Below are 407,332 nucleotides of genomic sequence, written 5' to 3' on the forward strand. Positions count from 1 at the left end.
GGAAGGCCCTCAAATCTATTCTGGAAATCCAAAGAAGAGGAGGAGCTCTTCCTTGAATCTTTGTGCCATGTTCCTTTATGTCTCTTTCCCTACTCCTGTCTTCCTTCTGAGAGGCTTCTTGGTACCAATATCCCTCTACAAAGCACTTCCTATGTCAGTTCCAAGAATTCCTCATCTTCCCAGATAAGCTGGGGTACAGTTTTAACTCCAGCCTCTTTTCCTTCTCTTCCCCCTGCATTTGTAGCATGTACAGTTTTGTTGCCTTCAGGAAGAAAAATCAAGATGGCACATCCCCTGCAGTTCACAAGAGCAGCATGCTCTGACTCCAAGTTCCTCTGTTGAACAAAAAACGAAGTGCCTCCTCACTTGACCTCTCTTCCACACTCTTGTTTGCTCTCCTTGTTTGCTGCACAGTGAACCTGCTTTCTGGGAGTGGCTTCCTTATATGTCCCCTGAAGCTGCCTCAACTAGGTCAGCAGGAAGCAATGCTTCAATCACACTCAATGGGAAATCAGCAGCATTCTGGCAACAGTCAGCAGCAGCAGCAACCAATCAGCAATCTTGCTGTCTTCTGCCCCTTCTCCTTCCAGCCTCTTCCCTTTCCTGAATTGACCACTGCCAAGTTTCAGATTGTTCTCCCTGCTTTCTTGCTCACTGAGAACACAGCAGAACTTTACAGCAGATAGTCCCTTTATACACCTGGCAACCTTTTAGCTATTTGTAGACAATTATCATGCTTCCCATCAATCTTCTCTTTGGCAAACTTTCAACAATTCCAGACCCCCTTATCATTCTAGGAGCTCTCTTCTCAACCTTCTCCAGCTTCTCTATGTGTCTTTTAAACCGCAGTGCCCAGTGTTGGAATTATCAGGGGTCAACTCAGCATTGTCTCATAAGCATAAGGGGGTCTCTCTAGCAAACACATCTCTATTGTGTTTGTGGGATGTCACATGGGTCACCTGATTTCCACTTCCTCCTTCTTCTTGGGCTTGGGGATTAACAATCTCCATTACCTTTCTGGCAGACCTGCAAGCAGGAGGTGCTGTGTGCAGCTCCTCCCCCTACCCTCTCGCCTGCATGCAGACTTTCTATTTCCATAGAAAGTGTCTACAAAGAACCAGTGATGATTAAGTATGTTCTACTATGAGCCTACCTGTATCCAGATTTACTGAATAAAAGTAAGCTATCTCTTATTTTCTTCATCTAACTACAGTGTGAAGACCGAATTTATCTCCGAACATAATTAAGCTCAATGTGCAAGTTCCTTTTTTGGTTTACGCTTCTATTCTGCAAGATTGCTGTTAGCTGCTTGGAGTTCTTTTATTAAACTTTGAAAACTCCATCAAGGGTTATGGGCCCAGTACAGACCAGTGCATCCTAGCAGAGTCCAGTATACTGACCAAGAACTTTTTTGACAAAGGCTTTGGCCTCACAGCCAAAAAGAAAGACGCTTGCACATTTAAAAGGCAAAGTTCAAAAAAGTTTTTTTCTTCTTCTCTCTGAACAATGGAGAGAGAGGAGGGAGTTTCCCCCATACTAAGATTGACTGAGGATAATTACTCAGCATGGCTATTCAGATTGAGGATGCAGCTAGATTTTGAACATTGTTTGGATGCTCTGGATTTACCTGAACATAAACCAGAGGATGGGGAGGAAGCCAAAAGACAGTGGAAGAAAAAGGATAAGAGAGCTAAAATTCTTATTGCTAGATCTCTTCCAGATCACAGATTAGCAGAGATTAAAAATATTTCTACTGCAAAGGAAATGATTGAGAATTTATGCACCCTGTACTCAGAAGCTGATGATCAGAAAGTGATCTCTTCGTTACAAGAACTGCATGCATGCAGTTTGGAAGATAGTGGAAATGTAAATGACCACCTGATCAGGCTACAGGCAATCTTTGATTAGCTGAGCACAGTCCAGAATCTCATGAACGAAAAACTGAAGATGTCTTTTGTGCTGAGTACTTTACCAAATTAATTTTTTCCTTTTGTTGCTGGTCTGAATATAGAAGGGAAAATCAAAGGCAAAATAATCTGCAAAACCATAAAGAGCCTGGCAGAGACATTGGTTACCTAGCAACAAAGGGTAAATGTGAGCCAGAGCAATCAGTGACACATCAGAAAAACAAAAAGAAAGAAAAAGGAGCCATTGTGTGTAATTCATGTAAAAAGCAAAGACATATTGCAAGGTTCTGCAAAAATAAGGACAAGAAGGATTTTTTCAAGGATAAATCCAAGGAAAAATCTCCTAAAGGTGAAAAGGCTTTATACACTGTTTATAAAGCTAATACCAATAAATGTCCTAGACAATAGGTAATCTATTTGGGGGCCAGTAGACATCTATACTAGAATAAAAGTGACTTTTGTGAGCTAAATGAAACCACAGAAGGAAGCATAACATTAGCAGGTGGCAATTCAACTCTGATTCAAGGAAAAGGAAGTGTGCTGTTGTGATGCATCAATGGAAGTGAATACAAAGTTCTCATAGCAGAAGATGTTTTCTATGTGCCAGACTTAGAAGTCAATTTACTAAGTGTCTCAACATTGAATAACAAAGGTTTTGATGTGATTTTTAATGCTAATGGAGAATGGAAAGTCTCCAGTGGAGAAAAGATTTATTACAGGTTTTCAAAAGGATGGTGTCTACCAGGTGCACTGTGAACAACCGCCACCAGATGTCAGCCTCGCCTGTCAGCAGCAAAAGGAGGACAACAGCGCCACCACATGGCACAGACATTTTGGCACCATGATTTTAACGCAATTTTAAGAATGAAAATTGAAGGCATGATAGGAGATTTTGAAATAAGCAACCATGATAAATGCCAATCAAAATGTGTGATATGCATCAAAGGAAAGGCAACAAGACCAGCCATACCCAAACAAAGGGAAAGGCAGGCAACCAAGCCACTCGAACCTATCCACACTGATTTGTGTGGACCTCTTCAAGCATCAGCGGGCAGAAATAAACATGTTTTATGCTTTATAGATGACTTTTCCAGATACTGTGTGACCTACCTAATGAAGGAGAAATCCCAAACAGCGGACATGCTGAAAGCGAATATAGCCATGGTGACCAACAAGTTCAACAGAGGTGAGTTTATTTCACAAGCCATGCAAACATACCTGACACAACTAGGTATAGAACACAGACTAACCACTCCATACACACCTGAACAAAATGGAGTTGCAGAGAGGAAAAAATCGCTCACTAATGGACATGGTAAGATGAATGCTTTTAGAAGCAGATCTGCCTGACAAATACTGGGCAGATGCTGTTTTAACAACTACATACTTACAGAATAGACTGCCAACCAAAGCCAACAAGGTAACACCTTTTGAGCTATGGCATGAACGCAAACCAAGCGTAAAACATCTGAGAGTATTTGGATCCAAGGCTTAGGCGCACATACCAAAGGAGAAGAGATCCAAACTTAGACCCCAGAGCCGAAGAAGGCATCATGATCGGGTATGCTCCAGGAAGCAAGGGATACAGAATCCTGAACCCAAAGACAGGAAAAGTAAGCACATGCAGAGCGCTGTACTTCGATGAAGGAGAGAGAGGCTACCATAGTCATGCTGATGATGACTGTGCAGAAACCAACAGTGGCAATTACCAGCTTGAGATGTTTAGCCCAACGTTCAAAGACATGACCACCACACCAACCCAGAGGGAGATAGAAGCCCAGGCAGAAACTCCACCAGAGTCAGATGATGAGGCCGAGGATGCAGAAGGGGCTGAGCCACCAAGTGCCACTCCTGGACCTGCACCAAGACGCTCATCACAACCCAACAAAGGAGTTCCAGCCAAGAGACTCACCTACCTCACAAGGTCATCGTTACCAAAATAACCTGCATTGTGGGACGAAGTCCAGCAAATGCCACCAGATGAGGCAAGCAAGTGGAAGAGAGCAGCACAAGAAGAGCTAGAAGCTCTACACAAGAGCAAAACATGGACTTTGACAAAACTACCAACAGGCAAGGAAGCCCTAGGATGCAAATGGGTTTTCAAAGCCAAACAAGATGAAAATGGAGAAGTACAAAGACACAAAGCGAGACTAGTTGCAAAAGGCTATTTGCAAAAATATGGACTTGATTATGATGAATGTTTTGCTCCTGTTGTAAAACATACCACAATCAGAACGCTCCTGAGTCTAGCAGCTTCCAGGAACATGAGTGTTGAACATCTGGATGTAAAGACTGCATTTCTACATGGAGAGATAGAAGAAGAACTGTATCTACTGCAACCTCCAGGCTTTGCCAGTCCCAAGACACAGCAACCCGTTTGCAAACTTCAGGAGGGGACTGATGGCCTGAAGCAAGCAGCAAGAGCATGGAATAAGAAGTTGAACCAAGTACTCCTTAAGCAAGGTTTTGTTCAAGGCAAAGCTGATCTCTGTCTCTACACGGCAGAGAGGTGTACATTCTTTGTTATGTGGATGATTTGATGAATTGCCATAATGAGATTTACTGAATAAAAGTAAGCTATCTCTATTTTCTTCATCTAACTACAGTGTGAAAACTGAATTTATTTCTGAACATAATTAAGCTTAATGTGCAAGTTCCTTTTTTGGTTCACGCTTCTACTCTGCAAGATTGCTGTTAGCTGCTTGGAGTTCTTTTATTAACCTTTAAAAACTCCATCACCCAGAATATAACACAGTGATGTAAACGTGGTCTAAACAAAATGGACTACAGTAGGATAATGATCTCTTATGACTTGGATGCAGTACTTGTGTCAATGCAGTTCAAGACTTCAGTGACCTTATTAAGTGCTGCATCACCTCATTTGCTCATGTTCAGCTGGAGTTCAACTAGTCCTCCTAGGTTGTCTCACAAGGATTATTATCAAGGCTAGGTTTCCATAATCCTGTGCCTATGCATTTGAGTTTTCCTACCCAAATGTAGGACCTTACATCTGTCACAGCTTAATGTAATACTTGGATTTGGCCCACTGTTCAAACTTGTCAAGATCATTTTAAGATGGGATTTTGACCTCTAAGGTCTTTATCAATCTGTAACTTGATGTCATTTGCAAATGTAATAACCATCCCTTCCATTCTACCCTCTTGGCCACTTATGTGGGTCAAGGAGCAGAACCCTGGGACATTCCACTCAGGACAATGCAGAACTATTTATGAGCATCTTCTGGCTGCAACTTTTCTATTCATTGCAAAGATTGCAGTATGGCCTGGCCCCTCCTCTCTAACGTGCCAGCATCTGAATGAAATCCTAAAAGAGAAAAATAAAGGAATGGTGGATTGCTTAGTGACTGGGTGGCTAATTCATTAGTGGCACTTTGCAAACAAGAGCAGGTCACTCGTAAGCCCCTGATTATACAGAGACACTTAGCAGGGGAGAAGTTTGGGGAGCATCTGTTGCTGCAGACAACAGGCTTTAAGAGAGATCAGTACCCGTGGATATTATGAGATACCAAATAATGGAGGAAAATGGAGCCACTCAGCATTAATTTAAGAGGTGAAAAATGATGTCCTTTTTTTTCTTGATCCTCTGGTGATTTCATTTGAAGTGAATCTTGCCTTCTCTGCATTACAAGGAGTTCCCAGAGTACTGTTCTTCTGAAGTACAATACAAAAAAAGTACGGCAATTCTTTTCCTCGGGATATCTACAGTATATCTTGGGGCCACAGCATCTTACCGCCCATGGAGCTTCTTCTAAAAAATGCATATTCAGGATGCACAAAACCATTAAAAATATATTTTTATTGCAATTGTAAACAGAGAAGTATAGAAAAAACAGTATACAGAACAAATTTTAAAAACCAATATTATCCAACAAATTAATTATGAAATTGTAATACCAAAATGAATAGAAAAACAAAAAATCCAGAAAATTAATATATAAAATGAATATAAATCACCTAAATATATATTTATAAATATATAAATAATAATAATGTATCAAATTATGCATAAAATTTGTCTATTCCTATAAAATATTATGAAATCAATGCCAAAGGAAAATGTTTCACTTTTTGATTAGTAGAAAAAAAAGTGCAGAAAAAGGAAGAAAATACAGAAAAAGAATGACTTCCAACTTCCAGCTTGATTCCAGCTACAGATATAAGTATACATTTGCATTATACTTGCTCTAAGTTTACAATATACTTTCATTAATTCTATTGTCCATTATTATTTCTAATAATCAAATCCAGATATCATTATTTATTTTTTTTCTGTTTCACGCAAAAAATCCAAAAGGGGTTTCCAGGTGACATTAAAATTAGTCACTGTCTTCTCTCTAATCAAAGCTGTCAATTTTGCCATCTCACCCAACTCCATCAACTTCACCATCTATTCTTCCATTGTAGGTAATGTTGAAACTTTTCATCTTTAGGCGTATAAAAGCCTCGCAGCTGTTACCATATATAAAAACAAAGTTCCATCTAAGTGTTCTAACTGTTCTAGATTCCTTCTAACTGTTTGTCCATCAGTCCCAAAAGAAAAGCCTCTGGTTTTGATTGTATATTAATCTTTAAAATCTGAATTAAAATCTGTATTTAATCACATTTTTTTAGCTTTTTTGCATGTCCACCAAAGATGATAAAAAGTACCCTCTTGTTGTTCACACTTCCAACATACATTTGAAGACCCTTTGTACATTTTAGACAATTTATCTGGTGACAAATACCAATGATACAATTCTCTATAAGAATTGTATCATTAGTATTTACACACAGTGTAAATTTCAGTCCTTTCGTCCACATGTTCTCCCATTGTTCCATTTGTATATTATACCCAAAGTTTTTAGCACATTTTATCATACAATCTTTAACTTGTTCATCTTCTGTTTCTAATTTCAATAAACGTTTATATGTCTTAGCAATAACATGTTCATTATTTGTACAGAGTTCAACTTCAAATTCATTTTACAATGTTCAGAACTAAAAATCCTTTTATCTACTTTAAAACTTTCTAGTAACTGACCATATGAAAACCACTGACACGTGTAACCTTCAGATATCAAATCCTCTCTTGGTTTTAAGTTTAAATCCCCCTGTGAAAAAACCAATATGTCACCATAGCTTAACCATTTATGCTTAGTTCTCATTCCTTTTCTATAAAATACTTCTTGTGGTGGCAGACATAAAGGAAGTTTTGGAGACAACTTAGCTTTGTATTTATTCCATATCCTCAATATAGCATGTCTAATAAAATGGTTCTTAAAATCTACATTAATCTTGAATTTATCATACTATAGCTGTGCCACCCGATTCTCAAATCATGCACTTCTAATTCCAGTAACTTCCTGTTTCTCAAAGTCACCCAAACTTTCATCCATACTATGCAACAATACAATTTCAAATCCGGTAAACCTAAACCTCCTCTTTATTTAGCATCTTGTAGCACTATGTACTTAATTCATAGTTTTTTATCTTGCCACACAAATTTTGAAATATCTTTCTGCTATTGTTTAAATGGTACATCAGTTGTCAAAACAGGTATTGTCTGAGACAATAATAATGTTCTAGGTAAAACATTCATCTTAATTGCAGAAATTCTTCCCAACAACGACAATTGCAGTTTTTCTCAACATATCTTTTTTTACTTCATTCCATGTCTTGACATTATTTTGAAACAACATACAATTCATGTTAGTCAAAGTGACACCCAAATATTTAACCTTTTTCTCAATTTTAAAACCAGTTTTGTTCATCAGTTCCTCTTGATCTTGTGTCTTCATATTTTTTACCAACATCATTGTCTTTTGTTTATTGATCTTAGGAGCAGCTAATGCACCAGATTCTTTTAGTTTACTCATTCGTACTTCAATCCCCTTCAAGGGATCTTCCAACACCAACACCAAGTCATCTGCAAAGGCTCTTAACTTGTAAATCTCTTTTTAAATTTTTATTCCCACTATCTTCTCATCTTGTCTTGTATCTCTGTTTAGTGCTTCTAGAACTAAGATGAACAGCAGAGGTGATAATGGACAATCTTGTCTAGTCTATAAAATTTTCTGTAAAGTCCATATTCTCCAGAACTTTAAATAAAAAGGACCAATTCAGATTGTCAAATGCTTTCTCTGCAACTAAAACATTAGTAATATTCTGTAATGTCCAATACGGTTCTGACATACGGTCTTTTTATTGTCTTTAGGTAAAAATCCACATTGGTCCTGATCTGGAGTCTTATTCAATAAATTATTACTTACTCCATCCTCCATCCATCCATCCATCCATCGTCTGCTGTCTTGGTTACCGAAGTAGCTTTTAGGCAGTTTCTATGTTAGGATTTTTTAAAAAATTGTAAGAATAACACACAAAACAAATGATAATCCATAGCCCCACATAACCATCTCAACATAATTATAAGAATTAGGAAAAAAATCACCAGGAAGCAGATCACTGCAGCCTTTCCCAGGGCCAAGTTTTCACAGCTTTACTTAACAGCCTAACAAGGTTGGGACCACACAAACCTCAGGGGTTGCAGTGGGCAAGTGCAGCTACAGAGAAGGTCTGCCTCCTAGGTCCCACAAGATTGCATGCCAGCTTTTTGTACCTTACTGGTTGGGCAGAGTTGACAGGAAAAAGATGGTCCCATAGGTAACAAGGTCCTAAGCAATGCAGGGCTTTATGTAAGGGTGGAGAATCCAAGCGCAATAGGTAATTGCATTTGGATGCTCCAATCTTACACAGGATCTTTAAAGAACGGAATGCAAGGGACAAAAGAATGACAAAGGGGTGGGGGGAGAAACACGCCAGCCGGCAAGGAAGCAGAGGAGCAATCAGACAAGCAACTGACACCCTGAGGCAAGAGATACGAAAAGCCATCGAACGAGAGAAGCGCTGGCACCAGCGGAGGCAAGGCAGAAAAGAAGAAATTCAATCCGAAATGGAAATGAATCCTAAAAGAAAAGAAACCGAGGGGGCGGACGAAAAGGGGGGAAAGGGAAGGATCTGGGGAAAGGGAAGTTATTTGTGGCTTTGGTAGAGCATGATGCAAGTCTGAATAAAAGAACTGCACATTTCCCTTGTGGCTTGTGTTGGAAGTTTCTGAGTTTAGGCTTTAAAGATTGTGAGCCTCGCAGAAAGCCACGAATCACTTCAGTCACCATGGCGACTTTACCGGAGGGTGCAAAGCAACCCAGAAGCAGCCCACAAGTGGCAGCTACATGGGGGAGCAGCGCGAGCCACCCGGAAAGCTGAACAACCACCTCATTGAAAGAAGAGGAGATGCAAGACAGCGGACCCGCAGCGGCGCCCCCAAAGCTGACCCCAGGAGAACGAGGGGAGCAACAAGACACCGCAGGAGAGAACCCAGCAGCCCCAGGGGCAGCAACCCAGCCGTCCCAGTGGCGAGATACGCATGCACCGTGGACCCCACCAGGCAAAGTGTGGATCCTGGGCAACTTAAGGACCCCCAAACCCCCCAGCACACAAGCGCAAGCAGAGGGGCAGCAGCGAACCCCAACCTCAGCACAAGGTACCAACCGCGGAATGGGAGGGCAGAATAGCAAGGCTGGAGCTGGACGTCTCAGCACTGTGGGAGGGAATGGAGTGCCTACTTTGGAGACTAGATCCCAAAGCCCAGGCCAGCACAACAACGGATGGAGCAATGATGCAAGCGGTGGCCCTGGGCTTGAGCCTCACACTTTATACGTGACAACCAGCACCTGGAGTTCCACTGGTAACTAGCGCAGCTTGTGGAGCAGAGATATTACATAGGCAAAACCAGGAATGGCTATAGCGGCTTACATAGCCACATCCTGAACTAGTTGTAGCTTCTGAGTCATCTTCAAGGTAGCCCCATTGTGTAGTCCAGGTGGGAGGTAACTAGGACATGAGTGACTATGAGAAGGTCCTCCCAACCCTGAAAAGGACAGAGTTGGCCCTCCATTACATTTTGTACATTGCATGATGACATCATGATGTGGGTGCGACATCATGTGCCTCTGGGATGGATTTTCAATTTTCTAGATTTTTCAGAGATGGATCTGCAAATCCAGCCTGTATAACCTGGCTGGTGAGCTCCCACCCAGCCCATAGTCTCTTTTTAATCTCACATAGTTAAAACACCACATGCTTGGTTTTTTAGCTGCCATCAACTGACCTAATCTGAGGTCGTGAAATGTTTTCCTAATGTTCAGGCGCCTGAGAGAAAAGCCAGTCATCACTAAGTGAAAGCGCTGGTAAGACAAAGGCATCTTCATGTTCATCTAGTTTAGAGGCACGAAGGAATAGTTTTGGAATTCCCTTACCTTTTTGTCCATGTACTGTAATATGAGAGTTGCTACATCTGATAGGTACTTGACAGTTTCCCTTCTTGGATTGTTTTTATTTTATGCCGAGGTGCTTGCACTGGGGCCTGTACCCTCTTCTGCTGAGGAACTGGTTTCAGGCAACCACCGTGTTTGGCTGCCCTTCTGGCCACAGTCTGAGGAAATGCCGTCTCATTCCAGTGGCGGTTCTTCTCCTCCTCCTGTAATCTGGGCTCTGCTGGTTTGGTCTGTCCGAATTTCTGGGGAGAAGGCTCTGGTCGAGTCCAGTATATCTCTAGGAGCCTCTTCGAAGGCTCTTGAACTTCATAGGGTTGCAAGAAGAAAACCGAGGGAGTGCCATGACACAGCGGCTGACCAGAGGGCGAGTAATTACAACATTTACTGAAGCACAAAAGTCATTTCTTAGAAACACATACTGGGGAGATTAGTAAATGAGAATACCCAATTACCTTGAACAATTTTCTACTCCAAACAAACACCTGTCTTGAAAGGCAAGCAAGCATCTTCAAAGCACCTTGATTGTTAAATGGATGGTTCTAAAATTAATCCTCAGAAACTCCCCTCAAATACAAAATCTCCACACACAGAGACAGATGAACTAACTTCTTTTTCCTTCTCTGAAGGTTACAAATGATTGGTGGACGTGTAAAAAAGGTAGAAAATTCTGTCTCAAATAGATCCAGTGATTCAAATACATATAGTGATTCAGAGGATTTTAAAGATTAATATTCAATTGAAATCAGAACCTTTCTTCCTGGGACTGATGGATACGCAGTCAGAAAAGAGTCATGGAACACTGTTTTTATATATGAAAGCCGCAGTGAGATTATTGTACTGTATGCACAAAGATGGAAAGATCTGGCAATCTTCCCACAATGGAGGAGTGGTTGGTGAAGATGACAGAACTTGTTGAAATGACTAAATTGACTTATTTGATTAAAGAAAAGACAGTATCTACATTTACTGATGACTGGAAATCCCTTATGGACTTTTTGCATAAAAAAGAAAAAATAAACTTGTGATTTATGGATAGGTTATTTATTTATTTGCCATATTTCTCTACCACCCATCCTGCATACAATGACTCTGGGCTGCTTATAGACTATAGAAAGAAGAGAGCCCTGATGTAACTTTAGAGATAGAGATTAAAATATAACTGCACTTATAACTGCTGTGAAGATCAGAAGCCACTTCTTTGTATCTTTTTTTCCTCCTTTTTTTCTTTCTGCACTTTTAGCTTTTTCTTTTATTTCTCCCTTTCTCTTTCTTCTTTTTCATTCTATTTTAGTTTGTATTAGCACTTTCTTCTTACTCTATTAGTTACTTCTTACTGTATTAGTTACTTCTTACTGTAATAGTTTTAACTGTATTAAAATTGTGTTAGTTCTGTATTAGTTCTGTATTAGTTCTTACTTCTTGCTATTGTTGTTAAAACTTTCAATAAAAATTATATATGGCACAGTGTGTGTGTGTCTATGTATATATGCTCTGCCACATACAAACAGATGGAGCCTTAATTGCACCATCAGAGCCACCATCTTGACCTTTTTGACCATGCCCTGTGGACGCCCCTGCTCTAGGCTTTGAATCCCCGCACTTCAACTCAGCTCCTAGGACACCCTTCATGCCGCGACACTCCATTCTGCAAGCAGTACCAATCAATCGACCAATCAAACTGTTACAGATCACCAACCGACACTACACCAAGGAAAATACAGTATATAATAAAATATATGATATATAGCATGCACTGTAAAAAGGCCTGTTATCATGCTTGATCTACTTTGCTGTCAACATGCACAAATTCTATAGGCTACAGTTACAGACTTTGCAGCAGAAGAGTTATCTTGGCATCCTTATCCACCGAAAGAGGCTGTGCATTGGATGCTTCAGTCTGAGCTGGAAATGGTAGAAAAAGTGGTATTAGCAGCTCACTGAGTCTACAGTAAGTACCATTTTCCTTTTTTTCCCTTTTGTTTGGGGCGAGCCCGTGACCTCACCCCCCAAAGAATCTTTGTGGCGCAGCTTTGCAACCACCCGCAAAATTGCTTTCAGCTTTGGGAAAACTATATTGTGAGAAAAATGCTTACTTTAAAAAGAGGAACCAAAACATCTGGAGACAGATGCAACTGAGTATACTTTTACTGGCATGCACAAACTACAGTGATCAAGGGGCTCCTCGCTGCAGAAGAGACTGATTAAAAGAGGCTACAGATTACGTACAGTACATTTGTTTGTTACACTACAGAAAGAAAGATAAAAGGAATATTGCACATTACAATATGCCTCGCCACTGGAATGTTTTTGATAAACAATTGGAATGACCTCTCTGCTACTTTTCACACCAGAGGGGTTCTTTCCTTTCAGATAATATCACTATGTACAACAAACAGGGGCGTAAATTTTCTGATAAGTAACCCACTAACTTAGATGACGAGAGGTATCTGTACAGTATGATTAAAAAAGTCAGGTGCTGGCTCAATGCACATAAAATTGATTGCGCTGTCATAGCCGCCATCTAGACATTTTTAACACCCCTGATACCTACATTGGGGAAAGATCCTGAGAAGAAAGGAAAAGGTTTTCTACTTCCCAAGATCAGTCTTCAAATATCTGAAGAGTTGCCACATAGAAGAGGGAGTAGATCTATTCTCTGTTGCCTGAGGGGGCAGGACCAGAACCACTGCTCTAAACCTATAAGGAAGGAAGTTCAGGAGAAACTTCCAGAATGAACTGCCATCCATTGCAACAGGCTGCCTCATGAAGGCTTGAGTTCTCCTTCACTGGAGATCTTCAACAGGAAGCTTTTTCATTATACATTTGCAAGAGTCTACTGGATTTAAGGTAAAGGTAAAGGTTTCCCTTGACATTAAGTCCAGTCGTGTCCGACTCTAGGGGCCGGTGCTCATCTCCGTTTCAAAGCCGAAGAGCCGGCGTTTGTCCGTAGACACTTCTGTGGTCATGTGGCCAGCATGACAGTCACAGAACGCCGTTACTTGCCCGCTGAAGCGGTACCTATTAATCTACTCACATTTGCATGTTTTCAAACTGCTAGGTTGGCAGGAGCTGGGACTAGCAATGGGAGCTCACCCCGTCATGCGGATTTGAACCGCCGACCTTCCGATTGGCAAGCTCAGCAGCTCAGCGGTTTAACCTGATTTGTTGTTGTTTATTCGTTTAGTCGCTTCCAACTCTTCATGACTTCATGGACCAGCCCACGCCAGAGCTTCCTGTCGGTCGTCAACACCCCCAGCTCCCCCAGGGATGAGTCCTTATGGTCCAGCTCTCACAGCCATATGTTACTACGGGGAACACCATTGCTTTAACTATGCGGACCTTTGTTGTCAGTGTGATGTCTCTGCTCTTAACTATTTTATCGAGATTTGTCATTGCTCTTCTCCCAAGGATTAAGCGTCTTCTGATTTCCTGACTGCAGTCAGCGTCTGCAGTAATCTTTGCACCTAGAAATACAAAGTCTTTCACTGCCTCTACGTTTTCTCCCTCTATTTGCCAGTTATCAATCAAGCTGGTTGCCATAATCTTGGTTTTTTTGAGGTTTAGCTGCAAGCCAGCTTTTGCACTTTCTTCTTTCACCTTCATCATAAGGCTCCTCAGTTCCTCTTCGCTTTCAGCCATCAAAGTGGTATCATCTGCATATCTGAGATTGTTAATGATTCTTCCAGAGATTTTAACTCCAGCCTTGGATTCCTCAAGGCCAGCTTGTCGCATGATGTGTTCTGCATACAAGTTGAATAGGTAGGGTGAGAGTATACAGCCCTGCCGTACTCCTTTCCCAATCTTAAACCAGTCCATTGTTCCGTGGTCTGTTCTTACTGTTGCTACTTGGTCGTTATACAGATTTAGTGGCATATAAATTCAATGAACAAACAAAACAAAGAAATGAAGAAAGGCTGGATATGTCAGAGATATTCTAGTGGATCCTGCCTGAGCAGATGACCTCTAAATACATTTCTATTATTCTGTTTGTGACTTGCCTGAAAAACTACTAATCACATTTTTTAAAATCTTGATATGCAGTCTTAACAAAAAGAGAGTGGGGGGGGGGGATAATCAACATTCTCCATGGGATAAATATTTAAGTATATTAACTTCTGAAGAGAGCCACTTTTGTACATGTTTCATGAATAGCAAATTATATTGTATTAAGTGAACTCCCATGCAAATGAATATAGCACTATAACTGCAATCAGTCCGTAAGAGATAGACTGTAAATGGAAGTTTCAATTCTATTTCCTCTGCTTGTCTTAAATCTTTTTAATGCTACAGGAGGAAGTCAGCCTTTTCAAATTTGCTGAAATCGTTAAGCAATGTCATTCTTTGGGATTCTATTGCAAAATGTGAATGATACACTTGTTTTGTTCTTTATGCTGTGAATGTTGATCCTTGGTTTTCAAATTAATTGCCTACATTTTGATTTTAAAAACAAAAATTGTCTGCATCAGGAATCTGCTGAAGTCTTCTTTAAAGAATGGTCAATAAAAGGTCTGGATTAGGGCTGGAAGAAAGTAATGGGTGTGGATACAAATTTTGCTGTTAAATTCAAACTTTTTTTCTATTGAAGTTTATTTATTTGTTTGTTCGTTTGTTCGTTTATTTTTCAAATTTAATTACTGCCCATCTCCCCCAAAAGTTACAAGTCTGGGTAGGAAACTGACTGTATGAAGAGTATTCATGATAACTTGTTTGTGTGCATGTATAAAGAAGTATTCTGCCGGATTGAAAATACAGACAAAAGGATGTTTCTGTCAATCTGAGCAAGTAAGATGCTAATGCGGTTTGGATGGATGTTATGTCAGAGCCTGTTAAATAAAAGCTGCAGTACGGTCATCCAGACAGGGCTTGCGTTATGCAGTCTCTTGGTTTTGTTTGCAGAACTTTCTGGACATCTTCCATTTATACTACAACCACCAATTTTCCTTTATTTTTCTTTTCATAAAATGAAGATTAAGGTAAAAAATATGACATCGGTGCAATATATTCCTTTAGATTTGAAGCATGCTCTGGGAAACGTCTGCTCTGGGAAGCAGTCAGGATTCCATAAAAGGATCCTAAATGAAGACCCAGATAAGAGAGGCTTGGCAGAAGAGAAGCAAGTTTACATTTAAACGTTTTCCTTTCCTTTCCTTTCCTTTCCTTTCCTTTCCTTTCCTTTCCTTTCCTTTCCTTTCCTTTCCTTTCCTTTCCTTTCCTTTCCTTTCCTTTCCTTCCCTTTCCCTTTCCCTTTCCTTTTTTGCACCTTTGAGTCAATGTTGACTCCCAGCAACTGTCTGGACAATTCCCTGCAGTTTTCTTGGCAAGAGTCCCCCTTTCACGAGAGATGGGTGGTGATAGAAATTCAATCAATCAATCAATCAATCAATCAGATTTCAGAAGTGGTTTGCCCTTGCCTGCTTCCTAGGGCCAAGAGAGAGGGACTGGCTGTAATGGTATGTGGGAAAGACCTTTGGAGACGGGGGGAAGAGACGCTGTCTGGGGAACGGTTGGATAAGAGGCAGCACAGCCCACAGCTGCATGGTGGGTGGAGCAAGAGGCTTAGGTGGGGCCGTCCCTGGGTTCTTGGCCTGTAAAGGTGACAGCGGGAGAATTGTACTTTCAGACTTGCAACATTCTGTTAATGTAGCTTTACAATAAAGCAGAATTAGCTTGTCTGGCCATGTTTCTTGTCTGGTCTACCAGGTAAGGCTGATACTGGCCCAAAGCCACCCAGCTGGCTTTGTGCCCAAAGCAGGACTAGAACTCATGGTCTCCCAGTTTCTAGCCTTTAATCACAACACCAACTGACTCTCTTCATAAAATTATTCCACATCAAACCTACTGCAGCTTTATGCCCTTGCATTATTTATTTGTTTGTTTGTTTGTTTTTCAAATTTCTATTACCTCCCACCTCTCCCAAAAGGAGGATTCTGGGTAGTTTACAATAAAATCAAAATTAAAAGCATATTTATTTATTTATTTGTATAATTTGTCCCCCCCATCTCTTCCCGTCAGGGGATTCTGGGCAGTTTACAGTAATCAATTAAAACAACAATAATAAAATTCACAATATAAAATTACAATAATAAATAATATAAATAAGAATAAAAAATAAAAAAGTCCAAGTGGCAAAAGAATCTAAAGCAGTCCAAGTGTGGGAGGAGTGGTCTATAGCAGCCATCCCTGTCATGAGTACTGATGGCGAGCAGGAGGGGAAAATGCATGCGTAGTACTGAGGAATTAAGCAGCCATTCAAAGAGACACAGATCAGACCCGCCTTGACTTTCAGGGTTTATCTGTCTGGGTTTTTCCCACGCTTCTTCAGTTTGTTAGGATTCTGTTTAATGTAGCAGTAATAAACACTAGAGACCTACTCCTCGTCTCAGCGTGATTCCTGACTGTTAGGACAATCCCCATGTAGATCTATTCCCCTCTCCACCCCAAGCGAGGTGGCAGAACTAGGTCTTCCGACTCCTCCGAAAGGCCAGGAGCGATGGGGCCAATCTCACCTCCCAGGGCAGCAAGTTCCATAGGGCAGGCACCACTGCAGAGAAGGCCCGCTTCCTGGACCCCACCAAGCGAAGTGTCTTGTCTGCAGCATGTCCTCTCTGTACAATCGGGTGGGACGGGTTGATGTAATGGGGAAGAGGCGGTCCCTCAGGTAACCTGGCCCCATGCCATGTAGGGCTTTAAAGGTGATAACCAACACCTTGAATTGGACCCAGAAGCAAACTGGTACCCAATGCAGCTCACGCAGCAGTGGTGTTACATGTGCCCTTCTGGGGGCACCAAAGACAGCTTGCGCAGCTGCATTCTGGACCAGCTGAAGTGTCTGGATACTTTTCAAGGGTAGCTCCATGTAGAGTGCATTACAATATGAGAGATAACAAGGGTATGAGTGACTGTCCGAAGGGCCTCCCGATCCAGGAAAGGGCATAACTGGTGCACAACACGCAGCTGTGCAAAGGCCCTTCTGGCCACGGCTGCCACCTGCTCTTTGAGCAGGAGCCTTGAGTCCAGGAGGACCCCCAGATTACGCACCGGGTATGTCTGGGGCAGTGCAACCCCATCCAGAACAAGAGATGTTAATGTCCTGGATACGGAAGAATCATTAACCCACAGCCACTCCATCTTACAAGGGTTCAGTTGAAGGCTGTTGTTCCCCATCCAGGCCCCTACAGCCCCCAGACACTCGGAGAGAGCAGTCATGGCATCACTTACTTCACCCTGGATGGAGATATACAATTGAGTGTCATCAGCATGCTGATGATACCTCATCCCATGGTGACGGATGATCTCACCCAGCAGTTTCATGTAGATGTTGAAAAGGAGTGGAGAGAGTACCGAACCCTGCGGCACCCCACAAAGGAGGGGCCGAGGGTCGGACCTCTCGCTCCCTATCACCACCGACTGGGACCAGCCCTGGAGGAAGGAGGAGAACCAGCACAGGACCACACCGCCCACCCCCAACTCCCTGAGCCGCCCCAAAAGGATACCATGGTCGATGGTATTGAAAGCCACTGAGAGATCAAGGAGCGCAAGGATGGATGCACTGCCACCATACCACTCCCGCCAGAGATCATCCATAAGTACGACCAATGCCGTTTCTGTCCCATAACTGGGCCTGAAACCTGACTGAAAGGGGTCCAGATAATCCGTTTCCTCCAGGACCCTCTGGAGCTGCAAAGCCACCACTTTCTCAACCACCTTTCCCACAAAGGGAAGGTGGGAGACTGGACAAAAATTGTCCAGAACAGTAGGGTCCAGCAATGGCTTCTTGAGGAAGGGGTGCTGCTGGGAACACCCCCTCTCCCAGGGATGTATTAACCATTGCATGGACCCAACCACATGTCATCTCCCGGGCTGCTTTTACCAGCCAGGAGGGGCGTGATGGCATTTACTCTCTGTAGGATCCTGTCCACTTCCTCAGGTCCAACAGGATCAAACTGCTCCCAGATAACTGGGTAAGCCTGTTCCCCTGGTATTTCTCCAGACCAAGCCTCGCACCTAGAGTCTAACTTGGAGCGGATCTGAGCGATTTTGTCCGGGAGATGCTCAGCAAATTCCTCTGCACGGCCCTGTAAGTGGGTCACCGAACCCACCTTCTCCAAAAGGGATCAAGTGCTTAAACAGGGCTGTTGGGTGGCATTCTGCAGACGCAATAGGAGCGGAGAAGTATTGACACTTCGCCGCTTTTATCGCCACAAGGTCGGCCTTAATAGCGGCTCTAACCTGTGTTTGGTCGAATTCAGTCTTTGTCTTCCTCCAGCGGTGCTCTAGGCATCTCTTAATCCTCTTCAGAACCCTCAACTCCTCCGTAAACCACGGGGAGTGCTGGGTTCAATGGAACAAGAGAGGCCACACAGGCCTCCTGTCCTCTCCTGTCCAAGGCCCCAGCCACCTCCCTTTTCCAGGCCGCAGCTAGGGCCTCCACTGGACCATGCAGCAGATCACCGGGTATAACCCCCAGTTCCTTCTGAAACCCTACCAGGTCCATTAGTTGCTGGGGGTGGACCAATCGAATGGGTCCTGCCTCCCTGTGGAGGGGGGTAGCATAAGAGAATCTCAGGGCCACCAAGGCGTGGTCTGACCATGACAAAGGGGACAGCTGTTACTCTCCCCTCAGATCACATTGCCACTGCTCCGACAAGAAAACCAAGTCCGGGGTGAGGCCACTGTCTCGAGTCGGGTCCCGAACTATCTGGGACAGGCCCATGGCTGCCATGGTAGCCAGGAACTCCCAAGCCACCTCTGAGGCACGCCCCAGGGATGGCAGGTTGAAGTCCCCCAGAACCACGAGCCTGGGAAACTCCACCGCCAGCCCCGAGACAGCCTTGAGCAGCTCAGGCAGGGAGGTTGCCACGCAGCAGGGAGGCTGGTACAGCAGCAACACTCCCAACTGTTCTCAGGAACCCAGCTTGAAAAACAGGGTCTCACAACCGGCCACTTGGGGCCCCTGAAGGCCACCAGAGACTCTCGGATGACAACTGCCACCCCTCCTCCCCTGCCCTGGGGTCTTGGCTGGTGCCATGCCGTAAACCCAGCCGGGCACATTTCTGAAAGGGGCACCCCCCCTTCAGGGCCCAGCCAGGTTTTGGTAATACATGCCAGGTCTGCCCCCTCCTCAGTGATCAAGTTACATATGAGGGGCGTCTTGTTATTAACTGACCTGGCCTTAAAAAGCAACAGCTGGGAACCAGGGCCCCTATGGATCTGCTGACCAGGGCCTGGGTCTGAGTACAGAGGGCCGGAACACGCCACCGGTAACAAACACCGGGGGCGTCTTCCCCGAAGATGGCCCGCCCTCCGGCTCCCACCATAACATTCCCTACCTGTCACCACCTCAATAATGTGCCCCGCCCTACAGCCCCCAGTGACCCCTAATCCATTAGCTCCCACTCGTGGATCTTGGGAGTCTCTGGCTCTAAGTAGGGCTCCCTCCTTCCATTCATACATCCTTACTCACAGTCAATCTCCCACAGGGTGATGGTAGGCCCTCCGGCGCACCAGCTTCTGCTCTCGGCACTGTCAGAGCCCAACCATCACCCCACCCATTCGCTGTGCCCCCCCTTGAACTCTCTCACTGCTCAACAGGGGGGCACTCATTCATTCCTCACCCACCCCCTGTCTCTCACTCAGGGGCTGAGTGCTCTTTTTCACAATCACACACTCCCAGACTCCCCCCCTTGTCTCTCACCCTGGGGAAGAGTCTCATTCACTCTGGAGGGGCCCTCATAGCTTCCTGCCGTCTCGGGGGCTGTTGGGGGGGATGGGCAAGTTTTTATACCTACACTCCCCACTCCTCACCAGCAAGGTCTGCCGCACCAAGGCCAACAGCCAGTCCACTTTCTTGAGGGCCAAGTCCATCCCCCAGGCCCATAGTGTCAGTAGCCTGGTACCCCTAGATTGGTCTGCCAATCCACCACACCACCGGTTCGTTGCGCTGCCAAACTTCTCCATTGCAGTTGGAAACCCCTTTGTCTCGCCACAGCTCACCAAGGCCTGTGTCACCAGGGTTCGCATTGCTGGCCAAAAAGGGGTCAAAAGATGGTCCCAGAGAGCCCCAGGCCCACGAACCGATGCTACCCCAGGTCGCTCCACCAAGGCTCCCTGCATGGCTGAGGTCCTCCAGAGTCTGCCGCACTGCCGGCCTAGTCTGCCACCGTGGCACTGGCCTAATCTGCTGCTGCGCAGCCAGCCCAGTTTGCTGCCAGCCCGGCCTGCTGTTGTGCCACCAGCCTGGTCTGCTGCCGCACTGCCCACCGCACTGCGGGCCCAGCCTGCTGCCCCGCTGCCAGCCCAGTCTGCTGCTGTGCTGCTGGCCCGGTCTGCTGCCGTGCTGTGGGCCTGGCCTGCTGCTGTGCCATCAGCCTGATCTCCTGCTGCGCTATCCCTCAAGCTGCGGGCCCAGTCTGCTGCAGTGCCGCCCGCTGCACTGCAGGCCTGGCCTGCTGCTGCGCCGCTGGCCCGGTCTGCTGCTGCGCTGTCTGCCGCACTGTTGGCCCGGTCTCCTACTGCGCTGCCGGCCCAGTCTGCTGCCATGCTGCCGGTGCAGTCCTCTGGGTCTTGTCTTCCTGTCAGGGCCCAACCGAGCTCGCCACACTTTGCCACTCCGGTCCACTCCATTCTGGGGCTCTACGCACCCCAGTCCATTCAAGGTGGGTGCGGGGGTGGGTGGGTGGAGGCATCAGAAACGCGAAAGAAAGTCAGAGTCAGAGTTTCTCCCCTAAAGCAGTGACCGGCATCTGGTCTCGGTCGCCATCTTGTAAATTACAATATAACAGACCAATAAATAAAGATAAAATAGATATAAAATCCAAGAGGTGAAGATCTTATTCCTTGAGGAGAGATCTATGGTACTAGCCACCCCCAAGAATTGGTGCCCCTCCAACCCCAAGTGAGGCGATATAAGAATTATATTTTATTCTTGCCAATCTTCAGTCAAATTTCCCTTGCCTAACTCCTTCTCCTAGGGATATCCTCAGGTGGTCAAAAAAGTCATGATGGAAGTCATGATCAAGGTCCCTGTTTTTATTTCCAGGTCCTTGTTTTTGATGTCATTTTGCCAAAGGAGGGCAGTATCCCATAATGGCATCAGCAAATACAAGCAATGGAAAATCTGAAACTCTTGGCTCTCATTTACATAAAATCCCTGTAACTTGGAGAGCTGTACAGGTAGTCCTCACTTAACAATCATAATTGGGACCGGCTACTCTGTCACTAAGCAACATGGTTTTTTAAGTGAGACATCACATGAATGCGATGGACTTACGACCTCATTTCCACTGCATTCGTTAAGTGAATCACCTGCAATCATTAAGTGAGACATCACATGACTACGACTTGGAACTTACTGCTGGCTTCTCCATTGACTCTGCTTGTCAGAAGCTGGCTACGAAGAGCACAAATGGTGATCACGTGACCACGGGATGCTGTGACAATCATAAGTGTAAGGACTGGTTGTAAAGTTACTTCTTCAACACTGTCGTAACTTCAAATGGTTGCTAAACAGGGCAGTTGTTAAGCAAGGACTACCTGTAATAACAGGGGGTTTCATTTGAGAGCAATGTAATTGCAGTTGGGAGACTTTCTTCAGCTAGACTTCTGTTGTCTCCATCAAAAAAAGAAACACTTGGAGTAAAAGTCATTAAATCCAGAGATGGAATATTTCCTTCTTTCACCAGAAAAGACCCAGACAATAGAAATGGCATTTATTTTTCCATTGAGAGGCCAGTAGCTGTATCAGTAAGTCAAGACAGTAAGTCAAAACAAGAGTTTTCGATTAGAAAATGGCTCCTAAAGGTGAAAAGAGACCGAAAGGCTGCATGCTTCTTTGTTTGGTCAGAAGGAGGCTGGTTAGCAGAGGAAGGAGGACAAGGGTGATTAGGGACCTTATAGTGGGGAGAAGGAAACATTCCGCACAATCTATAAACACATCTGGAAGAAGAGGGACTACCATACGGATGGCTTTTAGTGCTATTGGCCAAAATATGAAAAGTGAATGCAAAGATGCGAGATGAAAAATGCAGTGGGGAAAGAAAACCAGGAGGATTTTAGGATTCTAGGATATAAGATTAGGATCTAAGATTCTAGGTCTGATGGAGGGTGGTTTCATGATAAGGACTTTATTTGGAGGTGCCAAGGGAGAACTGCCAAGCTAGCTTGATATGCCTCTTATGCATGTGAATGGATATTGATTCATGATATCCTTGTGGGAGGATCTGCCTCCTGTTCGCTCCCCTTGGGGTTGAATGGAAGTGTGGGAGGCTGCAGACAGCTGAAGAGGGGATGGAGCAATGAAAGATAGGGAGTTCAGGCACGCCTCCTTGACCACCTTGTCACTCAGTAAGAGTACTTCCTTCCCATCCCAGAGTCTGTCTCTGAAAGTGTTCCTCCTTTGTAAGAAATTTGGAAAGCAGATTTTCTTTTATAAAGTGTTTGTTGTTTATTCGTTCAGTCGCTTCTGACTCTTTGTGACTTAATGGACCAGCCCATGCCAGAGCTTCCTATCAGTCATCGCCACCCCCAGTTCCCCCAAGGTTGAGTCCGTCACCTCTAGATTTATAAAATATACCAATAGGAAAAAGAAGATCTCTTCTCAGCAAGACTTCTGAGGCTGGAACATGCATACCACCACATGAGAAAATTAGTGCAAATGAAGGTCATCATTTGGACAATACATTATTCCTCACATGCACACTTTTTAAACAAAGATGCATGTTCACAGCAAAAACCTCTTTAGACAAATTCTCTGTTGGAGTCTGAAGGCTTTTTGGCTGTGAAAAGAACATGGAGACTTTAATGCAAAATTTGTTTTAACTGCAAACTATCAAAATACTATCTCTCAGACTTCTGGTGGGGACATGGCAGACTGAACAGCTGTGTCCATGGGCTCAGCAGGCAGAACTGACAATGTGGCAGGTTTTTTGGGCTTGGGCAGGTTTTTCCTGAAACCCAGCAGTGTTTTTCCAGAAAAAGGAAAACACTTAGAATCACCCCATCTGTCCTCCAGACAGCTGCTTGCAGCCAGAAGATAGCAAACAGCATTCGTGCTCGACTGGTAAGAGCAGCCAGGAGGCCGGGACGTCACCATTTCCAAGCTGCGCTGTAGCCTTAAAGGGACACTAAGACTGGCCACCCCATTTCTAAATGGAGCGTACCTTGAGAGAGGCTTTCTGCAGCAAGGAGAAGAGGGTTCTCTTGGTGCTTATCATTATTTTTGGGATTAATTTTTTTTTAAAATTCTTTTTAAGTTTTGGACTTCGTTTTCCCTCCAAATGTTAAGGAGGATTGAGAGTAAATAATTGTCTCCCTGTTATTATTTTTGTACTAAATTTGAAGATATTAGCATTTTCTTACACATTGAATTGGCTGTTTTGAACTTTCAGTTTTCTGCTTCTACTTTCCCTGGGAAACTGTCTGCATATCTCACTTTCACTTGTGTAAACACATTCCGGAATCCTTTATATCTTTGACTTTCGCTGGTTAAGCTCCTAGGGGGCGCCATAATCTACTGCTTGAGACATGGAGGATTTTAAACAGACTTTCTCTGACTTCCAACAAGATTTTAAACAGATTCTTTCTGATTCCTACCAAGTTTTTATGCAAGGCATTCAGGACATTGTGGAAAATATGAGGTCTAAAATGTGTCATCTGGTTGGGGATGTTGTGGATGAAACTGAGGAATTTAACAGTGACAGAAATGTCTCTTCTAAGAGTGAGATTGGGACTTCGGTTGAAATGCTGGATGGAGATTGGATAGTCCAGTTGGAGAAATTGAAGGGAGAGAGCGAGTTGCAAGCCATAAATGAAATTGATCTTCTGATGGAACACCATGGAAAAGAAGGGGTTATTATGTACGGAAGGTTTCCTGAAAAGAAGTCAGAGTTTTTGAGGGGGGCAGTTGGGCTGTTCGATTTTTTTAAAGAAAAAAGCACTGTGCGCATTGTGGGGATATGGAAATGCTCTGGTTTATTTTGAGGTGGGATAAGGGTTTAAGAATATTTATCTGGATGGCTTTTAGGGTTTGGCAGATTTCATTTATCTTTAACAATTTGGATTAAGATTATTAAGGTATAATAAGAAAAAAATAATAAATGTCTGGTTTGGGGTTTAACATGATCAAGATTATTAAAACTGTTGTATTATCAAGTACAATGGCAGACAATTTATATGTTTTTTAGTTTGATCTTTATTATAGTAGACAAGAATGTATAGAATAGTAGTAGGAAGGAAATAATTAAATAAATGCTATCTTTGAGGGGGGAAGTTGATTAGGAGGTTTATATTATTTTTTCTTTTCTTTTAATATAAGGGGAGGGAGCAACTGTATTTAGTGATTTTCATAATGTACCAATTAGTAACATATGGCTGTGAGAGCTGGACCATAAAGAAGGCTGAAAGAAGGAAGATCGATGCTTTTTAACTGTGGTGTTGGAGGAAAATTCTGAGAGTGCCTTGGACTGCAAGAAGATCGAACCAGTCCATCCTCCAGGAAATCAAGCCAGACTGCTCACTTGAGGGAACGATATTCAAGGCAAAACTGAAATACTTTGGCCACACAATGAGAAGACAGGACACCCTGGAGAAGATGCTGATGCTGGGGAGAGTGGAGGGCAAAAGGAAGAGGGGCCGACCAAGGGCAAGGTGGATGGATGATATTCTAGAGGTGATGGACTCGTCCCTGGGGGAGCTGGGGATGTTGACGACCGACAGGAAGCTCTGGCGTGGGCTGGTCCATGAAGTCACGAAGAGTCAGAAGCGACTAAATGAATAAACAACAACAACAATAATGTACCAATGGAATGATTTATAGAAATAATGTGTTTTTGGTTTAATATAGAGTAAGGGATTGATTATGGAAGATTGTTGCATAGCCTTACTGTTAAAAGTTGGAAATCACCTCTTTTTGTAATTTTGAAAAATTCTTCTTTGTGTTTCTACCCTTTTTTAGTTTTTTCTTTGTAGTTTTTTGTTTTTCTGTAGCTGTTATCTTTGCTTTAAACTTAATAAAAGTCTTATAAAAATGCTCTCTCTCAATTTGTTCTCTGCTTTCCTTTTTATGTCTGTGCCTTTCTGGCTCCCATCCATAGACGTCCTCACTTTTCTGTTGTCTTCACCTTCTAGTGGGAATCATCTTATCAGAGTGTCGCAGAAGAAGAAACCACAAGTCTCCTCCTGGAAACTTGACTCAGCCTCCTTAGTCTGGAGCCTTCCAGATGTTGAGGTCTGCAAGAGGACCTGGACTGATACAACCAATCAAGGTCTGAATCTTCTTCACAGAGGTTTGTGCCAAGATAAAGTTGAGAATATTTAAAGAAAACAAGGACTTGTAGTTGTTTTGATTGCAAAAGGCTACCTAGTAACCTGTTGTGGTTGTTTCTGCCCCCTTAATTCTTCCATGTTTACAACCACCTACTCCCTATCCAAACACCTCTTTGTATAGCCACTTCCCCCTCTTCTTTCAAATCCCTTCTTCAAAAACTTTCTCATCCTTTCCAGTGTACTAGTGCATTTTCTTACATTTCTTACCATTATTTGGCCTCTCCTGTTCCCAACAATGAGGCCACAATCTCATTGGGACAAGAATCTCACACTGAAAATGATTGCTCTATCTATAAAGATCAGGTGGCCTCACTTTCTCAGTGTCTTGATGTTCCTGTGTCTAATTTGCTCAGATATTGGTGACATTTTGACTCAAAGCCTTTATTTTCCACCTCCCATGAACATTCTGGTGTGAGGGCAGAAGCTGTGCAGAGGATGAGGGTAGCACAAGCAGGAAAGGGAAGGAATGGTGAGTCTTACTGGGAAAAAGAAATAAGGTGGAGGAGCTTGGCCATATGGCTTCCCAGATACACTGCACTGGTAACATGAAGATCAAGCAGAGGAAGGAAGGATTGGAAAGGGTGCCCTGGAACAGCTGTGAGAAGAACCTTTCCATGCTGTCCCTTGAGTGGGCAATGAGGTTTACAGTAACCGTGCAAGCCTACATTTGATTTAATTTGTCTGTTATTAGCTGGCTTTCTGTGCTGGTCAACTATGACTTCTGCATGATCAACACAGAGGTGGAGGTTTTCAACCACAGTCTTTAAGATTAGAGATTAATTTTTTTTAATCTATATCCCAGCATGAGAATTGCCACTTGAGTTTCTCCTGTTGGCGTTTGTGCAGAGTGCTTGGCCAGAGAGATCAGAAAGAAGACACCAGGCATTTCTACAAAAATAAGTGTATTTAAACAAAGCATAGAACATAAACAGTTCCTTTACCCAGAGCTCTGGATAGGCTCTATATTGATAGATGCTTTTCCTCACTGGATTTTGTACATAGTGGGAGTGCATATATCATCCAACAAAAGGGCGTGCGGAGTTAAAACTTAAAAACTCTGATTTTGTGGCCAGACCTGAAACAATCTGTCTCTGTCTATCTCTTCTCAAATTCCTAATCTCTCCCCACTCTTCCAATTCTCAATTTCTGCCATCTCACAGCATGGTTCAAAGCACATATGCACAATGCACTCATTTTTTAAACAAAAATAGTAAAACTGGATTACCATTAACCTCTTCAACGTTCTCCTCACCATTGATCTTCTGCTTCTTCAGTGATCAAGATGCTTCTTGGGCCCTCACCCACAAGAGATGGCAAGAAGGTCTCTTGACAGAAGTGTCTGGGGGAGCTCCAAAATAGTCAAGATGGCAGCCTGATCCCCCCTCCCATGCTGATACTCCTGGGCCTTACTTCTTCAGCTCCTAGCAAGAAGTAGCTACTGAAAGCAAAGGAGAAGAACACGTGCACATCTCTAGAAGTTAAAATCTCCTACTGGGGAGAGGTTTACCAATCACACAGATACAGAGAGTCCACAGCTTGGAAAGGGTCACCAGGGCACCGATATAGTATTGCTATAGCAGAACTTAACCTAAAGCATAAACTCTGTGGCTTCAAAATACTTCAGGACAGTCTATACACTACTGGAAAATAATCTAGCCTGGAGAAACATCATGGACATCTAGGATGGATCAGATGAGGACAGTGATATAAATAACCACATTGCCATGGGAATTCTCTGGACTGGAATAGGAGTTATTGGCTTGAGCTGTGTTAAGGCAGAGCAACCCCTTTCACACAATCTCTGTCTGTGTTGGCAAAGTTTTTCAGAAGTGGCTTATCATTGCCTCCTTCCTAGGGCTGAGAGAGAGGGACTGGCCCACAGTCACCCAGTGGGTTTGTGCCTAAGGGGGACTAGAACTCACGGTCTCTCGGTTTCTAGCCTGGTGCCTTAACCACTACACCAGACTGTCTCTCATTTTCATACACTACCTATACAGTATCTAAGGCTCTCAGGTGTTGAAGTTGGAGAATGGTTGCATTGCCAATCACCACCTCCCCCCCGTGCTTTTGCTATGGGAGGGTTACAGGAACAGTTTGGGGCCTACTGACTGGGGCCCCACACATAGGAAACTGCACCTTTCTAGCAGTTCCTTGGCACAGTCAATTGTCAATGCTCAGGGTAGAACCAGTAGGGTAACATGAGGACCAGAACTGGGGTGGTGGTGGTGGTGGTCCTATTCTAGGCAGAGCAAAAACACTGGAATAAGTTCCAATTAGTTTAATGACAAGTTTTCACTTCCAGAAAATTCAAAGGTAGAGAGAATGCCCAACTGGGCTGATGGGAGAAATACAGAGAAGCATGCTGTTGCTTGATAGGAGGGGCACAGTGCCAATGCACAAAGTCCAGTCCAGAGTTGTACCCATAGGAGGCAAATGGTGGAGCTAGAAGGCAAACAGCCAGTGCGGAGCCAGTTCAGAAAATGGGGCAGGGCAGGGCCACAGAAGCTAGAGTGATCCATGCCAGTCCAGGAGTCAAAATGCCTGAGAGTTCCACCAGCCTGTCTGGGTTGTAAGCCGAGAGCCTAGGGGCAGAGCAGGGAGCAAGGACACAGAACACTGGAGCGGCCCTGGGGACGGCTCCTGGGCAGCCCAGCTGCGGGTGTGGCTTAAAAGGAGAGGTGATGTGCAGCTTGCTTCCCAAGGAGCCAAGCAGGCTGCCTTTGCTCCAGGACCTGGCTCCTCACAGTCAGAGCCTGTCTTCACCTGTTCTTGCTGATTTCTGTTGGGTCAACCCCAGGGGACTGATAGCCTGCTAGGTCCCAAGGCTGACAGCTTGATGGATCAGGTCCCTTGACCTCTGAGGAGCCGGAGTGGACCATAACACAAGGCACCTTTGCCTCATGTTCTATGCTGTTCCCCTTTATAATGCAAGAAAGGCACAAAGGCAAAGAACAAGATTTACCCATGTGCAGGGGAATCTGCAGGATATAGTAAAAAAAATCCAGGTGGTAGCCATGACGGTGATCATACCCTGGGTTTTTTCCCAGCAAATTAATCAGTACTGAAGCAGCTAAAGAAGCAAACTGAAGGACAATTTGGGAGGGGGGCATTGTGGACAAGCATAAAGTCCTTGATTTAATTTCCAGTGGAATAACTATGGCTCAATCTTCATAAGCCATTTGTCCCATCATTATCTAGCTTCCTCATAAAACTTTTCCTGCACTTCTGTCCTAACATCTCTTTTGGACACTAAGTCCCTTCACCATCCAGGTTCTTTCCAAGATACAAGTTTGGATTTACTCATTTGGAAGGGACTGCAGCTCCTGCGTCCTATTGAGAAAAATCAGTTTTCATCTTCAAGAGCAACTGAGCTTACGAGTTTTGGGGAGGAGGAGAGGCAATTATGTGGAGAAATTTAAAAGCATGCTGAGAAGTAAAAGGGCAAGAATGGGGCATCAGCTCAGAAATCAACACTGTAGTTGCAATTGTGATTCCATGGAGCAAAGCATCTGTAGATGGTAATATGCACAAACACACACATACACACAGAGCTAATGATACCTGGATGGGTTTTTCAGCTAATTGGGCTCTGCGTTGCATGTTCTGAGGAGCAAATAATAAGTACATCTACATTTAACTTTCTATTATTTTCATTAATTAAAAAAAGGTTCAGCTTTTCTTTCTGTGGGAGGAATTGGAACCATTGTCTTTGCTGTTGCTTAGGAAAAGACACTGGTTGCAGCCCTATGCATTCGTTTAATGTGGAGAGGGAGGGAGGGAGGAAGACGGGCGATCAGAGGGTACAATGCTACTGATGGTGGTGACTATTCAAAGTCTCCAGACTGCTCTTACTCCTCCTGAATGTACGCCTGTGCTTTGTGGCATGGCCCCTCCGCCCTGTGGCTATACCACAGAACCTAGTGCCAGCCCGAATGTAGTTCAAGCATGGACTAAATGGGTGTATCCCTGGCCCTTGTTGGGGTGTCGCTATCTGGAGTCTGCCCAGACCTGTGGCAGAGCAGCACCCTCACAGCACCCTGTGCTGAAGGAGGTCCCTGGTGCTTCCAGGAAATGCCCAGAGTAAGTCACCGGAGATATGTTCAAAGATCACTGAAGGCACTAAAACAAGTCTCTGTCTTGAGGGAAAAAGATGTTCCAACCTATTTGGTAAGAGCCAGCTTGGTGTCGCGGTGAAGATGCTGGGCTAGAAACCAGGAGATGGCGAGTTCCAGTCCTGCTTAGGCACAAAGCCAGCTGGGGGACTTGGGGCCTGTCCCTCTCAGTCAGTCCTGGGAAGGAGGAGGAGGCAACCAGGGCAAACCCCTTCCAAAAAGATTGCTGAGAAAACCCCGAGGGCTAGTCCAGGCAGTTGCTAGGAGTCGAGACTGACTCGAAGGCACACCCGCACAAACACAGACCAACCAAGAAGCCCAGGAATGTACAACCAGTACATGCATGCGAAGGACTTCCGATATCAATCCAGTATCCATCTCTTCCTGACTCAGCAAAGCCTGGGCAAACCCAGATGGCATTTTGGTCTCCAAGGTTAGGTTTTGACAGTTTTGCTAAAGGTCTAGCTGGCGGGCAGTCTGCCCCACCTTGTCACGATGTAATAGTCACGATTTGCGACACCGACGTCATCAGGCAGCTGGGCCCCGTTTACGAAACCAAAGACCACAGATGCACCTCTGAGGCTCTTAAGGGGGCAGTTAACACTTTTGAGCCATTAAAAAAAAAAGCAGATGGGCAAGAAGCTGTGTCTAAATTTATTTGCTACTTTAAAGGCAACATCTGATATTCCCTGAGACTACATAGATTAAAGTAAAGATTTATGTTAATGCCAAGGATTAAAAGAATTCTAATAGCATGCATAAAGATGTAAATGTACTGTGTTCCATTTTTCCTGCAGACAAATGTGCCATAAGGGAGCTGTAGTTGGAAGGGAATATATTCATATCCTGCAAATTGTAACATCTGGCTTAATTTTGCACTCATGTGTTCATTGCATATTAGTTGTCTTCCATTGGTGCATCCTTGAAACCACACTTTAATATGGAATCATTTTTTTTCTCCCCTTTTGGAATTCCCTGGAGGGAACTGGAACTGGCTCCATAAAACAGCACTTTCTGCAAAATCCTGATTATCCGCTTATCAAGGGGTAGGAGCTTACACAGAATTCTCTCTACCCCATTCTCCAACTTTTATTGCTATGTAATGCAAACAGGCGCCAAGATCGTGCTGAAAAAATCATGTGCTTTATTAGGAACCCTGCCATTAGATGTAGAAATATACTAAATGCAGAAATCATTGAAAAAATTATAGTGATGGAGACAGTTAAGGTGCATATGTATATACATCGCTAATTGTAAATTATGGTCTATCGGTTTCCTGCTGTGCCTGGGAAATTATTCGGCAACGGATCTTTTAAAAAATGCTTATCATGTACCATCAACAGGCATCAGCAACTGATAGTCATTTTCTAGCAATTTTGCAGCCTAAGAAGACATTAAAGGTGATAATTATATATTTGTTTTTAAAACGGTTTGAAACTAAGCAAAACACGGAAAGAAATATCACAAAAACTGGAAAACAGCAAAGTTCCTTGAAAAAACAGGAGGAGATGCATCTGCAGACACCAGCTGTTGACCTGAACATGGCAGTTCATTTAGGCTCCACGCCACAGCCACAAGTTAGTTGGACTTACCAAAGCATTTGTTATAGTTTTTGCTAGAAAGAACCTTGAGGTTCATGAGTCAGGGTGGGGGGAAAGGGCCTGTTAGATTGGCCCAGCCCAGCCGACTGATGGACCCTATTGGGTTCCAGAGGGAGCATTATTTTCCCTGAGGATCTGCTGGGCAGTTTGGCTGATGTTTTGGTTATAGCCTGGAATAGGTGGGTAAACTGAGGCCCTTGACTGGATTGTGCCTATGTGGCCTCTCTCTATGAACCAATCCTGGGGTCCCCCTTGGTTTTCTGGGGAGCTCCAAGAGATGAAGCACCAGAAGTGATGCCTGGAGTGACACTGGAGAAAGACAGAGTGAATCTAACCAAACATGAGTGAGAGCCTGTATTGGGCCTACATTGTGGTGATAAGGGTGGCAAAACATTGTTATTACTCCAATCTTACTATTTATTTATTTTATTTTATTTATTTATTTGATTTCTATAGCCGCCCATCTCAACAAGTGACTATGTCTGCTGATAGCTGCCCAGCGGCCCTGTTTAGAGTGATCCACTCCCTGTTAGGGAGAGTTGGGCTGGAGGACCATCTACAGGGCTGTGATGAGGAGTTTTCATGCTATCTGGTGGATAAAGTTGCTCAAATACACTTGGAGTTGGATTCTGACTGGTCAGATCCAAATGAATTGCCTGAGGCACAGGCTTGAGATGTTGTTTGGACTGAGTTCAATTCTGTGATACCTGAGGATGTGGATGAAGTCTTCCAATTTGTCAGTCCAGCGCCTGTCTAGATCCTGCCCCTCCTCAGTTGTTATGGTGGCCTGGGAGGTGACCAGGGGTTAGGTCCATGCAGTGGTATCAGCATGCTTGAGGGAGGAGTGGTCCTTCTGGCCTTGAAGGAGGTGGTGCTGTGCCTCCTCCTCCTCAAAAGGCCATCACAGAACCCCCTATTCTTGATAACTATTGGCCAGTTTCCAATCTTCCTTTTTTGGGGAAGGTTGTGGAGAAGGTGTTTGGATAGTAGTTGCAGAGTATCTTGGAGGAAACGGATTATCTAGATTGGTTTCAGTATGGAGATAGCACTGTTGTGCTTGTCAATGACCTTTGGTGGAACTGGCATGGGGGTGCTGCATTCATCCTTATGTTCCTTGATCTCTCTGAGGCTTTCAATACCATTAACCATGGTATCCTTCTGGACTGGCTAGGCTGGTTGGGAACAGGAAGCACTGCGTGGCAGTGGTTTGCCTCTTTCCTCAGTGGTTGGTCTCAGTCTCCTTTCAGTGGACAGGAGAGGAGAGATCATGCCCACAACCCTCACTTGTAGCATGCTTCAGGGTTCAATGCTTTATCGCCTTCTGTTTAACACCTACATGAAACTGCTGGGTGAGGGCATCTGTCAGTATGCTGATGTGATGGAATGTGAGGGTGACCTTGGAAGACAGGGGAAGAGATGCCACCTAGGGAATGATCAGTTAAGAGAGAAAGGAGCCTGCAAAAGAGTAACAGCAGAGAAAGAAATTTAGGAAAGACCCACCCTAACTACTTGGGCAGTAAATAGGGAGGGTAGGAGGTTTGTGCTTTCAGACTTGCAAGATTCTGTTAATGGAGCCTTACAATAAAGTAGAATTAACTCATCTAGTCGTGTTTCCTGTCTGATTTACCAGAAAGGCTGACAGCTGATGATACCCATCTGTACATCTCAACCTTGGGCTGTGCAGGTAAAACTGTTGATGTACTGACCTACTGTCTGGAGGCTATTTGGGTCTGGATGGGGTAGAACAGACTTCAGATGGTCATTCAGGCCCTGGCCAGATTGGACTACTGCAATGTGCTCTACGTGGGGCTGGCCTTGAAAACCCTCCAGAAGCTACAGCTGGTACAAAATTCAATGGCATGAGCAGTAATGGGCACTTTGCCCATGTGTCACTGCTGCAATGTGAACTGCATAGGTTGCCAGTAGGCTTCTGGGTGCAATTCAAGATGTTGGTCACCACCGATAAAGACTTTCATGGCATAGGGCCTGGTTAGTTGAGGGACTAGCTATCTCCAATTGTTTCTGCCTGCCTGGTACATTTGGGCAGAGTGGGTGTGTTCCAGGTCCCTTCAATTAAATGCTGCCATCTTGTGGGACCATGGAAGCATGCCTTCTCTGTCATGGCCCCCACCCCCTGGAACAGCATCTCCCCAGAGATACGGTATGGATGGTGCCCACTCTCTTGGGATTCTGGAAAGCCCTTAAGACCTGGCTCTGTTCCCAGGCCTGGGGTTAATGTGCTTGCTATGTATTGGTAGGGCCCCTGGCATACTTTCGTACTGTTTATTGTTATAGCTGTTTTAGTCAGGGCTGCATGTTTATGTGGGTTTTAACTGTTTCAATTGTTTTACTATTTGGGGGGGGGGGGTTGTAAGCCTCCCAGAGTCTTCTGGAATAGGTGGCCACAACAAATCTAATAAATTAAATCACATTAAATTAAATATTAAACCGCTGCGGGTTAAACCGCTGATCTGCCGATCGGAAGGTCGGCGGTTCGAAACCACGCGGCGGGGTGAGCTCCCGTTGCTCGTCCCAGCTCCTGCCAACCTAGCAGTTCGAAAACATGCAAATGTGAGTAGATTAATAGGTACCGCTTCGGCAGGCAGGTAACGGCGTTCCGAGTCGTCATGCTGGCCACATGACCCGGAAGTGTCTACGGACAACGCCGGCTCTAAGGCTTAGAAACGGAGATGAGCACCGCCCCCTAGAGTCGGGCACGACTGGACTTTACATCGAGGGAAACCTTTACCTTTACCTCTACCTAACCAATATGATGCCAAAGTGGTGAAGTGTGCACTGTGAGGTGATTCGACCGTTTTGTATTTGTTTTGTGATGTTCCAGGCAAAACAGGAGGGGTGAAGCTTGGATTGTGACATTGTGAGGCATAGTTTATCAGCCTTCCCACCCCACCCAGCCTCATATAGACTCCTATGGGAGAACTGAAGACTGATGGGAATGTAAATGACAGATCAACCGGTTTAACCTTCTGGTGTAATGAAGCTCAGTCCTGCAGCTTATGTATTAGTATAAATGTTGGTTACACAAAGTTGCATAGGAGGAGCTCCACAAGGCTGCAACCAATGGCATTCCGCTCACCCCCACTTAATACAGGTCTTCAAAAGGCTTTGAGTAATTAAACATTAGATAATCCATGTAATAGAAATCATAGCTACGCTGCCTTTGAGAAGGGGACAGCTGCGTAAAATATTGTTGTGTAATCTGAGTGGTTGTTCTCTCTTCATTGGAATGTCTATCTTTAAACCTAGGAAAAGTCAAATTCTGCGGGGCATTTATCGAATGAAGGAAGAAGTTGGCATCTTCTTCCATGGTTTCGAATTTTCCAATAAAGTCATAGTCTACTAGGCAAGGACTACAGAGTCTGTTGATATGATCCCAGTGGATGTCCATGCCGACTGGCCGGTGCACATCAAGAAGGTACTGAATGAACTCTTTGAACTGGACTCCAGAGCCCGTCCTCAGAGCATCCTTGGTGGCGTTGGTGCGATACTTTGAAATAATGGACCTACCAAAAACAGGATGGTAATAATTGTTCGGATGCTCAAACTTGTCTCGAAATGCTGACACTAACTTCTCAAAGGGTTCGCGAACAAACAGCATCTTAGTATAAGTCTTGAGCCTGTAGCTGATACCTTTGCGATCAAAGCCATCCAGCCTCTTCAGATAATTCCCGTAATGTACTGTATTGTGCTGAATAACCCTGGCTGAGGAGGCTAGTCCATTAAGAACCATGAGCACTCTCTTCCAGTTGGAGCAACCAGCTTTAGGAACTTCACAATATAAAATGCGATATTTATCTTCAACGAATATCCTGGAAACATGGTAAGGTGTGATGACTCCTTTGCTGTTGCTCCTGTATTTGGAGCATGTGTCTCTCATGATGCGTTTTCTCTCTCTTTGGATCTCGTAGAGGCTTCTCCACTTCAGATCATCTTTCTCCTCTGCTTTCAGGATGGGCAGGTTGAAGAAGGAGCCATTAACTGCAATCCGGATGGGGCTTCTTTTGAGGACAAATTTCCTTCTCCGTTGATGGGACCTGGCAGAATTACCAGCTGAACCTTTCTGCTGTCGGTCTTGAATCTCCACGAAAGCCTTCTGGGTTTGGCCTGAGCTTCGATGCTTCATAGACTCATCTTGCATGGGGCGTAACGAGGCCCTCTGGTTTACAACTGGGAAGTCTTCTTCTGCATTCGCCTGCATTTTCCCACCTGGATCGTTGCTCGATGTGCCTTCCTAATGGAAGAAAAGAACCAAGGCATTACTAAACAAGGCAGCATTCATCACACAGACAGCTTGTAGCGTTTAATGATGCCAGCAATTTGTACCGTTTTAGTTCAGCCAAACTTCAGCACGCAGTGCATTGTTTTACACACAGCGCTGAGGCTGCAGTAATGATTTTTTTTTTAACCTTCTATTTCTGAATGTATTGCTACTAATCTGAACATCAATTCTAGAGCTAAACCTGAGAACCCCAGCTAGGAAACAGGTATAATATTTTTCAGAGCTTAGATGCAAGAGTGACATTTTCGTTTTGGAAGACATTGCCTTCCGACAGCAGTTTTTGGGGATCTGGAGGAGCAAACATTGGAAGATGGCAGCCATGGCATTGTGATTAAAGACCTACCCTACTTTGTATGTATGGCAAAAGGACTGGGTGTAATCACAATGCCACATTGTCATCTTGGAGACTTTGATTCCCCCTCCTTGCAGATGTCCTCATTCTCAAAGCTGAACATCGAGGGAAGTGTAGAAATTGATTCTGTATAGAAGTGAAAATAACAGTTTCCCCAGTACTGCAGGGTTCTCACTTTCGTGCTAAACTGGAATGCTTCCCAATTTATAGACCCCTTGAGTGGGAAGGGGCCACTGAGGCCATGAAGTCCAACCCTTTGCCCAGTGCAGGAATCCCAGTTCAAGCATCCCAAATTGCTGTCCAACCTCTGTGCAAACACTTTCAGAAATAAAGGGGAGACCAGCTTTCTTCTGGGTCAGTGGTTCTGCTGTTGTTAGGAAAATGTTTTTCTAACATGCAAACATTTTTCTGCATCCTACACTCTGAAATGGTGGAGAACAGAACTTGTGCTTCTGTGAGATCTCCCTCTAGGTCTGTGAAGAAGGCGATCAGTTTGTTAGGCCTTCTGGATTCCCAACATACCCTTAATAATAACATCATGCTGGGGCATGGCAGTGCGCAGGAGAGGAACTTGCAGGGACATCTACAGGGCATGTTAAGAAAGTCAAGATAGGGACCATGATTCTGTGATTGAAGACCTGGCCCTTTTCTACATGTATTGCACACGTATGTCAAGTCTGTTTTTTGAGTTTGTCAGTTGTGTGAATAAGGCAAACTGTCATAATATTTGCCAACTTGAAGACATTTTTAGGACTAAAATGTGTATATATTTTGATGCAATTTCTCCAGGCATATTTATTTTTTCTTGCAATTTAGCCTAATCTAGGCAGTTTTAGTAAACAAGTTTCTGGAATATAAATGCATTTTTGTTCATATTTTTCATATATGTGTTTGCGTTTGTCTAGAGAGTTATACATACTTTTAACTGATGAATTGCATTGCAAAATTCAGAAAAATGCAAATTTTGATTTATAACTAATTAGAACAACTGAAGGCAACCTATGGCCCTTCAAATTCACCAAGTTTGCATTCATAGGTGACTCCCCCTGCCCCCAGCAAATACCAGGGACTCAGCTCTCCCTCAGTTCTCCTGCAGTTACTTAAATAACCCGGAGGGGGGGGGGAGGAGAGTCTTTGCATTATTCCAGCTGATTTGCAAAGGCATGACTTGATTTCACCTGCGCTTCTTAACCATAACTGGGTGGTTGCAAGCAGCAAAGCACCAGCAGGGGGAGCATTTTCACCAATGTATTTTCCATTCAGAATGAACTGAGTGACTTGAAGAAGTTTTTGATTAGCCAGATTTGATGCAAAATGTGGTTATGCGCAATATTTCTCATGAAAAGTGCATTAGATTTATCCAGTCTAACCAACTTTCAAAAATATATTTCAACAGCTTAATAGATTGAGAGGACATAATGAAGGAATTTGCATTCATGGAAACATCCTTCTCTCTTCAGGCTGTCTTCCTTTTGCCCAGCCTTCCCCATGGATTTCAGAAAGACAAGGAAAGAAAAGAAAAGAAGAGAAAAGGCAGCTTACTCTTTTAGCTTCCTGAGATCCCTTGCCATATCTCATTCCTAAAGAAAGAAAAAACAAAGGGTTGTCACAAGTGGGGTCTGCACAAAACATTGCATCATCTTCCCTGGGTTATCTAGTGGGGCACTTTCCTCTAGCAAGGGCTTTTCACTGCCCCCCTTCAGTTTCTATCTACTTCCACACACTTCGATATTCTGACCTTAATCGTCAGCCTTCCCCCTGGGTCCACTTCCGGAAGGATTGGGGTACCCTCCAAGCCAAGAGGATGGGGGCAGACATCAGGAAAAGAAATCCACAACAAGGCCAGTCTGTAACATAGAATTTATTCTGCCTGGGAATTACACTTTTATGAAAGTCTAAACAGGCAGCTTGGTTAGTATAATCAGTTGCATTAATAGGAGGCATTTGAGCTTCTTTACTTCTTTGGAAACAGCTAACCAATTCTGCCTTCTGTCTTTCTTTTCTAAAGCAAATGCCAACTTGCACATGGCAATTTCCAGCCGCTCATATATTCACAAGAAATTCATAATGGCTGGGTTCCCACAATACTGAATCAATTTAAATGGAAGGAGCAGTGTGTGATCCTGTAGTTTGTAGGACCCAGCCGTTGTCTTAGCCACGTGAAGCCAGCAATTGTCAACCTAGCTTATAGTTAAATGTGTTATGTGAACTTAGCCAGTGCATCCCTGCTACAGCCAGGTGGATTCATGCCATCACCTCTTCAATGCAGCTGCAGTGGCTTTCTTCATCTCTGTTTAAGACTGAAGAAAGGGGAGAAAACATAGTGAATGTCTCTTCTGGATGTGCTTCCCAATTGTGCTCCATGTACTGCCCATGTGCTGCTTCATCCATTGGTGATATCCCCCACTGTCCAAAAATACTAGGCCTTATGACTCAAGAAAAATCCGTTTTGAATCAGCAATTCAGCTATTTCAATTTGATCTCACAATTTTAATCAATTTGGGAAAAGTCATCCTTGGAGATGTGCAGAACTGCCCAAACAATCAAAATCAATTTGGGTGCATCTGGTGCAATCTGACAATTCAGCTTGAGTTGCTGTTTCAATCCAGGAAGTCAATTCGATTTGGGGATTTGATCAAGTGACCTTGAATTGACTTTTTGGGAGCTCTGAAAACAGGTTTGGATATGTACTAATTCACCATTTTTACTCATTAAGTTCCCTCATAGAAGACTTGTGAGTAAACTTAATAGTTGCAAGGATGAAGGACTTGTCCTTTTATAGATTTCTTAATTCTTCAAGAAACAGAAAACAAAGTGTAGAAATCAATGGGCAATTTTTTCAGTAGATAGAAGTGAAAATGGAGTCCCTCCAGGATCTGTGCTGGAATTAGAGCTTTAAAAAAGTGTTTATAAATGTCTTGACTTGGGGATAAATACAGATATGATCATGCTTACAGATGATACCAAATGATTCAGGGTGATGAAGGCCAAAGGTGATTGGAAAGAACTCCAGAATGATCTCTTTAAACTGGCCAAATGGGCTATGAGCTGTCTGTAACTGAGCAGGAACAAGATCTTGGGACCAACTCAGTGTGGCAGATGTTGAAAAGGCAAATCTTAAATATCCTTTGGAAAGGGACTGGAAGTAAAACTGCCCATGTTATAATGTCCTTATACAAATCTATGGTATGTCTGCATCTGGAATATTTCATGAAGTTCTTGTTGACATAATACATACAGGAAAAGTAGAGAAACAGGCTACCAAATGGGTAAGGGCTCCAAAATCCTCCCTATGAGAAAGCTGGAACAGGCGACCTAAGGAATGAGCTTGGAGTGGATAAAACCATGTGTTGCATAGAGAAAATGGGGGACTAGGCCAGGGAAATTCTTCAACCAATGAAGTTGACTGGAAGGTAATTTAAAACAAATAAAAGGAAGTCCCTCCTCATATAGCACATACATGACTGGTGGAATTAATTACGACAAGATAGGATAATGGCCACTAGCTTTGGTGGCTTTAAAGAGGAGTGGAAAAATTCATGAAGGACAGATCTAATAGCCCTTGATAGGTCCATTCTTCTTTAATTTATTCAATACCTTTTTAAAGCCACCAAAACTGGTGACCAGTGAGACCCAATGTTACCTCAAGGTTGGGGGCAGACCACTTCCAAATCCCAGTTGCAGTTGAGCTATGGTGGGAGAGGAGAGGGGTGGGGCTCTAACTCCTGCCTGCAAATTCCCCCACCAAGATTCTGATTGGCCTGTGTGGAAACAAAATGCTGGACTAAGGGGCGCCTTCTCCTGATTCAGTGGGGCTTTCTGAGCAATGAAGGACCTTGATTAGATCCAGGTGTCCCAGAGAAAACAAGTGGTCTGAAAAGCAGGGGACTTGGAAGCTCCGGAAGGCAGGGAAGAGACCAGCTGATAGCTTTGTGGCTGTCTGGGGTTTGGGTCGCTTTGGGGATCCATACTGGATTGGAGGATTTGGATCATACCCCATTTATTGTACCTCATGGACTGCTAACAATTATGGCTCAATAGCGGAAGCACTTAATAGCGGAAGGTAGGACCTCTCAAAACCGGCTACTCCCAGGAGAGAAGCTCATCATTCTTGATTCTTTGTTCTGTTATTTAGTTCATAACTGGTGTAGCACTCCCCCTCAATTTTCTTTAGGGCTACAGCAAGGAAGGGAAGTTGCTACTCCCCACCCTGGAGAAATCACTCCCTTGTTCTTGAAAGCTTTATGCAAGCATCTAATTCTATCTGATCTGTCTAATTCTCCAGGTGTTTCTGGAGCATCTTCCGAGAGCATCTTGAGAAATGATACCTGCTTCAGATTCATTGGATGCTGCTGTCTCACCATAGCGCCCATCGGAGAAGCAGCACTGCACAACCCCCAGCTCACCTCTGCCTTTGGCTAGGGTGGCAGCTTGCTGATTGCAGTGCATGAATGCCAGTGGCTGGCAAGGTCAGGATCCCTGATTTTCAGCACAAGAGGGAATGCAACTCACCTCCTTCCCCCCTTAGTGAATGTGGCTGACATTAAGCAGCCTCTTTTGTGCATCTCCCTAGAAAAGATGCTGCTGCTTGTCACTGTCAGAGTTGCCTGGGGAAGCATCAGTTTAATTAACGGGGCCCTGCAATCGCCGGGCTTTTGACAGGGAGAACTGCAGGTCGGTGTCTGTTACATGATAGCAAGGACACCTCTTGGAAAGCAAAGCTTGGTCCCATCAGATTCATATTTAATGCCTCCTCCGCTTTCTTTGGCCTGGCTGGGGAGCAGGTGGAGAGCTGCCTGTTACTCTTCCTCAGTTAAGTGATCACAGCAGGATGGGCCATGCTCAGGAGCCATAAACGCAAGTGAGCCACATCCAGGGTTGGATTTCAGGCTAGGAGTTGCACAGTGAATCATCAAGCTCAGAAGCACAATTAATGGTGGACATCTTGGGAAAGTTGACAGATAACATCCTGGCTACTTCCATATGTCTTGGAGTATATTGTTATTATTGTTGTTGTTATCATCCCATCTTGCAATTAAATGTGTGATCAAGACATCTTACAACAATAAAACATTTAAAAAGTACAGAACTGAAGAATAAAGTCAAGAAAATTAAAATCAAACTTTAAATCAGGACAATTAAAGTCAGTCTAAGGAAAGCTTGCTGAAAGAGGTTAGGTTCTGCCATTTACCTAAAAACTGGGAGTGTAGAAGCCAAACAGGTCCCTGGAGAGAGCATAATTCCAACTTTTCCTGCCAGCTGTGCAACATTATTTAACCAAAAAAAAAAAAGAGGTGGGGAATCTTTATTTTAAAAAAAACCCACCAAAATCCTGATTTCACACACTGGAGGAATGACAAACGGTGGGCACTGAGAATGCCCAGATTGGAAGAATAGATGAAGTGGGCCACCGGATGGGAAATTGCTGGTGACTGTCTCATTTTCCAGGTATAGACTAACTATGCTAGAGGTCAGCTGCTGTCTGTTTTCCTAGCTTCTGTCCCACTGGTTGGAACAGGGAGTGAAGTCATGAATCCAGGAATCCATGACATTGGGAACCATTTGCATCTTCTGTGTTCTTGGACCACAAAGAATCCTACTGCCTCTGCATTTTGGATATGAGCTGGAACTGGCTTCTCAGCCCTTGGATCCAAACACTGGAAAGCAGGTTGAACATAACAATTTTTGATTGTTGTTGCTGCTGAATATTTATTTTATTTGTTTGCTTTAAATTGCCACACATTTTTTGGCCAAGGAGCTCTCTGCCTCATAGACAACAGGATTTTTTTTAGCCCCAACAAGTCTATTTCCCAATTTTGTTTCAAAGGTGCTTTGAATCTTTGCTGGAAATGTGAACAACATGAAGGGACATTTTATCATGTTTAGTGGACGTGTAAAAAATCTGAAGAATTTTGGATACAAATACATACATGAATTCAGAAGATTTTAAAGATTAAAGTACAACTAAAACCAGAGATTTTTCTTTTGGGACTAATGGACAGGCAACTAGAGAAAAGTCATGGAACTTTCTTTTGCGAGGTCCGGCTGAGATGCCTTTTCCAGCTGTATCCTTGCAGCTGTGGGTCCCCTCCCCTGCCTACCCATGCAGCCAGTTTGCCTTCTCCATGGGTCGGAGGAGAACCGAGCGGAGGGGTGGCAAATCTGCAGACTCTGTGGATGGATGGCCTGGGCTTGGGGGCAGAGAGGGTGTTTCTTCCCCTGAATAGGGTCTGTTCCCTGACTACGGGTGAGTGCCGGGGGGAGGGGGACTGACTGATCACCCTCAGAGTTATGCAAGACCCTGCCGATCGAGTGAGAGTGGATGGGGGGGTGAGGGCGTAGGGTGGAGTGGGCTGGTTCTCTGGAGGTGCCGAGCGCTAAGCAGCAGCAGCAGCAGCAGCAGCAGAAGTTTTAATTTCCAGTTAAAGTACCTCCCAGGGTGGAAAAACTTTCTAGCTGATGTGCTTTCTTGTCTCCCTCAACATGATGGACAGCCAGCTGACATTTCTGACACCGTTTTAACAAAACCTCAGCTGGGCTTGGCGGCTGTAACCCGAAGCCAGTCTCGCTTGCAACAAACACAGCCCCAAAGGCAGAAAGCAAAGGTTCCTAGTCAATTACACGCTGAGTTCACTCAGGCTCTGAAATCTGATACTTGGTTGCAATCTCATAGAGACAAAGTAACTTTTGCTGATGGCTTATGCTGGGTGGAACATAGACTCTATGTGCCTGAGGCTTTACGTGCAAAACTTTACACCGTTCTCATGATGATAAAATGGCTGAGCATTTTGGATTTGTCAAAACTTTGCACCTAATTCGCCAGCAGTTTTGGTGGCCCACACTTTGCAGTGATGTCAAGGAATATGTGGCCACTTGTCCTGTGTGTGCCATGTCTAAATGCAAAGAAGGCAAGCCACAGGGACTGTTACAAAAGGTGGCTGATCCCACGAGACCCTGGGAGCAGATCTCTATGGATTTTATTGTGGATTTATCCCCCAGCCAAAAGAAAACAGTCATTTGGGTGGTTAAAGACTTTTTCTCAAAGCAGGCTCATTTTATCTCTTGTGCTTCGTTGCCAACGGCCCCGCAATTGGCCAAGCTCTTCTTACATCATATCTACAGGTTACACGGTAGCCCCTCCCGCTTAATTTCGGATCATGGAACACAGTTCACTTCTCAATTTTGGAAATCATTTTTGAAGTTGATTGGCACCAAGCAGGCTCTATCCACTGCTTGGCATCCTCAAATGGATGGTTCAACTGAGATTCTTAATGCTACCTTAGAGCAGTTTCTTAGAACTTACATTAACTACCATCAAGATGATTGGGTTGACTTACTCCCATTTGCTGAAGTGGTATATAATAATGCTGTACACCAAAGTACTGGGAAAACCCTTTTCAAGTTGTTAATGGCCACGACTTTGTACCTATTCCAGAACTACCCCAGCCTCCCTCCCCTTCTGGCTCAGCGGCTGACTGGGGCACCCACATTTCGCACTCATGGCCAGTCATTCAACAAGCCTTGGCTGACACCCAGGCTGCCTATAAAACACATGCTGACCAGCACCGTTCCCCTGCTAGTGACTTTAAAGTTGGAGATAAAGTTTATCTGTCCACCAAATATATCAGATCCTCCCAACCATCCAAAAAGTTGGCTCTCAAATTTATTGGGCCCTTTCCTATCACTGACATCATTAAACCTGTGGCTGTGATGCTTCAACTTCCCCATAATTTAAAACACCTCCATCCTGTCTTTCATTGCAGTTTGCTGAAACCTTTTCATGCCTCGCACCTCTAGCACCCATCTCCACACCCCCTCCTCCAATTATGATTGATGGACACCAGCATTTTGAGTTAAAGGGCATTGTGGATTCCAGAAAGCTTCGAGGCTCCCTGCAATATCTCGTCCGCTGGAAACATTTCCCTCACCCTGAATGGGTGCCTGCTTGGCACGTTAATGCTTCTGATTTGATTAGGCGCTTTCATCTTGCCTATCCTGACAAGCTGCATATTTAGCTTCTTGCTTGTTATTAACCTTTCCTTTTTAAGTTTTCTTTTTCCAGGGGGGCAGTATGTCATGGTTACTGTTCCAATGTTCCTGAAAAACATCGTAACGGGTTCCCATGCCATGGGGCTGACACGAGCTGCTGTACGGGAGGGGGCTGCTCCTGTTCCTTGTGCCAGGCTGCGATGCGAGGAGTGAAGAATGAGGAATGCATGTTGGGTTATCTTGCCTGGTCAAGGACGTTTCCCACGGACCGGCAGGAACCGTTAGGGGCACCTGTGGGCATGGAATTGTGCTGACTGTGGGGGGAGGGACTGGGAGTTGCTTGGGGATTTATTGGGAGACATCCCACGCTTTCACTATTCTCAGCTTTGCTTGTGATCCTGCATACTATTCATAATTAAATCAGATATCCATGAAAGCCCTGTGTGAGTCTGATGGTGATTTTGAATAGGCAATCATTACACTAAGAGGCCTTTGCACACCTCTGGGTAGTGCACCAGTTGTGCCCATTCCTGGACGGGGAGGCTCTACTCACAGTCACTCATGCCCTCATGACCTCCCGTTTGGACTATTGCAACGCACTGTTCATGGGGCTGCCCTTGAAGAGCATTCAGAAGCTCCAGCTGGTACAGAATGCAGCTGCCCAGGTTGTAAATAGTGTCGGCTACTCGGCACATGTAACACCACTGCTTCGGGAGCTGCATTGTGTTTCCGGGTGCAATTCAAGGTGCTGGTTGTCACCTTTAAAGCCCTTCATGGCTTGGGACTGGGTTATCTTAGGGACCATCTTTTCCCAGTTGTTTCTACCCATCCAATCCGGTCCAGCAAGATGGGCATGCTCCGGGTCCCGTCAGCCAAGGAATGTCGGCTGGCGGGGACCAGGAGACGAGCCTTTTCTGCTGTGGTGCCTGCCCTCTGGAACATCCTCCCTCCTGAGATAAGGATGGCCCAGACCCTTTTGGCTTTTCGGAAGGCCTTGATGACTGGCTGTGTGCAGAGGGCCCCGTTTCATGGTTGTGTTGACACTGATGGTTTTTAAAACCTCTTGGCTGTATTTATACTTAATTTTTCTATATTGCTTTAATTGTTTGATTGTTTTTATTGTTGTTAGCCACCCAGAGTTACTGGTTGGAGATGGCAGCTATAGAAATTGAATAAACAAACAAACAAACTTTGTTTTATATATGACAGCGGCAGTGAGACTATTATATGCTCAAAAGTGGAAAAGTTCAACACTCCCCACAATGGAGGAATGGCTGGTGAAGATGCTGGAGCCTGCAGAGATGGCTGAATTGACTTCCTTGATCAGAGAAAAGACAACATCCACGTTTATGGCTGACTGGAAACCCCTTATGGACTTTTGCATGAAACAGAAAAAAATGCACTTATGATCTGTGATTTTGATGGTTAGGAAAAAAATGCATGATAGAAAAAAGTGAGCTTTTTTTGTAATAATAGAATAAGAGAACTTTGTAATCATACGTATGTTTGCTGCAGAGAAAATCAGAAACTTCTATTTCTTTTTATTCTTTTCACTGCACTTTTGTTTTTTTCCTCTCTCTCCCTTTTCTTTCTTTCTTTCTTTTTCTTTCTTTCTAACTTGTATTAGATTAGGTTAGTTTTTATGTTCTCTTTAAAAATTTTAATAAAATTTATTTTTTAAAAAGTGAAAAAATGAAAACTAGTTAACTGCCAGCAGTTAAACATCATTGTGTGACTGGGAATTTCTCACAGCCTGGTACTGCAATTGTGTGAAATGATACATGGAATGTTTTTGTCAGCTCCGATGTATTTCTTGTCCAACCGCTGTTATCAGCTATAGTCTCACCTTCAGAACAAGTTATTAAATAGTTGCTGTTTATCAGCTTAATAAAGAGAATTGCCCAGGAAAATATGGTTTCTCTTTTTTTTGATTTTTTCATTTGACTCTCCCTTCCTCTCATTAATTCTTACAAAATCTGATGGCTTTGCACAAATATCAAAACATGTACATCTAATAGGTTTGCCCAATTTGTAAAGTCTCTAAATAGGAAAGGTTAAGATTAACCAACTTTAGCATATTATGTAAATGCAACTACTGGATCTTTAACTAACCTAAGTAAGTATGCTGTGTTAGCACAGCCAGGTTTTCTGTCTACCTCATTTTTAGAATTGCAGTTGAAGCACACAGGTCTCGGACAAATCAAAACAGCTCTCATTTTTAAATTAACTTCCCTGAAGTGGCATTGTTTAAAAATGTTGGACTATGGCCCCATCCTCTCTGGCCAGCGTAGCAATGACCGTACCAGCTGGGGATGATGGGAATCACAGCCCGACATTTAAAAGGACATGAAGATGGTAGATCAATGAATTATATTTATCTGGGAACAAGGAAGAGACTCAGTTTGAGTAGCTGGCTTAATTTTCAAGGGAGAAGCAGAACTTTTATGTGAAGAAATTCGGAAATGTTCATGGAAAAATGCCCTTTTTCATCAACTGGCATTTCCTGAGAAAAGTTGCGCTGGTCCGTCTCTGGCCTTAGCTGCATTCAGTTACACTGGAAGGTATTCAGATATGAAAGGGTTTGGTGGCTGCAATATTGTCTGAACTTCATTGGTCTTCTTCAGATCCTCAGAAAGAAGAAAAAATGTGGGCAGGGGAAAAAACCAAGGGTTAAATATAAGATTCTCCAGGATTCAAATGAAGGAGGATGTAATGATTGCCTAAACCCAAATACTCAGTCTCACAAGCTCGGGCTTAAAGATAACTGATTTATTAAAGGAATAGTATGCAAATACAGAGAAAGCTGAGAATGAGCAAAAGCGCGCCAAATACAAACTTAAAAAGCCTTGCTTGTAAGCAGGTCCCGCCCCGTCGCTCGTCAGGACGCTCCCCCTCCCAGGTGCTGAAAGCCGTTAGACGCGCCTGGGAAAGTAACCTTGAACAGGAGCGCAAACCCAAACATGCATTCCAAGCCCTCAAAACAATGGAGGGCGAAAGAATGAAAAAAACTCCGGGTGAAGCAACACGGAACAGAGAATGACATGTGAAACGTTACAATGTTAACCAGACATTAGAATGAGAACATGACATATTGCCCCCCCAAAAGAAATCAGGGAGCCGGTTTGTCAGGATAGGCAGAGTGAAAGTGGGCTACGAGACGAGGAGAATGCACGTCTGGAGCAGCAACCCATTCAGGATGAGGGAAATGTTTCCAGCGGACGAGGTATTGCAAAGCGGAGCGCTGGCGTCTGGAGTCGAGGATAGATGCCACCTCGAAGTGTTGTTGGTTGTCAATCATGAGGGGAGGTGGAGGAATGGGTTGTGGATGCCAACGGTCTGACGACAGGCAGGGTTTGAGTAAGCTACAATGGAAAACAGGATGTAAACGTTTAAGGTTGTGAGGCAAATCAAGTTTAAACGTAACAGGGTTCAGTTGAGCAACAATTGGAAAAGGACCGACAAATTTAGGACCAAGTTTTTTAGAGGGTTGAGGGGACTTGATAAACTTAGTTGATAAGTAAACTTTATCCCCGACCGCAAAGGATGGTTCTGGGGAACGCTTCGCATCGGCATGTCGTTTATAGGTAGCTTGGGCATGGCTGAGAGCGAGTAGAATATTAGACCATGAGTCTTTGAGAGAGTCTGCCCAGTCAGCGAGGGTGGCTGGTAGGGGTTGAGGATGAGGAAGTTCAGGAATCGGAACAAATTCACGTCCAAAAACTGTTTTAAAGGGAACTTGACCGGTGGTTTGATGAATGGCATTGTTGTAGGCGACTTCAGCAAATGGGAGTAAATCGACCCAGTTGTCCTGTTGGTAGTTAACAAAAGCCCTGAGGTATTGTTCCAATGTAGAATTAACCGCCTCTGTAGATCCGTCCGTTTCTGGATGCCAGGCGGTAGACAGCGACTGTTTCGTACCCAAAAGTTTCAAAAATGCGCGCCAAAATTGTGACGTAAATTGTGTGCCCCTGTCACTCACCAAACGGGCGGGGATACCGTGGAGGCGGTACACGTGGATGAGGAAGAGGCGCGCCAGCTGTTGTGCGGTGGGGATAGAAGCGCATGGGATAAAGTGAGCTTGTTTGGAGAAAAAGTCTTTAACGACCCAAATGACGGTTTTTCGTTGACTAGGGGGTAGATCAACGATAAAGTCCATGGAGATATCCTGCCAAGGGACAGATGGAGTGGCAACGGGTTGAAGGAGACCTTGGGGCTTGCCTGGTTTGCGCTTTATCGCCGCACATACAGGGCACGCAGTGACATACTCCTTTAAGTCTTTGAGTAAAGTTGGCCACCAGAATTGGCGGCGAACGAGGTGCAAAGTTTTTACGTAGCCAAAATGTCCAGCTAGCTTGTCATCGTGGCAGCGCTGGAGTATGGTTTTTCGCATTGCTTCGGGTACATAGAGACGATCGTTGCGCCAGGCAAGATCATCGGTGAAAGTTAAAATGTGTTTATTGGTTTGCAACCAAGTATCTGTTTTAAGGTGGGAAAGCAACTGTTGTTGCAAATCGGAGGGAATTGACAAGGGCGGTGGGCGGCTGGAAGGCGGAGCGGTTGGAGGCGGAGTTGATTGCGCTTGGGTCTGGCTGCGAGTCACGGCTGCCAAACTTAATTGTTTGTCGGTCCAGACGGTGCCCTGGACCGTTGGCCCCGGGCCAGCATCTTGGGGTCTGCGCGAAAGTGCATCAGCTAAAAAGTTTTTCTTGCCGGGTATAAATTTAAGAGTGAAGTCAAAGCGGCTGAAAAACTCAGCCCAGCGCAGCTGTTTGGGACTGAGTTTCCGACTGGTGCTTAAAGCCTCCAGGTTTTTATGGTCAGTCCAGACTTCAAAAGGGTTTGAAGTGCCTTCCAATAGGTGTCGCCATGTCTCTAAAGCTGTTTTTACAGCAAAAGCCTCTTTTTCCCAAACATGCCATCTTCTCTCTGTTTCTGTGAATTTGCGAGAGAGGTAGGCACAGGGTTTTAAAGCGCCAGATTGGTCAGATTGTAAGAGAATTGCTCCTATGGAAAAATCAGAAGCATCGACTTGTACAACGAAGGGTTTAGAGGGGTTTGGGTGCTGTAATATTGGTTCTGTGGTAAAGATTTGTTTGAGCGCTTCGAACGCTTGCTGACAGGCTGGAGTCCATGTAAGGAGCGCGCCTGGGTTCTTTGAACGTCGCGTATCCCCCTGTCCTTTAAGTTTTAACAGCTCAGTAAGGGGGAGGGCGATTTCTGCAAAATTTTGGGCGAATGCCCGATAGAAATTAGAGAATCCAAGGAAACTCTGTAATTGTCTCCTGGTACGGGGAGGTTCCCATGCCACGATGGCTTCTACTTTTGCAGGGTCCATTTCGATGCCCTGGGCTGAAATCCGGTACCCTAGGTAATCAATTTGCGACTGGTGAAAAGCACATTTTGACAGTTTTGCGTACAACTCTGCTTTTTTCAATTTAGCCAGTACCTGACGCACCAAGTGGATATGTTCTGACATGGTTTCAGTATAAATCAATACATCATCCAAATATACCAGTACCCCCTTAAATAGGTGGTCATGCAAGACCTCATTGATCAGTTGCATAAAAACTCCAGGTGCCCCGGACAAACCGAATGGTAAGACTTTATATTGGAAAGCCCCAAGAGGACAGTTGAACGCTGTTTTCCACTCATCCCCTTCCCTTATGCGAATGCGAAAGTAGGCTTCTCTCAAATCCAGTTTTGAAAAAATTTTGCCTCTGGCCAGATGTGATAACATATCTTTGATCAGGGGCAAAGGATATTTATTTAATATTGAGACCGCATTGAGCCCGCGGAAATCGGTACAAAGCCTTAATGACCCATCCTTTTTTGGCCTGAATAGGACAGGAGCTCCTACCGGGGAATTTGCCGGCTCAATGAAACCCCTAGCCAGATTTTTGTCAATGAACTCCCTTAGCGTGGTAAGCTCTTTGGGAGACATGGGGTATATTTTTGGGTGAGGCAATTTTACATTTGGTAAAAACTCAATGGCACAGTCCGTTTTTCGGTGGGGTGGCAAGCGATCCGCTTCCTTTTCCCCAAATACTTCAGCAAAATCTTGGTATTGATTGGGTAGTCCCTCAAGAGGTTGAAGCGTTTGCACAGTGGTATACGCTAGCCCTCCACCCTCCATGTCCTCCAGTAGGTCCTTTTCGGGTACTTTGTAAAATCCATCTGCAAACGTAACAGTTCTATGCAGCCAGTTGATAAAAGGGTTTTGTTGCACAAACCAAGGCATCCCCAAGATTACCAGAGGACCCCCCACTGGAGCTACCACAAATGGCAGCTTTTCCTGATGGGAGCCCATCTGCAAGGCGACCAGTCCCGTGGAAAGATTGACTGCTTTCCCTCCCGCCATAGTTCCATCCAATTGGGTGAAAATCATGGGTCTTGACAAAGGGAACGTGGGCAGTTCCAGAGCCGCTACGACATCAGGGTGCATTAGGGAACGGGAGCAACCCGAGTCTAGCATGGCCCACATTTCCACCGTTTTGGTTTTTGAGCTCAGTTTAACTTTAACAGTCAGTGTGGGGAAGTTTCCACTCACCGAATCATGGTTACGCCCGGTTTCTTCCACCTGCCCTAGGGCGCCCTTCAGGGCAGGTGGTAGGCATTTCCCGCCGGCTGGTCGAATTGCAACTCTTCCTCCTCTTCTCCGAAAGGAAGGTCTGGGGGGTCCAGTTCCGCGAGGGCTGCCTTCAGTTTTCGCGGTGGAGCAGGAGCAGGTGTCTTTACCGTGGGTTTCGTCTGTCGTTCCTCTGGACGGCGTCTTGGGCACGACGTGGCTCGATGTCCTTCTTTCCCACATCTGAGGCACTGACCCTTGGAGAACCGTTGCTCCCTCTCTTCTTCCCAGGTTTTTGGTTTGGGGCGGCTGGCAAGTCCAGATGTGCGCGCTCCTCTAGCGAGACGTGTTTGTCTAAGCTCTTTGGTATGGGCATAGGTTCGTAGGGCATTTTCTGCGCTGCCCGCCAACTGAATCCACCCATATAGCGTTTTAGGATCATCTCTGCCCAGAGCCCATCGAAGGATTTCGGGTTCAAGCCCCTGCTTGAACAATTCGATGATTGTTGGCTCAGACCAGTCTTCCACTTTTCCTGCCAAAGCTTTAAACTCCAACGCATATTTGGCAACTGAGAGGGACCCTTGGTAGAGTTTCCGCAGGTCATTTTTGGCCGTTTCTTGAGCTAGGGGGTCTTCGAAATGCTCTTTAAGTGCCCACAAAAATTCATCGAAGTCCTCTAACTCAGTTGCCTCAGCTTGGCATAGTTGCACATACCAATCCGCTGCCTTTCCTCTCAGCTTGTTGGCAATGAAATTGACCTTGCCATGTTCAGACCGAAAATTTCGACCCCAATCTTCTATATAGTGCTTGGCATTAGTAATAAAGAAGGAGAGCGTTGTGGGATCCCCATCGAACTTCACTCCAAATGGTGGGAAGGTTCTTGCCGGCTCAGCTGGCTGTGGCGGTGCCGCGAATGTCAGCGTGCGCCGAGCCCCCATGGGTGGTCGATCCCTAGGAGGTCTTGCCTCTCGCTCCCCCCCTTGACGGGCTGATCGAGTCTTGCTTCTCCCCCGGGTCGATATGGTACTATGCCTGGGGTACTGTGACGGCTCTTCCTCCCAATCCTCCAGGGTGGGCTCTGCCTCTCTGGGTAGATCCTCTTTGGGTAGATCCTTGAGGATCGTCACTATTAACTCCATTTTATCTTCTAATGCCCTCATGCGGGCCGGAGTGACTGGCTCCTCCGAGGGTTGGTTGGTTACCACCACCCTCGGTGACAAGGGGACTTCGTGCTCCCAGGTCAATTGTGGAGACCCCCTCCCCTGTGTTCTTTCCATAACGGTTCTATGATCACTCCTGAGACTCTCCTGCATGGATATCAGCAGCTCGTCCAATTGGATATCTCGCAACTCCCGACGTGCTGCTCTTTGCGCTCTCGAAGTTAGCACTGGCCGGCTTTTGGCCGCCTCCCGCTCTTCTTCGCTTCCCTCACTTGCGCGAAGTTGAGGTTCTGTCATCGCTAGCGTTCCCTCTTATCCAATGATTGGATGGGGCTAGCGGAAAATGGATAAAATGATTCTCAGCTTTATGTAATGATTGCCTAAACCCAAATACTCAGTCTCACAAGCTCGGGCTTAAAGATAACTGATTTATTAAAGGAATAGTATGCAAATACAGAGAAAGCTGAGAATGAGCAAAAGCGCGCCAAATACAAACTTAAAAAGCCTTGCTTGTAAGCAGGTCCCGCCCCGTCGCTCGTCAGGACGCTCCCCCTCCCAGGTGCTGGAAGCCGTTAGACGCGCCTGGGAAAGTAACCTTGAACAGGAGCGCAAACCCAAACATGCATTCCAAGCCCTCAAAACAATGGAGGGCGAAAGAATGAAAAAAACTCCGGGTGAAGCAACACGGAACAGAGAATGACATGTGAAACGTTACAATGTTAACCAGACATTAGAATGAGAACATGACAGAGGAGGACTGGGATTGCCTGATCTTAAATTGTATTTTGCTGCCTAGTTTGGATGAAGGAATGGTTGTTGTTAAGAAATAAGAGACTTTTAGATTTAGAAGACCATGGTCTGAGGTTTGGGTGATATAGTTACTTATGGTAGGATAAAGTTAAAGTAAACGTAGGTCTTAAAAATCATTATATTAGGAATGCCGTACTATGAATACGGAATAGATACAAACCCAGGCTATGCCCGAAAACACCTTTGTTGGCCTCAGCTCAAGAAGTGTTTTATAGAAAAGAAACAACATACAAAGATGGTTAACTTGCTAGCACAGGAAAATGGGGAGCTTAAGATGAAATTAAGAGCACAACTGACTGCAGAAGGATTTAGTTTTCAATGGGTCTCATATGCACAATTAAGAAAAACATTTAATATAGATTTTAAGAAGTATCAGGTGGTAAAATGGAATTTGAAAATGGATTATGTAGAAATGATGAACCTGTGATTGCTAAAATGTATAAACTTTTGTTGAGATTTGAAATGGAGGAAGAGCAAGTTAAAGTGTACGGTAAGATGGACCAAGTATTTTGGTTATAATATTCAGATGGATCAATGGGAGAGAATGTGGTTAAAAGGTCTGAAATTCGCATTGTCTTACAATTTAAAAGAAAGTTTTTAAAAATGATGTACCAGTTGTATATGACACAAGATAAATTGTCTAAAATGTATGAAAACTTCTTATCACTGTTGGAAATGTGAAAAACATGAAGAGACATTTTATCATACATGGTGGACTTGTGAAAAAGCAGAAAGATACTGGATAAAAATACACATGGTGATGCAGAGAGTTTTAAAAATTAACGTTCAGATGAAACCAGAACTTTTCTAATTAGGACTTATGGACACTCAGCTAGAAAAGGCTCATGGACAATTGGCTTTCTATAAGGTAACTGTAGCAAGGCTTCCAAAGATGGAAGACCTCAGAAACACCCATAATGGAGGAATGGGTTGTGAAGATGGCTGAGTTTGCAGAAATGGCTAAATTGACCTGTTTGATCAAGAAGGGGACTACAACTAGTTTTATAAAAGACTGGAAACCCTTTATAGACTTTTTACTGAAAATGGATAAAACGAACTGCTGATTTTGGGATTTATTGATTAAAAAGTTTTGTTTATGGGAAGAATGGAACTATGAAATGCAATATGGGAGGGAGGAGATGGTAATGGCTATGTTTGTAACTGCTGCAAAGAACAACAGAAGTCGCTTCTTTGGATATCTTTCTTTTTCTTGCTTTTTTGTCATTCACTGTTTTTTTACCTTTCTATAATCCCTTTCTTTGTCTATTTCTTCTTCTATGTTTCTGTAGGTTTTTTAAAAAAATCTTGTTAAATCTTCTTTTAATAAACGTTATTCATAAAAAAAGAAGAAAAAATGTGGAGAAGAATGTGTCTACCCCCCTAGAGCCTCATGCTGATGGAGCAGCTCTGCAGTGCAACTTGGACTCGTATTCATCTGAGCAAGTTTACAGTAGTTTGCACGTCCGGAAGCCCCTGAAACTATATTTAGCAGGTTCCCTGGGCAGTATGATCCTGGGCTGGGGCACATCTGTTCCCTGACTGGGTGGCCTCACCTCTGTGACTGGTTGGGAAAACAAGACACCAGTCTCCCTAAAACTGCTGTTTCGTTCCTATGCAATGAAACTAGAGAATTTTGAGCTATTTCCTGCACAACGTAAGAGAGAAATGGAAAACTCAACGTAAGTGCAAGCAGAGGCTCCAAAAAGTTTCTGCATCATTAGAAGCACTGCTTGCTTATTTTATGTTGTTGCTTACTCTTTTAGGCATCCTAATTAGAGCGACATTTCCTGGACTTAATTGATATTCAGCTGGAATTCTACACTGACAGCAAAAGAGCCAACCTGGGGCTTTTGTATCCCCCCTATCATCTATGGCCCTATTGCCAGGAATATCATTAATTAGCTCCATTAATGCTCTGGCTCTGTCAGCACTTACTGGTGGTTTCTACTTAACACCTTTCAGCTATTCTCTACTGTCACATTTAATATTTGCAGGAAGACAGTATTTGAGAAAGTATGATGCTAATAATGGTAGGGGACTTGTAGGTAAGGTTATCTGATTGGGGCACCAAAATCCAAAGACCACTAGGTGGTGGCAAAGAGATGCAGAAATGTTCACTCTTCACTGCCCTCTGGTGGTCATCCAGATTTTGCAGCCCCTGTCTGGCAGATCTACTTAACCAGCACAGAACTGCCAATTGTTGGCTTAAAACTGAAACATATTCAGTAAGAATGGGGAAGAAATTCGTGGTTTATGTCATTTTTGCATTTTTGAAGCAATGCACAAATCAAAGTTAGGGTGCCATCTGCAAATCTCTGTTTTGCAAAATTTGCTGTGGTTTGTACTTTATAGAGTATAAAATTAAACAGTTTAGGAAAGAAATGTGCAAAGCTGGATTATATTAGGAAAAAAGGGAATGTGCTTTCCCATAATATTTGTGTATTTGTATGCAATTCTTGAGCAAACTGCCTTGCAAAATTTGGAGAACTGAACTATTCCAAGGTTGATAGCAATCACATCTGCATTTTAGTTGAGAAGTGTGTGCATGTGTGTGTGTATGCATAGTTAGCTTACTAACTGAACTCCATTCCTAAGTGGAGCAGCCCTTTTCTAGTGAAAGAACAGATCTGGAGCTCAAAGAACTACAAATGCAAAGTTTCAGGCAGGAAAAGGTCAAGTACCACTTTCTCCACCTATCACTGCTTCTCTTCTGTAATCCGCCTCTTCCTGAATCATTCCATAGCTGGAACCTGGCCAGAGACACGCTGGAATCTCTCTTCCTTACAGCAGGCCGGGTGCTTTGTTCTCAGCGCAGCAAATTTCAGACCAAGCTCAGCCCCACTGGCTGCTATTTGATCCTTTGACAATCCTGAACCGGCCGTGGGGAAGATAGTGGCAAGGAGCTGAGCTGGGGTGAAGCACGGATGCAAAGGGTTTCAAAGCCATTATACCCCCCAAATATCCAAGGGCCCCGCGACTGGCCTACATCAGCAAAGGGGCAGCCTCCAGGCCTCTTATCCCTTCCACTGACTGTGTTGCTGTGCTTGTGCCAGTCTCACATCTGGCAGCAACAGATGCTGGTCTGAGCGGGCCAGCCTTGATTTCACCTAGATTTGCAGAGAGGCTGCAAGCCATTTGTTTTAAGGAGAGACCAGTGTCCACCGGACCGTGGATTGCAGCCCAAAGTTATAGACAGCAGAAGCAACTGGTCTGAGCTCAATGTGTGAAATATGGAGAGGCAGCGTCAGCTCATCACTCCCTTGCCCCCACAGGAAAGCAACCTTCTTCTCTCTTTGCAAAGCAACCTGGCAGGGGAATTGAAAGCTATCAGATGTTTATGTCTGAAAGATTTTTCCATTAGGCTTCAAAGAAAGAATAATCACAAGAATATTTTATATGTCTGCACACATTTACTTGCAAATAAGTCTGTCTGAAATGCCCAGGACTTTAGCCTCTGCATAATAGCCACCATGATGAAGTTCACTGGAGAGCTTCAGGCAAATCGTGGTCTGGTGCTCAGCCTCTAGTTTTGCCCTGTGCTCCTTATGAAGTGACAATGGACAGCGCTCAAGGGAAAGTCTCCCCCGGCCCTATTTCAGTCTGCCAGTCACTCTCTGCTCCTCCTTCTTTAGAAGCTGAGCATGAAAAAGCTGGCAGCCACACCTAGATCTGCTGATTATATGACTACCTTGTGACAGAATTATAGGATGAGCATTTGAACATTTTAATGTAGGAATGGAAAACTGTGGCCCTCTAAGATAGCATGGGACTAGGATGTCCAGCAGCCGTTCACATGTGCCATGCTGGCTGAGGCCCTGGAAAGCGTAGTTCAGCCATATCTGGGGGCAGAGGCATCTGCAGGGAAAGGGATTAAAAAGGCAAGATAGAGCCACAATTGCTGGACTTTTTTTGATTCTTGCCTCCCCCCCACCCCGACTCCCCTAACTGGAGGCCAGAGGCTCCTCACTCAAGTTTCTATATCTATGTCTGTATCTACCATTTTAAAGAAAGAATAAGGGAACAAGAACAAGGCTATAAGGGTCTGGAAGGGGTGCAACGGGCTTCAGCCCCACCCAAGCAAGACTGAGTGGCTTTGGGTTTGTGGGCCTCCCAGTGGTAAGGTTTTTCCATCTTTGGTCCTGGATGGGGTTGCACTACCCCAGACGGACCCAGTGCACAATCTGGGGGTCCTTGTAGACTCACGGCTCCTGCCTGAAGAGCAGGTAGCAGCCATGGCTAAGAGGGCCTTTGTACACCTTCGGGTTGTGCACCAGCTGCACCCATTCCTGGACCGGGAGGCACTACTCACTGTCACTCATGCCCTCATGACCTCCTGTCTGGATTACTGCAACGTGCTGTACATGGGGCTGCCCTTGAAGAGGATTCGGAAGCTTCTGCTGGTGCAGAATGTGGCTGCCCAGGTAGTAGATGGAGTCGGATACTCGACACATGTAACACCGCTGTTACGGGAGCTGCATTGGTTGCCGGTGTGCTTCCGGGTGCAATTCAAGGTGCTGGTTGTAACTTTTAAAGCCCTTCATGGCTTGGGACCAGGTTACCTAAGGACCACCTTCTCCCAGTTGTTTCTACCCATCCAATTCGATCTGGTAGATTGGGCATGCTACAGATCCCATCAGCCAAAGAAGGTTGGTGGGGACTAGAAGGCAGGCCTTTTCAGCCATAGCGCCTGCCCTCTGGAATATTCTCCCCTCCGAGATCAGGATGTCCCCAACCCTGTTGGCCTTCCGTAAGGCCGCGAAGACCTGGTTATGTGCCCGGGCCTGGGGCCCCAAGCACAGTAATGGTCCTGTTTCTTGGCTATATTAACATCTTACATTGCTTACTTGGCAGCCATGTATATTTATTTTGTACTGTAACTGCTTTAATTGTAATTGTTTAATTGTTTTATAGTTTTTTAATATTGTAAGCCACCCAGAGTCACTTTCTGAGATGGGGCGGCTATAGAAGTCGAATAAATAAATAAATAAACAAACAAACAAACAAATAAATAAATAAATACCAAGAAGAAAGGTTATGCTGGTTTATGATTGTAACAAATATTTGACTTGACTTGACTTGATCTGATTTGAAGAAAGGGGATAAAAAGTAGGGTACAAATGAACGAACAGGGAATTTACAAGAATCATAGAAATTAAAATTTTCAGTATTTCATTAGAAGTATTTTCAGTTATTCAGTAAATAACAGTCTATTGTACTGTTTTCAAAAAATAGAAACCGCTATTAAGCTCAAAACAAATATAAATATCAGGAACAGTAGTCAGTGCAATTTCCCAAATGGAGTTAAATTCTGCATGAGCTTTACTTTCAAGATGCAAAGTTATTTTAGACAAAGAAGCATCCTTCCACAACTTAGTTAGCTGTTCTTCCATTGAGGGAACAACATCCTTAGTTTTCATGGGGCTTCCAGATTTCTTGATTGAGGGAAGCTGTTTCCCCGCCACAAAATGGGGCCATCCTTGAACCATAATATACTGCTCTTAAATTCTGATGCAAATTATCAGTACGTGTCCAGCTGAATTTATTGCAAAATTCTTGGAGATTATGTCAAATGCCTTTTGCCTCTTGCATCTGCAAACCTACAGCTGTGGCAAAAAGTCTGGCTGCTTTACTAAGACCTCTCTCCGAGACAGAGAAACATTTACTGACAGATGAAAACCTCCTTTAGTTGAGGGCATATTTACACCAGGCAATGTAGTCGTTTCTTTAAAAACTCCCCCGGCCCGTAGGATGGAATGGAACATCAGCAAAAACTTCAGTCTAGGACTTCATGCTCGTTGCTGCTTACTCCTTCCAGGGAGCTCTGCTGTGCGGAGAGGCAGCCTTCTGAGCCTTGGCCTGTGATGTGATGGGATCTGTGGATATGCCATAGTTATTCTCACATAGCAATAGACTCACCAGGAATTGCAGGCATGGATTGTATGTGTGACAGTTCTGTTTTTTTAAAATTAAATCTAATTATGGTAAACAAATTTTGACTTTTTTTAAACAAAAAAACCTGTCTCTGCAATGTTTCTTTATTCACAATGTGGTGATTAGAGCTACTGATAAATATTTTCCTTTGCACCTGGTGAGTCAATAGCCCTTTATCTCGGCAAGCTTTCTGCCCTCCCACCCTTTTCCTTCTCTTTGGCCTAATCAAATTTACCTTGTGGTCAATACTACACTGAAAGCAGACGGTTCTTTTAAAAGGAACACAAATCCTTGTCTTTCCAGCATCGCTTCCATCGTACTTGCTTAGTCTGTTCAGAAGCTGAAGAATGAAAGGTGCAGGGCTGTCCGCACATAGAAAACAGGTGGAGCTTCGAGCACACGGTCATGGCCACCCTCTTGACTTTTCCCCCCATATCCTGCAGATACCCCTGAAAAGATGGATGCCTGTGGGCTACAAAGAGCAAAGATTATCTGGCCGAAGAAGATACCTTGGACTCAGGAAGGACCTGTAAAGAGGAGGACAGTCAAAATCCCAGTGCACTGTTGGTTTCCTCATACAAATATCTTGGAAGTCCACATGCCGACATGATGTCTAAAAACATACTAAGCTCTAATAAAATACAACTCCTCCAACTGGTATCCAACATATATGAGGGGCATTTTAATGCTAAGAGGAAATTCTTACAGGCAGTTCTTAAAAGTGAGATTGTTTTAAATAAGGAGGAATATATACAATTTTGAGATAGTTCAGATAATTTGATGACACTCACCCTGCTTGGGTTCAAAATTGTAAAAGGGAAGCTAGAAGATGGCTTATTAGAAGATTAGCAGCTTTTTGCACCACTCTATCTGTAAGGAAGAGAGATGCAGCATAAAATCACCCACTCACACACACAGCCTGGATGGACAGCAATGGAAGGTGGGAGGAAGGGGAAAAGTACTTGGAAGTACTTTTCACCATGATCATTTTTTATCACATCTCCAGAGGTAGGAAAGCAGATGTTGAGGAGAATCTTTGCACTCCAAAGATCCATGAGATCCTAACTTTCAGTCTGTAAATGCTCTCCTACCTCTTAAGAACATTAAAATCTGCACTCTAGAATGGTACAATCCAGAGATATTTTATTATGTAAGGAAATCATTGTCTAGACTAGGTTTGAGAGAACTCAGTTCAGACCAGTGTATGCATTTGCAGCTACAAATATGGCTATAATTTCAAAAACAAACCCTCCCTCCCTTCTCAGTCTCTTTCTCCTCCCTGCCTGGTTATATTCAGTTTATTTTGCCATAGTCCCTCAGGCTACTTAGGCAAATTGCTATGGTGATCTAAGAATATCTTGCCTAAGATCAGAACCTCCATTTTACGCCTGTCATACAAAGCTAGTCAAAGCCAGAAATCAATACCCCCTGCTGAGAATCCGCTAGTTCTTCTTGCATTAAAAGACTTAGTAGAAACACAATAAATGTCAGGTTCTCAGTCTTCCTCCTCTTTACTTATTTCCAATTACAAAAATGGCAATTGCCTCTAAGCTGATAGCAAAGCATTGCAAAATGCCATTGGAGGGGCATCACAGCAGCCACCAGGGAGTTCAGGCAATGAGGATTCTCAGTAAGAGGAATCTACAGAAGTACCAGCAGTCAGCGGCTTTTAGCACCCTTGTTTTGCATATCGACATTGCCCCAACACTTTTGAGGATACCTGAACAATATGAACCCACACAAAGATGTTTAGGATTTGCAGAAAAGATAGCTTTTAAAAACTTAAATGTTAATTGTTTGATTGATCATCGGAAAAGCAGTACAAAGCATGAACGTGCTTTGCAATTAAGTACTTTCCTAAGATAATATCATACATTTCTTTTCTTTAGACAGAGCAAATGGATCTCTTTGTTTCCCCAGATGGGGTCCCAGTACAGCTTTTAGCCTGGATGGATGGATTTCTGACACCCCCCAGCTTTATCTCTGAAACCAGCCCATATCCCCTTTCCCAGCATTTCCTAGCAATCCCCCGGAATGATACAAATTTGTCTTGCTGCTTTGTAAATATAAGCCTTCTTGGTTTTGGTGCCAGTTCTTTAAATAATGTTCCAGCATCACATAAAGAAGCTTGAAAGTTCAGCATATACTATTTGATCTGACTGGAATCAAAATGCAGTCAAACTTAGGAGCAAGCAATGTGCCTTACGAACTTAATCTCCGCCCCATGTCACTGTAAGGTGTGTTCTTGGCAGTTAATGGAGACACACAAAAACCTGACTTGTTTATAAGAGCGTTATTTTAAAGTCCTTTGCCAACCACAGCTGCTCTCGGAAGGATCAGCAAGATTGGACCTGATCAGTACTGGGATGGGAGATGACCAGGGAATATCTGGGTTGTGGATGAGACTGAGAAGTTGAGATAGCATCCGGAAGAAGGCCCATCACATCCATATTGTTGCCCGGAAAACTACATGGACATGATTGCAGCATCACAAGGAGCTGAGCTTGCTTAGGAGAAGGTGTTACCTTTCTAAACCACTTGCTGTTTGATTTCTATAATATCAAGGAAAAATATTCTTTTTGTTACTGAAGAATTCTGCCCTTTGCATTCTGTGAATTGGCCAGGCTGGAAGGTTTATATTTTGGAGCAGCTGAGCAGCACATCCGCTGTACAATTAAAACACAACCTCCATGGATATTATTTCTCCTACCTGCCAACTGGTGCAGAATAGCCCGAACAGTCACCGGCTAGGGTTAGGGTTAGGGCTAACCCTAAGTATTTAAAAATGTACATGCCTCAACGTCTTAGAAGAGCTTTCTCTAGAGCAGATTCTATGGTAAGATTGCAAACTCTATTCTGCAGAAAGGAAGGTTTACTTAGATCCTTGTTTAACAACTAAAAAATATATTGGGACAGCCAGGAGAAACTGTCTTACTTCTGGCAGGGAATGAACCTGTATCAAGACTGCAATTTTTATATCAAAGATCATTTTGAAGAGGACAGATTACCCAGAACAGATTGGGTTAACTGTAGGGGCTACAATTTACAGGCAGTCTTCAGGTTATGATGGCAATTGGGACTGGAACTGCCATTGCTAAGTGACACGGTCATGAAGTGTGATGTCACCTGACTGCACTGCTTAGTGATGGCAGTTCTGGCAGTCTTGGTTGCTGTTGTTAAGCGATGACCATGCAGGTTGTTAAGTGAGGACCTCATGTGACTGTGACTTGCAACTTCCTGCTGACTTCCCCATTGACTTTGCTTGTGGGAACCCAGCAGTGAAGGTTGCAAATTGTAATCATGTGACCATGGGGATGCTGTGATGGATGGAACTCCGAGGACTGGTTGTAAGTGTTAATATGTTTTCTACTACAGATTAAGGTTACTATGGTAACTAATCATTTTGGCCGGTGAAGAGGTTGAATTTAATTGTCCCCTTTTCACGTGTTAATGGTTGCATTGCCTAAGGGAGGAACTTGCCTGAACTTGTCTTTGTTTCAGTTTTCCTTCTGTGTAGGCTTGCAGAGAATTTGCAGCTGAGAGAAATCTCTCCTCTCAGCAAACAGCCTTTAAATATGTTTGCTTTCTGTAAATAAAATTATTTTTATAGAAATGCCTGGTGTGTGACTTTTCTGATCTCTCCTGGGCCAAAGGCTTTCTAGCACTCTGCAACAGTAAGTACCATTAGCTCAGCACCATTGTAATCCAAGGACTACCTGTATTATGAATACGTCCTACTGTTTTCTCTGCATTGGTTTTATACTTTTTTGATATGGTCAGATGGCTAATCAATAAAGTTTCTTTTTCTTCTTGAGTGAGGATGGCTACCTTGCCTTACCCCTGTCCCCTCCCAATCTCTGGAATTCCTGGTCTGCAGCAGGGGGAGCCTCCAAAGAGCACCATGAGAGCAGCCCCTCCCCAGCTTGCTGTCTGCTGCGGTTTGCAGGCACGGGACACTGAGTGCGGCGGTGCCTGGGTGGGTTCACTAGCCAGTGCTCGAGGCCAGGGGGACAGTGGGGCCGATTGGGAGGAGGTGGCAGCAGCCTGATATATAGAATACAAGTGGGGTGAGGTGGGTGAGTGCAAAAGAAATAAGAACAGTTCTTCACAGTGGATGTGGCCTTACTTTGGACCCGGATGCCTGGGTCCCTCTCAAAATGGCTGTGCCTGAAAGAAGCCTTAGTCTAAAGGAATAGATTGCTGCCTTTGGTGGCTAGTTTCCCAGTGAGAAGATGCCAGGCACGGAATCAGCAATGCAGTTAACCAGTTATGGGCTGCACGACCACATCAGAGTCAGCCTCCATCTTCCCCAGCTAATTAAATGCAGAGGCCATATCAAAACAGAACTGAATCTGTCATGATAATCTGCTGAATTGGAAGTGGCACCAAGATAGGAAAGCAAGTATTAGCCATCTATTATAGATGGCTCTGCTAAAATGAGGTGACTGAGCAAACACAAGATTTATAATCATTTGCTCTGATTTATCATTTGAAACATACAAGAAACAGGGTTATTTCTGATTTTGAATTGTTTCCCTTTAAAATGCATTTCCTTTAAAATAGACCCCACACAGGCAAATGCTTAGACCCTGAAAATTCCTGGTTCAGTTCAGCTGTATGTTTTATTTATGAATCTGCAGGCAGCCAGTCCAAGAGATCTGGCAGATGACTGGAGATATCTCTGTAAAGTGAGACCCAGTGAAGGAAACCTGGTTCCTCTCGGCCCCCTCTCCAGCTGACTGATGGGCAGGGCTGGCGAGTGAGGACTTTGGTTCAGAAATTCCACTCAAGTTTTGGAATGTTCTCAAGGTCCTTTCAAGACATGGATCACATGCCAGACAGGTTATGTAACCCATTATTTCTTTATTGATTTTTTTAGATCTGCTGCTCTTTAAAATGACATTAAATGGACATAAAAAAGGAAAATGCTGACAACAGCTCAGCTCCTCATAAAGTCAACCAGGAGCTTCTATGAACTTTTGCATTATGTATTGTGTACCTATGTGGGAGTTTCATTCTCATTCTATACTATTTGGCAATTCTTTTGTGAATCCAACTTAGAAGCATGACCCTTGACACAATAAAATTAACATTTCTATACCATATTTCAAGTATTCTTAGTGCTGCACCATAACACCACTTCAATAATGTTCACAATGCCCTTATGAAGTAGGCCACTGTTATACAGTCCCTGGAGAGAACTAATTATCCTGCTGGCTGGACTGATGGATGTAGAACAGGTTCAGACCCTCAGACAGCTATGATGTCCCTTGGCTAAGTTTGGGTTCTCACTGGCTGGCTGAGTTCACACAGCACACTTACCTACAGTATGTTGAACATGTTATAGTAGCCTTGTTCACAAATAATGCTAAACCATAATGGGGAGGTATGTAATATAGTAAACTAAGATCTGACCATGGTCTGTTGAATAGGCTATAATTGCCTCACTCATATACAGCACTAAGTCACAATAGGAGTTTATAATGGCCATAACTCTAGTGAATGATCTTGTCATGCGCTGCCTCCCCCTGAATAACAATCAGACACTGGTTTGCGAATCAGGCTCTGGTTTATTGCAGGGCAGGTACAGCGTTGGTAGAAAAAAGCTGAGAGTGACAGGAGCGCGCCGGTGCGGGGTTTAAATACCCCGCGCCGGTCAGCGCCCCCTCGCTCACGGTCACGTCACCCCCCTTTGTCCCATGCGTTGCCCTGCCGGTGGGTGAGGGTTTCCGGGATCGCCCATCATCAGGTTTCCATTCTTCTGCTGATTGCTTTCAGCTGGGCGATCCCCGTTGTATTGCCGCTGATGGTTTGGGTGGCTCCGTGATTCCTTTGGCTATTGTTTGTTGGCCGTTAGTCGTTGTAGGTTGATGGCTACTTAACTTGTACCCCTTCACCTATTTCCTTGTCATTGTCATGAGTGCCATTGCGCTGATGACTTTAGCTCAACGGCACTCATGACATACTGCCCCCTTTCCGAATAGTGTTCTCCCTCGGGTTTCTGGGTTTTCCCCGTGGAGCTGTCAAAACGCCACATTTTTTTTTTATTTTTTATTTTTTCAAAGTTCCCGCCGGAGTAGTTGTCGCCCCTCCCTTTGCTCCTCCCTCTACCACGTGCCTTCCCAGGGTGTGTCCATGGTGCGCATGCTCGGGTTCTAACCTGGCGTGCGCATGCTCCAACCACACCCTGTTTGTTTGGCTCAGTTCGGCGAGGCGAGAGGCGTGGCTGGTCGGGTGCTTCTCAGCTCCAGGTAGGGCCCTTCTTTTCTTATTTAGAGTGCGTCGCCTTTGTTGTGTCTCCTGGGCGTTGCCCCCAGGTTGCCCTGTTGACTTGCTTGCCACTCCCCCGCGGCCAGGGGGCGGGGGGAGGGTGCTGGCGATCGTTTGTCACCACCCCGTGGGCCCGGGGCGGGGGGAGTGAGTCCCGGGGGGGGAAGGTCCACCCAAGTCGCGGGCTTGGGGGGGGCCCTTTCCCTTGGGGCACGGGAGGCGGGGGGAGGCCTGCGGGGGGGGGGTTTGGTTTTGCTGACCTTGGTTGCGGTTTGTCGGGGTATGCCCGGTGAAATGCTCTGGTCAGGTCAGGCGCGTTAACGTTGTGCGCCGCCACCCATTCCGGGTGGGGGAAGTGTTTCCACCTGACCAGATAGTGTAGAGTTCCTCGTTGCTTGCGGGAGTCGAGGATGTCCCTTATCTCGAAGTGGTGTTGCCCGTCGATCATAAGTGGTGCGGGCTGTGGCGTGCTTGGGTGCCATCGGGAGGTGGTTGCCGGTTTTAGGAGGCTGGTGTGGAACACCGGGTGGAGCCTCCGGAGGTTGTGTGGCAGGTCCAGGCGTATTGCTACCGGGTTCACTATTTGCGTGACTCGGAACGGCCCGATGTACTTAGGCCCCAGTTTTTTCGAGGGTTGGGTTGACTTTAGGAACTTGGTGGATAGATAGGCCATATCCCCCGCCTGGAACGTCGGTTGTTGGCGCCGGTGCTTGTCGGCCTGCTCTTTGTAAGCAGCCTGTGCCTCCTTCAGCGCCGCCGTGATTACTGGCCATGCTTCCGCAATCTTCCGTCCCCAGTCGCTGGCGTCCACCTGTGGTTCCGGGGGTTGAGGTAGCTCCGGTATGGGGACGAAGTCGCGCCCCGAGACTACTTCGAACGGAGTTTTCCCCGTGCTCGTGTGGACGGCGTTGTTGTATGCGACTTCGGCGAACGGGAGCAGTTCAGCCCAGTCGTCTTGGTGGTAGTTCGTATATGATCGTATAAATTGCTCTAAGGTGGCATTAAGAACCTCAGTGGCTCCGTCCGTCTGCGGATGCCAAGCCGTAGATAGGGCCTGTTGGGTCCCCGTCAGCTTCAGGAAGGCCCGCCAGAATTTGGAGGTGAACTGTGTGCCCCTGTCGGTCACCACACGTGCGGGACATCCGTGTAGCCTGTACACGTGGATGAGGAAGAGTTTGGCTAGTTGTTGTGAGGATGGGACCGACGTGCAGGGGATGAAGTGGGCCTGCTTTGAGAAGTAGTCCTTCACCACCCAAATGGCCGTTTTCTTCTGGCTGGGTGGGAGGTCCACTATAAAATCCATAGAGATTTCCTCCCATGGGCGGGAGGGTTCTGCCACCCGTTGCAATAGCCCCGCGGGTTTGCCTGGTGCCCGGTTGGCCCTAGCGCACGTTGGGCAGGACGCCACGTAGGTTTTTACGTCTCGCCTGAGCGCGGGCCACCAGAATTGGCGCCGTGTTAGGTGTAGGGTCTTGAGGAACCCAAAGTGTCCCGCTTGCTTGGCGTCGTGTGACCTATGCAAGATCGCCTGGCGCTGCGAGTCCGGGACGTAGATTCTGCCTTCCCCCCATGCCAGGTCTTGCGCCATCGTTACCTTGTCGGGGTTTGCCAGGAACCAGGGGTCGGTTTTGAGGGCGGCGGCAAGGTCCGTGCGCATTCCCCCTGGTAGTTGCGGTTGGCTTCTTTCCGTCGCCGGTTGTCCCGCCGTCGGCTGCGCCGTAGCGTCGAGCTGCCTCCGTGCGCCGCTTCGGGTGGTCACGGCCATCCCCAGTTGCGAGGCGGATAGGACCGTCCCAATGGTGTCTGGGGCGGGCTCTTCGTCTTGGGGCAGTCGGGAGAGGGCGTCGGCCAGGAAGTTCTTCTTGCCCGGCATGAACTTCAGCTGGAAATCAAAGCGGCTGAAGAATTGGGCCCATCGGACCTGTTTTGGGCTAAGGCGTCTAGGCGTTCGTAGGGCCTCGAGGTTCCGGTGGTCCGTCCAGACCTCGAATGGTTGGGTGGCTCCCTCGAGTAGGTGTCGCCATGTCTCTAGTGCCGATTTCACCGCGAAGGCTTCTTTCTCCCAGACGTGCCATCGCCTCTCTGTCTCGGAGAACTTCCTTGACAGGTAGGCGCATGGTTTCAGGAGCCCCGTGGAGTCGTTCTGTAGTAGGATGGCTCCCAGGGAGAAGTCTGAGGCGTCGGCTTGGACCACGAACGGCCGTTCTGGGTCCGGGTGCGCGAGGATTGGCTCCGTAGTGAACAGCGCTTTCAGCTTGTCGAATGCGGTCTGGCACGCGGGAGTCCAATTCAGCACTGTGCCTGGGTTCTTGGCGCGTCGGGTGTCCCCCACCCCTTTGGTTTTGAGGAGGTCCGTTAAGGGGAGGGCTATCTCAGCGAACCCCCGGGCGAATGCCCTGTAGAAATTCGCGAATCCCAGGAAGCTCTGTAGTTGCCGTCTGTTGCGGGGCCGCTCCCAGTTTAGCACCGCTTCGACTTTTGCGGGGTCCATTTCGATGCCGTCCCCGGAGATTCGATACCCCAAATAGTCTAGGCGCTCTTTGTGAAACTCGCACTTTGTAGGCTTCGCATAGAGCTGCGCCCTTCTGAGCTTGTCGAGGACTTGCCTGACTAAGGTTACGTGTTCCTCGTGTGTTTTTGTGTAAATAAGGACGTCGTCGATGTAGACCAGGACCCCTTTAAACAGATGTTCATGCAGTACCTCATTGATGAGCTGCATGAACACCCCAGGGGCCCCCGCGAGTCCGAAGGGCAGTACCTTGTACTGGAAAGCGCCTAGGGGGCAGTTAAACGCCGTCTTCCATTCGTCCCCCTCCCTGATTCGGATGCGATAGTACGCCTCGCGAAGGTCCAATTTGGAAAAGACTTTGCCCGTGGACAGGTGGGCGAGCATGTCCTTCACCAGGGGTAAGGGATATTTGTTGGACAGGGAAGCCGCGTTTAGGCCCCGGTAGTCGGTACAGAGCCGTAGGGTCCCGTCTTTCTTCTCCCGGAATAAGACGGGGGCTCCGACCGGTGAGCATGCTGGCTCTATGAATCCCCTGTCTAGGTTTTTATCGATGAATTCCCGGAGGGTTGCCATCTCCTTCGGGGTCATCGAATAGATTTTTGGTCGAGGTAAGGGGACGTCGGGCAGTAGGTCGATCCGGCAATCCGTCTTGCGGTGGGGGGGTAGTTGGTCAGCCTCTGCCTCTCCGAAGACCTCGGAGAAGTCGGCGTATTGTTCTGGTAGGTCTGCTGGGTTAGCGGCGTTGTCTTGTGTGGTCGCCTCCGCTCGTCCTACCGTGGGGTTGCTTTTGCCGGCTGGAACTGGTGCTCGATACTCGCCGTCGCCGAATGTGAAGGTGCGGGTCGCCCAGTTGATCCGCGGGTTGTTTTTCGCGAGCCATGGCATCCCCAGGACTGCAATGGGCCGTCCGATGTGCGTGACTACGAACGATGTGCGCTCAGTGTGAGTGCCCATTTGCAGGGTGACCGGCTCGGTTTGTAGCGTGGCTGGTTTCCCTCCCGCTGTAGAGCCGTCCAGCTGGTGGAATGCCAGCGGCGTGGGGAGGGGGAAGCAGCGGAGGTCGAGTTTGGCGACTAGGTCGGGGTGGATGAGGTTTTTTGAGCACCCCGAGTCCACTAGTGCCGCGGCCGTGGTGGCTCCGTTTCCGGTGGAGAGTTGAATTGCTGCCAATATTACGGAGCTTTTGTCGTTTCGTTGAGGTGGTCCGCGTTGCTGTCCCACCGCCTGCCTCGCCACGCGTCTCAGAGCAGGCGGGGAGCATTTCCCGCCGGCTGGTCGGGGTCGGTATTGTCCTCTTCCCCCCAGTAAGCGTCCCAGCTCTCTTTCGGTGTCGCTGTGGCCACGGTCATTCGGCGGTGAGGCGGCGGCCCCGGGTTGGGTGGTTTGGGGCTAATTTTCGGGGTGGGCTTGGGCGCGCTGGTCGGCGGTCGGTTGGCGAAGCAATCCGCCGTCTTGTGCCCTAATTTGCCACACCTCCCGCAGGGCTCCCGGTTGAACTTCTTTTTAGGGTATATGGGGCCGGCCATCCCCCCGTGTGGTGCGGGTACCTTTTTCCCGGCATCGTTTGTGTCTTCCGTGGTTGTCATGAGGAAGGTGCGGTGCGCGTGTTCGGCTTTCCCCGCGAGGTGGATCCACCCGTGTAACGTTTCTGGGTCGTCGCGGTAGAGGGCCCATTGGAGAACGTCGCGGTTGAGCCCCCTTTTGAAGATTTCCAGCAGGGTGGTCTCGGACCAGTCGCTGACCTTCCCCGCGAGGGCTTTGAACTCCAGGGCGTAGTCAGGGACCGTGCGGGTGCCCTGTTTAAGTCTTTGGAGTGCGCTTTTCGCCCTTACTTTGGCTAGGGGGTCTTCGAAGTAGTCTTTCATCTCTTTGATGAAAGCAGGGAAGGTGGCGAGGGCGGGGGAGCTGGACTCGTACAGTTGGACGTACCAGTCCGCCGCCCTGTCTTGGAGTTTGATCGCCACGGCGGCGATCTTGTCGGCCTCGGAGTCATAGGAGTGTCCGTGCCTCCCCATGAACTCCCTAGCGTTGGTCACAAAAAACGAGAGTTTTGTGGGGGTCCCATCGAAGAAGATGGGGAAGTCCTTTGGGGCCCGGGCGTTTTGTGCGGCCCCGCCTCTCGCTTCTCGGGGTGTGGTGTCGGCCGCCTGTGCCGTCTGCTGGCCCTCCGCTGGCCCGTGTGGGTTCGATGCTTCGCTCGGGGTGTGGGCTTGTGCGGGGACGTCGTTGGGTGGCGCGGGGGGCATAAGCGCCTGGAGCATGGTCCGGAGTTCCGTCAGCTGAGCCCGCATGGCCGCGAGTTCAGCTCGTGCCTCCTCGTCCACAGCCCGCGCCGCCGCTGGGGCCGGTTCCGTTGGCGCGTCCTCGGGGGTGGGTTGCCGGCGGGGTTCATCGTCCCTCTGCCGCGGGTCCGCTTCCTCCGCCGTCTGATGGGTGTCTCCGTCGTCCTCCTCCGTGTCGAGCGCCGTGGGGCTGTCGCTCCACGCCCGTTGCTGGGGTGCGATGTGGGGCGCGGGGTCCTCCGCTGGTTTCGGAAGTCGTGCTGCTCCCTCCCGCGGTCGGGTTGCCTCCGTCGCCATCTCCCCTTGGGGTTGGAGCTGAGGCTCGGGTCGGGTTGGGTGGGCGTCCATGGCTCCGGGAGTCCGCGGTGCCTCTGGCCTTGGTCGGTCCTCCTCTGTCTCTTGCCGCGCGGCTCGCCCTCCTTGCCCGCGCCGTTCCGGCCTCATCTTGCTGGTCTTCTCGCCGTCTACTCCTCCCGCGGCTCGTTGTCCTCCGGTGGGGCTCGGCGAGGCTGAGTTTATGACTCTCAGCTTTATGTCATGCGCTGCCTCCCCCTGAATAACAATCAGACACTGGTTTGCGAATCAGGCTCTGGTTTATTGCAGGGCAGGTACAGCATTGGTAGAAAAAAGCTGAGAGTGACAGGAGCGCGCCGGTGCGGGGTTTAAATACCCCGCGCCGGTCAGCGCCCCCTCGCTCACGGTCACGTCACCCCCCTTTGTCCCATGCGTTGCCCTGCCGGTGGGTGAGGGTTTCCGGGATCGCCCATCATCAGGTTTCCATTCTTCTGCTGATTGCTTTCAGCTGGGCGATCCCCGTTGTATTGCCGCTGATGGTTTGGGTGGCTCCGTGATTCCTTTGGCTATTGTTTGTTGGCCGTTAGTCGTTGTAGGTTGATGGCTACTTAACTTGTACCCCTTCACCTATTTCCTTGTCATTGTCATGAGTGCCATTGCGCTGATGACTTTAGCTCAACGGCACTCATGACAGATCTTCCCCTTCCCTAGCACACATCACTGTCTTGCCCCATCCTGAGCTTGCTCAACATTTTAAAACTGTGGTCAGTGGAACTACAGGATGGGAAGCAGGTCTGAACGTCTCTGTGCTGCCATCAGAGGGCTGAGCAGAGGCATCCAGACCGTTCCTGCTCCAAATCAAGGCAGAGAGATAGTCACCCCTCCTCACCAGGCTGCCCCCAGGATTGGCAGTAGGGGAACTGGCAGCAGTGAAAATGCCCAGATCTGGTTGCCAGGCACAAACTTTTCTTCTCCACCAGTGTCTGCTATATATCTCGATTTGGTATCACTTTCAGATGCTGCGAACAACATCCTTAACCTTTGAAACAGTCTCCTTTATAATCCCATATCCCTGGCAAGTCAAGGCAGTGATAAGTTGCACCCTGGAGGCCCATGGTTCCTCCTCAACGTCTCTCCCAGCTGCTTGCTCTCCATCTTCAGAGAGATGGGGGGGGGGGCTGCCAACATCCGCCATTCTCTTCTTACAATGGGAAAGTAGTAGGGCTTGGGCAGGAAAGGACACCCCCTGCCAGCATAAGAGGGAGGGGGCTTTTTTTATAACTGGGGGGGGGGGGCTCCTAAACAAAACTCACACAGCCAAGCCCACTGACCACACATTGGCTGCATTCACACAACACAGTTCTAAATGTGGATTAACAAAACACAGCTGCTCTGTTCACATAATATGTGATGCCAAAACCCCCCAGAAATTTGTCTTAACTTGGTGGACTGCTTCATACAACCTGCTAAGACAATGGCCAGGTCCACAAAGCCTCCTTGCCCCACTGTGAGCAGGTCCAACCGCTGGTCCCAGGGCAGCCGTCTTAACCATCAATGTGCCTGGGATGGAGACATTCCACATCTGAGAACCCTGTGGTTCCAACTGGTTCCACCAGGGCCCTGTGGGACTGCCCTCTCCCGTGTGTCCTTGAAGTTTTCTCCTGCCCTTCAGTCCTCCTTTGGCCAAGGGGTGACCAGATCCCCAGCTCCCTCAGAAACTTTGCTTTTCCATTAATGGACAAGGTAGTGCCAAGATGACTGGTCCACCTGAAATCACTGACCAGCCTGTTCTTGGCTTAACACATATCAGAAATAGTAAATGAAAGAACTGCACTTGCTGGAACTCAGTGTTTCCTCTATTGTTTTGTTTTGTTTTGCTTTGCTTTGCTTTGCTTTGCTTTGTTTTGCTTTGCTTTGTTTTGTTTTGCTTTGCTTTGCTTTGCTTTGCTTTGCTTTGCTTTGCTTTGCTTTGCTTTGCTTTGCTTTGCTTTGCTTTGTTTCACAAAATCAGAGTTGGAAGTGACCTAAGAGGTCATCAAGTCCAACTCCCTGCACACTGCAGAATTCACTCCACCACCCCTAACAGATGACTATCCAGCCTCTGTCTGAACACCTCCAGTGAAGGGGAAGAAACCCCTCCATCTAGTAACCCATTCCACTAATTGATAGCTGTTACTATCCAGAAGTTCTCCCTACTGTCCAATCTGTATCTACATCTTGAATTTTCATCCCACTTAGTTTTAGTGTTATTCTCTGCAGCAAGTGAAAAATGAGTCCAAATGTGACAGCCCCTTAGATATCTGAAAACAACTATCATGTCCCCTCTCAACCCTCTCTTTGCAAGCTAAAAGTTCCTAGATCTTCTTAACTGTTCCTCATAAACACCATTATTTTATGGTCTTGTCAACTGTGGGATCAACCTAAGAAGCAGTCAACATACTGTGTGGGCAGTGCTTTGGGGCAGCCTGCTTTAAGGCGTCATGGCAGGCTATGAAAATATGGCTATGTGTCTATATGAATTTGGCCAAGAGTTGGGTTCTCACAACACCCTGAATGACAAAACACACAACTCTATTTTAGCCTAGGCTAGCATGTTGTCCCAAACCGCCCTTTCTGGTCTGTAAGGTGTGAGGCTCTCCCACTCTTCCAGTTTTTGTAGTCTCTGGAGGCTTTCGAGCCTAAGGAAAACACCAGACATGGCCAATGGACAGCCTGGCTAATGAGAGGTCCATCAAGAAAAAGAAGTTTCCCACATGCTTGCCAGGCAGATCTTTGGGATGGGTATTGTTTGACCACATTGCAAGCAAAAGTATATCGAAAGCTGTGTCTCTTTGCCAGAGATGATGCCACTAAATAACAGTGAAGGGAAGAAGTTACACTGCATGCTAATTTGTAAAGGGAACCTATCAGTAGTTTTAACCAGTGATCTTATCAAAGCCAACAATAACAATGCACATGTGCAGGCATCACCTGGCCATGAACCCTGCAGATATGTTACCTAATTCCATAGGAAAGGCTGCTTAAAGATAATGACTGACATAACCCTCCATTCGATCACATGGCCTTGTGTCAGAGTAAGGCTTGACCAAAAACCGATACCGTGGAAGCAAACCCTATTTTGACAGCTTCTGAAATAAAGTCCTAATAAAGTTTTTGTTGTTAAATTTTTAATATCAGCACCTTAAATGCAAGAAGAAGAAAAAAACTTTTAAGCTGCGCCCTGTTTTTCTATCTTTCCTGAAAGTTAAAAACATATTTTTGCAACATTTACCAGAAACACACACACATTGCCTTAAATGCAGGGGGGGGGGGGAACTAAACCTTTTGGGGGTTCTTTTATTAAATTAAATACATATATACATATATACATGTATATATGTATTTTATAGACTATATATATAGTCTGTTGCTGGATGGTTGGAAATACATGTGTCTGTGTTTGTTTCCAGTTAAATTTTGCAAAAATATATGTATGTGGATTTAAGTTGTTTAGTTTGATGATGTCACTGATTAAAACTACAGACAAACTCCAGTTACAAGGACTACAGGATTTCCTGAAGGAGGTTTTAAAAAATAAAAAAAGGGAGTAAGTGCTTTTTTTTTTATTGTAAACCATCCAGAGTCCCTCCTTGGGAGGGAGATGGGCGGTGATATAAAGTTTGATAAATAAATAAAATAAATAAATTAAGCCTCCAATAGATTCGACACACCACTTTTCCTTAACCCTGCCAACCCCCTGTAGTGATGATTGCACTCCCCAACCACAAGCAGGTTTCCTGACCCCAGACCTCATTTAACTCTGCATCAGAGGTATCCACAGGGGTGGGGTAGGGTGGGGGCAGGTGGACATTCAAAGAAGTCAAGACGGCTGTGCCTGTGCGATCGAAGTCCCACCCCTTTTTACATGCATTACTTTCATGACGTGTGAAAAAGGGGGCAGGCAGGGTTTCGACTGCATTGTCACAGGAAGCATCTTGACAGTTTTGATCCCTCTGCAGGCACCTCAGCTGCAAAATGCTACAGATTCTGCTTTTTTGCCATCTGCTAAAAAGCAGGGATTTTCCTGCTTCCACTGCAAGTGAAACTTGCATTCCAGCCAGGTCATTGTGTGCTGACTTTCTAACTGGGCTGACTGCCTACCACACCCCTTGCCTCACAACAGTGTTCCATTCAGCCCAGCCTTGCAGGGGAAGACCCAGAATCTGGGGTGGAGCTTAGCTGGTTTGCTTTGCTGATGTGATCTGCCAGGATGATGTGCTTCACAGGGCTTGCTGGAGCCATAGACCTTTGGAGAAGGAAAATGGAGGACTGTTCTGAGAGGGGGAGTGGGACCTCAGTGACAGGAAGAGGGAGTGTTGACTGGCAGGGGTCCTCAGAGCTCAGCTGTTGGCTAGCTTGGCTGAAGGCCTTCCCTGTAGACCCAGCTGTGAAGCTGGTATGGAGGACAAGGCAGAGGAAGTGGAAGGTAGACTGAGTGGCAGCCTTCGTCTGCTGGAAGGAGATTGGACTGAAGTATCTGCACCCCTCAATAAGGGTTTAATACAGATGGACAGAACTGCTCTTTCCCAATCAAAGATAGTGAAGCGCAATTAAAACATAATTGAATCACTTCAGCATGGAATATGAGGTTAGCCTTCAAGATGCTGGATGCAAATTTCTCAAGGACCCACGCAGGGACCAAGGTCTGGCAGAGCAGTGGCGCAGGTTCTTCTTCTCTTCACGCCTCCTGTTTGTTTCTTGTTTTTATTTATTATATTTTTATTTATTTATGTTATTTGTAATATTATAATCCTTTAAAGACACAGGTAGAACCACTTGGAGACATTAAATAATGACCATCTTTAGGTAAAGTATTTTTAGGTGGTTTGGGCTCTCAGAACTGGTCACATGTGGTAATTCTGCGAGTTGAAATTCAGCATGGTTTAAAAAAGAAAATAAAATGTGGGAGATGGTGATGTCGTCACACAAACATACAATGTATGGGACATCCTTGGGGTTTCTAATGGATGCCTAGGGGCATTGTCCTTGGCAAGATGTTGTGGGTTATAAAAGGAACATTTACATTTTCTGGGCATGAGAAGCATCTTGAATATCAAAAACCTGGCATTTTAGTAGGCCTAACAGGAATGGTCCACCATTAATAGATTGGAGGACTATTTAGTACACGTATTCTAGTTTACATGTTAAATCTCCTATTCTTGCTCTTGTGAAAGGCGAAAGGTCCCCTGTGCAAGCACCGAGTCATGTCTGACCCTCTGGGGGGACGCCACTTTCGCGATGTTTCCTTGGCAGACTATAGTGGGGTGGTTTGCCACTGCCTTCCCCAGCCGTCGCCTTCCCCAGCAAGCCGGGTGCTCATTTTACTGACCTCGGAAGGACGGGAGGCTGAGTCGACCTGGGTCAGCTACCTGAGAATCCAGCTTCTGCTGGGATCAAACTCGGGTCATGGGGAGAGTTTCGGTTGCAATACTGCCACCTGCCACTCTGCACCACATGAGGCTGTCTAGTTTTGCTCTTACTGTTATGTAAACTCTAAAATGTAAATAATTCAGTTTTATGATAAAACATGAAAATAGATTTAAGACTAGGCCTGTGGGAAGCAATGAAGAGTTGCTTCGATGAAGCCATTGGTGAACAGTCCACCCAGTGCACCTCTCTGAGTTGGTTTGGGTGGTTCACAATTGCCCAGAGTATATGCTGAAGTGAGCCACCCTGGAAGGCCTTCATGAGAGTAGACTGCAGGATTGGCAGCGTCAGTGTGCAGGAGTCATGAGGCGCTCACTTGACCCTGGTGCCTCTTCAGGTACAGTGATGTCTTCCAGGTTGAGCAGCCTTTGGCGAACACCGAGGAATGCTCCACAGTGCACACTGAAGGTAGCAGTCTGGAAGGACTCTGGCATTTGCCAAAGGGGTCCCAAAGGGAACCTCCTCACTTCAGGCATTCCTGTGGCATTCACCAAAGCTGGTCAGTCTTGAAGACCTTCAGTGTGCAGGTACAAAGGAGGTGGGCGAGGGCTGGAGAGGCACTGGGGGCTTCCAGATGGCATCGGGTTGAGCCCTGTGAGGAATTGCCTTAGATGGGTTTTACTCTGATTTAGCTGGACTAAAATTTATGAGATGTAAATATTTGCAAAATGGACTTCGTATTTTGACCTGGGTCTGCAATTGTGAAGCCGTTAGCAATAAAATTATTCTGTATTGGGGTGGGCAGTGTCTGAATCAGAGGTAATCTCACTATTCTTATTTTATTAACTTGGGTCTGATCCATTAAAAAATCCATTTATACACTTAGATCACAATGACTTGCAGCAGAGATTGTCTGCTGTTTGTTAATTTATTTAGATTAGATGCTGGAATGAACCTAAACAAACTGTCATCTCCAGACACACTTGGGCAATTAGAATGTAGCTCATGTGATAGTTTTATAATTCAAATCAGAGAAACTTACTGAAGTCATAAATTAAGAAGCTCATTACATTCTCAATTGTGTTAATAGGAAAATTCAACTTGCTTGGTTTTTACTGAAGAATTTATTAATAAATCATTGGAAATGTGCCTTTGTTTTTTCCTTCCTATCCTCATTAATTCTCGCTGCTAAGATTGCTGTGCCATGTTTGCTCTTGTCATTTGAGAGGAGAGGAGAGGAAAGCAAAAGTTGGCAAAGCACCACAAAAGCGGAAACCAGAACGTGGTTGCTCCACGTTGGCAGGTGCTCCAGCCAAGGTGCTCCAGCCAAGAGGTGCCAGGGTTTGCTTCCCGTCCGAGACACCTAGAGAGAAACACGAAGATGGGCTGGTTGCGATTTGACTGCCAAGAAGTGACTGCCTTTGCCAGGGATCAAAGTGCTCATTTGCCACATGCAAAGAAACTGAATAATGGACTTTGCCATTTTTTTTTTACATTTAGTAATAATAGGGCACAGAGTTCACGTAGATGATGAGTTTCAGAGATGGCTGTGATTTATTTTGCTTTACTTTACTTTACTTTACTTTTATTATATTTTATTTTATTATTTTATTTTATTTGCCAGGCATTAACAACCTTGGTAACTCAATGCAAAAATAAGCAAAAGGACAAAAAATGTTCTGTTCAGCATGCCAGGGATGGTCTCTAATGAAGTTAAAGAAACATGTTTCTTTAAACACTGGACAGTTTCTTCCCATGTATTTATATTCAGCTACAGATACCCCATTTTCCCTGAGAATAATAAAGCCCCTTCCCTAAATATCAGAATCATGGGGGCAGATAAAACACTCAGGAAATCCAACTCCTTAACACCTCAAAGAAGTACACTCTACATCTGCAGCGTCTTGTTCAAACCAGGTGAATCACAGCTGGGTGATACACTGAAATTGCCTTCTGTCGCAGAGCAGATTGACTGCCCTCCCCGCCTGCCCAGGCCCCAGTGCCCTTCCTGACTGCCATTCATTTGTCTTCCTTTTCAACTTTTTCTTTCTTCTTTGGGGTTTCTTTTGCCACTGTGATCACCTCCCCATAGCATGACGTGAAATTTGGAGGCCGCAAGAAACACCGCGTCGTCCATCCCCAGCACAGGCTGAGCAAACATCACGCCATCTTTGGCACTGCTGCTGATGCCACTGGCACTAATGTGCATCCAGATGAGTTGCACCATCAAAAAGATCCCAGCAGACAGAATGCCCCTCTCACCAGCACCACTGCCAAGGGCTCCAGCAATGGTGTCCGACATCACTGCAACACCAGTGACTCCATCAGCCGGACTGTCATCCTTATCGCTGTTGCCACCCGCATCAGGGAACTCAGTCTGACTGTCTTCCTCCTCCACTTAAGTGGACCCAGCAAAGCTCCTGCTACAGATGTAAGTCTGCAGGAGCGGTGGGCGCGCACGGCACAGCGAGCGGCCTGAGAAGAAGTAAGGGATGCGTGGTCCAATTGAACTGGCTTGGGATCCAGCTCAAGGCAATCCAGTTCTCAGGCAAAACAGGTCAAAAAGCAGGTTGAGACAGAGGTTGAAAAAGGCCAGGTAAGTGCAGAATACTGCCAACCACCAACATACCCCTCAGTCCTACCATAACATACAAAACACCAAGCCCGTTTACCAGTACAGGTACCACAGTATGCTGTATGCCACATACTCCATGGGATAATTACTATCATTATAATGATGTCAGATTTATATCCCACCTTTTCTATAGGAGCTCAAGGCAGTTTACATAGAAGCTCTTCCTTCATTTTATCTCCAAGACAACCTGTCATGACCTCGTTGCAAGGCACAAAGAGCCTCACAACGTGGATCATGATCATTAAGGAAAAGGGGAAGGAGATAATCAAACCAGGGATTAACACAAGCACCCAAAGGCACCCACACCCATGGACCCATAAGCAACTGAAAGGAGAGACGTCAGAGGGATGAAGATAAGAAGCACTTGGTGCCCCGGAGGACACAACCGTCGCAGGGAGACAAAGAAGACACCGGGGAAAACGCCCAGGCAGCCATCAAGGGGTCCCATCAAGAGGGATCGAGGCATTGAGGGGTGGGGAAGCCTGGGGCAACACAGGAGGGTATAAAAGAGGCACCCTCACACTACCTACCCCGTTCCCGTTTTTCGTTCTGTCAGCTATCATTCCAATAAACCAGAAATCCTTAATACCCATTAAGTGAGTCTGTGTCTTATTGCGAAGCGAGGCTGGCCCTGACACAACCCATGTGAGGTAGGCTGGGCTGAGAACAAGTGACAGGCTCCCAGTCATCCACTGAATGGCTATGGCTGAGGGTGGACTTGAACCTGGGTCTCCACAGACCAGGTCCAAAACCTTAACCATTATATCATGCTGGTTGTCCACAGGAGACAACTGCAAATCTGGAGTGAAGGCATTTTTTAATCACTTCAGAAGCTAGAAATAATCAGAAATTGTATGGCCAGTGACCCCCTTTTTAACAAATAACCTTGAAAAGCTGCAGATAGATGGAACAGATTACACGGAACATGTTTAAGACTTTTCTTTACAGCACAGAGTGAATGCAAATGTTGCCTTATATAAAATTTATTTTCCACAAAATAAATAAAATCATCTGACTTTCAAATCCTCTGTGAACTGGGTTTGAACCCGGAATCTGAAGCCAGTGTTTAAACAGTGAGGAGCAATAGTCACTGAAGACCTTTTCTGTGGCATACCTTATACTAACATAAAATGATGGAATAGGAAACCTAAAGCTTAAATATTTTGGACCCATAATGTGGAGCTAAGAGTCACTGGAGGAGACTACAGTTGGAAAAATGGAAGGCAACTGGAAAAGAAGCCGAGAGAAGACAAAGTGGAGAGATTCTATAGCTGATGATACAAGCAGGGACGCACAAGATCTCGAAGAAACAGATACCAATAGATCCTGGCAAAATGATGTTCATCCGGTCATGAAGAGTCAAAGTGAGTAAACAACCAAACAACCAATAATTTAATTTCCTTCCAAAATTATCTGCGATGGCATTGAGACCATAATGTTTCATAAAAGTTCTACCTGAGTGTTGATCATGCCCTTAATTTCCAAGCTTTGGCGGATTTTCATAAGCTTCTAGTAGCTTTGGAGACATAAAAAATTTCAACCTCGTGTCCTCTGAAATATCATGGCCCTGATGCAAGTCACCGTTCCTCTCCATACCTTATTTCCAAATGCCTCCTCCCCACTCCTCCTGTTATAGCTGCTCAAATATGCACACAGGAAATAGCAGTGGTCACTTGTGAATAACGTTACTTATGCTTTATGGAAGTGTTCAGGGTGTTGTATTTGAGCTGCCCCAGTAGCCTCTCCCAACTCGAGGATTCTTTAATTATACCAATATGCCGCCAGGGTAGTTGTAAAAAGAACACGAATCTGCTTCTCTTTTCATATTGGGACCATTTGGGAACTTTCTTGCTCTGATCCTGCATGGCATTTGTGCCTCCCTAGCTGCAGACTGTATGGGGGCTCTAAGGCCAGCATACCATCTTGCCTCCCACTGCGGGATGGGCTGATAGCTTTGGAAAAGCACCCGATTCTGTCAGGTTCATTTTCCCATATAGCAAGAGATGCTTCTTAGTTGCATTTTGCCTTCCTAAACTCACTTTTGAAGATACAGTAGCAGCTACGTTAGCAGTCGTCCACTTGCTTCAACAGAAGGAGACGGGGACTTGTTGACCCTCCCAACTTTCCTTATCCCTCTTTAGTGCCCACCCATTTGTGGTCTTAGAGGGATTCCATTGGTTCTTCGGAAGCCCAGTCTTGGGATTCCATCCTTGCTGATCACCAAAATGCTCACCTGCAGAGTTGATGGTCTTTTACTGCTGAGCAGATCAGTCAGCCTTGTTCTGCTGAATTCTGGAGGTAGGATTCATTTATTTATTTATTTTATTAAATTTTTATCACCACCCATCTTCCCCCAAAGGAAGGGACTCTGGGCGGCTTATAATAACAACAAAGTTAAAATTTGATACAATTATAAAAACAATGAATATAAATATAAACAAACAATAAAAATATAAAATATGATAAAATCCAGATGGACTGAGAAATTCTGTATCAATCCATGAGTCTAAAGGGCCATTCTAGGGGGCTAGCCATCGCCAGGAATAACTATTCCCCTTCCCACTCCAGGCACGCTGGCAGAACCAGGTTTTTAGTTTTTTTCGAAAGTCCAGGAGTGAGGGGGCTTGTCTCACTTCCAGGAGAAGAATGTTCCAGAGGGCGGGCGCCACTGCAGAGAAGGCCCGCCTCCTGGACCCCGCCAGATGGAATTCTCTTACTGATGGGGTCCTCAGCATGCCCTCTCTGCATGACTGGGTGGGACAGGTCGATGTGATGGGGGTGAGGCGGTCCCTCAGGTAACCTGGCCCCATGCCATGTAGGGCTTTAAAGGTGATAACCAACACCTTGAATTGAACCGGGAAGCAGACTGGAACCCAGTGCAGCTCACGCAGCAAAGGTATTACATGTGCTGACCTTGGGGCACCCAAGATTGCCCATGCGGCTGCATTCTGGACCAGTTGTAGCTTCCGGATACTCTTCAAGGGTAGCCCCATGTAGAGCACATTACAGTAGCCTATATGGAAGGTGACCAGGGCATGAGTGACTGTTCAAAGGGCTTCTTGGTCCAGGAAAGGGTGTAACTGGAGCACAACACGGAGTTGAGCAAAAGCCCTCCTGGCCACGACTGCCACCTGCTCTTTGAGCAGGAGTCGTGAGTCCAGAAGGACACCCAAGTTATGCACTGGGTCTGTCTGAGGCAGTGTGACCCCATCCAGAACTAAAGATGACACTTTCCCAGATCCCAAGGAACCATCAATCCACAGCCACTCTGTCTTACCAGGGTTCAGCCAAAGCCTGTTGTTCCCCATCCAGGCCCCCACAGCCCCCAGGCACCTGGAAAGGGTGGTCATGGCATCACTTACTTACATGTGTCTCTAATTCATGCTGTCAATTTATGGGGGAAAAAGGTTGTAATCTATTGTGGGGTTATTTTTATCCTCTTGTAGTAGACAACTGTATTCAAACAGTGGACATGGATTCCACATCTTTGCCTACACATCCGGGTTAGTTGTTGTTCCACCTTTCATCTCTGGGTTAGGTTTTCGCTGTGTTAAAATAACTATTTGAAAACATTTAAACTGTTTTTTCCCTTTTTCTTTTCAAGAGCCAGAACATGTTAAACCCCTTGAGTAATCTTTTTCTTTTAAATAATCTGGGGTTCTGAAGAAAACATAATAAACAATATGCTTAGACTCAAATATGATTCCCTCCATTAATCTTAAAAAGCAAAAATGAAGCTTTACCAGCCTTATTTATGTGTCATTTATTCACAGCGAGGCTGCTAACAAACATCAACCATCAAGCCTCACCACTGTTTTGTCACTTGCTCTTACCATCTTTTTTGTTTAATGTCAGAAATGTCAATGAAAGGTTGGATATTTCACAGTGTGGCTCACTCATTACATGATTTCTGCAGCAAGCTATCCGTTAGTGAGAAAGTGCTTTCACAGACACCAAGAACAGCCCAAGTTGTGCTAATGCCCACCATGCAGGAATCAATTACTCCTTGCATTTCCAGGCACCATGCAGCTGTCCTGAATAGCACCATAAAAAGCTTCCAGTGTGAATCAATTAAGACTGTTTCCTCCCCCTCCACCCACATGCCTTTGCTGCCTTCCTTCTGGGGCCTTAAGTATCTGGCTTTGGAAGCAGCTCTGACAGCATCAGAAATGGCCAAGAGCCCCCTAGACTCCTGTGAAGTTCTTCTGAATTTCAAGCAGGGCAAAATCTATGCTGCCTTTGGTTAACAAGGCAAGACTCCCAATGACAGGAGTATGGACAAGCACCTGAGAAGTGGGGGAAAGGTCCCTCTGTCATCATGATTTCTGTTTTTTCTTAAGAAGAGGCCAAATCAGTTCATGGCATGCAGGTTGCAGCTGCCTCCAAATGCTTCAATGATGTGTGGGATATGCAGAGCAACAAGCGTGTATTTAATATCCTGAGGACCTAAAATATTACATGATGAGGGCACAGAAAGTGATGACTGCTCCTTGCCCTCTTTAGCCAGACACTGGAAGAATAATCTTCCTACCAGCTGCTGTTGGGTGGGGAGTAAATTCTGAGGATCTCATTCAACTTGCCTTGGAATGACATAAGTATAGAACTATATTGTAAGCCTGGGTGGGGCTTCAGATTTAAAGGGGCTTCAGTATCCCTGGGCACCCACCCAGCACATCTTGGCAACTCCTTAAACCAAGGACTTTTCCCAGGTTTGACTTTTGCGGCTGATACACCTTTCCCTGGGAAAAGATACAGCTGCTTTAAAGAGCTGCAGCAAGTCCTGTTTAGACCCTGGCCAGCTGGAAGTACTATTTCTTTTGAATCCACTCCAAAGTGCTACACAGCCTATTCCACAGGAAGAGTGAAATATTCAATGGCCATATTTCAAGGCATTTAATGGAATATAGTTTGAGATCTGGAATCCTGAAAGAAGGAAATTTGGGTGTGACCACGCAGCAGATCCATGACAAAATAAATGCTAGCCAAAATGAAGCCATCTAGCATTCACCCTTTCCTGGTTTTTATTATGCTTTGCTTTTCCTACTGCTCCTGATTTTTTTTTATATTTTATCTTTTGTTGTCTGTCACTTTGAAAATGCTAAGTGAAATAGAACAGATGTGAATCCTTGAGAACAACAGCAATACCAAACTAGAGCAGACCAGTTCTAGTGTGTTTATAAGCAACCCTGAGCATTTAATCACATTTTTTGTAACGGACAGGGAGTTGGGCAGGGGAGGAGGAGGAAAATTGGGTGCATGTGTGATTGGTAATTTTCATAAAGATAAAATGCGCACAAACAGAAGAAAAAGCTTTTCTCGATTCAGCCTCCTGCCGAAAGGGAAGCAAGGAATTGCCCAAAGTGACAGCTCTGAAATGCGGTGGTGGCCGATGAGTTGCCTGTCTCAGACACAGCCAGATTATTGATCTCCCTCTTATAAGAAATTCAAGCTGTAGCTTTTGGCTGTCACTGTCAGCTGCCCTGGAGAATGCAACAAGATACTCACTTGGAAATAGAAAGAATGAACCCAGCAAGAGCCTGAAGGAGCTTTGTTCTTTTTTGAGCATACCCTGCGGGGCTTCTCTGAGAAGGAAGTATTAGGGTTACTAAAAATAATTCCAGCAGCAAGGTAGGATTCGTCTACAGGGACCACAATCATTTGCAGAGCTCCTTCCAGGCCAGGAGTCCTGGTTTTCCTTTCCATTTCTACTGAGCCAATCAGGAGAGCCACGAGGAAATAATTCAACCAAATGGCATGCTTATAGTTGCAGCAAATATACTGGCCTCCAAAGAATGGGAGCAAATATCCAGGGATCCTTGCAGAGCATTGCCTCCAGATTTGCATTCTGTCCTGCGGTGTTTGGGGGGATCGTGGTATGCATGTGCATGAATGGCTGTAGGATCTCCTTGTAGTGCAGAGCTGCATCACTGTAGAGAACTTGTTTTGATTTAGTCTAATGTTTTCTTAAACTTCCCCTGCGTGATAATTGCTTTTTCATGTAGAACGTTCATCCATAGTTCTACAGCTGAAATTCCACTAGATAATTTGGGAAATGTCATGAAAGCAGGTAAGCAGGAGGTTCCCAAGGCCTCTCTGGCTCTTTTTTCCTTCCCTTAACAAAGGAAGGAAATGATTGTTCTTATTTAATCTTACTCTAAACCATGCTTAAGTTGTAGTAGTTAATTTTATTTCTGTTCTCCTGCTCCCAGAAGAATCCAAAACTCCAAACCATTTATAAGAGAACATTTATAAGAGAACATAATTAAATTAAAAAATAAAACCACCACTGCTTAAAATCAATAAATACATATATTAAAACAAAATTTTACAGAACAGAAAAAGAACAGTCTGCTTTCAAGGCTGTAAATAACTGCCTTTTGGCCAGCAATGTCCCTCGTTAAAGAACAAGCCCTTTGAATGGTTTTTTTAGAGCAGCCTATATTGTAAAATTCCCAGTGGATTCAAACATAAGCCCTCTGGGGGGAAAAGAATCGTGTTTTCTGATATCAGATCTTCACTGGAGTCCCTCCTAATGGGGATAGTAGTGGTCTACATATGGCTGGCTCACCACCCACCTGTAGACTCTCCAGCTGAAGGTTAACCCTTCGCTGTCTCTAATCAACCCCAATTTCCTCTCCACTGAGTGCTGCCCTTGATTTAAAGCCAGAGTACAAACAGTTGTATCTTCATGTGCCATTAACTCCTTATCGCCTTTACATTTATTTCTTCCCTTTCTATTGTTCTCTCTTCAACAAATGTTTTCCAGGGTGGCTAACCTGCAATGTGGCATCAAGTGGGTGCCCTGCTCAACTTCCTCTTGCAGGTGAGGAGGGGCCTGGACTGCCAAGAGGACTCAACATTGCTGTATATTCAGGACACGGATCCACATGCAGAAGCAACTTCATCTTGAAGACTTCATAAATGATGGGTTTACTTTTAGCGCTGGGCAGAAAAATTCACCCCACCCCCAAAGTTCTCCTTCAGTTATGTGAAAGAAAACTTGCTTTAGCTATTTCTATCAAAGGACACAAGAAAGTTGGTGAAATTCACAAGAGGGGTATGGTGTTCTTGCACATACTATTTAGGAAAATGGCCAAAAGGTGCATGTGTTGTCTTTTGCTATTCCTCCATGCTTTCTACCAAAGCCTCCTTAGCTGGCTTTGGCTAAATCCCAAAGACCTCAAAAGGAACTTTTCCATTGGCTCTTTTCAGTTTGAGAGCAGCCAAGAAGGCTTCAGAGAATGGAAAGAAGTGCAACAGAAAACAGCTGTCCTACCAGTAGCAGACTTCAGTACTTCCAAGGATAAAGACAGCTCAAAACTGTAACCCGTGAAATCTGGAATAGATTCTCAAGTCCCTTGAGAAGATAGAAAAATAAAAGCCTCCTTTGCAGGTAAAGAAAACAAGAAAGAGCTGCAAAGGGTCATTTGGGGCTGTGCAGGAATTCAAATTAAAGCATTCCAGCCTTCACTTGAACACATCTAGCAAAGTGGAGCCTACCACATCTCTGTTCCTCTGTCCAACTGCTTTTACAGCTAACATGTAATCAGAATCTGCCTTCCTGCCCTTAAATGCATTGCTCCATGTCCTGCATTCTGGAACAAGGGAGAACAGGCCTTGACAATGGTGTCCTTTATGTGAGGAGTGCTGTGGTATCCTCCTTTTATACTCCATCCTAAACTAGCCCAACTCCTTCAGTCTCGCTCCTCAAAACTTAGGTTTTTAGTCTCCTAGTAATCCTTGTTACCTTCTCTGAACCTGTATCCTTTGCATCATATTACTGTAAACTGCCTGGAATCATGTGAGCTGGGTGGTATAGAAGTTCAAATGAATAAACCAGCCAACCAACCAGAGATAATTGCAAATTTTTGTCCTTTGGGAACAGAAATCAACTGCAAAGATACAAAATGAGAGATACCTGACTTGGTAAGAGGACCTATGAAAAAGATGCAGTTGGAATGGCCTACATACAAGATGGGGCATTCATGGCTTGGAAACACTGCATCAGAGAAGGACTTGGGAGTGATCACTGAAAACAAGCAGAATATGAGCCAGCAGTGTGAGACAGCTGCTAATGCAATTCTTCAGCATTGGAAGGAGACACATGAAATTATTATTCCTCCCCACTTGGCACTGGTGAGACCACTCCTGAAGTTATGTGTACAATTTTTGGCATCTCATTTCCAGAAGAATATTGAGAGGTTGGGCAGGATCCAGAGGAAGGTGACAGAAATGACATAGGGACTTGATAAGATGTTTCTGAGGACAGGCTGAAGGAACTTGGGATATTCAGTCTGGAGAAAAAGAATAGTGAAGGGAGACAATATATGTTCAGGTACTATATATAAAAGGGGGCCACTGGGAAGATGGGCAGGAACGCTGTACTATGGCCCACAGAAACTAGGACCAGAAATAATGGAGTTTTTGCAACTACCAAAGATGCCACTTAAAAACACAAACTCTGTACAACAGTGGAACAGTCTACCTACAGAGGCTATGTTTCTCAAACTCTGGAGGTTTTTAAGAAGGGGCTGGACAGCTACTTCTCATGAACGGTTTATCTGGCTTTCCTGCATACTGCAGAGGGTTGCACTAGGGTTTCTCAGCCAGGGTCCTGTGGCATCCTTGGGTTTCATGAGAGGCTACTAGAGGTTCCCCGGGGGAATCACTATTTAAAACATTGTTTCCAATTCAGGCAATTTCACATAAAAGAGGTAAGTTTCATTCTTTATTTTTAGTTTAACAACACTGTTAATGCAGTTGGAATGCATACATACAAGATGGGAGATTCATGGCTTGGAAACATTGCATCGGAAAAGAAATTGGGAGAAGGACTTGGGAGCGATCACTGACAACAGGCCTACCCATGAAATGGATATAACAATTTTGTAACGTCTGGCCTATATCTGAGCCTGAATGTGCAGGGGTTCCCCCAGGCCTGAAAAATCTTTCAAGGGTTCCTCCAGGTCAAAAGGTTGAGAAAGGCTGGAATGATCCTTGTGGTCCTTCCAACTTCCCAATTCTATGATTCTAATTAGGCAAATGGCTGTAACAGTTTGGTTAAAGCCTGCTCCCACCCACCAAAAAAAGGCAGGGGTGGAATTGGGGTGGATAGGCACTGCATTTCCTGTAAGGCACATGATGGGCTCTCTGCTGCCCTCTGAAAGCTTGGAGTGCTTTCATGCCTACAGCTCCACCAGCCAGCCTCCCTTAAGAGCCTCCCTCAAGGCTTTCTCCCCAGCACTTCTTGCTCAGACCATATCACCGCACTGCACCATATGCACAATATTTTTAATTTCTCCTGCCCACTTCTATGAAACTTTAAATTATTAAGCACAACCCATGTTGAGGAGAATCAGTAAAGATCACTCTGGCCAGGAGAAGGGCAAAGCTGAGAGAGAAGAATGTGGGAGTGTAAGGGAGATAATGGCACCGGGGCCGTCTCTCCTCCCAGTGAGAGAGGGTCAGGAGGCTCCCTCTCTGTCTCTCCTTTGGAGGGACTGAAATAACTTTCTGCAGAAGTTTGGGAGTGGTAATGGCTTTGCTTGGATCTGAACCACTGACCTGGTAGATTAAAGGCCTGAAATCCCATTACAAGCTCCAGCTCCAGCATGTTTTGATACTCTTCTGTGAGCACAGAAATGAAAAGATCCCATCGCCTTTGAAATCAGTGGCTGCAAAGAGCTGGTTCTGCTGCTCACCCAGTTGGGGTCAGTGGTCACGTTCACGATAGAAAGGCAGGCACCTACCTGAAAGAGCTCCTGGCAGTTGCTAAATGCTGCCTCCTGTAGGAGGCCTGCAGAATTGCAGAGTTTTCCCATTAGGATTCAACAGTTCCCTTCAAGGGCCGCAGCAGCTGATGGCCTCTTGCTAGCATCGTTTCCCAAATCCATGGAGCATTTAGCATTAATTACAGGACATCTCTGTGTTCCACCTTACCTATCTTGCTTCTTGGATGGGCTCCCAAGCAGTCACAGTGGTGCTCGCAATGTCTACTTCCCCCTAGAGCAGCTTCAGCTTGGGATATTTATGTTCTGATGGATCTTCTAAGTGACGCATTGACCGGAGGCCAGGTTTCTGCTGAAGGAGCCGCTGCAGGAGGGCAACCTGGGGCTCCCCTGATCAGGATTTATCATCACTCCCAGGAGGGTCTGCAGGGGGTGTTAAACAGTCAAGATGGTGCCTACTCAACCAAAGTCTCTCTCTCTTTTCACAGTGTTGCATGCACAGCATACATAAAAAGGGAGGGGGACTTCATACACATGGCCATCTTGCCTTTTTTGCAGATGCCCCAGATTCCCATCTCCTTCTGCATAGAAAAATGAATGGTGTTCGGCGTGGGACTTTCCTCGCTTGGGCTTCATTCCCCAACATCACGGCCCAGGAGGAGAAATGCCTGCAGAACGGGACTGAGGCTCATCTTGCAGCAATCTCATTTTTATTGTGCGTTTTTAAAAAGATTGCTGGGTTTTCCTGTGATTTCTTCTTGGGGGTGTTATATGATGGAGTCCAAAATTTTCAACCAAAGTTTAAAGTTCCAGCTTTTATATATAGCCCGATGCATAGAAACATTAATGCCAATAAGGTTGCAACTTTAATAGCCAAATAGCGACATGGCAGCTTTTCTTTTGGTATCAAAGTGTAATATATTATCACGGCTGCTTTTAAACCTAAAAATGTTGAATGCCAAATATTTGCCACTTCTCCCCCTACCCCCCATCAGCACTTGGAGAAATGACCATCAGAATATGCAAAAGTGAATTTTGAAAGCTGTTTGAGCTCTTAACAACTTCAGCATGGGGAGCTTTATTTTCTGGCCAGGGGTGGCCTCAGGGGAGTCAAAAAAGTCAAGATGGCAGCCGCAACAGCATTACTGATGCCCTGAAATGCATGTAAAAAAGAGATGAGACTTTTTTGACCCCCTCTGCAGATGCCTGGCCATTTCCCCACTAGTGATGTGTGGCATCTTCACAACATCACCCAGTCATCACTGATACAAACTGCCCTCACCATCAGTGCCATGCTGGCATAACAATGATTGAATGACACTAGGAGGCACTACAAATTGCTAGTGGGGAAATTACTTCTTCCTCTTTTTCCCTTTTCTTAAGGTTGACCAATAGATGTGCATAGAATCATAGAGTTAGAAGGGACCTAAGAGGTCATCAAGTCCAACCCCTTGCACACTGCAGGATTCACTCCACCATCCCTGAGAGATGACTATTCAGCCTCTGTTTGAAAGTCTCCAATGAAGGGGAAGAAACCCCTCCACCTAGTAATCCACTCCACTGACTGACAGCTCTTACTGTCAAGAAGCTCCTCCTGGTGTCTAATCTGTATCTACATCCTTTAAGTTTCACTCCATTAGTTCTAGTCTTCTGGAGCAAGTGAAAGTAAGTCCAGGCTGTGTCCCATTTAAAGGTCAACAGCACCCCGATTTGGCATGACCTTAAGTACGTCGAGACTGCTCATCCACAGGATGACACAGTAAACCCAACGCACCCATATTCTGCCTCTCAGCAAGGAAGGAATGCTTGCGCTCCCTCTATTGCTCCAGGAGCAGCCCTAGCATGTGGTCCTCACTTTTTTGATTTCACTGAACTAGGTGCACCTGGCTATATGGACAAACTACTAGAGTGCAAGGCCCCAGAAGAATCCAACTGCTCTTCAGGAACAGATTTCACTGATGACGACAAAATAACTGCTACTCTTAAAGCCCCCTCCACCCCAAGGTCAAAGTTTGACACAAACTTTGTGTCCCTATCCTCCCCTGAAAGATCCAGCTGGCTCAAAATCTACCAGAATCACTGTCCTTGCTTTCCTGGAACATTGCTGGATGGGAAGTTAGAACTAGACAGCCTCCTTCCAGAAGCTATATTTCCCAATTCAACATTTTTTTGTTTAAAGAGACTTGGTCAGCCACTGATTTGTTTATTGAGGGATACAAATCCCTGTCTTCTGGTTTTGGACAATGGAAACGTGCTGGCTTCAGCATTCATATTTCAATTGCCCTCAACAGTGAGACTATTTCATTAGATTCATTTGAAAACTCTGCACATGCAGCCATTCTTAACTTTTCTCATGAGAAATTGCTCCTCATTAACTTCTTTAGACTGCCCAACATCACTTGACTGTGCATTGCAGAAATCTGGTCAAGAACAGAAAATTTGTATTTGGAGGGTACCTGTCCTGGTTTCTCTTTATACCTTTATAGATAACAATGCTAAGATCCCTGATGATTGGGGTCTAGCCTTGGTGATTCTAATCTACAAAAAAGGAGGTAGATTTACCTGCCAAATACCATCCCATTGGCCTTCTCAGTGTGGTCATATGCTAGACACCTGTATGTCATACATACACCTGCATGTACGACACCTGTATGCAATATGCCAAACACCTAAAATAAGCTTTTGGACTGGATCATACCTGAGGACATCCTGGCTGATGAGCAGGCAGGCTTCAGAGAAGGCTGCTCACTCCTTGGCCACACTTTAACTCTTCAACATTTATAGAGAAATACTCCTCCAGAGTCTGATCAGCACTCTACACAGCCTTCATGGATCTTAGATTGCACCTTTGATTTGATCTCTAGATCTAAATTATGGGAGAAATTGAACTCCTCCTCAATGGATAGAAGATGACTTGTTCTTATCCACAAACTCCATGAAAAATTTCCAGATGAAGGTGAGATGTAATATGCACAGACATTGCACCAAGGAAATCCCAGTCGAAAGAGGGGTGAGACAAGGGTGCATTCTACTTCCCCTCCTTTTTAATCTATTCGTCAGCTCCTCAAAGACAAATTGAACAGTCCATCTCTCCATCCACCAAAACTGGGAAACAGACACATCTTTGTTCTTCTATATGCAGATGATGCTGTGCTGCTCTCTCAGACACAGTTTGCCCTGGAACGGGCTCTTTATACACTTGCTGAGCCCTGTCAATAAGAACTAGTAGAAATTAACTACTTAAAAACCAAGGACATGGTATTTGCCAAGTGCCCTAAGGCACATCTCTGGCAGCTAAACAACCATCTAACAGAACGAGTTAAGACTTTCAAATACCTAGGGATTGTTTTCTATGCCACGGGCAACCACAAATCCCAAGCCAACTATGTCAGCTTAAACATGCAGAAAACAGCTTCAGTTCTACAATCTTTCTACTTCTCCAAAGTTGCCCAGCAGATACCCACAGAGGTCAAAGTCTTCTCAGCCAAGTTCCGGGCTCAGCTCCTTGGAGTCCAGTTGGGCCCTTACAGGTCATTTCGTCCCCTTGAAAGAGTTCAGTCTAAGTTCTTGAACTTTATCTTCCAAGTACCCTGCTCCGCTCCAAATGTGGTGCTTCACCATGAAGCTGGCCTACTCAAAATAGAAACTTCCGCCTGGATTCACATCTCCTTCTGGCTTAAGCTTCTTTTTTTTCCAGTGGGCTTGGCCTCTTTAATTATGACTGTCAGCTTCCAGTCTCTCTGGTGTCAGTTAATACATGAAAAATTAAAATCTTACAGCTTCTCATGGGCAGTCATTACCCTGATGCACTATGAATGTATACTAGCCAATCTTAAATAAAGTGCCATCAACTTAGAAACATCTTTCTGAGCCACTCTGCACCCAGCCAGATACCTCCGTTGCATAACAACCCCCAAATTCAGAAGGCCTTTGTCCTTGGCTAGATTCAGTGTTCAACAGAAGTTATTGAAGGGCGATAGCGGGACATCCCTTATGAACGGAGATGGTGGCGGAGCAATTGAAATGCTGGAACAGATGATATTGTATTGCTCCCTCTGTGCTGATGCTCGCCAGGAATTACTATTCCCGCTCGCCACCAAACACCCTGGTCACTCTGATCCTTTCTATCTCAAGTTGCTGCCAACAGACTAATCTGATTCTACTTCAACGATTACAGCTAAATACCGTTCCATAGTTTGTACAATATGCCGTAATATCTCTTCAACCGTCTAAATATTTTCTGTTTGGAAACATTTCAAATGCAGCTATCCATTTAGTTTCTAACTTCTGTCAATGCTTTATGTCCTTATTGTCAACTGATTCTTATTTCTGTCTTAATTTCATTGGCTGCCAGAGTTATTTTAACAATGTAGTCACTATAATTGGACTATAATTTTTAGTTTTGAAACTATAATAATTCCTTACATATTATCCTTCCTTATACATTACATCACTACATTTTTAGATTCAATAACAATATCAACAACTTTTCCATAGCTTTCAGTATTACAACGGTTCTATATATTTAAAATTGGTAATTTTACTATTGTGAGAAGAATTCAAGACCCCCCCCCCCTTTTGCTGTGATATTGTTTTCCCAAACACTGTTCCAAGCATGCTGTTCTCCCCAAACACTGCTTCCCCCAGTATTGTCTTTCCCTGAGCAAGGTAAAAGGTTAAAAGTTGCAAAATGGAATGGGTCTGATGCAAAGAGGATGCCAGAGATTAAAATACGACAGGGAAGCCCAACCGTGTAGACAAAAGATTCCCTTCAGACTTAACCAGAGACCCTGCAAGACAGAAGGCCGCTCTTTCACACAATTTAGCCAGCCCATTCAGGCAGACCTTTTTCCCCAGCCAAACAGATCTCCATAATCGAATCACAAAAGATCCCTTCCAAGGCGGACAGTCCAGGCTAGTAGGCAAAGCCGCAGCCCAGCAGGGAACCCGCACTCTCAGAACAGGAGAGGCAAACCGCAGGGGGCCTGACCACAGAGCGCCCCTCTCTGAACCCGGGTAAACTGCACTTCCCTAGAATTCCTAGAGAGCGCCGCCTGCCAAGAACCTGGCCAAGCGCGCTTTCTCAGAAGTTCCCCGAGAGGGAACTCTTTCACACAACAACAGCCATGTTCTCCTATACAAGGGGCTTGTGGGGAAAACATAAGGGTGGCCACCTCCAGCCAGCAGACTCTGTACATGCTCTTGGAAAATAAAATTATCTCTGGTCAACCAATTGCCTAAGAACTTTCATTCCCGGATCGGAACGGACCTGGTAAGATTTCCTTCCAACACTATTCTGTTATTCTAAACAATTATTTAGTTGCCTTATATAAATTGCATCATCCTTTACTATATTAATTGTTACACCCCAAATTCTTAAACTTTAACTTACAATTCTACTTGTATTGTTATATGACGTTATAGCTTGTTTTACTCTAATCAATTGTGCCCCTTTTCTTTTGTTTTGCTGGTTGATGACCAAAATAAAATGACTGACTGACTGACTCCAAACCTCTACAATGTGACAGCCCTTCAGTTATCTGAAGACAGCTATCAGGTCCTGTCTCAACCTTCTCTTCTGCAAGCTAAACATACCTTGGTCTTTTAACCATTCCTCATAGGACTTGCTTTCCAGTCCTTTCACCATCTTGGAAGCTCTTCTCTGGACTTCCTCCAGTTGGTCAATGTCTTTTTCAAACTGGGGTGTGCAGAACTGAACACAATACTCCAAATGAGGCATGACCAGGGCAGAGTAGAGTGGGATTATTGATGCTGCTCAAGATGTTATTGGCTTTCTTTGCTGCTGTTACATCGTTGGGACATGTGATCCACCAGTACACCCAAGTCTTTCTCACATGTGCTGCTCTGGAGCCAGATTTTCATTCTGTACACATTTCTTTCATTTTTCTTACTTAGATGCATGCCTTTCATTTCTCCCTGTTAAATGCCATTCTATTTGTTTCCACCCACTATTCAAGCCTAAATCTTTTTGAATTTTTCCTTCTTCCCCGAGTAGTAGCCACCCCTCCTAGCTTTTTATCCTCTGCAAATTTGGTAAGCACTCCCTCAACACCCACGTCAGTATCACTTATAAAGACCCTGAACAGCTCTGGATCCAGGACAAAGCTCTGGATCCTGTAGCACCCCATTTGAGAGCTCTTTCCACGTAGATTTGACACCATATATAACTACCCTTTGAGAACGATCCTTGAGCCAACTGTGGATCCACCTAATGGCTGAGTTGTCAAACCCATGGGTTTTGTGAAAATCTCTCAATATAATATCAAAGACAAAACTCTTATGTGTATAAAAAGCAATTGGTCTTTACTTTGAGTTTAATAAAAGAAAACTTATATCTGTAAGCAGGAATTGAATGAAAACCAACATTTTCATTTCATAAAGGGTGTGTGAATCCCTTTAAATGAGAACATAAAAGAAAACCTGATCAAAATAATTTAAGATGGATAGACATATATGAACACCTACAGACAAATACTGCAGATTCACAAAATGAGAGTATTTCACATTTTTATATTTTATGAGAGCTGCCTTGGGTGTAAAAGCTTGACAATATTAAATTTAGGCTGTTTGCCGTATGTGAAATTGAGCTGAAGAGAGATACTGGTGCAAATTTATTTTCCCTGGCTTTTATCTCAAAAGCTTTGCATGCTGTCAGGACTTAATATGCATGTTGGAATTATGTTTCAATCAGTAAAGAGTAGAAGAAGTAAAGACTTCTGAAAGTACAAAATAGTTTTTGGAACAGTTCACCAGATAGTAAGATTATGAGTCTGGAAAAGGCAGTCACCCCTGTCTTTTCCAAAATCACCAGGTTTCCCTTTTTTTCTCTTTAACAAGGTTCACTTGTCACATTACGCCATGCTGTGCTTCACTGCGGTTTGTTGCATAAAAATAATTAGCAGGTTTCACACAACATGCCAAGCCAAAATCAAACCAGCCAGATGACTGCGTCTTGGGAGAAGCAGCCTTGCTGGGGGGGGGGGGGGGGCGATCCCACAATCCTTCACCACCCTTCACTGGGGATCAGGTGGCTTCTCTGCCATCTGCATATTTGGATGGCGTTGGAAAGGGAGGCTGCAGACAGCCAGAGAGATGATGGCTCCACCATGACTGACAGGGTCCTCTCGCACCCTTTTGGCCACTCAGCAAGTACAAGACAACCCATCCCATCATGACATTTTCTCAGAAGTTCTCTCTCTTTTGTAAGACACTTGAAAAGCAAAGTCTCCTTTGTCAGGCTGATTGAGAACTGGTAGAGAAAAATTCCAGGAGAGTTTCTTTCCTGGGCAATAGCTCTCCTGGCATGGCTGGTGGTGGACCCAGCCTGCATGAATTGGCCCGCAGAGGCTCCCCTCCATTATTTTAACTGGAGGGGTGGCACTTTCCTTCTTCTCTTTCTTGGGCACATTGAGTCAAATGACCTCTCCCTCCCACCCATTATAGAGAGGAGTTGGAGCATTGCTTGTATTGAAGTCCCTACTGGTAAGAGGCAGCATCTCCAGCTACTCTAAGACAGCAGATGAGCACCTGCCACCTGGGGTGGCCACCTCACATAGAGTTCCCATGTTCCACAAATGGTCTGCTTCAATGTTGAACAATCCAGATCCAGCCTTCCAGATAAGCAATGTTTGCATGTTCCCCCCCCACTTCCTGTGCAATTCCTTGTTTGTCTCCCCACCCCCACCCCAGCTGATCTTGCCTTGAAGCAGGACAAGCCACACCAACAATTGGTTACAACTTCGATGCCCAACATAGCACTTGTCTTGCCACCTACAGACTCTATGCCCCACCTGACTTATTTTCATTTTTAAAGAGTTTTGTAACAGCAACAACAAGTAGTGGTAGTAGCAATGGTAGTAGTAATAACAGGGAAGCTAGCATGCTTTAAAACAGAGGGGCAACTCAAGCCTCATCGTTTATTTATTTGCCAATCTATGCATTTATATTGGAGGGACGCGGTGGCGCTGCGGGTTAAACCGCTGAGCTGTCGATCGGAAGGTCGGCGGTTCGAAACCGCGCGGCGGGGTGAGCTCCCGTTGCTCGTCCCAGCTCCTGCTCACCTAGCAGTTCGAAAACATGCAAATGTGAGTAGATCAATAGGTACCGCTTCGGCGGGAAGGTAACGGCGTTCCGAGTCGTCATGCTGGCCACATGACCCGGAAGTGTCTATGACAACGCCGGCTCCAAGGCTTAGAAACGGAGATGAGCACCGCCCCCTAGAGTCGGATTCGACTGGACTTTACGTCAAGGGAAACCTTTACCTTTATGCATTTATATGGCCTCCCAACTGAGACAATGGGGAAAAAAAACATGACCAGTCAATACAATGTATTTCATTAACTTCCTAAAACAATAAAATGGTGTTGGGAACTGAAATTTTCTATGGCTCATCAATTGGGGACTCTGCTGATCCGTGGAGAAATCTTTATTTTCAGGAAGGCCTCTGGGCTCTGCAGACCACAATAAAAAGGAAAGTGGGCTGCAGCTGAGGGCTTCATCAGGACCTGTACCCAGCTGCCCAGCAAAAAAGACCAAGGTGAGTCAGTCGAAGGCCTCCCGAAGGCTAGAGTGGGAAGCTGGGAAAAATCATGGCAGGTTGCCCTTTGGTTCCTGGGTGTTCCCTGATTGGCTATCCCATCTTGTCAACTGGGTCAGCACATATTGTGCTCTCAAAATTCCAAAGGTACCCATTGGTGAGAAATGGCTGGGGAGCTCTGGGTTAAGGATTGGGACATAGCTTGAAGCTTCAAGAAGCCCTCCCTGCAATTAACAGTATGCTAATTACCAGGATTTTGCTCTTGGTGTTTGTGAAAGGTATTCAGAGCTCAGTAAGTGGTCTGAATACAAAATCAACCTTCTACAACATCCTGAGCAATAAACAAATACTGTAACCAGAAATCTTTATGATGTAGGAGATAAATTTAAACCTTATTTAATAGTTCCACAGGTCCAGCTAAGGGCTGCTTTTGCAGATTTAGAAAAACATCTGACATTTGCATACTGTTGAAATGTAATTCCTGTCGAAACAATGAAAAGCAAACAGGCATAAAAGCTTTAAAAGTCCATTTCAAACAAGAAAGAGTGATTGTTAACACGATTTAAAACCTATTTATTATTTAGAAAGTATGATAGGTGAGAAAAGGTCTGTCCACTTGGGCTTTTTGACAGCACCAAGTGATGTTTTTCTTGATTTACTGATAGATATGTCTGGGTTTCAAACCCATTCACTTATCCCAGACATGAATCTACATCTGCATGAGAGACAATTGCACGCCCCAGTCATGTATCCCAAACCCCTATATTTCTGCTAGGTATGAAAAGAATTTTGTCTTTCAATAGACTGCAGAGAGGACTCCAACAGAAAAGACACAAGAAATTGTGTGCTGAAGGGGGCGGGGGGAGAGAAAGCATTAAAATTATCTCCAATTTTGGATTAAAGTTGGTTGTTTCTATATAAACTCCATCCTTGTGTGACTTCTGCAAACTGGCATCTTGTGAACTGCTTGAAGTCCACCATATTCTTCAATTGGAGACTCTTCAGATGTTATCTGTGTTTTGAATAGTGGTACATTTTTGTCTTTCTGGTTTATGTTTATTCACACTTTTCTTTTTTTAAATAAAGTTTGATTCAATTTTTTCTCCTGTAAGATTGGTCTGACTTCCTGCAGAAGGAAGGGGGAAGGGGAGGGACTGATTTCCACAGTCACATACCTCAACGCCAGAGGAACAGGAGGTGACACGATAAGGACTTCCGGGGGAGGTATGGCGAACTGAAGACGTCTCTGCAAAAGTGGAGCTGACGACCGCAGCAAAGACCAAGGAACCAGTGAGTAGAATGGTCCCTTGGAACCTCTCTGGCTAAGGAGAGAATGGGAAATTACCCACATGTGCTCTGGATGGCTACTCCTTGGGAGGAGACTGCAGAACAGCACTTTTCCATGGGTTTGAGGGCCAGGAGATGGCCGGGAGATGACAGGATTAGCCACCTTGCTCACAACTGTGGCGGAGACTTTTAAAGGACCCTAAGTTCGCAAACCTCGCTTTCTAATCACTTTTGGAAATTGCTCATTAACTACTTCTAAGCTGTTAGAGACCTTTGGAATGACAAGTTTGAAAATGCCGGCTGCATCTGCCTTCAATCCTGAACTAAAGAAAATTTTAATCTTAGGCTTAAGAATGTAAAGAATCTGAAATAAATAGCAAAAAGCTAAATAAGATTTTGATCTTAGAAAGTTATAAATGGACTCACAAAATGGATTCACAAAAGACGCTTGTTATAGCCTTGAAGGACTTTGTGTGATGGGACAAAGAAGAAATGAAGAGAAATCAAATCCTATGACAATATTTCAATGAACTAAAGATTCAGACTGTTCAAAGTAAAAGGAAGGAATATAAAGTTGGTTTATTTGATCAAGGTTAAAACAAGATACGTTGTTACTTCTGGACCCCCTTTTTGGACTTTCTGCTGACACCAGGACTGAAAAGGTGATGTTTTATGGATTTGTTTATAGATAAGAGTTGGGATATGGGATGCAGAGATAAATGTTTGTAACCTTGGAGGGGGTGAAGAGTCACTAAATGTTTATACTTGTTGTCATGAAGGTTGGAATTCACTTCTTTATATATTTCTTTTCTCTTTATTATATTCTTACTTTTCTCTTTCTTCTCTCTTTCTTTTTCTTGCACTTTGTAATCCTTTCTATTCTCTTTTTTTCTTTAATTTTAGTTTGTATTAGATTTTACTATTATAATCAAAATTCTTTAAAAAATAAACACACAGGGAGGGAGGGAGGGAGGGAGGGAGGTGTCATCATAGAATGTGTTCCCTGTTTATCTTGTTTCCCCTTCTAGTTGCCAGAAAGGCACACAAGCTGTCTGAGCACTCTCTCTCCCACTTGCTGGGCTTGGAGGAAGGATGCTGGCCAAGGCATTCACCCAGCAGGCAGGTGGTAGCAGCAGTAATTACAGAGCCACACATGGAAGTTTCAGACTTCAGATGACCTCTTCTGCAGTAGAGGGGTTCAGAGATGACCTTGGAGGAAATAAGTAGCAACCATTAGAAACCATGAGCTTAGCCCAGGAAAACAGGAAGGCATGGGAAAGAAACTCAAGGTTGTCCCTCCTTGACTGTCTTTAGTACAAGAGGGAAGGAAGGGAAAAGTGCTGTCAGGCTTTCCAGATTTTGTTATTATAGTCTATTACATAAAGTTCTAACATTTCTTGTGCAGTCAGTTTCATGACCTAGCCTAACTCAAGGCCTGGTTTAGAGAGGATTTTGAGGTGATGTCTGCCTCTGCTATTGCAATCTCTTTAATACCCTGTTTTATTTACTGTAAAAATTCATGCATCTGTGAAAAAACACTGTCCCACTGTGGGACATCAGTGGCAGTTCCCAAGAGGTCCTGTGCCACAAGTGGACCTGGCCTGTCTATTTGATGTTCTCCCAGGAGGGGAGGTTGCATCAAGGGACATCACATGTTATCCTGTTCCTTTGTGTGTATGTGTGTTTCCTTACTTTAACACAGTATATTAATTCCATCTTTCACATTTGCATGCTGTTTTAATATTGTAGTATATTGGATAAAAATTATAACTTTTTATTTTTATTCCTACTAGAGACTTAGAAATTTATCACTTCTCTCACTGGGGAGAAAAAAATCAATCTGACAGATGTTTCATGGATATACTTCCCATAGCTACTGTCTCAGAAGATGCTGATTGCATTTGTGTCCCACCTTTCCTGTAAGAGATCAGGTTGCCCTCCCTAGATGGTGATGACGACAATTTATTAAATTTATGTGCCTCCTGATACGCCTCACCTCCAGTGAGGTTTGAGGTTTTGTCCTCAAAACAACCTTGTGAGGCAGGTCAGGCTGGCAGAGAGAGAAAGAAAGGCTGTCCCAAGGTCACCCATAGCCTGGGCTTCCTCAGTCCAGGTCCGACACCACTCTTGGTCTCAGAGCCCCTGTGAAGACCACTCATCGGCTGAGTGCCTGGAAAGGGAGCCAGCATTCAAGGAGGAGCCGAGTCCAGCTGAATGGCAGACTGGGGCAGCGGTTTCCATTACAAGAGTGGTGCAGTTCCCCTTCCTCGGACTGTGCGCACCACGTCCAACACCTACTTGAGGCACCTGGTCAGTGAGCAGAAAGCAAAGAGTCACCCTGGAAAGGTGGGTGGAAGCCCAGCACTGCCAGGGAAATAGACATCCAAGCCCAGAGAGCCCTGATTAATGCTGCAAAGAGAACCAAGGGGCGGGTGTGTGTTGGCGGGGTGGGGGGGGAATGATAAGCACAGCCTTTTTTTGAGCAACACATTTTTCTCCATCACATACGTATCTTCTTCCATTTGCTGGGCAATTTGTTATATTTTTTTTATGGTGTCATCCTTCATATCTAAACCATTTTTTTGGAAAGGAAAGAAAAATTTGGGAGAACCAGATAATGGATCAGGTTGGGATGACACACCTGAGTCGTGACGGCATGTCGAGTGAGTGCTGAAGCCAACTTTTATAACTTCAGATCCTGCAAATATCATATTTCTTAGTTACTGCAAGAAAGATTTTGGTTCTTTTTGTGTGTGTCTCTGTATGTGCATTTTTATTAAACATTAAGGAAGATATACAAACAAACCTTAAAAGAAGACAAGAAGAAGGAATAAAAAATAAAATACTGAATAAATGAGGGATTTAAAAATGTTGTGGAGATTGTAATTTTCCAGGATAATGTTGAATAACTGTAAATGAATGTATTATATCACTTTAACAGACTAAAAATCACTATTAAACTCTAAACTAAGAATGAATATCCAGAGCTGTGGTCAACACAGTATAAATCACCAAGTAAAACTGTAAGCTATAATAAATTCAGTCCATATTACAAGGAATCTCTTCCATTTTACATATTTTGTAAAGCTAAAATATAGACTCTACACATAGAGAAATCCCAATCTGGGGTATGATATAAAATGTGGTTGTGAACTAGGATTGGTTTCCAGTTTCAACTTAATTCTGCATCAGAATTACTTTTAAGAAACCAAGTTATTTTAGGCATCAAGGCATATACCCACGTTGGTTAGTCATTCTTCCATGGAAAGGATGAAATGCCTTTTCCAATAAAAGGCATATACTCATGTCCTTGCAGTAATTAACATGTACAAAGCTAATGCAGTATACTTTGAGGGAATACATGGTCCAGTAAAGTTTAATAACAATATCTCATGTTGAAATGGGAATTCAACTTTGAAAAATTGTTTTATTCTATATAGGTAATTTTCCAGAATTGTTGAACTTTACAGCAACATCACTGAATATGAAAAAAAATGTGAAAATGAATTTCATGTTATAAGATTTTCAAATTTAGTCCAGTCTTTTAATAGACCCCTGTATTCCTGCAATTATGTTAGCACTGCCCTAATCTGAAGATACTGAAAGCAGCTGGACCCTTGTCAACCAAGGGTCCTGAAAGGTTTTACCTCTCTTTTATTAATAATTAAATATTGCAGTCTGAATGAATTGTTGTAGTTGAGGAAACCTCTTGGCACTTTTCTCTTCATAAAAATAAGGATTTAGTAATGAGGTGAAAGGAAAGAAGCAGAACATCCAGGCAGCCTGCTCAGTCAGCAGTGGCTGTGCTCATGCAACATGCTAAGCTTGCTTGGCTCTAACCACGGTTCATTCTTCTGTGGCTCAGCGTCTAATGTGAATCCAGGCCTTCGGCTTACTGGATGGTGCAAACCGTTGTTCAAACCCAGAAAATGGATCAAAGCAATTCTACAAAAAGAGCCACTTCAGGCTCCTCCTGCAACACATTTCCCAGCAGAGATGTCAAAAACAGGACTTGGGACTTTCTCCACGGACCACCCGTGTTCCACCTGGGAGAGGTTGTGGCGAGGCTGGAAGGGTAACGAAAGGAACATAAGCAGCCAAGAGACAGGAGGAGAGTCCACTGGCAGCTTATCTCATACTATCCAGGTACTGGTGGCATCTCACCTACTGCACGTTGGGTATGATAGGTTCTGGGGGCACAAGCAAAAGTGCGGAAGGGGCAGTAGACACCGAGGGTGAGTCTGTTGGCAGCTGATCTCACGCACAGCAGTTCCGCCCAGGTGGCAGGAACCTGGGAAGAACCCTTTGGAATAATTCCAAGAGGCTCTGCCTTAACAAGCCTCCTATAAATGAGGCTGGGAAATTCCTCTTACAGTTTCCAAGGTTTTGTCTCTGCCATAAGATTACAATGGAAGAGACCTGCTTGAAATGTTGTGTCCTTGGACTTGCCCAGCTGGGTGGGACTTGACACAACCAAAGGGATATTTATCATTCAGGTAAAAAGGAAGTAAGAGCCTAGTGCCTGTGGTTGTGAATAAAGGGAACTGGGGAATGTGTCTACTCCTGAGCCAGAGGTGGATCCACCTCGCATGCTGGCCAGACTGACAGCCCCCCTTACGCTTCAGGCTGGGATCTTTCCCTCCACTCCTGCAGGTGCTGCAGCTTAGAAATGGGACCTTCTCTGTTTGTTCTGTCACAGCACCATATAAGCTCCCACCCTCCAACACAGAAAGCCCCAAGGGGACAAATGCCAAGCATAAAATGGGCCAAAGCCAAACCACCACAAACAGCCTCATCCCACCCTCCCTTCTCAGCCCAATGGGGCCATCCATCAGCCTCCTTTCATAGGCAGCCAACCTTGCCTTCCTGCGAGCACCCACCATCCCTTTTCCATCTGCTTCCAACAAAAGCATGGCTTAGATTTTATCTGCTTGGAGATGTAACAAGGGAATTCTCCAAACACTAAAGCCACAGCTTCTAAACATCATTAAAGATAATTTTATTATTATTCACAGCTTTGTAAATATGCCCATTAAACTGCAGTCGGGGAATTTAGAATGGAAGTAAATACTGTAATTATTTGTCTCAGATGGGTGGAGAGAGCTCCCATGTGCTCCTGCAACCCCACTGGCTGATGTGAGAAACATCAGGTTGATTCTGCAAAGCAGCATTTAATCTGCTGGATGAAGCCGATCTTCCATCACTGCATCTCCTTGTTGGGAAAAACTTCAGAGCCTGAACATCTACAGTACAGTATGAGTGAGCTCACACACTGTCCTAGACTGCAATGTGGCTTCTCTGGCTTATATATTGTGAGAACCCAACCATTCTGGGCAGGAAGCCCTGTTTTAAAGATTCGGTCAAGGTTTATGCAACAATTTTTTTTAAGGCTTAGTATGTTGTATGGACCAGGCTGAACTTCAAGGTACAGGAGCAGGGCCAATGGAAAGAGGTGGTAACCTTGACGATGCCTGGCTGAAGCTGCAATCAGACATCATTGCAGGAAGTCCCCTTGACCTCCGGGAGATAGTTTTAAGTAGGTATGCAAAGGACAGTGCTGTTCATATGATGTTTGCTTTCACCATCAGAATTGAATTTTATATCTCACTGAGCTAAAAAAAAAAAAAGTGCCATTCAGACTGAGAAATAACAGTGGAAAGGTGAGGACCACTAACTTTGATGGACCCTGCTCCAGACCCCATTTGATAAAGCAGGGATCAGTAACCACTTGGGTATGTTGGACCATCTCTTCTAGCTTACCCACAAAGTGCCTGGAAACCAATATCAAAACTAACTCCCAAAACATCTCCAATTTTTTAAACTTCACTCTAAAATTGAAGGACATGAACAATGGAGGGAGGCAATGAAACGTCTAGGAAGAAAGCATTCCAGAGGCCTGGCAAAGCAGATACAGGTTTGATGCCTATAGCTGCTCCTGTATACTCTGAAGGAGAGGGGATGTGCTGCAGGGCCCGCTATGCTGAATGGCCCTCAATGCACAGGCAAGATTCAATACCAGTAACATTGGAGGGGCACTGCTAAATGGCTGGCACACTGAAGAGGCCGCAAAAAGTGTGTGGGTTTATCTCTGTATGCATTATATGCAGATATATGTGTGTGTAAATGTGGTTTATCTCTATATGCATTATATACATAAACAGGCAGCAAGCCCCACACTCCCGCACACTGGTGATGTTACCTAGTCAGGTAGGGAAGCGTCTGCAAGCCAGGCCACTGGAATGTTGTAAAGCATGTGAAGATTTCTTGGGTGCTAACCGATCTCTGAACTTCTGGACATCACAATACCTGATCTTGGCTGGTCTCCAAAAACTAAGATAGATTAGTCCTGGTTAGCATTTGGATGGATTTGAACCACCAGGAAATCCCAGGGCTGTAGGCCAGGCTGGGAAATGGAAAAACCGCCCCAGAGGAAGGTAATAGCAAGCCGCTTTCCAATTCCAATAGAAGAGAATCTCTACAGCCCAGGTGCTCTCTGAGCTTGGCGGTTCGCTTGCAGACATCTCCCTACCTGACTAGGTAACATCACCAGTGTGCGGGAGTGTGGGGCTTGCTGCCTGTTTATGCATATAATGCATATAGAGATAAACCACATTTACACACACATATATCTGCATATAATGCATATAGAGATAAACCACACTTACACACCATTCAAAAGAGACAATAAAAAAACCTAGGAAGGAAACAAAAAGACTCCAACATAGCCAAACGAGTGTGCGTCTTTCAATTCGACTTCCACACGGAAATGTTCGTTGCAACTGGAATTGTCCAGGAGCACCACGGCAATTTCTAAAAAAAAAGAGCAAATTGCAGGACAAAGTTGAAAATCATGATTGAAGTTTTGAGCCCTTCTGCGTTTTACTGCACCATCAAAATGCCACCTTGACATGTTCATTGGTCATCCACATATTGCCAGTGCTATTTAGAAAATGCTGCATTTCTTGTCTGTTTTCCCCCCATTTCTCTCCAAGTTGTTGCCTACTGCTCAGCACCAGCTGCATTTAAGACCATTTTTAATGGTACAAGATGAAAAATCATTTCTCCTACTGAGCACAACTGTGTAGATACTTAATATGCTGTTGAGCTTTCTTGAAAGATCGGGTTTCTCTTCTGGAGATGGGTAGTCAGCAGCTTTGTGTCCGGAGTCATTAGAAAGCCGTTGCAAGCTTGCCTTTGCGAAGTCGCACAGAGCTCTGGAGCTCCTCTGTTAGGGAAAACAGGTTCACATTAGTTAAATCCATCCCATCCTTTTAAAAAAGGAAGTGAGGGCACTGAGAGTGGAAGAAGGGGGGCAATGGGTAGGAGATACCAATGCCTTGCTTCTGGATTTAACAGCACTTTAAGTGTAAAACTCAGGAAACACACTGTGTATCTTTGCACGTGTGATATGGTATGAGCATACCCACTGAAAACGGTTTACATTAAATGGCTCTCACAAATCATTCACAGTCATCTCCGAAGATTCCATCCCAGGCAAAGTGTTGCCTTCTGCCCTCCAGTTAAATTAATTCCATCAGTGTGAACAATGAGCAGCAAAAGGGGCTGCCCCCTACAGAGTCATCCTGGCCACTGTCTGCTGTGCCTCTTCCAGCTAGCCAATGCGAGAAGGCAAAGGACAGCCACCAGCCCCTGCCGTTGTTCTTCCATCATTTCTTTTGCTTTTCATGGTAAGGGAGGGGGAAAACAACCCAAGCTCTAATCTCCAGAGGAAACAGTGCCAGGCTGACTGCTGCTCCAGCATTTCCTTTGGAACAGAAGCTTGTAGTTAGTTGACTCAACTTCCCAAGGCTCATGTATTATGGGAAATGAAGAGTGGAATGCAGCTGGAAAGGACCTGAGGATAATCAGAATGAGGACATTGGGAAGATATACCAAAATAAGATCAGTTGGTCAGATGAGTTAGCCTTCAAAGTGATTGCAAGAAGGAACCCAGATGTATCATAAAAATATCCAAACCAGTCCAGAGTACAGCACTGAAGACAGCAAACCCCAAACTCTTGCCCGGACACAGTGAATCCTGGGTGTATCTTGGGAAGTCAGATTTTCTTTGCCTCATCTACCTCACTGAAGAACGGGGGACAGCCATGATTGCCTATATTCCCCTTTTTTCAGTCTGCTTACTTCAAACTCTAATTCCAACTCGTCATTAAAACAATGATGAGTCATTGTGCAAGGACTGCTGGCTGGAGGTGTTTACTTCTCTTTTCTTTCCCCAATTATAAAGCTCAGACTGCAGTTATGTTGTGTGCTAATGATTATGCTGTACGTCGGATCCAAACTAACTATCAACAATGGTTACAAGAAAAGAGAGATATTGTATAACAGAGTTGGTGCCCCAAGAACCATTCCAAGGAAATAATCAGGAAGCACAAAGAAATTCTCTCAGTGTAAACAATTGATTTAGATGGCAGGATTTGATAATAAGGCAAAGATAAAATCTTTTGAAAATGTTACTTCGAATAGTTTAGTCCACCTGACTGATTTCTGCATCTTCAAATAAGTTGATTGATTGATTATGTGCCATCAAGTCATTGTCAACTCTTAGTGACCACATAGATTTTCTCCATGATGGTCTGTCCCCAACCTGGTCCTTCAGCTCTTCCAAAGGTGCCCCCATCGCCACTGTAACTGAGTCCATCCATCTTGCTGTTGCTTGTCCTCTTCTCTTTCCTTCCACCTTTCCCAGCATTACAACCTTCTCCAGAGAGCTAAGTCTTTGCATAATGTGTCTGAAGTGGGACAATTTGAGCCTGGTGTCATGTTCATCGTTTCAATGTTCTGTATACATCGTAACATTTCGCATGTCACTTTTCTACCCCGTGTTTGCGGGGTGGAAATTTCCAGCCATGCCAGGCTGTAATCATCTTATTGCAACTGTGGAATGTATGTTTGGGTTAGTGACTCTGTTCAAGGTTACTTTCTCAGGCCAATGTGGGTAATGGTTGCTAACATCTGGGAGGGGGTGGTTGCTAGGAGGGAGGAAGGGTGGGGCTGGTTTTGAAGCGAGGGTTTTTAGTTTGTATTTGGCGCACTTTTGCTCATTCTCAGATTTCTTCGTATTTGCATACTATTCTTTCAATAAATCAGTTTTCATAAAGAATCCCCTTGTGAGACTGAGTATGTCAGAATAGGCAATCATTATACCTGGTCACTTGTGTCTCAAGTGAGAACTCTGGATTGCATTGTTCAATGATCCATTGGTTTGTTTTCTTGGCTGTCCATGGTACTCTTAGGAGTCCAACTGCAAAGTTCAAAAGCATCAATACTCCTCCTCTCCTGCTTCTTTAAAGTCCAACTTTCACTTCCATAGCCTGTCACAGGGAATACCATGGCTTGCATGATTCTGATTACATTACAGCATTTGAATATCTTTTCTAACGCCTTCATGGCTGCTCTCCCAAGTGCTACTGTAGTCTACAGTGTATTTCTTGACTGCTTGTTCCTTTACTGTTGATGGTTGACCCTAAAAGGCCGAAGCTCTCCACCACTTCAGTACCCTCACTGCCAATTCTAAGGTTGGTTGTTCTACCTGTTGTCATTAGTTTGGTCTTCTTTATTTATAATTTCAGTCCCATTTTTTCACCGTGCTTCAAATAAGTATCATACAAGTGGAAACAAGTGGAAACACCTAGAGACTTGACTGAATTTGAAAATCTTACAATATATAACTTGGAGCATTATTTATAAATTGTTGGCCTAGTATGATTCAGAAACTGAACAAGTCAATGACTGCATGATTAAGTGGATGCAAAACTCAAATGTGATAACAGAGACAGTATGCAACAATCTATATGGAAAACAAATTAAATTGATACCAAATGGTATATTTAGAAAAAACGAGTATGTTTTATTGTTGGTATATTACTCCTGTTCTGATGGTTAAAATGGATAATTTATTTCTAAAAATTTCTGGAAATGTAATGAGCATCGTTGAATCATTCTTTCATAGTTGGTGGCAATGTTATAAAGCTCAACAGTTTTGGAAAATGATCCATACTTGAATGAAACAAATCTTAAAAGCTGAAGTCACATTTCAACCTGAGATATTTTACTAAATGTTACTAAACTAAAATTCCTCAAAATATACTAAATTAGTTTTGTATTTGTTAACTAGAGCAAGTTACCATATGCATCTTCATCTCTTCTATGGAAGAATGGCTAACTAAGTTGTGAGAGTATTCTTCAATGTCTAGAGTAACTTCATACCTTAAAAGTAAGTCTGACACAGAATTTAATTCAAACTGGGAACCATTCTTAAAGTTCAATAGATGAATTTGTTCCACCCAAAATGTGGGTTTCTTGTAGTATAAAGTCATAGGTTTTAGAATAGACTTTAAGTAGGATGGATAGAATTTATTGTAGTACATGAGTTCATTTTGTGCTTTACTGTATACTGTGCAGACTAGGGTTTCTGATATTCTGATATGTGTGTGTGTGTGTGTGTGCACGTGCTTTCAAGTTAGTGTTGACTCCTGGAGACTCCCTGGCAAGTCCCTGTAGTTTCTTGACAGGATTTCAGAGGTGATTTGCCATTGCCTCCTTCCTAGGGCTGAGAGAAAGTGACTGGCCCAAGGTCCCCCAGCTGGCTTTGTGCCCAAGGCAGGACTAGAACTCACAGTCTCCCGGTTTCTAGCCTGGGGCCTTAACCACGACACCAAACTGGCTCTCTAAAATAATGAAATATATTCAGTTACTTCACAGTCAGTAATAACTGGAAATTATTATCTCTATGACATTTGTAAATCCCTTGTTTATTTCATATCCTACTCTTTTATCTGTTTTATTTTGTTCTTTTTCTCTAAATGTCTAATAAAAATGTATTAATAAAAAGGTAAAGTCTTGAGAGATTGTGAAAACTATTGATGAAATCACAGGAGTTTTTTCACAATTTCTCTAGACTTTACTTTTTTATCCCACATGAGAATGTTGAAATTTTACTAGATCTTGCACAAGAATGCTAAAATCCTGGGAAATCTCAGTGAAACCTTGGGAGATTTGGGGGTTTATACAAGAGTTTGTGACACTGGTGGAAATCCACTGGGGGAAAAAAACCTGACTCTGCTGTACAACGTGCATCCTTTGCTCTCTACTTGAATCACACTGGCCTTCAGCTGGAAGAGGGCTTTCTCACCCCTCCAGTCCATTCCCATGCTGGGGCGGGGGGGAATCAATAGCAATAATGGGAAACGACCCCCCCTAAGCATGGCCAACCACCAAGTCTATTGCACTGCATTGATTCTGTGGATTTCATTCGTGCAACTTCTATTTTGTTAGCTGCCTTTACTATTCTAATGGAAAGTGGAATGATTCATCTAAAAAACAAACAAATATATGAATAATATATTGCCGTACAGCTGAGCTTTGCATAAAGGGAGTTCAGAGTCTGGAAAGGAAATGGCTCCATTACTCTGCCCTGGTGATCCCCACTTGGACCACCATCTCCTCTTCTGAGCACCATGAAGAGGGACAACCTGGAGCCGGAAGGTGACTGGAAACCATGTCCTGTGAGGAACGGTTAAAGGAACTGGGGATATCTAACCTGCAGAAGAGGCAACTGGGGGAACACATGATAATAATCTTCAGATCTCTAAAGGGTTGTCATGTACAGGAGAGAGAGAGAGAGTACTTGTTTTCTGTTGCCCCAGAAGCCAGGACCAGCCCAATGAGTTGAAATAGCAGGGACGCAGACTTTGGTTAGATATAGGGTAATCCAGGCAAATGTTATTCAGAGTTGGCCACAACTTTTACTTATACAGAACACAGAATTATTTGCCAGTATCACAAGAAACTGAACTGCGTGGCCTTGGTGGTCCCTGGAATAAAACTCACGCCTTTGAAGTGTCATCAGATGGGACACCAGGGCATTTGCTGGGCTGGTTCTTGGTGCTGATCTCCCTGCCTTCTCTCCTTTTGCAAGGTCTTCCAGAACTCTTTGGCGTTTAATAGACACCCATGCAAATGAGAAACCATCACAAGGGCAGAGGGCAGAGGAGCTGGCAGCCAAGTCAATTTAGCAGTCTGTGGAGCATAATACCTTCAAACGCACTGCCTTTGAGAGGTAGAATGAGCCTTCACATCCATTTCTCACTCCTGTCATATGAACTGAGCCACCCGTAAAATGTCGCTTCTCGCCCAGTTCATTCTTGTTCTTGGTTACTAAAGTTCAAGAATGGCTCCCCCTCACAGATGGATGACATCCCGGAACTGAGGTTTGTGTGAGCTTTGGACCTGGAGGAGGAGAAGCCAACAAACCAGCCTCTAAGAACTCATCCTGAGGAGGAGAGTGGCATGGCTGCTCATCTTTAATAGGTCTGAAACCAGCACTTGGGAATCAGCCCCTCAGATTCAGGGCTGAGTTGCAAATGGTCACTGAGATATCTGTGGTTTCTGCTCTGGGATCTCCTGTGTGAACTGGAAAAGCTTCTTTCCATTCTGATCCCTGCTTTTGAGAGTGGGTTACAGAGTCTCTCATTGCTTCACGACTGGCAGAATAAACATTTCAAAATAAATGTATGAATACTGGCTAATATTCTGTGGGAATACAACAAAAGCTGTGGGCAATCCTGCATCTTGAGTCCTATTATGTTCAAAAGGACTTACATAGGATTGTGAGGGATTTGATTTCAGATTCTCTATTAGCTCTAATAAAAAAAGAAAGAAATGTGGAAGAAAACATCAAACCCCCATCTCTCTTTAAGATTTGACTTCTCTGAGACTTGTCCTTTTTTGGCTCTTAATCTCTATCCTGCCTTTTAAAACAACAACAACAACAACAACAAGTTCTCCTCCCCCCACTTAGGAATTTTTGCCTGCAGACAAAACTTCCTCTCAACCTGTTTTGTGAGCCAACTGTTTTCCTCCTTCTCGTGTCAACTGTTTTAGCCCTTGTTAGTGGACCCAGTGCAGGACTCCCATTCCTGTCAGGAGAGGAGTCAGTTGACAAGATGGAAATCATGTTGTGGTACCAGTATTGTCTATCAGCAAGCACTAAGATGGAGGAAAGGAGATGGTAGACTTGGAGGCCACAAGAAATGACATATTAGTGGTCCCTTGAGTGGTGCCCTCATCCCTATCCCTGGTACACCAGCTGACCCCTCATTCTGTGGATCATCCAATGGTATGTAAGGTCTACCTGCTGAAAGCAAATTGGTCACATCCAACTACATGGAGCCACTCAGTGCCAGTTGTTTTTTTTTGACTGGACAAAGCAACATCTGATCTCTCCAAAGAGCCTGGTCTTCAATTATTTATTTATTTATTTATTTATTTATTTAATTTTTATGCCGCCTTTATTGTTTTTATAAATAACTCAATCATACTCCACATTCTATAAAACTGAGAACAGAAAGAGAGAAAGAAGAAGAAAACAGATAAACAAACAAACAAACAAACAAACAAATAAGAAGAGCAGCAGCAGCAGCAGTTGTGATAATGAAGGCCTGCCCAATGACATTCCACCAGGAGGTCCAGATGATCTGTCTACACCTGTACTTTCTGAACCTGTGCTGAAACCTTGGATCTTATTTAAGGAGGAATAATAAGTAACCATGAGAGCCAGTTTGGTGTGGTGGTTAAAGACACTGGACTAGAAAAAGGTGACTGACTTCTTAGGCACAAAGCCAGCTGAGTGACTTTCAGCTAGTCACTGTTTCTCAGTCCTGGGAAAAAGGCAAGGGTAAACCACTTTTGAAAAATATTGCCAAGAAAAGAATTCAGAAGTGACTTAAAGGCAGATCCAAAAACATTATTAGTTTAACCAGACCGTACGAATCCTACTTTGATTTCCTAGATTTCTCTTTCCCCAATGCACAACTTTTTATAGCTATAGATTTGGCTTCATTTCTTTACTAAGAGAATTTCTCATGAAAACCTTTTCCATATGCAAGACTGCATAGTTCTCTTGCTTCTGTTTCAGGACTGGTCCAAGGCTTGTCGAGTTCTGCATTTGGCAGGAAGAACCAAAACACTTTCCTCCCTGGGGGGAAGAAGGGCTGCTCGATGGCTCCCAGCCAGACAAGCCAAAGGCCCCTGGGAGGTTCAGGCTGAGGGCAGCATACTGCAAGCTCCTTGTACTGGGAACCCTATCAGGAAGGTTTTAAATTATCTCCTGTCCTGGTTAGTAGCTCCCCTCAAAGTAACACTTACTGCACATAGTCACTGCTACCACATGGCTGAGGTTGAAAAAAAATCATTCTGCTCCAGTCATTGAAACAATAACTAAATCAACAGGGGCTGGGTTGACCTCTTGGCTGAATGCCTGAAGGAACACCCAGGTCTTTAATGGCTTAGCAGGTCAACAGAGTTGGGGCCATCCAGATCTCCAGGGAGAGGCTGTTCCAAAAGTAGGCACGGTGACAAAGAAGGCACAACTCCTGGGCCCCACCAGAGGACACTTCCTAATGGAAGGGGCCTGGAACCTGCCAACTCTGCTGGTCTGGTGGGGCGAGCAGAGGCAACCGGAGACCGGCAGTCCCACAGATAACCCAGTCTTTATGGGTGACAACCATCACCCTGAATTGCACCTGGAAGCCCACTGGGAGCCACTGCAGCTCATGGAGCAGAGATACAACATGGCATATCTTGGAGCACCCGAAAAGGCTGGCACCACTGCATTCTTGCAGCTTTTAAATGCTCTTCAAGGCTAGCCCCATGTAGAGAGCATTACAGTAATCCAAGCAGGAGGTGACTAAGGCATGAATTACTGAAAGGCCTCCAGATCCAGAAAAGGACACAATTGGTGCACAAGATGAACCTGTGCCAAGGCCCTCCTAGCACCTGCTTTTTGAGTAGGAGCTGCGAGTCCAGAGGGACCCCCAATTTGACACCAACCCTGTCTGGGGGGGGGGGGGGAGTGCCACCCAATTCAGGGATACAGATGAAAAGTCTCCAGTTCGGGTGTGTGTGTGTGTGTCTCAGAACCCACAGACACTACAGTAGGTCTTGCCAGGGTTGAGCTGAAATCTGTTCTTCCCCAGCCAGACCGCCCCAGCCTTCTTTGATGGCATCGCTTGCTTTGACCTGGGCACAGATGTACAGAATCAGGATAGCAGCACTGACGATACCTCACCCTGTGTCAATGGATGACCTCCCCCAATGGCTTCATGCAGGTCAATGCTTTTCAAACCTGGCAACTTTAAGATGGGTGGACTTCAACTCCTAGAATTTCCCAGCCAGCCATGCTGACTGGGAAATTTTGAGAGCTCCAGTCCATACATCTTAAAGCTTACTGACTGGGGAATTCTGGGAGTTGAAGTCCACACATCTAAAAGTTGCCAGGTTTGAAAAACACTGATCTACATGAAGCCACCTGGTGTCCTGTTTTTAATCTCTAACCTGCTGCTGTTATGCACATAGAAGTGTTAAGGGTGGAATAACCAAAGGCCACACTCTTTGGGACTGTCCGTGCTAATTACCCACACTCTTGTTTCCAGCCCCCCAGGGAAGGCCTGTCCCTGTGATATATAGACTGATACATAATGTATAACAACATCAATTCTTGCCTGTTATTCATAACTCTCTCTCCTGGTTTTGCCTGCTTTTTATCTTGCTGTTGCCAGTTAACTATTTTTAAAGAATCTTTGCTGAATTTTAATACCAAGGTACTGTATATTTTTGCCAGTTCTACTGAGTGCCATCATGCGACAAGCTGGCCTTGAGGAATCCAAGGCTGGAGTTAAAATCTTTGGAAGAAACATTAACAATCTCAGATATGCAGATGATACCACTTTGATGGCTGAAAGTGAAGAGGAACTGAGGAGCCTTATGATGAAGGTGAAAGAAGAAAGTGCAAAAGCTGGTTTGCAGCTAAACCTCAAAAAAACCAAGATTATGGCAACCAGCTTGATTGATAACTGGCAAATAGAGGGAGAAAATGTAGAAGCAGTGAAAGACTTTGTATTTCTAGGTGCAAAGATTACTGCAGATGCTGACTGCAGTCAGGAAATCAGAAGACGCTTAATCCTTGGAAGAAGAGCAATGACAAATCTCGATAAAATAGTTAAGAGCAGAGACATCACACTGACAACAAAGGCCCGCATAGTTAAAGCAATGGTGTTCCCTGTAGTAACATATGGCTGCGAGAGCTGGACCATAAGGAAGGCTGAGCGAAGGAAGATCGATGCTTTTGAACTGTGGTGTTGGAGGAAAATTCTGAGAGTGCCTTGGACTGCAAGAAGATCCAACCAGTCCATCCTCCAGGAAATAAAGCCAGACTGCTCACTTGAGGGAATGATATGAAAGGCAAAACTGAAATACTTTGGCCACATAATGAGAAGACAGGACACCCTGGAGAAGATGCTGATGCTAGGGAGAGTGGAAGGCAAAAGGAAGAGGGGCCGACCAAGGGCAAGATGGATGGATGATATTCTAGAGGTGACGGACTCGTCCCTGGGGGAGCTGGGGGTGTTGACGACCGACAGGAAGCTCTGGCGTGGGCTGGTCCATGAAGTCACGAAGAGTCGGAAGCGACTAAACGAATAAACAACAACACTGAGTGCCAAGTGTAAAGTGCCAAATGTGAAGATAACCTTCAGGAAGGCATGTAGGGAAGAAAAATGACCACTCAGTTCTAGGAAAAGGGAGTGTGAGAAAGAAACTCAAGACAACCCGCCTTGATTCTGTTGGGCGTCAGACGGGGCAGAGGGACACCTTGGCAGGTTTCCAAGATTCTGTTATTACACCCTACAACAGTGTTTCTCAACCTTAGCAACCTGAAGCAAAGCAAAGCTGGCTAGGGAACTCTGGGAGTCGAAGTCCAGTTGCTAAGGTTGAGAAACACTGCCCTACAACAGTGAAGTAGCATCCCCGGGATCCTTGTGGTGTCTGTTTCCTGACCTGGCCTTCCTCAAAGGGCTGACACCCTTGTGCTTGCTCAGATCTGGATCTAGGGGTTGCCCGGAGGGTGCTGGGTGCAAACTCTGTGGAAATTCCACAGAGGAATTTTCCAAGAGCAGCCATTCCTTAATGTTAGGAGACCCAAGGGCATTCTTTTTTGCGGGGATGATGCTAGAGGGGATCACTTTGCATTTCAGTAAGGAGGAGATGACCCCTGATGCCTTAGTGCCCCCAGGGCCTCGAGTGGCCTCCGCTTCTTCTGTGCAAACCTTCCCTCTTGTAGCTGGGACAACATGTATCCAGAAACTACAACAGACCAAAAAAAGATGTACAGTGTAGGAAGTTTTGTGCAAAAGAAGCATATTTGTGTTGATTAATTTAATTTAGTTTGGGTGCAAAAAAATGACATGTCCTTAACAAAGTATTCAGTCCCAAGGAAATTTCTCCATTTTAATAGAAATAATTAAACTGTGATTCTTGCATTGGCTCTTCCTGCAAGAAATAAATCTGTGCTTCTCTATTAGCGCTACTCTAATGGTCTATTTCAGAGCAATGCTTTATTTCAATGGAAAGAAGGCGGGAGTTGCAAATTGTTTTAATTTGGGCTGCTAAAAAAATTAAACAATGTTCACAAATACAGAAAAAGGCATTATCCTAATAAATTTGGCTTCATTTCCATGAATATGACATTAGCACAATATTTCCTAGTACAATATTAAAGTCCTGGAGTACTGTAGCTGAAAACAGGCTGATTAATGGGGAATGCTATTGCTGGGGCTTACCTAATACACTAAAGTCAAAACGCTGAATAACCAGAGCGAAGTCTGGGTTTCCGTAACATGCCATACCCAAAGAAATGAAAGTATATTTTGGTTCCATGGGTTGGCCTGATTCACACACGCTAACGCAATGGCTGGGTTTCCACAACTAATAAAACTACAGACTGCTCAATAGGGGCACCCACAGGGAGAGGGTCAAAAATAGGAAATAGCTGCCATAACACACATGCAGAGAAATGGGTGGGGCTTCAATCACATGGTTGTGGTTGCCATCTTAACTTTTTTGACCCCTTCTCTGTGGACATGATGTCAGCATGGCCATAGGTGCCCCATGAGGCCCTCCTGCAAATGCCGCCATTGTGCCCCCGTGTTTCAATCTCTGACGAAAGAATGGAAGGGACAGCCATTGCAGGACGAGGTCACCACTGAAGGCCTGGGCTTGCTCTTCCTGCCCCACCTGCAGAGGCTCCGTTCGAACCTCATCTGGGGAGGGGAGCAGACAGAGGAAAATGGCATTCAGAACCACCTCACTTACAGAAGCAGGTTGGATCCTTGTTCAGGCAGGCTTTCCGAGCTGCTGTGATTGTGACTTTAGCTGTGATTTTTTTTCACGGTGTTTTAGCAGTTTTGTTCTTAACTGGCATTTGCCCTGAGTGCCTTAGGGTAGAAGGGCAGGTGTGAAACAATAAATACAAAATTAATCTACTGCCCCTTGTTGAACAGGGGAGGGCAACATTTTGGAGCTGGGACAAAAGGCTTTAAATGTTAGGTCTTGAAGGACTGCAAAAAAGTGACGGTGATGACGACTGGGAAAAGCTGGGATGGAGCTATTTTGTGGCTTGAAAATAAAGGCTTGACATCAGAGGCTTTCTGTGCCTGATATGGACATTACTTTGGTTTGGTTTTAAAAAGCACTGGTTTTTAAAGTGGTGAACTTTGACAGGATGATGCTGGTGGGGGTGTGTGTAAAAAATGGGAACGCAGGACAGGCACCCAGAAGAAGCCACAATTAATGCAAATTACAGAATTCATGTCATTTGCATGACGGCATTAGGAGGCATTTGCTATCATCTGCACCTCCCCCCCAACCCATGCACACAGGCCACGCACCTTCTACGTGTCCTGGGTGGCCACCCCTCCCCAGCTGCCAGGTCAGAATTTTGTAAGGCAGCTGATACCACATTTGGTGGATTTGGTCTAATCAGTTCCAGACTCGTTGACCGTCCTGCTTCTCTTGCGCTCATCACTCTCCAAATCCACTTTAATGCCAGGAAGACAGTAGAGACAACGGCCAGAACATTCTCACAAGCCATAAGCAGGGATTTCGTATCTGACAAGCTTTTAAAGATGTGCTATTATTTCTTATATGTCTATACACACTTCTTCCAAAGGGAATCTTGAGTACCGTAGAAAACAGAACAATAAAACAGATAAAGAATGAGAAAAGCAAAGAATGAAAGTCATTTATCACAAAACAAGACTCTGAACGTAATCCAGGTAATTCAAAGGCAAAGGTCTTAGAGCGGCTACCCCTGCAAGCGCTTGGTGGAGAGCAGGCCTTCAGCCTTAGATGCTGAACCTGACCGTGAGCAGAAATGGTCGCCTTGTCCAACAGCTTCCACTGACCCCAATGCGGGAGCAGCCGCTGGAAATGCAGCCTTCTTCCCAGGGCCTTGCAATTGTGGACTCCTCTCCTCAGGAGAGAAATCTAAGATCTACTTTGCCAACTTTAAGGGTTCTAGCAAAGAATCTTCCCACCCAGCCACCCACCCCTGGCCAACAGCGTTATACCTTGGTGGATAACTTCATCAGCTCTTTTCCTAACTTTAGCTTGCTTTTCAAGCCACAGTATATCATGGTTTGCTTGCCTGTGCATTATCAACTAAGCCACAAAAGATACATGCCAGGATAGCCTGCAGGGAATTCAGCCAGTGATAGCAGATCCACAGGATGAAATTTTCAGGTTGTTTTGAAGACCCATTGAAAGCCCCTCAAAGCTGGAAAAAAAATCCCAGTTAGCAGATGACATTTTTAAGTGAGGTGATGGCTACCTTAAGTATATGCAAGATTTAAGGCACCCGTTTTGTTCCATAAAACCCTCCAAATGCAAAACGTTCCAATGTTTTGGCCCCACCCTTTCCAGGGTGCTTAGTGGATCACCCACAGGGTGCTGGGAGAACACGTCACCTGAGGGCTGTTATCCTGCCATAAAGCCCTGCCTATAAACAAATTATAGGCCAAGACCACCCCCCCCAAAAGAACCAACCCCCAGTTGTTTACTAGGCCTGGGCAAAGAGTCGAAGTCCGCCAGCCCCCTGCCTGGGGGGAAAGGGCCTCTGTGCACACACCCAAGGAGCCCCCTCGGCATCCAGGGAGAAGCGGGTGGCTGCTCTGACCTGCTGCCTCAACTGGGGTTTGGCTCCAAGGGACACTTAGACTGAAGCGTTGTTGAATCAACCCAGCCCCGTGGCTGAGCCTGGCACAGCCCAGTCGTTTACCCGATTTTCAGTTAGGGTTTCTTGGTTTGCTCTCTAAGGTGGAACATTGGTTGCCTGCTGCCCAAAGTTGCCTTGTGTGAGATGGGTGGCCATATGAACATAATCAATCAATCAATCAATCAATCACCCTTTGATTTTGACATCATCCAACAACTATACGAGAAGTGTGTGACTCACTCCAAACCTAATTCAAACAAACAACTCTATATAATGAGCTATTTGGATTTGAATTGTGGATTCAAAAAGTGCAACTCATTGATTCTATAAAAGCATGTGGCGCTGCGGGTTAAACCGCTGAGCTGCCAATCGGAAGGTCGGCGGTTCGAAACCGCGCGGCGGGGTGAGCTCCCGTTGCTCGTCCCAGCTCCTGCTCACCTAGCAGTTCGAAAACATGCAAATGTGAGTAGATCAATTGGTACCGCTTCGGCGGGAAGGAACGGCGTTCCGTGAGTCATGCTGGCCACATGACCCGGAAGTGTCTATGACAACGCCGGCTCCAAGGCTTAGAAACGGAGATGAGCACCGCCCCCTAGAGTCGGACTCGACTGGACTTTACGTCAAGGGAAACCTTTACCTTTACCCTAGATTTTACAGATTGAATTGATTCAGCTATTTAAACTGAAGACTTGGAGATTCAGTCTGAAGGGGTGATTTGTTTGAGCAACACTGAAATTGGATTTTCAGACTGACTTATGCGCATCCCTGTTTATGCTCCCGAACCTTCTGCGCTCCTGCTCCACAAGTAGATCCCATGGGAAACTTTGGTTGATTTACCTATTTCTTCTTCACAGGGTGATCTCTATACTTTTAGAACACCTCTGGAGATCCCCAGGTCTTTTTTTTTTTAATCAGGGATGCCTACAGAGGATGGGTGCAAGATGGTGGCCACAATGGGATGATCAAAGTGGAGCCATGGCCATTATTTTGACTTTCTTGGCTGTACCCTGCAGACACTGCTGTTTTTTATGATGCCAGGAAGAATCAGCATAGAGCAGCATGCAACTGAATGTCTCCAAGATGCAAGGAGCTTGATCTAAGGGGCATCCACGGGGGGAGGTGACCGAAATCAAGAGGATGGTGGCTGCGATCATACGAATGACGCCTGGACGTCTTTTACATGCATCATGGCTGCACTGCACGTAAACAATGGGTGGAGCTTTGATGGCATGGGCACAGCCAGCAGCTTGATTTGCTTTACTGCCCTTGCAGATGCTCCTGGGTGATCCCCTGCCCTCTGAATGCTATCCAAGTCTTACTGGGTTTCAACAGCCAAGAGCACCCACATCCTCCTCCTGTTTCACGAAGGAACATGCTTCACAAATTATATCCCTAGCAACTCTCCTGGTTGCTCACACTACAAGAGCAGTGCCATGGCAGTTTTCCAGCTACACTTGGAGCCATTTCAAAATGAAAAGATATCTTCTCCTGTCAAACATCAAAAAACTCTTCTTTCTTTCCTCTTCCTGAAAAACAAAATAAATTGCTATGCTAGGATTAAACAAGGGCAAGAAGTGAAGTATGTGTTTGCTTTATGAAGTCTGGGGAAATTTGATAATGAGGCCTCTAAAATATATGATATGGCAGCCTTTCTAGTTCAAGACAGATAAGAATAATGCTTACATATTTCAACTTCAAAGACAAAAGTAACCCTTTATCACCTAATTTAACAGCCTTCCTTAGCAAAATGTGTTCCAGGAATGGAAACTGTTATTTAAGTAATAACACACACTGAATTTGAATAGCCAAGGTTTTAATTGCCATAATCAAAGTCCAGACACATTTCTATGCTAGCTCTAAATAGATCTGCCTAATGACAATTTTTCCCTTAATGAGGACAAGAACAAAAGAAGGATGTGCATTTTTTTTTACTTCCACCTGACAAAATTTCTGGATTTATTTAATAGGTTCCTACTAAGAATACATGAGGAACTGGTCTATCTGATAATCTGAATCCAGCGTAAGAAAACTACACTCCACCCAGGGGAATTTCACCCAAATTCTTGGGTTGGTGGAAATTTCAAAAGCAAATTCTATTTTCTGTCAAATTGAATGAAAACTAGTAGAAGAGAACACATTTTTCTCTGCCCAGCTGGAGTGTGAAAATAATACAGCTGGAGTGTGAAAGGTGTGCACTGTCTGTGCATGCGTGGGAGGGGTCACATAGCTTCTGATCAGCATAAAGCTCTTCCAAGCTTTACTCTAGAGCCGGGGTAGGCATCCCCCCTCTTTTTTTTTTTTTTGCAATTTAAGACACAGCTTCCATTTCTAATTATGTCCCCTGCTTCTGACATGCAAGAGCCATGGCTGGTGACACAGTGGCAACAACATGAGAAGAAAGATTAAATTTTTGACCTCAGTTTTGCATTTGAGGGCTATAGGGCACTGCACACTGTTTTGCAACCTTTGTGGCTAAAACATACACATGCACATGAAAGAATACTGCATCATCTATAAAAATAGACTCTTTTTCTATCAGATGAAAAATCTCCCTGATGAATAGATACATTTTAAAATGATGTAGAATGGTGTTGAATATCAAGAAAACATTATCATTACAAAATGAAAATATACTTGGGGGTTCTCCTGGACTCACAACTCCTGCTCAAAGAGCAGGTGGCAGTCATGGCCAGGAGGGCCTTTGCTCAACTTTGGGTTGTGCGCCAGTTACGCCCATTCCTGGAACGAGAAGCCCTCCGAACGGTCACTCATGCCCTGGTCATCTCCCATATAGACTACTGCAATGCACTCTACATGGGGCTACCCTTGAAGAGTATCCGGAAGCTTCAGCTGGTCCAGAATGCAGCCGTGCAGGTTATTCGTGGTGCCCCAAGATTGGCACATATAACACCTTTACTGCACGAGCTGCACTGGGTGCCGGTTTGCTTCCAGGTCCAATTCAAGGTGTTGGTTATCACCTTTAAAGCCCTACAAGACATGGGGCCAGGCTACCTAATGGACCGTCTCATCCCCTTAACATCAAACCGTCCCACTTGGCCATGCAGAGAAGGCATGCTGTGAATCCCGCCGGTTAGGGAATTCCACCTGGCGGGGTCCAGGAGGTGGCCCTTCTCTGCAGTGGTACCCGCCCTGTGGAATATTCTGCCCCCGGAGGTAAGGCAGGCCCCTGCTCTCCCGGCCTTCCGGAAGAACTTGAAAACCTGGTTCTGCCGCCTCGCTTGGGGTGGGAATGGTAATAGCTCGTCTTGGGGGTGGCTAGCACCATAGATCTTTCCCACTGAATAAGAACGTTGCCCCTTGGGTTTGGTATTTATTTTATTTTTATTTATTGGTGTATTTATTGTAACTTATATTTTATGATTTTAATCTTGGTTTTATTGTAAACCGCCCAGAGTCCCCCTTTCTTGGGGGAGATGGGTGGTAATAGAAGTTTGAAGAATGAATGAATGAATGAATGAATGAATAAATAAATAAATGTAGCCTTCTGTTTTTCTATCCATTTTATCCACCAACAAGGCAGCATATCTAATGGCGACCTATTCCTGGTTATCGGAAAAACGTTCACGAATTGCCTGGGGGAGGTGGGGGGGTGGGATGGCCAAATAAATCAAGATGGCAGAGGCAACCATACCATCAAAGCCCTGCCCCTTTTTACAAGGCTTTAAGGAGCAGTTGCACCCACCCTCTTGGCTTGTATGACTGTTCCTATAGATGCCCCTGAATTCTCTGTGTTCTCTCTCTCCTCCAAATTTAAGATTTTAGAAAATTAATCCATGCAATTATTGTGGGAGGGGGAAGCAAAGCCTTCCCTAATCCCATCTGGTGATTTTGTGGATCCATCCAAACAAATAAACTCTCTTCTGGCTTAAGACAATGGGAGGATTCACATCACCAGCTAAGACAATGATGATTCTCAAAACACACAGAATCACAGATGACCCAGTTCCATTTTAGCCCATTTTACCTTGTTGTACAAACTTAGCTGTACAGTAATGCTGCTTGTTTCTCTGGTCACAGCATGTTGTGTGAACTCAGCACCCCCAACTGTTATAAACCATAGTTAACCAACATCATATATTTTCAGAAGGTAGCAATTATAGCAGAGTGACTGAAATGTATTTTATAAATAATACTAGGGGAAAATGAAAAAGAGCAAAAATGCAATACACAGGAAGCCTCTGAAATACAGCTTGCTGGGAAACTTGTATGCAGACGGCCTGAGTGGCTTTGCTGAACCTCCTGATGCATAACTTGGAAAAATCCACACATGCCATCATTCCTATTGAATAAAAAGCAAACAGCTGTCATTCTCCAAACTTATAAACAGCAAACAAATTCTTAATCAACAGATGATTGATTTGTTTAGCATATCAGGCCTCCATCTGAGCAAATGCCAGGGCTGCCAAGGGAAACTAAGGCGAAAAGTAACAACGTTAGTCTGATGCATATGGCAAGGAACTTCAGTAATGCTTTTGTTTTAATGTGTTTTGATTGTAATTTTAAACTGCTTGGGGACCCTGTGGAAGGACAAGACATAAATAAATAACTTTATTCATTTAATAAAGGAAGCAAACTTCTGTGTTCCAGATCTTTCAGATGAGCAACAATCTATATAAACACTATTTTCTTAGTGCTGCTTCTTATTTAGCCTAAACATGCTTTGATAATCTAGAGATTGAATTACAGCAATACTCGGTGGGACAGCCCTTGAAAATGAGATGGGAAAGCCTAAAATTCTCTTTTCTAAAAAGGAGGAGGAGGAGGAGGAGGAGGAGGAGGAGGAGGAGGAGGAGGAGGAGGAGGAGGAGGAGGAGGAGGAGGAGACAAATGCAAAAGTTCTTTCATCACTCTACGTCCAGCTCTTGTTCAATCTGCCCAAGTCTTCACAGTGGTGGGAGAGCTCTCTAGGTCCCCCAAGCAAGTCCACTGAAACGGCACATTGCTGACTTCTGTGCAACTCACTCAAAAGGACATCGTGCTGCAAGATTGTGACTCAACTCAGTCTCCCAATAACACATTTTGAAGGAGAGGCTCCTGCCTACCCCGCTCCATGTCTAGCCTATTTATTTTTCCATTTCTGTTGAGAACACCTGCTAGAAGTACTAAAAGCAACAAACCTCAAACAATAACTGGGTATATTCTGAAAAGCCCAGATTGAAAATTTCATGGCCGTCCTTCCCTTCCTCCCCCACCCAACATTGTCTTGGTGATAATCCCATTTTGTAATGAAATTCAGACAGTTGGAATAACAAAGGAAGTTGCTCCTGAAAGAGGAGAGGAGTTTGTCGGATAGCACAGATTTGCATACTGATGAAGATCATGATGTTATTAATATGCTTCTGGGTGGGTGGAGGGTGAGCCTTCGTGGCAACAAATGACAAAGTGCAACTGAACAATGTGGAAACCAGCACGGAGTGTCTGTTTGAACAAGACCACTATGTTTCCCACTGTCTGGAAGGCAAGAAAACCTGTGGCCTGCAGTCCAACCCTCCTCTTGTCACTTGAGTGGAACCCTCAGAAAGCCGTTTGTTATCATCTTCCAATTGCTTTAGCTTCTGGTGGCCCAAACATCACTATCTGGGTGAGGAAGTCCACCTTGTGGCACTCACAAATGCCCATCTCACAATTGCCAGTATGTTATCCCTTCCTGATGAGTCACTTCCAGCACAGATGGTCTCCTTCCACCTGCCAGAAATCAGAAGTGGAGAACTTCTACATGGGGACAATGGCTCTTGGTAGCTGGACTGGAGGACAATGACCCCAAGAAGAGTTGCCTCAGAACATGTTCCTGCTGCAGCCTTTGAGAGAAGGATGAACAGCCACTCTAAACAGGATGGGTTTCTCAGCTATCCCTGATGAAACTCCTGATGGGAGAAAATGGAAAATGTGTGCTCTACATAGGGCTGCCCTTGAAAAACACTCAGAAGCTTTAGCACCTGCTGAACTTTGGTTGCATGAGCTGCCCTGGCACCAGTATGCTTCCCGGTGTGATTCAAGGTGCTGGTTATCACATTTAAAGCCCTGTGTGGCACAGGGCCAGGCTACTTGCTGACAGAGTAGGAGCGTTCCAGATCCCCTCTATTAAACAACGCAACTTGGTGGGACCCAGGACACGTGCCTTCTCTGTTGTGGCACCTACCCAATGGAACAGCACCCCCCCCCCCGAGATCCAGAGAGCCCCAACCAGAAGTCTTGTCTCTTCCCCCAGGTGGTGGGCTAGGATATTAATTGAGCCCCATATTGATGTAGCTGTTTTGTGAATCTGTTATGGGGCCTTGGCTATTGTGTTACGATTATTTTAACTTTGTTTTGCATTTTGGGGATTATAGGTTTATTATATATATAGTGGATTGTTGTTAGTCATCCAGGGCTATGTATATAAGAAGAGCAGCCACATCCATTCAACAAACAAACAAGCACTGTTTCAGGACTTCTGCCAAACCATTTGGGGATGCGCTGCAGTTTGGCAGAATTGGAACTAGAATATTTTGGTTGTTCTGGTTTTTGATCAAAATAAAATCTGGAGGATCTGATAGGGGGAATCGGCTCTCCTCTCCTCTCCTGGGCCCATGAGCTGGCCTGCCCACCAATTTTCCCAGCACCTTCTTTTCCCTACCTCCCCTTAGCAGCTGTGGACTGCTGCTGCCAATGTTGGTGGCTTTTTTCCTCCCTCTCTCCATGGAAACACTTCTGCCCAGAATATTGCGTGTTTTGGTCTGTGCCTGGAGTGAAGCATGCATTCAGGTCTCTAGACCAAGCACGTTTTGGTTGGAACATGGAGCATCTGAAACTAGCTGTTTCATGCAAGGGACAGTTGGAGCATGGAATACTTTGCCTATTACCCCTTGTTAATATCTGGTTTCCTTTAGGCAGCTTTTTTCTACTGTGGATCCTTTCTGACTGCTAAATTGAAGTCACAGAATAATGGAATCCAAAGGTTTAAAGGAACTTTGGAGGTCTTCTAGTCCAGCCCAGTGCAGCAGTTCTCAGACCATCCCAGACAAATGGCTGTCTAATCTTTTCTTGAAAACCTTCAGTGTTGGAGCACCCATGACTCCAGGAGGCAGGCTGTTCCACTGCTTAATAGCTCTCACAGTCAGTTGTTTCTAATTTGGATCTCCCTCTGTTAAACGTCCACCATCCAGAGCATCCTTATCTCACCCTCGGGTGCTCTGGAGAATGAATCTACACCCTCTTCCCTGTGACATCCCAATACTTGAAGGGATTGAAGGAAGACTGCTATCATGACTCCCCTTAGCCTTCTCGTCTTTAGGCTAAACATACCCAGTTCCTTTGACCACTCTTCATAGGACTGAGCCTCCAAGACCCTCACCATTTTTGCCATTCTTCTCTCTACTCTTTCCAGCTGCCCAGTGTACTTTTAGTATTGTGGCGACCAGAAAGTGACACACTATCTTTCCTTGAGCCGGCAGAAAATGACACTAACATAAAATTTGTTATCCTTTCACCCATTTCTGAGGTAGCCTTAAACCATCCTTAGCTGTACCCAGAGTTTTGAGAAGGTTTTTGCCATGAATACATCTGACATGCTTTACTGACCATGAGAAAGGGATCATCCTGGCATGATTTCAGTAGTCCCCCTCCCCTCAACTTTCCTTGGGCACTTTCTTCCATTTTGGGCAGTGGGAGAGTACAGTTTTTTCAAACTCGGCCCCCCCCAACCTACCAGTCTCTGAGACAACCCCAGGCTCAGAGGACTGGATCGGCCCCCAGTGGTGGCGGCCAGAGAGGGGACTGCATGGTGAAGCGAGTTGGTTCTCCTTCTCCTGTTTCATGGCACAACTCTCCCACAGGTTCCTATAGATGACCAAAGATTAACAAACAAGGATGTGAAAAATGTTCCATGCCAAACGGTCCTCTGTAGGGGACAGCTATGTTTTGGTAGTCCATAGCTAGACGAAAATATATGCATTTGATCTAGATGTGGACTGAAATATATGTGTTTCATACTATGCACAGCCTGAAACACCCATGTTCTGCACATAAGCATGGGGGGAGGGGGAGAGAGAAAGGGAAAAAGCCAAGCACACTGCAGTTCTGATCTGATGGGAACATTTATTCCAGCTTAGAACTGCAACTCTTCCAATGCAGAAATTGCAAAAGTGCACCCAAGAAGAGTATCTCAGTGTTTACAAAGTGTATATTGATTCTTAATCTGCTCCAGCCCAGGCTGGCTTGGCCCATCATGTTTACCAGAATGGGGTGTTCAGTTTTTGCTTAGCAGGTTCTATCAGTTGAGCTACTTGGAGTTTGTTCAATAAACCACAATAAAATAAAGCATGGCTTGGTGTAAAATGAAATAGGCTTCTTGATGTTAGCTTCATGTGTACAACACAGGTGCTGCACACAGGCTGCTTCAAGAAAAAAACATTTTGATTTAAAGTGATGCTGACAGGAACCGTATGAGCTGATTGTCCCCTCTGAATCTCCATTCTCCCCTTTGAATATGGGTCACTGCACTGTCCGTAAGTTCTCTGGGAAAAAAAACTTGCTTTTTCATGCAGAGTATACCCTAAAAAAGAAGAAATTTACAAAGGGACTGGTCCTGGCCATTTTAATGCCCATTTCCTTCACTTGTAAAAAGTCTTTTTGAACCCTCCTCGTTCTTTTACCTTCATCTTCGATTGTCTTTGGCCAACTAGGCCACTCATTACAGCTCAACTTCCGTTTCACATCAGTTTGAACAATCGAGACCAACTGCCTGCCTGAACGGAAGGCTGGTACATGTTCTGCATTCATAGCTTTGGGCCTTCAGCTAGCCATCCTAGAGCAGTGTGCTACCTAGATCTGTGCATGCTTCAGAAGAGAAAGTCATTCAGTCTCTTGGTACAACAGCATCTCCTCAGCTCTGCCTGGAACTAGGGGTGTCCACAGGGTGTGGCCAAAAAGGCCGAGGTGGTGGCAGCAAACATGTGATTGAAACTCTGCCTGTTTTTTATGTGCATTGTAACTGTTTTGGCCACACCCTGCAGACAGCCCTGTCTGGAAGGATGGGATCTAGACTGATGCCTCCAGGATGGCAGCCAAAGGCCGCTTTCACAAAGAATCAGGTACACTGAGTGAAGCACTCTGCTTTGTTCAACACCGTGGATGAGGGAGTGACATGACCCTTTGCAAAATGGGTTCAGGACTTGCATTATTGGCGTCTCTCTCTAGAAGTTCTAAGCACAGAAGGGAGAAGCTAATCTTATGACAGCAGAAGCCCCAAGAGAGGAGAACGCTCCAGGGTGGCTCCAAGGAAGCTGAAGGACTCTGAAGGACTGATCTAGGATGCAGAACTGGCTGAACTGTTTGAACGTAGCAAGTCGTTTCAGAGAAACATTTGGAGGGGTTGTGCAGGTCCACCCTTCCTGGCAGAGAACGGAGCATCCTAACTAGAAATTTAGTAATACATAAATATTTCTAGTTCCTACTGAACATAAGAATAAAAGCAACAGCTCCTTCAAGCTGAGCTGAGTTCAGGTGACCTCATGGACATGTGGATAATGCTGATTTCAGCTGGCTGGGAAGCATGCAGGCTGTGCACGGACATCTTGGATTTTTTTGGTGGGGGGCTCATCGCTTCCCCAATCCCAGACCTGTACAGGGTGGCAAATACAACTTTATTTTACTTTTTAGTTAAACAGCCATAGACCCAAAGGTATCAAAAATCAGTACAACTGTGAAATAATTTTAAAAGGAGATAAGCCAGCAACTGGCAAGCATACCAGAGGCCATATCTACAGTATGTAATTCAAGCCAGCAACGTCTAAGGGCTACCATGCAAGCAAACTCCTGTGCAATCTTGGTAAGGAGCATCATTATACCTGCCTGTTGTTACCACTGATAGCGGGGTGACAATTTAGGCCCAAGTAAATCTCCTTCTATGCACGGCAGGAAAGATATTACAAAAATATCTAGATAACCAAGGGAGCACCTGTGAGTTCATAGTAAGAAAAACTTTTCACCTGTATTTTTGGATAAATAGGTCACAAACTCTGTTTGAGCTCCGCCGTGACTTTACCTGGATACAACAAGTGCATTTTTGGAAGAGGCAGCCCACAGAAAACCAAACCAGAATCTCTGTTTTTTCCATGAAGAGAGGGAACTATCCGAGAAAAAAAGCTGGACCAAGGACTCTCCTCAAACGATCTGCATTAAGCCAGCAAGCGCTTAAATGGGCCTGAAGAAAGAGAGACACAGCTGAGTCCAGCCAGGGAAGTAGATTTGCAGGTGACTGGGGTTGCCAAGAACGGCTCTCAGGAACTCCAGCTGAATGGCGTGCAAGGCTGGTATGTCTTACATACCCAGAATCATGAGCAGCAGACTTAGTCCCTGCAACACAGGGACTTTTTGGCTCCCCTGACTTGGGAAAGCCAGCTGATCACTGTTGCTGGTGCTCCCAACACACTCCCTCAGCAATTTCTCTGAGAGCAAATGTCCTCCAGCAACAAAGTGATCGCAGATGAGAGTAGGGCTGCTTGGAGAGACCCAGCAAAAGACCCCCTCCCCTCCCGCTCTGGAGCACCTCAAGGAGAGACGGGAATTGGGCAAGAGAGTTGGGCGGAACAAGCTGGCTGACGGAAAAGGCACTGCAGAAAGGAAAGCAAGTGCTAACGTAAGACTTTATGCCTGCACAAAGAGGAAGGAAACAAATGTGTGAATGACATTCCCACAGTAAAGCTCAATGAACTTAGTCTTTTCTCAGTGCTTGCCCAGTCTCACATTGCTGAAGGAAAGAAGGAATGGCGAGAGGAGAGATGTGCTCCCCCGAGAGCTGCAAAATGTCTTGGAGCAGGAGCAAACACACAGCCCAAAGGACGCCTGGCGATTTCCTTTAATACGCCTAGCTTCTCTGGCATCAACAGAGAAGTCCCTGAACATATGGATTTGTAGACCGAAACACTTGGAGAACGTCAAGGTGAGATGGGAAAATGCTCTAGGGTATTTGTGACCCATTTTCTTTGGGATGTGGTGTTTACCTGTTCCTGGCACATCTGCAAATTCTGTCAGAAAGGCTCTACATGACTTAAACCAACACTTCAATTCCCCACTGAAACTAAATGAATGAAACTCATTGTTTTGGATCGTTCCTTTCACTCTCTCTTCAGCATTGCCAGCTCATGTCTAAAGATATGTGTCTTTTGCGGAGCTGGGCAGCTTGTCCTAACAGCCACTTCCCCGCCTTTCTAAAATAATCCAGCGAGAGCCAGAGTGGGGAGAAAGAGAAGATTCACGCTGGACTATAATGGCAGCAGTCATGATGCAAGGTCTTCTGTCTGAAGCAACTTTTCCCACAGTGTCGAGGTTGGCATTCTCTTGGGTACAATTTAGGAGCGGGTTCTTGTCCTAGGACAGTCCAGTCCAGCTGCACAAACTGGGTGAGGATAATGGGAGCTGTATTCCCCTGAGGGCATGAAGTTGGAACAGACTATTCTAGAATGTCTGTTAAACCTAGTTTAACACTGACTGACAAATCCTTATTGTGATGTATTCTACAGTATTTTGAAGAGCCATTGGGAGTCATGGCAGGGATCACTAAATTAAAATAATTAAATGAGTGCCTAAAAATCACAATGATGTTATGATTCAGCCCACTCTAAAATAGCCCAGCAACCCACTGTGATTTGCTACAGTTATTGAGTCACCACAAGCAGAAGGACAAAGTGAAGTAGAATGGAAGGAAGGAGGAAAACCGAAGTGTCTTCGTGGATTTTATCACATTCTGTGCTGAATTTTTACTTGTTCATGTCCCTAATGGTTAAAACTGTGCAACAGGTTCAGCAAGAAGACTCAGAATACAAAGTGGGATGTGATGCAAGAGTTTAAAATCTATCCAGCTTAGAAATACTGGATAGACAGGGATGTTAATGAAAATACAGAAAACATCATATTGCAGTCAAACAAGCAGATATTGTTGCACCACAGTTTTGAGCCCTTCCTTTCCCTCCCTCCCTCCCTCCGCATCCTGCAGATCCATTGTAATAAGCAATTATTTTCTGTTATACAGTTAAAATGACCTGATTTGTACAGGTAACCAATGTAAAATTTGATTCCAAATTGTGCTGTTGACTTCTTAGGAAGCAATACAGGATAACTGGAAGTTTGTGTTCCAGGTGTTATCTGTATGTTCTCAATAGTTGAACCTCATACACCCCATTTCCTTATGACAATTTCTAACCTTATACTTCCTAACAGTGTTATCTACTTCCTATAAACACAGGCAGTGTCTGAATTATTTGAGAACTTGCTGCCATTTGTTTATAACCCTAGCAAAACAAATAATATGCAAAGACTAGACTATATCATCCATAGGTATCAGGAGGGTATGTGTATGAGACAAGGAGGGGCAAATGACAAAATCTACATTATGACATCGTAAGAGCAGACCCTTGACTTACATATGTGGTCTGATGAATGAGAATAAAGGTTGGGGCTTGCATCATGGTTGTTGTGACACATGTTTCATCCTTTTTTCAACATTGTGGTTTGTACTGGATGCCTAGGACATCATCCCTCTTGAGAAATCTAGGTTATTCAGACTTGCAGTAAGTATGTAAAAGAAGTATATGCAGCATTCAAGAATTGATTACCAACTATTTGGAAAACCTGGTTCAAATCCTTCCTCTGCCTTAAAGCTTGCCACATGAGTCTGTGCCAGTCTTTATAAAAGTGCCTTGCTGAAAGGCAACTAGTGTAGCCAGGAAGAACTCTGCAGCTCGAACGGCTGCAAAAAGCAGGCTGCAGATTATGTGTACATAGAGCCTTGATGTGGGAAAGATGTGGAGATGGGAGGCCCAATTCCCAAGGCACAAACCAGTTCTCCTCCATATATTCAACAAAACCAAAACTAAAAAGAAGAGCGTGCCCTGAAAACAGGCATACAGTAATACGGGATTTTCAGATGGATATCTGTATTTGAGAGCCAGGGGGTCTAGTGGTTAAGATGCTGAAGGAGCAGGGAGGCCAGGTTCCAGCCTCCCCTTAGGCATGGAAGCTTCCTGGGGGACTTCGGGCTGATCTCTCCCTCTTGGCTCAACAGCCAGTGGGTGCGGTGTGTGTGCGCGCGCGAAGGGGCTGGACCAGGAGTGGGGACACCCAGGCCATAGTCCACCCTCAGCCACTAAAATTAATGGGGTGACTTGGACCAATCCCTCCCTCTCAGCCCTAGATTGGGAAACTGAGAAGCATGTATCTACCAATCTGCACTGGACAAGGGTGGTAGATTATAGTCCATAACCTTCAGGGAAGAGGTCTTCATCCTGCTAAGATTAATTTGGGCTGCTGATAATAAACTTGCAGATTTTATCATGTTGAAGCAAGATTTTTTCTTTTATATTATCTTTCTGAAGGATTAGCTGGCCAGTCTTTTCTTTCCCCTCCCTCCCTCCTTCTCTGTGCTTTAGAAGTAGCCACAGCACTTATTTCTTCCATTTCTGTTTTGTCCTTACTTTCTCCAGCAAACTGTAATTATTCCACGATTCAAGGCAGGGTCCTGGACTTAAAAGCTTCCTGTTCAGTGAAGTGGCAGAATTGTGTTTTCCTCTTCCATCACCTTCTCTCCGTCTCAGGTTCACTAATACCTCTGCTGCTCTCCATTCCCTACTTTTCAAGAGCTGAAAGATCCTGCTCCAGTCTAGTGGTGGATCTTCACTCTGTTAATGCATTGTACACGTGACCTTTGGGGCACGCCTGGGGCCAAATTCAAGCTTGGGGGAAATGGGCACCTATATGCACACAAGACCCCTATGCTGACATCAGGGCTTATTTTGGTTTTCAAACACAAATGATGGAAATTTTAAAAGCTGCTGGGGAGAGGTAGGCAGAGATCTATTTAAAGCAATGAGGAGTCTGCAAGCAATCCCCCAGAAGATGAATTTTTCTGTTTGGAAAAACAAAACAAAACAAAGCAGGGAAACAATTAAAAAATGGACCTGCTTAAGATCAGCTCTTGCAAGCCACTCTCTTTGTCAGTCAATGGCATATAACTTCCAGGTTGTTCCAAGGCAACCATTCACTTGAAACTTGGTGCCTTCAAAGATGGGCCAACGAGGCTGTAGCGATGCCACTCCATTACAAGACAGAGTTTTGGGTTGCAGGCAGTGGCACTGCCTCACTTTTGTCCCTCAAGGGGAAACACAACTGCTCAGGTCATTCAAAGGGTGCTGAAGGCAGGAAGATGTTTAGCAGACATGAAACATCTGACTAAGGAGGTACCTTGCAACTAATATCTAGATGACCTTTTCTCATCCTTAGCATAGTGAGAATAAAATGATGATCTTTACAAGTCTGGCTGACAGCCTTTTTTAGAGGTCCAATTAGGTAGATGACTTATTCACCCGCAACTGTATACAAAGAGGTAGGATTTAAAAGAAACCCATCACAGATCTCTACAGGAGATAATCTACGTGACCTTTCAGTGAGAACGGTGTAGAGAGCATAGGGAATAGACTTCAAGACAGGAGGAAGAGCCTCTACCAAGGCGACAGTCAGATAAGCAGGGCTTTAGTGGGGGCCAAGAAAATAACTTGAGAAAATGTCTCAGACAAGCCTAGTTCAAACAAAGACCAAGGCGGGGGGGGGGGGCACATTAAGACTTGCAAGATTCTGCTACTCTAGCTCTTTTTATAAGCGTAGTTGTCAGGCCCAGCCCAAGAACAACCAAGAACCAGTCCAGCCAAACTTCAGTTCTTTATTTGCTAACGCCGTATAGGCAGACTCTTGCCAGACTAACGCAACTCTGCCTAACTTAAGGGGAAATAACCTGGGAAAGCTCTAGGGCGGGGCTAGGTTTTCCCACAACTGCCCCCTGGACTATGTTTCTGCTTATCTCTTCCACCTTCCTGGAATGCGCTCCCTCCTTCCTGAGAACCAGTGGCACTGCCGAAATCCACCACAGTCGTTTTGTCCTATATGGCATTGGTTTCTTAGCCTGGTATACCTTGTTTGGCTGATGATTGGAGGCGGGTTTTTGTATGCTTCTTTTGGGGAAAAAAACGTAAAAATACTCCCTGGTGATGTGAAGAGTTCTTGTAGTGGTCTGTGGGGATGACCTTGGGAGGCAGGAGGGAGAGCCACAGACTGGACAACCAGCATTTAAAAGCTATCTCAGCCCACAGAAGGAGGGAGGGTGTGGGAAGCATTTCGGAAAGGACCCTCCCTAGTTTTCCAGAGAGTTAAAGGAAAGGAGGGGAGAAATACTTTCAGTCCTGCAAGATTTTGTTAATATAAGCTTACAATAAAGATAGAGTTAGTAATCCTGGGTGTGGTTCTTGTCTGGACTACCTCGCAGGGCTAACCGTTCTCTACTAAGATGGACATTAACTTGAGTTGTATTTGACTGATCCAAACAGCCCTACGCAGAGGACTCTGTGACACTGAGCTAAAGCTGGTAAGTTGCAGGTAAGCAGGTAAAGTTGTTGTTGTTCAGTCATTAAATCGTGTCCAACCCTTCATGACCCCACGGACCACAGCCAGGCCTCCCTGTCCTCCACTGTCTCCTGGAGTTTGCTCACATTCATGTTCATTGCATCGGTGATGCTATCTAACCATCTCATCCTCCACCGTCCCCTTTTCCCAGCATCAGGGTCTTCTCCAGTGAGTCCTCTCTTCGCAGTAGGTGGCCACAGTATTTGAGCTTCAGCTTCAGTGTCTGTCCTTCCAATGAACAGTCAGGGTTGATTTCCTGTAGGATTGACTGATTTGACCTCCTTGCAGTCCAAGGCACTCTCATGATTTCCCTCCAGCACCACAGTTCGAAAGCATCAATTCTTCGGCGCTCAGCCTTCCTTATGGTCCAACTCTCACAGCCATACATCACTACTGGGAAAACCATAGGTAAATCATAGGTAAACAGGTAAGGTAAAACAGATAAACCAGAGGGCTTGCCACAGAGACCCAAGAAAATATATGGCAGACCATCATAGCACAACCCAGAAGAACACAGAATCAGGACCCACTTGAAGCAGAGGACAGGGCAGCCCTCAAAACCCAAAGAAGGACCAACCGTCACCATCCTCCCAGCAGTCAAAGGCCAAATGATGGATATCACAGACAGAGCAAAAACATACAGAAAGCCAAAGAAGTACTGGAGGACAAAGAAATCCACATCCCAGCAAACACCAACCCCATACAGAAACCGGACAACCGGATCAAGAGGACCCTCAACGACCCAGCCAAGAAAGGTCGAATCGCAGAAGAAGACCCATGGCAGAGGAAAAGCAGTGGCCCCCTCCTCCCGCGCCTCTATGGACGGCCAAAGATGCCTTGGTCGTCCAGCTGCAGAGGAGGAAAAGAGGGAGAATGGTGGGAGTGACGGGAGCGGTATTAAATCAAGGTCTGCAGCAAGGGGATGGGATGGTGGTCTCTCTCCTCCCTGATGCTGCTGCAGATGCTCTTCCTCCGCATCACTTGGTTTCCGTCCCCGCAGAGTGAACCTGTGCAACCACCCAGTGGCCCTCCCTGCTGTGTCGGCCCCTGACCTCCAGAGAGGGTTAATTCCTTCCAGGATGGGCTACATGGGAGATCCCATCCCATCACGACCCGAGGGACAGAAGGGCCATGTGAGCAACCAGTCCGAGTTGCGCGCTGGCGTCATCTTAGCCAAGGGGAATGAAACATCAAAGGGAATGTTTGCATGTGGCTGTTTGAAAAATTTCCCAGCCAGGATGATGAGTTTCTTGAAAACACAGCTTACATTCGTTTCTTTTTCTGCACAACACCACTGAAGAATGAAGAAAAGAAACCAAATTCTGAAGGTCTCCCTTTCCACCCCACCCCCCATCCACTCAAGGACTATTATGAGTCTGAGCCTCATGAAACGATTTGGGTAATGAGGTGCCTCTTGTGATGGCTGCAAAAGGCACCTGCCAGCCACTATTAAATATCTCTTTTGACGCTGGTCTGAAGAGTTCTTTAACATCTAAAGCCATTTGCTTAGCCTTCATTGGGCCATTAATGGAATAGCTAAACTGCAAGGCAGCATTGCTGATTTTCTGCTACCCTGGAGTGTCCTCCTCCATGGAATACTCTCATGGTCTGATAGAGAAAGTATCAGTATTAATACAGTATTAAGGCATTAAAATCTACCAGCTAAGCTTGTGTGCACACATGCACGTGTGGGAGACACTTCTGCTTTTCACAAGACCAACAAGGAACCACTGCCTTTGGATTGGGAGGTCAGGAAGCTGTGTCTGGACGTAGTAAGTCAAAGAGGTAAGCCAGGCTTTCATCTGAAGAGAGTTCTTCCTTAGTATAACTTTTAAGCATCTTTATTCAGACCATTTTTACAGTTGCCACATTCAGCGTGGGTGTGCCTAAGCCAAATATGAAATCTGGCAATTGACCTTTGTACTTCCCGTTTTTCACATCTTCAGCCCTCAGTCTTTGGGGTGGCTGGGTGATGAAGACGGAAAATACGGAAAAACAGTACTGAGTGGTCCAAGTGCTTCTCTTGCCAAGCAGCTCCTTATCTCGGAGATTTTATTCACCAATTAACAATCATGCCACCTTAACAAATACTTTCATTGGTTACACAGCCACTGCAATTAGAACTCATAGAAGTATCTATCAGCTGATAGCGTTAAGGAAAATGGCAGAATAATTTATGATGTGTTCCTGGAATGCATAACGCTGAACTGTTCCCAGAAATGTGCCATCTATTACTCTGGTGCTAATGCAATTCACTGATCGCTATAAATCACACACTGGTGTTAATGAAAGTTTTTGCAGGCTATACAACTACATGAAAATAAATGATACTGTATAGGTAAGTTTCAGGTACATGAAGTAATCGCAACAGTTTCTTCCTTTTCCCATCCCATCTCTCCTTTGGAGCCAAAGTAATGATCTGTGTTATCACGGAAGTGCCTCCACTAAATCTTTTGAAATGTCAGTCGAGAGCTAATATTTACATCAGAATAATAACTACAATTACTTACCCACTTTCCAATTCATTTGGAGTCAATTATTCCTTAGTGCTGTGTGAAATTGAGCTATACTGGAATACCAGAATGTGTTTAATTAATCCTGTTCCGCACACGGCAGGCTGATAAATGAAATTCAGCTGGTAATCTAAGGGCTGAGGAAAGCTGTACACCATGAGGGCGCCCTGAGTGACTAGCAGTTTAATTTATTACAGCGAGCAGCTTTTTCTCATGTCGCGGTATTTTCTCCAGATCTCCCGTCTGTGGCTTTAACTGGGAGAAAGCTCCAGATTCCTTGAAGACGCGCTGTACTCAATTTTATGGACAATTTTTTCCTCATGCCCTTTATTTATTATATATTTCTGGCCTGCTCTTTGTGTCAAAAGGATGATTAAAGAAAGGGCTGTGTAAAATATCAGAAGTTGCACTGCAAAGTTTTTTAGGAATCAGAAGAAGGTGATAGATTTATCGAGCATATCTTTCTCCTGGCTGATATATTTTCATCATCAGGGAGGGAAAGGAGGATAATTGGATTTAAATGTCACAGCATTCCCTGGGTAGATCTGAAACCAGGCGTCTATTTTCTCAGCTACTGGGCGTGGGGAAATATTGGTTTTGATTTGTGTTTATGAACATTATAGCCACCTGGGGCTCTGGAAGACAGGAACTGTTACTTCAGAACAGTGCTAAACATAACTTTTTGAGACTTTGCACACCTCCAGAAAGACATGCAAGCTGTGGTTGAGTTTGATCAGTGGTAATCACTCTGGAGATGTTTTGAACTACAACTCCTACAATCCTCTGTCACTAGCCATGGGACTTATTGTTGAAATGTTGGGAGGGACCTGGGTCCAGTGGTCAGTGCTCCTCAGGCTGAGAAAACAAAAGGAAGGGAGAGGGCCTTCTGGCCACTGCAAGGGTCTCCTTCCCTGTCATGCGCTGCCTACCTCTGAATAACGTTCAGACACTGGTTTGCAAAGCAGGCTCTGGTTTATTTCAGGGTAGGTACAACGTTGGTAGAAAAAAGCTGAGAGTGACAGGAGCGCGCCGGTGCGGGGTTTAAATACCCCGCGCCGGTCAGCGCCCCCTCGCTCTCGGTCACGTCACCCCCCTTTGTCCCATGCGTTGCCCTGCCATTGGTTGAGGGTTTCCAGGATCGCCCATCCTCAGGTTTTCAATCTTCTGCTGATTGCTTTCAGCTGGGCGATCCCCGTTGCATTGCCGCTGATGGCTTGGGTGGCTCCGTGATCCGTTTATCTATTGTTTGTTAGCCGTTAGTCGTTGTGGGTTGATGGCTACTTAACTTGTACCCCTTCACCTATTTCCTTGTCATTGTCATGAGTGCCATTGCGCTGATGACTTTAGCTCAACGGCACTCATGACATACTGCCCCCTTTCCGAATAGTGTTCTCCCCCGGGTTTCTGGGTTTTCCCCATGGAGCTGTCAAAACGCCACATTTTTTTTTTTTTTTCAAAGTTCCCGCCGGAGTGTTTGTCGCCCCTCCCTTTGCTCCTCCCTCTACCACGTGCCTTCCCAGGGTGTGTCCATGGTGCGCATGCTCGGGTTCTGACCTGGCGTGCGCATGCTCCAACCACACCCTGTTTGTTTGGCTCAGTTCGGCGAGGCGAGAGGCGTGGCTGGTCGGGTGCTGCTCAGCTCCAGGTAGGGCCCTTCTTTTCTTATTTAGAGTGCGTCGCCTTTGTTGTGTCTCCTGGGCGTTGCCCCCAGGTTGCCCTGTTGACTTGCTTGCCACTCCCCCGCGGCCGGGGGGCGGGGGGAGGGTGCTGGCGATCGTTTGTCACCACCCCGTGGGCCCGGGGCGGGGGGAGTGAGTCCCGGGGGGGGGAAGGTCCACCCAAGTCGCGGGCTTGGGGGGGGCCCTTTCCCTTGGGGCACGGGAGGCGGGGGGAGGCCTGCGGGGGGGGGGTTGGTTTTGCTGACCTTGATTGCGGTTTGTCGGGGTATGCCCGGTGAAATGCTCTGGTCAGGTCAGGCGCGTTAACATTGTGCGCCGCCACCCATTCCGGGTGGGGGAAGTGTTTCCACCTGACCAGATAGTGTAGAGTTCCTCGTTGCTTGCGGGAGTCGAGGATGTCCCTGATCTCGAAGTGGTGTTGCCCGTCGATCATTAGCGGTGCGGGCTGTGGCGTGCTTGGGTGCCATCGGGAGGTGGTTGCCGGTTTTAGGAGGCTGGTATGGAACACCGGGTGGAGTCTCCGGAGGTTGTGTGGCAGGTCCAGGCGTATTGCTACCGGGTTCACTATTTGCGTGACTCGGAACGGCCCGATGTACTTAGGCCCCAGTTTTTTCGAGGGTTGGGTTGACTTTAGGAACTTGGTGGAGAGATAGGCCATATCCCCCGCCTGGAACGTCGGTTGTTGGCGCCGGTGCTTGTCGGCCTGCTCTTTGTAAGCAGCCTGTGCCTCCTTCAGTGCCGCCGTGATTACTGGCCATGCTTCCGCGATCTTCCGTCCCCAGTCGCTGGCGTCCACCTGGGGTTCCGGGGGTTGAGGTAGCTCCGGTATGGGGACAAAGTCGCGCCCCGAGACTACTTCGAACGGGGTTTTCCCCGTGCTCGTGTGGACGGCGTTGTTGTATGCGACTTCGGCGAACGGGAGCAGTTCAGCCCAGTCGTCTTGGTGGTAGTTCGTATATGATCGTATAAATTGCTCTAAGGTGGCATTAAGAACCTCAGTGGCTCCGTCCGTCTGCGGATGCCAAGCCGTAGACAGGGCCTGTTGGGTCCCCGTCAGCTTCAGGAAGGCCCGCCAGAATTTGGAGGTGAACTGTGTGCCCCTGTCGGTCACCACACGTGCGGGACATCCGTGTAGCCTGTACACGTGGATGAGGAAGAGTTTGGCTAGTTGTTGTGAGGATGGGACCGACGTGCAGGGGATGAAGTGGGCCTGCTTTGAGAAGTAGTCCTTCACCACCCAAATGGCCGTTTTCTTCTGGCTGGGTGGGAGGTCCACTATAAAATCCATAGAGATTTCCTCCCATGGGCGGGAGGGTTCTGCCACCCGTTGCAATAGCCCCGCGGGTTTGCCTGGTGCCCGTTTGGCCCTAGCGCACGTTGGGCAGGACGCCACGTAGGTTTTTACGTCTCGCCTGAGCGCGGGCCACCAGAATTGGCGCCGTGTTAGGTGTAGGGTCTTGAGGAACCCAAAGTGTCCCGCTTGCTTGGCGTCGTGTGACCTATGCAAGATCGCCTGGCGTTGCGAGTCCGGGACGTAGATTCTGCCTTCCCCCCATGCCAGGTCTTGCGCCATTGTTACCTTGTCGGGGTTTGCCAGGAACCAGGGGTCGGTTTTGAGGGCGGTGGCGAGGTCCGTGCGCATTCCCCCTGGTAGTTGCGGTTGCCTTCTTTCCGTCGCCGGTTGTCCCGCCGTCGGCTGCGCCGTAGCGTCGAGCTGCCTCCGTGCGCCGCTTCGGGTGGTCACGGCCATCCCCAGTTGCGAGGCGGATAGGACCGTCCCAATGGTGTCTGGGGCGGGCTCTTCGTCTTGGGGCAGCCGGGAGAGGGCGTCGGCCAGGAAGTTCTTCTTGCCCGGCATGAACTTCAGCTGGAAATCAAAGCGGCTGAAGAATTGGGCCCATCGGACCTGTTTTGGGCTAAGGCGTCTAGGCGTTCGTAGAGCCTCGAGGTTCCGGTGGTCCGTCCAGACCTCGAATGGTTGGGTGGCTCCCTCGAGTAGGTGACGCCATGTCTCTAGTGCCGATTTCACCGCGAAGGCTTCTTTCTCCCAGACGTGCCATCGCCTCTCTGTCTCGGAGAACTTCCTTGACAGGTAGGCGCATGGTTTCAGGAGCCCCGTGGAGTCTTTTTGTAGCAGGATGGCTCCCAGGGAGAAGTCTGAGGCGTCGGCTTGGACCACGAACGGCCGTTCTGGGTCCGGGTGCGCGAGGATTGGCTCCGTCGTGAACAGCGCTTTCAGCTTGTCGAATGCGGTCTGGCACGCGGGAGTCCAATTCAGCACTGTGCCTGGGTTCTTGGCGCGTCGGGTGTCCCCCACCCCTTTGGTTTTGAGGAGGTCCGTTAAGGGGAGGGCTATCTCAGCGAACCCCCGGGCGAAGGACCTGTAGAAATTCGCGAATCCCAGGAAGCTCTGTAGTTGCCGTCTGTTGCGGGGCCGCTCCCAGTTTAGTACCGCTTCGACTTTTGCGGGGTCCATTTCGATGCCGTCCCCGGAGATTCGATACCCCAAATAGTCTAGGCGCTCTTTGTGAAACTCGCACTTTGTGGGCTTTGCATAGAGCTGCGCCCTTCTGAGCTTGTCGAGGACTTGCCTGACTAAGGTTACGTGTTCCTCGTATGTTTTTGTGTAAATAAGGACGTCGTCGATATAGACCAGGACCCCTTTAAACAGATGTTCATGCAGTACCTCATTGATGAGCTGCATGAACACCCCAGGGGCCCCCGCGAGTCCGAAGGGCAGTACCTTGTACTGGAAAGCGCCTAGGGGGCAGTTAAACGCCGTCTTCCATTCGTCCCCCTCCCTGATTCGGATGCGATAGTACGCCTCGCGCAGGTCCAATTTGGAAAAGACTTTGCCCGTGGACAGGTGGGCGAGCATGTCCTTCACCAGGGGTAAGGGGTATTTGTTGGACAGGGAAGCCGCGTTTAGGCCCCGGTAGTCGGTACAGAGCCGTAGGGTCCCGTCTTTCTTCTCTCGGAATAAGACGGGGGCTCCGACCGGTGAGCATGCTGGCTCTATGAATCCCCTGTCTAGGTTTTTATCGATGAACTCCCGGAGGGTTGCCATCTCCTTCGGGGTCATCGAATAGATCTTTGGTCTAGGTAGGGGGACGTCGGGCAGTAGGTCGATCCGGCAATCCGTCTTGCGGTGGGGGGGTAGTTGGTCTGCCTCTGCCTCTCCGAAGACCTCGGAGAAGTCGGCGTATTGTTCCGGTAGGTCTGCTGTGGTAGCGGCGTTGTCTTGTGTGGTCGCCTCCGCTCGTCCTACCGTGGGGTTGCTTTTGCCAGCTGGTACTGGTGCTCGATACTCGCCGTCGCCGAATGTGAAGGTGCGGGTCGCCCAGTTGATCCGCGGGTTGTTTTTCGCGAGCCATGGCATCCCCAGGACTGCAATGGGCCGTCCGATGGGCGTGACTACGAACGATGTGCGCTCGGTGTGAGTGCCCATTTGCAGGGTGACCGGCTCGGTTTGTAGCGTGGCTGGATTCCCTCCCGCTGTAGAGCCGTCCAGCTGGTGGAATGCCAGCGGCGTGGGGAGGGGGAAGCAGCGGAGGTCGAGTTTGGCGACTAGGTCGGGGTGGATAAGGTTTTTTGAGCACCCCGAGTCCACTAGTGCCGCGGCCGTGGTGGCTCCGTTGCCGGCAGAGAGTTGAATTGCTGCCAATATTACGGAGCTTTTGTCGTTTCGTTGAGGTGGTCCGCGTTGCTGTCCCACCGCCTGCCTCGCCACGCGTTTCAGGGCAAGCGGGGAGCATTTCCCGCCGGCTGGTCGGGGTCGGTATTGTCCTCTTCTCCCCAGTAAGCGTCCCAGCCCTCTTCCGGTGTCGCTGTGGCCACGGTCATTCGGCGGTGAGGGGGCGGCCCCGGGTTGGGTGGTTTGGGGCTAATTTTCGGGGCGGGCTTGGGCGCGCTGGTCGGCGGTCGGTTGGCGAAGCAATCCGCCGTCTTGTGCCCTACTTTGCCACACCTCCCGCAGGACTCCCGGTTGAACTTCTTTTTTGGGTATATGGGGCCGGCCATCCCCCCGTGTGGTGCGGGTACCTTTTTCCCGACGTAGTTTGTGTCTTCCGTGGTTGTCATAAGGAAGGTGCGGTGCGCGTGTTCGGCTTTCCCCGCGAGGTGGATCCACCCGTGTAACGTTTCTGGGTCGTCGCGGTAGAGGGCCCATTGGAGAACGTCGCGGTTGAGCCCCCTTTTGAAGATTTCCAGCAGGGTGGTCTCAGACCAGTCGCAGACTTTTCCCGCGAGGGCTTTGAACTCCAGGGCGTAGTCAGGGACCGTGCGTGTGCCCTGTTTAAGTCTCTGGAGTGCGCTTTTCGCCCGTACTTTAGCTAGGGGGTCTTCGAAGTAGTTTTTCATCTCTTTGATGAAAGCAGGGAAGGTGGCGAGGGCGGGGGAGCTGGACTCGTACAGTTGGACGTACCAGTCCGCCGCCCTGTCTTGGAGTTTGATCGCCACGGCGGCGATCTTGTCGGCCTCGGAGTCATAGGAGTGTCCGTGCCTCCCCATGAACTCCCTAGCGTTGGTAACGAAAAACGAGAGTTTTGAGGGGGTCCCATCGAAGAAGATGGGGAAGTCCTTTGGGGCCCGGGCGTTTTGCGCGGCCCCGCCTCTCGCTTCCCGGGGTGTGGTATCGGCCGCCTGTGCCGTCTGCTGGCTCTCCGCTGGCCCGTGTGGGTTCGGTGCTTCGCTCGGGGTGTGGGCTTGTGCGGGGACGTCGTTGGGTGGCGCGGGGGGCATAAGCGCCTGGAGCATGGTCCGGAGTTCCGTCAGCTGAGCCCGCATGGCCGCGAGTTCAGCTCGTGCCTCCTCGTCCACAGCCCGCGCCGCCGCTGGGGCCGGTTCCGTTGGCGCGTCCTCGGGGGTGGGGGGTTCATCGTCCCTCCGCCGCGGGTCCGCTTCCTCCTCCGTCTGATGGGTGTCTCCGTCGTCCTCCTCCGTGTTGAGCACCGTGGGGCTGTCGCTCCACGCCCGTTGCTGGGGTGCGATGTGGGGCGCGGGGTCCTCCGCTGGTTTCGGAAGTCGTGCTGCTCCCTCCCGCGGTCGGGTTGCCTCCGTCGCCATCTCCCCTTGGGGTTGGAGCTGAGGCTCGGGTCGGGTGGGGTGGGCGTCCATGGCTCCGGGAGTCCGCGGTGCCTCTGGCCTCGGTCGGTCCTCCTCTGTCTCTTGCCGCGCGGCTCGCCCTCCTGGTCCGCGCCGTTCCGGCCTCATCTTGCTGGTCTTCTCGCCGTCTACTCCTCCCGCGGCTCGTTGTCGTCCGGTGGGGCTCGGCGAGGCTGAGTTTATGACTCTCAGCTTTATGTCATGCGCTGCCTACCTCTGAATAACGTTCAGACACTGGTTTGCAAAGCAGGCTCTGGTTTATTTCAGGGTAGGTACAACGTTGGTAGAAAAAAGCTGAGAGTGACAGGAGCGCGCCGGTGCGGGGTTTAAATACCCCGCGCCGGTCAGCGCCCCCTCGCTCTCGGTCACGTCACCCCCCTTTGTCCCATGCGTTGCCCTGCCATTGGTTGAGGGTTTCCAGGATCGCCCATCCTCAGGTTTTCAATCTTCTGCTGATTGCTTTCAGCTGGGCGATCCCCGTTGCATTGCCGCTGATGGCTTGGGTGGCTCCGTGATCCGTTTATCTATTGTTTGTTAGCCGTTAGTCGTTGTGGGTTGATGGCTACTTAACTTGTACCCCTTCACCTATTTCCTTGTCATTGTCATGAGTGCCATTGCGCTGATGACTTTAGCTCAACGGCACTCATGACATTCCCCAAGCTTCCATGGCACTCACTCTCTGATCTCCATCAGAACAACCTGGTGAAGTTGGCTGGGCTGGGAGACAACGAGAAGCCCCCAGCAAGGCACCCCCAAGAATCTCTGGTCCTGGCCCATCTCTTCGCAGGAGGGGAAATCCCCTTCCTTGGGGACGGTTGGGAGAGGGAAGGGAGGAGGCTGGGTGCAGAAGTAACCAGTCATGCCTGTGTTTCAGAATGGGCAAAGGTCTTGAAAGCACTTTGTGGTGATGCAAGCCAGGCTGAATGTCAGGCCCTGGCCAAAGAAGCCAGAATCACACCGATTTCAGTAAGGGGTCTCAGTGGAAAAATTAGGGGCAAGAAACAGAATCTTCGAAATTGCGACAGGAGCCTCCAGTCCTCCTCCATTTTGTAACTGGGAACCGGGTTCAGGCAGAGTCTTTGAACTGTGAATCTCTTCTTTTCAGCTCTTTTGCAGCCTGGATTGTACTGCCATTAGGGGGGTCCACTGGGTGTGGCCAAAGAAGTCAAGATGGAGCAGTGACGGTGCAATCAAAGTGCTGTCTGTTTTTCACTTTGACCATAACTTGTGGACACCCCTGGCTTCCATTTATGGAATAAGCCACTAATAAGCTCTGCCATTGGTTGATTGTTTATTTCCAGGCCAGAGCTCTTCCCCGGGCACCTCGTCACAATCTCTCCCAGCCTTGTGGGTTTGTGGCAGCGTCCCGTTTGCTAGGACTGGCACCAAGTAGCTCTGCTTGCTCTCAGACCGGATGGTCACAGCTATTCCAGTCTGTGGCATGCTTTGGCCTGGGACCAATTTTATCAGTTCCCTTCCCCAAACATCCAGGTTAGAGATACTTTTAAAATATCAGGTTTGAACCTTCCTGCGCTGATTTCTCTGAAATCTAGTACGCTTTATCCTCTTATGTCCGTGCAAATGAATCTGCAATTTTCAGCTCATGCTTTGGAAAAGCTAACAAAATTATAAACCCTCTAAGTTCCAAAGCCAGGCCAGAGGACAAATTAAGCTTTATGTGATAAAATGTTCTGGACAAACTGTGGTTTAGGCCCAAAGAGACCCAGCCACTTCCAAAGTTCAAGGCTGCACTTCCAAATCCAGTCCCACAGTGCGCAAATGCTCTGGGATGTGCAGCCCAGAAATACGCCTGTGCTCTTAAGCTCTGGGACGCTTCTCTTGGGAGAGATTTCCATGCCGGTTTGGCCTTTGCTACCCCAGCCAAAGAGCTATGTTTGGGCAGGTACAATAGGCAGCCGATACCTCCCCGCTCCCTTCCCCTGTCCCCTCTCCCACAGAGCCCCCCCCACTACTGTGAGACATGTGGCTCAGGAAAAGTCCCTCATGGAATAAATTTGACAAAGTCTTGAGAAGCAGCAAAAAGATTTTATTAATGTTCTTGCAAGGACGGGTGCCCAGCCAAGATAGGCACACCCCTTCACACAAAGCATGCAGGTTTTTTCCCTGCCCCCGGCCGTTAGAAGCCCTCCTCCTGTTCCCCATTGGATAGGTACTTGGGAGTTTACAGCCTATCCGAGACGCCTTAGATTCTGCAGGAAGTCCTGCTTTTGTTTATATCTCCCATTCCTCACTTTTTACCTCCCCCAGTCCCCTATTTATTCTTTTCCTTATAAGGCAGCTAGCCCCCTTGGAGTAAGTAGGTAAGGGTCTTGTCTGACCACAAAGTTTGCTAGAACTGGTTTTGAGCATATTTTCAGCATTGGTTAGGCAGTTTATTTCCTTTACACCTGCTAATATGGAGACACAGTCTCCTGTTCCCCTAACCACATATCCCATATCCTCAATATACTGACAAGCAAGCCTAGTTTTGCGATTCACTAGAAAGCAAGCTTCATTTGGCAATTTACTGAAAAAGCAAGTTCTGTTCTATTGTAGAAATAACTTTTTGCAAAAACAACATTGCTATCCCCTTTTCTCACACTACTGGTCAGGGTATCCACAGGATGGGTCAAAAAGGTTCAGATGGCAGCCACGCTGTGCAGCTGAAGCTCCACCTCTTTTTTATGTGCATTGCACCTTCAGTCAAGGCTTGGATCACTCCCTGTCAACACCCCTGACTACTGGTGACCACAGTAAATGTTCCAAAAAACCAAGCAGAGAGCACCAATCCTTAAGTGAGCGGATGAGAACTTGGGAGCAATTGGGCATTGCAAACCAACCAACGGCTCTTCAGAAGGTCTGTAATGCTGAGACAAAGCCTGGCCTGGTTCTGCCCTTTGTGTACAAATTGTTCACTGAGCATTTTTAAAAAATCCATTTCTTGAACTCCATAATGTGTATCCCACAAAGGCAGAGATTGGCATAAATTCCTCTTGCAAGAGAGCAAGAGGCAGGAGGCTGTGACAAAAACCCTCAATGTGCTTTTAGAAGGAAAGATAACATAGAAATACAATAAATGAACAGATTTGTTTTTTGTTTTTTAAAAATCAAGTCATCGCTCAGCTTACATGATTCTTCCCTTCCTTTTCTTGAAACCTCCTTCCCTCCCTCCATCTCCCACCAGGCTGCATTTACACAATATGCTAGACTAGCCTCCACTGGGGTTAGATCATTTCTGATTCAGCATGTTGGTGTGAGCCAGGCAACCATGCTAAGCCTAGGTGCAAGCAAAAACAAAATTATTTTTAGACAGCTTCCACTGGGTAGGCTATCTACAGACTACAAAAAGAGAGCAAGTGAGCAAGTGAGAGTGACAGCATCAAATTAGTTGCTTGTTCTTGCTAACTAAATGGAAAGTCAGTATGAGATAAAAATTGGCTAAGGATATGATTCTTTAAAAAAAAATCTAAACATTACAAAAACTAACTGAAAGGAATGTTTAAAACACGGGTGTCCAACCCTTTGGCTTCCCTGGGCCACACTGAGTGAAGAGGAATTGTCTTGGGCCGCATATAAAATATATAACATAGTTAATGTATATAAGTAATAAAACTTCATTTATTTTTTTATATTTTTATTATAACATTTAAAAAAAGAGGGCAACATAAAACTAGTGGGATATCTGACCTTGTTTTTGTGAAACTAATGCATCAGTGTCTGGTTCAATGAAAGTGGTTGCAATTCTCAGTGAGTTCTCAAGGCACTCGTCAGAAATGTTAATTCCAATTTTACTCTTTGTGTGCTTCACCCTTGGGGCCACATTACTAACTGTTCAGGGCCACATGCGGTCCATGGGCTGCAGGTTGGACACCCTGGTTTAAAAGATCAGGTCCCCTCTCTTTGACTTTTCAACATTTAAGAAACAGGAAAGGCTCTCTCTATTCTCTGTGTTGTTGAGAAGGAAGGGAACTTAAACCATCCAGCCATTTTGTCCTGGTAGAATCCAGCCAATTCAAAACATATGGACGAACATTTATGGAGAGCCTGTTTTGCTCTGAGCTCGAAGCAAAAGACATTTTCTGTTTCATGCACACCTCTAGAGCACCCTGAACACTAAGATTTATACAATGGGGAAATATTCCTCCCAAAGAAAATTGTACTTCAGCATCTGTTTATTGTTGTTAACCAAGTTTCAGGTAGCTTGCTAATGGTGAAAGGGTTGCCCTACAACCATTAATAGAGGCCTGGGAAAACCATTAATGCGGCACTTTGTTCCTCAACAAACTGAGTGTCCATTTTTTAAACAATGGATGCTACTTTCTTTTAAAATTTATTTATTTATTTATTTGAAATTGGTAAGACCACCAAACTCTATAATGCCTCTGGGCAATGTATATTAAAAGCAATAATAAAATACAATTACAACCCCCCCCCCCCAATGCTAGAAGGAAAACAACCACTGAAAGACAAAAAAATGAACAAGACCTGTCATCCAAGCTCTGGGGAAAGAGCCAGGTTTTCAAGGCTCTTTAAACCTGACCGGGAGGTGGGGGGTAGGAATGCAGATGCATCTCAGGAGGGAATGGTGTTCCAGAGGCAGGGGCTGCCTACTGACACTGCTTAATGGATGGAACTCAGAGCGTGCCAATTCTGCCTGATCGTATTGACTGGGTAGAAGCCATGGAAGACAGGCGGTTCTTTAGATAACCAGGCCTTAGGCCATACTGTGAAGTCATCCTCCTTTGTAAGCTGGAGCATGCCCAGAACAGGGCCATGGTTTTGAAAGCCAGGCATAAGAAGGACTGTACTGCAGCAGAGAAAGAGGCCATCAAAGCTGGGAATCTGTCCAGGGAGCCCATAAGGAGGACAGCAAACAGTCTTATTCTCTTCTTGCTCATTGCAAACACAATGTGAAGGTGGAGATTCCAGAAGACCATTGTTTAATGGCATCTAATTCTGTAAGTTCTCTGTATGCAACACACAGAATCTGGGTTAACAAAACACAATTGTTGTACTCATGTGGCATACAAGACCCAATTAAGTAAACCATATGATGGAGTACTATGATAACTTGGTCCACGCAATATACTAAGACAATGGCTGGGTTTCTATAACATGCTAAATTAGAAACTATGCAATATACATTATCTGAATCTTCTTTGATATGCAAACCCATCCAGTACCAAGTGTTTATTGGTTGTTTTTAGGGGTTAGTAGCCTTCTCTTTCTTAGAGCACACTTTGCCAATATAGTCCATCCAAAGAGGATGCAAAACAGGGCAGAGTGACCCTGTTGGCCCAACGTTTTGCACAAAGAAGCTTAACTTCCTTGAATATGCCCCAGAATTTAGTGTACCCAAGCTTTCTTTGAAAACAAATTAATCTAGCAGTAGAACTGGCACAGATGACTATTTGTAATTCTCTACCCCATCATGGACAGAAATATTGGGTGAACAGCTTCTCCAAATATCTCTGGGAGGCAGAACATCCTCACTGAGATTCATGACAAACGTATGTATACAGACATCTGAAGGGCAATGATCCATGAGTTCAATTCCTGGTAGAGGGTTTGAACCCCACAGAATAAGATCTGGCGGTGTACTGTATGTCTGATGAGTTCAAATATCTCTAGGGGAATAATTAAATAATTGCAAGAATACCACATTTACTCCTGAGAATTGCTCCAAAATTCTCTACTCTTTCAAAATAAATCGAATTTTGCTTGAAGAGAAGGTGCTTTTGAAACTTCTTAACTGGCACTCTTAAAGGCATGGCTTTGAGAAAGTAATATGATTAAAATGATTTATTTAAACAATACAGACTAGAAGATGCAAAATTCTGTAGATAGTTTGAAAGATGTTCCTCTTTCCACTGCATGGCTTAAAAACAAGCAATTTTACCAGAAGGTTCTTTTTTCTCGGTTCCAGACTTTGTTTACACACTGCTGAGTCACAAAGCATAAAATATAATCAGAGTCCGAAAGTTTGATATAACTGATTTCCTTCTGCTTTTCCATTCTAAGGGGACTCAGCCAACAAGAATGGGACTTGACAGCGTCCTTTCTTGGCCATCCAAATTCTTTTATAGATAACAATCCATTTTAACCTATTTAAAAATGTTAAAGCCAGATAATTCAGTCACTCTCAAGATTAACCAAATAGCAGCATTACTTGTTTGTTGTTCAGGCTACCTAACGCCTGAATGCTCACGCCCAGGACATCAGGAGAGCTGAACAACTGCCAAGAAACCAGCTATCAAACCAGCTTAACTTTGTTTAAAAAATGAAAAACTGCAACACCTGCTAATTGCCAGAGCAACAGAAATAAATGGGCCTGCGCTTCCAGAAATGTTAAACATTACTCAAAACTCACATTCAAAACCACACCAGCAACAGATAGAACATCTTCAGAGACAGCAGAAAATATTCAGCTGCAAAAGTGCCTGGGCCACAGACAGAGGATGCTGGCCTTTCGCCTCTCGCCAGCAGGAAGGAAGGGGGTGAGGTGTGCCCACCCAAACCCCTCCAGGGCAAGGTCATGGGCATCCTTGGAGAACAGCAGGCCTGGGACTTTGGGTCAGATTGTCTAGAAAACAACTTTAGCTGTTCGCTGTCTCTGCTACAAATACACCTTGCTATTGTTGCCTGCACTTCATTCTGTTGCCTTACTCTGAACAGAATGCTTTGGCTTGTTTTTGTAAAATCTGCTTTTCCTTGTGGGATCTTTCCCCCTTCTTTCTGCACACTAAAGCAATACCAATTTGAAAAAGAAAAAGAAAAAAAAACCTTGCTAATGGCAAGAGCAATTCCCTAGTGGCTCTGGGGTGGGGTGGGGGGCTCCCCTTCCCTGGATGTGTTCAAGCAGAGGCTGGAGACCCACCTCCATCACACACACACACACACACACACACACCCAGATGCTTTGATTGCTAATTTGGGGATTTAGGCAGCTTTTTCTCATGCTGGACAAGCTGAATGCACATCAGGAGTCAAACGGTCAAAAAATTCAGGATGGTGCCTCAATGGTTTGCACATAAAACCAGGTGGAGCTTCAGTCGCATCATCCAGCCGTCTTTTCTGACCATCCCCTGCAGACACCCTGATGAGCATTTTTAATTCATCCCTTATTTGGCCAATCTGACTTATTTCCCTCCCATATATTTATCCCGCAACCATCCTGCAGAGTAGCAAAGTTCCACATGTTTCTGTTAGTCTAAGCCCCAGATCCCGCAGCGTGCTGCTGAACAGACGGAAGAGACGTATACGGGGAGAGTGACCTTTATTTCTTCCAAGAGGATGAGGCTCCACATTAATTGTACCTGCAGTCCAATCATCGCTGTGTTCCCAAGGTGTTTACCGTTAAAAGAGCTGATGCACGAGCCCTGTTTTCAGGGGAGGGTTTAAAGGTTTAAGTCACGGTGCAACTTGTTGCCTAACAAATAAACAAACAGAAACGCTGTGACTGAAGACTCTTACTGGAATTAAATGTGGGCTGATTATTAAACTGTCGGATCACATTTACCACCTCCAGAGAAGAAGACATTTGGGCCATCAGGGCCATCATTTGTAATAAGCAGTTGAACAATAAATACATTCTGAATACATGAATATTTTACATCCCTGTTGAAGGCTGCCTTATTAATTTGAAGGTACAGATAATCGGGACCGATTCTTGACTCGGAGGGAGCCGGAGCGTGCTGTAAACGTGGCCTTGACTTGGGATTCCATAGCAAATGGCTTTGAAAATGACGCTGGGGAGGAAAAATAAAAACCCTGGCAGAGATAACTGAGAGGTTCCTGGAATCCGAGCTGGGAGGGAAATAAAGGCCATCCGGCTGTGTCAGAAGCGTTTGGAGAAAAGATGGAGCAATCTGCAAACTGACCTTTAGACTGAGCTACGCAGTTGTGCTAAGGAGGGTGGCTGTTTAATGAGCAGCCGGGAAAGGGCAGGCACAACGTGAAGAGACAAATGAATCGGTTGCGATCGGGAGGTCAGTTGACTCGCCAAGCATCCACGTTTCTCTGCGCATTTCCATGGGATTAGCAGGCCATTTTGTAGGATCAGAAGCACCAAGGTGCTCGAAGAGGCAGAGACTGGCTGCTCTGGGTAGGATGTTCTGCAGAAAAGAAGAGATGAGGAACAGCTGGATGGAGAGGGGGGCACCTCCCCTCCAGCAGCACAGCTGGAACCTTTGCTGGCTGACCTGGGACTGCCCTGAGGTCACCTGGCTGTGGGAAAAGGCCCTCCTCCATCAATGAGGCAACCCTGGGAATACGGGCTGCTTTCTCTTTTGAATATAAGCTCTGTAACACTGCAGGCCGCCACTGTCTGCAAACTCCGGGACGTGACGGATCCCTGGAGCAGTTCTTTGAGTCACCCCCACATAGTGGGCTGGTTAGCACAAAAAATAGGCAGGATCAAGACAAAAACTAAGTGTGATTTCATCAAGTGAAAACTAATAAAACTCAGGTAATTAAAGCACCACGTATTTAATACCCACACCTTCTCACATGTTGGCTGGGTTGACAGAACACAGTGATTTCTCAACCCAGGTTAAAAGAAAAAAGCTCCCTCTGTCCGTGCTGACTTCAAATAAATGAATTAAACAATGGCTTAACAATCTGCTGGGAGGTTGGGCCCTTTTGATTGGGCAACTGATGGCCCCAGTAGGGTTTCAGAGGGAGCTTGGGGTTATTCTGGAGGCTCTGGTGAGGCCTTAGTTGAAGCCTGGAATAAGCACGCGACGAGGGCCTTGGATCGGAGTGCGCCTATGCAGACTCACTGTGGTCACAGATCCCACAGGGCCCCTTGGTTAGTGGCAGGGCTCTGGGAGAGGAAACAACACAAGAGACCTCTAGAGCATCACTGGAGGAAGACGAGGGATGAAACTGACCGGGCACAGGCAAGAGCCTTTATCAGGATGTAACTTCTTGTGGTGATGAGGGTGACAAAGTGTCCTTACATCTCTGCTCTTATTGCATCTGCAGATGGCCAGCCAGTGGTCCTGTTTCAGGTGACCAGGGCCCTCCTGGGTAAGGGGTGGTGGCAGGTGAACCCTTGCAGGGTCACCGCGAGGACCATTCTAGGCATCGGTCAGATAAAGTCGCCTTTGTTCCGAATTGGACTCTGGCTGGGCACATCCACTGGAAGTGACTGAGGCAGGTCCTAGCTTGGTCATCTGGGAGGAGTTCAAGCCGGTCATTCCCAAGGAACTGGACTGGGTCCTTACTGCTGTGAGCTCTGCCACCCGTAGTCTGGACCCATGCCCCTCCTGGTTGGTTAAGGCCTCCCAGAAGTGGCACGTGGTTGGATCCAAGCGGTGGTAAATGCCTCTTTGTGGGAGACGGTGCTTCTGCCAGCCTTGAAAGAGGCAGTTATTTGTCCCCTCCTCAAGAGGCCATCTTTGGACCCTACAGTCTTGGATAACTTTTACCCAGCAGTTTTCGATACCATCGACCATGGTATCTTACTGGATTGGCTCCAGAGATAGAAGTGGGTGGCAGTTTTGCAGTGGTCTTCCTCCTTTCTCCATAGTTGGTACCAGTCAGTGCTGGTGGGGGAGGAGAGGTCCAGCCCTAGGCCCCTGGTATATGGGTGCCTCAGGGCTTGGGTCTTTCCTCAAATTTAATGTCTATATGAAGCTGCTGGGAAAGGCCGTCTCATGGCATGGGTTTTCGGTATCATCAGTATGCTGATGATACCCAGTTATACATCTGTACCCCATGCCAGGCAAGTGATGCTGTTCAGGTACTGACTCAGTGCCTAGAGACTGTAAAGGCATCTAGGGAAGAAACTGGCTGCAACTCAACCCTAGCAAGATGGAGTGGTTGTGGGTCTTTGGCCCCCCGGGGTCAGGAGAGCTGACATCTCTGACTCTGGACAGTGTTTTACTACCCTGGACAGATCTGGTGCACAATTTGGGGGTCCTCCTGGACTCATGGCTCTTGCTGAAAGAGCAGGTAGCAGGTAGCAGCCGTGGCCAGGGGGCCTTTGCACAAATTCATCTTGTGCATCAATTGTGCCCATTCCTGGATCAGGAGGCCTTGCTCACAGTCAGTCATGCTTCAGTCACCTCCTCTTTGGATGCTGAACATGCTGTACATGCGGCTGTCCTTGAAGACCATCTGGAAGTTGCAACCAGTCCAGAATGCAGCAGCATGAACAGTTTTGGGTGCCCCGTGGTTCACCCAAGTAACACCACTGCTGCGTGAGCTGCACTGGCTCCCAGTTGCTTTCCGAGTGCAATTTGAGGTGCTGGTTATCACCTTTATAGGGCCAAGTTATTTGTGGGACCACCTTTCCCTGAGGGTATCTGCCCATCCTGCTAAGGTTAGATAGGGTGGGTGTACTCCAGGTCCCCTCTCTTAAATGGTGCCACCTGATGGGACTTTGGAGGTACACCTTCTTGGTGGCTGCCCCAGCCCTTTGGTATAGCCTCCCACCTGAGATCTGAGGGATCCCAACCCTTTTAGCCCTTCCCTCATGCATTGGGTAGGATAGGAGTTGAGCCAGGAGGCTGTTTGGCCTAGTGCCTGGGCGAAAGGGTGCTTCTGTTTTTATGGATTGTTGTGAGCTGCCTGGAATCATTCTATGTGTTAGTTACAGGCCATATAAGTCCTGTAAACAAACAAACAAACAATATGGTTTACATGGGTTGCTGGTACATGAACCACCCAAATCCCAATTTGTGATTTTTGAAGTAGGCCATTTGTGACAGCCATGTTCTGGGTTGGCCAAGCTTTCTGGTACAATTGAAGGTTTCTGCCTCTGCCTGATTAACTTCAAATTTCTGTTGTGCCTGGTGTCTGCACCCAACACCTCTAAATGACTTCCAGGGTCCCAGAACCTTGAGGGCCCTTCAGTACTTGCCCCTGTCTTGGGCCCTTAATTTATATAAAGGGGCATCAGCAGGAGAGGTCCAAAATGTCAAGATGGCGGCTGCAACTGTGTGTTTGAAGCTCCTTCTCTTTTTATGGGCGATATGTTTGATTGAACCGTCATGATGGCCATCTTAACGATTTTGATCCTCTCCTGCAGACACAGCTGACAGGCTGTACATACAGTCAGTCAGAACAGATGAGATGACGTAGGGATGCAAAAGCAGTCAAAAGTGAGGTCAAGGGACAACTGCGCCAATGAGGCAAATGGGCTGTTTCGCAACCCGAGCTGAAAAACCATTAAGGACAACTTTGGGGGACTCCTGAAATTGTTGCAAAAATACCGAACGTTTTCTTCCTTAATTTTCTTGACAATTAATATTGAGCTGTGACTTCTGGTGCATCATATATGCTCTCTTGGCAGATGATGCCCAACTACAACATTGTTGCATAGTAAAAGCACATGGGAAGTTGTTTAAACATTGATGAATATTTTGAATTTTGGGGAATTCATATCCAGGAAAGCTGGATAGGTTTTATTACATGCAAAATTCTGGCCTGCCTAAGGTCTTCTGTCTCAAGGCACTGGAATTCAACAATAAATTAGCATATAGTAGACACCACAGGCTTTGAAAGCAACCTTTATATGATCCTTTCTTTGTTATCACAACAATAAAGAAAGAGAAGCCTGATGTAAGATGTAAAATGCCTCAGATTTTAAAATGGTGAAAGAGAGAAAATTTTGGTGGCATCCTCAATATACAGTACATAAAATCAAAGGTTGTGCACTTTATCCACTCCATTCTGCCACATGTTAAAAAGGTTTAGAGCTGAACTTCTTGTGTAACAGTCTTAATTAAATCTAAAATATCGAAGTATATTATTGGTACTCTTATTAAAATTACAATTTAAAATCAGAATGCCAGAGTTCATATGGACAGGCCGTTAAACACTTTACATACCCCATTGCTGCAAGCTGTCCCAGAGCTGTGCCTCGTCAGCAACTTGTTTCCATTGCTGTCTCTGATTTGACCATTACAGTTGCGTGATCCTTCCGGTAAACTTGCATTGCAAAGGGACAGCCACACAGAACCATCCAGGTTGTAAAAACAACACAGAAGCCACAGCAGGATGTTTTGGCTAGGAAGGAAGGCTCCCAACTTGCATTACAGATGTACCCCAAAGCTTGATTCAGCCATTTCTGCCCTTAATATCTCAGACAGGCTGCCTATTTTGGACAGTTGTTCTTTTGTTAAAGTGTCACACGTTCGCCCTTCCTCATCTCCCAATTATGGCCAAATTGCTTGAGGGACTGACCTGAGGAAGAGGGCGGGTCATGGCATCACAGCATCCTGCAAGGGCAGACTGGCTCAGGCTCAGAAAATCTGCATTTTCAATGAGCTTGCCAACAACCTAGATAACCTCTGTTAACCCCTCTGTGAAACTGTCTCCTCCACCTTTTTGAGATGCTTTAATCTTCGATGGAATCCATGTCTGAAACTAAACTCACATCATATTTGTATTGAAAACTAAAGAATATTGTCAGAGTTGATATTGATGACATTTATAGCTCATGGATTAAAGAACTGGAACATCTGCTAATAGAACATCAATGGTTGCAGGTCCAAAAAAATGTCAAATTTGTTTCAGTGAACTATGAATCTACCAGACATCCCAAATAACTTAATTGAAAAGATGGACATCAGATTTACTTTGCTGGCAATGGAAAAAAATATTAGAGGTCATCGACTCATGTAATTTGGTCTTGTGAATCACTGGCAATTTTGGGGAATAACATTTTAATGTAAATAACTAGATTTATGGATAAATTTGTTAATATGTTAAATTAGGTCCCCCAAATTTTAGAATCTGACTACATTTGAGCAGTTATGGTTATACCATATATGAGGTGTTGCTAAGAGAATTATCTTGAGAAACTGGAAATGTAATAGAATTCCTGATACTAAGGACTGGATTCAAGGGAGGTACAATTTATGCTTTGAAAAAGCAATTTTATCTACTAATCAAAAAATGATGCAATATGTTTTCCTCTGGCAAAGATTTCATGACATTTTATCACAGTATGAAATTATCATTTATTCTCTTTAATTTAAATTTAGAAACGTCTAAGTAAGTCATAGTTGATAGAAATATGATATCTATAATTTATATTCCCTTTTTTTGTCTTCTTTTCTTTTTGTTTAATCTGTTAATGCTTTTTGTTTTCCATTTTTTTCCCATTTCCCCCAGTTTTTGTAAAACTTGTTAAAATAAATTTAAACGGTAATAGAAATAATTGCTGTAGCAAAGTAGGATCCCATCACAAGGAGAGATTTCCAAAAGAACTTTGAAATAAGGGAAGAAAAAACAGAATGAAACAAAACGTTACCAATCTGAATATTTTAAAGAAGACTTCCATCCCTCCTCCGTCTTTGTGCATCTTTCAGTTCTGCTCACCACATGCTACACAGGCGGGACACTGAACACTGAAGCTGGGAATTCGCCTGTTTTGCTTAAACCAATCATCTTCCTGGACCAGTCCGAAATAAAAACAGAAAAAAGCAAACAGAACACCAACGTGAGAACTGCGATGGCTACTGTCCAGCTGAGTCACTTGGCCAGTGGCCTCTGGTCACATTCATGGAACCTGCAGGGCCAAGGCCGGCCCCGCTGAGTTCTGTGGCAGCTCCGCCATCACTCCAACATGTCTCCGTCTGAGAAAGCTGAGAGGAAGGAGGTCCCTCCGAAGGTAGAAATGTGGGAGGCCAAGGAGGCTGCAGACCTCCGGGGAGAGGATCCCACAGGGCCAGACCGGGCATTTGCACACACCCTTCGACCACCTCACAGTTAAGGAAGTGCAAGAATAATTTCTCCAGAATTACTTCCTTCTTGGCAATACACTTCTGAAAGAAAATGCTCTTTCATCAAACTCATAGGAACAATATGCAGGGTAAATTTTCTGCATGGCATTAAAATCCATTCACATTGCCCCTTCTTGGACTCACCCATCACTATATTTGGTGGACCCCTATTTGTGCATGGAGGGTGTGCGTGTGTTTCCTTCTGTAGCACATTTTTTAAAAAGATGTTCTTGTCTGAAAATGGAAACCATGGCAGCATTTGTGTCTTAAAAGGAAAGGAGGAGGGATTCTGTCTGTTCTGGAAGTGACCCTGGAATCCACCATCTCTAAATGAAATGGGTTCTCTCAGAAGTTGGGGAGGGGGCTTTGTTTGGCCCGGAAGTTAAGGGCAAACTTAGTGCTGGGTGGGAGTTCACCATGTGAAAGGTACTGTCTCTTTGGAAGGCATGGATCCTAATAATAGCCCAGTAGCTCAACTCCCTCTGTGCAGAATGATAACCAGCAGGGACCAGATGAGTAACTCTTCAATCAACAGAAGTTAAGGACCAGGTCCTCCTAGCAAAGCCATGTCCATCCATCGAGGCCTCAAGCCATACAAGTGCAAAACAAGAAAAGGCACATCCAAAAATACTCCTCAGCAATATAAAATTGGAACATTTCTTTTATAGCAAGTCTTTAAATTTGAGGCCCCCCTGCCTTAAGGCTGAGACACAGCACAATGATCTACCATGCTCTCTCTCCCAGTTGGCCCTGCCAAGGACGGTCACAAGCTATCTTGCAAGGCAAATGGATCTTTAGCAACGTTTCTCTCCAAATACAAAGCCAGGTTACCTCGCAGGGATGGCCATCAGGTCTGTCACAGGCAGTACCTCCATGGGCTATGTTGGCTCTCTCTCCTTCAGCTACCCCAGTTCCTAACTCTGTTCCCCTCAAGAGGTCATGGTAACAGCGGGAGGTGGGAAGAAGAAAGACACTTTTAAGAGAAATAATATTTTAAAAGTTTTCAGCTCACTTCCAAAAGAAATGCACCTCGGGTCTAAGGGCCAGAGTTTTTATGCCAAGTGCCTTTCTAAAAAATAAGGGAGGTCTCAGTGACATTTATTTTGTGGCAGAATAGGACGAAATTTGTAGAGAAAGTCAGCCTTTTGGAGGGACCGAATCCTGTGTGAATGGCCTTTGCAAAAGAGCCGTCTTACTATAACTCTTACTCTGTGGCCGATTGACATACGGCGCAGAAGTGGCTTTTGTTAAAAGAAGACTTGCAGAATTTTAGAATGCTAGGTGTAATATTTTGTGGATCCCTCAATTTTTGTCAGAGGAGATGATTAGCTCTTTTTTTTTTTTTTTTGCTGAAATGCAGTGGAAAAGACTGGGATATGTGAAAATGGCAAGAAGCCTGCAAAATTTCAGAGTGACTTCTGATGAGACCTGGAGGGGCTTGGAGGGGGGAGGGCCACTCTTGAAAATGTTGCCCCTGGATTCTGAGTTTGGTACCAGCCATGAAGGGATGGGGTGGCACTTGGCACTCAGCTGTGAGGCGCTTTGGTTGAAACTGGCTTCAGGGAGCAGTCGGGCTTGTTTCTGTGGTATTGGCTTCCCCGCTGCACAGCGACGTCTCTGCCTATTATATTCTGCTGCTAGGAATCCCCCCTAGATGGCCCTGAGTCTGGAGCAGCTCAGGCATTAGGTCCACCGCGACAACCACGGAGCTGATCCAAATCACTGAGGGCCCGTCACAGACCAGAGGTCACATCTGATTTGAGTGTTGATGATATTGCCATTAGTCTGTTGCCATGGACAGACAGATCACTCTCTGTTTGTTTTTTGACTTACTGTGGCTGCCCCACTCCCTGGGAGGTAGGATCTATTAGACCAGTCCCCCCCAGATGCCTAATGTACCCTGTTGGGTTTGGGAGGATGCCTGGGGCTTTTTTGGAATTGGATGGGCAGCTCAGCTAAGGCCTTGGTCACTGCCCAGAATTGGCGGGTGAAGAGAGACTAGATAGCTGCTACGCTGCCTCCTGCGTCAATCTCAGGATGCTCTTGATTCTCGGAAAGAACGTTGGGACATGAAATGCCAAAAGAGATGCCTAGATTGCTTTGGAGGAAGATGAAGACAGCATCCAACAAAGCACAAGTAAGACCCCATATTAGGGATTACACTGTGGGGATAACAGTGGCAAAACATGGTTATTTTCCTGCTTTTATCACATCTGCAGATTGCTGTCCAGTGACCCTTTTTAAAGTGATCAATACTCTGCTGGGGAGAGAGGAGTTGCAGAATCATTTGCAGGGCTGCTGTGAGAATATTCTAGGCAACTGGTAGATAAAATAACTCCGAGTTGCTCACAGTTGCCAGTTGGCAAATCCTGTCAATGTGATGGAAGCAAGGTCTTGTGTAGTTAGCCGAGATGAGTTTCAGCTTGTAACTCCTCAGGAAGTGGACAGGATCCTTGTGTATGTGAACCCAGCCACCTGTTTATGAGATCCATATCCTCCTGGCTGGTGATGGCCACTTAGGAAATGACGTGTAATTGGGTCCATACTGGCTTTGCTGAGGGAAAGGTGGTCCTCATTGCTTTGAAGGAGGCAGTGGTGTGCCCCCTCTTCAAGAGGTCTTTACTGGACCAAAAGGTTCTAGGTAATTTTTGTCCTATCTCCAACCTTCTGGTCCTAGGGAAGGTTGTTGAGAAGGGTGGTTGGGATATGGCTACAGAAGGCTCTGGAGACAACTGATTGTGTAGATTCCTTTCACTGAGGTTTCAGGGTGGGACATAGTACTAAGACAGCATTGGTTGTGCTTGTTGATGACCTCTGGTAGAGCCAGGATGGGGGTAGCGTAACCATCCTAGATCCCGCTTTTTTATATATATAAATTTTATTGAAGTTTTAAAGAGAAGATAAAAATTAACAAAAACTAATACAGAGTAAAGAAAGAAAAAAGGGAAAAGAAAGAAAAAAGAAAAAGAAAAAGAAAAAGGTGCAGGGAAAAAAAAAGAAACAGAAAGGAGAAGTTTCCGATTTTCTTTGCAGCAAATACAAGTATGATTACAAAGTTATCTCTTACTCCATGATTACAAAAAGAAAAGGTCACTTTTTTCTATTATCTAGTTTTTTTCTAATCATCAAAATCACAAATCATAAGGGCAATTTTTTCCTGTTCTGTGCAAAAAGTCTGTAAGGCGTTTCTAGTCAGCCATAAATGTTGATATTGTCTTTTCTTTAATCAAGGAAGTCACTGTCTACAGGTGAGTCTGGTTCACAGCCATCATAGCTTGGACCAGCTGCTGTTTCCAAGTGTACTTCAAAGGCAGCCCAATGTACAGGGCCTTCCAGTAACCCAACTGTGTGGTGATAAGTGCGTGAATTATTTTCAGGGCCACCTGCTCCAAGTAAACACTCCTGTCAAATATGGATTGTTTTGGAGAAATATATCAATATTTCTAGTCATAATATGTCTGTTCTCATGTCCCTCTGAATTTGGAATGTGTAATGGAGCTTTAAGATCAGAATTGTGCAGGCAATGCTTTCCCCTGTGAAGCAAAAGTTGGATTTTGAAAAGCAGGCTAGAAAGGGTATTGACACTTTTGAACTTTGGTGTTGGAGGAAACCCCTGAGAATATTGTGGACAGGCAAGAAAACAATCAAATGGATCATTGAACAAATCAACCCAGAGTTCTCACTTGAGGCTGAAATGACCAGGCTCAAATTATCACACTCTGAACAGATCTAGATTTCTGGAGAAGGCTCTAATGCTGGGAAAGGTGGAATGAAAGTGAAGAAGATGACCAACAGAAAGGTGGATGGACTCAGTGACAAAGGCCAGGCTGAGGACAGATCATCCTGGAGAAAATCTATGTGGTTGCTAAGAGTCAACACCAATTTGATGGCACATAATCAATGGACCTTCAGGAGGGTTCAAATTTGGATTCACCTACTTTGATTCAAACATCTCCCAGATTTGTTGAATCAGCCCAATTCATTTTAAGTTTCAGTTGCATCTGATGCTCAGCCCAAGCTCCTGTTCAACACACTTATTTTTGCCTATAACCAAGAAATTATTATCTTCTGGCTTCATTCTACCAATCTGCTAATCTGCCTTCTGTCTTACCTATGCACTGCCTTACCTTTTCCCAGGGAAAAAGTAGTGTGAAGGTTACCCTTGGAATGTTTCTCTGACAACATAATTCATTCAAGCTTTCTATCAAGCAAGTGAATAACAACATGATATTTTGATTTGCTGATATGAACCTTCAGGGAAAATGTGATTTCCAGGTAAAAACAAATTCCACATCCATCTTGCAGGCTGTATTCATACCAACACCCCAAACAACAGCAGAGGTACAGATAAATGCAACTGTAAGAAAGGCTCAGAGTGGAAGGAGTTAAGAATTATTTCAGGAAGACAAATGGGCATATTATGAGGTTAGCATGTACACAGGAAACCTATGCACCCACAGTTTTTCTTCTAATATATTCTGATGAATATGCAAGGTTGCATAAATTGTGCAGAAAATCTCCATCCACAAGATAGTAACTTTCTAGCTTTAATGAGTATATTTTATTAACTATTATTGTACAAGCAGATTTTATCCAATAGCTTATGGTCTTCCTCTAAACATAATATTGTTTATTACAACTTGAGAGTTAGAAAGTCAGAACATAATGTCATCCCAAATTTGTGCCCAACAAAGTTTAAGAGCTTCCCACCCCCCTCCCCCCCAGCAGCTACTGTCTCCCCTCTATGAGGTCAGCTCTTACAGTGGCTCATAGGGATGATCTCTGTTCTAAGAAATACGAGGCACAAAGGAAGGTGGCTGGATCAACCCTTAACTGTGCTCTTGGTATTTATATCACAAATCTATGCAACCAAAAGTAATGTGCACATTCACATGAACCCGTTTCAGAGAAGCATAGAACTGCAGAGTTGAAAGGGACCACATAGATCACCTGGTCCAACGCTCTGCAGTATGCAGGAAAACCAATTAAACCACCCTCAAGAGATGGCTATCTAGCCTCTTCTTAAAACCTCCAGAGTTGAACAAACACAACCTCTATATGTTGGCTGTTCCCCTTTTATACAGATCTTACTGTCAGGATGTTTTGCCTTATATTAGCTGCAACTTGTATCCATTATTTCTGGTCCTAGCTTCTGTGGGCATGAAAAGTAGCTTCTGACCATCTTCCCTATGGCAACCTTTTATGAACCTGAACGTGGCTAACATATCTTCCCTTAGTCTCCTTTCCTCCATACTGAACGTGCCAAGTTTGTTTAGCCTATCCTCATAGGGCGTGTCCTCAAATCCCTGTATCATTCCTATTGCCTTCTGCTGAATCTGCTCTAACCAGTCTACATTCTTCTGAAAATGTGGTGCCCAAAACTGTACACCCAGGACTCCAAAAGTGGTCTCAGCAGTGCCAAGTAGAGAGGAATTATAGTCTTCAATACCATGCTTCTTCTGATGCAGCCTAGAACTGTGCTATCCTTTCTAGCCACAGTCTACATTCAGCTTATTCTCCATGACCACCCCAAGCCCTTCTCTGCTGCAGTGCTCTCCCATCACCAGTCCCCCCATCTCCTATGCGTGCCCTACATTTTTCCTCCCTAACTTTAATGCCTTATGCTTCTCTCCACTGAAGGACGTTTCTTTTCCTCCTGAAGATCATTCTAATGTAACACTGCTCATTAAGTCTTCTTATCATATATGTATGTAAACAAACATCATCTGTTTTTATTATCTGCAGAATCCTATTTCTCAGATGCAGCAGCTGCAAAGATTAGAGGCAAATCTCGATGCCTGAGAAGGCAAGGCTCGGGTAGAAGTCCTTTCCCTGAACCCATGAGATCCACTGAGAGCCTTTCTCCACAATCAGCTGACGGGCTTTCCACCAATCCTGGAGATGGGAGAAGAGCATCCCGGCAGGAAATCTGCTTGCCCTGTGGCTGATCCGGCTCCTGCCTCTCTGCCTCTTGCACCCACTGCAATCCCACTGCAATTCCTCTCATACTAACAGATGACCTTAGGGGCATTTGGGGGGGAGGGTCAAAAGAGTCGTGACTGTGTGCTTCAGTACATCGCAACAACTGCATGACCCCTGGGCAATTGCAATCTTCTGTACCAGGAGACCCCTCTATTTTTTACCAACCTGATTACAGTCGGATCACATGCTTTGCCTCCGAAGCCTCCCAGGATTTTTGGCCTGACCTCTGAAGGATCTCATTTAGTTTTATATAATTACTTCAGTTCAGATCTTCCCATCTGGCTTTTTCTATCACAGAAAAGAGACTCTTCCTTTTGCAAGGCAAGCTTGAACTCTGCTTATGCTCCACAACTACTATTATATTTAGAGTGGTTATGAGAAGGAATACAACACAGCCATGGCACGACAGCTGATCAGGGTTAACAAGCATGCTGGCCAAACAATTGTTGGGCATGCGTTTCCTGAAAATGCTACTGGGAGACACCCAAAGGGAGAGGACGCCATAATGCCTTCCTGCAGAATATACTGGCACCCTCTTCAGGTGAGGGATTTCTGCAGGGATTGTTTACAATGGGGAGTCTTTCTCTGTGGGGATCTTCTGATTCTGATTATCTGTGACAGGAAATGCTCATAAGACTTTCCTAGCTGGTCTGCAAGAGTGGCCACTAGATGGCGACAGAGAGGTGCTCTGCTCTCTCTGCCGCTCTCTAGTGGGCCCCCTGGATTCTTGCAGCCCAGATATTGCTGCCCCACCTTCAGAGAGCATACAAATTTAAAGCAATATTAATGGTTAGTTTTGTCTTAATAAAGGTGTTGTGTATTGTTTATCTGTGAATATTTGCCTTATTTGGGTACTGACAGCCAGCCAACCGTATCTCTTATTCCCATCCCTATGCTATAATTGGGCTCTCTGGCCAAAGACCACACTGATGGGCAGCTAGTAGGAAACATCGCTTAACTTAATTTTCTACAATCATGTATCTACATGCCAAACTTGGAACAGCTCCTGACTTTACAGCTAGTAGTTCATACTGTAATTAGAAACTATTTATGAGAGGGTAAACACCTTTTGTTTTGCCATTTGATAACATCATCTAAGAATTTAGCATGCCCTCTCTTTGACAATTCTGCTATTTCAGATAAAACATCTGAATGAAGAAATCTCACAATTCCCACTCATCCCAAGAGGGTTTATGCAGAAGCTTTACCTGGAATAAATATACCAAATTTTCTTTAGCTTGGTATTCAAGCTATGTAGAAATGTTATTTTCTCATTTGGTATTCCTGTTGAACTGAACTGTTGGCAGAGGAATAGTAGAAAATTATTCACTTTCTCAAAATGTGCCAGACACTCAAGGTAAGAGAAGTTCCACAGAGAAAAAGTGGCATAAATTATGAACGGCATCAAGTTTGCATAAAAGGTACTAATGATGTATTTTTAAATACCATGTCTCTTGGGGGCTTTGCTCCAAAATTACAGACCCTAACTTAATAGAAGATGCAAGAGAGCTATTGCATTGCTGGGTGGCAGATGACACTGTTAGGAGGACTATTTTTGCAATCATTGTTTATTTGCAATTATTATGCTCCAGTCAACAGGATTGCTTGCCATGCAAATGTAAATGACCGCTCTTGCAGAACATTTGTGGATTTCAGTTTGCTTGCAATTTCCCCCCCTAAAATTGGGGGAAATGGTGAAAAAGCTACTCTCAACCCAAATGGCTTCAACAAGTGTAGGAAAGACTCTTCAAACACACATGAAAGGGCCATCCTGGTACTGATGCCTGAAATGACTAAGGATAGCAATGTGGGGCAAGTCCCATTCTGGTGAGCAGAATAGGGTGGAGAAGGCCGGGGAAGACCCTCCAGGACAGCCCACCAGAGCTTTGGGCAAAGGCTGCCGGAAGAGGCTTTGCTTGGCCACTGCTGCTGGAGAAGCTGCACAGAGGATGAGCTGCAAAGGAAAGCCTACTCTAACCCTTTCACTCTCAGAAGTGAGGCTGCTGTAAGTAAGTAAGCAAGCTACCAAGGGCCTCCTTTGCTTGGACCTTCCTGGAAGTGAAGCACTCGGTAAAGATCCATGCAGCCCTGCTCCTCACAGTTCTCAAAGGCTCCAGCCGGGATGCTGAATGTTGATCCGTTGTTGCGACAGGAATTGACTGACCAGCTAGTTGCCCAAGCCTGACAGCGTGGGCTGAGAGGGAGGGACTGGCCCAAGGTCACCCAACTGGCTTTCATGCCTAAGGCAGGACTAGAACTCACAGTCTCCCAGTTTCTAGCCTGGAGCCTTCACCATCCGACCAAGCTGGCTCTCCTCTCTCTTCTTTTTGCTTTTGCTATATTTTCATCACCCCAGTCCCTCTATCAGGTCACCCAATATTTAAACATTCATTAATTTCTAGTACTGTTCCCCTTCTCCAAAGGATGGCTAACCAGACTCTGAGGGAGGCCAGCATTCGGACAAGATGGCTCCCCCAACAGAGCTTCATATTTCGCTGATCAGCTCCTGCTGAACAAGTAGAAGCACCAAACCCTACCAGTTCATTGCAAGGATTTCAGAACTCAACCAATAAACAGGTGCACCTTCTGCCTGTTCGGTTTCTGCACAAACGCTGGTGGCTGCATATGGAAGACTGACCCCCTTCCTTGAGGGAAGAGACGGGCCTCACTCTCGTGTGTTGCCTGTACACTGTGCGGGGTAAGTGTGCATGTGCAGACTTTCTTCCAAGGAATGTCACTGCTTCTTACTAGCCATTTTGCTGAAGAACCCCAGTAGGTATCCCAGGTTTTCCTCTCAATCAGGAACCACTTAATAGCCTCCTTTTCCTTTCTTCTGCTCTATTCCTGCTCACAAGGCCTTCAACAAGCAGGCCCTCCACTTCCCCGTGGACTTTGTGTTTGTCCTTCTAAGCAGGCAGAGTTGATTCCAGAGACAGTTCAACATCCTGTACCGCCTTCTGTATCATGTGAAGGACTTGCTGATTGTGTTCATGGATATTCTAATAAAGCTGCCATGTTTTCACTTCCCAAGCAGGTACAAAGCTGCTCATGAAGGAAGGCTAAAATATGCGGGAGAGAAAAGATGAAGGTCTTCAAAGAGCTCCGGCACATAAAGTAAAGTGACAGGTTAAAACTTTCAAGGCAGGAGCCTTTCCAATCCCATCAGCCCAGAATCACTTCTTTGATTACAAGAGAAAGAGGAAAAGCACAAAGGAAGTGCAGTAAAACCTGGAGACTGGTTCACTAGTGTTTTGTCAGGTATAATTGCAGAGACCAGGACCTTCTGTAAGGCATTAATTCCAAAGATGAGCTGCAGTCAAAATATTCTTGGTCAAAATACCAAATGACTTTCAGACTTGTGAATAAAACACGCTTAACCCTGTCCTCCATTAGCCAGTCCAGCTCCTCATCAGCAGTTCAGGCACTACGCTGCCACACTCAGAGCTAAAAAGTATACACTCAGTGCCTTGAAAGGCAGAATGGGAGAGAAACCACCTTTCTTCCCCCAAGGAACACTGTACAATCACTTTTACCTCTTGGTGAAAACGATCATGGCACGATAGGCGATCTGTTTTAGACTACAGTTCCCATAAGCCCTGGCTTTATTGTCCATGCTGATGGAAATGCTGGTCCAAAATATCTCAAGGATACCAGGTTGCCTGCCCCTCTATTACAAGAGTTAATTTTTTGAAAAACTGAAGTTAATTTTCAAAAGCTGTGATTGGAAACTCATCACCACCATCACCATCCATCTCAACATTTTAAATTTCTTGGCAAAAATATTTATTTTGGGATTCACAATCCCAGGATAAATAAATATAGATTTCTAACATCTTAGTCTCCATCATGCACTGGAGAAATAACTGATTTAATTTGAAATCAAATTCTAGGGCTAGAAACCTAGAAAGGGCACCTGTACTGAGTTCATCAGGCTATAAGCCAAATCAGTCCATCAATTAATAATTATATAACTTCATCTAGATCAGGACAGTCTCTGTGGAAGGTCTCCAGAGCTTCATATCAATTTCTTTTCCAGTCCTATCTTGGGGGCCCTTTCATGCCAAGCAACGATTCAGTCACTGCAGTGTGACTACTTCTTTGTTCACCATCCTGCATATTACTCACCCCAATGATAGGCAACATAGTGCCTGTGGGATACCATGTGCTCAGGAACCTCCTTTGCCATTTCCTTGGCTCCATGTCCTCCTGGCTTGAGCAGGGCCTTGAGAAGGGCCTCTTACACATGGACAGAGACCCTCCACCCCTTGTAAACTGGTCCACCAAAGAGGACAATGTGGGAATTATTATTTCCTTTAGATCAGGCGTGTCCAACTCACAGCCCATGGGCCCTGAACAGCTAGTAATGTGGCCCCAAGGGTGAAACACACGAAGAGTAAAATTAGAATTAAAATTTCTGACGAGCACCTTGAGAACTCACTGAGAATTGCAACCACTTTCATTGAACCAGACATTGATGCATTAGTTTCACAAAAACAAGGTCAAATATCCCACTAGTTTTATGTTGCCCTCTTTTTAAAAAATTTATAATAAAAATATTTAAAAAATATTTACTTATATACATTAACTATATTACATATTTTATGTATGACCCAAGACAATTCCTCTTCACTCAGTGTGGCCCAGGGAAGCCAAAGGATTGGACACCCATGCTTTAGATCCTGCCTTCCCTCTGGGTCCTCAAAGCAGAATACAAATTTCCTCAACCACCCTGGGAGGTAGGCTGTCCTGAGAGCAGGGATTGTTCCAAAGTCACCGGTGAGTTTGTGTGGCTGAGGATTGGAAACTGGGTCTCCCCAGTTCTATTCTAAAACATTACCCTTACTTTGCAGTGGCTCTCCAGTTTGTTCCCATTGTTTGCTCCACACCTCCATGCGGTCAAGAATCCTCTTTGCTACAGCCTCTGTCCATACCCACATTCCTGCAAAAGGCAGATGGAACCCTTGGATGGTGGAAGATGGGCCTGGGTCAGGAGACACTCCATCCAGCAGCCATACCTCGATTGCCAGGCTCTTAATGCCTAGTGGTGCAGTGTGAACAGACTCCCTTGAAAAGTCTTGTGCCTGAGTCTATGCACCACTTCCATCTGTGGCTTCCCTTTGGATGGCCCATTCCCACTCACAAGCTTTTGCCTGCTAGCAGAGCCAGCAAACCACAAAAAGCTGTGAGTGACTGGGCTGGATGTTGCACACCCAGGGTACTCAGGTATGCTCCCGGGCAGACTTGAGCTTTGCCGCTTCTTTCCCTGTTCAGATCAAGCAGCCTCCACGTGCTTCTCCTGACTTGGAGACTGGAACCCCTGTTCTGTCGGGGACCTTCCGAGATGCTCCTCAGCTGGGGAATGTGCCATTAAAATGAGAGCAGGATAACTGGCGAGATGGGTTTGGAGAGCCCGACAGGCCCCAACCAGCCTGCCTAGGACCCGCCTCTCCCCCAACAAGTGCTGCCCCCTTATCACTTTGGGATCACTGTTGGGGACAGAGGGAGCATCTTGCCAGGTGCACCAAGGCACCCAAGGGGTGGTCCAGGTCTGTGAGTCAAGGCAGGAACTGAACCTTGTTTTCCACCAACTCAGGAACCAGTTTAGATAGGTGTTTTCCAAAATATATTTTAAGAGTGCCGAAGAAAGGCACGTAGCCAGCTCTCAGCTTGCTGCATTTCTCTGTGTTTATTTTTCTTGAGTGTCTCAGTTGCTAAAGAACTGACTGTTGTTGTTTTTAGCTGATGAAATCTGTAGCTCTGTCTGCTTTCCTTGGGCTGTCTTTCGACAGCCACAAAGCTTACTTGCCATAAGCATCACTCCATAACACGATCACTGCCTTCGGTCTCGACCGGCACGTCAGTCTCCTAGGTGAGGGCTGTCCTCACCCACGTGGACCGCTGCATCACCCAGCAGCACTCAGTCCGAGAAGAAGACTGTCCTGCACTCTGACGAGTATTTTAGTGGCACCCAGATTGCTCCTTTAAGTTATGCTGGGACAAAAAGGCACTTGCCGCTCTCAGGCTAGAAACCGATGACGATGATGATGATGGTGATGATGATGATGATGATGATGAGCCTTCGAGTCACTGTTGACTCCTAGTGACTGTCTGGACAAGTCCCTCCAGTTTTCCTGGCAAGATTTCAGTTTTTGCTAATAGTAATTTTATTAAAAATTACAGTTACAGGTAGTCCTCCTTTAACAACAGTAATTGGGACAGGAATTTCCATCGCTAAGCGATGCGGTCATAAGCGAGATGTCACATGACCACATTGCTTAGTGACGGCAATCCTGGCAATTCCCCTTGCCATCGTTAAGCGAATTTTACCAGTTGTTAGCCAAGCACCCACCCCAATCCAAGCCTCAAGCCTGCCAACTGAAGGGACTGCCTCCAACTCCCCCCTTACCCATCTGCCCCCCATCTCTGCCTTTTCGGCCGCCCTGCACCCACGGCTCCGAGGCTGCTTGCCACACCCCGGGAAGCCGCAGCCACCCCAACCCAGAGATCATTTGTTGTATTTTAAGAGAAGGTGGCAAGTTATTGTTTATACTTGTGATAAAGGGGAAGTCATTTCTTTATATATTTCTTTCTGTTTTCTTTACTACATTCTTATTTTTCTTTCTTTTCTATTTTTCTTCCTATTTTTTTCTTTTCCACACCTTCTATTTCTTCCTTTTTTTTCTTTTATTTTTAAACATTTGTATTAGTTTTTAATCTTTGTACAGGCAGTCCTTGCTTAACAACCATTCGTTCAGCAACTGTTTGAAGTTACAAATGTGCTGAAAAAAGTGACTTTCAACTGATGACCAAGGTTACGGCTGTTGCAGTGCCCCCGAGGTCACATGATCAAAATCCGGGCCTCTTTTGTGAATCGAATATAGGAAAGTTATCCAGATCGCTCTCTTGGTCTGTTATTTGTATATCCCTTTTAATTATTAAGACATCAGCCAGTTTCTTCTGTATGTCCAGTGCAGCATCTTTTTCCATGTCATTCTTGTAGCCCGTCATTTGTAAATCCACTTTCAGATCAGTCTCGATCTTGTCCAGTAAAACTTGTTCCTCTTTCACAACATCTTTTAATCACAGTCTATCTATCTGTAGAGGCAGACACACTTAAAATTAACTTCTGGGTTGATTGTTCAAAAATATCCTTCAACATCGCCAATATTAAAACATTTTGCTCCATTCTGTAGTAGTAAGTCAAATTTAAGTGTTCTTCTCCTTTAATTGTAATCTGTAGTTCCTTCTGGTTCCCTCTAGTGTCCAACCTTCAAAGTCTCTTCCCATCATCTTTTTTAAAGAGAATTCAAAACAAAAGCATCTTCCCACGGAAGGGATTCTTATGATTAATTCCAAAATCTTATTTCAAATCCATCTGGTCCCTTAGTCCATCTGTAACTTTCCAAAATCAAAGTTCTAATCACCCTTTTGCTGCTTATCCCAAAAAAAAAAAAGTTTTTTTAAACTTGTATTAAGGATTGAAGGACACTCCCCTGATGCAGTAAAACTTGTGGATCCAAAGGTTCCTAACAGCTGAAAAGCAGTTAAGAAGCAATTTCCAAAAGTGATTAGAAAAGGAAGTATGTGAACCCAGGGTCCTCTTGAAGGTGCCAACTGTGGATTACGCAAGATGGCCAGTCCCTTGTCTCTGAGAGCTCTAAACCCGCCGGAGTCTGCTTTCTTGTGGTCTCCTCGCGAGGAGCAACTCTCTGGAACTCTTGTGGGCAATCTCAAGTCCTCTCCTTGTCCAGAGAGGAATTACAAGAGCCGGTCTACTCAACGGCTCTTCATTCTGCCACGGTTGTCCGCTTTTAGTGGAGCTGTCTTCAGTTCACCATTTCTTCCCTGGAAGTCTCACCTTCTTGGCAAGACTTCAGAAGGGGTTTGCCACTGCTTCCTTCCTAGGGCTGAGAGAGTGACTGGCCCAAGGTCACCCAGCTGGCTTTGTGCCTAAAGCAGGACTTTGTGCCTAATTATGACCCAACAGTGCAATCTGATGCAAGTCCATCCAGTCCTATCGAACTAATATCCATAGGATCGCAGTAAGTTGAAGCGCCCTTGTTCTGCAGCAGAGTACAGTCAAAAGAGTCAAGATGGCAGTCACAATGGTGTAATCAAGCTCCACCTGCTTTTATGTGTTTTGCACATGCAACGTATAAAAAGCCCAGGCAGAACTTCAATCACATTGTCATGCCACCTTGACTTTCTTGATCACACTGTGAATACCCCTCTCTGCAACACACTTTGCCCAGCATTTCAGGAGATGAGAAACCCGTCAGTATCTGCCTGAGGTTTAATTCCCCTTTCCTTCCAATGCACACACATGATTTTGTGGCCGAGCAACTGCAACTGTATCAGGTGTGTAACGTATCCAAAATCACTGGGTGGGGGCAAAAGGCTGCCGAAAGAGGAAAGGGTACTGGAGTCCTGTCCTGTTGCAAGCATTCTCTCCAGGGAGCAGGCAGGGCTGCTCACCAGAACTCTGCAGTCATGGGACAGGTGTCCCCAGGCGTTCTGCGCTGCCCCTGCAGAGTTCTAGGGAAAAGCTCTGCACTGTTGGAATTTTTTTTAAAAAGTCAGAACTGTTTGGCCATGTCATTCCTTTAACAAACAAGATCACCCACCACTTGTCCTGCTCAGTACAGTTCCATCAAAGTTATCACTAGATTTAAAAAAAATTAAATAATGGATTTTTAGAGATCTTTTCATTGGTCAAGAATACACCTTAATTTTAGGTAAGAAGACAAGAAACCCAACTCAACCCAAGATGTTTACACAACAGATTTATACTGGTCCAAGAGCCAGTATCCTAAAGTAAGATGCTTTTCTGAGTTCTTGAGAAACCATGGCAATAAAATCAGCATAAAAGTAGTATCAACTTGGTCTCTAAGGTTGCCATCTTGGCGCCGTTTGAATACTAAAGTGAGTACTCCTGCTGAGTGCAAACACTTCCACCTCCTGCAGAATTCAGGGTTTTGCTTATTACCAACATGCACATTACCTGCCAGCAACATGAAGGGTGAATGTGATGAACCACCCACTTCCTTGGAGCAAGTGGAATCTTGATTCATTTAATTTAGAACAGCCAGTGCTGGTGAGAGCTTGCCATCTGCTCTCTCTACCTGCTGAGGATGGAGGTGCCACCTTAGCTCCCCAGCCACACAGAAAGTTCAAATCCCTTGAGCCTCTACTTTGCACGTACAGGGCCAGCCAGCCAGCTTTCAGTGCTCCGGGGTCAGAATAATTAACTATTTTTAGCCAAGTAGGATCCCTACAATTCTACATGCAACTATTGACAGAGCCTGCAATAAAGAAGAGAAATAGGTGGTGAAAAGCTGCATGAATATTTCAATGCCTTTTATAGAATCCTAGATTTGGAGGAACTAAAAGGCAATTTTGGAGGAAATGTCTCTTACAAGTACAGTCATCCGTTCACTAGCTCTGCCATTCTTCCTGGCACAAGTGATTGCACAATTTAGACCACTGCTATTTTCACTCTGAACCCACAGAACAAAAGCCTCCAATCTCGCAAACAATGGAGGAAACTTCCCTCTTTCTCTATATTCATTTCTAGCCCACCTTCCTTGGGAAAAGCCAGCTCTGGAACTAATGTGCATCCTTTCCTCTATTAGCAGGGATCAGGGCCATGCCTGGGTGCCTTACCTTCCACACAGCAGCACCCAGACAGAAAGAGAAGAGATTAGCAGGCCTGGAGAGCCCTACGTTTTACAGATGTGACAAAACAATAAAAATTAGGAAAAAAGGCTTCTTCGCACAGAAGAAAATACTTTTTGTAGGGAAAAGTTTTGCAATAGCCCTGGTTCATTCACTGGGGTCCACATTAAGCACGAAGTACATCAGTGAGTGGCACCAGGCTCAACAGGAGTGTTTTCACCCAGTACTTCTGTAAGGGAAAGTAAGGCCCCGCACGTCACTGCGCTTGCCATATTTTATCTTTCTTTTTTTGTTTTCATGACTTATTTGTAACTTTTTTTATTGTTGTGAGCTGCCCAGAGTCATTGAGAGTCAGGCAGTATGCAAGTTTAATAAATTATTATTATTATTACTAGACAGAGGCTTTAAAAAGGACAAGTAACAATTAAGGAGGTGAGATGCTCCAAGAGTCTGCATTTCTGAACTTTTGGTCCTCATAAAAACAGGAAGAAAGAAAGGAAGGAAGGAAGGAAGGAAGGAAGGAAGGAAGGAAGGAAGGAAGGAAGGAAGGAAGGAAGGAAGGGACTTTTTTCAGCCTGAGAGAGCCCAAGAGTGTTTCCGTGGGCAGAAAGCACTGCAGAAACAAAGAGAGGAACCACGAGGTATTGCTTTGGGGCAGTGCTGGAGACCCCTGACTTCGCAATCCAAGGGATGGCACCTCACCAGGTGCTCTTTCCAATTCTGCAGGTCCCGTTTCTGGAGATTCCAGGCTGGGCAATTGGCTTGGTCTTGGTCAACTCATGTCCCACTTACGAGCTCAAGATGGGGTGGGGGGAGTAACATCCTCTCTATTACCCACAATTCTTTGTGAAGGGTTGAGATTGGGACCAAAAGCAATAGGGCAGAAAACATGTAATAAATTTCTAGAAAATTCACTGATCCTAAAGAAATGGTTTGATAAACTATAGAGAATTAAGCTTTCAGCCTTGTTACACTAATGACAAAGTATGAGTTGTACAAAGAGCCTGACCCTTTCAGCTCCTGATTCAGTTAGGTTTAAGAAGCTCTGGCCAGAGTAAGATAGAACAGTCCTGTATGCTACGGTAATCAAGTGTGCATGGGATGAAAATGGGAATGGATCCCCCTTTCCTCTGAGTGGTACCCAGGGATTCCTTCCCCTGTGTTTTGGGTGCAAAATAACCTCACCCTCCAACAGTCTTCTTTTTTCCCTGGGCACATCCTGGGAAATCCTTCTATCCATGGGAAAGAGAGAGAAATAATTTCCAAACATTCTGTTTCCCAGGCAGAAGGTCTGTATCCTTCATTCAGTGACAGATACAACAGTGAACCACATTCTTCCCTAGAATTCACCAACCTTATTTTCAGTTTAGGCACACAATTCACTTCTTCTACTTTTCATGGCCACTGAATATTCTCTCTGGTTTAAACTTTTGAATGTTTCCACTGTTTACCATACTGTAAATTATGTATCAACTACATTTACTGTTATGTGCCACCTGCAGATGCATAGCATGACTGCTATACTTAATTGCTTGCAAAGAATAACAAACAGACAAGTGAGAAATGTAGCAAAATATTGCAATAGATTCCCATCTCCCATGAAGGATTCCATGGAGCTCTGCCCTCCAAGCAAAGGGCACCATTCCCGTTTCCCACTGACATTTAGTGTACCGGGTTCAGTGTACTCTGTTCAAACTCCTGGGAATATATGGAGAGGGTGGACATACATCTTTCAACATATGGAGAAGACAGATAGCCTAAATCTGACCCACAAGCAAGTCCAAGAGTTGTGGAACTGGACATTTTGGATAAGACCTTGGGATGGTCAAATAGCTTCAGGTTCTCTCTTCTTATGGGGCAGATGCTCTGGACTGGAACTTGTTTCCAGATACAGTGCTCAGTGGTGAGGCTTTGGCCAGAGGCACCTGCAGGGAAGTCAAAAGTCAGTCTGGTGGCTGCAGCTGTGCAATCAAAGCCCTGTCCTTTTTACATGCACTTTTGGACTGTGCTTCAGAATGTTTAAAAAACCTTGCCCTGGTCAAACCCCACTTGGAATCCTGTGTCCATTCCAGGCGCTGCAGTCTAAAAAGGACATTGGGAACCTAGACCAAGGCTCCTCAACCTTGGCAACTCTAAGCTGTGTGAACTTCAACTCCCAGAATTCCCCAACCAGCTTTGCTAGGCTGTGCGGAGTCCAAGTCCGCACAGCCTAGAGTTGCCAAGGTTGAGGAACCCTGACCTAGAGTGAGTTCAGAGGAGGACTGTTGCCCTGGTGAGAGAACTGACCAATGGTTGAAGGAGGTGGGTGCATTTAGCCTGCGGAACAGAAGACTGATGGAAGATGTAATAGCGGTTTTCAAACGGGAGTGAAACTGAGCTTATTCTTTGCTCCAGAGGGAAAGACCAGATTCAGTGGGTTAAAACTACAAGGAAGCTTGTTCAGGTTAGATCTCAAGAGGAGGTTCCTGACTGCATGAATGGTCAGCAGCGGAACCGTCTGCCACACAAGTGGCTCTCCTTGGCTGGAGGTCTTCAAGGGATGCTCGACGTCACCTAACCAGGATGCTGCACTGAACAAGAAGTTGGACTGGATGAACTCCAGGTTCCTTCCAGCTCAGAGTTTGGTACAAGATGGGTGGTCATATAAATGTTTTAAATAAATAATAAAATGAAATAAATAACTCTATAATTCTATGTTAAATAACTGAAAACTGGTAAAATTAAAGTATAAGCCATTATTGTAATAATCAATCTGTGATCTATTCTGGAACCCTGTTTGGCTAAAGAACAGAATAAAAATGCTAGAAGGAAGGAAAAAATGAATTAGAACTACCATGTTTAAGGGCAGTATATCCTTAAATTCCTGTTGCCAAGGAAAGCTATTGCCTTTTTGCCCTGGAAACATCTGACAGCCCATCAAGGGAATCAGAGAGCAGAGGGGCCCTTAATCAGCCCAGCCCCAGGGATTGCCTCCCAGGCTCTCAGATAGAAAGACAAACAGTCTTTCTTTAAGCAACACTTTAAGCTCAACAAAATTATATTGTTCAAGTTTTGTATTTTTAAGTACCTACCAGATGCTTGACTCCACCCGCACCCATATTTGGAAGCGGCGAGGCAGAACTTGTCAAGGAAAAGGGGAGAATTACTGGAGGTAGAAAAATAGATCCCAGGAAGACCTCAGATCTACGCAGACCAGATCGCCCCAGACAATGCCCTTCTCATTCCCCCACTTGGCCTTCATCTGGGTTAGCTGAGGAGCAGCATGGTCCCTGCAATTCCAAGGGCACAGCTCACAAACTTCAGCCCCAAGATTTTGACTGGTTCCCTGACCATTCTCGAGGGAAAGAACTGTTCCCATGGCCGTCTTGGTTTGTGCTCCTGAACTGACGGGACACTGGGGGAGCGGCAGCAGGACCACCAATGCCACTCCATCAAGCCATGAACCAGGACTTCTCTAAAGCAACCTGCCTGGTGATTTATCCGTTGCAGTTCATTTTATCTGTCTTTATCTTTCCTGAAAAGCATTCATTATTCCAACTAGTTTACCCTTTCCTGTATACCTCTAAATAATCTGGTCATAAAAGATGCCACTGAGACGAGTTTGACTCCTGGGGCTGTACCTATGCAGAATTTCTGCAGGTGCTCTAGAGGAGTTTGGCTTTCCTTCAAGGGTATTCATTTAATTTCCCAGTCTAGCCAACAGATCAGCTTACCTGTTGGTTTCCCATCCAGTTACCAAAAAGGACCCAACCACTTTAGCTTCGAAGCCTAGATAAGGTTAGCCAGATGATACCACCTGCTGAGGTCTTCTGTGCCTTCTTTCTGCATTTTAAACAACATCACGCCTCCTCTCACCCCTACCGGGGAGGCAGGCCGGGCTGAGAGAGAGAGAGAGCAACAAGCCCACAGTCCCCCAGGGAACTCCCGTGGCCGAGTGTGAATTTGAACCCAGATCCACCAGGCCCTAGCCCACCCCATTCACCACTTTATCCCACTGGCTACTGAACAAACCCACATTACATTAGGTAACCAAACAGGCTGGGCTCCCACAACAGATTAAACCACAACAGGCTAAGCAAAGTTAATGCCAACTCAGCTATGTTTTCATCGGACTGCACGGAGTGTGCTGGGTGAACACAGAACCTGTAATTCTTCAAAATCTGAAGGTATCAGCTGATGACTACCCAGTGTTCTCAGAACATTCAGATACCTAAAGAATATCTGAGGAATTCTCACAGAGAAGTCTGAGGAGAGTTACTGGCAACAGCACGTTTAAATTTCAAGTGAGAGGATTTGCAGAAACCTGTTTCTAAGATTAATGAGTGGAAACACAATATAGCAGCCATCCAAAGCAGCATCCATCTACTTAATTCAACAAAAATGTATTTATTTTTTTAGCTCCAGCACTGAGATTGCCCAGTAACTGGCGCTCTTTTGGCCACAGAGAGCTTAAAACTGTGATACAAGCAAATGCAAGGGGAATGGTTACTGAGGCTCCTTCAGATTGGCAGACCAATTCCTGGGGACAAGCGATATGTCTGGAAGGGAAAGGACAGACTTCAGAGTACAAGTAACTATAGAGCTTGAGGAAGGAAGGGGAAGGAGCTGGGGATGCAAGTAGCGCCTTAATCTAGGCTCCCCTTGAAGATCAAAGGACACAAAGGGGAAGGGAACAACTGGCTAAGAAGTGGCCTTGCAAGGAAGGCTTCAGTCTCTAGGTACGGCCTGCGTCACTGAGCTCACAGCCTCTGCCAGGTCTGGGCTGCGCCTCGCAAAAGGGAGGGACGGGGTGCTTGGCCCGAGCCTTGTGTACCAGATGAGGAAGGCTTTACACTAAGCCAAAGGGGGAGCAGTCGGAGGCAGAAGCTCAGGCAGAGATGCGCTGGCCATTAAGCAGGTGGCTGCCCAGAAAAGACTCTTGGAAATACTCTGCCCATGGCGGTAGGGAGACCTGAGCATCCCGAGGCTCCAGCATCTGCACCTCTATGTGCAGGGGATGAGGATAAGGAACGGGGGGGACTAGAAGCCCGACTGAGAAGGCGGATGTGACCCCGCAGCTGTCACAGGGACCTGGTGGGATGAGAGGCCCGACTGGAACCCAGAACGTGGGAGACATTCCTTTTTTCAAAACTCGATTGAGGAAGAGTAGGGGGTGTATCTATAGCCCATGGTATAATTTTTTCCTTTCAGTCTCCAGGGTCAGACAACTTACGTCCTGCTGTGCAAGTGGCTGGCGGAAGGGATTCCGGAACCGCTGGCTGCGCTCTCTGAAACTCCTGGCAAAGTGGTGGGAGATGAGAGAACAGCAAACCCAGTCCCAGCATTCACCAAAGGGAAGAGGGAGAACCTGGTTAATCTCAGCCCAGCTCGTTTACTATTTGCCCTGGGCGAGAGAGCCGAATGGATGGGCAAGGTAGTCTGTGGACCCTTTGGAAAGGATTCCCCCCCCCACCAGGAGTCAGAACGACCTTGCCAGACGAACCTCCTCTTTTCATGACGGAATGACTAGATCTAAAAGTACATTGCGGGTGACGAGCTTTGACAAAGACTCCGTGACACTATGATAGTCTTGTCAACAAGAAGCACCAAAAGGGTGCTCCTGGATGGTCTGGCATCATCCGAGAGGGATGTGCCATTTTTGTTCTTTGTTTTTATCACTGTATTAATTTTCTGGGTGTTTTTATCTGTGAATTGCCCAGAATTGTTGGGAGTTGGGCAATGTAAAAAATGTATTAATAAATAAATCCTCAGCCAAATGCTATTCGTTACATTTATATATGAGTTAGAATGTGAGGGCTAGGTCAGGCAAGGTAAGAACCAAAGATGTGTTTTTTTAATCTGTTCAGTCAATGTGCAAGAAACAATTTTTTTAAAAAAAATTATAATTCACATACACAGGACAAGGGGGTTACGAAAAACGTGGTACACCTAAGAGGGCAGTGACCCAAATTTTTTTGAGAAAAGCTGATCTAAACCTTTATTTTTCATGCACCCAGAAATAATTGAAATAATTAACACCAGAAATCTCTGCAATTTAAAATCCTATCTAAAATATAGGGCCTCCATAACCTGAATGGCTCACAATATTAAAATGTCATTAAAACCTATATGCAAATAAGAATATATTTCTACCTAAAATATATACTTAATATATACTTATATACTTAAACCAGCTTCACAAATGCCCATGAAAAAGTTTTCTGTGTCTCTAACACATCTCCAAATAAGAGAGCTTTATTGGCCCTGGAACTGAGAGGATTTCTGAAAAACAGCCAAGCAGAAAGGAAGCAAATGCTGCCAGCCTCCCTCCCGCCACCCGATTTTCAGTTGCTGGAACGAGCCTGGAAAGAGGGTGCCATTGCCTCGTTCTTCCCCAGGCCTTCCCATCCCCTTAGCCTGAGACAAGGGCTGGAGTCATGCAGTGAAGCTTCACTGTAGGACATTCAGAAGGAAGTAAAGAAATGGACCTTGGCCCAGGTATGTGACCACGCCAAGCTGATCTCAGCAAAGCTTAGGAAGCCGAGCCGGGTTGAACTTGGCTCCCTGGATGGGAGGCTACCAAGAAATCCCAGGGTGGTATAGACTAGCTTGGAAAGTCAAAACTTCATTCCTGGAAGTAGACCGCAGATCATTTCTCTGCTGCTGCTGTCAAGAACGTGAAGTCATCAGCTGGCAGGGCCAGCAGTCAAAAGCCATCCCTTCCCTGTAGGTCCCTGGTGAAGGCCCACAGTGCCACAACCCTTCAAATGCCCCTTCACCATCCCCTCTTTTTGGGGCAGGTGAGCAAAGCCATGGGCCATACCATGAATTGGTCAGGGGCCAGAAGTGGACTTGGAAATCAAGGCAATGCCATGAAGGCTTTGAGGCATCTAGTTAATTTATTAATTATTAGAGCAATTGGCCTGATCCTGGTTGCAGCTTCCCCCCTGTGGTCCATCCTACTTGCAGGAGTGATTCTCGCCAGTCTTTTTGCCCCTGTCCTTCCGCAGAGCATAATTCCCCCACCTGTCTGCTCTAAAGATACTCCTGAGTGGCATCTCCTCAGTGAGGGGGTTGCTCCCTTACTCCCTCCCAGGAACTCCTCTCTGGCCTCACTGGAGCTCAGAACATCCTTTTACTTCCCTGTCAATTCATCTCCCAATGGGAAATGAGTGCCCTCATCCTGGAAGGTGCATTTCCCATGAGGGAAATGGATTTTCACACTGACTTTTTTCAAACGGGTGAGACTGACAGGAAGGGGCCTTAGGAGACAGGGAGGGACTTAATGCCCCGAGAAAGGGGGGGCCATTAACCGCGGGTGCAGAGGAAAGGATGCTTCTGGGGGCAGGAAGCTGAGGGCAGCCTGCGGTGCTCTCTTGCTCCAGCCGAAGGCCTGAATGGTGAGGAAGAGCTTCCCCAGTGATGGTCTGGGCAGTGGCTTTCCAGATGGACCATTCTATTGCCATGGATTTTGAAAATAGCGCCACTACATTTGCATTCTGCCTTCCATTCAGGAGCATAAGGCAGCAGATATAGTGCTCCCTTCTTTTCCCTACAACCACCTCCCTGCAAGGTAGGCTGGGCTGAGGGGGAGGGACTGGCCCAGAGTTCCCCAGAGAGCTGCCATGGCTGAGAGGGGACTTGAACCTGGGTCTTCCTGCTGCTAGTCCAGCATCTTTGGCCCTCACCTGCCCAAGGCCCTTCCTCGTGTAATTCCAGCCATTGCAATTATGGCCGGACCCTACAGGTCCCGGGGGACAAGTTCTCTTTGGCTGGGCCGCAAGAATTTAATAGCCAGGATGTGACTGAACGAGAAACAAAGCGGCCGTGGGCAGAGTGTGGGGCAGGGCAGCCGCCCACATGGCGAATGAGGCCAGTGACCTTCCAGGGATGCTTGAAGGCTCAAGGGCGGGAGAGAGACGGCAGCCAAGGTGAAACACTGGCCGACCCCAAGGAAAGCTCAGCAAGATTGTCCCGAGACGAGCATGAAAGGGCTGAGCTTGCATCAGGATGGCACACATTTCACCACTTTGCCATCACTGCCCCCTCTTCCTGTTGATGCCTTCTTGCTTGGAACCCTGGTGTGTGTGTGTGGGGGTGATGCTATAAAGGTGGACCGTCACAAGATTAAAACTGAACAGGGGAGCAACTCAATGGCAAGGGGACATTTTGAACTGAGTAGGCAAAGAATTCCCAAATCACAGGGACATTGCTAATTTCCATGCAGTTACCAGTGGCAAATGCTGGTTGGTTGTCTCTACTCCTCTGGAGCCTTGTGACTTCCCTTCCCTTCCCAGGTGGCCTCAGGGGGAGCTTCCAAATGGATATTCTGCTTTTATAAAAGTGTCTGAAAGCTGCCAGTCAAGAGCCCTTGCGGAAATGTGATGGAAAATATGAAATGAATTCTGTAGTGCAAGATTAAATTACAGCACATGCTCTTGGGTGGAATGTTAAACACAACAAATTAGAAAGGCAGGAAACTCACTAATAATTCTGAATGACACAAGATAGTATTTTGTCTGATATATATATATATATAGAGAGAGAGAGAGACAGACAGATGTATGTTTCAGACAAAACAGCAGGTCTGTCCCGGGGGAAGCAGCAGCAGCTTTCTGCAGGAAAAGAAAGCAGGCTGAGACCAAGTTCTCAAGGGAACCTGAGTAGAAAGGATCCAGCCATTGTCTTTATACAAAAATAGGCAGTCATTAATACCATCTGTGACAATATGCATCACTATCACATTTCCAGCTAGGTAGAAAGAAGGCACAGCATTTGCTCCCTGGGGGAATGAGTATGTGGTCAGGGGGCACAGAAGGCATCCTTTATTTGCTTGGAAAGCAGCACATTTATTCAAGTCCTGGCAGAAAGCAGGCTTGCTGCGTTGCTTATTTATTAATCAACAGGGCCAGTTCTGAAGATGGTGGACGGGCTGTTAGAGAAGCAAGTCATGAGTCAACATCTACTAATGGTAATAATGGCTTGTGTGCTCTTGCGCGGTGAGCAAGTGGGGCTCTCCTCCTTCTTGGGTGTGGAGATGACATTTGATGGAGGAGCTGGGCTGGGATCATTACAGCAGGCTTGCTTTCCAACGAGGTCAGCAGCTGCCTTCTCGCCTGTGGCAACACCAGCTAGAAATCGAGGGAAATGAAGGCTGGGAAATCTGGAGACATGAGGCTGGGAGAAGCTACTGCCCAAGAACACCACAGCTCAAGAATGGTGCCCCCTCAAACCCAGCTCCCAGCACTCCTGTGACGACACTGTCTACTTGCGGTGGAAAATGCACCGTCAACAGGCTTGACAACGTTTTTAAAAACAATCAGAAAACCCCAACACAAAATCTAGGAATCAAGCAGGAAGCTCTGGGTGGTGTGGACCAGCCCCTCAGGGCAGTCCTTCACCTACAGCCTCTGAACCCTTGCCTCAAAGAAGGAGAGCCAGCTGGTGTTCTCCAGATGTTTGAGGTGATGATTCCCTGCAAGGATATTCACAGTGAGGTTCAGATGCCCCGGAGGGCACCATGTTGCTGACCTTTTCATTCCATCCAAACTGGGTAACCAGCTTGGACCAACAGTGCTCAGAATCCCCAGCAGCTAAAGAGAAAGGGCCACCCAAAGTTACCTGAAACCTACAGCCTTCAAGAGTCTGGCTGAGATGGAGGTCAATGAACAAAGGATCCGCATGATAATTCCACAGGCACGCCAAACAAAGAGAGCTGACAGGAGGATATAGACACGACAGAGGAAAGGTACAGTAAGAATGGTAAATAAATGCAGGGCCAGAAAGGAGGCCAGGACAGGAACTGAATAAGGACTGCCACCTGGCCAGGACAATGGTAGAGGTTAATAATTTCCAAGGCAGAGGTCTCAATTTGAGTGGAGCAACTGAGAGAAGAAACAAGAGATGGTGAGGCAGCTGATCTCAGGTTTCTATCCTCCTACCCCATGGAGATGTGGAATTAGAGAGGAGGTGCAACACCAGAGCTTTTAGAGTGCAAAGGAGATCGATCACTTGCATTCATTTGGTCCCAGAACATTAGGAAATCATCATTTGTCTCTACGGTTCTGTTGTTTCCCCTTTTAATGCATATTCTAATTATATTATCTTCACTGTTACAATTATACAGTACACCATTACTACAGTATGTCAGAAGAAGTGTATTGCAAAATAAGGCCAATAAAGTATTTATTTTTTTGCCTCTTTGAGAGAATCCATTTCCCTAAGATACACAATGGCCAGAATATGGATCAGAATTGATGGAATAGTACAAGGACAGAGCTGGATGGGGCCCTTCAGGCCACTGAATCGAATCCCTCCTCAGTGGCTGTCAGCCTCTGAATTACAGGGAGCCCACCACCTCCATGGTCTTTGCTTTTATTGTTCCAAAGATTTCTTTTCTTTCTAACAGTTAATTGGAATCTATCTTCCTGTGACTTAAATCTATTATTCTGTGTTCTGTGCTGTAGAACAATGGACAACAGATTTTTACTTTCTTCGGTGTGACAGCCCTCCAAATATTTCATGCTTTATTCTTGAGTCTCCTTTTTGTTGGAATTATCAGGGGTCAACTCAGCATTGTCTCGTAAGCATAAGGGGGTCTTTCTAGTAAACGCATCTCTACTGTGCTTGTGGGATGTCACATGGGTCATCTGATTTCCACTTCCTCCTTCTTCTTGGGTTTGGGGATTAACAATCTCCATTTTACCTCTTGGGCACACCTGCAAGCAGGAGGTGCTGCAGAATGCAACTCTCCCCCTTCCATCTTGCTTGCACGCAGACTTTCTATTTCCATAGAAAGTGTCTACAAAGAACCAGTGATGAATAAGTGCTTTCTACTGTGAAGCTACTTGTATCCAGATCTACTGAATAACTGTAAGCTACCTTTTTTTTCCTCTTCATCTAACTACTGTGTGAAGACTGAATTCTTTTCTGAATGTAATTAAGCTTAATGTGCAAGTTTCTTTTTGGTTCACGCTTCTACTTTGCAAGATTGATGTTAGCTGCTTGGAGTTCTTTTATTAACCTTTAAAAACTCCATCATTTTTCTCAAGGGAAAATATTTCTAATTCCTTCAAACTTTGTTCATCGGATTTAATTTCTAGTCCATGGAACAACTGGACATCCAGTTGGTGTGGTCAAAAAAGTCAAGATGGCTATAACGGTGCAGTCAAACCTCTGCTTGTTTTTTATATTTGATGCACAGTTGGAAGCTCGATCGCACCACCAGGACCACCACCTTGACTTTTTTGACCACAGCTTGCAGACACCCCTGTCCTTGTTATTGTTATTGAAACTCTATTCCAGTTTCTCTGAATGCTTCTTAAGTGTGATGCTGTGAAGTGGACACAGTACTTGAGATGGGTCTGGCAAATTCCTAATAAAATGGAAAGATTAGTTCCCCTGCTTCAGAAATTATACTTCTGTTGCTGCAAGCAAAAATTGCACCTGCCTTTTTTGCAGACAGATCTCTCAGCTGTCCCGTATTCACTTTGCAGTCCATTACTGTTCTAAGATCTTTTTCACACGTATTATCATCAAACTAAGTACTTCCATCTTGTATCTGTCCTTTGGGTTTGTCAAGCCTTTGGCAGCAGAATACAAGATTCTTACAAAATCTTTTTTAATCTAATTTACTAAAAGGGATTAGGTTACATGAACCTTGACAACTGGAAACTTTCACATTAGCCTACAGTTTATTTCTAAATTTGCTAGGACAGGGACTTCTTAATTCTCCTGCTAATATTCTTGATAATGGAGGAACATACAGATGCTCTGAGCTAGTATGTTTTGCAAACCATTATCCACTTTCTCGGAGCTCAAAAAGCCCAGGACAAGAATTGTTTCCTCCATTTGCATTTGCCTCTGGTAAATGCCATTGGTTATTTTCAGCTTACTTCTCCAAGATGCTTTTGACTGTTATGGCTTTCTTCTAGGGTATTGACTATCTCACCCAATTTTGTATCATGAGCTAATCTGATAAGCATTTCCTCCACCTCTTCCTTCTTGTCATTAACAAAAACGTTGAAGACCCAGGACTGATCCTTGTGCCCCTCCACCATGGATACCTTTCTCCAGTTTAATGTGGTAGCACTAAAGCATACTTTTGGAGTGCAATTTTCAAGTCCATGATGTATCCACTTAATTGTCATGCTCACACTTAACTACCTTTCTCTTCAGCATTTATCAACTAATGTATTGAATGTTTGGCTATCAAGAGAGAAATAGAAACAGAGATATTTCCAGCAAACAATATGATAAATATGATCTGGCAAACTTTGCTCTTGACAAAGCCATATAGACTTCTGGGGTAATCACTGCATTCTTTTCAGGATCAATCCCTCTGCACTATAATCTTCCCAGGTATCAGTATTAGACTGGTTGGCTTCTAGCTCCCCTTGTCCTCCTTTTCATCCATTCTGAAGATATATCTTGGCCATCCTCTGATCAGCTCACATTTTCTCCAGGACTTCTCGAAAGGTAATACCTGTATATAAGGATTCAGCCAGTTACTAAATTACTCTGGGATGTAAATCATCTCATCCTCTAGATATAAATATATGTTTAACTATAAACAAACATATAAATATATATCTCAACCTAAATAGTACTCCCTGACCATGCTTCTACCAGCCTCAAGCTTCATAAGTTTGTCTGACAACACACTGGAAAAGATGGAGCCAAAAGAGGAATTCTGTAGCCCCGCCTTTTCATTGCGTAGACACTGGGATACGCCATCTTTCCTGAGCAGAAACCCCTTTTGGGGTTTTTTCCAACCTCAGCTCATTCTGAACTTTTGCCTTTCTGATACCTTCTTTATAATTCCTAGCTCCCCTGTCTGGACTCTTCCTTGGTGATCTGACTTTCTTTCCATTTCCTGTATGGACCAGGGGGAGACATTTAAGGCTCATACTGTTTGTTGAACTCTTTAATGTTCTAGTCTTCTTGGGCTGATAAAGTCTCTTAGTTTTTTTCCCTTCTGGTTCTTCATTTTAATGAAGGAAAATTTGCTATTGAGATATATTTCAAGGGAGAAGATTAAGGTTATAGACCATCATACAAAAAAACCTAAACATGCATGCAATATAATAGAGGTGTTGTATTATCTCTTAAGTGTGCTTCACTTGAAATCACACTTACTTCATTTGTCAGGCCCTGCTGTAATTTGCAAACAATAGGACAAACTTTCGCCACGTTGAGATAGATCTGAGAGTAGGTGTTTTTAGTGAAATAACTCTGTGAGCCTGAGAAAATTTTTTAATAGTCAATATACAAAGCAGAGACACGTGTCCGTATAAAGTTGACCGTAAAATAGAACATGAGCTGTTGAGAAGGAGAAGAGAAATCCAGTGTGGGATTTTTGTATTCACTTACCTACAGTGAGGCCAAGTTACGCATCTCTTCTTCTCCAGCAATGCTGAGTAATTCTGGGGGAGAAAGCCTCATGGGTGGAGCATGGTTTGATTAGTAACACTTTTTAAATTACAAGGTAGCCAAGGAGTGCATTGAATGGCCTGTCCTTCCTTCGACCATCTGCTCTCCAGCCACATGGAACCTCCTTGGCTTCCATGCAATACTCTGGGAACACAAGAGGAGGGAATTCCTCCCGAGGAACGTTTTTAGATGGGGGGCAGCCAAGGACTCTCCCTTCTGGCCATTTGAAAGAGGGCTGGAGGAGGTCAGAAAAAGCGAATCTTTCTCTCCTTCCATTCCCCCTGCCAGGCTAAGGCCACCAGTGGCATTAAATCTGCCAGAATGCTTCAAGCAACACAGACAGTTCCCTTATTATATGTGTTAAATGCAGATCCATTTAATAATACTGACATTTTTAAAAGGTGTGATTAAGGGAGGAAGGCTCTCAATGGTTTGTGACCATTCTCCAAGGAACTGCCTGTTTCCATATCATCTACCAAACTGTAGAGAGGATATCTTGGTAAGTGGACTACGGCCCAAGCATCTAATTAGTCTTGGGGTGGAGATGGGCAGATGCCACCAGGTGGAACCAACCCCATCAGCCTCCCCTCTGTGGAACATTGTTGCTCTAAACCAGCATTCATTGAGATGTGATGTTAACTAAAACAGGCCCCAAACATAGCACAACCAAGGAAAATACTACAATGCCAAGCAGGTAATTCATTAGGGCTTTTGCCACCTTGCTGGCGTTTGAGAATAAGGATGTTTTAACTGATTCAGCAAGGAAATGTTTCAACTTCCCAATCAATGCACCTTTGGGAGGGAGATTTGGTGCTTCAACTTCCTTAGTTGGACCTTTTCTTGGCCTGATGACATAAGCCACAGGACCGGCCTGGCTCTGGGCTGAGTCTGATGCTCAGTATGCTGAAACATAGCAGGTGGCAGCCCCTTCCATTTTATATATGTACCAGTTCAGGCATCGATCTTGCAGATGCCTCCCAAGTCCTCAGGGAGGATGGGTCACAGGAGGAATCCCTGCCCTTTCCTTGCTCAAAGAAATAAGAAAATGGCAAAACACATTTCATGACCACGGACTCTGTAAACGATGGCATGGTTGTCCTAGCAACTTCAGTATCCTACGGGGAGCCACATGGCCCCTTTCGAATAAGGCATGGATCCAGAGCCTCTTTGCTGCACAGCCAAAAGGGCACCCCTGCACGCTGAAAAAAGTGTGAGGATGCCATTGTCTTGGCAACTCTGGTCTTATTTATCTTCTGTGAGGACATAGGAGCAGTTTCATCATGAAACTGAAAATGCTCCCAGTTCAGAAGAGCCTCCTTCGTTCAGGTCAATGCTCCTAGAGTCAGGTGACTTTATGCCACCCTGGCATAGTAAATTGGAAAGAAATCAGAAGTGAAGCTCTATGGCTGGGCTGTGTGTGCGTGTGTCTGGGGTGTGTGTGTGAATGAATCTTAGATGAAGAATCTAAGTAGGGAAGAGCAGGACATGGGATACTTTAAGCTTAGAAAGCAGGGCCCAGTGGGGTGGTGATCCTGGGGGAACTGGGGGAGACTCTGAATCAACCTTTCCTGACCTAGAAGCTTCTTGTCTGGACACTGCATCCCAGCAGCACATCTCAGGTGCATCAGCCTGGGGGAGCCTGTGTTACATACTTGCAAGCTGGGCAGCCTTTGGAGAAGCCAGACGCTGCTGCAGCAGGATTTCTAACCGGGCCATCACCTTCAGCCAGCATCTGGTTAAGCAGTTGTCACAACTGACATGAACACAGCAGTTTTATTTTACTGACTTGCAGTCAGGATTCAGCATACCTTGTGAATCCAACCAAAGTGAATTATGTCTCAATTTGCCAGCCCTTTGGTCACTCACAAACAAGAGGAAAGTGTCACTGGACATGGGGAAACCATCAGCATGGTAGAAGTATGGAGACCTGAAACAATCGAAAGGATGGGCATCAGTGATGCTTGACTATTGAATGGCAAAGAAGAATGGAATGGTGTTGCCTGGAAAGTTGCTTGGCTGGCACATATCCTGAAAAAGAATGGCTCCATTCTGTAAGTTTTTGTTACAGATCCTGCTAATGCTCACACTACTTTTCAAAGAGTTAAAGCTGCCTCCCTCATCTATGTTGGGATTATATAACTTCCCAAAATTGGCTGGAAATCCTGGAATTTTTTTATCCCAATATATCTGGAAGGCATCAAGCTGGTGAAAGCAGCTTGCTCTTACAGATCATCTATAGGTAGGATTAATGACATCAAAACAGCAGGTGAAACCAGGTGCGTGCAACTCCCATTAAAAGGGCGTGGGGCTTCAGCTGTCCATCATTGTTGATCCCTCCCATTGATGACTCTGTGGCCATCTTAGGTGGGAGCCACCTTACATGGATATTCCTTTTTGGTGATAAGTTTATGGAAGAGGAAAGGCCTGGGACCAATGTGGTCTTGCATCAACCCTGCTGCCCTTCACAACTTCCCCAGCTGTGTGGGCAGGTGGGCTGTTTAAGGCTCCAGTCCAGGCCTCTCTTTCTTGAGGATGAACCTGGCCTGCTCACGTGCCTTGACCACCCAGCTGTTAATTCCCACTCCCTGGCTTTAAAATTGAGTGGTGTCTCTGTCTGTTGTGAATGGATCTACTTTTAGATCCAAAAGCTTGGAGGCAGAGGAACTACGTGCATCAGCAATTCTGGGGAAATGGAGAAGAAGAGAGAATGCCAATGATATGGCCCCACTGTTTATTTTGCTGTAATTTATACATCATGTTGTAGATGCAACATCCATCCAAATAACCAATCTCTTTGTTTGAGTGATTTGTATTTTCCAGCAAATCAAATGTTGAACAGCTCCATACAAAGATAATTCAGTTCTAATTTTGATCAAATTAGGCTGCTTTTAAAAATGCTTTATGGGGAAGCTCTTTTCCTCTCTCTCTCTCTGCTAGGCCAATTGAGCAAATTACATAATTGCTACATTTTGCTAAAATATGGGTTTATACTAATTGTATTATAGATTCATTTCTTTGGAGCTTTGCCAGGTATGTATGAGACTACGACCCCCCCAGGAGATGAACCACTCGGCACTTGATTGCATGCCTAACAGCCAAACTCCAGAGCTGCAGATGCATCAGACATTTCAATACTGGTTATTACTGTTACTTTCAAAACAAAAGGCATGTGTTATTTGTGCTGTCAACTGGAAGAATTGGGAAGGGGTGTCCTTTTGTTGACTGGAATACAAATATCCCTTTCCTGGTATTCCTTTTCTTTAACTTTTTAATTGATCGATGAATTTTTATTTCATTTGACCTTTAATTACATTTCAATTCTGATTTTGTATTTTTTCTTGCGTTTTCTTGCTCTTAGCTGTTTGCAGCCCTCTGTTGTAGAAAAGGGGATAAAAATAAACACATGTGCAATGTGCGTATACCAGGAGGTACTGATGTCACATATGCAATTGTCTACAGCCTCTAGGCAAGAGACAGGGCTTTGTGTGTGTGTCTGTGTGTGTAAAACAGTGTGAAAGAGAGAGAAAAATTAGGATTTGGACCCTTAAAGACTGGTTGACTCTTGCCAAACCATTAACTTCCAAATATCTTAGACTGCTACTATCATTCCACCTATGGAATGGGGCAAAATGGAGTAGCTGAATTAGATTACAAAGGCAAACTGTGGGAATTCACGCATGCTTGTTAAGATGGGGAGGGAGGTTTTCCATTAGTGAACAAGAAGAGTCCTAAAGCTGGATCTGGCAAAGGACTCGTCTCCTCCAGCTCTGGGAAGTTCATAGCCCTCAAGGTCCCGTAGCCACTGATGGTCCAGGGGTCTTCTATGCATTTGCCTGGTCCCATCTCAGTGGCAATCCGGCTGCAGTGAGTCCCACAGCTTAACTCTGCACTGTGAAAAGAAGCCAGCCGTGAACCTCCTCCCATTTCAAATCTTCAAATGGTGAGCCTTACTTTACACAATCCCTTTGGCAACAGTGACCCTACAGCAGTGCGAGAACATCACAATTCATTGTGGAGAATTTCTCCTGAAGTCTCAACTTCTTTCCCCTAAATTCTAAAAGCAAATCCTCTTTCATCAAATTGAGTAATAGGGAAAAAATCAGGAAAAGGCATCTATCCTACAATAATCCAGATAAAAGCTCCAAACTAAAAGATCTGAATTTGGCCTTTAGAACAGTATTTTTGAGAATTCCACTTTGAAGTGGGCTCACAAGTTCCATGAAGTAGAAAATTATGTTCAAACAGGCCACTCTACTAAATGGTTTCAGCACGAATATATTTATTACAACATTCAAAACAAGCTTATATAGTCACGGCTGTTCTATAGATGAAGGTGCTGTGTGCTGGTCTTGCTATGCATCTTCTACAAAGAAGTAAAAAAACAAACAGAAGAGAGGTAATGAGCGAGCTGAGCTAGACACAGCCTGTAAAATTTTGAGCATCCTAAACAAATGTAACTTTCCACAACAGTCACTTCGGCACAATAAAATATTCACAAATATTCTCTCAGGCTATAAATTAGGCCTCACATTCTTGGGGAAAGAGCCTTTGCATAACAGGATGCCAAGATGGGAGAAGAATGGAAGCCATGGCTTCCTAAAAATGATCACTGACAACCCCTTCCATTTAGTGGTTTCTCAAAATGCAGAGAATAAAATGGATAAATAGAAACAAAACTTGAAATCTAATCCTGTGCATGCCTAGATCATTTGACACACTTAGATTTTCTGTAACAGTAAACCACATCTCTTCACAGCTATAGAGCATACGTTTTAACTATGGAGATGTATCATGGAAAAATCATTTTCCTCTCATTTTTAATTTCCACTTTTAGTGGTACATGTTCTTTCATTTTGCTTTCATTTTAATTATTTTCATTCTTCTTTTTCAGTGGATGTATAATTAATGGAGGCGCATTTGAATAGCTCACATTTGTTTTTCAGATGAATACACAGCCATACTTTTAATCTCTTGGTAATTAATTTACAAAAGAGAAGTATAGTTAATCCTTCTCTTTTAATGCATTTAGCATTTCTTTCCCTCCCATGTTTATATCCACCATCATTTAGATTGTGCTCTTCATCCAGAAAGGGGCTGAGAGAGGCTAACAGTCCAGGGTTTCATTCAGGTGAAGCCCATGTTGAGAGACTAATCTCAACAGCTCAGTGACCTGCTTCACGGACCATTCAAACCCAAACTAAATTGTGTTGTATGAGCCAGACTACTGGACTGTAAACCATGTTTGATGGCTCAGCATTAGGTGTGCAAGTACAATTATACTTTATTCAATAAATCATGGATATGCAAACTGTGACTCAGTGTGTGATCAAGTAATGTTCTGAATAAATTTGGAAAAAGCTTCAAGAACTTACCACAGGGTGTCTGCAGGGTGTGGCCACAACAATGTGATCAAAGCGGTGTCTTGTTTTTTTTTTAAATGGGCAGAGATTCAATCAGACCTTTGTGGGTGCCAACTTGACTTTTTTTACCACAACCTGAAGACAGACTTGACTTGTTACAGATGAATATGGACAATGAGCACATCAAGGACTGTATGATTAAATGGGCTAAGAATTTTGGATATAATATCATGCTGGACTAATGGGAAAATACGTGGACCAAAGGTTTGAAATTTACACTGAATTATAACCTGAAATAAAATTTTTGTAAGATGATGTACCATTGGTATTTAACTCCTGATAAGTTGTCAAAATGGTGTAACTAACATCTGTTGGAAATGTTTACAGGGTGAAGGAACCTTTTATCATCTTTGGTGGACTTGTGAGAAGACTAAAAAATCCTGGGACCAAATACGTATTACTATTCAAAAGATTCTTAAAGTAAATATACAAAAAAACCCAGAACTGTTTCTTCTGGGGTTGATGGAAAAGGAGTCAGAGAAACAACATGGAGTTTTGCTGTTATACATTATTACAGCTGCAAGAGTTTTATATGCACAATGATGGAAAGATCCACAAATACCCATGGTTAAAAACTGGATTGTTAAATTAATGGACTTGGCTCAAATGGCTAAATTAACAGTACTAATAAGAGAACACTCTGTTTCTGGATTTATATCTACTTGGCAACCACTTTTAGAGTACTTGCTTGTAATAGGAAAAAATGAAGTTTTGACTTTGGGTTTTAGTGATTAAATGGTTTGTTTTAATAGAAATAATATTATGATAGTTTAATTAATGGTAAGAGACTAGATTTGTAAATTTATCTATAACTGTATTGGAGAAAGTTGGAAGTCACTTTCCATTTGTGTTTTCTTTCTATTGTTCTTCTATAGTTTTTTCTTTTTTCTTTACTTCTGTTTTCTATCCATTCTATACTTCCTTTTTTGTATCTTAATTATACTTTGAAAAAAAATAATAAAGTTCTATATCCAAACAAAGACAGACTTGACTTACTCATAACACTATCTGAGGCATGGGTCTCATCACACACTAAGTTTCCAAACCCAGCTCAGAAAAGTTTGACCATCACTTATTCCAATATCCCAATGGATAGTTGCTCAGAATAACTAGTTTCTGGTTTAGGATAATAGTATTGGGATTTGGGGTTAACAGCTTGACGTGGATGTCTGCGGGGGTGGGGCATGGGAAGTGAGGCTGTCAAAGGACACAACATGTGTGACAACAGTATCACACAATATATACTTGCACCAGACCTCAAAATGCAAAGATATAATGGCTGCATTTGTGTGTAAATGTCACCACTCATTTCATCATTTTGGCATAACCATGGTTTGTTGTGGATGCTACGGCAACTTGGATATAGAAGAACAAAAATATAGTAATAGTTCTGAATACTGTGAGATACACTAAGCATCCACCATGCCTCACCTTTCATCCCATTGGAGTTAATTAGATGCCACTCTTCCTTTCCTTCTGATTCTACTAATCTTGCAAAGGATAGTTGGTTTTTCTTAATCCATCACCTGCTCACATCGCATGCTGAAAAAATGTGACTTTCTAATTGCTGATTATCACCCCAAGAGAGCAGCCTTTATGCAGTCCAGGATCAATTTTTGCCACCTGTGGTACCCTTAGGAACTGCCTCCAGACTCATAAGAAATGTTTATCTTGTTTCATTCATTCTTTCTCATTTTACAGGCATACTTGGCCACCGTGATTTTCAAAGAATTGAACATGAATCTTTCCAGCATGTGGATACGGAATGTATAGGTTAGATTGGCATCTCCTTATCATGGAAATGGGTAGAAATGCCAAATCAATTTACTTGCATACAGTATGTGCTGCTGTCAAACATTGCCTGTGATCTAAGAAGAGGTCAGATATCTTTGGTTATCTCAGTTGTTAAGTTACTAGTTAGCTGTAGACTCTCGGAATCAAAGGCCTGAAAGATTGTTATGGAGTATATGAAACGTTAAAGGACATTGATCCCCAAACTATAAATATAGAACGCTCTCATAAAGAAATTTTCAGGGTTTAACATGGGAGAGACTAAGAAGAAATGTATTCGCAGAACATAGACCGATGCGGTGTGATGAACGAAAGCATTTGGATTCATCTAAACAGTGAGGCTCAATGCTGTAAGGTGCTTAGATTTTTTGGGATAATTTCTGAGCACAGTAACTCTATGTTCACCATTTAAGAGCTAGGGGAAGTGCTATAAAACATTAGAGAAACCAGAATAAACTTTCAACTGCTTGGCAACTGAGGACAGAATAAAGAAAAGAGGGAGATCATGGTGTCATTTTCAAAGTAAAGAAAAATCTAAATAGTTGTAATACTATCTAAAAGAAAATGGATGTTTTCTGTTACAGGATTGTGAATGAAGAGGAATCTAAGCTTACAATTTTTCATTTATACTTCTCATAATGCTTGTACCTAAACATGTACATCAGTAGGATTATTTGTTATGGATTCTGTCCTGATGAGGTTACAAACACATTTGGAAAGTAGTTATTTTGTAAAGAGAGACAGACTTTTTTTTTAGTTCTCTAACTGCACAAGCTAAGGCATCTTACTGCAGATCAGAGAGATTTCTTATTATTGTCATCAAGTTTTGTATTGTGGAACTATTTGATTCTCATGTAAGTTGTTACACATTTATAAATTCATTTGGATCCAAAATTCTTGGTTTCTATAGCATTCTTCTAGTCTTTTGAATCGTATGCAGTTTTGTTGATGAGGCAATCAACTTGTTCAGCCTCTGTAGAGCAGGAACAATTTCTATACCAGCTGAAACGAGATGCTCCCTTTTGATTGTGTTCTTCCATGTATGTTCTTCCATGTTCTTCTCATGGAGCGTCTGCCATCTCAGAGGAAAGGGGGCAACAATTTGCAAAATCTCTCCTAGAGCAGAGCAGGGAGCAAATGGCCTCTTGAAATTCGCCACCAAACGTGGGGGCAGAGAGACAGGATGGAGAATGTCCTTGCATTTCTCCAAGAGGAGGAGAAATTCTCCCAACATTTCCCAAGGTCAGGGATCTCCTTGAATGGTGACAAGAGCTCTGCAACCTTTTGGAAGGCCCTGAGGAAAGGGGCCTACCAGATCTCAGGGGGAAGGTATTCCACCCAGGAGAATTTCACCTTTTTGAGAAAGGTCATAAGCAAGCTTTCTTTCACTTTCACTTCAGCAACAGTTTCTGCAAAGCACCCCTTTAAAGCCGCATACACCCACCCTTCCAGGAGGGGAGCAGCCAACTTGGTTGATTTGTCAAAATGGATTCCCGGGCCTCTGCAGCCTGTATCTGGCTACGCCTGGGAAGTGCCAGACGTGAGGCTTCTCATTGCCAAAGGGCCCCAGGGAGAGGCATGCTGGGTCCCCCCGCCAGCACAAAACAGCTCCCTGGAGAGAACTGTAGAGCACCCACCTTTCTCAGCCCCACTGCCTCTCATCCAAAAGGGAGATCAAAAGGCAGAAGGACTTTTCTCTGCAGCACTGTCAGAGGCAGGGCCTCCAACGGTATTATGCCCATCTGCACACCTGAAAGCGGGTCCACTGCAGCCCTCTTGCTCCCCTTGCTGTCCCTTGGGGGGGGGGACCCCAAATTTGAACAATTTGAGAAGATTTTTTAAAAAAAATTCTAAGTTCCTGATTTGACAATGCTTTCCAATATTTTTGGATCGCTTTGTATCACGCTGCATTCTCTGCAACTTGTTCTAAGTTGCTAGAGAAAACTGCCTCCTATTGATGAGCTAGCGTTCAGTCATTTTGTATTTCTCAGTCTTTTATATTTGTATTTTGTATTATTAATCAGTCATTGCAGAGCCAGTTTGGTGTGGTGGTTACGGCATCAAGCTAGAAACTGGGAGGCCGTGGGTTCTAGTTCCGCCTTAGGCCTGAAAGCCGGCTGGGCGACCTTGGGCCAGTCCCTCCCTCTCAGCCCAACTCGGTGCGATGTAGACCAGCCTCCTCGTGGTGCACCCCGGGCAGCGTGACTTGTCATGGCTAAATAGTCTACACATCCGGCTGCTGGACCTCACAAGGATTTCCCAGCAAGAAAAAAGCAGCATGAACACCGAATTGCTATGCCATATGATTAAAAAAAAACCCAGTCATTTTATATTTGTACGTTTGTACCCAACTTCATACCTGTATTTTATAGATTTGTATTACCTCCCCATCCTTTTGGAAAAGGCAGGAAAGGTCACTTGCAGGCCATAAATCCAGCTGGATTGCCCAATTTATTGCTTCCTGATGCTTGGAAAGATTGCACAAAGACCTGACCGTTTTGTTGATGACCAGCATGACCAGTCTTGCCTTGTTTAAACAACTGTTACATTGTCCTCGCATCTGCATCTGAATGACCGACCCTGCTTCTACGAAGGGGAGGGATTCATCCGCCTCCTGGTTACCACAGACCACAGAACAAACACTACCCATCTTGCCTTGTTCTGCTGATTTACTTGGCAGAAGCTGATTGTCTTTCTAATGGAAAACCTTGCCTGACTTGTTTTGAAATGCTTCTTGTTTTGTCCCACCTTACTTTGTATAGTAAGAAACACTAAGACCAAATAAGGAATTTCCTGTGCCCACCTAGAGTAGGCAGGACTGATAATGTGTACCAATTAGATTTTACCACCTTCTCGTGTGCTAATGTGTAAATGATGCTGCTGAAGGCAAGCACGCACACTTGATTTGCGAAACCATTCCCAAGCATCCTCTTCTTCTGTACGGAATAAACTTGGAAAAGATCTCTACGTCTTGTGTGTTCTGGTTGGGTGTGGGCACACCAGGCTAAGAACCCAGAGTTCCTGGAACAACGCTATCTGTCGATTTTATATCAAACTCCATCACTTAAAGGAAAAAAGAATTAATGAGCCTTGCTGCTTTTCAGAGTAATGGGATCAGGCCTGAACATTCTCATGCAAAAAGAAAAAAAAGGCCTGATCCAGTGAGGCTCCAGAAGGATCCATCCAAGCAGAGTCCTCTCCATGGAGTGGGGGTGTGGGGAGAACCAGGCATGTCATTAGGCAGTAAGAAGAAGGAAAGGGGAAGGGGAGGAAACTAATTAGTGTGACAGAGATCAGATCTGATCCGTTTTTAATCACTGATTCCATTTGGATGTCAATTCAGTCTGATGAGTCAAACTGATTCCGAAAATTGTGCCGGTTGGATTTAATTCAATCTTCCAAATCAGTTTGGAAAGGCGTGCAATTCAGTCTAACTATTCAATCACATGGAATCTCAGAACTGAATATTTGTGCATTTGGACATTTTCAGAGGTTAGGCACAGCTCCAGCAATGGCTCTGCATGTCAGTGGGCTGAGACCACTGTGGCTTTATAGACAAACCAGAGTTGGAGAGCTGTAGAAGAAATAAGTGTCTTTGATTACATTAAGGAATTTCAAAGGCTCTGTGTTGATGCCAAAAATATGCAGCCACCCAGACAAAAGAGACCTTCTTAGTTCTCTGCAAATGCTCTCCCTAACCCCCCCACTTTTTTGGGGGGGGGGGAGAGAAAGACAACTCTGTGGCTTAGAGTGGTGTTACCCTGGGGAAAGCCAGATGCAAGTCTCTCCTTTACCAGATGGGATTCTCATCCACTGCTCCACAAACATAAGCAGGCATATTATTGATTTCAATGTTATAAAACACTGGGTTTTAGAAAATATTCCACCATTCTGGGGCAGGACAACTTGAAGGGAGAGAACAAATTAGAAGCAGCAAAGCAGAAAAAAAGTACAAAAATCAGTCCTACAGCAGAAACATCCCCTGTCCCCCCACTCAAAAGAGGGAATGATTTCAGAGATGCTTTCCAGAAGGCCCTGAACAATCAGTAGCTCACTGGAGTGATGTATTTTCCAAAAATGTTCTTAAAGGCTTCCAGCTCCCCTTCCTCAGACAGTTCTCTTTGGAGAGAGACCTGAGGCCACAGACATGGGACCATCAGGCCCGGGAGGTTTTGTTTATGGATGGGTGAGCAACCTTGAGGGGGGGCACAATTAATATTTTTAGAAGTGACGCTTACAGCAAGCACGGCAATGGTGTCAAACAAGTGGGATGTATCACCCAAGTGTTAAGGCTGTGATTTTCTAACCTGACCCAGGTTGTGAGAGCCAGGACTGAGGGAAGGATGTTCGTTTATTTTGTTAGGTGTATATCCCATCGTTCTTCTGGCAACTAAGGAGGTAACCAGCATCCCCTCCACTGTATGAGAGCAGCCTTTCAGCCTTCGACTAAGGTAAAGGTAAAGGTTTCCCTTGACGTAAAGTCCAGTCGTGTCCGACTCTAGGGGGCGGTGCTCATCTCCGTTTCAAAGCCTTGGAGCCGGCGTTGTCCATAGGACACTTCCGGGTCATGTGGCCAGCATGACTCACGGAACGCCGTTACCTTCCCGCCGAAGCGGTACCAATTAATCTACTCACATTTGCATGTTTTCGAACTGCTTGGTGTGCAGGAGCTGGGACGAGCAACGGGAGCTCACCCCGCCGCGCGGTTTCGAACCGCCGACCTTCCGATTGACAGCTCAGCGGTTTAACCCGCAGCGCCACCGCGTCCCTCTTCGACTAAAGGGAAGTAAATAATTTAAAAATAAATACCATCTATGCAATGTAACTGGTAGAGGTTCATATTTCTTTGTTTATGGCCTGGTGACAGATAAAATACTCACCCTTCCTTTTTGCTTTTCCCTACTGAAAAAAAGAAAGAAAAAGGGAAAATAAGAAAAGGAGCCAGATTCTTTCTTCCCTCCTGCAAAGAGTTGTCTCTGCAAGAACATGGATCAGCTTTTCTGCAATACGGACACCAACGTGAAGCCCTCCCCTTGGGAGAAAACTGATGAAGTTTTGCCAGGTTCCACTTCTGCTCTTAAAACTAAGCGAAAAGTCAGGGGATGTGCAGAGAGATCTCACTAGACCCTCTTTCTCAGCCCAAGGGCTACTCCTACATAGAAAACTTTGCACAAAGTGCAAAGCCAGTCACAAAATGTTCTGGGTGCACCCAACATGCCAGGAGTGTCTGCACGGAAGAGGTAGAACAGTCAAGATGGCAGCCATAACCGTGGGATTAGAGCCTCACCCTTTGGTTATGCTCAAACCAACACATCTATGATGGCTTCACCCAAGTTGCTAAGATACTGGATTCCCACAACATGTTGAACCACGAAGTCCCCAACCCCCATGTTGCCCTAGTCTCGTGTGTTGGGTGTGTGCAGCCTGCAACTGGGGACACTCCAGGTTGGATTATAGCATGTTTCAAATTTATTCTCAATACATTTCCATTTGGGGATAATATTACCCCTGGAGTGGCATGACTTAGTCACTGGTCTCTGAGTAGCGGACTTTTGGCTGGGTGAAAATAGCTCTTAGATCACCCCAAGGACCCATTCTGGTTATGCCAAAACAAGGGAGTTTTCTTTTGTTAGTTTCCTTTTCAAGTACGCTCACACTGCAATCTGCCCCCCACCAATCCCCAACGTAGAGCTGGGCCAGAAAATGCACTGGATTGGGGGCAGGGTGTGGGGGAGAGCTACAGTGGACAGAGTAGTGATGCAAAAGGGGAACCTGTCAACTACATGGAAAGAGGGATGATTTGCTTTCTGCTGGATTTTGGAGGGGTTCCTCCCCTCCAGTTTTCAAAAACTAAAACTATTTTAAGGCTTTCACAGGAACTATACAGCAATTTTCTGCTACTCCATGGGTCTGCAATTGTCCAGCTCTGCAAACAGAAATAAGGAGTTTTTCACCCTCGGATGTCTTCGGTTCTAGGTATTCAACTCAATCAGGAAATGCAATGGGCAAGGGTCTTTTTCTGGCCATAGTGCCTCCAAATGCCAAGTGAATCCAAGGCAAGGAGAATTATTTGGGCACCAGAGGCCAATTATCCTCATCTCTTTCATATTCATGTACAAGCCTCCTCCTTCAACCCCCCACCTCACCCAGCATTAAAATACAAGAAGGCACATTCAGTTAATAATTTGCTTTTCCCAAGACTGAAAACCAACGCCAGGTGGGCTCCTGCCTCCCTTTGTCTCATGGCAAGGCAGGCCCCAAAGAGAAATTGAATGTTTTCCATCCCCAATCTGATAACTGTTTAATGTTGCATGACACAGCTTTACCCATCCAGTCCACAAACCCTATTTATTTATCAAACATACATGACCGAAAACGACTTTCGATTTGCAAAAGGAGAGCTGGGCAGTGTTGCAAGAACACTTCTGAAATTCCCAAGCAGAGCAGAGAAGAATTTCAGACAATGACTGAGCACTTGGAACTCTATCCAAGCAGAATTAACGCTGACCACCACTTTTGAAAATGATGAGCTGCAGGATCACCCCCAACTCCCATTTTACAGCTCCAGAGCCCACTGGATGACACCATGGACATGGGATGGCCAATTAACCAATCACAATAGCACATTTGCTCCCTGATTTCCAGCAGAAAACGAAGGAAATAATAGACATTTAAGGCTGTCCTTCTTGAACATATGCCCAATTGTTCATGGAGCCATTTCTCTGGCTTTCTGAGTTTGCACAACACACTGAACCATAAAATAATTACACTGGCTGGGTTTGTACACATACTAGAGTAAAGTGGTTGGGCAGTTTCTCGCTAAGTGAAGCAAATAATACAGCCCAATAACCCAGAAAGTTGGAAAACCTCGACACCATCCACTTGCATGACATGATGATGTCACTGCCCATGCATTACCCACTTCTCCAAGGGGAACATTAAAGAGCAAGAGGGGCAGAGGACTCTTGCCAAACCTTTTTCCCCGAACTGCAGCATGGCCAGTCAGGGAGCCTGGCAGGGAGAGATGAGGATGCTCCAAAAACAGCCTCTAGAGGGGAGGGAGGGGAGAGAGAGAGACAACAACCCTGAGACCCGGAAATTCCCCACTGTGGCTCTAACGGAGTAACCCTAGCAGGACACATGTATCTACAAATCAAAAACTTCTTTCAGATTAAAGAGCACAACTTTTAGGCCATGACTGTCTGCAGAATTCAGAGCAGCAACTTGTTTCTAGTGTTATGGACATTTATTTATTTATTCGGTTGGTTGGTTGGTTGGTTTTTGTGGCCGCCCATCTCAGACAAGGGACTTTGGGTAGCGAACAATCATAAAATCAATTAAAACCAATTACAAAAACAAATATATATATGTGCCAAGAAAATTATAAGCATAAATATCAATATAACCAGGAAACAGGGCCCTTAACACACTCGGAGCCCCAGGCCCAGGCACATAAACCAGGGTTCCAAAGCCTTACGGAAGGCCAACAGGGTTGGGGCCACCCTAATCTCTGGAGGGAGAATGTTCCAGAGGGCAGGGGCTGCAGAGGAAAAGGCACACTTCCTACTCCATGCTTATTCAATAATCATGGATTAGGCCTGGGAACCGATGTGGTTTCTGCTCCTTTCCCTGCAAACATTTTTAATACGGTAATGCAGAAGTGCTGCTCCATTAAAATGGCTTGCCCTTCTGCTTGTCAATGTTATCAGGCAGCTCTGCAGTGTTAGGATACCATCCTGCCCAATCTGTGATCCCTGACCGGCTTCCCTTTCTAGAAGGAAGAAAGGACAGCTAGCAGAGGTGTGTCTGGCAAGGAAGTAACAACATAGGGAAATACATCCATAAGCAAGATAAAAACAGAAATGTATTCACACAATGCAAGCAGAACGTTACCTTGGAAAATATGCACCTTGGAATATAGCATTCTAGACAAAATGAAAAAGCAGAATGTGAAAGAAGGACATTACTGAAAACCCGCCTCTTACCCAGTCACTGCGCAGCTGTATCGTTCTACTCTGCAGGGCCGGCCTACAACACTTGGCTCTTCTACAGCATCTAGCGCTGCTCTCTAGGACACTCTTGCCATGCTGGGCTCAGGGTGCCCTTGCTTGTCTGCAGCCTGAGCGCTGCAAGGAAATGCGAGCTGCCCATCTCAGAGTGCAGTGAGTTCCCTCCAGAGCACTGCTGCCCATTTGAACTTCCTCCCTTGAAAGGGAAGCAGGGGACAGACTCTGGGAGAAAAAGTCCCGGTTGCTCTGGATTTGCCTAAGGAAATGTGGATTTCCTGCCTATAATTATTCTGGGAAGCCACAGAACTTTGGCGATGGGATCACAGGCTACACATGTGAATACATTTACCTGGTCTATAAGTAATTAATAATGTTGCTGAAAGGAGGAGTGCAGTACTTGAACACTGGAATGAAAAGCTGAATGTGACAGACGATCTACCAGCCGCCAAGAGCCTCTGCACTGTGGCAGAGCAATACGTAAATATATAAATACAGAATTGCAGCATGGACCCGTTCCTCCATTCTGGGTCTCCTGTGATTCCACAGACACGTCAAGAACGTTTGGCAGCTTTTGCATGGTCTGAGGAGAAAAAGAAGGAAAGAAGCTGCCCTGCTGCTTTGTTAAGTAATTGCATTTTCCTCCCAAACTGACAAAATATTTTTGTCAGGATTTCATTAATGGCAAAAGATTTTCAGAGCACGGATGCAGAGCATATAAGCATGAAACTGCTAATCTCTGAGAAGTGGAAAGCAAGAATTCTGTCCCACAGAGGGAGGCCCAGGAAAAAAAGGTGCTGGAGCTGAACTAGGAGAAGATCAGGATTCTAGCAGCAGCATGAAACTGCTTGGTGACTGTTAACTTTTTATATAATGACTGCTGTCCTTGAGTTACTCTAAAGATTTCCTCCCTAGCCACGTCGTTCAAATCTCTAAGGAGCCATAGACTAGTTCAAGCCAGTCTTAGGGGAACCTGACAAATTTCAAAAGGGCAGAAATGCTGGCTTCCACAGGAAAATCTTGGAAGTGGGAACAACAGCAATAATGTCCACTTTTGCTTATAATATATAATTATATATATTACATAATATATAATCCAAGCTTTAGAGAAACCAGCTAGTCAGCATATGAGCATTTTATCCTCTGATGTGTCAATTATCACACGCTAACCCTCAAGAATGGAAAATGGTTTACAAACATTTGGTTCCTGAGTGGCCGTGCTTCTGCCTGACCACTCAGGGATCCCGGAGCCCTGTCAGCCTTAGATCAGTCAGGTGGGAGAAGGAAAAAACATTCTCTACCATTATAGCCCCAAATCCCTCTTGCTCTGCACTATCAACTCCGCTTCAGTGTGGCGGAGGAGAAGAGTTGAGCGGGCCTTGGGGTGCAGCCAGTTCCCAGCCCCGACTGAAGGGTGACCCCATCTCCTTCTAAAACCTCCCAGGACTGAGGCTTCCCAAACTTAGGAAAAGTTGGTCCATAGGCTGGCAGACAGGCAGGCGAGTCCACATTCTCTCGTGAAGATCAGAGAACTGCCTCCTCTCTCGGAAGGGGAGAAGTGATCAGGCCTAAAGCTTTGTCCCAGAGAACAAAGGACTGTGCCCTAATATTTGAACATTGTGATATATTTGGAGATAATTCCTCTTCACAAGGAGGAACTGAGGGAGACATTTGTTTCAGCTCTGTGTATCTCAGGAACAGCTAAAGTCTGAGAACAAATGGAAACACAGAGAGACGTTTTTGATCCACCACAGCCTGAAAACAAAGATGGGCTTTTCTTACTGTATGCTGAACACTGCATGGGCAATGATTTGTTGTCCATCACAGGACTCAATTAATCCTGAACACCCTTTTTTATTATTCCTCTTGGGCTGGGGTCTGAGCTCTTATCGATCTGCTTAGCATTCTGGTATTCACAGTTACCGAGGCTTAGAAGACAGTTTCCAAGCAGCACCTGCCAAATTCAAAGAACTGTAATATCAGTGAACAGTTCGGCTTCTTTCCTTCCTGAATGAAAGATGCCTGACCTCCATCCTGTTAATGAGGCCCTGTGTGCAAAGGAGGGAGGCAGACAGTCCAAAGGTCTGCTGGGATGGGGGGGGGACCGGACTATTTTTAGTGTGTCTGGTTGTCATGCAGAAAAATGGGTTCTCAGGCAAGAAAACTCTGGCTCAGGAAAGCTGGGAAACACAAAATGGTCCCACAGTAGCCTCACCTGCTACCTTAAATTAGGAAAAGACTCCTATTCCCACATTAGTTAATGCATCACGACCAGATGAGCTAATTTTACTTTATTGCAAGGTTACATTAACAGAATCTTGCAAGTCTGAAAGTACTTCTCTTCCCTATCCCCTTTTAGCCCACAACCTGAGGAGGGTCTCTCCTGAGCCTCTTGCCCTGCCTGCATTCCTGCTGTGGGCTCAGCTGCCTTCTATCTGACTGTTCCCTTGGCTGCATCTCATTACCCTGTTTCCCAAGGTCATTCCCACATACCATTACAATTATAGCATGTTTCTGTGTTATAAGAATTATTGTTATATAATTTACTCTGAATGGTGCTGGACTTCATGCTGCTCAAAGACTGAGATAAAATTGGTGGATGGATGATTAATTGATTAGGAGCAACTCTCAGGCATTCTGAGAATAAGAGAAAAATGGAAGCCTCTTTCAAAGGGGAAATAAATGTTTGAGAAATTTTGGCACAGCGTTAATCTGAATGTATCCCCTATCCTGGTTTCTCAAAAGTTAGACAAAACACATAGAGAACGAGAATAGTGACCTTGAAAGATGCTTCTCAATAGCGAGAAAATGTCCAGAAAGGGGCTTGAGCACGTGGCAAAGGGAGGACCTAATCACAGTCGGCCCTTAAAAGTAGGCCCAGGCAAGGAGACAGATACCACAAGGATTACAGAAATGCCACTTTACTGTTGTAGGGTACAAGGGGATCTTGAAAGCCTACCAGAGTTTCCCTCTGCCCCCACTTATACCAGAGAGAATCAAGGCAGGGTTATCTTGAGTTTCTTTCTCACCTTCTCTTCTTTCCCAGGGATAAGCTGATCTTTCTTTAACTACTCTTGCGTTCCTTCTTCAAGTTTATCTTCATACTCCTCTACAGTATGGTCAGATGTGTTTTGTTTTTCTATTTTAAAAAAAATACAGTAACGTAATGCATATTACATTACAAACCTCTGCTATAGTTTGCCTTCTTCGGGAGTGCTGCACTTTGTTTCAGCAATGTATAAATGGTTGTCCTGGGAAGCATCATTCCCTCTATCTGGAGATGGCTGAGATACATTCAAAGCCAAGTGTAGAGGCTACACTTTTCCTGGGCCCAAAGATCTAGAAGGATCTGGCCCAGGCTGCAATTCAGTTACTGTGAGGAAAGAGAAGTTATGCTTGAGGAGTGGGGGGGGGGGAGTTATGCTTGAGGAGACACGTACACACTTACCACATCCAGAGCCTTCTCTAGAAGAGAGAGGGTGCTTTTATGCAGTTGGCCTAGGAATTGTTGTCCGAATGACAAAAAGATGTGGGCTTCCTTCTCTCAAAAACTAGTTCTAGAGTCCCTTCTGCTTCTTGGAAAGAGAAGGGCAGCTGGTCAGAATATCAAGACACCATAATAACCTGGATATTTACCCAGGGATAGAGGGAACAAGATCTACTGCCGACTCAGAAGATTCAAATTAGCTGGCAGGCTTTGTAGGTCTCTTCTTCGGAGTGAATGCTATAGAAAGCAAAAATGGCAACAAGGAACAAGGTAGACAGCATAGGAAAGACCTTAAGTGGGCTGTGGTATGAATTCAAAAATGTAAATAATAGAATTCCTTAATTAAAATAAGGGCTTTTTCTCATGACCCACAAAACCTAATATGCAGAATATTCATTCATTCATTCATTCATTCATTCATTCATTCATTCATCCAATCAATCAATCAATCAATCAATCAATCAATCAATCAATCAATCACTTTAGAGGCTGCCTGACTCCAAATGACTCTGGAGGGTCTGCATTTTAAAGAACAGAAACAATTAAAAAAGAATCAGTTAATAAACACCCAAAAGACAGACTCTAAATTACATAATTTAGATAGGTATTGGGTGTTCCTGAACCCATTCCCCCAAAAGATATTTGGCCTCTGGGTACATCCTTGATTAAATAGAAAAGATCCTTGATTCTGCCCATTGACTGAGTTTATTGTACCATCAGCAACTGGTACGTCTACTCTTCTTGAATAAGCAAGCAATAAGATAGGCACTCAAAAGCAGACCAAGAAGAATGGAAAAATCTATGCACATAACTCTGGAAACGACAAGCAACACCCCCTCCCCTCTTCTGAATATGAAGAAATTAGCAGATGATGTATTTGATGTGTAAATCTGAGGCAGGAGCTCATTTATAACCTCCCTTTTCTCTGTATTACTATTTCCAAAAGCCGCACATCAAAGGGAAAAAGGGGGGCATGAAATATGAGAAAGAAGAGTAAAGAACTGGACAACAGCCGTAGTTACCTTTTCCACAGAGTAAACAGCAATTTTCCCATACAGTTAATGGCTACATTTTCCCTAATAACTTACATGGATGGTCAAACGATTAAAACATTTAACAAAGGCTGGTCTATGTCTCTGTTGTTTTTTTTAAGAAACATACTTAGCTCTAGCTCAAACCACAGCAGATAAATTTCTTAGGGAAATAAAAGACATTGAGAATACTGAATTAATAAGACAGATGATTAATAAGTCAGATGTCTACAGTTCTGCACGTCTCTGCCTGCTGTTATGAATTAGATTGCTGACCAAGCTCTTGATATTTGCAGATTCCAGGATGGCAGCCATTGCACGGCAAGCACAGAACAAGGGCTTTGGGCAAAAGCTGAGCTGGGAAGTCTCTCTTCAGAATGCCAGGCTGTCAATATGTGCCCAAGTTCCTGGGAGCAGGCGGCGGAGGGGTGGGCCCCTGATTTTGGGAGGGTAGGCAACATTTTTTGCAAGCTGCATGAGATGGCTTTATCCTTGTGGTAGCATCAGTACTGCCCTATTCTTTTCCTAAATGGATTTTTAGTTCTGCTGCCACGTCTTTCTCACATTCCTTTCTAGAGCAAATACAAAACATTTGTTTTGGCCTGGACATCCCCCCTGATCCTTGAATGAAGTCCTGGGGGCTGCTTTTAGGACAGTAGATATGTATTTAACCACATTTTCCATCCGTTCCACTAACAATTGCCATTCAATGACAATCGTTGGAAAGGCCCTGTGGGATGGCAAGAACGCTCCCCTGCCAGTCAGTCTGGTGCCTCTCCCAGCGAAAGACCCACCGGCCCCAGCTGCAGTAGCGGCCGCTGTTACAGCAACTGCAGTTCTCCAGCGACAGTCTCCTGCCTCTTTGAAATACAGGGGGCAACCTGGAAAATTTATGACCTTCACACTGGGTATGAATAATACTTCTCTTTAAAGCATATAGGATTTACCACAGATTGCTCCTGGGTAAGATTTATAATTGCTCTTTTGACCAGAGGAGCTGCAAAATGGGTGACTTCTCTTCTGCAGCAGTATAGCCCAGACATGAACAATTATGCTAACTTTATAGCAAGCGCTGAAAGCAGCAACTGGTGATCACTGCAAAATGAGTGATAGCCAGCCATGAGACCTGGCGCTTACAAGAAGGTAAACAATGAGTATGCATGCATGTGGCCGTCTTTCAATTGTTAGCCCAGAATGAGGGCTGAAATGAGCTAGGCTTAATCAACTAGTTTATCTATCTGGTTAAATAAGAGATGAACTCATTCACTAGGGCACCCCAGAGACTCTGGAAATATTAAGCCAACTCTGCTTGGGAATAGATGGAAAGTTGGAGGAATTCCAGAAAAACAGACAGAATGGCATGATAATGCTTCAGGAGGTGCTTGGGAAAACATTAACGGGCACCTGCACATTTCTCAGTTCTTTGGGGAACAGCCAGCCTGCCAGCCAATTCAGAGAAGGGGCATTAGAAAAGTGTTCGAAAGAAATTGAAGAAATCTCTGCCTTAAGATGTGAAAAATAATTTAGGTTCTAAAATGAAAGTAATCCAATTAGGGAAATTTCTGTAACTCAGCTCTGTTCCCTGTTAATAAATCATATTTAAAAAGACTTGGTGAGAATCTTGCTTCTGGTAAGGCTGGCTGCCAAGAACCTGACGAAGGCAGAGATGCCACAACTATTTTTCATTCCCTCCTTGCCTCCCTCTACCCATTTATCAGAGGTTTCAGATATAAAACTCACTTGGCTGGGAGTTAGCCGGGGTCCTCTGTTCGTTAAAGAAAAGCAGCACTGGTGGTCTGTGTCTATATTGTAGAACATCTAACTTTTCTGCACAAAAGCCACCTGCTCAGAAGGTGGGCATCGTGCTGACAGATCTTGTAAGATTGGCCTTTTAGGAAATGGCTTAGTCCCAACTTCAAAGAATTCAGAAGTGGAGAACCAGAATTCATGTGAAGCCGAGATGGCCAATGATCCATATGAATAATTTGCCATTGTTCTTCAGATTTAAACAGGCCTGGGGAGAGACATCAAATATTCCGTAATTACCTGAAAATATGCCTTACACACTTATCCTGTCAAACTGTGTGAGGAAGATGGTTTCTTTCCCACTCTGACCCTATTTTTGATGCCAAAATAATTTCTACTCACCATCTGCAATCATCACAAATCTATAATATAATGTCTGTCAGTCTGTCTGTCTGTCATATTTAGATAGCCATCCACCTCACAGACTGTGACTTTGGGCGGTATACAATAAAAGCATATCATAAAAACCAACAATAAAAAAAATCTACAAAGAAAAGCACCAATCAGGATTCTTAGTAACAAAGTAACAGATCAGGCTCCCCCCATGTTTCCTGCTTGTTTTAGGTATAATTTGGATTTAGACTCATATTCTACACGTTCACTGGGACAAGACAGCTTTTGTTTTGATTCCCAGTCACATCAATCTCACTTCCGTGAGGCCTCAAGTACCTCCACACAATTTTCACAGCACAGGACATCTTATCTGTTTTACCTGCTAAATTTTCAGATTATGCCAATAAGATGGGGAACCACAGATCTCCCCCACCCCACAATTCCTGGATAACAGATTCCTGCCCCTATTCCATGTCTGAGAAGCAACTGGCCTGCTTAAGAGAAGTTGATAACTTTGATAACTGTCAAAAGACTTGCCCCCAGCTTTTTTGATAAAGAGGAAGATAGCTGTCTGAGTTTACTTCAGGATTATATAGACCTAAACTCTGTAACCATTAGGGATTATCATCTCTTTATTCTCACCTGAGCTCTTAGAACAGCTGCCAAAAACACTTTGTTTTTACTGAAATGGATCTCAAGAGGAGCCTAGAACCTCATTCATATGAAAGATGGGCATGAATATTTAACTGCAGTCCAGAAATAGAACATCGAATTGCACTGGGTCGCACAGCAATGATGAGCATGAATTGAGTATGGGAAAGCAAGGATGTCAGCCTGGCAACTAAATGCAGATTAGCCCACACTATCATGTTTCCCATAGCTACCTATGGTTGTGAGTGTTGGACCATGAAAAAATTGGACAGGAGGAAAATTGACTCATTCGAGCTATGGTATTGGAGAAGGCTCCTGCCCATTCCTTGGTCAGGAAAGGTGACAAGTAAGCTAATATTGGAGCATATAAAACCAGACATATCGCTGGTGGGCAAAATCACAAAACTCCGCCTTAGTTATTTTGGCCATGTCATGTGATCAAATTCACTGGAAAAGGCAGTTATGCTTGGAGTGGTCAGCAGTAAAAGGAAACAAGGCCACCAAAAAGCACAGTAGCTAGACACCATCAAAGTTGACACCAGCCAGAGCATTAAACAACTAAAAGAAGCTATACAAGACTGGAAAAAGTGGAGAGAGCTGGTCCATAGAACTGCCAAGAATTGGACATGATTGGATAGCATCATCATCATCATCATCATCATGTATTGGATTGTTTATCTGGATGACTGGCTGATCTATTTTGAGGATCCAATTGCTCACACTAAATAGGTTCACACTGTACTTTAGTTACTCCCAACAACATAACTCACATGTTAAACTGAGGAAGTGTGTTGTCTTGGCTTATTTTGGCAATTGTATTTCCTTTAAATGCATTCAGAAGGATCCTGCTGAAGTGGAATCCATTCGCCTTGACTCCCCCCACACGTGCTCAAGGATGTACAACATTTTCTGTAGTTTGCCAACATTTACCATAATTTTATTCCTGCTTTTGCAATATGCACCAAGCCTCTTATTCATCTTACAAATGGGTTCCCTTCAACTGAGATTCTGACACAGAACAGGCTTTTCTCTTGTGAAAGAAAAATCTTCTCCTCATAAAATCTTTATGTATAATATTTTCTATCCTTTCTCTTTGTAAGAGCCATTTTCGTGAGCTACCTTTGCCATGTAAAACTTCCTGTGAAGATTTTAGCTACCCCTCCCTTGGTCTATAAGAAACAAAGACTGTACAAATAAGCAAAACATTTGCCCTCTGTGGCAAATGCCAGACGGGACTACTTTGCCAAGATCACCAGGAATATCTGCTGGAATAGACTTTGATTAATTTATGCATGTGTTAACATGTTACATTTTGTTTCTTCTTAAATATGTGATTTCCCCAACTGAATGTAATGAAAGCCATTTCCTAAGCACCTTATATCTGGTTTCTGTATATATATAGGCTTCTCTGCGAATTCTACCCTCTATGAACTAACACTGCATGTGTAGTTTGTTCTGACTTTCAGTGTTAAATACATTTTTTTTTTGCTGCAGCTATGGTTCTCTCAGGTTGGATTTTATTGGATTTTTGAATTAACCTCCCCGACACTCTCACTACGACTTTTACTTCACATCCCTTCCCCCATCATCCAGAATCTCACACCTGCCTTTGTTATCCCCATGGACACATCTACTTTTGCTTCTGAGCCAAGTTTCTACAGGCGGCTGCTGTCCTGGGAGACAATTTGATTCCCTTGCCCGGGAGACAACTCTTGCCTGCTGAAAAGAAGTATGATTTATTAACAAGGAGGTGTTAGCAGTCAAAGATGCTTTCCAAAATTGGCACTGTCTCCTTGAAGCAGCTCCACACCCCATCAAAGTCTTCACTGATCACAAGCACCTGGAACACCTACAGACTCTTTGCAAGCTCATGCAGTGTCAAATCAGGTGGGCACAATTCTTTTCTTGTTTTGCTCTTCTCACTGTCTGGGAAAGAAGAGGGTGGGTTGAAAACGGCTGCAAGTTCCGAACATTATTTTGAAAATGGATACCTAGCTCTTCGGTCCACCAAAAGATTGTTATCAGAAGAATAAAGAAAGCTATGCCCTAGAGAACTCAGAGTTAAATTGCATTCTGAGAATGAAGGTATTTGGTTGCCAAGCTTTCTGTAACCTAATCTATTTTATCTTTTAATATAGTTAGCAAAGCCTCTGTGAGAATCTTGTTTTGGGCATATCTGGTGTCAAGGGTCCGATGCATCTTAAACGTCTCATCTCTTACATCCGTACCTCATGGAACTGCTCTGACATGTAACTTTCAATACTTTGTTCTGTGCAACTCCTTCCCACCTCCACCCTATGCCCTGAACACTGCCCCCCTTCCCCCCATGATAGTTTGGGGCTCAGAAGGGAGACTCCTTTCCTGACCGATCGTATTTGTATTTGGCAGAAGCCAGAGCCATATGCTCAGCCGGGATGCATGGCTTTCGCGAGTCCTCCGCTTCACCCTCCTCCTCACCTCGGGAATGGGGAGAGCTCAGCCCAGTGGCCGGCTGCCTGCTCCTCTTTCCCTGGAGGAGGACGTCTTGCAGCTCTGGCACGACAGCCAGCCAGCCAGCTTACATAAAACTACCCACCACTGCTCTGTGGCTTTTGGTGGCCTTCAGTTAGGATAGATGTCAAAGCCTAGGTTTCTTGTTGCCACACTTATCCCTGTAGCAGTCCTTTAACCATCAAGCCAACTAGACTGATTCATCCCTTTCCTTGCCTGCAGCGATCTTGGGACAATTTCCTTGGACTTTGTTACTGATCAAATGACAAAGGCTTGGAAGCGTTTTGGACATGGTGGACCTTTGTTCTACAACAGCTCATTTCATACCCAGTTGTGACCTTCCTCCCTTCCAAAGACTGTTTATTCAGCCATCTGTTTATTCACATTTTTTGGCCCAATAATCTGATCTCAGACAGAGTCACTCAATTCACGGTCTGTTTTTGGAAGGCTCTCTTTCAACTCTTGGATGGCAAGCTCCACCTTTTGTCTGCCAACCTCACGCAATCCAGTTTTGAAACAGAGGACAAACGCCACCTTGGAACAATACCTTCATTGCTATATAAACGACCAGTAAGGCAGCTGGCCTGATCTTGTGCTTGTGGCTGAGTTCATTCTTCATTCATGTATCATTTCAGGCTAACCCCTTATGTCTATTCCAGAAACCTCCAGGTTTCTCTAGGAACTCCAGACAGCATTGTAACCTCTCAGGAACAACGGGATCTTACAAAAGCTCATTACAAATGAAGTCTGACCCCCATCATCAGGAAGGCCTCCCCCACTGCTGTTAGATACGTACCACATATCAGGCCACATTCCTACCCCATGTCTTTCCTCTACACGACTGTCTAAAACGCTGGATGTGCTCCCTATAATTGCAGAGGTCAATCTAACCACTTTTCACCTGCAACTTCTATTTACAGTGGTGCTTAAACATTTCTGAACCCTTTGGGATTTTCAGTATTTCTGCATAAATATGACCTAAAATGTGATCTGTTCTCCACACAAGTCCTAAAACTAGATAAAGAGAACCCAATTAAACAAATGAATAAAAAGCACTATACTCGTTCATTTATTTATTGAGGAAAATGATCCAAAACTACATATTTCCACTGCTGTACCAACCTTACTGTCAGGAACTTTTTTCCTTCAATTTAATGGAATCCATGTGGTTTGTGTCCATCTGCAATAGCCCTACAAACTCAAGCTGCCTGATTTGCCAGCTCCTGCCCATCTTCAGATTCTGAGTAGGAAGGGGATTGCCCTGGGGAGGATAGTTGGACCACTATCAAGACAGATAGCTGGAACTGCCTAGCCTCCTCCCCCAACCCGCGCCTGAAGCTAAAGAAGACTGCGGGGAGAGTTGCTAAAGAGGTTGTAGCACAGAAGGAAGTGCCCCCATCCAATTCTTGATAGCAGGAAATGGTCATTCCACCCCTGATTCTCCTAGATGAGAGGGGGAAAGGGAGGACACCTTGCCCACCTCTTTTGAGACTCAGACGGAAGCAGAGGGAGAGAGACGGATCTCCAGTTCCCCAGGGGAGAAGTTCCTGGCCTCTCAAGGACCAAAGGAAGAGGGGAAGGAGAAAACAGAGGGAAGTGATCTGACAGCAAGACCAGTGAGGCTCAGAAGCAAAGTTCCTGAGCTGAGACAGCCTGTTAAAATAATTGAATGGGGGCCAACCACTTCTTGCTCTGAAAAAGAAGCAGTTATGACAACAGGGTCAGTGAAACAGATGGAGGATTTGGACCACAGGCCTGTCCGATAAAGGGCTTGATGCTTAGCGTTTGCAATTGCTGATTTTCTTCATTATTACGGGCTCTGCTCATCTTGGCAATAACATTATCAGAACGATGTCCTTCAGTCTCTGCCTGTGACACATCACATATCAGTCTAAACGAAGTTTGACATTCTGGAGATCTGTTCAGGATTATTTTGAGGGGAGTGTCCCTGAGAGGTCACTTCCATTCTAGACCATTCTGCAGAAAACATTCATCCTCGGTGGGATAGGTAAAAGAACAATTTAAAAACTCAATGATAAAGGTTCCCCATGGACCCTTTCAGGTATTCTGCCATTTTCTGAAATATTGCTGAAATCACCCCAAAAGGATTAGCTGCAAATTTCAGAGCCATTTTCTTCCAGCTCTTTAAAGGCTCGCTGGTTTTAGTCTGGTGATGGATGTAACATCAGCCTTTAGTTTGTCTTTGTACAAAATGATAAATTAAAAATGATTCTTTAGAAATGGAACACACATATAAGTAAAATCTTCGGTCCTAATTATATCAGCATGAAACCATTCTCAGATTTCTTGATAGCTTATTGGAATTATTCTTATGAACAGTAATGAGCATCTTGACATGTTGCCACATTTTGCCAGAATGAATTTTGGGAGCTTTTGAATGGTCAAAAGATCAAAGACATTTCAAAATGTGGGTGATAGCATTTCTAGCCGGCAATGCTATTAGTGGAGATAAATGGAATTAGTATTCCCTCTGGGCTTGTTTGTGCTTTTTTGCATTCTCCTTATTTCATCATCCTCAGATTTTCCAGCTTTTATAAGGATTCTTCTATTCTAAGGAATGTATGTTTCCGTTCTGTCATTTTTTAAAAGAACGAGACAACCAAGCAGAAGACTTAGTTTCACTCCCATATTTAGCCTGAACAATTATGATGCAAGAGTTTTTGTCACTCTATTTTCTCTTCTGCCTACGATTCATGTAGGTGATGAGAGGAAAACCAACACTGAAAATGCAACACAAGGCTGAAATAAGAAGTAACTCTGCCACCAGAGTTCGGAAGAACTGAATTCGATTATGTCATATCAAGTGCTTTGTTTCTGCACTTAGGATTATAGAGCCTTATGGCTGGAAAGGACCTGAGGGACCTTCTAGTTCAAGCCCCTGCCAGGCACAGAAATCATCAGACCATCTCAGACAAATGGCTGTCCGCTCTTCGTCGGAAACCCCCCAGTGATGGGCTGTCTCACTGCTTAATAGCTCTTACAGACAGGAAATCTCCCCTTGCTTCGAGTTTGGGTCTCCTGCTGTAAAGCTTCCACCCGCTGGTTCTCGACCTACCCACAGGATCTATGGCGAATAAATCAACATGCTCCTCCCTGTGACAGCCCTTCAGGGATTGGAAGAATACGATCATGTCTCCCCCTAGTCTTCTCTTCTTTAGGCTAAACAGACCTAGTTAAAGGATGGAGTGAGTGAGTGAGTGAGAGAGAGAGAGAGAGAGAGAGAGAGAGAGATTACTTTTTAAAAGAATGGATAGCTTTTGGGCAGTGCCTAGGTAACCTTGGCTGATCTCAGTAAAGCTAAACAGCACTGGACCTGGATGGTACTTAGATGGGAGACCAAGGAAGTAATGGGGTGGACTAGCAATTAAAAATATATATATCCTGGATGGGGGCATTTGTAGAATTTAGAGACTTTCATCAAGACACCTCTGATCCCAGGAAAGGGCAATGGCAAACAGTTTCTGCACTGTTGCACAGAAAACTACATGGATGTGTTCATGCAGCCCTGGCATTCAAGATTAATTTGTGGGACAGCTTTTTAAATTTATTTCACTAGTTATCAATACTGTATTTTTATGGATGACTTGTGCTAATCTTCTCCAGCTTAGGTTTATCCAGATGAGCTGGGAAATTGTACTTTCAGAACAGTTATTGTAAAGATCAGCTCTCCCCCATTCAAGCCAGTTATATGCCCAATTCTGGATTAGGTCTATGTATCACAGTCTTGTCTGGATTAAGTTCACAGACACACAGTCTTCACTGCATCCACTCAACAATTTAGGATTTTCACCGTGAATGATTTGTTTCTATTTGGAAACTGCTTTTGGATTATTTGCTGGTAATGGAAAACGATTAAGTTTTGATTTTAAGTTTTGATGATTAAATTATTCATTTTTATAGAAATAATGTAAGTAAAAGTTTATCTAATGGTAAGAGATTAAACTTGTATAATAAACATTTATATCTGTGTTGGAGAAGGTCGGAAGTCACCTTCTTATAATTTCCTTCTATTTCTGCACTTTCTTAGTTTTAGCTCTTTCTTTAGCTTTAGCTCTGTATTCTAGCTTTTCTGTAGTCTATATGTTGTATTTTAACTTTACTTTGAAAATTTAATACAGTTCTTATAAAAAAAATTTAGAACTTTCAACATTCTCCTTGGCTTCAGTTAAAACTATGAGAGAAAGAGATGGTCAATAGGACACAGTTCCAAAACTCTAAATGGTCATCCTCAATGGCTTCACATTGGTATTTTAAAAAAAGGAGAAACAATTCATGCTCAGAGGAGCCCCATAAGAGATGAACAATAATCCTCCAGAACCAGGGGAACATGTAGTCAATGAACCATCTTGGTTCTATGCTACTAGAGTCAGATCGACATTACCAATAGTAGCAGCACAAATAATTTCATAAACACAATAGAAAGACCTGAATGTGTTATGAAAAGAGTTGTTACACATTCATCCATCTTGGACACTCAGCCTTTAAACTCTGGGCATGAATCCACGTGAATTCATCCATATTTGGGACAGCTGACAACTATTTTTTCAGAAAGTTTTCTTAACCTAATAAGGTCCTCTCCTTGGTGGGAATAGCTATATCTCTTGATTGAGTTGGTAAGAAAATTGTTTGCTCTACAAGTCACTTCTGCCATAAATAGGATGAGAGACTGAATAAAGAAATAAAGAATTGCCTCAGAAATAAATAATTCAACGTGGACTCTGGATTTTGTTATCAGCTGTAGGAATGTCTAACTGGAGAAGAATGAGTTGCTAAAGTATTGGACTGTAACGTGTAATGACTGCTTGTGCTACTTAGAAGCAGAGGGTCAGTTCTCTTAAGCAAAGGATTATTTGAGCAAAAAGCTGGATTCAAGCCTAGTTTAGCACTCTGGATGAGAAAGTTTAATTTGTGCGCACATATTCTCTGCTTAACTTTGGGGTACCAATCCTCCTTGTCAAGTTCTTCCTTGACATCAGCCTGAGCTTCAGAAAGAACTTAAATGTTGCTGAAAGAGAAAACAAACGTAACTGTCACTTTTGGAAACTTACAGCCAAACTGTGTCTCATTTGCTGAGTGATTCATTTTGATTTTTATCTTGGGGCTGTCAGCTAGGAAACATGGACAGCCACAGAGGGAGGTTACTAAGGCACCTAAGCAGACCTGCAAAACTGTCTGGCTTGACAGCTCTTCAGGAGATTTGTGCCTACTAAAAAGAAGGGAAACAGGATGACGCAAGGGTTCATTTCCTTTGAGCTCTTCCTGGGGTCTTGAAGCCTTGTTTCATGTCTAGGAAAAGACAAAATGTGATTGTAATAGGAAGACAAGAACACTTCTGCAACTAACCCACTTATCTCACAGGAGGTAAGAAAGGTTTACAGTTGAAGGCCTTCATCCTGAGCTCCTTCAAAATAAACCCATTTCTGCACAGACACTGATCTCACCTGGAACTTATGCTTGCCCTTCTTCAACAGGGATGTGTAAGTATTTCAGCCCCAAATCTCTGGCTCAGAGGTAAAAGGAGAAAGATACATTCATATTATTTACATCCACGCATACTGCTTTGCACATCCATCCATGCACACACACCTTATTCTCAACTGTCACATACCTTGTCCCTCTTCCTCTTGGGCCCTCTTTCTTCCCTGAAACCTACCACAGATTTCCTGCCTTTAGTGCAATACCTTTGAGAAACTAAGCACTTCTCATTGTATAATACCAGTGAAACCAGTGCATGTACAACATTGATGTATCTTTGGGAAAGTTGCATAGAGTATACCATAAACTGAGAAACGTTGGATAGTATAAAGTATAGACTGGGGGCTTTTAAAAAACAATTTGCTGAAACATCAAATGAAACATGATAATGTGTAAATATCTGTTGCACTGACAGACAATCTCAGATTTTTAGGGAGGACAGCACCTTGGACAGCACCAGTCGAATAGTTTAACCAACCAATGTCAGAGCCAAACTGAAATTCGGAAGTTTTTTAGAACAATCGACATTCATCATAGGCAAGTCTTAGCTCCAAAGTGGCCAACCTGGAGTAATGAAGTCAACTGGGTCTCTTCTAAAACAATCCAATAGATATCATGCTTCTTCCAAGCTTCTCACTGCTCTGGAATTCAGAGATACCCATTTTCTCTTCAAGCTCTCCCTAAAAAAAAAGTCTAGTTGGTAAAAGGACAGAAGAGAGTTTGGGGATTAATTGTTTTAGCTTCCAAGGAGGGAATGGCATTCGGAGGGTTCTCTCCAATCACACGTTAGGCTTTAGGGAGAGAAGCTGAAGGGTTTTGTAGCTTTAAATGTACAGTATGTTTTTAGAGGTTTTATTGAAATTTCCTTTACAAACTCTTTTAACTAAGCATTTTAATTAAGCTTTTTGAACATTTTAACTCAATTGTATCCTACTGTGGGCTTGTTTAAAAAAAATAGGCAGATTCCTGGATACAGGATATAAAATTTTATAAAGAAATAATGCTTAAGGAAATAATGTCTCAGAACTGCACCTGTACTTTCTATTGCATTTTACTGATCCACTTGCTCCAGCAATGCTGAAAGAATTTGTGATGGTTGTATGTGTGTGTGTTTCAAATGGATGAGAAAACCTAAACCCTTCCTTATTCCAATTTAGATCTATCCTTTTCTGAAAAGCTTTTTAAAGTAGTCTGCCACCTTGCATTCTAAAGTACACAGAATTTAGTCTTGCTGTTCTTTGCAACCGTTCTATCTTGAGGGTTCTTTCCCTGTGTACACCCTCATACAAGTCTTTCTCACTCCAGACTCACCCGCGACTAAGCATGTCTCCTTATTCCTTTGCCTAGCAGTCAAAGCTTTCATGCTTCTGCAGACTTTCTCACCTGGTCCTCTTCCTTCCTCACTGAACAATAACAATGAGGCAATAAGAAGTGCTCAGTTGCTAGAAACAAGGAGACCATGAGTTCCAGTCCTGTCTTAGCCAAGGGTGACCTTGGGCCAGTGACTCCCAGCTCTAGGAAGAAGGCCAGGGCAAACCACTTCCAAAAATGTTGCCAAGAAAACTGCATGGATTTGCAGGCAGTTGCCAGGAGTCAACACTGACTTGAAGACTGATGATGATGACGACGACGACGACGATATATTACTAAGGAAATCAGCAATTTGCAATAGACTTTTGGAAAAAAGGACACAAGAGGGAGAGAGATACGGCATATGAGAGTTGAAAAAAATGCATGTATGTGTGTGAATCCATACACAACTTTCCCAAATATCTATACTTTTTACAAATGCAGCAGATTCCAGGTCCCAAATTTTAAAGAATTGTGTCACAGACTTCTTTATACCTTCAATCCCCTCAGACCTCATAGACTTTTTTAAAAATGTGGAATACCTTCTCTACTGCAAACTAAGCAAGGAAATGGTCAGGGCTCGTATTCCTCAGAAGATGGGTGATGCCCCCGAGACAGAATTCTTGGGATGAGTTTTTCTTACCTTTGTGGCATTTTCAAAGGAAAGAGATATGGACAGTTGGAATAAAATGTTCTGGTTCAAGAGAAAAGATAGTTTGGTTAGATAATCCAGGGATCACAGGGGAGAAAATGATGAATGGAAATTCTGATGGGAGCCACAGGAATCTAAGAGGCTAAAAATGTTATAAAAAAAAAATTCTAACATAATTTAATCTTAAATCAGTTTCACATCCTGAAGGGGGGAAAGAAAGCACTGTGAATTTTGTTTAAAAAAAACACCCCAATTTCAGCCACAATAATATCCATCTGCTACTCAATTTCTTCTTTTCTATAGCTAAGGGATTCTCCTACTTCATTAAGTCTTTGATGGCATGGATAGTTAATAATATTGTCTCTATAAATTAATTGCAGAGAGAAGACAAGCGTAATAGGTGATAATGATATAAATACCTTGCAGTAATCAAAGCAGTGAAAGTCCCCCACAGATCTTTCCTGACTAAAATACAGGTTATCACGCCAGCTTTTGGGGTATCAAATGGGGAGCAGGTGAGAATCAGCCACCTCCTCTGATGAGTGCTGGTGCCACTGAACAGCTCGGCAATTACCTTAATAACAGAGAAGTTGCAGCCTGCTGAGCAAAATGCAGAGAGTTGTCTGTGATCAGGTAGCTGCAAATATTACTCATAGACCATCCGCTATACACAAAACAGTTTCTGTTTTCTTTCATACCCCTGAAGCAGAAATGCATTTGAGCAATGCACAGTGAATGAGCTACACTCTGCTCAGCTGGTCAGCCTTGAAACCCCCCCTTAGTTTGGACTTGGGGAAAAATGTGCTGCAAGCTGTTTGCTAAACACCCCATCAAGGAAGCTGTCTGGGCGTGGGCTTAATTCTGCGCTAGAAACCCACCTCAGAGGTTTTTCCCCTGCCAAAAGAATCTTCTGTCTTTTCATCTGGTCCCCACCAGGGAGATGATTGCATACTGAAAGAGAGGACAGTCATCCACCCCTCTTCACCACTCCATCACTAAGTGTTTTTCAACAAACAAATTGCCCCTTGACAGTGACAGTATCTCTGTTGCCTGAGAAGACCCGTGGGCGGGATTTCCTTTTGCTGTTTTCCCTTGAGATGCAACGGAAGCATGGGACAGCAGATGATGGGGAGAGGAACCCGTACCTGCCCCTTGATCGCTAAATAGATGCAGGCGCTCCCCACCGCACCCAGCGGAATCCCATGGAAATGCCATTCTCCATTAAAAGCATTTTCGAAAGCAAGTTCTCTCATTTTTGCATGCGTGCTCTTAACTGGCTGTATAATTCTATCAGCAGCAGCAGCCGCAACAGCAGCAGTTGCAGCAGCATAAAATGGCTAAAGGCTCTGAAGGTGGAGTAAGAACTCACACTGGGCAGACTTGACCGAGTAAGTGAGATCTTCTTATTTTACATTAAAAGTCAAGAAGCTTTTCTATGCAGGGAACAGCAACCTAAATCTACTTCTAAAATCCATAAGAACAACACCAGGACAGGACAGGACAGGACAGGACAGGACAGGACAGGACAGGACAGGACAGGACAGGACAGGACAGGACAGGACAGGACAGGACAGGACAGGGAGCACATAAGCGGCTTATAAAAATTAAGCCAAAAAATCCACCATGCAAGAATTTTTCCCCTCTGAACTTATGAGGGGGAATGCTTCTCAACAAGGGAAGTTAGAAGCTGGTCAAAATTTTTGGCCTAGCTCTTGGGGAACTGGTTGAGACTTATTTATTACAGTTATACCTCACCTTTTCTATAAGGAGCTAATTCAACTTTCAGGTCATGTGATATTAAAAAATCAATTTTAATTAAAATCAAAAGGCTACTTTCTGAAAGACTGTCCATTTTGTCTGTGCAGAAAAAGGAAAAGAAGATATATGTGTATTTGCTGCCTGTCCAGGTAATGTATTTGGACAAGTAAGAAGATTGTATGCTCAGAAATGAATTAACATGAACGGCCCTTCTGGTGCTGCAGCAGAGTCATCCAAAGTGCATCTGAATTAGCAAACAGAGGTAAAGCTGAAACATGTATTCTCATTCCCAGAACAATGTGCTGCCTCAGTGAGCATTCACTCATTCAGTCACCCCTGCACTGCACAACACACTAAAGCAGTCAAAGTGAGTGGAGCTCCCTCAGCTTCCTGAAGGAGAAACCGGGTCTTGCTAAGAGAACCAGCCATTGGTCCGCCCAGCCGACTTTGAGAAAACAGTGTTTGGTAACGTAATCTCCATCCAAGGAACGTGATGTGCCTCCAGACTGGGAATCTTAAAATAACATGCAGAACAGCAACACTAGTTCACCTGTGGAGGAACACGGACCGTGACACACAGGAAGTCCTCTCAGTAAGCCTTGCTGAAATGAGTGGGACTTGGATCCTCAACTCGGCTGTTTCGGTCGAAAGAGAAACTCTGGTTTTCTGAATCCAAGTGTCCTGAGACAACTAGTCATTAATTGATTGACTGATAGACAAAGTTTATTACAATCACAGAGCAGAGTTCAAAATAAAATATGTTAAAAACAAAATAAGAATAAATATACAAAACAGGATAAGAATGTTACAATTGGGGCAAAGAGTGTGTCTAATTCTACAGGTAGTGTAACAGAATGTGGCTGCCTTCAAGGAAACTAAGTCATTCTGGTCTGAAGCGTCCATAAAAAAGATCTGAATCTGTGGGGTGTTTTACCAGGTAAGGAGTTGCAGGGCAGGTCCTAAGAGCCTTCCAGGTAGCGCAGCACAACAGGACAAGGGCTGTGGTTTCAGTGCCCCCTTTCGGCAGGAGCACCGTCTTCGCTCACAGGGAACTGATGTATATTGGCCCTCCAAAACAGCTGCAGGGACACAGCCAGCCATGCTTAGTTTCACTTCACGTAAGTGCCGCTCACATGAGAAAGGTTTTCCAAGTAACAGCCCACACCGGTTGGGTTTCACAGGCTAGTTAAAGCCTGGTGGGTTCAACTCAACAAGTCTGTGATTCCAGATTTATTTATTTACGAGATTTATCTGCTACCTGACTTTGGCTGGCTTATAAAACTTACAAAATAAAACACAGTACAAAGATCAGTATTATAATTAATTAAAATAGTAAAATCCAAAATCTAATTAGGTACTAAAATTAATTGACTAAAATTTGCTTGGCATGGTGCTGCTGGTTATAATTAATCCCCAAAGGCCTTCTGGGGGAGCCAAGTTTCCTATCTGTGGAAGTGCAGAAAATGGATTAATTTAGTAACCGATTAAGCTTTCAGTGTGAAGACAGCCAGTTAGTTTGACAAATAGTTAATGTGCCCAAATTCAGAATGCAGCAACTGTACAACATGCCCCTGATGCTTTTCTTGAAAGCCCCAAGAAATGTTGTGAAGTCAGGCTCGGTTGTATAACCCTTGTGTCACACATATAGTCCACATGAATTCAAAAACGGGGCACTGGGAGTGTCATGCCCCATAGTCCAAATAAAGGGTTCGGTGGAACAGACTATTGTTTTGACAGTGTGAATTCCTTTGGTGTACAAGGAAATGTTTGTACTGTGGTTTGGCTCCTTGCCGAGTCCTGGGCTCATGAGAATCCCCTAAAACCTTCCTGTACCTGATAATGAGCTCCTGATTTAAAACCAGACTCTTCGCAATTCTTGTTTGTGTGCTTTGCTTTGCTGCAATGCCTGTATTGTGGATTCTAGAGTTTCGCCACCTCTGAACATGAAGCAGCTAGCTGGAGAACAGCTAAAACTCTCCTCTACCATGTAAGGTTGCCCCCAAGTGAAGCTGCTTTAGTTGCAAGCATTTTTATCATAGAATCATTGAATTAGAAGGATGGTAGGAACCCTGAATGTCTTCTAGTCCAACACCCTGGACCTTACACCATCCCAGACAAATGGCTACCCACACTTCTCTTGAAAACCTCCAGAGATGGAGCACCCACAATGCCAGAAGTAAACACTCTCACCATTATGAAATCCCCTCTTTTACAGATCTCCTTCTGTAAAACTTCTACCCCATTGGTTCTTGCCCTACTCCTTGGGCACTATGGAGAATAAATCCACATCCTTTGTCCTGTGACATTCTCTCTTCAACACCGGAAGACTGCCATCATGTCTCCCCCACCTCCTTTTCTCTAGGCTAACTGTGCCAAGTTCCTTTAACTGCCCTTCGTAGGATTTAGCCTCCAAGCCCCTTACTGTCTTTGTCACTTTCTCTGTACTCTTTCCAGGTCCTCAGAGTCCTTTTTGGATTGTGGCAACCAGAACTGGACATAGTGTTCTAGGTGCCATTTGACCAGTGCAGCCTAGAGCAGTATTATCACTTCCCATGATCTTGACACTGGACAGCCTCTAACTAGGAATGGACAACTCCACCACTTACTGAGTTCTTTTCTTTAAAAAGAAATCTGTTCGAGAAACGTGCAAATGTGGGTAAAGGCTTATAAAATCTGAGCCAAGCAAATTTCTCACTCATCTGTTCCAGCCAAAATCAAGAGGCACAGTGATTTCCAGAATGAAGAGAAGGGTACTGAACCTGCTTTTAATATGCAGCTGCAAAAAATGAGAAGCTGGTCAAGGAAGATTGATGAATTTCAAGCTCTCTAAAGCTACCACTCAACGCTCCCTGTGTGGACAGATCAGTCTGCCAGTGGTGTTTTCTCCCACATTTTAAGGTTTTTTTTTAAATTTTATGTTTTTTCGAACTTGTTTATGAAAAACATGAGAAATTGGAGTGCCTATCTCAAAAAAAGTTTGGACCTGGCTGGTATTCCGGGGGAGACTATTAAAAATCCCAGATAGGCAAGGTGAATTCCTGAAGACGGCAATGACAAATCCGTATCAGTTCCCCAAAAATGACACAGAAAGTTGCTGTGAGAAAAAATGGTATTCTTTATTATTCCAAAAGTCCCAATGAAAAAAGGAACCATATCAACCAAATAGCTGGAAAATAGGGGGGAAATTTTGGTGTAAGAAAAAACTGTATTCTTTATTATCTTCAAAGTCCCAAGACATCTGAAGAAACTACTTCTTCATCATGGAAATAGTATGAATGAATTCATACAATTCCCCTGAGGAGAAGGTATTCCCCTGAAATGCACTGAGAATTTGGGAATAATAAAGAATAAAGTTTTTCTTATACTACTCCCCCACCACCCCCTTTTTCCATCTATTTGGTTGATACATTTCTTCTTGTTGCTCCAAGAAAACTATACTGTATGGACATGACTATGAAGTCACTTGGAACTGAACTTGACTAAAAAGAGTTTTTTTGAAAAAAATAAAATGAAAGATGAACTAACTAAAACCCTCCTTTTTGCTCTTTCTGTGTGGGCCCAACCTATCCCATCTTCCTCTCCGTCACCCCATCCGGTTTCTGAGAAGGTCACCCCTCCTTCTGCCACACGGAGGCCTTTTCCTACTGCACAGAGCAGAGAAGGCAACAGATGCTGGTCCTGCAGCATGTCAGAGCCGGGTCCTCCTGTTAACATTCCCTAAAAGGAGCAGCCCAGCAGGCAGTGGCTTCATCAATTAATTATCCTACAGCAGCTGTTTATTTTGGGAAACCGCTGCCAGTAAAGATGGAATGGTTCAGCCAAGAAAGACAAGGATAAAGAATGGAGGTAGACAAACATTGATATTATTGACTAACTGCTAGAATGGCTACGAGTGCTTAATCAATGCCTGTTAGCAGAGCTGTTAAGCCTTTTATTTCTCCTTGGTGCATTTAGGAAGTGTTAACGTTGTCCGTGCATACTGGAGCCTCTTGTTTGGTTAAAAGCAGCTGCTATTTTCACGTCTGAATTGCTCGGCTTGCGGCTCATGACATACTTTGTGGTGGGCAAGCTGGCCTGGACTATCAGCATTCCAGTTGGGGGCTAACTTACTGGAATGCGTTTCCATTTCCCTGTTGACTGAAAGCTAGTATGTTGCTGCCCAGCCTTCTCCTTGATGTTACTGTTTTCTATGTGCAAAAAATGCTTTGACATGGTGAAGCATTCCAACCTGTTAGTCTCGCCTACATTAGCTCCATGAGGACATGGCCTTAGTTTTGGGAGGCCTGGCATAGGAGCACTAGCTCACCTGGCTTTAGGATCCGAGTGGTGCATGCCTTATATGTTTAGGGCCACATCTTGTTTTAAAGCTTCAACAGCTACAGAGGGCAAGACTATGAAGCTGGGATATCACCCAAGAAAATGGGATTGATTTTTCAATCTGTTTTTATTTGGGGGTGGATTTTTCTTTGCCTTGAAGCAAGATAGGCCGAACACACCAATTTTACCATTTAGGGTTGTTTTTTTTAAAAAGTGAAAACAACCATCCTAGATCTGGAGAAGCAGCTTTGAACCCAGAATGCTTGCATTACTGTACCTCGACATGAGCTAGCCTTCCAGGGGATTCTTTATTGCTTTTGCTGCAGTAAAATAGCACAGCTGTATCTCTAGAATTTGCTACAAAGAACTAAAAAGTCATGAACCAGCTATTTCAAAGTCTACTGGAGAATTCTCATGTAAATTTCTGGGGCACGGCAAGGACTTCCAGGGATCACAGCTCAGGATATGATGCTTGGCCTCTTGGAATGGGATGTTCTGGAAGATGTTAAAGTGTTTAGGAGGGTAATTCAGAATTTTACCTGTTCTCATCCAGATCCTGGTTGCTCTCCTGTGCTTGGCTGTTCAGTCTGGCTTCTGTCTTTGTGACTTCTGGTAACGTAGAAGAAACAGAGAGGCCTAGTCCTGTTTTCCCCTCGGCTGCGTTCTTGTTCACTAATGTGTAGTAAGAATACTTTGGAGGAAGTTGGTAGGAATATGATCCATTTAGTGACATGATATTCTTAAAAGCTACAGCAGTGAAACAGTCAGTGACAGAACTGAGAATTGGAAAGGATCGGGAAGGCTGGATCTGACACTTCTGTATGTTACATGGTCCGTGGCAAAACCAGGCATGTGTCCAGTGGAACAGCGTGTAGCAGACAGGTAAGAGTTAGACAGACACAGGGATCTGACAAGTACATTTCCCCAGTGTCTCTTCTTCCTGTTCTCCAGGGGAAAACAACAGAATGTCTAGTCCAACACTTGCTATTTCATATGTATATTGTGTATATTTTTTCACAAGTCTGCATACCACCCATAAAGAGCCCTTAATCAGGAACAGAAGCATGGCAGATTGGAGACAAATGTCCTACTGATAAATAACTCTCCCCTTGAATTTTAGGGCTAGGGAAGGAAGGTTCCCAGGTCTTCAGCTTCACTGAAGTTTTACAGGTTTGATATAAATTTAAACGGGTCTTCATTCTGCTTTTGTCTGAAGCAATTACAGCAAGTTTGGTATTTACTGAGTGTCTGATATTAGGACAAGACCAACCATGTGGAACACAGTCACGTACTAATTTAAAATGTAGTGAGGCCTCCAGGAGCCCGCCTGGGCTCGAATCTCACTGTAGCAATGCCAGGTCCATTAAAGAGATGGGCCTGAGCCTCCTTCCTTCAGGGGGTAACAAAGAAGGTAGGTGCCTGGTCCCCATTCCACAGAGAAACCAGTTCCAACTTGTAATGGTGTGTGGGAATGACCTTGGAAACAGGAGGAAGAGCCACAGCCTAGACAACGGTCTGATAAACAAAATTTGAGTCCAAAGAGTTGGGGTGGTGAAAGCATCTCAGAAAGGACCCTCCTTAGTTTTTCGGAGAGTAAAAGTGAGAGATGGGAGGGGTACTTCCAGTCTTGCAAGATTCTGTTAATGTAACCTGACAATAAAGATAGAGCTAGTATTCCTGGGTGTGCTTCTTGTCTGGACTACCTCGCAAGGCCAACCCAACTGGGGAAGAAGAGAGCTGGGCTGCCACTGATCATCTCTTCTGACACCCCACCCACCCAGTGGTCCACATGGAGATGGTTGGGAAGCCCATAGGCCTGTTTCCTAGCAACTACAACGCCAAAATATCCTCTTCCAGGCCACCCACAGGACGCTGTACCAAGGCTGAACCCGAATGAGTGACAACTGTGTTGCCAAGAGATGGGAAATGAAGATAGTGCAGGTTGTGTTGAAGCTGGGGGCGGAATCAGCCACTATCAGCTACCAAATTCTGCCAAATGTCAAGCATCAGATACAAAATAGAGAAAGAAAATGTCATCAGATGCTAGACTCAGATACAAAATAAACAATGAGTATTCAATAAATACTCATTCAATATTCAATAAATACTCGTCCCAGCTCCTGCACACCAAGCAGTTCGAAAACATGCAAATGTGAGTAGATTAATTGGTACCGCTTCGGCGGGAAGGTAACGGCGTTCCGTGAGTCATGCTGGCCACATGACCCGGAAGTGTCCTATGGACAACGCCGGCTCCAAGGCTTTGAAACGGAGATGAGCACCGCCCCCTAGAGTCGGACACGACTGGACTTTACGTCAAGGGAAACCTTTACCTTTACCTTTTATTCAATAAATATGAAAAAAAAATATCACCGTCTACTGGGGAAAATATTGGCCTGTCATGGCCACATCACGGTGTGGTTGTGGGCCAGTGGGCCTTTCGTGGGCACTGCTGGGTAATCCTAACCTGCACACCTGCCTTTTCCATAGTCCAGTGCCCAACGTGGAGGTACTGAATTTCCTTCCTTTCAAGTACTGCTACGGACAGCGATGATGTTACTGAAAAATTCTGTACAAGCCCTCTTCCAGCTATGACAAGGCGGCAAGCTTCAAAGGGGTGCTACAGATATGAGAGCCGTCTTCCAGTATCAGAAGGGCTGCCCTGTCGAAGGCAGACTTGTCTTCAGAATTGTTCCTAACCTGAATACCAGCAAGCAACAATGGGTTTAAATTACATGGAAGCAGGACGTTTGTCCTAGCCGTAAGAGCAATTCCAATCTGCAGCTAGTAATCAGGTTCAACCTTACTGTCCAGGATCACCTTAAAAGCTGAAAATGAGGACGCTCATAACTTGTTCTCCAGGGAGCAGAACTGGGACAGGTGAAATTCAGAGGACTGTTTTGAGAGAATAAAGCCAGTATAACGTAAGAGTGGTTCTGATATGTTGGAAGTCTTTACTCTTCTGTGTGTGTGTGTGTGTGTGTTTTTTTTTAAAAAAGCAGCCATTTTAAACTTTTCAGAACAATAGGTGGAAGAGATTTGCACTAGATGCCTTTCAGATTGATGTTTGGTGAAGGGAGGAGATGAGATCTCAGCCCCCTCAGCTGTGCTTCTATTTCATCCTCGTTAACTCCTGGATTGGAATCTGAAAGTGATGTAGGGTTTCTGCACATTCTGTAGGTAGGAACCAATTGCATATAACCAACAGGCACAAATAATATGCCAGCGGTGGCATGAACAAAATGTACATGCCAGGACACACTCCCCCACCCCCCAGAAGAGCTGTCCTTGCAAGAGAAGGAAGATTGGACTGGGAAGAGCATCTCAGTCATCTGGCTGGGTCACCTTAGGCAGTGTTCAGGAGTGGCTTGGGGGCCACTGCAGGAAAGTTGCTGGAAGCACAAAGGCTGTGGAAGGACCACCCAAGGCAAGGCTTAAGGCACTGATCACACCGAGCTGGACTGTTGACAGACCAAAGGGAACCATCTTATCCAGGCAGGGTAAGAATAATCAGATACTTTGAAGGACAGTGCCACACAAAGTCACCAATTATTTTAGGAGGTCATGGCATCACAAAATTTGAGAAGCCCTGCTTTATGCCCCTGCTTTGTCTGTGCCTATTTGCCCCAAGCCTTGGAGGGTGGGAGACTTCATTGACAGACCAAAGCCATCTTCCTTTAAAAATCAGGGTTCCAATGAATGTTTTCTTCTTACCAGCTTGATTCTCCATATGATGAACCATTTGAAGCTTTGCAGGCCCAGGTGCCTTACCGCTTTGAGAAATGCTGATTTTACTATGATTGAGCTTGCCTAAACATTATATTTTAAATGATCCTAATCTAAGTAGGGCGATACATTTTCTAATATGCATTTCTAAACACACTGCCCTTAAGAGGCATCTAATTCAAGACATTTTCAAGATGACTGCGTTATTAAAATAAATCCTCCATTAAAAAACAAACAAACAAACCACAAAGCCTTGCATCTTATTGCTGTTGCAGTAACCAATTTCTTTTGCTCAAGCTGTTTTTATATCACCCCATGGGTGACTAGTAAATTTCAGTCCAATTTTGTCTGCTAGATTCTGACTGCTATTTAATTGCCTTGTTAATATAGATAATTCGATCTGAGGGCAAACGAAAGCATTGGCGGCCCTCCCTCCATTACACATGGATGCACTGACACACACAAGGTGTTCTTGCTCTGTATGTGGTTGAGGTGTGCAACAGAGGGGCACCCTGATATTTTCAGATGGAACCACCACCACCATTTTCTTTGCAGAGTTTTTGCTGCACTCCTAATTTTCTTTAAAAGCTGCTTTCCAAGATTCTGCACTGCATTCATGTGACCAAGAAATCAAGCTCAATTGGGAGGGTGCAATGCTCTGACTGTGCCATTAAACCCCCTGCAAAGCCAAAAGAAAACATCATACACAGGTTGTCATGTTCACTGTTTCAATGTGCACTGTACATCGTAACGTTTCACATGCCATGGTGCTGACGCGCGTTTCTGTTGGGAGGGAGCTGCTGTGAAACCTTGTGCCAAGCTCTGTATCTAGGTTCATTTCAATGGGATGTGTTTGGGTTATGTGCTCTGTTCAAGGACTTTTCCCGCAGACCATCAGAAACTGTTAGGAGCACCTGGGATTGTGAACTTGGGAAGATTCTACAGGGGGAGGGATCTCATTTACACCGAGGGTTTTTAGTTTGCATTTGGCGCACTTTTATCATTCTCAGCTTTCTTTGTGATCCTGCATACTATTCTTTAATAAATCAGATATCTTTGCATTCCTGCTCATGAGTCTGAGAGTGTTTTAGAATAGGCATTCATTACATAAAGCTGAGAATCACCAAAGTTGTACCGTTAGCTCCTACCAAGATCAGTTTCTTGTGAAGGAAAATAGTTAACGATGGCTGAGTCCAAGCTCAAGACCAGGGGACTTGAGGAGCCGGCTAGCTTGATGCCCGAGTCAACGGTCAAGAGCGGAGAACTGAGACTCACCCCAGAACCTTCAGGTTCACGGCAGGATTCGAGCTCCAGCCCTGAGGTGGAGGAATCCGAAGATGGGAGAGCACCAGAGCAACCGGCACCCAGCGAATCGCCTGCAGAGTTGATCACCTGGGATGAAATGGGAGAACCCCAGCCAGGGACGTCCCAGGCGTCCTGGAAGTATCGGTTCCCGCTGACCCCAGACGTAGAATCTACCACGGTATCAACAGAGAGACAGCCTAACACGCGAGGGAGGGAGGAATCTCAAACCCCTGAAAGGCTAAGAGTGATGGAGGCCAAATTAGAATCGATGGAGTATATGCTAAAAGCCCTGTCTCTGACATGGGGGGGGGGGGGCAGCCGAGGCACGAAGGAGATTCCAGCTCCACGCAATCATCCTCCATCTCCTCACCCAGACCACCAGCAGAGCAGGGCTGGAGACAGCGCCGGGATGACTCTCCACCCCGCAGAGCCCGTCCATCAGTGTCCCCACCCCGAGACAGGAGAACTACTGTAACCTGGGGCCCAACCACTCAAGCAGCAGCTGATTCAGCTCCAACAGGAGCGGGGGTGAAAGACTTTTCTGTCAAGTTTGACGGGAATCCAACTAAGTTGTCTTTCTTTCTCACTAATGCTAAAAGTTATATGAAGCAGTTTGGAGCATACTTCCCTTCCGAAGAGGCTAAGATAACTGCCATTGTCACCAAGTTGAAGGGCCGAGCAGCTGACTGGTATGTTCAATTAAGTGAGGCTGACTCCCCTGAGCTTGAGGATTTTGAGGAATTCATGTGGGCGTTAAAGCTGCATTTTGAGGATCCTCTAGCCAAGGCAAGGGCTAAAAAGGCACTGAAGGATCTTACCTAGGGCCAACTGTCTGTAGCTGATTACGCCCTGGAGTTTAAGGCTTTAGCTGGGAAAATCCCCGACTGGTCTCAGTCAACCTTAATAGAACGGTTTAAAGAGGGACTCAGCCGGGACGTCCTATGATGGGTGTTGTGTAGAGACGACCCAGAGACGTTGTATGAATGGATCTGTCTGGCCGGCAAGGCTGAGCATGCCCTTCATGCAAACCAAATGACCTGAAAAACAACCAGCCACCATGAGGGGACCCCGGAGTGCTGCGACTGCTGCCCGGCCAGGCTATAGAGCCTGGGAAGAGGAGAGAGATCGGGGCTATGCGAAGAGTCAGTGTCTCCGATGCGGAAAGGAAGGGCACCAAGCAGTTGATTCCCCAAAAGCCAAGGCTGGAGATCAAGTGGGCAAACTGCCGGCCAAATCGCTGCCCCCATCGCGGCGGATGACGGCAGCCAAGGGGGCAGCCAACGCTGAAGAAGTACCCTACTTCTCGGGAGAGGCTGAAGACAACTTGTAAGGAGCCGGTGGGAAACGCCAGCCACCTGCCATGAAAAGCGCCTGCGGGCAGGTGGAGGAGGATGGGCGCGAGGATGCTATGGTGAGTGCTGACTGTCCCACTTTAGCAGTGAAAGTGAAATTGGGCTCCCGCTCAAAGACTACAGAGGTCTGGGCTTTAGTTGACTCTGGGTGTTCCAGGTGTCTAATTCACCCTGATCTGGTTGCTGCTCTGGACCTGCCTAGCTTCCCCCTCCAGCAGCCTTTGATCTTCACACAGTTGGATGGTTCAACGGCGGGGTGGGGTGGGGGGCGGCGACCCATTTCACTGGAACTGTCGCAATGCAAATGGGCAGCCACCGTGAGACTTTAAAATTTATCGTAGCACCTGCTGGCAACCCTTTGGTAATTCTGGGAATTCCCTGGTTGACCTATCGAAGCCCCCATATAAATTGGGAACACAGAACTCTGACTTTTAAGGATGGGTTTTACCAAGCCCCTACCGCGGAGAGGGCTTCAAGCACGGGGGTTGGAAGGGCTGCAATTGCCACGCCATGCCCTAGTTTGGCACGTTTAGAAGGCTTGCCCGATCGATACCAAGATTTTGCAGACGTTTTTGGAGAAATGGAGGCAGATCAGCTACCCCCTCATCAGAAAACTGATTGTGCCATAGACTTGGTTCCTAACGCTCAATTGCCCAAGCCAAAAATTTATCCAATGACTCAGAAGGAGCTTGGGGCATTACGGGACTTTATCGACAAAAATCTGTCAAATGGGTTTATTGAACCTGCAAATTCCCCAGTTGGGGCCCCTGTGCTATTCCAGGAAAAGAAAGATGGTACGCTTCGAGAAGTTAAAAACCCTCTTCACTGCTGAGCCTATTTTACAGCACCCCGATCCTGAACGCCCCTTTGTGGTCCAAGTTGATGCTTCTGACTCCTCAATTTGGGCTATATTGTTACAGAGAGATTCTGAAAATCACTTAAAACCCTGCGCTTATCTGTCCAGAAAATTTTCTGAAACTGAACGCCAGTGGCATATTTGGGAAAAAGAGGCTTTTGCTGTAAAAGCCGCTTTGGAAGCCTGGCATCACCTCCTGGAAGGCGCTAAATACCCTTTCGAGGTTTGGACCGATCACAGGAATTTGGAAGCCCTCCGCACCCCCCGGCGTCTCAGTCCTAAACAAATTCGCTGGGCTCAATTTTTCAGTCGCTTTAACTTCCAGTTAAAATTTATTCCAGGAAAGAAAAACTTTCTGGCCAATGCTTTGTCACATTTACCTCAGGACCTTGACCACATGGCAGATGTGGTTGGGACTGTTCTCACTGAACCACAACTGGGCTTAGTTGCTGTCACTCGGAGCCAGACCCGTGCGCAGGCATCCCCGCCCCCAGCCCAGTCTGGGAAGCGGAAAGTGCAAGTTCCTTGTCAGTTACAGAAGGACTTTCTCCAGGCGCTGAAATCTGACACTTGGTTGCTAGCTAATAAAGACACTGTTTCTTTTGAAAACGGTCTGGCATGGGTGGAACACCACCTTTATGTGCCTGAAACTTTAAGAGCTGATGTTTTGCAGTGTTCCCATGATGATAAACTTGCTGGACACTTTGGTTTTGTCAAAACCTTGCATTTGGTTCGCTGTCAATTTTGGTGGCCGACCTTAAGGCGTGATGTAAAAGACTATGTGGCTTCCTGTCCTGTTTGTGCCATGTCAAAGCGAAAAGGGGGTAAACCACAGGGGCTTCTGCAGCCAGTGGCCAGCCCATCCCGTCCCTGGGAGGAGATTTCTATGGATTGTATTGTGGACTTACCCCCCAAGTCAGAAGAAAACTGTCATTTGGGTTGTAAAAGATTTTTTCTCCAAACAAGCCCATTTCATTCCATGTGCGTCCATCCTGTCGGTCCCGCAATTGGCCCGCCTATTTCTCATCTGCATCTACTGTCTCCACGGTAGCCCCTCCATTTGGTCAGCGACTGCGAGACGCAGTTCAATTCCCAGTTTTGGAAATCATTTTTAAAATTGATTGGCACCAAACAGGCATTGTCCACATCGTCGCATCCTGAGACTGACGGATCTACGGAGGTTTTGAACTCTGCCCTTGAACAATTCCTTAGAGCATACATAAATTACCATCAGGACAATTGGGTGGACTTGTTGCCCTTTGCTGAGGTGGCTTACAACAATGCTGTCCATCAGAGCACCGGGCAAACCCCTTTTTGTGTGGTTTCTGGTCACGACTTTGTTCCCATCCCTGAGCTGCCACAAACCCCTCCCCAGTCCTGTTCTGCCTCTGACTGGGCTGTTAAGCTGGCTGATTCCTGGCTGGTGATTCAACAGGCTTTGGCTGATGCCCAGGCTGCTTACAAGTTTCAAGCCGATAAACGTCGTTCTTTGCAACACGATTTCAAAATTGGGGATAAGGTTTATCTTTCTACCAAATTCATCAAGTCCCCACAGCCCTCGAAAAAACTTGCTCCCAAGTTCATTGGTCCTTTCCCTATTGTTGGTCTTATCAATCCAGTTACTGTTAAGTTGGATCTGCCTCACAATTTGAAATGCTTGCACCCAGTTTTCCATTGCAGCTTGCTCAAGCCTGTCCACCACACTTCCCGCTGGCATCCCCAACCTCCTCCTCCTTCTCCGATCATGATTGATGGGCAACAGCACTTTGAGGTCAAGGAGGTCGTTGATTCTCGCAAGCTTCGCGGCACCCTCCAGTACCTGATCCGCTGGAAACACTTTCCTCATCCTGAATGGGTGCCTGCTCGCCATGTTAATGCTCCTGATTTAGTTAACCGTTTCCATTTGGCTTACCCATTAAAACCTTCCGCTTAATGCTTTCTTTCTTTTGGGGGGCAGTATGTCATGTTCACTGTTTCAATGTGCACTGTACATCGTAACGTTTCACATGCCATGGCGCTGACGCGCGTTTCTGTTGGGAGGGAGCTGCTGTGAAACCTTGTGCCAAGCTCTGTATCTGTGTTCATTTCAATGGAATGTGTTTGGGTTATGTGCTCCGTTCAAGGACTTTTCCCGCGGACCATCAGAAGCTGTTAGGAGCACCTGGGATTGTGAACTTGGGAAGATTCTACGGGGGGAGGGATCTCATTTGTACCGAGGGTTTTTAGTTTGCATTTGGCGCGCTTTTCCCATTCTCAGCTTTCTTTGTGATCCTGCACACTATTCTTTAATAAATCAGATATCTTTGTGATCCTGCTTATGAGTCTGATGGTGTTTAGAATAGGCAATCATTACACAGGTAGATATATGCTCCTCATGCTATTCCCCTTAAGGATAAGCAACAGCAGGAAAATGCAGAAGAGGAGTATGATTCAGTCAGCAGAAGACATTGGAGGCAAAGGATAAGAGAAAGGCAAAGAAAATAAACCACATGGTTTATAAAGCACATGGTGTTGTTTAGCGCCACTGGAGGCTCATATTTTTAAGGCTCAAGATAGGTACCAATTAAAATCAGATCCCATGCCAAATTTCAGTGGTGCCATCCATACTTTAGAGTCTGAGCAAAGATCCCAGAATCCAACCATCATGATTTAGAATCACAATGTCTAATGGAATGGCTCCTCCTGCTTATTCCTATTCAAATCATTACTGAAGACCTCCTTCAAATCTCCTTCAATGAGGGCCAACAGGCTACCCGACCATGGCCTTTCTCGATAGCTGCTCTTTCACTGTGGCATGTCCTCTCCCAAAAGATCTTCCTGGCCTCTCTTGCCAAAGGTCTTCTCATTCTCCTGAGTTTATGGATTCTGCGCTTCAGCTGCTGTGTGTTTTTTAAATTAGTTGTCTCTCTGCTGCTTTAGTCTCAGATCCTTTTAGTAACAGCTGTTTCACTGATGGTTCTTTTCTTATATCTTTGTATTTATTTTTAGTCCTGTCCTTTTTATACATTTCCCTGAGAAAGTTGCTATAGGGTGACTAATACATTTACACATGAGAAAGAAACCTGTTCAACAATCCTCCCTCCAGGCCTGGTGACAGAGGAGCAGCTGGATGTGCTTCTAAAGGGGTAGGGGGGAGAGGGAGAGAGAGAGAGAGAGAAGGCTGGGAGCAATGCAGGACATGACCCCCTCTCGGTGCCAGGGAAATCAGCCTCTGACAATGGAGCCATGGGCTGAGTATTGCAAGAGGGAATCCTTTGGTCCTTTGCTCCCAAGCTTCTTAGTTAATATGGTAAAAACAAGTTATGTTGGTTTGACTCCTAGCAGCTTCAGGGACACGTTGACATACTTTTCTTGGCAACACCAGGGAAGTACACAAGGGGGGTTAATAGCATCAAAATGGTAGATGCAACCAGGTGATCAAAGCCCAATCCCTTTTAATGTGCCTTGAATGCACTGCTTGCACATAAAAAGGGTGGGGCTTTGATTGCTCCAGTCACACCTGCCATTTTGATGTTGTTGACCTCCCCCAGTAGCAATTCAGAAGTGGTTTGCCATTATCTTATTCTCAGTTTTTAAAATTTTTCCAGTCTAGCCTATCAGAATACTGTAGTATATACAGTCCACGCTCCTTAAGCTCTCAGAAGAGAGATGGCGATGTTACATTATGTCATGCAACCGCTGAGCACCAAGACCTGGATAGCTCCTAAAGCTAATGCATTGTATACAGTCATCTAAAGTGCAAAGGTCCATGAGACATCCCAGTAGGATGTCTGAACCCCACAGAATAACATCTGGCTATCCATATCTGAGGAATCTCCAAAAGAGTGAAACCATCACACGGTGCCTCCTGGTGGTTAATGCAATGAATCTAGCCTACACTGCAGATTTCGTGGTGGATTCTCAACCAGTTATTAAGAAGGTTCTATGCTGCTTAAGGTTTTTTTTCAGGTCAGCCAATGTTGGCTAGGTTGCTGTATTTGATCATGTGAAACAGCATTTTTTAATCCGAAAAGCAGACCCTGCACCTGCAGGAAAATGCTAGGATGAAGAAAAAACAATGTTGGTTAGGTCTTGCTATCTGCTAAGGCTTAAAGGTTAACACCACCATCATCTTAAACTGTGTCCTGTAAACAATCGACAACTGGCACCAATCTTTCAGTTCGATATCACATGATCCCTGTAATTTGCCTGGTTCAGCAGCCAAACTGCAAATTTCAAAGGCTATTCTGGCCCTCCCTAATAAATGACATGATCATCCTGTGATAGATATAGATAGATAGAGATAGACAAATAGATAGATGATAGATAGATAGATAGATAGATAGATAGATAGATAGATAGATAGATAGATAGATAGATAGATTTTTTTTTAAAGGAAAGCTTTCATGACTCCATATGTTACTGAGCTGGGTGAACTAAGAGGTTATCAGCTCACACATGCATATTGCTCCCCACTGCAAACACTGAAGTTCTGGGATGCTGAGAAAACAGGGACATTATGACCAGGTTGGGAGAGTCCTCTACCAGAATCCACTCTTGGTACTTGAGGTGTGTTTCTCTCTTCAGCCTTAAGAAAGTTGGTACTCTATAGATGGACAAACAGTTGGAAAAAAAGTCATGCAAATTTGCTTTTGTATATGATAACTGAAGTGAGATTATTGTACACACAAAGGTGGAAAGATCTGGCAATGCCTACAATGGAGGAATGGTTGGTGAAGATGACAGAACTTGCTGAGATGACCAAATTGACCTGTTTGATCAGTGAAAAGACAATATCTACGTTTATTGCTGACTGGAAACCCCTTATGGACTTTTTGTGTAAGACAGGAAAAAATGAACTTATGATCTATGGTTTTGACAATTAGATAGGGTAGATTATAGAAAGAAGAGAGTCACGATGTAACTTTAGAGAAGGAGGTGAATCTACAATTATAACTGCTGTGAAGAAGATTGGAAGCCACTTATTTATATCTTTTTTCTTTTTTTTTCTATTTTTCTTCTACCTTTTTTTCTTTTTGTACTTTAGCTTTCTTTTTATTTCTTCCTTTTTTTCCTTCTTACTCTATTTTAGTTTGTATTTTTAAAAAAAGGTTGGTATTGTATGATAAATGTGTCCCCAATCATTTGCTTTTCTTGAAGACTTTTTAGAAATCCATTCACAGAGGTTGGGCTCGTTAGGTATGTGACAATACACTTAGCAGAAAAAACAAATAAATGGGCAACACCAAGAGAAAAAGAAAGTCTAACTGAATTTACGGAAGTCTAATGGTGGCAATTCCCAAATTAGTTTTTGCCCGACTGGGGGCACAGAAAACTTTATTGCTCAATGTTCCCCCAGGTGATAAAATGATGACAGTAGCAGAAATGGAGGCAATCTGAAGCATGGCTGAATATTCCATGCAGCAGGCAACTTCAGTCCTAGCAGGAAAGAAGGGTCTCTAGCAATATAGTGACATGACTGTGCTGGACCCCTCTTTACTAGGTGTGTTCAAGGGCAGGCTGGCCAGCCATCTGCCTTCCTGATCGGAAAAGGAGTCTGGTCTCCATAGCACGAGGGCCCCTCCATCTCTAGAACTGTATGAAAGACTGGGGTCCAGTGTAATACCAGGGGACACACGAGTGATAACTGAGAGAACAGGAAGAAAGAATAAACAATGGCAGCAAGCTAAATGGGCTGGTGGCCAATTGGACAAGAGGCAGCAATGCTTACTGAGTCATCTTGAGGTGCCCGAACTCCAAAACGACTGCCAGCCATATTTCTGAATGAGTCACTGAGCTGGGCATCGTCATCCTAATGCACTGGACCATGCAAAGATATAATTGGCAGTTGCTTCTGAAGATGGGAAAGTGTCCTGAAGAACTGTGTGCTTGGAGTAACCTAACAGACCTCAATCAGAGATGGCATAATGGCCTCTTCTGGGGGGCTCACTGGAAGCAGTCAAGACCAGAGCACTAAAACATGCAGGGAAGCAACAGGCAGCCCCTTCTGCTGCTGCTGCTGCTGCTCTCCTAAAATGTTGCAATTATTTTGCAAAGGACAGCAGTCGTTCTTTCTTGTTTGCCCTGTTACACAGTTTGACAATGTCTCTGTTAGAGAAGGCAGCATCTGACACTCACCATTCCTGGCTGTGGATGTGCGTCACACGACCAAACGGCACCCAGAGGTGGGGGGGGGGGGTGGCCGAGGAAATCTAGATTAGCCCGCTTGATAAACTTGCTTTCTGTGCTGTGAGATCCCTGCTCTTTTACTGAAACATTAAGAAAGGCTCTACCTGCAGTTTGAAGTGGTATCGCCAGAGAAATAATTGTATGGCTAATTTCTGTATATATAAACTGGACTCCCTCTGAAGAAATTTCACTTTTTGCTGCCTTGTTTGGCATCCTGTGCCAGTTTATGGTCATGGAAGCATCTCCTGAGGACATCTGGTTCAACCTCTGTCCCATGCAAGCTTAAAGACTGATTGTTCTATCAACCTAAAATTGCTTTTGCTTTATCTTCTTTGCAACACCCTGCTGACTTGTATTCAGTTTGCATTCAACTATTATTCTGAAATCTTTCTTCACAAATAGTATTACCAAGCCAGGTAGCTGCCATCTCTGTACTTGCGCATTTCATTTCTGTTTCCTAAGTGAAGCATTCTGTATTTTTCACTGTTAAATTTCATTTTGTTACTTTCATCTCACTTCTCTAATCTATCATGATTGTTTTAAATTTTATTTCTGTTTTCTGGGTTATAAACTATTCCACCAATTCTGTGTCTCCTGCAAATATGATAGGCAATCTCTGTTCTTCTTTTCAAGGCCTTAAGCAATGGAGGCTGGAGTAAAAGCATTTTCTTGTTTCAACAGGTTGCAATTTAGGCATTAAGGAGAAAATATAGATTATCCACTCCATGGAAATTATTCCAAGCCCCCAGTACACACAAAGCAAACTTCTCATTGTTTATTCAGAAAGGATAACAGTATTTGAAGTACTCGGATAAACCAGGCATGCTTGTTTTCTGAAGAGAAATCAGTCCTATGGTTTCCTTCTTCCATGAAATTGCAGAATATATGCAGGAGAAAGCCCAGCTGAATTTTCTCTTCCCTCCATCCCTGATATCAAAGGCTGAATTGCACTTGATTTACTCCCCGCATTAGTTATGGCACTGCCAATACCGCACCACCTCTGAAGTCCAAATGAGAGCCATTGCCACCTCTCCTCTCTTCACTTGAAATTTAATTATACCAGCCTCATCCTGATCTATACAACACTGGCATTTGTCTTCGAGCACTCTCAGGTGCTACATAGTGCAAGGGCAGCTAGGAAGAAAAGGCCAGAATCCATTTAAAATCTATCTGGTGATTTCCTTCTCTCTGCCTGTCCCAAACATTTATTCTCGGTGATCAAAAATCAGGACCAAATGCATTCAGCCCCATCCCTTCTGCAGCCCCTGAGGCCCTCAAGGAAATTTGGCCCATGCCGGAATAAAGGCAGCTTCCATACAAATGAAACACTGCCATTCACTGTTTCAAAAGAAAAGCAGGGACAGTGTTGGAAAACGACAAAGTAGGGACTGGCTTTAATGTATTTTGATGCTTACATCTTTCCTTTTTTTAAAAGAATGTTATATTGTTGCTGCAACTGATGTTTTATTTTGATTGTAAGTTACTTTGAGTCTGCTGGACTTGATGGCAGATTATTTATTTTTATTTATACACACACACACACACACACACAATTAATTAATTAATTTAAAAATAAAGCCAAATAACTCCCTCCCCAGCAATTTTTCATTCAGAAGCAGATTCAGTGATGGGGAAGGAGGGCTTTGCAAAGTGTCCTTTGCCTTGATACAGGTTTGACCAAAGCACTCCATGAAAGCTTTTTTTTGAAGCAACTTAGCCTCCTTGTTCCTAAGCAGTTGAAAAAGGAGTGAAAAGGATGCTCAAGGAGAATTATGGGATCGAAGAGAGCCTGAAGGAATCCTCTGCATCTGTCTTCACTGTGGAAAACACAGGACAGTTGTCTGAGCCTGTGTTGACTTTCTAGGGATGAAATTGGAGCATCTGAACTAAACTGAGGCCACGAGAGTTGCTCTTTGAGTGAGATGGGCGGTGACTGAATCTGAACTATAAAAACATACATAGGACATCTTGAAAGACTACAACACACTAACAAATCACTGGATCCTGATGGCATCCACCTGAGACTTTGCAAAGGACTCCAGTGTGATAAGGCTGACCTCTGAGCAAAAATGGGTAACATTCCTAAAATTGCTGTCATGCCAGAGGATGGAGAGACAGACAATGCAACATCAGGTTTTACAAAGGGACCCAGGGGAGATCTGAGAAATTACAGGCCAGACATTCTGGTCATATTGGTGGAAATTTGTAATCAAAGAAAAAGTAATTAAGTATCAGAAGGAAAATCTGCATGGATTCCCCAGAGGTAAATCTTGGCTCAATGAGTTCTTTGAGAGAAGTCAACAGGCATAAGGTGGAGATGACCCTGTTGGCATTCTATATTTGAATTTACAAAAAGCTGTTACCAAAGCTCAGCATCAAAGACACTTAAGTAAACTTAGTGGCCATGTGATATAAGAATCTTCCATTTAGGTATTGCTAATTGTTTAAAAAAAATAGAAAACAAAGAGTCAAAATAAATGGGCAATTTTCTCAATGGAGTGATGTCAGAAGAAGAGTCCCTCAAGGATTTGTGTTCATACTGATCTTGAATTAGGGGTAAGCTGTGAACTAGTCAAGTTTGCAGATGATACATTTCAGGGGATGAAAACCAAAAGTGACTGGGAAGAGCTCCAGAAGGACTTCTTTAAACTGGATGAACTGTGCAAACAAAAGCTGCAGTTTAAGTAAGCAGAAACTGAGGCACATAGGGGAAAACTCCATAACCTCATATATACGCTGATAGGATCTGAGCCGTTTGTCCCTAACCAAGAAAAAATCATGGAGACATAGTTCAAGGGAGATGTTGATTCTGATTGTGGTAGCTATAAAAAAGGTGAATTCCATTCTGAATATCATTCAGGAAGGGACTGAAAATAAAATGTGAATGTTACATTGCCAAATGTCTGATATGTTGCATCTGGGATGTAAGAAGATTTATTTGTTTGTCTGTTTGTTTGTCTAATTTATATAGCCGCCCATCTCACAAAGCAAGCAACTCTGGTTTTGGTTGGCATCTCTGCAAAAGGATATACTGTAATAGAGATGAAAATTGTGCTCTAATATTTGGGACTGCTCCACTTACAAAAAGGGTGAATGAGGGGCAACATGACCGAAGTGTATTAAATCAAACATGGCATAAAGAAAGCTCATAGAATTTTTTTTAACCTCTCAAACACTAGGACTAGGGGTCCTCCAAAGACGCTGACTGGAAGGATATTTAGTGCTCTTCCATCAGCCGGCATTCCTCCAGTCCTTAAACTGGCAGAGGAATAAGCTGGCATAAAAAGCTCCTTTCAAGTAGAACAGCTAAATATGACTTTAAGCTGCCTCTTCTGTGGGCTGTGGATGAGATGAAGGCCATCATGATGACACATGTCTTAAAAAGGGTTGGCATCTCTGAGCCAGGATCACAGGGATATGAGGATGAGCCTTAAAACAAAGGAGAGTACTTCTTCACAAAACACAGTTAACTTTTCAAATTTACTACCCTAATGTGTGTTGATGGCCGCCAATTAATACCCTAATGTGTGTTGCATAAATTGATGGAGGACCGCTCTATTGAAAGCCATTGCTCTAGAAGGCTTAATCCTATTTCTTAGTAGGGGGCACCAGGCCTTCAGACAGCAGGAGCAGAGGAAAGGCAGTGAGAGAGGGATATTTTCCCCCTCTTGCTTGTGAAGCCCTAGAAACAGCACAGGGCCCAGGACAGAGCTGGGTCGCATGCCTCTTGACACTGCTTTTCAATCGAATGTGGAACCATTTGTGTCTACTCTCTGGGAGCACTTAATCAGCCAGTTATGAATCCATCTAACATGTGCATCGTCTAGTCCATATTTTACCGTTTTATTAATGAGAACATCATGAAAGATGTTGTTAAATGCTTTGTGGAGGTTGAGGTGTACTATGTCTATGGCATCTCCCCAATCTATTGAGGTAATAACTGCCATGATTTTTTGGTGACAGACCCAAGCTGTTAATTCTTGTCTTCCTATCCAAATGCTCATGAATATGTTAATATTTTGTTCAAGTAATTTGCCCAATATAGACAACAAGATGACAAATCTGTAATTTCCTGGATCTTCCTTTTCCTTTTTTGAAGAGGGGCACACTTACCCTCCTCCAGTGTTCTGGAACCTCCAGGAGTTCTCAAAGATTACAGGGAGCAGCTCTATTATCACTCCAGCAGTTCCTTCAATATGACCAAGCTTTATTGGGGCAGAGAATTCACCCAGCATCAACAGGACACAATTCTTTCTCCCAATTTCTAAACAAATACTTTAACCCAAAGGTGCAAAAGACTTCTCAGTTCACACCAAACTGACTTTGTGAACTGCAGAAACCAAAGAAAACTCCCGAAGTGATCTGAATCCAACATATTTTTACACAAGTGCCAAGGATTTAAGGAATGCAAAGCACAACAGGGACAACACTCTTTGAACCAAGTGTGGAAGCAGTCTGGATGTACGAGACAAGTACACCAGGAACAGCTACATCAGATGACACACTGGAGTTCTGATTACTACTTCACTGCAGCAGTTATAATAAGCATGCATGGCTTGGAAAAAGTAAATCAGAATCCGCCTCAAAAGAGGGAGGGAGGGAGGGAGGGAGGGAGAGAAAGGGGTACAGAAGAGAGTGGTTTTACTTATATATAGAACTCCCCTTTTATTACAGTATTTCAAGTGGTACATAACTGAGACATCAAATAATCAAAACACTAAGAATTGCTGTACGTGCAACTTTCTTTATGGGAAGCAGCACTGGGATAAGAAATCTGGTGTCTTCCCATTATTTTGGGCTATTACTTCCACAGTTCCTTGACACTGGCCATGCTGGTGGGAGTGAATGAAAGTCAAATTATCCTTGGATTCTGCGTGTCAAGTCCAGTTTCTAATAACTCATAACGTGGATTGGCAAACTTATGTTCAGTTTCCCTATCCATAATTCATATCAAGAGGAGTAGGGGAGGATGGGGAAGATGGTGGGGGATGCTCTTAAAAAAACATGTTACCAGTGTAAAGTATCAGCTTGGCATGCAGTGCCCATGAATTATGTACTATATATCTCAAGTACACTGTGGTGAGTCTGCACATTATACAATAAAATATTTCACCGCTGACTAAAGACTAGCCATTTTGAAGGATAAATGGGAATTTGCCCAACATGATGGCTCTAACCATGCATAATGAGTTCTACTTAATCATTTAGCCAGGGTCAGCAATCAGGACGCTAATTTCTGTGGTGAAAGGGACACCTCAACCAGCCCTCCCCAAGTTAGTGCCTTCCAAACAGAGTAGATTAGAATGCCATTCGCCCTTAAACACATCTTGGGGATTTTTTTCGCTTATAGGCAGTCCCTGGGATATGCATGAGTGCTTTTTCAGGAACACTAGATTGCATATATGCGCATGATAGCAGCCCTCATTTTTGCACCCGCAAAGTAAACCTGCATTTCTGTAAAGCTTGCATGACCCTGGGCCTGTCTGTATGTGAATTTAGGGCTGTACTTCTTTTAACAGAAAGAGATACATAATTCTGAAAAATGTGGCTTGCACGGTACACAAACATTCCAAGCTTGCTTAAAATCAGTGTATTAATCTAAAACTTCCAACAGACCAATCGTCTCCTCTTTCCTTTGTCTTAGGCTATGAAGGTCATTTCCCATTCCTGTCATCTAGAACTACATGCAATTTTGTTATTTGTAAATGTACCTGAAACTGAAGACTTTCTAGTCACCGTAAGTACCTTGAAAAATTGGAGGAGACATCTCCCACAGTGTATGTCCCCCCATTTCTCCCCCTCATGAAACTGAGTGTGAGAAACAGAAAAGAAGGGGAATACTTTCTCATTCCCTGTAGCTCTTGGATATTAGCGTTACAGTATTTAACACCTCAAGTTCTCCTGCACCCTTTTCTACCAATTCTGATTCAATTTTAGTGGAAAAGAATTTGCTTTTGAAATCTTTGCCAAGCAGAAGAAAATTTCAGTGAAATTCTCACAGGGGCAGCAAACAGGCATGGAGGGGTGGGTTGGAGTATCAAAGTCAAGGTGGCAGTTGCAACTGCATGATGGATTGTGGAGCTGTAACTACACCACCACAACCACCATCTCTACTTTTTTGACCCCTCACCCCCCAACGCAGGGGTGTCCAGCCTGATCTGAACTGGCATGCCTTTTTTTGCTAGAGATGCTAGGACAGACCCTTGGTCCTTCTGACTGCAGAACGATGCTTTGCTGCTCCCTCTTTCATCATGTGATATGGAGGAGGAAGATGAGGAAAAGAAACCAGTTTCTTTTCTTGCACTTAACCAGGTTCCAATCATCACCCCCCCCCCCCTTTTAGAACTCTTTATCAGCCTTTGGAAGTTTGGACTCAAAGAAAGGTATGAATTTCTTGCTAAATTGGGTTGATTTTCCTAGGCCTAAATCTGTGATTCAGGACTGAAGTGTGAGGGAGCGTGTAGGTTACGAACACTTGCGGTACGTTATGTGTCCCTGTAAAATTACTAACTCGCTCTTTTTTAAATGGAAAAGACGAAAACCACAAAGGCATGGCAGGCAGGCCTCTCAGCCAGTCGAGGCAGACACTCGGATGCAAGGCAATTTGAGGGGTGGGGGTGGGGAGTGGGAGATGCGTCCTTGAAACGTCTAATTCTACATGGTTGATCTTTCTTGACACATCACTGCACTGTAGTTTCTTCTGCTTCCGACGTCCAATCAGAAACACAGCCGCCTGACAAGCTCTTCTGAGTTTGCTGGAGACAGCAAAGAGGTCCCACTCTCTGGAGGCTTTAAAAATAGAATTGACTAAAGAAAACAAACATCTCTTTAACCATTGAGAAGACAAAGGGCACTGCCAGAAAAGGAGAAAAACACACCGGGATGCTTCAGATCAGCCCTTCCCACAACCAGATTTTGCTTGAGTGCTAGTGAAAGGTCATAGGAAGGAAAATTGCTCAGTCAGCTGGGCAGCATAATTCGGAGTTCATCAAGCTGCATTTCTGCTATGAAATCCTCTCACAAACGGCAAGCAGTTTGGGTCTGAGTAATGTCCAATATGCTGCAGAATAATCAGTTATTTGTAGTTATCTATTATTGATAGAAATATCAAGAACATACAAACAGTAGCCCCTTTTTTCCAGTAGGGTCTTCTTTCAGGGCATGCACAGAATAAAACGTGGCCGCCCCGTGAAGTAACCAGCCCTAAACAATGGTCTGCCAGTAGGATTTAGGGGCTTGGCGTTGGACTGGAGAGACCCTGGTTCTACTTCAGCCACAAGGTTCCAGGGCGACTTTGACCCCGTCGCTCTTCCTCAGCCCAGACTACCTCACAGGTCTGCTGTTGTGAGGTTGAACTGGAGGAGGGTGTGTGTTGCCGACCTGAGTTGCTGGAGAAAAACGAGCATATTCGTAAATGAAGGAATAAGCAAAGTGGGCAATGAAAGCTGCAGATTTGGGGGCCTTGGGGGCCACTGCACAAGCTCATGGATGGTGAGCAGGCGGGGGGCTGGATCTGACCCAAGACCCCGGGGGAAACCCAAGGGGGAAACAAGAGAGGGCGCGGGCTGAGCAAATGCAGCTGCCCCTTGCGGTTTGCCAACCAAGGCAAGCCAATCAAAAGTTTCCTCCCCGAGGAAATTTTCTGATTTCCCCTTCCATCCTCTGAACAATGGATGGAAGGGAAAGGGAGATAACTTTCCCTTTTCATCAGATGCCGCTTCCTTCGTGGAAATTCGAAGGCCAAGAGCCTCGGAGAAGAAGAGATGTGGAGGAAGCTTAGCAGAAGCCTAGCTTTGGCTCCAGTGGTCCAAGGCTCAAGAGGCACCCCTGGGCCTTGCTTCTCTGGCTCCCTCTTGGGGGCCCAGCAGGCAACTGCAGGGCACATGTCTGTGCATTCACTCACGTTTAGATCCACCTCTCTCTTCATGCAGCCCTCAAGATGACAGTAGGGCTGTGCAGCACTCAAGACTTGATTCCAACAAGATGTTTCAGTGCGTACGAAAGCAACACGAGCTGCAACTCTTCAAAATAGCCCCATCTTTTCCTCGGATCCCGCGGCAATGGCAGCGGCAGCTGTGAAAAAATGGGGCTGCCTCTTTGAGCTGCAGACAGGTTCTGTGTTCATGTTCTGGCACATTCTGAAGCACCTTTTTGGAGTCACGCCCAAGGCACTGATGAACCATTACTATTGTTCTCACGAGCAAAAACACTCCTTCTGTTCTCTTCCATTCAGCTCAATATTACTCTAAGTCCATTAGCAGACTGTTCCCGATGTATGCATCCTTACTGCCCAGAGCATAATTTAAACACTTGGCATGTGTGAAGCTGCAAGTTTCAAGGAGTGTGTTGTGAAGGTGTTGGTCTGCAACACTCCATCAAATCTTGCAGTTTCACCAGAATAATCACTTTTCAAATGCACAATTCATCAAAGCAATATCTTTATTAAGATTTATTAATATCTTTTTAAGCCAGCCATTGTAAATGTGCTGCAAGCTTTTATCAAGACTTCTTCTTCAGGCAAGAAGTAAAAACTGCTCCAAGAAAAACTTTAAACATTTACAAATACTTGCTGAATAAAAAGGGGAGGGAAATATGGCTGACCTTAGACCCCCTCTGACTTGGATGATTAGACTGACCAGAGGAACTTTTTTGCAAACTGGATTCTATCCAGCACTGAGAAATGCTATGTTGCCATTAGGGCTCTCCCAGTTTGCTGGAAAGAAGCAAGCAAATATTTATACATTCTCCATCTTTAGAAATATAAATTCCTGACATTTCTCAAATGTGTTTTCGCTGTACGGAGACAATCTCTTTTCCTGGTTTGTGGAAAGCAGAAGAGAAACTGGTTAGACAGTCTTCACAGTAACAAAGCTAATTCAGGCTGCTATTTTAATTCACGTTCATCAAACTCAAGTTGGGAAGGATGGGGGAATGAAACTAAGAATGGCAAAGCCTCTTTAGTTTGGGATTTTTTAAGCAAGGATCAGATCCACATTCTGGTCATCCTCACCCCCGCCCGGAATTGCATGCAGCAGGCTTAAACTTTTACTCTAAGAAGCTTATAAAATGTACAGGCAAGCAGAAATGGAGGAGAGGGTTTCCACCATAACTTCTGAGAACCTGGACTAAATTTGATCAAATGGTCATTCATCCAAATGCCCTGAAATCAGTACATGGATAGGCATGCTCTCTTCTTGAACACTATTAATCCCCCATACTTTTAATTTTTATTGTGTTTAAAAACAATTCTCATAAGGCCCTCAAGCTGATATTTTTGTTTCAGAATATAAAATTGCTCTAATTTTTTAAAAGGTTGCTGTTTTAGGCAAAGTTACAGAATCCTAGGCAATGTTGATGGTTTGGTAGCATTAGCCCAGCCACCCTGCACCATGCTATTTTTTAAAATACTTTTAAAAGGTATACACTTCTGGATTGCATATAGCCTTTTGTTTATCCTCAACTGCTTTGTCAAGATATTTTTCAAATTCCTTGTAAAGATAACAAGCTGTGCATTGTAGAGTAGAAGAGCATTATGGAAATGAGCAGTTATCACCGAGCTGTGTACACGGCTCTGTAATTTGTGCCCAACATGATGTGTGCATATGTTTGGAATAAATGATTGCAGTGAGTTGCAGGGGATGTTGATGTGGCTCTGGAAATTCAGGAAAACTGCAGGAAACTGCAGGAAACACACCTTAAGGGGGATGTTTCCTGGCCTTCCAGCAAGCTCCCCACCCCCCTTTCTCTACCAAACCTGACAGAACTCTCACCCCTGGTGGGTTGAAAAAATGTAGGACAAAAACGGGCACTAACTGTCCCAGCAAGTCCGTGGCTGGCAGCACAGTCCAGCTCACAACTGGACACTGCCAGAAGTTGAACCGAATGGTTTCTTAGGCTGGGGTTTGCCAGTCCTTGGTCCTGCCCATCTTCTTTGGCTTTGAGGAGGTTGCCTTATCTTAAAATTGTATATTCTAAAGTAGAATGCATATGTGTGCATGAATAAAATTTAGAAAAAAAAAAAACTTGGAAAACTATTCTGGAGATTGCTGGGGGCAGAAATGAAGGAAAGATGCAACTCTCACTTTTATTTATTATTTACCTTAATTTGTGCGTCTGTTTGCTAAGTATATTTCCTCAATGCAAGTTTATTTTTACTCATTTTCTATTGTTGTTGTTGCATTTAGATTCCACCTTTTCCCTGAGAGCTCAAGACAGTATGCACAGGGATCTCGCCTAATTTTACCCCTCCAAACAGCCATACTCTCAACCTGGGTTGATGGACAGTGACTGCCCCCAAGTCTCCCAGTGAACTCTGGGGCCAAGCAAGGACGTGAACCCACGTCTCCCTGTTTCAGCTTGAACGCTTGCGGATATTGTAAGGGCTACCAGATCTGGGCTCCAAACTCTATAGACTCTAGGGAGGAGCGAAGCATTAGAGCTTCCTCCTTGTTACTCTCTAGTGGCCATCCAGATTTCTGTGGCTCAGAACTAGCACCTCCATAATATTGGCTCTCTGTTTTGCCTTATATCATTCACGCACCCTAAATCTGGGTCACAGAATCCATTTAGTTGCAATATCCGTTAGTGATCCATTGCTGTCACTAGGAATAGAAAAAGCTGGATCTGAACCTCTTCCCCACCATGTAGTTCTGTGAAGGGTCTCCGCACCAGAGGACATTAAGCTAAATTGTCCTGCAGAAGGAGGATGGGATAAATAAGCCAGATTAAGTAGGTAGGTAGGTTTGGGTTTGGGTTTCCTAGACAGCTGGGAAACTTTTGCCCTAACTATGGAGCAAACTTCTATATCATCTTCATCAATGCAGAAAGGAGTATCTATAGCTGCTGACAGAAATGTGTATGGAAATCTAATGACATTTCTTCCACAGTAGGAAAGGGGAAATGACACCATATCTGAAATTCTTGCTAACCTTAAATTAAGTGATGTCAAACTTTGTTCTCTTGTGTGAAGAGAAGAGTTGTCTGTGCATCAAACTGGGCCTGGGAAACTTACCACACTTACATCCTTATATCCTTCTACAGAGGTTTTTACAAAGAGGCTGGACAGTTATCTCACATGGATGGTTTAATTGCTTTTCCAGCACATTGCAGGGGGTTGGACTAGAAGATTGCTTATGGACCCTTCCAACTCTACAGTGCTAAGATTCTCTGTGATTCCATGTCCCGTGGAACTTTAAAGCAATACAAAAATATTCTCCACCTGGGCCAGTGCAATTATTAGGTAGAATGAGGCAGGAATTCCAGGATGCAGATGCTAGAAGGTATTAGCAAAGTGTTGGGGGAGAACTGTACGTCACACAGCCTGCCCTGCCCTGCCCATCCTAAAGTGCTGGCGGCCTCCAGATTCAAAGAAAAGAGCCATTTCCATCTAGAATGAGGCAGCATCTTATTTGCCCCTTCAGGTAAGAAGTTAAAGAGAGAGGCCTAATTCAAGTCTTGGTGGATTTGAGAACGGGAAACCAAACGCTCCTGAAGATCAAGACAGAGTCGACATTTGGGATGGAAAGTCAGTTCTTGGGGAAGGATATAGCACTCTTTTTTCTTTCTTTCTAGCTGTTAGCCCTGGCAGGTAGTCCAAACAAGAAGCACAACCAGGAATACTAGCTCTATCTTTACTGTAAGATTACATTAATAGAATCTCGCAAGACGGAAAGTATTTCTCCCCTCCTTTCCTTTTACTGTCTGGAAAATTAGGGAGGGTGCCTTCTGAAAGTTTCCCATGCCCTCCATCCTTTTGTGGGCTGAGATACCTTTTACACCCGGTTGTCTGGTCTGTGGCTTTCCCTCCTGTCTGCCAGGGTCATTCCCACAGACCATTACATCAGCTCTCTGAGCTCCTCCTCCTCCGCTTTTCATATCTAAAAAGCCCATCAGCTGGGCACTTTTGCAATGCCTTGGAAAGATACAACATGATCACATACTATCATTGCTGGAGAGACAATAAAGGGAAAGAAAAGATGGGTCTCCTCTTAATCTTAATGGGTGAGAAGGAAGCATTTTTCTTATAATCTTATGTTGCCATAATGCTACACTACCTCAAAGCATCACTTGCTTGGATGTTCCTCCTCCATTTCAGATTGCCTGCTAGATGGCTTTTCCCAAAGCAGACAATGTCTATGAAAAAGATAGGGAAAGGGTCTTCAGGAATAAAATTCCCCAAATTCAAATTATTTTTTGGGCTCCCCACCAAGCATGTCGCTTAATTTTCCTATCCTTACACATGAACTCAGGTGTGTCCATGGCTGGCAGTCAAAAAAGTCAAGATGATGGATATGACAGTGCAATCAAATCCCACTCCTTTTTTACACACATCACATCACCATCTTGATGGTTTTTTTAAAACCCTCCCTGGTGGATGTCCCTGCATGAACCTTTGCTCAGAAGACTGACAAAATTATGGAAGGGGCTTTGCTCAGCCCAACCAACATCTTATTGTTCTGAAAAGGTCAAAATCTCCTGCTGTTGCCATTTTGTCCTGTGTTACTTCAGCCAACCTCCCCATTAGCATCCAGAACATCTTCCAAAATAAGTCTTAATTCCCAGCACTATTGTACATGCTCACTGGTAGTAAGAGAAAGGAAAAAAAATGTGCAGAAATGGTCAACCTCCCTCCAGACTTTCCCAGTGATTCATACACCACTGGAAGAAAAACATTGAAGGATTATCTGAGATTAGCCAAGCTAAGGGCCTTGATCTTGATTTATATTGGTGTGACACTGACATTACATTTGGTGTTAAAGGTCTGGGGCCCTCTGGCTTGACTCTGCCCTGAAGCCAGAAATTTTAGCCTTGCTTTCCGAACTGCTTACAGGACCCTGGAGGTGTCTATAAAGCACACAAAAGTTTGTTATCCATTTTAATCCAAGTCATCTTGAAGTTGGAGCTGCTTCAACTGCTCAGGGCAGTTTCGCCCACAGAAGAGAGGCTAAGATGGGGTCAGATTTTAATGTAAAAGCAAAAGACCGACTTTGAGAATTCTAAACTACACAGGCAGTTAGGAGGTGCTCTGCAGCACAAAGCAAGTTTATTCTTTGGCATCTCCAGGGAAACTGAGGGTCTCCTTCTGCCCCATCCAGAGGCTCCCCTTCCTTCATCAGAGGAAAAGTGGGAGGACCAGCTCGCCAGTCAAAGTTGGGAGAGGCAAGGCAGAACCGCCTTAGATTTTCTCTGCCCTTCTGAAATGCTACAAGAGCTTAAAAATGCCATTGTAGTGTTTGCTGCACACCCAGGCATCTAGTAGGGGTCAGCTTTATTTATCCCAGCGGACACCGATCCAAGAGGCAACCCTGTAATGTGGCCCAATGCTTTCCAATGCGAGAAGTCATCAATTTATGATGAGAATCCATTTAAGTTTGTTTTTTATAAATTTTATTGAAAGTTTTATAAAGAACACAAAAATTAATACAAACCAATAAAGAGTAAAAGGAGCAAAGAAAGAAAGAAAAAAGAAAAGGGAAAGAAAAAGTCCAGAAAGAGCATTAAAAAAAAATAGAAAGAAGCCACTTCCAATTTCTTTTACAGCAAATATAAGCACTATTACAAAATTAACTCTTACTCTATGGTTAGAAAAGAAGGCTCACTTTTTTCTATTATCCAGTTTTCTTTTCTAATCATCAAAACCACAAATCATAAGTGCATTTTTTCTGTTTCATGCAAGAAGTCTATAAGGGGTTTCCAGGCAGCCATAAATGTAGATATTGTTTTTTCTCTAATCAAATAAGTTAATTTAGCCATCTCTGCAAGTTCCAGCAGAATCCATTTAGTTTGAATATTATGATATTCAATGTTAAACAATGTTTGGATACTAAAGAGAGACCAAGAAAAAGAAAAGCCCACAGGAGTGACTAATGTTGATTATCTTAGGCAGGAAAAATTATGCAATACATTTTAAACAAAACTCTTTCTCAGGTTGGAGTCAGTAAAATAAAACACCGCTAGTCTGTTAAAGTTCCATTTTCACTGGATATTTGAAATATTGAATTAGTAATAAGGATTTAATGTTTTTATAAAATAATTTTGTAAAATAGTACTGTTCTGTTTTATAATATATACCATATAAAACTGTGTTCTGTTTAAAAGGGAACAAGAAAACAGAAAAATGGAAGATTCTCTCCAAAGGAACAGATATCAAAGAAATTAAGCATGAAAGCTTTCAGGAAATGCTTCTGTAAGAGCCTGCATAAGAATTTACAAAATTAGAATAGATATACATTACATAAAAAATAAATAGAAGTAATAAATTGTCTTCAGCAACAGATCGTTACCTTGTCGTGGAGCTTGAGCACCTCAATGATGCCATGAGCTAAACCGTGAAGGGCCACCCAAGACGGGAAGGTCATGACAGAGAGGTCAGACTAAATGCGATTCCTGGGGAAGGTCATGGCAACCCACCCCAGGATTCTTGCCGTGAAAACTAAATGGATCAGTACAACCAGAGATATGTCGGTATATCATCGGAAGATGAGACCCCCAGGTCGGAAGATGGTCAAAATGCTACTGGGGAGGAATGGAGGATGAGTTCAACTAGCCCCAGACGTGATGACACAGCTAGCTCAAAGCTGAAAGGACAGCTAGTGGCTGACGGTGCTGGTGGTGAATGGCGAATCCGATGTTCTGAGGGTCAACACACCATTGGAACCTGGAATGTAAGATCTATGAGCCAGGGCAAATTGGATGTGGTTACTGGTGAGATGTCAAGATTAAAGATAGACATTTTGGGATCAGTGAACTGAAATGGACTGGAATGCGCCACTTCACATCAAATGACCACCAGATCTACTACTGTGGACAAGAGGACCACAGAAGAAATGGAGTAGCCTTCATAATTAATAGTCAAGTGGCTAAAGCAGTGCTTGGATACAATCCAAAAAATGACAGAATGATCTCAGTTTGAATTCAGGGTAAGCCATGTAACATCGCAGTGATCCAAATATACACCCCAACCACAGATGCTGAAGAAGCTGAAGTAGAGCAGTTCTATGAGGATCTGCAGCACCTACTGGACAACACGCCTAAAAGAGACGTTATTTTCATCACAGGAGACTGGAATGCTAAGGTGGGCAGTCAGATGACACCTGGAATTACAGGTAAGCATGGCCTGGGAGAACAAAAAGAAGCAGGACATAGGCTGACAGAATTTTGCCAAGACAACTCACTCTGCATAACAAACACTCTCTTCCAACAACCTAATATTTATACATGGACTTCACCAGATGGACAACACCGAAATCAGATTGACTACATCCTTTGCAGCCAAAGGTGGCGGACATCTATACAGTTGGTAAAAACAAGACCTGGAGCTGACTGTAGTTCAGATCACGAACTTCTTGCACAATTTAGGATCAGACTAAAGAGATTAGGGAAGACCCACAGATCAGCTAGATATGAGCTCACTAATATTCCTAAGGAATATGCAGTGGAGGTGAAGAACAGATTTAAGGGACTGGACTTAGTAGATAGGGTCCCAGAAGAACTATGGACAGAAGTTCGCAACATTGTCCAGGAGGTGGCAACAAAATACATCCCAAAGAAAGAGAAAACCAAGAAGGCAAAGTGGCTGTCTGCTGAGACACTAGAAGTAGCCCAAGAAAGAAGGAAAGCAAAAGGCAACAGTGATAGGGGGAGATATGCCCAATTAAATGCAAAATTCCAGAGGCTAGCCAGAAGAGATAAGGAATTATTTTTAAACAAGCGATGCGCAGAAGTGGAAGAAGACAATAGAATAGGAAGGACAAGAGACCTCTTCCAGAAAATTAGAAACATTGGAGGTAAATTCCAGGCAAAAATGGGTATGATCAAAAACAAAGATGGCAAGGACCTAACAGAAGAAGAAGAGATCAAGAAGAGGTGGCAAGAATATACGGAAGACCTGTATAGGAAGGATAACAATATCGGGGATAGCTTTGACGGTGTAGTCAGTGAGCTAGAGCCAGACATCCTGAAGAGTGAGGTTGAATGGGCCTTAAGAAGCATTGCTAATAACAAGGCAGCAGGAAATGACAGTATCTCAGGTGAATTGTTCAAAATTTTGCGAGATGATGCTGTCAAGGTAATGCATGTTATATGCCAGCAAATTTGGAAAACACAAGAATGGCCATCAGATTGGAAAAAAATCAACTTATATCCCCATACCAAAAAAGGGAAACACTCAAGAATGCTCAAACTATCGAACAGTGGCACTCATTTCACATGCCAGTAAGGTAATGCTCAAGATCCTGCAAGGTAGACTTCAGCAATTAATGGAGAGAGAATTGCCAGATGTACAAGCTGGGTTTAGAAAAGGCAGAGGAACTAGGGACCAAATTGCCAATATCCGCTGGATAATGGAAAAGGCCAGGGAGTTTCAGAAAAACATCTAGTTCTGTTTTATTGACTATTCTAAAGCCTTTGACTGTGTGGACCATAACAAATTGTGGCAAGTTCTTAGTGGTATGGGAATACCAAGTCATCTTGTCTGCCTCCTGAGGAATCTGTATAATGACCAAGTAACAACAGTAAGAACAGACCACGGAACAATGGACTGGTTTAAGATTGGGAAAGGAGTATGGCAGGGCTGTATACTCTCACCCTACCTATTCAACTTGTATGCAGAACACATCATGTGACAAGCTGTGCTTGAGGAATCCAAGGCTGGAGTTAAAATCGCTGGAAGAAACATTAACAATCTCAGATATGCAGATGATACTACTTTGATGGCTGAAAGCGAAGAGGAACTGAGGAGCCTTATGATGAAGGTGAAAGAAGAAAGTGCAAAAGCTGGCCTACAGCTAAACCTCAAAAAAAAACCAAGATTATGGCAACCAGCTTGATTGATAACTGGCAAATAGAGGGAGAAAACGTAGAAGCAGTGAAAGACTTTGTATTTCTAGGTGCGAAGATTACTGCAGATGCTGACTGCAGTCAGGAAATCAGAAGATGCTTAATCCTTGGGAGAAGAGCAATGACAAATCTCAATAAAATAGCTAAGAGCAGAGACATCACACTGACAACAAAGGTCCGCATAGTTAAAGCAATGGTGTTCCCCGTAGTAACATATGGCTGCGAGAGCTGGACCATAAGGAAGGCTGAGAGAAGGAAGATCGATGCTTTTGAACTGTGGTGTTGGAGGAAAATTCTGAGGGTGCCTTGGACTGCAAGAAGATCAAGCCAGTCCATACTCCAGGAAATAAAGCCAGACTGCTCACTGGAGGGAATGATATTAAAGGCAGAACTGAAATACTTTGGCCACATAATGAGAAGACAGGACACCCTGGAGAAGATGCTGATGCTGGGGAGAGTGGAGGGCAAAAGGAAGAGGGGCCGACCAAGGGCAAGGTGGATGGATAATATTCTAGACATGACGGACTCGTCCCTGGGGGAGCTGGGTGTGTTGACGACCGACAGGAAGCTCTGGTGTGGGCTGGTCCATGAAGTCACGAAGAGTCGGAAGCGACTGGACGAATAAACAACAACAACAATAAACTCTGTAACATTCTTGTGCTTACGACGGCTTCTCTAAGTTTTGCTTATTTATTTAAGAGATTTTTATATTCAACTTGGATACTTTACAAGAGAAGTAAGCCAAAGAATATTTTTGGATGTATTTTTCTTTATTTAACTTTTCTCATTACATACTTTGGAACAAGCTGTAGAACAGCCTTTCTGTGAGGAGATGATTATTCCATGAAACATGGCACGTTTGGATCCTATCCAATCCATAATCTGCTCACTCCCACGAAGGGAGGGGGGACACCTAATTCCCAAGAGTTCCCATCTCAAGAGACTAAAATCTGCAAAACAAATTGCATCATAATTCCACAGAAAGATCATTTATTTGCTTGTTTATCTTAATGTAGAGAACAGAAATTTACAGACACTTTGAGGATGCCATAATGTCTAAAACAGTTTATTGCATACAGAAAAGAAAGACAACCCCCCTTCAATAAATGAGTGACATTTGTTTGTTTGTTTGTTTGATTGATTGGCTGATTGATTGATTTACATGCTGCCCAACTCCCAAACCACACCGGGACTCTAAACATTAAGTATTTTGGGGGAAGTTAAGCATCCATAACTCTGTGGAACCTACTGTGTGACAAAATCTATGACTGGGTACTGATTTATTGGTAGAAAAAAGTAAACTCTGCCTTGAGTTGAACTCCCCTTCTGTGGGCTCCTGAGATTTCAATCTAACCTGCAGCCTGGGTTTCCCTGACTGGCCCACTCAAGTTTAGCTTTCCAAATCAGTCATTTACCCTAACCCAGCCATGACTGACCTAGAGTTCCTGAATCATGCAGCATACCATTCCTCTCAGTTTTGAGCACTGAGAATTCTGTCCTGGTAAGCAAAGGAGAGATACGGATGGAAACTTCCCGTATTTCAAAGAATTGCCATTACTCTGAGAGAGCTTACTGCTGAGTGCAATAATAATGGGCAAGTTCAATCTCTGATTTGACTGTCGGTCATCAGGATTAAAACAATGCAGGTGATTGCCAAGTATTTCACTGGAAATGTCAACTCTTTGGTCAACCAATCTCCCCCTGTACAAAATATATTCTTTAGTAAATATAAATTAGCAGTTACAGTTCCTGTTACACCTAATATCTATTAAAAGAAAAAAACCCTTCCACTTACAGTCTTACCTGAAATCTTATTTGCATGCTTTACATGTGTCCCTAATGCTGTTATTTATTTGTCAGATTTAAATGGCCACCTATCTCACAAACAAGTGACTCTGGGCATCATACAACAAACATATAATGAGAAGGAAGGACCTAATTCTGCATGTAAGGAGAATATGGCTGAACTTCCCCATTATGCATTGTGAATTACTAGACTGTGTAAGTATAGCCACTGTGTGTTTTGTAAACATGGCTTGGGTCTCATTCAACAGACAAATTAAAACAACCCATGATAAATCATAAACAATAGTTCCACAATAGCAAATGCTCACACGGTTGTTCTAGAAAATACTGGTAAAAAACCAGGCAACTATTAATTGTTCCAGTTCACATTTTGCTTCTACATTATTACTATCAGTGAAAAAAGTTCCATGACAAACCTAAATGCAATATTTTTTTCACTGCTCACTGTTGCATAGACAAACATTTCTTGATGACCTTATAATTGCACCTCCCCAACTTCTCCAATCTTTGCTAAGGCTTGCAATCTTTTATTAAAATCTGATAGGTGCATCCACCTATCCATTGATCTTCTCAGCAGAGGTTTCTGTGCCATTTGATTATTTTATTTCCTAACAATTTGTAAAATATTTCCCACACCTTAGCAAGCATTTTGCTGTATGCAAAGATGCCATAATTCTGCTTAAAAACTGCTCCAAACAACTTCCAAAGGCAACAGAATAACAGATTAATCACAAGAGGTTCTGCAAACAGACTGCAGTAACAGAAATTCATCTTTCATTATATTTAAAACCTTCCCTTTCCTCTGAGCAGCTCAAGGCAGCATACAGTTCCCAATCTGAGTATCTTCTCAGTCACGTTAGGGTGAAACGAAAAGACTGGCCTATAATTATCCAGTGGAATAAAGGAGTTGAATCTTCCAGTCCCCCCAACCCCCAACACTCTAATCCAGTTTTTCCCAGCATGGTGACCTCCAGATATATTGATACTACAACGACCAGAGTTCCCTACTGGCCAGAAATTCTGGTGTGTTGCAGCCCCAATACATCATCTGGAAGGTGCCAGTCTGGAGAAGGCTGATCTAGCCTATGGAAGGCGTTAACAATACAACCAGATACACAAGGATAACAATGGTGGAAGAAAAGTGATGTGGGTGTATGTTTAATGAAGAAGTTATTGAAGACACACACTGACTTAAATCTAAGCGTTGTTGTGCTTGGAATGATAAGCCCTCGGCACAGAATAGGAAGTTGTAGAAGTAACAAAGGTGTTTCTCTTTCCCATAATTTCCATGCTCATCTTATTTTGACATTATTCTCAGCCCCACTTCTAGGATGGAGCTGAAATGTCATTATGCATCATTTCAGGTTGAAAAGCATCTTGCATTTTCGAAGATGTTGCCCCATCCCTTTAAAACACATTCCTACTGTTCTTCTCAATAACATTTTCCTTCTTGGTTTGTCCAAGCCCTCTTTTGCCTACACAATTCAATGCAAGTTGATGGAATGTGTCTTCTATTATGATGTCACAATGCTGCTTCCATCACTCATCATGGAAATGTATGAAGATGGTCACAGTCAATGCAGTTCACTAACAATTTAAGCAAAGAAGCCAAGAATTGTTGATGGCCAAGAAGAACCAGCCACTTAAATCAAATAGCACAGAACAAATCAGCAGTGAAACAACACAAATGTTCAGGGGGCGAATAATTTTCTGGCAATCTATTCCAACTTTTGAAGCAAATATCACACATGCAGAACATTCTGTGCCGCCCTAGAAATGTCATTCCAGCATTCATTAGTGATATCCCTCCAAGTATTTGCGGTGGGAGGAGTTACCACATCTGACAAGGCAAAGAAAATATGCTGCATTTTAACGCAGGAGCTCATAGATTCTGTCTTGCCCTTTTTAAAGAGCTGTCCATCAAAACGGTATCTGTGCAGAACGAAACACTCTGGACCTCACCCAATATCAGGACAAAATGTTTGTCAACCACCAGGGAAAAGCTTCTACAACGCCCGCTATTGCTAACATATATTATATATATATTGTAAGCCTTCTTTTCCAACAGATAAATGTAATCAAGGTTTATATGCTCAGAGAAGCCAACAGGATGGGAATGTTGCACTTGAAGGATCAGAGGAAAATTGTAACTAATGTTGTGGAAAATTACTTTGATATTGCTTTCTCAGTACAGGATTACAATTAGGTTGCAGTGTGAAGCAATAAATGAATGGTAACAAATCAACACAAACAGCCACTGTCAGGAGTACTTTGGTGACGGGAAGTAATGCAAGCATTACTTAGAGTTTTATGACTCTCATTTAATTCACATCATGGTTGCTCAGGCTAAAAACAAACTACCATTTCTAGAACAGACAGTGAAAACTGGAGAACAAAACTAGTGTATCTTGTGTTAACTTTAACTTTGCTTCATGAACTACTTAGGTAAGTGCCATCAAGTCAAGTCTGCATGGACAAACCCCTCACCCCCTTGATTTCTCCCCAGAAATCATTCCAGCGATCACCCGGATTCTGTCTATCCACCGTAACTTTTGTTTTCCCCTTCTACTGCTTTCCTCAACCTTGTCAAGCAAGAGTTTTTTCTAGTCCACCACCTACATGCATCACATGACACTATCTCTAATCAACTTGACTGACTATATTAAGAGTGATTATCTTCTCCCTTCTCCTCAGAAAAGGAGTGATTATTCTTTCCTCAGGAGTATCGTACTGTAGTATTTTGGGGGAGATGGGATGTACATAAAATCTGAGCTCATTCTAAGACACTACTGAGGTGGAATCTGGCACTGCTTTTTCAGCTTCACAAGAGGGACTTGGCTGCTACCAAGGGTCAACTTAATGCTTCACATTAATATTTTTTCTACACGGGTAACACTTGATGGAAAATATCCTGTGTGTGGTGAGTTCAGAAAGTACCATTTTGGTAAGGGGAAGTTTCCATTGGACACCTACAAATGTTATAAACAAATCAAAATTATTCCACTGTTTTTCATCTAAGCCTAGGCAAGAACGCAAAGCCTTGCTCTCACAAAACCTCAAAAGACTGTTTTTAACAACTTGAAAGGGCAGAACAATTCCTAGACCAAACTCATAAGCTTAAGAAATCTCTCCAGACCACTTAAACCAACTGTTGCAGATTCCCTTTTGTACTTCAATCTTCCCCAACTTGGCAACCACTAGACCTGTTGGGATTTCAACTTGCCAGTGTGAGAATTTTGAGAACTACAGATGCAAAGAAACTGAAGAACACCAGATTAGTGACAGTACTATGTACATGCATTTTGGCAGTATATACTGTACGACCGATTGACTGATAACAATCTTGCCTCAGCACTCATTCCTGAGTTGCCCCTACAGGGAAGGCTTCAGATGCATTTTCTCACGACTAATTAGATTGGCTTCGATTGGTACTAATTAGAATGCAATTTCAAGGATAGTTTTTTCTGACTCTTCCTTTCTTTGCTACAGGAAATCAGTAGATGATTCATGAGAAAATGCACTTTTTTTTACACATGAAATTTTGGGGTGATTCCATTTCAGCTGAGGAACAGCTGTTGTGCATGTTTTCTCTGAGATGAGTGCTAGACATATCACCTCAGAACAGAACAGGGAAATACATGGGTGCTTGTTTAACTGACAAGCTGTAGACATTTACAATTTCATTGAATCAAAGGTTGCAACTGTTGCTCTGGAACAACAGTGTGCTGCACGGTTTGCAGAAAATGAATTAACCTAACATTACCGTTCAAGAACCTTGCAAGAGTTTGCCATAACTTTTCTTCAGCTGATAACTGTATGAACCTTTCCACTTATCTGAATTACAAAAAATATTTAAGGGTATTCTTTTCTATAAGTGTTATTTTTGTTTTAAAAAAATTATTCATCGAAAACTATGTGAAAGCAGAACCTGAAGAACTAACCTGGTGTTTGCTGGTGGACGGCTTCTTCTGGGTCCTGCAGGTGGATGAACACGAGAAGCCCAGCTGCTCCAAACAGAAGGATGAAGGAGAACATGCAGGTCAGCTTCATCATTAATGTCCTCAATCAATCCAGGTTAAGCCCACAGAAAGCAGAAAAGGTAGTCTCTCTGATCACCAAAGCTTGAGCTGAGGTCAGCATCTCAGCTGGCTTCCTGTTTCAAGTGCCACCTGGTGGAAAGAGAGTAAGCGAGCATAAGAGCCACTAAGTATCAAGCACCTCTAATAAACACCTAAACGTTGTAGCCTCTTTCCCCCAGCTTTCCTCCTCTCGCCTCCCACCCCTCCCTGGGCCTAGCACCCAAGGATGTGGAAACAGCAAAACACGCCATGTGGAGATTGGTTCCAGGGAATGGATGTCCATCTGTATTTTATAACGCTCACTGCATCCGTTATTCAAAATATCTTATGATGCTATTTTAACTTGTTAAATTATGGTTTAAAATGTGTCTTGTAAACTGCTTTGAGGAGGCTCTGCATCAAAAGACAATATGAATCGTTGAATCCTGAAGTTTTAAGGAGCCATATAAGAATCGAAACACAATATCCTGCTAAGTGCAACACATTTAAAAATAAATATTTTAGATTAACTTTTTTTTAAAAAAGTGAATCCATCATACAGTTCATTCTTACTTGTTCTAAGAAAAAGAACTAGACACAGATTTTTTTTTTTGAGAAAGAACTTACTTTACTTTTAGTAAATGGCACTCAAATTCTGTCCCAAGTAAATCTGAAATAATTTGAATCATCTCTTCCTCAAGACAAAAAAATGAAAATCTGAAATGAAGAAACCCCAAAGACGTGAAACCGTAAAATCAGTGAATGTTTTGTACGTCCCGGTAATGAAAGGGTCCCTCTGGATTACACTGATGCTGCTACAACAAAAGAAAAAAAGAAAAAGACAAATGATCGCTCTGCCAACTTTGCCCTATTCGCCCAATTACCATAAGGCCCTATTGCTTTTTCCCTTTGTTCCTTTTTGCCCTTTAATATTATCCCTAATCATAAGGGGGAGAAAGAAGACAAAGCTTTGAATAACTTTATACATGCATACTAGAAATTACACTGCAACTTTTAGTTCACATGGATATGACATCAAACCTATACGTAGATCACGCTAAACCTTTTTCCTTGGTAGAGATTTTTTTCCTCAATTGCACCTCATTAAAAATGGGCCAAAAATTTCCCCTGCCCCCTTCCTGCGATGCCATCACCTTCCCAGTGACATGACCTGTGGCCTTCCAGCAGGCAGGACATTGCATAGCAACAGCTTCCTTTCCGGCCAAACCCTTTGCTAAAGATTCCAGCTGCTAACAGATGGGAGAATCCAGAATTTTCACACACAAGCAGGAAAAAAAAATCAGTGGATCAACAGGGACTTCTTCTACAGCCTGTCACTGCAAATGCTCAGTGTATCAAAGAACCGTTTTTGAAACATCTCAAAAATGTTCCTTTGCTCTTTAAATCAGCAATAAAACAGGTTTGCAAGAATTTACAGCTAATTTGTATAGTCATAATTCTAGGAAAATACTACCAAGATTCTATTTTACTGTGTTTTCTGGAAATTGCAATCGCAATGCTATTTTGTGCAGTTAGGGCTAAGGATATGTTTTTCTGCCAAACAAACAAACAAACAAAAAAAGCAAATTATGCCTATTAGCATAAATTCATGCTAAAAATATTGGGAAGCTTCTTGGTGCACTTAGTTGTTATTGTTTTAAGCTAACGGGGTACACTGCTATGTATTAAAAAAACTGGAAATCGTCCTTGAAAAGAGAAGAATCTGTCTTCAAAGCTTCATATCCCAGAAACAATTTGCCCATGTTAAGGTGTGCCAGTTTCAGAGGCAAACCCCTTCATCCTTTGCTTGGGGTCCCGCTGCATCCTCGTTAGCAGTTTCTGTCAGCTCTTCAAGGTGGACCAAACTAGGAAACCAAAGCTGTGAACGTGCCTCCCCCTCCCTCTTTTGAGCTTCATGGGAAATAGGGAAGGTCAAGCCTGAGGTGCTTTCTCGAATTACATTTCTGCTCCCAACTCAGATTTCTTTTATCTGGCCATTGTCTTGGTTGCGGCTTTCCTCCTCTTCTGCAAGGCTATTTCTACAGCCCATTATAGTTTCACAGGAAAAAGGGCATTAACAGAAACCAAGTTCTGTGGAAGAAGATTTGCCTGGGACAGATTTCCTCCTAGAAAGCACATTCACAGGGGGAATGCAGGCGTGCTTCAGGGGATCCACTGCCCAGACATCTGGAATCACCAGGATCCCGCAAGGCTGGTCAGTCCTACTCCGTGAAAGAATCCCTGGGGCGGGACGGGCTGAGCAGAGCCTCAGCCTGGGAGCTGCCTCCCTCCCTTCTGCTCCACCTTCCCCGGCGTCAGGACAACCCAGAAAGGAGAAAAAGATCAGCCAACAGGAGTACAGCTCTACCTAGGGGGACCAGAGCGACGTATCCAAAGGGTTTAAGACGAAAGTTGGGCCAAGCCATTTTTCCTCATCACTGCTCTGCCTTTAGGCTTCTAAGGCTCTCCCTGAGGGTTGTTGTTGTTTTTGCCATGTCCTATATAACACACACTGACTGACGAGACCCAGTACTCTGCTCAAGCACGGTTTTCTGCTTTGTCCAGTGATGACTGGATGGCGAGTGTGAGAATTGACTTCACAGAAAAAAATCAATCTCCACAACATTAAGCAGTTAGTTGTGCTGCATTATGCTCCTTCGAGTCAATCTTGAGTCCTGGTAACAATCTGGACAAGTCTCTGCAGACTTCAGAAATGGTTTGCCCTCACCTTCTTCCTCAGGCAGAGAGAGAGGAACTGGCCCACGGTCACCCAGTTGGCTTCAGGCCTAAAGCAGGACTAGGACTCAGGTTTCCCCAGGTTCAGTTCCTAATGCCTGCACAAATGCTTGCCATCTCAGACTGTCTCTAGGGCATTCTAGTTATCTTTCTGATCCCATCCACCCACTGTCTTCCCCATCTTCTACTTCCATCAAGCTGACCAAGCATAGTTGTTTCTTCTGGCCCATCATCTGCTTTCATTTCATGATTCAAATACGTGAGTTTTCTTCCTCAAGGGAACAACCAGCCTTTCTGTGGTCCAGGACTAGCTGATTGGTACTCTCAGCATAGATTCTCCAGACCCAGAATTCAAAGGCGTCATTTTATTTCTTACTTTCTCTCAATGTCCATATTTCTCAGCCACAAATTACAGTTGGAAAAACATTACATTAACCACTTTGATCTTTATTACATAAAACTACCATACACAAGATTCTTTTCATATTGCTCCCTCTCTTTTACTTTACCGTTCATCTTTACTCTTGAACCCAAGTGAACAAAATCCTCTACCAGCTTCACTGCTTTCACACACCCTGCAAGTTGTCTTCACATAAACCTATCACTTGATGCTGCTTTTATCAGATGAAGAATGATTAAGTATTATTTCAAACAAAACTACAGCAATGGGTTCAGGTCCTTAAACATTGTATTTAGGGTGTATTGGACTCCCCAAAGAATGTATTTGAAAGAGTGGACATCAGATTTTTTTATGCTGGAGGTATAAGAAATTTGAGGGCTCACTGACCCACAGGCTATGGTCATGTGATCATTTAGTATCTTTTTGGGATTGTATATTAATGTAAATTAGTAGATTTATTGGAAATTTTTTAAATATTGAAGATGTTAATGTAATGTTAAATTATATACCAAAGCTTTGGAATTTGTCTGTTTATCAGGAATTGCGGGGGCTGGAGGTGGCAAAAAGAACTATATTAAGAAATTGGAAAAATGATACTATTCCACATGTCAAGGAATGGCTGTTGGAAATGTGGAATCTCTCTGTTTTGGAAAAGGCAATATTTTCTACCAAAGGATGCAGCACTATGTGCTATTACGGCAGAGTTTTTGTGATATCTTACAATAATGTCTTGTATTGTTTATATTATAGTAGTGAATTCACTGGTAAACCAGTGACTATTGATGAGTATAAAATATAATTTTTTCTTCTAGTTTGTATCTTTAGTTTGTATTTTTGTAAGATCAAATAATGTTTTGTTACAAAAAATATTAATTTTTTAAAAAAGTATTATGTCCATGAAGTCGGTGTCAACTCTTAGTGACCATATGGGTAGATTTTCTCCAGGACACTCTGTTTCCAACCTGGTCCTTCAGATCTTCTGGTGGTGCACTTGCTGTAACTCAGCCCATTCATCTTAACTGCTGGTCATCTTCTTTTTCCTTTCACCTTTGCCAGAATTATACACTTCCCCAGAGAGCTAGCTACGTTATGCTAGACATGCATAACGTATTCAAAAATAGAGTAATTTGAGTCTGGTCATTTGTGCCTCAAGTGAGAACTTTGGATTAATGTGTTCTGTGAACCCTTTGTTTGTTTTCTAAGAATATCCATGGTCTTCTCAGAAGTAGTCTCCAACAACAAATTTAAAAGTGTGAATACTCTCTCTATCCTGACTCTTCCAAGTCCAAGATGAAGAATGGGCATTGAATGGGCTTTGCTAAGTCAACTCTAAGCCTTGAAAAATGCTTAAAGCAGGGCATCCAACTCCCATAGATGCAAGACTGGCTCCTACATGCCTGAGCCTTTCTTTGCCCCCACACCATGTCTTCCAAACGTTGCACAGCCAGCACCTTGAGAAAGATACAGAGCTCTGATATATAGATGATAGGGGGAAAAAAGGCAGAACCAGGATGGCAATGGTACAAGTTGGGGATGTGTTTAAAGCCAAGATCAACCTGGAGCTGATCAGCCTATCAAGCCTCCCAAACAGAAGCTTCAAAGGCAGCTCTCCAAAACTCAGGTGGGCAGTGCATCCTCTGTACCATCACTGATTTCCCAAAGTGGGCAACATAATGACTGGGTTCCTACAACACGCATAGCAAGGTCAGGAAAAAGCACAGGGTCTGCACTTGCACACATGCAAAAGCTGGGTAGGGTGTGTAGGGGGGGTGTTTTAGTTTTTACTTGTTTGGGAGTTGTGCAGCTTAGCATATTGTGTGAACCCAGACTGTCTGATTAGTCTATGGGTCAATGTATTGTGTAAACCTGGAAAATGGGCAAACTCAGTCACTGAGTTAAGTGTGTGTGGGAATATCACCAATCAGAGGAGGTCAGCAGGGGGGCAACTGGAGAGAAGGCCATCCTTTTAAGCAAGGGTGGTGCATAGCTAAGGTTTGGGGCTAACTTTGGAGTGGTGCCCCAGGGGATTTTCTGAAAAAAGTGCATGAGCAATAAGTAGTAGTAAGTAAATTTTAATTTAATTCAAAATTAACTGAGCTTTAATTTGGTAGATACCATAAATAGGATTACTCCAATATACAGTATTCAGTAATTTCCCCTTTCTAACCCACTGCAAATGGCAGTCTGGCAGCACCTTTTAGAGGGGCTCTGAAGACCAAGGTCCAGGGCCCTGGAGCTGGCAGTGGCCGGCAACTGCTTGTAATCCTGCTCTCTAATCCCGAAGAAGGAATAGCAAGCATATACTCTGTCTCACAAAGCGATGCACAAACACACTCGTACGTGCCTCTACCAGTCAAATCACATACTGCGTGCTATAGCTCAAATATCTGTTTCCCTCTAGTGCTAAAGACCATAATAAACAGAGCTGAGTAAACAAGCTAAGTCAATGCCTCTGCAGTCAGAAAGATTTCTCCTTATAGTTTTCAGGGTACAAATTACTGCAAGCCTCACAAGTTGCTAATCTTCATAATAACATGCTACATCCATTAGTAAGTTAATGAGCGAGCCTTGAAGGTCCTTGATGTGTAGTTTATACTACTTTTGATCCAAAAACTATCATAAGCAGTTTTTTAATGCTCTTACTCAGATGAAAATCTTCCAGGAGCTCCCTTGGAATGATGTAAATAGCAAATGGGGGAACCATTTGATCTTAATTTCTTCACTATCAGAACAGAAACAATGCAGATAACTAAATTCCCCCTTGGAAGTGCAACGGGAAAGGAGTTCTTTACAAACTGACTCTAAGAGGTAGAGCTGCTGCAAGGCTGGGTATTTCCCTCCCCCCCAGAGCCTCAACAGGGGGATTTTCCTACCAGGAATACCTGTGGGAAAAGCCCAGGGGACCCCTCCCCACCTACAGGCCTCTTCAGGGATGAGAACTGCAACCCCCAGCATTCCCCAGCTAGTGTGGTGATTACCAAGGCTTTGGGGAGTTGGTCCACACTTTTGGACAAGCTAGGCTAGAAATTCAACAAGGATCAGGTTTATAGTAACCTTGGTCTGTTTTCACATTTGTGGGACAATATTCCAGCCTCACAGGGATTTTTAAATATTTATTTCAAAGAAAACAAATGTCATCCATTTTCGTGTACAACTTTTGGTAGCCATGTAGTTTTTGTTGATGACAGAGAAAGTAACATAAACTCCCTGAGAAATCTTCACGATTTGTCTTGTTTTTATTTTTTGTGAAATAAACTTCTCCAGTGCAAAGTTTATTTTCTTTTCTTTTATTTATGATACCATTTATTTGCATTTATTTTACACTACTTATAATCCACCACCCACCCCTATCCCAAAGAGGTCTGGGTAGCATACCACACCGTTGCATTACATCAGTGTTTCTCAACCTTGGCAACTTTAAGATGTGTGGACTTCAACCAGCATAGCTAGCAGGGAATTCTGGGAGTTGAAGTCCACACGTCTTTAAAGTTGCCAAGGCTGAGAAACACTGCATCCTGGGTCTTCCTCTTCCTATTTTCCCCCAACAACCCTGTGAGATCGGTTAGGCCGAGAGAGAGTGGCTGCCCAAAGTCCTCCCAGAGTTCCCACTCCCAAGGCTCTTGAGCTGAGAGAGGGGGACTGGCCCAGAGGCAGAGCATCAATGGTGGGGGAATCAGACCGAGATGGGCCCCGCGGCATGATTCTTTTCATGTTATGAGACTATGGTTGGGTTCCCACATTAGGATTGGACTAAGCAATAGGCTGGTTCCATGGTTCCCAAACTGTGTGCACTGCAACAAAATCACAGGGGCACTGTGGGATATTTTAAACTTCTGAGGGAAACTGTCAGATACTGTGTGAACTACTAGCCCAGGGGTGCTGTGGAAAAATTACTGTAACATTAAGGGCATCATGAACTGAGAAGGTTTGGGAAAGCTGGTTTGTATAGAGTGCAAAATCATATTGTAGGTTGCTTGGGTCTGGAACACCATGCTGCAGTAGCAGTTGTTGTTCTAGAAGCTGCTGTTGTTATCATCCTGCCTGCCTGCAATTTGTCCTTTGGTGATTCAACTGCAGTTTACCGAATAAAGAAGGTAGACAAAAACATGGCTTAGCATAATACGAACTCAATAGCAGTTTGCACAGCACAGGGAGCTATTATCAAGGGAGAGGTCGTGCAAAGCCAACAGCAGACACAACCACCTGCAAATTTCATGCATTTTACAAAGCTGGCCAGGAGGTTTCTTACAGGAAATTTTAAGAAAGTGGCAGAGGAGAAAAGTTTGATTTTTATATAATTTTAGCAACTTCCATCTATTCCATCAAGGCCGTTTCCTCCCATACTAGCCCTCCCCTTAATCTTAAAAGTCAAAATGCCTAACTTGCCTGTCCTTGGAGCAACACAAACGCTTTCTCCTTAATGACTGAGAGCTCCACCTGTTTTGTCAAGGTGAGTCTTGGCTCTGATACATGACTCCAAGCGGGGCTTTTCCCTGCTAATCTTGACTTGAGCTGTTAATGTGAAACCTCTAATTAAAGAGCGTTCTGGAAACAGACTCTGCCTTTCACACATAAGCCACCCACGAGTTAATAAGAAGCCGGAGCCTGGCTGGTAATCTGAAGCATGGGAACCCAAAGGAACTTAACACTTCATTCTTCGCACTTCAACTACACTGAGAGGACAGCTTGTGCACATGTTTGCTGTGTGTGCATGATCACGATTCCTTGTGCATGCTGCAAAATGTCTTCTTTCCCAAACATTTTCATTCAGTTTGATGAAAAAAAAAAGTCCATATCTTGTATGTCTTATTTTCCAATACAAATGGATGGAAAAATGAGGAACTGAGAAAAAACAGATACATTCATTTATAAAATACCAATTGGAGATTTAATCCCCATCTCACAGTGAATCGCAGACTGATGGCCTGAAAGTCTTTAACAATTCTTTTCATTATGGACAATCAGATGTGCATTGGCTTCATTGAAATATGTTCTTTTAAACGAGTTCTCCAAGCAAGTTTAACTAGTTTTTGTTTATTTTGTTTTAAATTCTAAGAAAACAAGCAAAAGAGGACCAATCTTGTTTAAAAGAGTGGATGCTCAGTGCAAGCTTTGTGCGGTTCCACTTTGTATAAACTGGCATTTTAAAGATTTTTACATTTGAAGTTGATCCCTTGCCATTTGCCTCTATGGGATGTAGATCAACTAATCATGGAGATTAACCACGTAACATTTTTAGCCAGAAAATTACTTCTGTCCTAGACTCACTAATATTGGATTTTTCATAACACAGAGAAACTTTATGCAAGAGTCCTCTGAATAAAGGAAAACAGCATTATTTGCACAATGCATTTAAATCTATCAGATATAAAATAAATATGAGGTAAAGAGTCCCAGAGTTGAACTCAACTTTGATAACTATACTGGCACATCCATTTAGTTTTCCTGGCAATAATACGAAGGAATACAATGATATAATATGATAAAAACAACTGTATAATTATATAGCAAAATAACAAAATTATATAATATATAATAAACTACAATAGCAATAATTAACAATTAATTAAAAATCAACGCCGTAAGTGGTCTGCTGTAATGCAAACACCGTCATCTAGCTCTGCCTTGATTTCCCAGAATGCCTCTCACACACACACCTGATATTTTTAGAAAATAAAACCGGAGCAAGGCTTTCTTTGGAAATGGCACATCCGCTGAGGAGCAGGGACTTGAGGGCTGACTCCGCTTTTCTTCCCTCCAAATCCAAGGACAAAGCCCAAACCGACCATTTACTGCTTAGTAGCCTTCATGTGTGTTGGACTTCAAATCCCATAAGCCCCAGTCAGCAGGGTCTACTCTTTAAGTACTTCAGTCCCAGCCCCTGCCTCTTTTTAAACCACACTGCATGTAAGATGCTCCTGGCAAAGGGGTGGGGCTTCAATCACATGGTCATAGCCACCATCTTGACTGTTTACACCACCACCCCCAACATCCCTGTTCAGCCCAGTGCCAGCTTCCCCCCTTTTCCCAGGGAATGCTTAACTGGCTTTAGCTTTCTTCTTCCAAACTGCTGGTATCATTTGAAGCACAACTGGTTGAAACCATATGCTGTATCTGAGCCTCTGCAGTTGCTATATTCTCTGTGCATTTTCAAGGAAATACTTTTTTAGTGAAGACATTTCCTGTGACTGCATCCTGCAAAATCCTCCTTTGGAAAATCTAATGCAGTTCCTGTTGTCGGGGATGCTGAAGGTCTCCCTCCCCGAATACTCTAGAATTAACCTTTGCTGAGTGTCGGTAGCCTTCTCCTTTCTTAAGCAGCTGAAGGTGTGACAAACCATGGCAGCAGCCTAGTTCTCTATAAATATGATTTGCAAGAAGCTCTTCAATCCCGCCTCTCAGACTCAATAAAATAGCCACTGACCTTTTCAGCCCATGTATAATTAAAACAGGGCCCAGCATTTTGCAAGTAAATAAAAGATTCACTTGAACATTTCCACAATTAATGACATCTCCTTTTAAAGAAACGTTTGGACATAGAATTATGGTGCCTTTAAGGGTAATAATGAAATTTGGCATGTTCTGGACTTCATCTCGGTACATCTTTCCCAACTGCACATTGCACTTTTAAAAAGCAAACAATTATTAATATTGATTGAGACTAAAACAATATTGGATCTCAATACATTCCTTCTTCTTTTATGAATTACTTGGCCTTGCCACTGTGATTATGATGAAGGACTATTTGCACGCTCAATTTCTTTCCAGTAGGAAACTTGGGAGGGAGCAGCAACTTAGAGGTGTGCTGATCATAATCATAACATAAAACCACTTGAAAAGTTCTGAGATGAGGGATAAAAGAACAAGGGTTTCCTCCAGCATCTATCAGCATTCTCCCTTGCTGCTACAGCTAACTTGCTGGGATGGTGTCCCCACAAAAGCCGGCCTTTGAAATCCAGCAGAAATGGTAAGCAATCGCTCTGGGACAGGGAGCCGGGAACCCCTCTGATGGCAAAGAGCATGATACAAGTGCGCTCCTTCTCTCCTGTGAATGGAGCAGCCCCTACAGAACACCCCTTGAAGCTTCCCCCGTTAACAGCACCCTTCTGCTCCCATGGCAGCTGTTGCCAGCTGCGCCACAGGCTTCTCCTGGGAATAAGCAAAGTACAGGAGCCCATGACGAGACAAGAGGCAACCAAAGAATTGCCCCCTGGGCCCCTGCACATCTCAAAAAACAAGAGTAGTTGGATTGGGGCTCCCTGGGAATTGTTCACCCGCTCTTTGGAACTACCTTGGGAGTAATCATGCTCTGCGTGGCTTTTTTTCCAGAAAGGCCTTCATTTTACACATGCCAAGCTTTGCCTTAGAAAAGAGCCCATAAGAATGCTATAACTAGTTAATTCAGTTTGGTACCTTCCAGAGGGCTCGTGGAGAATTGTGGGAGTGTGTCCAGAAGTCTCCAGAATGGGGAAAAAGTCATCCTCTGGCTAACTGGGGAACCTCCTTATGTGTGAACTTCAACTCCCCAAATTCTCAGCAATAGTTGACTGGGGAATTCTGGGAAATGGATACCTCTGGGGAATGCCCAAGCTGGAAAAAATTCAAGCAATGCCTTGTTTAGGGCTATATAAAACAGATGCAGAGCGAACAAGCTTCTCTGCTCAATAGGTTTCTTCTGCAGGTTAAAAAGGTCAAAGAATATCTAACCAGGAGTTGGGGAAAGAAAATTAAACTGAAAAATTTCACTTTCTGCTGGGATCATCTGCTTCTGAGATCCTGCCATCAGCAGCACTTCTGCAACAGCCAGAAGCCTACAGAAAAGCAGGTGAAAATAGCAGGTGGGAAAGCCTGGTTTGGATCAGAAAGGCCACGGGCAGCAAAGTGGTAAGAGGGCCTAGGCCTGCAGGCATAGACCATCAGACAGCAGCTAAGCTCAGGATAACGTTCAACTTGATCAACAGAAATAAAATCCGAATATAGCACCAGAAGGCAGCCCGTTTAGGAAAAATAGATCACAAGGACAGCCTCGTACACGAGTAATTCCTTACTCAAAGCCTGTCCTTGGATTAGCCTCTCATGGCACAGCCACGGCTTGCTGGTACTCTTTGCCTTAGGGCTAAGCAATGACTTAGCCTACAACTGAGTAAGAGAGGTATTCCGAAGGGGCCTCCTTTAAGGGTTGGGGGAACCTCTGTGTTTCTAGAAGTAGCTGCTATGCGCAGTTTTCTACCTCAGGTCTTCCTCCAAAAGAGCAGTTGGGGGGCACGAATGCGTGGGCCCACCGTTAGAGTCAGGCCTGCAACTAGGGTCTCTGTCACCCGCTGCAAACATGGATTCTGTGCCCATTTTGGTGCCCCCCCCCCCAGCGCTCATTTTGGTGCCTCCCCAGCATGGCGCCCGGGGCACATGCCCCGCTTGCCCCCCCCCCCCCGCCCCCAGTTGCAGCCCTGGTTAGAGTTAAACCTGCCTTTCCTGGTGGCTGGAGATGCTGCGACTGAAAGCCCAACTGGTGTATGTCAGGGGAGCCACTGCCGATACAAAAGGATTTCTGCTTTTAACCGAGCACGTTGAAATGAACTAGCAAGGGCCCCTTGTCTTCTGGAAGCCACCATTTCCCCAGTTCTGTCTCTAGCGCTATCCAAGTGACACGTTTCTCTTTACTGCAAGAACAGAAGCAAGACCACAATAAGGGAAAAATACATGGTAATTAGCAAAGTTGGAGACTGATTCTAGGTGACTACAGGCCCTTGTTAGGATAAATTATTGGTCAGTGCTACATCAGTAATCATTTCTAAGAAGTCAGTGGAGCTACCTGATTAAAAAATGTATCTGCATATTAAAGACCAAGCTAATTGGGATCTCCAATGACAAAAGCCAATCTCTGATGCTTCCCATTTTGTTCTTCCTTTCCTTTCTCTTTGTCCTTTTGATATCCTTGGTGCCTCTTTCACAAATCCTCAGGGATCTGAAACTAATTTCCTGACTGTCATTAGTGAGAAACTTTATCCTTCATTAAAACCTAGCACAGGGATAGAAAAAGAGTGTGGCATTTTCACACCCTTTTTAACTTGATGAAGTGATATGCAAATAATCCAGCGAGTTACGGCTGCGAGAGTCAGGCATTCGGCAGGCGCAGGGGCGTGTGTGCACACAGCCTCCCTCCCTCATTAAAAACCAAGCAATTATGCCAAGATGCAAAGAGTTCTCTCTCCCTGCCCAGTGCTAAAAAATCTCTGCATCCTGCAGATGTTTAATTGTCACCCAGGAGGAAAAAGAAGCTTTAATTAATGGTGGAGGACAAAGAGAAGAAAGGGAGGCAAACATTTACTTTCTCCTCGGGTGCTCAAGGAGTTTGTGACTCTGCATATAGTGGGCTTAGCCATGGGATGCAAAGTCACACCACCATATGCAAATGTGCAGCACACATCAACTCCCCAGACTTCCAGCCACAGGGTGACTAGCAGATTAGGAGCAGGGGAAGGACAAAGCAAAGAAAGAGGCTTGCGTGGAAGACAACATCCACAGATGGAGCCAGATGTGCAGTATTTATCTGGCTGGAGCTAATTTGATGCATATGACACCCAGCACTCTCCTCCATGAAGGCCACCAGGTAACATACAATTTGTTGGTTGTGACAAGTTGATTTTCTAAGGCCAGCTCTGTTGCAAAACCACAGCCAGCACTGCTTTTGGACCATGAGCGTTGGTGAACAGGCAGCCAACAGCTTAGAAGTTTAGAAATCTTCTAAAAACAACTCTGCCCTTCCTTCAGCTGTTGGTGTCTGACCTATTTTGAAGGACTTTGCTGCTGGAGCTAGAAGACTGGGCTGGGCCTCTGCCAAGTGAGCTAACCTCTCAAAAATATGAACAACAGTTGAGCAGAGAAGCTCTCAAATGGGCAAGGATACAGGTAAAAGGGGGTAGGGCTTTAATCATATGGCTGTACCTGCCATCTTGACTTTTTTGATACACAACCACAGACACCCTGGGTAGGGCTGTTTCTCAGCGGATGAGGGAGCCAGGAAGCAAAATCAGTCGCTTGACCATGCTGGCCTGATTCTCCTGGAGGAGACTGTAATTTCTTCCATTTTTGTTGTATGCTACCCAGAGTCACATTGGTTGAATTGGGCAGCCACATAAATGCTTGAAATAGATCCATCATCCCTCCTTTAATTGATCAGGCCGACTACTCAAGCCTTAACTTCATATTTCTAGGTCCAGTTTTCCAACAATGGCATGGGAGGGAAAGGAAAGGCTTGCAGAAACTTCCAGCTTGGCTGTTTCACTTGCCAAGAAAACATTGTGGAAACTGTCACCACTATAAATGTGGAATAAAGAGAGCAGTACCTACCCAGAAACATATGCGCAAAACAGTAGCAATAAATGGATGCATTGGCTTTTCTAATCCATTTATTTCAAAGAAATAAAAAATGGGCTCCCAAACACCTGTTTCTATATTTTATAAATGAGTAGAAAGACCGTTGGGAAATGGCCTAAGATCACGTGAGGGAAAAAATGAAGGTTCTAGCCAATTAAACACCAGGCTATATTTGAAAAATGAAGTAAAGAACATTTTGAACATTTTTTTCTTTCTACTCTAATACTCAGAATAAAAATAAGTCTCTAAATGCATAGATTAAAGCTTGCCTTAACTGTTTGATTTGATCTTTGCTAATTGATCTGTGAAGAAACACAATTTACTGGGAAGTTCTCCTGCACAAGCTCATGCTCTGCACAGCTCCCACTTAAGCTACAGATAATTAATCTACTAATTAAACCAATTAATGCTTGCCATTCAGGTGGAGACCAAAATGTTCCCCGTCCATCTGACATTTCAGTCCCATCCCTCTTTGGTCCACTAAGATCTTGTTCTGCTGCTAGAAAGGCCAAACATCGCTGCTGTATTCTCACTGTTGAAGATTTCGCACTCAGCAGCTTTTCAAGTGAGTAAAAGTTGTGAAACTCTACTGAAGAACTGTTCTGGTGGAGAAATAATGATGCTGACCTACAGGGCAGAAGGATCTCCTCATTAGGAAAAAGTCACTGCAAAGAGCAAATCCCACCAGTGGAAGGAGATGGAGAGGGTGACCTCAGCACTGGAGAAGTGGCGCCCCCATTCCATCTACGGGCTCTCAAATTATTCTTCCTAGAATGTGGCAATGTTAAGGATCAGCTGCAGAGCAGTGCACGATAAGAGCCTTCCTGAAAATCCCTCCCTAATGCCTCCTGCAAACTTTGAAAACTGGTTTAGATTTAGGATAGCATTGCAGGATATTCTTGGCAGGGCCAGTGTTAACATGGAGAAAGCCTTGGCCTTGCAAGTTATATTGCAGGTGACATGGTGAATCACAGCTGGCTTGATTTACCAGTCTCTCTCCTCTTTGGACAGTATCTCAGGAGGCACTTTTGCAATCTTGGCCAGTTGGCATTTTCTACTTTCAATTTAGGACTCCCCCTCCCCCCAAAAGAGGTGCACGGTAGCCTCATCAGGTTGGCAGTACCCGAGTGAAGGGGAAGAGAAAGTCTCTCTTTCACCAGCTGATCGACATACGTGTGGGTGTATGCACACACACATGCCAAGAAGGGTGAAAACAAAACCTCAGCAGAGGAGGTATTATTGTGAAAGCAACTCAACTTCATGCTTGCTTTCTAGCTGGATTTATCACTGGAAGCTGGAAAGGGACTTGACTCGCTCCCTGCCTGGCTTTGAAGGCCATGCCAGGCCACTTGTACAATAAAAAAGGGAATCTAAGTCCTGGAGAGAGACTTTGGCTAAGGCATTGCATCTTAACGACAATCTGAGCCTAGGGCCAGATTCAGATGCACACCAAGCTGCACCACAGTGCAGCTTGATCTATCATGAAAATGGTATGTACAACTCAACTCCTCCCCCTTGCTGCTTTCTGGTCTCTGTGGTTCTTCTGGGATGCCAGTGACAAACTGGCCACAACAGGCAGAACCACCCTGATTTGAACCCTTCTCTAGCCCTCCTTAGCAAGCTTCTTCCTGACCTGAAATACTGTGTTTCCCCCCCAGAGTCACTTTCCTGGCCAGGCCCCGCGTTCTAGGACTCCCTCCTCCCCCCGTCATCCACCTGCCTGCCCCCCAGCCATCCTCCAATTGCCTCGCCTCCATGTGGCATACTCTGGCTGCCTTGAGGTCTGGCACTCCTTCCTAACCCCAGCCCATAAAGCTCTAATCCCAACCAAGGTGCTGTTTTCCCAATCTGTCGCCAAACTATTCCGTTTCTACTGAAGCCCCCCATTCCACACCACCACAACTCTACCACCTGCCTGTGTCATATGGAAGTTTTCTGGCATTCAGTAGTTGGAACAGGGTGGTGGCATCCACTGGTATCAAATCTAAGTGTTTCTGGAATTGGTGCTAGTCAAAGCTATGGCAACTTCTGAGAAATTTTCACGTCAGGGTCAGAGAGCCCATCCCCACTGCACTCAGGGCCTACCCAGGGCCTTTTGACGGGCACAGCCCAGAGACGCTCTAAACGTCTGAAAGTGGAGGAAGCGCAGAGCACCAGGTAAGTCCAGAAACAGACTTGTACACACAAGTCTACCTTTATTCCCAGGATTCTCTCTTTTACAGCCAAGCACTCTGGTCCTCTGCCATCAACTGTCTGACCTGGCTCCATTCGTGTGAGCTGTACTGATAAATGCAGATCAGCTTCTTGGGCAGCGGGCCATGAGGCAGTGGGTCCCGCATCCATCTTCTCAGATGAGGCCATTACACAAAGAGACTACTTCCCAGAGAAGTTTCTTTCCAGGAGCAGGTGACCTGCCCCAAAGACTTACAGAGTTGAAGTGGATTCTTGACAAACCTCATCTGTCTGTTGGAAACCTGGTCTCACTATAGAACAGTGATAGCATAGCTCCCGAACATCTGCTCCTGGGCTGCAAAGTCCAGTCAGAAAATGGAGAGCAAGGAAACAAACAGAATTACCACTAGAGTACCAGTGGAGTAAGACTTAGCAATTAAAAAACAGGATGAAAAATTTACCAATAAAATAAATAGAAGAAAAAACAAAAGCATCATCTTTATTTGGGGGTTGTGAAAGTAGTGCAGCACTTCCCCTTCCTCCTTGGGTAGCTTTCCAGCAGAGATCTTTTGAGTTCTGAAGGTTCTTCACAATTCTTTGTTCATGCAGACTTCTGGAAAGATGGGAAATTCTTAAAGATTCACTGGGTGGGTTCACACAACATACTAGACCAGACTCCAATTGAGTTGAGTAGTTAGCGGTTCAGCACGTTGTGCAAAACTACTGTAAACCAAGCCATCACATTAATCATGTTTGGGCATGACATGTTTTCTTAACCTAGAAATTCCTGACTCCGGAGCAAGTCCTTATTTAAAGCCTTGCACTGATGCATTGCCCAACTCATTCCATAACTCTGAAGCAATATCATTCTTGGGAGTTGAATGCAGTTGCCAGGACTGCAAATTCCAAGTGGTGAAAATAATTGCTTCCATCCTGAGTCCTCAGATGGTTCTGAATCCAGAGATTTCTCTTGCAGTTCTTCATCAGATCAGGCTTCATGCAAGGTAGTCTTGACACAAAGGCCATTATAGAAATGATGCTAGAGGGCAAGTGCAGAGCACTACCCAGCCCAGTTGGTTGAAATCAGTTTCTGTAGCTACCATCAGAGGATGCTTAGAACACTCCCACCAACCAGCAAACTCTGTTTTGTTTCATCCCAAACCAGAAGAACTTTGGCAGAAATTTGGAACATGATAGTTTGTTCCAGTTTTGAAACAAATATATTTCCAATTCATGCAGACCACTAGTTCAGACATTTTCATGTGAGCAGAATTCAGTTGATAGGAGTCTGGTTTGCTTACAAAGATGGAGCTATAGCACAACAATTCTTTAGGAATTACATTTATTCTCCATTTGCTACTCAGCCCAGTTCAAGATGTAGGTTATAAATGGCCTGGGGTACAAGTATCTGTTGAAGTGCCTTCTCATATGTCTCTTATTACTATCTGTGAATAGTAGTAGTAAAATTACAGTATGGAATAACAGAAGTCAGGAGTTGCTATTTGGTAGAATATGGCAGAATATTCACCTTGGGAATGCTACCTCCAGGGAGATGCAATTGATACTGACCTCTGCTTCGTTCTGGTGCCAAATTAAAACATTCTTTTCCTCTAAACTTTTTAATTATGAATGCTGTTATAGTTGGTTACATTGTTGGATAGTTTTAATGCCTCTTATTTTTGTAATTTTATTGTTGCTATTTGTTCTTGATGACACTGTACACACTGCCTGGCATTCCCTTGTGGAATAAGAGTAAATTACAGCAAGCAGATAAATATGAATAATCAATAGCTGCCTTTGCAATCCCCACTGAAAGAAACAGAAGCTGCACAGACTCAGTGTATCTTACGGAGGAAAATCTTCTTTTTTATATAGTAATAATTAAAATAATTAAATAATTAAATTTAAATTTAATTTATTAAATTTAAATTATTAAATTAAATTAAAATAATTTAAATGATAAAAACTAATACAAGCTAAAAAAGAAAAGAACAAAAAGAAAAAACAAAGTGCAGAAAGAAAAATAGAAAACAAAAAATAACAATATAGTAAAGAAAAAGAAATATATAAAGAAATGACTTCCCCCTTCATCACAAGTATAAAGAATTTTAGTAACTCATCACTTTCTCTTAAAATATAATAAGTGATCTCTTCTTCCCATATCTCATAATCCGTTCAATCATGTCCAATTCTCAGAGACTGCATGGATAGGTCCTGGCAGTTTTCTTGGCAAGGTTTGCCACTGCCTCCTTCCCAGGGCTGAGAGAGAGTGACTGGCCCAAGGTCGCCCAGCTGGCTTCGTGCCTAAGGCGGGACTAGAGCGCATGGTCTCCCGGTTGCTAGCCTGCGGCCTTAACCACTACACCAAACCAGCTCTTATCCCATCTCTTATCTATAAAGAAATCCTTAAAGCCTCGTCCTTCAGTCCTAATCAGCATTAAGGTTACCAGAGTTAACATCTATTTTAACTTTGATCAAATAAACCAACTTTACATTCCTTCCTTTTAACAATCTTGATCTTTAATCCCTTCAAATAATGTCCTAGAACTTGATTTCTTTTCATTTTTTTCTTTCACTCTTCTCACAAGATTCTTCAAAGATTTAACAAGTCTCTTTTGTTTAATCCAATATAGGAAAGTTATCCAGATCACTCTCTTGGTTTGTTATTTATATTATTAAGATATCAGCCGGTTTCATTTGTAGCATCTTTTTCTATATCATTCTTGTAGCCTGTAGTTTTTGAATCCACTTTCAGATCAGTCTCAGTCTTATGCAGTAAAGCTAGTTCCTCTTCTATAGCATCTTTTAAGTACAATCCATCTATAGTAGCAGACATTTTTAAAATTAACTTCTGGGACCATTGTTCACAAATATCCTTCAATACATCCAATGCTAAATATATTAACATAACATATTTATATATTTATATTAATAAATATATGTATATATTTATAATATATAATTAAAATATTAATATATTATTCTGTGTCCATAATACATTCCTAAAATGGGAATACAAATTAATACCTTGAATTAATCTGTAAAAATGTGCACATTGTACTACCACCCCCAGCCGTTGATTCATCTCTGTTGTGCTTCAAACACAACCACAAGCATCATAAGAAATACCCTTTATCTGGCTGCAAAGCTGCACAGATTGTTTCAGGCACTTGGGACTGAAGGGAAAGTGTGTAATTCATTCCAGGATCATCGTCTCCATGGAAAATGTGCCAAATATTAGAATGCTTTTGTTTTTCTTGCCGTTCACTGATCTTGGGAAACTAAGTGTCATCTCAAAGATGTTCAGCATTCATTCCATTAAAGAAAGATTGGGAGGTTTCCATGAATACTTAGGAAAGGGATTCAGTATGTATTGTGGACTGCTTTGGAAATATCCCAAGAGTCCAAAGAAACAGGATTGCCTATTTTGCCAGCGTTTACTCTCTGCACAGACCATACCTGAATTCCAGCTCCTATTTCCTCTTCCTATATTCTGAAAAGAATTGACAGATCCAAATAGCTCTGACAAAAGTGCCCAACCAATATTTTTCAAAGGTCTTACAACTGGGTACCCTTTTCTTCTGTGCCCTTCATCCTTACACCTGAAAAGGAGAATCTCTATGAAAATCGGAGTTGACAAACAACTACAGACCTTATTTTTGTGCCATGCTTTGCTTAGAATCACTATTTTAGAACATGGAAAATCCTGTTCTTCCTCCACATTTGAATTTTAGAAACAAGTATTTGATCAATGAACTCAGCATAGTTCATAGTGCATTAAGGCTTGTGCAACATAAGGAACAGCTACTCCTGAAGGGGAATGTGTTGCCCCAAGTCATGTCAGTGACACACCTAGCAATTGCCTGGCTGCTTACACACTTCACTCACTCCTGTTCTGCTCACAGCTCCATCGGACCCCACCCACTGCACAAACTGGATCCTGAACCTCATTTCTTCCCAGGGAAAAGATTCTTCCACCCACTGCTGAGTTACACCTTGCATGAAGTAGAACTTCCCCTTCCTAGCCAACTTCCCACCACAGCTCCCCCTTTTCAACATTTTACCTTCCATGATAATAGACACAAATTTCCTCAAAGGTGTATGTGAAGAAGAGAACGGGGCCTGTGAAGGGATCAGGGGTCTCCCGGCTAACAAGGCAAAGCACCATAGAGTATTTTTCCCAGAAAGCTCAGATTAATAGATGGATTGTAGCAAAACAGTGAAGCCATTCCAACACAGTTCCAGTAACTGCTGTGTATCAAGTTTCAGTTCTACAAATAAAATTCAAATTACTTCTGCCTTTGTCTTCCATCTGCTCTACATAAAAGGTTAGAGGTGATTACCTTTTGGGTGTCAGACAGAGTTTTCATCATTTCAGTAATGGCCTGATCCAGTATCAGTTTGTTCACTTTTGTCTGTCTGAAAACAAATTTTCACAGAAGCTAAGCTAAATTCCCTGAAGTGTGAAATGGGCTACCCATCACTTACAGCAGTTAAATCTTCTGATCCAGCAATAAATCATAATGCATTACTACATCTAAACCCAACAAATTATTACAGTTGAACCTAGGAGAGGATATCTGTTCATTCAACATACTTAATCAGGTTAGTTAAACAACTAGCCATTGCATTCATGGAACACACTAAGTTTCCTTAGCTTTAACTATGATTTGTTTGCTGCTTAGTGTGCTGAGTGAATCCCGTGTTGAGTTCATTTATGATTTATTCTATGAACTCAGAAAATGTGTCAACTCAGTAACCAAGTTAAGCATGTTGCATGAACACAGCTAATATTTCCTTGGAAACTCTGTAAAAATGGCTGGAAGAGCACTCAGAAGGGAGAGGACTTTGTCTCAGCTAAGAGAAAGGATAAATACCCCACATTTCAAGCTCCAGCTTTTCTGTGAACTGGCTGTGCCCTGCCTAGTCTTACTAGAGCAGTTTTCCATTTCTGTGTTCCCATGTACTACTGTACCTAAAGTTCAGCTGCTGATGTTTCATCTGTTGCTCTACCTGTGAGCTCACTGCGTTGGCGTCCCACCCTGTACTAAGCCATGGCTTCTTCTGAACCAGCCAAAGTCCAGAACTTTTGGGGGGAGTGGGACTTGTTTCCATTGTGCCCAAGTGTGCTTTTAGCACGACATCTGAACTGCTCACGTGAGCAGGTGGTCACATTCTTTTGCCTGTACTGTAAACAAATCCACTCTGCACATACGTCCAGCAGATCCCCTTAATCCCCCTCCCAACTGATGAAGCTGACATCTGTCAGCCCTACAAGGCACACTAGACTAAGAAGCCAATGCCATATAGCTCTAAGACTACTTTTACTGCAACTGCTACAGCAACAGAATCTTGCAAGTCTGAATGTGCTCCCCCCCCCACAACTTTACCTTCGTGAGAAGTAGGGAGGGGCTTATCTGAGAAATTTCTTGGGATGGGCTCAAGCCACGCTTGCCTGATTATTGCCTTGGTAACAGATCTTCCTCCTGTGCTTCAAGGCCATTCTCTATTTCCCCTACAACATCAGAGCACTGTTTCTCTGATGGTCCCCAAACTTTTCCAATCCAGATTTCTCACAGAAGGGGAGCTTGTATTCCATGGTACTTTTCCTTCCTCTGTCCCCGTCTCCTCTTGTCCCCTGCACTCCCTACCAAGTCTCTCTTCCCAGGTGGCCACCTCTGTCCTCCATCCAGACACCCTCCCCCCCATGCACTAATTGCCTGGCAGGCTTTCTGGCCCTTCACCCATCTCTTTGCTCTTTCCCATGAGCATGACCAGAATTCAGCGCAACCATTTGGCACTTTCCAACTGTCTCCTGAGAGGCTGAACTCAGGGCTAGCTGGAGATTTTTATTAAGTTGAGAGATGCGAGGCATATGTCAAAAAGCTTTTGAATAAATCCCCTATGTTCTAAAGCAGATCAAAAGCTTCAGTATCTGAAGTGACGCGGGGTAGGATTAAATTTGGTACTTTTTTCAGGTGTGGGGATTAGGGGAACTAATAACAGCAACCTTTGAAAGAAAAGCCCATTTTATGCAATTGTATTTACACTGTGCTCTCTGCATCTAGGAAGGATCAAATTCAAAGTCTTGTGAATTATAATTAGACAGGTAGAAAAAGGTTAATTTGGTTCATGGTCTGTTTGTGTGGGTGTGTGTATTCGTGTTAAAATAAAGAACAGAAGAGATGAGAAAACCAGACACTCACACCACCTGTTGTCCTTCTGGATGCCCTATTTCAAAACTGAAGCAAAGGAAACAAGCATGCAAGTGTTGTTGGGAAGATGAGCTCTTTGACTGAGGACCTAAAGAATACCATCCTCTGTTTCTTACTACCTAGCAAGTCAGTTGACTGCAGAGGTCAAACCGAATATGATGTGTCTATAAGTCTTATCCATGGGCGAAAAATAGCACCATGCAGGGAAGGGATTTCCAACAGGAAAATAAGTACAGAAGGAAAATACCATTCTTTGCTTCTACAGCTCCAGTCTGGATTCCTTGCCTCCAGCAAATGCCTTTTGAAGATGAAAATAGTATAAGTGATTCTGCTCCTACTTCCCATCAAGTCTGACCCAACAGCAGAGAGAGAAAAATGACAAATCATTTTAGCAGAACTATGAAAGGCTGCTCTTTGAGATGTAAATAACACACACAATGTTTTTGACTTCTTCCTCTCTTTCTTCCCCATTTCATTCTAGTTAGCTGTACGATACAGACTGGGCCTCCAGATGAATGTTCAGAGCCTGCCCCAAAATTAGCCAGCCCTCTCACCCACCAAGCAAGGTATGGACATCTGCACAGAGATCAGTGGCAGCCCCTTCCCTGTCTCATTTTACAGAAGCCCAGAATCCACCAAAGCAAGACTGAGTCTCCAACATGGCACCTGTGCCCAATGGACTTATTCAGGAAGGCCTTGCAGCATGAAAATACCCAGGCAGCATTCTTAGAAAATAGCCCAGAGCCCAGCTCTTTCCTGGGAAATGGCTGTTTTAATAACAGGCCATGTGCACTGCACAGCAATGCCTCTAACATCCTCCTCAGTGCGCCCAAGAAGACCCCCCCGCCCAGGATGGAGACCCTGGACAAAGATTTTAAAGGTTTTCATACACAGACGTGGACAATGGCAAGCAGAAGATGCTCCCAAGTTGCAGAAGGCAACGTGGATAACCATGAGGTTCTGAAATCCTACAAGGCATGATCAGGAAACAGCACCCGCACAGCTCCCCTGGGCCTCTTCGCTTGCTCCTCTGGAAACCTCTCCCAGGAGCTTTTGGTGCCATCAGGGCTCTCCTGAGCAGACAAGACTTGAAAACTGCAAATATTCCTTTCCTGGGATACCAGGGCATAAATCACCTGCAATCCTGGCCTCCTGTCTCCTATTGATTTCTGTCGTGAACTCAGCCAGATGGGTTCGGATATGAGCATGATCTAATATTCCCCTTAGCTTGATTTATAGATTTCCTTGTGAATTACCTGACCACAAATGAGTCACGTTGTACCTCGTGTGTCTGTCAGATTATAGAAAAATATTCTTGCTGACCTTTAAACTTTGGAAGAGAAGGGGAAGGGGGGAGCTGCTTCTGCTGCCAATTACACGCGTGTGATTATGGAGCAGAGCCTGTAATTCGTACAGCACGTTTAATGATTCCAATTGGGGGAAAAGCACGCAGGGAATGGAAAGAGTGCAGAGTAAGTCGAAGGAACAATTTGGGGACTTATCCCTTGATTTATTCCCAGCACCAAATGCGGAAAATTTGAGCTTGGTTTTTGAACTGGGAGGGGAGGGGAGCCCCCCTTCCGCTGTGGGGGGGAAATGCCTTCTAAAGCGGCGGCGCAGCAAGAGAAGAACTCCAAGGTGGCTGCAGCGTCCAAAGCTTCAACGCCATCAAGACCACGAGGAGGAGGCTGAAGAAGCAACTGGCCCCAGCTCCTTCTTGTGCAAGTAGCAGAGTGTTCTAGTAGCATCTGCAGGTCTGCAGATTTGCAAATGGGCCCCCTTCTCTACAACCTCTGGATATTCGATCTGCCCCAACTTTATGGGGATTTAGGAAAGCAATAAAGGTTTTATAATTTCAGAAAGCCTTGAGAGGGATCTGAGTTGAGAGAGATTCCTCCTGTGTCTGAGTATATGATTACATGGACTTTTATGGTTCCTTGGCATAGGAACATTCTATTATTATTGTGTTAAATTTTATGCAAGAAACATTTGTGATCTGGTTTTCCTCTTGACATGTGGTAGGACTGTAAGCTGCTTTGAATCCATCAACAACTGGAGTGGTATATAAGCTAGTCAAATAAATAACTTTTCCCCACAATAGTTTTGTAGGAATGTCTGCAATTTGCTCTCAAGCATTGAAACTGGATGAATCTGCCCAAATACGTTGCCCTGCTCTAACCACTACACCACACTGATGCTCCATCAAAAAGACCCACATACGGTATCACTAAGGACAGTCCACCCTGTAGAAAATGCATCCAAATAATAACAATAATCTGGAAAAGGTTTTGTGCCCAGGGTTTTGTTCCCCAAAATATGATCATGCACTATGAAAGACTAGAGTCAGTGCAGAAGTGGCTCCTTAATCAATAATCAATCCCGTGTTAACATGAGCATTAAAGTGGGATCATAAAGTAGATCCAATTTGCTTGCCAAGGTTGGATTCCTTCTGCTTCTCATTTCTTTTCACCACCTACGATTTATAGTGTCAGCCTCCATGCATCAACCACAAATGTTTTCGCTTTTCCATTTGCTGGAAACAGAAGCTAAGAAGTCTGGCGGAGGCTTGCTTTGAAATGAGGATGAGTGTCTGTTTGCTTAGCATAATTACTGTTACAGGATGGCTAAAAGCCCAGCATGTTGCATATGGGTCTTTCACAAGATGATATACTAAGGGAGGCCAGGCACCAACTTGAAGATGGTCTACTCTCTTTCCATCACACAAGCATCCAAGGTGGCTGGCTGCAATGGACACAACCAATGACCAAGCAACTTAGGGCTCTGGATACTGTAGTGCAGGGAATTGTCCAGGAGAGTGTGGTTTGGGGACACATACTCTTCATCTAATTGACCTTTAAAATCCTACTCCAACATATGAGACATCAGGACTCATCCAAGGGTTCTACAGCGGATGAGCCTGGCCTGTAGCAAGTCTTCTCTTGCAGAACAACGGGTGAGAGAATTTCAGGAAAAGTTCCTTCTTTGCCTCTCATTTAAGTGTGACTGTAACCTGGGAATCCCTCAAACTGGGTGGGAATCTCCTTGCACAACACAAAGCAATCCACCCTCTCTCCTCTTTGTTAAGTGTGTGGTAGAGACCGAGAGCACCTATCAGGACACATTCTATGCAATCAACACCTTTTACCCACTGAGTGCTGCACTGGTTTCCTTTCCCTGGTACTGTGGTGAGACCCTAAGAAAAACAGTGCCTGCAAACACAAGAGTTTGAAAAAGAGAGGATAGCAGGTTAGTGTTGTCCTGCAAGAAACTTGCCAAGCTGGCACTGAGTATCGTGAAAAGCCAAGTATGGGATTTCATTGCTCATCACAAGACCCAGGGACTGCTCCATCCCAACTTCTGTGGGCCAAGCCTACTCTTGAACGATGAAGAGAGACATTCATTACAAGCCCAGTAGAGCAAGGGGGCCTTCCCAGAGGAAAAAGGACTTCCTGACCACTCTGGTTCCCGGGAGAAGGATTGACCCTCAAGAAAATGCTCCTGAGGTTCCCAGAAAGTGAGGGCCCCTGGCTTTCTCTCCCTTGGACCCTCGATCAGAGCTGCAGCCAAAAGCTTTGGGAGGGTGTCAAAGGTCAGCATGGCAGCTGCAAGCCTGCAACAGAAGCTTCACAACAAGATAGGACTTCTATTCTTCAGCAAAGGATCATTACCTTGTCATGGTGCTGGAGTTTGAGCACCTCAATGATGCCATGAGCCAAACCGTGAAGGGCCACCCAAGACAGAGAGGTCAGACTAAATGCGATCCCTGGGAAAGGTAATGGCAACCCACCCCAGTATTCTTGCCATGAAAACTCAATGGATCAGTACAACCAGAGATATGTCGGTATACCATCGGAAGATGAGACCCCCAGGTCGGAAGATGGTCAAAATGCTACTAGGGAGGAACAGAGGATGAGTTCAACTAGCCCCAGATGTGATGACGCAGCTAGCTCAAAGCCGAAAGGACGGCTAGCGGCCGACGGTGCTGGTGGTGAACGGCGAATCCGATGTTCTAAGGATCAACACACCGTTGGAACCTGGAATGTAAGATCTATGAGCCAGGGCAAATTGGATGTGGTTATTGGTGAGATGTCAAGATTAAAGATAGACATTCTGGGCATCAGTGAACTGAAATGGACTGGAATGGGCCACTTCACATCAGATGACCACCAGATCTACTACTGTGGACAAGAGGACCACAGAAGAAATGGAGTAGCCTTCATAATTAATAGTAAAGTGGCTAAAGCAGTGCTTGGGTACAATCCAAAAAACAATAGCATGACCTCAATTCGAATTCAGGGCAAGCCATCTAACATCACAGTGATCCAAATATACACCCCAACCACAGATGCTGAAGAAGCTGAAGTAGAGCAGTTCTATGAGGATCTGCAGCACCTACTGGACAACACGCCTAAAAGAGACATTATTTTCATCACAGGAGACTGGAATGCTAAGGTGGGCAGTCAGATGACACCTGGAATTACAGGTAAGCATGGCCTGGGGGAACAAAACGAAGCAGGACATAGGCTGACAGAATTTTGCCAAGACAACTCACTCTGCATAACAAACACCCTCTTCCAACAACCTAAGAGACAGCTTTATACATGGACTTCACCAGATGGACAACACCGAAATCAGATTGATTACATCCTTTGCAGCCAAAGGTGGCAGACATCTATACAGTTGGTAAAAACAAGACCTGGAGCTGACTGTAGTTCAGATCACGAACTTCTTCTTGCACAATTTAGGATCACACTAAAGAGATTAGGGAAGACCCACAGATCAGCTAGATATGAGCTCACTAATATTCCTAAGGAATATGCAGTGGAGGTGAAGAATCGATTTAAGGGACTGGACTTAGTAGATAGGGTCCCGGAAGAACTATGGACAGAAGTTTGCAACATTGTCTAGGAGGCGGCAACAAAATACATCCCAAAGAAAGAGAAAACCAAGAAGGCAAAATGGCTGTCTGCTGAGACACTAGAAGTAGCCCAAGAAAGAAGGAAAGCAAAAGGCAACAGTGATAGGGGGAGATATGCCCAATTAAATGCAAAATTCCAGAGGCTAGCCGGAAGAGATAAGGAATTATTTTTAAACAAGCAATGCATGGAAGTGGAAGAAGACAATAGAACAGGAAGGACAAGAGACCTCTTCCAGAAAATTAGAAACATCGGAGGTAAATTCCAAGCAAAAATGGGTATGATCAAAAACAAAGATGGCAAGGATCTAACAGAAGAAGAAGAGATCAAGAAAAGGTGACAAGAATATACGGAAGACCTGTATAGGAAGGATAACTGTATTGGGGATAGCTTTGACGGTGTGGTCAGTGAGCTAGAGCCAGACATCCTGAAGAGTGAAGTTGAGTGGGCCTTGAGAAGCATCGCTAATAACAAGGCAGCAGGAGATGACGGTATCCCAGCTGAATTGTTCAAAATCTTGTGAGATGATGCTGTCAAGGTAATGCATGCTATATGCTAGCAAATTTGGAAAACACAAGAATGGCCATCAGATTGGAAAAAATCAACTTATATCCCCATACCAAAAAAGGGAAACACTAAAGAATGTTCAAACTATCGAACAGTGGCACTCATTTCACATGCCAGTAAGGTAATGCTCAAGATCCTGCAAGGTAGACTTCAGCAATTAATGGAGAGAGAATTGCCAGATGTACAAGCTGGGTTTAGAAAAGGCAGAGGAACTAGGGACCAAATTGCCAATATCCGCTGGATAATGGAAAAAGCCAGGGAGTTTCAGAAAAACATCTAGTTCTGTTTTATTGACTATTCTAAAGCCTTTGACTGTGTGGACCATAACAAATTGTGGCAAGTTCTTAGTGGTATGGGGATACCAAGTCATCTTGTCTGCCTCCTGAAGAATCTGTATAACGACCAAGTAGCAACAGTAAGAACAGACCACGGAACAACGGACTGGTTTAAGATTGGGAAAGGAGTACGGCGGGGCTGTATACTCTCACCCTACCTATTCAACTTGTACACAGAACACATCATGCGACATGCTGGGCTTGAGGAATCCAAGGCTGGAGTTAAAATCTCTGGAAGAAACATTAACAATCTCAGATATGCAGATGATACCACTTTGATGGCTGAAAGCGAAGAAGAACTGAGGAGCCTTATGATGAAGGTGAAAGAAGAAAGTGCAAAAGCTGGTTTGCAGCTAAACCTCAAAAAACCAAGATTATGGCAACCAGCTTGATAGATAACTGGCAAATAGAGGGAGAAAATGTAGAAGCAGTGAAAGACTTTGTATTTCTAGGTGCAAAGATTACTGCAGATGCTGACTGCAGTCAGGAAATCAGAAGAGGCTTAATCCTTAGGAGAAGAGCAATGACAAATCTCAATAAAATAGTCAAGAGCAGAGACATCACACTGACAAAAAAGGTCCGCATAGTTAAAGCAATGGTGTTCCCAGTAGTAACATATGGCTGCGAGAGCTGGACCATAAGGAAGGCTGAGCGAAGGAAGATCGATGCTTTTGAACTGTGGTGCTGGAGGAAAATTCTGAGGGCGCCTTGGACTGCAAGAAGATCAAACCAGTCCATCCTCCAGGAAATAAAGCCAGACTGCTCACTTGAGGGAACGATATTAAAGGCAAAACTGAAATACTTTGGCCACATAATGAGAAGACAGGACAGCCTGGAGAAGCTGTTGATGCTAGGGAGAGTGGAGGGCAAAAGGAAGAGGGGCCGACCAAGGGCAAGGTGGATGGATGACATTCTAGAGGTGACGGACCCGTCCCTGGGGGAGCTGGGGGTGGTGACGACCGACAGAAAGCTCTGGCGTGGGCTGGTCCATGGAGTCACGAAGAGTCGGAAGCGACTAAACGAATAAACAAAAACAAAAGCACTTCTATTGCAGTTGCAGCCCCTGTTGCTGACTTTTTTACACACATCAGCTGCAGGTGTCCCCAGGCCTTGGGACTATCCCCAGAGATAGTCGCAATCCAGCTGTAAATATTTAACGTGACAGAAAGGAGCAGTGACTAAACTACACAAATTATTAATAAAATAAGTATATTTCATTTCAATGAAACACCAGTGCAAATGAACATTGCAAAAGTATCTTGCCCCTGGTCCTACCCGCTGCTTTTTCAGCACAGCTCCTGCCATAATAATTCACTCCTCCACTCGGGAAAAGTCTCTGCCCAGCCAAAACTAACGCCTTGGTGTAGATATAGAAGGAAATGCTCAGCACTGTGAGACTGGACTCCCAGGGAATGACATTAACTATGTACTGATGATGGGTGCAATGGCTAAGTCGTTGGACTTGGAATGGAGAAATCCAGGCCTTGACTATGGAGCTCACTGACAGTCTCTGCAGGAAAAAAATAAGACCGCCTGTGAGCTTCCTGTACTATTAGAGTCACCTACGCAACTCCTGGTGACTACACAGATGTGTCCATCTGATTTTCTTGGCAACAATCTGGAAGTAGTTTTGCCATCGCCTTCTTCTGGGATACTTTTTGACTTCTAGTCTAGTCTAGAGCCCCGGCTCTCCTGTCCAATTGCTAATCAGGTCCAGCCCTACCTATTCCATTCACATCATTTGCACAGTGAACTCATGACGCCATCTGTCCCCTCTCCAGGGGATGCCCACGTGAGTGCTTTTCTCAAGCGTTCACTGGGACAAAGCCACCCCCCCCCCAAAGAGCTGCACAGCCCTATGAAATAAATGAGGCCAGGATGGATCTCTTTGGACAGAACATCAAAGAGGGGAAGCGTGTCAAGGAAGGTTACCTTGCTTTCCCCACTGCCTTCCAGATGTGTTGGGGCTACAGCTTCCAGAGTTCTGCTACGGTGAGGTTGGCCAATCAGAAAACATCTGTTTATCAGAAGGGAAAACTAGTTGGGCAGCTCCCACTACCTTTACCTGGCCAAGGCCCTTTTGCAGAGGGCCCCCCAAATTACTTGGTATGGTGAGTGGGGTGAAACAACCCCCTTTACCTACATGGAACTTTACATAATAGCATACATGGTCTCCATGTATGTTATTGGTTTTACTACAAAAATACTCTGGCTGTGTTCAAACATGTTAAACCTGGGCTAACAAATAAGATTCTTTTGTTCACAGAACATGAGATATTGAAAAAAATATATACAGTATGTTATTGATAAAATGATAACTGGATTCATGCAACCTGCTGATGTAACAGCTGGGTTCCCACTACACACAGAATCACGAACTCTTTTAGCCTAGTGTAGTTTGTTGTGCAAACCCAGACATGGAATCCAGAATCTCCTTTGGGATCCCGATTCTCTTATATTCCGACACTGGTCGAATTCCATGAACCAAACAGGGCAATTGCGTAACAAAAGCCTTGTCTAGGAACACCACTGACCAGCTTACACAACGTGCTTTGCCTGGTTTCTGAATTAACCCTTTTCTGATTCTGCAGAATTCACTGAACTGTAGGCAGAAGAGGCTGGGTACACACAACACAGGAACAAATCAAGGTTAACACTAGCCAAGCTTAGTATCTTGTGCAAATGCAGCTGTCTAGCTGTTTAATTAGCTGAGAACCATGCTGTGGAAATAAGGTACTAAGCAACACACTGGTGAAAACACTGAGGTTTTCTAGGGAGACTAATATTGGGAACCACAGAGGAGGGAAGGAGCATCTCAGGGTAGATAGAAATTGCAGTGCAGAAGCATCTCCACAAAATATTCAGGGCTTCGCATTCTCCTTCTTGCCCAGAGGCCACCTGCCTTCTCCCTAGATAAGTGGCTTATGTGTTTGGAACTTGGATTCCAGAATCTATTTGGATGCAAATCCCTGCCGCCTGCCCACCTGCCCGCCCCCAACAAACAAGCATGCACACAAGAGCCTCTGCTCTCTTTAGAAAAGGGGTGGAAGCCAGCCAGTTCCAGGGCACAATCTGACTGCCTGCCCGCAGCTGCACAGGAAGCCCCAGGGGCACCCTGCCAGGCTTGGCAACAGCAAAGAACCATTTGCCAATATGCCACAGGGAGACCCAGCTGGCCTGAACACTTGTGTTCAGCACAGCTCAGGAGATCCCACTCCTACCTGGGGGAATCAAGAAATTCCCACGGTGAAGCTGAAGCCAGCCATGGCTGGCATCTGCCCAATTCTTTCCCTTGGAAGGGCAATGGAGAAAGGAGACCCAGATGCCCTGCTGAAAACCTCCCTCTTCCTCCTCAACAGCCAATGGGGCTCCTCTTGCCGCAGCCTTAAGTGCACCTTGGGTTGGTATAACATGAGTTTTTAATAAAAATCATGTTACCATATATGTATCTTACTGTTACTTCCCCCGAGGATCTCAGAGGAATATGCAGGCTGGATTCAAAATCCTTAAACCTGGGGTGGAAAGACAATTTTTTATTTATTTTATTCATTCATCAAATTTCGCCATCACCCATCTCCCTCAAAAGATGCTGTGTTCACACAATATACTTTGCCCTAATGAACCAAATAATGGTTTAATATGATTGCCTGGGTCAAACAGCATGTTAAGATCAAGCTGCCCTTCCCGTAACATGCTAAGCCACAGACCACCCAACCCATTTGAGTCCTGGAGCACTTTCTGCAAATCCAGCCACTCCATGCCAAAATCTTCATACTTCCCAAAGTTTTCTTCTCCTGTGAAAGACTTTTTTCTGCTTCATTTAGAATTTATTTGGGTGACGTTTTTGTGATTGCTTTATCACTGCTAGGTGACATAAATGTTTTATGGTTTAGGTTTGTTTGTTCTTTCAGCAAATTTTACAAGAAGTAGAAAAAAATGCAGGGAATTTCTTTACCTGGCATTAAATGCCAGTTCTTTCCAACCTTTCTCTTTTCCCATCCTCTTTGCTTTCTCACTGGCAAATCCCTGGCAAATGTTGGCTTCTGAGCTATCTGAGAAAATTGGGAAGGCACTCCATGGGTTATAGAAGAGATCTTTCCAATCTGGTGTCCTCTAGATGCCTTTTCATTACAATTCCCAGGCTGTCCAACAACCTGCTCATTGGCCACCTGGCTGTGAGTTCTGGTAGCCATAATCCATATTTGATTGACCCCCAGTTAGGGAAGCCTCCTGCTTGCTTGACATTACCATTCAGTCCACAATGAAAATGGGGATCAGCTAAATTCCAGTTGTCCAGAACACTCACAACCTACACCAGAAAAATAAACAAACTGAAACAAATTGGTATAATTTATCCATTTTTTTCAATTCCATTGATTCACGTCTGGCAAATTTCACCTCAGCAGTTGATGGGAAATTGCAATTATAACTCCGCTGTGGCACTCTCAGTAAGAAATGCCTTTGCCTGATATAACTTAAATGTTATTTTATAGAAGCACTTCATAACTCAATGTGAGCTTATAATTTTTTGTCACTTAACCATCATGCTTTATTACCCAACACTGGACACAGAGGAGGAGGAGGGAGAAAGCTTTCTCAGTTTGTGATGGGGAATACTGTATGATTATGTACTGAGGCTGCCCGATCAAGAGGGAATTCTTGCTGAAATTTTCATCGCGGAGAACAAGTACTCCAGAAGGCTAGTCAAGAGCTAAGGAACTGAGGTTGCTGCCTGGATCCATGAGGGGAAAAAAAAACATTGCAAAGACCTGGTAGCCAGCCAAGACTCGATCTCCCCTACAGTTAGCATATGCCCAGGGCCTCAGGATGGAATTTTAACTTCAAAAATCGTCTCTTATTACTGGCCTATCTTGACTGAAGTATCGCTCTTGGTTTGGTCTCGGACACCCCATGGAAGGAGAACTCCCAACTCTTTGGGTCTTTGGTTCTACTCCTGAATTGTTTGGCAGTTCAGAAATATTTCCTAACCTTCAGTTGTGTCTACCTGCCTGGAGCTTAAATGCTTTATTTTGTGTCCTGCCTTTTGGGACCATAGAGAGCAAATCCAAGTCCAGCACCCAAATCTGTCTAAACCATCCAGTCAAGGGGTCCTCACTATCAATTTTGATCACTTCCAAGCAATAATCAACTAAAATGTCAATACAGTGTTCAAACAGGTTCTTATGAAGCCAGGTAGCTCCCATCCAATACTTGATATTTTTTTCCAATTGACTAACTACTTTCATCTCTATTAAATTTTATTGTTTTATTATTATTTTCAGGATACTTTATCAGACTCTTCATAAATGACCCTCCCTCCTCTCCTTGGCAAAACCCTCTCCCGCTGAACACCTACAAATACCCTCAAAATGTAAGAAAAAAAATGGGGTGGGTGATAGTGCAACCAATGGGGGAGAACAAGGGAGCTCTTGCATCCCTTTCCCTCCTATTGGTTCTGCATTTGTAGCTCACAGTCTGACAAGGGCAATTTCACTAGTCAATAAATCACCATATTGTATTGAGCAAGCATTTGTGAACTGAAATGGAAACTAATATGTCCAGGCAAAGCTACAGATAGTTCCTCATAGTTCAACAAAGGTCCTTCTTTCCATTCACTTGATGGAGACCTCAAATGCCCATTAACTTGACAACTCCTGCCCTGCAGATCCACATTCACTCCTTTGCATCCTCTTCATTCCTGGGACTTGGCCATACTCTCTCTGTCTCCTTGCCAAGCTCTTGCATGTTTCAAGTCTTGTCCAGGGACTTGAAAGGTAAATGACATGGGACATAAAAATGTGTAACGTGCAGCTCCAATTGTGTATTTATTTTTATGAAACCACCTGATTGCTCAATATGGACTGGGAAGTGATGCATGGAGAGGAGGAAAGCTGGTCTTTACCCAGTCCTTGGTTGTTTAAATCTCTCTCTCTCACACACACACACACCACACACATACACACATGCACCCAATTTTTTAAAACTCCACTGCACCAGTGGAATTTTTAGAATAAAGCATTCATACTCACATGGCAAAGGAGAGGGAAAATGCTAAAAAGGGAGCCAGGAGAGTGAACAGGTGCATCTGCCTGGTGGCCCTGACCCATGCTAGGCCACTACGCTTTTACAAGAGAGTAAAAAGATCCCCAATGGCTTCCGGAAGACGCCTTCTTTTAGAGATTGGACCGTTTTCCCTCCAGCTCTCTCACTCCTGGTTCCCGCCTTGCCACAACCGACACTTTGTTCAAAGGAACCATCCTCTCAAGACAAACTGAATCAATATTATTTTGCTTCTCGGCATCCAAGCCAGTGGGTTATGAACAAGTATTTTGTTTTCTTTCCCAGCACCTGGCTAAATGAAAAATATAATTACCCTTCTAAATCCCAGCACAAAGAGTGGACTCGTGACATCCAAGCTATGTGAGCCTCAAGGCTCATATGTTTCATTTGCCTGAATTCTACCTTCCTGTTTCTCCCTTCTGCTCAGCTGAATTATTATCTTGCCCTAAATTAATTATTTCACAACTCCTGGGAAATAGCAAATCCCCCAGAAATGGCATTCTGTTTCCAACCAAAGGAAAAAAATGCAGAGGGGGTTTTGTCAGGGCCTGAGGCAGACGGGCCCAGAGGGTTCCCTTCAGTCCACTGCGAAGCCACCAGGCCAGCTAAGCAATCCCTGGCCTCAAGGGAGGGAACCACCTTTTTCCAACCAGGAAGCAGCCTCTTTTCTTTTCCATTTCTTTTTTCACCACGAGGAGCTATCGGGAATGTCATAAAGATATGACTGAATGGGGTGGCAATGAACATTTTGCCCCCATTTCAGTTTGGGGAAATTTGCCAGTGTTTTAATTTAAGGAAGTATTTTTTTTCTATTGAAGACTTACTGCAGCATTTTGCATTATTTTGTTTTAAAGACAAGATGCCAAATTTGGGAGGTTTGCCACTCAATTCTGGCAGCATAAATTTGGAGAGTTCTGGAGTGTGAAAAGCGGGGCTTGAGCACATGCGGTCTGTGTGTCTCCTACCCAAGGGCTAGTGCATTCTATCCAGATTCTGGAAATCTGGGCTCTTATTTCTGCTCAGTCCTGAAATGCAACAGCTGGGTTGACAAAGCATAATTAGTCCTAGATCTGGGTTAACAAAACACAATTACTGTGTTCATACAGCATGCTATGTCCAAATAAATAAACCTTATTCAGGTTTAGTAGGATGGCCTGATCCTAGCAGTGTGCAAAGGCATGATCAAGGTTCTAAAACACACTGAAAACCAAGGTTGTAATGGCTCCTCCCTCCAAACTGGACCAGTACAGATAGGCACACGCAGGTGCAAGAACTTCCCAACTACTGTAGAAAATCTACCAAGCCATTATGAAAGAGTTCTGTGTATCAAAGGCAAGTGGTACTTATACTTGCAATCAATGTTCCTTGTGCCTCTTCCACCCACTCTATGTACAGGACTAGAAGTGATGCTCTTTGGGGGAAGAAAGAGAGTTTCAACCTGATCCTTGTTCTATTAACACTCAACTCTGGTGTCAGGCTGCTTGTTTCTGAGTAGGCGAGCACCAGCTCCCACTTTACTACCACTCCATCCCACTTTAGCCAAGCCTAGTGTGCTAAGCAAACTGGAGTCATTGTATGACTTGATCTAGTCCACTCCTCTTTGTTTCCTACCCCTTCTGTGTGTAAGTGAGAGAAGGAGGGAGAATTGGGTAAGACCTGATAAAGAAATTCCACTGGGCTGAATTCCAAAATCCATCTTCAAATGCCATTTAACATGCACAATACAAACACACCCATTCTTGAGATCGTCTTCAGTCACCCACACAGGTATGGCCAACACATTTCTTTTTGAGGACTGAAAGAGACATGGGAGGGAGCATGCATCTCCCAGAATTCCAGTAATAAGGCAGCTGCCCAAGTGGCACTTTCTGGGCAACGGGAGCTCAGATCTTGCCTTTTTTGAAAATTATTTGCTATTGCAAATGTTTTTCTTTACATCTGAAATGGATCATATTCTGTCGAAATGGTTCACAAGAGACCCCAGGGCACCATGCAACAAATGAAAACTACAGTTTTAAAATTATGCCATAGGGAGTTGGAAAGCTAGAAGTTAAATTGCAGAAAGTTCCCAAAAATGTCTGACCTTTTACTGCATTCAGAGTCAAATGTTCCTTCCATCCTGAGGGTCCAAGCTGTTGAAAGTGGTGCTGAGCTTTATTTTATTTTGCCTTGCCTGTTTGAAACCCAGCCCGCCATTGCTCCATCTTCCAGGAAAGCTGCTTTAAAAAGATAAGTACCAATCGAAGTGAATATTTGTAGCTCAGGGTTGAACTGTGGAGTCCTTGGTGCTCTCTGGGCCTTGTTGTTTTCTTGCAGACGTTTCATGGCCAGACTAGGCAACATCTTCACTGGGAAGAGGGAGCGGGCCTTGCTCTCAGTTTATATACCGTGGTGGGTGTTGATTGCTGGAGGGGAGGTGTTCTGGTCTTTTGGCTTTTTATGGTCTCTTTTGAATGGTATGTAGATGTTGTTTACCTCTATGTGTCTGTTGATAGCTACTTTGTCTGAGTGCCAGGCTTACAGGAATTCTCTCGCTTTTTTGGATTTGGCTTGGTTTAGGATGCTCACAGTTTCCATAGAGGTAAACAACATTTACATACCATTCAAAAGAGACAATAGAAAAGCTAAAAGACCAGAACACCTCCCTGCCAGCAATCAGCACCCAGATATACAAAAATTAACACTAGGATTAACACCAGATGAACCATCAAACAGCACAATACACCCTAATCAAGGAACTATTAACTCGGTCAATCAACCAAGCAGCAAACAACAGCCCAATCAAGGAACTCCCAAGAAGAGAACAACACCCCCAGCAACACAAGCTGGGCAAACCACGGTATATAAACAGAGGGCAAGGCCCGCTCCTTCTTCGCACTGAAGATGTTGCCTAGTCTGGAAATGAAAAATCTGCAAGAAAACAACCAGGCTCAGAGAGCACCAGGGACTCCGCAGAAGAGGAGTTCTTTCAGCTGGGAAGGTTTTCTAGTTTCCAGCCTCTGGTCTCCACTTGGAGATAATGACCAGGTTTCCTGGTTTTCTGCTGGAAGCACACTCTTCATTTCAATAATCTATTGCTTTCTAGAAGGGAATTTTTACAATCCTTGCTGGTCCTTTCCATAAGATGGATGGGAGATGCTGGTTGTCCCCAAATCTGCATGACCCCAGGCTGAAGAAGGATGCTCTGTGGCATGTGTGAAAGCAGGTGTGCAGCTATTGTAATAACAATGGCATGTTTGGATATTTATCAGGCTAATTCTGTACTCAGATACAAGTGTCACTGACTCAGAGTAAGTTCAATTGTGTTTCATAACCTGCTATATGTTTTCCACTCTTACACACACACACACACAGTGGCTGGGTAGTGTAGAGGTTAGAGTGCTGCCCTCTGCTGTGGGAGACCAGGGTTCAAATCCTGACTGGTACCTACGACTGGTAAGTGGGGGTCCTTGGGCAAAGACCCCCTAACGCTTCACCTGCCTACCTCGGATATGAGAGTGACACGAACAAAGAGAGTCATGCCAGCTCGGATGTCACCCAGATTAAAAGGTGCACGCGAGATGCTGAGGAACCAGGACAATCTGACAATAAGTGGGCTACTGGAACAAACCATATACGGACGAGACAAGAGAACCTGGAATTGATGGAATGCTACTACAACAGCAGACCAATGACAAGGGATACATGAAATGTATAAGGGACTATGGATGGACAGAAGAACTGCATCCACACTAACTGAGAAACAGCTAGTTACCCAATGCTTCAAAATAGTGAAGAGGAAGCTGCTCTCACAACTTGAGACAGACCAACTACACATTATATCCCAGACTCAAGAAGACCTGGAAGAACAACCGGAGGTGCAGCCAACACCTGAAGCTGGAACGTCACTGCCACCCCCTCCATTACAAAGCACAGCAGCTGATCTGAGGCCTAAGATCATGGATAGACTAGCTACAGTCAACTCTCGAGACCAATTAGCAAGGCTCAGTGGAGAAGTACCATCCGATAGTATGCTAGAAGATGCCAATAGAGCCCTCATGACAATCCCTACTACCACAACTCAAACTAATACACTGGTATACGTTACAGCAGCTGTAATCCTGGAATGCTTGGCTACACGATCAAGAAGAACAGCAGTACATACCCCCACCCCCAGAAAATGAGGTGGGAGGCTAAGATCAAGACAATTCTAGTTGCCATCGTTAGGAGACTCCCATATGGTTGCAGCATCCCATGGTCACATTTGTGACCTCCTGCCCGTTTCCCCATTGACTTTGCTTGCTGGAAGCCAACAGAAAAGGTTGCAAATGGTGGTCACTTGACCGTGGGACACCGCAACCATTCTAATTGTGAATCAGTTGCCAAGCACCCAGATCACGATCACATGACCAGGGGGACCTTGTGATGGCCGCAACTACAAGGAACAGTCGTAAGCCCCCTTGTTCAGCACTGTCATAACTTTGAACAGTTGTTGAATGCGTGGTTGCTGAACAAGGACTACCTGTACATAACAGCAATAACTACAGCATTTATGGGGAAAAAACCCCACAATACTGTTTGTTGAAGGTCTGCCACCTTCTCTTCATGCAATCACCAGGATACAACACAGTGCAGTCTTTTTAAAGAAAATTAGCCCTTTTTATTTGCTTTTTCACATTATTCTTCCTAGGCTACTTTTGTACCAATAGTATTGTGTAAATTTCTCTTTCTCTCTTGCCTGCTTGTTTAGCAAGGCAGTAGTGAAGTAGAAAAGCTTGTTAAGCTTTCTCCATTTTGGCTTGTGAAGTTAAACCTACCAAAAGTATTTTATTCGCCTTTATATCTTTGGCAATAAAAGCACAAGAATAATGTCATTATTTTTAAAATGAAAAGGTGGAGAAATCTGCAGCCATTTTAAAAAAGCAGCACATTTCTGAATAATCCTAGCATTCAAAATAACACATCAGAAATAGCTGAGTTGGGGGTAAGGGGGAATCGCATGAGGACATCTGTAGAAGTGAGAAAAGGAGACAAGAGGAAGGGTCCAGTCTTTGCACGAGGCCCTGAGCAGTGAGGATCGAGTCAGTTTGTATGGAAATGCCAAAGATCGCGCACATCCAACGAACAATAAACCCTAACCCTGACAAGGCCTGAGATACGCATTTCAGGGATTTTGAAAGGTGCACTGCAGTTATCCGTTTGGTATACTTAATGACTCTTCCAGCTATAAACACTGTCAGAAATGTGTCTGCTTATATCATTTTGAAACAAAGCTGGCATAAAGGAGTCATCCAGGATGTCAAACTATCACTGATCTAAAAAATGGCAGAGGAAGGTTTGTTAAATATGCCAGGTTCTCAGATCAAAAATAACAAAAACCTCCAATATTTCTTGGACCTTTTTCACAGTGAAACAAAGCTCACTAATTCCTTGCAAAGGGTGACAGAAGCAGGCTGAGCTGTCACTCAGCAGAAGGAGGGGGGAGTCAGGAGGGCCCGACAAACAAGACGGAGCCAGACCTGGCTGGAAGAGACGAAGGACTCGAGAAAGGGGCACCCTTGTAAAGGGGCTGACTGTAAAAGCACGGGTATTTTTAATCAAAATTAGGCACCGCATGTATTTTATATCATTAACAATTTTGTATCTCCTTCTGCAAGATGATTTTTCTCTAAGGTGCACTTAATAGCAATACAATCCATTAAAAAAATGCCATCCTGGGTAAGAAAAGGGTAGATGGTAAAACCCTTATAATGACAGCCAAGGATGCCAGCGAGATGAAGAACCAGCGGCTCCGACTACGGGGCTGGCCTCAATCGCTGATCCTCTTTCCTATTCCCACCACCTGTGTCCCCTGCCTGCTTGTCACGACTTCCTGCTGTTGGAGAAAGAGCCCACTGAGCAAGGATGATGGGAGACCACCTCAGGAACCTCTGGCATGCAGAACGGTGGGCGCCGAAGGTCCCAGCTCCCGCCAGGAGCAGGATTTCCCCAGCCCTCCGCCTGCCCTGCATCCAGCTCTCAGGGAGCTGGCTGTGGACCTGCTCTCCTCCGATCTAGGCAGGCTTCTGGGTGGCCGTCACAGACGCAGCTGGAGCACGGCGACGAGGAAGAGAAGGTGGAGCAGCAGCAACCGCCCTCCCTTCACCCCCCGTGCACCTCTTGCTGTTCCAGGGGAAACGAGGAGGAATTTCCGACGCAAATCTTTCTCCTGCTTTGATGGACTACGACGTAATTGCTTCCTCTGTCTCAGAGGTTTGCGCATGCTTCTGGCTCTCCATCCCCTCTGTGGAGGGCCTTCCCCCTTGCAATCGTGGGCTTTGGAAGTGGCTCCAACTCTGCATGTGGGCCAGGTTTTGGGGGGAACTCCCCAACTGGAGGCCACAACATGATGTGCCTCATTTCAGAGGACCCCCTTCATCCAAAGCTTAACAAATATAGGGGAAAAAAAACTTCTCTTGCATGAGCCTATTTTATCCCTCTGAAGACAAGGAGAAGCACCAACTACCAGCTGATGACTAATTCTCACACATTTATTATTTCACTCAATTAGAACTGCACTAATCACGCAGTGGTGCTTCATCCCTCACTGTCAGTATAGCAGGAGGTGTGAAAAGCTCCACTTTGGCCATGACTAATCTCTGAAATCACTACCACGAGCACCGGGTTGTGTAACACCCACCAGGTCAGCAGCCAAACCAGATGAAGTGCCCGAGAAAAACCTCCATTCCATGCAACCCAGGAAGAGATGCCTGTATGTGCGCATCACCTTTGCTCTTGCATATCTAGAGCCATTTCTAAGCCATGTCCTCATTTGTGAATGACTTTAACAGAACAATCCATATGATCCTCCTATTTTGATATGTATTTTAGACTTAGTTTCAAGCAATGTTTTTCTCCATAGATAACATGTACTTTTCGAAGGGGTTGAGAATGAATGTAGACTTGCAACAAGCTGTCAGAAGTGCAGGTCAGGACACAGTCCAGGATATGCAACTAAGACACAGCTGCCAGCATTCCTTTCAATATTTGACACTGTGAGGTGAAATCTATTAGCACTTGACTATTGATAAGCAACAGGGAGCCAGTTTGGTATTGTGGTGGAGGCACCAGGCTAGAAACCGAGAGACTGTGAGTTCTAGACCCGCCTTAGGCACAAAGCCAGCTGGGTGACCTTGGACCAGTCACTTTCTCTTAGCCTTAGGAAGGAGGCAATGGCAAACCACTTCCAAAAAACTTAGATATGAAAACTGCAGGGACTTGTCCAGGCAGTCTCTGAGAATCTGACATGATTGAATAGATTAAAAAAAAAGATTATTATGGGCTGAGCCATGTGTGAGGACAGGCGATCCATGCTGCAGTGCCCGAGGGCTACTGGCTTAAGGGCAGCATGTCAAGCACAAACGTTGGCCATCCTTGGCATGGAAAATATCAGAGAAAGGATGGTGGAAAGAGCGAGCCAGGGTGCCTCAGAGCAACCTCCCTGGCAGATTCTTTCTCCTCCTCTCCGTGGTGTCTCCCTCTTCTCTCTTCATCCCTGCTTTCTTCACATTTCATTCTCCTCCACAGCTAATTTAATCCTGACATTTCCAGAACTGAAGAAAATAAATAAGATGCAGTTCACATTTCAACGTGACTGAGGATGGTTGGGTGAATCCCTGGCTGTTATTACATCCTAAATGAGAAACTTTCAGGGGGAAGGGAGGTGGTTTTTTATGTCTTCCCCTCTGGCTTTCTAATAGTCTGGAAGCTCAGCCTCCTCACAGATTTGTAGCAGTGCAACCTCCCCCCAACACTTATAATCCATTTTAAAAGACTTATCTGCAACACACACACACACACACTTGCATTGCTCACACTCACTCATTCTTTTCCTTAATTGCCTTTACTGGCCCTTAATGATGTCATCACAAAGCCAAAGCTTGTCACAGAGTAGCAGGATGCTACCTCACTGCCCCCGTGGTCTCCGAACGGATGGGGCTGCGCAAGGGTGCAAAAGCAGCAGCGGGAACCAAGTGAGTAACTATTAAAAGCACTGAAGTCTGCATGTCTCCTTTTGTTCTTTCAGGAGAATTTTTACCCCATCAAAATCACCCCATCAAAATCACTATTACCACCAAGTAATCCACAAGTTACCCTGCTACCTTCAATTCTTCTCGGAGTGCCTCCCTGGCCTCTCCTGGACCGCAGGCAGAGCCACGTCTCCTTCTGTCCAGAGAGCACTAAACCAGCACCCCGTTTTTATAACAACACTTCCTCCACTAGTTCACTATAAGTGCTTTTTGCACACATGCAAGAACATAAACACTAATTGTGAAATGGAAAACTCTGGCTCTGTGCGTACTTGTTTCCTCCTCAAAGTATGTGGGGGGGGGGGGTGCAGCCAGGTGAATATTGTGAAAATATCTTGGATTTCTTCCTTCTGGTGCAGCTTCATCCACTCATGACACCCGTTTGGCACAAAGGATGGCGCCTTCTTCAAATAAAGCTCAAGGCCTGGTAGCAGCCCAAGCAGCTCTTCACGGTTCCTTGGCAGCAGAGCAGGCATGGCTCATGTTGCCTTCTTCTGGGACACTTTCCGACTTCCCAGTCTGGTCTGTAGCCCTTCCATGCAAATGCCAATTAGGCCAGACTCTGCTTGGCTTTTTCAAAGCCAGTCAAGGATATTTAGGTGCTCCCCAGGCTGGACTTAAATGAAGTCTCTCTTGAGTCAGGCTCAAATCATGGCAACCCGCCCACAGAGATTTCTTGGCGGGACCCTCCTCAAGTCCAGCTGCGCTCCTGCTGACTGACGCAGACACTTCCCCTGCAGGTTTTAGTCCACACTCTATCCTGAGAGAGTTTCTGCTGACTGGGAGCGAGGGAGGGATGTTGAGATCCAGCAATAGCTAGAGCGTACTAGAGTTGGGAAGGATAAACCTAGCAATTTTTAAAGTTCAGAATAACATAAAGATTTCTCTAAAGATGCCAAAGGTGGTGGAGAGGTGGCGGGGTAGATCTGCACTGCAGCAGCTTGGCTGAAGACCAGCTAACGCGCAGCTCCACTCTAAAATCAGGAGTCCGATTTTGTGACTAACAGATTTTATTAAAAGGCACAAGCTTTTGTGCCGATTTGTGCCTTTTAACAGAATGTGCTAGTCAGAAAAAACCAGACTCCTCCGGATTTTTACCTAACATGGACTAAAATGGGTCTTCTCTATCTAAACGTCAAGCCGATCACCACAATTAAAAACAGAAAAAATTAAGTGTTATTTTAGTTTGTTTTTCCTTCTTCCCTCCCCAGTCATTTTCTTTTTATGCTGTGTATGCTGTGGTAGCATCAAACACAATCCCATGTTTTCTGCTAAGGAAATGTTACAGCCTGATGATGAGGATAACAGCGAGGACCAGGAGGAAGAGAGGCGGCGGTGTTTACAAGTAAAATTCTTCCTTGACAGGTGCATCTAACAAATAATTCAGTTTTGTTGCTAGAACTCGACAGATCAGCATAAATGATTATCTTTCAGGTTATCCCAATCCAGCCCAATATAGAATGTTTATCAATTTCCGAAGAATTTGTAGCAGCCAATAGAGTGCCCCCTTTGTGGGGAGATGGGTGGTGGCAAAATTTGATAAGTAAATAAATACATATTTTGCACAACACACACTTTCTTTAACAATCAGAAAAAAAGAAGAAAGCGGCTAAGGCAAAATCAGAATTCACCATTTCACTTACAGCTCTGGAATTTATAAATAAATCATCTCCACAGGCTGATTGATGTCCCTCCATAAATAATTAATCTCTGACCTTCCATTATGGAGCTGTCTAAATTCTTCACCCTGGGAACAAGCGTACAATAAATTTTCACATGGCAGAAAGAGAGGACAAAACAGGGAGTGCCAATATTCATTTATACATTTGTCATAAGAAGTTTGACTTTATTCAGCACTATTGGCTTGCTATTGATTAGGCATCCTGGAGGGTTAATTATCCAACGTGTACCCGCCTCCCCCACTAAAGCCTGCTGTTGGTTGTGAGGGAATCGAAGTTTCAGAGGGTTGTGCCTGGAATACTGGAACATCCACACGTCTACACATATGGAGGATGCACTTCCTTCTGCTGGTGAGGCCCCGCTGCAGACTCTTTCCCCTTTGCCTGATCCAGGGGCTACGTGTCAGCCGGGTTAACTGGGAAACCCATGAATTCAAGGGAGCTTGTTCTCCCACACAGGGAGGCTTTCCAAGGCCTCCTCCTGGGACAGAGTAAATCCCACAGACACAAAGGGAACTGATGAGGTGGCCGATGTCAGGCAGAAAGAGACCCTGTCACCAGAGGGAGGATTTGGCCAGCGCTGTTCCAACCTGGGAAGACTTCCTGGTGGTCAGTGGTTCCTCCCAACGGGATGCCAGGGCCTGCCAGGGTGGTGCAGAAGAGCATCTCTGGGACTGGGATGAAGAACAGAATCCAGTGTCTGAGCCGCCCCCAATGGGAGAAGATGTTCCCCACAGCCTCTCTCCTCCAAGCATCCTTCAAGGTGGAGCGTAATTCGGCCGCGCCTGTCCCACAGTCAGTCCTACTGCAGAGGCCGTGAGGGTGACCCACCTCCAAGGGAGGCTATCTGTTGAGTGCCTGCATGAGCCCCGTACCAGGTTTGGACTCCTTGCATTCAGGAGGATGCTTAATACTCATTGAGAAACACAGGGGAGCTTCTCTGAGAATAAGGAATTACAACTCCTTGCAAGCAACCATGAGGCATCCATCATTTGACAGGGACCCTCTTCCTCTGCTCTTCAAAATCTGGGCAACTCTCACTTGAGATATTTTGCTCTGGGTTTTGCTCCTCCCTGACCCAATATGCCTGCTGTTCTGAGGCATATTAAACGAAAGTGAAAAAATGCACCAAGCCAAACTGTCAAACAGAACAGTTGCTGGAGGTTTCAGCACAGTTGTAGCCTGACCCTGAACACGATACAAAATTGCCTCAGATATTCCAGTAACTGGGGCCCAATATATGTCAGAAAAACTCCACCAGTCTTTCTCAAATTGGATGTCAGAATAAAACTGTGCTTAGGAGGAGACTCCTGGTTGACAGACTCAGTCTGTCTGTTGGTATCCGGGAGCTACAAGTCACAAATTTTAGAAACCTGCGTAATTGCATGGTACAAACACCGCCGCCTTGCAAATAGCTGTATTTTCTCCTCCTGAGAAAAAGACATGGGATGGAAACAAGGTGGGAAGGGAGTCTGACTGTAGCCTCGAGTTGTCCTGGATCACAGGAGGCCCCAGGAGCACTTTCCAACCCCTTTACAGCCATAGGAAGCCATAGGAAGTGTCCATGTTTCTACGGTGTCGTCAAGCGATTCATTTTATTTATTTATTTAATGAAATTTATTATGGCTGCCCACTCCAGAAGACTCTGGGCCACTTACAGTATCAAAATACACAATTTTAAAAAGCTTTTTAAAAAACATGAAATAAGACATAGCAGCCCAGACTAAAAACAGCCACACCAACAAAAACACGGCAAGAGCCGCACAGGCACACTGCCCCCCAGGCCTGGGAACAGAGCCAGGTCTTGGTCCAGACAACCTCACAAGCCTGTACCCCAGGCATCGCACCTGGATCGGTCCAGTTTACTGCCCACCTCCAAGCGAATCCAAGCAACTTTACCTGCCAAATTGCATGAACACTCCTCGCTGTGGTCCTGCAGATGGTCCTGTGGCCCACCCCCCACCCCCACCCAACAGGACGCTGGCCACTGAACAGGGCCACTGGGCAGCTATCGGCACACGCAGCAAGGGTCAGAAATGTTTTGCTGCCCTTGACTTCCGGTGAGGATTCCTGGAGAACTAGACATCTCTGAAGGAGCAGAGGCGGCACTGCAGGGAGAGCGGTGGCCAGACGGTGAATTCTGGCCAACGAAATCTCTCTGGAAAAAGGAGAGTCCATGAAATCACCCATATGTACTCCCAACAGCTGCTTCCCGTGAGTAGACTGCAGGAACGGAGGCTTCTGTGGCCGGCTCGTGAGTTGAGTGGCTGGGAGTTGAGGGATCTCAGCCAAGCTCACAGCTGTAATGCAGCCTATATGGACATAAAGTTCACCAAGCCTCATTTTTTAATCACCTTCGGAACTCGTTTTTTAACTGCCTTTTAGCTATTTGGAACCTTTGCAATGGCAGGTTTTAGCGAACTGGGTGAGTTTCCTTCAATCCTTAGTGAAAGAAATTTTAAATACAAATTTAAGGACTTAAAAAAAAATTTTTTTTTATAAACAGCAAAAGAGTGATTAGATTAGAATGATGATTTTGGAAAGTTACAAACAGACTAAGGGTCCAGATGGAATTGAAATAAGATTTTGAAATTAATTATAAGAATCCTTCCCATGGGAAAATGCTCTTGTTTTGAATTCTTTAAAAAAAACATGGATGAGACTTTGAAGGTTGGACACTGAAGGGAACTAGAAGGAACCGAAGATTGCAATTCAAGGAGAAGAATACTTACATATGACTTTCTAATATAGAATGGAGCAAAATACTTTAACACTAGATCTATTGAAGGATATTTGTGAACAATAGAGCCAGAAGTTAATTTTTAAAGTGCCTGCTACTATAGACAGACGTTTTTAAAAGATGTTATGGAACAGGAACAAGTTTTACTGGACAAGACTGAGACTGATCTGAAAGTGGATTTACAAATGACAGGCTACAAGAATGATATGGAAAAAGATGCTACACTGGATTTACAAATGAAACCAGCTGATGTCATAATAATTAAAAGAGATGCAAATAACAAAAAAGAACAATCTGGATAATTTTCCGATATTGGATTTACAAAAGTGTCTTGTTAAAGTTTTGAAGGATTTTGTGAGAAGGGACAAAGAAAAAATGAAAAGAAATCAAGTTCTAGGACAGTATTTGAAGGAATCATAGATTAAGATCGTTAAAAATAAAAGGAAGGAGTATAAAGTTGGTTTATTTGATCAAGGTTAAAATAGATATGTTGGTATCTCTGGTAACCCTTAATGGACTTTTGCTGACATCAGGACTGAAATGACGAGGCTTTGAGGATTTCTTTATAGATAAGAGATGGGATATTGGGAGAAGAGATCATTTGTTGTATTTTAAGAGAAGGTGATAAGTTACTAAAATTGTTTATACTTGTTGTGATGAAGGGGGAAGTCATTTCTTTTTAATTTCTTTTCTTTACTATATTATTTTTTCTTTTTCTTTTTGTCTTTTTTTTTCTTCTACCTTTTTGAACTTCTTTTCTTTTAGTTTAGTTTGTGTTAGTTTTTACTGTGTTTATTAAAAGCTTTAATGATTAAAAAAAAGAAATGTTTTGCCACACTTAGCACCACGATGTAGGCTTGAATATGGGCTCTCACTCGTGTTCAGTCGGCATCACTCTGTCTTCCTCCAATGGTGCTCCAGGTGGCGCTTCTGGCGCTTCATCTCCCAAAGCTCCTCAGAGAACCGATGGGATCAGCGCAGACAGACACCCACAGTCCAGGGCCTCAGTCACCTGCCCATTCCAGACTGCAACCAAGGCCTTGGCCAAGCTGTTTGCCAGATCCTCAGGGAAGACCCCAAACTCCCTCTGGAACCCAACAGGGTCCATCAGTCACCCGAGGTGGGCCAATCTAACAGGCCCTGTCTCTCCACAGGGGTGGGCAGCACCAGTGAGCTGGAAGGCAACCAGAAAGTAATCTGACCATGGCAACGGACAGATGGTAATGTCCTCCAATCCCAGATCACAACGCAACTGCCCTGAGACAAAAAACAGATCCAGCATGCAACCCCTGGTATGTGCCAGACTCTCTATTATCTGAGACAGGTCCATAATGGCCATGAAGTCTGGACTCAGCATCACCATGTGGCAGGTTAGGGTCCCCAAGGACCATTGCACATGGGGGTATTCTGCTTTTTCCTCATGTTGCATCTGTGCATGTTTGTGTAAATTTGCACCAAAAAACCACAGGGCAGCTGCAACACACTCTGTTCTCAGGAAGAAGGCATAAAGTGGAGCAGATGGTAACACTGTAAGCCCAGCTGCCTCTCCCATCTACTTATTTTTTTCTAACTTAAAAATCTTCAAACTTTGCAACTTTTTGCAATAGAAGAATGGGGAAGAAATGTCAGGAATTTTTTTCTCTGCAGCTCCTGGCTAGATCAACCCACTTTCAAACTTCAACTTTCTTTTGCCAGCTTCTCCCTTTGTCCCATTCTGTTCAGTTTCTGGAGAAATATTCTGCTGACAGACGGACAGGGTCCCAAGCCCCGTTACATTGTCTTTTTCAACATTCCATTGGGCTGGAAATAATAAAGAGAACATAAGCAGACTAAACAAAACCAAACAGTGGCTAGTTAGTTCTTCCATAGTCTAGTTTCCATCATGGGAAAAGCAGGGTCAGCCATTGGAAAAGCTGCCCCACTGAGATCCCAGACCAGACAGAGAGGCCAATCCTGCAAGCCACGTGTAGGTTTTCTCCTTCTCCTCATTCTTCACCATTTCATTTTTCTCTCTGGCATCTTTTTATTTATTTTCTTCTAACTTAAAAGTCTTCAAACTTTGCAACTTTTTCCAACAGAAGAATTGTTTAATTGACCTAATTGCTTTGCTTCCTCTTTTCTGAATCTTTTCTAGCTCCAATCCATGGTATTCCAAGTGGAATTTCCCCTGAACCTTTACACAAAATTACTATTTTGGCATTTTTAATCTCCATCTATATAGGTAATATTATTTTTTCTGGGTTTTTTTCCCTAAAAATCCCCCAAACCACTTTTCATAGCATCCCTTGGCCCAACAGTTTCACTGTGCGATCCACCACAAATTCAGAACTTTTTCTCCCAGTGGTGTTCTGTATCAAAGAGAGTTTCCCACTGAGACAAAAAGCAGTTTTGGAGTCACAACCTCTGCTGGACAAGAGAGAAGGAAAAATTCAGATTCCTTCTCCCTCTTTCCCGGCACTCTAGAACCATGTAAATACAAGGTTAAACCTTCCTTTTCATGCTGCTTTCATTTTGGGCTGTAGGAACTGCCAAGAAACCTGCTGTATCAGGTTTTACTTTCTCTCACCTCAAGCAGCTTGTCTTTTCAAAATCCAAGATGGAGGAAGCAGAACATTGCAAGATTTTCTCGCAGCTTGCAGGTTCCAGCTCCACACACACCAGGCCACAAATTCTATCACCCACAACCAGCAAGCGGAGAGCTGGCGGTTCCCAGGTGTGCAGTCTGATGTTCCTGGGGACTGTCTGGTGCTGCCATATAAATTGCCAAACAAATTCAAAATCAGTCTAGAAAAGAAGATCCAAACGTAAATCTGCAACCAGCTTTCATTTGGTCAGTTCATTCGATCAGCCACTCTGACTTCACTGAAACAGTTCTCCTGCCTTTTTTCCCTTACTCATTCTCACCCAATCCAATGTAAGAAAATTTGCTTTCAGTATTTATTTCAAAGAGATTAGAGAAAACCTCATAGCTGGGGGCCAGTGACAAGATGATGAGAAGAATTAGGAGAAGGAGAAGAATAATTTATTAAATTTATATGCTGCCCAACTCCCAGTGAGGGATGGCCAAAGCGTGTGCGTAGATGGTGGCGGTGTAGCGACTGGTACCCAGGAATCCCTTACGGCTTTCAGGGACACTGCTCCACAGGTCACCAGATACGAGACCGTTCATTAAGCTGGGCTCTAGCAATCAGTTGGGATTGTTGCTGCTGTACCAGCCCCCTGCGGCACAGCAACCTCCCTGCCTTCCATTTCTGGGTTGGCGGTGGAGTTTCCCAGACATGGTTTTGGGGGACTTCAATCTGCTTTCTCAAGGAGCGGGGCCTGAGTTGGCTCAGGAGTTCATGGCCACCATGACAGTCAGGGGCCTATCCAGATCATTCAGAACCCCACATGGGACACGGGTCCCACTCCTGATCTGGTGCTCCTGTCAGAGCAGTGGCTAGGTGATCTGAAATTGGGGGAGCTCTCAATGGTTGATAAGGTGGTTGCACAGCAGCTTCAGAGGACCTTGGATGAAGCGGATTATCTAGATCCCTTTCAGTCAGGATTCAGACCCAGGTATGGGATGGAAATGGCATTGGTTGCACTTCTGGATGATCTCTGGTGAGGGCAGGATGGGGGTTGTGCATCCATCCTTGTTCTACCTGACCTCTCTGCAGCTTTCAATACCACCAACCATGGTATCCTTCTGGATTGACCTAGGGGATGTGGGGTGGGTGGCACTGTGTTGTGCTGGCTCACCTCCTTTCTCCAGGATTGGTCCTAGTCCTTAGTGCTTGGGGAGGAGGGATCCTGTTCCCAGCCCCTACCATGTGGGGTGCCACATGGTTCAATGTTCTCTTTGCTCTTTTCAACATCTACATAAGGCTGCTGGGCAGGCCCCCAACTAGGGTCTGTGTCATCTGGGGCAAACATGGATTCCATGCCCATTTTGGCTCCCCCCCCAGCTCACTTTGGCGCCCCCCCAGCGCTCATTTTGGGACCCCTCCAGCATGGCGCCCAGGGCACATGCCCCGCTTGCCCACCCCATTTGCCGCCCTGCTGCTCAGTGAGATCATCCATCGCCATGGGGTGCGGTATCATCAGTACACTGATGATACTCAACTATACATCTCTGCCCCAGCAAATCAAGTGATGCCATGAATGTCTTATCCTGGTGCCTGGAGGCTGTGAGGGTCTGGATGGGGAACAACAGGCTTCAGCCGAACCCTGGCAAGACTGAGTGGCTTTGGGTTTTGGGGCCTGCCGGTTCCAGGACTTTGTCATCTTTGGTGCTAGATGAGGTTGTATGGCCCCAAACAGACCCGGTGCGCAATCTGGGGGTCCTCCTGGACTTATGACTCCTGCTTGAAGAGCAGGTGGCAGTTGTGGCTAGGAGGGCTTTTGCACAGCTTTATGCTGTGTGCCAGTTGCACCCATTCCTGGACTGGGGGCTCTGCTCACAGTCACTCGTGCCCTAGTCACCTCCCGGCTGGATAACTGTAGTGCTCTCTACATGGGGCTACCCTTGAAGGGTATCCAAAAGCTTCAGCTGGTGCAAAATGCAGTGGTGCAGGCAGTGACATCTGTTTCTAGAGTAGCACGTTACACCTCCGCTCCACAAGCTGCATTGGTTAGCAGTCTGTTCTGGGTCCAATTCAAGGTGCTGCTTTTGACCTTTTAAGTCCTTCATGGCACGGGGCCAGATTGAGGGACCACCTCTCCCTGATTACATCCCATCAGACCCGGCAACAGAGGCACGCTGCGGGTCCCATCTGTCAGGGAACTACACTTGGCGGGCCGGAGGTGGGCCTTCTCTGCCATGGCACCTGCCTTATGGAACATTCTCCCCCCAAGAGGGAGGCCACCTCCATCCCTACTTATTTTCTGGATGTCCCTCAAGACCTGGCTATGTCATCAGGCCTGGGGTTCTCAGGGGACCGGTGAGATCTTGACGTTGCTCCCTTGCTGATCTAATCTCTTGTCTGTTTTATACTTTTTACACTTTTTAATATGACTGTTTTTGACAGGTTTATTGTTTTATATTTTTTGCTGTACACCACTCAGAGTCACTTCTTATGAGATGGGAAGCCATATAAATTTGGCAGATTGACAGACTGACAGATAGATGTCATCACACAATCACCACACAATCTTCTCCCCAGCCATCTGCAGCCTCCCTCAAGGTGCCAGGCTGCCAGGGAGCTCCAGACGGAGGGAAGGTGGTGGGAAACAACCAGACCAGCAGCAGCACCCTCCACCAGGCCCATAAGAAGGGTAATCAAAACTCTCCACTTAAAGAAATTCCGAAAGAACTTTAAAACATAGAGAAGGTGGCAGAAAAGCAGAAGGGTGAACACATCTGAGAAACTGTAAGGCATATTTGGTCAGAGCATGAAAGCAAACCCCGCAAATACATCTGGACAATTCCACAGCATTCCCTTTTTCAGCAGAATTTCAGACCACATTAGGTTATGTGAGTTCTATACTATAAATTCACATATAAAGAAATCATCTTAGACTGTGCAAGCAGAAGATCTCTGAGAAGCTGCCAAAAAGCTTCCACTTTCAGCAACTTCGATCAGGGCAAACAGCATGAGGTCACAGGCAGGGAAGACTAACTGGTAATAAATGGATAGAAAGAAATCAAATAAAGAATTATGGATTATATTACAAGCCAAGCAGCAAGGCAAATTTGGCATCTTCGAGACTTATAAATGCTTGTTTTGCATCAGGTCAGATGCTATGGAATCGGAGTCAATAGCGAATTCAGGTGGGGAATAGCAACTGGAACACATCCCGCACAGGTCTCTAAGGAACCAGAGGGAGGCATCAGAAGGATCTGGGAAGAGCAAGCCTTGCAAAGCCACGATTTAGACAAGCCTTGAAACCAAAGGGAGAATCAGGAGGACTGGAAGAGCAAAATGCCCATCCTAGATAGAATGGGTAGGTGGGACTCACTTTGGGAGGAAATTGATACTCTGCACCACTCCAGAAAACTTGCTCAGGCACTTGAGATTAAATGGAAGCAAATATCCCCAAAGGAAGAGCTGCATCTCCTGAAATATATGGGACCTTTTGATAGGTAGTTTTTTTTCCTGGTAATGCTTCGGGCTACACCTGCACCGAATCAGAATCGCTGCCTGTCTCCAGCCATTGACATCACTGCCAGAAACAGCCGCATGAGCTGCAGTCCATTCATCTGGGCAATGGTCGCCATAAACAATGTGCGTGCAAACCAAAGAGATCCGACGCACCTTCTAGATGACACCCTTTGGCACCAGATGGAGAGCAAGTTGCAGCTGAGCTCTACCTGAAAGCTGACACATCCAAATACCATTTGGACACTGAGATCAGAGAAATCCACATGACTCAAAGCAAGCCACCATTGAAAGAGGAAAGAGTTGTGAGCCAAATCCATGTGGGAACCCCCTTGCTTAGCTCAAAACTCAGCTGCAACGGATCTCTCCATTAAGATCCCTAGAAGAGAGTTCTTCAGGATCCATCTGGCGTTCCTGGACCTTGGGCTGAAGTCCAAGCATCAACAATTTGGGACACCAAAATTACCATCCGAAGTGTGTCAGAGGGTGGGGTCTGACTGACACTCAAGGGTTGCTAGAACCACTCTCCTCCTTTTTAAAAATATCTTAGAAATGGGCATCCACCATCCAGATGCTAATTTCATTCTTTTTACTTTAAACCTTTATGTCTATAGAAAAACGATATTTATTCCCTCATAAATTCATTCATAATAAGGGCAGCATAAACAAGCTCTATTTTAATCATGAGAATAAAAAAATTAAATAGGTTTAACATATGCAAGGGTACATACAGAATATGCCATTTGTGAACAAAAACAGACTTAGCAACTTTCTTGAATATTGCCATACCGCAGAGGCGTGCTTTAAAATGAAGTTACACCCATGGTTATCTAAAGACCATCAAATCCTTGGGTTCAGTTCACGCCCTCTGTCTCCATCTTTAGAGCCTCTTGACATCCTACTGAAGGACACATTGATGCCATTCAAGAATGCCATAGGGGTCTAACAGCGTAGGGGTTTTTTAAAGGGGTGCAACAGAAGTCTTTTGATTTGCAAACAATGCCACAATGCGTCAGATACAAGTAGATTTTTGCCTTATGAAAATGCATATTAATATGCAGTTTTTTAAGCAGAGCTTTTGGATTTGGCCTGCCACTAGCAGACTGAATGAGAGAGTTCAGAGGTAGCATTCAACCAAAGACGTCCCCACCCTCCCAGCAACGCCATGCTCTCTAGCACGCAGCAGATTGCAACAGCCAGCTTTGAGGACACCCTGGGAGGAGGGGGCAAGACAGTCCGTGGATGGTGTAGCAAGATGCTTAAAATTACGGTCTCTAGCCAGTGAGTGTGCTGGCGGCTTTGGAGAGGCACCCAACCTCTGTTCCAGACAGTCAAATATCTTGGGCCTTTTCTGGTTCCAACAATGACTTCATTGTTATGACCTGATGAGTATAAACCTTGCAAGAATCTGCAGACTGTGATAAATGCATCACGTACGCATCCTTACACTTTTTCCCCAAAGGGGCCTGTGGAGCATCTCTGAACTTCTAGTAGTGAGTAAACCTCCTTCATTCAACCCATTAACCTCTAATTGGATGAGCCACTGAGAACTGATTCCCTTATCAGATCGTGCCAAGATTTTTGGAGAAGCATCAAAGGGAAAGAGGGCCTTCACTTTTTCCCACTCACCAGTTTTTTTCACTCGAGTTGCCTCCAAGTCCTCACAAACACGCGGGAAATTCTATTCCTGACGTGATCACCCTGTCGTGGTACACCTTTTTTTACGAGGGAACTGGAAGTAGTCATATAGAACTCCAATGCATGGGGTCATAAAAATGACCCATTGGGTGGATAAACCTGAGCTGCTTTTGCTTAACTCTGTTTCCCAACCTCAGCAACTTCAAGACATGTGGACTTCAACTCCCAGAATTCCCCAGCCAGCATTCTGGAAGTTTAAGTCCACACATCTTAAAGTTGCTGAGGCTGGGAAACACTGGGTTAACCCAACCATGTTTTAGTCAAATGGCCTTGTTTTCCAGGTTTATGTGAAAAGTTGAGCTACATTAAATATGGGCTGGATTTACACAACACCAAAGGCTTAAATAAGGTTGGCCACTTTGTGACAAGTATGCCATGAGGTTGCACTTTTGCAAAAGGCCTCAGCATAAAGTCAGATGAAGGAAAGCAGGGAGGCACTAAGTGGCACTTAAACAAAAATGAATACCCACCCCACTCCTAATCAATTCCACAAAGTTGGCAAAGGAGCTTTTCCCACTGGCATATGCCCAGTTGGGCACTAGTCCTGGCATTCGGAATGCACTTTTCATAAAGGGCGCTGCAGAAAGGCAGATGCTTATTAAAACACTGCACTGATCCAGGCCAGGCATTTTCTTCAACAAGTGGGGTGTTGAGAGGCAGCCCCTGATGCAGAAGGCTTAGGGGCTGAATGAAAAATTAAATCATGGAGGCTCCATGTATGGACTACAGTAAGATGTATTGTGCGTACTCACGCTTGGGTTTCTGAAGCAATGCAGTAGGCTCCCTCAGGAGTAAGGCCAATGGAGTGGACCGGACTAACTTCTCAACAAACTCCCAGCATCAAGTGGTCACAATCCTGTGCAGGCTAACCCCGCAGCAAAGGAACAAAGGACCTCTGAGTCAATTCTTCCCATGTCTACTTTAAACCAATGATTAAGTGGCTGCATTCACACAAGCCTTTCCTGGTTACCCTGTTAACCCGTTTTCTAAGTTTGTGCAATATACTGAGCTACAAAGTGGGCAACCAGCCTGGGTTCACACATTATGCTAAGCCAGAGAAGTAATGCAACCAAATTTAACCCTAATCAACCATAGTAGGTTGCCTCTGCTAGATCTTTACTGGGCAGACTTAAATGCGTTGAGCTGACATATCTGCATCTCGGACCTAAGTTCGCAGGACAGGCATTCTGAGGCCCACCGGCCTGGCCGGGCGTGGGACGAACTGCTTCAAGGCGCGCGAGGTGTCTCCGAGGCATCACCAAACCACACAGTTGCTGCTTGATGGCACCGCGCTGACCTCAGGAAAGCCCCTCCCGCCCCCCGCCTCCCGCCTCCAACGAGGGCGCCTAGCGCACAACTGATCTGCTGAGCCGCAAAACGGTCCGAAGCAGCCGGCCACACGGAACGGAGCCGCCCGAGAGGCTTCCGATGCTCCGCCGCGGAACCCGCCCGGAGGTCGTCGACACAAGATACAGTTCCGCGGGTCTGGACTGGGAGCTGACACAGACACCACCCCGCAGCCGCCAGCCGGATCGGCCCCGAAGCGGGAGGGTCGGTGCATCTGAGTGGAGACCTGGGACTCCGGAGGGAGTCTGATCCGGAGCGGAGCTGCGCAGGGCGCCTGCCGCCTCCCGCTCCCCGGCGGAGGTCGAAAACTTTCTTCCCAGGGCTCCCTCTCCTCCCCGCCCCGTCCAACACGTGCTTCGGCTCCCCAGTCTTCAACCCCGGGCGCCAACTTTCGGCCAAAGCGCACGTGGGGAGGGACCGACAGGCCGATCTGGACCCAACTGGTGACAAGTTGCGCGAGTGCCCGCACTCCGCCCCCCCACCAGAAGCCCGCCGGGAGGGAGAAGAGCGGGGAAACCCCGGGCAGGCTCCGAGGACCGCCGCCGCCGCCGCGGAGCCCTTCCCAGCCCCGGCGCCTCGCGTGGCAAGCAGTCGCGCGGAGTTCCGCAAGCCCCGCGGGCAGATCTACGGCCCTTCAGCGAAGGGTGCCCGGGCGGGGTAGGGGAGCGGGCGCGCCTGGCCGCGGTGCCGCCGCCGCCCCTTCCCAGCCAGCCCCGACCTGGAAACGCGGCCGCCACTGACCTGGGCGGGGCGCACGCGCCGTCCGCGCTGGCGCAAGCCGGGCGCTCAGCCGCGCATCTCGCCGATCCTCGGGGAACCTCCGCCGCCCTGCCCGGCGCCGTCGGTGGGCACGCGGCGGCCCGGCTTCCTCGCAGCTGGGCGAGCCGCGAGCGGGGAACCTACGCGGAAGAGCCGGGCGCGCGGGGAGCCGAGCGCCGGCAGCGAGCGAGCGGGCGGGCGCGGCAGGGCGGGGCGGGGCTGACTTTCCTCGCCGCCGCCGCCGCCTTCTTGGAAGCTCCCGGCGCTGCTCTCTACGCCGCAGGCAGACCGAGGCGGCCGCCGCCGCCTCTTCCCCGCCTCCCTTGCCGCCGCCTCCGCCTCCGCCATAGCAACCCGCAGGAAACCTGCCCGGCCCCCGCGAGGCGAAACGCGGGTGGCTAAAGCGGCGCCCTTCGGCCCGGCTCCCTCCTTCCGGTCACCTGCGTTTTGCGCGCGGGGGGAGGGGAGCAGCGCCGGGCCCGCCCAGCCGCCTTTCCCCGCCGCGCGCCCGGGGGCCGGGCGGGGCGCGGGGGCGCCGGGCGGGGCGCAGGTGTGGCGCGCCCCGCGCCTGCTCGGGCAGCACCTGCTCGGGGGCGCGCGCCCAGACGCGGGGGCCCGCCGGGTCCTCTTCGCCGAAAGTCCTTCCTCCCCCTCCGCGCGATGCGGTCCCCCAAAGTTGCGAGAACTCACAAGTTGCGGGCGGGGAGGCGCTGCGGCCGAAGGGGCGGCCGCGTCCAATCACGGGACGCGGAAACTTTGCTCGGCGGAGCGTCGGCGAGCCCCGGAGCCCCGACCCGGAGCGCGGCCGCGGTTTACGGAGGGGGCCGCGGCGGAGGAGACGCGCCCATCCATCTCCCGCCCGCGCCCGCGTGTTACATGGCCAGCCTGGTATTGGGAGGTACGCTCTAGGGACGTTTCTCCCCCCGCAGCGGGGGTCCTCGCCGGGGCGGACGCCCGACGGCAGAAGGAAAAAGGGCCCCGAGGGGCGCGCTGCCCCGGCCGAAGGAGCGACGCAGCTGGAGCGGCGGGCAGCAATGCGGGGGAGGCCCGCGGGCAGCCGCCTTGCCCCCCCCCCAAAGATGCAGCCTTGTTTCACGACGCAAGTACGCGATAGCTGTGTTGGCATGACGGCAACGCGACGCCCCTGGTTCCCTTGACACCCCCGCGGCCTGACTCGCTGCGCCCCGGCCACCTCGCTGATCGTGGAGGGCAGGGCTGCCCTTCCTGGCTGGGCAAATTGGGAGGGCCTGGGTCTCTCTCTGCTCAGCCACCTTTGCAGCCCACCGAGCAGCCCGGACTTGGGGTCCCAGAAAGATCCATGGTGAAGGGAGGGGCCCCATCCTAGCAGCGCCCACGTCTTCGGCAAAGGCAGGAAGCAGAGGCCTGGTGGCTTCCAGGGCAGTCCACTTCCACCTGCTTTTAAAGATAGCAGGGGAGAAAGAGGAATAATTTAAGGGACCATTTGGGTGGTGTCTGTTAAATCCAAATGTCTGTTAAATGATTTGCCATTACTGGCAATGTAAGGCATTTGCATAATCTCATAACTGATGTAAATGATTGGCAGTGACACCGCGGTCTAATGGGCAGACTCTCAAAGCAGATGTAAGCACCAGCATATTCAAGCACTCATTCAATGACAGTCAGGAGACCAGGCTCTTTCTACTACTTCAATGAGGCAAAATGACCAGTACAAGAAGAAAGCTGAGAATGCCCAATTCCTGCTCAAACCTACATTTAAAATTACATTCTCTAAATTGCCCTCTTACCCCTTTACCCATTAAAGCATGCCACCCCCCTTCCCATGCCAGGTGACTCCTCTGATGTCTCCTGCTTGCATAGCCTTGGGGTGGCCGAGGCAATAAGCCCCTAGCCATAACAATTCCGTTCGCACTCCGATCTGGCACCCCCTCCCATCTGGCGACACAAAGTCTGTTCACACCAATGAGAGAAGGATGGGAGATACTCGGATAACGGGTTCTGTGAACCTTTGATCAGAGTCTGACAGCAGATGGAATCTGAATGGAGGATTTACCAGCCTGCAAAAATTGAGATGACCAGAAGATGGCAGCAAGGAGACAGGGAGCTTCCAGTGTATTTTTGCTGCTCACTGGTGGCCACCTAAACTTTTTCAGGCCAGACTTGGAGCCCCAGCAGGATCTGTAGCAAAAGGGAGAACAGAATAAGGACAGGAAGGGCCGCTGCCTGGCTCCTGCTCAGGGTCCCTCCTCCTGCTCTTCCAGCTGACACTCCTGAGTCAGCCCCAGTCCCAGCAGCAGCAGCAGCAGCATGCCCTGGAAACAGTCCGGGGCAGGGGGTCCCAGTGAGTGTCCCTGGTGAGCTCTGCTGGGCAGTCTCGTCATTTCTCTCTTTCTCCCAGGGGTGTCCACTGGATATTGTTAGAAAAGTCAAGGTGGTGGCTATCTGGTGTGGCCAGGCAGAGCTTTGATTGCAGCATTGTGGCTGCCATCTTGACCTTTTTGACCATCCCTTGCAGATCCCCCCCTCTGCTTGTGAAGAACCCAGGGAGAGGGAGAGAGCCACTGTTTCTGGGCTCTGCTAGACGACAGCAAAGATCCCCAAAGCCCTCCCTCCTCACTTTTTGCTGTCCCCAGTTATGAGCTTACATTTTGTAGCCTCACTATGGGAGGCCTAAGAAAGGAGGGCTTTCAGGGGACGGTGATGTGAGTTGGCCTGTATTCTGAGTGGGAGGAGAGGTGGAGCAAAGGGGCTCTTTGGGTGACAGCAAAGGGAGGGAAACCCCTCTGGGGCTCAGGCTTGCCATTTCTGCAGGAAGGAAGCAGTGGCCAAATGACCCTTCCCCCACAAGGGGTCAAAAAAGCAAAGCGGGCATCACAAATCTGCAATTGAAGCTCTGCCCCTTTTTACGAGCATCATAAGATAGGTATCAAAAAAAAAGGTGGAGTTTTGATCATGCGGTCTCAGCTGCCATCTTGACCCTTCTGACTCCCTCCCATGGGAATGCCTGCCCCTTGGTCCCACTTCTCTCAGTTGCTGCTGTTTGAGTGGGGGGGGGGGGTTTAGCCCCGAGGGTCTCTCACCACTGAGGAGCCTCGTCAGAGTGGTTTGCCCGAGGAGCCAGAAAGATGCACTTAGGCCCTGCTTGAACCGTTTAGAGGTAGTCTGTGCCAAAGAGATGAATTTTGATCAAAGGGATCTTTTTTAATGGAGCATTTTCTCCCCTCATGACACAGTACATATAACAAACTGCTGAATTATTCATCACCTATAGAGGAAATTAATTTCTAGGGGAGGAGATATCATTTATACTTTAAAAAAAACCTGAAAACAACAAACCTGTAATGGCATTTTGCTTTCATTTGGTTTCAAGATAAAAGAGTCCAGACTAAGGAACACATTTCAAAACCCCAAGCCAGAAATTCCCAGGTGAAATTCCAGTTTGTTTTTAGTTACCTGGGCAGAAAAATATGTCTTAGCTGGAAGCAGAAAACCTCATCAAACTGATTGTACTTTATTCCAGACATAACTCTTTTTCCATACCATCTCCCACTTTAACAGTTAACTAAATTTTGATTTATTGTTATGTAACTGAATAACCCAGGATTCATCCCCCAGAGGGTGTGACTGTGAGGAATTGCTGGAAGGGTAAATGCAGAGGAAGCTGGCTGAAAAACAAGAGAGCGTCTGGGGCTGGAAGGAACCAGGATACTTTGCCCAGAATCTAGGGAGTACCATGGGGAGAGGTCCTGACCACAAACTTCCCTTTTCCTTCCGGAGGGAAAACAAGCATTTTCAAGATGTGTGGAGGGCGCAGTCATGGGGAAAGATACCTGCTGTAAGCCCTGGGGGGGGGGCTTGCTCCCCCCTTTAATTATTCCTTCATGAATTGAACCATCACCTGCTAGAGCAGCACTGTCTGTCATGTGGCGTGTTTGGGGAGGGGGGATTGAAAGATAATTCCAGCTTCACACAATACAGAGGTGCACACACCCCCTGATTTGTGGTGGACAAGCAAGGGTTTGTGATCAGGAAGGGTCTGTTACCAGAAGAGGCTTCCACACATGCAGACTGGGAGGACTGCAATAGTCTGTACCCCCTGCATGTGTGCAGAAACCATTGTGGGTCAATGAACTGCTGGAGGTGGCCATGAAGTGAAGCGAAGTGAAGTGAAGTGGTTGCTCTGCTGCTAAAAGCAGGGGGTGCGCTGCCTCACACCTTTAAAGGGGTGCTTTGCGCGCATCTTGCCTGAAGCAACACACCTTTAAGGCTTTGCACTACTGGATGGCCGCCAAAGGGAAGAGGTTCAAAGGGGGCGGCACATTGTCATTGATTGGGCTATCCGTGGCTGCTGGTCCTGATGGTTGTTTGCTGCCTTCGCTGCTGGGGGATCACAGAAGAAGAGGAGCTGGCCTGCTTCCCAGTAGCACCTTATCAGCTGAGGTGGGACAGGACGTGAGACTAGAGGGCCCTCCACCGTCATTGCTGGAGACTAATTGTGATCTGACTATCCAGAGCAGTGTTTCTCAACCTTGGTGGCTTTAAGATGTGTGCACTTCAACTCAGCAAGCTGGCTGGGGAATTCTGGGAGTTGGTGCACACATCTTAAAGCCACCAAGGTTGAGAAACACTGACCTAGAGATTAGTTTATTTGGAATCCAGTCAGCATTCCCTTTCCTGGGAACTGGTTAAACTTTTCCAAAGCCCTTCAGCTGAGTAGTCCTCAACACATCCTGTGGCAGGAAGTTCCCCAAGCTAAGCAGAGGCCAAGAGATGATGCCAGTTGGGTTGCAACCCTCCACCTTGGTGTCCTCAAAGAACTGCATCTTCAAAACTCCACACTGACTCCCTGGATCAGCATGCTCCTGTATCGATCTGCTTGTTTGTTGGGCTTCTAAGCTGCCAAATAACCTCCACTGGATAATAAAAATATACGATACAAAGTACAGTGCCTCAAAACCAGGACAGAAAACAGGATGGTCATCAAGATGCAATCAGAAGCAATAAGAGTATCAATAAATACAGCACATAAAAACTCAATAAAACAGGTAATAAAATGGCAAGAAGCTCAAAAAGCCTTCTAAATGTTTTGCCTTTCTTTTCTTTTTTAAAGAATGCTTGGCAGAATAAAAGGGGGTTCGGGTAATGCTGAAAGGACCAGAATGTTGTTTCCCAAATGAGCCTCTCTCGAGATTCTGCAAATTGGAGACCATCACCAGAAGGACCCTTTTTCTTGCGGTCTTCCACCCTGCCTCACTGGGGTGGGGTGTCTGGCCTTGGGAAGATTGTAGTCTGGGAAGATAAATAGGTAGAGATTTAGGCTGAAATTTGGAAGAATGAATGTACAGGTCTTCACTGAGGAACAGAAATCAAATGCGCAGGAAGAAGGGGGGGATTCCTGACTTGATGGTAGCAGTTGGGAAGATTCTGGATTTGTAGCTGACCACAAACTGAACGTGAGTCAGCAGCGTAGCATGGCCTTGTAGGCAAATGCTATTTTAGATAATGTGAATAAAAGTATAGTTTTCGAACCCATAAAGTAATAGCTCCACTTTACAATGCTTTGGTCAGACTCAACTTTGAGTACTGTGTCCAGTTCTGAGCATGGTACATTAAGACAGATTAAGAGAAACGAGCAGGTTGCAGAGAAGGGCAGTGAGGATTTCTGGAGACAAAAACTGCCTTGCGAGACGACAGTTGCAGTGGGAGGTGATACTTGTTTCCAAAGACCTGAAAGGACGCCACGCAGAAGCAGCTCAGGACCTGTTCCCTCTTGTTCCAGAGTGCAAGATACAGAATAACAAGTTGCTAATTGCAGAGCAGCCCACTTTGGCAGAAAGTCAGGATGAACGTTTTAAAGCTAAGAGCACTTCAACAGTGGAACCAATTACCAAGACACAGGGTTCTCTTCTCCACTGGCTAAAGATCAAAGCCACCTCTCAGCAGTGCTTTGATGCCTCTGCAGGAAGTTAGACTTGATGGCCCAAACAGACCCTATCAACTCTATGAACCTATAATTCTATTTTGGGTGCATTTTTTAAAAAGTTGCTAAATTGTATTTAAACAACATGGGTATATAGGTAATCCTCAAGTTACAATCATTCGTTTAATGACTGCTTGAAGTTATAACAGCGCTGAAAAAAATAACTTATGACCGGTCCACACACACATGATGGTCTCAGTGTCCCTGCAGTCACATCATCAACATCCAGGCGCTTGGCAACCGGCATGTATTTATGAAGGTTGCAGCATCCTGGGGTCACGTGATTGCCATTTGGGACCTTCCCTGCCAGCTTCTGACAAGCAAAGTCAATGGGGGAAGCCAGGTTCGCTTAACAACCATGTGATTCACTTAACGGCCGTGGTGATTCACTTAACAATCATGGCAAAAAAGTTGGGTATGACTCACTTAGCGGGCATGACTCACTTAGCAACCACCTCGCTTAGCAACAGAAGTTCCAGTCTCAATTGTGGTCGTCAGTCAAGGACTAATTGTAAAGGAAATTAAGGGGGATTTTGGGGGGGGTCATAAAAATTGTACAGAAGAAAATATTTTAAAAAAAAATGCTTGTGCAGATCTTCAAGTGAGTTCTCATTTTCAAAAAGCCTTTACCCCACCCTCTACCCCAGCTGCTTCACTAAGCAGCATGGCTCTCTGTACCAGCCTCTTTGAGGTTGGCAAGGTAAGACGCAGGCATGTGGACTTTTGGAAGGAACTTTATTGCAATTAGGGTATTGTAACCAAATCTTGAAAGCCTGAGTCCCTCTTTTCTTTGACTTAAGTCTTGCAAAATTAAGGCAGAGTAATTTTGGATTCCTTTTTTATACTCTCCCAGGATTTAGTTACCTTTTCTGTAATGCCTGCTATAATGGCTTGGCGTTCTCCTCCCCATTCAAAGAGTCAGACTGACATTTCACCCCACCTTGTTTTTAAGACCAAAAGCGAAGCAGGCACGTTATGCCCTTTGCCCGCCCTGCTGCCTCTGGCAGTCGCAAGAGGCGGAGTCACTTCTCTGCACGTGTAAAAGCCTCTCCTGGCCCCTCCAGCCAGCTGCAGAGCCTCTTCTGGCTGCCCCTGCGGCAAGGCAACGTGGAGCACCTGGACAAAAGAGCACGAGGCGTCGTCTTGAGGCCTGGAGAAGAGAAACAGGGTCTCCAGCAATAGTGAACGTCCCAAGAGTTCTTCAAACAATTTCCTGAGAAATCAGAGGGTCAAAAAAGTCAATATGGTGCCAAGGTCCTATGCTCAAGGCCACCATCCTGACTTTTGGGCCCCTCCCCATAGCAGTGGCTAACCAGGCTGGATTTCTGCCATCTACAGTACCTGCTGCCTAATTCCAACCCATTTGGCATCCTAGATGAGCAAGTCTGACAAGATGCACTTGAATCAGTTGGCACTCCCTGATGCTGCTTCCTTTTTGCCCTTCACCCCACCCAGCAGCCTTGACCCAAAGGATAAAGTGGGGGGAGGTGGCATGGAAGGGGGCTATTCCTTTTATGGCTGGAGCTGGTTTAGGAAAACATGCCATAAAGTAAATGTGTTTGTTTAAAGAAGACTTTGATTCATGTCTCACCCTTAATACAAGGCCTCGCAGGATGAAATATGCCTTATAGGATCAATTCAGCCAGGAGCAAGTGGGTTGATTATTCTGGTGTTTCAAATAAATGGATGGTCGTGCTGCTCTCATGCATTTTGCTGATAACATTGAGGTCAGTTCACACAAACAACCAGGCTATGTGGTTAAGGGGAGTCGAATCATTTGGGGGCAGAGTGCTGCTTAGCGGAACTTCAGAAGGAGATTGGGCACACCTTGCCCCTAGTTTCCTAACCAGTGTCCATCATGCCCCCGTCCCTGGCAGCAAAATTCCTGACATCCTGTGCCTCATAGCCCTCAGCCAGTCCTGTGACCAATTTCCCCTCCTTTGTAGCAGGGAAGTAGCTTGGGGGTGTATTTATGAGGAGGGGAGTTGTTTTCTGTGTACATTTATGGATATGCATTGTGTTGGGGGATAACAGAGTGTGTCTATAAGAGCATTTGTGGAGTACTCAACCCACATTTCATCTTGCTTCTGTAGAGCTCGCAGAAGCTGATATTTCTCCAGCAGGGGCATAATAAAAGTGGGTTGGGCATGCATTTTGAATCAGTACAGTCCTCGAGTTGGGAGAAGCTATTTAGATGATCAGGTCCAGCTTCCTGGACGTGGTCATCTAAATCCAGACTGAGGCCGCCTCGTCAGATGGTGGTCTACTTTCCTCATGACCACAACTGTGAGAAGGAGCCCATCACATCTCTGAGTCACTGGTTCCTCTGTGGAGCTGCTCTTTTTCCAAAATTTGTCCAGAATTTAAATCCATTCTTCCATGTCCTGCCCTCTTAAATGAGAGAAAACCAGTCTTAGCCTTTGTTTGAGCCACTTCCTTTCAGGTAAAACCCTCAATCGTCTCTTCTGAAGGCTAAACATACAACACCCAGTTCTCTGAGCCTTTCCTCTCAAACTGAGTTTCCACTTCCTAGATTGTTTTCATTTCCCTTCTCTGCACTTGCTGCAGTTTCTTAGAATCTTCTTCAAAATACGATGCCAAGAACGATGTGCACTACTTGAGATGGGGTGTGACAAAAGCAGAATAAAATGGATGCATTACATCCCATTATTTTCTTTTTAATGCAGTGCAAAATTGCCTTTGCCTTTTTGGCAACTGCATCACGTTGCTGACTCACACTGGGTTTGTTACCAGCTACTATTTCAAGATCTTTTTCACAAATGTTAATGGAAGCTAGATATCCCTCATCCTATACCTCTATGTTTGAGTTTTGTTTCCTTGGTGAAGAATTTTGCATCTCTCTATCTTACATTTTATTATGTTATGTTTAGCCTGTTCCTTTAACATACCAAGATGATTTTGGATTTTACGTTCTAGAGTCTGCCCAATTTTGTGTCATCTGCCTATTTGGTAAGTATGCCCTCCATTCTTAGAAACGTAGAATCCTAAGGTTGGAAGGGACCTTGGAGGTCTTCAAGTCCAACACCTCCCCCTGCCCAAAGCAGGAATCTTCTGACTAATGGCAACAAACAAACAAACAAATGACAAATGGCATTAACCCAAATTATTAAGGAAAGTGTTAAAGAGTACATTGACTAGAAATGGACCTTGTGGCTTTCACCTGATACCTCACTCCACTTTGATGAAGAACAGTTGATGAACACTCTTCGAATACAAGTAGAATTTCTGAGCCTGCTATGTATCTACTTAATTGTTCTGCCATCCAGCCTCCATTTAGCCAAACTACTAATCAGAAGGCCATGGAGTTACTTTGCTGAACATTCTGCTGAAATCAAGATATGTCACATCTCCAGCATTTTTGCACCATGTAAGAAAATTAGCTAGTGAAAAAGAATGAGATAACTCTAGTTTGGGACTACTTGCTCTGTCAGATCCATGTTTGCACCTAACAATTACTGGCACTATTTCCAAAGTGTGTATAGACTGATTGCTTTAAATTTTATGCTAGAATCTTCCCAAATATTGATGTCAAACTGACTGATGTAGGGAGCCATGGAGATGACCTTGGAGAAGCCATCTAGAAGCCTTTAAGACAACAACAGGTGTAGAAGACACATGCGCTAAGCCCTGCGGAGCGGGGAGAGAAAGTATAGAAAGAGGCTGGCTCCCCCTGACTCCCCAGGGTATTAGAGGGAGGGAAGGGAAAACGCAGCAGACTTGCAAGGTTCTGTCAATGTAGCCTATCTCAGTAAAGTAGAATTCTTGTCTTCCTATGGAATCATTTTCTTGATCTGGTCTACCTGATAGGGCTGACATCAGTCTAGCAAGTCTCCTGCAAGCAGCTGATACACTAATTCTTTTCTCTTTATTTTATTCTGAATATAGCTGAAGAAATCCTTTTTGTTATGCTTAGCATCCTTCCCTAATCTTGCCTCATTCTGAGCTTTACCAGCTTTACAGTTCCAAGCTATTTGTCTTTGCTCTTCATGATCTTTCCATTTTCTATAAGCAGTGTTGCTTCTTCTTCTTGACTTCTTCTCCTGTGCCCCATTTTTTCCCCCTTACTGGAATTTCTTACAATTAGGTTTTTTATATTTTGTTCCTTAGAAGCTCTCATCCATATTGAGCTCTATTTCCCCTTTAGCTAATAATGCAAAGGAATCCTACTTAGTGTGATATGAGTTTATTAAAATGCACTTCCTTAAATTCTAAGATAGTATTAGTTTCCCTTAAGATCAAGAACTCAGCCAACCAGCCAGCCATTTTGGAATATTTAAAACAACCCATCTGTTTCTCTGTGATTTTTGGTAAGCAGGCATTCTCCATTCCTGTTCATTTAACATGTTTTCTGCAATTATGGTTTACCAAATCAACTTATTTATGACAAAGTCCCATAATTCAGAGCACATCTTTGGAAGCCTCTGTTTCTTTAAAATATTATTTATTAACCATTTTTAAAAGAAAAAAACCCAAGGAAGCAAAGGGAAAAAAAGAAAAAGAATAAATAATTGATGTGGAGATATAATATTAGTGAATGGACAAAAAAGTTGTACAGTTAGTACAGTATATCATCGAGGGAAAGTTAACCATTAAAAACCAGAATACATTAAGTTGTTTTTATAATAAGAAAAAAGAATTTTAGAGAACTTTTAAATCTCTGAGCTAAGTGCCAAAGTCTACAAGAATACCAAAAAAACAAACACCAAAACTACTGTATATCAGTTGGAGTACAACAAAGGGGAAGTTAGAAACTAAATATTTACCTATCGTATGTTGGTAGTTTTTCTTCTTTCTACCTTTTTTCCCTTTTTTGGAAGCCTTTGTTTCAACCAGCATGTGTAAAGTGCTGCCTGTTGTGGGCAGATCATCTCCAGCCAGACGGAGAAGCTGAGGGAACAAATGCTGCCTTAGAGCAATACCTTCCTTGCTGTATAAACTGCCAACAAGACGGTTGGCCTGACCTTTTGCTTATGGCAGAGATAAGCTTACAACTCAAGTCCTGCTTCCACTCCAGTGCTGCTGTGTCAGACCACCTATGGCTACCACCTATGCTGTTGCTGAATGCTTCCCAGTCATCACTTGTCCCATCCCATTTTTTTCCAGGAACTTCAAGTTACTTATCACGTTCTTAAAAATCAAGTGGAATTTTTGGCATTCTACAAGCGTTCTGCTGAATATCATTGTCAGAAGGCCCTACTTGGCTTGTAGAGAATTTGTCTGATTTTCTACCAGATTTCTACTCTCCACACAACTGCTGAAGAAAGTGATTGTCAAATTTATTGGTTTGTTCCTGTTCCTGATCAGTCCTGTGGCCTTTCTCTGTAACTTCCAGGCACAGAGAAAATACATCCCATTTCCCAGCATTCCCTCCTGCCCTGGGATGCCTCTTTGCCCTTAGAGGCACACCTCTGCCTCACCCACCCCCTTAGTGCGGCAAGGAGAAGAAGAATTCAAGATGGGTTCTATTCTGCATTCTTGATGCAGGGGATGGGGGTTGGGAACCGGTGGCACTGTGGGTTAAACTGCTGAGCTGCTGAGCTTGCCGATTGGAAGGTGGGCGGTTCGAATCTGCGTGACGGGGTGAGCTCCCGTTGCTAGTCCCAGCTCCTGCCGACCTAGCAGTTCGAAAACATGCAAATGTGAGTAGATTAATAGGCACCGCTTTGGCAGGCAGGTAACGGCGTTCCATTTAGTCATGCCGGCCACATGACCACGGAAGTGTCTATGGACAAACGCTGGCTCTTCGGCTTTGAGACGGAGATGAGCACCGCCCCCTCGAGTCGGACACGACTGGACTTAATGTCAAGGGAAACCTTTACCTAGGAAGAACTACCGAGGAGCTGAGCATTCTTGGGAAGCGACAGATGACCTCCCACAGTCCCATGTGCAATATCTTGACAAGCTCAGGCTGACTGACTGGTTGCACAGTAAGGCCTTAGTATCTTCTGGCATTTCTGACTTTGAGGCCAAGGGGCATTTATTTGGGGTGGGGAAGGGAGACATTTGTAAGACTAGCAAGCGAGTGACAGAGATCCCTCCTCCTGAAGATGAGAAGGAAGTTCTTGATGAGGAAAAGAGTTTGGTGTCAGGAAGAGGGAAGGATAGAGAGACCCAATGGGGGAGAACTCACCAGCCTCAGCCAAAGGAGGAATGGAAATGCCTCCCCTTCCTATTAATCTCATGGAGGATAAAATGCAGTTCAGTGCCAAGAAATGTAGGAGTTCAGCAATCAGGTAGGAAAAACCTGATGCACAGATACAGAAAGTAGTTCCTGGCTTGGCAATAGTACCTGTGAGAAGGATTTGGGTGTCCTGATAAATCACAAATTAATCATGACCCAGCATTGTGCTGCAGATACCAAAAGAGCTAATGCAATCTTGTGGGCTGCATCAACAGAGGTATAGTGAGTGCTCTGTCACTGGAGGTTTTCAAACAAATGTTGGATAGCCAGGTGGTATGAGGATTCCTGCCATGGACAGTGGGTTGGTCTAGGAGACCTCCAAGATTCCTTCCAACTCTCTGATTTCCTGGTTCTTTAGTGAACAGGTCTGAAAGAGGAGAGATCTCACCAGTTTCAGCCAACAAGGAACTGGAAAGGAGGGAGGAGCCCAAAGCTACCCAGCCTCTGACTACCAGAAGGAGAACCCAGGCTGGAGAGAATGTGCTGCCAAAATACAGCAGGGCCTCTCAAGACCAGCAAGAGACCAACCAAGTATCTGTTGACCCAGAAAGGTGGGAAGAACAGGCCTAGAATTTAAACCCTGGTAGGCATACATACACCGGGACGTGGTGGCGCTGCGGGTTAAACCGCTGAGCTGTCGATCGGAAGGTCGGCGGTTCGAAACCGCACGGCAGGGTGAGCTCCCGTTGCTCGTCCCAGCTCCTGCTCACCTAGCAGTTCGAAAACATGCAAATGTGAGTAGATTAATTGGTACCGCTTCGGCGGGAAGGTAACGGCGTTCCGTGAGTCATGCTGGCCACATGACCCGGAAGTGTCTATGGACAACGCCAGCTCTAAGGCTTAGAAACGGAGATGAGCACCGCCCCCTAGAGTCGGACACGACTGGACTTTACATCAAGGGAAACCAGGCATACATACTGTAGTGGCTTTGATATTACAGTGGGAGATCTTCTTTATATGGCTTAATTCTTGCCTGCAATAAAGAAACTAATTTAGATGACTCATGGTTGTAAGCCTTCAGTCAAACCCAATATTTGAGTAAGAGATTGGAATCATAGAATCATAAAGTTGGAAGGAAGTCAGAAATCTCATAGTCCAAGCCCTTGCCCAGGGCAAGAATCCTGACCCCATCCCAGGCAGACGGCTGTTCAACCTTTGTTTGAAAACCTCCAGGGTGGGATGGAACAGCCATGACTTCAGGAGCCAGGTTGTTCCACTGCTTAATAACTCCCCCAGCCAGGAAAGTCCTCCCTATTTTGAGTCTGGATCTCTCTTTATCTCTGTCCACTGGTGCCTGTCCTACCCTCAGGGTCTCTGGAGAATAAATCTACATCTTCTCTGTGACAGCCCTTCCCAGTACTGGAAGAGGGCTATCATGTCTTCCCTTAGCCTTCCCTCAACTGTTCTTCATAGGCTTGACCTCTAAGCCCCTTAGGACTTCATAATCCTGTTTTCAGTCCTGAAGTATTGTGTTGGTTTCTGACCATAAATCAATACAGTTGTCTGAAAGTGTCTTGTTTTCTTCCCCTGAAAGTTCAGAGCCTGTTTCTAAGTTCCAGTGGTGCAGACTATATTCCATAGCTCTTGCTTCTGGTTGTCACTCTTGTCTCCTTAATGAGCTCCCTTGTTTGATTCTTCTCCTTATGGAGAGCTGCTTCCTCTTCAGCTCCTCCTGTTTGACCTGCTAAATCTGCATACTGAAGCAACCCCAAAACCAACATTGCAGCATGGCCACCATTTGTTCATGTGGAGCAGGTATCAGCATCCCTTACTGGAAGGGGCCTGACACCTTGGCATCTGGGCAGAAACAGCCTGGGGGTGCAACCTCTTTGGTCTTCTGCAAAGCAAAGGGATTTTCTCTTTTCTGGCAGGAGCAGGAGATAATTATTGGCCCCCAGGGAGTGGGGGAAATAAAGTTGCCTACAAAAATCACCACAAATTCACTCATTAAATGTTAATGGCAAATGCAGGTGGGAACACTGGCAATTAGCATGCAATACAGTATGCAACCTATTAATAATCTATAACATGGTGATTATATTAATTATTTTCCCGCTATGCTGAGATGCAATTGAATTTTCATACTTCTGAAAAACCAGAACTCTCTGGGTAGTTCACAAAAGAGAGATTGAAACAACATACTAGATTTTATATATGCAGAATCTAGCGCAAATGAAAACATCCAAGAAAGAAAAAGAAGGAAGGAAGGAAGGAAGGAAGGAAAAAGAAAGAAAAAGAAAAAGAAAAAGAAAAGAAAAAGAAAGAAAGAAAGAAAGAAAGAGAAAGGAAAGATGATAAAGCCAACTTATTATCAGTCATGTTCTTTCCAGAAGGGTACTCAAGATCTAACTAAAACCAGAATAAAATCATACAAAGTCTATTAAAAAACCACTGTTTGTTGATTGGATTGATATGGCTAGCCAATCAACACACAACTCTGGGCAGCTAAACAATAAACAAATAATCACACTGACAGTTTAAAACAATTTAAAAACATTATGTGCAATGGAGCAAAAAATTGACAAAACCAACTGTCTTCCCACTAAACAGGCTCACATGGTGCCCAGTGCTAATGGAAATCTGACAAGATCGAGGCCATCCAAATCTTGGGGGCAGGCTGTTCCATAGGAAAGGGGCTGTGGCAGAGAAGGCACACTCCCTGGGTCCCACGGGATGGCATTGTTTAATAGCGGAGACCCAGAACACACCCACCCTGCCAGACCTTGAAGGATGTGCAAGGCAGGATCAGCCAAAGCACTGTTTCACATATATATATTTTTTCCTTTGATTGTTAGTGTTGTGAAAGGTGAAAGGCCCCCTGTGCAAGCACCGAGTCATGTCACATTTTATTTATTTATTTATTTGATTTGTCCCCGCCCATCTCCTCCCATTGGGGGATACATCCTGATCAATGTCAAAGAACTTAGGGCCATTAACGCCTGTGAGATACGATGAGACTGAGGACTTCTGGCTGAGCTGAAGTATTTTCCACCCATCTGTGAACTGGTAGAAAGCTATGAAATTTGCTGTCCCCATTGCTGATCCTCCTTCCCCCCCACACCCCACACCCATGTCTCCATACTGGGTCATTGCAGTTCCCCAACTTCCCTCCAAGATAATAGCTTTCTAACAGTTTTTACATCTCTTGAGGCTTCTTTGGTTGGTGTTGGGCAAACCCTGTTTTAGGACTGGTACAACTATGGATGACGTAAGGTTATCCTTAACCATGCTCGTGGGCTAGGGAGGGGATGAAGGCTGAGTCCTGGGGACACAGCAGAAGCAAAAGAAGTGGCAAGGGTATGTCTGAGCCAAGTTAGGTGTGAGGGGGAATGGCCATAACCATACTTGTTCAACTTCGTTTCCCTAATTAATGACACAGATAGGTAAGAGGATAGAAACTCTACACTTTCTGCCACATATGGTTTGGGGCTTTTTCATGGTGATAAGCCATAATGCATTGGTAGCATGACACGCAACTCAACTAATTCCAGTTTCTTGACAAATTATGGGTCAAAAGATCTTGGCTTAGCACAAAGTATGAACTAAGCTATGAACATAGTCCATGCTTACGTTGCTATTGGTTTGCATTCTGTAGGAAGCATTAAAGAAAGCTGTTTTCTTTCTTTCTTTTCTGTGAGTCCGTCTCACCAAAAGTCCGCCTCATTTCTAATTACTCACTGCACCAAACAAAGGTCCGTGTAATCTGCAACTCAGTCTTCTCTAGCATTAACCAGTAGGTTGCTCCTCGGAAGCTCACAAAGATGATATAACTGAAGACACCCATTCCTTGTTTCTCCTTTCTATCCGAAGGAGATTTCATTTTAGCTTGGAGACCATTATCTCCTCTGCAACATTTTGTTAGTCATGAGGAAGGTATCAAACGGGACTTCCCGCCAGCTATTTGATAATGGGAGTAGTCATCTCAGGTAAGATATTAATCCTATGCAATTCTTAAAAGCATTCAGGGACCGGAGATGCAGAATACATGATTTGTAATAGGGAGGAATGAACTTTGTTAAAAAATACAAGGTCTCACCCCTCTTCTTATTTTTCCTCTGCAAAGCCCCACTTTGCCTTCCTTTTTGCCATTTTAGACTTGCTTCCTCAGCAGCCAGAGCCAGCAATAATTGTAGATCGATCACTAATTTGCTTCCTGTTGACTTCCCCATTTCCACCACTGCTGGGTCTGCATTTGCTTCCAAAAGGAAAGCAGAGTGGAGTGGCCTGTAGGAGGGCAGACGAGGAAATGGGATGTCTGAAAACATGACTGTCTGTCCTTGGCTGCCCCCCATGATTCCTTTAGTTTCTAGAGTAATCCCATTAAAATCAATGGGGCACCTTAGGTTCAAATGACGATGGGGACACACGTGAGAGGAAGTCTTTTCTCAACGACAGTGTCATATTTGTAAAAGAAAAAAGAGACCTTGGGTGTAATTGTTTTTCCTGACTTTTTCCTTGGCAGCCTGGTGAAGTGGGGTGGGCATGGGGGAGGATTTTTCTGGAGTAAGCCTGGAAGAATCTGCTAGTTATCAAAATGGACACCGCACAAGGGTTTTGCCCTTAATCCGGGGCAAAACCGCAAAGAGGAACCAGATGCTTCCAGGCACACACATCCTGGATTCACCACTGTATTCCCCAAAAGCTTTGCGCGGTGGGGGAGCAGGATGATCTGTAAGCTAGCTGAGCAAATGAGATTGGATATAGTACCCCTGCCTTACCTACAATGAAATCAGGGGGAAATGTTGGAGATAGACAAACCTAAGGGGTCAGATGCCGAAGGACTGAATGACTTCCTTCCAGATGTGATTCCAGCTGTTAGAAGCCAAGTTGCTACCTTTGCCATGCTTTCTTTTTAGACTTAGAAATTTTTCAGCTCTCGGTTGTACTATTGGTTCCACCTTAACTCAATTATCTTGCCTGCCTTTTGTTTTTTCTTCCTTTCTCACTTTTCCTTTTATTGCTAATTTCATTTTTCCCCCCAATGTAATGTTGTTATGAACTGTGGTCACAACAACAAACTTATTGATTGATACATACACCCCCACCTAGCAAGATGTTGACATTTTAAAAGCCTGGGATCCCAACCCATATTTTTTTTTTAAAAAATTATTTTGGCTCATAAAGATCATGAAAATGTATTTGGTGGTAAATCAATACTCTTGTGTTTTCCTCTTCCCATATGATTTGCATAAAGCTGAGGACATTTTTAATGAATGACAGGGCCGTTTATCTTATTTGTGTCTTTATTCACCTCTAAAACGCCGTGTGGAAAGAAAAAAGGGAAGCCGAACATCTGCTGCCTTCCCCTCTCATCATAAATATCCCGTTGACAGTCCACCAGTAGTAAAGGCCTGTGAATCTTTATTCTAAAGGAGAAAGTGGGGGGGGGGGAGTAGAAAAGAAGGAAACCAGTTAGTTTTTTATAAAATTAATAAATATTAAAGCACCCATCTATCTGATGGAGCCCTTAATAAAATATTTAGGCACCCGGCAACACATAGAAATAGTCTGAACTGTCAAAACAGAATATCCAAAACCTCAACATGCAAAACTGGATCAGAAAATCTTGGGCTCCTTTGACTCAGATAAGCAAGCTTGAAATATTCATAGGTGCAACCTCCAACTCCTTCCTTATGGAGAGTTCCTTGCTAAGCCAAGCAAACAGAAATTGGGGAACTGAATAAAATCATTTGTCCCTGGAGCATGAATGGAACTCTGGATTCTCCATTTCAGCCTATTGCTTAACGCCCTCTTGTTATCCCACTGGTATAAAAGTTGCCATCGCAACTTTGACCAGGAAGCCCCTTCTGGCCTGTCCTGCAAAGCTGACCTGCAAAAGTTCCCTCACACCCATCTCTAAAGGCATTCAGCCAAGCTTTAGAATGGCCATCTCAAATCCAGAGTATGAGGTATGTTCGCCACCTTGAGTTATTTATAAAAATAATAAACGGTGGGATAGAAAATAAATAAATAAATAAATACCCCTTGCATACTGTAAGATTCACTGTTTCATCTCTGATAAAATAGAATCCCAGAGTTGGAAGGGACAGAGTAATAAAACAGAGCTCTGCAAAGCTTGAAAGGGGAGTTGTCTTTAGCAAGGCATCCAGCAGTGCATTCATCCAAGCTGCTTTGGGAAGCAGTGCATGTCCCAACCCTGCATGACCATGAGGGGGTCACCCTAGAATATGCCCCCTTTGCATCATTTCTTCCCTGTTACTTGTCAGCAGGGTGCACAGGCTGTGTGAGCTCTGTCTCCTTCATACCTCAGAATAAGAGAGGAGGAAGGCAGGTAGAGGTGTCCCCCAGAAAACAGGCAGTGGCAGCAGCAACTTCCAGTCTTCACATCCAAGCAGGTGGAGAGCACAGTAGGCTTCAGGGAAGTAGAGCTGAGACCTCCAACCTTCATCCTACAGGTTCAGCTCTCCTGCTTCACTCCCAAAAGAAAGCACTGTTTTTCCCTTGCATCCCACAGCCATCAAGCAGCGCACCCCTCAATTATGAAAAGGTTGCCCACCCCTACTTGGCCCCCAAAGGGGCCCATGGCTAGTCCTGCAGCCCACATGATGGTCTTCTGGATATCAGAGCTGGGGAAATCAAGAACCAAGGCAGCCACTTTCTCTAAAGTCCTAAAAGTGGAACTCCATCTGTTCCCCATCTGTTCCCCACTATCTGTGCCATTGGCTATACTGTTTGGATTGCTGGAGTTATATTTTTGCAATATCTGGAGGGTCGTAGTTTCTCTTCCTTGCATTCAGGGCTTAGATTAACGAAACATTGTGTGGTGGAGTTTCTCCCTGAGGAGGGGGGTGATGAGATGGAGATCAGAGCTGGGGGAGAAGAAAGTGCATTCCAGGTTGATAAGCATTCTCACAGTCTGTGCTCCCTGGAGAGTGGGGAGGGGCCAAGGAAGAAAGTTAGACTAGCCCTGCCCTAGATTTCCTAGGAGGATTTTTCCCTTTAGCTCAGTTAAGGAACCTTTAGTCTGGCAAGATTCTGTGTATGGTAGAGCATAATAAAGAACTAGAGTTGCATCTGACTCAGCGTGGTTCTCTTTGCTGGTTACCCTGACACAGTGCTGTGAACTGAATCTTGTAACCAACTGGGAGACAGTGTAATTACTGTAGAATTGCTAGAATTACTCCAAGTGGAAACCATACATGGTATATTGATTTGAAAACTGGGCTCAGATTTTGGAGATTCAAGTTCAAATCCTCATGCAGCTGCCAGCCTTATGAGGTAGACCAGACAGAAAACACAACCAGATTAGCCAATTCTACTTTATTGTAAGGTTGCATTAACAGCATCTTGCAAGTCTGAAAGTACTTCCCCCCCCCCCCATCCCTACAGCCTAAAAACTAGGGAGGGTTTCTTCTGAGGCTCTTGCCATATTCCCGCTGTGGGCTCAGCTGCCTTTTATCTGACTATTTCCCTGGCTGTGTCTCATTGCCCTGTCTCCCAGGTCATGCCCACATACCATTACAGCAGCCAAGAAGACTGCTGGCTGATCCGGTGTCCATCCCAATCTCTCAGTGTACTTTACTTCACAATGATGCTAGGAAAGAGGGAGTGGAGGAACCCCTGTATGCCATTTGGACTCAATGAGATAAAGGTGAGACACCAATAACATAAAACATGATAAAGAAGATAAACATAACTCTACTTCTGAGAAGGGCTTGGAGATGGACCCTGACAACAAGCTGAACATGACTCAGCAGTGTAATGCAGCTGCTAGAAGAGCTAACTCAGTTCTGGGCTACATCTGAAGAAGCATGGTATCAAAGACATGTGACATCATTATTCCTCTGTACTTGGCACTGCTGAGGCTATAATTGGAGTACTATGTATGTTCTGGGCACCACAATTCCAGAATAATATTGATAAATTGGAGAAAGTCCAGAGGAGGATGACAGAGATGATACAGGGACTTGGGAAGATGCTTCTAAGGACAGGCTGAAGGAACTGGAGATGTTCAGTCTGGAGTAAAGGCAGTTAAGGGGAGGCATTGATAGCTGTGTTCAGGTACATAAAAGGGGCCATAGGGAAGATGGCCAGAACTATTTTTCATGGCCACAGAAATTAAGACCAGAAATAATGGGTATAATTTGCAGCCACCTAGATTTCATTTAAATAGAAGGGAAAACTTCCTGTCAGATCTGTACAACAGTGGAACGGTCTATCTGTGGGTTCTCAGGTTTCTGGAGGTTTTTAAGAAAAAGCTGGATAGCAACTTCTTAAGGACAATTTTACAAGTTTTCTTGCACAATGCAGAGAGTTGAACTACATGCTCCTCATGGCCCCTTCCAATTCAACAATTCTATGTTTCTGGGATAACAATAGGATGAGGTCAGAGTGGGATGAGAATGTAGTGAGGGTGGTTGTGGTGCCAGGTTTTTCTGTTTTGAAATTATTGGTTCTTGTGTTTTTATTGTTGTATAAGTTGTTTTATTTTTGGATTGTGAGCCACCCAGAGTTTGGCTTTAAGATGGGCAGCTATGCAAATGTTTTACATAAATAAGCAGCACAGCAATTGGAACAATTTGAAGCCAAACTTTTTTCACTTTCTATCAAGATAATAGTGTTGACATGTCATGGTTAACAAAGCCCTCCTTGCCTGATCTGCTATCTAATCCATGTCCCTCGCTGAAATGCAATCAAATGAAACCAGTTATTAATAAAAACAACAGCAACAAAAGGGAATTTTCTCCCAGTTCAGTGCTCCTAGGATTGCTGTGTTAAACCCCATTTATCACTCTAAAACCATAAAATGTAATACAGTTAATGTTGCTACCAGCTTCCACATATGGTAGTATATTTTACAAGGTTAATAGTAACCTGTTCAAATAAAGTATTTCAAAGATACCCTGAGTCAGAGATAGAACTGCACACTTGCCCACCTCCAGCTGCTCAGGAAGCTAAATGGGGGAAAAATAGAAATTGGAAATAGAAGCATTAAGGTAAGCAAACACAAAAAAGGAAGGTAATTAATTTCAGCTTAGAAATGGAGTCTTTTTGTGAAACCAGAAAGGGAAGGAGGCTTGGGAGTGGGATATTCCTCAGAATTAGCTTCTTATAATACAAGAAACAGACCAACAGAACGTATTTTACCAGGTTTTCAGTTGACCATATTCCATATTTTATTTTCCTTAGGGGAGGGAGAACAGAGGAAAATCTCCACTCCACCTCTCCCTGGTTTTCATATAGTGACATCGTCTTGATTTTGCTATTTATCCATTTTCCCTGGAATGTCATGCTATTTCAACCAACCAAGACGATATGACAGCTACTTATTCCCAGAGGTCCAATGAATGAGGAAAAGACGTGTCGAAGTTGTTACCCAGTTGTGATGGCGGTTGGGGTGGGGGTGGGGGTGGCATTCAGAACCTGGAATTGTTTAGACAGTGTTTCTCAACCTCAGCAGCTTGCTGGCTGGGGAATTCTGGAAGTTGCAGTCCACACCTCTTAAAGTTGCTGAGGTTGAGAAATACTGGTTTAGATTTTGTACTAATACTAAGATTTTGTAGAGTCTCCCACTCTTCCAAATTTAGGCCCAGATCTCCTGCTTCCACACAACCCTTTGGCCTCTCTATCATCTACTACACACGTACAGTATTCTCGGGTTTGAGTAGGAAGGGGAGGGAGGCCAGGAGAATAGGGGACTTGTCAGTCTGAAGTGACACTCGTTAGAAGTGCTCTGGAGCTGAACGAGGAAGAGCTCATTGTGTAAATTGCACAAGTCTGTACCGAAATTAATCATCAGGGACTTACAATTAAGGAGATGCTCCTGTCGCTTCCCTGCCTCCAGCAGGTCTTCTTTGTTCTCAGAGGTCTCCTTCAGCTTCTCAAAGGAGACATCCTTGCTTTGGAAAGATGGTGGCTCTCAGTTCATTTCCCCTTCATTTCTGAAAGGTTTTCTTCAAAGGGCCTTTTCCAAAGATGCTTTTGATTTGCTTATCTTATGCTCCAGGTGCTTGACAATTTCTTTCCAAGGTTGGTTGATGGCATTTTTGAGCTGACTTCCTGCTTGCAAGGTAGGGGTCTCCTCCACACTGGAATCGGTGGTGGGAGGGGAAATTTGGACAGACTATTCACCTGGGGAGGCAGTAAAAGAATAAAGTTAGTGTTAGCATTCTTGGTTTTGGTTTCCTGTCTGGACTACCGTATCTTGAAGGGCTGACCCTGTAGATCCTGCTCCAAGCCCTTCTTGCTCCTTGCCCTGTGCTCAGATGCTCCACTTGACTCTCGGACCCATTTATAGAACCCTCTGGCTTTCGGGTTCCTTCTTACCCTTTGGGGGCCACAGAGCTCTTCTCAGAAAAATGTCTTTAAACGTATAACATAAAATATATACATATGGATGGCATGAGCAAGGAAACCAGTTATGCTCAAATACCATGATCAAAATATTAATAACATATTTAAATATTTCAGTTTCAAATAAAATATCAAAATATTTCCATCCCTTGGCAGCTTCCCTGGCTGTTCACCATTCCCGTTCTGGAAGAGCCCCACAGGGGCTCCTGCTGAGTGTCTTCACAGGGAATCAGGAGAAGTGTGGGAAGCCAAGGAGACTCTCCGTTGCTATAGCAAGGCAGGGCATTCACACCCACCACTTGGCTGTTTCATCACTAAATAATTCCATGTGCTGCTGATGGAATTCTTCCAAAATCCTCTTCTCCTTTGCAGTTTCAAAAGCGAATTCTTTAGTCAGATTAAATGATTAAATTAAAAATGCAGGAGAATTTTTATGCCCATTGTATTATTTATATCGTTAATATAATTGAATTATATTTATATTAACCTATAAAGTCCACTATAGCTAGAGAGTACATCTGAAGGAAGACTTTTCCCTATTTTTTCCTAGCTGAGCCCTCAATTATCATCTTTTTAATGCCAAATGCTTATTATTGCCTTTGAACATGTTAATGTTTAAATATTTACTCAAAGAGGCAATATGTGCTGGGTTTTTCCAGAGTTCAAACTTGAGAGATGTAGTGGAGAAGAAGGTTGCCTTTCTCTGACGGAGCTCTCTAAGCCTGGGAAGAAAGATACACAGCCACTTCCACAATATTGCAGAACAAGAACAGGTGGACATTTTTGTTATGTCAGATTAACTATTAACAACCTTCTTGGATAATGGAAAATTGCAAAGCAAAAGCAGGATACATAAGGCAATATGGTAAGCAGAAACGCCTATGCAGAAATGTGCACCAAAATGTACAATTTTAACGCAAACCTTAAAAAAAATCTACTTGAACATGGCCCAGTTGCAAAAATGAGAAATACAAGAAACCAACAATAATAGATATACTTATCCTCCATCTCCCGTTATTAAGGATTTAATCTCATGGACCTCCCTCCCTCCCTCCCTTCCTTCCTCTGATGCTATAAGGATAGTTGAGAGACGAAGGGTCCAGACATTTTCCTTCCGTATAGTTATGCATTGTTGTGTAATACAGTGCAAAATGAAATAAAATCATAATTTATCTCGCTTGGGCTAGACTGCCAATGGGGAGTTGTGGTATTCTGAAGCAGAAATCTCCCCAGGAGAGGAGGACAGACCATGGCTGTTTCTGGCCGTCCCTCTGTGCTTGAGGTGATAGTGAGGGCAGCTTTCTGAATCACGTCTGGGTGTGAAAACAGGCCCAACTCCAAGGTTATTTTCAAAAATCTGCTGGATTTTATCACCTCCAGCTATCTGTGGAGTCTTTTGTGAATATTTCTCCATCTGACAAGAAGATACTGTACAGTTGGCTAAGATGAACCAAGAAGTAAATCACTGTTTTTGTTCAAACAACACAAATAGCAACAATTTGTCACTGTGAGAATAAATTATTGGGCCCTGAGAGGAAGCTTTCCCTCTGTCTCCCCCAGCCTCCCGATTTTCACACAAGTGGGGATGAGGCAGCTTCTCCTTCTGTGTTCTGGCAAACACTTATTATCACCATACTGGTAAATCAAAACCAAATAACCTTTGGTTGCAGACTCTGGTCTCCACAAAGCACAGAGAAGTTAGGGTAGATTTCTTGCATGCTGTATGAAAACATTTCCTATTTCCTCTGCGTGGAAAAATGGGGAAAAGAAAGGGTATGAACCTAAAACTGAGCACAATTTAGCACCATGACTGCAAGTAACAATTGTGATTTATGTCCTTGTCGTACGGGGTACGGCAATGTGGGCTGCTGCCTTTGAAGACGATCTCGAAACTGCAGTTGGTAGAAAAACTGCGTGGAATTTCCACAGAGTTTGCACCCAGCACCCTCCGGGCAACCCCTAGATCCAGATCTGAGCAAGCACAAGGGTGTCAGCCCTTTGAGGAAGGCCAGGTCAGGAAACAGACACCACAAGGATCCCGGGGATGCTACTTCACTGTTGTAGGGCAGTGTTTCTCAACCTTAGCAACTGGACTTCGACTCCCAGAGTTCCCTAGCCAGCTTTGCTTTGCTTCAGGTTGCTAAGGTTGAGAAACACTGTTGTAGGGTGTAATAACAGAATCTTGGAAACCTGCCAAGGTGTCCCTCTGCCCCGTCTGACGCCCAACAGAATCAAGGCGGGTTGTCTTGAGTTTCTTTCTCACACTCCCTTTTTCCAGTGATGGCCGCAAACTGCGGTTAGGTTCGATCGCCCGGTGCTATAAGCCAATAACCACACAGAGCAGGAGAATCAAAGAACGTTTATTTGAGGTACCTGGAATAAGCGGACTTCCCTCCTTCAAGGGGAAAGGAAGCCCTGAACAGACAGCAAACAGTACTTTTATACCACAGACAGTGCTTATCTGATCAAGGTATACATCCTCCACCTGCTTAGAATGAACTCTTAACCCTTGATTATGGATAGCACTTATTTGATTAAGGCATAAATCTTCCATCTGCTTAAAGTGAACCCCGAACTCCTGTGATTTCCTGGGGGCTTCCTGCCCAGCTGGCAAATGGCATCCCTCTTATCTGGCAGGCACCCTAATCTATTTTTCTAATAAACATCCTTATCTATTCTAACTTACTTTCCCAATTAACATCTTAATCTATTCTGCCCTCTAGCCTGGCAATGTTCAGGTCATTCATCGGTCAGTCACATATGTCCTGCTCCACACATGCCCCCTTGCTTTCTACACATACATTGATACATGGATTCTGAGTCAGATGACTCATCCCCCCCCGTGTAAAATATATCCCTTGCCCATATATCCAATTTCTTGTCTCTCACCAGAACTGAGTGGTCATTTTTCTTCCCTTAGCAGCTCCTACATTCCTTCCTGAAGGTTATCTTCGCATTTGGCACTTTATACTTGGCACTCAGTGAAACTAGCAAAAGTACGTATACCTTGGTGTTTATTTATTAAACATCAGCAAAGATCAAAAACAATTATCTGGTAAAAGCAAGGCAAAAGGCAGGCAAAAACAGGGAGAACAAGCAATAATTTACATTATCTACCACTATATTTGTATATCAAAAGGCCCAGAACTTTCCAGAGCCTCTGGAAACAATGTTGTGGGTATCATGGAGAGTCCCAAAGGGAGGGGCCTTTGGTTATTCCAGCCTGAACAACTTTATGTGACGTAACAGCAGCTGAACCGAGATGGAATGTAGGGCAGCAGGTGATCCCTCCTCCATTCTGCACCATGAAGGAAACAATTTAGCAGGTGGGGATGATGTATCCAACAGAAGATGCAGAAGTCCACCTGCTGGCAGATAAGAGCCACTGCTTACGTGTAACACCAGTACTACAATTCTGCACTTTGCCTCTGGGTGCAATTTGAAGTACTGTTTTGGGCATAGGGCCTGGTTACTTGAGGGACTGCCTGTGTCCCATAGCATCTGCCTGACCAATTCGATCCTGCAGGGTTGGTGTGCTCCAGGTTCCTTTGATTAAACAGTGTCATCTCTTGGGACCCCGGAGGTGCACCTTCTCTGTAGCAGCACCTGCCCTCTGGAAGGAGGCTCCCCCCAGATCCAGATGGCCCCCATTCTGCTGTTCTTTAGAAGACCAGTGAAGACCTGGCTCTCTACTCAGGCCTTTGGCGAGGGAGAGTGACCCCTCGCTTCATTGTGTTTGCCATCTTTTATCTTCATCTTTGTTTTATTGTAATTTCTTTGTTTGATTGTTGTGATCTGCCCAGAGTCATTGAGGGTTGGGCAGCATACAAATTTAATTGATTATGAAGAAGAATATGATGATGATGATCGATATGGCTTAGTGCCAGGAGCTGTAGGACCATCTCCTTCAACTAGAACCTACCCATCTGGCCCATGTGGAGTGCTGAGGTCTTCCCATTTGGACTCCTGAGCTGGATCAAGATGTTCCTGTACCCTCTTAACAAAAAATCATTAAAGGGTAACCCTGTAAGAGGATAATCCCTTTCCCAAAAGGGTCGTCACAAAATCAAAGGATGTACAGTTGAAACAATCTCACATTTGGGGACCAAAGATGCTGGCCAGCCCCACTATTCCTTCCTCTGTTGTTTTTTTCCTGGGGTTACTGATAAAAATATATTGCTTTTTAAAAATGTATTTATTTATTTATCAAATTTTATCACCGCTCATATCCCCCCAAAGGAGGGACTCTGGACGGTTAATAATATATATTTACAGCCTTTTTTCCCTAAGCAGATTTTCTGTAGAAAGAAAAAAAATAAAGAGGGAAGTGGTAGGAAAACATGGGAGGGCTATAAATGGCAAATGATGTCATCTGACCCACCCCCTCCAAAGTTCTCCAAATGAGGCAGAGCCTCACCTGAAACACCCTGAGTATCTATTCTCAGACTGCAAGAAGCTTGACGCAGACCCTGTCCCATTTGGTGCCACGTTTAATGGAAACAGAAGGAGCAAGGTGGGATGGAAAGAGGACTACGGCATCCATGAAAGCAGAAGCCTCCACCCTGTGGAATTCTCAAAGAAGCACAGCTTGCATTGAGGCCACCTATTGACAGAAGCTGGGACCCAGGAAGAGTCACAGCCCCTGACTCCACCCAGGAGCAAACGGTTGTACAAAACTTTACAAAGAGCTGAACAAAATCAGCAGGTTTATTTTCAGTATCATGGTATTTCTTCCCTCTTAGAAAAGCACCTTTCATTAGTGTGTAATTCTGCTGAATGGAGAAAAATACAAAAAGAAGGGACAGATTGTTGGGGGAGGGTCACAATAAAGATTACATTTTAATTAGTCTCATCTCGGTTAACAGGGGATATACTCGCCCCATAACTTAGTAACATGGAAGATTCTATAAATATAAAGCAGGCATCTATCTGTAACCCTTAAGGAACCAGATGGCAGCCATCCATCCCCATAAGGAAATGAGTCTGTCGTGTCCTTTAAGGGACTTTAATAAATCTGAATGAATTGTCCTCTGTCTGGTGAAAGAGATTCTGTGGATCTCTCCTGCTGGAAGTATCACTTCTGTAATCCTCCGCAATCACAGTTCTTGGCTGCTGGCTGGAACATCCGGCTCTAGGATATTCCTGGGCCAACATCTAGAAAGGAGGTAGGGAGCCAGGAGAAGTGTGGAGAAGGAGGAAGCCTATCCGTGGACTGTACGATCACCTCAGAAACCTTCCCTCGGGTCCCATGTGCCTTTGAAGTGAAAGGTCAAAAGAAGCACACCTTGCATTTCAGACTAGCCCCTGACCCCCTGCTACTCTTGAACTCTTACCTAGCTTCCATTACAGGAGAGATGACATCTGTTTGGGAACCCTGGTTGACTAGCACTGGCCTGAGAGTTTCACAGAGAGAAGGATGACACAGAAGGAAGCATTTAAAATAAAGGAATAGAAGATTTTTCACCCTTATTTGTCCCTGTGATGAGATAAAACTCACTAGGTCTTTGGAGTACAGATTAGGATTTGCTGATATCTAGTGGCCATCTGGACTTTCGCAGCCCAGATCAGTAACTCTGGCACTGATCCATCTTGCCAAATAGCTTTCCCTTCCCTTGGTTCATTCAACGGCTTGTTCATTTTAATTTCTTTTTTCTTTATTTAACAATCTAGATCAGTGTTTTTCAGTCTCAGCAACTTTAAGATGCATGGACTTCAACTCCCAGAAGCATATATATACCCAGAAGAGTATAAACAAAGAGAGATAAAAGTCATGTAAAAAGAATAAAAGTAAAATGGCATGAAGATTACAGTTTTCCAATATTATGCAACTCTATATCTACATCTACATCTACATAAATTAAGCTTTAAGCTAAGAATACATGGTCCATTCATGGTCAACACAGTATAAATCACTGACTTAAATTATAAGCTATAATAAACTGAATCAATACTGAGAATCTCTTCAAAATAGAATGTCCCATGAAGTTGAAACATAGACTCTCTGTATAGAAAAACCCAAATTTTGAATGAACGATCAATCCATGTATTAAGTTATTGTGGCAGAATGCTGGAAAGCATTTGGCCCGAGAGATCAAAAAAATCACACACACCAGGCATTTCTATAAAAATAAATGTATTTACAGAAAGCACAAAAACATATTTTACAAGCTGTGCATTCACATGCGCTCAGAGAGGACAGGAGGAGGCTGTGTGGAAAGAAGGAAACTGAAACTAAAACAAGTCCAGGCAAGGTTCCTCCCCCAGGCAATGCAGCTTTTAACACTCAAACTGAGGACAATTAAGTTCGACCTCTTTACCCTACCGATACTTAAGGAAGTACTCAATTACCATGGTAACCTAATGGCTTGGTCCGAGCAAAAACAAAGAAATGCCACCACTCCCCTTTGTTTTGCTAAGGAGCAAGACACAAACCAATTTTGTCAACTCTGTATGATAAAATCCTCTAGGAGCTTTTGAATTTTACTAGTTGGCTTAACAGAAAACTACCATCCTTCTCTCTGTGTATTTCCAAGCCTAGGTAATTTGTTACTGTTCCAAGGCTTTTTTAATGTGAAATGGCTTTTCATGCAGGCTTCAAAATCAAGCCTTTGTTTTTCTGTTGATGTGAACAGCAGCAAATCATCAACATAAATGCACAGATACATACAGCCTTGTTTGTCTTTCTTCACATATACACATGGATCTGCTTTTCCTTTTTCAAAACCAGAATTCTGCAGTTTTTCATCTAATTTTGGGTTCCACGATCTAGCAGCCTGTTTTAATCCATAGATTGACTTCTGCAGTTCATAGACCAGATTCTCCCCTTTTTCATAGCCAGGGGGTTGCTGCATGTATAATTTGTGGTCTAAATCACCATAGAGAAATGCAGTTTGAATGTCATAGTGGTGAACTGACATTCCTTTGAGTGCAGCAATTTTTAACAGTAATCTACTTGATTCACCTTTAGTAACTGGTGCAAAAGTCTTGTCAAAGTCTAAATCTTTCCTTTGAGTGAACCCTTTTGCGACCAACCTTGCTTTATATTTTTGGATTTTGCCATCAGCATCTCTTTTCAGTTTGAAAACCCACCTACAACCTAGACAGCGTTCTTTGGGAGGTAGATTTACCAGTTTCCATGTTTTATTTTCTTTCAAGGATGTTAACACCTGTTGCATGGCAGAATGCCAATTTTGTGCAATCTCAGGTGGTAAAGCATTCACTTGTTCTAAAGACTCAGGTTCTGTGAATATGTGAAAAGCCTTTACTGTTTCAGCCTGAAAACGTGATGGAGGAACGCCTTTATTACTTCTTTGAGATCTGCGAGGTAATACAGGGCTTAAATTTTGACTCCTATCACTTTCCTGAGAAGCATCTGTCTCATCAGACAGATCTTCAGTTTGCTTTTCTGGCTTAATGTCCTCACTAGGCAAAAAATCACTATCAGCAAGTCCTTGCTGTTGTCTTGTAGTTAAAACAACTGGAGAGCTAGAATTTAATCTCCCCCAGTTTTGCTCAGCAAAAGAAGTGCTTTTGCTAATTATTAATTTCTCTCCCACTATGAACCTGTAGCTCCTTTGGCTTTGTTCATAGCCAACAAAGATGGCTTTCTTTGTTGTGGGGCCTCCTTTCCTTTTCTGCTGTTTTGGAATATGAACCCGTGCAGTGCTACCAAACACTCTAAGATGGTTTACCTTTGGTTTCACACCATAAAACAAATAGAAAGGGGTGTCCTTTCTATCACAGAGTTATACAATCTGTTTTGCACATAACAGGCAGTGGACATTGCCTCTGCCCAAAACTTAAAAGATAAATTGGAATCTTGAAGCATGCATAACATTCCATTTTGCAAAGTTCTGCCCTTTCTTTCAGCAACACCATTTTGCTGAGGGGTGTAAGGGTTAGAAAGAATTTGTTCTATCCCCTTTTCCACTAGGAACCTTTTGAATTTGTGAGAAAGGTACTCTATCACACTGGAGTGCAGATACAGGCCTAGGGAATTTTCCATTTGCCCATGTCACAAAACTTTTAAATTTCTCAAATGCCTCATCTTTATGTTTTAAAATGTAGATAAATGTGTATCTTGAGAAATCATCAATGATTGTCATTGCATACCTTGCTTGTCCAAGACTTGGAGCAAAAGGACCAATAATGTCAGAGTGTACAATTTCCAAAGGTCTAGTTGTAACTCTGTCACTGTGCTTACTCACAGGAGCTTTTAGTGTTTTGCACTCTTTGCAAACTACACAGTCTAAGTTTTTATCACAGGGTTTTATCTTTAGGTCAGCACACAGCTGTGGCATTTGTGCTATATACTTGAAATTAGCACGACCAAATCTCCTGTGCATCAGGTATACACATTGGTCATGATATGGAGTGTTGCCAACTGCAGCCTTGCAGCTTGGCTTCCTTGCATTTTGCACAATGTACAAGGAGTTTTTTAACATACCAGTAGCACACAATTTCCCATTTTTATGTATCTCACAACCATTTTTCTTAAATGTTATACCCTGTTGCAGCTAATTGTGCCACAGATAAAAGGTTTGACTGTAAATTTGGAACATACAGCATACCTTTTACAGTTTCTCCCAAGCAGGATAAATACAAGTCACCTTGTCCCATAATTTTGGTCACAGACCCATCAGCCAAAGATACACCTTGTCTATTTGTTTTAGACAGTGACACAAAAGAGCTTTTACAATTACATAAATGACAACTGGCCCCAGAATCTAACACCCATACATCAGAATTACCCTTCTCAGCAACCTGTGCAATTTGGGTTGTCTGAAGAGCCTTCTTCTGTGTTGCCCTTGTGTTCTTCTCTGTCTTTCTAATTGTGGGTCTCAAGGCACAGTCGTTCTGCAAATGTCCAGCTGAACCACAGTTGAAGCATTGCTGGCTGGCTAGTGCTGTTGCCTCAGCTTCTTTTCCTTTCTTTTCCCTTGTTTTCTGGTGCTGCAGCTTTCCAGAAGTGATGGGGGGGATCTTTCCTCTCTCTTCTCCCATTCAGCGAGTAAGCGCTGTGTAACATATGATGGGGTGAGGTCTGCTTCAGGCATAGCCTCCAGGGTACAAATCAGCATGTCCTATGTTTCATTCAGTGAGGACAGCAGGATATAGGATTTTGTGAGAGGTGTAAATTCCATTCCTCTCTCCTGCAACTCAACAAACAACTGCTAAATATAATGCAGGTGCTCAGGAAGGCTATCTCCTTCTTCAAGGTAGGCTTTGTACAGCTTTTTTGTCAGGGTAACTTTCCTCTCTGCTGTTGCCTTTACATACAAGTCTCTCAAAGTGTCCCACAGCTGCTTTGCAAACTGCATGCCTCTCACGTGCACTAGCTGATTGTCTTCAACTCCCAGGATAATGGTGGCTCTAGCCCGTTCATCCTGTCTAAATCATTCAGCACTGGGATTTTGGGAGGTTTGCTCACCAGTTGGCAGCCAAAGATTCTCTCTGCGAAGATACATTTCCATGTTCAGGGCCCAATTCAAATAGTTGGTCTCTGATAGGTGCATCGCTGAGGGCTGGGAGGCAGCCATGGCTTCTTCCTTCTTTTGCAAGTCACCTCAGCTGGCTTCTTTCTCCTGTAGACTGGCAGTAGCTGGAAAAATCTCCAGGCGGCTCCAAAGAAAAATCTTCACAGGTCTTTGTTACCTGCCTTTAAAAATGTGCATGAGGTGTGGAGCTGATCTCTCTGCTCTCTTGGGGGTTTACTGGGTTTACTGGGCCCATAACCTGTGGCAGAATGTTGGAAAGCTTTTGGCCTGAGAGATCAGAAAAATCACACACACCAGGCATTTCTATAAAAATAAATGTATTTACAGAAAGCACAAAAACATATTTTACAAGCTGTGCATTCACATGTGCTCAGAGAGGACAGGAGGAGGCTGTGTGGAAAGAAGGAAACTGAAACTAAAACAAGTCCAGGCAAGGTTCCTCCCCCAGGCAATGCAGCTTTTAACACTCAAATTGAAGACAATTAAGTTTGACCTCTTCACCCTGCCGATACTTAAGGAAGTACTCAATTACCATGGTAACCTAATGGCTTGGTCCAAGCAAAAACAACGAAATGCCAACAGTTATAGTCTAGAAATAGATTCTAGTTAGCATTGAATTCTACATCAGATTTACTTTTAATTTACAAAATTATTCTGGACTTCAAAGCATACTCCCACAACTTGGTCAACCATTCTTCCAGAGAGCATATAATTTCCATTAACATATACAAAGCTAGTTCAGTATATTTTGTAGGAATCAGTGGTTTAATAAAATTTCATAGAAATATTTCAGATTGAAATGGGAATTCAGCTTTTAAATTTTGTTTCATTGTAATATGAATTATTTTCCAAAATTGTTGAGCTTTACAACATTGCCACCAAGTATGAAAAAATGGCCCGTTTGGCTCATTACATTTCCAAAGATATTTTAGAAAATGAATTGCCAATTTTGACCTATCAAAGTTGGAGTAATATATCAATTGCAAAACATCTTGTACCAATTTTCTCAAATTCTTGGAGTAAATTTAATGTTCTTCTTTCATTGAAATTCCCATTGTTGCATCTCATTACTACATTCACTTTCTGCATCCATGCAATTATACAATATCTGACCTGTTCAGATTCTGAATCCTACTTCACCAGCAGTTTATTTTCATTTCTGAGGAACAAGCTGAGTGCATTTCATACCTCCTAGTTCTAAGACTCAAGTCTGCAAAATGAGGAGCCCTGCAAAGAACTCATTTATTACACTCTTCAAGGGTGCACCAAAGATTTCAAAGTGAGCTTACGCAAATAGAAAAGATGAAGGAAAATGTTTGTCCCTTGCAGGCCCAAATGTCAGAGAGCTGGGATTTGCCATCTGAAAGGAAGTTTGCTGGTTTTGGGGTTATGGAAGGGGTGAACCTGGCATGGGAAGCAAAGGTTGCTTGCTGTGTTGCATTGGCACCTGAAAAAAGGGGTATATAGGAAGGAAATGGGGTTGAAAGCAGATCTATTATACAGTGGCATCAGTGCACCTGACCAGTGGCTGACTGCAAACATGCACATCTTGAGCCTCAAGTATATTTTAAGGGGAAATGGGTGGGTGTCACTGACTTCTGTCTTTTCTGGAAAACAGGATGGCATGGCATCAGGTTGTGTGAGAGTAAAGAAGACGATCTTGACAGAAATATGCAGGAACCATTATCCAAGCAAAAGGGGCTGAAACATTTTTTAAGTCTAGAACAAAGTGATAACATTTGGAATGGCGCAGGCAGACACCTCCCTGGTTCACTGGGGTATAAGAAGGGGGTAGGGAGGTAAAGCACAATCGGACTTGCAAGATGCTGTTATTACCACCTCTCTCAGTAAAAGCAGTTTTAGCCTTGCTATGGAGTTGGTTTCCTGGTCTGGTCTATCCAGTGGGGCTGACAGGTTAGCACTGCTCATCTTCCACTGGCTGCCCTTTTCAAGAGGTAAGAAACTCTAACATTTATACCACACATTTAAACCTTAAGCCCAGGTTAATAAAACACAATAGCACATTATGCACAAATCCACCATATTATAGCTTCACTCGATGGTGTGATTCACATGGCCAGTTAAGACAGTGGCTATCTAGGTTGCACCACACTGAACCACAAGGTATCCAACCACATGTTAAGGGAGACTAGCAGATTTGAACATAATCCAGTGGAACTAAGGTCAGAGTGGAGTGGGGATGCAAACTGAAGCCAATTAGTGGGCTGCTAGGACCACAGAGTTGGAGCAGAGCTTAACACAGTGGAGAAGCTGCACACAGAAAAAGAATATTATCTTAAATAGCTTAAATGAGCACGTCAGAGAAACACAGGTTATTGATCTTAGACACTCAGACCTCCCAAGCATAAAGAATTACTCTTAGACATAGTAGGTTTAAAAGTAAAGTAAAAAGAGTCTTACTGACTTTTATTCTTGGTTCTGTTACATCCATCTCTGGTGGAAAAATGATGTTCCTTGTTTCTTCTGTTCTTTAACTGTACTTAGTGATCTCTTAGCCCTATAGCTGCTAAGAGCTGCATGGAAGAAAGGGCTAGACACATGGCTTTAGGCCCAAGATGGAGACAGAGGAGAGCAGCATGCTTGCTTCCTCCTCAGTAAGTGGAAGGAGGAAGAAGAGAGAGAGAGAAGAAGTGGGAGTGGCAACAAACAGCTTCCTCAGAAGCATGACAAGTTGCATCATGGGATGAACTCAATTTACATGCTAATGAGGCATGCTGGATTAGCCAGGACCTCCAACACAAACATCCACATATAATGGAATGCCAGGGCTCTGCAACCCCGCTCCCTTCAACTACCCATTGTGCTACTGTTCTGGAGAGGCCCCAACAAGTGAACATGGTAACGTGTATGGATCTCCTCTGCACTTGGAGGAGTCCAAGAACAATCAAGATCCTGCTCCATGAGCAAAAGCAAGACAGGTATGTTGATTCCCTATTGCAGGCCTGCCGGTGACTTCCAAATCCATTTTAGGGACTTCCAGGACCCTAATGCAGAAACCTGGGGAAATTTAGAGACAAGAAACACAAACATTATATATGAATTCCTAAGGGCAAGCTGACTTTAGAAAACACAAACCTCAAACCAAACCCAGAGGACACCTTGAAAATCCCAGCCTTGCTTACTGGAGTGAAATAGCATCTGTACGTGGAATCACTGACTAGCCCTCAGAGGCCCTCAGCCTCCCCAAAGGTTGCCTGATCCTTCTTTGAGCATTCAAGGACCTTCACGTGGTCAACAAAGGACAATCCAGTAGGAAACAAGTGTCATATTGGTGATGGCCCAGACTAAGGCTTCCCTTTCTTCTTCTGACTTCTATCATCGGATTCCTTCCAGCCGACTTATAGGTATGGTTCTTTCCCATTAGATGCACAGGTCTAGGGGAAGAGGCAATGATATTATTCAAATGTACTTTATGTCCCATCCTACAAAGTTCAACAAGCACAATCAAACCAGAAGGAAAATAACACCAGAACATTATTTTTTAAAAAATAATTAGGTAGCTGGGAACAGCTTTCCCTGAAATAGTCTTGCAAGGAGGGAATACAACTAATGAGTCTACCTGAGGAACCACCTCATTTCATCTGGCATGTGAGAGGTCCTTCAACAGCAGAGAGGTATCAGGTTCTTGTTAGGAAAGACTATTACGGGAAGCAGGTTCTCCAGTCTGTTAGTAGGAAGCTCTGGAATGCTACTCTTTGGCTGTATTCCCACGGCACATCTACCATGGCCAGTGAAAGACCGAACAGCTGCAAGCACACCATGTACCAAGTCTGGCTAGGATTATCCTTGGCTAGTTTTTGTCATGCTTAATCTGTTGTGCAAACCTTGCTCACAGGGGGTTGAGGTGGGGGAGGGAAATGAAAGGGTCCCCCATGCATGTGAACATAACCATTATCCTGCTTTTGAGAATGGTCTACTTGACTTAGGATCAAACTGGGGAAGACCCGTTTCGTTTCAGGTGACCCGTATCTCCATGGGCTTGCTCCATCTGAGAGGAGGTCTTGTTCCTGCATGAAACTAGCCTGAGCAGGGCCTTTGGGAGAGGGCTGATTCTCCAGGCCCCAGACCTAGAGGGAAGCTTATCTAAAGTGTGGATCTGATGGAAATGGAATAAATTCCATTTATTCAAGGCAATAAAACCAATTAGCTAATTATTCCAGCAGAAGACAGTGAGATGGACACTCAAATGTCACTCCAGGCATCTCCAAGGCTTAAAAAAGAACCTGATTCTGGGTTTTTAATACCTTTTTTTCTTAAGCTGCTATAGAGGTCTTTCTTTTTTGCTTTTCCTTTGGTTAACATTTCTCATCAATACTGTTTAAACCAAGACTGGTGTTTCTATCCCGCTTTGCTGCTGCTGTTGATGTCTTGTTGATATGTGCAATTTCAGCTGAGATTGTCTTCCATTATATCGCAGGCTGCCCTGAGCATTTCCTGTTGACACGTTTGGGAAGAGCAAAGAAGACACTTTTATCCCCCTCCTCAAGATTCATTTCATTGTGGTGATGACAGAGGGAGGGAGGGAGCAGACACCCCTTGAGCCACTACTTCTGAAAGGAGCAAACTCCTCATGAAGTAGAAATTCGACCATGTGAGGTCAGCTTCCAAAAAAAGAAAGCTGCCAGAGGAGAAAGCAAAGTACAGATTACTGCTCTGCAGAAAGTTATCTTGTAAACCAAACTCTGAACCAGAAAGTGACTTAAATTTGAGAGAGAAAAGGCTTGATGTATACACAAGCCAGTAACAATGGCTTTCCTGCTCTGCTTCCCTCTGGTTTATAAGTGCCAAAAGGGAGAAGGATCCAGCAAGCAGTCATAATGGACTAGATCCACCCTTTTCAGAGCCCACCTCCCATACACCCCCCCACCGGTGTGCTTAAACAAGCATTGACTCAAGATTGTGTTTGTTCACAATGTGGGTTGCTTGCTATCTGTTGTGGGAACTGTGACTTGCAAACCATACTGATGGCAGAGATGCCCAGGCACACTGGCTTACCATACATAACAAGCTGAATGGGATACATGGCTTATTCAGCCAGCCTTTGCATGACATGTGAACTTGGCCATGAGACTGCTTGGGCTAAAGGGGGAGAAGCCTAACCTTGTTCTACTGGCAATTTGGTTTTGCCAATGACTGAAATGGGACACCCTCCAACAGAGTTGTTTTTATTTGCCCAGTCTTTTTTAAATTGGAATTTTAGTGCTATGAATTTTAAACTACCATTTTTAAATAGCTCTGATTTCTCCCCCCCCCCTCATTGCTCTGAACAATACATTTTATGCTGAAATTCATTGTTTGGGAGATGATTACATTCTTAATTGCATTTAATGCTTTATCTTTTGTAAGTGTCCAGAGAACACTAATGTTGAGAAGCAGGCATACTTCAGTTTTCTTCCTTTTTTAAAATAAAATCATTCATTGTGTGTCTGAGGGATGGATTCCAAAGGTTGAAAGCTCAGTCCTGCTTCATTTCTTAGTCATTAGGAGGATACAAGACTTCTATTGTTTTTGTTCCAGCAGCCTGAAACTTTTACACCTCCGAAGGATTAACTTTATCCCTGTTACATTACAAACTGGCCTGCCCTCTTACAAAGATAAATTCTTGCCTGTAGAAGTGTATAGTATAAATCAGGTAGCAGAAACAGGGGAGGCAAAGAGACAGGCATGATGATGAATGGTCAAGGGATGGAGCAGAAGCCCATGCCTTGACCGTTTAGGCATTACGGCAATAAGACCTAAGACCGTTTGATCCAGAAGTTGGGATTGCAGCTCCCAGAATCCTCAGCCAGCATAGCCATTTTGAGAGGGATGAGCAAGACCCAGAGCAGCTAACTGCCTAATCCTGGTCCTGTCTCCTCAGAAAGAAACCCTGCTGAATTTAACAGGACTTACTCCTGTGTATGTTTAGGACCCTAAGTGTGCACAGCTGATGAAGGGAAGAGGGGTGAGATTTGCATTTTCCGAGCAAGACTTTTGCCTTCCATGTCTCGGTGCATTCTTGGCAATGGAGTGGTTTCCAAGACGGGGTGGCTCCAGAGACTGTTGTTTCCCTACCCCAGAAAGGTTGGGGCTCCCTCAGGGGAGGCCCAAAGTAGCCAGATGAATCCTGGCCAACTACTTCTATATTTAACAGACTCTTGTTTCCCGTAGTACATGCAAAAGATCTTAGAACTTCTGCGTAGAGATACACTAACGCCTCCCTGTTTGGAAAACCTTTCCCATTAAAATATTAAGTCAAATTTATATGCTGTGAATTATTAATTACTGCTAATTAGTTCATCTGCAGATGGAACTTAAACAAGACCTGATTCAGAGTCTTACTTAGATGACAGAGTTTTATTCAGCAAAGGATAGATTTTCCTACCCCCAACTGAACCTCTCAGTTAACACGCTATATGAGATGGGCGGTGAAGAAATTTGATAAATAAATAAACAAACATTGGGGACCAGCATGAAAACCTGGTTTTGCTTCTGCTTCTTTTCTGCCACCATGACTCAAACCACTAGGCAATGAGTTCCATATGGATATCGTCAGGAATGGAGAACCTGTGGCCCTCCAAGTAGTTTTGAACAACAGATCCCAGTACAATTCAAGATGTATCATCTTGGCTGAGGCCACTGGGAATCATAGTTGAGGAACATCTGGATGGCTACAGGTCCTTCATTTTTGCTGAAGAGTTGTGGACACCAACACCAACAGCAGAGCACATTTCTTAAAACTGCAGAGATTTAGAAAATACTTTGTGATGTAGGAGGTGTCAGCAGCTCCTGTGGTTTAAAGATGGGGAAGTAAAAATGGTGGAAAAAGCAACACCTTTTTCTCTGAAAACAAATTGCAAGCCGTTTGAATGGGTTATTTGTAGCTCCCTTGAAGGTCTCTTAATTCAGGCTTGCAGCAGGCAGGCCTCTCAGTCAAGGGAAGAGAACAAGAGATGCCAAAGTTTTGGGGCAATGCAGAAATAGTTGCTTGGAGCTAAACCCATCTAACTTGTCATAAGACCGGAGTCTGCTGTTCTTTTCACCAACCAGACATTCCTGGGAAGAACAATGGCCAACTTTCTTACTGAGTGAGACCACCATTACAGGAGTTACTCTCTCTGTGAACAGACAATATTGTGGCACTTACTTGTATTCATTACTTTGTTGTGGCTGCTTACATTTTGTTTTATTCTTTGGATAAACCATCCAGGGAATATGACTGAAGGGACCTGCTGAACAGGCACAAGAACCATCGCTCCACACCATGTCCATTCATGCTCTGTCTCTGCATTAAATTGCAGAGCTTAGTTCTTCCTTTATTTCAATTCTTTCTTTCTCTGTTACACTGTTACACAGCACACTTCCTCCAGCTGTGTTGGGTACAACCTTGGCATTATAGCCCATACCTAAAGGTGTCAGGATGAAGATGGCTATGTTGCTTTCTGGTGTCTAATCAGCCTGCTGGTTTCCGTTGTCCTTCAGCTCCTTACTGCTGATCCCATCTGTTTTTCTCTTTCCTCCCCTAGTTCCTAGACTTGCTGGAACTGACATTACCCATGTATACACCCCAGCCACACGCACACACCTCCCTTGGTTTTCTTCAAGATGTCTACCTTCTTCCAGTTACTTCAGAGAACCACATAGATGACCTTGGAGATGGTATCTGAAAACCATTAGCAAAACACGAACTCTCGGTATAAGAGGGAGGGAAGGGAAAACAGGCTTTCTAAATTGATGTCAGCCCTACAAGGTAGGCCAGGTCATGAAATGAACTCCACAAAAAATACCATTTTTTTTTTGTCCCTTTGAGTCAAGCTAGACTCCTGGCCACTGCCTAGACTAGTCCCTGCAGTTTTCTTGGCAAAGCTTTTGGAAGTGGTTTGCCCTTGCCCCCTCCTTCCTTCCAAGGTCACCCAACTGGCTCTGTGACTAAAGCAGGACTAGAATTCATGATCTCCTAGTTTCCAGCTTGTTGCCTTAACCACCACACCAAAATGACTCTTACTGAAATTCTACTTTATTGATAATCCCAGCCTCTTGAAAGCCTTCCCTCCCTCTTATACCAAGTAGAGTCATAGCAGGGCGACTTTAAGTTTCTTTTCACGCATCTTGCTTTTCTGGACCGAGTTAATATTTTGCTGATGCTCTTTGCATACCTCCTCCAAAGTCTTCTCTGCAATAATCCAACAGTCTCTGGTCTGCTAGAGAGTCAGAAGCCCTACAGGGCCTGAGAAACCAAAGCAGACGCTCACCATTGCTCACTGCAGTCTATTCCTAGGTACTACAAAGAACATGCATCAGAGATCAGGGGCCCCTGCCCAGTTTCTCTCCTGGCCATTTCTGATGCCACTTTTCTACTGAAGAGTTAAAGGAAATGTCTGACTCCATGAGCCATGAAATAGCTAAGTCCCCATTTTTTGAGGCTGCCTGCCTGCCTGCTCACTCTTCTCACTTTGTGACTTATTCAGCTCAAACTAGAAATATTGGCTAATATGTTTGTCACATGTCATGATCAACCCAGATTCAAAAATGTGCTTTAGAGGTGAAGAAGAAAGGGATCTCAGGACCAAAGGGAAGATTTCTAACTATCAAGCTCAATCCTCACCAGAACTGTCTCTGCTGGTAGGCATCATTGTCTGATTCCTCTACGGTGTCACAATGATATATACACTCCCCTCCATCCCTGCTAGAATCCATCTTTCCCTCTCTTTCCATGCCTTTTCATTTTCAATTGCTTCTCAAGCTGTCCTTTCAGATATGGCTCATCCCTTTTTTGTTCAGTGTTCAACAGCCTTCAATCAAAAGCCACCTTTTCAAATCCAGACCATTGTCCTCTTCCTGATGATTGATTAAAAGAGGGTAGATGGCTGGCAAATGGGGCTCTGCTCCACTCTGCTTGCACCTAGCTGGCACCAGGAAACTTTTCCAACCTGCCAACTCAATGTTTGAGTGGTATCTCTCAAAGGCTTGCTTCATTCCATCTGCTTTTGAAACTGTTTTTGCCAGAAAGAACAGTAACCAGACAGAAAGCTAACCTACGTCAAATTCTGAATCTCTGTAGATAATAGGTAACTACAGGTATCAATAAGTGTCTATAGTTGTGTGTGAAGTTGGGGCAGGCTAATGAATATGCTTGTAGAGTGTAAAAGATTGATTTAAAACCACCAGAACACAGTGATCCAAATATACGCCTCAACCACAGATGCTGAAGAAGCTGAAGTAGAGCAGTTCTATGAGGATCTGCAGCACCTACTGGACAACACGCCTAAAAGAGATGTTATTTTCATCACAGGAGACTGGAATGCTAAGGTGGGCAGTCAAATGACACCTGGAATTACAGGTAAGCATGGCCTGGGAGAACAAAAAGAAGCAGGACATAGGCTGACAGAATTTTGCCAAGACAATTCACACTGCATAACAAACACTCTCTTCCAACAACCTAAGAGACGGCTTTATACATGGACTTCACCAGATGGACAACACCGAAATCAGATTGATTACATCCTTTGCAGCCAAAGGTGGCGGACATCTGTACAGTCGGTAAAAACAAGGCCTGGAGCTGACTGTAGTTCAGATCACGAACTTCTTCTTGCACAATTTAGGATCAGACTCAAGAGATTAGGGAAGACCCACAGATCAGCTAGATATGAGCTCACTAATATTCCTAAGGAATATGCAGTGGAGGTGAAGAATAGATTTAAGGGACTGGACTTAGTAGATAGGGTCCCGGAAGAACTCTGGACAGAAGTTGGCAGCGTTGTTCAGGAGGCGGCAACAAAATACATCCCAAAGAAAGAGAAAACCAAGAAGGCAAAATGGCTGTCTGCTGAGACACTAGAAGTAGCCCAAGAAAGAAGGAAAGCAAAAGGCAACAGTGATAGGGGGAGATATGCCCAATTAAATCAAAATTCCAGAGGTTAGCCAGAAGAGATAAGGAATTATTTTTAAACAAGCAATGCACGGAAGTGGAAGAAGACAATAGAATAGGAAGGACAAGAGACCTCTTCCAGAAAATGAGAAACATTGGAGGTAAATTCCAGGCCAAAATGGGTATGATCAAAAACAAAGATGGCAAGGACCTAACAGAAGAAGAAGAGATCAAGAAAAGGTGGCAAGAATATACAGAAGACCTGTATAGGAAGGATAACAATATCGGGGATAGCTTTGACGGTGTGGTCAGTGAGCTAGAGCCAGACATCTTGAAGAGTGAGGTTGAGTGGGCCTTAAGAAGCATTGCTAATAACAAGGCAGCAGGAGACGACGGCATCCCAGCTGAACTGTTCAAAATCTTGCAAGATGATGCTGTCAAGGTAATGCATGCTATATGCCAGCAAATTTGGAAAACACAAGAATGGCCATCAGATTGGAAAAAATCAACTTATATCCCCATACCAAAAAAGGGAAACACTAAAGAATGTTCAAACTATCGAACAGTGGCACTCATTTCGCATGCCAGTAAGGTAATTCTCAAGATCCTGCAAGGTAGACTTCAGCAGTTCATGGAGCGAGAATTGCCAGATGTACAAGCTGGGTTTAGAAAAGGCAGAGGAACTAGAGACCAAATTGCCAATATCCGCTGGATAATGGAAAAAGCCAGGGAGTTTCAGAAAAACATCTATTTCTGTTTTATTGACTATTCTAAAGCCTTTGACTGTGTGGACCATAACAAATTGTGGCAAGTTCTTAGTGGTATGGGGATACCAAGTCATCTTGTATGCCTCCTGGAGAATCTGTATAACGACCAAGTAGCAACAGTAAGAACAGACCACGGAACAACAGACTGGTTTAAGATTGGGAAAGGAGTACGGCAGGGCTGTATACTCTCACCCTACCTATTCAACTTGTATGCAGAACACATCATGCGACAAGCTGGCCTTGAGGAATCCAAGGCTGGAGTTAAAATCTCTGGAAGAAACATTAACAATCTCAGATATGCAGATGATACCACTTTGATGGCTGAAAGCAAAGAGGAACTGAGGAGCCTTATGATGAAGGTGAAAGAAGAAAGTGCAAAAGCTGGCTTGCAGCTAAACCTCAAAAAAACCAAGATTATGGCAACCAGCTTGATTGATAACTGGCAAATTGAGGGAGAAAATATGGAAGCAGTGAAAGACTTTGTATTCCTAGGTGCGAAGATTACTGCAGATGCTGACTGCAGTCAGGAAATCAGAAGACGCTTAATCCTTGGGAGAAGAGCAATGACAAATCTCGATAAAATAGTTAAGAGCAGAGACATCACACTGACAACAAAGGTCTGCATAGTTAAAGCAATGGTGTTCCCTGTAGTAACATATGGCTGCGAGAGCTGGACCATAAGGAAGGCTGAGCGAAGGAAGATCGATGCTTTTGAGCTGTGGTGCTGGAGGAAAATTCTGAGAGTGCCTTGGACTGCAAGAAGATCCAACCAGTCCATCCTCCAGGAAATAAAGCCAGACTGCTCACTTGAGGGAATGATATTAAAGGCCAAACTGAAATACTTTGGCCACATAATGAGAAGACAGGACAGCCTGGAGAAGATGCTGATGCTAGGGAGAGTGGAAGGCAAAAGGAAGAGGGGCCGACCAAGGGCAAGGTGGATGGATGATATTCTAAGGGTGATGGACTCGTCCCTGGGGGAGCTGGGGGTGTTGGCGACCGACAGGAAGCTCTGGCGTGGGCTGGTCCATGAAGTCACAAAGAGTCGGAAGCGACTAAATGAATAAACAACAACAACAATAAAGAACACATCCCTTGATAGTAGAGCAGATACTAATCTCCTCAAAATTCTCCTTAACCAACGTTCCTGTCAATTTGTCACGTCTTTTTCCAGACAGCCTCTAAATTTTTACTCATTTATCCATGATACTTTATTTTGAGATGTGATATTTCAGCAGCCCTGGACAGTTAAGCAGTAACTTTTTGCTGTGTCCCAACAATTGTCCTACTCTACCAGTTTCAGGCCCATCAGCTTCATCTGCCAGGAGATCCCTGGGACTGGATCAGGAACCCCCTGTAGGAAAAGTCTGCATCCTGCCCAAGAGGTGTTATCTTCTAGGTGAGAAGATCTCAAAACTCCGAGTAAGGCTACACAAAATACAGTCTAGGAAAATATTACGTAGAGTCAGAATACCAAGCTCAGTACACTGATTGGCAACTTGAAGAGGATCTCTCTCTCTGTCTCAGGACTGTATGCTCTCAGTCAGATGAGCCCTCAGTGCTCAGCAAGATATAAAACATCATCAGTGAAGTCCAATTAGCTCAGAAAACCATAAAACTTAAAAACACTATATTAAATCCATAAAATAATGACCTCCTTGAGGAGGAAAGTGAAATCCAAATACCTTGCTAATATTACTAAATGTAGGCAGGTGCTACCTTCCACTACAGTATATGCCAGCCATAAAAGAAAAGTGAAATAAAAATGAGCTTTTAGTCTTTTCTTAAAACAAGTCAGAGAGGGAGCTCTCCTGATCTGTAGAGGAGAGCTTTCCAGAAGCCTGGGGCCACCACCAAGGAAGCTCTTCTCCTAGTTGCTTCCAACTGGGCCTCCCTCCAGGTTAACACAATAACCCCTTCATGGATGACTGGAGCTCCTGTTCTAGATAGCAGCCTCTCCCAGTCCAACCTGAAGAAACCCCATCAATGTGCAAAAGCCCCTCTCCAATGTATGGCCAACCTTGACTACCCCGGCACCAGTGTCAGAGGCATCCGGATCAATGGTAATGAGATTAAAGAGCTTAGGAGTGTGGCCACATAGCACTAAAAATGTTCTAGCCAAACTTTTCTTTTATGGCTGGCATATGTAACACCTCTACTGTGTGAGCTGCATTGGGTTCCAGTTTGCTTCTGGGTCCAATTCAAGGTGTTGGTTATCACCTTTAAAGCCCTACATGGCATGGGGCCAGGCTACCTGAGGGACCGTCTCATCCCTATAACATCAACCCGTCCCACCCGATCATGCAGAGAGGGCATGTTGCAGACCCCGTCTGTAAGAGAATTTCATCTGGCGGGGTCCAGGAGGCGGGCCTTCTCTGCAGTGGCGCCCCCCCTGTGGAACATTCTACCCCCCGAGGTGAGGCAGGCCCCTTAGCTCTCGACCTTCTGGAGGGGCTTGAAGACCTGGTTTTGCTGCCTGGCCTGGGATGGGAAGGGCAATAGCTCTTCCTGGGGGTGGCTGGTGATGTAGAGTTCTCCCGATGGAATGGAAATCTCCCACTTGGATTTTATATTTATATTTTTATTATTTTAATATTGGTGATTTTATGATGTTAGGTTTTAAGGTGAATTTTATTGTAAACCGCTCAGAGTCCCCCTTTTAGGGGGAGATGGGCGGTGATAGAAATGGGAATAATAAATAAATAAAGTTAGTACCTGCCTACATTTAGTAGTCTTAAAGAGATATTTGGATTTCACAAGCAAGCCACAGATGAAATGGATGATCCTGAACCTTTGACAGGTGATGCTTTTTCTGATTTCATACTTGTTAAACGTGGACTCTATTTTTCCTGAATTGCTATGCAGGATTTAAAGTGGCTGGGAATGTTTGATGGCTGGCAAAACAAACAACATATGCCTGCAGGTCCAGAACTCTCCTTTTACAAATGTGGAGGTAGAATGTTATTTGAATTTGGAACTCAAAATTTCACATTCTTAAATTGAGGGAGAATGATACTCAAGTATTTGGAAATATCTGGGGTTTTCTTTTAGACCTTAAGGCACATGGGAGGAAGAAATCTGTGTATATAATTTAACATGGCCTTTCCTAAACTGGACACTTTCCAGATAACATGGTCTTAATTCCAAGAATTCTCAACTATGGCTGTGTTAGGTGGGGAATTCTTGAAACTGAAGTCCACACATCTGGAAGGTATCCGGCTGCAGAAGGCTGATTTTGTACATGGAGCAAAAAGATCTGGGGGCCACACGCACTCACACCTTTCATAGTCTGCTGCCTATGACCACATTTGCCCAACTACACTTTTACCCTGATCCGGGAGTCTTCCATTTTCCATTCAAACTGAATCAATCACACAACATCCTGCACCATTTGGTTTCCACAAAACGATATATAGGCCCAACCCTTCAGGTTTAGCAGCGTCTTCTGTAAAGCAGTTCTTCTTGATGAGTATTAAGGCAAAGGTTCCCCATGTTCAAATTTTGCCTCAAAGTACTGATTTCAGGGAACCACAAAATTCTGCTCCATGACTGCTATTGCCTCCAGACCCTACAATCCCCTGTTTTCCATCACTGCTGGTGGTTCAAGGGCCACTTGGCTCACGAAGAAGAATGAAACAATCAGATGCGGGGATTTTGTAATGAAGCCAATATTCTCCCATCAGACACAGCCAATGTGTGTGCAGGGCAACAATAGAGTCAAGTGAGGATCTTTAGTAGGATCAGGCCAACGTTTCCCATATTGGTTGCGTGGGCGATCCTAGCCAATCAATGACCATTCTAAGAACAGATGTTGTTTCGCTCTTTTAGCAAAACTATCAGTGAAAGCAGAAGCTTTTGTGAAATGGCCTCCCACTTATTAATAAAACAGCCCGATGCCATTTTTGAGTTTTTGATAAGCCTGGTTGATTGCAGCCGACATACATACAAACCAATTTTGCAGACGCAGACCAAGGTAAAATATATGAATAGAATTGTAGTGGCATATTATCCATTTCTCAAATTTATGGAAAATATCTCTGGCATCTAGGATAATTTTCCATCAACCTGGAATTTCAATTGTCTTGTGAGTAGGCAGCATACAAATGACTGTTGAAGCAAGCAAGCAAGCAAGCAAATATTGTGCTGTTGACTTGTGGGAGTTATTCTGAAGAGGGTCGAAAGTAGGCAGGGGAGCCAGGCCTGGAGTTCCAAAAGCAAACTTAGATGTCTCCCTCCCTCTTTTTCTCTCTCTCTTCTTTCCTCTTTCATCACCTAACTCGAGAAGATGCTGGGCACTGTACAACATTAAAAGCAATAGAAATAAAAGCAGTGAGAAAAAAATGTAGGTTCTGGGGAAAAAAAATCAGCCAACATACAAAATCCTAAAAGGAGCTCACTCTAACCAAGGCCTGGGGAGAAAGCCAGGTTTTCAAAAAAAACTTTTAGAGATAGTCAGGTAAGCGCCACACAGACCTTGAGGGGGATGCTGTTCCAGAGGGCAGGCGCCATGACAGAGAAGGGCCACAGCCTGGGTTCTGTCAGGTGAGGTTGCTTCATATGGCTGGGGAGATGCGCCACTTTCTCTGTGTCACACCTGGTTGCATCCCAAACAGGGGCAGGGCTAGAATCTCAAGTGGATCTGATTTGGACGTGTGTGTAAAGGGCTGAAATTAATGCCTTGGGCTTCACAAGGCGTAGAGCACTCATTTTGGCCCTTAAAATCTGCCCCAGACCTAACCATTTAGAAAAAAACCCAGACCATTTTTAGGCCATGGCTCAGGTCTCTGAGAGCTGCAAAAAGGGGCTGATAGACCATCTGCATTCCACTGGCTGACGTCCCTTCAATCAAGTTTGTGCTGGGGTGGCTTAAATGTGGCTTAGAAGGAAAAGAAAATCCTTTGGGCTCAAGAGGAAGTGGTGGCTAGCCCAGTTAGGAAGAGCCAGACTCCAGTGGAAAGTTTTCCCCTAAATCCTGGAATTACAGGTGACTCTGATTTTGTACTCAGCAGTTCCTAATAGGAAATCCCACTGAATCACATAGGAAATTATCTTGCCACTGTTCCTTTTGTGAAGTGGGGCTTCTCCAGCAGCATCCCAAAGGTGCTGAGAGGAACGTGATCATCTCTGGGACCATGGACATGGCAGGAAGGGCAACAGTGGGTCCTAGTGGTCCTCCTAAGCCCCAGATTTTATCTCTTACTGCTTTGTGGGATCATACTACTTGAATTGGTACAATGTTTGGGCTTTAGCCAAACCTGAAGCACCTCCTATTTTGCATCCGTGGAATTGATAACCAACCTCTTCATCTAAGACTTTTGGATGCTATTACAAAAACCAGCCCCATCAGTGGTTTGGGGTATCTTGCATGTTCCACTTTCCTTCTCATTAGTCATTATGCTGTAGAGTGCTGAGAAGCTCATAACATTTTCAGTTGTGGAGGATGCAGTTCCCCATCTCTTGACAAGCTGCCAAAACAGCATCTTAAAGCAAGGATCAATCTCTGAGCATTTCAGCCTGATTAAAAATCTGCCTGCACAAATAGGCTCTCTCAAGTTCTCCCTATTACTATTAGTAATTATAATAGTAGTGGGGAAAAGTCATTCTACTCGGCATTGGAATCAACATAGTATAATACTTAAGGGTTGGGCTTGCTGTGGGGAGACCTGAGTACAGAATTTACTAGGTGACTTTGGGCCAGTCCTCTCTCTCAGCCTAAGCTACCTCAAGGACTGTTATTGTTGTGGGGATAAAATTAGAGCAGGTCCTACTACATACAAACTTGCTCTTGCAAAGAAGAGGTGTGATATCAGTGCAATAAGCAAGAAATCATAATAAATAATGAGCTCATGCTTATTATTGTTGCTTCACTGTAGTGGATGCTCCTACTCCAGAAGAGGCAGGCCATGCAATGGCCAGTCTGGGTTGGTACTTGATCAAAGTGGAAATGGTTGCAAAGTTCAGGCAGTGGATCTCCTTCCTAATCTTGGGCAGATGCCTCTCCTTCCATTCTCTGAGCTGGCCCAGATTATAACCAGGTGGTGAAGGGGTGTGTGGGGTGGGGGGGAGGGAGTGAGGGAGTGAGAGAGAAGGGGAGAGTTTTGGAAATTTTAACCAAAGTCAATTTGAATGAATCTGCCAATCAAACTGACCTTCCAAATCAAACCAATTATTCAGATCAAGTCATCAAATCAAACCAAGATACCTACACATTCATTCAGTAGTAAGCCTTTTAAAAATCCATTCAGAAAGTGGAACCAGTGCATTCATTCGAATCCACTTGATGATTCAAATAGGCATGAAAAATTGAGTTGATTTAACATGAACTGAAGTATCAGATCAGGTCTACTTGATTCAGTTTTTCAGATTTTGTATATGCAGAAAATTCCTACCACTAATCCAGTTTTGAAAGTTTGGCAGAAGAAAACTTCATCATCAAAATGAACTGGTGTCCAAGTGATGCTATGCAGAATTGAAGTCCCAGCTGAGGAAACAAATGCAAAGGTGGTCCTGTCCCTACCAGATATGCTGTGGGTATAGAGGAGTACAGAGATGGCCTTGAAGAAGGGAGTCGATGACCATCATGCAAACATCTCTTAGCGTGGATAGACAGGAGGAAGTGAGAAAGAAACTAAAGACTGTTCTGCCTTGATTCTCTTTAGTATAAGAGGGGAGAGAGAGAACATCTGTCAGGCATTCAAGATTCTGTTCTTATACCTAACAATAAAGGGGAGTTCCAATAGTCTGCTTCCTGACCTGGGCTACCTTGAAGGGCTGACATTGGGAAAGGGAATCAAAAAAGGGGAAATCAGATACAGAAGCAGACATTTGTGGCAATGACATGTGAGATGGGTTCATACAAACTCACTTAACCCTGAACTTACTAAAGCAGAAGTATTCCATTCGTATGCCCAAGCTGCCAATGTGTGTTAGAATGCCTCTGTGAGCAGCATTAGGCCCACTACATGCAGAGTCGCCCCCCTTCCCCCTTCAGCACATTTCTCCTCCAACATGGACATGTTGGCAAATAGACAATAGGAGAGTGGTTGGGGCAAGTACAGCCCCATTATCTCAGCTCACACTATTGTAGCCTCATGCAGACTAAACATTAATTAATTCAGAAATGAAACCAACCTTTCTGTCTCAGGTTTCCTTTCCCTTTGTAAATATGGCTCACTTTTCAACTCTGGCCTGATGTGATACTCGTGTAAGCAATTTCAAGCCCAGCTCCCTTGTTGTACAATAGTTTTCAATGCTAAGCGGGTGTGTTCTTTTAAATGCACGCACAGAATTAAACTCTGGGCATTAGGGCCCTCAGTTCTTACTGCAGGCACAGTAGCTGACAAGAGATGTGCATGAGAAAAATCTGCTTTTATTAAAAATGGAAAGGTCAGCTGTGTTATGTGTCTCCATGGTGAAAATAATAAATAAAAATGTACATGCTGCTTTGGGTTTTTGGACAGTAAGCAGGGAAGAACTGAAAACCGAAAAATGTGGAAGAAAAATCCTCGAACAAATCCCAAATATGTGTGCAAAACTTCAGGTTTGTTTCCTTATTTACTGAAAATATTTTTATCTTACCATACCCATGCTTTTGGGAGAGGGGACTTATATAAAAATGCAGTGGAACTGCAAAATTATTAAGCAACAATAAATAATTAATAGTACATTTCCAGCAACAGAACAACAGATTTAGCAGATAAAACAGATTCATTGGGAACAGCTCCCCATCTTTCATCTCACTTCAAATTTGGAATTTTGCAGCCATTCTTATTCCGCCCATTGTTTCACATAATTATGTGAAATGATGAATGTTGCTGAAACTGATGGGGGAAGGGAGGACAAGGAAACATTCAAAATCTGAGGAATGGGCCTGATTTTCCTGAAATGCTGTATACTATAACATACTTTTTCAAATGTTCACCTTTCTGGATAGAGATATGGAGGGCAATCCAATGCACACCTGCTCAGAAGGAAACAATGTTGTACATGCTACAGGAGGAAGAAGCTTGGTCTGAGGATGGCTCCTGAGAACAAGGGTGGCAGTGCCAAGGAAAGCCATGCCCAGACCTTCTCCTGCTACAAAAGCCTTCTTCAACTTGGTACCACTAGTCCTGCTGAGTGCGGAGGAAGGCGGAAGACTGTTCCTGTGGGTGCCGGGTTGAAGGAGGTCACACTTTGCAAGATGGAGCTGTTCACAACTCAAAGGCTACTTCACTTTAAACTGAAGTGAACTTTGAGGTTGCTTTACTTCAGTCTGCTTCTGAGGCCTGCTTGGGAAATTCCAAGACAGGGAAGTGGCAAACTCACAGAGATCCCTTCTCCATCTTCCAATCGGTTACTGGGAAGAGACAGAAGAAGGCTTCTTTATATTCCCAACACACACCCTGAATTTCTTCTTGCTTTTGAAATGGCCAGTGAAGACATCAAGACACTGGGAAGAATGTTGTTGTCTCTTCCCTTCAGTGAAGAAAAAAAGATGCTGGAGTGCCTCACTGAGGCAAACCCAAACATTTTATACAGGTCCATACATTACTTGTGGCAAGTTCTTAGTGGTCTGGGGATACCAAGTCATCTTGTATGCCTCCTGAAGACTCTGTATAACAACCAAGTAGCAACAGTAAGAACAGACCACGGAACAACGGACTGGTTTAAGATTGGGAAAGGAGTACAGCAGGGCTGTATACTCTCACCCTACCTATTCAACTTGTATGCAGAACACATCATGCGACGTGCTGGGCTTGAGGAATCCAAGGCTGGAGTTAAAATCGCTGGAAGAAACATTAACAATCTCAGATATGCAGATGATACCACTTTGATGGCTGAAAGCGAAGAGGAATTGAGGAGCCTTATGATGAAGGTGAAAGAAGAAAGTGCAAAAGCTGGCCTACAGCTAAACCTCAAAAAAAACCCAAGATTATGGCAACCAGCTTGATTGATAACTGGCAAATAGAGGGAGAAAACGTAGAGGCAGTGAAAGACTTTGTATTCCTAGGTGCGAAGATTACTGCAGATGCTGACTGCAGTCAGGAAATCAGAAGACGCTTAATCCTTGGGAGAAGAGCAATGACAAATCTCGATAAAATAGTTAAGAGCAGAGACATCACCCTGACAACAAAGGTCCGCATAGTTAAAGCAATGGTGTTCCCTGTAGTAACATATGGCTGCGAGAGCTGGACCATAAGGAAGGCTGAGAGAAGGAAGATCGATGCTTTTGAACTGTGGTGTTGGAGGAAAATCTTGAGAGTGCCTTGGACTGCAAGAAGATCCAACCAGTCCATCCTCCAGGAAATAAAGCCAGACTGCTCACTTGAGGGTATGATATTTAAAGGCAAAACTGAAATACTTTGGCCACATAATGAGAAGACAGGACACCCTGGAGAAGACGATGATGCTAGGGAGAGTGGAGGGCAAAAGGAAGAGGGGCCGACCAAGGGCAAGGTGGATGGATGATATTCTAGAGGGGACGGACTCGTCCCTGGGGGAGCTGGGGGTGTTGACGACTGACAGGAAGCTCTGGCGCGGGCTGGTCCACGAAGTCATAAAGAGTCGGAAGCGATTAAACGAATAAACAACATACATTACTCAGCTATGCCTCATTCTCACTCTGTCATGTGGAGAACGTTCCCAAAGAAAAAAATGTACTGGGGACTTTTATAGAATTTAGAGGTTGTAGCCCCTGCTACAAGTGCCTTCAGTATCACACAGCTCTCTCCCACATACTTAACCAATGATCGATTCTGTGATTATAACTTCTAAGGACCCTTCCCTACAGCACCCACATTTGCCTGAGTTAATACTCAGAGAAGAAACTCATGAAGAAGAGCTGTTGGCTGTGGCAATTGAAGCTATTAAGATATTGCCACCAAGAAGCCTGGAAGCTCTCTTCTAAATTTTAAGAACGTATGTTTCAGTGCAAGTCCCTGGAGAAAGAAACAGAGGTGGGCCAATAGGGAGGTAGGCTTGGATACGGAGCACCAATGTCTGCATCTCTGCTCTGCTCGGCGGTTGAACTCACATAATATCCTAGACCAGGCTAAAATGGGGTGAGCATCTTTGTGGGAAAGGATGACTGATGGGGGATAAGATAGCACTTTCCAATCATCTACACAGAAGGCGGCCAAGGTCTGGCTCCTCTAATTCCAAAATGCAGGATAGGGAGTCGTGCTTTTAAGAGATGCGGGTAATTCAGAAAAACCTTATGACAGTAAGAGCAGCTTGATAGTGAAACCTGTTGCACAAGAAGTGGTAGAATCCCCATCGTTGGAGGCATCCAAGAGGAGCTGGATGCCACCTTTTGGGGGGGCTTTAACTGGACTCTTGCACCAAGGAGGGATTGGCAGCCCCTTCTAATTCCACAGTTCTGTGGTTTGCATGTTGTAAAAACCCAGCCATTGTCTTCTCATCTTAAGTGAACAAGCCATAATGCTAAGCCACGATTATCGATTTGTTAGGGCATTGCTTGTTCTGTAGAAATAGCAATTGCCTTCTGTTAATACAAGTTTAGGGTTTAGCATGTTGCATGAACCAGGCCATCAGGTCAATCCTTTCCTATTAGCTTTACTCCCTTGCAGGGTCGATATGCAAATACAATGGGATTTCCACATGTTCTGTTCTAAAGTCAATAGTGGAAGGATGAGAGAGGAATACATGGTCACAACATGGAGCAGGGCAACTGATGTGAAAGAGAATGCTCCCCTCTTTATTCCTTCTCATCTTTTAGCCTGAAGAGGAGCCCTGAAAAAGGCCAGGCGCTGGAGGCAGTAAAGCTCAGTCTGGCTCCAGTTAACAAGATGTAAGGATCCCCTCAGAATATGGGGAAGAGAAGAGTGCTGCTCCAGACACGTCAGGTGAGGAACAGCCTTACAGCTTAAGTAAAGTCTCAGTCCACTGAGATCTATGAGAAAGAATTTCAAACAACTGACAGAGGTCCTACCTTAACGTACAATAAACAAGGAGTGTAGTTTTCTTATTTAGTTTCTGAGATTGTCCCTTAATCTCTTCTTCCTGGCAATCAACCTGATTAATGAGGCTCTGAGTGAATCTTGCATCTTTGGCCATCCACAGCTGATAGGGGCTTGACTGACACAAGGCCTTCTCCCACCTGCCAGCTCTGCACAAGCTGGAGAAGATGTCTCAGCCGATTCAGAATGGAGCAAATTATATCAGCCTCAGAAGGTTGTTTTGATCCAATTAGATGACTGCCTTTGCCTCAACACTGTCCAGATGCCTTGCATGGTAGGATCCCATATGTGCTTGCACGTCCTGATCTCTGCTACCCTCTTGTCTCTTCCCACCAACAGCTTCTTTACTAAAGGAGATGATCAGTGTAATTAATTTGCCTGAGTTCGTGCTTTGTGTTCAGCCAGAATATTGCTTGTTTAGTTTTACGATTGCATGATGTACGGGTCCAGATAATTGTGGTTTTCTTCAATAACTTGACATGATTCATGAATTGTCTACCACTTTCCTTCCCCAAAGTGAATATAGGACATTAATCTTCATAACAATTAAGGAATGGCAGACGAATGACCACCAATCTCCCCTCCCATGAGAAAATCACAGCTTGTCCTCTTGATATTTAAACAGCAAGCTCTAATTTCCTGGCTTGTGCCACAATCTCTGCTGCTCTTGCAATTTCTGCAACTCTTCAGTCATATCCAGGGCTATGATGCAATCTAGTTATGTGGAAATAGAGAAGTGGCAGTAATAGCAGCAGTAGTCATTTTATTTATTGTATGTTTATAACCAATTACAGAGATATACTGCTAAGTAAATGGGTAAAACGGAAATCAGGATTATACTCAAGGTTCTGTAAATGTTGAAACCATAGATCAAAATGTTGAAACCGTAGATCAAAATAACATGCTGTAGCGTACAAATCAACCCAACCACTTCCCTACTAAGAATGTTGTACAGTGCTTAACTTTAGAATTCTACTCTGCTTGTGAGCCTTCCAAATACAATGGCATCTAGTTGGGCATTGCAGGAGCAAACGTTTGGACTAGGTGGGCCTACTTTGATCCAACAGATCAATACATAAAACTACAGCCTGTTACATAAATGGTATACCATATGAGTGAATCCTTGCAAAATGGAATACATGCCTGTTAGCCAACACAATGCTGACTGGCTAATCTGTAATGCAAAATCATGCTGATTAGTTATCTATAATATGTGGATAGTGTATTTCAAGTGTGTTGAATCTTCAATTACTGTAATTTGTCCTACTTGTGGCTGCCCTTGAAGTCCATCCAGAAACTTCAGCTCGTACAAATGTGGTTGCGTTTAGGTAAGGCATATTATAGTCATGTGACCCCACCCCCATGAGAGCTGCATTGGCTATTGGTTTGTTTCTGAGACCTATTGTAGGCATCGGATCTCTCTGAGGCTACTTATCCTGGGTAGATTCTGCCTGCTCTGTGTGAACAAACAGAGTGCCCACTTTTGGGGATGGTTGGTGAGCTGCCATCTTATATAGCAGTGGTTCTCAACCTCAACAACTTTTTATGACTTCAACTCCCAGGATTCCCCAGCCAGCATGCTTTAAGATGTGTGGATGTCAACTCCTAGAATTCCCCAACAGCATGTGGACTTCATCTCCTAGGATTCCCCAGCCAACATGCTCTCCAGTATAAGATGGTAGGACCTCCACCTCTCCTTCAAGATGGACCAGCCCTTTCCCTCCCCAGTATTTCTTCTTTTAGGATTGTAGTCCTAATACATGGAAAAAATGGTTAAGCTTCTTCGGAAAGAATATGGAGGTCTCCTCTGCTGCCTTACTTCTATCCTGGGCAGCACGTGAAGCAATTTGGCAGTTCTATGGAGCAGTGGAGGTGCTAGGGAGCTAATTCAGTCTTCTTCCCCCAACCCCAGCACCACTGACCAGTATCAATCAGGGAGCATTAGATCACCCTCAGCACGTTCAAAGGAGGCAGGATATGTTAGACAAGGCAGGAGGAACAGCAGTCTGCTTGGTGTCGCTGAACTACAATTCCTAGAATCCCTCCTTATTGGTCACATGGGCTGGAGCTGCTGAGGGGAGGATGGAGGTTGTTATTTGCTTGACAGCCTGCCCTTCCCTCCAGGAGCTGAAGGGGGCATCCATAACACTCCCTTCTCCATTTTTTCCATAATTCCTATGAGTCGGGTTGGGCTGAGAGAGAGTGACTGTTCCAAATCATCCAAAACACCTGAAAATGGAATTGTAGTTTATGCTGGTTTATGACTGAAATAAAGAATTCATTATCAGTAACACCCTAGAGGATCACAAGTTGCTCACCAAGGCTTTGCACTTCTGCAAAATACAATCTTTGTTTTACAAAAGAAACTCCATTAAAAAAAGCCCTACAAAACAATCAGGAGGGTAATCAAAGGCATTATGCAAATGAAATCAGTGGATGTTTATTTCCATAATATTTTTGGAGTAGAAACATCTGATTTTAGGTGCAAAACACAGCAAGTCTTGCCAATGTACATTTCCTTTTCAAACTAAATTAAAGCACTATGTTTTGGAAGTATTAATAGGCATCTGATGGGAATCTATTTGGGTCAGCAAATGAGAACCACCACATTTGGCTTCTCTTTTCCCAGCCTGCACACTATTATTGGAGGTGTTAATTTCTGTAACAGGTGCCATGCACACATACATGTACACAGACTTTCATGATGACTGTTAGTTTATTTATGTATATATTTCATTTGTATCCCATCACAATCAGTTTGACTCTCTTTTGCATCCCAGAGTGAAAATTGTGCATTTACAATTGCAGGACAGAGTCTGTAGGAACAATAGGTTTCAGGCTGAGCGGGGAACTCCTGATCTCCAGCAAAAGGACCGGATTGCTCATCTCTGCACTCCTGCCACCTGTGCCCCTGCCAGCTGCTTTCTCTACAGCCATGACTTTGATGGGCACATATGGCTGCTGCATGATCCAGGAAATAGTCCAGTAGGGTGGCCAAACTGGAGGAGGAGCCGGGGCCAAAGGATTGTTGCTGTCAGAACTGGCTCTTGTCTAATTTAGATGACACCCCTGAACAAGCAAGGTCTAAAATCTGGAAGTGATGATTTGCACTGGAGATGTACCACTCACAGCCCAAGACTGCCTTCACCAACCAAATCCTTAGCTGTAGCTTGGATATTAGCCTCCCAGAGTCATGTATATGAGATATGTATATACATTTACAAATCTGACCATTGTTAAAATCTGTAGGAGACTCCCTTTTGAAGATGCCCATCTTCGCAGCATGCAGGAGAGGGTCTATGGAACCCACGCTATCAGGAGTTGTGTGTCCCACCTCCCCATCCCCTCTGTTCTCAGCGTTTGGAATATCTATAAGGGTGCAACCCCTTTGCCAGGTTTTTAAAAGTCACATGATTTTAGTTGTATATTCCATTGTTACTTCAGCAAAGGATCGTTACCTTGCCATGGTGCTGGAGCTTGAGCACCTCAATGATGCCATGAGCTAAACTGTGAAGGGCCACCCAAGACGGGAAGGTCATGACAGAGAGGTCAGACTAAATGCGATCCCTGGGGAAGGTAATGGCAACCCACCCCAGTATTCTTGCCGTGAAAACTCAATGGATCAGTACAACCAGAGATATGTCGGTATACCATCGGAAGATGAGACCCCCAGGTCGGAAGATGGTCAAAAGGCTACTGGGGAGGAACGGAGGATGAGTTCAACTAGCCCCAGACGTGATGACACAGCTAGCTCAAAGCCGAAAGGACGGCTAGCGGCCGATGGTGCTGGTGGTGAACGGCGAATCCGATGTTCTAAGGATCAACTCACCATTGGAACCTGGAATGTAAGATCTATGAGCCAGGGCAAATTGGATGTGGTTATTGGTGAGATGTCAAGATTAAAGATAGACATTTTGGGCATCAGTGAACTGAAATGGACTGGAATGGGCCACTTCACATCAAATGACCACCAGATCTACAACTGTGGACAAGAGGACCACAGAAGAAATGGAGTAGCCTTCATAATTAATAGTCAAGTGGCTAAAGCAGTGCTTGGGTACAATCTAAAAAACGATAGCATGATCTCAATTTGAATTCAGGGTAAGCCATCTAACATCACAGTGATCCAAATATACGCCCCAACCACAGATGCTGAAGAAGCTGAAGTAGAGCGGTTCTGTGAGGATCTGCAGCACCTACTGGACAGCACGCCTAAAAGAGATGTTATTTTCATCACAGGAGACTGGAATGCTAAGGTGGGCAGTCAAATGACACCTGGAATTACAGGTAAGCATGGCCTGGGAGAACAAAACGAAGCAGGACATAGGCTGACAGAATTTTGCCAAGACAACTCACACTGCATAACAAACACTCTCTTCCAACAACCTAAGAGACGGCTTTATACATGGACTTCACCAGATGGACAACACCGAAATCAGATTGACTACATCCTTTGCAGCCAAAGGTGGAGGACATCTGTACAGTCGGTAAAAACAAGGCCTGGAGCTGACTGTAGTTCAGATCACGAACTTCTTCTTGCACAATTTAGGATCAGACTCAAGAGATTACGGAAGACCCACAGATCAGCTAGATATGAGCTCACTAATATTCCTAAGGAATATGCAGTGGAGGTGAAGAATAGATTTATGGGACTGGACTTAGTAGATAGGCTCCCGGAAGAACTATGGACAGAAGTTTGCAACATTGTCTAGGAGGCGGCAACAAAATACATCCCAAAGAAAGAGAAAACCAAGAAGGCAAAATGGCTGTCTGCTGAGACACTAGAAGTAGCCCAAGAAAGAAGGAAAGCAAAAGGCAACAGTGATAGGGGGAGATATGCCCAATTAAATCAAAATTCCAGAGGTTAGCCAGAAGAGATAAGGAATTATTTTTAAACAAACAATGTGTGGAAATGGAAGAAGACAATAGAATAGGAAGGACAAGAGACCTCTTCCAGAAAATAAGAAACATTGGAGGTAAACTCCAGGCAAAAATGGGTATGATCAAAAACAAAGATGGCAAGGACCTAACAGAAGAAGAAGAGATCAAGAAAAGGTGGCAAGAATATACGGAAGACCTGTATAGGAAGGATAACAACATCGGGGATAGCTTTGACGGTGTGGTCAGTGAGCTAGAGCCAGAGATCCTGAAGAGTGAGGTTGAATGGGCCTTAAGAAGCATTGCTAATAACAAGGCAGCAGGAGACGATGGCATCCCAGCTGAACTGTTCAAAATCTTGCAAGATGATGCTGTCAAGGTAATGCATGCTATATGCCAGCAAATTTGGAAAACACAGGAATGGCCATCAGATTGGAAAAAATCAACTCATATCCCCATACCAAAAAGGGAAACACTAAAGAATGTTCAAACTATCGAACAGTGGCACTCATTTCGCATGCCAGTAAGGTAATGCTCAAGATCCTGCAAGGTAGACTTCAGCAGTTCATGGAGCGAGAATTGCCAGATGTACAAGCTGGGTTTAGAAAAGGCAGAGGAACTAGGGACCAAATTGCCAATATCCGCTGGATAATGGAAAAAGCCAGGGAGTTTCAGAAAAACATCTATTTCTGTTTTATTGACTATTCTAAAGCCTTTGACTGTGTGGACCATAACAAATTGTGGCAAGTTCTTAGCGGTATGGGGATACCAAGTCATCTTGTCTGCCTCCTGAAGAATCTGTATAACGACCAAGTAGCAACAGTAAGAACAGACCATGGAAGAACAGACTGGTTTAAGATTGGGAAAGGAGTACGGCAGGGCTGTATACTCTCACCCTACCTATTCAACTTGTACGCAGAACACATCATGCGACATGCTGGGCTTGAGGAATCCAAGGCTGGAGTTAAAATCTCTGGAAGAAACATTAACAATCTCAGATATGCAGATGATACCACTTTGATGGCTGAAAGCGAAGAGGAACTGAGGAGCCTTATGATGAAGGTGAAAGAAGAAAGTGCAAAAGCTGGCTTGCAACTAAATAAACCTCAAAAAAACCAAGATTATGGCAACCAGCCTGACTGATAACTGGCAAATAGAGGGAGAAAATGTAGAAGCAGTGAAAGACTTTGTATTCCTAGGTGCGAAGATTACTGCAGATGCTGACTGCAGTCAGGAAATCAGAAGACGCTTAATCCTTGGGAGAAGAGCAATGACAAATCTCGATAAAATAGCTAAGAGCAGAGACATCACACTGACAACAAAGGTCCGCATTGTTAAAGCAATGGTGTTCCCCGTACTAACATATGGCTGCGAGAGCTGGACCATAAGGAAGGCTGAGAGAAGGAAGATCGATGCTTTTGAGCTGTGGTGTTGGAGGAAAATTCTGAGAGTGCCTTGGACTGCCGGAAGATCAAACCAGTCCATCCTCCAGGAAATAAAGCCAGACTGCTCACTTGAGGGAATGATATTAAAGGCAAAACTGAAATACTTTGGCCACATAATGAGAAGACAGGACACCCTGGAGAAGATGCTGATGCTAGGGAGAGTGGAAGGCAAAAGGAAGAGGGGCCGACCAAGGGCAAGATGGATGGATGATATTCTAGAGGTGACGGACCCGTCCCTGGGGGAGCTGGGGGTGTTGATGACCAACAGGAAGCTCTGGCGTGGGCTGGTCCATGAAGTCACGAAGAGTCGGAAGTGACTGAACGAATAAACAACAACAACAAAATTCCATTGTTAATTTTAAATGTTTGTTTTTCACATTCATTTCATAGTCAATGTGACCATTTCAGCAAAGGTCTCCTTGAGCTTCCCTTCCCTTCGCTTCGGGCAAGGCAATATTGGCTGTCTGGCACAGTAAGAGAGCAATTTGGGCATTCCAAGAGCTTTAACACCAGAGCTCTGAAAACTGAAGCCCTTACAGCCTGAGCCCAGAAGGGTGGAAGAAGCCTGTGATTTTTCTCCCCTTCCTAGTGGAGGATGGAAATCCTTAGATTAGCACCAATAATCAGATTAAGGCATGTGTTGACATTTTTCCATAAGCTGAAGAATGAAGTGTGTGATCTTATCCAGCTTTCCTTACAATAGGCTGTTGCAAGTTTTTCCTAAAAGATGCTGTTTTTTTAAAGCAACTCCCATTAATACATACTGTTTTAATACAACTTTTTGTAACAGGCAATGTTTCAATCATGTGAGGGGCAAAGGACCAAATTGCAACTTATCATGGATATACTGCACCTTACATGCTTGTGCCAGATGTTATGACCCAGGTAAAATCTCTAACAGGGTATTTTCCTGAAGTGGCTCATCTTTGAAGCTCTCCAGATAACCAATTCACCAATTTCCAAGCCTTATAATGCATGTTTAAATGAATTTGGAATACTTTCAGAGGTCTGTGCTGATACCCATTGTGCTACAATTGTGGGCATGCCTATATTTTGCAAATTTAGAGCTTGCAAAGAATGTGACCTAATTGATGTTTGCCCTCAGTCCCTTCAAGTTAGTCAATAACTGAAATTATTTGCACCCACCCAAAAGGGCCCACTCCCATTAAACAAAAATCCTTTTATCCACCTTCTACAAAAAGAAAATATAATTTGGTAACATTTTCCAATCCTACCCACCCCCACAATCTCCTTTTATCTATATTTATCTCTTGGTTGGGAAAAAAAATCCTTCAAGAGATATGATTATAAAAGTCTTCCCAAGACTTTTATATGCATTCAGAACATCTTCTGAGAAGACTAGGTGGGATGCACAATTATTAGGACATAGCAGCTCCATGAAAATGACAAGAAACCTTTATTGGAGTTTGGGAGACACTTGTTTGCACATCCTGGTTTCAGACAGAAATGAAATGCTGTAGTTGAACCCAGGAAATGGTAGGGAGAGAATGTGGTGAGAAATTCCTCCTATGGAAAACAGTCTCCAGGGGCTGTAGCAGAAGGGCATTGTGCATTTCAGAGAAAATACACAAGTGAGGACTGAAGAAGCATTGAGCCTGAGGTCTTCTACTAGCCCAGTAAAACTGGAAGGTATTTTGTGAAATGGGTGACTTGCAGAGCTACCACACATCAGAACACAAGCATCTACTTAAAATGGCACAACTGTTCATCACAAGGGTAAGGTTTCAGGAGCTGCCGGCAGAGAAAGTACTGCATTCACAAGTGAAACAGCAAGGAAGTCTTTTATTCATGAGCAAAGGTAACATATTACACCAGAAACAACAGATGTCAAGATTAAAATGTAATGTTTGTCTTTGATATATGTCACCTCTCCAAACAGCTTCAGGATGGTTGGGACCAGGAAGAGATAAAGATAAAGAAATACAGCAGAAACGCTGGCTCTGAACATCCAACCCTGCTCTGGATTTACATCTTAAGATATTTAGGGGGTGGGAGTGAAAGACCTGGTAGATTAGGAAGTCCTCACCAGAAATGCAGCAGAATTCAGCTTTTCTGAATTCTTAACAAGTTCAGTTTTTCAGTCTTTTAACAAGAACAACTTTTTTAGAAATATGACTATTTATTTAGATTACTTTTAAAACTATGTTTCAGGGAAAAGTTCTCAAAGCAATTTGCATAATAAAATGTGGATTAAAGATTTTAAAATGTGTCTCTATTAGCAGAGAGTTTTTATGCACACCCATGCACACATTCTCACACACACATTATATATAACATACGTAACTTATATAAACTTATTATAACTACAGGTATAGTTGTAAAAATGTTCAGGTGGTTCTTCTGTTCTGGCCCTGCCGGACAGTCCCGAGTTCAGGAGGGTCAGGAGGAAGTGGGGCCGGGGGCGTCCAGCGACAACAGTCCTGGGGAGGGCAATTCCAGCAGTGGTGGAGCCAGCAGCTCCCCTCTGGCTAAGGCCGGTCCAGCAAGCCCTCAGGACCTCCTGCCGCACCCACCGCCAGCCCCTCCAGCCCCGGTGTCCAGCCACCCGGTCCCACGCAGAGGCAGGCGGTAAAGATCCACCATCAGAGAGCAGGATTCCTGGATCAGGGAGACTTGGGAGACTCGACAAGGATCAAGCCGGAGGAAGAGCCGGTGCCGAGGAGGAAGGTGCCTCGGCTGCGCAGGGGATGGGGGCTCAGCAGGGCTGATCGATTGGCCTCCCTCCCTCCATCCTTCCCTCCCTCCCTGGCCACAGATGCTGAGGACAACTTTGCCAGCCTTGGCCCCATCGGATTTCCTTTGCCATGCCATGCTGAGGCTCTAGATTCCTCCTCACCATCTCTCCGGTCTTTCCCTGGAGTTGTCATTCGTTTTCTAAATTCCTGGTCTCAACCTGGGCCAAGCCTGCAGCTACATTTGCAGTTGCCATCTTAACGGACTCTTTGTTGCCAAAAGTTCCTGGGCTTTCCCTCTTGCTCGGCCACAGCAGGCAGCCAGCTTGCAATCTTGTGGGCCGTCTGCTGGCAGTGCCAACACAAAAAAATCTTCCACCTGAGAAAAAGAAAGTCTTCCTCCAGTGACTGTTCTATAAAATATATCCTTCCTTCCATCCAATCAAATATGGGAATAGGTTAGATCAAAAATAATCACATGAGGTGCCGGTTGTCTTCTCTGGACATGAACATTTTTTGTCCTTAAGTATTTCACACTTTGAAATAACCCATCTATGTTAAGTCCACATCTCCATCTTGGGAGTGACTTTGAACTCTGAGCTTAAAGGTCTGGCCTAATTTGGCAATTTTCTGCTGTCTCCCCATCTCCTGCTTCTGTTTCTCTTCTCGTTCTTACAGCACTGTGCCTGGTCAATTGCTCTGGAGAAGTTGAAAGCTTGCACGTACATTTGGGTCATTTTTATGGACCCTAATCAGGATATTCCTCAATTAATGGTTATCAATGTGAATAAATACTTTGAAAGTGGTGATTTCTGTTGCCTTGGGCCTCCAATTATCTGGCTTTCTCCCATATCAGTCCTGAGGTCAGATGCAGGAGGAAAGCAGATCATTTGTAAAAATGTTGGATTTGAATCTGGAGAAGGGGAGAATTGCTACGGAGAATCCCTGGGTGTCTGCTCCCTTCTGGGGCAGCCAAAGCACCATTCTGGAATTAGCTAGGAATTTATGCTGCTATGCTGACAGTTCATAACCTATTAGAAGTAGTATTTGACCATCACTTTGGCAGCAAATGCAATTAAATGGAAGTGCGAGTGTTCTGACCATGCTGAAAGATGGAATCATGTGTATGCTTGATGGGACAGCAGGGTGTCAAAGTTCTTTAGGGAGCAACCAAGAGGGGAAATTATTATTAACTATTAAATGGATACCTACAATAAATGGAAGCTGATGATAGAGACGATTTGACACATAAAACAAAAACCTTAGAAAGATTTTCAGTGTAATGAAGAAATTGAGTAACATCAAAAACAAAAACAAAAACAGGACCGTTGATCCTCAGGGGTTGCCCAGAAGAGGAGACAAGTAAGTTAATATGATTGGATTTGGGGTGGCAAGATGGTATCATCTACCTAGCAAAGTTTTTTTTTCTGAGATACATGATTTCACCTCATTGTGGGTTTTTCACACAGTTACAACTGCAACTGACCATGCATGCAGGAAGATACAAAAGTGGTGGTACTTTTAGATGATCTCTGGCAGGAACGGGATGGGGGCAGTGCATCCATCCTTGCACTTCTTGACCTCTCAGTGGCTTTCGATACCATCGACCGTGGTATCCTTTTGGGCCGGCTCAGGGAGTTGGCAGTGGGAGGTGAGGTTTTGTGCTGGCTCACCTCCTTCCTCCAGGGTTGGTCCCAACTGGTGTTGATAGGGAGTGAGAGATCCAACCTGTGGCCCCTCCTTTGCGGGCTGCCACAGGACTCTCTCCGCTCCTTTTTAACATCTACATGAAACCACTGGGTGAGATCATCCGTCACCACAGGATGAGGTATCATCAGTATGCTGATGATACTCAAGTATATATCTCCATCCCGGGTGACGTAAGTGGCCACCCTCTCTCGGTGCCTGGGGGCTGTGGGGGTCTGGATGGGGAACAACAGGCTTCAGCTGAACCCTGGCAAGACAGAGTGGCTGTGGGTTAGGGGCTCCCGGGTATCCGGGAACTTACCATCTTTGGTGCTGGATGGGGTTGCACAGATCTGGTGTGGAACCTGGGGGTCCTCGTGGACTCACGGCTCCTGCTCAAAGAGCAGGTGGGAGCTGTGGCCAGTGGAGACTTTGCACAACTTTGTGTTGTGCACCAGCTACGCCCCTTCTGGATCGGGAGTCCCCCCAGTCTGTCACTCATGCCCTGGTCATCTCCCATATAGACTATTGCAATGCGGTCTACATGGGGCTACCCTTGAAGAGCATCTGGAAGCTACAGCTGGTCCAGAATGCAGCCACATGAGCAGTTTTAGGAGCCCCAAGGATGGCGTATATAACACCTTTGCTGCACAAGCTGAATTGGGTGCCAGTCTGCTTCCAGGGTCCAGGAAGAGGGCCTTCTCTGCCATGGCCCCCGCCCTTTGGAACATGTTACCCCCAGAGGTGAGGCAGGCCCCCACTCTCCCAGCCTTCCAAAAGGGAGTGAAAACCTGGCTTTGCCACCTCACTTGTGGGAGGGGGGATAGTCAATCATGGGGGTGGTTGGCACTGTGATGTGGCCCCGAGGAATTTTATTGAGTTTCTTTGTTTGTCCATCTGGGATTTTATATTTTATATTTATATTTTTATGATGTACTTGTTTTTATGATTTTAATCTAGTGTTATTTTAATTGAATTGTAAACTGCCCAGAGTTGCTTGGCGAGATGGGTGGTAAAGAAATGTGAGAAATAAATAAAAATAAATAAAGATATAGAAAAAAATTGGGTGTAAGGCTGTATGTTTCAGAAGATAAATATGGTAAGAAAGAGATGACGTGGCCTTGCCATTTTAACAGTGAGCTGCTTCACCACTCAGCCCAATCAGGCAGGGATAGAAGGCCAAGTGACTGCACATTTCAGAAGGACAGTTTTGAATATGGAAAAATGAACTATCCATATTTGCAGAATGGTCACTCCAATGTGTAGAAGATAGGATTGTGCAGCTGCATAATTTCTCAAAGTCATGTGGGTTATGAAGTCCCATTTTGCTCTTTCTGATGCAAAAGAAACATTTTGTGATCGCTTACGTTTTCAGCTTTGACACTGTAAATTGTTTAGATATGTTTGTATTAAAATATCTCCATTTTATCTATTGTTTTGCCATCCTTCAGCAAGATACATGTCATTTGTTTTACAGTTTATTCCTAAAGTCTCCAGTTTAATGTATACCCTTGACAGATCTTTGAAAAACAGAGAATTTTCCTTAAAAAAGAAAAGGAAGGCTAATGGGCATGCACACGGACACATACACCCACTATGAAAATCTTGCTGGGTGCCATGATTTTTTCCCTTGTCCTTCATTGCTTGGTTGTTTTTGCTTATTTGTTAGCTAGACGGTGCTACAGAGAACTGTAAACAAGTGTGCTGATGAACAAGCAGCTCAATGTTAATGAAAATTACTTTTCAGAAATCATGTAGATATTTTGCAGCTACATTTCTGGTTGTTTCAAGGAGTGTGTTTCCTTTCCACTTTAAAACAAGATTGTGATTTTTTTTTCTTAGTCTAATGCAACATCTGCACTGATAGATGTCAGATGGACATACCTGATCAGTCATCCAGACAGGCAGGGGATGGTGAAGAACTGCCTCCATGGAGATACGGGCTGGATTCCAACGCCCATTATCTTCAATCAGCCTGGCTTCGCATCTGAAGAGAAGCAATTGGGGGGAAGCAAGAATACTTTGGTCTGAGGTCAGGGCACCACAACGAATTCCTCTGTTAGGTAAGGGTGGAGAGCAAAAGGTTGTGGAATCAAATCACTGACTTTCAAAAAGCAATCTATGAATCAAAGGGGCAATTTTTCATGGATTTTCAAATAAAAACAGAAGAGGAAAAGGGAAGGTTAGTTTTCTTAATGGGCTTAACATACCTAAAAAAGGTAAAAAGGAGAAAAGACCTAATTACCTCTCTTACAAGGAGGGAAGGTGTCCTACAAGAAGGTGGGTTGCACAACTGGTTGACTAACCACACTCCAAGAACCAGGGCTAATGGCTCCCCATTAAGTTGGGTGAACTGGTGGGGTTCCACAGGGATCAGTTTGGTGGCCAATATTATTCAACATGCTCATCAATGTCCTGAAAGATGGGATTGATGGGCTTCTTATCACATTTGCGGATGATGCAGGTAGGATGGCAGAAAAAGATTACAGCCAAATTTAGACAGATCGGCAGGCTACGTTGAGATGAACAAGATCTCAGCAGGGAGAAATGGAATGATTTACATTTAAGGAGAAAAAAAAGTAGGACATGCATACATGATGGAGGATTCACGGCTTGGAAATACTACACTGGAAAAGCCCTTCAGTGTGCTCATTAGCTACAAGCTGAATATGAATCAGCAACGTGAGAGAGTTGTGCAAAGGGCTAACACAATTCACCAGCTTTCTGGGTTTGCCCATTATATTGAAACACAAATAACCAAGCAAACTGGGTTTGTGTCATAAACCAAACCACAAAAATATGTCGGAATGTGACAGTTAAGCAGAAGTGCTTTACTGTGGGAAGGAAGCCGCCGTGATGCTTTCATGTCCTGTCCATTGTGACTCTTGGCAATCTTTTTTTTTTTAACTATGCTTCCCAGCCACCATAAGTTGTTTCCTCCTGAATTAATGGCTCAGCAATTCTTTTATTTTTCCCAAATACTTACTTGGGAATAAACCCCACCGAATGACTGGAATTTACATTTCAATAAACACACATTGGCTTTTGCTACAGATCATTGTCTCATCAGCTGCTAGCAAACTTTATGATATTGTATTTAAAGTGTGGTGTTTTAATCACTCCACAAAGAATAAACTTCAGTCAATCCTCTGTGTTTCTGCATGCTGTTTTATAAATATAAATTCTGCTCTGTGGGTGGGCACCATACAGACCCATTTGTGCATGGATAAAATATGGCTTTTATTAGCTTGAAGAGGCATTTCACTATCACAGAAATAATACTGTATGTTGACTTAAGACTTTACCAACCTGATGCTCTTCAGACATCTTGGATTTCAAATCCCATAATCCCTAGTCAGAATTACTCAGGGTAATTCTTGCATTTCCTTTTCAGCTTCTTTGAGGAAATTCCTGATTGTTCTTCTCTTACTGTCCCAGCTCAGGCCTTCGTGATATGACTTTCTAAGTTTCTCTGTAGGGGTATGAGGACAGTCTAGCCTTTGCGGTCAATCTAGGGTAGCAAGAGATGTGGGTTGGTCAAGTGCCTGATGGGCTACCAAAAACTGATGAGATGCATTCCATCTTTCTGTAGGTCACAGCTGAGAATACCTGTGTGAAGACATCAACAGCAACCAGTGCACTCCTTCATGGCAGGCTTCCCTTGTGCTCTAAGGCTTCACTGTTTGGTTGGCAGGCTGCATTCAGCCAGCATGTTGGGCAGGTTTGGCTTAGCTAAAATGTGTCAAGGCTTGATTGACAGATCTTTTCCCAGACATTTGCTGAAGCATGTGCTGCTATCTTATGACTAGTGGGCGGGGAAGAACATGCAAGCAACAGAGCATTAATTGCCAGATAGAATTCTGGAAGAAGGAAGTTGTAGTAGTGATGAAGAAATCATTCTTTGCAAATTGCAACTTTGCATCTGCTAAATGTCATCCAGCAGAATTATTTTAGGCAGTGGATGTTTAAGTCCTCTTGAGCTAATTGACAAAATTCCCACCAATTTTACAGTGGCATTCACTTGCTCAGAAGCTGGAGCCTGAGATATTAGGAGGTCATCTTATTGTGTAAGAAGGCCCACTGCAGCAAGTTCAACACTTCATAATTAAGCAAAACACAGCTTTGCGTGATGCCTACCCATTCTCCACTTATCAGTGGGGGGCTATGGGGAAAGATCCATGCACAATTCAAGGGCAGCCACAGGTCCCTGATCACAAGAAATTTGTGCCAATGCTGGAAACTGAGGTCCCAGCCAGAAGACCAGTGGTGCTAGAGAACACAACCCAGCCAGAGCCAGTCTGCTGGCTCTGCACTATTATTGCCCATTGCAACAAACCCCAGTTTTCTCCCAACTAGCTGTGACAACATTCTTCTCCTTCTTATAGGACGAGAGTCTGGTGAGTTTCAATGATTTATTTATAGCACAATGGAAAGGCCCTTTATTGGAGGAGCGTCACTATGCAGAGTGATACCGCAAGGTTATCCTTTATGCATCCTTTATTGATGCTTTGTCGTCTGGCATTTGAAAGGTCTTTCCATTGTGTGGGTATTCTATGCTACTGTTTCCCCCCAACTGCTTTCAACATTTATTCTCTCCAGTACCCTGTGTACGTAATGTGTTGTTGTCATGGGTACTTCAACCTATTCAAAAGCATACTTAGGAATAAGTAAAAATTTAAATACCTGAAACACACATACAGTTCGGTCAGAACCTCCACCAGGACTGTCAACACAAATCTTTGGGACAACATGGAGAAAGACGCAAGGTTTTCTTGGTGTTAGAGAGGTGAACCAGTCCAGTTTTCATGCCTTTGAGTAGAAACATTCTGCTCTAGTTCATTCAGCCCCATTATCTGAATTGACGGTCCCTACCTACTCAGTCAATTGGACTTGTAGTTCCTTCTGTTACATTCTGCTTTGGTAAGGGTGCAGAATTACACAATGACCTGATCTGCACTTCACGCTAAGCCACTATGTTGACATTTGCACAACACACTTCACTTGGTTAGTGAACTGATCCACTGCCTAGGTTTGTACAATACCTTGAACTATAAATTAACCAAATGGCTGGATTTGTACAACATGTTACCTGGACGAACACTAACCAACTTCTAGGTCTTTATGTCAGGTTTCGCTTGGCTGACAATGCAAAAAACTTCAAGAACTGATTTCCAAGGACACAAAAGTTCAGATAAGTAGGATTATTGTAGAAAAGCTCTGAAGCTATTATGAAAGAATTCCAGCTAATGCTATGCATCAAACTTGAGCTCTATTTATAGTGAAATCAAGGTTTAAACTCTTGCAACACTTTCTTCCACTTGAGCAAAGAAAGGACTGAGACTCCCTATCAACTGAACTTATATTTTTGCCTGGGGTTGGGGGAGAGCCAGATAAAACACTGGATTGCAGATAGTTGTTGTATTCCACTTTTTAAGAAGTCCCATGTAGCCACTTATATAGTAGATTCCTCAGAATATCTGGTGACCAGGCAAAGAACCATGCGATGGTTTAGCAGACTGGCCTGGTTCACACAACATGCTACAACAGTCAGACTTCCCATAGCATGCTGAGTCACAGATGGGTGTCCACAGAAAACTGAGATTATGTCTAAATGATAGCAGGCACATGGTGATGCCATGATGCACATCCTGCCCTTACATACTTGTGTCCCATCATCTGATCCCAATATGTAAGTCAAGGTTATTTATTTCTTTAATTGGAGAATTTCTTTTTTATATAGTAATTTTATTAAGAATTATAATTACAACTACAGAAACTAATACAAACTTAGAAAACCTAAAAGAATAAAAGAAAAAGTAGAAGGTGCAGAAAAAAGGAATAGAAATAGAAAAGAAAAATATATAGTAAAGAAAAACAAAAGAAATATAGTGACTTCCCACCTTCATCACAAGTATAAACAATTTTAGTATCACCTTCTCTTAATATACAACAAATGATCTTTTCTTCCATATCCCATCTCTTATCTGTAAACAAATCCTTAAAGCCTCATCATTTCAGTTCTGATGTCAGCAAAAGTCCATTAAGGGTTACCAGATATAACAACATATCTATTTTAGCCTTGATCAAATAAATCTACTTTATATTCCTTCCTTTTATTCTAACAACCTTGATCTTTAGTCCCTTCAAATAATGGAAAAAGATGCTATACTGGACATACAAAAGAAACTGGCTGATGTCTTAATAATTACAAAGGATATACAAACAACAGGAGAGTGACCTGGATAATTTTCCTATACTGGATTTACAAAAGAGTCTTGTTAAAATTTTGAAGAATTTTGTGCAAAGGGACAAAGAAAACATGAAAAATTAATCGGAAGATTTCTAAGGCCACCCATTTGCCAAATGATTCTGGACATCACTATGTACATTTCATCAGTTGACTCCCTCCTGTGGCCTCTGTGAAGGGACATCTGGGGGGGGGGGAATGGGGGAATCAAAAAAGTCAAGATGGCGGCTATAACTGTATGATCAAAACCTGCCCCTTTTTTACATACATTGTAAAGCCTGGGTAAATGTTATATGGCCTGTAAAACTGGGAAAAACATGAGCTGAGTCTGAAACCCCAGTTCCCTACAAGCAAACCCACTCTGCATCCAGTGGACAAAAACATATTGATTGATTTATTAAATCTTATTCTGCTGTTCCTCTAAGAGCCGAAATAGGCATTCATAACACTTGTTATGGAATTTTTGCCGAAGAAAGGAGCATAATGCTGAGGAGGAATTGCCAGCTCTTTATTCGACTGCCGCTGGGTGCCTGCTTTCTGAGAAAGAGGGACCCCCAACAATAGGAAGACAGAGGTGCTTAGACACGTCAGATTATGATTGGAAAAATGTAGTAATGTACCCCTTGTAATAACTTTAAGTGGTCTATATATCATATTTTATATATGATATTTTACGCTTTTTATTACTCTTCTTAATATTTTACATATATTTTATACTTATATTTGATAGAATATTAGTCATGATAATGTAAATTAGATTGTTTTTAAATTTGATTAAGGGGCTCATTTACATTGTGATCTAAACATATTTTAATATTTAATTGGAACTTGTAAATTCAAATTTAAAATTATTTCAAATCAGATGGTTCATATTTTAAGGCTAATGTGTATATCTTTATAGAATTGTAACTTGTACTGGTCAGTGACTGTAATAAAATTGAACTGAACCGAACAGACACTTTGGGGTTGAGAGGGAGGAAATCTAAGGGATCTGATTCATGAACAAGTTTTGGGGAAGTGAGACAGACAGACAGACAGACAGACAAATAAAACAAAAGGAAAAAGTATTTTCTATTGTAAAGCAAAAGCCGTGCTTTTGCAACCGGACAGCCGAGCTAAGGGTTCTACTGTTAAGGAGGATGGAACGTGGAGAGAACCAGGTGGGCACTCGATTAGAATGGGATGCCTGCGCTTTCTCACCTCCTTAGCAAAGCTTCCCCACCAAGGCTGCCCCCCACCCCCGGACAAATCTTTAGGTGGACTTTTTCATTTTCACCATGATAGGATTAAAAGGGCTTTTCTTGACACCAGAAACGTAATTGTTCTCGGGTCAGGTCCTATTTTACGTATGCAAGTGGGGGGGGGCAAGAGGCAGAAAGGAGGGAGGGGAAGAGTTTGCAGCTTTATTTCATTATTTTTCCATCACACACTTCTGCAAACCCTCCAGCTGGAGATAATGTCTACTCCAGTGGGACCCATGAACGGCAGAGAATGGCGTTTTGCTAACTGATGAAAACAGGAAATGTATACATATCAGCCAGTTTCTCTTGGGAATAAAGAATATTTTTCCCATCAATTTAATTGGCCCAGAGAGTGGTTGTCTATTCACAATACTCTTTGACAGATGTTGTGGAAATAGCAGCATGAATGAGATAAAAGGATGGTTCAAGGATATAGGCAACAAATTTCCATTTCTGGCGGTTTCAATAAGATCATGTATGAGCCAGGTGGAAGCAAGTGCCCATTCTGCTTTCCTTACCCATCAGTCTTTGCAAAAATATGAAATTATTGATCTTTCTATATTCTACTCTGCAGACCATGCAGTTATCATTCCTATTAAGTGAATGAAATAATCTTAATAGTTCAATAAACAAGGAAAGTGTTTAGCCAGCATATTATTATGCTACAGCTGCCATTGCAGTTTTGGGTATGATAAAAATGGAGACAGGAACATAAATTACAAAACATAAACAGGACCGCCCAGAGCACCTTCTGAAGAAATGCAAAAAAGTTACAGTTGAGGGGGAGGGGGAAGGGGAGGGGGAGGGGAGGGCATTTTACCAGGAGATGCCCTGACCTGTCTGGAAATGAGGCAGTCCCCATGCCCAAGGCTCGGAGGCTGGGGCAACCAGCTACTCATCGACATTCACTCATGCTAGGACTTTGCAGACCTGGACTGGCACTAGATGTGTCTACAGGCTTTACAGAGTCTGATGTGACAGGCAGTTTCACCACATTGTTCCTGTGCTCCCTGCCCAACCCAGTTCACGGTCTTAAGGAGCTTGGGAGTGACGCTGAGTTCTGAGCTCAGGTCCCGTCACAGAGTTTGTGAAACTTCTACAACCCCACTGGCAACCATCAGGAGCTTCTGCCATTCTGTTTAAGTCCCCCCCACCCTTACATTTTCCAGTAATTCTGGGAATGGATTTACTACAGACTCACCAGGATGTAAGACTGCAAGGTCTTGAGCTGTCATCAGTCACCATTTCATAAGAAATAAACTCTCTGATTCCTTTCCAAATATTTTGACTATGCAGATGTATATGGAAAAGGAGCAGCACAGACCTTACTTTCCCATCAGTTCTGTGACTGATTATCAATCTTATTATAGGAGCCAGCATTCCCACAGTACCCTCTAACCCACTGTCAAATGCAACGTTGGCCTGCATAAAGCCATTTATTGACAAAGCTTACATAAGGGCTTTACCTGGCTTCCTCTTCCTCCACCATCTTGAGTTTTATTGTTGTTGTTTTAATGGACAGCTGTTTATAGGGAGTGCATGATTACATTAGATTTTACTATCCTATTCCTTCATTTCTGAACTCTTAGGGTCTTTATTATATTGGATCTCAATGATACTTACATTCTGGTTCCTATAAAAGAGGGGATGGATATTGAACAACCTTTGATAGACACTATAGGAAATTTAAATACATCTAATATCTTTTGCCTCTCCAGACCTCTCTTGATCTTCCAAAGGTTCTCATTCTCCAGGATTTTCTAGATAAGTTCTTAATAATGTATTAGGACTATTTGTTGAATTACTCTGAGGATCCTGCCATATACAGAATGATTAAGTTCAATGCACTCATAACAACAGCTTCTCAGTGAAGCTGGAGAAACAGCTTTCGATGTTGGACTCTTTGGGCTAAAGTGTTTCCTCCGGAGGAACCCAACTACCACCCCAACTAACAGACATACAGTATTTTGCCAAATTTTACTACAAATTTATTCCTTTGTTGCACTGACCACACCACTGACTCATCTTACCAAGAAGAGGAAGCCCTTTGAGAGGGATACCAAAGCTTTCTTCAGCCGAAATAGGCATTCATTTCTCAACCCCTCCGCCTTGCGTCGGAAAGGCTGATGTCCCTGCTTTGTCTTGAAAGTTGTGCTGCAGGCAACCGATGTGATGGAATGAGTCTTTGAAGGGGGAGGTGATGGATTGGAATCAGTAATGCTGGTTCTCAGGAAGGAGGGAGCACATTCCAAGGAGGAGGGCAAGATAAAAGGAGACACAGCCCAGAGCTGGAATGTGGGAAGACTTAGAGGTTCAGAATAGCCCCGCCCTAGAGCCTTCCCAGGTTATTTTCCATGAGTTTAAGCAGAGTAGCTTTAGTCTGGCAAGATTCTGTCTATCAGTCTGAGCAAATAAAGAACTGAAGTTCAGTTGGATTGATTCCTTGTCATTCTTGGGCTGGGCCTGACAACCCCTGCCCCCCGGCACATTCTTTCCTTGACACTCCTTCCAGCCAAGAAACTATATTCTTAACAAAGGGGCTTTTGGTCATCAAAGAACGTTTCCAGTCTCATCACACTCACACCCAAATCAGAAACACCCAAAACTGTCCTGAAATGGTGGGGCCGAGTCAGCTCCAGCAGAAGAACTAATGGAAATAGGAGATGGTTGGGATATTCTACAAGAGAAACCTTCCCCTTTCATCTTGTTCTAAGAAAAAAGCAGGGGTGAAGCCTGGTCCTTCTCGATATATTGGAGAGGTTAGAGAATGGGGAGGTAGATCAGCAGATAGCCAGCAGTTCTCAGAATATAGATGTCAATTATGTCAGCAACTAACAACTACTTACCTCAAGTCCATGAAAAGCAGGCCAACAGGTGAGAGGCAGCAGCAGCGGATTGAAACTACTGGTTGTATGAGAAGAAATCCAACAAGATGAAGTTCAGTGGCGAGAAATGTAAGGTCCTGCACTTAGGTCGGAAAAACCAGGTGCACAGGTACAAGATAGGCAGTGCCCATGAGAGGATCTGGGTGTCCTGGCAGACCTCCTCCTAAGTATGAGCCCGCAGGGTGCTGCAGCTGCCAAAACAGCCGACGCAGTCTTGGGCTGCATCAACAGAGGGATCGTATCAAGATCACGGGAAGGGATGGTACCGCTCTATCCCGCACTGGTGAGGCCACACTTGGAATACTGCGTCCAGTTCTGGTCACCACAAAGCAAGAAAGATGCTGAGGCCCTAGAAAGAGTGCAGAGAAGAGCAGCAAAGATGATGGGGGGCCTGGAGGCTACATCCTATGAAGAACGGCTAAAGGAACCGGGAATGTTTAGCTTAACGAAGAGAAGACGGAGGGGAGACACGAGAGCAGTCTTCCCATACTGGAAGGGCGGCCACAGGGAAGAGGGCACCGGTTTATTCTCCACGGCACCCGAGGGCAGGACAAGAAGCCATGGGTGGAAGCTCGTCAGAGGGAGGTCCGCTCTGGAAACAAGGAGGAATTTCCTGACAGTGAGAACTATTAAGCGGTGGAACAGCTGTCCTCCTGGAGTGGTGGGTGCTCCATCGCTGGAGGTCTTCAAGAAAAGATTGGACAACCATTTGTCCAAGATGGCATGAGGACTCCCACCTTGGACTAGAAGACCTCCAATGTCCCTTTCAACCTTAGGATTCTATGAAATTGCATCCTCATGTTGATAGAGGGGAATCAGCTGTTCAATATGTATTCTGTCTAGTTTGCAACACAAATTTTTATTTAGCAGCACCATATTGTGTATCTGAAGGACTTCAACCCTAATACATTGTATAGAGTCAAGGACTGGAGATTTACATCCAAGACCTGGCCCAAGGAGCCTGACAATTGAAACTTGTGCCAGTCCAAGAGATAGACCAGATCAGAAAAATTGACTCCACAGGAAGACAAGAACTCTACTGAGATAGGCTATAATGACAGAACTTTGCAAGTCTGCTGTATTTCCCCTTCCCTCCCACTAATACCCCGGGGAGTCAGGGGGAGCCAGCCTGAGTCTTTTTCTAGTACTTTCCTGCCTTCCTGGGCTGAACTCATGCTTCAGCATCCATTGTCATCTTAACAGCTTCTGGATGCCTTCTCCAACATTATCTCCATTGCTCCCAACAACAATTCAACAAACCTGTGGTTTTCTATGACACAAATTCCCAGGCATTGTGGAGTATAAGCCATAGCTTATGGCTTGGTGAGAACTGGACCACCATTTCTGGATGGTTCCAGAAATTGTGATGAAATGGGGTTTCCAGCAATGGGTGAACCTCACCTTTGTGGTTTTCTCTTCAGACCAATCAATTAGAGCCCCGGGTTGTGATCCTCTATGCATCTTACTTTAGATGCTTTAATTACCATAATATATAGACAGTTTCTGTTTACCTTCATTGTATAACTCTCTCCACCTCTTGGGTAGTTTTCTGTACTTCACTATTAAAAACAAACAAACAGACAAACAAACAAACAAACATCTTACTTTAGAAATGACCTTGACAGATCAGAATGGAACTTCCTTCTGATGGGCACGTATTGGATTGTGTGGTCTATATTTTTCATCAGAAGAGGAATCTCTCTTGTTTCTTCTCTAAAAAGATGGTAGTTTAACCAAGGGATCTGTATCTCTCGGCATACTCCTTTCTCCTTGCTCAGCATTATAATGAAGAGAAAATGATACCCCTGTATTCAGAAGACATAAACAATCTCTCTGCTGCTCCCACCTTAGAAATATCTTTCTCTTGGCATATCAGTGACATTTAGCCAGCAGCCTCCGGTGAAATCGAAGCTGCCTTTATCATTATTTGCCATACCCCCAGCAACATGATCTTGTTTACATTTTTCATTTCTGAATGCATACAGGCAAACCAAGCACAAAACCTCCAGTGAGATCCTCATTCATCTTCTCGGAAAAGATGCTGCTATGGCGTTCCATATAATGGCTATTTCTTCTCTTGCTTCTCAGCTCAGGGATGGTGAAGTCTTCATTTAGCCGCAGTTGCCAATGACTAGCCTCAGAGCATAACAACACCCTCCTATGGAACGATGCAAGGTTGAGTTGCTAGGCTGTGATCTCGTCTGCCCGCTTAGAAATGTAGCTTCCACAGTTACAGACTCTATCATTTTACAGACATACAGCAACTGAGAAAAGGTTTCAAACTTTCATATGGGCAGTCGAAGACATGTGCAGACCATAGATGGGTGTCTGTGTGTTTGGACTGTATCTGTATCTAGTTGTATGTGTGTGTTACCTCTGAAGAACAATACAGTCTTTTGCAGCTTGTTTTAAAATGCACCAAAGTTTTGTTTCAAATTCAACACTATTTCATTTACTTATTTACTTAATTAATTTCATCACCGCCCATCTCACTCAAAGAGCGACTATCACTGCTCAGTTTTGAAAGAGTCATCAAGGCCATTTATTTTTCTCTTAATGTTTTTTGCAGGGACATGTACTTTTTCCCAGCACTAAACAATTGAGCCTATTTCCTCAGAACCACTATCCTTTGTTCACTCATGGTTATAAAGACTCAAAATTGTGGTGCCTGAATTCCAGTTTTCTGTATTAACCTTATTTCTTTCTATAGAAAAGGATTCATTACTTAAAAAAAAATTAAAAGCATTGCAGTGTGCAACATGAATCGGCAAAACACAGCTGAGTCTGTCTGGGGCCTTTCCTTTCCTTAATTAAAGTATTCCTGCTTTCGGCCTTTGGATGCTTTCAGCTAAATTTGGTTGAGATGTTGACAATCAGAAGTCTTCTATTCCCCCTTTCTGAACCACCTGGCAGCTTCCGTACTGACAGTTTCTGTTTTTCTCTAACAATCGTGTAATTTTGCTTTATAAAAATGAAAAGTGAAGACAATGAGGGGAAACTAGTAAAATCAACCACACAAACCACTGTCCATGAACACATAGTAAGAGCAACTGTGAAAGTGCTTGTCATCTACATTTGTTTGACACACAAAGCCAAGGGTAACGTTAATCCTGGTTAAGGCATATCAACTGATGACATAGCAAAGCCCAGCCAGTTATAGTCTCCTCTATTTTTGCCCAGCATTTTCTGGTGCTTGGTCAGTTGAAACAAACTTCCTTTTGTTTGTTTGTTTGTTTTCTTTCATGTGTGGATACAGATTCCATGTCTGTGGGCCAGAAGAACAATGGACAATGCAGGAAGCTAGGACTGAGGTACATAAACTTATGACAAATCGATACAAAATGTGCTTAAACATTATTTAATCCAGAGCATGTTACACTAAACCTAACCAAGCCCTGGCTTAGCATTTTATGAGAACCAGGTTGATCTGTGCTAATTGGCTTACCAACATCAGGAAGCCATTAAGAGAGCAGAACATGGAAGCAGGAAGCTTTTAAATAAACTGGGAAGGGTTAGGTTTGGAGAAATATTTTGTTTCTCAAGAAGGCACCGTAAGATCATTCTGTGGCACTTCTGTTTAAGTTGCTCTTGCAGCTGATTGAAGAGAGACCATGGCATGGTTCTAATGAAGAAGCAAGCCTACCGTTTGTCTCAATTTTGCCTTGGGTGCATCTCTTCCATTAGCCTCACCCTCAGCTCCCCTCAAAATGGGCCCGCGAGGGGGGGGAAAGACAGCTAGCGATCCAGCTCTCGTGCCACACCAGAGACCCTTCTGTCTGCAACCTTGCAATCACTCCACTCTATTTTCCAGACCAGGAGTATATTTGTGGTCCAGACTGCCCCATCATGAGTTGACATACATTCGCAGGCACTGAGTTATGCATAGAGATGTGCACACTGACAAGCAGCAAACAAAATCCCAGTAACAGTCAACATTATTGTCTTTTTCCATCACAGGTGTCACAAACTGAGATTTTAATTGTTGTTATACAATACTATGTGGACTGAGACAGAATATTATAAATGTTTTAATATGCCCACATACGCATTAAAGAATAAACCAATTGTGCACATTTTTCTCTAGGCAATGCTTACTTTTTCTTCTTTTTAACAAGGGAAACTGTGGGGAAAGCTTTTGCCCCATGGTTACTAACGGCGATAGGCTGCTGCGGGGGCGGTTAGGCCACACTGAGCAGAGGAGCCGGATCCTGTTCTCAAGGGGGGCTGGTGTAGCAGTTTGACCTGCTGGGTGTCCTTGCCACCCTTGAAAGTCTTATACCGAAAGCAAAGGTGGCTGGAGTGCCCATGGGGTATGGACACACAATTTGATAATCACGACAGTATGATCAAAGCTCTGCACATGAAAAACAAGCAGAGCTTTGATCACACCATCGTGGCTGCTTTTCTGGCCATACCCTGCAGGCAGCCTGAAAGACGGAGTCCCTGGTTCTGGAACTGGCCGCTCCCTTTCAGATGTTCTGCAGTTTTGCACATCTTTGCAACTTAACGTTCTCATGCAAAGGGGCTGAGTGAACACGTGATGTGCGGAGAGTAAGGAAGATGACCTTGATGGAAATATGCAGGAAAGGTTACCTAGGCAAAGGAGGCCAAAACATTTTTTAAATCCAATAAAACAAGATACCATTTGGAAGCGGCTCAGACAGAGGTCCAGCACAATCAGGCTTGCAAGGCCCTGTTATTATAGCCAGTCTCAATAAAAGGAGTTTCAGCCTTCCTGGGGAATTGATTTCCTGGCCTGGTCTACCTCGTGGGGCTGACGTAACACCAAAATATTTCATGACTAAAGTCATCCAACAGACAATTTTCAGTGTAAAACTAATATCTCCCTCAGTTACAGTAACTGGTTGCACTACTTTCACCTATAAATACAGGAAGTCCTTGCCTAATGACAGTAATTGGGACTGGCAACTCCGTCACTAAATGGCACAGTCGTAAAGCGTGACATCATGTGACTGTGCCGATTTATGATGGCAGTTGTGGCAGTTCGGGTTGCTGCCATTAAGTGAATCCCATGTGGTTGTTAGGATGATGTCACATGATTGCCATTTGCGACCTCCTGTCAGGTTGCCCATTGATATTACTTGTCGGAGGCCAGAAGTGAAGGTTACAAATGGTGATCATGTGATCTCAGAATGCTGACATCATAATTGCGAGCTGGTTTCCAAGCGTCCAAATTGCAATCACGTGACCGTGGGGACGCTGTGATGGCTGCAACTATGAGGACCCTTCCTAAGTCCCCCCTGTCCAGTGCTGTTGTAATTTCAAAGAGTTGCTGAACGAGTGGTCATTAAACGAGGACTACCTGTATTACCAATTTGCCAATATCCGCTGGATAATGGAAAAAGCCAGGGAGTTTCAGAAAAACATCTATTTCTGTTTGATTGACTATTCTAAAGCCTTTGACTGTGTGGACCATAACAAATTGTGGCAAGTTCTTAGCGGTATGTGGATACCAAGTCATCTTGTCTGCCTCCTGAGGAATCTGTATAATGACCAAGTAGCAACAGTAAGAACAGACCACGGAACAACGGACTGGTTTAAGATTGGGAAAGGAGTACGGCAGGGCTGTATACTCTCACCCTACCTATTCAACTTGTATGCAGAACACATCATGTGACATGCTGGGCTTGAGGAATCCAAGGCTGGAGTTAAAATCGCTGGAGGAAACATTAACCATCTCAGATATGCAGATGATACCACTTCGATGGCTGAAAGTGAAGAGGAACTGAGGAGCCTTATGATGAAGGTGAAAGAAGAAAGTGCAAAAGCTGGCTTGCAGCTAAATAAACCTCAAAAAAACCAAGATTATGGCAACCAGCTTGATTGATAACTGGCAAATAGAGGGAGAAAACGTAGAGGCAGTGAAAGACTTTGTATTCCTAGGTGCAAAGATTACTGCAGATGCTGACTGCAGTCAGGAAATCAGAAGACGCTTAATCCTTGGGAGAAGAGCAATGACCAATCTCGATAAAATAGTTAAGAGCAGAGACATCACACTGACAACAAAGGTCCGCATTGTTAAAGCAATGGTGTTCCCCGTAGTAACATATGGCTGTGAGAGCTGGACCATAAGGAAGGCTGAGAGAAGGAAGATCGATGCTTTTGAACTGTGGTGTTGGAGGAAAATTCTGAGAGTGCCTTGGACTGCAAGAAGGTCAAACCAGTCCATCCTCCAGGAAATAAAGCCAGACTGCTCACTTGAGGGAACGATATTAAAGGCAAAACTGAAATACTTTGGGCACATAATGAGAAGACAGGACACCCTGGAGCAGATGCTGATGCTAGGGAGAGTGTAAGGCAAAAGGAAGAGGGGCCGACCAAGGGCAAGGTGGATGGATGATATTCTAGAGGTGACGGACTCGTCCCTGGGGGTGCTGGGGGTGTTGACGACCGACAGGAAGCTCTGGCATGGGCTGGTCCATGAAGTCACGAAGAGTCGGAAGCGACTGGACGAATAAACAACAAAACCTGTATTGCAGCCCAGTACTTCCTGGAGTTGCTGATCAGTCTCTCACATCACTGTGTGGGAATCTGGGCCCATTCCTCCATGATGAATAGTATGCAGCTCAGTAGTATGTGAGGATTTACTAGCATAAGCTGCTAGTTTTAGATGTTGCCACAACATTTCAATGGGGTTTAGGTCTGTGCTTTGACGTGACTATTCCAAAACACTGTATTTGTTCTGCTTCTTCCAGCTCCTGTAGACTTGCTTGTATGTCTGAGATCACTGTGTTGCCGTGCTTCAGCTTCAACAACAAAGAACGGCCTTGCAGAATGTTCTTCGGCAGAATTCATGCTTTCTACACTGACAGGTTGTCTAGGTCATGGGGCAGCAAAACATCTCCTGTCATGCGCTGTCTACCTCCGAGTAACACACAGACACTGATTCCGTTGAAGCAGGCTCTGGTTTATTCGTAGTGTAGATACAGTGGTAGAAAAAAGCCGAGAGTGACAGGAGCGCGCCGGTGTGGGGTTTAAATACCCCGCGCCGGTCAGCGCCCCCTCACTCGAGGTTACGTCACCCCCCCTTTGTCCAACATGCTGTCTTGCATGGTGAGGGGTTGCGAGGCCCCGCTGGCGCTCTGGGATCGCCCATCATCGGTTTCCCTATTCCTCCGGTGATTGCTGTCAGCTGGGCGATCTCCGTTGCGCTAGCGCTAACAGCTTGGGTGTGCCTCGCGATCCGTTTAGCCATTGTATCTTGTTCTTTCGTCTTTGTGAGTTGATGGCTGCTTATCTTGAGCCCCTTCCCCTGTTTCCTTGTTATTGTCATGTGTGCCATTGCGCTGATGTCTTCAGCTCAACGGCACTCATGACATCTCCAGACTATGTCATTGCCACTTCCATATCAGCTGATAGCAGGTTCTTACTCAGGAATGCATTGTTTGGTTCTGCCAGATCAAATAAGAACCACGTAGACCAAAAACTTCCACTTTTGACTCAACTGTCCATAGAATATTTCTCAAGAAGTCTAGAGGCTCATCCAGGTGCTTTTTGGCAAACTTGAGACTGAAGCCATTAGTGGACAGCTAGGACCACTGAATGGAGCAGAGCTTAACACAGCGAAAGATGCACACAGAAAAAGAACATTATCTAAAATAGCATTGATGAGCATGTTAGAGAAATATAGGTTATTGATCTTACACACTTAGCCCACCCAAGCATAAAGAATTACACACTTAGACAAAGTAGGTTCAAAAGTAAGTGAAAAGGAAGTCTTACTCATTTATTTGGTCCAGTTACATCCATTCAGAAGAAAAGATGATTCTTGTTCTTCTTCTGTCCCTAAACTGAATTAACCCTTAGCCCTCATTGCTGCTAAAGGCTGCATGGAGAAAGGGGGAACCTCCTGAATTCTAGGGCCAAGCATGGCTCCCAGAGATGGAAAGAGCTGCAGCCGCACGCTCCCTTCCAGGACGCTGAAGGAGGAGGAAGAAGTGAGATAAGGTGTTAATGTTTTCTACTACAGATTAAGGTTACTATGGTAACTAATCATTTTGGCCGGGTGAAGAGGTTGACTTTAACTGTCCCCTTTTCAGTTGTTAATTGTTGCACTGGGGGGGAGAGAAGAACTTGCCTGGACTTGTTTTAGTTTCAGTTTCCCTTCTGTGTAGGCTTGCAGAGAATATGCAGCTGAGAGAAATCTCTCCTCTCAGCAAACAGCCTTTAAATATGTTTGTTTTCTGTAAATAAAATTATTTTTATAGAAATGCCTGGTGTGTGACTTTTCTGATCTCTCCTGGGCCAAATGCTTTCCTAGCAATCTGCCAACATAAGGAATGTGGGAGAGGCAACAGCTTCCTCCAGAAGCACATAGAGAATTTGCATCCTAGAGTGAACTCATCCACATGCTAATGATGCATGCTGATTTGCTGGGAGCTCCAACAGAGATGAATTCATCTTAGTGAGTAATGTTTTTTGCCTTGCTACTATCCTAGCAATCCAATTTTTCTGATGATAGTGTCCTGAACATTGACTTTAATAAAAGCAAGAGAGGCATGCCATTTCTCGATGTTGTTTGGGGGTTCTTGGCAACTTTCTGAACCTCTTGGCATGATTTTAACCGGATGGCCACTCTTGAGTACAGTGGCCAATATTTTCTTCATTTCAAGTCTATGTCTCCAGCTGTGAACTGACAGAGCTCCAGAGTTTTAGAAAGAATTTTGTAGTCTTTTTTAAACCTATAGGCATACATGACTTTTTAAAGATATCTTCAGAAATGTCTTTTGAGTGAGATCATCACTGAGATCAGGGCAGCCAATGTTTGTGAGACTTATATAGAACAATTCTGGTCCCAATCAGCTGTGATTGTCCAATTAAAGTGCTCACTGTAATTGAATTGATTGAATTGGTGTTGGGTAATTACATTTTTCACTAGCAAACTGCACATTAGATAACTTTGTTTATTTATTCATTTAATTTTTTATTTATTTAATTTTTATCCCACCTTTATTATTTTTATAAATAACTCAAGGTGGTGAACATACCTAATACTCCTTCCTCCTCCTCTTTTCCCCACAACAACAACCCTGTGAGGTGAGTTGGGCTGAGAGAGAGAGGCTGGCCCAAGGTCACCCAGCCAGCTTTTGTGCCTAAGGTGGGACTAGAACTCACAGTCTCCTGGTTTCTAGCCCAGCACCTTAACCACTAGACCAAACTGGCTCTCCATTTATGTAATAAATGCAACAAGAAGCAAACTTGCATTATTTGTTCCCTCAAGCTCTACCCATCTATAAGGCCTACATGAAGCTCTGATAACATTTAGTGGCAAAAATATGCAAAAATGCAGAAAACATGAAGCGGGAGAATTACTACTTCACAGAACTATAGGTAAAGATGCCTCCATGTGGCCTTCCTGGCAAAACTATGCATAGTTTGCCATTGCTTTCTTTTGTCCCCCCTCCTCCCCCACACCTTTACATAAAAGAACTGGAGTCCACTGCAGTTCCTTCAGCATCAGAAAATGTATTTTGAGGAACCTGTGACTGCTAGCCCCTTATGGGTGCATTTTTCTTCCAGAGCTTAAAGAAGATCTCAGCTCCAGTAGCCTCAATCCAGAGACAATTATTCGGGACTTGATACAAATGACCCACTGATTCAAGAAACAAGCATAACACGTTTTCTCTAATTGCAGTGCATTTAAGGAGTCTCTTGTCTAAAACAAACCAGTCTTGTAATATGCACCAAGACTTCACTTTGCTTCTGTTCATGGTAACTCAAATGCACATTGCATTTAATTTACTTAAACTGAACAGATGTTGCATATTTGACATGGAAGTTTTAAGGAATACCAGTTATTTCATTGGGGAGCTATTGACTGGAATTACCAGTAGAATATTTCTTATATCGTTATCCTGCTCTAGCAGAAGGAAGCTGAGCGGAATAAAAGGGACAAGCACTGTTCTGCAGTAGAGTCCATGCAGATGAAAGGGCTGCAAGCTGGAAGCACCCCACACACATACTTTCTGTGCGCTATCTTACATGCGCTCACTCTGGGGCTGTTCACATATTATGCTAAATCATTTTTTTAAAGTTTCATTATTGTAGTTTACATTTTCATTCATTCTTTCCCCTGGGAGAAAGAGTAGCCCACACCAATCTCTCCCTCTGAGTATTCCCACCATCACCCCCACCCCCTATCAGATTGGTTGGGCTGGGAGAAGACAGGCCCAAAGCCATCCTGAGGGCTCCATGGACCAACTGGGGATTGACCTTGGGGTGCCCCAACTTTGCCACACTGCTACCCTACACTGGCACAAAGTCTAAACCCAGCCATTTGTGGCTTACTTACTAAACCATATTTAAACAAATAGGGGTTTCATAGAATGTGAGAACTGTGTCCTTATGAAAGTTACTTGTCCTCCATTTGATTTTCTGAGCCACCTGAGCCCCTTCTGGTCCCTTGGCACAATCTTCAAAGTTATCCAGGAGAGCTGGGCTACTGAAGTGAATAGGGCACCTGACTTTGTCTGTCTGTCTGTCTGCTTATCTATCTACTTTGGCAAGAGAAACGAAATATCGAAAGGCTTTGAGCAACCATTCAAGAGACATCCTTGCACATGAATAAGCCATTCCCACCCATCAAATCTCGAAGTAAGAAAGTGAGACCTGCAATTCTCGTATTTGAAAGAGGCTGGGGAGATGGAGGGGCAGGAAAAATACTCTTGAGAGGCATCAGCATCAACACCAGCTACCACGGTCATAACCCACCACCTTTTCTCCTCCTCTGTCTCTTCATTCTTCCTCTTTCCCAGCAGACTAGATTATCACCACTGTCATCTGGCTCCAACAATGATGAAAAACACTCCATGTGAACCGCAGACACTGCAGATACTGTATATCAAAGTCATCTGCTGGTGCTCCCCTTCACTATCTCCCCACCATTGAAGAATAGATGGTAGGCAAGTTCAGCTAATCCCCAATTACAGAACAAGAGATCAGATGCAGACATTATGTCATTCAGGGGAAGAATAGTCCATTTGTTGCTGAAGACCTGCTGGGCACATGCGTGGGGCTGGGTGCAATCTGACAGGAGCCCCCGAAAATTTGCTTTCTCTTCACCACCCTTTTGTTATACCAGTGGTATAACAAGCTTTGCAACATGTTTCCTCTTCTGGTGACAATGAGGTCCTGAAATGCTTATTTGGTTCTGACAAAGCAGTGAAAAAGTGGATTGGCATTATCATGCACTGGAAAAAGCTTAAGCACCCACAGACCTCTTAACTAGAGGTTAAGTTAAGAGCAGAGACATCACACTGACAACAAAGGTCCGCATAGTTAAAGCAATGGTGTTCCCCGTAGTAACATATGGCTGTGAGAGCTGGACCATAAGGAAGGCTGAGCGAAGGAAGATCGATGCTTTTGAACTGTGGTGTTGGAGGAAAATTCTGAGAGTGCCTTGGACTGCCGGAAGATCAAACCAGTCCATCCTCCAGGAAATAAAGCCAGACTGCTCACTTGAGGGAAAGATATTAAAGGCAAAACTGAAATACTCTGGCCACATAATGAGAAGACAGGACACCCTGGAGAAGGTGCTGATGCTAGGGAGAGTGGAGGGCAAAAGGAAGAGGGGCCGACCACGGGCAAGGTGGATGGATGATATTCTAGAGGTGACGGACTCGTCCCTGGGGGAGCTAGGGGTGTTGACCGACAGGAAGCTCTGGCGTGGGCTGGTCCATGAAGTCACGAAGAGTCGGAAGCGACTAAATGAATAAACAACAACCCACAGACCTCAATTATGGAAGTTCACTGGGTGACTTTGGCCAATCTCTCTCTCTCAGACCAGCCTGCCTCACAGGGCTGCTGTTGTGCAGATAAATTGAGGGAGAATCCCATGGAAGCCAATGGAAGCTCTTGAAGGGAAGGAAGGCTATAAAACTAAAGAATAAATAAAATTGGTCATGATTTGCAAATCACAGTGATGGATTCACACGAAAGGCTAAGCCAGAACCCAAACAATCACATTATGGCTTGGTGGGGAATAAGAACTCAGTCCTAAGGCAAGTGTGTAGAAACTCAACCAAGTGAGTAAGTGTCAGCAGCTACATCTCCCCAACTCCTGGTCTCTCCCTGGTAGGGCAACAAAGGTTGCAGAGATGGTTCCAAAGCGAAGAGAACTTCTCCGTTTATTACTGGAATGTAAACTGACCTGGGTTCAACTGACAAAGAATCCATTTTTAAAAACTTGATAAACTAAGTAAATGTGTGTGCCTGCTGTGAAAGTGAATCCCGGGAATGTTGGGCTGCCCTCTTTTCAAGATCCAGCTCCATGCGTGCTGCATTATCCAGGAAAATTCACTAAGGAAACGACAGTTGAACCTTCTGATCCAGGAGGGTCCTGTCTAATCGCTGTACTTTGCACCAGATGTTCTGTGCTGTCCTCCTCCTCCTCCGCAGGCTGCCTTACAGCATTCTGGTCTGTCTCAAGAGACCGCTGCAGATATGGGAGAACATAATTGCTTTGGACCAAAGTGGATTGTCATCCAGTCAAAAAAAGAGAAAATATGATTAGACCATCTTATGGGCAGTTCCTTGCCACTTTGTGTCTAAATTGAAGCCAGGAGGCAGCTGGGTAAAAATTTCCCATCAGATGAAACAGGGATTAGGTGTTCAAGTCACATTAATGAGAAGTTGTGTTCTAATATGTGACAGTAGGCGCTAAGAAATGAGCCCCCGTATTCCTCGCAGCTGAGCACATTCACGGCTTTTGGTGAGGAGCAGATGCGTTAGAGGCGCGCATGTGTCCTAGCAATCAAGGATCCATGGCAACCAGGCTGTTGCTCCATACTCAAACACTGGTGCAGAGCAAGGGGAACCAGACTAGCTTCACCTCCTGGGCTGGTTTTTAATTGCTTCTCTCCAAGATGAGTCTCTGTGCGTGGAGCACCTGGGTAATCTTGTCTAGGCTTGGAAGCTGGGCAGGGTTGGTCCTGGTGAATTCTTGGGTTGGAGACTGCCTGGTGAGTCCAAGGTTGGAAAATTGAACAAAATATCCTAGGAGAAAGCATTGTCAAACCACCTCTGAATGGCTGGCGAAAGAGCTACATGACCCAATCTATGAAGTCACCAGAAGCCAACTATTTCCTGTTAAACTGTCATGAGAACCATTTTGATTGAAAGGAAGCTTAAGAGTTGTAGGAGGCCTTCTATACCATCTCAACCAGTGTTTGCCCAGCTGGGCAACTTTGAAATGTGTGGACTTCAACTCCCAGAATTCTTAGCAACGGTCATATTGGCTAGGACTTCTGAGAGTTGAAATCCACACATCTCAAAGTTGTCTAAGTTGGGAAACATGGATCTAAACCAACTTGCAGGAAATCCAGAATCATCATCCCCAACCATACTGATAGCTTTCTAGTGACTGCTTGAAGGTCTCCAAAATGGGAGAATCCATCTCTTTCCTCCCCAGAAACTGGTCTTATTGTCAAACCATTCTTGGTGTGCTGTGTCCTCAACTGTGGCTTCTCTAACAAACCATAATGATTTTATACTTACCAGACTCTGCAAATGAAATCTTCACCGTTCTTTGCCAAGCTAAAATGGGTTACCAAACCCATTCCAAACTCTCTACATCCTTCTTAATCAGCCAAAACTAGAACAGGACCCCAGATAAGATGGAAAGTAAAGGGAACTATTGTATTTTTCTGAAACCGTTACTGCAGCCTGAAATCATAAAAAGCTGCTGCTGCTGCTGCTGCTTTTGGAACTTTAAATTCTATGGAGAAAGTGACAAGAGCCTTTCTCTGTACTGTCTATACTGAGAATCAAAATAAAAACATCCCAAGTGAAGAATAAATGTTCTGTCATTCAAAAGCACTGAACCTATTCTCCAGCAAACCAGGGCCAGAAGGGAAAGGGGGTGGGGCTGCCTTGCATGGGTGGGCAGAGCCAGGAGTCTATTTTTTCCCCAGGTTTCTCAAGGGGAGACTGGGAGTTTTCTTTCTTTTTGTTCTTTAAACTGTGGTTGATTTCAGGATTTAGCTGGATGTATCAACAAAGCCAGCTGCACTTTATTAACCATGAATTGATGACTCTAGACTGTGGTCTCCAATGTGGTGCACTACCCAATTTTTTCTTGTTTTTTACAATATGTGAATCTGGCATGTTGCAAAGTTGAACACCGGCCTCTACCATGGCATTTATTTCCAGGAATCTACTTCCAAGGGGCTCAGGGGCACTGTTAGAAACTCAGACTGGTGGGTGGTTGCAGCTGAGGGCTTTGCTGGGAAGGGGGCCCATCTGCCCAGGAAAAGGGCAATGGTGAACAGAGGAGGGAAGGTTCCTCCTTGTGGGAAAGGGGGAACAGGGGGTGGCAGGTTGCATTTGGGGAAATTAGTGCTTTTGCTTTGCAACTAATTATGGGTTGCCTTTGTGGGTGGTAGCCCACAGCTGCTCTTGGTTGACCCTGACAAGCTAAGCAAGGTTGGACCTGGTTCGTGCTTGGATAGGCACCAGCAGGAAATCCCAGAGCTGTAGACTAGACTGAGAAGTTGAAGAAATGGCCCTGAAGAAAGCAATGGCGGACCAATTCTATAATGCTGCCAAGAATACAACATAGATGTGTTCATGTAGTGTTAGTCCTGCGAGGTACTGAAGACAAGAAGCACAACCAGGACTACTAGCATGATTAAATTAACAAAATCTTGCAAGTCTGAAAGAATTTCTCCCCTCCTTTCCTTTTACTCTGGAAAACTAGGGAGGGTCCCTTCTGAAATGCTTCCCACACCCTCCCTCCTTCTTTGGGCTGAGATAGCTTTTACACACCGGTTGTCCAGTCTGCGGCTCTCCCTCCTGTCTCCCAAGGTCATTCCCACAGACCATTACTTGTAGTCACCAGGAGTTGTCCTCAGCTCCAGGTCATCTTTATCTTTTCATCTAGTTACATTCTTAACACCATGAACTCGTGAATTAGAAAGTCCTCTGAGAGGCATTTCGCAAGAACCTCCACAACATTTCAAAATGTCCAATGTTCCCACCGGTCCAAAATAGTTGGGGACCACCTGGCTTAGGCAATGCGTGAAGCAGACCACTCAGATGAAGCTCTGTGTCTTGCTAAAAGCAGCAGAAAATGGAAAGCAACTCTCTTGATAAAGGCCACCCCGACCTTTGCTGCTGCACCATTTTATGAAGCATCAGTTTCAACCATGAATTTGCAACCTTTGTAGGCAGAGAAGTTAAGAAGTATCAGCCCTTGAAAAAATAAGGGAAATCACTGCAGGGTCTCTTGCGTCTTCATGAATGCAGTGTATTGTAAATGAGGTAAGATTGATTTCCAAAAGCCATCTGGGGTGCTACAAAAACATCAGTATAGTCTCCACAAGAGATCATTCTTTTTATACAGATTTCCAAACCAGTTTGAAAAATCATATATGAAGCATCTTGATATAATGCCTTCTCCTGGGAAGTAACTTTTAAAGAGTTCCAATACAGAAAAAAAAAATCAGAATAAACTATCAGTGGGTGAGGATCAGTTTTAAGCATGCAAACCTTGGCTGAAGGAGAAACAGTTCGATTTCTGAATCTATGTCAAGCCCAACCTGGTGAATAATAAGACAACACAAATGCTATTTTCTCTCTCCGTTTATTATAATGTAGACATTGAAGGAAGTATGATCATGTTCCCCTACAGATCAATCTAGAGGAATACGTTTTGTGTAAAATTGCTTCAGGGCAAGGGCAGGTGCTTTTATTCAATCAGTATGAATGAAGAAGCCTATTTTAAAATTCCATTTCAAAGTCATGGCTCCGTGAGTTACTTGCAGTCAGAGAGGTGGTTTCCCTGGCTAATCTGGGTGGACCTCACAAGAGCTTATGGACGTAGCTGCACAGCCAAGATCATCTGCAGGGTATGGTCAAAAAGGTAATAAGAAACAGGCAGAGCTTTGATCCCACCGTCATGGCTGCCATCTTGACTTTTTTTATCATACCCTGCAGACTCCTCTGTACACAGCTGTCTGCGTCAAAGCCCCAGACTGGGGAGGCATTTGCTAACCGTGGCTCAAGCTGAAGACTGTGCATAAAGGGATGTTCCTCCAGGGATCCAAGTGGCCACACCGCACACTGTTAATGTAACCTTGCAATAAAGTTAGAGCTAGTACTTCTGGATGTGCTTCTTGTCTGGACTACCTCACAAGGCTGACAGATGTATACACTTCAACTCTCAGAGTTCTTAGTAATGGCCATACTGGCTGGGGGATTTGGGGAGTTGAGCTCCACACATCAGAAAACTGCCTAGGCTGGGAAACACTGATTTATGGGATGCAAACAGGAATCAGATGATGCCTGGAACAAAGTGAGATTGTAACAATGACTCATGCAGAGCCACCGAAGACAGTCTCCTTTGATACAGCAATGCCTTCCCTGAACTAATTGCATCAGGAGCAGAAAGTTGGCAGAGCTATAACTCATGCAGAGAGGATTCAGTCTTTGCTCTTTCTTTTGAAGGCAGGCAACCCTGGAATTTCTCTTGATGAATTTACTTACCTGCCAGAGCATACCAACAGCTCCCAGGTGGCCAACCTGCGTCCCCTGCACCCAGCCAGGGAGTGACCGTGGTAAGAATTACTACTCCAATTTATGCTGCATGCTGTGCAGGCTTAGGAAAAAAAGCAGTGTATAAATACACCATGTTGCACTATTATCGCTTGAATGTTTTACCTCCTTTGATTTATACAGAGTTCCTGGAATTAATTTCCTTCACTTGATTGTCAAACAGCCTCAAAACTGACACAACATGAATAACAGTTTAATTTCTGTACAGCCTGCATTGGATCTCTTTGCACCTTAATTGTGAAGGTGCTGCCTCTTGTTAAAGGTAAAGGTTTCCCTTGACATTAAGTCCAGTCGTGTCCGACTCTAGGGGGCGGTGCTCATCTCCGTCTCAA

At 44.5% G+C, this 407,332-nt stretch overlaps 1 protein-coding gene across 5 annotated transcripts; it reads right to left on the minus strand.

Moving 5' to 3' along the window:
* Positions 1–34,258: 34,258 nt before the first annotated feature.
* On the minus strand, positions 34,259–315,874 carry CHST8 (carbohydrate sulfotransferase 8). Of its 5 annotated transcripts, none has more exons than XM_063312859.1 (4): positions 315,768–315,872; positions 259,540–259,767; positions 37,468–37,505; positions 34,259–35,525 (listed from the first exon to the last, which is right to left on the minus strand). In XM_063312859.1, exons 2-4 carry the CDS (start codon positions 259,649–259,651, stop codon positions 34,377–34,379), a joined length of 1,299 nt encoding a protein of 432 aa, XP_063168929.1. In that variant the 5' UTR covers positions 259,652–259,767; positions 315,768–315,872; the 3' UTR covers positions 34,259–34,376. The 5 variants fall into 5 exon arrangements, 3 of the variants coding, with proteins under 3 accessions (XP_063168929.1, XP_063168930.1, XP_063168931.1); XM_063312860.1 differs by lacking the exon at positions 315,768–315,872 and adding an exon at positions 295,518–295,649; XM_063312861.1 differs by lacking the exon at positions 315,768–315,872 and adding an exon at positions 291,529–291,603.
* Positions 315,875–407,332: the final 91,458 nt, after the last annotated feature.

Source organism: Candoia aspera, chromosome 11 (genome assembly GCF_035149785.1).
Source record: "Candoia aspera isolate rCanAsp1 chromosome 11, rCanAsp1.hap2, whole genome shotgun sequence".
Classification (NCBI taxonomy): Eukaryota; Metazoa; Chordata; class Lepidosauria; order Squamata; family Boidae; genus Candoia; species Candoia aspera.

What these genes read in the sequence shown, in the direction of transcription:
- CHST8 (XM_063312859.1), bottom strand. Translation starts at nt 259,651, where the DNA reads ATGATGAAGCTGACCTGCATGTTCTCCTTCATCCTTCTGTTTGGAGCA. An exon ending in CGTCCACCAGCAAACACCAG is followed by an intron (nt 37,506 to 259,539) that starts GTTAGTTCTTCA and finishes TTCTTTCTTTAG; the next exon opens with GAATGAGATATGGCAAGGGA. An exon ending in GATCTCAGGAAGCTAAAAGA is followed by an intron (nt 35,526 to 37,467) that starts GTAAGCTGCCTT and finishes TTCTTCCATTAG; the next exon opens with GAAGGCACATCGAGCAACGA.